A 576,716-nucleotide genomic window follows, 5' to 3' on the forward strand; every position below is an offset into this window, starting at 1 on the left:
TACAACTTTATGACACTCCCACCAGGAGCCACTCTCATAAACTTAGAAGTAATATCATCATTAGGATTCTAATGTACAATGCATAAAATGTACTGCTTTCTGAATACTTGAAGATATGGTATATATACAAACCTGTTAGTTTCACCTTTTCACAATCTTATCACAATGTTGCCGTAAAAAAGGAAAAAAAGACTGGCAATGAATGGTGGGATGGTAGCAGGACATAGAGTGTATGAATGAGTTGATTCTGCATTTTGGCATTTGATGAAGTTGACTATAGGCACTAACTGGATGATTAAGCATAAGTTAATTTCCACTGTGATTTATAAAAAGAAAGACTTAAAACAATAAACAAAATTGAAAATAATAGAAATGTTGTTGGAATAAAATTTTTACTCAGATTTTATTTCACAGTATTATATATAGGTATATTTAGATTATAAACATGTTTCTAAGCCCTCCCTACTTTTATATGTGTACATGAGTGTGAAAACAATGTATTAAATGTGAGAATATATTTAATAAAAATTAAATGCAGGGATTTATCCTTTCAAGTACATCAACATGGATCTTTAAATTCTGTCATAGTATTAAGAATGTTAAGTACAATTCTTAATTACCAGTGTTTCTTTTTATTTTATTTTTGTTGTTGCTCTCCTCTACCCAACCCCTACCCTAGACACTAAGCAAGCCTATTAGCCAGTTTTAGTAAGCAGGGTGATTTTACATTTTCTAATGAAGTAAATTTTCACAAAGGCATTTATTCACTTACTTTTAAGAAAGAGTCTCTATAATGGCAAGTGCTTCCATAGCTGGTTTCATCAAATAAAGATAGTTTTTTTTTTCCTTCTAAGTCATTAACTTTGTAAAATCTCACCAATAGCAAAAGGCAGTGATTTTGATAACCCAGATTGGAAAGAGCTCATGTTTGAGTTGGAAGCAACACTATTATTGAACTTAAAAGAAAATAGACAATTCCCTCAAATCTCAGCCTCTCAATAAATCCCAAATTACTACTGAAATTGAATGACTCCATTTAAATAAAAGGTTTAAGAATACAACAACCATGAGACTTATGTTTGGTCTTCCCAAGAACTTCTTATCCAGCCCTATCCCCACAAAGAACCAAAGTATTGTTGACAAACAACCTCGAGTAATAATTTAGCAATTTGCTTATATATATAGAGAGAGTATTTCCACAACTTTGTAAATGTCACATTTGGCAATGTTTATTATTGTCAATAATAATATGAAGGAGAAAACTTTCAAGTCTTGTAAGTTGAAGCATGGAATTACAGGAATTCTATTGCTGAAACATCCTCAAAATATGTTTTAGAGAATTTCTTATTCAGCTTTCAAGAAGACCACTTTAGCCAGCTATTAAAGAAGTGTGTTATGTATAAATATGCTGCTCATATTTTTGGCAAACTTTGTCAGATACATTTTAGTAAAGTTGCCAAATTTCACACAGTTAAAACATCCACATGATAGTTTTATCACACCCTTTCTTTGGGGGTGATTCACACTGTTGTCTGAAAATTTTCTGCAAATCTTAATAGTCTTATAAACAAAAGTGCTCAGCATATAATCCCTGTTTGGAATGATGAATCACAACCACAGGCAAATTACACTATGATTTTAAATAAAAACATGTTAATCAATATAAGTCCAATACCAACATTTATCTCATGGAATTAGAGCACTTCTGATACTATTTAAACTTCACCCAATGAATAGAGGGAGAAAAATGTGCTCCTGTGGGCACTGGGAGGGGAGGGTGGCCTTTCCTTTTGTCTCAAAAGCTTCTTTTAAAATTAGAAAGGCAGAGAAGAGCTAGAAAGTTCTGGAAACTTTAGAAGCTCTTCCTAGAATATTTTTAAGCAAATTATTGAGGAAACAAAATTAAAGAGTCACAGAACTAATTCACTGCATGATGTTCTTCCATGTCATTTTTTCTGGTTATTCTAAAATCAAAGCATTTTTTAAATTAAATTTTAATGTACATGTAGAGTTAGGTATAAATGACATTTTCTTAACCATGAATTTAAGTGATAATGAGACCTACTCCTCCTGCTATTTTATAGAAAATTAAGGAAAGGAAGTCATTTGTTATGATCCCCCAGCAGATTTCATGTATGCAAGGGAATGAAAGTGACAGTTTGTGCTGTTTTTGAAACCAGTTCTGAGTTTTATGAGGGGATCAGCTCAGATTCTATATTGTTGATTGAGAGTGCCCAATCTTCCCATTCTGTTTGCTCTCATTTTTTGCTCTCATTTTCTGGCTTCTGGGAGTTCTGTTTTCTTTCTTAGCTTATCACTTGCACAAGTAAAAATTTCCTAACTCACTGGCATTCCCGAGTGTAGGGTGCAGATTGTGTGTGTGCATCTAAAAATGATTCCTTTAAGAGAATGTGGTAGGAGTAAAAGGTAAAACACTCAAAAAATACAGACTGACTTGAGCAAATGTCCATTTATTTAAAAAATGGGTTTTTTCCGTATTTAAACTTCACCCAATGAATAGAGGGAGGAAAAAGTGCTCCTGTGGGCACTGGGAGGAGGGTGGCCTTTCCCCCAGACTCCATGGGCCCCTTTAATTGTGACACTGTGCCAGTTCTCTGGGGGCATAGCTCCATGATCTCTAAACAGTCAAGCCACATGCGCAGAGCGTTTTGCTGTCCACTTAATCAGTTAAGATTGTGATATTGAAAGACCCGTTCAGCATGCTTCTGCAAGTCCCCTGCCCGCTGCCTCTTTGTCTTCCCCGCCTGTGCCGGTGCTGGGTGTTCTCTCTGGAGCAGGCGGGATGGGCTGGGGAGGATGGGGATCGGGTGGGGGCGGGAGGAGAGTTGGCCTAGGAGGAAACGGGGCGCTCCCGTCGCCCTGCTTCCCCTCATCCTGCTGTCCCTGCTGCAGCTGTGATTGCAGATGTTGGGGGGCACCCCTTGAAAGACCCCGCCCCTTAGCTTTTTCTCTCTTGGTGACACTCCCGTACGCGCACGCACCCACACGCTCGGCCACCGGCTCCCTCCCAAGCCTTCACCCTGGCCCGCCCGCCTGGCACCGCGCCCCGGGGATGGGGCCGAGCGAGGAGCCCGCCAGGCGGCGGGAGGGAGAGCACCAGGCAGGCCGACCCAGGGGTCCCCGCTCCTGCGCTCCCGCCCGATGGGGAACGCTCCATCCCAAGGTCAGCCATCTGGACGCGGAGGAAGGAACTGCCGAGTCTGTTGTACCCAAGATGAGATAGAGCCAAGGCCGCTTCGCCTAATTATCAGACCTTGAGAAAATGCTCTGTACCTCATTAAATTGTCCAATAGAATCCCTGTAACTATGCTTTTCGCTTCTGCACCGTGCTTTTTGCTATATAAGGACCCCTCTCCCTTGGCTCGGGGCGCTTGGCCCCACCGGAGCTAAGTCGCCCCGGGTACCCGTGTTTCCAATAAAACCTCTTGCGGTTTGCATCCAAGTCCGTGGTCTCGCTGATTCCTGGGTGCGGGTCTCCTTCTGCGAAAGTACCCCTTCTGGGGTCTTTCAATATCAGTTCCTTGTTCAAGTCAAGAACTTTCTCCAGTGAGGATATCCTTAAATGTTTATTATGTTTTTCTAAGAGTCCTGTGCTATGAAATGTATTCTGTTCTGATTCTGTAAGCCTCACTTAGCTTCACTCCTATCTCCAGTGTTAACAGAAGGTGCTGGAAATGCAGCCACCTATCAGGGGAGCCTAAGAGAAGCCTAGATAAAAGGAAGGTATTCAAAACTTACCCAAACCTTGTATTTCATGAGGATGAACTTTTGTGTACAGATGAATAGAAAGGTATTGATAGGAAAGTCAAGAAGAGCCTGGGAGGGAAGCAGTTTCAAATCAACTTTCAGTACACCTCACTTGTTATTTTTGGTTTTTTGTTTGTTTGTTTGTTTTTGCACTATAGTGAAGCTGGGAAATAGGGCACAGCAAGTTGACCTTTAAACGTGAACATGGGATCCAGAGAGGCTAAAGGGATTCAGCAGATAAGGGCATCTATCTATAGGAGTATGGGCCCTTTACATAATGGGTTTTCTGGAGATGAAGCTCTCAACCTCAGTGGAAGGAGTTAACACATTCCAACAGGGTCAGGTAGAGGCCACTCATGTTTGTGAATGCTGTAATGGACTAAAGATTGTATTCCCGCTGTCAATGACTTAAGATTGAGGGAAAAACCAATTTAATAAATTTTAAATTTAATTTTAAAATAAGAAAATTAAATATTTTGTTGCATGAAAGCTTATTTTATGTCAAGTGTATTCTATTACTCTGACAGGTTTCAGATTCAAGCCCAGTGTGTACTATTCTCATGTCACTGGTTACAAATGATGTAGAGAAAGAACAGGTGAGGGAAAACGTCCAATTTCAAATAGCACTTTTAAAGCATTGTAAAACGTCATCCAATTTACATTGCTTTATTTCTATAAAGAAGATGCCCAGTTTTTTCTGACATCATTATTCTGTGAGTTTTACACTTCAAAGTTTCACTGTATTTAGTCATTCCCAAATAGGAAGTACAAAGAGAGACTAGGTAATATTAAAACAATTGAAAACTAAGTAGCTAGTTCTTGACTGATACTTGTTCTATACTGCCTATGACATCTGACCATCACTTTTTTTTCTTTTAAAAAGTTGCATGATTTTTTGTGTATGGACATGTACTTGCACACAGGAGTGTTCCATCATATACATGTGGAAGTCAGAGGACAACTTGCCAAAGTCAGTCTTTGCCTTCTACCTTCTGGGTCCCAGGGATTGAACTCAGGTTGTTAGGTTTGATAGCAAGCACCTTTTCTCTTTGAACCATCTTGTTAACACCATCACTTGCACATCTTTTGAATTTTTATTTCTATCTGATCAATTTTTAACTTTTTTGAGATTATTATGTAATTTTTACATTTCTCTCTCCTACATACCCTACCCATACTCATTCAAATTCATGGTCTCTTATTTCACTGTTATTGCATGCATATATGAACGTGTGTGTGTGTGTGTGTGTGTGTGTGTGTGTGTGTGTGTGTGTGTATGTGTTATGTATGTATGTATGTTGTGTATGTTCCTAAATACAACCTGTTCAGTCTGTATAATGACAATTGTATGCATGTTTCCAGAAGTGACCATTTGACACTGGACAACGACTTGGCATGCTTTTCCCTGGGGAAGACTATCTCTACTACTCCCAACTTTTCTCATTTACACTGAGTTCTTTGTGTAGGACCGATGCCTCTTGGGCTTTTCCCCATCCACTGTGGCATGTCTATTGGTGTAACCCTTGTTTAATCATGTTGGTGAGATTCTATGGCTGATACTACCAGGAGACACAATCTCATAACAAACTCTCTGATCCCCTGAGTCTTACATTCTTTCTACCTCCTCTTCTGCAATGTTCCCTGAGCCTTAGGTGCAGGTGTGGTTTCCAGATGTATCCATTGGGACTGGGATCCACAACTTCATTTTTACTGGTTGTTATTTTCTGTAGCAGTCTCCCATCTGTTACAAAGGAAAGATGCAGCCAACAGTCCTACCAAGTTATGATGTCTATGAACCACATTATCAACCAACACGACACAGTAACTGTCAGGGTGCTGAAGTGGCCTGTATGCCTTATCAGTAACCCAAAGCTCTCTAATTGTACTTGAGACCTGCTCAACAAAAGGGAAAGCAGGCCTGCTCTGAAGCTTAGCTGACTACTCAGTGCTAATGAAGTCATGGTTATTGGAGGAGAATCTGCAACCACTAATTGACTAGGCCACCATAATCCTCTAACAATAACCTGTAAGTGCTTGTCCTTAAACCCACAGGTATGTGTAGTCTTTACCCTGTCTGTCACTTTTGTTCCTGCTCTAGAATCTCTGTGCAGCTAGTCTAATTGCTCCTATTAGTTCACAGTAGAAGTACATCTGGCTGTGATCAGCATGGGATATTTCTTGTTGATCAAGTTCTGGTATCTCTTAGAAGAGCTTAGATTTTCTTATTGGTTAGATGTACATTTGTATTGGTATCAGAACCACAAAAACACATTTTAAGATCTATAGCAATAATAACCTTTGTATATTTCAACTCAAGTTTGAACATCAACCTTTATATTCAAACCATGTAAGACAGCATTTAGTCCTCATTAAGCAGACCTTTCTATTTATCAGACATACTAAGGTCATCTAACATGCTGGCTTTTGCTATCCACTTCTCTTGACAACAACTTGTATCTTCTTTTTATTCTAGTCTGTCTGATCTTTTACATCATTAGATGTCTTTAAGATTGTGTTCTCGAGTGTTTTAATACTGAACCACGGTGTTTTATTGTTTTCTATTTTTTCTTATTGATATATAGGTTTTTATGAAACATTCTCCATTTGCATTGCAGTTTTTGACATATTCATTAGATCTATTTCTTCTAAGATAGCTAAGTTCCTCCTTACTGGATTTCAAATCCCTTTCATCCAAGCCTTTGACCTTGCTTCCATTCATTTTCTGCCACCTGTCTTTTTAATATATTTTTAAATTTTACATTACAAGTACTAGTTAGGAAAAAGGGTTTCCACAGAGGTGAAAGGGGAAATCAGAGAAAGTAACTGGGAGGAAGAAATAGTATTACAATAAGAGTGTGTGCAAATATAACACACACACACACACAAAAAAAAAATAGTAATCCCTATTCATTTTGTTACCATTTTAAACATACTAACATGGCTTAAGCTTTTAATTTGGATGTCATCTGAAACATTTATTTTAGATCACAGATAATCTAATCTTATTTCTTAATTTATAACACTACCAAATAATATTCCTTTGTCAGTATTGTTATCCATTTGGTCTCACTGCTATAAGTACAGCCTTTATTAAAACACAAGCTAACATTGTTTCTGTGTTTCTAAAGTGCCAGGCACTGTATGTGATACTAGGAGTGTGAGGATGAGGAACCATAGTCCCTGGCTTCAAGAGGACAATCCCAGCAAATAGGCAGTTTCAATAAGCATTGGGATAGCTGTTGTAATATAAGTATAGACAGTGAACTATTGAAAAAGAAAGTGAAGGGAGTTTCCACATGGGAATTGTTTCAGGTGAATCATGGGGAAGTGATGGAAACTCACAAAGTTGAGAATGGGTGGAAGCAGTCTTTGAACAGCATGCCCTACAGTCAAAGGCACTGAGTTATGGAAGAGTGTTAGACATTGTAACCTGCAGGTTGTTTGGTCTGACTGGGAAAGGCATGGTGATTAGGAAGTGATCACTCTACTAAAACAAAAGCCTGCTTTCTCATGCACTTCAACAATGCCTTTTGGCTATGGTTTTTCACTGTGCAGCTCAGTCTCCCTTGCACTAGCTATTCAGTAACTTTCCCCAGGCAGCCCATTTATGGTGCCTGTATCCCATGTCTGGTCATATGTAATGTAATGTTTAAAAACTGGTACCAAGTTTCTTGAATTACACGTCACCTTAGATCACATAAATACCTTTTATTCAATTTACCCTGATACTATCAATAATCATGTTTACTTGTATTGGGTTTAGGAAAACTGCAAAAAGGTATTATGTACAGCTTCTCAGCTAGTATGAAAAACAATGAGAGGCTTTTGCTTTTCCACTCAAAAATATAAAAGAGTAAGTTTTGTCGATGAAAGCATTTAGCAAAAGCAATTTGTTTACGGTCTCATGGAGCCCTGGCTGGCCTCAAACTGGCTAAGTAGCTGGAAAGAACCTTGAATCCACAGCCGCCTGCCTTCACTTCCTGAGTCCTGGGATTACAGGTATGTACCAATGCTACAGGTTTTATGTGGTGCTAGAGACCAAAAGGGGTCTCTTACTTGCTTGGCAAATACTCTACCCACCGAGTTACAGCCAGACCCAAAACATGATTTATTAAGAATTATTTTCATGTAACATGTTCATAACAAAATACCTGGGAATATTGACTACCAGCAGTTTCAAAAATCAAGACCAAAAAATGCTACCAAGATGGTTTAGTTGGTAAAGGGACTTGTGCAAGCCTCTGGATACCTTTAGTCCAATCTCTGGAAGCACATGCAGGGGAAAATAGAGAATTGGCTCTACTATGGCCCTCTAACTTCCATACACATGCCTATAGCACATGCAGTTCCACAAACAGCTGTTTTTTGTTTGTTTGTTTTTGACTCTTCAAGACAGTGTTTCTCTTTGTAGCTCTAGCTGCCCTCAAACTTTCTCTGTAGACCAGAATGGCCTGGAGCTCTCAGAAATACAACTGTCTCTGCCTCCTGTGTGCAAGGGTTAAAGGCTTATGCTGAGTCACCACAATAAGAAAAAATAACAGTCAAAATGAAAGATTGCAGCTTCCTAAATAAGAAGTAAATGGCAACAAATGAACTGCAACATAATATCTTAAGGCTCAAAACAGTTATCATACTAATGACTTTCTATACAGGACATACAAAAATTAATAGGACTGGACATATAATAATATTTAAAAAACTAATCTCACACATTATCTAACATGCATTTGTTTTTTCCTACATTTTTTTTGGGTCGTCATCAGTCATTACTCTGTTTTTGTACATCTCTTTCAGAAAAGTACGTATCCAAATATCAAACCTAAATCCTAAATCACAGGTGCCTTCCGAAGATTCCCAAGAGTGGAGGAGGAGGAAGAATGAAACCAGCTCAGCATTGCTGGATATGCTAGGTGCAGTGTGCCATTGACTCTGTCACATTGGGAAGAGGAAATGAAAGAGGCTATTTCACTAGAAGTGGACAGAAAGATAACAAACAAAAACCCCACGTATAGATCTTGATATTTATAAATTATACCATAATGATACCCAAACTGCATTAACATTAGGGTTCCCACAGGATTTAGACCTCAAATACAGTTCATGGCCTAGGAAGTTAGGGTAATGAAGCAACCCCATGTGAAAACATTAGCCTTATGCCTATGCAATGAAAAATGGCTTAGAGGATCATTATGAAGACAATGTTTACTACATCCTTTATTCTTCCTCTGAGAGTTTTGGTCACCCGTGTTTATCTAAGAGTACAATCAATGTTTCCTTCCCTTGTCAAATCTCTTTTACTCTTCCTAAATGAATCCAAGGTAATACAAATAACTATTGCTTAAACATGAAACACTATCAGGCCTGCATTATAGATCATAAGATGAGTGGTTCAACACTAGGTGAGTAATTCCATTATGTTGACAGCTGTTTGGACAAGATTTATTGAATGTTAAAACTTAATATATTATTATGATTGAATTTGGATTAGGGCCTTTAAAGATCTAAAAAGTGTATGCACCTTCTGCTCAAATTAGTGTCTTGTTTCCTGGTGGTTGTCAAAGCTTTTGACCTTTGCACCGTTCCTCCTGGGACATCATATTCATGACTAATCTAGTATGTCTTATAGACCAGAGTCGTCTTTTCTGAAAAGTTCTCTGCTAGATCCCCATCCCTATCTCAGCCTCCTATTATTACAGCACCTATTGTCTTTTCTTGTTGATGCCTAGTCCCATAACCTTAGTTTAATTCCGTCTGAAAAGTCTGAGTTTCTTGAATTTTCTTAGTGTTTATTCCTTAAATAAGTCTATTGTCTATACCCACAAACCTCGCCTTTACTGTCCTTCTATATTCATGTGTCGTAGGACAGACCCTCGGTCAACCTAGCCACCTCTAAGAGCCAGCCAGTACCTGAATTCATAAACAATATTGGCAAAAATTAAAAGCCCTTTGATAGGTTCTACTAAAAAGCAAGTTTGGGATCCGAGAGTAGCTTTGAGGTAAAACACCTGACTGGTGTGACCCAGGCTCTGAGTGTGTTCCTCAGGGACAATAAAAACCAAACAGAACAGAAAATAAGGGCCTTGTCTTTGTTAGATGATACAAGTACAACATTTTATCAATTCCATTGCAGCTCAATTTCTTATTTTCCTCAACTACTTCAAATCTTCACCATTTTCCTTCAGCTTTTATTTTTATCAACTCCATTGGTACTACTTTCCTGAAAATGGTAATGCCAATATGCTCTATTCATTCTGCTGCTTCTCCTAATACATTTGTATCTACACACATTTTTTTTTACTAGACTACCAGCTAAAACTTTATCTAACAACAACAAAATAACAACATGTACATTAGTTTCTAGTACCCAAATTTCTCTCTATTGAGATTCCTCTTTGGAATTCTTTACTTCTTTGAAATCTTTGGGTTATCCAAGAGGAAAGATCCAGAAGGGATTTTGGGATACCTATCAGGACCTCAGGTAATGAAATTAATAATTGGAATTCAGTTACAGATAAAGAATTTAAACCATGTTAGGAAAAAAATGGCTGGCACTAAACACTTCACAATACCAGTTAATATTCCATAATGCTGGTGAACACTTTTCATCTTGGTTGCCCTAACCCATCCATCTCAGTTGCAATCTTTTAATGCTCTCTCTCTCTCTCTCTCTCTCTCTCTCTCTCTCTCTCTCTCCTCTCTCTCTCTCGCGTGTGTGTGTGTGTGTGTGTGTGTGTGTGTGTGTGTGTGTGTGTGTGTGTGTGTCCACACATGTGGATGTTAGAGGATAGCTGTCAGTCCCTGCCTACCTCTTTATTTTGGACTTTCCCACTCAGTTTCCACTTCTGCTTGACTAGCCACTCCTGTGTAGTGAAGGAAAAACCCTCTAATTGTTTACTTTTAACTTATGCACTCCCTCCTTTCTTGAAGGACAAATTGACTGTCTCACCTACAATCTGTTTTCTTTGCACTTAGAAATATATTCGTCTAAACACAGTTATCATTTTATCTCTTCTTATTCGGTTTTTATGCAGCTCCTACTTTACAGTGGGGTACAAGCTAAGCTAATGTGTAGGCTTATTCTATGGTGCTTCCCTACACCCTGAATCCCCTTTCCACTTACGACAACTTCCCATAAATCAAATACTTGCAATTTCTTATACACAGCGTGCTCTTTAGTGACAAGAAAAAGCTTTAGTTTCCCTTTTCTGGAAATTTCACTGCATTGGATCTTTCTTTCACTCCTCTCATGTTGCTCCTTCACTCTTTCCTAAGCTGGAGCTTTCTTCCTTGGACTCACAGCTTTAAACGTCATCTTTCAGAGAAAGACTTCTCAGTCTGTTATGTCCCCTACTGTGCCGATGGCAATTCATTGAGGGTTCATTGTATATTCACTTCTCGGCTAATGAACTGTGTTATTGACTTTTTCATCTGCATTCCTAGCACATAGCATAGATTTGAGACATAATAAAAGTGCACATAAAATCATTAGCTGAATAAAAAAAGATATGCATGCCATTTCTTTTATTGTGTTACTGATTCCATGTCAGCACATGTCTAGATATGCAATGATAACTTAGCATATAAATAAGTCTAAATTTGTGTGTAATGAAAAATATATATTTGTGTTACACTTTGAACACCTCAACTCAAAGAAGACCCCTTAGGTAGCTTTCTCTCCCTCTCACTGTTGGTGTGCTTGCCTTTCTCATGAGCTTTGACTCAATGCCTCCTGGAATGAGTTTGTCTGGTTAATTGATGTGTGTTTGGTGTCTGGCACAGGACAGGCTTTCAACAGAAGTTTGAAGATTTACTACCCAATTAAACGATTTCTGCTCTAGGAGGTCTTGGAAAAGAGAGGGAGTGGCTCTGCTCCTTTCCGGTGTTCCTAGCAATCTTGATCCTTTAAGGATAACTTTGTTTCTGAGGCTCTTCAGTCTGCAGTTGTCTTTATTCCTGGCTTCCCAAAAATATATGGATGTTACATATTAAATCCTAGGTACACTGGTTTTCTATACTTATTTTCATGCACATTCTAAGTACTGTACACACAGTGATATATACACCCGAATATTCATGTGTACACATGGATGTGAACTGTAGGTCAGTGAAGGTGCTATTTATAAAACAAAAATATATACAAATACATATTCTTTTTGGTTTTTCAAAACAGGGTTTCTCTGTGTAGCTTTGGAGCCTGTCCTGGAACTCTCTCTGTAGACCAGACTGGCCTCAAACTCAAAGAGATCTGTTTGCCTCTGCCTCTCAAGTACTGGTATTAAAGAAGTATGCCACCACCCAGGCACACATAACTTATTGTTAGCCCAATTTGAAACTCAAAATAATCACAGCATATATGCGTGTAAAAAGGAATATTCTTTAATCAATGTTTCCACGTCTGAAGGCTTGTTATGTTTATTGAGTTAATACTGACATGTTGCACAGGAGTTTCTAGGTAGTGTAGGATTCACCAGGAACTTATAAATAGGCAGTTTTTCCTCATACCTTCAAGGACTTTGATTTTTATGTCTCTAGAACTTGGACACTGAGCACTTTAGCTCATGTACTTGTTTCTTTCATTTTATAGGATAAACTATACAACTTAGGAGAACTGCAAAATAATAGCAAGAAAGTTTCTTTGTTCAGTAATCCTCTTCCCCAGAATTGTGGTAAATTTAAATAGATATGATATATTGAGTCTTTTGGCAACAAAATATGTAGATAGTCATAAAATGAAAATCATATAATGAAATCATTCAAAGGCTACGTGTTAAATATAAGCCAGGTCTTGTGCAGACATGACTTCTACTTCTTCATTTATTTTCAGGTGCTAAGCATGGGTAATTAACTTGGCATCAAATTGAAAAACTTACCTGAAAGATTCTTTATGAATGAAACACTTATCTTGGTTTGTTCCCCACTATTTCATCATCTATTACATCATTAGGATTTTGTGATGCTTGTTCCTGAACAGTTTCTTTAAAGGTGTCAGTGATCTGATCTAAAAGACATGAGGAAAGGATTAGTCTACACTTGGTAAAGCATCTCTAGGTAAACAAATTATAGATCTAAATTGTCAGTTTAACTTTATAATCACACCAATATTAGAACAGAAATTTTGGTTTTATGTTCTGAGTTATAAATATAATAAAGTCTACCTACATTCACAGACTAATATTTCATTTCTTTCAATCTTCTTGCTTAACCCTTGAATGGGTATATGGCCACTTACATATTTTTCATTTAAAAAAATATATTGAACCCCCACTCTGTGCTGGCACAGGACTAGGCATTTGGGGTTCTAAACTGAATGAAACATTGTTTGAATTAAAAAAAATCCACTGTCCAATGATATATTTGGCAAATGATTCTTCATTACAGACAGTAATCATGGGTAGATTTCCAATGCCTTAACATTCTAAAGGGTAGTTTTGGTCAACTCAAATATAAAAGCCATAGTGACAATGAAAACACTAAAGTTGTTATAAATCAAGTAGTAGCCAATCACCTGCAAACTCTTAACAGAATATTAATAAAATATGAAATATCAGATTATATTTTTTCAAAAAGCTACTAGGAATTAAGAATAGAAGAACTCCAGAAGTTTTAGGAGTTACAAAAAATGTAAAAGGATCATTTTCTGTGATTAAATTCCTTGAGTTCATTTAATTACTTGTGGATTAATTAAAAATCTGAACTTTGTTGATTGCAACACCATTCTATCACCAGGCTATGTCAACCATGGTTCAATAAGTATTGTGTGTTGAAAACGAAACTTCTATTTAGTCTGGTAGTGAAGGCTTAATAAAATCACACTTTAGTTTTATAAATCCACACCTCTGAAAAATGTGTATTGAGTTGCCATTGTATCATCTATCAGGTATAGATCTTTAATAAATCCCCTTTGGGAAACTATTCAAGTCTATCGATTCCCTTGAGAAAACCCAAATACCTGCTTTTTGTGCACCACCCCAGTATCTCTAGAGAACCCACCATTTTGGCAGGCCTTTTATTACACTTAAGAATATCTACCTCAAATGGACTCACAGTACAATTTACCCCCTAGCCTTCTTAGTAGGGTTGCATTGTTTTCATTATTCTTCCAACACTCCCTCATTTCCTTTTGATTCAGATGATTACTATAGAGTTCCTTTTTTAGGTAGACAGAAATAAGGGGACTGGGAAGATAGCTCAATTGGCAATGTGCTTTGCACACAAACATGAGGATGTAAGTTCAGCACATATCTGCAATCCAATCAGTGCTGGGGATGGGTCAGATAAAAGTGATCCCAGAGCTCACTGTCCAGTTCGTCTACCTGAATTTGTGAGCTCTGCTTCTCAAAAAATTAAGGTGGAGAAAACCTGAAGAGTATAGTAGACACTGATTTCTGGCCTCTATCAGATGCATAATGTATACATATGTGCCTATGAACACACACACACACACACACACACACACACACACACACACACACACTGGTGTTGATCTTTCTCAGATTCTCACTATTGAACCTGCAAGTCTCTCCAGGCTTTGCTAACTCCTTTCTATGTGCATGATGCCTCCACACTCACCAAGTCCATTTCTGTATACTTGTGTCTAAGCCAGTTTTATTTTTTCTGTTGAGTTTTACTACTGCAACTACTTATCGTTTTCCACATGTAATTAATTTATCATTATATAGGATAATTTCCAGTAGAAAAAAAAAACATACTTGATAGCTTTTATACTAAGAAAATTTTAATGTCATGTTTCTTTCTGACACTTTTTTTTTCTTTTATGGCAAGACATCTCAGCAACCTACCCATATTCTTCACATAGCTTGTATGTAGAGCTTCTATACTTATCATTCTTTTGAAATTATTTTTTCAAAATCCCAGTAACCATCATGTTGTCCTGTTCAAGGACAGCCAACCTTGTCTTTTGATCATATTTGATACACTTTCTTCTTTCTTAAAACATTTCCTTTTCTTAATTTCTGTTTTAGTCTCCTTTTTATAAAATGTTTAGTGATGTCCATGTTTAATTACCTAATATATATTTTAACATGGTTAAATAAATTATCCTAACACTTATGCTATTTTAATAAGTTGCCAACATAAAATGTTTCTAAAATAAAAATATTACTTTTGAAGGTGCACTTTTCTATTCTTTTTCCCATCTCAGTGACCACCTCATAATTTTGACTTTTTTCTGTGTATTTACGTCCTGACCTGTGTATGCTGATATGCCCTAGGACTCAGTCCTCAGCCATCTTCTACATTTTTTCCCTCTTCCTCTTTTTTCCCAGTTTGGCATGTGCTTCATTCACCTATGTGCATTGGCTTCCCAAAGTTATACCTCCATTCTCTTTCTGTTCTTTGATGCTCAACTTAGCTTACTACTTGGCACCTTCATTTTTAGCCTAGTCAACATTTTAAGTTCAAAACCAACAAAGAGAATTTGTAAATTACCCAACAACTTTTAGGTGTTACAAATGGAATTGATACAAACCCAGTTACTGAAACACCTTGGTTGATGTATTTTTCTTGTTCTCCATATCCAATCAATCCATTATTGTTGATTCTACTACTGGACATTTTACTAAACTCTTTTGTCTCTCTCTAGTCTTCATCATCATCATCTCTTTCCTGGCCAAGTAGACAAAGCTAAAAGACATTCTACCTTCCATACTTGACTTTATAATAATGAGATTGGACTTGTCAACTGTAACTTATGATTCCCTTTCCTGGCATCACTGTCTGGCTTCCCACATATCTGTCTCTTGCTCTCTGTTAACATGCTTGGCTTGCTATCCCATCATCTTTCTCTTGGTTCAGTGTCAGTCCAACTAGATTTCTTTTTAATTAACTGAGTTTGTTCTTTGACAACCACATAAAATCTAACGACTTTGTTCTACTTACTTTATATTCCCATTCTCCCTTAACTCTCTCCCACCCCATTAGTCCCTCTCTTTCTTACCAGTCCTTCACAAAGATTCATGACCTTTTGACTTATTTAGTGATCTATTTAGTTTACCCAGGACCACCTGTGTGGCCATTGGATTGGGGTTATCCATTGGAGTTTGGTGGAGTCAAGAATGGGTCCAAAATCAAAGTCAGTGTTCCCCACCACAATCTACAATCTACTACTACTACCAAATTGCAGTGTGAAAGACTTCTTATGCTCTCCCTGCCTATGTCTAACTATTCAGGGCCTCAATCTTGTTTCATTCCTATCTTTAATCACTCCAGTGAACTTCAGTGGCAACACATGGATCTGAAAGGGTTAAGTGTTCACTTTCAAACAAAACATTTATATTTCTTCTTTCAAGGCACAGAGAGCTTGTAGAAGACATAATAGAATGCAAGGCATGGGGATAGGTAAAATGTCTGTAAAATGCCGTCTTACAAGTAATAGGCACCTGATCTTCTGAACCTGTAGTGTGTAGGGAGACACCCTAGCCCCGCCCAATAGTCCTAGGACAGGTACCAGGTGGACCCGGGACTCGCCCATAAGGGCGTGGTGAAGGAAAACCGGGGTGATGTAAGGGAGTTTCTTAAGAGGCTGCACGTGGGGATCCTGGCCCCTTTTGTTCTGGCCACGCTTGCTGGGTTCTATAACCTAGCTCTGGCCTGTGTTTTGCCCTGGTGTTTTCTTGAATAAAGAGACTTTAATCCTAACAGTAGTGGACATTTATTTTCCTTTTGTCTTTCTTTTTTGTTTGTTTGTTTGTTTGTTGCTTGTTTGACTAATTCAATGGGTTCATCTCCATAGTAACGACCTTTGTTTGCACTTCACTCCACTTGGAATGATTCTTTCAGATATTCTTGTGAATGTCCTTCAATCTTCTGTAATATGTGATCTCTGCCCAGTGTGGTCTTTCATGATCACTTGATTTAACTAGCCTTACCAAGAGTTTATCCAATTGCTCTTTCTTAATTTCTTCTTAGCACTTACAATGGGTAACCGTCAAATATTCTTATTCTGCATTTCTTTTTCATTTGTTTCATAGCCCTTCATCCTGCAGACAATGCAATCATCTTGAGAGTAGAACACTGGAATGTATCATTTATGCATTTATTAATTTGTCTCCAACAAATACATACAAGGCATCTGTGGGTGAGAAAATATGCCTGAAAATATGTAATGAATTAAGCAGTCCTCTCTGATCAATAGCACTAAAGCAAATTGTCAGTATAGCCAAGATCATCATACCAGAAATATCATCATTTAAAGTGGGGATTATATACACGGTAAAGCTTCTTTTCTCTTGCTTGGAAGGGTTGAGTTGGTGATTGGATGTATGAAATTTCAGTGGTCTATCTGGTCATAGATTACCTTTAGGTAATCTATGCGTGGGAAAGCTGTAAGGAAAAATCATTCAGGTCCTAGAGCGCAAAGTGTAGTCACTGGGGGTTTAAAAAAGACCAAACACACTCATAAAAAACCACCTTGAAAACAGACTCTGAAAAGCACATTACAGGAGAATATTTAGTAACTTAACTGCGAGGCAGCATATTATGAAGATGAGTATCTACATAAGAGAGCAGACTCATTATTTTTATTTTATCGTTAATTTCCCTCCTTTGATCTTCTTCGGTTGAAAGTCTGTCAGTTCAGGTGAAGTCTCTCCTAATCATACTAATCAAAGAGAGTGACTCACTGGAGGTTTCAAGTGAAATATCCACGCATGTTGCATGGGATTTGCTCTAAAAGGGAATTCCACTGTAAAACTCTATGCAGCAAATTATTTCATTATTATTATTTTGTGAAAATAAATGTAATTAAACTTTATGCTTTAATAATTTAAATCAATTAGATGAAAAATTAAACTTCTGCATTTTAGAACGTATAGAGCTGCTCATTATGATCTGAGCAGGTCCAACTGTAAATAGTGTCATAATTACCTACATCAGTGAAGTGTCTCATAGGTTAAGTTGTGACTATGCTATAGACAGCTTTATTGAAATCATATATATATATATGTATATATATATGTATATGAACACATACACACATAAAATACAAATATATTGGTAGTATATATTCACTATAATTCTGAAGGCTATACCATTGGTCAGCTCTGTCTCAATAATTCTAAAGTAACAATGACTTCTTTATAATGCATATTTGAGTTATTTTGTATCATTTAAAGACTGTTACAGGTAAAAACACACTGGTGAAACACTGAAGAGTCAGATATTGTTAACGATGTTGTTATTGGGTTTTCCATGCCTGTATTATGGTGAACAAACCTTTGGTGACATCTAGTGGTTATGTGCAGATTTAGCTAGTTACACACATTCTCCAAAGGTTTTGTGGAGAGCTAATTTCCTATGGGGAAATTCAGGAAAACTACTTTCTTCATCAAAAAAATACCTTCAAATGGCTGAGAAGAAATTGAAAATTAAAAAGTAGCAGAAGTAATATTTATAAAGTGTGTAGACGATTTATTATGAGAAACTATTGAGAACACATTTTTATTAACTTGTTTCTATCCCAACGCTTAGCCAGTATAACTATGCTTCAAATCTAGGCATAAAGCCATACTCAGCCATCTGCTGAGATCTTTCTAGTGAGTTTGATTTAATTGATATACTCTGAATAAATATTTCCAAATTCACAATGCATCCATGTCCTCATTTTCTTACTTGAAGTTTCAAGTCACCATTTCTGCAATTGGACTTTTTTCATGCCACCCGCCAACTCCCAAATATCCACAGGGAAACTTCTTATTCATTATGAAAGCTTACCTGATAGCTTAGACCTGTTAATAACTAGCTCTTACAACTTAAATTAATCCATATATTTTCATCTATGTTATTTTACATGTCTCGGTCACCTTCACTTAGAAAGCCCATGCTGCTTGCTCTCCTTCTGGCAGGTGACTTCTCCCCTCTTCTTCCCAACATCCTCTGCACCTGGAAATCCTGCCTAGCTATTGGCCATTCAGCTCTTCATTAAACCAAAACAAGTGACACACCTTCACAGTGTCACACAGTGACACTTCACAGTGTACACAAAGATTATTCCACAACACATTTTCATACAATTAATGGTAGGAAATTATCTAGGTCCAATTCCCTATTTAATGTATGTTTTATAATAAAAACACTTGACCAGAATATAAGATGAGATAAAATTTTTGCATATTATCATACTGCAAAGAACAAACTTATCTGTCAATTAGTCCTGTGGACACATTTCAGTGCAGAGAGAATATTTTAGAGACCCCTCAGAGCCGGTTTTCTAAAGTGTATATGCTCACAAAAATAAGGAAGGATGGGTGAACATTGTTGAATTACAGCATTATTTTCAGAAATAAATACTGACTGCATGAATGCCAATCTATTTTATTTTTCTGTGACCCTCCTATTTACTATTTAGAATAAAATTCAACCCATAAACTGGGGTGGGAGAGGTCACAGCTGTGTCTAAAAGCTAAGTAAACATTATAAGTAGAACTGAATTTTTAATAATTATCCAATTAATTCAGTTACTTTATGTGATTAAATACAAACTCATTTTTCATAGTGTCATTTGCCTACAGTAAGGTGTCTGTGTTGATTAAATTAAATGTTTAGCTTTTTTTTTGCTATGCTGAGTTCATCCTGCAAACTGACAGACAGTACAAGCTTATGTGATAATGTAAATTATGGTATTCTTTTGGAATAAAAATGTGGGTTTTTTGTGCTAGATAAGCCCCACTACATTAATCATGCTGTATAAGCAGTGAAATATTTGAAATGCAAGATCAAAATGTTACGTGAATTATAAATATAATTTAAATTATCTATGATGTGCATAATTTAATGTACAATTAAATTATGTTATTTTAATGTACAATTAAATTATGTTATTTTATATATTAAATCACATGTAAATTAAAAAAATAAATGTAACTCCACAGTCTTTACTAGGTTCCTATGTATACCAGGTTTAGTTTGACTTAACTTTTGTCATGTATTTTCTTTATATTGCTTGATATGGTGAAAATGCCTTCAGTAGCACCTTGGTCCTTAATGTCTCTGCAGTTCTTGCATATTGCATTAGGTCAGGGCTAAAGACTTGAGATTTAACTGATAATGGATAACAATATTTTTACAGCTTACTCTTCAAAATTATTGCCAAGTGACTTAAGAATACTTTATAAAACTTAACAAAGAAACAAAGGAACTAATAGAAGTTATGGCCCAATTGGGCTTAACAGACATCTATAGAACATTCCATCCAAATACAAAAGAATATACCTGCTTCTCAGCACCACATGGAACTTTCTCTAAAATCGAACACATACTTGGCAACATAGCAAACCTCAACAGGTACAAAAAAGTTAAAGTAACCCCTGGTATCTTATCAGACCACCATTCTTTAAAGTTAGAATTCAACAACAACACAAATTGCAGAAACCGTGCAAACTCAGGGAAATTAAATAACACCCAATTGCACAATTCCTGGGTCGAGGAAGAAATAAAACATGAAATTAAAGATTTACTAGAATTCAATGAGAATGTGGAGACAACATATCCAAAAGTGGGACACTTTGAAAGCAGTGGTAAGAGGAAATTCCATAGCAGTAAGTGCCCACATAAAGAAACAGGAGAATAATCACACTACAGAATTAACAGCACAACTGAAAGCTTTAGAACACAAAGAAGCCAATACACCCTAGAGGAGTAGACTCCAGGAAATAATCAAATCGAGGGCTGAAATCACTAAAGTGGAAATAGGGAAAACAATACAAATAATCAATATAACAAAAGTTGGTTCTTTGAGAAAATCAAAAAGATACACAAACCTTTATCCAAACTTACCAAACAGCAGAGAGTGAATATACAAATTAATAAAATCAGGAATGAAAAGGGAGACATAACAACAAGCAATGAAGAAATCCAGAGACTCATCAGGTCATAGAAAACCTATATTCCTCAAAATTAGAAAATCTAAAGGAAATGGACAAATTTCTGGATAGATTACACTTACCAAAATTAAATCAAGAACAGATAGCAGCTTAAATAGACCTACAACACCTAATGAAATAGAACCGTTATCAAAAGTCTCCCAACCAAAAAAAAAAAAAAAAAAAAAAAAAAAAAAAAAAAAAAGCCCAGGGCCAGATGGCTTCACTGCAGAATTCTACAAGAAATTCAAGGAACACCTAATACCAATTCTCCTCAAAGTATTCCACACAGTAGAAGCAGATGGGTCATTGCCAAACTCTTTTTAAAAGGCTTCAATAAGCTTGATACCCAAGCCACACAAAGACACAACTAAGAAACAGAGCTTCAGACCAATATCCCTCATGAGTGTTGATGCAAAAATACTCAATAAAATACAGGCAAATCGAATCCAAGAACACATCAAAGAAATAATCCTCTATGATCAAGTAGGCTTCATCCAAAGGATGCAAGGATGGTTCAACATAAAAAAATCCATCAATGTTATCCACCATATAAACACACTGAGAAAACAAAACAAAACAAAACAAAACAAAAAAAAAACAAGATCATCTCACTAGATGCCAAAAAAGCCTTTGACAAAATACAACAACCCTTCATGATAAAGATAAAAGATAAAAATCTCTTGGAGAGATTAGGAATAACAGGAACATACCTTACCATAATAAAAGCAATATACAGCACGCCAACTGCCAATGTCAAATTAAATGGAGAGAAACTCAAAGCAATTCTTCTAAAATTGGGAACAAGACAAAGCTGTCCACTCTCTGTACCTCTCCAATATTGTCCTTGAATTTCTAACTAGAGCAATAAGACAACAAAAAGAGATCAAGAGAAGAAGTGAAACTTTCATTATTTGTAGATGATATGATAGTCTACATAATTGACTTGAAAAACTCTACCAGGGAACACCTACTGCTGATTAACACCTTCAGTGTATCAGTGGCAGGATACAAGATTTACTCAAAAAAATCAGTAGCCCTACTATATACAGATGATACATTTGTGGAGAAAGAAATCAGAGAAACATCACACTTTACAATTGCCACAAAGAACATAAAATATTTTGGGGTAATGCTAACCAAAATAGTGAAAGACCTATACCATAAGAATTTTGAGTCTCTAAAGAATGAAATCCTCTGCCGCCTTAACCACTACTAAGGTGAGTGTACCCTCTACCCCTGTCCTATTCCTACTAGCCAACTTCCCATTTACCCTGGACCTCTCTGTGCCTGCACCAGCTTAGAGTGGACCCACCCAGGCACAGAGAAGCTCCCTGAGTCTTGAAACTCCTCACTCTTCCTACCCCTACTCCGTCGGCCTGACCCCTATCAAGGCCCAACTCTAACCAAGTGAGGAGACTACCAGGGGAGGCAAGATCATCCAGAGCTGCAGACACACAACTGAATGACAAGAGGAGGTATAGAGACCCCACCTGCACCCACTGTAAGAAGACATGGGAAGAAGACTGAATAAGAACACACTCAACAACAGAAAGACCAATATGACACCACCAGAATCTAGGGAATCCACACCTGCAAGATCTGAAAAGCCCAACACAGAGGATGAAGAAGAGATGGACCTCAAAATTTATCTTAGGAAGATTATAGAGACCTTCAAAGAGGAAACAAGAAAATCCCTTAAAGAACTAGAAGAAAAACCAGCAAAAAATTACATGAAATTGAGGAAAAGACAAACTAAAAAATTCAAGTAGTAAACAAATCTCTTAAAGAATCTAAAGAAAGCCAAGAAAAAACAACCAAACAAGTGAAGGAAGCACTTGAAACAGTTCAAGGCATGAAAGCTGAAATAAAAATAATAGACAGAATGTGGTGATGCTGGAAATAGAAAGGCTGGATAAATGATCAGGAACTAAAGATTTGAGTATAACCAATACAATTCAAGAGATGGAAGAGAGAATATCAGTTGTTGAAGACTCTCTAGAGGATATACAGTTATTGACCAAGGAAAATCTCAAGTCCAACAAATCCCTAACACAAAATATTCAGGAAATATGGGACACTATGAAAAGGCTGAACCTAAGAATAGTAGGTATAGAAGAAGGTGAAGAAATACAGCTCAATGGTACAGAAAACATCTTCAATAATCAGAGAAAAAAGAAAAAAAAACCTTATCCAACCTACAGAAGGATATGCCTATGAAAGTACAAGAAGCTTATGGAACACCAAACAGACTGGACCACAAAAAGAACTTCCCTTGACACATAATAATCAAAACACCAAACCTACAGAATAAAGAGAAAATAATAAGGGCAGCAAAGGAAAAAGGCCAAGTAACATATAAAGGCAGACATATAAGAATCACACTCGACTTCTCAATGGAAACATTGAAATCCAAAAGGTCCTGGATAGATATCCTACAAACACTAAGGGAACATGGATGCCAACCCAGACTACTGTCCCCAGGAAAACCTCACTATAGATGGAGAAAACAAGATATTCCATGACAAAACCAGACTTAAACAATACATATCCACAAATCCAGCACTACAGAAAGTTCTGGAAGGAAAATGCCAACCCAATGAAGATAACTACACTCACATAAACATAGGAACTAGACAATCCTATTTTACCAAACATGAAAAGAAACAGGAGAGCGAAATACACACACAATGACACCACAAACATTAGATCCAAAACAAATAAGAATCAACAATCAATGGACATAAATATCCCTCAATGTCAATGGTCTTAACCTGCCTATAAAAAGATGTAGGCTAACCGAATAATTACAAAGACAGAATCTGTCCTTCTGCTGTATACAAGCAACACACCTCAACTTCAAAGACAGGCTTTACCTCAGAGTAAAGGGTTGGGAAAATATTTTCCAATCAAATGGGCCCAAGAAACAAGCTGGTGTAGCAATCTTAATATCTAACAAATTAGTCTTCAAACCAAAATCAATCAAAAAAGATGAAGAGCATTTCATACACATCAAAGGAAAAGTCCATCAAGATGAAGTCTCAATCCTGAACATCTATGCCCCAAATGCGAAGGCACCCACATTTGTAAAAGAAACATTACTAGAGCTCAAACCACACATAAAACCACACACACTTAAATTAGGAGACTTCAACACCCCTCTTTCACCACTAGACAGGACCACCAGACAGAAATTTAACAAAGAAACAAAGGATCTAACAGATGACACAACTGGGTTTAACAGATATCTATAAAACATTCCATCCAAACACAAATGAATATACCTTCTTCTCAGCGCCACATGTCACCTTCTCTAAAATTGAACACATAGTTGGCAACAAAGCAAACATCCACATATACAAAGGAATTGAAATAGCCCCGTGTATTCTATCAGATCACCATGCTTTAAAGTTAGAATTCAACAAAAATACAAATGGCAGAAAAATCTACAAATGCATGGAAATTGCACCATTCCTGGGTTGAGGAAGAAATTTAAAAAAAAAGAAATTAAAGACTTCCTAGAATTTAATGAGAATGTAGACACAACATACCCAAACTTATGGGACACACTGAAAGCAGTGCTAAGAGCAAAGTTCATAGCACTAAGTGCCCACATGAAGAAACTGGAGAATATTCACACTAGAGAATTGGCAAAACAACTGAAAACTTTAGAGAAAAAGAAGCAAACTCACCACGGAGGAGTAGACACCAGGAAATAATCAAACTGAGGGTAGAAATCAATAAAGGAGAAACTAGAAAAACATTACAAAAAATCAATGAAACAATGAGTTAGTTCTTTGAGAAGATCAACAAGATAGACAAATCTCTATCCAAACTAACCAAAAGGAAGAGAGGGGACACACTAATTAACAAATACAGATTGAAAAGCCCCCTATATATAACAACAGACACTGAGGAAATCCAGAGAATAATCAGGTCATACTTTGAAAACCTGCACTCCACAAAATTCGAAAACACAAAGGAAATGGGCAATTTTATGGAGAGATATCACTTACCAAAATTAAACCAAGAAGAGATAAGCAGTTAAATCAACCTATAACCCCTAAGGAAATAGAAGCAGTCATCAAAATTTTCCCAACCAAAAAAAGCCCAGGGCCAGATGGCTTCACTACAGAATTTTCCCAGAAATTCAAACAAGAGCTAATACCAGTACTCCTCAAATTGTTCCATACAATAGAAGCAGAAGGGACATTGTCAAACTCCTTTTACCAGGCTACAATCACTTTGATACCCAAGCCATACAAAGATACAACTAAAAAAGGAACTACAGACCAATATCCCTCATGAATACTGATGCAAAAAATGCTCAACAAAATATTGGTCAATCGAATCCAAAAAAAATCATCCAAAATATTGGTCAATCAAGTCCAGAAAAATCATCCACTATGACCAAGGAGGCTTCATCCCAGAGATGCAAGGATATTTCAACATATGAAAATCCATCAATGTAATCCACCATATAAACAAACTGAAAAAGAAAAACCACATGATCATCTGATAGATGCTGAAAAAGCCTTTGACAATATCCAACATCCCTTCATGATAAAGATCTTGGAGAGAACAGGAATAACAGGAACATATCTAAACATAAAAAAAGCAATATACACCAAACCAACAGCCAACATCAAACTAAATGGAGACAAACTCAAAGCAATTCCTCTAAAATCAGGAACAAGACAAGGCTATCCACTCTCTCCATATCTCTTCAATATTGTACTTAAAGTGCTAGCTAGAGCAATAAGACAAGGAAAGGAAATCAAAGGAATACAAATTGGAAAGGAAGAAGTCAAACTTTCACTATTTGCAGATGATATAATCGTCTATATAAGTGACCTGAGAAACTCAACCAGGGAACTTCTACAGCTGATAAGCAACTTCAGCAAATGAGCACGATACAAAATTAACTCAAAAATATCAGTAGCCCTACTATATATAGATGATGAAAGCAATGAAAAAGAAATCAGAGAAACATCACACTTCACAATATCCACAAGCAACATAAAATATCTTGGGGTAACTCTAACCAAAAAAAAAAGTGAAAGACCTGTACAGTAAGAACTTTTAGTCTTTAAAGTAAGAAGTTAAAGAAGATACCAGAAAATGGAAAGATCTCCCATGCTCTTGGATAGGTAGAATCAACATAATAAAATGGCAATCTTGCCAAAAGTAATCTACAGGTTCAAGGCAATCCCCATAAATCCCAACACAGTTATTCACAGACCTTGAAAGAACAATACTCAACTTTATATGGAAAAACAAAAAAACCCAGGATAGCCAAAAGAACTCTGTACAATAAAGGGTCTTCTGGAGGCATCACCAGCCCTGACTTCAAGCTCTATTATAGACCCATAGTTCTGATAACAGCATGGTATTGGTACAAAAATAGACAGACAGTTCAATGGAATCATATTGAAAACCCTGATATTAACCCGTACACTTATGAACAACTTATTTTTGACAAAGATGCTAAATCTATACAAAAGATAGCATCTCCAAAAATGGTGCTAGTACAACTGGATTTGTACACGCAGAAGATTGCAGATACATCCATATGTGTCACCATGCACAAACTTAAGTGCAAATGGGTCAAAGATCTCAACATAAATCCAGCCACTCTGAGTCTTCTAGAAGAGAAAGTGGGAGATTGAATTGGTACAGGAGACCGATTCCTGAACATTACACTAGTAGCACAGACATTGAGATCTGCAATTAATAAATGGGACCTCCTGAAACTGAGAAGCTTCTGTAAGGCAAAGGACACAGTCAGTAAGACCAAATGACAGCCCACAGAATGGGAAAAGAACTTCACAAACCACACATCTGACAGAGGGCTGATTTCCAAAATATACAATGAACTCAAGAAGCTAGCCACCAAAACAACAAACAGTGAAATTTAAAAGTGGAGTGCAGAACTAAATAGAGAATTCTCAACAGAGGAATCTGAAATTGCTTAAAGACACTTAAGAAAGTGCTCAAAATCCTTGGCCATCAGAGAAATGTAACTCAAAACAACTCTGAGATACCATCTTACACCAGCCAGAATGGCTAAAATAAAAAACACCAGTGACAATCTCTGCTGGAGAGGATGTGGAGAAAAAGGAATACTCCTCCATTGCTTCTGGGAGTGCAAACTTGAAAGCCCACTTTGGAAATCAGTATGGTGGTTGCTCAGAAAAATGGTAGTAAGTCTACCTCAAGAAGAGAGCTGCCAGAATGAGAGGAGGAAAAAGGGTGGAGAGGAGGAGGAAATGGAGGAGCATACATGTTGGGCTGAGGGAAGAATAGAAGAAAGCAGGATGAGAGATAACATATCAAAGGTAGCCATTATATGTCCAAGGAGAGATCTGGCACTAAGGAGATTTCCAGAGACCTTCAAGGATGACAGGAACTGACAATCTAGGCAATGGTGGGGTGGATAATCTAAATGCCCTTTTTCTATAATGAGACTGATGACGACTTTTATGCCATCCTAGAGCCCTCATCAAGTGGCTGATGGAAACAGAGGCAGACACCCACAGATATTCACTGAACTGACCATTGGAACCTAGTTGCAGAGAGGGAGGAATGAAGATGAAAGTGCTTGGGAGCAGGCTGGTGAAACCCACAGAAACATCTGGCCTGAACAAGGGGGAGCACATCGACCCCAGACTGCCATCTGGGAGGCCAGTATGGGACTGATCCAGACCTCTGAACATGGATGTCAATGAGGAGGCCTCTGCACTCTTGGGGGGCCCTGGTAGTGGATTTGTATTTTTCCCTGGTGTAAGAGGGGACTTTGAGAGCCCATCCCATGTCTTGGCCTAAACACGTGTGGGAGCACCTAGTCCTGGCCCAGGATGATGTGGTAGACTTTGGGGAGCCCCTGTTGAGGGCCCTACCCAGCCTGGGGGAGTGGAAGGTAGAAGGGTGGAGGTCAGGTGGGAGGTCAGAGGAGTGTTCAGTGGTAGGGGAGAGAGCGAGAGGAGGGATCGACATGTGAAACAAGCTTGTTCCCAATTTGAATAAAAAAATATTACAGAAAAGAAAGAAAGCAATTAAAGAAGATAACAGAAAATGGAAAGATCTCCCATGTTCTTGGATAGGTAGGATCAACATAGTAAAAATGGCAATCTTGCCAAAAGAAATCTACAGATTCAATACAATCCCCATCAAAATCCCAGCACAGGGCTGGAGAGGTGGCTCAGAGGTTAAGAGCACTGATTGCTCTTCCAGAGGACCTGAGTTCAATTCCCAGCAACCACATGGTGGCTCACAACCATCTGTAATGAGATCTGGTGCCCTCTTCTGGTGTGCAGGCATGCATGCAGATAACTGTATACATAATAAATAAATAAAAAAAAAATCCCAGCACAATTCTTCACAGACCTTGAAAGAACAATTCTCAACTTCATATGGAAAAAGAAAAGATGCAGGATAGCCAAAACAACTATGTACAATAAAGGAACTTCTGGAGGCAGCACAATCCCTGACTTTAAGCTCTATTACAGAGCTATAGTCTTGAAAACAGCTTGGTATTGGCACAAAAATTGACAGGTAGACGAATGAAATAGAGTTGAAAACCCTGATATTAACCCACACACCTTGGAACACCTGATTTTTGACAAAGAAGCTAAATTTATACCATGAAATAAAGAAAGCATCTTAAACAAATGGTGCTGGCATAACTGGATGCTGGAATGTAGAAGACTGCAGAGAGTTCCATGTCTATTGCCATGCACAAAATTTAAGTCCAAATGGATCAAGACCTCAACGTAAATCCAACCTCACTGAAACTATTAGAAGAGAAAGTGGGAAATACCCTTGAATTAATTGGTACAGGAGACCAACTCATGAACATTACACCAGTAGCACAGACATTAAGATCAACAATTGAAAAATGGGACCTCCTGAACCTGAGAAGCTTCTGTAAGGCAAAGGACATAGTCAGTAAGACAAAGCAGCAGCCCACAGACTGGGAAAAGATATTCACCAACTACACATCTGACAGAGGGTTGATTTCCAAAATATACAAAGAACTCATGAAGCTAGTCTCCAAAACACCAAACAATCCAATTAAAAAATGGGGTATAGAACTAAATAGACAATTCTCAATAGAGGAATCTAAAATGGCTGAAAGACACATAAGAAAGTGTTCAACATCCTTAGCCATCAGGGAAATGCAAATCAAAACAATACTGACATACCTACCATCTTACACCTGTCAGAATGGCTAAAATCAAAAACACCAATCAATGGCAGTTTATTCTGTACAGGATGTGGAGAAAGGGGAACACTTTTCCACTGCTGATGGGAGTGCCAACTTGTACAGCCAGTTTGGAAATCAGTATGTCAGTTCCTCAGGAAAATGGGAATCAGTCTCCCACAAGATCCAGCAATTCCACTCTTAGGCATATACCCCAAAGAAGCACATTCCTACAACAAAGACATCTGCTCAACAATATTCATAGCAGAATTATTTGCAATATCCAGCACCTGGAAGCAACCTAGATGCCCCTCAAGTGAAGAATGGATAGAGAAAATGAGGTACATTTACACAATCAAGTACTACTCAGCAAAAAAAAAAACAAAAACACAATGGAATCTTGAAATTCTCAAGCAAATGGATGAAACTAGAAGAAACCATTCTGAATGAGGTAACCCAGTCATAAAAAGACAAACATGGTATGTACTCACTCATATGTGAATTTTAGACACAGAGTAAAGGATTACCAGACTACAAACCACACTGCCAATAAACAGAGAAGCTAATAAACAAGGAGGACACTATGAGAGACATGCATGGTCCCCTGGAGAAGGAGAAAGGGACAAGATCTCCTGAGCAAATTGGGAGCTGGGGGGGAGGGATAGCAGAATGAAAAGGGGAGACGAGGAGAGATGAGGAGAACATGAGGGAGCAGGAAGTTTGTGTTGGGGGAAAAATAGAGGAGAGCAAGATAAGAGATATCATAATCCAGGGACCCATTATAGATTTAAAGAGAAGTCAGATGCTAGAGAAATGTCTGGAGATCTACAAAGATGACACCAAGTAACAATGTAAGCTACTGAGGAGAGGCTACCTTAAATGCCCTCCCCTGATAATGAGATTGATGACTGTCTTATATGCCATCCTATAGCCTTTATCCAGCAGCTGGTGGAAGTGGAAGCAGACACCCACAGCTAATCACTGAACTGAACTGGAATCCAGTTGCAGAGAAGGAGGACTGATGAGCAAAGGGGTCCAGACCAGGTTGGCGAAACCCACAGAAACAGCTGACTGAACAAGAGGGAAGTCTTGGTTCCCAGACTGATAGCTGGGAAAGCAGCATGGGACTGATCCAGATGCCAGGAATGTGGGTGTCAGTAAAGAGATCTCGGAAATCTATGGGGCCTTTTATAGTAGATCAGTACTTATACCTATGGGTGCCCATTCCATATAGAGGGATACTCCCTGAGTCTAGACACAAGGGGTTGGGCCTAAGGCCTATTCCAAATGACATGACAGACTCTGAAGACTCCCTATGGAAGGCCTCACCCTCCCTGGAGAGCTTAAAGGGTATGGGATAGGTTAGGTGTTAGTTGGAGAGAGGGTAGGGGAGGAGGGGAAGCAGAGGGAACTGGAATTGAAATGCAAAATAATTGTGTTTCTAATTTAAATAAAAATGGAGAGAAAGAAAAAAAGAATACTTCATAAAAAAACAAAAACAAAAACTTCAGCCTCTGCCTTGGGCCCAACTTCTGCCTGACCACTCTGGGAACTCCAACCCAAGTGTCCTTGAGGACCAGGCAACCCAGAGTCTGCTGACATCTCTGCACCAGTGCTGCTCTCACCCACCTGGAGAGCGAGTGCCTCAGACCTGCCTGCACCCAAATTGAGACCCATCAGAGTATCAAAGTCAATTGCACACACCTGAAGAGAACACCGGAACCATATACACCAGGAAAGGAAATGACACCAACTGTACCCACTAGAAGAAGAGATGGGAAGATGACAATATAAGAAGACATCCAACGACAGGAAAACCAATATGACACCACCAGATCTAAGGACTCTACACCAGCAAGACATGAACATCCCAAAACAGAAGAAGCAGAAGAGAACAACCTTAAAAACAACTTCATGCAGATGACAGAGAACCTAAGAGAGGAAATCAGAAAATCCTTCAGAGAAATGGAAGAAAAGACGAACCAAAAGATGCAAGAAATCAAGGAAAGCCAAAAAAAGCCAAGAAAATACAATTAAACAGCTGAAGGAAACAGTTCAGGACCTGAAAACTGAATTAGAGACAATAAGGAAAACACAAAGAACTCAAGAAGCTAGTCTCCAAAACACCAAACAATCCAATTAAAAAATGGGGTATAGAACTAAATAGACAATTCTCAATAGAGTAATCTAAAATGGCCGAAAGACACATAAGAAAGTGTTCAACATCCTTAGCCATCAGGGAAATGCAAATCAAAACAACACTGACATACCTACCATCTTACACCTGTCAGAATAGCTAAAATCAAAAACACCAATGACGGTTCATGTTGGAGAGAATGTGGAGAAAGGGGAACACTTCTCCACTGCTGGTGGGAGTGCCAACTTGTACAGCCACTTTGGAAATCAATATGGTGACTCCTCAAAAAAAAATGGGAATCAGTCTCCCACAAGATCCAGCAATTCCACTCTTAGGCATATACCCAAAAGAAGCACATTTATACAACAAGGACATCTGTTCAACGATGTTCATAGCAGCACTATTTGTAATAGCCAGAAAGTGGAAGCAACCTAGATGCCCCTCAAGTGAAGAATGGATAGAGAAAATGTGGTACATTTGCACAAAGGAGTACTACTCTGTGGCTGCTCTTGGCCACCACTAAGTCCGAGTATTGGGCAAAAGCCTGGAGATTTGGATGAAGACTGCTGGTCCTTTTCTGAGATAATGTCACTCACCTTTATTGTGGAGTAGCCTTATATACAAATTTACAAAAACTCCAGGTCAAAGGGTTCACAACAGGAATTTGATCCCAGTGGGGTGAGGTCAGGAAAACAGGAGGTACCTGTGGTTATGCTGGAAAACAACTCTTAGAGACCCCATGGGGGCTGGGTTCCAATATCTCCCCCTTCTTTTTATATAGCAAAACAGTTATCAAATAAGAACTATAAGATTCAAAGACCATAGAAGGATAATATATAAACTCTAGAACTGACAGAGACATCTTGCTTCTTAGACAGTCACTCAAAGTTTCTTGGTAACGTTGGGGCATCCATCTTTAGCCTACAGGCCACAATGTGTCTGGCAGACTTCTCAGCAAAGCAGGAAATTCTAAACTGTCCACCTGCATTGGAAGTTTGTCTGACATCTTTTTTCTGTGTCCTTTGGAAAGTCTGGCAGACTCTTTCATGAAGCAGGGAATTCTAAATTGTCCTGCATTGGCAGTTTGTACTCCTCCATGAAACAGGAACCCTTTAGGCATTTTCCTGTGGGTTCTGCATGTACAGTTTATAAAGCAACAGTTAAACAGTTTAGGCAAGAATGGCTTCTTGCCCAAATGGCTGGTCTTACCATGTCAAAGTCAAACTCTATAACTAGTTTCTTGGATGCCCATCTTCCTCTCAGATGTAATTGGTGTGCCAGGAGCAGTTGTGTCTCACTGTCAAGAAAAACCCTAAACCATTTAAATGCCATATTTTCTGAAGGTCTTTGAAAGATTTGAAGAATATCTATATATCTAGAAAACCTAACTAGTATCAACAAATGAAGATCCATTCCAATACAAAGTATCAACAAATGAGGATCCATTCCAATACAAAGTATTATTTCTATATCATATTCATCCTTTTACCATTTCTAACCAACCAAATTTAAATGAAAACAAATATTTGGATCACCTGGGCCACTGCTTCAGGGGGTCCTGTCCCATGAAACCATACCACTCTGGAAGACTGGTACCATACCTGCCCTTCACCCTCCATGGAAATAAAAGCAGAAATTTCCCTCCCAAGTAACCTGTTAACGATTTAAAGACAACACAATAGCATTCTTTTGTTAACAGTCACACATATACAATCACACTTCGTACACACATGTGTGGCCACACCATACATACAGAACATACATACGTCTTTTGAACAAAAGTCATAAAGGAGAGGAGCTTGGCATCTTTGGAGGGTCTTGAGGACTGCCGCATCTTTGTCCATTCCTGTATGGTCTTTTGTAGGGCCTGGGTCTTTTCTTTATCCACTGGACATATTCTCCTTTCTCATCCTATGTGACAGATTATGTGGATGGCTTGCAATGAGGGCTCTGGGAGACCTGCTGAAAGTCCATGGCTAGGTCATTCACATTGCCAGTATTCTTTTATGGAGCTGGGCTGTTAGTGCCACTTGATACAGGGGATGAAGACATTGGTTCTGCCTAGGGACAAATTTCTCCTCACTGTCTCTGGAGTCTGTATTGGAGATGGAATGGCAGTACTGGGGAGGAGCTGGAGTTAAAGGTGTGGTTGACTGTGGACAAAGACTTGGCAACAGATGTCTTGAAAGGGAGCTCATTGATGACAGTGTTGTACAGTGTCTATTGCCCTGGGCAAGTTTTTGTGCAGCTGTATTACTCTCCTGTCCAGTACTCTGAGAGAAGCTGGCATTCCTTGCATTTTACTCCTGAGGTGCACTGGTGGACAAGGCAGGCTGGATGTGGCTTGGCACAGGCTAGAGTGTGAAAGGGCTGAGGACTTTCTTGCTCAAAGCAGCTGATGACTGGAGCTGCTGAATTCAGCTGGAGAAGAGCGGAGAATATGACTGACTGAAGAAAGGTTTCTCAGGGCATCAGTGCTCTCTTTAGTCTGACTGAAGCCACAGATCTGGTAGATGCTCTGGACCCACCTATTCATGTCAGCCTCTGTCTCAGCCACCAGGTAGAAGGTGAGCTCTACTTGGTATTGATATTCCACAGGGGTTTCTTGGAGTGTTCATTCTTGTAGTATTCCAGAACATCTGGGTCACCCTCATTTGACCTCTCCACAGGATAAACCAGCATTAGTGCCTCAACTTTTTAGCATTATTACTTAATCCAAAGTTAAAATGAAATCTTACCAGTACCTTGTCTCTTTAAACTTTCTCTGTGTGATTGACTGTGATCTCTATTCCAATCCAACTCTCTTAGGAGTTGAAGCACACCCTTCTCCAGTGCCTTTCCAATCCAACTCTCTCAGGAGTTGAAGTACCTATTTTCTAGTACCTTTTGCAATACACCCTCACAACTCCTTACTTGCTTTCCAGCCTTCTGAGAGTGATCTCCCAAGGTCCCCTTTCTTTTCTGATCTAGGACCTCCACTTGTGGCTGATCTTGGCCACCACTAAGTCTGAGTATTGGGCAAAAGCCTGGAGATTTGGATGAAGACTTCAGAGAGAATGTCACTCACCTTTATTGTGGAGCAGCCTTATATACAAACTTTCAAAAGCCCCAGGTCAAAGGGTTCACAGCAGGATATTGATCCCAGTGGGATGAGGTCAAGAAAACAGGAGGTACCTGTAGTTATGCTGGGAAACAACTCTTAGAGACCCCATGGGGGCTGAGTTCCAACACTACTCAGCAGAAAAAAACAATGGAATCTTAAATTTGCAGGAAAATGGATGGATCTAGAAGAAACCATTCTGAGCAAGGTAACCCAATCACAAAAAGACAAACATGGTATGTACTCACTCATATGCGGATTTTAGACATAGAGTAAGGATTACCAGCCTACAATCCACACTGCCAAAGAAGCTAATAAACAAGGAGGACCCTAAGAGAAACATACATGGTCCCCTGGAGAAGGGGAGGAGGTCAAGAACTTCTGAGCAAATTGGGAGCATGGGAAGGGGGGAGGGAGCTAGGAGAATGAGAAGGGGAGAAGAAGAGGGATGCAGAGGACATGAGGGAGCAGAAAGTTTGAGTCAGGAGAAGAATAGACGATAACAAGAATGGAGATATCATAATAGAGGGAGACATTTTTGTTTTACAGAGAAATCAGGCACTAGGGAAATGTCTGGAGATCTACAAATATGACACCAGCTAACAATCTAAGATAAGCAACAGAGGAGAGGCTACCTTAATTGCCCTCCCCTGATTATGAGATTGATGACTGAGTTATATGCCATCCTATAGCCTTCATCCAGCAGCTGGTGGAAGTAGAAGCAGACATCCACAACTAATCACGGAACTGAACTGGAACCCAGATGCAGAGAAGGATGAGTGAAGAGCACAGGGGTCCAGAACAGGCTGGTGAAACCCACAGAAACAGCTGACCTGAACATCTGGGAACTCTTGCTCCCCAGACTGGTAGCTGGAACACCAGCATGGGACTGATCCAGACCCCAGGAACATGGGTTTCTGTGAAGAAACCTTAGAAATCTACGGGACCTCCTATAGAAGTTCAGTACTTATCCCTAGCATAGGTGTAGACTTTGGGAGCCCATTCCACATAGAGGAATACTCCCTGAGCCAAGACACAAGGGGATGGGCTTAGGCCCTATCCCAAAGGATAAAATAGACTCTAATGACACCCTATGGAAGGCCTATCCAGGGGGAGCAGAAAGGATATGTGATAGATAGGGTTTTAGTTGCGGGGGGGGGGGGGGGGCAGTAGGGGAGGACTGGTGGGAGAAGGGAACTGGTATTGTCATGTAAAACAATCCTGTTTCAAATTCAAATAAAAAGGTTGGGAAAAAAAAAAAAACTCCCCCAATAGTGCTAGTACATATTTGCCTATCTTACTAGGAATTAAAGTTTTTGGGTAACTTTTGCTAAAAGAAATTTGTATCCTATTGTATTTGAATTTTATGCCTTTCCATCACCAGCTTTCTCTTTATTTTCAGACTTACAGGGTCACCTCTGCCCACCTGAGACAGTTTTTATGCAGCTATAATTCATATTTGTGCTGTCCCACTTTTCAACACTTTGTTTTCATGCAAAAAAGTTCATTTTCATGTACAACATGAAACATCTCCTTAAACCCATTTGCATTTATATTTTAAATAATGATTTCAGAACCCTTTACTATACAATGGCAACTTTCACTTTGGTGTAGTTACTTTCTTCATCTACAAAGCTTCGTGTTTAAGACCAGCATGTCTGTCTCCTTCTGTTCATTTCTTCCTGCTGAGGTCATCACAGGCTTTGAACACCTCTGACATTTATTTATGGAGTGAGTACTTATAACTGTGTACATTTTCTTTGTCCAGCACTCTGGTCGACACTTAGATATTCTAATCTCAAGTCTAAGTGTCTGTCTTCCACATCTTATTCTTTTTAAATTTTTATTATAATTACCTACTAAGTATGCTGATCTTAGACAGATTCTGTGGAAATTTCTAGAAAACTTGCCTCACTCTTTCAAGATAGCTCTTATTCTGAGAAAAGTTAAGTGCCTTTTTTATTTGTTGTTTTTGTAGTTGATTTGGTTTTGGTTTTGTTTTGGTTTCAAGTCTTCAGTATTTTATCAATGAGCAGAAAGATTTGGAACGAGAACAAGAGTCATTTATCAACTGAGCAGGGGCAAATCTGGGAGACTTTTTTTTTTCTTTTTCTACCTGGTCCACCCACCTTTTTTACTGTAATAGAGCCAAGACAGTTTCAAAGGTGCTCTTTCAATGTATAATCCAGTACTGTTTATGGACACACACACACACACACACACACACACACACACACACACACACACACACACACACACTAACCATCCTGAGAAGCAACTGCTAATGTCATGAAATAGCAGAACAATTCAAGGACAAGAAAACTTGGTACCCAGTGTTTTATGTTGAATGTATATTTTGCATTAACAATCTTAATATGAGGTACACGTTTGAAAAGTAAAACAGAAAAGACATGAATATAAACTCAGTTATAAATACGACCCGTGTCATTAAACACAGTCTGTTTGAAAACATTCACAGGGTATAGGCAGTGATTTATTTGTTTGTGTAGATAGGCATGGAAATTCCTCCTCACTAAGTAATCTCATTCAAATTCTTTGTGTTCAGTAACTTCTAAGCACTGGGGAATACATTTTCCTTCCTCTAACTCAATGTGGTTTGCATTAGTTCTTAATAAATATATTATGATATGCTATATACCTCCGTTTGCAGCTTTAGAAATCATTGTGTAGCTTCCTGCTAACCACGTTCAAAGTCAACAAACAGGTTGTTGCACACAAGGTGAGTAACTGTGTGTCTTTTAAAATTAAATTATTAGCCTTTTAAAAATTAACCACCCTCACTTGTGCACTCCCCCAGGCATGGTACTGACCCCCCCCAAGGCAGTTTGGAAGGTTATTCAAAGATATCAGGTCATTTTCAAATGACTTCAAATACATTTAAACTTTTGGGACCTGCAGGATTATGAGTTGCTAAAAGAAAAGCATCACAAAGATATTCCAGCCAGAAAAAAGACAATGATATCACTACTTGGTTATATCTGACAAAGCTTTACATTTGGAGTTGCACAGTAAAATGCCAAGTCTTCCTGCAAGGTAGGGATGCCAGCAAAGTTTTCCTTGAACAACACTAATATCCAAAGGAGTTGCCAATTAAACCTCATTTATTCCTGTTGAAGAATTAGGAACACACACAGTATTTTCAAGAAATCTTCCACACTGAAGACCTATTCTATTTTTAAGCCACTGAAATTCCTATTTCTTTAGTTTTTCTTCCAAGCAGCATTCCAGTTTCCCACAGAGCTTCTGGAGTGTATGGGAAGTTTCCGTTGTCTTCTCTCTGTTGGAAAGATGAAAATTCATATTTCTTTATTCATCAGATAACAGCTATTGTCGAAAATACCATTTACATATACATGATAATATTTGTGACATCAAAATGAATTGGAAAGATGGTATTGAAGACAGACAGTTATTGTAGATTTTCCCACACTGTTTGATAAGGTCAGGTTGAGTTGATTTTCTTATGTTGCATATCATGTCTGTTTTAGTATTTTAAAACAGATGTCAATAAGCACTGGTGTGGTGAATGAAGACACATATAAATGAATGATTTTTTTTAAAGCCATGAATGTCCAGGACAATCAGAACAGAAGGCAATAATTCATCAATACAATGAGGAGTCTGTCCAGCAAGGCTGAGTAGAGTCTTGTTCAAATGGTGTTTTGACTAGAGTTCAGGATTCATATTGAGAATGATTTTCAAAAAGGGAGATTCTGTGATATATCTGTGTTTGTGTGTGTGTGTGTGTGTGTGTGTGTGTGTGTGTGTGTGTGTGTATGTTGCACTCAAGGATGGAGGGATATGTGATATATGTGAAACAAATTCACATGGAGGCCAGTTGTGTATCTGGGTCTATCAGAACTCTCCTTATTCCCTTGAGACTAGATTTCTCACTGAACCTTTATCTAGGATGATAGCCAGTCACCTACAAAATTGCCTTATCTCCAAGTTATAGACATTTTCACAGCTACTCTCAACTTTTTATGTGGGTGCTGGAAATTTGAACTGAACTCATTCCCAGCAAGCACTCTAGCACTCTTTCCCACTAAGCCCCATTTCTCTTTGTCTGTTTGATCAAAGATTTTTAACTGAAGAGCACATACCTAACTCAAGTGCTGGACACTTGAAGACTGCACCTACTAATGCTACATTGTTTTCTACCCAAAGCCAATAAAAACAAAACAAAATAAAAAACAGAAATACAAGGGCAAACAAAAAAAGAGAGAGAGAGAGAGAGAGAGAGAGAGAGAGAGAGAGAGAGAGAGAGGTTGATAAACATAAAACTGAGGACAAAATTGATGTATAAGACCCTAATACCCCTAGCTAAACTTTAACTTTTCGTTTTCTTGTAAAGAAAAATGTACAAAAATTCTTTCTTGTTTGTTCTGTGTTTTTTTTCTTTTCAAACAATGTTTTGGGTTTTGTTAAATTCAAGATTACTTTTTCTTTTTAATAAAGGATCACGAGTTATAGTGAGTTTCTTTAAACAATAATGTGCAAACTTTAAGAAAAATTCATAGTACTTTGTGAAAGATTTAATGAAAACTAAGGATTTAAGAAAGTGCAAATAAGATAAACTTGTATGTATACAATGGAGTATTGTTAGCAGATCAATTGCTTTTCTTTGTTGACTTATTCATGGATTCATTGATCAATCCATAGTTTTTGAATTATGACTGTGCACTAGATAGCACTAAATAGAACATGAATTTGGAAAACAAAAATTTGGACCCTGAGTTACTAAAGACAAGAACAGATGGAAGAAGTTGAACAGTTTCAACAATAATTTTAAGTTATCTATTTCTCTTCACTACCTTAGGACTTAGTACACTGATCTGAGCTGAACAAGATCTGTGGGGGTAGCACATCTGAAGCCCTAAGAGGAAAGGGTGCTTCCTGCTGGTATTTGAGAGGAAACCTGATTCGAAAGTTCTGTAGAAGCTTGAAGATCTGTCTCCTTTCATCTCTATAGAGGGTCAAAACATACATTGAATGTGATGCATTTTTGATTAAAGTATGTGGATCACATATTTTAGAAACATACGAATCATAGAAACAAATTAAACTTCATTATAACAGTGTGACTAAGCTTGATAGTTTAGGACTACACCAAGAATTTATGGTTCATAGTATTAACACAAGTATATCATAAATAAATGAAATATTTAGAAAATTGATAAATTTAGTTTATTATATGATCTTCACAAGACTATGCACTCAAAATTTTCTAACTATACTAGAATGCTAATTAAAAACTACAAATTGGAAGCAGCCCCTTCATGTCTAATTATTGGAAAATAAGTGTGTTTGCAATTTTTCTACAAATATTCTGCAAATTTAATAGCTATACTTGAGAAGCAAGGTAGACAAGAAGGCATGCCATTCAACTTACTTTGTAGCTCACATTCTATCATCATTTAATTTATTACCAATATCCAGATTTCTGGTGATTCTTTTGATCTGCTCCTAGAAGCTGAGTTGAAATAAACAGGCTGAGCTAAATAGCATGCCATTTACTAGAAGGCAATGTGCTGCAATGTTTCTTTCATGACCATTTAAAGACATTTCATAACTGATTTGCTACTAACAGTTTTTGGTATCTGGTTAACTCTGAATGTTGCCCACCCTATGCATTGATTCGTCTTGTGTGTACCCCACACACTCACCATGACACATGTCTCAGAAGACAAGTACCTTGCTGGAAGGAGTTCCTTCCCTCCCACCATGTGAGTTCCATTCTGGTTAGCAGACTCCTCTGTATGCGTTTTTACCTGCTGAACTGAACTATCTCACCATTCCTTTCTTTGTTTGGTTTGGTTTGGTGTTTTTGTTTTTGTTTTGGGGTTTTTTTGGGGGGCGGGACAGGGTTTGTTTGGTTTGGTAATTGTATCAAACAAAGTCATCCATTAATATTTCATATTTCAGTATGTTGTTTTCTCACTTGGTATGTTGATTTGTTATGTCACACAAATAAATATTTTATAGGACAGCAGCCTGAATTACCCATTGTTGTTCCAGAAGTGGCCGTGGTTTTATTTAGTGCCACTTTATTGCTAGTCAGTCCACGATAATCAAAACTGATTCTTTGATTCATTGATATCTTCTCAGCCTTTAAACCTGTGGATGGAGATTATTAAGGATTAAATCACACTCGCTCTGATTGATTGGTTGGCAATATCCAAAGAATTACAGTGTAATATGAGTAAGGAAATAAAAGCCAATAGGGATGGGCTGTTAATGCATGAGCTAATGCCTTCCAAAGGAAGGAAGGCAAGAATGCATTCTGGTCACTCTCTTTCCTTATTTCAACTCATTCCATAAATATTTTATATCTCAAAATGAATATTCATTCCTCTACTAGTAACAATTGAAAGGTAACATCTTTTTATATAAAAATGAATTAAGTTTATCTCCAGGATTTAATAAAGGGCTTAATATAAGATAGTTCCAAGTATCTAATTTCTAGCAGAAAGAAGAGTTGTAAGTAAAATATTCTAAAATAAAAGTTATTATATCCATTAAAACTTTTATCTCATTTATGACAATTGGCATGTAGGAGGTAGAATGTATGGGTTGCTCTTGTGCCACACAGAGCTCAATTTGCTATGATTAAGTTGCAGGCATATTTGACAGCCTAGGACTGTGGGACTTGCTTGCCCTGTTATGACTATACAAAAGCACACTGGGAGCTGATATCTGATGATGTCAGTCTTATCTATGATGAGACTTGATTCATTGGAGAGCAAAAGTGATCAACTCTCTGGTTATGTTCATACCCTTTTCAGAATTCATACAAAAGATGAGAGTGTTTTCTGCATGCAACTGACTGCTAAAGGCAACTACTCAGGGTCCTTATTAAGAGTATGGATTTTGAATTTAATATCTTCATATTATCTAAGAGGTTGACCAGGATGTACTATATATATATATATAGTGTGTGTGTGTTTGTATGTATATGTGTGCTTAATTTTAGTAGGCATATTGTAGTGCACATGGCATACTTTCTAGAAAGAAACATCCATCATCTACTTAACTGTTAAGATGTCCAGTAATTCTCAATCTGCTAAAGAAATCTTTGTACCATAATGTCTGTAATGAACCTTCCTAAGCTCTATCCAAGATTTACTGAAACTAAAGTATTAAATCTGGCACTAAAACTCAGCATTCTATTAAAATTAAGCAATTATCAAGACAAAATATTAAATGCCTATTTTTAAGTAAGTCAATATGAAAATGCTGCCTACTGCAGAGTCCAAATTATTTCATATTCTGAAAAAGACAAAACCTTGGAGACAGTAAATTAATCAGTGCTTGGCAGTTGGTTAAAAGATGACCAAGTGCCAAGTTCATGGTGTTTCAGGTAAATAATACAACTTCAATTTGCCAGACATTTCTGAAACCTCCTGAATGTAGTATAACTTAAATGAATCCAAAGGAACACATAAACTTTACCTGACAGCAGATCAGTGTGAGTTTACTGTAACAGACAACTGTGGCTCGGGACTTGAAGGAACATGTCCTTACAGAAAGGTGTATTCAAATTAGAGACATATTTTGAACAATAAGCTTTGGGTGTTGCTGACACAAAGGATATTTTTCTCTTTCTCTGTGTCCTAGAGAATTGAAAGAAATTATTCAATGAATGTAGTTTTGGAACAGTTTTGCTGTACAACTTAGAAAATATTCAAACTGTTATGACTTCTGTAGCTGGTTTCATTTGCTTCTTGATAAGGCCACTTGATAAAGCTACAACCAAATTTGTTTAATACTTTCAAGTGTTTATCAGTTTATTATTTTGATTTATCTGTTGAATCAAGTTGAGTCCATTTTAGTTGGCAGTGGCTAAATTTTCTTTATTGATCTAAGTTATTTTAATCTTCATAATATACTTTTTGTTTCTTTGTGTTATTTTAAACACTCATGTTGACTAGTGACCTATTATATTTAAAAACTAAATAAGTACACTGTTTAATTTTCCTGAAATCCAGTAACAATTTTAAACTAGCAAATAATTTTATCATATAATTAAGTGATATAATACAGATGAAATAATTAGCAGAATGCCTGGTACATAATCAACACCCAGTAACTGTTATTTAGCAATGACTATATTATTATTAGGATAATATATGCCAATATAAGAGTTAATTTAAATGATGGATTCTATTTTGAAAACTGACAGCTTTATCTTTTATTTTATTACTTCATTTTTATTTGCTGAGCTATTTTGAAATAAATTAGCAACACCATTACATCTCATTTCAAAGTATTTGCGCTGTGCATCTTTACACAAATTAGAACACATACAAAAATAATATTGCTACATCTGAAAATTGTAATTCCTTTTATCAATGAATATTCACACTACTCTCAAACTTTGACAATTATTTCCAAAATATCTTATATAATCTGCTTATAAAAAAGAAACAGCAACAAAAACTTTAAATTTTAATTGCTTTTTACATAATATAAATATCATTGAGCAATTTCTAGGCAATAATTTTTATGCAAATTGGCTAGTGGAAGAGAACAAATGTTAGGCAAATGGAAAGGGCAAGAAAAAGCCTGGCCAGGCAGGCTGTTGCATATGAGCAGACAGCAGAGCATGCTGTTTACTGCAATTGCTATTTTTGCAGTTGGACTACACTGCCATGAGATAGGGAGCCAAACTTTTAGAATTCCAAAGTATAAGGCAATGAATATTATTATAAACCTAGAGATTGAAAGTACAGAACAAAGAATCCATGTCTCCGGAGAAAGGAAGTGGTCTGATAAATTATACATGTGACTGTGCAACTAGATGATTTTCCTCTCATTCAATGAAGTCCCAGTGCATGGACAAATTTATTTTGTCCATGCAAATAGCATACATTCAAATAGCCAATGTATTTCTTGTGGGGAGGAAAACAAAGGACCATGGAAAACAAAAGTGTTTGAGTTAGTTTACTCTGAGTTAGTTTACTAATATTTTGTGAGAAATAGTCTGTTTATAATCTAAATAAAAGGGTTAAGCACCAGGAATACTGGTAAGATGGATGGAGGAGCTGGCAGAATGGCTCAGTGATTAAGAGCACTTGCTACTCGATTTTGTTCCCAGCATCACATCATGGCTCACAAACCTGTGTAAATCCAGTCCCATGAGATCTGGCACCCTCTTTTGGCCATGTGACATAAACAGTCATACAAGCAAAACATACATTTACATAAAATAAATCTGTCCAACTATGTTCATAACAGCATTATTTGTAATCGCCGAAAGCTAGAAGCAACCTAGATGCCCCTCAACTGAAGAATGGATAAAGAAAATGTGGTAAACCTACACAATGGAGTACTACTCCATTGGAAAAAACAAAGGAATCTTGAAATTTGCAGGCAAATGGATGGAACTAGAAAAAACCATCCTGAGATAATCCAGACACTGAAAGACAAACAAGGTAATTGCTCACTCATATATGGATTTTAGACCTAGAGCAAAGGATTACCAGCCTACCATCCACACCTCCAGAGAAGGTAGGAAACAAGGAGAACTTTAAGAGCGACACACATGGTTCCTTGGAGATGGGGAAAGAGACAAGATCTCCTGAGCAAATTGGGAGCACAGGGTCAGAGGGGGAGGAAGGTAGGAGAAAGAGGAGGGGAGAAGAGTTGGGGAAAAGAGAACACGAGGGATCAGGAAGATTGAGTCAGGGTAAGAATAAAGGAGAGGAAGAAAAGAGATACCTTGGGAGAGGGAGCCATTATAGGTTTAAAGAGAAATCTGGCACTAGCAAAATGTCCAGGGATACACAAGGCTGACCCCAACTAAGAATCTAAGCAATAGTGGAGAGGTTTCTTTAAATGTTCTTCCCCTATAATGAGATTGATAACTACGTTAAATGTCATCCTAGAGCCTTCAACCAGTAGCTGATGGAAACAGAAACAAACATCCATAGCTAAGCACTGAGCTGAACTCCTGGAATCCAGTTGTAGAGAGGGAGGAGTATTGATCAAAGGGGTCAAGACCATGCTGGGGAAAGCCACAGAAACAGCTGACCTGAACAAGAGAAGCTTATGGACTCCAGATTGATAGCTGGGAAATGAGCATAGAACCTAACTAGGTTCCCTGAATGTGGGTGTTACTTAGGAGGCCTGGGCAGTCTATGGGACTTCTGGCAGTGTAACCAGTATTTATTCCTAGTGCACAAATGGACTTTGGGAGCCCATTCCCCATGGACGGATACTCTCTCAGCCTAGATACATGGAGGAGGGCCTAGGCCCTGTCCCAAATGATATGGCAGACTTTGATGATTCCCCCATGGAAGGCCTCGCCCTGCCTAGGATGATGTGGTGGACTTTGGGTAGATGGGGGATGGGATGGAGGGATTGTTGGGGGCAGCGGAGGGTAGAAGGGAAAGTGAACTGGGATTGATATGTAAAACATGATTGTCTCTAAAAATTATAAAAAAATAAAGAATAATGAAAATAAATACGTATTTTGAAGGGATTTTAGAAAGTCAATGTGGTTCAAATTTTTTGAGTAAAATAAATGGGATATTCTTTCCAAACCCAGGGTTGAGTGTTTGAATTTTTTGCTACTATGTATCTTCTACTACAACTGAGCATTTGTTTTTTGTTTACTTCTTTTATTTGAGGCTAAGTTTTACAAATTCCATAGAACTATTCTATCAGTTGGAGTGCTTTTTGTGAGGGGGGAGGGTTTATTTCTGCTTACAACTTTCAAGTCACACTCCATCACTGAGGAAAGTCATGGCAGTAATTCAAGGCAAGAACTAAAGAATTATGAAGGAGAGATGCTTACTGTCTTGATTTTCATGGCTTGCTTAGACTTTCTTCTTCTTCTTCTTCTTCTTCTTCTTCTTCTTCTTCTTCTTCTTCTTCTTCTTCTTCTTCTTCTTCTTCTTCTTTGTTTTCTTCTCCTACTTGTCCTCCCCCTCCTCCTTCCCATCATTCTCTTCCTTCTCCTAGCCCTTTTTCTTCCTTCTTCTTCCTTTCTCCTCCTCCTCTTCTTCTTTTAAAAATTTTATTTTTATGGACATTGGCTTTTATGAGCATGTATGCAAGGATGCCAATTCACAGACAGTTGTAAGCTGCTATGTGGTTGTTGGAAATTGAACCCAGGTCCTCTGAAAGAGCAGCCAGAGCTCTTAATTAATGAACAATATCACCAGCAATTAGTCTATTTTCTTATACTACTCAGGACCACCTGTCCAGCAGCAGCACTGCCCACAATGGGCTAGATACTCCCACATCAGTCATTATTCAAGAAAATGCCCCTAGAAACTTTATCTTTTAACGACTAAAATAGTGCTAGTCAGCTCATTCATGCTTCTTATTTTGATTTTTTTTATGAGTTTAAATTAGGAACAAGCTGGGTTCATATATGAAACCCTTCTCCATCTCCCTCTCCTCACCCCCACCCCAGCTCCCCCACCCCTGACTTACCCACCACCCCATCCACCCTCCACTCCCAAGGCAGGGTAGGGCCCTCAACGGGGGCTCCCCAAAGTCCACCACATCATCCTAGGCAGGGGCTAGGCCCTTCTCCATGTGTCCAGGCCAAGAGGGCATCCCTTCACGTAGGATGGTCTCTCAAAGTTCCTTCTTACACCAGGGAAAATACTAATCCACTACCAGGGGCCCCTAGAGTGCAGCTGCCTCCTCATTGACATCAATGCTCAGGAGTCTGGATCAGTCCCATACTGGCCTCCCACACAGCAGTCTGGGGTCCATGTGCTCCCCCTTGTTCAGGACAGATGTTTCTGTGGGTTTCACCAGCCTGGTACCAACCCCTTCGATCTTCATTCCTTCCTCTCTACAACTAAGTTCCAGAGTTCAGTTCAGTGTATATATGTGGATGTCTCCCTCTGTTTCTCATCAGCCAATAGATGCGAGCTCTAGGATGGCATAAAAAGTAGTCATCAATCTCATTTTAGGGGAAGGGTGTTTAGGTAATTCTCTCCATCATTGCCTAGATTGTCAGTTTAAGTCATCCTTGTAGGTCTCTGGAAATCTCCCTACTGCCAGATCTCTCCTCAGATCTATAATGGCTCCCTCTAATATAGTATCTCTCATCCTGCTCTCCTCTACTCTTCCCCCAACTCAATATTTCTGCTACTCTATTTCCTCCTCTCCTCTCCTCTCCTCCTCCTCTCATTCTGGCAGCTCCCTCTCTCCTACCCTCATTCCCAATTAGCGCAGGAGTTTCTGCCCTTTCCTATTCCTGGGGTTCATGCATTTTTCTTTTACAGTCCTTCATGCTTCCTAGTTTCTTTGGTGAAGAGGATTGTAGGCTGGTAATCCTTTGCTCTATGTCTAAAATTCATATATGAGTGAGTACATATCATGTTTGTCTTTTTGTGACTGGGTTATCTCACTCAGGATGGTTTCTTCTAGTTCCATCCATTTTCCTGCTCAGTTAAGAGGCATCTAGGTTGCTTCCAGATTCTGGCTATTACAAACAACACTGCTATGAACATGGTTGAACATATGTCCTTGTTGTATGAACTTGCATTATTTGGGTATATGCCCAAGAGAGGAATTGCTGGATCTTGAGGTAGACTGATTCCCATTTTTCTGAGCAACCGCCATACTGCATTTCAGATTCCTCTGTTGAGAATTATCTGATTAGTTAAGCACCCTACTTTTTAATTTCATTGTTTGGTGTTTTAGTGGCTAGCTTCTTGAGTTCAAGGCATATTTTGGAAATCAGCCCTCTGTCAGATGTGGGGTTGGTGAAGAACTTTTCCCATTCTGTGGACTATTGTTTTGTCTTACTGTGTCCTTTGCCTTAGAGAAGCTACTCAGTTTCAGGCGGTCCCATTTATTAATTGAAGATCTCAATGTCTGTGTAATGTTCAAAAACAGTCTCCTGTGCCAATTTGTTCAAGGGTATCTCCCACTTTCTCTTTTAGAAGATTCAGAGTGGCTAGATTTATGGTGAGATCTATGATCCATTTGCACTTAAGTTTTGTGTATGGTGACAGATATGGATCTATCTGCAGTCTTCTGCAAATCTGAATCCAGTTGTGCCAGCACCATTTGTTGAAATGCTATCTTTCTTCCATTGTATAGATTTAGCATCTATGTCAAAAATAAGGTGTTCGTAGGTGTATGGGTTAATATCAGGGTTTTCAATTTGATTCCATTGTTCTATCTGTCTATTTTTGTGTCAATACCAACCTGTTTTCAGAACTCTATAATAGAGCTTGAAGTCAGGGATGGTGATACCTTCAGACAATCCTTTATTGTACAGCATTGTTTTGGCCATCCTGGGTTTTTTTTCCCACATAAAGTTGAATATTGTTCTTTCAAAGTCTGTGAAGAACTGTGTTAGGATTTTGATGGGGATTGCGTTGACTCTGTAGATTACTTTTGGCAAGATTGCCATCTTTGCTATGTTGATTCTACCTATCCAAGAGCATGGGAGATCTTTTCACTTTCTGGTGTCTTACTTAATTTCTTTCTTTAAAGACTCAAAGTTCTTATTGTACAGGCCTTTCTCTTTTTTTAGTTAGAGTTACCCCAAGATATTTTATGTTGCTTGCAGATATTGTGAAGGGTGATATTTCTCTGATTTCTTTCTCATTGGATCTATCATCTGTATTTAGTAGTGCTACTGATTTTTTTTGAGTTAATTTTGTATCCTGCTACTTTGCTGAAAGTTTATCAGCTGTAGGAGTTCCCTGATAGAGATTTTTTTGGTCACTTATGTAGACAATCATCTGCAAATAGTGAAAGTTTGACTTCTTCCTTTCCAATTTGTATCCCTTTGTTCTCCTTTTCTTGTCTTATTGCTCTAGCTAGAACTTCAAATACAATAGTGTAGAGATATGGAAAGAATGGACAGCCTTGACTTGTTCCTGATTTTAGAGGAATCACTTTGAGTTTCTCTCCATTTAGTTTGATGTTGGCTGTTAGTTTGGTGTATATTGCTTTTATCATGTTTAGATATTTTCCTGTTATTCCTGTTACCTCCAAGATCTTTATCATGAAGGGATGTTGGATATTGTCAAAGGCTTTTTCAGCATCTAGTGAGATGATCATGTGGTTTTTCTTTTTCAGTTTGTTTATATGGTGGATTACATTGATGGATTTTCATATGTTGAACCATCCTTGCATCCCTGGGATGAAGCCTACTGATGTGTTCCTGGATTTGATTTGCCAATATGTTGTTGAGTAATTTTGCATCGATGTTCATGAGGGATATTGGTCTGTAGTTCTCTTTTTTAGTTGTGACTTTGTGTGGCTTGGGTATCAAAGTGATTGTAGCCTGGTAAAAAAGTTTGGCAATGTCCCTTCTTCTGTTTCTATTGTGTGGAACAATTTGAGTAGTACTGGTATTTGATCTTGTTTGAATTTCTGGTAGCATTCTGCAGTGATGCCATCTTGACTTGGGCTTTTTTTGGTTGGAAGGCTTTTGATGACTGTTTCCATTTCATTAGGGGTTATAGGTCAATTTACGCTGCTTATCTATTCTAGGTTTAATTTTGGTAAGTGATATCCTACCAGCAAACTGTCCATTTCTTTAGATTTTCGAGTTTTGTGGAGTACAGGTTTTCCAAGTATGACTTGATGATTCTCTGGATTTCCTGAGTGTCTGTTCTTAGTGTGCTCTCTCTCTCTCTCTCTCTCTCTCTCTCTCTCTCTCTCTCTCTCTCTCTCTCTCTCTCTCTCTGCCTTTTGGATAGAAGTTTGTCTATCTTATTGATCTTCTCAAAGAACCAACGCTTTGTTTCATTGATTTTTTGTAATGTTTTTCTAGTTTCTCCTTTATTGATTTCAACCCTCAGTTTGATTATTTCCTGGTGTCTACTCCTCCATGGTGAGTTTCATTCTTTTTGTTCTAAATCTGTCAGTTGCTCTGTCAATTCTCTAGAAACTTTTCTCCAGGTTCTCCATGTGGGCACTTAGTGCTATTATTTCCTCTTAGCACTGCTTTCAATGTGTCCTGTATGTTTGAGTATGTCGTGTCTACATTCTTATTAAATTCTAGGAAATCTTTAATATCTTTTTCTTTATTTCTTCCTCAACCCAGGAATGGTGCAATTGGGTGTTATTCAATTTTCACACACTTGTAAATTTTCTGTAATTTGTATTGCTGTCGAATTCCAGCTTTAAAGCATGGTGATCTGATAAGACATGGGAGGTCATTTCAATTCTTTCCTATATGTGGAGGTTTGCTTTGTTGCCAACTATGTGGTCAATTTTAGAGAAAGTGCCATGTGGTACTGAGAAGAAGGTATATTCTTTTGTGTTTGGATGGAATGGTTTATAGATATCTGTTAAGTCCAGTTGGGTCATAACTTCTGTTAGACCCTTTGTTCCTTTGTTAAGTTTCTGTCTGGTGGTGAAAGCAGGGTGTTGAAGTCTCCTACTATAAGTTTGTGGTTTTATGTGTGGTTTGAGCTCTAGTAATGTTTCTTTAACAAATGTCAGTGCCTTTGTTTTGGGGGCAGAGATTTTCAGGATTGAGACTTCATTTTGGTGGACTTTTCCTTTGATGAGCATGAAATGCCCTTCTTCATCTTTTTCTGACTGATTTCAGTTTGAAGTCTAATTTGTTAGATATTAGGGTTACTACACCAGCTTGTTTCTTGCGCCCATTTGACTGGAAAATATTTTCCCAGCACTTTACTCTGTGGTAACACCTGTCTTTGAAGTTGAGGTGTGTTGCTTGTATACAGCAGAAGGATGGATTCTGTCTTCGTATCCATTCTGTTAGCCTATATACTTTTATGGGCAGGTTAATACCATTGACATTGAGGGATATTAATGTACATTGATTATTGGCTTTGTTTTTTGTTTTGGATTTATTGTTGGTGATGTCATTGTGTGTGTATTTCACCCTCCTATTTCTTTTCATGTTTGGTAAAATTGGATTATCCATTGCCTATATTTTTGTGAGTGTAGTTTTATTGGTTGGGTTGGAGTTTTCCTTCTAGAACTTTCTGTAGTGCTGGATTTGTGGACATGTATTGTTTAAATCTGGTTTTTCATGGAATATCTTGTTTTCTCCATCTATTGATTGAAAGTTTTTGATTGAAAGTGATTGAAAGTTTTTGATTGAAAGTGATTGAAAGTTTTTCTAGGTACAGTAGTCTGGGTTGGCATCCATGCTCCCTTAGTGTTTGTATGATATCTATCCAGGACCTTCTGGCTTTAAAGTTTCCATTGAGAATTCAAATGTGATTCTGATAGGTCTGCCTTTATATGTTACTTGGCCTTTTTCCTTTGCTGCTCTTAATATTTTCTCTTTATTCTGTAGGTTTGGTGTTTTGATTATTGTGTGTCAAGGGGACTTCTTTTTGTGTTCCAGTCTGTTTGGTGTTCTGTAAGTTTCTTGTACTTTCATAGGCATATCCTTCTGTAGGTTGGGTAAGTTTTCTTTTATGAGTTTATTGAGCATGTTTTCTGTACCTTTGAGTTGTGTTTCTTCACCTTCTTCTATTCCTATTATTCTTATGTTTGGCCTTTTCACTGTGTCCTGTATTTCCTGAATATTTTGTGTTAAGGATTTGTTGGACTTGAAATTTTCTTTGGTCGATGACTTTATATCCTCTAGAGAGTCTTCAACAACTGAGATTCTCTCTTCCATCTCTTGAATTCAATTGGTTATACTCACATCTTTAGTTCCTGATTGTTTATCCACCCTTTCTGTTTCCAGCATTGCCTCATTCTGTGTTTTCTGAATTGTTTCTATTTCAGTTTTCATGCCTTGAATTGTTTCAAGTGCTTCCTTCACACGTTTGGTTGTTTTTTCTTGGCTTTCTTTAGATTCTTTAAGAGATTTGTTTACTTCTTGAATTTTTGGTTTGGCTTTTCCTCCATCTCATGTAACTTTTTGCTTGTTTTTTCTTCTATTTCTTTAAGGGATTTTCTTGTTTCTTATTTAAAGGACTCTATCATCTTCCTAAGATAAATTTTGAGGTCCATCTCTTCTTCATCCTCTGTGTTGGGCTGCTCAGGTCTTGCTGGTGTGGAGTCCCTAGATTCTGGTGGTGTCATATTGGTTTTTCTGTTGTTGAGTGTGTTCTTACTCTGTCTTCTTCCCATCCCTTCTTCCAGTGAGTGCAGGTGGGGTCTCTCTCTCTTTCTCAGGTGGCTGGTGGAGGGCTCAGCTGGTGGCATAGGGATGGCAGAAGGTAGTGGGTGGACAAAGGTGGGGTGTGTCCGGACTCAGGGTGGGCCTTCACATCTTGGCAGGTCCACTGTTGTCCGGTGGGGGGGTTCAGGCAGAAGTGAGCAGGGGTTGATGTGGGAGTTTGGGGGGCAGAGCAACACCCATACTCACCTGAAGCTCGGGCACCGCCACAGGACAGAGGCCTCATTCACTCTTCTAATATCCCATCAAATACATACACTCTGACACAGCCCCTATGTAACAGTTTTAGAAATAATTTTACAACTTTAAGAATTATCACCATGGGCTTTCACATGTGGTAGCTTTGTGATCAGTGTATACCAATTCTTTTACGGGTGGGATCATTTATTGTGTTTTAATCATGTTACATTATCTTATTCAAGAAAAGCTATTAAATCAATAAATACAGTTTAATCCTTCATCATGCACAACGGTTTGCTTAGGCATTAAGAAAATAATAGATCTCATCCCTCATCAAGGAATTCTTTGATGCATTTGAAGACCTTTACAGAAAACTGCAACTAGACAAAATGCAGAAAACAACTGATGGTGGATTGCTCAGCCCCAACTGATACATTAACCACACAACTCCTGTTCCCAAGACTTGGAGACTTTGCAGACTAGGGACATGGAGAGATTGCAAAAGCCAGAGATCCAAGAAGTCTGATGTGAAATTGTGCCTTGTAACTTTAACTCATGCAATCTCAACAGTTTGGAGGTCTAAACAAGACCTGAATGATTCCAACAATTGACATTCTTATGTAGATGAGTAAAATTACATGGGGCCATAAAAAGTTACTGCAAACATGAGTAAAGTGTAATTTTATAATCTTGAGTAACACAAATATGAAATTTATCTCATTGCATTAAAATCAATGTAATGGTATGCCTGGACTTCTAGAAGCTCTAGAGTAAAATCTGCTCTTTTGCTGTGTGTGTATGTGTGGTGTGTGTGTGTGTGTGTGTGTGTGTGTGTGTGTGTGTGTGAGTATGTACATGTTTATTTGTTTACAGATACGTTCATTTGGGCATGTCTGTACATATGAGTACAGAAATTAATGTCAGGTATCTTCCCCAATCCCTTGCCACCTTATGTTTTGAGACAGGATTTCTTAATAAAACTGGATGTCATTGATTTGGCTTGGCTGCCTCTCCAGTAAGCCCTAGAGCTCTGCCTGTCTGCACTCCTCAGTGCTGGGATTAGTGGGCTTTTTTGCTAGAGATCAAACTCAAGTCCTTGTGCTTAGGCAGCAAGCACTTCATTGACTGAACCAGATCCCCCAATCTTTCTTTTCTCATTTTCTATCTTCTAATGGAAGCCCCTATTTCCTTGGATGAAGAGTTATTGTCATTTTCAAAACAAGAAATAATCATCTGCATTTTGATCAAGACATTGTCTCTCTGTTCTGACTCTTCTGCTCCCTTATTCCTAAGCTAGGCATTGTTGCATCAACCCAGATACTTTAGGACATTGCATTTATTTTATATTTATTTCACTTTACCTAATTTTGATGTTTTGGACTGGAGCTCAAAGCCAAGCCCTAATTTGTGCATGACAGATGTATTTTATACACGAAATACAACTCCATCCCAATCTCCTTGTTTTAAAGATTGACTGATCAGTAATTTAATTACATTTATACCTTCAGTTCCTGTTTTCATGTAACATATCAAGAATCAAAAAGCAGACATCTTTGAGGCCCATTAATCTATACATATTGAATCATTGAAAGTAGTAGAGAAAATAGAAAGAAATTGAAAAATATAAATAATATCACAGGTCATCAGAGAATGTGAAGCTTGAAGTTGCTATTTTCATCAAAATGTCTAGAGGTTTATCATGGAATGAGGCACCTTCAATAGAATTAATAATCTGAACTACTGGGTAGCCAGATGGATGAAATGGTCTTTCAAAGGGCTTATTTCACTACCCTTTATACATGGCAAAAATCAAACTAGGAGAATGGTGTAGAGATCCATGAGGTAAAACATTCATATAGAATAGTATATTAGTCAAGGATTTCTAGAGGAACAGAATTTATATAATGACTATCTATCATCTATCTATCTATCCATCTAGCTGTCTGAGAATGAATTTAATAGAAAGGTGTAAGGCTGTTGTCCAGCTAGTCCAAAAGTGACTGTCTACCAACAGAAGGTCCAATTATCCAGTGTTTAATCCAGGAGACTGGATGTCTCAGCTGGTTTTCAGTATATTCCAGAATCTGAAAGAAGCAGGCTCTAATGCCAGTGTAGGAATGGACTTGCCAGAGAGAGTAAGAGCAAACAGGGAGAGAGCAAGCTTCTGTCTTCCATCCTTTATATAATAAGGCTGCTGGCTGAAGGTGTGGACTAGATTAAAGGTGGACCTTTCCACCTCAAAAGATCCAGATTCAAAGTGGGTCTTCCTACTTCAAATGATTCAACTAAGAAACAAAAATCCTCACAGGTGTACCCAGCCACTTGGGTTTTAGTTAATTGTAGATGTAGTCAAGCAGACAACCAAGAAAAGCCAACACAAGCAGTGTGATCTATTAGAGTAGACCCTCTTCCTGTTTAGTAAATGTTAATCTTTGTCATGCCCTTTGCTTTGGCTGATACAATGTGTAGATAGGATGAAAGCATGCTCATTGTATTTGATGCTGTTTGAAGTTGCTATTTGTTATCAAAATATCTAGAGCTTTATCATGGAATGAGGCATCTTCAATAGAATTAATAGTCTGTACTACCGGGTAGTCAGACTGATGAAATGATCTTTCAAAGGGCTTATTTCACTGTCCTTTATACATGGCAAAATCAAACTAGGAGAGTGGTTTAGAAATCCATGAGGCAAAATATTCATACAGAATAGTGTATTAGTCAGGGCTTTCTAGAGGAACAGAACTTATGGAATGAATCTCTCTATCCATGGAGGCTTTAAAGGTTGCTACAGATTTTGTTAGGATCATGGGGGCCTGCTTGACATCTTTCATAAGAACTTTATATAATTATTGTAGCTGCTCATTCATCTGGGTCCACAAAAGTAGAGAAACTGACCTGAAAGTAACCTGCAGCCCAAACCTATGCATGGGTCTACCCAGCTGCACCTCATTAAGCTAATGGCAACCTACAGACTGAAAGATGAATGGTCTTTTTAAACAACAAGGCTGAGGGTTGATTATTACACAACATTTTAGAGCAAAAGATAATGAATGCATTGACAGAAGGCAAGAATAAGCAGGACACATGGTGAACATTCTAAAGATAAGGATTTAAGACTTATTTTTCAGGAATTAGGAAGGCAAAATAATCTGGAGTCTATAATAAGAAACAAGTAGGTCTTGGATAATATGAACAATGAGGAGGAACTCAGGTTCTGCAAGAGGTTTCAAGAGAAGCAAGGTTCACAGCAGACATCTGCATTATTGGCAAAGGATGAAGCAGAAGGGGAAGCTTGGAGGGAGTTGAGGCTGTATAGGAAACTCTAGAAATGACCCCGTGTAAAGACATCCACTTTACTTGTTCTAATTTTCAGATCAAATTTTCTGTCGTTTGGTATATATCACAACAAAATGAATCAAGCCATTTCAACCAAAATATCCAAGAGTGAGCTCACTATTACCACAAACATGCTTCTTTAACATCATCTGGGCCAAGACAGACAGACATCTTTACTTATTTCCTTTAACATACATGCCATGTATCCCCAGGTCCTATTTATTATACCTTCAGTGTATTTCCCAAATGTATTACATTTTTGATCTTTCTAATAATTATGACTTGGTACATACCTTTCTTTTTGCAGAAAATGTTGAAATAATTTTTAAATGCCTTCATATCTCTAGTATTACCTCCAATTAATCTACTTTTCTAATAAAAAGAACATGGGTTCTGGAATCAGATATGTCTCAGTTTGCATATTAGCTTTGAGACTTACTATAGTCCAAGAGAAAAGATAATTAAAGCTTTATGAGCTTAAACTTTCTTCACCTGTCAAAATGGAGCACAATAAAAGTACTTAATTTATAAGGCTGCTGTTACAGTTAAATGAAACAGCACCTGGCTAATTTATGGCACTAAATGCTGCCCAATTAATGCTAGTTTTCAATTTCCTATTATAGCTCTACAGTATCCTTCTATAGTAAAATGTGATTGTGTGAAAAGAAACCTCAGCATCTCTTTCACTACAGAAAGAAAACTTTCTACCATGGCATAGAGCATCATTAGAAGGACTAAATTCAATCAGTGCTAAAGCTGCAGGCTTGAGTTCTAGGTGGTACAGCATCCTGGGTGCTCACTCTAAATCCTTTTTTTTTCTTATTTTGTGTGTATGAGAGAGAGAGACAGAGAGACAGAGACAAAGACAGACTGAAACAGAAAAGAGAGGCAGAGAGGAAGTCACCATCTAGAATTAGTATTTATGTTACCTTACTCTCTACACCCTTTAGGCTATATGTTCCAATTCTTACATTAAGTTCAGGCCATGTTTCTGAGTCGTGGGCAGTATAGTGTGCCTGGCATTTAATATCTGACTTACTTCCTTGTGTTCATGTTCTCTTCCCTTATCTGCAGACCAAATGTGGATGATACAGTACAGTAGAGGATTCTGAAACTCTAAGGATAGCAGAATCACAGGATGATAAGCATTAGGATACTGATTATGTGATTACATGGAGCAGCTCACCCAACTGTGATGCCTCAGGCTGTGATGTAAACTAGAAGGACATTTCTTAAGTGGGATAATCCATTAAGTTTAATTGTTGATTACAATAACTGTTAGCTTGCATATTTAGCATAGAAACCAAAAGTAATTGGTGCTATAATAAAACCGAAAGAGTGTGCCATTGGGTGGATAGTTGGGCAGTGGGCTGTAAAGAGCAGCTGTAAGAGGACAACAGTAGAGATCCATATTTTACTTATGTAAAATCTATGGGAGCCAACAGTTATGACTCTGTTCCATCTTGACTGAAGGTCAGAGATTTCAAACTTATTATTGTTCTTGAAGGTCAAATAACAGGACGTTTGACCAAAGGCATGGTTACCAAATGTTTTGATAATTAAAGGGATAATTATACTTGATTTTTCTTTGTATCTTGGTAAGGAAGTCTTTTTGCTCTCCTTTTTGCTTTGGGTATAACACGGCTATAAGAAATAAATTTGGGGCTGGGACAGCATTTGGACACCAACTGAGAACCCTCCCAACTCTATATTCTGTCTTTTGTCTCTTTCTTTATCAATCCTCACTCCTGCTTTTAGGAATGTTTGGACAGATTGGGTGTCCCAACAAAAACATGGTAACATGTAACTTAAAATGGTTAGTAAGGACAGTCACTAATAACCAAAAAGCATGCTTAGATAAGAGAAGGTTATTTTTCACTATTGGTTACTATTAAATGAATTTGATAAAAATATTGTGGATAAGAGAATTTAGGAAATAGTTGGCCCATTATATTTGGGGCAAAAAAAAAAAACCAAAAAACAAGAAATGGGAGTAATCTTGAGGTCATTTCAAGGTAGAAAAGTCAGTTGATTCTATACTTCAAATGAGTCTCTTAAGGCAAAGATGGGAGTGAGATAAGGCTTTGGGCAGAGAGGACCCAGTTAGAGTTTTCACTTAAGTAAGTTTCTCAGCAATATTAGGAAAATCAAATTGCTTCCACTCTGATTGCATACCTGGCATTAAGGTGAGAGAACAAGTCTAAGGTAAGGGAGCACAGAAAGAACGATAGTACTAGCCAAGTACTGGGTGTGGTATGGCTTAGGAAGATGACTGGAAGCAAATAAGTTAGAAGTGAGCTAAATGGAAGGACATGTTTTGCCAACAAAATAATGTCATATATATACATATATATGTATATATATGATCATATATATGAGTAAAGCAGTTGGAGCTCACCAAGTGACATTACTTCCCGAAGTGGAGAATGATGGAAAAAGCTGACCCAAAAGACTAAGTAGGAGACCATAGAAAAGAGTGGAAAATGAAGAATCCCTCCCAGAAAACAGAAGCAGGTTTTCATTTGAATCATCTAGTAAATGCAAAAGAAACTTCATTCACCATGTTGAGTCAGCAAGATTTTGACTAATTCAAAGGGAAACTAGAAATTCCAACTATTTTAACTTGGCAGGGGATCTCAATGGTCTACTATAAATGTTTCATGACTAAACATGAATTTTCAAGGAGGCTCTGCTGCCTTGAGAAGATCATCAAAGGATCAGCCTTCTTCTACTGCTTCAACAGTCCTTAGGTATTCTGTCTGGTCCTTTACAGTGACCAGATGATAAAGGAATAGAGAACCTGGGACAAGCCCAAGGTCTGAAAGTGGTGCATAAAACTCCTTCACATGACTCCACCAATGGAAAGATGGAATACTGGAGTGTTTGTAATATAAAATAGATACTTGGTAACAAATAGACCATCTGCTCCCCTCCACCCTGCTGTGTTGAGTATCCCTTTTATTCTCCAATCTTAGAGATGCAATGACCTTTTCCTTGGCTTCTTCCCCAAAGGAAACTGTCCAGTCCCGACACAGCAGGAAGTCTACATTCTCCAGGAGATTCTTGTGAATCACAGTAACACCTGCACAAAGCAAAGAAGTTGACTTGGAAATCCTCATGAAACTTCTGTGTTATATTTGCAGAGAGCAGGAGTTTACGTCCTGCTTCTTTATGCCTACAATGTACTACAGACTACGTGTTACAGTTTCTATGCAGAATGAACAGTGTGACAGATATGTTACAGTGGTTGGTGTCCAAAATGTTTTATGAGTTTACTTAATAATGATTAAAACAGACAATAGAGTTTAAAAGTAAATTTCGTCAAAAGAGATGAAGCTTTGAAACAAAAAGATCACTGGCTTGTCAGTTGTAGAAAAAAATCCTGAGCCTGTAATGGCCATGGCAGAAGGTGACAGGGAATGTCATAATGGAGGTTGTTCTTCCTCCTCACCTCAGGTTAAGTAGGGGTTTTAATTACTCCTTCAAAACCTATTAATTATTTATAAGCCCGATGGGCTGAGTGTTCCTTTCTACTTGGCCAGAGTAAGGTTTCAGACCTCTCCTGGCTTTTATTGGGGGTAGAGAATATGCTGTTCATTAAGTCTGTTACAAAGGTTTCTCAACACACCTTTCAAGGACTTCCCTGAGTAAATGGGAGTCTGCTTCATCAAATGAAGTCCAAGTGTGAGATAAAATTATTTGGAAAACACACGCGAAGAAGCTCAGCTTCATCTGGTTGGTTTATACGTGGTTCACTTACACAAGTGATTTCTGAGAGTCTTGTGTTTTAAAACCTCCTGTAAACACTAAAACTAAATATCAAGAATATGAATTAGATGTACTTACATTGTGTGGATGGAGCAAAGCAGCAACGGTTACGACAAATAGCTCATTTTCTCTAGAGAGACAAAAGCAATATAAGATATCACTAATATGAGTATACATCAGAATTTTTACCCCTTCCCTATAGGCAGTCCAGGTGCAGCACAATGTCAAAACTTAGGAGCTGTGGCCTCCGTATTTCACTTTTCTTATTTCTCTGTATATGTTGTTGAAATACATGGAACTAAACATTCTGATTCAGATGACTTTGAACAGAAATCCTAAATATTTCATGCCTTTTTGACTATCAGCAATGTAATAGATCTAACAAGGTTTATGTAAGTTTTCTTTGTAGGAAAGCTGTAAATTTCATCAGGTAGGGCCCAATATTTGTAGCTGTGATTAACTTTTCATAACATACAAGTATTCAATTTCAGATGGTATTTTGAAGTTCCACCATTTAAAGAAAAAAATATACTTAAATCTGAGAGATTAGCTGAGCTGAGCTGTAATCTCATAATAAGTCATAAAACATGCAGGCGGTTTTGTACTTTCTGAGAAGACACAGTTGCCTGTGTGGGCAGAAGACAGAAACTTCAGCAGCGTGAAGTCAAGAGTGTGATGTGTGATGAGAGAAATCATTTGGTACTGATGAATGAGAAGCTTTGCTGCCGCTTCTGCTTCCTCTTTTCAAGATCACAAAACAATTAGAACAAATAGATCCCTCTCTCTTGTTTGCCTGATGTTCCTTCTGCACTGTGCCTTCCTGATCCGGGCAAGCTACACTATGGTGTGCAGTGTGGGAGGAAAGGAATAGATATTATTATTGCTGTTCAGACCTTAAAGTGACTTTGAACCATGAAGAGCACAGAAGTAACAAATGTACTTAGCAATCACCACAAAGCGCAGGATTGCCATATGAAAGGGCTCAATGAATCAGCTGTCTTGGATTCTGAATAATATCCAATATGATGCATATTGTAAATCACAAAATAGGTATTCCATTTTTTTTGCATTTTTCAGAGAAACAGTAGTTACCTAGCCTCTAAAACATTAGAGGAGATCAAATAGAGGAAAGTTGGCATTACATTTTCTAGCCTGACATTTACGTTCCTATTACAATGTAATTATTTCTACCCAAACTTTCATAATATTTATCTCATGATCCTCTGTGTGGGCATTCATGTTTGTGTGTGTGGAATTGTGTGTGAATCATGTGTGCTTGTTAGTGGAGACCAGGAGATAGCCTCAGATATGGCTATGCCGATCTTCTTCCTTTTTAAATCTCAGGACATCTGTTTTTTTTCTTTCTTGGGTCTTCTCTAACTACATGTGAAAAGCAGGAATCAGAAAATTAACTATTCTCAATTCTGTATACCTACACGTACCCCAAAAGTGCTTAGTTTCATCCACATTCTCTTGGTTAATGACATTAGTTTGTTTTCAACCAAAACTACACTTCAGTCATCCTTTTCTTCTTGCTCACTATCCTTTTGTTTTTGTCTAGTCTTTCCTACAGTCTTCAACAATCTTTCTGGAACATTCCTTCCTGCTCCTTCCCATTCTCACCTTTGTGACTTTGTCCATATCTTATCTCTTTTAGAACCAGCCTTTAAATCAGGCTTTCTATGTCTAGTTCCTCCAACTCCTCCCCTTTTGCCTACTGAATATATTCATGAAACAATTTTGATCTTGTTATAATTAATATATATTATTTATAGAGAATACAGTAATAAATATCCATGTTTATATATCCTGAAGTAATTACAGAAACCTGGAATATTATGAGGGAAATAGGATAATTATTTTTAATTTATTATCATTTTTTAGAGGGAGGGATTGCCATAGTATATATACTGAAAGTCAGAGGATAATACGAGGGAGCCAATTCTATTCTTCCACAATGTGGGTCACAGGGATTGAACATAGGTCTTCAAGATCAGTGGCAAACAATTTTACTCACTGAGCCATCTTGCTGGTCGAGTTGTGTTAAAATTTTTACTGAAAAGCTCCATTATTTGTTGCTTACATCAAGTAAGGCCACATATGACATCTTTAAGAAAGTCTGGTATTGCCTCTCTGGTATTGCTCTGTCTCAGTCTGCTCATGCTGCTGTAATGCCCTGCTTGACTTAGACAAATGGAGGTTTATTTCTCACCGTCATTAAAACTTTGAGATTCAGGATGAAGACCTTGGTAGAAAAGTTTCTGGAGAGGGCCCACTTCCTAACTTGTAGGAGACTATCTTTCCCTGGGAGCTCTATGGTGGAGTATCAGGGAGTTTCTGGGTATGTTTCATGTAGGCTTAATAGAACTCATAAGGCTTCTACCCCATGGCCAAATCTCCTTCCCTAAAACTCACTTGTACCTGAGGCAACAGAAGCCTTTTGTCTGTATTGTCTAGTACACAGTTTTACTTCTTTCTTCCACTGAATCTCCAATGTTGGCAGAAATGACCTAGCTTAATCCCACGCTTGATAACATTGTTGTAATGAGAGACTGGAGAGGGAGAACAGTGCTGTTTTTGAGTGGGTTCAAATAGCAGAATCCTGGTCAAGTTACTTAGAATGGCTAAGACCTGAACCCTATTCTCATTTATAAGACAGGGACAATGTTACACTCTTTGGGGTTCATAGAAAGATTTACATAAGCAGATTAACCCAACAATACTGTAGTAGCAATCACCCAATAAATAGTACTTATTATTTCTGTTGCTATAATAGATATTCCTATTGCTGCTTTTCATACTACCACTACTGTCATTTAGTTTTTAGTTGCTACAATTTTGAAATTCTTAGTGATCAACAGGTATTTGGTTTTGTGAAAGTATGCCATTAATCAGAAACAACTGAAAAGCACTTAGTTGAATCCTTTTAAATTTTTTGATCAATTATAATACTTCTTTCCTAAAAAAGATCTGATTATATAATGATGCTCCAATATTCTAGGTTGGATAACTAACTTGAAAATAATAACAAGAGCTGGGCTGTGGTGACACATGCCTTTAATCCCAGTACTTGGGAGGCAGAAGCAGGCAGATCTCTGTAAGTTTGAGACCAGCCTGGTCTATAAGAGCTAGTTCCAGGACAGCCTCCAAAGCCACAGAGAAACCCTGCCTTGAACGCCCCCCCCCAATAATAATTTCAAGAGAAGGGAATAAAAGTATTTAGAGAAATAACAACATACCAAAAATAGTTATGTAATTAGGGTGGCTATTATTTATCCACATTATTTTCATAACAAAATGGAATTATTAAGATTATTGGAATAAATTATGGTAACAATGCTTCCTAACTTAAAATAGATTTTAAGTTGGTGCATAGGCTTAGATTGCAGAAGAATAATTATAGGGCATAGTATTAAAATAAATACTAAAATTCATCATTGCCTTCCTGAAAAGCTAAAATGACCTAGGTTCTGTGGTATGTATTTCACACATAAACATTAAGACCATAATTATCATATAATTAAATGTGTAATTATATGTTGAAGACAAGTTTGAATAGCTTATAAAAGGTATTAGGACAAGGTAGCTCATATGTAAGTCACAATACAACTGATAAATCTCCTAGGTTTTTGAGACAATAGGGAATTTTCAAGACTGTCATTAATATCTGTGTGGAGACAAAAGACACCAAATTGCAGGCATTATCAGAGTTCTTTGAATGTAATAAAATGAGGAGTATGAACACAGTAAGTGGGCAGTGTTGAAAGGCTGTCATGTCTGCTGAGATAACCCAAAGAACAATCTTTTTCCGTGCCATCCACTTCCTTGAAGTGTTCAGAGTTTCTTCTGAGAAAGATAATACAAAACCTGTTTCCTGTGTTTGCTGGGTCGCATTCAGCAATCCTCGCTCAGTGAGAAAGGAGGGGAATGAAAGAAGAGATTTTATTATCTGATGGTCATCATATACATACCACATGTAGAACATTTCACCACATATTCAAAGTAGGGACATTGGCAAAGGGCATTTCAGTATTGGAAGGGTGGGAAGTAAGGTGATTTTGCTGGCTGGGAGGCCAGCCTCCAGCAGCTAAGGGCTCAAAGGGAATCTATGAAGTCTTGCATACTCTGACTTTTTTATCTGAGGGGGGTTAAGTAAAAAAGACACACACACTCTTGATGATTTCCTTCAGACTTTTTCTTTATTCTTCTTTTGCATTCTCTATTCTTTATTTTCCCGGTGATTTCCTTCTCTCATTTTTGATGTTTCTTTCTAACTCATTTTAACTCCATCTTTATTCTTTCCTTTGCAGCTTAGCTACTCCAGCAAAATCTTTCAGGCAATATGAAAATTACAATGTAGTTACATTCTGTTTTTCAAATGAATGATTACAATGAATACAAATATGAAAACAGCATGTTTTCCATATTCCTTACATGATTAAACATTTTACATATTACATGTAAAAAACAAGTTGTCCCAAGAACCCACCCACATTCATACCCAAGCAACTTGTTACAGATTAATATGTTAGAAAGTAAGGTATTCTTTTACTGGCAGGCTGTGCTTTGTGGTTACAAAGAAAGGAACAATGGCTTTGTTACTTATCTTGAAAGGTAATCTTATAAGAAATCTTAACGGAATCACAAATCTAAACTTTTGTAGATGAAAAACAGTCAGCTCTACTTAAAATATTTAGGATGTATACCCACTCATCAAATCTATATATCAGGAGACAGAAGGCAAAAACAGGTATAAGGAATTAATCATCGGCTTTGGTCATCAACCAATCCTAGCAAGAAAGGCACATCAGCTGATGATAATTGGGTTGCTTTGTTCTTGTTCCGTGATATAAAAGAGTTCATTCAACTATGTGCCTTTCTTAAACTTTAGATTGTCCTCTTGCGTTTTTCACCTCAAAGCTATTTAACAAAAAATCTTACACTAACTTTAAATTATTTTCAAAGCTTTGTTTGTGCAGGAAACCTGTGAACAAATCTCCCAACATTAAGATTAAAAGAATTTAAACTACTGGGCTACTGGAACTAGAATGCTTTTCTTTTTTCTTTTTTAATTTTTATTTTAGAAACAATTGAAACAATCTTCTTTTACCTATCAATCCCCCAACCCCTCACCCTTCCATACTACCATGTGACCCATCTACACAGCCACCCCTACCCTACCCACTCCCCAAAGATAGTGAGGCCTTCCATGGGGATCATCAAAGTTTGTCACATCATTTGGAGGAGGGCCTAGGCCCTCTTCCATGTATCTGAACTACAATAGTATCACTCCATAGGAAATGGGCTCTCAAAGTCCGTTTGTGTACTAAGGATTAACACTGGTTCCATTGTTAGAGGTCCCATAGACTGCCCAGGCCTCCTAGTTGGCACCCACATTCACAGTCCTTAGTTCAGTGCAATGCTGCTTCCCCAGCCCTATGACTGAGGTCCCTGTGCTCTCACTAGGTCAGGTCAACTGTTTCTGTGTGTTTCTCCAGCATGGTCTTGGCTCCTTTGCTCCTCCCTCCACCCTCTCTACAACTGGATTCTATGAGTATGGCTCAGTGCTTAGCTGTGAGTGCCTGTTTCTGCTTAGAACATCTACTGGATGAAGGCTCTAGGATGGCAATTAATGTAGTCATCAATCTCATTATAGGAGAAGGGCATCAAAGGCAGCCTCTCCACTACTGCTTAGATTCTTAGTTGGGTCAACCTTGTGGATCTCTGAACATTTCCCTAGTGTCTGATTTCTCTTTAAACCTATATTGGCTCCCTCTATTAAGGTATCTCTTTACTTGCTCTCCTATATTCCTCCCCTGTCTCAATCTTCCTGATCCCTCATATTCTCCCCCATCATTTTCCTACTTTCCTCTCACTTTCTCTTTTTCCTACTTCCCTCCCCTCCTCCCTCCCCCATGCTCCTAAGGCTACAATTACCTCTGTACCCAAGCCACACTAAGACACAACTAAGAAAGAGGGCTACAGACCAATATCCCTCATGAACATTGATGCAAAAATACTCAATAAAATACTGGCAAATCAAATCCAAGAACACATCAGAAAAATCATCCAACATGATGAAGTAGGCTTCAACCCAAGGATGCAGGGATGGTTCAACATATGAAAATCCATCCATGTAACCCACCACATAAACAAACTGAAAAGGAAAAAACACATGGTCATCTCACCAGATGTTGAAAAAGCCTTTGACAAAACCAACACTCCTTCATGATAAAGGTCTTAGAGAGATCAGGAACATACCTAACATAATAAAAGCAATATACAGCAAACCAACAGCCAACATCAAAATAAATGGACAGAAACTCAAAGTGATTTCTCTAAAATCAGGAACAAGACAAGGCTGCCCACTCTCTCTATATCTCTTCAATATTGTACTTGAAGTTCTAGCTAGAGCAATAAGACAATGAAAGGAGATCAAGGGGATACAAATTGGAAAGGAAGACGTAAAACTTTCACTATTTTCAGATGATATGATAGTTTACATAAGTGACCTGAAAATCACTACCAGGGAACTCCTTCAGCTAATAAACACCTTCTGGTAAGTGGCAGGATACAAGATTAACTAAAAAAAAAAAAATCAGTAGCCCTACTATATACTACTATATAGAGATGATAAATGGGCTGAGAAAGAAATCAGAGAAACATCACCCTTTACAATAGCCACAAACAACATAAAATATCTTGGGGTAATGCTAACCAAACAAGTGAAAGCCCTGTATAACAAGAACTTTGAGTCTGGAATGTTTTTCTTAATCATTAACCTAAGCCACAGTCTTTATAGCTCCTCAATAGAAACTGATGTGAGCTCCTCAATAGAAACTGATGTGCTCTAGCTGTGTGACACTTCCTTGTTTTATTTTTTTATCATGAAAAACTCTGTTTAAGCTAACATTATTATTATCAATTAGATAGTACATATTAGGACAAAATTATCCTCATAATAGTCCACAGGTAAAAATATCCAGTAAAATGGCTTGTTTCCATGAGATAAACCCACTATGTTACAGACACTGGAGATCTCCCCACAACCATTCACACCAAGTCAGATACCAGAGTGAGATGGCAGTGGCAATCATGTAAAGACACAGAAAAAGCAGAAGACACTGTGGAGTCTGTGATTTCTGAGTCTTGACTAAGGAGGGATTTGCCTCCTGGTGAGCTGACACCCTGAATTCAACTGCCATCTGCTTCTCCTCTGACATGGCCACAGGCAAGATGATGCTATGAGTGTCCAGATCTGGCATCATTTTCCAGACATTGAAAACACTGAGACTTCTTGAATGAAAAGCCCAGCCTGTAAAGCCAGAGGTAGTAGTCTTTTCCGCAGAGAGTTTCTTTATTCTCTTTTTTCTTATTATCTTTCCCAGCTTTTTAAAACTATAATCCCTTAATCTTATGCATATATTTTTGCTTAGTTATCACACTGTTTAGAAATTTTGATAGTTTTTTTTAAATTAAAAACATTTTTAAAATAATTTTAACAGTCTGAATCATGGATAAACTTTGTTTAAGGCAATTTGTCATGGATTTTTTTTTCCAAGACAGGTTCCTGTTGTGTATCCCTAGCTTGCCTTGATGGAACTCATGATTTGCAATAGACTGGATTTGAACGCACAGACATCTACCTCCCTCAGCCTCTGAAGGGCTAGAGTGCTAGAATTACAGGTGTGTATTACCTGAAGCTGCATATGGCGGGACTAGTACTCCAGATGTCATGGTCCCTCTTACTTCTTGTTTGTATTCTTAGCTCCTTGTTGTCGTCATTTTTACTACCTTTTTGAATATTTTAGGAACCTGAATTTCAACTCATAGAGTGTGAATACAGAGAGAAGCAAAGGCCAAAACAGATAATCAATGGAAGTGTAAAGATTTAGACACAGGTGCTGGTAGATGTCTTAGCACATGTAAATTCATCTTTTGGTGTGTACTAATCATGTTGAATCTCATCATTTTTCTTTATTCTGTCCAAGGGTAATACAGGGACCAAAACTAGGGCTTCTGCTTTAAAAACAATGGAAACTCAGGAGTTTCCTCGGACACAAAAGGAGATAGAAATTTTTTGAACTACTGTATTTCAGAGAAAAGAAATGACACTGAGTAAGTGAAAGAAGTGTGCAGGGAGTGGGTAAACATGCATGTGTAAATGGTTTCAGTTGAATGAAGTCTCTAGTTTTATGACACATACTGTTTTTGCAATTCTCTGTTACAATCCCTCCACCCCCCGTTTCACTCCAGATGTTTCAGAGAGAAAGGGGAAAAGGATATGATGTTTTTTACTGTGGATATATAGGGCAAGAACTTTATGAGAGAGGAAACCCTGCCCAGGAGAAGCAAGCAGGGAGAGTCTGGCTGAGGAAGTAGGGATAGGATGCTCTCGCCATGCTTTCTGGCCATCAGTTCACATCACTGTGAATGATCATCGGAAAAGGCAGTGTTTGCTGCCCATCTCTGAGGGCTTATTGCTTGCTGTCCTGTGGAGGTAGAGGGGTCCAGTAAACACTGTGAATATCCAAAAGGAGTCTGATTTGTGGGCCTTGTGGTGGTGTTTGCCAACATTTCAGTTGCATCATCCACATTTGGCAGAAAATGTGATTGTCCCATTGGCCTAAACAGGAGAATTTTCTGACATCTCTAACATGTAACATTCACAGAAAAGTTTCAGTAGCAAGAGTTCATACAGAGTCCAGAAATATAAAGTAAATTTTCCTCTATTTAATGTAAATATAGTATTAAAAAGAACAAAACTCAGGGTCAAGTGATAATTTGTCAAACTGTAAACTCTCCATGTATAACTTTCAGAACTCTTTCAGCATTTGGGACCTCGCAGAGGAGTATCCAACTTGATGCTCCTAAGTCACACTGTCATTCAAAGTGGCAGCATACAGAATGGGAAAATATTTCTATCAATTGCACATACAGTAGAAGGTTAGAATCCAAAAATATATAAAGGGCTCAAGAAACTAGATATCAGTAAACAAATAACCCAATTAAAATGAGTGTCTTGGTTAGGGTTACTATCGCTTTGATAAGACACTGTGTCCAAAGCAACTTGGGGAGGAAAGAATTTATTTGACTTAAGCTTTCATGTTACTGTTCATTGTTGGAGGAAGTTAGGGTAGGAGCCTGGAGGTCAAATGTTGTCTTTCAGGATGTAGTTCCCTTTCATTCATTGTGGATTCCAAGGATCAAACCTATGTCATCATGTTTACACAGAAAGAACTTGCTGGCTCTTCATCTAGCTTTTTAAACTATTGCTTTAAATATTAGCATATTACAAGTGTATATCGATATAAACACAGATAGCATCACTTCCCACTGCTGTTGGCATTAATGCTTTGAAATTGCAGATTATACTTCCTTTGGTTTGTTTGTCGTTCATTGGTGAAGAGTTAGAAACCCATGCTCACGCTGAGTTTTCTCTTGCTGACTCATGCCTTTTCTGATACATATTAGGAGAAAAACTGTATTTTATGTGAATCTGGATTCTGAAGTTTGGATTTAGCTGTTTGCATTTAATGATCTTAAGTTCAAGATAGTGCTCCGGCATATTTAAATCAAATTTCTGGTTATGAAAGCGTCTTAGCCCACTAGACAAAGAACCTTTCTGCATGGAATATGCAAACTGTCTAAACGAAGAAATCTAAAGCACATCCCAAACCTTGAGGCAGAGGGAAAGAGGTTCTGTGTAAAAGTTAATTTTAGACAATACACTGAATGAGTTTTCTGCAGGTGACAGCAGGACCAATGCACAGGGTACAGTGGCAGCCATGTGGCAGGTTGGGACTTCAGTGTAGCTGGCAGAGTCCCAGGGTGTGACTGGCAGGGGTTGTTTTGCAGCAGCTGGGAGCTCCAGGAGGCAGCTGTGGTGAGGTTGTGGCTGGCAGAGAGATGGTCACGCTGCTGGCAGGGGGTACTGGGAAGCAGTAACCTGGAAGGAGTTGCTGTCAGAAATACTAACTAGACATCGACCCTATTTGAAGTTCTCTGACAAATCACGGTTGATACCACCATTCTAAAAATAGTTGTCTAGGCCATCCACATTGGCAAACAGGCATGCCATGTCTGTGTGGGATGACATTCTCTAAGAACCCTGAGACAGGCTTTTCTTGTTGGAACTCTTTTTTCTTCCATGGAAACTACAACCAGAAACTGCACAAGCACAGTTTATATCACTATAGGATGCCTGAAACTATCCCTGCAAATGGCTAATTAAATGTTAAGTCTTGACCAGCAAGAAGCTGGGGCTCTGGTAATGAATGTTTAGGACAGCAATGCTCAAAGGTAATGCTAGTACTTTTGTTTATATAGAAACAAAATTATTTGATTTAGAATTATATAAAGGTCATCATCACTGACAATCCATATGTGTGTTTCACCTTTTTTAAATTTAAAATATAGCAAATGAAAAATACAGCCAAATTGGGCATTAGGTTGTTGAATAAAATCAATCCCACCACCATCAATATATACAAACTCTCTTCACAAATGTAGGCAATTATTTACAAAATGTTGGGGAGGGGGAGGCAAAGATTATAACCAGCTATAGTGGATGAAAACTGAGGAGAGAACTGAGCAAAAGGGAAGGTTGATGCCTTTCTGTTTAGTGCAGGGTGGTGGAAAAGGAATGCAGAATTCAATGCAATAACTAAGAACAGACTCCATGATGGAAAACCGGAGAATCAATCGTCTCTTGTATTGAAACTACAAGGCACTCTTTGTCAATACTTACTTGAACTAATGTGGTAAGGATTATAGCCCTGATGTTAAAGAAACCTTAGGCTAGACCAAGGGCTTTAAGAAAACAAACTGGCTGGGAAGGATGACAGCAGCAATACCTTTAAAAGAATGATCTCACTTCACAGTTCCATTCTTCAGCTATTTTCCCTATGTTTTCTACATATTTAATGCCACCTCAACACCATCACTAAAAGTTTTAGCTATCTCTATAAGTTAATTTTCTTGTTTCTGTAGCCAAATATTGGAACATAAGCAACGAGAGAGAGAGAGAGAGAGAGAGAGAGAGAGAGAGAGAGAGAGTCAGAATCAGAGTCAGCATCAGAGAGACTGAGAGTTTATTTTGGTTCATGGTTGAGAGAAATGCAGATGATCATGGTAGGAAAGGCATGGATGTGGGCAGCTTGGTTATTGGAATCGACCAAAAAAGGGAAAAAGGGGAATGCTAATATTCAACTCATTTGCAGCTTCTTATTTTGCACAGGACTCCAGCTATAAGATGTAGTTAGCACATTAGGGGTGGGTCTTCCCCTAACCATTATTTGTCTCTAGAAATACCCTTATACACATGCCCAGAGATGTCTCTCCTAATTGATTCCAACGTCTATCAGAATGTCGATAATTATTAACCATTATATGACCTCTGTTCTATAATACCTTATTTCAACAAGGAATAATTCATAGTGTATTGACAAGCATAATGATTTTGGTGTGTTGATATGATGAATAGTGGATTAGGAGGACCTACTTGGAAAATCTTGTGCAAGTGGGAGCTCCTTTTTCACACCTGGCAATGCTGACAAATGGAGAAAGTTAGAATTTCACCTGCTTTTATTTCAATTTATTCTCCAAGATAATGGGGGTAACCTAGTATAATATCCCTCTACTATGTTCTCAAAGCTGTTAAGCTTTAAAGTTATATTTTGAAAATTATTGTGAGCTCCTTAAAACTAGAGACTTTATAAAATTAAATAGCCCATGTTTCCTAATGCTTTTAACACCACCTCACAAATAAAATATAGCTATAAGCTTTTCCTGCTTTAAACTTAATCTAGCATTTTTATTAGTGTGTCAGTTATAGCACTGAACATATAAATTTACTTAGTTTATATATACCAATTCTTTGGTTGTATACATGCTGGAAGGATATTGCAAACAATATAGAATCATTTCTTGAGTATTTACTGTGAATAGTCATTTCTACAGATGCTGTTTCATTTGATTCAATGTCCTAGACAGTCCTTATAAATGCTGATTTCTGAATAATGCCTTATTTTTCAGGACATTTGTTCCTTCCTACCTACTAGGATGGCAGCCTCCCAATATCAATTTTTTGAAGAAGAAAACTGCTCCTTGAAACTGTGTTGTAATCATGGAAAAGGGCATTTCTGAGCAAATTCAAGCATAAATAAATTTAAAGATATATGACAAATAGTTTGGATTTGATTTATTTTGTGGGTTTATTTATTGTACCTCACGTGGATAAATGGTTCCTACACTGAGGATGAGGACATCCAAGAGCCTATGACTTGAGTCAGAGAGGACTGGGCTGGAAACCCAGATCACATGCTCACAGATCCATGCCCCATTTCAGTGTTCTGTATCTCCTCTAATGAGCTTTTTCATTCAGTAAATAGTGGAAATAAATGAAGACCTAATCAGGGGAATTGTGAGGGCTCAATGATGTAATCATGAAAATACATTCCCAGAAGCCCACACACAAGGCAGACTGAGTAGCACTGTGGGAGCTGTGTCCTTGTCTTCTAGCCTGTTCCCCATTCCTTCACCACAGGAAGTGACTTTTCTCTCCAAGAAATCCAGTTTCTTTTTATGTGTTGATGGGAACCATGCTTTGGTATTCTTGGAAATAATAGTTTTTATGGACAATTCCCCAGAAAGTCAGAGAAAAAAGGTATCAAATAAATCAACAAAAATGCTGTAGGCATAACAAATTTATTTTTTAAAAAAATTAAGCCATAACAGAAGGTCTGTATTGCATTCTGGGAAAATTGAATCAGACTCTTCCTTTCCTAAATAAATTTCCCCAAACAAATCTCCCTTCTTAATTCCAATAAAAGCCTAAGAACTTACCGACTCTGTGCTAGAAAATATAGACTTTCATGAGTGAAATTACAAATTGCTCACTGGTTTCATTGTCATCAACAAGAAATCTACTGAGAACTTGCTGACCATTTCTGTACCTTGGTGCTGGTTGGTGATATTGGGAACAATTTTATTTCTGTGCTTCATACAGATTAGTAATGACCTGCATTTGATGGCTAGTGATGTGAGTGTTGCTTTCCATGATTTTTTTCAAATCTCTGAACTATAATTTCTAGTATGTTTTAAAGATATAGGAATTACCATGCATAGAGAAGTGAAGTCATATTTTAGTGTCATATGGGTGGAAAGGGAATGGGGGAGTATCTAGGTCTGGAACCTTTAGTAATAGCAAGATTTTACCTAGGGGAAATAACATCTCTTAATGAGACCAAATGTCTCCATGAGATAGAAGTCAGCATTCACATTTATTTATCACTTAAAGTCTGTCTACTCATCTTTAATCAAATCAAAAGGAGAGAAACTAAAAAAAGCTACAGGCACTCAAATGGGAAGTGCTTGGACTGTGACTTAGAATTGGAAAAAGAAAGTGTGAACCTTAGAGAGGCAAGGTCTTGGTCTTCACTGATTAAGCCAAGTGCTGAAAGCAGTGCCTGTGCTGGCAATTATTTGCTGAATTACCACAAGGAAAATTGTGAACAATTAGCCAAACCAATCACACTTAGCACCAAGTGGAAGACAAGTGGTACTTACTGGTATTGGAAGTCATGAATGTTTCTCAAAATCTATGGAATCTTGTGGAATATTTTCATCTTGCTTTAATTACTAAAGTAACATATAAACATTTTCTAATGTAATGATTACGGCTTTTGATTGGACAGTCTCTTCCTAAAAAGAAATGAGAAGACCAGGACCTTGAAGGATATATACTGAAAAAGACTGATTTTATAAGAGAAGCATGCAGATGGGCTGGAAAGTTTTGTTTGCATAGAAGGAATGAAGAGTTTGTTTAGAGTTTGTTTAATTGTTTTCTTCCTAGTGAGATACTTTACTGTGATCTAAAGATCTCTTCCTCAACATGAAAAAAAAATTGGAAGGCATGAGAGGTTGCCAGGAGTTTGAAATACTCAGAATATTGTTCATTGTGTATAAAATTAATTGGAAACATAATAAACCCATACACACATACATTATATTTTAGAAAATACTATCTATGATCCTCAGAATGATCCCAGGAGATTGTCCATATTTATTTGGTTGCAGATTCAATCTATCTCCTTATTTGTGACATCTGCTGTGAGAGATTCAAGGATTTAGGATCTTGAAATAAATCAATGTGCATTATGGACAAGAGTCTCTGACCTTATTGGATGTGAATGGGGAAGATAAGACACAATAAAATTGAAAATAAGAAATTATATATAATTAAAACTGTGTTTAATGGAAATGGCAGAAGAATGAATTAATTGTCTGTGATGGAGCTAAAAGCTGAAGAGCCAGGCAAGAAGCAATGAGAGTCAAGGTGTGAGGGAGAACCTTGTGACTTTATGAGGACTTGGGTTCCTATTGGGTACGAAATGGGAAGACACATGCAGAAAGGAATGCCATGAGATGACCTCCATTTTTAAAGTCATTTGGTAGGGGAACAAGGTTCGGAATTGGAGTTTGCTGTGAAGAGATAGTGGCTTGGGTGCCGTGGTGGTAGGTGATGTGGTAAGAAGGTTCTGAGTCCTGGCATGTTTTTATTTCCTGATAACCTGGTAGTGAGAACTAATGGACAGATTACTTCCTGAGAACTGGCCTTCCACTTCTGGCACTAATCTAGATTTTGTAAGCCTGTAATGTCAAGTCACCATGACTGCCTTTGCTCCATAAAAGAATTTACAAAATGGATAATTCCAAATGACTTAAGTACTCCATGTTCTTGATTCACCAAAGAGTTTTAAAGAGATTTTGTTTATAAAATGTTAGTTAGACAAAACTAGAGTATAAAGCGTAGGGACATCTTACCGTGACATTTGGAGGACCTTAAGAAACAGATACCAGGTATAATTCTAGGACAGCTGACAGACATGTGGGGGAGGGGCTGTTACTAAACATTTTAGTTTGTAAGTTCTATAACAAGTACTGAGACCACACACTTTTACGAAGGTGTGTTGACTCCTTATTTGGGTCCATGGGGTCACTAAAGCTGGAACAAAAGTATGGCATCTTGTACCTCAATTATGTGTCTCCTCTATTTTGCTTACATGTTTACTTCTGTATGTAAACATAGCAATCATTCAAGAATTGTCTACCTAAAAGCCAGCCTTGCCTAACCAATCTCACTTCCCTTAAGGCAGAAAGATAAAAGTAATGGAGGAATCCCACGGTCAACATATTTCATACACTACTAAAGTCCAATTCATTGTCTTAAACCTATAGGCACTTTGGATTCCAGGAACTGCATCCCCCTACTATCACCATATGGCAGCAACTGTGAATGATGTCAAGATTGCACCCTAGAACATGATTTGTCTTGTTCTAAGAACCAACGTGTCTCCTCAAGCAAGAAGGGTTTGAAGAACTAGAACTGAGACAATTATCAAAAAGACCACTAAATTATGTGTGTCTTTTGACTCTCTGCTTCAATTGTTCCTCTGTTTAAACCTGAAGTTTTCATCAGCATCCTGAAGATAAATTTTTGGCTATTTGACCCCTATTTCTTTTCCTCTTCCTGATGCACATTGATTAAATTGCCTTTCTCTGCTTTTCACCATGTCTTGTCTCTTTAATTGGTACAATGAGACATTGGCTGAGCTTAGCCAGTTGGGGCTGCCAGCTGAGCTTTTGTCCTACAATTCCAGCTGCAATTCCCCAGGTGAATTTAATGTTGAGCAAGGGTATCAATTTTTAACTTAGCTAATTTTGGAAAGCAAAAAAGGATAGTGACCCCCCCCACCATAGCTTAACCTTGATTTACCAATAACAAGATTTAATTTTTATAATAATTCAAAATCAAAAATTCACCCCCCCCCCAGATATTTTGTTTTCTTTCTAGATCACATGCCTTGTAAGGAGAAAGGACAACTTAAGTTAGTTGTTAGGTGTCATTATAATTTATTTCCTATTAAAAGTATTATTAATTTGATATTTCATTATGTAACTGCCAAAAAGCTAATAAAAGAAAAGAACACTTTATTTAATTTCTTAAAAGTTTTGTCACAGAGAATATTGCTAACTTCACAGGTTAATATTGGAGTAAATAAAGCACAGTTAAAGAAAAATCAAATGCACATATAAAGAAGGCTCAATAGGTTTGAAACATAGCCCCTTCCATTGCAAATTTAGGAAATACTTATCAAAAGCATCCTGAAAATCTCTCTCTTCAACAAATAGTGGGGACATCACTATGTTAAAGAACTGAATATAATTTGAAATACCAGAAATGTTCATAGGATGGTGTTCATAGATAAAAATGAAGAGTATTTTTCAAGTTTCCCTTTATTGCATATAGGACATTTAGCTTTGATGACATATCTTATAGGCTATACAGAAATCTCAGGGTCCTCTTGAAATTCAAAATGTTTTGTAATGTTAATTAAAATTCAAAGGAATCTAGTGAATTATACCATTAACCTTTCACTGTTAGAATTCAAGGGATCATTTTTTAGGTCAATGTGAATAATGAGTTTTCTGGTCTCCTCCACATGTCCATTTGTACAGCTCCAGAAGCCAGGGAAGAGATTATTAAATCATCATCCACTTGGAAGTGTTTGCCAAAACAGAATGCCAAGGGGCCTTTAGGTGAGGACTGTCTTCAATTGACAAGGCTGCACAGCAAATTTATCGAAGCTTGTTCTTAATTTAACTTATTCCTATCAGCAACTGAAGCATTAAAAAAATCTAGAAAGAGATATAGAAAACAAAAACAGTTCTATCTATAATATCTACTACATCCATGTATGCAATCTGCTTATGATTGGAAATCGATATTAGTGGTAATGACCTGGCAAACTCTTAGGACATTTTGGATTTTAAAGGAAACAAAACAGAGAAAGGGAAAGAAGACACATTTGATGGAGAATCTTTATCAGTATTGATATATCTCTGGTTATCATTAATAAATAACCTAGAAAAAAACAAGGGAACAAAGAAAAATTATGCACAAACTGAGGTTGTGAGAAGTCAATAAAACTATCAAAAGCCTGAAATCAATGAATGGAGAGGGAAAGCTTGGGACCAACAACACTGCCTGACAAGTCTGTTCTTTTTCACACTGGTTCATGATGTTTAAGGAGAGATATGGCTACTGTGTCTCTGAGCAGGAAATAAAATTATTTTTGGCCAAAATCTGTCAGTGATTCTGAGATAAAAGCTGAAGCAGCTGATGTGTGTGGATGAAAACACACAGTGAAAGATGTGTGGACAGGCCATGGTAGGTGAACTCTGTTGTCTTCCAATATTAACTACTGCTTATGCAGCAGAGTGACTGTTGAATGGCTGTTTTCTTGTTGGTTTTCAATGGGACAAATGCCACTGCTGGAATGCATTGAGAAGCCATCTCCAAGAAGCTGTGAGAGTCCAGGTAGAAAACTGAGAGATCTGGAGTATAGAAGATTCAACTTCTCTTAAAGAACATTGGGAGTAAGCAAAAACTGCTATGTGGACCAGGCTTATTTTAACACGATAGATTTTACTATGAGAATGTACTTTGGATTTAGACTGAATTCTTTGGAAAGGGTAGAGAAGACATCTGTTTTGACACTGGCCAGTCTGAGCAGTAAGGATTTACTTTCAAAGCAGAAAGGAAAGAGCTCCAGAAAATATTACTTAATTTAATTAAAAACAAGGCTATTATGCCTGGGAAGATGGGCCAGTCAGTAACGTTCTTGCTGCTTGATTATGAAGAGTTCTTGGATCTTCATTGTCCTCATAAAATCTTGAAGAGTATATGCAACTCAGGCACCTTGGGGAATTGAACACAGGAGGATGCCTGGGGCTCACCCAACAGCCAGTATAGCTAAATAGGCAAGCTCTAGGTCAACACACCTCTGGCCTCCACACACAAGAGCACAATGAGAACACCTGGACAACATGTGCATATGCCCCCCCAACAAATATATTCACCACAACCACCAGCACCCCAAAGATAACATGTACACAATCATAGTAAGCAAGCAAACAAGCAAAGAAATAAAACTCCAAGGCTTTCATAGGCAGAGTCCATGAAAAGTAAAAAGGAAAGGTCCACATTGCTGGAATACAATCAGCGGTCTGATGGAATACTCATGGTCAATGAGCTAGAAGGGAGCAGGCTGTGGAGAGAGACACAGACAATTGTGACTGTGTGTGAAGCTGAGATTGGAGAAGATGGATCTCCACCCATCATTGTTGAGAAACTGCAGGGCATCACTGGGCTGTGACCCAATGCATGGGACGGTATCAGCAGCCTGATGCTATCACAGAGATAGACTCAGGAAAGCATTTTCCATATCCCTCAGGCTCAAAGATTCGGCACAGAGATTCCTAAAACACCAGAGAAATGTTTGTTGCTTGCAGGCAGCAAGCAGCAGACCAGGGAATTCAGGCAGAATATGGGATTTGGTCACAGAAATTGCCATAGAGTATTATTGAGACTAGAGTCTTCCTCTGTGGAGATTAACAGAAAAAGAATCCAAGTGAAGACTCTAAGATGCATTATTCTATTGACCATGGAAGACTTGAATGAGGGAACAGTTCTAATACGTGTTATTATTTACTTTTAATTTCATTATAATGTAAAAATTTGTACTTTAAGTTGTACTTTAACATATTGGTAATGGCTTTTATGACTTTCTTTTCCCTGTACCTAGTTTTCTGTGTATCTACAAGAGTTATTCTTACCTCTAAGGATTTTAATCTTTCTCACAGTACCCCTGCTTTTCCCTTTGTCCCATCCCTAACTCATCTCACTAAGTAAATATTGAAATCCTCAGTTGAAAAGTACTTATAAACTACATTTTCCCTATGCAGCAGCATCTTAGTGCCACTGTCACTGTACCTTATCAGGAACACAACTGAAGTGTACAGTGTCTTCTATTGCAAACCAACACAAAGGATGCTGGTAAATCTTCATAGTCATTACTACAGTTACCTTCTCCCCAAACGCAGGAGGAAACGTAAATCCAATTGAGCATTACTTGTTTACAGAGTCATAAAATAAAACAAACAAAACAAATGGGAAAAGGGAAAAATAAGTACAGGGACATATCCAGTCAAACATATGTGAATGACACTTCAAATAAGCCAACACTACAGCCCACTGTGACACCTCCACAAACTCAGACTTCCTCAATACTAGAAACCAAAGATATGAGAAAGCTGAAATGCCACAAAAAGATGATATCATCCTAATATATACAGTAATGATACTTCTCTGTAATGTTCCATTTTCAGGCACTGGTATTAGGATGTCAAATGAGTTTTTTTTTCCTTCAGATATACAATTCAGCTGTGATCTTGAATAATTGTTTAATTTCTTAGAGTGTGGGATGAGTGATAATGAAAAACATCAGTCACTTGATTGTAACCATAAAATAATGGGGATGCTATTAAAAATGCTAGATGAATATCACTGTAGGCAGAGAAGGGAACACAAAACATGAAGAACTGTTGCATGGGCATTGGGAGGTTTACAAAACAAGAGGTTATATATGAGAGTAAAGATATGTGTGCAGTTTTCTGCTCTGGGTCATTATAAAGAAATGTGATTCAGCAGGGGTTGACTATAACAAAATTTTCGCTATCAAAGACCAATAAAGAACTACAGTGTCATATATATATATTTTTTTTTTTTTCTAGAAAGAACATGTTCACACTTCAAGCTTAAAGGGTAGAGCATCAGCTAGCATCTAAGTTCTTTTGTGTGAATGTGTGAACATGGAACTAGAGGAAATGACAAAGAACTGCTATTTAAAGTTAGCAAATGTCTTTAAATCACACAAGTAAATGTATACCTCTGAATAAAATGTGACCTGAGAAAAATGTCAAGTTACTATCAAGCTCTTTCTGGTTTATCAAGAACAAGAAGAGAGAAGTATGCATGAGCCTGCTTCCTGGCATAGAATGTCTAATGTTAACAGACAGCTGCAAGAATAGGATTTGTTTATTCCTATTGTGTTCTGTTGTTTTGTTATGTAAATAATCCCAGAGAAGGTAAAGTACTCACTTCCAAGTTAGAATTAACCTACAGGGAAGGTGAGTTGCTATTCTAAATAACTCAAACAAATTAATGATTTCCTATGTCAAGGGAGCCTGAGGAATAAATATTTGCATGTCTGCCTTAATACACATTGTGGACTTATGAGCAACATGAGGCATGCGATAGTATCAGGAGCAGAAAGCAGCATCCTATTTCCTAATCAAGCACACAGAAGAATGGTGCACTACTAACCAATGCACTTGAAAGTATCCGAGAAAACCATAGAAGAAACAGGAGTTTTACAAGCTTTGGTTGGCCATGCCCCATGATTCTTCTAAATTTCTGAGCAAAATTTATGAGAATTGTAGTGTCAGGGGAGACACGCGGTGGTGAAAATAAAATAGAAGGAGTAAGGCTAAGTGCATGAATGGAGATTCAGATCAGAAAGTAAATGCTCTGTTGCTTAAAGCAAAACATTATTTAGGAAGAAAGATCTTATAACATTTTTTTAATGTAGAAGATGTCCTGTAGAGTAAGTCAATAAACCCATTAATCCAGGAATGCAGGAGAGTGGTCATATCATCAGCCCCAAGAACAGAAGGAAGATAGAGAGATGATGGTAGAATTTCTCCACCCATTTTTCTGTTCTTATTCTTTTCTTTCCCCTTCTTTGTGTTTATTTTCTTCTCTTGTTTCTTCCTTCCATCCCTAGTACCTTCCCTTTCTCTACTTTCTTCCTTTTGCCATTACTGAAGAATTTTATAATTCTGTAGATTTGATTTCCTGGAGTATATTGACAACAAGGTTTGATAACCTCCTTGTGGAAAAGAGATTGAACATAGGTTCGTAAATGACAAAACAATTCAGTAAACTACATGGGTGTTATTAACTGACTGTGAAAGTCGACAATTTAATACATTCATATATCTTAAGTGAACTTTGGGATCTGCTTTCTTCATAGAAATACTCACATTTTAAATTAGTAACTTTCACTGAATAAAGCATATTGATCAGATTTTTATTTTACACGAAGCTGTGGGGAAACAAATATTTTTGTAATTCTTTTTACAAAGTTTCTCAGAAAGCTGAAATGGGGTTATAGACTGGTCAGAAGCATGAGGGGAACATGGAATAAGTCTTCCATAGAGAATGAAAAAGATGCTTTGGCCATGCTTCAGGAGAATTTTTCAAGTTCATAAGTTAGGAGAAGGCCCTGATGGATAAATGAAGGTCATTCTCATAGCCACACTATTAAAATCAACCACAGAGATTGCCCATGCCAAAAGAGCTATCAGGTACCTGCACCAGCTGGAGGAGCAGATGAGAGTGAGGGCACACCGCACTGCCTGCAATTATGTCAATGTGTACAGCCATGAGTGATGCTTCCACTGTGTCCTTGTTCCTCCCACCTCCTGGCACAAATGAGCTAGGGAAATGGGACAGGTGGGAAAGGTTTTTGGCAATGGAGAATGGTTGGAAAGGGTCACAGAAGCATTAACTTAAGTATCTATGCATTCTGAATGAACTATTCCACCTAAAGTATGACATTTTGTTTATATGCTAGGCTGGTCTCAAACTTGTGATACTCTTTATTTTGCTTCACAAGTGCCTACCACCATGCCTGGTTTCAAGTTTGGTTGTTATCCACAAATATTTATAAGTGAAAATATTAAGTAACCACTGCCCAATAGGACCAGGGCTACACAAGGAACTTTGGTTTTCTTAAATAAAATTTCCCCTCTTCCTCTTACTTGATATTGTCACATTCCATGCAACTTTATTTAATGAGTAAAATATTAAAGCATGGCCTCAGGTTTTGTGATTGCTTAATACATGACAATTTTTTAATAAATAGAACTGTGGTTTCATAATATGACACCTAACCTACATGTGGTGCATTTTATTCAGTTTAATGAAAATTAATAAACTAAATTACTTGGAAGAAATGGAAAAGATAGTGAGTACATTCTTGCCTCAAGAATAAGAACACTTTTCCCAAATGACTCAATAACTGTGGAAGTATAAAGTAGATATGGAAAGTCAGTTATGTGGCCCCTGAGGGACTGAGGAACTCTGTAGTTTAGAGTGATTAAAGACTGAAACTATCTAGGTTTAATCTAGACAGTTGAATTTACTAGTGAAAAACCAAAGGAACAGGTTGTTAAGAAAGGCAAGTATGATGGAATGTGGACCAAATATATAAGAGATATAATGATAGAAGAGCCAAACCTATTTAGCATTAGGGGCCAACTGGGATGATGAATATTGGAGTAACATACAATGAGATGTGGTACCCTGATGGTGTGAACTGAAAAAAGTAAGTTTTTCTTGCATATACTATACTGTATCCTGGCTGTATATCATTTTGGAAGTGATATTTGCTGATGAATACAGATGGATAAAGTTTGTTCACAAGTAATTTTCAACTTAGCACATGCAAAGAGAGACATTCTGTATGGCTCTGTCATGAAAGACATATATGCCTGTGTATAAGGCAGATATAAAAAGAACCAAGAAACAGAGCCAAGCAAAGCAGATCATCAGTTTGAAGATGAGTGTATTTCTTCCAAATTGATTGGGAAAGGGCTTCTTAGGTAGGAGCATCTTATCTTTTAGCACAAAAAGATAAATAATAATGAAATAATTTGACAAATTTTAAAATTCCAGAAATTCAGTAGCATTTAGCAATTAGAGAAAATACCATGGTAGATGGAAGTTAAAAAGATATATGGGTTCTGAGTCAAAGAGAATATTAAAGGGCACTAGTATTTCTACCACCTAAAGTGAATGGAATTTAAAAAATCAAATCAGAAAGTTGAACAAAATTGGTAAAGACTTGAAGATTGAGTAAACAAAAGGCAAAGTCTGATACAAAGAAACATTTTGCATCTAGTTCTGTGATCCCAGGAATAGACAATGAGTTCTCAAAAGAAAACTGCAATAGAGGTAATAGTGTGGGAGAATTAAAATTAATAATTTCCAACCACTCCTTGTTTTGGAATTAGACAAGGAAATATGAATCTGGCTGCATCTTGGGTTTCTCCTGAAAGTATTTACTGAGCAAAATAACACAGGGTATGAGACTCGTTTCACAAAAGAATGTGAGCTCAGTTTCACACATGTGAACCTATGCTATCTGAGGCCATCTATGTCAATGTCCTGTAGCCAACTGGTTATGCAGTTCCAAAACTCACCCAACAGTGACTGATTTACATTTCAAGCATGGAGGTAAGCAGAGATCCAGTGGAGATGTTAGCTGAAATGTACAATGAGTTGTAGTATTTTGGTCTAGTAAGAAAATGAAATATATAACATTTAAAGTCATATCAATGTTAGTAGGGCTCTAGGGGACACAGAGATAGCAAAATGCCTTGGAGGAACTTTGGATAATAAGAAAAAAAGTGCATGTTATGCAAATAATTAATATATGTAAGGGTTTCCAGAAGGAGGGAGAATACACACAGAAATTAAAACAAGTTGAGGATTTAAAAACTGTAAAATTACCTTGGTTGACGGAGTGAACTGTGTGAATGGAATCACAATGCAATGAGTAGATCAAAGTACAAGCCGAGAAATTATACCCAAAGAACATATGTTTACTATGTTCAGGATTGTTTCTATTTTCAAGTGATAAATCCTTTCCTGGATAGCAAGATTCAGCCAGATAAGTGTAATGCAGGTGTAGGGACAGGAGACATAATTTTCTCACAACAGTTGACGTAAAGTATGAAGAATTATAACCACACTCCCATGGCAGTAAGCTGGTATATCCTGACATCTCTGCCTGAACAAATTGAAGACAGTGCACATCCAAATTGTAAGAAGTCAGTACATCACTTCTTCACCAAGTGTTTTTTTTTCCTGCCAGTCTTGATCATTTTTACCTCTATATCTATAGACTTTCTGTATGTCTCCTTTGGATCCCATAGACAACTAAATCCTAGAATTCTTCCTTGTCAAAGTTCGCTCAAAGTTCAAAGATTCTTGTCTTATTTATTTGGACATCTTAGCCAGTGTACTCTTAGTGTGGTTAATAAGCCAAGTTGGTAATTAGTAAATAGCAACAATTTTTTAAAGTGAATGTAGGGATAGAGGAACTATTGCATAACTGTTCCCTTTCCTTTTATTCTTCTTATTCATCATGCTTTTTTTCCATTATTATGCTTGGTCGAATTCCAGTTGTCATACTACTTGGAATTTTATTAGACATAAAGACTCTCAGGCCCTATAGATATACTAGATCAGAGTCTATATTTCAGTAAGAACCTAATGCAATTGTGAAGTTAAAAATTCTCTTCTAACCAGCATCTAAGACAGGGTTTCAAAAACACAAATAGAAGCATCTCATCTACCTTCAACTTAAACATATTTTGGTGGCTTCCATTACTCATAGAGGATAAAAAATCTTTATCTCAATCTAGTATTATTACTTCTTGTCTCTCTGACCTTTCTTACCTTATTCCCTTTCAGGTCATAAAAGGCAGCCATTCCAGGCTTTTTCAGACACCCAGAAAAGCCTTGCTACCCCTACTACAGAGCTTCTGCTCTGCTATTTCTTCTTACTCACCTTTGTTCTGTTCAGTGACTGTCACCTGTATAATTCTCACTCATCTTTCAAATCTCTGACCAGCAGATTCATCAAATGTTTGGCTAATATTGGTCTTAGAACATCATATGTCTATTCTATTTGATAGTGATCATAACCCAATTTATTATTATCTGCGGTGCTACTTAGTGGCAATTTCTGTAGACAATTTACAAGGACTGTGAAGGATGAATGGTTATCTGCATTCCTCACCTTAGATCCACAGCCTAGCAGAAAGAATGTTTATGATGATAGTGGTTATGTAAGAAAAATGAAGGCATCAAAGAAAGAATGAATCTATTTTTCATATTGACATTTTGAAGAGGATGTCAAGACTTGAGAAGAAAATTATAAGATGAGAGAGACTTGTTCTAGAACACTCAGTTGGTAGGTGGTAGTGGTCAGGAATGCATTGTATTTATAAACGTTAAGACAACCTCATACTGACCTAGATACTTCTTCCCTAATGGTTAGTTTTCATAGGGCTAGAAATTGCCATATGCCCTGCTGGGGAAGAAAAGTTCAGGTATTAACCAGTCATGAAACCTGTAAGATAATACCCACTGGTGAATGCTATGTGGAGTAACAAATGGGGTTCTGATGGGATTTAAGGACCACTCCACAGGACAGAATCCAGACCTACACTGTCAACACATTCAAGAACCCATGTGTAGACAGGTCATAGGCCTAGGAGAACCGAATAGTATTGTTTTGCTAGTATCAAATTATCATCTAAGCACATCTTCCTCTCCCGTAGAATAGTGCATCTTCCAATCATCATCAGAATAGATTCTTGGTTGAATGGTAGCTGATAACAGAGACTTAACATACAGAGCAACTGTGGAGAGCTCAGCACTCAATGGGACAACTTTGTTGCATTCATCTACACAGGCTCAGGGAACATTAGGAAAGAGGGTGAAAAAGATTGCCAAAGCAGGAGGTTCTGGAGGACTTCTGCATGTCTTTGAACTAACTTGTAACATCGGTGTTTACCCGCACAACTTGGGCTAGATCAAGTCACTCAAAATTGCAGGATGGATGAGAGTGGGTTATGAAGCCCATATCTATATGGGAGTTATTGGTAGTTGAAGACTGCAGGAATAGGGATATTCAGGTTTTTTTTTCAGGAATATGAATACTCGGTAGATTGTTTATCTTCCAGTGGATTGTTCTACATATGTGCTCACACAGAAATCACAAATTAGATGTGGTGGCTTGCACACACACACACACACACACACACACACAGAGAGAGAGAGAGAGAGAGAGAGAGAGAGAGAGAAGAGAGAGAGAGAGAGAGAGAGAGAGATGACATGAAGCTGGGAGGGATAGAGGAAGTTAGGAAGAGTGGGCTGGGTATGATCAAAATATATTATATTCATGCATGCAATTTTCAAAGAATAAATACAAATATTTTTAAATTTTAAGCCATAAAGTGAAAGAAAATGACATGTTGAAAACTGAAACTGGGTAATTTGAAACAAAACCCTTCCAGTAAGTAAGTAAATGATTCCAGTGTCATCAAACCTAGCAACCCTGAATTGTTTATCAGACCAGCAGAAACAAGATACAGTAGAAACTTGGAATTTCTCGATCATTCTGTGAGGCAGACATTATCATTCATTTCTTTATAAGTACAAATGGAATATGAATTTAAAAGAACAAAATATCCTTGTTACACAGCTGATGGAGACTCAAGTTTACATAAATTCAAGGCAAAGTTAGTTTCACTACTTTATTTTTGTCTCCTATGAGCTTTTCTAAATAATACAATTTGCTTATAGTGAATTGCTTCACTACTCAATACATTATTAACTGATTTAGGAAAGAAAAAATATTTTTATTAAGAAAAAGTCTATAAAATTCTTTTATTACAATTTTAATTACTGTATATTCTTTTTATTTAAATTAGGAACAAGCCTCTTATACATGCCAATCTGAGTTCTCTCTCCCTCCCATGCTCCCCTGCTCCCCACCGACCCCTGTCCCAAGCCCTTTCTGCTCCCCAGGGAGGATGAGGCCTTCCATGGGGGAATCTTCAAAGTCTGTCATTATTTGGAGCAGGCCGTAGGCCCTCACCAGTGTGTCTAGGCTTAGAGAGTATCCTTCTATGTGGAGAGAGCTCCCAAAGTTAATTTATGTACTAGGGATAAATACTGATCCACTGCCAGTAGCCCCATAGATTGTTCATAGATTGCCCCTCCAAACTGACTTCCTCCTTCAGGGGGTCTGGGACAGTCCTATGCTGGTGTTCCAGCTGTCAGTCTGGAATCCATGAGCAACCCCTTGTTCAGGTCAGCTGTTTCTGTGGGTTTCTCCAACCTGGTCTTGACCCTTTTGCTCATCACTTCTCCCTCTCTCCAACTGGATTCCAGAGTTCAGCTCAGTGTTTAGCTCTGGGTGTCAGCTTCTGCTTCCATCAGCTACTGGATGAAGGATCTAGGATGCCATATAAGGTAGTCATCAATATCATTATGGGAGAAGGGTATTTAAGGTAGCTTCTCTACTATTGCTTAGATTGTTAGTTGGGGTCAAACTTGCAGATTTTTGGACATTTCCCTAGTGCCGGAATTCTCTTTAAACCTATAATGGTTCCTTCTATGATGGTATCTCTTTTCTTGCTCTCCTCTGTTCTTCCTCTGACTAGATCTTCCTGTTCCTTCATGTCCCCCTCTCCCCTCCTCTTCTCCCCTTCTCTTTCTTCTAACTCCCTCCCCCCTCCAACTCACATCTAATGGAGGGCTGATTTCCAAAATATACAGAGAACTTAAGAAGCTAGTCTCCAAAACACCAACTAATCCAATTAAAAAGTGGGGTACAGAATTAAATAGATAATTCTCAATAGAGGAATCTAAAATGGCTGAAAGACACATAAGAAAGTGCTCAACATCCTTAGCCATCAGGGAAATGCAAATCAAAACAACTCTGAGATATCATTTACTCCTGTCAGAATGGCTAAAAATCAAAAACACCAATGATAGCTTGTGCTGGAGAGGATGTGAAGAAAGGGGATCACTCTTCCACTGCTGGTGGGAGTGCCTACCCAAAAAATGCACATTCATACAACAAGGACATCTGTCCAATGATGTTCATAGCAGCATTATTTGTAATAGCCAGAAACTGGAAGCAACCTAGATGCCCCTCAATTGATTAATGGATGGAGAAAATGTGTTACATTTAAACACTGGAGTACTATTCAGCAGAAAAAAACAAAAAACAAAAAACAAAAAACAATGAAATCTTGAAATTCACAGGCAAATGGATGGATCTAGAAGAAAACATCCCGAGTAAGGTATTCCAGTCGCAAAAAGACAAAAATGGTATGTACTCACTCATATATAGATTTTAGATCTAGAGCAAAGTAGTAGTTGCCGACATACGCCAGAGAAGCTAGGAAACAAGGAGGACCCTAAGAGAGACAGACATGGTCCTCCAGAAAAGGGGAAAGGGACAAGATCTCCTAAGCATTGTATATTCTTTTAGAAAAAAAGAATTAAATTAAAGTTGTTGAATCAGGTTAAATAAAAATATCTACTGTTGGGAAAGACTACAGTGTGAGATACTAACCTAGTTGTAAAAGATGTAGGCAAAATTTGAAAGATTATCATGAGGTCTTATGTATTTGGGCTTGATTTATTTTTATTAGGAAAATGAATGTAGTTGTATTTTTAAAAAGTGAAAACCCACACATTTATAAAGTTCAGTTTTCATGTAAACTGAGGAAATCAATCAGGAATGATCATGCGATGCCAACCCAAAGATCTTCATATGAACATGAACTCAAATTCATAACTGCTGACAATGAGTCTAATCTCTAGTGTGATTCAATCTACAAGCAATGTTGACATGAACTTAAATTGCTTATGTCAGGAAGAACAGAATAATAGAATAGACTCCCAGGACAGTGCTGAGGTCAGTAAGAAAATAAATACTCATAAACACAGAACACAAAATAAGGCTTACAAGAACTATCATACTTATGGAATCTATTGTTTTTTCATTAAAAACAAATTTCCAGGGTTTTTATGCTTGCTTGTTTTTTTTTTTTATGAAAACTCTCATTGTAAATGCAATTTTTATGTCCTTACCAAGTAAGGCCTTGATGTTGCTATGTTGTAAACTGGACTGAAAGGTTGTGTGAGGCTTGACAGACAGTAGCTATTGCTGCCACTGCTGCTCTCCTTAGTAGTTCTGTTGTGGTTAGGCTCAGTATTCCTTTCCCCTTTCAGTGCTGACGAAGTAAATGAGGGAAGGGCTAGCGATGGATGTGACAGGAGTAATTCAGAGAACTTGTAATTTCTTTTCTTTATTTTTTTTCAAGGAATCATAATATATGCTGCTGCTCAGGGCCATTTTTGCTCACCTTGTCTTCAATTACATCCATCTGTGATTTACCGGCATCTCACTTTTACCCAGGGAACCATCTGGATCTGAACAGTAATATAGCTTTGTTGACAGATGCCACAAAGCCGGCTTTATTCTTGGGGACTGCCTAGATTTTCTACTTAGTTTGTGGCAGGTGGATCAACAGCCTCAGAATGATCCATAACTTAATTCTGCTTGTCCTGGTCACTCTAGGTTCCAGAACAATATCTGTTTTGTGACACAGCAGGACATGCCACTTTCACTGCAGCTCCATGTCAAGATATCTGGAATCAAGAATTATTAGGACACATACGCCTGACTTACAGACTTGAAAAGTGTTTAGGACATAGTATCTGTGTCTGGTGTGTGTGTGTGTGTGTGTGTGTGTGTGTGTGTGTGTGTGTGTGCGCGCGCGCGCGTGCGTTTGTGTCTGTTTATGTGTTTGTATGTGTGATTTCTCTGCTTATATTTGTGTGTGTTTGTGTCTGCTTGCCTGTGTGTGTGTGTGTGTGTGTGGTCTCTCTGCATATGTGGTGTTTCTCTGTGTGCCTGCGTTTATGTGTTTGTGTGTTTATTGTCTCTCTATGAGTTCTCTGAGTATTTGTTCATATTTGTGTGTGTTTGTGTGTAGTGTTTATGTGTGGGGGGTCTCTCTCTTTTGTGCTCTGTGTATGTGTGTGTTTGTGTTTGTGTGTGTGTGTGTGTGTGTGTGTGTCTCCCCTGCATCTGCTTGTGCGTGTATTTGTATTGTGTATGTGTTCATGTGCATAAAATGGAAAATTGCTTGAGTTGTAGGTGTCTTGAAGAGCCAGAAAAACATTCACTCAAGTTTAGAGTAAAAGAGGAAGAAAATTGGAGGAGGTATTTCTCCCAAGTGACATTATTTGTTCCCAATTAATAGACACTGGAATATGAAATTGGTCATGTGACTTCAGAAGACCACAGTATGGAGATTTGCTGAAATAATTGCACAGCTTGAAAGCTTCATCAGCCCTTCAGATCTTTCCCCCTCTAGGAGCACTTTTACAGAACACTTTGAGAGACCACTGTGTAACCTTCACTGGCTAAACATCTACCCAGCAGCTCATGATTAAACTCTCAAACATATATAAAAAGACCCCTGCTGGCTAGTCTTTCTACTGGCTGGTATTTCAGGCTTCACAATATAATTTTTTAAATCACAGCTTGTATTATGAGGTAGAGACTGTATAAGGGCAGCACTAACTAGCAGTGTTTGAACAAAGTGAGTACTGCAAATGCCATTTCCTCCTGCATTAAAGGCATCTTAGCAAAATTCAGTAATGTCTATTACAGATTCACCCATATTCCAAATTACACACCTTGATCAAAACTATATGTTGAATGCAATGTACAAACATTACAAACTTGATTGCTATTTTGTACGATATAAGATGAAAGAGACTGCTAAATAACAGTCCTATCATTATTTTTAAGGAACAATAGTGTGTGTGGTAATGACATATGGGCTGTAGCTGGGTGGTGGATTGCATGGGCATGGGAGTCAGGCTTTCTGGGTACAAATCCCATACTTCTCATTTATCTTAGTTGCTGACCTTGAAAACGCCATTTCACCTCACTGCAACTGTAGATCTTTATTATAAAAAACACAACAGTAATATGTTTTCTAATTTAGTATAGGATACTATGATGGGGTAAGATTTTGACAACAACACCCGAAAGTTATTGCTTAAGGATTACTGCCGGGCGTTGGTGGCGCACACCTTTAATCCCAGCACTCAGGAATCAGAGGCAGGTGGATCTCTGTGAGTTCAAGGCCAGCCTATCCCGCCTTTTCTTCTTCAACTCCTCTGTATTCCTACTGCAATCCTTTTGACATTATATATGCACATATAAATTCATATACAAATACAAAATACAACCTTCTGAGTCTGATGCTCATCTTAATAAACATTATTTTCTCTAGAATATTAATGTTTAATTTTTATTTTAAAATGTTTTATTTGAAATAGAAATATACCAGTTCTCCCTCTCTTTTCTCCCTCTAATCATTCACGGCGACTCTACTTCACCTTCCCCCATATCTAATGCATACTCAAAACTTATGGCCTCTTTTAGAAATATTTATAATTGCATTAGAAATCCAAGTAAGTAAGTTATTATATTGTCATTATTGGCCATATAGTTTTCTAAATATTAACAAAGGGCAGGTAAAACTACTTGAAAAATCTGGCAGAACAAGCCCAAGCTGGCAGCAGAACTCTGTTGTGTCATCCATGTGGCTATCAAGGTACAAAGGAAGCAAGAGGGAAGTAATCATGGGTTCTTTCCTTATGGGTTTAGAGAGCTGAGGGTGAGGCAGCTTGCAGCATAGGAGTCCCTATGTGAAGGTCCCCAGAGGGCAAAAGTTTGAATGTGAGAAGCTGTTATGTAAGGCTCTGAAAATGAAGCCTAGGTCACAATGGAGACCCCCAAGGTCTTGGGAACGCTAAAGCCATGTGTTATCTGCTTAGGAGAGCTACACACAGGAAGTAGAACAAGCCTCAGAGAAAGAGACATAAATGTTATAGGCAGCCAATCTGGAGTTAGGGGAGCCATCTAAGTCCTTTGACACTAGACACAGAGCTACAGAATTTTGAGTCTGCCCTTCTGAGTTCTAGTCTTGTTTTGGTTCCATAGTTTCACACTGTGTCCCTAATGGGAGAAGTGCTTCTGTATATGTGTTTTTCTTATTGAATGACAAATAAAGTACTGTTTGGTCAATGAGGCAGCAAGTTAGGTGGGACTAGGAGTCAAGGAGGATTCTGGGAAATGTAGTAAAGAAGTGTTGTGATCCAGGCAGGAAGTGACATAGCACGGAGACTCAAATATAAGCAAGGGCAAGAAGGAAGTCGCCTCTTTTCTCTTGCTCTTCCTCCTGGTCTCTGCTCTGGAGTTGCCATGTGATCCACCAGCAAGAGAGGGTGCCAGCGGTAGGTGTCCTCTATAAGTCTTATAAAATATATAGATTTATGATAATTAAGATTGAGCTAGCAGGTGAGAAATCCTAGTCATTGGCCAAGCAGCATTTGTACCTAATACAAGTCTCTGTGTGTTACTTGGGACCTTAACTTGGTTTCAGGCAGAACTCGGGTGTCCTATTGGGAAGCGCCCATGTGGCGGCAGGGCTCAGGTGGTTTCAGCAGGAACATGTTATGGTAACATGTTCCTACGCCTCTCTTTTGGAATGTTAATATATGGTCTGTGCCATTACATGTTGGGGAAATGTATTTTGCTTTCCTATTTTGATTTTACAGGGGGTTACAATTAAGAGATTGTCTCGAGTCTCAGAACAGACTTTTAAAGGGTGTGGAGTTGGTGGTGCTGTTTTGGGAGGCTTTAGGAGGTGGTGCTTTGTCAGAGGAAGTATGTCACCATAGAGATGCCTTGAGAGCTTTCCAAGTTTGTTTCCTTTACTTTGTGTTGCAGTTCAAGATGTGAGCTCTCATTCTCCCAATCCTGCTGACATGCCTGTTGCTTGATGCCATGCTATCCCTTGCCATTATATATTCTAATCCTTTGGAGCCATAAGTCCAAATAAACTCTCCCATAAGTTGACTTGATCATGATATTTTATCACAGCAACAGAAAAGTTACCTACACAAAAGTTTATCCCTAAATTTTGCTCTAGTCTTTAGAAATGATTGGTTTTGGTGATTCATAGAATACTGAGGATGAAACTCATACATCCACAAAGGGCTTAGTAATTTATACATAGGCATGCGTGGCAAATATCTGTATGAATGCTGCAGAGTTTAGATATAATTAAATAGGTTTGAATTTGCATAAGCAGACCAAGAATAGCAGAGTTTACTCAGCCAATGTTTAAAATCGTGGGAAGCAGTTTGGTTTTCTTCTTGAACAAAAGAAATGAGTAGCAGAGAAACCTATGGCTTCTAGGAATAAATAAAATGACAGAATCAATTGAATGACTTCAGCCTAGTTTTTAGCTGGCGCTATCTAACTTAAAGTTGTGATTAAAGACAATGAACTCATCATCTTTCACTAAATTTCAATGTTGCCGGTTTCCTTTTGTTTCAGTGTCCTCAACTCTTGATTAGTTTTCAGAACAAAGAGACTTAAAAATATCTGGAAAATTAGCAGCAAAAGCACAAAGAACAGTGTGACAGAGCCTTAGGGTCTGGTCGCAGGATGAATACTTTTTATTTTTGTGACTTCTAAAAGGAATTTCTTGCCAAAATATAGACAATAGATAGTTTTCATTAAGGTGTATTGTGTTCTTCCAGTTATCAAAAGGACATCTCTATTTTTCCTTAGCAATCAGTGAAACTACAGAAGTATGTGAAATTCAACAAAAATTTGTGCAATATAATATGTTGGATTTCACACTTAAAGCAGCTGTGATTTGAAATGAATATAGTTGAGATGGCATTAAGCTTTTAAAATAAATTGACACCAAATTTTAAGAGAAGTCTTTATTTTAGTGACTATTATGACAGAGTCAGCAATTTTCAGCTTTTTCTGAAAAAGGGCAGTTTTACTGCTTAGGCTGCTAAGTAGAAAATCAAGACTTCTTCTCTGATTCCTCATCCCTTCCCTCATACCCCTTTCTCCTGTCTCTCATCTACCCTTCAACCCTATATTTGCCTATATTTTCATATGAATGCGATTTGGGTAAAGCCACTTTAGTGACATTTTTCTTCTTTGATTTTTCTATATTGAACATTGTTCTCAGTGACTTTTAATATTATCTTACTGCCAATGGTATCACTGCAGATTATTGCACAAGGAAGCATGCTGGCTGTAATTAGTTAGAAGGGCTGATGGGATTACAATCTGGAAGGACTATTTAAGAAAGCCAAATATCCGAGGTTATTAGTAGAAATCAAAGAAAGGAGTGGTTTTCAAAAAGGAGATTTGATAGTTTGTATTTTGGGGTTCTTTTTATAATTTATTCTTTTAAATTTCACTTTATATTCCGACCACAATTCTTCCTCCCACCCCTCCTCCTGCTCCCCTTGGCTCTCCCTGATAGCCAACCCCCAGTCTACTCCTCCTCATGGATAAAGGCTCCCATGAGGAGTTAATAAAGTCTCATACAATAGATTGGAGCAGGGTCAAGTCCTTCTCTCATCCATTAAGGCTGAGCATAAAATCCCACCATATGGAGTGGGCTCCAATAAGCAATCTCATGTACCAGGTTTGTATTGTGGTCCTTCTTTCAGGGTACTGGGAGGTGGTAAGGGAGAGGGGAGGGAGATGAGAACATGAGGTTATGGGATGGTTGATGAGAGGAGGGATGCAGTGAAAGAGTAAGGAAAGTGGTATCTTAATAGAGAGAGTTATGATGGGGTAAGGGAGAAACTTGGTGCTAGGGTAATTCCCAAGAACCCACAAGGATGACCCTCAGCTAAGACTCCTGGCAATAGTGGAGATGATCCCTGAACCAGCCTTCCCCTAGAGTCAGATAATTTGTGGTTTTGAAGATTTAGAGCTGCTAGAGGACAGGATTCAGAATTCCCCCATCATAAACAATGGGTGGTGGGAACACAGACCATAGGGGAAAAAATGGTGAAATCATTAAAGAGATGAAGTTGTGGTAGCTGATCTCAGAGGAAAAGAAAAGAAAAAATACAGTTTCAAAAGTAACATGTTACAGAAATAGTAGATTATACTCTGGGTGTGCTGAGTTGGCTTTTCCCTAAGCTATTTGTGTAACCAGAGCTTTGTTAAACTTGTGATGTGCACTGTCCTAGGCTTGTTGATTTGTTTCAGCCAAATTTCATAAAAGATAAAAGATTGTAAATGTGAAAGTAAAAAGCAGGAATAAGTAGGCCAGACCCTGATTTCCTAGACAATCCTGAGCATTTTTGTTTCAAGATAAAATACATTATTTTCATTTTTTTGAGTGGTTGTGTGTATGTTTTCTGTGTGTGTGTGGGGGGGGGGAGTCTGAGTCTTCATTGTACTTTGATTACAGATATTAAAACAACTAAACCACTGACTGTTTCCTGACTTGACAGTAGAAAATTATTAATAAGCATGGTATTGCTCTGAGTAAACTTTAAAAATGGTAGCATAGTTATCCACACTTATACAGACTCAGAAAAAATAAAGCATTTGCTCAACATTCCAGTATCAATAAATGGCAGAGCCTGGTTTCAAATATCACTCAGGGTGGATCCAAATTTTTAGTTCCCAACAAATACATTTTATCTCAGGAAAAGATACATTGTATCATTTAAAATGTCAAAACATGAATTTGGTTCTGACTTTTATTCCTTGGTGTTGTGCAGAGTGCAGATTTTACTTAAATGAACAGTACCAAAACATTACAATGTCTCTAGTCAATGTACATACACAGTGGGTCTCTGAAGGCCAATGTGAGAAATATATCTTCTAGTTGTAAAATTATTATGATTGAAGCAGCATAACTCCTGTGTGTTTGCTCAGCCATCTCCTTGAAATCAGTTGTCATTCATAGGGTGTAGTGCTCATCATTGAGTAACTTAACATAGAAAACTAAGCATTGTCCACATAATTTCCCTCTATATTGTTCATAGACACAGACTGCATTTTACTTCTCTATATGGCAAATTCTAGTCAATAGACAAGAATTAGGTCAACTGGACTCTATAATAATTCCAGAGGTTCAATTTGAATTGTTATGCAATTCTCTAGTGGTCTGCATACAGTAGGTCACTTTCAAGTGTTCATATGTTGAGGGGATCATACTGTCTCATTTTCCTAATTACTTGGTGCTTGGTTAGGATGAGTTAAAGACAGTTGACTTGATGACTAAATGACAAGTAGATACATTTTAGAAAACCTGTGTGAGCATTTGGAACTGGAGTTTGATAGCCTTTGTTCCAAGGAGCACAAATGACCTCAGGAAGTCCTAAGGTACTGCCGAGATTTAGAAAACAAAAGATTCATTTATGGACCAAATAAATCTGTGAAAGTCATTTTACTTGAAAATTGTAATGTGCATTGTTTGACTACATTTTTAAAGGAATGACTGTTGATGGAGCTTTCTGCAATATTTTTCTTTCCTCAACTCTATTCTTGATTGCCCTCAGTACCATTCAGAGTTGAGTGTCCAATTATATTTAATTGTGTCACTTTTCACAGTTAAAATTTCTACCATGACCAATTTTCTGTGTTCCTTGATAGATTTATGAGTAATCTACTACTTTTTTAAAATTTCCAATTTGAGATAATGGCATGCTCAATTGGCTTCTTGTGCTTATCTAAATATATGACTGTGACTATCAATTGCATTTATGCAGTTTAGCAAAATTGTTCAATTCACTTCAATTATAAATTTGCTCCTTTTTGCTTAGATCAATCATGCTATGAGATACAATAGTTTTCTCTGCAAAAACTATTATATTTCTTATATGGCAAGTGATTTTTCCAGAACTATCAAACAAGCTGAGATAGTTCAGAGAGATAATGGGTGCAAATCAAAGGTTTATTTGGTACAGAAAAGTGAGGTAATTGTCCTTTCTGTGTCTTGAAGGGCTCATGTCTTATATACTCCAAATGGAAAAGATGAAAAGAAATGTTTTCTTTAACTTCATATTTGAAACAATGGATCTCTTGTTACTACGGCACGGTCAGCTTCTCTCTGTGAAGGTAAGCTTTCCTCAACACAGAAAGAAAACTCAGTTCAGTGTGTTCTAACTGTGGACACAGGTGCACTTGCTTAGCAATGAAACCCACTTAGAATTCACATATAAAATAGCACAAAAATTCTACCAGAATAAACCCAGTGTCTACAATCTAAGGAGGAAAATCTACCCTAAGCTTGCAGAAGTACAGAAGTGCAGTTTAAACATCTTCTGGGTACTTTGGCTGTGCTTTTGTTTTCATTTTTTCTGAATTATACAGTCTCATGGTAAGTTATAATGTTTTGTCATCAATTGACTTGAGCATTTTCTAACTAACGAGAAACGTCCAGCACTATAGCTGCCCATAAGACTGGCAAGAAAAAAGTGTTGACAAATAAGGCCCTTAGTTTTGTTCTGCTGAATAGTACTCAATTGTTTAAATTACAATATTTTCTCTGTCCACTCATCAGTTGAGGGGCATCTAGGATGCTTCCAGATTCTGAATATTACAAATAATGCTGCTATGAACATAGTGGAACAGATGTCCTTATTGTATGAATGTGCATCTTTTGGGTATGTGCCTAAGAGTGGAATTGCTCGATCTTGTGGTAGACTGATTCCTATTTTCCTGAGGATCTCCATACTGATTTCCAAAATGGCTGTACAAGTTGGCACTCCCACCAGCAGTGGAGGAGTGTTCCCCTTTCTCCTCATCCTCTCCAGCATAAACTGTCATAGGTGTTTTTGATTTTAGCCATTCTGACAGGAATGCAATGGTATCTCAGAGTTGTTTTGCTTTGAATTTCCCTGGATGGCTAAGGATGTTGAGCACTTTCTTAAGTGTCTTTCAGCCATTGTAGACACAATGGAGTACTACTCTGCAGGAACAAAACAAAGCAATGGAATCTTGAAATTTGCAGGCAAATGATGGCACTAGAAGAAACCATACTGAGTGAGGTTAGCCAGTCACAAAAAGCAAACATGGTATGTACTCAGTCATATATGGATTTTAAACATGGAACAGGGGATTGCCAGCCTACAATCACAACGCCAAAGAGTCTGGGAAACAGATCATAAGAGAGACTGGCATGCTACCCTGGAGAAGAGGAATGCTACAGGATCTCCTGAGCAAATTGGGAGCATGGTGGGAGGCGAGAAGGAGCTGGGAGAAAAAAGGGGGAGATGAGGAGGAGAGAGGAGGACATGGGGGAGCAGAAAGATTGAGTCAGAGGAAGAATAGAGGAGAGCAAGATAAGAAATACCCTAATAGAGGGAACCATTATAAGTTTTAAAAAATTCTGCCACTGGGAAGATTTCCAGAGATCTACAAGGATGACACCAACTGGCAATCTAAGCAATAGTGAAGAGGATACCTTAAATGCCCTTCCTCGATAATGAGATTGATGACTACCTTATATGCCATCCTAGTGCCTTCATCCAGTGGCCGATGGAAGCATACCCACAGCTAAACACTGAACTGAACTCCTGGATCCCAGCTGCAGAGAGGGAGGATTGATGAGCATAGGGGTCAAGACGAGGGTGGTGAAACCCACAGAAACAGCTGGCCTGAACAAAGAAAAGCTCATGGACCCCAGACTGATGGCTGAGAGGCTAGCATGGGACTGATCCAGACCCCTGAATGTGGGTGTTAGTGAGGAGACCTCATCAATCTATGGGGCCTCCAATAGTAGAACAGTATTTATCTCTGGCACAGGAATGTACTTTGTGAGCGCATTCCACGTGGAAGGATGCTGTCTCAGTCTGGATACATGGGGGAGGGCCTAGACCCTGCCTGGGATGATATGACAGACTTTATTGATCCCCATGGAGGGCCTCACCCTCCCTGGGGAGTGGAGGGGGGATGGGGTGGGGGTTTGGGAGGCTTGGTAGGGATGGTGTAGGAGGAGAGCAAAAGGGAGCTGGGATTGACATGTGAAGCAGTCTTGCTACTAATTTAAATAAAAAAAAATAAAAAGGTAAGGTCCCTGGGCAAACTTTTATCTAGGAGTATCAAGATCATCAAGTAAATTAATGCAGGTGGATGTTGGCTTTCAAGGAGATGTAGTGAGAGAAACTGAAGGCCACTTAGAATGGCCAATGATGGGTTACCATTAGAAGCAGCAGATCTAGGCTTTAACTGTCTTGCCAAGATATAGCAAAGTGAGGATAAGCTTGTAAAATTCTAACCTTCCATCTACAGTAAGCAAAAGACACAAAGGTTTCAATACACCTTTAGCATGTACAGAAGGCTAAAACGTAATTACCTGGTTGCAATATTTGAATTAAAGGGTATGATCTGAGCCTCATTTTTTTCTCATCTGCAAACTCAGGAAACATAGTGAATTAATACATTCAAAACAGAACATTGCATTCAATAAATGATGCCTATTGATTTTAATAAGACCCTGCTTCTAGTCTTCTTCCAATTATTGCAAGACTGAGTGAAAAATGAACTTTAATATATATATATAATATATATATATATATATATATATATATATATTGTTCTAGTCTTTTTATTCTTGAATTCAGTTCAGAACAATCTCTATGTGTAAAATCTATGTTTGGTCTTATTTATAGCGCAAATGAATGAAAAATTGGGGAAGAGCTTGGAGGATAGTAAGGATGATGGCCTTGCTGTATTCTTTGCCTCCTCCTCCCTCTCTCCTCCCTTCATTCCCCCACATCCATCCATCCCTCTTTCAGAACTCTCTCCCTTACTCCTTTCCTTCCTCCACTTGCAGGTATAAGCTATTCACATTATTATCCTCATTTATTCATTCTTGAGAGAAGGAGGAGATATAGGAGATATAGCAATGAAATAGAAAAGGAATAGGGTGTTTTAAGTTCCAAAAGAAAAAAGAAATAAAAAAAAAAAACAGGTTCTTTGCCCTTATTTATTCTGGAAGGTGAGAAAATTTAACTCTAAGCATTCCATGTAACAATGTTTCTGGTCACCAGAACACCTGGAGACCATGATCTAGAACAACATAATAGAACAAAGCAAACCAGAAGCTGGAGACTATGAAGCAAACGCCAGCAGATGCCCATTAGTCTTGTGCTAAAACAGAAACCTCCTGCCCAGATGAACAAGATGGTCAGTCTGGAGAAGCGGAGCTCTTATCTCAAATCTATCGGGATAAATTAATTTTTGCAAAACTAAATTGTTCTTTTTCTCAGTCCTCCTAGAGTGATTTTCATAGTGAAGTAATAAGTTAATTTTGAAAAAAAAAACAGGCTTAACATGTAGATAGATCCCTTTTAAAATATTTTCTATGCTTCCAAAAGAGACCATGGCTTGTCTATGTCTGACCTAACATCCTTGTGACTATCTTTGTATTACTTTTTAAAATTTTTGAGATTATAATTACATCATTTTTGTGCTTCTGTTTCCTTGGTCCAACCCTGCTTATGTATCCTGTCTTCCTCTCCTTCTCTCTGAAAAAAAAAAAAAAACAGTTGACCATGAATTTTTAAGTTGTAAAGTATGTTAATGTTTAAATTATTCTCTGGTTTTCACATTTTTCTTCTCTTTAATTGAACCTTCAGATAAATACAGTAGTTCATGGGCCTTAAAATATTTTTATCTGTAATTTTTCTTCAATTTTCTGGGCCCAATTGGAAGGGATTTAGAGTTGTCACCAGAGAAGAGGTATTAGTAAATGACATTTTCTATTTCCACACTTCTCTTTGAGTTAGAGACATTGAATTTATCAGGTTCAATTTTAATATGTTTTACAATAAGATGTCACTTCATAACATGTGAAAAACATGTTTCTTCAGTTGGGACTCAAAACACAAAAGTATGAATGTCTTTGAACCTTTCAATCTACCTTCTAGGATAGAAACACACACCTTGTCTTGACTTGTCATAGCTATCACACTTTGCTTTTTCCATCAATATGTATCTGACATTAATTACTATGATGTTTGTAAATCAAATGCTTTGCCTAGCATTTAACATGCCCGTTGCTTGAATACTGAATTCTATGAAAACAAGCCTTTACTATTTGCATTAAAAACAGTATTTGCACAGGGTAAATGAGATGTTTTCATTTTAAAATAAAACACAGCTTTCTGTATGAAAAAGATTCATTTTAATAGCCTTGTGAGTGTATATAGTTCCAGTGCTTTTTTTAAGATTGGATGCCTAATGTAAATAGAGAAGAATGTGAATAGCACCATCTCACAGTGGAAGTAGTCAATGTCTGCCAACTATGCACTATAGATTGATATGCAAAGCTTTTGTAGACTCTTGCCAACTATAAACTTGATAAAGCAAAGCCAGGAATCATATTCTACCCAGCTACTATCTTGCTTTAACGTTGTCTGCAGTTTTCTTAAAATCTAAGTGTCTTTTCCCATGCAGGATTAGTCCTTATGGTGTGAAATTTAAGAGTCTGAAACTGTCTCTGTCATTATTGTTAGTTACTGAAGTTGTTTCCTCAAGGAATTGTAGTCTGCTTGCTTTTAAAGATTACGTGATGTTTGAGAGTGACAGAAAATTAAAAATGAAATGATGATAAAATGTAAAATAAAATGTAATATATGAATTGTACTATCATATTTAGCCAGTTAGCCTGAAACCAGATTTAGAAGATATGCCAAATCTGTGTATGCACTAAAAATGAAAGGTAGGAAGATGATGTGTATGTGAATATACTTCAAAAATTGTGCTTGGATTGGGGGAGTGGATTTTATTAAAAAAATTTATATGCATGTATGAAATTACTAAACAGCAATGCTTTTAAAAATCACATGCTTTAGAAAAATAAACAGAAGATACTTGGAGACCAACCTTCCTCAATGACCTCATTTACAGCTAATGAATATTGTACAATAGCCACTGTGTCTTTACAGCTATTCTGACTTAAATACCCTGATGAAGAATGGCCACAGATCAAATCTGGGCTGTCAGGTCCAAGGAAAAACATGACTTTACTATGTTGATGCCTTTTGCATGAATATTGGTAGTCTGCCAAAAATCAGTACATTTAAATATTATCTTCAAAATTATTAAGATCACTTAGGAACTGGATATAATATATAAAACACACAATTGTTTCACGTTCTAATGCTTAAGTGGAATATTTTTCTGTCTTGTATATAGTACCTTTGCGTGTCTACAGTGCAAACTTGTGTGTATTTTCAGTGTGCACATTTACACATAGCTATGAGTAAAGCAATCCATTTTAAACAGTTACTTTATCCACTATTCATGAAATGTACTCTTTCAGACTTTAGTGCATCAATGAAACTTTATGTCTGTCAAACTCTTTGAAGTCAAAGTCATTGTTTAGAAGAACATATTTTTCTTCCTTGTTTGCTGCTGTCATTTTTCCCCTGAAAGTTTTGATTCAATAATCTCTGAATGTCTGCATAAACCTAAGGCAATTTTGAATATATGACTACAAATTCCATTTGTATCCTCTATAAACACTAAGAACAAATTTTCGGGCAAGTAGCTTTCACCTCTGAATTGCCTGCTTCAGAGTACAGATGGAAGAGTCCTGTGATATGCTCGCTGTTAAAGGACCATTCCACTCACAATCTCTGCAGGTAGTATTCTGTCCTCACCATTACAAATCTGGATGTGGAGCCTGCAAAGAAGAGACCTAGTCCAGTCAGATAAAGAAAATATGGAGCAAGCACCTGATAACCAGTATCTATGCATTTCTGATGCCTTCTTTGGTAAATCCATCAAGTTTATCGTTATTAAAGGAGTAAAGGGAATATGTATGTATATGCACAGCCATTTCATTGGGTGTGGGTGGGGTGTGCATGTGCAGTGAAGTCTGAGGACAACTTCAGCTGTGAAACTTTAAACACTTTACCTTTATGCTGAGGCAGTGTATATCACTGAGATCTGGGGCTCACAGGTTAACCTAGGCAGGCTGGCCAGTGAGATGCAGAGATTCACCTATTTACACATCCTCAACTCCAGAATTATGCTTTTTAAAAAAAGACATGGGTTGTAGGGATTGAATTTATGTTCTCATGGAACAAGGAAAGCATTTTTTTCTGACTGAGCTATACCCCTTGCTCCGGGGATTTTTTTTAAAGAATGCAATTTCACAGGGGAATACTAAGATAATATTCCTATCCAACACAAATTTAATTTCAGCAAATATAACATTTTGAGGCATTTTTCCTCTCTATTCCTCTCCCTCTCCCTCTCCCCCCTCTCTCTGTCTCTCATGTGATCCCCAGGCTTGAAGGAGTTGATTCTCTCCTTCCACCATGTGCAGCTCAAAAATCAAAGTCAAGTCCTTCAGCCTTGGTAACTGACCTGATGCTGTCTAGCTACATCAGAACACATGTTCTATCAGATACCAGTTTCAAACTATGTGCTCTTATGGAACGCCATCATAAAAGAATTGGTGCATTTATGTTGGACATGGTTAAACAACATTAGTCAAGTGATTATAAGAATGAAAAACTAGTAGATTATTTCCATGAATTCTGTATTTATGTAGAAAAAATTTCTTAACTCATTGGTTCCAATTTAATAAATGATGAACATGTGTCCACATAGAACCTTAAAAAAGGACTTACGGGTCTGAATGCACATTTCAGTATAGCCATCCAGGTAGAATTTCATAGAGTCAGTGCCAAGGCCTGCATCCAGATTGCATTAAAGTGATTGAAAGTAAAACATAACTGTACAATAGGTGTATATAAATATATATTACATATATATTGCATGTATAAACAGTATGTATGTTTGTATAAAATATTTCAAGTTTGGGTTACTATTGACAATTCTATCCTATCTTAGTATATTTTAAGCAAGTTTTTTTAATTTTGAGGATCATGAAGAATTTGGACTGTGATAAGAGTTGGTTACCAAGATTTTGCTCCTTTTCAGAGGTGGCATGTAAATGGAAATTCCACAACTTTTATATGACATCAGTTGTGTATGGAATGAAGAAATTCTTTGTGTAGGGGGAAAAGTGAACAAACCATCTGGTAACTAACAGGATTGAATGGGGTAGAGACTAACTAGCTGGTCTCTGAACAATTTCTTTTCCTTCCTGGGCCAGATAAAATGAGTGGCCTGAGTCTCCACCCACAGACAATGATATAAGAGATTTCAATTCAAGTATGAGCCATAATGCCATTCCCCTTGGCTATTTAGTTGGTTAATGGAGACACTTTATAAAGGTAGAGGAAAGCAATTACATAGAAATAAGAAATCTAATGTACATGGGATGCCGCATATTGTTTCATGAGACTCCCTCTAGGAAATGCTACCACCTAAAACACTTACCACAGGGTGTTGTACAAACAGCTGAATACTTACTCTCTTTTTCTCCTCCTCATTCTCCTCTTCTTCCTCCTTCTCTTTTTATTGTCACAAACTGCTAGAATTTGGAGGACTCTTGTTTTAATGATTGGTCTCCATTCTCCATACAGGGATGAAAGTATCAGAAAATGAATTCAGTAATCACTTCTCAGTCAGACAAGAATCCAAGCTCTAGACATGAGGCTTAAAGTAATAGCAGTCTACTGCCCTCATACCAAACATGCTTCCTGTGACTGGGCGTCTCTTGCCAGCCTCAGCTCCATGTGGCTTCCTTCTCAAATTCTAGTTGCTTGAAGATGATCAGCCTTCCATTCTAGATGAATTTCTTAGCTTTGGTCAGGAGAAAAGAGTGATCCTGGGAAAGTGGATAATGTCTCCCTTAGAATAGTTCACATGGTAGTAGTCAGGGCTCCCCCTTTCCACTCCACCCACTTTTTTCTTGTTGTAGATCAATTAGTGTTGTTATAATTAACAGTGCTTTTATATACTCTCTCTCTCAGCCTATATAAAATTAGTATAGCAAAAGAATATATATTATATATTCCTATATATAATATATATATGACAAATAGATGAAGGTTGCTATTTATTTACTCTTTTTAAATTAGCAGTGGCATTTATTTCTTCACATGCCTTTGACATCATTCATATTCTTCAGACTCTTCAAAGGATTCTCAGCATAGTTCGCTGATCTCATTTACACTTATTTCTTATATTGTGAGATATAATTATCCTCTCACCATGGGAATGTAATTCATTTACAAAAGTCTGGGCATTCTTTTATAATCTCCTTTCATATTTTTATTTCCTTCTTATTATGGGGAGTCATCTTTCTCCTTGAAAAGGAAGATGAAAACATGATGAGCAACAAAATGTGTATCATATCCATCCACAAGAAAAGATAGGCTTCTGGAAACATGCCTCAGTAGTTTAGTCTTTCTTTAAGTTTAACAAGATGGCATGGGGGAGGGCATTGTTGTTCAGAGCAATTTCTTAAAGCACCACCAATTAGAAGCTTTGATACATGATGATAAATTTATTCTTATGTGACACTTTCTGATTGATCTTAAAGCATTTTCCTTGTAGTTGTATTTGCATTTTAAGTTGTAAGTTCATCAGAGCACACTATGTCATTCTTCAGGCATTCTTTGGACATTTTTCTGTCTTTCTCAATGGGATCATTTATAATTGAAAAGATAAAGATTATATTTCTGAGACTCCCTAAGCTACCTTCTATGGCAGAATTTCATATCATGAAATCAATAACATATCTTTTCTAAATGTTTGGGTTCTTGCCTTCAAGGATACATGTCTTCATTTTTCAGTTATTATAAAGCCTAAAATGAAATGTTTTCTTTCTCCTTGGATCATTTTAGCAATAAGAAGGAATAGTGCTCTGTGAGGAGGGCCAGCTCACATCAAAAGGAGTGATGGATGGTCACATTGTGGCTTTTGTCCTCAGATTTTCTTCCTTGGCAACATAATTTTAGTATATGCAGACTCACTGGTCTAGTTGCAGAGATAGCCAGAAGCATTAGAAAGAAAAAAAACTGAGAATAACAACTTATAAATTTATGGCTCATAGAAAAATAATAATCCAGCAGCCCAATGCTAATGAACAGTCAAATTGCAATGTGAAACCATTAAAATAGGTGAGTGAAAATCACTTAGATATTAGTTATTAGGATCATCACTCTGTGACAAGCTCATGCATGGTCTCTCCAATAAACAAATACAGCAGGTAGGTTGACTCAGCCCCTGAGGACCAAGAAACTCTGAGTCAGCTAAGATTGCTGGGCTATTCCTGTCCCAACTCAGGGCAGAGGTGAGCTGCTTCAGGCCCTGCTTTGAGCCAAACTTCCGCCTGACAACTGTGGGAACTCCTGTCCTGGGGTCTACAGCCTGGTCAACTCTGGCCCTGAAGTCCAAGAAACCCTGAGTCTGCTGACATCTCTGTGCTAGTCCTACTCCCACCCATGTACAGCAAGTGCCTCAGACCCACCTACATCCACCTTGAGACCAATCAGAGTATCAGACCCTCTTGAATCCACCAGAAGAGAACCTTGGACCCATACACACCATGAAAGGAAGAGACACCACCTGCACCCACTGGAAGAAGAGATGGGAAGATGACAATATAAGAACACATCCAACAACAGAAAAACCAATATGATGCAACCAGTGTCTGGGGACTCTACAACAGCAAGACCTGAACATCCCAACACAGATGAAGCAGAAGAGAACAATGTTAAAAAGAACTTCATGCTGATAATAGAGACCCTAAGGGAGAAAATGAGAAAATCCATCAGAAAAATGGAAGAAAAGACAAACCCAAAGTTGCAAGCAATCAAGGAAACCCAAGGAAATACAATTAAACAGCTGAAGGAAACAGTTAAAGACCTGAAAACTAAATAGAGACAATAAAGAAAACACAACCTGAGGGAATTCTGGAAATAGAAAAGAGGGTAAACAATCAGGAACCACAGATGCAAGTATAACCAACAGAATATAAGAGATGGAAGACAAAATCTCAGAAGCTGAAGATAAACTAGAGGGAATAGATTCATCAACCAAAGAAAATCTTATGTACAACAAATCTCTAGCACAAAATATCCAGAAAATATGGGACACCGTGAAAAGACCAAACCTAAGGATAATAGGTATAGAAGAAGGTAAAGAAACCCAACTTAAAGGTGCAGAAAACATATTCAACAAAATCGTAGAAGAAAACTTTCCCAAACTAAAGAAAGACAACCCAATGAAAGTACAAGAAGCCTACCGAACACCAAATAGATTGTACCACAAAAAAGTCCCCTTGTCACATAATAAATAAAACACCAAACATAAAAAATAAAGAAAGAATACTAATAGCAGCAAAGAAAAAAGGCCAAGTAACATATAAAGGCAAACCTATCAGAATTACATAGGACTTCTCCATGGAAACTCTGAAAGCCAGAAGGACCTGGAGAGATATTCTACCAACTCTAAGAGAACATGGATACCAAACCTGACTACTATACCCAGCAAATCTTTCTATCATTATAGATGGAAAAAACAAGATATTTCATGACAAAACCAGATTCAAACAATATGTAACCACCAATCCAGCCCTACTGAAAGTACCGGAAGGAAAACTCCAACCTAAGGAAGTTAACAGCATTCACAAAAACATGGGCAATAGTTAATCCCACTTTACCAAAAGCCAAAAGAAAAAGCAGAGTAAATCTACACACAATACCACTACCAACAACAAATAAAAAACAAAGAAGAGAAAGTACTCAATGGTTCTTAATTTTCCTCAATATCAATGGTCTTAATTCGCCTATAAAAAGACACAGGCTAACAGAATGGATACAAAGACACAATCCATCCTTCTGCTGCATACAAGAAACACACCTCAACTTCAAAGACAGACATTACCTCAGAATAAAGGGTTGGGATGATATATTCCAATCAAATGGACCCAAGAAACGAGTTGGGATAGCTATCCTAGTATCTGACAAATTAGACATCAAACTAAAATCAATCAAAAGAGATGAAGGAGGCCATTTCACATTAATCACAGGAAAAATCCATCAGGAAGAAGTCTCCATACTAAACAACTATGCCCCAAATAGAAAGACAACAATGTTCATAAATGAAAATAATAATAATGTAAAGAAACATTATTAAGTCTCAAATCACAAATAAGACCCAATACAGTTATAGGGGAGACTTCAACACCCCACTCTCACCACTGAACAGGACTACCAGACAGAAACTTAACAAAGAGAAAAAGGAACTAACAGAAGTTATAACTCATTTGAGTTTAACAGATGACTATCAAACATTCCATGCAAACAAAAAGGAATATACATTCTTCTCAGAACCACATGGAACCTTCTCTAAAATCAACCACATACTCAGCAATATATCAAAACTCAATAGGTACAAAAGAATTGGAATAACCCCCTGTATCATATCAGACCACCATGTTTTAAAGTTAGAATTCAACAACAAAACAAATTCCAGAAACACTACAAACTCACGGAAATGGGATAATGCCCAATTGCACCATTCCTGGGTCAAGGAAGAAATAAAGAAATTAATGACTTCCTAGAATTCAATGAAAATAAAGACACAACATACTGAAACTTATGGGACACTTTGAAAGAAGTACTAAGAGGAAAGTTCATAGCTCTAAGTGCACACATGAAGAAACTAGAGAATAGTCACACCAGAGAGTTGACATCATGACTGAACGCTCTAGAACAAATGGAAGCAAATTCGCACAGGAGGAGTAGACACCAGGAAATAATCAAACTGAGGGATGAAATCAATAAAGTAGAAACAAAGAAAACAATTCAAGATTCATTATAACAAAGAATTGGTTCTTCAAGAAAATCAACAGGAGAGAGAAACCTTTATCCAAACTAACCAAAAGGCAGAGAGAGAACATGCAAATTAACAAAATCAGAAATGAAAAGGGGGACATAACAACGGACACTGAGGAAATCCAGAGAATCTTCAGGCCATACTTTGAAAACCTGTACTCCACAAAATTGGAAAATTTAAATGAAATGGACAATTTTCTGGACAGATATCACTTACAGATATCACTTAAATCAAGAACAGATAATAATCTCAAACCAGCCTCTATCCCCTAAGGAAATAAAAGCAGTCATCAAAATTCTCCCAACCAAAAAAAAAGCCCAGGGGCAGATGACTTCAGTCCAGAAATCTACCAGACATTCAAAGAAGAGATAATACCAATACTCCTCAAATAGTTCCACACAATAGAAGGAGAAGGATAATTGCCAAAATCCTTTTATGAGGCTACAATTACCTTGGTACCCAAGCCACACAAAGACACAAGTAAGAAAGAGAACTACAGACCAATATCACTCAAGAACATTGATGCAAAAAAATTCTCAATAAAATACTAGCAAACTGAATCCATGACCATATCAGAAAAAATTATCCAGAATGATCAAGTAGGTTTCATCCCTGGATTCAGGGTTAGTTCAACATACAAAAATTGTTCAATGTAATTTACCATATAAACAAACTGAAAAAGAAAATCCACATGATCATCTCACTAGATGCTGAAAAAGCCTTTGACAAAATCCAACACCCCTTCATGATAAAGGTCTTGGAGAGAATAGGGATAACAGGAGCATACCTTAACATAATAAAAGCAATATACAGCAAGCCGACAGCCAACATCAAATTAAATGGAGAGAAGCTCAATGCAATTACTCTAAAATCGGGGACAAGACAAGGATGTCCACTTTCTCCATACTTCTTCAATATTGTCCTTGAAGTTCTAGCTAGAGCAATAAGAATACAAAAGGGGATTAAGAGGATACAAATCAGAAAGGAAGAAGTCAAACTTTCACTATTTGTAGATGATATAATAGTCTATATAATGATCCAAAAAAACTATACCAGGGAACTCCTGCAGCTGATAAACACCTTCAGCAAAGTGGCAGATTACACGATTAACTCAAAAAAAAAAAATCTGTAGCCCTACTATATACAGATGATACTTTCATGGAGAAAGAAATCAGAGAAACATCACCCTTTACAATTGCCACAAGCAACAAAAAATACCTTGGGGTAACACTAACCAAAAAAATGAAATACCTGTACCATAATAATTTTGAGTCTCTAAAGAAAGAAATTAAAGAAGATACTAGAAAATGGAAGGTTCTCTCATGTTCTTGGATAGGTAGGATCAACATAGTAAAAATGGCAATCTTACCAAAAGCAATCTATAGATTCAATGCAATCCCCATCAAAATTCCAACCCTGTCCAATAAAGGAACTTCTGGAGGTATCACCATCCCTGACAAGCTCTATTATAGAGCCATAGTCCTGAAAACAGCTTGGTACTGGAACAAAAATAGACAGGTAGACCAAAGGAATCGAGTTGAAAACCCTGATATTAACCTGCACACATATGAATGCCTGATTTTTGACAAAGAAGCCAAAGGTATACAATGGAATAAAGAAAGCATCTTCAACAAATGGTGCTGGCATACCTGAATGCTGGCATGTAGAAGACTGCAGATAGATCCATGTCTACCGGCATGCACAAAACTTAAGTCCAAATGGATCAAAGACCTCAGCATAAATCCAGCCACACTGAACCTCTTAGAAGAGAAAGTGGGAAGCACCCTTGAGCAAATTGGTATAAAAGACAGCTTCCTGAACATTACACCTGTAGCACAGACACTGAGATCAACAATTAATAAATGGGACATCCTGAAACTGAGAAGCTTCTGTCAGGCAAAGGACACAGCCAACAAGACAAAACGACAGCCGACAGATTGGGAAAAGACACTAGCCTACTCCAGACCCGACAGAGGGCTGATCTCTAAAATTTACAAAGAACTCAAGAAGCTAGTTTCCAAAACACCTAATAATCCAATTAAAAGTGGGGTACAGAAATAAAGAGAGAATGCTCAACAGAGGAATAGAAAATGACTGAAAGACACATAAGAAAGTGCTCAACATCCTTAGCCATCAGGAAAATGCAAATCAAAACAACCCTGAGATATCAACTTACTCCTGTCAGAATGGCTAAAATCAAAAACACCAATGAAAACTTATGTGGGAGAGGATGTGGAGAAAGGGGAGCACTCCTCCACTGCTGATGGGAATGCAAACTTGTACTGCCACTTTGGAGATCATTATGGCGATTCCTCAAGAAAATGGGAATCAGCTGACCACAAGATCCAGAAATTTCACTCCTAGGCATATATCCAAAAGATGCACAACAAGGACATCTGTTCAACTATGTTCATAGCAGCACTATTTGTAATAGCCAGAACCTGGAAGCAACAGAGATGCCCCTCAACTGAAGAATGGATACAGAAAATGTGGTATATTTACACAATGGAATACTACTCAGCAGAAAAAAATTAAACAATGGAATCTTGAAATTCACAGGCAAATGGATTGAACTAGAAGAAACCATTCTGAGCGAGGTAACCCACTGACAAAAAGACAAACATGGTATGCACTTACTCATATATGGATTTTACACATAGAGCAAAGGATTACCAGTTTATAATCTATACCACCAGAGAATCTAGGCAACAAGGAGGACTCTAAAAGAGACATCCATGGCCCCCTGGAGATGGAAAAAGGGACAAGATCTCCTGAGCAAATTGGGAGCATGGGGGGATGAGAGAGGGAGCTAGGAAAATGAGAAAGGGAGAAGAAGAGGAGGGGTGAGGAGGACATAAGGGAGCAGGAAGGTTGTGTAGGGGAAGAATAGATGAGAGCAAAATAAGAGATTCTATCAGAGAGGGAGCCAGTATAGGTTTAAAGAGAAATCAGGCACTAGGGAAATGTCCAGAGATCTACAAGAATGACACCAACTAATCATCTAAGTAACAGTGGAGAGGCTACCTTAAGTTCCCTCCCCTGATAATGAGATTGATGACTGACTTCTATACCATTGTAGAGCCTTCATCCAGCAGGTGATAGAAGTAGAAGCAGATACCTACTGCTAAAAACTGAACTGAACTGGAATCCAGTTGCAGAGAAGGAAGAGTGAAGAGCAAAGGGTTCCAGTCCAGGCTGGTGAAACCCATAGAAACAGCAGACCTGAACTCAGAGTTCAGGCTCCCAGACTGATCACTGGGAAACCAGCATGGAACTGATCCAGACCTCATAAATGTGGGTGTCAGTGAGGAGGCTTCGGAAATACATGGGGCTTTGTAATTTTCTTGTAGTAGATCACTACTTATCCCTAGTGTAGGAGTGGACTTTGGGATCCCATTTCACATAGAGGGATGCTCCCAAATTCTAGACACATGGGGGATGGGGGGGCCTAGGCCCTATCCCAAAGGATATGACAGACTCTGATGGCCCCTATGGAAGACCTCACTCTCCCTGGGGAGCAGAAATGGTATTGTTTAGGTAGGGTGTTAGTAGGTGGCAGGGGAGGAGGGGAGGGAGAGGGAACTGGAGTTGATATGTAAAACAATCTTGTTTCTTATTTAAATTTAAAAAAAGTAGCCAGGCGTTGGTGGCACACGCCTTTAGTCCCAGCACTTGGGAGACAGAGGCAGGCAGATCTCTGTGAGTTTGAGGCCAGCCTGGTCTCCAGAGCGAGTGCCAGGATAGGCTCCAAAGCTACACAGAGAAACCCTGTGTCGAAAAACCAAAAAAAAAAAAAAAAAAAACCAGAAAGAAAGAAATAAGGGGCATCCAGCAGCCCCTGTCTTGTGGTTATGCTTGTGGGATTAGTACTACTATGATTATAGTTTACTATTGTATTTTCATATGTTAAATATAGAAATAAGTTCTAAAACCTGATTCTATTTATGGCAAAACAGTTATAATTGAAAGAATTCTTAATTATCATTTAAATGTATTTTTGCTGAAGCAGATACCAGTTTTGAAGATACTTGTAGACAAATTTTCAAGGGTCTTTGAGAATATTTTCTGCCAAAATAATCCCTCTGGTCTACCTAATCTTTAGAATTCACTTCAGGGTTGATATGCTTTTCATTTAATAGCATATCCCCATTTCCATTGTTAATTTTATAGAGTGAATATTTTATTAGATATGCCATCTCATTCAATCAGACCAGAATGTGTCTGGAAGTTTTTACTTTTCTATTGAACTAAGTTTCTCTCAAGTTCACTAATCAAATGGCATTGAGTTAAGTACAAATTCTAGTTTTTAACCCAAATTTTCTTTCAGTAAGATTTGTTCATAAATCCCTCACTGCATAGCAGTAGACAAATATGTCTGTATAATTTCACAATTCCTAAGTTACACTGACCTGCCTTTGTGTTAACATGTATATGTTAGTGTACTCTTAAAAACAATGTGATTTTTCTGTGTTCAGGATTTTTCAAGTCAGGTTTTTCTCTGTGTAGCTTTGTAGACCACTCTGACCTCAAACTCACAGAGATCTGCCTGCCTCTGCCTCCTGAGTGCTGTAATTAAAATGTGCCACCACCACCCAACCCATGTTCATATTTTTATAATTTTACCTACTCTGTAAATTTCTCTTCAGCCTGAATTAATACCAACTGGGTTCTAAAAACAGCATTCTGTTTTTTAAGATATCTTTTTAGTAATTTTTTTTGAAAATTAAGGACTTCTTTTATCACCTAAGTAAACTTGCAGACACTCTTAATAACTTACTAATTTTGAGCAGATAAGATGGCTAAAGGTTATTTTATCTATCTCTGTTTTCATTTGTCCTCATCTGTATGTTCCTAAGTCAACTTGCAAGTACAAATTCTTTTTCATGGAGGTGAGTATCTTCTCCAGATATTGTTTTCAATCTGTAACTGATCTTCTCTTAAATATGGAAAAATATTTCCCTAGTTCTCTTTTGTAATCCATCCCAAATCTAAGTAAAATTCAAGAAATCCCATATACTGTCCTAAATCTATATTTAACACTGCCTAGTCTTTTGCCTGCCTAACAAAGCTGCCAGGCTTTTCTGACGGGATCCCTTTTGTGGTCTCATGACACTACGTAGAAATATATACAGTTTGCCTCCTTCACATCATAGGAAATCAAATACTTACTGGGTGAATAATATTTACACAGGGAAGAACAAAAACCACCTGTAAGTATAAAAATCCCTCTTCTTTTCTCTATGCCCCCTCTTTAATCAGTCTTTAGTAATTCATGTGATTGTCAAAAGCTAGATGCTACTGCAGTTATAAATTAACAATCAGAAAGAAACAAATGTATTATGTGACACAATGTAACAAATATTGGGTTGGGGTACTAACAGAGTAGAGCTCTAAGCACACAAGTTGACACAGGAGTCTGTTCCAGTCTTCAAAAAAATGGCAAGTCTTGAAGAATGAGCAAGGATGTTTAGTGTGGACAGTAGCATGGAAATTTTTAACTAGATTCCCTATCATAGATATGGGAGGATTTAAAGGGGCCTAAAATTCTCTCTCTCTCTCTCTCTCTCTCTCTCTCTCTCTCTCTCTCTCTCTCTCTCTCTCTCTCTCTTTCCTGTTAAGAATAGAGGTTTAGCTGGTGGTGGTGGCACATGCCTTTAATCCCAGCGCTTGGGAGGCAGAGGCTAGCAGATCTCTGAGTTTAAGGCCCACCTGTTCTACAGAGTGAGTTCCAGGACAGCCAAGGCTATACCAAGAAACCTTGTCTTGAGAAAAGAAAAACAAACAAACAAACAAACAAGTGTATTTATTTTATAAATTTAGTTATTATCTGATGTGTATGAATGCATGCCAAGTATGGGAAAGTGTGGAAAAGAAACAAGAGAGTGGGCAAGTACTCCTCTTCAATCCATGCTTATTCCGTGGGGAAAAGGATTGGTATCACAGGGTTTAGAAGAGTAGTTTGTTAAATTGGGATATGTCCAGCTATATCTTAAAGTTACCTGCCTCAGAAGCTAGTCATTGCATTTCACCCTGGTACCATTTAGCACTTACTAGTCCTTTAGTTGTCAAGTCTTTTTCTTTATTTGCTTAAGAAGAATGATTGGCAGATTCATTGCCTAGCATACATGGGGCCCTGGATTCAATCTCATCATTGCTAGATGAGATCCAAGAATATAGTCAATTTATCTCTGATTTTATTGTGTTTTCCTGAATCAACTTCTTTTAGATGCACTAACCAGGAAATCTCATGTCCTTTCAGTATTAACTTCCTATGGAATATTTTCCTATATCAGCTCACTCAGACATCTCTTTCCTATTTGCTCTATTATTCCTAGTCTGTTAATAATAGTTTGTGTAAGAGTTAGCTGCTCCTTTGTTATTCTACCTTTCACACTAGTGAATCATACTAGACTAACAGTAAAGGTTCAACAATAGTTTTGATTGACTGAATAAAAATTAACATTTTGTAATAAGACACATATAAATCATTTCAAGTAGCTCATCTTAACTTTCTTTTGTAAGAGTCCAATGTCAATTTTGTTTTTTTTTTTTTTTGTTGTTTTTGTTTTTGCTGCAATCGCACGAGGTTTATTGACAGGAGCCAGCGCGATGGGGCCGAGACTCATATCCCACGCAGGGGTAGAGGGGTTTCGACCCCGAATGGCTGGGAATAGGGGTTTTAAAAGAAAGAAACCACAACCCAAAATACCACGAATACCAGTGAGGAAAGAAATCCCAACCCAAAATACCAAGAATACCAGTGAAGGGTCCTGAGGGAAAACACAAGGGGAAACTCCCTATTCCTTAAGATTGTTTGTAAGATTCTAATCTAACTTTTTATGGCTAGCCTTTTCCTGGAACAGAGTTGCTGAACCAGCTAGCCACCCTATATCCTAGGCCTTATTTTGTCTGCTGAGGGTGTCTTCTTTATGCTGGCCTTTCATCTCCCCACTTCTTCTAGTAACTAGTTCTAATCATAGAACTAGATATCAATGTCTTCATGATATTGATTCTCTTGACCTTGTAAAGAGCTATATTGCTGACACAACATCAAAATCTGAACAGCATTTATTCTTTCTCTAATGAAGGTAACTAACCAATTTAACACACATGGACCTAAAATCAGAAGCAGAAGCAAAATCAAGAAAGGTCCCATAAGGGAAGATATCAGAGTAGTCATCCAAGGAGATCTACTAAACCAGCTTTCATACCATCCTTATGTGTTTCTCTGTCTCTCTGTGTTTTGTCTAACCTCTCTTTCAGTTTGCTCATGGAGTCCTTAATTACTCCTGAATGGTCTACAAAAAAGCATCATTCTTCTCTGAGAGCAGCACATAATCCTCTGTCTTTTAAAAATAACAAATCTAATCCCCTTCTATTCTGCAAAACTACTTCTGATAGGGATGTCAGTGATTCTTCCAGCTGGGAAATAGATTGTTCTAGTGCCCTTAAGTCTTCATCCATGACTACTCTTAATTCATTAAAGTAGTGAGGAGCCTGTATTAGAGCAGTGGTACCTGTTCCAATGCCGGCAGCTACCCCGAGGCCCAAGATTATTGCTAACGTCAAAGAGATGGGTTGGGTGCTTGTCAAATTCATCCTCAAGCGTGTTGGCTGGATGATAAAAGACTCTAGGCATTAATTGTACAAGCACGCAGTAATCTTTGGTGTCATTGAAGACCGTTGTCGACACGCAAGGTGTTAGGCCTGTACTACAAGCCCACAATTTATCTATTCCAGGAACCAAGTATCTGGTGTCAGGAGTCTTAGGGCTCTTATGAGTCTTATTACATAAACGTTTGTAAGCAGCTGGTGGGTTTCCCAAGCAGGTCCCTATGCCTGTAACCTCAGTAAGTGTTAACCTATGACTAGTCCCCCATACACAAGCATCTGGACTAGTGGTGCTGTTAAAGGTCCCAGACACTGCAATTCCTTCATAATAAGGAGGTCCTGGAGCAAGGCAGAGCCAACAAGACTCTGTCATGTTAGGGTTAGAACTGTTTAGCACAGAGAAAGCCCCCTCTATCAAATTTAACAATCTCTGTCCAGTGGAAGGCATCGCCAGAAAAGAGTTACCTAAGGTAGTCATAGGTGCAGGGCTAAGGGTGAGATTCCTAGGAGGAACATGAGGTCCTCTGGGGAGTACTGGGGCCGGAGGACCGACCTTGATCAGGCACAACTTTGCTAGGCCCAACTGGTAAGGGAGAGGGGTTTTCTATCTTAAGTCTTAGTGTCATAACCAATCCCGGATCTTCTCCTGACACATGGAATCTTAATCCCCAGCTCAGGCCCCTAACCCATTTCTGCCATCTCTTTCCAGAGTCTGTAAAGGTTATATTTAGAGGATTACAGTAAGGGGTTCTGCTGTAGGGTCCATTTGTTATCTGTTTGACCCTAGAGCTTATGGAAGAACAGATAGGCCTCTCAGTATGGTTTTTCTTAACCGTAATTAAGTCCCAAGACGAAGGTTTCTACCAGGCGTCTCCAGTAGTCTCACATCCCCATGCCTTACAGTAGAAGGACTCAGGACCCCCACACTTCATTACTTGTGGTTGAGACCTACCTTCCCTAGGGCACACATACAAATCTGCTTCCCGTATTGCACAGCGGGTGAGCAGATTACTGCATCCTGGGCCTGTGCCAGTTCTTCTGACAGTGGGTAAATTAGTTGGGAGATAATCAGGTATATCCCAATTGTCCAGTCCAGCTACTAATTGGCATACATCAGGGGTTAGAGTGGGCCACCATGTCCGGGGTGGGGCAGTCTTGGAAATTGACCAGACTACATTCCCAGTTTGTGATATCACCTGCCAAGTTAATTTTGGGGGAGCATGGGGGTTGTTATTCTTCACCTGAGCTATGCTCACGACGAAGGCACAGCTTAAGAGGATCCGTAGTCTTTTCCAGTTTCCATTCATTTTTTTGGAGTTCAGGGGCTTGCTTTACGTGTGAGGCGTGGATCCAAGCAGAGATGCCTTCAACCTTCACTGCTGTAGGGGTCCTTAGGAGCACTAAATGTGGTCCTTTCCAACGAGGCTCTAGATTCCCAGTTCGGTGCGGCCGGACAAAGACGGTGTCCCCTACTTGGAACTGGTGTGGCACTTGTGAATTTTCAGCCTTATACACCTCTTTTAGTTGTCCCCAGGTCTGGTGTCTCACCACCTCAAGGGCCTTTAAGCGGGCAAACAAAGGTTTAGAAAGAACAGCATCAGGATTATTTATTCCATCCGACTCAGTGAGTGGTGGCGGTCCATCACACAAGATCTCATAAGGGGTGAGTTTAAATTTCCCTGGGGTGTTCCTAACTCAGAACAGGGCAAAGGGAAGGAGAGCTGTCCAGTCGGGTGGCCAGTCCCTGGCTTACCTGGGCAACAAAGGCAGGTCCATTATCAGACCCGATTACCTTGGGTATCCCAAACCTCGGGAAGATTTCTTCTAGAATCTTCTTAGCTACCACGTTGGCCATCTCAGCTTTGGTGGGGAAAGCTTCCACTCAGCCTGAAAAGGTATCTTCAACCATGAAGCTGCTGCTATCTGTGTACCAGTTCGGATTCCCAGGCCAAGGCTGGTCCCTTAGGTCATTTCAGATACCGGTTTCTTCCAACAGAATATCAGCACAGTGATGAATAGGTGAGGAATTATCAGTCTCAGGCAGTAGGGTAGCAGGATTGAGGACAGTAGGGGGTGCAAAGGTCACTTGTTCAGTCAACAAGAGGCTCTGATAATGTGTCACACAAGCATTGGTCATCCATCGATCCAGAGGCTGTCAAATGATGCTTTCTAGAGGGTGGGGTGCCACCACAGTTGTTTGTTGCCCCAAAGTGAGCTTATCAGCGTCCTTAACAAGCAGAGCCAAGGCAGCAACAGCTTTTAGACAAGACGGCCACCCACTGGCAACAGGGTCTAATTTTTTTGATAGGTAAGCGACTGGCCTCTTCCAAGGTCCCAAAGTCTGAGTAAGGACTCCTCTGGCAAACCCTGCTCTCTCATCCACATAGAGAGTAAAAGGTTTGGTTAGGTCAGGCAAAGCTAGAGCTGGGGCCGTTAGTAGGCTTTCTGATGATCTGGGGTCCACATAAAGACTCCCCCTTCCTTGGTTAGAGGGTACAACGGGGCAGCCAAGGTTGCAAACCTTGGTATCCACAGCCTGCAGAAGCCAGCAGTCCCCCAAAATTCTCTTACTTGTCTAGGCATAGTCGGGGTAAAGATCTGGGTTACAGTCTTTTTTTCTGGTTTCCGTTAACCATCGCTTTCCATCTCAGAGTACGTATCCCAGATAAGTAACCTCCATTTGACACAGCTGAGCCTTTTTAGCCGATACTCGGTACCCCAACTCACCTAACTCCATTAGCAGTTTCTCAGTCCCTTGACTGCATTCAGACTTAGTAGGTGCTGCCAAAAGCAAATCATCAACATATTGGAGCAAGGTTACCTGGGGATTTTCAGCTCTGAAGGTGGCCAGGTCCCGGTGGAGGGCCTCATCAAAGAGAGTAGGAGAATTCTTGAAGCCTTGGGGTAATCTAGTCCAGGTCAACTGACCCACTATTCCGACGTCTGGATCTCTCCATTCAAAAGCAAAAATAGGTTGGCTGGAATGATGTAATTTTAGGCAGAAGAAAGCATCTTTCAGATCTAGAACAGTATACCATGTCCTGTCTGGTGGGAGCGAGCTGAGGAGATTGTAAGGGTTGGGGACAGTCGGATGTATGTCCTGGACCCCTTGTTGATTTCCCTTAGGTCTTGTACTGGTCTGTAGTCGTTAGTGCCTGGTTTTTTGACCGGTAACAGGGGAGTATTCCAGGGAGACTGGCAAGATACCAAAATACCTTGTTGTAGTAGCCTTTGGATGTGAGGCCTGATTCCTTCCCTAGCCTCTCGGCTCATTGGGTACTTAAGTACACCTATAGGGGTGGCACCAGTTTTTAGTCCTACTACTATTGGGGGAACTCTTATTGCCATGCCCATTCCTCCAGTCTCCGCCCAGGCCTTAGGGAATGTTGTCAACCAGCCTTTTATGTCAGAGGTTTTTTCCTGACTCGGGAGTTCATGTAGTCTATACTCTTCTTCAAGCCTCAGGGCCAATGCCATGGAAGTGGGAGTTTCCCATGTCACCTCCCGTCCAATTCGAGTGAACCTGATCTGGGCTTTTAACTTTGTTAACAAATCTCTTCCCAGTAAAGGCATAAGACACTCAGGAATTACTAAGAAGGAATGAGTCACTTCTCCTCTTCCCAGGTCTACAGTCCATGCACGAGGTGGTCCATGGGTATTGTTTCTGTCCAGTTGCCCCAATAACTATCGTCTTTGTGCTTTTTAGCTTTCCCAATGGTTGTTTCAGCACAGAGTGCTCAGCCCCTGTGTCCACTAAAAAGTCCATGGGGGTCCCCTCCAAAGTTAGGGTTACCCTAGGCTCAGGGAGGGGGTCTGAACCCCGACCCCTCTATTCAGTTTCTTCTAGGGCCAGTACCTTAGGGGCCCTTTCTTTTTTCTTTGGGCACTCTCTTGCCCAGTGCCCTCTCTCTTTACAGTAAGCACATTGATCTTTATAAAGAAGGCGCCTTTGTCCATCATTGCTCACCCTTGGTCTCCTGTTGCCCAGGTCCCCTATCTGTCTAGGTCCTGTCTTTTCCTTTTCTCTTACCACTGCAGCCAAAATTCTAGTCAAATTTCTTTCTTGCCTACGACCTCTCCGGTTCTCTCTTTCCTCTGCCCCTCGCTTCTCTCTTTCTCGTTTCTCTTCCTTCACCAAATCCTGCAAGGTATAATCTTGCAGCCCTTCTAGCCGTTGTAACTTTTTCCTCATGTCTGATGCTGACTGCCCTATAAAAGCCATAGCTATCGCTGCTCGCTGACCTTCAGAGGTTGGGTCAAAGGGAGTATAACGCCTGTAAGCCTCCATTAAATGTTCAAGAAACACAGATGGCGGTTCGACGGGCCCTTAGAGAACCTCTCTTACCTTAGCCAAATTAGTGGGTCGTCTAGCGACCCCTCTGAGACCTGCCATGAGAGCCCGGCAGTAGACAGTCAGCCACTCCCTACCTGCCTCTGTGTTGAAGTCCCAATCAGGCCGGTTAAGGGGAAACCCAGCATCTATTTCATTCCGAAGATTGGTCGGTGCCCCATTTGCTCCAGGAACATTTTTCCGGGCCTCCAACAGGATCCTTTCTTTCTCTTCGGTAGTGAAGAGGACCTGTAAAAGCTGCTGGCAGTCGTCCCAAGTGGATTGATGGGAGAACATTAAGGACTCCATCAATCCCGTCAGGCTGGCGGGATTCTCTGAAAAGGAGAGGTGGTTAGTTTTCCAATTGTAGAGATCAGCAGAGGAAAAAGGCCAATACTGGAGGGGTTGAAGGTTGGGTGGGTCCGCTGGAGGTCCAAAGGCGCGCAGTGGCCAATGTCAAAATTTATGTTAACAAAATAAACAACAGTATGAGCTAAAACTGTTGATACAGAAAAGATGCCAACCTTTATGTTCAAATGAATCATGAGAATAAATCAGCCTAAATAACAAATTGTAAGTTTGCAGTGTGCTGGTACCATCTGACAATGAATTCTAGCTACATAAATTGATACCGTGGGCAGATTTCTCATTAACTGTGATTTTCCAGGGCACTGGGTTAAATGTTTCAAAAACAAGATGGCAAAAGTCGTGCTGGCAATTTAATTCCTGTTTTCCAGGCTCCCAAAGACAGAGTATCCCTTTCTTTCCTGGGAAACGTCCATCAAAACATCGTTATTCTGCACTTATAATGGTGCAGTTTCTCTCATTTCTGTACTGGTGAAGTTGCAGCTGGTAGTTGGTGGTGAGGTGCCGCTAACTGCTCCTCACACGCTCACCATTTTTCCTTCCTGAAAACAAAGATCCCGTTTTTAATCATCCTTCTGTCCACTTCCTTTGCCTCCTCTATTATGCAAGGAGGTCAGCTATGAGCACTCAATGACTAATTAAAGAGAGAACTCCAAGGTAAAGAGCACACAGGCACTTTGGTAATTGCAGTGATAGCCATAAGCAATAATGGCAATTAATGAGACCTGTAATAGCATTGTAAATAACCATTTGCCCACTCATAGGAAGTGAACAACAATTCATGCTGAGTAAGGAAATCAAAGTACCTTATTCATCTGAGCATAACCAATTTTGACTGTTTTCATTGTGCAGGCATCCTTGACTGGGAACCATGCTCCAGATGACAGTATAATTCTCCAATATGTAGGAGGAACAGCATCTTCTTTGCATGAGGTGTTTGGTTGTAAAGGTTTACTTAGGCTAACTTGAAGTGTCTTGCCTGATTAGAAGAAAGGGAAGCCAGACAAATGAAAACATGGAGAGACATTGGAAATTTACAGCTAGTCAGAGTGTTAGAGAGGAATTAATGCAAAATTAAAACCTATTAAGAATAAAAATACATAGAAGTTCTCATGATTCATGTCAGAGTTGGGAAAGGACAAAAATCTGTCTTGGTGCTACAGATACCAGAGCATTGAGTTCTGAGGGCTTTAAACATTGCAACTTGGACTCAGTTGCAAATGCTTCTTGGCAACTTCATAGCCCTGTTTAATGGCTAAACTGATTGTAAAAGGCAAATTGCTAAGACAGAACATGAAAGCATACAGGTCGTGCAAATAGTCAGAAGTACATTAAGATGGATAGCAAAGGGGAGAAGTGAGGCAGTGGACCCATTCACACAGCCACCATCCTAATCTTGCACTGACTTAAAAGAATACAGGCAAATTTACAGGCATCCCTGTATCTGACTTCACTATCTAGAAAACTAAGCTTTTCATTCTTGATGCACGACACATCTTCAGGGCCACTGCTGTTTAAAGAACAGAAACACACTTCCTTAACAATGGCTTCCTGCCTCCTTACTATGTTTAAAGTTGGCAGTTGTGCCAAGTAGAGAGTTTATGGATTCTTATTTTTTATTTTATTCAAATTCTTTAATTACTACTCATATTTACATATCCACCCTCCCATTCCCTTGCCCTCCCATGTTCCTCAAAACTCCCCCAACCCATCCCCCAACTCCTCCCCAGGGATAGTGAGGCCCTCCACCAGGGACTTTCAAAGCCTGTCACTTCATTTGGGGGAGGACCTAGGCCCTCCTTGCTGTATCTGGGCTGCAATAGTATCCCTCCATAGGGAATGGGTTCCCAAAGTCCATTTGTGCTCTAGGGTTAAAGACTGGCTCCACTGTTGGAGATCCCATAGACTGTTTTGGCCTCCAATCTGGCACCCATATTCAGAGGGCTTGGTTTGGTCCAATGCTGTTTCCCCAGCTTTATGACTAAGGGTCTCCATGCTCTCAGTAAATCAGTTCAACTGTTTCTGCAGCACCATCTTGGCTCCTTTGCTCATCCCTCCTCCATCTCCACAACTGGATTCCAAGGGTATGGTTCAGTGCTTAGCTGTGGGTGCTTGTTTCTGCTTCGAACTAGATGAACTAGATGAAGGCTCTAGGAATGGTAACCAAGGTAGACATCAATCTCATTATAGAGGAAGGGCATCAGTGGCATCTTCTCCACTACTGCTTGGATTCTTAGTTGGGGTCATCCCTGTGGAACCCCTAAAATTTCCCATGTGCCAGAGCTCTCTCCATACCTGTACTGTCTCCCTCTATCAAGGCATCTCCTTTCTTGCCCTCTTCTATTCCTCCCCTGTCTCAGTCCTCTTGCTCTCCTCCCCCTCCCCTTTTTCCCTTCCCACCTCCTTCCTCTCCACTCCCCACCCCTGTGCTCCAACTTTGTTCAGAGGTTCTTGTCCCCCTCTCCTTCTTCGAGGGACTATGCAATCTTCTTTTGGGATCCTCCTTGTTTCCTAGCTCCTCTGGCAGTGTGGACTGTTGACTGGTAATCCTTATTTGTTTTTTGTTTGTATATTTTTATCTGGGAAAGTTAATATAATTTCTTTTTTTACTGACGATAGGTTATTAATCCTCTAGATTTTAGAAAAGCATTGTTTCTATAGGAATATCTTTCCTGATTTTCACAAAAATTCCACATGTATATTACTATCTGTCACAAATTATGACTCTTCAATAGCCATATTTAATTGGTGTGATGTGTTGCTAGTTGCTTTATGTGATAAAGATGAAGATTTATCACGGTTTTGAGTTCCATGAGATCAGCATTTTTTATATTAAATTTTTCCTTTGCATATAGCAGGCATTCTATATGAATGAATAAATGACTGTATGAAAGGAAGTAAATCAAGGAATCATTTTAGAGAATATTGAAATACAGCCCATTGGAAGGGATGCTGGTTATGTACACAGCCCTTAGTACCTCCCTCCCTGCTGCATCTTTCACACCTGTCTGTTTCCTTGTAAGATATGTTTAGTGGTTGAATGAATATAGATTTCTTAGTTTGGGGGACAAATGTGTCTGTTTACTACATTTTAAACTATAAAATTGTTAAGCTTACTAGCCAGTGAAGAACTGCTCTGTGGGTGGTTTATATACAAACGACCCAATTTGCCTACAACTCTTCATGTTGGTGGAAGTGAATGAGCACCAATTTGCTTTAGAATTGCATAGGAGTGAAGTTCCAGCTGCCTGCAACACACTCGTTAACAAATGAAGGGGAGATGGCAATTGAGGATTTCTGAACCCATTCTGATTTCTCTTACACATTCTTGCTGGGATCTCAAGAAGTCTTTAGCAACTGATACTGAGATAGCTTGATGTCTATATGCAAATAATGTGTTTCAACCACTTATATTATGGTATGTACAAAACAAATTCAAAACAGATGGATGAGGAACCTGTTGTAAGAATCCAGTGATGATACTTTCAGTTCATAGAAGAATAAATATTAGTGACCTTGGGTGAGTCAGTAATTTCCATGAGAGAATAACACAAGCCTTAAGTGATAAAATAATAAAAAATTGGATTGCATTCAAATTAAAAATAAATTCTTGCCAAGGTCAGCATCAAGACAGTGAGAAGACAAGCCACATAATGTGAGAAAATATTTACAAACAATGCATCTGACAGAAGAATCAAATCCAGGACGTGCTAATCCCTTTTACAATCCAACAATAGAAATCCACATTATCCAATTAAAATGACTGAAAAGAGGGATTAGGGAGATGGCTCAGCTAGTAAAGTGTTTGAATATAAATCTCAGTTAGAATTCTTAGCCCTGGGCATATAAACCTGGTATAGCACTGTGTATCTATAACTGTGGCACTTGGAGATTTGGAGAGAAATGGAGTCCTGAAGTTTATTGACAGGCTAGTTTTGTGCAATCAGTGAGAGACAGGCTCAGTAAAAGACCTTATTTCAAAAAATAGGGTAGAGAGTGCTGGAAAGACGGCTCCATGTATAAAATGCATGTCTTAGAAGTATGAAGTCTGGGTTCAGATACTTAAAAGCCACAAAATGTCAGTGGCTTCATCAGCCCACTCATTATTCCGGGGTTTGGAAGGCAGACATAGGATGTCATGTCCCAGTCCCCCAAGATGGCATCTGGGCTCAGCTCACGGTGGAATCTGACCTGGTAAACACTCAGCGTCCCTCAGAAACCTTGTAAAGTGGGTTTATTTTGCTGAGAAAAAGCCATTACTTACATATCCTCTCCTACAGTCCCACACTTCAAGACAGTTCACCTAATTCTCTGTGAGCTCTTACAAGTCTCCAACAGACTGGTGTGCTATGATAGTTCCAAGGCTCTTCCAGCTACTCTGCTGTCCTCAAAATCATCTCTGCTTCCATAGCCTTGGAAATTGCCATTCTGCTCCTCTCCCTACCCTTTCTCTCTGCTCCTTTCTCTGTCTCTCAGAGGGAGCCATGGTAGACTCCCACAGGTGCCTTTGGCTATTCTCTGCCTCATCTCCCTAACCATGGAGCAGTCATTTCAGTGGTTTATGAATTAAATCCCTCAAATGTATAAAGGATCCTTAAAAGGGTAGCTGGCTAGTCTATCCATATAGGTGAACAATGAGTTCAATTGAGAGACTCTTTCTAAATGAATAAGGTGAAAAACGATTTTGAAAGTCTATAGACATCACCTTTTGGCTTCCATATACATGCACACACATGAATGTATACCCCACAAATATGTGCAGTCACATATGTGAGCATGCATATTATGTGCATAGTGAACATACATGCACACTAAAATAATGACTGAGGGAAACAGACATGTATGCAAATGCATACACAGGAACATGCACAAGGATACATATACCACACACACACACACTCACACACAAATGAGAAAAGGATTTGAAGAGATTCTACAAAGGTCAAGTGAGTAAATGACAACAATGAATGTCATTAGTCACTAGAAAAATCAAGACGTAAAGAGCAAAATGGATAGTAAGTCATATTAATTATAATCAAAATAAACTTAACAGTCAAGAGGCTGGAGAGATGGCTCAGTGGGTTAAGAGCACTCCCTGTTATTGCAGAGGACCCAGATTTTATTCCTAGTACCTACATGGTGGCTCAGAGTCATCTTTAATCCTGTTCCAGGGGAAACTACACCCTTCTCTCACATCTACAGGCACCAGACAGTGTGTGCATATGCAGAGATGTATGTAAAACTCATATACATCAAAAAGTAAACTTAAAAGAATATTTTATAAATAGCAACAAAATGTCAGTGTTGCTGAGAATGTGGAGCCGTCAGACTCCGCACACATTGTTTGGGAGATTGTAAACTTGGGCAGCTACCTCATGTAAACGGTTTGGCAGCCTTTAAGGATGAAACTAGTTACACTTTTACATGGTGCTTCTGCTCCAAGGTGTGATAAGGAAGAACTGAAATCAACAAAAAGGATTTATATAACCCAAAAGCAGATCTATAGAATCCAAATGCCCTAACAGTGGATATGTTCGTAAATGATGTGCTCTATATTCACGTTATTAATTATGGTCTAGATAAATGAGGGAGTGATGTAGTGACTTGCTGTAAAGTGGTGAGCCTTGAAAGCGTGCTAGGTAAAAAAAGGCAGAACACATATTCACAATCTATCATCTGTCTGTCTCTGTGTGTATGTGTCTACCCACCTGCCTGCTTGTCTATCCATACATCCACCCACCTATCCATCATCCACTCACCTATCGATCCATTCTCCTTCCCATCTACCCATCCATCCATCCATCCATCCATCCATCCATCCATCCATCCATCCATCTTCCAGAATTTGGGATCAAAACACTAAGTAACTAATTTTCTATGATGGATGTTGAAAATATAAATTAACAATAGGTGAATGTGTGTTAGTTATCTGTTAGACACTGCAGGGCGGGATATGGAAAACAAATGTTGTTTTGTAGTGTTTCTGATGGAATAGTCTAAATTTAAGTGTGGCGATTGGTGGATATCTCTCAGAATACACTTAAAAACATGAGATTGTGTACTTTCAAAAGAAATTTTTATGAAATCTGGTTTTACATCTAGAATTTAGTCATTTAAAAATCAACCACAAAAAAGGAAAACTGCAACAACTGAGTTCAAGATGCATCATTTATGACATCCTAAGCCCATATGGAACTGTTTTATGTGGATTACTTGTGACATCCTAAGACCATATAGAACTAACAAATAAGATTCTGTACTTTTATAAAGATCACTGTTTAGATCCTAAAATTTTCACACATAGACTAATTCTTTGATTACTTTTGTTCAATATTTATAGTTATTACAGATAAAATGAGCCATGTACAGCAGTTATTACCTAATATGACTAAGTTATAATCACAGGATATTAATAAATATTTTAACCATGAAATGCTTCAAATACACAACCAAAGAAATGTATAAATAACATAGGTATGCAATTACCTACCAAGGCTTATAACTCTATTGTTAACTAAGTAAGTTTTGCTATAAATGGATGGAGACTTTCAAGTGCTTTTCTTCTTCCTTTATTAATGTAATCATGTTTATTTCCCTCAGTCTATTAATATAAATTGCATTAATCGATCTCTAATGGCAGAGCATCTCTCATTAAAATTAAAGGTCAAACAGAAAGCCATTCGGCATATTTCTTGATTTCTTTCCTATCCTGCTAAGTGTCTGAGAGTATATGAGATATAGCATCTGTGTAGTCAGGGGTCATGTGCTCTATTCACAGGCACCAAACAAAGTCTGTCCTCAGAAGTACACTTATTAAGTGTATTTTTGTGAGTGTATATGTGTGTGTTTCATGTTCTCACTATGTAGAATTGAGTGGCTTTAAAATCTATCATCCTGCAGAATTTGAGGCTTCCCAAGCACTAGGATTACAAGTGCATAGCACTATACCTGTCTTCAGAGACACTTTATTTAAATTTCTTATAAGTATATAAGGTCATTATAATTAAAATAAAATGAGATTTGGTTTTTTATTGTATTTGGGCCATTGACAAGTAATAATTATATTGTCAAAGTGCTATGGGCTTGCAGTTTGAAATTATGAGGTAAAAGTTAATAATTTTTTAAAGTTTTATTTTTTGCTTTAAAAGTGTGTGTGTGTGTGTGTGTGTGTGTGTGTGTGTGTGTGTGTGTGTGTAGTTTTGAGAATATGCATGAGATTGTGGGCTCCTGCAGAGGCCATAAGAGAGCATTGGACACTGTGGTAGTTTGAAAGAAAGTAGCTCCCAAAGGGGTCGACACTATCTGGAGGTATGGTTTTATTGGAGAAGGTATGGCCTTGTTGGAGGAAGTGTGTCACTGTGGAGGCAGGGTTTGAAGTTTCATATATTCTCAAACCATGCCCAGGGTCTCAGTTCATTTCCTGTTGCTGCTAATCAAGATGTAGGACTCTCAGCTCCAGAAACATGTCTGCCTGCATGCCATCAGGTCCCACCATGATGATAATGGAATAAACCTCAGAAACTGTAAACCACCCAATTAAAAGGTATCCTTTAGATATGGTAGACTCTGAAGACCCCCTATAGAAGGCCTCACCCTCCCTGTTGAGCAGAAAGGATATGGGATAGGTAGGGTGTTAGTTGGGGGGGCAGGGAAGGAGAGGAGAGAGAGGGAACTGGGATTGACATGTAAAACTATCTTGTTTCTAATTTAAATTAAAAATGGAGAAAAAAAAAAGCTTTCCTTTATAAGAGATGCCATGGTCATGGTGTCTCTTCACGGCAATGGAAACCCTAAGACAGATACTCTGGAGTTGGAGTTAAAGGCAGCTGTGAACTGTTTCACATGAACAAATCTTAACTCCTCTGCAAGAGCAGTATATGTTCTTAGGCACTGAACCATCTCTCTAGCCAAATGATGATACTTTATTTTCTAATGGCTAATGTTAATTTATTGTGCCAGTAGGCAAGTCATGGAGCCATACTCCTAACCAAGGTGAATACCTTTACAGTTTCTCCCACTTGGAGAGAGTATTATTCAGGTTTACTGACAAAGATTATTGCTGTGATGCTGCTCTGATTTATTTTATTTCGTAGATTCATATCCTGCAGTTTCTAAAAGATTTCTATTACTAAGTCATCTAAATAGAATACTGATTCTGTATTATTTAGGGTTTTAGAATAATTTTCTTTCTTTTAAATATGCACAGCCATTTACCAGTGTTTTGTTGATCTATTCTTTTCTTTTAAATGATTTATTGTTATTATTATTGCCGTAGAATATAACAATGGGAGGCTCTTTTTTTCCATTTTTTAAATTTTTTTATTTCACTTTACATTCCAACCACAGTTCTCCCTTTTACCCCTCCTCCTACCCTGCTTTGCCTCCCTGGACCCCTGTCTCCTCTTCCTCCAGACCACTCCCAGTCCAATCCTCCTCACTGTGAGTAAGGGCTCCCATGAGGAGTAAAAATAGTCTGGCACAATAGGTTGGGGCAGGGCCAGGCCACTCTTCTATGCATCAGGACAGAGTATGGCATCCCACCATAGAGAATGGGCTGCAACAAGCCAGCTCATGTATTGGTATTGTATCGTGGTCCTACTGCCACTGAGCATGGCATCCCACCCTAAAGAAGGGACTCCAAGAAGCTACCTCATGTACCAGGTTTGTATCATGGTTCTATTGCCAGAGCCCCCTCTGATAGTACAAGCTTCACAACTGTCTCGCACATACATAGGGTCTAGTTGGGTCCCGTGGAGCCTCCACAGCTGTAGGTCTGTGTGTGTGTGTGTGTGTGTGTGTGTGTGTGTGCTTGTGAGTTCTAGTACTCAAGGAGGCCACTGGTATGGGTCTTTCAACGTTATAAACATTATACTGTTTTTTTTTTTTTTTTTTTTTTTTTTTTTTTTTTTTTTTTTTTTTTTTTTTTTTTTTTTTTTTTTAGTTCAAATTAGGAACAAGCTTGTTTCACATGTCAATCCCTTATCCCTATCCCTCCCTACACCCACACCCCTCCTACCCCCACCCCAACCTACCCCGACCCCATCCACCCTCCACTCCCCAGACAGGGTAGGGCCGTCCACAGGGGCTCCACAAAGTCCACCACATCTTCCTGGGCTGAGCCTGGGCCCTTCCCCATGTGTCCAGGGCAAGAGTGCATCCCTTCACGTGGGATGGGCTCTCAAAGTTCCTTCTTACACCAGGGAAAAATACTAATCCACTACCAGGGCCCCCCTAGAGCACAGAGGTCTCCTCATTGACATCCATGTTCAGGGGTCCTGGCCTCCCAGACAGCATCTGTGGTCAATGAGCTCCCCCTTGTTCAGGCCAGCTGTTTCTGTGGGTTTCAGCATCCTGATACCAACCCCTTCACTCTTCATTCCTCCCTCTCTGCAACTAAGTTCCAGAGTTCAGCTCAGTGTATATCTGTGGATATCTGCCTCTGCTTCCATCAGCCACTGGATGAGGGCTCTAGGATGGCATAAAAAAGTAGTCATCAGTCTCATTATAGGGGAAGGGTGTTTAAGTTATCCTCTCCACCATTGCCTGGATTGTCCATTCGTGTCATCCTTGTAGGTCTCTGGAAATCTCCCTAGTGCCAGATCTTTCCTTGGACCTAAAATGGTTCCCTCTAATATGGTATCTCTCATCTTGCTCTCCTCTATTCCTGCCCCAACTCAATAATTCTGCTTCTCCATTTCCTCCTCTCCTCTCCTCTTCTACTGTTCTCATTCTGGCAGCTCCCTCTCCCCTACGATCATGCTCCCCATTAGCTCAGAAGTTCCTGCCCCTTCCCATTCCTGGGGTCCATGCATTTATCCCCTAGAGTCCTTCATGTTTCCTAATTTCTTTGATGAAGAGGTTTGTAGGCTGGTAATCCTTTGTGATGTTAATGTGTGTTTCATCCCAGAGACAAGAAATGAAAAGGTGATGGCTTAAAATGATATGACTGTGTGCCAAGTTTACAAGGGGTCAATTGTTTGACTGCTTTTGGAAAACATGACACAACTAGAGACACTTGAGACTGGGGATCTCAAATGAGGAATTGCCTCTATGAGATGGGCTTGTGGACATACCTGTATATGGGTGCCTTTTCTTAATTGAGTTTGCTTCTTAAGTGACTCTATTTTGTGTCATATTAACAAAAATAAGTGGCACAGATTTCCACTAAACCTTACCCTGATTCAGAGAAGCATTCCTACAAAACCTTTAAGATGTTGTATAAACACTGAGACATAGGAGAGGATGCTGTGGGTCTGGATCTACCTATCTTTCCCCTCATGCTTTATCTCCCAGCTGGCTTTTGCAAAATGAGAAAGGTGCAATTCCCCATTCATTGTGGATTAAACTCCATTAGTCTAGATTCTAGACTCCTACATAGGCACTGTCTGCCAATGTGAACTAATCCTTTGGTATCTGCTATTTTTTTTTTTCTGGAGGCAAGACCTCCAAAACTCTATTCTCTCCAAGCCCGGTTCAATTGCAAACCTAAATTTCTATGAATTTATATGGTTTTAGAATCTGTCTTTGAAGGCTTAAGGATTATAAGGCATAAATAAAGAATCAATGCGAGACATATCCCTTTCCTTTTAATATTTATTTCCTTATTATCTATTTATTATTGGTGGACCTGATGTGAAATGCCCCTGGAGGTCAGAGGAAGACATTGAGGAGCTGGTTCCAACCTTTCACTTTGTGGAGGCAGGGTCAGTCTTAAGTCTGTTGTGTTTGTACACTCCAGATAAAGGGGCCCTCACTTTCTTGCTGTATTCCACGTTTCTGTCTCCCACCATGCTGTAATAGTGTGGAGATTGCAGATGCATGCCACCATGCTTGGCATTTTAATTTGGCATAAAATTTGTCTAAAACTTCAAGTTTCTCATATCATCATCAATAGCATGTGTTATTAATTCTCTGTACCAGGATTACTAGGCTGTCCCTTTGCCAGCAAGGGATGTTGAGAAAAATCCACTTCTTTGCACCCAAGCATCAAATTACATTTTCAAAACATAGAAATTCTCAACAAATGCAAAAGTATTATATTCACCATTTTCTCATGATTCCTTAAATCTTGCTCATATTATTAATTTATATTGGTAGCTATTACAACGAAAACATCTAAAGAAATTATAACTGTACAAATGAAAATATTGCTAGCACATATTTGACAAGAATATTTTTATTTTACAAATGAAATTCTATTTATTATTTCAAAAACTGAAACATTGTGTAGTTGTTTAGATGACTGAAGTTTCACAGAATTTAACAGCAAATATATTTTAGATAGTTTACTTCTGTAAATTTATTATACCTATCACTATTTCATAATCTATGAGGATCATGCCATAGTTCAGCCCCCAAAATTCTATCAAACTTTCTGATACATTTTCATATTCATCTCATGTGATAGTATTTATTTGTTTTTAATGCTTAAGAAAAAATATATATATATATATATATATATATATATATATATATAGTATGTACTCACTCATATATGGATTCTAGATCTACAGCAAAGAAGTAGCAGCCTACAATCCACACGGCCAGAAGCTAGGAAACAAGTAGGACCCTAAGAGAGACATACATGGTCTCCCAGCGAAGAGGAAAGAGACAAGATCTCCTAAGCTAATTGGGAGCATGGGGGGAGGGGGAGGGAGTTAGAGGGAAGAGAAGGGGAGAAGAGTAGTGGAGAGGAGGACATGTGGGAGCAGGAAGATCTAGTCAGGGAAGAATAGAGGAGAGCAAGAAAAGAGATACCATCATAGAGGGAGCCATTGTAGGTTTAAAGAGAATTCCGGCACTAGGGAAATGTCCAGAGATCTATAAGGTTGACCCCAACTAACAATCTAAGCAAAAGTGAAGAGGCTACCTTAAATGCCCTTCTCCGATAAGATTGATGACTACCTTATATGCCATCCTAGAGCCTTCATCCAGTAGCTGATGGAAGCAGAAGCAGACACCCACAGCTACACACTGAGCTGAACTCTGGAATCCAGTTGCAGAGAGGGAGGAGTGATGAGCAAAGGAGTCAAGACCATGCTGGAGAAAGCCACAGAAACAGATGACTTGAACAAGGGGGTGCTCGTGGACCCCAGACTGATAGCTGGAACACCAGCATAGGACTGTTCCAGACCCCTGAGGTAAGTTTGGAGGTCTGGACAATCTATGGGGCCACTAGTAGTGGATTAGCATTTATCCCTAGTACACAAATGGACTTTGGGAGCCCTCTCCACACTGACAGAAACTCTCTCAGCCTAGACACACTGGGAAGGGTCTAGGCTTTGCTCCAAATGATGACAGATTTTGAATGTCCCCCATGGATGGCCTCACCCTCCCTGGGGAGCAGAAAGGTGTTGGGATAGGGTGTCAGTGGGAGGCATGGGAGGAGGGGAGGGAGGGAGAGGAAACTGGGATTGACATGTAAAAAAAGCTTGTTTCTAATTTAAATTAAAAAAAAACAACAAAAAACAAGAAGAAACACACACACACTCACAAAGAAAATGTTATAAATACTACTTCCAGATTTTGAAGTATTTCTTTTGTCTAGTCAGACTATATGAAAAATTGGTTTATATTTTCTTATTTTATTTTACAGACACAAAATCAAACAAAGCTCCCCCCAACCCCACAAACACAAGAAAGGAATTCTTATGATATAAGTTTAAATCATCCATATATAAATTGCATATGAGACACTAAAACACAAATGACATCATAATACCTGCCTGCTCTTTCTACTGCAAAATTTTAAAGAAGGCCCTTGATTCATGGGGGAGGGGAGAGGTCTTAATGTAGCCTCAATGGAAAGTGCCAGGCTTTGTTAATTCCACATGGGAAGCCTTACCCTTTATGAGGAGTGGATATAGGTGGGTTGGGGAGGAGGAGGCAGGAGGAACTGTGGCTGGTATGTAAATTGAATAAAAAATAAAAGTACATATAAAAAAGCCCAACAAATGCTTCATTTATCCTTTAAAATGGGGCGCTAGAAGGGTTGCAACTAGCTTCCTCAAACCATGTCCAGTAACTAGACCAATGCAGCCAGAATCACTTATTTCTGCAGCAGTGTGGACCAGTTCCTTGATGAACGCCATTCTTTGTGACAGAAGCGGGGACAGTGCTAAGGTCAACCTCATATGATCGCAGTTAACCGTTCTCACTGAAGACTAGATTTTAAAGCGCAATCACTGAGATCCTACAGCCACATCTAGCTTTTTCACAAGAATTCTGGGGTTCTAACTCAGATTGTTCTGGTTACACATCCTCCTGGCTCCTAAATGAGCTGGAGATGCTAGATAGATAGAATTTTTATTTTTCATGACATATTTTTATAATTTCCCTGAAAAGATGAAAACACAACAAAAATTGAATAAAAAATGAATCACATGAATCACAACTAGAAATGAAAGTAACACTTGACCCATGAACTTGAGTCAGTCCTGGCTCTGCTTCACCAGGCAAAAATCTGTATTTTTCATAACAAGCCACATATCTATGCCAGTTTTATAAATATCTAACTACCTTTGGGAATATTAATTTAAAATTTATTGAGGTTTTTTTTGCAGGGGCGGGTCTGTAATTTGCTTATCAATAATCATTCCTCATTCCTCTACCAGGAATTTCATGATTTAAATAATCAGTAATCTGCTTCCAGAAATATTCTTTTTGACTAGACCACCAAGGACCAGTGTGGACTTTTAGAACAGCTAGGAATAGCCTTAATCATTCCAAACCTTCATTGTTTCAAACCTTTATGTACTATTTTTAGATTCTTGTCTCCTGTTAAATCTTGGAAAGCAAAGACACTCACAGAAACACAAGTACTAATAACATCACGGTGTCAGAGAGAAAATCTACAGCTATTGGAAAGAAAAGACATATTTTTCAAAGATCTGTGTAATATATTGACTTCCCTCAGCCTTCCAGGAATTATGAAAGGAGTTTCAATCCTCCAACTCTAATATATTTCTAACCTTCATAAAGTTAATTAAAATAGTATGACATGTTGCAGTGATTTATTTGTTTGAACAAAATAAAATATTATAAACACATGTAAAGCTCTGGATGGCTGTTCAGTGTGTATATCTCTCCTATGCATGTTTAGATTTTACTGGGAGTGGATGTCTCTGCAGCAGGCCAAGTATTATGCACCTATTACCTATATATCCTATTACCGATGTTTTCCACATAACTCCTCTGGATTCTCCATAGCTAGTTACTTAAAAAAAAAATGGGTGAGAGGAGGGACTATCTGTGTTTTTTAGGGTCCCTATGTTCTGTTACCTTGCCTATCATTCAGAATTTCATTCATCATACACATGGAGAAACTGAGGTTATAAGAGTTAGTTATTTAACTGCACCCAGACAATGCAGTAATAAAATGTAGGTGTTTGTCATTCATTTGTTTCACTTTCCTGTTGAGCAAAAAGGTAATCTATCTAGAGTACTTTCTTACTTAAATAATGTAGCTGTTAATGTTAATATTAATACTGTTAAATAGGAGGTATAACTTTGTATTGAAGTAGGAGTATCACTTTAGAAAGTATATCATCATCTTAAAATGTGATTTGTAATTGAATTTCCACTTCTAAAGAATATTCAACTCAGGGAGATATCTCCAAAGTGAATTTGATAATGATCAAATCTTGGACAATTTACACACAGATTTAGATCTTTTACATAAACATAATAAAAATCATTATGAGTCAATAACTGCAAGTTGTGGTTATACAAAGGGAATGTTTGCAATTCTTATTTTAGTAGATTACAAATAAAAATGTTTGCATGAATTAATTTTAAAATATAACATTTTGGATGTTTGCATGCATTTATTTTAAAGGAGAGCACTTTGAATTACTATTATCTTGAAGTCTCCTAAGGTTCAAAGTCTACATTGAAAATTAGTTTATTGCCTTGTGTTTACTATTGCTTCAGGAATGCAGTTGTAACATTTTTTTCTGTTGATATTACCTTTAATGAGACTAGATAATAACAAACTGTGCTCCAGTGTTTTGATGATATTAACTACCATGATCTAATAACTGATTCTCAAAAGGTATTATAATCTTGCACCTCAAAACTTAATGATGAGCAGTGTTGCTGGCATTTTCTATGGTTCATCAGGCAGCTGGAACCTTTTAGCAGCTGTGTGACTAATAGAACATGACATCTGTTTTCTAATATAGAAACATGGCAGTAATGTTGCTAAGCATTATTATAAACTGGGTCAGCTCCTGGTAATATGGTCTCTGGGAAAAAAACTAAGGAGTGCTGCAATTAATGAATAACCTGAAACAGTGGAATAAGTTCTTTTCTTTTTCCCTAACCCATTTTTTTCCATGAAACTAAATGCAAACTTTTGAAGAAAGAAACAAAAAAAAATCATGGCACTGTTATAAGCCACTATTAAAAAATGAGTAATGAATAGTGTTGAGAAGGATTAGTTGGGACGTATATATGGATTGCCTATTATTATTTTTTGACAAATGCTGTCTCTTTTAAATAGGCAATTGTATCTAGCCATTACAGAAAAACCTCATGAGTTGATGTGTTTATCCCTATTTAATTGAAGAAAAAATGGAGATATACAGATATAGATATATATTGCTTAACTGTGGCAAACTTCTTTCCAATAATTTGTAGAGCCTGAAAATGAGCAAGAATGTCTTAGAACACATTTTTGTCCTTGGGTTCTACAACAACCTTGGAAATGAAAAGGTGGGACAAAGGGTGGAGAAGTTCATTTGTGTCACAGTTTTGGACTAGACTGCCAGGATCCTTGGGAAAACTCATGGAATTATCTCAGTTCTGCTGAGAAGTCAAGCTTTATGTTCCACAATCATTCACTGAATATGGAAGGACAATATAAAGGCCCAGTGGTTCTCAGTGGCAGAACCTGAAGGACTGAGTCAGGAGTTAGGTCCTGTACTGAAGGCAGGACTTGAAGGCTCATGATAACATTCACTTCAAAGTTTCAGATAGGCAAGTGATGGGGAATGTACTTCTGTGTAGGTTCATCTTATTGTTTGCTGAAGAAAGTACTGTGTGGCCAATGAGGCAGCAAGTTAGATGGGACTAGGAGTCAAAGAGGATTCTGGGAAATGTAGTAAAGAAGTGGTGATCCAGGCAGAAAGTGACATAGCAAGGAGACTCATATATAGACAAGGACAGGAAGGAAGTGGGCCCCTTCTCTCTTCCTCCAGAGTCACCATGTGAGCCTGGGAAGACAGGAAGCTTGCCACTGGCACCCAATAAGATAAGTCTTATAAAACATACAGATTTATGATAATTAAGACTGAGCTAGCAGATGAGAAATCCTAGTCATTGGCCAAGCAACAATTGCACCTAATATAAGTCTCTGTATTATTTTGGCCATCCACCTGTGGGCAGAACTCGAGCCGTTGGCAGAAAGATTTATTGTAACAGGCAAGTGCTTCAAACCAAATTATCTAGCCTAAGTAAAATTATTAGAAAATTACATATATAGACATACTAATCTAAGAATTATTCTAATATATTGACATAGAATATAAATGGAGTAATGAAGGGGGCAGTAAGAAAAATAATGTTCATAGAGGGTCTATTTATTATCTCATGTTTTTTAATAACTATTTGGTTCCTTACTCTTTATTAGAATTCCTAGTTCTTCTTTTTTGAGGAGGGATTGGTTTTTGTTTTTGGAGACAGGTTTTTATGTGTAGCCCTGACTGTCCTAGAACTCACTCTGTAGACCAGGCTGACCTCAAACTTGGGAGGGCCTTCTGTGCTGGAATTAAAGGCATTCACCACTACCTCTGGGCAAATTCTTCTTATTATCCTACCAGAGTAAGAAGTAACAAAAGTTCTCTACTGTTCAGCCACAAATAAATTGTTCAGCTTAAGACAGTGTTGGTATGTGGGTTTCTTTAGAAAAACTGAAAATTTAAAGAAAGATGACAGATGGCATTTTTGTCTGAAGTGAGCACATGCTTGTTTTTTGGCCTGCTATTGATGACTAATGTCTGGATATGCATTATGGATTCCATGCTGTTTTCTGGTAAGGTGGTGACGACTGGCTTTAAGTTTGTGTCTTTTCTATTTCTATACACCTTTGTTACTCTTATTTCTATTTATTTTAGATCCCTTTCATTCTGAATGATGAATGACATGAAGATGAAAGCAAGTAGCCAAGGTTGAAAATAGTATCTAACGAAATACTGCCTGGACAAAAACAAGTGACAGTTTGAAGGGACACTGAAAAACAGGATAAAGTTCTCTTGTCTCTGCTTATTTGCTATAGCAGAGTCAGCCCTGCTGCCAGTAGATACTCGGAATAGCCACCATGTTGGAACTTTTCCAAATCCCCAGTAAATGCCAAGAAAACACAAAGTTGAGAACAAAAGAATGCAGTGTTAGTCTCATAGATGTGCACTGGGAATATTTTATGAAATGATGTTAAATTGCCAGAATTAAGAGGAGATGTTTGGGGTGTTGCCTCCAACATTCTCCGTATGATTTTCTAGTTGAGAGATTATCCAGCACTAGTGATAATTCCCAAGGAGCATCACCACATAGCTAGCTAGCAGCAATCCTCTCTCTTAAGCTACTATTTTTTGAAATTCATGTGGTGACATAATTACTGATGAAATACACTCACCAAAGATCTACACATTGATTTCCATCGTAAAGTTTGGAAAAGCTTAGACACCATATTTTGAGAAGGAACCTGAACAAAATCTTCTAGTTTTGTTAAAATGTCAACAAACTGAAGAAAAATGGCCCAGTGAGAAGCAGGATGCTTCCATTACAGAGACAAAAGCTGCTATTTTATAGTTTCTCTTGATCCTCATTGCAGTGTTCCTCTTGATCTTGGGACTTAGAAAGCTTAGTGTCTCAGAGACAAAGTCACAGCAGCACACAGGATGAGATTAAGATACTGAGCAAAAGGCAGGAAAACACCCTTTGCTTCTGGGAAGAAATGATAGCTTAGAGGGGAAGCAAAAATTGGTTTTTAAAGTTTGGACTGGAAGAAAACAACAACTGATAAATCTGGTGCAGCTGGTCAAAGGATCCCTTCTGAAGTTGATGAAGGGAGGAGAGATAATAGGGTCAATTTTCTTCAAAATAGTAGTTACAATGAACATCTTAGGGTGTGTGTGATACTATCCTCCTTCTGCACAAATAGCTTTGCGGCTAGAGTGCATAGAAAATGCCTTCATTGCCTGTGCTCTTCTGTGTTCTAATGCTTGCCCACATTTTTCCCAATCAACAACTCTTCATGGATTTTTTTTTTTTTTTGGTGGGTCAGTGGCTGTGTTCTGTGATGGGAAATCTGTTTTGTCTGTTTTGCAAAAAGTTCCCTTGCTCTCTTCGTAAAAATGCTGGGGCTAGAGTAAGGGCAGTCACTACTCTCCTGGTGGTGGGGAGTGTGAGCTATGAAGTAATAAGAAGAACTTTTAACCTCTGAAATTACAGCTCTGTTAGAAACAAATCCAAAGGACAAACAGTTCTCATCTTTCTAAAGATCACAGTCACTTTAGTTATAGCTCTCCTATTTTCTAATTTGTTTGCTTGTATTTTGAAACTATTTCTCTGTGTAACAGCTCTAGCTGTCCTGGGACTCTCTTCATAGACGAGGATGGTCTTGAAAGCACAGAGATCCACCCTTGGGATTAAAGGCATGCACCACCATTCCCTTTCCCCCTGGTTACTTGTTTGCAGTGGACCACACTTCCTAGGGTGAGCCTTTTGTCCCTGACTTCCAGCTTTAACTCACCTACATGACTTGGATAACTCACTCTTCCACTCTGAACATTGGTTTACCACCCACTGAGAGGAGATCATTGTTTTGACAATGGACTTGAGTGCTGACTCAGACAATACTTGAGCTTGTGACTTTTGACGCGTTTATTAGTTACTCACATTTCCCTTTTCAGTGTTATACCAGTTGTTGTACTTTGCCTCATTTTGGTTGGATAATTAAAAACCATTTTTGAGGTTTCAAACTATCATTTTGGAAAATGGTTTATGAGCATTTTTCCTTTCCCAGGTAATTGGTACTAGTTCTTGAGTAGCAAAGAAGAAATGAGAATAGCTCACCCACATTAATAAATTATGCTCCATCCTGACTTCTTTGGGAGTACAGCATGCCATATGAATTAGCCACCTGTAAATATACACATCCACATACATATAATTACAGTTATTTTAAGTCAAATGGAAATTAAAGATTTGTAGGTTCCATAGAGTAATATGATAGAAGATTCTGCCACCAGCCAAAAGGAGAGAAAATTCACAAAGGGAAGACTGACTCAAGAAAGCATCAGACTTCAGGCTGAAATTATATGTGATCTTATCACATTATATACAGCATTACTTTGATAGTTATTCCTCTAAATGTGAAATGTAATGAATGATTTTGAAGTGTTGTTAGTTTCCTAAAAATAGGACATTAATGCAATATAAAATGAATCTGTATTATACAATTCTGTTTTCAATTGACTTTTCAAAGGAAGCAATTACAGAATATGTTTGATTTAATTTAATGACTTTCTCACATAGCTTGTTATAACAGACTGCCATTATAGGACAGTTCAATCTATCATTAATTGTGTTTGCTGTTTATATTTTGTAATTCTACTTCTTTTGAATACTGAAGTGAAAGAGGGTGTTTTCCTCCCTTGGTCATTACATAAATTTTAAGGTATTTATAAAGGTAGCTACTAAAGTACAATTTCACATTCACTACTCTGTACATCCACCAAACTGGATTTTGTTAATTTTCTTTCAGCTATTTAAAAATAAATCTACTGAAAATACCATGTCATAGCTAGGAAAATCATGTAGTTTGAGAGAGTAAAGAAAGTTTGGAAATCTTTGGACCATTTTCACATATCATAGTCATATGTAGTGTTGAATGCTGTCTAGCTTTTCCCACTGTATTTCATCTTTTCAGTTAGTTCCATAAAGGACCCCCACACTACACAAAATTTTCTCTAATATTAAAAGAAAGGCATTCACAAACATTTTCCAGAAATCTTCTCTATAATGGTCTCAAATTAAAATGTCTCCAAGAAATTGTGGTTTTGATGCAGAGTTTTTATAGGTAGATTCAGAGTTCACCTTCTAGCCCTGATAAATAATGTGTGCAGACTTTAAAAATGTCTCTGTATGAATATTAACTCAAGAGATGTCTGGCCAAACTTAATTTATTTTAAATGGAGGCAATAATCCTCAGAGCTCAGCCCACACTCCCTAGGAAATCTGGTTAGAGGATAGATATTGGAACTTTACAACAAACAAACAAACAAATAAAACACTAAACTCAGAATTTGTCTCCAAATGGGTGAAACATCTTTGACAAGCCACATTGGGAACTCAATTTAAAAAAAAAAATAAGCTGATGTTCTAAAACAGGTGCTTCAATGCTAAAGTCTTTCTAAATTCAGCAACCTGCAGGAACAACCCTAGATCAGAGGTATCTTTCTTTTACATCTTCTGTGTGGTGTATATGCATCTTCTAAGTTACAACATTTTCCTCCTGGGTGCTGGTTATAGCCACTCTGGCTTCTGTCTAATTGGTCTTCAGATTGTCCATTTCCATATCTGTGTCTTGAGGTCAATTGTCTTACTTGTGTGACTATAGCCCCAGGCGCTATCACTTCTATAGTAGTTACCATTCTTCCATGGTCCTATATTACTTTATTATCATTCCTTAATCTTTATTGATTTATTGCTTTATTGTTTATTACTTTATTCTTATTTTATTATTTATTGCTTTATTATCATCACTTATTATTTATTAGTTCTTATTTTTGCCTTGACCTGACAAGAAGAAATTAAGTGTGTGTGTGTGTGGGGGGGGGTGTTGTGGCGCATGGTTTCAGGGCATTAAGTTTATCATGACAAGGAAACCATGGCAGCAGGGGCTTGAGTCAGCTGTTCACATTTGTTAGCACTCTTGTAACCAGATAAATGTTGTTCTCAAGCTTCTTTTTACAATTTTTACTCAATTTTGCTGTCAGAATGGGCTATCACCACAAATAATTGCATTTATAAAATTCCTTTTATATCAAGGGCTTATTTTCTTGATGATTACAGATTTTTACTAAGCTGACAACCAATATTAACTATGAAGCCTAAAAAGGCATCCCTTCTGGTGAAGCAGGCCATGTGCTGGCATGGTCCACCTGGATCTACAGACTTGACATTCGTGACTTCCATGACCTCCGAAGCTTGCTCTTGGTTGGAGAAACCCTGCTATCTGTGAGTTTCCATCTTCGATAACTCCTGCCTCAGGGAAAGATCCAAGCTGATGGACTGCTCTTAATGAACCCGTTCATCAATGATGAAGGTGAGAAACCTTCTCTCCTTCAGAGCACATGGTAGTGAGGTCAAGTTCAGAAATTCAAAAGCAAAAGATGTGGGAGTGTGGAGAATATTAATGTTTAGACTGTTACAAACAATAAGAAAGATTTAACTACATCTCTAGCACATTTTTCAATGTTCACTAGCATTAAATTCTAAAATTGAGTATTTAAACTGTAGTTTAATTTTAAAACCTTATTAGTTTTTTTTTTTTCATCATGTACACCAAATAGGGACCACAATTCCGTCACTACTTTATCAAAGTCATTTTCTAGAGTCATAGACTGAATTCTTTTTATATGAGCATTTATACATTAGTGGTTTGAGGCATATAAATGGTGCATTTGATTTATGAATATTTGATAATATGTAATAAACTTTTACATTTTAGCATTTTTCATTAAGTGGCTGAAGTTTTGATCATTTTATATCCTTTAAAGTACACACCTGGAAATCAGTAACATCAACACAGTTTAATCTCTTATAGACATGTTTCATTCTTTAGATGCTTCAAAGAATCATTAAAATATGGCACCATCCTTGAGTGGCTAAGCATCTGGAAGATAACTGAGTTGGTAAAAATTGCAGTATGCTTGTGTTGTCTAGACATATTATGAATTTATCAATTAAAATGCACTTACTGTTGCTTAACTGGATCAATTGAGAGATAAAAATTTTAAAAGTGCCCTCAGCTTGGGAAAATGCCACACTCAGTGAGCTGTTGAGTGACCACTGAAGCAGACATTGTTTGAAACACTGCTTATCATATCGTGCTCACAGTCTTTGATGCCACTTCAAGTATATTTATTAGTCTTAAATTGTTTTTAAAAAACTGATTTGTTATGATAGTCATGCAGAGAAAGAATTCAGGGAAACAACATCCTTCATAGTAGCCACAAATAATATAAAACAACTTGGTGTAACTTTGACCAAGTAAGTGAAAGACCTATATGGCAAGAACTTCGAATTTTGAAGAAAGAAATTGGAGAAGACATCAGAAAATGGAAAGATCTCCAGTGCTCATGGATTAGTAGGATTAACAGTAAAAATTGCTGTCTTACCAAAAGAAATCTACAGATTCAGTGAAATCCCCACCAAAATCCCAGCACAAATCTTCATAGAACTTGAAAGAACAACACTTAGCCTCATATGTCAAAACAAAAACCCCAGGAAAATGGAAACAGTCCTGTACAATATAAGACTGTTCAGAGGTTCCACCATTCCTGATTCCACACCACTACAGAGTTACAGAAATGAAAACAGACAGGTGGATCGATGGAATCAAAACTGAAGACCCAGAAATAATTCCACATACCTATAGACACCTGATTTTTCACAAAGAATCCAACATTATACAATGGAATAAAGAAAGCATCTTCAACAAATAGTGCTGAAATAACTGGATGTCTACAAGTAGAAGAAAGCAAATAGATCCATATATGACACCTTGCACAAAACTCAAGTCCAAGTAGGTCAAAGACCTCCACATAAATCCAGATACACTGAATCTGATAGAGAAAGTGGCCTTGTACACATTGGCACAGGAGACAACTTCCTGAACAGAACACTAATAGCACAGGCACTGTTCTCATATAATCAACAATTAATAAATGTGATCTCATGAAACTGAAAACCTTCTGTAAGGCAAAGGACATCATTGATAGGACAAAGCAGATGGGAGATTTCCACCAACTCTGCATTTGACAGAGGGATGATTTCTAAAAGATATTAAGAACCCAAGAAACTCGACATCAACAAACCAAATAATCCAAATTTAAAAATGGATACAGATTTAAACAGAGAATTTTCAACAAAAGAATCTCAAATGGCCAAGAAATATTTAAATGTTCAACATCTTTAGTCATCAGGGAATTGCAAATCCAAAATGCCTCAGAGATTCCATCTTACACCTGTCAGAATGACTAAGACAAATACAAGTGAGAGCTCATGCTAGAGAGAATATGGAGTAAGGGGAACACTCCTCCACTGCGGGTGGGAGTGCAAACTTGTAGAGCCACTGTGGAAATCAGATTAGTGGTTTCTCAGAAAATTGGGATTGATCTACCTCGAGATCCAGCAATTCCACTCTTGGGCATATACCCAAAGGATACTTAGTCATACCCCAAGTACACTTGCTCAACTATGTTCATAGCAGCTTTATTTGTAATCACCAAAATCTATGTCCCTCAACTGAAGAATGGATAAACAAAATGTGGTACATTGATACAATGGGTATTACTCAGCTGTTAAAAAAAAAATGAGATCTTGAAATTTTCAGGCAAATGGATAAAACCAGAAATCATTTTGAGTGAGGTAACCCAGACGCAGAAAGGCAAACACGGCATGTACTCACTTTTAAGTGGGTATTATCTGTAAAGAAAAAAGATAGCTATGCTGCAATCTACATACCCCGAGCTAAGTAACAAGGAGGGCTCAAGGCAGTGAGGATGCTTGGATCTCCCTGGGAAGGAGAAACAGAATAGATTTTGTGGGTGGATTGGAGGAAACAGATGGAGGGAACAGATGGAGCCATAATAGGTTTAAAGAGAAATGTGGCACTAAGGAACTGTCCAGAGATCCACAAGGATAAACCCAACTAAGAATCCAAGCAATAGTGGGGAGGCTACCTTAAATGCCCTTCCCCTATAATGCGATTGATGACTACCTTAAATCTATCATAGAGCCTTCATCCAGTAGCTGATGGAATCAGAAGCAGACACATACAGCTAAGCACTGAGTCAAACTCCTGGAATCCAGTTTTAGAGAGGGAGGAGGGATGAGCAATGGGTTAAGACCATGCTGGAGAAACCCACAGAAACAGCTGGCCTGAACAAATGGGAGTACACAGACCCCAGTTGTAAAGTTAGGAAACCAGCATAAGACTAGGCCCCTTGAACATGGGAGTCAGTTTGGAGGCCAGGGCAGTCTATGGAACCTCTTGACAGTGGAACCAGTATTTATTCCTAGGACACAAAAAGACTTTGGGAGCCCATTCCCCGTGGAGGGATACTCTCTCACCCCAGATGCACAGGGGAAGGCCTAGGCCCTGTCCCAAATGATGTGACAGACTTTGATGATCCCCCCGCCTCACCTTCCCCTGGGAATAGATGAGGGGTCGGATGGAGGGTCTGTGGTCGGGGCATGGGAGGATGTGAGGGAGAGGGAACTCGGATTGATATGTAAAATAAGACTGTTTCTAAATTAAATTTAAAAAAACAAAAAAAGATGTTTTTAAGGGAAAGAATGAAATGAGTTAAAAGTTTGAAAAGTGGGTAGTTGATTTCTGCTATAGAGGTTTTTTTTTTTTTTTTTTTTTTTTTTTTTTTTTTAAGACAGGGTTTTTCTGTAGTTTTGAAAGCTGTCCTGGATCTCATTCTGTAGGACAGACTGGTCTTGAACTCACAGAGATCCATCTGCCTCTACCTCCTGAGTGTTGGGATTAAAGCCATATGCAACCAATGCCAGGCTTGCTGTAGATTTTTTTTTTAAGAGTCTGGTATATATGAAATATTTCAGTTAAGTAGGGGAATATCTTAGTATATTAGGCATCACATGGCATATTTCAATTTATTACTAGCAAACAATTGGAAGAATATAGATAGGCCAATCTATGAGCATGTTAACTCTACCAAAAAAATGTTCATTTCTATGGTTATGGCTCAAGTCAAAGTCCTTTAAAAGAATCAAGGTATATTTGTACCACTTGTATGTATTTTGTTTGGATGAACAGTTATTTTTAGAAATGCATTTTAAGAGCAGGTGGGTTAATAGTATTTTATTCACTTGAATATTCTGGATGGCAAAATAATTTTTCTATATAAATTATGTTATTGCAATGATCTTGAAACCATTATTGTTAAGTAGTAGCAACCATATACCTTGGCACTTTGTTATCTCATTACTCAACACTGTTTATGAAATGAAATAGTACTTTAGCACTCCTCCTAATATATAAAATCATTTCATTCAATGTTTAATCAAATGAATTGGCACAGTGTCTTACTTTCTTTTCCCATTGTTGTGATAAAATACCAGGACAAAGGAAAATTAGGTCCAAAGAGTTTATTTTACTTTTCAGTACATGGAAGTCAAAGCAGCAGTGGGGGGGTGGTGTTGCATAAAGCAGTTGATCAGGCTGTGTTCAAATCAAGAAACAGAACTGGGCTTTCTCTTTCTCCTTGTAAAGAGTCCAGGATTCTACCCAGGAAATGGCAGCACTCACTATGCTCACTATGGGTGGTTCTTCTCACATAGACTAACCCAGTCAAGATAACCTCAGCCTGGAAACCTACTAGCCTATTTCCTAGGTCATTCTAAATGTTCTCAAACTGACAATCAGCACCAACTATTACATTGTCACACCTTGTCAAAGGCATCACTTTTATGCCATAATCTTCTACCCCTGTCACCATTGGCTTATGGTTGTTTTATAACCTGAAAATCCATACACTTTAAAAGTACAAAGTCTCTTATTGTGAGATCCTAGAAAATTAATAAAAAAATAAATAAACAAGTGAATAACACAAAGTAAGCCCCAAATTCAGCAAGGCAAAACCAAGTCCTGTAGCTCCAAATCTTCTAAGTGTGATCAGTAAACTCTGAAAGCCTTGGGTAGACCAACCCCTCCAGCTTGGCTTCCCTCAGAACACAGGAATTCTCTCCAGGTTGTCTCAGTCCACACTGGTAGCCCTCTTGGCCCACATATCGAAGTTTTGGCATCTCTAATATATTGTGATCTTTACTCTTCAATCTAGTACTCCACCATATAGTTTAGTCTTGAGCCTTCCACTCAGGACCTCCAGGCCTCAACCTTGATGCTACTACACATTGCCTGGCCTCATCTGTCTTGACACAGTGGGGAAAACCTTTTAATTCTTCACTATCTTTTCCCACAAAACCTTCACCACAGAATGCTGCTGTCAAGTTTCACTGCCCACCTGGGTTGTCCGTCCTCCTTGGACCACAGCTGTATCAGTTTTTGTGTTCTAAACTGTGGAAAACCACTTTCTTAAGGTAGCTACTTTTGAAGAACATGGACCCGAATCCTCTTAGCTTTCATCCTTTAAATGAGTTTAGATCTTCACAAGATAGAATGTCTTATTGGTGGAGTTTGCACGAAGGTCCCATTTCCTTGGTTCTTTTCCAGGTGCTGCTTTCCTGAACAATCACAGCTGCTTTCTCAGCAACAACTGGAATGTTCTCCCATCCTAAAATTTCCTCTGCCAATTAATTAGTCCATCACTTTAAAATTCAGCTTTTATTATGTTCTCAGGACACAAATAGAATGAAACCAGATTCCTGGCCAGGACATTGGAAGGAGAAGTTTCTTGGCAAGTTTACCACAGCACTGGCCCTACTTCTTGGTTCCCATTTCTGTCCTGGTTTCTTTTATGGTTTCTTCGACAAAGTACACTGACAAAAGTTACATAAGGAAGAGTTTATTTTGGCTCACAATTCAAGGTTGTAGCCTACTATGGGACAAAAGTCAGGGCAGCAGGCTCTTGAAGCAACTGGTCCTACTGCATCCATAATCAGATAACAGAGAAATGAGTGTATACTGTTGCTCAGGATCCCATTGAGAGGATGGCACCAACCACAATAGGTAGGTTTTTGGCAAATCTAGTAATGTAGCCAAGACAACTGCTCATAGACATAGCCAAAGGTTTTACTCTCAGGTTTTTCTACATCAGTGTTTCTCAACCTGTGACTCTCAACCATAAAATTATTTTTGTTGCTGCTTTATGACTGTAATTCTGTTACTATTATGAACTGTAATGCAAATATCTATTTTCAAATGGTCTTAAGAGACCTGTGAGAGCTGGGCGTTGGTGGCACATGCCTTTAATCCCAGCACTCGGGAGGCAGAGGCAGGTGGATCTCTGTGAGTTCGAGGCCAGCCTGGTCTCCAGAACGAGTGCCAGGATAGGTTCCAAAACTACATAGAGAAACCCTGTCTCAAAGAGAGAGAGAGAGAGAGAGAGAGAGAGAGAGAGAGAGAGAGAGAGACCTGTGAGAAGTGCATTCAACCCCAAAGGGGTCATGATTGTGAGCCTATCAAATTGACAACACCTAAACATCCACATCGTGGTTTCTCTTTTAGAGTAAAAGATACTACAGGAAGTAAGTTTGAATATAGGACTGGTATATAACTCCAAAATTAAGTCAATCATTTCATTTCAAATAATATTTGAATTCATTTCAAACAAATTTTATAAAGAACTCGATATTGTTTGGGGGACAACATATAATAACTCATTTTCAGCTTTTTGCATATGTACATTTAAAAACTATTCTTATCACTTCAAGATTTGTTTGCAATTCTGTATAAAATTTTATTTCTATAATTATATTAAATGCATTTACAGGTACATAATTTTAGCATTTATAGTTAAATAGTATCAAATATCTCTAGACTTTGTAATGATTCTCTGGTGCCCTCTGAAATTGTCACAGGAGATTTTGTAGTGAAATGATCTAAACTAACCCATGTTCCTCTTGTAATAGTTTTATTGAACTCATTAACATTTTATAAGCTTTATAGATAGATTTCTTCTTGATACATGGTTTTTAAAGCTTATTTTTCTGCCCAATAATTAAATTTTGATAACATTTTTGCCAATAATAATAATAATAAAATAACTAATATGCCTGGATTAAATTCCAGTTAAAATTTTATATGACTAAATGAGAATAACTCTAGAAGTTCATTACAGAACAACTTATTCCTGAATGAATACCAATAAATAAATTCATAGAAAAATTAAATAATATAAATTTGATATTTTTAGCTTGATATATTATAATGAACCTTTAAAAATATTGATATATGTGGCTGGAGACTTGATTCAGCACTTAAAGAGTATTGGCTGCTCTTCCAGAGAACCCAGATTAGATTCTCAGCATGGACATAGCTTCTCAAAATTATCACAACTCCAGTTCCTGGGGACCAAACACCCTCCTTTGGTGTGTGCTGGCAACAGGCAAACATTTGATAAACAAACATTTTAAAGGCAAAATGGCCATATACATAACATCAAAATTAAAATTAAAATTGAAACTATTGATATGAGAGAAGGGAATTATGGTTATATGAGGAGAAAAGAGAATCATGAATTTTTATTTCAAGTTTTTTTTCATTAAAAAACCTAAGGGAGTCCAGGAATTAAAAATAATTATCTCGAAGAAGCTCAGAAATGACAAGAAAATATATAGAATAGTTTGCTTAAGTCAGGCAAAAAATAGTCAAAATTAGAAAGTTGATAATGATATTTATTTAGGTTCACAAACTTAGAACTAAAAAATATATTGTATGAGATAAAAATGCGAGGAAGAACAATAAAGAAAATTTGTCAAACAGATGAAAAACTGTGAGATGAAAAGGAAAGAATATTATGGTGTTCATGGAACCCAGCTGAAGCTTCCTCCCTGCTGGTAAGAAGGTGTGATGCTGATTGCTTGGCCAGAGGGTCGAATCAGTGTTCCTATGCAGGTGTAACCTCTACAAACTACAGTTACTGCTCACAAGCCAAATGTTCCCACTGGAGCAATGGAGTGGCTATTATGGGCTGTTATGGGAGCGACCAATTAATTTCTGGTTGAATTTGCAGCCTTTTCTATCTTAGAACATTCATGTCAGACAATATAAACATGCTTAAGACACACGAAGAAAACTTGGGTGGGGAGGTCACAGTGCTACGGAAGAAATTACTGCTGTTGCCTCTCTGATCTGATATTGCCTTCTAAACACTTATATTTATAACCCATGGACTATTGCTACTCCATAGTAGCATATAGGCTTAACCACAAAACAAAGCAAACACTTCTCTTTATAATGAATGGTGGTGAATGCAGAGGAGAATCCTACTGTTCCATTGCTAGAGAATAAAAAAGCTGACTGAGTGTTTAGCCCCAAATAAGACATTTATACCAACACTCCTCTATGGCCCAGGAAACATCACAGAAAACCAAACAGACCTAGAATATTGAGAGAGAGATGTTTTCAGAGAATGACTTGGCCATTGTAAGCACATGCTCACAGCAGCTATTGCTTGTATCACATCTGCAGAAGACTGACCTGCCAGCAGCCCATTAAGGGTGGACAAGGAAGTCAGGGGGTCTTACCAGTCCAGGGGATGTGGAATCATTATCTTTGCATGTGTTCCCAGTGACAACCCCACAGGCTCCACTGGATAGTCTCCTGTCTCTGATTACTTGGAAATGTGTGGTTAAACTCCATAGTTTACAAAACAAAACAAAAAAGCTTGAACATGGGAAAACAGTCTGTTGGGAGGTGTGGTGGATGACAGGGATGACAAGAAGATAAGAAACAGCAAGGAGCAAGAGTAGTGAGAATGTATTACATACATGTAAGAAACATTCAAAAATTTTTATTGAAAAAATTTAAATTTTCCTTAAACCTCTACCAGCCTGACCCATAGTTAGGTGAGTGTACCCTCTGCTCCTGCAATCCTCCTGCATTTAGACTTCAAACTAAAATCAGTCAAAGGAGAGGAAGAAGGGCATTTCATACTCATCACAGGAAAAGACCCACATTTGTAAAAGAAGCATTACTAAAGCTCAAACCACACATAAAACCCCACACACTTGTAGTAGGACACTTCAACACCCCACTTTCACCACTAGACAGGACCACCAGACAGAAAATTAATTAAGAAACAAAAGATCTAACAGAATTTATGACACAACAGGCTTTAACAGATATCTATAGAACATTCCATGCAAACACCAAAAAATATACCTTCTTCTCAGTGCCACATGGAAACTTCTCTAAAAGTGAACACATAGTTGGCAACAAAGCAAACCTACACAGATACAAAAAAATTGAAATAATTCCCTGTATCTTATCAGGTCACTGTGCTTTAAAGTAAGAATTCAAGGGCAATACAAATTTCAGAAAACCTACAAACTCGTGGAATTTGAATAACACCCAATTGCACCATTCCTGGGTTGAAGAAGAAATAAAAAAAAAATTAAAGACTTCCTAGAATTTAATGTGAATGTAGACACAACATACCTAAACTTATGGGACACTCTGAAAGCAGTGCAAAGAGGAAAGTTCATAGCACAAAGTGCCCACATGAAGAAACTAGAGAATATTCACACTAGAGAATAGAAAGCACAACTGAAAGCTTTAGAGCAAAAAGAAGCAAACACACCACGGAGGAGTAGACGACAGGAAATAATCAAACTGAGGGCTGAAATCAATAAAGAAGAAACTAGGAAAACATTACAAAGTATCAATGAAATAAAGAGTTGTTTCTTTGAGAAGATCAACAAGATAGACAAATCTCAATCCAAACTAACCAAAAGGCAGAGAGAAAGCACACTAATTAACAAAATCAGAAGTGAAAAGGGGGATATAACAACAGGCACTGAGGATATCTAGAGAATCATCAGGTCATACTTTGAAACCCTGTACTCCACAAATTGGAAAACCTAAAGGAAATGGACAATTTTCTGGATAGATATCACTTACCAAGATGAATCCAAGAACAGATAAGCAGTTTAAATCAACCTATAACCCCTCATGAAATAGAAGCAATCATCAAAAGCCTCCCAACCAAAAAAAAAAAAAAAAGCCCAGGTCCAGATGGCTTCACTGCAGAATTCTACCAGAAATTCAAACAAGACTTAATACCAGTACTCCTCAAATTGTTCCACACAATAGAAGCAGAAGGGACATTGCCAAACTCTTTTTATGAGGCTACAATAACTTTGATACCCAAGCCACACAAAGATACAATTAAAAAAGAGAACTACAGACCAATATCCCTCATGAACATAGATGCAAAAATACTCAACAAAATGTTGGCCAATCAAATCCAAGAACACATTAGAAAAATCATCCCCTATGATCAAGTAGGCTTCATCCCAGTGATGCAAGGATGGTTCAACATATGAAAATCTATCAATGTAATCCACCATATGAACAAACTAAAAGAAAAAAACCACATGATCGTCTCACTAGATGCTGAAAAAGCCTTTGACAAAATCCAACACCCCTTCATGATAAAGATCTTGGAGAGAACAGGAATAACAGGAACATATCTAAACATGATAAAAGCAATATACAGCAAACATCAAACTAAATGAAGAGAACTCAAAGCGATTCCTCTAAAATCAGGAACAAGACAAGGCTCTCTACTCTCTCCATATCTCTTCAATATTGTACTTGAAGTTCTAGCTAGAGCAATAAGACTAGAAAAGGAGAGCAAGAGGATACAGATTGGAAAGGGAGAAGTAAAATTTTCACTATTTGCAGATGATAGTCTATACAAGTGACCCGAAAAACTCTACCAGGGAACTCCTACAGCTGATAACCACCTTCAGCAAAGTAGCAGGATAGAAAATTAACTAAAAAAAAAAATCAGTAGACCTATTTTAGGATTACCGCGTGTGCTCAGAGATGAACTATAGTCTGTGTTGGTAAGACTCTTTATTCAGGTAAACACCAGAGCAAAACGCAAGCCAGAGTGAGCTCACAGGAAACAAGCTAGCGTGGCCAGAGAGAAGGCGCCAGGTCTCCACGTGCAGCCCTTAAGAACCTTCCCTTTTGTCACCCCGACTTCCCTTCACCCCGTCCTCATGGGTGAGTCCCGGGTCCACCTGGCACCTGTTCCAGTTGCCTGGGGCGGGGCTAGGGTGTCTCCCTACAGACCTATTATATAGAGATGATAAATGCAATGAGAAAGAAATCAAAGAAACATCACCCTTTACAATATCCAAAAGCAACATAAAATATCTTGTGGTAACTCTAAACCAAAAAGTGAAAGACCTGTACAGTAAGAACTTGGAGTTTTTAAAGAAATAAGTTAAAGAAGATACCAGAAAATGGAAGCATCTCCCATGCTCTTGGATAGGTAGAATCAACATAGAAAAAATGTCAATATTGCCAAAATTAATCTACAGATTCAATGCAATCCACATCAAAATCCCAACACAGTTCTTCACAGACCTTGAAAGAACAATACTCAACTTTATATGGAAAAACAAAAAACCCAGGATAGCCAAAACAACTCAGTACAATAAAGGGTCTTCTGGAGGCATCACCATCCTTGACTTCAAGCTCTATTTTAGAGCCATAGTTCTGAAAACAGATTGCTATTGGCACAAAAATAGAGAGATAGACCAATGGAATCTAATTGAAAGCCCTGATATTAACCCACACACCTACAAACACCTTATTTTTGACAAAGATTCTAAATCTATACAATGGAAAAAAGATAGCATCTTCAACAAATTGTGCTGGCACAACTTGATTCTGACATGCAGGAAACTGCAGATAGATCTCTCACCATGCACAAAACTTAAGTGCAAATGGATCAAAGATCTCAACATATATCTAGCCACACTGAATCTTCTAGAAGAGAAAGTGGGAGATACCCTTGAATGAATTGGTACGGGAGACTGCTTCCTGAACATTACACCAGTAGTACAGACATTGAGATCTACAATTAATAAATGGGACCTCCTGAAACTGAGAAGCTTCTGTAAGGTAAAGGACACAGTCAGTAAGACAAAACGAAAGCTCACAGACTGGGAAAAGATCTTCACCAACCCCACATCTGACAGAGGGCTGATTTCCAAAAAATACAATGGACTCAAGAAGCTAGCTACCAAAACACCCATCAATGAAATTAAAAAGTGGGGTGCAGAGCTAAATAGATAATTCTCAACAGAGGAATCTGAAATGGCTGAAAGACGCTTAAGAAAGTGCTCAAAATCCTTGGCCATCAGAGAAATACAACTCAAAACAATGCTGAGATACCCTCTTACACAGGCCAGAATGGCTAAATCAAAAACACAAATGACAATCTATGCTGGAGAGGATGTGGAGAAAAAGGAACACTCCTCCATTGCTGGTGGGAGTGCAAACTTGTAAGACCACTTTGGAAGACCAGTATGGCAGTTTCTCAGAAAAACGGGAATCAGTCTACCTTAAGATCCAGCAATTCCTCTCTTGTATATACCCAAATAATTCAGGTTCATACATCAAGGTCATGTATGTTCAACCATATTCATAGTAGTGTTGTTTGTAATAGCCAGAACCTGGAGGCAACCTAGATGCCCCTCAACTGAAAAATAGATAGAGAAAATGTGGTACATTTATACAATGGAGTACTACTCAGCAGAAAAAAGCAATGGAATCTTGAAATTCACAGGCAAATGGATGGAACTAGAAGAAACCATCCTGAGTGAGGTAACCCAGTCACAAAAAGACAAACATGCTATGTACTCACTCATATATGAATTTTAGACATAGAGCAAAGTTTTACCAGCCTTCAATCCTCTTCACCAAAGAAACTAGGAAACAAAAAGGACTCTAATAGAAAAATGCATGGACCCCAGGAATGGGAAGGGCCAGGATCTCCTGAGCTAACCCGGAGCATGAGGGTAGGGAGGAGGGATCTGGCAGAATGAGAGGAGAAGAGGAGGGGAGAGGAGGAACAAATGGAGGAGCAGAAATGTTGAGTTAGGGGAAGAATAGAGGAGAGCAGGATGAGAGATTCTGTAACAGAGGGAGCCATTATAGGCCTGAGGAATGATCTGGCACTATGGAGATTTCCAGAGTTCTACAAGGATGACACAAACTGACAATCTAGGCAATGGTGGAGGGATACCCTAAATGCCCTGCCCATATAATGAGACTGATGAATACTTTATATGCCATCCTAGAGCTTTCTTCCAGTGGCTGATGGAAGCAGAGGCAGACACCCACAGATATACACTGAACTGAACTCTGGAACCCAGTTGCAGAGAGGGAGGAATGAAAACCAAAGTGGTCGGTATCAGTCTGGTGCAACCCACAGAAACAGCTGGCCTGAACAAGGGGGAGCACATGGACCCTAGACTGCTATCTGGGAGGCCAGCACAGGATTGATCCTGTTAGACCCCTGGAAAATTTCAGGTGTCCGGGGTCCCAGGCCACGACCTCGGTCACCCCAATTACCAGGCAGATTCGAGAGCTTGCTGCAAACTGCATGAGGCTTTATTGTTTTTTAACGAGCTAACCCCATGTTAGCTTGGGTCTTTTACTTACCTGCCATTGCGGATGGCTAGCAAAGACCCCTCGAACCAGCTGCCGAGAGATCTTGTAGGCCAGCATAAGGGGAGTGTCTAGGGAAACGCACAGGCTCACGATTGGTGTGCCTCCAGGCTTGGAGGGCTTGCCCTGTGTTGATTGGCCAATTGGTTGCTATGGCCCATAGGCCCTCCCAGGGTGGTTGCTATGCTCTGTGCGTCATTGCTGTGTACTTGTCTGTAAAGTACACCCAGGGTAGTAAAGCGTAGCGCCACCAGCTAACTTCTGATTGGTTCCTTGTCACAAGGCAGGCACCTAACCTCTAGTGACTAAGACAAGGTCATAGTGAGCACGTGTTACTGTCATGGCTGCCGAAATGGGGGGCTGGTCCCTTCAATGTCAAGATATACAGAAATCTTAAACTAAAAATATTTCCAAAATATCCAGATAAGCCAGTCTTTATATACAGAATATCACAGAAAAACTAAATCTTCTCACAGGGGACTTGAGTGGTTTTAGGGCTGTATATTTTGGAAATCTATTCCAAACCACCAAGAGAGTTCTGGAGAGCCCAGAATTTCTATTGTCTTTTAGATGTCAGCTAATAACTGCTAGATGCCTGGCCTGGGTGGAGAATGGCTCCTATTCTAAATAACAATAGCCTTGGGCCAGGGTGAGTCTATACCCACTCTGAAGTGGGTGTGCCTGAGGGCTTGAGTACAAGCAGTAAATGAGTGTCTCTAGGATTTGCTATCAGCCCTTTATACATGATAATAGATGTCTTCTGCCTTCAGTATTAACTGATTGCCCTCCTGATATGACCAGAGGTCTCAGCCTCATCTTAGCTTCCTTGGATAGTTAACCTTTCCTGGTCCACAGTCCCCAATTATGAATGGACCTGGGGCCATTAGGATGGTTCCCATGGCAGCCCCAAAGACATCAGTCTCTGATAAATGCTCTCTGCAATGTGGGGCTAATACAGACCAGACCCAACTAGTGCTGTAGATAGATAGTGCTTTATTATATATTTTAATTTCTTTGGTAACCAGGAAAAGTGAGAGACTATAATATTGTCAGCATAATGTGTTAAAGTTTCCTTATAATTTACTGTCATCAAACATCTTACTCATTTGTCGAACTATAGTGTTAATTTCAATTATAAAAAACCATACAGAGTGCCCAATTAATTTCTCATTTTTAAAAATGAGTTATGTAAATACATTTATTTTAGAAGTGGAGTAGTTTAGTAACTTCCCACTTGTATTTTAACTTATTTCATTTACATTTAAAATCCCTTAAACAAAATCCTCAGGTGCAAAGTTATTACTTGATAAATTATGTATGGGAAATAGCTAGCTCTTATACCAATAAAATATGTCATTGATTAGTCATGTAAATGCTGTTATTAATTTTTTATCCCATTTTCTATTTTTCCTTTCCTTCCTTATCTAAATATAAAGCAAGAACTGTTTAGAAGAACTATATCCTTTGGGGAAACTGATGATAGCCAGGTGTCTGAGATAGAACACCAGACCACCAATCCTTTTTGCATTTGTCCAAAAAATGAATAAAATAAACTCAATAACTTCATCTAGAATATAAGTGTGAAAATAAAGTATCTTTACTTATTATCCTCCTTGGTTTCTTCCCTTGGACTCTTTAATGTTTTAGAAACATTTCCTGCTTTCCTAATGCTTCTTGGGTCCCTTAAAACCCTGGGTATAGATGTTCAGGACTTTGGGAATGCTCTACTTTCATAAAGGCCCAGGCTGATGGCTACTAACTCTTTTTTCCCCTTGGTTTAATTATGGTACAGACTGTCTAAATAGTACTAACACCATCTTTAGCGGTGCTGTGAATGACCAGTTTTTCTGTGGTGCTCATGGTATTGAATCCACTATTCTTTGCTTGTTTTCTATATTAGCCCACAACTTTCTGTGATTCAGGTGAAATAGATATTAACAGCTCCTGCCTCTAAAAATGTTGTAAAGAAAGCCAGGAAACAATGCAATCAGTACTCTTGTTGGAGCAATGAAGAGGTCTGCAATAAATCCGTAGGACTCATTGCTGCAGCTTCAAAGCTCTGAAGCAGGTCAGTTTATTCTCTCTTCTGTAGGGTATAATTCATTAGACTCCTGCTATAAAACTTTTATTGGAGAAGTTGGATCATAAAATCTACCAGAAAGAGAGGATTCGGTAATAAGTGGTGTAAGTGCTGTAATAGGAAGAATAAAATGCTGCAGACAAAATAAAGGTATTTATTCACTGCTGCTGGAAGTGAAATGGATTGTAAAAGATAACAAGATGAATTTCCAGGAACAACAGATTCTGTTTTCCACTCTGCCATGGTTTAGGAAAGCATCTTACATGTTGCATTGGTAACATTTTTCTCTATATATCTTATGAGACACATACACCTCTACATTCAGATTCACATGTGCAAGCACACGAATTTAATACAAACTCTTGGGCTTAAAGATGATTCTTTCACTCATTCATTTCTCTACTTTGCTATGCTGGGACCTGAAGCTGGTATAGACCATGCAAGTGCCATATTGCTGAACTTTAATATCCTTAGAGCTCCCCTTAACTTCCTATGTAAATCTGGGGGAGATAGAAGCCTTCCATTCAAAGATGTCATCCCTTATGATTTGACCAAAACTTGTATAGCTGAATTATTGAAAAAACGAATGAAATATAAAACTACCTATGCCAGTCATCCAAGCAAATGTAATCCCTCCCCGGGGTTTCTATTCTCTTTCTCCATTTCTCTTGGTTCTTGGTACATTCATATCTCTCTCTCTCTCTCTCTCTCTCTCTCTCTCTCTCTCTCTCTCTCTCTCTCTCTTTCTCTCTCTCCTATCTATCTATCATCTATCTTTACCTTTCTTTCCTTTTACTGTTGGATATATCCTTCAGAAATGGATATGAACTAAAAATGTGAGATATCATATGTTAAGAATTTCTTACACGCTTCTAATTCATACTATTCTAGAGTACTTGAAAGATGTACAAATAAATCCTCCCCCAAGTATCTCATTATATTTAGCCAATTTATTAGAAAGTTTTCATGCTATGAGGAGAAAAAAGATTCCATTCTATTTTTTGTTAGGTTCTTGAGACAGATACATTATTAAAATATTACTCCTGCCAGATCCTCATCTCCTGTTTATACTTACACTCAAATGTTTCTAGTTGTTTTTCACAAATCATAGCTTTTCTGTTTAACGCATCATTTTAATAGAACTTATTGAAAACCTAATAAAATTTGGCAGAGATCTCCAGGTATAGCAAAACAACTACAAAAAAAGTCATTCTTTGTTGGAATTTAGTATCTCATTAGTGGAAGCAGAAAAACAAAGGATAATTCATTGGCAGCTAGTGGGAATTCATATAGGATAACTAACATTTTACAGTGCAAAGGTCTGGAAAGACTAGAAAGAGAGAAAGAAAGAAAGAGAAAAAGAAAGAAAGGAAGGAAGGAAGAAACAAAGAAAAGAAGGAAGGAAGGAAGGAAGGAAGGAAGGAAGGAAGGAAGAAAGGATACAACATTCTGGGAAATTATATTTTGTAGAGAAGACATTAAGGGCTCTGAGATAGGAAGCTACTTGGTAAGTTCAGATAAGTATAAGGTGGTTCATTTGGATATAAGATTGTAAGGGAAAGGCACAGGATTATAGGGCAGTTAGATATGTTGGATGTGGTTTAGGTGTATGTAAACCTCCCAAATTACTTTTCATGGGAGGGATGTGAGAAAACATTTACTTTCGCTACATAGACAAGATACCAACAGACAGAAAAAGAAAATTCAATCTAAATACAGCCTGGTGAATCAATACCTTAGTTGGGATTACTTTGAGGAACATGGGAGAATCAGAGGCACTTAAGGCTCTGAAAGTCTCCAAGGGAAACTTCCAAGCAATAATTAGACCAGTGCAGAATCCCTCAAGTGTCAGTTGTTTTCTTCTCATGCCACCTTAGGGAGGGAAAGACTCTTGGAAAGTTTGGTAAATCCTGTGAGCTTCAGGACCCTGGTAAGGGCATCTCCCCACCTCCACCAGTAGGAAATAGTAACAGATCTGATTCATGAGTGATGACTGAAGCTGTTCTGATTCAATATAGCAATACATAATGGGAGGAGACCACTCCATTACAGTTCCCCTGGGACTCTAATGTTAGAAGCTCAGTATGGTAGAGGTGCAAGATGCTATGGAATTTCAAGAGATAGGGAAGCTAGTTAGCTCACTGGGCCATAGTCCCTGGAAGGGACTCAGGTAGTTTTCTGAGATGCTGAATTGATTATTGTTACAAAGTCATCTTATGCATTTCCACCATATTGCCAATCTGTGATGAGGTCCTCACCAGGTTTGAGATAATGCTGCAGCTGTCTTGAAGCACATGAATAGAGTGATAATTCAGCCCCTTGCTTTTATAAGGCACCGACTCAGGCAATCTGTTAAAGTAACATAACATTGACTAAAACCACTGCTCTGGCTGAAACAAAAGCTAGTTTATAGAAGCCCAAGTAAGGAATTAGAAATAACTATTAATTTCTTTTCAAAATGAGATGCAGGCTTAAGTTAGGATATTCTGGTTGGAGTTGATGGGGTATTAACTAGGTAACTCTGAAAAGTGAAAGTTTGAGAGGGAAAACCAGAGTGGCTAATTACTTGAGAAAATTCAGCCTACCTTTTCGGGAAACAAATGGCCCACTTTTCTTAGTTGAGGGAAATGCTTCCCTCTTCCAAAGGCACACACAGACTAGTGGCTTTATTCTGCTATTCTGTTTGTGTCCGTGACTATGGTGTTCTAAAGTGAAGCTTTCTCTCTCTTTGGAGATTTTCCTTCTCAATCTGCTTTCATATTAGACAGATTTCACAACCCTCTCTGGCTTCTCCTCTCCTCTCTTTAAGCCTGTTTCTCTTTTCTTACAATCCTCTCTCTATTTTCATGTGTTTTGTGAGCATACACATGCCCATGTACCCACAAATATACACACATGCATATATAAATTTAAGTCTCCATTTTGCACTTATAATAATACAAGTGATGTTTGTCTTTTGAATCTAGGTTGTGAACTTAGAGCTCTGGTTCATTATTTACCTTCAGTTGTTCTATGTAACACTATTCCTGGAGAGAAATGAACAAGTGTCTAATTACCTCAGATAGGGAACTAGCAATGAATCAATGTAAGGATAGCACCAAAGTCCAACTTGGTGTATCCATGAGTTTGTTGAAGTTCTTTATAGGAATGTGTGTGAATGTTTGCTTACAGCAGCAGAAATGATTCAAAGACAGCTGCACCACAAAGCCCATCTCAGCATATCTTACAGCTAAACAATGATGGAAACCTTGAGTGCACTGCATGATTTGTCTGTGGCAGTTCAGGGGGTCTGAGGTTCTTCCAAGAAACTCAGTTGGTCTCCTTTAGGAAGCTCAGTGACTCTTTATGGCTTGAGTTGTTTGAGAGATGATGGGAGAAGTCCTTCTGTGTATATATTTATCTTATTGGTTGCTGAATAAAGCACTGCTCTGCCAATGAGGCAGAAAGTTAGGCGGGACTAGGAGTCAAGGAGGAATCTGGGAAATGTGGTAAAAGATAAGTCTTATGATCCAGGCAGGAAGTGACATAGCAGGCAGACTCAGAATATAAGCAGGGACAAACAGGAAGTCGCTCTCTTCCTCTTCCTCCTCCTCTCTGTGGAGCCGCCAGGAAGACAGGATAAATTCTGCCAGCATCCTTAATAAGATAAGTCTTATAAAATATATAGATTATGGTTATGGTTGATAATTAAGACAGAGGTAGCAAGTAAGAAATCCAAGTCATTGGCCAGCAGCATTGTACCTAATGTTAAGTCTCTGTGTGTTATTTTGGAAGTCCTAATGTTGTGGCAGAACTCAGGGGTGTGGAGTAAAGACTTATCATTACAGAGAGTGACTTGAGAGGTTCTTACAGCTTACACATGCTTGGGGAGAGAAGAGCTCACTGTGTCTGGTCAGTTTCAGGGACTTCCTGAGTCATTTGAATTGTTTATTTCCTGTGGTTAGTGAGTTTTCCTGCAAGATGCAGTATTTTGCCTTCTGCTCACAATATCCTGAAGTTTCACCTCCCTGTAAATATTTTGTGTCGGTTGGAGTTTCCAAGGTTTTTATCTCAGAAGAAACTGCTGCACAACAAATTGTCTCAGTATCATTCTTTTACTGCTGAATGTAATTTCATGGTTGAACTCACTAGGCCAGATGTAATTTTCTCAGCCTTACCCAGGACCAATGGGGAAATGTGGCCTTTTCTCCTTTATTGCGCCTTCTGGATGACTGGGTCCTAGAGTCCCTGGCTGTAGCTTTAGCTGTTGCCACATTATTTACCACACCTAGCAGGCCAAATCATCTCCACCCATAGCACACCTTTTTTTCAACTTAGGGAATAATTATCATTCCCTGAGCAGACTCTGTCATCTTCAACTGTATATTTTCTATCATGAATATAGTCGGTCACTTAGCCCTTTGGCTTTGAAGCCCTCCAGAAGCTCCTTAACATAGATTTCAGCTTTCTATCAGTGTTTTCCTTAGTAACTCCAGCTCCACACAAACTTCATCTCTCTTATTTAAACTCTTCCCCATGCCAGAAATTCAAGTGCTATTTTTTGTCACCCTTGTTTCTCATAGGGGACCATTGTTAAGGTCCATCTGCATGTTAGATCACAGATTTTCCCTCCTTTTCTACTAAAGTTCAGACCTAAAAGATATCATCTATTGCTTTTCCCACCTGATAAGATGATCTGATATTTATACTCTTGACTGCCTTTCCATATATACTTTTCTTACTGATAAATTGCAAATCTTGGCATATAACCCTAATTTCTTTAGAATCTAGCCAATTGGCAACAGGACAACATTAAGCAGGTAGAGTATCTTAGGATACTCTAACAAACACATCCCACCTAAAGACAATAAAATCAGTTAGAAAGAAAAAAACAACAAAAATAAAAGAAAGCAAATCTATTGTCTTGTTGACGCCAAAGAATGCAGTACTTGCTAATTTACTGAATTTTACTACTTTGTGATTTGTATTTATCTTGCTTATTCATTTAGATATCAAGAGACATATCCTTTATGGCTGCTAAAATCTAGACAGATACTTTATTGGTTTACACATATTTGATGCCATCAAAGTCTCAATATCTAAGCACATTTAAATGTCGAAAGTGTACTGGTGACTGCTGCATTGGAACTGAATGAGGCATTGAGATGTCCATTGCTTCTCCATTTATTGACTGTGCTTTCTGTGAAGACAGGGCATTGCATCCATATTTTTGACCAGCCTTACAAGCAATTCTTAGAATTTAGCTCTGCTGTTTTGCAGTATTTCTTTGATTTGGGTTTCTCACATGCATGTAAAGCCAAGTAATATTGATTCAAAAATGACTGCTTCTTCAGCTGAAAAGTTGGAAAACTTCTTTTTTTCTTGGTAGACGATTATATAATGAATATTAGCTTTCCTTAGGCCATAGAGAATTTTCAACTTACATTTTGAGTTGAAACTCATAATTCTGCTTCATTATCCCAACTGCTGGAACAAGAGGTGTGTGCTACCTGAAATGGTGTTTATTCTTATTAAAATATTTTAGTACCTTTGAAGATACAAAATCTTTATTAGCTCTGGGACAATGTTTCTAAAAAAATGAACTTGAAACCTTAGCGCACAATGACCTTGCTTAACACATGTGCCTTACCTCTGGTACCCTACAAATTTTTACTCTAAAAGGGGTTATGGAACACAAAAAAGACAAAACAAATTTGTGTTTAAATAATTTAGGAGAGAATTACCCACTCCAACAGCATTATGAAAATCCACAAAGTATGTAAACAGAGTAAATTTAATACTTAGTGATTAAAAGATGCCTGGTCAAATAGTTCTATTCGGAGGAGATTCTTCCAGATTATGGAACCTTTCTCTAGATTTCTAGTAATATATTAAAAAATGGTTTTCTGTGGGTTATTTTGTACTATTCCAGAACCTGAGATTCTTGGCCATGGGTGAATATTGTGAAATTCAAGAGTTTATCGTTTCTCTAAGGTACTTTTCTTCACCCAATTTAATAACCTAATTGGTGTTTTCCAATCTCAGGTTTCTTCTGGAACTTTGTCTTTACCTTTCCTCTTCAGGAATAGTTCCTGACAGTTTTATGTTCACTTCAAGAGGCATGATGATGGACTTAGGCCATTTTCTTGGTGTTCTGAATAAATGCTTTCTTTGGGGGGATGTGATCTAATGAGAGCAGTTGAGTTTCCTATTATAACCTTTTATTCATTTATCTTATATCTTGTTTTCACTTGCCTGTGCTCTATATTTAGCTTTTTATTTCCAGTTCTTTCTTCAGGAGAAACGAGGCTCATAGCCTGGCCAACTTCATACATGTTTTTGACAGAACTAGAATTTGAAAGTACATACAAAGGCTGTCACTTAGTTTTCCTTCAAAATCACTTGTGACTACAGAGCTTTGCTTTCTTTGAGTATGCTTAAGTTATCACTTTGGGGCTATATTTTTAAAGTACATATTGTGTGTCTATAAGAGGCAATGTAAAATAAAATTGCTGTCATGGTGTTGCTACATACCAGCTGCTGTTCTGGGCACTTTTCAAACTGTAAGTTGTATAACCCTCTCAATAACTCCCAGGCTGGCTGCTACTACCACTTGTAGTATAAATATTAGGAAATCACAGGACAGTGAAGATTAAGAAAAAAAAAAAAAAGAGGGTTTGGGGACAAAGCAGAATCAGGAAGTGGCCATACTGCCATGCAAGCTGTCCTTCCTGCTCCCATGCTATTCTGCCTCATTCCTCAGATTGAAAGTATTTTAAATCGCAGGGAAAAGTGAGCAGTGCTGAATGAAGGTGGATCTTCTCCAACAACAGCACAATAGCTGCTAAGTGATTGTATTATGTGCTTTGATTAAGGGGGCTGAGGTTGGGCTTGCATCTATTATATGTGTGCCAAGTGTGACAAGAACATAACTACTTGTCTGTGTCTGCTGTCATGTTTCTTCTGAGTTTTGCCATGCTGCCCTGCCCTTAACTGTCACCTGCAGTTGAGATAATTTATATATATATATATATATATATATATATATATATATATATATATATATAATAAATTTTCATAGGCTTAATTTTCTTTAATATGAAGACTTCTGGGTAAGAACACTGATTTTTAGGAAATGTTCTGGAAACATTCAAGAGAGAAAAAAATGGACCTCCACACTGAGAATTTAGTGTCTAGACTCCTACCTGAATCTACAAGGAGAAAATTTATGTCTGTGCCTTCAGCGTGGAGAGCATAGGCTGCAGAAATTATTTCAGGTAACTTCGACAAATCAGTCTTGGTTTGAACCTCAAAAGCAAGCAGATGAGTGTACCCATCACAGCAACTCTCCCCACTGCAGTGTATTGACTTTGTGGTCTAGCTTCATCAGCAAGCAGAGAAAAAAAATAAAAGAAAACATATCAGTGTAACATTCTCTCTTCTGACACAAGGTCATTTGTACATTGGTGTGAATAGGTCCTTGTACTAGGATTCTGCTTTTGCTTCCCTGTCAGAAGTACTTGAGGTTGCTTCCTGATATTGTGTTATGTAAGATTTTTCTCTTTTATCCCACGCCTAATAACTGGAAATGGCCTATGGCAGCCACAATATTGCCATTATTCTCTTTTATCTCTCTTAGCCAACAGCTTTCTGTTTCTTTTTCAGCTGTGTGTTTTTACTGCCATGCTAGTGTCATATTTCTTGTAGGTCATTTATATTTCTGAAAACATTTGTGAAACTTAAGGAACTGATGATAGACTATGGCTTAATTAATTAATAATATTAAAAAAATACTTGTGTTTACAATGGGTGTACCTGATCATATAGAGATATTTTTAATTCTAGTTTAATTCAAGTCAGGAAGTGCCCAAAGTTTTGGCAGGATATTCGGTTTACACAGATGTATAGAACATCTCATTAACAATTAACATTATTGTTTCCTGTTAGTGGAAAAGAAAGCTAAAACTCATTGGCCTGCCTGGTCAAATACCAAGTCACCAATATCTATCCTCTTCAATAGACTGAAATTTTAAATTCAAAGCCATGCCCCTTTCCCATTCAGTGTGTTGCAGAAAGACAGCTTTAGCTTCATTCCAGTTATAAATGAGCAGATTTGTGGGAAGCAATACTGTCAGATCTTTAAATCGATAAGAAGGTACAACAGTCAGAATAGTTCAATTCCTCTGTCTAGGAATGTTCAAATTCACCTCTGGGACTGAGAAGAAATTTGGCCTTAGAAAATCTGGCTAGGAGATGGGGATTTGCAAATAAAATTGCATTTAGAGAGCAGGCCAAACTCTTCAACCAAATGTCTATCAAAATATGTGTCCTGGGCACGTGAACTAGAGAATAACTTTTTTTCTCTACTAATATATGTCCAAAGTTGTATTTAAGTTTTTACCAGGTAAAATATAGATGATAATCCATGCTTTCATCTAATATTTCATATTCTGTGACATTTTACATTATACACATTTGATATACTAATAAAAAGACATTGTCAATTATTTTTATAGGGGTATCATGTAGCCTTATGTAGAAAACTGTAGAACCAAGTGCATGTGAATAGTATAATCTAAACATAACAAAGTATTCATATTGATACCTTAGTATTAATAACCTCATATATAAAGAACTGAGAGAGTAGTGAAAGAGCTTCAAGCCATAGATCCAAGTCAAGTTTCACAGAATTGAGAGACAATATTGGTTTATTGTAGATAGGAAGAAATTAGGGAGGGAAGGGAAATGGAACTCCAGAGCTATGTTGATTGCTTAATGCTCAAAGATTAAAATGTTAGGGAATCAACGATGCCAACAGATCTAAGAAATTTATTAAGGAAGAGACAAAAATAAATGCTTTAATAGCTCCTATACACATGACTAGAGTCTAAAATTGTAGAGTAATTGAAAATGCAAATGGATTGTTACTTGAATTTTTAATGTAGTTTTTAATGTGAAGAAAGAAAGATATGGAAGTCAAAATCACAAATTAGATTTTTTAAAAAAAATTCTTCACAGACCTTGCTATGGACTTTTACTAAACTTTCATTTATAGGGATAATTGAAAGTTTAAAGATAGTGAATTATCTGGTTCTATTTACAAATTATAAAGCATATTTTTTCCGGTTGTATGGATCCAATTTACAGAGAAGTGGATGATCCCATTCATAGATTATGCTAATAAGAAGGTAGGTACTAGTCTGTCATATCACAGTGTTCAAAGTTTAGGGGTGAAATAGGAAATTAAGGCTCCCTGTTATGGCATTAGAGACATCTGGTAAAATCAGGAGAACATCAGCGGCCCTAATCTCCAGTTCCATCTCATTCTACTCCTGCACAGTGTTTTTCTCCATCAAACCCATCTAGATTGGATGGATCATGCAGTGTCTACTTTTCCCTAGTAGTGGGATGGGTTTACTTCCCTCTCACCACAGCACCTTATTCAGACAAGTCACCTATGTCCTCCATCTGTGGGAAACACCTTATTGAAACACAGCATTTGCTTCCTACAGCCCCCATTTACTCTGTTACAAAATATAGCCTCCTCATGAACTTATGTGGTATGCAAGGAACTGTCCCTGAGCTGTCACTATACATGATTAGTAAATGACTGTTGATTGTGTCTGACCTGTGTTAAGTGCTACAAGTTTAGTAGTTTCTTAATACTCTACATAAAAATGCCTTTTTCACCCAGAGAATGAATCAAAGACTACCAAACAAGCAGGAAGTAAGAGGAGAATTTAGATCCATGCTGGCAGATCTTGTAGCTTTTGTCCACATGAGACATCTGAAATGTGTTAAATCAAAGCCTTAGTGCTATAGGGATCAAATGCCAACTAGATTATGAAGACTCCATATAAACACAGGAATATAAATATCTCAATATTTTTAATTGCTCATCTGCTAATAGATCTTGAATGTATCATATAGTTGTCATGGGAAAATACAGAAAATATTGGTTGATATTTATAAATATAAAATATAAATATAATTAACTGTTTTCATCTACAGAAAAAAGCTTTCATTAGATGGTTGAAGCAGAGATTTGTAGAGAATTCATAGACCTTTCCTTGTACTTTTTATTATATATGCCTCCCTATAACATTTGCGCATATGCCACTATTAAACTTTTTTGAAGAAATTAGAGGTGAGGATCTGATATTTGTGGCAATGTGTCTAATGGGTTAGAAAAGAATTAAGGAGAGGGATAGAAAGAAGAGATAAAAGGGAGGTCATCCGTGAAGAAATCAAAAGGCGTCCGAAAGAGAGGAGGAAGGCAGTCAGAATAGAGACGCTGTGAGGCATACAGCAGCACACAGTCTACTCCCGGGTGATGATAAGGAAGCTAGCTTTTCGTTTGACCAGATACAATTATATAGTTTATCATATATGTTTTATTATTAACTGGAGTAGAAAACAGACATTTCTGTTTGACGGAAGAAAAGAGAGCTATGATTAATTATACATTATTTTTATGACTAACATATTTCAGCACAATGATTTCAGGCATTGTGCTGTTACCCAAACATACTCTTACTGAGAGCTATAATAAACTCTTGAGTAATTATTTTTATTGTCTCTAATTTACAGGGGAAAAATGTGGCTCAAGGAAGTTCCACAAATTATCTAAGGCCACACAGCTACTGAGAGATAGGACTGGGACGAGGATGTCTATTTTGAAAAAGCCATTCCCGATTCTGGGGGATAAGCATGGCATGTCTGGCATCCAGGAAGTGTGTATGCAGTGATGAACACTAGGGAAGTAGGAACCAACTGGTACTTACAGCCTGACTTCAGGAGAAACAGCATCACTCCAGTGGCTGTACTAGCATCAGGGTGTATTGTGATGAGGACACACACATGATCCTTTACTCTAAGGTGACAACAGATGTTTTAACAATTTCATTTCAGTCAATGTAGAGGTTTCTCTCTGCTTAGCACATGTGTTCACTGGCAAAAAACCAAAACTATTTGTGAGACCAAAAACTCTAGGTTTCTGAGACACAACACATTTACAGATATTTGCACATTTTGAAGTGTGTATATAGTTTTCTGGCAGGGTTGTGCTCCTAAAATTGATTTAGAAAAAACATATGATATGCACAGACTACTAGACTAAATAGTCTCCTCTATGAAGTTCTGGCCAGTGTTATTTTTGAGTTCCTCTCCCTTCCTCAAGCAAGCAGCATTTTCTGCCAGCACCAGGAATAGAAGGCTTTAATATTATTTCTATATAAATACCTTGTGTTTCCTGTACTTTAAAATAAATCAATCAGTAAGTCTAGAATATAGGTTACTTTGCATTATTTAAAACAATAAGATTTTAAAAGCAGCACATGACTAAATGTAAGTTGGGTTTGCTATAATTTAGGCAAAAAAAAAAAAAACCAAAAAACTGTAAGGTGCATGTCTCTCTCTCTCTCTCTCTCTCTCTCTCTCTCTCTCTCTCTCTCTCTCTCTGTGTGTGTGTGTGTGTGTGTGTGTGTGTGTGTGTGTGTGTGTGTGTCTGTGTGTGTGTGTGTTAAACCACAAGTGCTGTTCTTCATGTTTTGGTCATTGCTAAATAGAAACTAAATTTTATTTTAGATGAAGTTTTTTAATATAACCTGTAGGCATTAGTATCTGAAACAATTAAATACTGTTTTTTGCCTTTAACAAAATGAAGTAGTTGACATCTAGGCTTGTAAGTCAGGCCAGCCCCCTAAAGTCTGGAAAGGAATGAAGACACCAAGCCTGAATGGATATGAACAAATATTCTAATATCTAAATAAATGTATGTTGCATAAAACTGAAGACGTAATATGAATTAGAAAGAATTACACTAATAAATTCCAGGACAACTGTCCTGAAGTGGGAAGAAGTCTTAAAATGGATAATATTATTAAAGCTGAGATTTCCCAATTACTACAGTTCAGTTTCATTTACTAGATTTCTTCAAGCCATTAGATGGAGGTTTGTTAAATAATTAAATGCAATTGCTCACTTCATCATCAAACATAGCAAGAAAAATATACATAATGATTAGAATAACCAGGAAAGAAAGAGAATGGTTATGTTTGGGTGATATTTTGCTTTCAGATAATGGTGGGTGGCTCACTGATACGTATACATTATTTAAAGGTGAGAAAATGCAGAAAATTCATTTCATTGAAATATCTGGTGGTGAGTTGGAGGTTCATGAGTTATACCAATATTATTTGGCATGAAAGTACCCCCCTTTTTACATTCATTTTAGTCCCCTGTGAAGGAAAGAAGATTTTCCTCTAGCTTAAGAAAATAATAATTAGAGGCGAGCATAGTTCTACACACTTGAAATCCCAGTGTGCCAGAGGGAAGGCAGGGGGATTGCACATTTGAAGACAGGCTGGGCTTCACACAGAGCAAAAGAAAGTGGCAGAAACGCTATAGTGTAAGTGGGAGGGAGATGGTGAATAAATTGTAATGGTCTAAATAATTGTTAAAAATATTTCACTATTTTAAAGGGACTTCATCATGCTCTTATGTAAGTAACAAGGGTGAGAACATAGTCCCCACAGCTAAAAATAAAACAAGGAAATTATTGTGACTTATATCAACAAAGAAGATAAAAGCTCACATTTTCTGATGAAGATCAAGGGCCTTTAGATAGGAGTGCAAAGAAAAAAACAGAAAATCAAGAAAAAAATGTTGTGAAATATAGATGACATGTTAGATTTTTAATATGTAAAATGATACTAATCCTCTTTTAGAATAGCCAACTTTGATTTGTTTACCTATCCCATCTCCCCACCAAAAATCAAATCAAAGCCTATCTGTGTGTCATCAAATTAACTTAAGAATAAATTATCAAACAATGGGGATGATGGTATTATTTACATCCTTTAGCAAAAATTGTTCTGGAGGAGGAAGATTTATTTGTGGGTAATGTTCCCAAAATTGCTTGCCTGTTCTGCTGAAATTTTACCTTCATGTATCACTAAAAAAAAAAAAAAATTCATAGATCATCATGGACAAATAGGATGAAATTCCAGTTAAAATGAATTTATATAGTTTTCAAATACTGCAGGAACGTATAATTCAAAACAAAAAATAATACTTCTTATCTTAAAATTAACTTGTGAGTTTGTCTATGAAATTGGGTTCAAGTTAGGGAATTAATGATGTTCAAATAGGTAACTTTGGGATATAACTTAGGTTTTAGATATATCTTAAAATAGACAGTAAAACTTTATTATAGTAGATGTAGTGGCATATATGAAACATCATGCTTTAAAGAGATGGACATATTTCTTACATAGAAGGAACAGTGCCTATTTAGACCTGCATTACAACTTGGTGTACATTTCTAGTTAGTGAAGCTCACTATTTGAAATAGTGAACAAATATATATATATAAATGCTACATCACTGCCAAGGTGGGGACCTTGGTAATGTAGAAAGATCATGGGCCCATTAAAGATGGCCCTCATCTATTGGGGTACTGGAGTTCAGAATCACACGCTTCTGTCTTACTCTCTAGAGACCATGTTGGCGTTTTCTGAGAATGGCATGCCCTTGTGATGACTTGAAATTTGTGATAACCATGATCTCTCCCTGCCCTACAAGGGGAAGATGGACCAACAGAACCAGATAAATGATACTTGTAAACATTAGCCCTTAATTCAGACAGTGTGTTAGATCTGACTTCATTTATAGACACTGTAGCACTTAACTTTTCCTCAAATTTTTAATTGGTAATTTGCATATAGTCAGAACATTAGTCACTTGACGTCCTGGAAGCTGGTTAACAGAGAAAGTGAGCTGCATGATGACCCCCAGACAAGAAACTGGATAGTGCCACAAACCCCATATTTTGTTTCCAAAAGCCTTATGTAAGGATTAATGCTAATAACTGCCAATGCGTGCATATGTTTTCATTTTATGGAAAACACTGAAGGGGATTTATTCACAGTCCTCTCTGGACAATCACAAGTGTACAAAAAGGATAAAGCTGCGCCATTCGCCTTTTCTACTTGATGGCGACTCAGTGCCATGTTCTCTTTGTGGATGCTATCTCACTTTCTGCAGCTCCTGTCTCAGCCAGGAGGGCAGAGGCTGACCCAGCCTGTGCAGCAGCTTCGAGAGCTCCACGTTGTGGTCCCGGTAGTAATTGGAGAGGAAGGTTCTGGACTGGAAACAAAAGGAAGATTTGAAGGACACTCTTAGCTCATCAAGTATCTACACATGTGTCTACCAACTGTTCGTTTACTATTTTTTCCTAAGTCGCTCATTTTACATTTTTAGAAATTCTGACTAAATCATGGATGTAAAGCAAAGAAGTGCACATGTGTCCTGGGAGAGTCAACTACCATTATAGCACTTACACATTTGGACACGTACAGAGAGGAAACTGAAGTGTAATACCAGAGAATGGGGAGATGTTAATGCACAACCAAATGCATAAGAATGAGGAAGATGCAAATATGTAAATTTCCTTTGAAAATTATTCCTATACTAAGCATTTAAAAACGTATCTGTCTATAATGAGTAAAATTACTGATTATAAAAATAACTGGCTATGTTATATATTTGAAAATTTTATTCAGGATTTCTCTCTTTATAAAATATCATATATAATAAGCCCTGAAAAGCTAGGCTTCTTTGTAACTCTCTTAAATGCCTCATCAACCTGAAGAGATTGGTCTTTTTAAGAGATAAACATTTTTTTTAAGTTCTAACATGTTTTTCAAGATTACTTCTATTTATATGCATAAGTGTGTAAGTGTGTGTTTCTGTATATATTCTCATGTCTGGGGAGGCAAGGTGAGGACACTGGATAGGTTGGGGCTATGCTAGATTTGCTGCTATGCTCTTATCTGATGAGCTATCATTGCAGATCCCAGATAAATGAGTGAATACACACACACACACACACACACACACACACACACACACACACACTTCCAGAAAACAGAAAATTGTTAACTTGCTTTTTTTCCCACCAAATTCTTCATACAACAACTAAGTAAACTTATTTTGTTCTATTTAATTTTCTGTTTCCCATGAAATTGATCAATACTTTAATTTGCAAATATTCATAGTGATCAAACAAAATTTTTACTGCATAAAAATGCTACCATCTCTCCTAAGCTCTTCTCAACATTTAAACACAAATGAATGTCTTTCTTCATAAAATTCCCCTAGCAACTTTTGTGTATACTGTGGAAATGGATTTAGGACAATTACATTTCATCTTGGACCGTTTGCCAAGCATTTCATTATGTTTCTTCCCTTAAAGCAGATGGTAAGCCCTTCAAATGGGGAATAAGATGTTTACAGTAGTGGGAATGCTACATTGATGTTTTGGGCAGATTAAAGTGATTTCTGAAACCCTTTAGAAATTACTGAGTTCAAAAGTATATTAAGGACTTTCTGGCACTTATATCACCATAGCAACACATGAAGAATGCATCCTGCCCTTGCCCACCTTGCCTTAGGAGAAATGCTCACAATCTCTGGCTGGCTTCCAGCCACCATCTCTAATACGATGCATCTTTCCACATATTACGATTTCTATTATATTTTTTTTGTCTTTTTTAGTTTAATTTATTACTTTGTGCCTCCTGTTATAATCCTATGGCCCTAACTAAATTATTCACCCTATAATGAATTTCAGTAGCCATTTTATCCTTATATCTTCTGCATAGCTTAGTTGAATGTCAGGCATGTTTTTGGCATCAGATATAGGTATGCTGGTTAGTTTTTATCAACTTGCCCAAACCAGAGATATCTCAAAAAGCAAGAACTTCAAATGAGACATTGGCTGCATCCAGTTGGCCTGTGGGCATATCTGTAGGGCATTCCTTGGCTTTTAATTGATGCAGGAAGGCCCAGACCACTGTGCGAAGTGCCAAGCCTGGGCAGGATGGCCAGGACTGTAGAAGAATGGTAGCTGATCAAGCCAAGGGAAGCAAGCCAATAAACAACATTCCTCCATGGTCTCTGCTTCAACTTTTGCCTCCAGGTTCCTACCTTGGCTTTCTTTAGTGTTGGAGTTTGACCTGGAAGTTATAAACTGAAAGAAACCTTCTCTTCCTCAAAGTTGATTTTTAGTTGTGATGCTTATCACAGAAATATAAAGCAAACTAGAACAGTATATTTTCAGTATATATACTGAGTATATTTTCAGTACTTGTAGTTTTTTATACCATTGTTTACCAAACAATTATTTTTAAGTGACTTACAATGTGGAAAGGAGTTACTTTTTAGTATATAATTATGTGTGAGTTGAATTACAACAGGAAGAAAGTTCTAATGACATATATCAGGTATATCAGTTCTTTTGCTCTCTAACATCTTTCAAGTATATAAAACTATTTATTGCAAGGAAATATCAGCAAAAAGAATCAGATTTCTCTTCCTAGTTTTCAAACAGCAATGTCTTTTTTCCAGAGTAATTCAAATTAAGCAAACATTACCTCTGGATCCATGGTTGGGTATTTTCGGCCTTTGCTCTTCCCAAGGCATTTGGTCTTTCCTCCTTCAAGTAGCTGACACCAAAAGCCCTTTTGGGGATCAAACCTAAAAAATACAGTATATAATAATTATAAATCATAAGAGCCTTCCTGGTAAGATAAAAGAGGTACACTTTTGTACACCTGCTGCTTTAATTTAATTAATTTCTACAGGTGTTCAGCTGATTTAGGAAATGAAAATAGATATTAAAATTTCTATATTTTACTATATATTTTCAAGTAGTTCTACTGTGTGGGAAAAGGTACACAGACCTGTTTAAGGAAAACTCTTTCTGCCAGTGCCTGAGCCCCACTGCCACGCTAGGGCCCCCAGACCACACACAGAGTCTTATGTTAGTTACAATGATGCTGGCCAATGATTAGGATATCTAATTTGCTAGCTTTGTCCTAAGTATCAACCATAACCATTAATCTATGTATTTTATAAAGACTTATCTTCTCCAGGATGCCAGCAGTATGAGTCCTCTCTTCACGGGATCACATGTCGACTCCTATACTACATTTCCCAGAATCCTCCTCAACTCCTAGCCCCACCTATCTTGCTTTCCTATTGGCCAACAGTGCTTTATTTATCAACCAATAAGACCAAACATATACACAGAAGGACTTCCCCATCAGACCTGCAGTACAATTTTCTATTGAAATTGTTGTGGTCTATATTTTAGTTATGAATCTGAAATAAAGCAAAGGATTAAACATTAAAACTACAGCCTACATATAAAAGGCCTTTGGATATTTTGTTTCAGATGACTGTGATTTTCATGTCAAAATATATTAAAAGATTTCTCTGAAATCATTTAATGGGTTTCATTAATGGGACTGAATTCCATATAAGTATACAACTCTGAGTATAGGTATAATTAAGCCTTTCAATTTGAAAACACACTGTATTATTTTCTATAGTTACTTTTTAAAAATATTCAAAAACTAAATAAAATGTCATAGAATAGTATTAATCTACTTCTTATGCTCCTTTTCATTTAATCCTTCAAATGAACTTGGAGTTTGTTTTTCATAATTTAAAAAAAAAGTTAAAATATTCAACAATTTCATAAATAATGAATAAACTTGTCCTACATGAAATAGCTTTCTTTAAATGGATTCTTGTGTCTTTTATTGTTTTTTAAATGTGTAAAGACATAACTCATTACAATATCTTAAGATCTGAGACATAGGTACTGCAGCTGGTGAGTCAAACATAGCCATCCTCTTGCCTGTTGCTGAAGGCAGATGATTCTTTGAGTGAATCTCATAGCTGTCATTCTGTACTTAGAGGATTCTCCATGTCACATGCTATGCAGCACATGAATATCTAACCATCAGATTGGCAGATACCACTTTTAAGTCTGTATAGATCTGACAACTTGGTCTCAAACCCAACTTCTGCTTGCCCACTCTGGGATCTCCTCGCCTGGGGACTGCAGGCAGCTTGACTCATCCCCAGCAGACCAAGCAACCACAAGTCTGCTGACATCGCTGTACTAGTGCAGCTCCCACCTACCAGGAGAGGGAATGCCTCGGACCTGCCCTGCACCCAACGTGAGACTCAGCAGGGTATTGAACCTGATTGCACCCACCGGAAGAGAACCTTGGACTCTTACCCACCAGGAGAGGAAGAGACCCCACCTACACCCACTGGAAAAAGGGATGGGAAGACAACAATATAAGAACACATTCAACAACAGAAAAAACAATATGACACCACTAGAGTCTAGGGACTCTAAACCAGCAAGACCTGAACATACCAACACAGAAGAAGCAGAAGAGAATGACCTTAAAAACAACTTCATGAAAATGATAGAGACCCTAAAAGAGGAAATGAGAAAATCCTTTAAACAAATGGAAGAAAAGACAAACCAAAAATAGCAAGAAACAATTCAAACAGAGAAAGGATTGAAAGCTGAAATAGAGACAATTAAAAAAACACAGTCTGAGGCAGTGCTGGAATTAGAAAAGATGGGTAAAAGATCAGGAACTACAGATGCAAGCATAACCAACAGAATACAAGAGATGGAAGAGAGAATCTCAGGTATTGAAGATACACTAGGAGAAACAGATTCATTGACAAAAGAATATCTTAAGCCCAACAAAGCCCTAATACAAAATATTCAGGAAATATGGGATACTGTGAAAAGGCCAACACTAAGAATAATAGGAAAAGAAGAAGAAGAAGAAGAAGAAGAAGAAGAAGAAGAAGAAGAAGAAGAAGAAGAAGAAGAAGAAGAAGGAGAAGAAGAAGAAGAAGATCAACTCAAAGGTACAGAAAATATATGCAATAAAATCATAGAAAGAAATTTCCAACCTAAAGAAAGACATACCAATGAAACTAGTAGCCTACAAAATACCAAATAGAGTGGACCACAAAAAAGACCCCCTCGTCACATAATAATCAAAACACAAAACATACAGACTAAAGAAAGAAGGTCAGGCATTGGTGGCCCATGCCTTTAATCCCAGCACTACTGAGGCAGAGGCAGGTGGAACTCTGTGAGTTCAAGACCAGCCTGGTCTACAAGAGCTAGTACCAGGACAGCCTCCAAAGCCACAGAGAAACCCTGTCTCGAAAACAACAACAACAACAACAACAACAAAATAAAAACAGAATAAAGAAATAATATTAAGAGCAGCAGAGGAAAAAGGCCAAGTAACATATAAAGGCAAATCTATTAGAATTACACCTGACTTCTTCATAGAAACTCTGAAAGCTAGAAGATCCTGGATAGATATTCTACAAAAAGTAAGATACTAGCCCATGGATGCTAGCCCAGACTACTATACCCAGCAGTGCTTTCAATCACTATAGATGGAGAAAACAAAATATTCATGACAAAACTAGATTTAAACATTACATATCCACTAATAGAGCCCTAAAGAAAGTACTAGAAGGGAAATTCCAACCTAAGGAAGTTAACTACACTCACAAAAACATAGGCAATGTGTAATCCCACTTTACCAAAAGCCAAAAGAAAAAGTGGGGTAAATCCACACACGATATCACCACCACCACCAAATCCATAACAAACAAGAATTAACACTCAATGGTCCTTAATTACCCTCAGTATTTAATGGTCTTAACTTGCCTATACAAAGACACAGGCTATCAGAATGGATACAAAGACAGAATCCATCCTTCTGCTGCATACAAGAAAAACACCTCAACTTCAAAGGCAAATATTACCTGGGAGTAAATGGTCAGGATAAGGTTTTCCAATCATATGGACCCAAGAAACAAGCTTGTGTAGCTATCCTAATATCTAACAAAATAGGCTTCAAACTAAAATCAATCAAAAGAGATGAAGAAGATCATTTCATATTCATCACAGGAAAAATCCATCAGGAATAGTCTCACTTCCGAAAATATATGCCCCAAATACAAAAGCACCCAAATTCCTAAAGGAAGCATTACTAAGACTCAAATCACACACAAGACCTCATACAGTAACAGTGGAAGATTTCAACACCCCACTCTCACCACTAGACAGGAACACCAGACAGTAACTAAATTAAGAAATAAAGGAACAAACAGAAGTTATGACCCAATTGGGTTTAACACATGTATAGAACATTCCATCCAAACACAAAAGTATATACCTTCTTCTCATGGAACCTACTCTAAAGTCTACCACATACATGGCAACATAGCAAACCTCAAGAGGTACAAAAAAAATCGGAATAACCCCCCTGTATCTTATCAGACCATCATGTTTTAAAGTTAGAATCAAACAACAACACAAACTGCAGAAACCCTACAAACTCATGGAAATTGAACAACACACAATTGCACCATTCCTGGCTTAAATAAATAAATAAATAAATAAAGAAAGAAAGAAAGAAAGAAATTTAAAACTTCCTAGAATTCAATGAAAATGAAGACACAACATACCCAAACTTATGGGATACTTTGAAAGCAGTACTATGAGGAAAGTGACCACATGAAGAAACTGGAGAATAGTCACACTAGAGAATTAACAGCACAACTGAAAGCTCTAGAACAAAGAGAAGCAAACTGACTGCAGATGAGTAGATGCAAGGAAATAAACTGATGGCTGAAATCAATAAATTAGAAACAAAGAAAACAATACAAAGAATCAATGGAACAAAGAGTCGGTTCTTTGAGAAAATCAGCAAGATAGACAAAACTTTATCCAATCTAAACACACGGCAAAGAGAGAAAATGCAAATTAACAAAATCAGACTTGAAAAGGGGGACATAACAATGGACAATGAGGAAAGACATATAATCTTCAGATCATAATTTGAAATCCTGTACTCTACACAATTTGAAAATGTAAAATAAATGGACAATTTTCTGGATAGATATCACTTAGCAAAATCAAATCAAGAACTGATAAGCAATTTAAACACTATAATCCCTAATGAAACAGAGCAGTCATCAAAGTCTCCCAACCAAAAAAAAAAAAAAAAAAAAAAAAGCCCAGCGCCAGATGGCTTCAGTGAAGAATTACCCCAGAAGTTCAAAGAAGAGCTAATGCCAATTCTCCTCAAATTGTTCCACATAATAGAAGGAGAAAGTTCATTGCAAAACTTTTTAAGAGGCTGCAATTACCTTGGGACCCAAGCCACACAAAGACACAACTAAGAAAGAGAACTACAGACTAATATCCCTCATGAATATTGATGCAAAAATACGCAATAAAATACTGGCAAATCGAATCCAAGAACACATCAGAGAAATCACTGTTCATGATCAAGTAGGCTTCAACCCTGGAATGCAGGGATGGTTCAACATATGAAAATTTATCAATGTAATCTACCTTATATGCCATCCTAGAGCCTTCATCCAGAAGCTGATGGAAATAGAAGCAGATACCCAGAGCTAAACACTGAACTGAACTAAACTGGAATCCAGTTGCAGAGTAGGAGGAATGATGAGCAAAGTGGACAAGACCAGGCTGGTGAAACCCACAGAAACAGCTGACCTGGACAAGTGGGAGCTCTTGGCCCGGAGACTGATCACTGGGAAACCAGCATGGAACTGATCCAGATCCCATGAATGTGGGTGTCAGCTATGGGGTCTCTTGTAGTAGATCAGTACTTATCCCTAGCATAGGAATGGATTTTGCAAGCCCATTTCACATATAGGGATACTCCCTCAGCCTAGACACACAGGGGAGGGCCTATGCCCTATCCCAAAGGATATGATAGACTCTGAAAGACCCCCGTGGAAGACCTCACTCTCCTTGGGGATCAGAAATGGTATTGGATAGGTAGGGTGTTAGTGGGGGGCAAGGGAGGAAGGGGGAAGGGAACTGGGATTGACATGTAAAACATACTTGTTTCTAACTTAAATAAAAAATGGAAGAAAAATTGCAAAAGAAAAAACACATGATCATATCAGTAGACACTGAAAAAGCCTTTGACAAAATCAAACACCCCTTCTTGATAATGGTCCTGGAGAGATCAGGGATAACAGGAACATACCTGAAAATAATAAAAGTAATATGCAGTAAACCAACAGCCAACATCAAACTAAATGGAGAGAAACCAAACTTGATTCCTCTAAAATCAGGAAAATGAAAAGGCTGTCCACTCTCTCCATATCTTTTCAATATTGTACTTGAAGTTCTATCTAGAGCAATAAGACAAGAAAAGATCAAGGGGATGCAAATTGGAAAGAAAGAGTAAAACTTGCACTATTTGCAGATGATATGATAGTTTTTTACATAAGTGAGCTGAAAAACTCTACAAGTGGACTCCTACAGCTGATAAACATCTTCAGCAAACTGTCAGGATACAAGATTCACATAAAAAAAATCAGTAGGCCCACTCTATATAGACAATAAATGGGCTGAGAATGAAATCAGAGAAATATCACCCATTACAAAATAGCCACAAACAACATAACCAAATAAGTGAAAGACTTTATAACAAGAACTCTGAGTCTTTAAAGAAAGAAATTTCCAGAAAATGGAAAGATGTCCCATGATCTTTGATAGGTAGGATCAACATAGTAAAAATGGCAATCTTGCCAAAAGCAACCTACACATTCAATTCAATTCCCATCAAAATACTGGAACAATTCTTCACAAACTTTGAAAGAACAATAATAAACTTTTTTATGGAAAAACAAAACACCTATGATAGCCTAAACAACCCTGTACAATATAGGGATTTCTTGTGGCATCACCATCCCTGACTTCAAGCTCTATAATATAGCTATAGTTCTGAAAACAGCTTTGTATTGGCAAAAAATAGACAGGAAGATTAATGGAATCTAATTGAAAACCCTGATATTAACCCACATACTTCCAAACGTCTGATTTTTGACAAAGAAGCTAAAATTTTACAAAGGAAAAAAGAAAGCATCTTCAACAAATGCTGCTGGCATAACTGGGTGCTGGCATGTAGAAGACTGCAAATAGATCCATATCTATTGCCAGGCACAAAATTTTAGTCCAAATGGATCAAAACCTCAAGACAAATACAGCCACACTGAACCTATTAGAAGAGAAAGTGGGAAGTACCCTTTAACAAATTGGTACAGGAGACTGCTTCCAGAACCTAATACCAGTAGCACAGACAGTGAGATGACTATTAATAAATGGGACCTCCTTAAACAGAGAAGCTTGTGTGAGGCAAAGGACACAGTCAACAAGACAAAATGGCAGCCCACAGAATGGAAAAATATATTCACCAACCCCACATTTGACAGATTGCTGATCTCCAAAATTTACAAAGAACTCAAGAAGCTAGTCTCCAAACACCAAATAATCCAATTAAAAAGTGGATTACATAACTAGAGAATTCTCAATAGAGGAGTCTAAAATGGCTGATAGACACTAAGAAAGTGCTCAACATCCTTAGCCATCAGGGAAATATAAATCAAAACACCAATGATACTTTATGCTGGAGGGGAATACTCCTCCACTGCTGGTGGGAGTGCAAACTGGTAGAGCCACTTTGGAAATCAGTGTGGCGTTTCCTTGGGAAAATGGGAATCAGTCTACCACAAGATCCAGCAATTCCACTCATAGGCATATACCCAAAAGATATACATCCATACAACAAGGTCATCTGTTCAACCATGTTCATAGCAGTATTATTTGTAATAGCCAGAACCTGAAAGCAACCTAGATGCCCCTCAACTGAAGAATGGATAGAGAAAATGTGGTACATTTACACAATGGAGTATTAGTTAGTGGAAGAAACCAATGGAATCTTGAAATTTGGGGGCAAATGGATGGAACTAAAAGCAATCATTCTGAGAGAGGTAACCCAGTCACAAAAAGACAAACCTGGTATATACTCACTCATATATGGATTTCAGACATAGAGTAAATGATTAGAAGCCTACAATCCACACTGCCAGTGAAGCTAGGAAACAAGGAGGACCCTAAGAGAGGCATACATGGTCCCTCAGAGGAGGGGAAGGGGACAAGATCTCCTGAACAAATTGGGAGCATGGGGGGAGGGGAGAGGGAGCTAGGAGAAAGGGAAGGGGAGAAGAGGAGGGGAGAGGAGGACATGAGGGAGCAGGAAGGGTGAGTCCAGGGAAGAATAGAGGAAAACAAGATAAGAGATACCATAATAGAGGAAGCCATTATAGGTTTAAAAAAATCTGGCACTAGGGAAATGTCCTGAGGTCTCCAAGGATGATATCAACTAACAATGTAAGCAATAGTGGAGAGGCTACCTTAAATGCCCTTCCCCTACAATGAGATTGATGACTACCTTATATGCCATCCTAGCGCCTTCATCTAGCATCTGATGGAAGTAGAAGCAGACACCCACAGCTAAACACTGAACTGAACTCCTGAATCCAGTTGCAGAGAGGGAGGAGCGATGAACAAAGGGGTCAATAACAGGGAGTTGAAACACACAGAAATAGCTGACCTGAACAATGGGAAGCTAATTGCCCCCAGACTGACTGATCCAGATCCCCTCAATATGGGTATCAGTGAGGGGGCAACCACAATCCATGGGGCCTCTGATAGTAGATCAGTATTTATCCCTAGCATACAAATGGACTTTGTGAGCCCATTCCACATAAAGGGATACCCTCTCAGCATAGACACACATGGGAGGGCCTAGGCCCAGCTCCATATGATATGACAGACTCAATATCCCCCATGGAAGGCCTCACCCTCCCTGGGGAGCAGAAAGGGAATGGGAAAGGGGGTTAGTGGGGGTCAGGGGAGGAGGGGAGGAAGAGAACTGGGATTGACATGTGAAACAAGTTTGTTTCTAATTTAAATAAAAAATTTTAAAAAAGGATTTGATAACTTACCATTGTGAGACTGAGAAATTTCATGAAACACTTTTTTTTATTTGTTCTGTTTTGTATTTTGTTTTTTTAAGACAGGTTTTCTTTCTGTAAAAGTCCTGGCTGTCCTGAAACTGGCTTTGTAGGCCAGGGTTGATGGAGAATGTACTTCTATGTAAGATCATCTTATTGATTATTGAATAAAGTACTTGTTTGGCCAATGAGACAGCAAGTTAGATGGGACTAGGAGTCAAAGAGGATTCTGGGAAATGTAGTAGAGAAGTAGTGTTCCAGGCAGGAAGTGACATAGCAAGTAGACTCATATTTAAGAAAGGAGAAAAAGGAAGTGTCCCTTTTCCCCTCTGCTATTCCTCCAGCTTTGCAATGTGATCTACCAGCAAGGAGGGATGCCAATAAAGCATCTGATAAGTCTTAAAAAATATATAGATTTATGACAATTGAGACTGAGCTAACAGATGAGAATCCTAGTCATTGGCCAAGCAGTTTTGTATCTAATATGTCTCTGTATTATTTTGTCCATCCATGCAGCGGGCAGAACTCGGCGGCTGGCAGACACTGCACACGTGGTGGTAGGGCTCAGGCAGCTTTTGGCAGAAAGATTTATCATAACACTGGGTGGCCCAGAACTCACTGATGTCAACCTGTCTCTGCCTCCCTAGTTGTCGGATTCAATGTGTGTGCCATCACTGCCCAGAGAAATAGTTGTTTCTAAGAATATCAAGTATATATATTTTTGGGGTGGAGCACTGCACTAATAGTAACATTTAAAAAAAATAGTCGTTGGAAATACTCATTAAAAGAGAATGTAATGTGTATGGAGGAGTGCTCCTTGAGTCTTTGAAATCCATGCTATGCCAAGGCAGAGTAACTGAGTCAGACATTGGCATGTTTCTGATACTTTTTCTTTGTGATAAACTTCAGTGTGCTACACAAAATCACAGCCTGTAATAGATTGAGATCCACCATGTAATTGACAGTGTAGTGGCACACAGTTTTTCTGAAGGTAAAAGCTGAGGGATCATAGTTGCTGGTGCTGAGACTGAGTGTGATTAATGACAGATCCCATCAAGGCTCAGAGGATGCCATGGGTTTCAAATGTTTTACTGATGAAAAGTAAGCATTTCAAAAAACAGAAGGATAGAGCACACAGTTCCACTGTTGCTAGTGTAACTTTTCAGGCACTGTTTTCTTTGTTAAATAGGGAAATTAACTTAATTAAAACCGGGGAAAGTGAACAAGATCTTAATCAGAAATGTTTCCCTGACTCTCTCAGCAAAGCAACAGCCTGCTCGCTGTTGATGAGAGGCTCTTTCTGGTTCTTTGTGGGTCAGTCAAACATCCAGTGCTTTGGCAAATCCAAAGAAAAAACCATGTCACCAATATGTCTGAAACCTCTCTAGTGTGCTGCCCAGTTTCTCAAGAAGTGGGAAACACTGGTGGCCACAATCATCACAACCAGCCAGCCAAACTGCAGAAGCTGATTATTTTTGCCCCTAATTCAAAGCACAAGAAACAGAAAATTGAAAAACTACAAGCAGGAGCATAAACACACACACACACACACACACACACACACACACACACACACACACACAGAGTTTATGCTAAGTCAAAGAAGAACAAGATGTCCACTGCAGTGACCAGACAAAGTCTGATCAGCCACACACCAATGCTCCAAGCAGTGATTCCATTTTCCAAAACAAAAGAGGGGATAGATTTCACAGGCATTGCCTGACTCATGCCAACCTCCCTACAAAGCATCTTGATACCTGTGGTTACAGCCAGCTGCAGATCAAAGGAACTTTGCTAGAGCCCTGCTGGCAGACACTGTCCTTCACTCTGGGGCCTGGAAGGAAAGCAGTACTGTAGCTTTGACCGGGTCAGATCCCTAGACCTCTCAGAATTTCTAATGCTGCTTACTTCTTTGGTTGCAACTTAGTTGCAAAAGGAAGGATGTGTGACCTAACTGTTTTGTGTAAAGTCAAATGTATGAGAAATTCTGATGAGCACTAACAAGATAGGAAAAATGAAAGAATGAACCAGATAAGAAGGGGAGATTTAAATTTATTGCTATGGGACTTGCTGCATGCATAAAACATGGGAAAGGTTTGCATTTTTGTTGCTCAGCAGATGTTTTAGAAAGATGAAGCGTAATTGACTGGGATGTAAAGTTAATTAGTTGCAGAATAGTTTGTTGCCCTGGGCCCATTCCTATAACACCACTGCACCTGAAATTTGGCTCTGCACATATGTGTTCTCTTTTACGGTGGGAGGGAATTTTTCTTTAGTTTCCTTCCTGTTAGAGAAACCTGATCCATGCTGTCCACATTGTACTTGTACATGTCCCCAATTAAAGTCAGATCCATCAGTAGTCAAACAGATAAAAGAAAACAGAGTCATTTCCAACCTGAACTTTCCAAGCTGCTCCCTGTGCATCACAGGCCTTCTTCTAGTTTTCACTAATTTCCCAAGAGGAAAAACAATTCGGCCTTCTGTGCAAAATGAGATGGGTACATCGGCAGCATGATGGCCCTAAACAGCATTTTCTGCCTCAGAATGAGAATATTTAACCACGTTAAGGTGAATTACAACATTGGTAACAAAGTTGAGGTTTCTGGACCCATGCTGTCCTCTCTCTGGTTGTGTGAGGGCTCACGGTAAGTTGTGAGTTTTTCTTGCTCTGCACCGCAGGCGTTGTAAGTCGAACTTTGTTCAGACTGGGGAATTAGCCATGCTGAATACCAAAGATCATTTTTAAACATGCAGTTGTTGTGCCCCTCACTGTTTGGGGTCCAGTTCTATTTATTGCATAGCTAACTTCATACATGGTAAGTCTAACAGACTGAATTTCTCTAGGTTAGAGCAATTCATTGTTTTATGATTTTACCTTAACAGGCATGTTATTGTGAACATAGATCAAAGCCTTTTCAAATAATTGTTAAACCATTCTTAGGGCATGAGTTGGCTGACATGTGACTTCATTTATTATGCTAAATATCACAATAGTAGTTAAATTTTGTGATGTGAGATATATTAAAATCTATATATTTTGCACTTGTTTATAAACTCTTCTTCATTACCATGACTTTGCAGGTTTTTTGAGCCATAAGCAACTATTTGCAGTAAAAAAGGACAGAACCATTACCTAGGCTACTGCTGAGAAGGGCAAGATATGCCAACATCAATAACTATTAATGCAAAACACATTATGGTGAGCTTGGTCTACTCAATCAACAGGGGCATGCCTGGTGCGGCTGCTATTTCCATGTGTAGGTAAGAACTTCATTAGGATTGTTTTAGCAGATAAGGAAAAACCCAATCTCATTACTGCTTTTCCTGTCCCTCCATTACCCTCTCTAATTGTCTAATTGCTGAGTCTAATCTTCTATGAACTGGGAAATTATATAATCAGACTTGTTAGAATTTTGTCTAAAATTTAATAGGCTTTATATCAGAGCTTTGGGGAGTCTTGTAGGAGTAGATCATATGCCCTTTTAAAGTGTGTTTCAGCCTCTTGGAGCACTTCTCTTCATTAACTTGCTTACCCCACTTTAAAATTACTTGAATAGATAGTTCTGTCTCCCTGATGTGAGGACAATATATACATTATTCCACATGCCCTTTTGTAACGTATACATATCTCCTTGCCAACATATGGAGTTGCATCTCCATCCCTTGAATTTGGACTTGATTTACTTACTGGTATGCCCAACAGAATGAAGTATGAAGCAAGCTCTGTGGCTGTCAAGTCTAGGTCACAGAAGCGATGGTGATCTTAGATCACAACGTCCTTCTTTATATTCCTTTTTAGAATGCAACCAGTTCATTGTGAGAAAGCCAAGGACAGAGATTTGCAACATGGAGAATCTTCATGCTACTGAATTCAGTCTTTGACTCAGTAACCAAAGATGTGAGTGAAGGAACATCCAGACAATTGCAGTCCTTGGGCCATAAGCAGATACTCAAGTCTTCCCAGGGGTGATCTTATGTATCAGTGGGTAAAAATCAAGCAGTTCTCAGTGCATTTCTTTTTGATCTCTGACCTACAAAACCCATGATCATGGCAAAATGGTTGCCATCATATGTACTAGGTTTAGTGATGGTTTGTAATGCAACAATAGATTACTACACTGCATGATTCCATTTAGCTATAAATATTCTAATACATGCAGAATAAAACACGATTTCAAAATGGTTTTCACTGAGGCTGAAACTTTCCATCTTGAAGACAAACTTCTTAAGACAGGGGATAGGAAAAGTAAGATAAAAAAAAAAAAAAACAGGATACTTTAAGACAGGGTGTTTACAGGGAGGATAAAACAAGGGAAGTGAAACTTCCCATGCTTCAAAGAAGTTCCTTAACACATAAACAACTCAGACTAGCTACAGGAAGTCCCTAAAACTGAGCAGATTCATTAGGCTCACCTCCCCCCAAAAGTATATAAGTATATCTGAATGTGGCTGTCAGAGAGGCTTCAGTGTTTAAAGACACAGACCAATCAGTCTAGCAGAAGCAGAGACCAGAGAAGCAGCCAGGGACAAAAGGTACCAGTCCACATGCCTAAAAGAAACAAAGACCAACTGAGCTACCTAGAAGAGGCTCAGGCCAACTGAAGCACCAGGAATAGACACTTCCAACTTGTAGAGCTGCCTGCCGGCTGTGGAGTATACTCCAGGTTTCAAGCTTTTGTCACCTATGCTGGGACAGATGTTTAGTGATAACAGTTGTCTTTGAGTTATTTCTGCTCCCCTATTAACCACCATAAAACTCATTGGTTCACCAAAGTGAACTTTAGTGATACCTATAATTTTGTCTGTTGTTAGTTCCCTATCTGGGGTAAGTAAATGTTTACTCATGTCTTGCCAAGAATAGCATCGCACAAACAAACACAAATGCATGTCTCCAAATCTGTACTAAATGTTGTTTACTGTCTCACAGGGAATGATGACTATCTATGCTTCATTTCTATTCTGTTCTGTCCCATTTTTGCAAGACAGAGTTTTCTCTGTTTAGCTCAGGTTTTCCTGGAACTTGATCTATGGACCAGGCTGGCCCTGAACTCAGAGATCCGCTTGCCAATGCTGCCATTGCAGACCCATGTTCCACTTGTAATTTGCTCTAGAGGACGAGTCATTTTCACCCTGTAACTTCAGTGTTTAGGACACTGTAAACTATATATATATATATATATATATATATATATATATATATATATATACTGGAGGACAGTACAAATTTATATTGGAGGAAAGCTCAAAAATGAGGTTTATCATAATATAAGAAACCAATTATACTTTATAATGTAAACTAGTCCTGTTATTCAAAAGGAGACACCTTATGAGTAATGAGGATATTTCTTTGTGTCTGAGTAGCAGAATGATGTATAAATTCACAGCTAGTATTAATGATGCTATATAAATACAGACCAGTGATAATTTATGATGGCAAATAATGGAAGTGAAATCAAGCATGAGAATAGACTCACGTTAGTGCTTCAGAGTAATTATAATGAGGTGTAACTCCTAGAAACTTCTGGACTTCATCCATCACAGTAGCTGGGTCAGATCTCAGCTGTTGTCCATCAATAATTAGCAACTGCAAAGCCAAAAATAGTCATTTATGAAGAACAAACCTGAATTAAATCGACCAAGTTGCCCCTCTTGACCTCGTATGGCATTAATAAGTCAGGCCACTTTGAATAAGAAGAAAACATGCACTATGTAGAATACATTTAAATGTTGCTCTTTTTGCTTCTTTCCTAACAGATAATAATTAAAATTTTCCATAGAAATGGTTTTTGTGTTGGTGAATTATGAACTCGATTGATAAGCAGAAGTAAATGCAAATGTCTGTAGCTTTGAAATTGTAGTATAGGCAGGGGTTTCTCATCTCTACTGTATATAACCAGCTAACCATCCAGCCTACTAAATATCACCCCTAACCTTGAGGACAGTGGCTCAAGAGTGACCACTCAGGTGAAAGTATCCCTTCTATTGTTACAGACCATAACTGATAGGAAAACCAGGAATGAGAGGAAAATGTTTCTGACTTTCATGAAACTTGCCCAAGGGGATGTTTAAAGAGAGTGTAAATACCAAAGTCCCTCTGGAGCTTAAATTGCACCATGGGCTGAAAGGAAGAACACGGATATTTTTCTCAGATCTCACTGTGGTTCTATCCCATGTCTAAGGTCCTTCTCTTTATGGTCATCTAGTTTAAGAACCTCTTGTTTCCCAGTAAGGTTCTCACATGGTGGAGAAGCAGAATGAATCCATGTGGGTGCTTCTACAAAGTCTCTGGCTAGTTGACTTCCCTACTAGTTGTTGAGTTTCCAGTGTTGAATTATATGACATTTCTCTTGGGAAAATGTATTCCTTGAAACCAACTACTCATCAAAGAAATCTCCTAGCTGTGTGCTTCAGAGCCATCTAGCTACATCAAGTGTTATTAGTAAAGTAAAAATATGTAAAAGCCCCACAGTTTTTATGGCCTCTATTGCTACCTGTTTTCTGAGAATCTCATCTGTGTGTGTCAGTGCAATACAATTGTGATATGATAAGTGGAACCTAATTTCGTACCATTACCTGGGAAGTAGCAAAGTAGGTCAGCCATCTTTCTATGTGTACTGCATACCACCCAGGTACCAGACATCTCCTCTGCAAGGTTTTTAAATCAGGTGGGGCCCAATGTCCTGTTGTGATGACTTCGTAGAAATTGAACCTCAGGGCAGCTGGATCTTCATGGGATCGTTGGTGCTTTAAGGGAAAAGTAAAGTGTAGAGTTAGATTTTCTTTTATAATTTTTGCATAATTTTGTGTGCTTATGAACCTATGCATTTGGCACATTGCTTATGTTAAATAACAGGATTTCAGTAAATAACAAGTGATATGCAGATATATATTTAGGGTTGTTTTGCTTTTAAAATATGTAGGCAAAAGGCAGACACAGTGAAAGGATTTTCTACAAGGGTCTGATTAGAAATGAAAATATGCTAGAGATAAAAGTTAAATTTGATAAGCATAAATTCAGATGGACAGGGGAGGTCTCATATATTGCCTGGCCTACTGTGCCTTCCCAGTTCCTTCTGATGGTTTCTCTGTGTGGCAGATTCTGATGCCTAGCCATTGCTTAGATGTCCTACTCAAGTTAAGTTTGAAGTACTTTTGCACTCTATAGGTCTCCACCAAATATTATTTCACTCCTGCTTTTTAGTATCCAAGCCTAGTAGTCTTTCACACAAAACTACTATTTGACAAAAAAAAAGAGCCCAACTAAATGAGAGACAAATTTAATAATGCAGCTGTTTGAAAATGTGTTCATCTCATCTGAGGAACAACAACAACATTTATGCATATAAATGAACTAGTGTTGCATAATATCTAAAAGTAAATGTGGAGAAAAATCCAACCTAGAAAAAGCATGGTAATATATAGGTATTATGCCTGGCAATAGATGGGTATTTTATTTTATAAGTAAAATTTACATGTAAATTATTCTAGAGGAGTCAAGATAGCTTAGTGAGCGGTCAAAGATCAAGAGTGGAAAGTAACTGCCTGATGAGTGAAACTAATGTCTTGTTTGAATACATGCAGATGACATAACCAGTCCAAACGACAAAACGTGTAGCGATTCCATAATTGGAAAAATAATTGGGAATATGCGGTATATGCATATTAATAGAGTACAGCTGGGCTAAAATTTCTGTTATAAGCAGTAACCAGAGTGTGCTCAATCTGCTATTATTGACTTATGTAAGTTTAGCGTCAGATTTTCTTTATATGCCTGCAACTAAGATTAGCATAAAAATATGACCAGAAGGTCACAAAGGAACATATTTTATGGAAAAATAGCACTTTAGTTCCTCTGTGAGGTCCATTATAAAAATGTGTGGTAGAAATTACAGTGGCAGGTGACGTTCATGCTGGTTTCTGACTTACACCTGCTGAGCTGCAGATTTATGGCCCTTACTGGAAGGACGGGTCTAGCTAAGTAATAGGGTACATTATTTTGAAATGTGGAGCACTTTGGGGACCTTGCTTCAGCAATACAGTCAATAAAAAGTATTATCAGAAAAAATAATTCCCCTTAAACCTGTGTATCCAAAAAATTTATTTGGAAAGTAGTCACAGATAAGCACTATATTGTGTACATTCTATTTCATTCAAGTGATTTAATCTATATAAAACATTCATTTCAGTCTACCTTAAATAGATTAAACATTCAGCATTCTTTCTCACAATATCTGAATTTAAAACTTTTAATTAAAGTTTTCACCTCAGTGTTTTGATATTTTTTAATTAACTCTATTATAAAAGCCTTGCAAGTAAGAAATTCACACACCCAAATTACCCAGACCTAAAGTCTATACATCTTAATGAACTTCTATACAGTTAAATAGAAATTCTGAAGCTATGGGACTTCATATTTGATTTTATACTTTCAATATAGAACATATTTTATGCACTTATCCACACCAAAGCTGAAAAATCCATGCTAGAGTTAGAAATGGAAAAACAATTATCTTTTTATTCTCTTTCATAACTTACATTCATTGCCTACATTTGGCATTCCTATATCCTCTAATTTTTAGCCTTTCTTGTTCACTTTTCTGCATGTTATACATTATTTGCTGGCTAGTTTTATGTCAACTGGATACGGGCTAGAGTATTCTGAAAGGAGGGAACCTCGATTTCAGCATAGATTGGGGAGGAGCTCCCAAAGATCCACCCCTGGTCAAGAAGCTATTGGCAATTGATGGCTGCTAGGAAAGGGAGAGTCGCTTGTTTTTAGGAATGTGACTACTGGTAACCTGGTCATGCTCCTGTGGATGACTCTAGCACTCTTGTGCATATGGGCAGCACTACCTGGACTCAATGGACTAAAAGAAATAAAAATCAAAAAGACATAAAATTGGAAGGTTAGATGTCAAGGAATGTAAGTTGTGAAGTAAGGAGCGGAAAGGAACAAGATACTTTGTATATATGTGTAATATTTTGAGATAATAAAATATTTTAACCAAAATATACAAGCATTAATACACTTTGATGTTTGTAAAACAACAATAAAAAAGTGAACCAGCCTAGGAACAAACAAGAATGAGTAGAAATCAGCAGAGATATATTTCACAAAGGATTTTCTTTTTAAAATTCTACAGTGATCTCATAGTGAAAAATAGTTTTATTGACTCTCCGTTACATTATTTATATTTCACTCTAAGAACAAATAAAAATACCTTTATGGTAAAAAATAAATGAGAAGTTATAGGGCAAATCGACATAAATCCATTTGTTTTAAATACTACCTAATTCATATACAAATTGCATATACAAAGATTTATATGCAATTGTATCTTAGTGAAGGTTGCCATTGCTATGATGAAACACCATGACCAAAAGCAACTTCGAGATGAAAGGGTTTATTTGGCTTATGCTTCCATAGCAGTGCGCCACCACTGCACAACTATTACTTTATTCTGTTATTTTCTGTTTAAAATAAGTGTAGTGATTCTATGTGACTTAAATATTTAGTTCTTTATAGTTGAATGAAATGATGCATTCATAGATGAATGGATAGACAGACACAGTCTTTTTTGGCTTAAGAATTTTTATATTTATTTAATGATAAATTCAAGCTATACTTAAATGTACTTAGCACTACTCTTCTTCATTCATACCTGGTACCAAGAATATGCCCTGTCCGAGGGGTCAATGAGGATAGTAATGATCTTGGCTTTGGGAACAAGAGATGCAGCTCTCTTGGGAGCCTCTTCTGAGTGGAAGTAGTTAGCACTCTTTTCAAATAGGAAATCACTGGTAATGTTGGAAGGAGTAGGAAAAAAGTCCATATACCTGCAGGTAAGAAGAGAAAAATCAATTAGTCTGAGCAGTATTCTTTTTATTCTGCAATCCCAAATAGGAAGAATTTGAACAGGTCTTATGTTTGTTTGCATAAAGTTTAAATTATTGTGTCATAACATCATCCAAATACTCAGCATGCTGTGTACTTCTAATGTGAAAGCAACCCAGAATGTAATGAATGTAATGAAAGCAACTTCAGACTTATTTAAGGCAAAGGAAAGAGTGAAATAGATAAGTGAGGTGGTAATGAATGATGGGATAATACATTGGATTTGAGCTGATATTCCATGCAGTCAAAAACCAAGTCTAAAATTATAGATTATGCCTGTAAAGTACAATATTGTACCATCTTCCTTGACAGACACTTTAAATGGTAAATGTGTGTTTGCAGATTTGAATACTAAGTTTCTTAAGGTTAGACTGAAGATCATAAGACAGAAAGACATGAAAGTCAAAATAGCTATAAAGCATTAGACAGATTAAGGCATAGCTGCTGTTCTCCTTTTTAACTTCTATAAAATTTGGTAATATATGCAGTAATATCACATTATAATTTATCTGGAGTAATTAAGGGGCTATTTCCTGTCAGTTGATCCTGCAATGCCTCCATAGGTTCACTCCTCCATATGCTGTCGGAACATTCCTCTGTGTGTATATTATGGAATCAATATGTTCTGAAGCTAATTCAGTACAAGGCTTTAATTATGTGTGTAACCCTCTTTACAGCTCATCACTTCTCTCACCCTCAAATGTTCTAGAAAAAAATAATGAGAGCAATTAAGAATCCATAGAAGGCACTTATTTTCCTCTTTGACATTTGTTATTATGTTTCCCAAATGAAGAGTACTGAAGAATCTCATCTGTATTCTTGCTTAAAATTTTTTGTTCCATTTGAGCTCAGAGATAAGAGAAAACTGCTTTTCTTTCTTTAATAATTTACATGTAATTCCAAAATGTAAAAGTGAGATAGGGTAGTAATGTCTCAGAGGCAAAGTGAACACAGTTTCACTTGGAATGAGAAGTAAGATCTGCACACTGGCATTGCCCTTGTGAGGCCTTAATACTAGAAGGTTCATGTATTATGGTAAAGCAAAAAATTAAATGCTTCAAATTGTGTATTTAAAGCAATCTTTCCCATATGAGATTTGCCTTATATGCCTAGGGAATATAAATCTAAGGAGATCAAATCCAGGATCATAATTTCTTGGAAAATTAGGATACAGATAGAAAAAAAAATCATCAGACTGAATACCATCTCCAATATTAAGTTTATTCTACTTTATCTTGTGGAAAGTATTGTTATTTTAAGTGTTTGCTACCATTTATCAAGTGCTAATTAATGTTTCTTTTGTGTGTGTGAGTGGAATTGATATGGTTTAGGAAAAGCTCTATTATAATTTGCATGACAAATATTGCCTACATTGCAATACAACATACACAGCTCATGTGGTTAATGAAGATACATGTCCCAGAGAACAAAAATAAAGCAACCTCAGGCATCACTGTGAAGACAAATTATGTGTTTAATAAAATAAATGGAGAAACTGTAAAATAAGAGCATGCTTAAAGAGAATTTTAAATATCCTTATGAATAATTTTGATAAAAAATACCCCACAATGTTCGTTATTCAATCATATTAACTTACCAGAAAAATATTATCATTATTGCACTGTCCAAATCAAATTATAAGCAACACTGATTAAACATATCATCATTATAAATTAATTTCTAATTCACTGTGGTAGAATTGAGCATAACAAATTTATTCTGTAATTATGCAGATGCCATGCACACATCTGTAATTGCTCTGCAATGATGGAGCATGTGTTAATGTTGGAGTTCATTTTTTGTTGTTGTTATTCTTACCACTCAATTCCCTTGTGATAGTTGTTGCCATTAAAAAATTGAACTTCTTCAAAGGTTTTTGGGCTAGGGAGATTGCTGATGATGGAAGGGTGCATAAGAAGAAATAAATAAAGTGCAGTTGTTCCTGTTGCACAGAAAAGAAGACTCATGTTACATGTCAGGAAAAGAAAAGATTGGTTTAACAGTGTCATATTTTAACCAAAAATGAAATCCAGTAGACCAATTCTTTCCAATGTTTTCTTAGCACTAAATAGATGCACTTCATTTTAATAATAATCAAACTGGGGCCAGGTATTGATGCCGCATGCCTCCAATCTCAGCACTCAGGAGGCAGAGGCAGCCGAATCTCTATGAGTTCGAGGGCAGTCTGATCTACAGAGTGAGTTCCAGGAAGGCTCCAAAGCAATACAGAGAAATTCTGTCTCAAAAGACCAAACTACCACCACCACCACCACCACCACCACCAGCACCACCACCACTACCACCAGCACCACCACCAAAACCACCACTACTACTACTACTACTAATGGGTTTCCAGTAGTTTTGTGATTCTATTTATCTAAGTATCTGACTTAATATTGGTACATAGGCAAAGTAAAGTAGATGAGAAATCCATTCAAAGTAGAATTTCAGAAATCTGTGTTTCAATTTCCCTCTGGAGTCAAGTGTCATCGTTATAGGTAGCCTCTCTATTTTTTGGCTATTGTATTTGGTGAATCACTGCTTGACGTTTAATTTCAGTCAGGTAGATTGAAATACTTGACAGAAGTTGATATGATATTCATTATATGTCACAGGAGTGATGATGGGTGATAATTCTTGATCAGAAAAGCACATGTGTTGACTTCAATAAACTTGAAGTTCACATGTGTTCTTGAGTCTAGTACATGGATAATGGAAGGAGTGAACAGAGGCTTGAGTAGCTAAGGACACTCACAACAGACCTAAGGGAGCAATCACTTTGCATGCAAGGAATATTAAACATGTAGCATTTTAAACTTATTAAACATGTGGCCCTAAATTGATAGGTTAAATCTAATTAGTAACAAAACACTCCTTAAAATGGCAAGTGGATGGTATTTAAGTAACAATAAACACTGTTGCAGGTTTTAATTTCATGAGTCTTTTTTATGAATACTCTTTAATTAATTAATTATTCCTCTGAATAAACAAAATTATAGGTAACAGACATTCTGCCCCTTGAATGAGAACACCAAGCCCCACCCACTATGTATGGATGTCTTACACTGGGAGCTGTCAGCCAAGACATATCTTCTTTGGAAAGTGTTCTAAGACAACCTGCACACTGTATGGGTTATTTTTTATTTGTTTTAATAAATCTTGAAAAAACAAATAAAACAGAAACTCAGTACAAGTTAGAGACATCTGGAAAGAGGACACCTCAACTGGGAAAATACTTCTGTCAGGGTGGGCCTCTAGGCTAGATTAAGGGGAATTTTCTTGAATAATGTTTGATGAGGGAGGGGGGTTCTGGTTACTTCTGCATAGGTGTTCTTGGGGAGTAAGGCATAACACACAGATACATATGTGCTTGGAAGCAAGCCAGTAAGAAGCATCTCTTGGTTTCTTCTTCTGGTCTTGACCCCAGGTTTCTGCCTTGAGGTCTTCCCTTGGCTCTCTCAGTGATAGACTATGATCTGGGCATGTTAGTAATAAAACACTGTCCTCTAAGTTGCTTTGGGTTGTGGTGCTTATCACAAACAAACTAGGACACACAGGCTTTGAAAAACTAGTCCCTGGGCATGCTGAACCTGGGTGTAGTTTGTTTTCTTCCTTTCTTTCCTTCTTTCCTTCTGCCCTTCCTGACCTCCCTTCTTCCCTCCCTCTCTCCCTCCCTCTCTCCCTCCCTCCTTCCCTCCCTCTCTCCCTTCCTACTTTCTTTCTTTCTCTCTTTGCCTTTCTCTCTCTTTTCTTTCTTCCTTTTCCTCCCTTCTTTCTTCCCTTCTCCCTTCTTCTCTTTTACCCTCTCTCTCTTTATTTTTCTTTTTGAGACAAGATCTTAAGTGTGTGCACTCAGGAGTCTGTGAACTTGAGATGCATTTTTTTTCTGAAGCTTTTCTCATTCAGGAAGCATTTCCCAAGTGATTTGGCAAAGAGCCCCCAGGTGGTATAAATGCAGGGCTTGTGATTGACTCCTATGTAAGGCTTGTGGTTGGTGGCACTGGAAGTCATGTGCATAAATATATTAGTAAAATTAAAATCTGATCACAAGTGTGACTTTTCTTTTTAAACAATAGAATCAGGCTACAGATTAGTCTTGGGTTAGGTGGGGAAGCTGTTTCTTCTATGTATCACTTTTCATGTTGCAACACAATGCCCCCCTAAAATATTTTTTTTATCTTGCAATGAATTTATTTTTATCACAAATTTTTATTAGTTCTTTGAAAATTTTATACATTACATTCTTATATTATTCATCCTCTCTTTCCTCCTTCATGCCTTCCAGATCTATCTTCCCTAATCACTCACCCTTGTATATTTTAAAAAAATTTTTAGGCCATCAAATCCAATTTTTGCTACCTATGTGCTCTTAGATATATGATGTTCCATACCCTCTTATCTCTGAGCATTGGGAAAAGAGGGTTTGTTATGCATGTCTCATTTAGGCCTTCACAGTCAACAGTCCTCATAGTCTACAGCTTGACAAATTGTAGGTCTGTCTGTTAATTTTCATCTATTGCAAAAGAAAATTTCTTAATCCATGGGTATAATAATAAGTCACTAGTAGGTAGTTTAGTACTACTCTCATTTGATAAAGAAATAGTAGTAATTTCTCTTGTGAGTCCCACAGATTCATGGTACAGATAATGTTGCTAGGTATGGGTTTCATCTTGAGGAGAAGCCCTTAATTCCAATCAGAAAGAACTTGTTTACTCCCAGGATGTTATTGCACCAGTGTGTATGGTATGTTTTGCCATTTAAGTGTATTAGTTCTATGAATGCAGAGCTGGAAAAATGGATGATTTCCTTTCTCCTTCAGTAGCAGTATTCAGAATCATGGAAGTAAATCAGAATGGATGAAGCTTATGGGTCAGTACTAGCTTGATTTCTTCATGGTTTAAGACTCAAGCATGTGGTATCTTTAGCAATAGAGTTTTACCATCAGGTTCTATAGGGTAACCAATAAAATTGGCAATGGCTTGTAAAGTTGTGTTGATGTGACCTTCCAAAAATGGTATTTCCTTATAATTTTTGTATGGGTATTTTCAGTCTTTCTATTTTTCTCCTTTAATCCCTTATACAATTGCACTGTATCTCCCATCCCTTAAAAGCTTGACCTCCCAGACTTTGGTGAATTTCATGACCTCTATATATATTCCAGATGAAACACATGTAACTGAATATTCAAAGATCTTGTTTCCTTATTTCTTCCTCAATATTTTTGTTATTTCTATTACATATAGAAAGAATACTGAATGTTGTATAATAATTTTGTATTCTTCTACTTTACTGAATGCATTTATCAACTCCTTCGTTTACTATTTATATTCCCTTTATGTCTTCATTTATCTTATCAAATGTTCAAATGTTGTATTGAACAGGCATGGGGGAGAGTGGACATCTCGCTTTTTCCAGATTTTAATGCAAACACTTTGAGACTTTCCTCATTTAAAAAGATGTTTGCTGTGGTCTTGTTTTACTCAAATGAGTTTACTATTTCTGTATGTTGAGCAATCCCTGCATCTCTGGGATAAAGTCAGCTTGATCTTTATAGATAACCTTATTGCTGTGTTCTTCAATTCTGTTTCAAGTATATTATTGAGAGTCTGTGCATTCTATGTTCAGCAGCAAGACTGACCTATATTCTTCTATTTTAAATAGATCTTTGTCAAATTTTTGTATCATGGTGATACTGGCTTTGTAAAAATAATGCAGACATGTTCTTTCATTTTTTATTTATGAAATAGTTTGAGAAGTATTAGTGTAAGTTCTTTCCTTAGATTTGGTAGAATTCTATATGGAATCCATCTGACCCCTGGATTTTTTTAGTTAAAACATTTTAAATTACCACTTCTATCATATCAAATACTATGGGTATATTTAAATATTTTAACTTTATTTAGCTTTCAAAAGACATTGTATACACACACATAATGTTTTTTAGGATACATATTATATACATGGTTACCGTGTGTGTGTGTGTGTGTGTGTGTGTGTGTGTGTGTGTGTGTGTGTGTGTTCTTTTAGATTTCTCAATTTATTGAATAATATACATTTGTAAGGTATGTCCTCATGATTATGTTAAGTTCCTCAGGCTTTGTGGAAGTCTATTCCTTTGCATATTCAGTTTTGTTCCTTTAGATCCTCTCCCTGATTATTTTTGTGAATTTGACTAGATTTTTGTCAATCTTGTAACTTTTTGAAGAATGAACTCTTCACTTCATTGATTCTTTGTAATTTTTTATTTCTGTTTTTATTGATTTTAGCTCTGATTGTGATTATACCTTCTGACTTACTTTACAGGGCCATTGCTTTGGTATTGTAAGACATTAAGATGCATTATTAAGTTTTTGACTTGAGAGTTTTCATATTTTCTGATACAGGGCCATGGTACTATAATGCTTTGCTGTCTTCCATATGTTTGGGTATGTTATATTTTTATTTTCATTAAATTATAGGGATTTTTAAACTTCCTTTTTGATTTCTTCCTTGACACAAATATAGTTAACATTCAGGAGTGTGTTGATTTGGTTTCTGTGAGTTCATTTATTTTTTCCTGTCATTTCTATTGCTGTTAATACCTTGTTTTATTCCAGTGTGAACAGATGGAAGGCATGTTTTTATTTAAATTTCCCTATGTGTGTTGGGACTTGTTTTATATCCTAAAATGTGTTCAATTTTAGAGAAAGTTCGATTGGTTGCTGAAAAGAATGTGTATTCTTTAATGTCAAGTGAAATGTTCTATAGATATCTTTGAGGGCCACTTGACTTATGATGTCATTCAATTCCAGAATTTTTCGCTGCTAGGAAAAATTTGCACCAAGCTCCTATGCCAAGCTGCTGAAGACAAAAAGGCTATATTTTATAATCAGAAGACATAACATAGAGGCTGTAACTTCAAATCTCTGCAAAACAAAAATCAATAGCTAACCATGCTATGGAATAGTGTCTTTCTAAACATAGTATCTTCCTGAATATTTGATAATTTGATGTAAACCTTTAAATTCAAAAAGCCCAGAAAGACATAGTCCAAGTCCTAAAAATCAAAACAATCAATCCAGACTATTACACCCAGCAAAACTATCCATTAAAATTGAAAGAGAAATAAGTGAAAAACAGATAAAGGAATTTGTGATTACTATGGAACTAGAAAGACTATGTCAATCTGATTAGGAAAAACACACCCAAGAAATCACAGGCAACAAAAGCAGTGTGGACTGGTTGTTAGTCTCAAATACAGGACAAATGGATGGTCTCAGTCAAGTTTTTCCAGGGCTCTTGGTATATAGGTTATAATGGTGAGTTCCTGGTATGGAGCAAGCTTGAATCTGGGTCTCCGTACTAAGTAAGCAGGCTCCCCATTCCTTAAAATGGCAAGTAGATGGTATTTAAGTAAGTGGATGATATTTCATTGCCCAGTTGTTTTCATGCTGACTAGTGATGACTGACAATAACACTAAAAGCAGATGGAATTCTGGGCTTCCAGGTCTAGACACTAGCGTCTAGAAGGAGTCCAGATAGTAACTCCAGAAGATATTAATGAGGTTTCTATCACTCAAAGTTTAGATACCAAAGCACTAGCTGCACATTTCAGAGCTTCTGACTTTGAAAGACCAGAGGTTATTTAGCTACCAGGATGTGGCTAAAATGTTCCCAAAAATGTCTGATAGCATACACTTTGGAAATTACAAAAATGGTGAAAATATTAGAAAACAACTGAAGAGAAGTTTAAGACCTGAGAAGAAAAAGCTGCAGAGAGCCAAATCACTGAAACAGTGTGCCTTGTCACCTTGGAATTTCCAAATTTCATCCTATGTGTAGAGTCCTATCATTGGAGCTGTGGTCTACACCTGCAGAGGGCACAACTCCTGACTTTAAAGGTTCACTGCTTCCTCAGATCTGACCAACTACAGCAGTCAGTTTCCAGCTGTGAAAGCATGGAGCTTGCTGAGTGTCTAGAACTATAAATCACAGAAGTTTGCAGGTGTGGTACACAGTATCTCACATCTGCTGACCCTGGGAAGACAACCCCTTATTTCCATCCTAGAAGAGTGAAAGAGTCCAAGCCAACTCACTTGGAAAGAATTTAAAAGAGAAAAAATTCTTAGGCAAATCTAGCACCCATTTGAAGGTTTATTATTTAAGAGATACTCAATACATAAATCAGTGAAGGAAAAAAGATAATGAGAAATAGATGGTTAAGAAGTGAATACCATCTGATAAGAAGCTGAACCTCAGCCAGAAGAAACATCTCAAGCACAGGGAAAAATACAATTATTAAAGTTATGAGAGGAGTCTCAAGAACTAATCTGATTTGCTCCTGAAAACAATAGCTCACAAAGGAGAAAATGTGAGAGGAAGAACCACACATTCTAGAGACAAATGAGTTAAAGGGCAGACTGGAAAATGGAGTGGAACACGAAATCCAGGAGGTTCCTTTATTGTGTTTCAGACTTACAAAAATTACATTTAATGAGGAAAAAGAGAGATGAGAGTTGCAAGAGGCTTGCTATTTCTGAAGACCTACAAAAGAACTTTGAAAATTGATAGCTTAATATCTGTTAGGGGTTGAACATGGCTGGGTCAGGGCATAGATTATCGAATGCTTTAAAGTTATTGTTGAATATCCAATAATAGGTATTTTATGACCTCACCCAGAAAAAAAGAATTTTTTAATCACCCAATGACTGAAATTATACCCAACTCTGCCCTTGTGATTTGAGCCCTACACCTTCATGCCTTCAGAATCTAGAAGATGTGATGTGTCCCCTTTTCCCTCTGGTAGCAGAGAAGGAATGCACTTTGCCAGGGATCAGAGACCTATGGCTTGATGTTCCTAAAGTCAGCCATGAATTCTACATCTGTTGAGACAAAATGTTTGCATTTTTATCTTCTGTTTTTATCATTCTTGTCAGTCATTTGTCATACAACCCCTTTGTCCGAATTTGTGGAAATGGAAGAAAGGGTTTTGTCTTAGTAACACTCAAGAAAATCTGTTTTTACAGGAACAACCCTTTACTTTTAATTTGCCAGGCTGAGCCAGACAAATTATGAGAAATTAGTACTGAACAAATGGCACTTCAAATCCTTTGCTAAGTGTGATGATACTAGAAACCCCCTTTCATACTGGAAACACTGCTTCTGAGTGAGAGGGTGCAGAACAGTCTGGAGGAAGCTGGAGACATGGTGTGAAATGCCTTGCATCCCAGACTCCTCTGTCTTCTGTCCATTGTCATCCCCTGGCTGATCTCAGCAGAGGATCACATCTAGGATTCAGTAATGGGAAAATGGGATGTTACGTCCTTCTGTACTCCCAACTGTAAAAGGATTGTAAGGCCCAATTTTGTACTTCATGTTTATTGAAAGGGGTGACTGTATCATGCTTGGGTTGCTGAATTTTTAAAGTGTGCTCCCTTCAGAAGACTGATGATCTCTTGAAAGCAATGGATGTTTTGCTAATATCAAGGAAAGACATCTATGATTGGATGTTTCAAGTTATTAGAGCCATTTTCATATTAAATAATGTACCTATGTCATATGGATGTGGATATGCAGTTCCTCTGCTTTCTTTAACTTATTGTTTTATTTGAGAAAGTAAGAAAAAAAGCAGCAGGAACAACAACAAAAACAGCTGAAAGCTTTATCATTGCCACATGTATAGGCCACATAATAAAATCCAAAGGTATAACATATTGGTTTTATAAATACAAACAATAAGTAGAAAAAAGATTTATAGTTAATAACGTGTGGTTTTCTAGCATAACTAAGCAGCAATAATATTCAATGACAAATGATAGAGGGTCTGTCTTTAAATTAAATTTTAACAAAATTTTACAACACAGGGATGCTTTATTTCTTTACTATTTATTCTCAAGTTAGCGGTGCTGTAGGGAGTTGGCAGGAAATTAATGCACATTTTAAACAACAAAAACATGATATATCTGAAAATATATGTTGCTTTCCCCCCTCCCTGTACATGTGTTAATTCACTGTTGTAATACAATTTGTATTCCTAGAGGAAGAAAAGATTTCAACAGCCAATACCTAATAGTCTGGAAATTTTACCCACAACCTTTAAAATGATCTACTTGCTTGTATTACAAATGTCTTCACTGCAGCTTATTTATTGTGACTGTGTATTTTGTGTTATGGTTTGGGTTCTCCCTGATGAAGGTGCTTCAAGTCCAAGTAGTGAATTCAAGATACAGCAACTCCATAAAAACTTTAATTAATCAGGATATAAGCAAAGTATATAAAACTGTCACACACTGAAGAAAGTATAAAATATTCTAATTGAAAGTGTCATCTCATTGGTGAAATACTTTCATTCTCTTTTACTACATCCTTACAGTTGTCCTTCAGTGCACAAGAAAATACCAAGAGAGAATGGCCTAGGGAGATTGGTGCATAGCAGAAAACAAGCTTACAGCACATTAATACTTAATGATTGTTCTTAACAATACACATATAAAATAATTTGTTAGTAATAACAACCATAGTTCTGAACAGAAATCAATGCAATGCTGATGTACAGTATAAAACAGTCTGAGTCTGAATCATGTCATCCTTTCATAAGTCAGGGATTAATTAGGGAAAGCCACAAAAAGTAAAAAACCAGGGAGATTGTGGCACTTAAACTCAAAAATATCAAAACTTTGATACTTAGGTTAAACAATTTTAAACTCTATAGCTAAAACATTTAGAGTTCAAGTCTAACTAATGGCAACCATAGGGTCTTTTGAGGCTTGTAGGATAACAGAGGAATCATGAGAAGGTGCAGCATTTGTTCAAAGAATTTGCATAGGACACAGAACAAGATCCTATAATGTAATTCCACCAAGTACTTAATAATGACAACAAGGCAAAAAGCATTACTGCCCAGCCTTACCTGTTTTCTGAGGCCCAATTACAAGGAATTTTGGTAAATGATCACACGTTTTCTCCCTGGACCAGATGTCTTTGTGTCGTTTATCATCACATGGATTCTGCAACAAAGAATAACACATCTTGCTGAATACTGCTTCCTGGCTGCTGTGTCTTAACAACCTTTCAAGTAAGACAGGATGAGATTCTTGCCTGATCTCCTAGAGCTGGGCATTACATCCAGTTCTGGTTCTTTGATTCTCAAATCCTTTCCGTGTGCAATGATTAGCTGGTTCCCCCACCCAAAGATTCGTAGAGCAAAGCCTCAAATCAGTTCCCTGTGATGTTCATGTGATCCATGACAGATAGTAGCAGAGACTCTGCTCTGTCTTGGTTTGTATTTTATGTCTTGTACATCAAAAAGGCTAGAACTGACTGAGCCTCATTCGAGACTATAGTTTCACAGCTTCTTTTCTTTTTCTTTTTTTAACATTGAAACATCTATGTATTAGATTCTGGGTCCTTTTTTTCAATGCAAGATGACTTTCTTTGGGAAATGTTTCTGAAGTAATACCTATTAGATAAGTTGTTTTGAATTATAATTTTTCCTGCTACCTTGACAAATAGGTAAAAAAAAATCAGTTTCCTATAAGACATCTTTCTAGGAGAGAGTAGACATTCATCCAATTAACTATGCTAGATCTGTCAAGAAATGTTTATACAAATGAGCCTCCATTTTTCAATTAGAGAACACAAAACTGAAACCTTTTATGTCATTTCAACACTTATTACATAATTTGTTTATTCTCACTGATTTAAATTTTTATTTTAAAAAATAAGATGGTAAAAGTGTTAAAATGGAGAATATGTTATGTCAAGGATATGTTCTTTTTCCTTAAAAGATCACTTATTTATTTGTTTGGGATATGGCTGGTCCCAAACTCTTGTGCTCAAATGATCTTCCTGATTTGAATTTGCAGGTACTTGGGATTACAAATACATGTCACTGTGATTTTAAATATATTTTTACATTTATAATTCATTTGGCAAAAATTATTTTCTCCAAATAACAAACAGTTTGGCATATTTTTCAACATGTTTCAAACTAATTCCTCATGTAATTCAGAGGTCTCACAAAACTTCTCATTGACTCACACTCATGGTGTTCATTGTACCAGTTAAAAAGCAAGAAGACACTCTGGCTGCCTGGCTAAGAAAAATGCACCTGAGAGGATGAAAACTCAGATAGCCACATACATCTGGGATCCCAGGTACTTCAGTGGCAGAAGTGGAGATGGAAAGATTATGAGATCAAGATTAGCTGAGAATTTTCTCCCTCAAAACCAGTCCAAACCAAAGTAAAGACATGAAGAAGTCCAAGCATGCAAAATTTGAAGTTTGTTACCCTTAGAAGTTTTAGAGATGGAGACATCTGATGAATGCTAGGATATCCTGTCCCTTGCAAAGGTAAATTTTACCTATTCAACCCTAACTGATAAAATGGAAGCAGAGTGCTTTAACAGTTTCTTTGGGATTTGGAGGCAGCAAGTTTTTGCAGAAATCTTTGGATGTATTTCTAGAGCAAAGTAGGGGTTTCAGCCATGTATCCTAGAATGCTTATTCTGTGTCATCAATTGTTACATGATTTCTGGCAAGCCACTGAAAGGAAACCCAATGCATGTCACACCCCTAAGGGCTATGGCACAGTCTGTCATTTGAAGCAGATAATTCAGTTTCTGGTATGTGACCAAGCTCTGAAAGCAGGGGATTTTTCCAGTCAATAATGTAATGTTATGAATATTTTCTTCATCAGAAACTGGTATTCCTATCCCATAAATCATAATTCTAGGTGTACCTTGATAGGGGAAGTCCTTCTGTGTATATATTTGCCTTAGTGGTGATAAATAAAGAACTGTTGGCCAATAGGGAAGCAAGATGTGTGGGGCTAGGAGTCAAGTAGGATTCTGGGAAGTGTAGTAAAGAGGAGAGTCACCATGTGATCCCAGGAAGAGAGGACACATGCTGCTGGTGTCCTTGATAAGATAAGTCTTTATAAAATATATAGATTAATGGTTACAGTTGACACTTAAGACAGAGCTAGCAAATAAGCAATCCTAGTCGTTGGCCAGCAGCCCTGTAAATAATATAAGACTCTGTATGTTATTTGGGGGCCCTAACGTGGCAGTGGAACTCAGGTGGGTGGCAGAAAGAGCTATCATTACAGTACCCAGCAACACTTCTTTCTAAGATGGAAGTGACAAATCTGGAATTGGTCTCCAGTAGATCCAGGGAACTCTGACAAGCAAGATTGTCATCCCCTGTCACCTGAATTTTCCTGTGGATGCCTCTTAAGTCGTTTATTTCTGTACTTTCATGATAGGTTTTCTATAATTTACTGAAAAGAGAAAACCAAGTGTTGTTTGTGGATGGGTTGGCACATATGTTGACCGAAGCCTAAAATGGGCTCTTGCTACAATGTAGTTCTATGAAAAATGGTTGTTAAAATTGCGATGTAGGGATACCTTTCAAGTGGCAGACTTCAGGGTAATATAACAAATTTTCAGAAATCCTGGAGGTCTTCAGACTTGTAGGTGTGCTTGAGCTTATCCGAGAAAGGAAGTAAGATAGCCACTGTATAATGAGAATGGGACACTCAGTCTACTACGCTACTGGGCGCTCCATAGTCAGCTCAACTGTAAATTGCAAAGGACAACAATCATGATTTGAAAAGTGTTGCATTACAACCAGAACAAAGTCTACTAGTGTTTTTGCCTTGCAGATTAAACTACCTTTGCTCTAGCACTGTCCTTTTTTTTATGTTTTGACAAAAAGCCTGGAGAAATTCATAATTAAGAGCCAGAGGAGTAGAACATAGCTGTTTTTATAGCATCTGGTCCTCAGACAGTGCTGGAGCCACCAGGTTAGACTTCTGGTAATAAAAGAGTGACTCAAAGTGAGGATATCCAAAACAGAAGACAAGGAGGGAGGAGAATGTACTGACTACAGCTTTAGCACCAAATGTAGCAACCGGGTTACAGATCCTCAGAATATACATCTTTTATGTTTCCCTAGGAAGTATGTTTTTGAAATTGTGTGAAAACTGCCCACTTGAAGTGAACTATTTCAGGAAATGAGGGAAAGTTAATGGACATGTGGCATTTCCTGTGGAGGATACTTTTCTGTCCACTGGAAATGCCAACTGTGCTGCTTCATACTACTTCTGTAAGCAACAGGCCCTCCCAGACCTTCAGCTGTAAATAATGCTGAGGGGTGGCAGATTGAAAATTGCTCTTGGCTGGTTGATGAGTGCAATGTGAGTGCCAGGGAACACTATGCATGTCCCTCCTGCTCTCCACAGTGGCTCATATCTAATGCTTGATATGAGGGTACATGAGGACTCACTCCTCTCAGGAGGCACAGTTGTCTCTGTGAGCAGTCTCCCATGAAGGGCAAGGCAGGGCTCGATTTTGTTGAGATCACATTCTCAGTCAGACCTTTCCCTTTGGTTGGTCCATAATTTCCTTTATGGATTTTTCTTCAAAATATTTCCTCTGTGAATCCTCCTAAAGGATACCATTTATGGCAGGTGCCATTCACATCTCATACAGTTCAAGGATGCAAACAATCTAAATATACTTTATTTACTTCCTCACATCCAATCATAATGCCATGAAACATAAATATGTAAAGACTAGCATTTTTTCTTTTTATTGTTTGAGAATTTCATATATTCATAATATGTGCTTTGATCAAATTAACTCCCGTGTTCCACCCTATAATTCCTCATCACCACTTTTCTTTCCCAGTTTCATGTGCTCTGTTTTTAAAATCCACTGAGTTCCTTTAGTGCTACCTGTATGTACCTGTGTTCAGGACCATCTACTGGGGCATATGTAGCATCTCATAGCCTGGATCCCTGACAAAGACTCTTTCTGCTAGGAGTCATCAATTGTAAAAACTCCTCAGCCATGGTGAAAATTCATTAATATCTCCCGCTTCCTTGCTAGGATTCTCAGGCATGATCTTGAACAGGTCTTGTACATGAATGCTCTGGTAAGTGATAAGTACATAAGCACTGTCCCAAACACAATGAACTCACACCTGCAGCTGCCTGTTGTATTCAAAGAACAGTTTTGTGGTAGTCTCCTACTACCTCTGGCTCTTACAAACTTTCTCTCCTCTCTTGCTGCATTACTTCTGAGCCATGGGGTTGGGGGGATGATATACAGTTGATGCATCTTTGACTAAAGACCAATAATTTGTGAAGACAATTGTAGTATGTGATAATTTACCTTAGAAAAGATTAAGCTATATTTCTTGGATTTTCCAATAAATTTATCTGTATAACACTCCAAAATGGAGTGAAATGTAAGTGGTTAAAGTCAAAATTTCTTCTTTGAAAATGTAAAAAGAACAGAAATTTCAATTTACATTGACTATCATCTATGTCCTAAAATATTTCTTTTCATTATTCAATCTTTTACTCTAGGCTTAGCTTAATGCTCTAGCCATGTTTTTTGCAGTTACAAAGATGGGTGGACTTTTATCTTTTTTATTTTTTACTTTATTTAATAATGGAAAAATGCTTATTTTGCTTAGTGCATAGGTCTCCAAACCAGAGATTATATTTCACAGCCTCTTTTGAATCTGCCTTCTGATGAAAAAGACTTAAACAATTAAAAGTGAGACAGATGATATGAAGTGTCTTTTAAGGTTAAAGCCACCATATCTGTTTTCCCCTTTTCAGTTATTGTTGGCTATGAAAATGGCTATAACTGAAGAATGAGCCTGGCTTGCACCCAGAGGTAGAAACTATAGGTAGGAGAACTTACTGCCTAAGGCACAAGATTACTCTATGGAACAGATGTATCTATATTTCCTACAATGTTCCCTTTTGGATAGTTAGAGAAGTGACAATCACATTTCTATCTTGTTTCAGACAAGGTTATTTTAATGTCACTGTACAACATCACCTATAATCTAATGTAATGTGTTTCAAAGGTCCTTTCTTAAAAAATAAGGAGCTTGTGATAGAGTGTGAATCAATACACTCTTTGCTTCAACTGGAATGTTTTGCTGTGAGCTATATTGAAAAACAGCTGAAACAACCAGTGTTCTTTAGGGAATACAGTCAGTTTACCCTTAGCATATGCTTCTTCTCTCATCGGTGTATCAGGAAGAAATGGTTTAAGCCTGCTCATGGACCACGCTGAGCAGCACTGTTGGAAGTATGATTGCTCGGACCACCTAGGGCCTCCATCACACTGCATTCTCTATCATAGAAATAGGAGAGTCCTCTTCGGAGTCTTTGAATAAATTATTTTCTTGTTCAATGCCCACATTTTCAACCAATGCTTAGTCAAACTTTTGCCATTTTTTTTTCTGGCTTATGTTAATAACCACTGCAAACTTCCCTCATCCCAGTCAGCAGGAACATGAGCCCAGGGGGCTTACGATGCTTTAATTAATGTTCTTAAATCCCTGGACCTCAGTTTCTTTATTTGTAAAACAATGATTACTAGTTTCGACCACATATGGTTTTTTGTGCCCATTAAATTCATTACTAGCTTTAAAATAATAAAATCATGCTGTATGTCAAAAAGCGCTTATTTTATTTCATACCAGCCTTTTCTTTCCCTTTGTCCTATTAGTTATTCACCTTGAACAAAGGAAGTTTAATTTAACCAATAGATTATGGTATGTGCAACTATCAATAGGTCTATTGCCTTCCCTTTTGAACACAGTTAAGTCTCCCTCCTGCTTTATCTATGTTATTTTGTGTCATACTTTCTTCTTATTTCAACAACTAAATTATTTTTATACTTGCAATAATTTTATACAGTTAAATTATAGCTTCAGTTTATTGGAAGTCTGTCTATAAGACTGTAAATTCTCTGAGAGGTAGGCCTCCATCTGTGCTCTTCATTGCTACAGTCTAACACATGAGAAGCTTGATAAACCAATGGTGGTGGACCGAAAGACTGTTATCCAGACAACCAGGAGGCACTGAAAAAAATTGTGAAGCAGGTTCAGACTGATTATATGTTTAAGAATGCTACTTTGTGCTCACTTGTCACAGTGCATGTCTTTCTTGCCCTGATTTCTACTTTAAAAACTGATGAAAGGTTTCTGGGCCAACAAGATGGCTCACTGGGTAAAGGGGATTGTCACCAAGCCTAACAACCTGTCAGATATTTCAAATTTTATATTGTTGCAGGAGAGATCCGATTCTCCACAGGTCATCTTCTTCCCTCAATGTATAATGTCCATGTTAAAAAAAATAAAAGAGCACTTGCTTACACACACACACACACACACACACACACACACACACATATATATATTATATATATATATATATATATATAATATTATATAGAGAGAGAGAGAGAGAGAGAGAGAGAGAGAGAACCCATAGTTGTTAATAATGATACTAGTTAAATTGTTGTACTTCTCAATTATTATACTGACAGATACAAGCTATAGATGCAATTATCTGGTGCTAAGATGGTGGAGTGCCCACTGCTCCAAATAATTCATTAATATTAACAGTTGGCATCACTTCACATATTCCCACTGGTTTGCTACAGTCGTGACAAAGTGCTCACATCTCAGCAGACTGCCTTTTTTTTTAAATGACTGTGCTCTATCTCCTTGGGACTTTCCAGCTGCCTATATTTCTGCTGTCACCCTTTCCCTGGCCTCTTTGCCCCCTTGCCTGTTAATTACAACTGTATTGACAAATTATTTGCATTTTTCTATTTTATATTCTGGTAGTGGTTGTTTATACTTCCTCTATGCTGAGTTTCAAGATATTGTCTGATTATTTCAATGCCAATGAATATAATATCCAGCTTTTATTGATCATGTTCAAAATCCCAGGCATTTGCTTGACATAGATTATTTCTAATCCTCAAAGTAACTTGGCAAGACATATTTCATTATCTCTTCTTTATAGCTGAGGAAGGTTAGATGCAAAGGGTTTTATTTAGTCTTACTGAAGGTCACACACAAGTTAGTTCAAATTTGGAATCTGAAATTGGTGTTGTCTCTACAGTTAAATTGTGTGTACGTGACAGGGAGAGTGTATGTGCCATGGGAAAGGAAAGGACAAAGACAGAGACAGAGACTTACAAAGAGAATGCAATTCACAGAGTGTTTCCAGGGACAGAGGGCAGCAAAGGAGTTCCCTGTACTTTTTTGCTCTGTTCTCTTGCTATTGTTTTAATTTCAAAATTCAGGACATGACAGGTCACTTAGAGCCCTTCTCATTCTGCAATATTCTTGTTGCCTACATAACTGAAATAAACAGATAATAATAAATCACAATAAAATTAAGTTACTGCCTTGTGTATCTAAATATATTTAAAGGTTGAAAAAGAAATTAAGTTAAAATTGCTTAGCAGGCAGCTTGCGGTTACAACACCAGTCTGAAAATCTGCTACTCTGCCCTCAGGAGGACAAGGTGATTCAGGGGGTTGCTATGTGGAATATGTGAAACAAATTTACTCTTAAGTAAAGTAGGTAGGTAAAAGATTCTCTGAAGAAAAAGGCAAGACTTAAAAACTGAAGCCAATGATGATGTGTCAGACTTTGATGCCCCTCACGGGAGGCCTCACCCTCCCTAGGAAGTGGATGGCTTGTGGGCTGAGGGGTTGGCTGGTGGGTGCCTCGGAGGATGGACTGGAGTGAGAACTGGGATTAGTATGTAAAATAAGATTGCTTTTCATTTAAATAAAAATTAATTTAAAAAAAACTGATGTCAATGCTAATGAAATTCCCTCTCCCAAAAAACTAAAATATACATTTTGAACACGTCATACCACCTACATCATTTTGAAGGGTATGTTTCATAGGCAGGGACACAATTTCTGTTCCCATGAGACCTTATCAGCCCAAGCCTGCATTTTCTTTGTGCCTCTGAACATCTGCTTTGTTCTTCACCTCTCTGCCCTGCCTTTCCAGAACCCTGGGAAATTATCAGTTGAGGATTGGTTCACCTCATATGGGTCACATGCCTATTCCAGGTAGCTAGGCTCTATCTAGACCCTAATGGTGGAAGAATTGTTTCATTAACTGTAAATTCTATCAAGTTTGTCCTCTCATTTCCCTTCAGGTGGCTTCCGCTGTTCCAGCCTCACTAGTGAAGGATGTTTTTAAGGATTACGCTTCCCCTGCCCTACACGACTGTGTAGTTTGGGAACGTCTGCTTATTACATTTCTCCCTTGTGCAGGCCTGTGAAGATCTGTTACCCAGGGTTCATCACACAGTGGAACGACTTCCAACTTTCCATCTTTCAGTGTCACTTATGGCTAATACAATCCGCATGCAATGATGAGATACTTTAATAAGATAGGATGTTTATTCTCAATGCTTCAATCAACAAATCCTCGTGGAACGTCAGTGAAACAGACACCATCTCAGATTCTGAATCTGTTTGTACTTCAAGAACCCTCTCTTGAGTTCCATAAAGGCTTGGGAAAGCCCAGCCCTCCGGAGAATGCTGCTCCATAAGAACTCCCTTCACAGATCACTTTTAGGGCATGGTGGTCTCATGATTTTGCAGAGTTCATTCTTAGATCATCGAATAACGGAGTATAAGTGCCTGCCTGTGGGTTAGGGGTGATGGGAAAGGTTCTGTGTGTGACTTGGTTCTGTGTGTGACTGGGGTAGATGAACATTGTAACAATGCTACTGTAAGTACAAGGTATCACTAATTTATCCAAACTACTGTTGTCTTGCTTACTCTATTAGACCCATATTTATTCAAGTGAGTGATTCACAGAAAAATCAGAAGGGGTTCATTTGTTCTATGGCTCCCTTTGTTAACAAATGACTGTAGTCCCCTTCATACAAAACTCTATGCTATTATTTGCATTTTTATGAGTATCCTTCAGGGAATAAACAAAGAACTCAAAAATCTGAGTCTTTGAGCTCTCATGAATCAGATGGATTAATATAGAGCTTTTCATTCAGTGTAATATTCAAGTTATTACAGCTTCCATAAAGCATATACAAAACAAGTTTCTTTTCTGTTGTTAAATGGGGTGCTGAATAGTAGTTTATGACTACTTTAGTTTATAAATACTGTAACTTTCTTTTTTTTTTTTTTTTGGTTTTTCGAGGCAGGGTTTCTTTGTGTAGCTTTGGAGCCTATCCTGGCACTCGCTCTGGAGACCAGGCTGGTCTCAAAGTCACCGAGATCCGCCTGCCTCTGCCTCCCGAGTGCTGGGATTAAAGGCATGTGCCACCAACGCCTGGCTGTAATTTTCATTTTTTAAGGAGATATCTGTAAGCTATTTCACTGACTGAATCTCAGGAAGTATTCCTGTGGTCATTTTGGTGCTCAACAAGAATGTATCTGCAAATGATTGATTTATGTCATCATTTTCAGTTCTCACAGTCTCTGACAGCTTGTAGCATCAAAATGATGGTGGGCTTCACTAAATATTACACAATTAAGAACAAGGAGAATTATTTCCATATTTGAGACATTCGTGAGTGTATAAGAAATGGTGTTGTGGAGTAAGGAAAGGAGAGTGGAGTTAATACATAGACAATTTTTCATTGGAAAAATAATTAAGATATGTTAATTATTAAGGTATTTCAGTTAATAAAATATTATTAAAATATTTAAATATTTATTTAGAAAAATAAATCATTGACCACTTCACTAGAAAGGCTGGAAGATAGACAGACAAAAGCTTAAAAATGTTGTTTTCTTTTTGACACTAATAACCTTTTCTTTAGACTCACCCATAAACAGCTTCAGTCACTTGCCTTTGGAGGCACCACTGTCTGCTGACAGAACACCATTGGGAGCTTCCCTCCCTCTGAGATAAATTATTTTCCTAACTTTATGTCTGTCTGTTCTTTGTTGTCCTGTGAAGGGGTTTCTGGAATTATCTCTGTAAGCCATCTTTCTTTACTTCTTTCTTCCCTTTTCAATTTGCTGAGACAGCAACTCCAGTGGATTGAGAAGCATCTGGAAGGTTGAGATACTCCTCTAAGGTATATCTGTAAAGACATTTGCTGAACCATTTGAATGAGGAGGGAAGACCTACCCTCATTGTTATCATGCCTTGGCCTGGTAAGTCAAGATGAATATAAGGTGAAAGAAGAAGGAGGCTAGTTCCCCTTCCTCTGTCTCCCCACCCACTGTGATGTGCACTGCTAGGTTCCATCATGCTCACTGCCTTGACAGGCTGAATCCTCTCAACTATGAACAGTGCAATATATTTATTTATTTTATTTATTGGATAACAATAAGTGATGCTATTGGACATTTTGTCAATGCGATGAGAAAAGTAACGAACAGGGGCTCACACTCCCATGTAGCTCAGGCTGGTCTTGAATTTGTGATAGTTCTACCTCAGCTCTCCACAGTACTGAATTCATAAACATGGAACACCACAGCTGCTTCCAAGGTTTTCTTCTGTCATTTCCTACCTACCTTCAGAACTCACTGCTCTATAGTACAGACCCAATCCAAATTCACAGGAAGTTCACAAGTTTACCTGAGGACTTCTTCCTGTTTCTAGGTTTCCTTCCCGTCACATCTGCATCTTTATACAAGGAGCAAATCTGCTGCTTCTGTTATTCTCTGTACCCCTCTACCTCTGTGTATCTGTTTGAGATTTAAATGAGAGTGGCTTTTGTACCATGAAGTTCCAGCGTGTGTGTGTATATATATATATATATATATATATATATATATATATATAGTATATGTAGTATATATAGTATATGTAATATATATGTATATATATTATATACTACAAAATGGGCACATGTCTGCAATTATGGGTGGTAATGTTGTAACTGATTTATAAATAAGCTAGTAAATGTTAAAGAGATTAAAAAATATGAAAACAAATTTACAAAGCTTTTTTTTATATAACACAGAAAGAAGCTATTGCAGTTTGTGAATCTCATGGTGGTAAAACTTTCCTTTGTTATATTACTATTTCTGAAGTTTAGGTTTAGCTAATTCCCACTGAACCCATCACCAGATTCCTCTAAGCTTCAAAGAAAGAGCCCATGATAGAAGGAGACTTCTCTTTCTGAGCGTAAAACCACCAAACTGTATCTGAGAAGGAATAAGAAAGCCTGGATTTCATCGAAGCTCATTTCTAATAAGTCAAGGGATTTATTTTGTTCCCAAGATTGGGTTTAATGTCCCTAATTTGTTCTGTTCTTACTATCTATAACTCTATGTCAGCATTCATTTGTTACTTCAACAGACAAATATTAATAGTAGGCACAGTGATGATGTTACCTGTTTTCTGAATTGTTTATAAGATGGATATTCAAATCTCATCATTTCTAACTAGAAACCAATGCTTCGATATTGCTTTAGAATTATCCAAAGAACTTGTCACCTGCCATTAAAAACTGTGATTTACTTCCCCACATCTGTCTCTCTCTCTAACTCTGGAGACACTGGTAGAGGCCTAGAAGACAACTCTTTAGCATTTCCCTGCACTCACAGCAAGCAAGACTCCACTTTATGCTTGGATGTTTGTTGATAGTGAGACTCCTGAGTGGCTGAAGGAAGATTGAGGCTGAGCTAACCTGACAGCTTGAGAGCTTAAGAGCATCGATTAGAGCATGTGCGAATTTGACCTTCCCACTGCCTCCATGTTTGTGGCTTTAGTTCCTATAATAGGAAATTTTTTTGTTTGTTTGTTCGTGTCTTTGTGTGTGTGTGTGTGCACGTGCATGTGTGCATGTTTGTTTAAGAAGAAAATTATTATTCCATGCTCTGCAGTGATTGTTCTATCAAAACAGTAAGGGATATTATTTTATCCCTTAAAAGGACCCATGAGTATAATTTTAAAATTCTTAAATAGTTAGAGACAAAGCTGATGTGGAGCCAATTTGGGAATTACATTTTTGTGTGTGTATGTGTGCATGGATATATATATCTGTGTCAAGCAGCTTTGGGAGAACCAATTTCCCATGAGATATTTTGTAACTGCTGACCATGCTGCCTATTGGCAGATATTCACATTGCACTTTTTAATTAGGTGACAAAGCAATCCCACATATAGAGTAGTTGGTGCTAATGAAATTTACATAAGGAACCAAAGGAATTAAACAGATGTGAAGATTACCATTTTGCACTTTTTCCTTCTATTTGTAGTAATAAAAAAAAGTGTGAATTGAAATGTAAAGGAAAATAGAGGTTGATTTCTATCTACAAGTGAAGAGTACTAAATAAGAAGTTATACTCATGAATACAAAACAGTTCGTGAATGTTTCACTTTTACAATTCGTAACAGCAACAACAATATACTATTTGTCTATTCTAATTCTAGGTCGTGATGAGAAGGGAGTAAAATGTTTACCAACTAATTCTGGTTTTGCGTACATGTAGGAAATGAGGGTAATTTCCATTTCAGTTTGGATGCCATCGTGGATGGGAATGTGTAAGTAGAAGCAACCAGGGCAAGGGGAACTCTGAGTCTCACATACTTTATTATCTCTTTGCCAACATCATTTCTGACATCATGTTTGATTGGTAAAGTTTATCCAGTTTCCTGCAGTAAGTCAAGTGCTCTCAGCATCGCATATATTTACTACTCTTCACTCTACAATATAGCCCTCACTCACCCAGTGGGGAGTGCACACTCAAACCCACATCCACACATACACTTAAGCACCACAAAACAAATAATCAATAATTTTAAACTGTAAATAGCAATACTAATGATACCCAAATATTATTAAAAAATTTTTGTTGATATTGCTGGAAGTTCAAACAATATGAAACCAATACATCTCGATGTTTAAGGAAACTTTATTTTCCCCTAAAAGACAAACTACAGCTTAGAACCACTGAGCTAACCAATCGTTTATATGTCAACAGCCTATCTAAGATACTTATTAAATTTTATTGATGTATTATATTATGGCTATTAGCTTGGCATTTTTTAGTGGGACTCCTAACAGTAGGACTCCAACTCTTTTGCCTGCTCTTGGGACTCTTTTCTTCCTGTTGGGTTGCCTTCTCCAGCCTTGCTATGAGGACTTTTGCCTTGTCCTATTGTATCTTGTTTTGTTCCGTTCAGCTGCCATCTACTGGAGCCATCCGTACTCTTTTTCTGAAGAGGAAATGGTGGGGAAGTGGACCTCTGGTAGGGGGGAGGTGGTAGTGGGGAGCTGGAGGGATAGAGATGGGCAAAACTGTGATCAGGATGTATTGTATGAGTAATGAGTCTATTTTCAATTAAAATTCATACATATATATATATAAATATATATATGCAAATTTGTGTGTAAAAATAATTGATTTCCCTTATAATAGGCAGTCTACTGTAAGCCCATGTGGTGAGTGGCTGTTGATAATTCATCTAACAAGGACATGATTTGAGGCAAGAGTTTATTTTAAAACATAGTAAAAATCCTCCACTGGAGTAGAGAGAAAATGTAGTATTTTATTCTTCATTGCATGCCCTAGAGTTAGCTTTGCTGCATGCATGGCAGATCCTCAATGAACATAGTTGGAGAGAATCCCTGGGCATATAGACACAGCGCTGTATGATGTGATTCGTGGAGTAAAGGGAAGCAAAATAATCTTGAGGACAGGAAATGGGGATGATTTTGAAGGTCTGTTTTGCAGTAATTTCTCATTAATGATGATGCTACTTTTCCACCGACTGCTTAGCAGGGGAACATCTGATCTGCTCTCTGCAGCCAGCTCATTGATTGTGTGGGTCGATGCAATCAGATGCGTAAAGAACCGAGTAAGTGGGAGGCAGTGCTTCCTAGATAACTGCTAAGAAGAGATAGTTTACATTTGATGCCTTCAAGCTGTGTGGCCTCAAATAGAGTCAAATCAGAAGTAAAAGCCATCCTAAAACTGTCGAGTCTCTCTTTTATCGATAGGCCTAGCATTAGTGAAATTAGACTTAAAGAAAAGTCAAATACAGCAAACAGACACTAAATCCTTATGAACACAACATAGGAAAGAGGCTGCTTTTCTGTTTTTCATGTACGGTGTCATGAACATATACATACTCGGGTTTGGGGACAGGACCTTGAGTTACAAAGGCTCTTTTCCTGTTTCTGTTTTTAGTCTCCTGAGCTATCTAGAGCTAACCATTTTGCAGCTAGTCAGTACTCATATTGCATGTAAGTCTAAAGCATTTGCTTGGTCAAAACTCCAACAATAAAACACCATCCTTACTGTCAAGCTTCCAAATGATTTGAACAAGCAAGCAAAAACTACAAATATAAACACTTAAATTGTAAGAGATACAGAAATATTACTGAAGAGAATATGACAATTGGATAGGGGAATGATTATTTAATTTAGTATTTGTTTAATAAGTTCCTACCACAAATTAAACAGCAACACATTGCTAATGTTTTTCCTCCCCATGGAGTGAAGGCTTAAATGTTACCTGCCAGAGCGGGTCTTTCTGCTCCGGGAAGAGTTCGAAGTACTTGTGGGCCAGTTGAACTGGAGGCAGAGTCTGCAGTTTCAAGTTGGTCCAGCTGTGCACAAAGTTGGCCAAGTTCACAAAGGTGTATAAGCCTAGACGGTCATTCCCATAGTTAGATAGATGTGTCATGAAAATGCTGATCTGAAAGAGAAATTAAAACGACCACTCAATACCATAATCTTACTCTTCAAAGTTGTAGTGTATGATTCAGGAAACACCTCACTTTGCTTCAGGGTATCAAGGGAAGTGCAATTACTTATTTGGGTGGGAATCTACCTAACTTTTTTCTGAAATGCCACTATAAGTTACTGTTTAAATTAAGACTGAATTAGAGGTTGGCATCAGTTCATTTCTAACCAGAAGCATAGTTCCAGTTTCAATATCAGTTTTGCCCTACTGTGAAGCCAGTGTCATGAAACCCCAAATCAAATACTTTCTGAAATACTGAGGAGCTAAAACTAAACAGCTTATAAAGTAAAACAACTGTTCTACTTCTTTTCTGATGTAGATGCATTCTGATAGAATCAGGCTGGAGTAAACTTGTTTCTTTGTGTTTTAATAAGGCTTTTATTTGTTTCCTTACCGAAATAAAGGTTAAAGAAATGATAAATCTTTGGGGAGTAGGCAACTGATTGAAACATTGTACAATGTATGTATGTATAGAAACATTACAAGGTTGCACACTAATATATACAGTTTTTATGTTTTGATGGATGCTTTAAAAATAAATTTAGTTTAAAAACCAATTTTGCAAAGTTTTTTTTTTTTTTGCATTAGCCAAGAGCTACCATATTCATTAATCTTTTACAACTTTTCAGGCCTTATGTAAGCTCTAAAAATACTCTGCCATTTCAGTGTTGTTCTTTGTATACCACGGACTAGGAAAAAATGACACAGGTATTGAAAGACCATGCTAGAATTTTCATGTTATTAAAGAAATAACCTAATATGCCATCCACTAGGCATTGCAGCAGAAATTCAAGCATTAAATAAAAGAGAAACTGCACAATCCTGATGTAAGTTGCAGAAATTGTTAATGTATGTCTGAAAAAAATCAATCATTTTCTAACAACAATAATTTATACTTGTTTTTAATTCTCATATCATTTTCAAACACAAGCATTTTAAATTCTAGATGGATTTTACTGGTGCATGGATCTCTAATATTTCAGAGCAACCCAAATATTCTAATTAAGGACTTTATTAACTTCATTTTAAAGTAATAGTTCCATAGTGCCACGAAGAATAATATTAGGACATGTGTCTGGAATTGAGTGGTAAGCAAATATGAAGTAAAAGCCAAGAATCTGTGGCTAGTGTTTTATGGAGATGTTCAGTTTCTCTCCATTCAGAGATGTTGGTATGGTTATTCATAGTATTTGGGAATAGAAAAATAAAATTAGAAACACAGCAACTATTCCAAACCATTTTCATTGTAGCATCATTAGAATTGTAGCCATGTAGCAAAGATCATAATACAGACCATCTGTTCTCAAGATCGAATATTTTCACAGAATAAGTATAAATGTCCAGAGAGGAAGTCTTTTATCTTAAAAACATAAGAGCATTGTCTTCCACTGGAATATAATAAATGATATTCTGTCAGGAAATTATAATTTCAAGAATGAGTTTCATAATTTGAAGGACTTTTCACTTTGTAAAAGATGTTATCTTTCTGTCTGTCACACTAGGACACTGAAAAGGTCCCTGAGGACAGCTAATTAAAATTATCTGCCAGACCTCACTAGCTTTGAAAGTAAAAAGGAGAATATGAGAATTTGGCCTATTGGTCTTAGTATCTCCAAATTATAAAAGTAGTATCATAAATAATATGGAACTAACCTGTGGTAAGCATGGATTTAAAACTTTCACATGTATGATATCATTAAATCCTTGTTATACTCTTACAAGGCAGGTAGTTTTATAGACCCCCTTCACAGATGAAGGAATGAAATCAAAGAGTAGTTAAGTAATTTGTCTAAGTCCCCATTGAGGAAAATGAAGAATAGGAATTGAATTCACAAATCTAACAAAAAGCCACATCCCTGCACCTTCACTTGAGTTTAACATTATCATTTTTTAAAAAAGGAAAGTAGAAAAGAAAAGAAAATATTCTGTAGAAGATGCTGGGAAAGCCCATGTATTATTTTGAGAACGCATATTTTTTTGAAGTAGAATGACAGAAGTAAACTCACCGAAAGCTTATTTCTGGTACTTGAGATTGAACCTAGGGCCTTGGCTCTGCCACTGATCTAAATCTCTAGTCTTAATAAGTTTCCTAGACGTGCCTGGAATTCACTTTTCCAGTCAGGTTTTATTTTTTTTAATTTATTTACTTTGTTTATGTGAATGAGTCTTTTGCCAGAATGTATGTCTGTGCATGGCATGCATGTCTGGGGCCCATGAAGGACAGAAAAGGACATAGGAATCCATGGAACTGGAGTTACAGATGGTTGTGATACATCATGGATGCTGGAGTCCTCTGCAAGAGCAATAAATTCTCTGAAGTGTGGAGCCATCTCTCCTAAGCTAGCTCTGAATCTGCAAGTCTCCTGTCTCAGCCTACTGAGGACCTGTGATCACAATCCTATTTATTTCTGGAATCTCAAATGCAAGCAGTTAAGATAATGAATTGAAGTGTTACATCTGACGATAATACCATTCCTTTCCATTCTCCTCCATTTCTCCTTCTCTGAGGGTATAATCAAAGATTTATATGCTAAAGAGCAAACAAAAGAAGGGGTATTTATAAGAATGTAATTTGCATAGTAAGATTATGTAACGTATGTGGAAATTTAAAGTAAGTCACTAAAATGTTAGCTGGCACATTTATTTATTTTTTTACCTGAAATACATTTGATATCATTTTAATAAGCTCAGATGCCCATGTCACTGGTTTGTCCATTCTCCAGTACTCTTTTATCCCAAGTAGAAAGTGAATTTACTGCAGGATCCAGCTATGGACTTTCCAGAACATGTCCTGGTGTTTATAATCAGACCTCCCATAGGTAAGATTATTGTCAATCACGCCTGCCATTGAGAAATAAAAAGATGCAGGTAGTGTCCCTCAGGGTAATTATCTTTTCCCATGACTGCAATTAGTATAAAAATGAGGCACAGGTTAAACACCCCAAATAATAACATAAAACCCTAGAAATCCAACACCTGCCTCATCACTGTACTTCAAGATGGAATTTTCAGTAGTCTGAAGCCTGAGAAAAATACAAATAAAAATTGACTTTGGAAATATGTTAAAGATTATTTTTACATCACAGTTAATGAGTGTTATCATTGCATTTGGATATTATGATGGTGATGTCAGAATGCTTACAGCACACTAGTTCTAAGCAGTTTTTCCAGGATTTATGTGGGAGAAGCTTTGATTCAGAGAGGAAGTACAAGACATAGTCCTGGAGAATGGGAAACAGACTTTGGTGTTAAGCAGAGGTATCAGGTATGCTGTCCTAAGCCAAGGCTAGTGGCTGCACTAAACCTTGTCTTAGCAGCATGTATAAGCAAGCAGTCAGCCTCCATGGCTGCACAGAGTGGCAGATGGGCACTGTGTGCACATGCTTTACTGGTTAGGAACGAATTAGTGCTGCTGTATGGCCAATTGACTGCACTTTAAGAAAAACAGTTTTGCAAGCACAGCTTAGCTGTGCATATCTGGCCTGCTAAAAGGGCCTTTTGTGCAGACAGAGCACTTTAGCCGTAGCATTTCTGGACAAATAGCTTATTTAAGAGGAAAAAAATGTTCAGAAAGTGTAGAGAGAAAACAAATTAAGACTGTGGCTAGAGGCTTAGAGAAGGTAAATCAAGGGTTATGCAGGATGAGGTAATAGCAAATAATGAATTTTCTGACTTACAATATGTTGCTACTATTATGCGAAGGTGACTGCTTCTCTGCTCATCAGTCCCTTTAAATTACTCATTTTGATCATTATTTTCTTAGCATATACTAAGAATACCTTGACTTAGTATGACTTACAGGATTACCTCGAATATGTATGACTTTGTCACATGGGTGCACACTGTTGAGAGATGTGACTATGTATCTCAAAATACTGTAGCATAGAGCTATGAACTGGCTCAGAAAAATCTTCATGTGACAGATGACAGGCAAGCACATCTTAGTCGATGGATTATTTTGAGAGCACGGTTGGAGTGCTGACATCCTTAGGCCTCTTAGAGCCAGCCTTCTAGGGGTCAGGAGGTTGAGACAGCTGTGTTTCTATGATTGAGCATGCCTCTGGACCACCTCTGTCTTGCCTTTGACACTGAAGTCTCTCAACTCAATTATAACAAAACAAAACAAAAACAAGCTTAAATTCTTCCTTCTCTTGGTTGTAGTAATATAAAAGCAAGTTCATACTCTCCTTTATAGACTAATAACTAATTAGGAACCAAAAGCTTTCTTCTAGGCTGAGGGCAAGATACACAGTTATGTATCAGAAACTATTATCCATGGAAGAGATTTATTAGCAATGCCTCTTGTAGTTCAAGGACTGTGCATGCTTATAATCCTACTACTAAAAACTGAGGCAGAATGCAAGCTCCAAAACATCCTGGTCTACATAATGAGTCTCTGCCTGAAAACAAACACAAAAGGTCTTAAAGATTTTAATGAGCAGTATGTACATCTTTATAATAGGATATTGAGTGACTATAATTGAACTCTGTTTATAATCTTTAACTGAATATAAAAGTGATGTTGTGTCAAGAAATGGGATACTTTTTGACCTCATACCACACCCCAGATACAGGATCTCACTGTGCACCCTTAAGGATGGACTTGAGCTCACCATCTTCTTGCCTCAGTCTACATCTTCTGAGTCTTGAGGTTATAGACATGCTCCATGGCACCTTATTTAATTGGTTGCTTTTTATAGTATCATCCTCTGTGCTATAAAATTGCTAGTGTCCAAAATGTACAAAGAAGAGAAGAGGAAATAATAAAACAAAAATTAAATACCTCATTTTATCTATAGCTCAAAGTAGCAACATTTTCTGGTTTGGTTTAGAATATTTTCCAAGTCAATACCATAAAAGTTCCCAAGCTTTTTCAGCATGTATGGCAAATATAGCATGACTGAAAGCTACATGTTCATGCATATCAGGAGCAAGAAAATATTACAGTCTCATAATTTGGAACTTAGAGTGGTCTTTTATGGAACACATTTTTAATTCAAATATAATTTAAATATTTGAGTTTTTGGTTATGAGTTCTACACTGACTTTAAGCATAAACCATCTGTAAAGTACATCTTTTATAGGAAAAAAGAATAGCTGTCCAGGTCAGAGAGACATGAAGCTTGCTTGAGGCAGCCTGTGCTGTGTTCATGCAGGGTTGCTCAAGATAAGCATTAATATTAGCAGTCGGTTTCTACTTTTGTCCCTGTGGCTCTGACAGCATGCCTTTTTTTTTCGGAATGAGTCCATTGTGTTTAAAAATATGTCCATTAGCTAGTTAAATTATTGATTAGGCTTTTAGTTCCCCTAAGATGTGAAGATGGATGGAACGCAGGGGAAGAATCCCAATGGCTCAACTTATGGGCTTTGGCACTGAACTCATAATTGTCATAAAAAGGGTAATTTAGATTTTTCTTTTATTCTAAATGTAGGCAGTGACCACACAAAGACAGTTACCATAAAGCTATGCTTATCACTGCCAACTTGGATGGCTGCGAGGCTAAATCATTTAAGCCAGTGACACTACTGTTAGCTATGATTGCTGCACTCCTACCTCTTCAGTTTGGGGCAATTAGGGTCTTGGTAAAAGTACTCATCTATAAAATTACCCAAAGTTAGGAGAGTTGGCCAAACCCTAGATAATTATATTGGTCTATTATTCAACATAAAGATTGCCATGACCTTGAGGTCTGCTACTTAGAATTAATAGTGTACTTGTCAAAAATGAAAAAATATCATCCTAATGGGTGGTTACTCTTTTGTGTTTTCTTAATGCATTATACTGGAGGAAGTGCTGTTAATTTACTAAGAAAACTCTGCAAAGTAGTTTTAGGTTCATTTCTCTTTTGCTTGTCCAATTGTTTGAATAAGAAACTACCCTCACTTAGAGAGAGGGAAACAACAACAACGAGACTTGGGGGCCTACCTGAAGTCACAGGGAAAATGCCAGCAAATCCAGCAACCAGGTCCAATGCATAGTTATAAACTTGTGAGTCGGGTAAATATCATGTCAAATATTCAAAGCACAGCAAAACAAACTTAAACTAAAGTCAAAAAAAGCCTGGGAGTCCAGAATTGGTTCATTTTCATATGCTGTCTATTTACCAGAAATTTGCCAAGTTTGTTGAGATTCCGTGGATTTTTATGACTTCTGTTTGTGTCATTATAATTGTTTCAGTGATTTTTCTGTAGCAACTAACAATATATCAATTGTGAAGTTTCCTTAAAATTCAGTCATATAAACTGTAACTTACATAGCTTTAGGAATAAGGGTAATTAAAGATTTAATGTCTGCATCTAAATGTACACAAACCTTTCAGCTTAGTACTGACTCTAAACACTTCAAGTTAATAAATATTGGAGCTGAAAATACCTATCCCATGTAATAAGATTTTACATCAGGTGTACCTCAAACACAGACCAAGCTTATAGAAAGGGAAAGCAACTCCTGTCTTCTCTATTCAAACATTTCAATGATTTAGACAAACTTTTCAAGATATGTTAACCAAAAGTGACTCTTTGAAGGAGAAAGGCGGCAAGGATAAGGGGGATAGAGTGAGAAGGGAGAGTGATGAGGGAGCAAGAGGGAAAGAATAAAGCAAAGGAAAAATTTAGAATCAAATGTGTTGATCAGGAGGGAAAAAATGGGCTTCTGAATGTGGCTTTATGCATGCCTTTAAATCTCCACTCAGAATTAACCTCAGTTATTGATCTTACTCAGGCTGCTTCCCTTGCCAGAGGGGCTTTTGTGTTCCATGTGACTTTCACTGTGGTTTCATATAAGATGTGCAATGCCACAACCATTCATATTTAATCACTGCTCCTAGCTGGTGCTTGAACATTCCATACCCTTGACTCTTGAAAGGAAATCTTTTCTTGTGTAGGTGAAAAACTAAACTTTTTTTTAAAAAATGGAGCAAATTTAATGAAGTAAATAACAAATCCATATATATATATATATATATATATATATATATATTATATTCACTGTAGAAGTCTGTATCCAACAAATAACCTTGAGCCAATGTAGTAATTCATTCACATTGTTTGGCTTTGCAACAATGGGAGGTTAAAGACTTGAGTCTGGAATAAAAATGCCTGGCTGTGAGCACTGGTGCCCCGAACCACAGGTTTCTATATCAGCTAAATGAAAGCAATAACTTAGTTTTCAGGTATGTTCTGATACTTAAATGAGTTGTGGGATATCAAAATAATTTATAAATATAAAACATGGCATGGAAGACATCACACATGTTCAAATAAAGTAAGTTTAGAATATAATAACACACTATGTATGTAGATTCCTTTCAGATGTTTTAATTACCTGCAGTCAACCAGATGGTAAGAAAATATTAAATGGAGAATTCCCAGAAATAAATCATCCATGACATTTAAATAATATTTATTAAACGTGTATTATCTATTGCTCTATTTTATTATTATCTCTTAATATGTCTAATTTACAAAATAAATTTTATCATAGATAAGTGTGTGTGGAAAGCAATATGATGTACATGATTATCCAGGGATGAGTGAATGACCCTCCATCGATTAAAGGCTTCTATTGTAGCTATTGTATCAAACATATCTGAATTATTTGAATTATATTTCATAGATAGTTGCTTTTGTAAGCAAATTCAATATTTCTTTGTCAATCTGTAATTATCTGCATATATTATGACTTTGGCAATTTCTAGTTAAGACAAAAAACATTAAATGTCTGGGTTCCCAGTGTTGAAAATGGCTAAGTTAGATCCCTAGCACATGAAGCTATTGTTCAGTTTTGGAGGTATTTGTGAATAAATTCATGTTTTATCCACTAGACTCACCATGGATGGGTGTAGTTAAAAAATCAATATAGGAGGATACTGTTAAACATAACCTCTGTTTCATTTTTAAAGCACCATGAGTGCATTTGGGAACAGATAGGACTCAGGAGTAGTATAATGTGCTGGACTCTTGCTTTCTTTTGGGGGGCACTGATCTCTGCCATATCACGTATTTGTTTGGTTCTTCATAGTCTGTTCCTGTGCTGTCACACTAGAAGCAACGTTCTTTGCATAAGAGGACTCTGTTACTGTCAACCACTGCTGTAGGCTCACTTCTAAAACACAGGCACACGATGGGTGTGTAACAATGCATCGAGTGGGTAAATGTCTCCTTGGTAACATATGCTTACTTTTTTCTTTTCTTCTTTTTTTTTTGCCAGCAGAAAATGTGGAATAACTTAATTGCTTTCCAATTATTCTCCCAACTCTAAGGACATGAGGGAGAAAACAAAACATTCTATCCCACAACCCTGAAAACAGCTGGCATTTAATAGGACAGAATGAATTGCTAAATTACATTTTTATTTGTGTTTTCCATTTCTGTGATCAGTCTAAATGCAGCAGAAGTTCCATTCTGTATTTGATTATTTACCAGCGTTCCCATTTTTTCAGTCATAATATTTGGTTAGTGAATTATTAACAAATCAGAACTGTTTTGATTCGGAACTGACTAGCATGTAAACACTGATCTTCCTGAATAGAGAAGCTGGGCAGCAGCTTCATCAAAGCAGCAGTAAATAGGGCAGCTGTTATAACAGAGAACAGAAGGCCCCTGATGGATCTCAACAAGCAGGACTTCTACTTCCCATTTTTCTTCTAAGTTAATAGAGGCTTAAGTCATTAAAAGGCAACATACTTGCAACAGAATCACTATGGCGTGCATTTGTGTTTTGTTTTTCTTTATTAGGCAAATTGGAACTGAGATTTTGGTGTTATGATTTTGAACAAAGATCGCTGAGTTTTCTACGATGGAGGACTGCCACTCTTGCTTTCCATTTGAGCTATGGGCATTACTTTTTATGTGTTTGTATATTTGTTTTTGCAAGAGATCAAATTTTCTTTCTAACAGTGTTCCAATGATGCCACCTAAAAATCACAAAGAGCCAAATGCACTCCCCTAGGAATAATCCTAGGTAGTGTTGCCACTGGATGAACAAAATATGCTCATTGAAATAACCATAAATTTCTCAAAGGACACAGAATAGGGTTGAGCTGGATTTGGTTAAATAAAAACTCATCTTAAAATATGTTGAATAATTAATGAATTCACAGATATCCATTAAATGATTTTTATGCATCTAACAGTCTATTAGAATTAGAGATAGAATACTGAGTACGTTATGTGTTATTTGTTTAGAGGAACTTAAAGTATGATGGAGATACAAAGGAAAATAGTGAACACCCTGTGGTATGTAGGTCCTGGGGCAAAGCAGCTGGGAAAATGGCTTCTTGAGCAGAGAAGTATGTAAATTAGGACAGAGGCTATGTGGGAAACATAAGGCAAGAGCTCATGTCAGAGAAAGAATGGGTGGTAGGGTGCTGTGGTCAGGTGACAGAGTAAAGGCAGATTTCAGAGGCAGTTAACAAACAGGATCGTCTAGAAATTAAAGTTGGCAAAACATGGCCCATGCAAAGGAAAGGATCACAGGAAACAGCGAGAGATCATTCATGTTGGTATCTAAAATTCTTAAGTAGTTTGCTATTTAGTCCTAGGCACAACAAAGAACCTTTAAATGATTTAAGTAGGGGAATGATAGAAATATATTTTATAAGTGAAAATCTCCTAACTGCTTTATAAAACTGAGGGGAGACTATAAGTTTAGGAAGCTGTTGTTGGCACATATTTAAAAATAATAATGATATCTGTACAGTGATAATGGAAAGAGAGAATCATGAAACAGATTCAAAAGACAGTAGGATCCTGAATATCTAGTGGTCTTGGTTTGAATAAAATCTCTAATGATTTGCACTTGATTAGCTATCTGGAATGAAAAGAAAAGTCAGGGTTAATGTGCAACTCTTTGCCTCAGGTACCTGGATGGAGCCTGAAAAACTTTGTAACCATTGGAGCAGAAGAGATATTCTAAAGAGTCGTAAATATATTGAAATGAATTTTAAGTAAATAGAGGAATAATTAAGCCAAGGATCAAGAGATATACATAATTAAGAAACCCTGGTAAAGGGGGTGTGGTTGATCACTGCCTCAGTTCAGGGTCTACAATGTAATATAAAGAAGTTCTTAGTGCCATCAATGGCATGAAAGACTCAACATGGTTTCTTCAAAACTTCTGTTCTAGGGTTCAGCTTTACCCTTGTGGATAACTACAATCTGTAAGTTTAGGGGTGGAGGTGGACTACCCTAGAAGATTTTGTTCTTGCTAGGATCTAAGTTGTATGGAAGTTTAGAACAATAACTTATTTCTGAGCCTTCACTCTTGAAAGAAGATGAGTTAGAGAGACATGCCTGATATGATGTGCACACTGATCTGCAGAGGGAAGCAGGCTACCCAAAGTGAAGGAGACAGCACAAAATGAAGGCAGTGATGCCAAGCTTTCATCGCTTTTAGTTACCACATAGATGCAAGTGATGAGTCAATGCTTTTTACCAAAAGCAGCCTCTAAGTGCTTGCTTCACTAAACATTATTGCAGAAGACTGACAATCACTTGGACATATTTTAATTCTGTAGGACTCCCATACCTCTCAACCTCTCAAATGTCAGAAGAGCCTCCTGAGGAATGTCAGTGCTGAGGAGAGTGGTGTGCAGTGCACTCTTCTCAGAAAAGAAGAAGACATGATGAAAACCTTCTGATGCTGCTGCAACACTTCCCTTTGCTGATTGGTGTGTTGTGGTGGAGAAAAGGGAAAATGGATTATTAAATTAGGATTCAAATTTAAATTAGATAGGATATGTCTTAAAATATTTTTCTTATTGTTCAAGCTCTTGGGAAAGCATGAGTTTCTTGGGGGGTCAAGAAATATCTTGAGTTGTTTTGCATGTAAGTATGAGCAGGAGGAGATCCCCCAAGGCAAGGGATAGTGAATGAATGATTCATGAATGGAATCACTATGACCAAAGAAAGAAAATGTGAGCCTAAAGAGAAGTAAAGTAATTTTCTCAAAATTAAAGTGCAAAGAGAAACACACTTGCATATGCACACACAAAAACACACATACCTACATCATGAAAAAGGTAAAAAAAAAGAAAAGAAAGAACAAACTAACACTGTGCAAATGCATCAAAATTTAGCATATTTATAATGAGAGGATAAAGAGAAAGAAAGTCAAGGATAGAAAATTCTTTGAAATGTTAGATACTGAATTTTCTTTGTAAGTAACAACATAAACAATAGTCACTCCAGCAAAGTCAGGGGAAAGCATTTTACCTAAAGGTACAAAGACGCAAATTACATTGTATGTTTTCATAAGAAACAGTGTTAACATAAGAGAGAAGAGTAGCACATTTAACATATAAAAACAAGAACCACCAATCTAGAATCCTATGTCTGACAAAATTATCTTTCAAAAGTAGAGTTCATTCTTTCAAGTTCAGTGATCTTCTGCTTATATGCACTGCTTTTTCGCATATACTCATTTGTCAATCAGCATTTAGGCTGCTCCTCTTTTCCAGCTGTTTTTAAAGAGACAACAGTAAATATTGATGTGCACATATCTCTATGGGAGGACACAGAAATCCTTGGTATAATTATATATCTGTGGTGGTTTGAATAGGCATGGCCCCCATAGACTCATGTGTTTCAGTGTTTGGTACCTAGGGAGTGGCACTATTAAGAGGTGTGGCCTTGTTGGAGTAGGTATGGCTTTGCTGGAGGAGGTGTGTCACTGTAGCTGTGACTTTGAAGTCTCACATGCTCAAGCTATGTACAGTGTGGCACATGACTACTACTGCTGCTTGTGATCAAGGTGTCTAACTCTCAGCTCCTTCTCTAGCATCTTGGCTGTCTCCATGTCACCTTGCTCCCACCATGAAGATAATGGATTAAACCTCTGAATTGTAAGGCACCCCAAATAAATGTTTTCCTTTGTAATTATTGTTGTGATCTTGGTGTCTCTTTACAGCAGCAGAAACTCTAACTGAACCCAACAGTAACATTTCTGGATCATAAGACAGTTTTATTTTCAGATCTCTGAGGAACCTCCACACTGATTTCCATAGAGGCTGCATGGGTTTATACATCTAGCAGTCAATATGTCTTCCTCTTTCCTACATTCCCATAAGCATTTGCTATCATTTATTTTCTTGATGATAAATATTCTAATTAAAGTGAGAAGAGTCTCAATATGGTTATAATTTACATTTCCCTGACAGCTAAGAATATCAAGCCTTTTATTACTATTTATTAGATATTGTGCCCCTTCTTTCTGGACTCTTTGTTCACTTCATTAGCCAACTTTCTTATTCAAAATTTTGTTTTCTTTTGTTTTTGGTATTTCACTTTTACAGTTCTGTATATACTTTGGATACTAGCTTTCTACCTGAGGTATTTGTATTGATTCTTCCCATTCTGTAGGCTAAGTGATCACTTTGATAGTTTGGTTTGCTGAGCAGAAGATTTTTACATATATGTCATCCCATTTATCAATTCTTTGCACTAGACTTCTTTTCAGAAAATCTCACCTGTGCTTCCATCTCCAAGTGTTTTCCATGAAGTTCCCTCTAGAAATTTCAGCGGTTTATGCTTTATATTCCAGGTCTTTTATGCAGGGTTAAAGACATAGGTATGATTTCATTTTTTGCATATAGCTACATAGTTTCCTCTGAACCATCAGTGGAAGAAAATGTTTTGCTTCAATGTGTGTTTTTGACACATTTATCAAATGAGGTAGCTGTAGCTGTGTAGGTTTGTTTCTGGATCTCCATTTTATTCCATTGTCTTACACATCTTCTTTTGAGTTAGCACCATGTTGTCTTTGTCATTATGGCTCTGTAGTACAATTCATCATTAACTATTGTGAATCCTCTAACACTGTTCATTTTGCTTAAGATTTATTTTGTTATTTGGAGTCTTTGTGTTTCACATGAAGTTTAGGATTTGTTTTCCAGTTATATAAAGAATGTCATTGGGAATTTGATTTAACTAATTGAGTGGAACTGGAAATTATTATATTAAGTGAAGTGAACTAGACTCACCAAAACAAATATCACATGTTTTCCACAACAGAATACACGTGACACGAATGTTAAATGGGGGTGCATGAGAGGAGAAAGGAGGGCAGGAGCAATGGAGAGATGAAGAAGGGGACCAGGAGCATTGGGGGAAGGGGAGGATGGAGGGAAAGTGAGGGAGGACCAACAAAATAGAAGTTTGTATGAAATTATGAAAGTGCCTTAGTGAAACCCATTACTTTGTGTGCTAAAAAGAAACCCACAGAAACAGCTGACCTGAGCAAGTGGGAGCTCATGGACTTCAGACTGACAGCTGGGGAACCAGCATAGGACTGAACCAGGCCCGCTGAACGTGGTTGTCAGTTTTAGGCTTGGGCAGTATATGGGGCCACTGGCATTGGAACTAGTGCATGAACTGGCTTTTGGAGCCAGTTCCCTATGGAGGTATACTTTCTCAGCCTAGATGCCTAGGGAAGAGCCTCAGTCCTGCCCCATATGATGTGACAGACTTTGATAATCCACCATGGGAGGCTTCACTCTCTCTGAGGAGTGGGTGGGAGGTGGGATGGGGAGATGGTGGAGGGAAGATAGGAGGAATGGGGGGTTATATGTAAAATAAGATTGTTTTTAATTTAAATAAAAAGTGAAAAACAGAAATAATAATAAGACAGAAAAAAGTGAAGGAGAGCATTGTGGTATATTTCTGTTCTAGAGTACTGCCTAGCATATAGGAGTCCTTGGGTTCAATTTCCAGCAACCCCCAGTCTCCCTCTCTAAAAAAAAGAGAAGAGAAAAGCATAAGAGAAGTAAACATTTTCAGAGACAAAAATAAGGGAAAACCTTTCCGAGGCTACTTATGAGAAACAAGAAGTTTTAAAAAAAACAAAAACAAAAACATGTTTTGTTGTTCTTATTCCTATTTGGCTCAAATACAATTATATGTAGCAATAATATCAACAATATTTTAATTAGCTGTATAATATGAGTAAGTGAGTTAAAATTAGTAATAGAAATATCACAAGAGATTGACTGGAATAATGGTCATGTTGTGTCACATTTATTTACACTACTTATGAAGCATGATAGTGTGATTTGAAATTAGTCCTAGGTAAAAATGTGTATTAGAAACTCTTCAGCAACAATTAAAAATAACAAAAGAAAATTAAAAGCATATACCTATCTATTAAAGTAAGAAAGAACCTTGAATTATATAAAATGTTCAGTCAAAACTGGAGATTACAAGAAGTTATATCATAGATCAAATGAGATTAAAAATTAAGTTACAGCTTCTGCATTCCATCCACTTTCTTGACAAAGAGAAGTCTCTCACATTCTTGTCTAGGGTCTAGCCTTATCTACCACATCCAGTGTGCTGGGTTTTCCTGACCCACCCCTGCCTGTTCTACAGTCAACATCTACACCTACCTTTCACCACCCTCACGTCCCTTCTGTGTCACACCCAACCTCTCCACCCATCCAGGCAGATAGCCCATACCTTTCTTCAGAGTCTAGGCAGGTGAATGTCCCTTATTCTACTCATACATGCCTTCTCTTCAACCTACAAACTGTTACCTGAATCCCATATCCTGGCCTGGTCTACTCAGTCCAATCTGCTTCACAACCAATATCTAGACTTCTACCAGGACACATTTTATTCCTAATCCATAGCCCCCTTCTCTGCCACATCCAACCCTTCTAATCAGCAGATCTACCACTATACTCCAGGTTTGGTTCAGGAGGAACATCTGGCCCACTCTGTCCACCAAACTTCATTCCATCCAAGCCATTTCCAACTCTATGCAAGCCCACTCTCATATCCTAACTTTTGCCTCAACCTATAGTGATATATTATTCATGATTCATTAAAGCTTGACTGAGGATTCAGAAAATCAAAGTCAGCCTCAAACTATAGAGATCAAGCAGTGGCGATACACACCTTTAATCCCAGCAGCCAGAAGCTAGTAGGTCATGGTACATACCTTTAATTCTAGGATTTAGGATTAAGAGGTAGATAGACCTCTGTGAGTCCAAGATCACCCAGATCTACACAAGATTGAATCAGTTTAAAAAAGAATTATAGTTCACACCTTTAATCTCAGCAGTAGATGGGTATAAAAGACAGGAACAAAAAGTCAGTAAGAGATATTCATTCTCCAGCCACACTGAGGAGAGATTACAGTCTGAGGTTTGGTGAGAGCTCGTGGAAACAGGATCAGCCCATTCACCCTGAGGTAGAGGTAAGAAACTAGTGTCCAGCTGCTTTGCTTTTCTGATATTCAGCCTGAAGTTTGAACCACAATGTTAGCCTCTGTGTCTTTATTTATTTGTGTTACACCAACCCATTCTGTCCATATCAGACCTATAACTAACAAAAGAAGCCCACATACCTAGATCTGATTGCAAATATACAAACAATATGAAACATCAAACAAGAATCTTCTCTTCAAAACCTATGAGTATTATAGACATATTTTTAAATAAGAATCACATAGATGAACACCAGCACACAAAACTTAAAAGAAAAATCATAAACTTCAACAAAGAACTCAGGGGTTTTGAAGAAGACACAAATAAAGTGCTCAATAAAATTAAGAAGAAAGAGTTTAAAGAGAATAAGCTCCTGAATAATACCCAAGAAAACACAAACATACACCTCATGAATGGACAAAGATAATCCAGGATTTAAGGACCGAATTCAATCAGGAGATAAGAACATAAAAGAGGTCTCAAACTAAACTGAAAATAGAATTGAAAAACAAAACAACTAGAAAACTCAAAGGAAAGTTTTCTAAGTAGTATGAATGAAGCAGAAGATAGAATATCAAGACTTGAAGATAAAGTAGAAGATCTGGACAAAATAAAAAAAGAATGTGAAAAAAGACAAGGAACATACAGGAAATGCTCAATAACCTTAAAAAAGGAAATCTTTAAAGTATAGTCAAAGATGAGGGAGAAGAATCCCAGATTAATGGCATAGGTTAGGTTGTCACCAAGATTGTATAAGATGGCTGTGACACCTTCAGAAATGTATTCAGCATCCTTAGACACTTGGGAAATGCAAGTTAAAACTACTATGAATTTTATCTTACCCAAGTCTGAATTATGGAGATTAAAAAATAAATAAATAAAAAGTAAACAAACAATAACAAAACCAAAAACAAATGAATATCAATTTAGGGAAAGGGGAATACTTATTCACTGCTTGTAGGAGTGCAACATACCCAGCCACTATGGAAATGACTATGGAAGTATCTCAAAAGCAAAGCTAAAATGATGTATCACAGCTGGGCATTGGTGGTGCATGCCTTTAATCCCAGCACTTGAGAGGCAGAGTCAGGTGGATCTCTGTGAGTTCGAGGCCAGCCTGGTCTCCAGAGCAAGGGCCAGGATAGGCTCCAAAGCTTCACAGAGAAACCCTGTCTTGAAAAACAAACAAACCAAAAAAAAATGTATCACATGATCAAGCTCTATCACATGTGGGCATGTACCTAAGGGACTCTGTATCCTACTGTACAGACACCAGCTCATCTATTTTCATTAATTCAGTAAGAATTGAAAACAGTGTAAATGTCCATCACTAATAAATAGAAATGTAGTTTATTGACATAATTGACTATTATTCATCCATTAAGAAAAATTAAATTATGAAATTGAGAGATAAATAGAATTGAAAAAATTATTCTGGGTAAGGTAATTCAGACTAAGAAAGGCAATCATCACATATTTTCTATCAGGTATGGAAATTATCTACATATATTCAGATATTGTGTTTTTATTTAAAATATGTGTAGAGGTAAGTCACTTACTAAAAGACTATGGGGAGTGTCTTCTGAAAGAGGGGAGATATAGTGCTCTGATATAAAGGGTTATGAGGAAAGTTGAAGTATGGAAGAAGAGGGAAGGGTAGAAGAACTATAAGGAGGTGTGGCCTTATTGGAGTAGGTGTGGCCTTGTTGGAGGAAGTGTGTTACTCTTGGTGAGGGCTTTGAGTGCTCATAGACGCTCAAGCTCTGCTAGGTACACAGCTGCTTCTGCGACCTGAGGATCAAGATGTAGAACTCTCAGTTCCTCCTCCACCACATCACTATGAAGATAACGAACTAAACCTCTGAAACTGTTAATCAGGCCTAATTAAATGTTTTACTTTCTAAGAGTTGCCATGGTCATGGTGTCTCTTGACAGCAATAGAAACCTAAGATAAGCAGATGGGAGGGGAGAGGGAATGGTTCTGGCAAGAGCTGGAAGAGAGGAAGGGAATATAATCAAAACATATTGTATGAAACTATTGAAAAAGTATATATATATATATATATATATATATATATATATATATAAACTGAGAAATAATTGATGAAGGATAATGAAGGCAAAGAAATCCACAAGTACCAGAGTTGTTATCTAATTTTTAAGTTCATGAAATTGTAAAAAATAAAATATCATGAACTCACAAAAACTTTGTAAAGGTTTTTAGTACCTACATACTAGATGATGGACTGAAACACTAGATTATGGAGGATTCAGTTTTATTTTAAATTTTTTTCATTCTGCATACTAACCACCGTTCCCCCTCTTTCATCTCCTTCAACTCCCCCATACCTCCTCCCAATCTAGCCCTCATTCACTCCTCAGATTGGGTCAGGTCTTCCATGAGAAGTCAACAAAGCCTAGCACATCAAATTGAGGCAAGACCAAGAACCTGCCCCCACAGCAGGGGTCAGCCAGGCATCCCACAATAGAAAATGGGCTCCAAAAAGCCAGCTCATGCACCAGGGACAGATTCTGGTCCCATGGCCAGGAGTCCCATAAACAGATCAGGCTACACAACTGTTGCCCACATGCAGAAGGCCTAGTTCGGTTCCATGAAGGCTCCTCATCTGTTGGTCTAAAGTCTGTGAGCTGCCATGAGCTTGGGTCAGCAGTCTCTGTGGGTTTCCCAAACATGATCTTGAACCTCCCTTGCACATATAATTCTTTCTTCCAGGTTGTATGTGTATATCTGTGTTTCTTGTGTTTTCTCTTTTATGCTTGCTTGTTTATTCTCATTTGTTTGCCTGTTTTTTTCTAAATAAAGAGAAAGAAGGCATGGAATTTGGTGGGTAGGGAAGCCATAACAAGAATATATTGTATGGAATAAAATTATTTTAAAAAGTCATTCAAACTAAAAACAAAAAGAATATCTAAGTGTCAGTCAGATCCTTTGAATACCCATAGTAAGTTCTTTTCTGTGGGTTTACTGTGAAAATTAGCATATTTCAAATATGAAGCATGAAAATCTGGGGGATGAGAAATTATAGGTATAAGTGTATCAGTGTCCATGTATTGTATGTAGGCCAGAGGATAACCTCAGTTACCAGTCCTGTGCAGCCATTCACCTTGATTTTCTGTTTGCTTGTTTGGGGGTGTTTTCTTTTTTCTTTTTTTTTTCTTTCTTGTTTTTCAAACAGGGTTTTACTAACATGGAACTGAGCCTAGTGATTTCTCTTTCAAGCATTGTAACTGCAAATTGTACCATCACATCTGCCCTTTTTCATGGTTTGTGGAGATTCTTAGGTTTTCTTGTGTATACAGCAAGCACTTTACTCACTGAGCTTCCCATCTCTAAACATGATGCTTTTATTGTAAAGAATGAAGTCAGGAGTATAGAAACCAACAAACTTGGAACAAATACAGCCTGTAGGACTGTATTGCAAATCATTCAGGAGAAGATAATGAACAGTATCAGAACTGTTTAAGAAAATACATATCTTCACATATTTCCATAGGGTTCACTACAGAACTGTAGACTGGTAGCAAAAATTAGCATTTAACTGATGCTATCCAGAACAGACTGTATGATCATTTGGCACCAAAACAAGTAGACATCCATGCATGGTTACATTCAATAATTACTCTATGCAATGAAAACAAAAACTATCTAGGTTATTAAATTGGTATCTTAAAATTCTTTAGAAATGTATCTCATTTCCTGTATCCTATTCTGCTCATTTGTTAAGATAGCAAATTTATGCCCCTCTCCTGCAAATTAGCATTTCCACCTTGGGACAGGTAGTGAGCAAGAGAAATGGCATTCTCTCTGCCTATGAATTTTCCACTTGGTTTTCACTGGGTACTCTTGAGCTGTTCATTACTGCTTTTATGGTGGCAAAAGAGATTGAATTTTTTATCCAGTTTGTCTGATTGTTACCTGATTTCTTATCTGAAGCTATCAACTCTTCTACTATCCACTTTAGAAGGTTAGTAAACTTTACTTATACCAGAATTTAATTAAACTTTACTAATGGTGAAAAGTCCCACACAGAAATAACATCCAGAGAGGCTTCATTTCAGCGTGCTTAGTGATTATGACAGCTTCAGCAGAGTTTACCCAAGCCACCAAAAAGAGGGCAGGCGCAGGTTAATATTTTTCCAAGGCTAAATCTTACAAAATTGCTTCAACATGTTGGTAATTGATTAAATGACGAACAGATGAAGATTCTAAAACTAACTGAAAGTCTTAGTTTTCAAAAAGCTTTAAACAATTAGGTTTATTGAAGTCCAGTTTCTGTCCATAGTTAGTTAGATACAGTATTATTACCTTTTAATTTCTTCTAGTTAAGACACAAATATTTCAAAAACCCACTTTCACTTTTTTATTTTGTTGGTTTCATTACCATTTGCTCATCAATGAGCAACCTTTTACTTTGGCCTTGTAATTATAGTAATCCAATTTCTTCTGTAGAGAACATGAACCTTGCTGGTAGGTACTGCATCTGACATTCAATACTCATTTTGATTTTTTTCTTTGACAGCTTAGGAGAAAAAGACTCACTAACACATTTCTAGGTAAGCTTCATTTTTCACATTTTCTTTGTTCTTGATTTCTTTTGTCTTTAGAGCTATTGCTACCTCCTAGCTCTTTCCTATACATTTAAGCTTAGTGATGAGCTCATCACACCTCCATTCAGACATACTAAGTAATAGTATTCCTTCTAAATAACTCCCATGGTGGTATAAATATGCCCATCTGCATTGTCAACACGAATTTAGAGAATGTGTATCTTCAAAAAGCATATGTGTTTGATCAAAAGTAAAGCTATCCACTTTGCTACACTTTATATTCGAAATCCTTTGTTTGGAAAATGTGGATATTCTTTCAACTGCCTTTTCAAGGTACTTCTGAATAGCTTATTTCAATACATCCTTTTGGTCTTGCTTACTCCAGACAGGTGATGAATATACAAATTACATAATTGGATATTGCTTATCAAATATTAAGGGCAAGACAAACAAAGAAATGGGAAGCAGAGCAAGACTGACCTTGAAGTGTGTATTTAGTCAAGGACAAAAGCCCACAATTGTAAAGTCAGTGCTGAACTGGGGCACTCTGGCAGAGATAATAAAACTCGCATTCACATTAACTAATAAAATGCTTGAGGTTGAGCTGTATTTGGAGCAAAGGACAGAACCCAAGAGAGGTACAGAAAAACTGATTATCCTTGCAGAGGTTTATGAAGACATTGAGGAAATACTAAGGCTTGAACTTGTTTCAGAAATAGTATGTACTGCTTCCAAAACACAACAGGGCCATCATCATCACAGGTTGTCTTGGATGGGAGAGAAAAACAGTCCTAGATTGTAGATGTAACTCTGCCTTACTTCTGACTCCATCATTTCCTAGCTGTTTTTTTTTTTCTCAGAAAATTTATCTTTTGAGAGTCTCACTGACTTGATCTGTAAAGTGCAGAAAATAATACTAACACCGCCGTAAGTTTTGTTTGTTTGGTTTTTGTATGAAGGAAAACACTTGGTGTCAGTAGTGAATAACTGTGAATGTACAATATGTTCACAAGATGGGAAGGATTTGGGCTTAAGAAAAATAAACTCTTTTTTTGGGGGGGGGGAGATTTTAGTGCTTTATGTCGCCTGTGAGTTTTAGTTGTTTTTTTGTTTTTTTTTTTTAATGTATTTGTATTCATTTTGAACACTTAACAAAAGAAAGCTTTGTTAAAAACCTTTTGACTTATACATTTGTTCATTCAACATCCAGCATTTTCTAGGTGAAAAATTTTATAAATTCAATGCAACTCTAATTTATTAAGATGAGTATAAGAATATAAACAATGTAATTAAACAATGGCTTAGAAATTGGCATGTCTTCCTTTATAGGATGTTCTCTATGACAAGCTGTCCAGTTCAACAAACACCTTGTCTTACGAGTCACCACCACCCATACCATCATACACAGTCTTTGAATAAAATGCAGGGAATTTCATTCAACAGCACTAAGAGTTGCTATTCTAATCCCAGGGTGTGATTCCCAGGAAGAACCAGTTCAAGAGTTCTTAAATTGTAACTGCTTTCCCAGTGTCTTCATAATTCTTTTTGTTTCTTCAGGAATGAAAAGACAGGCAATGAGTCAGCCCTGTGTTCATGATGCTCTCCTCTGTCCTTAGGGTTCTTTTCTTGTTAATTACCCATCTTAGGATACACACTTGCAGATTTATTCAACCTACTGCTCACTAACACTTTGGCTAAAACCATCTGATCCTTTTATTCTAAAATAGGCTAGAATTCACTTATGCCCTGGAGCTGTTATGCAAACTTTCTACTACTGCCTCCTTTGCACAGAATCCTTTAAATTGCTGCTTCCCTTCCCCTCAGGCTTTGACTCATTACTATTACTATCTTTGTGTTTAGCTTGGGGTTTGACCTCTTTCCTGGAGCTCTCTTCTCTCTCACTAGTCACTAATGACTGTGCTGAGTCTCCCCATTTGCATTTTCATATTCTAATTTAGTCTTTGTCTCTTCAGCTCTGCTTGAAGGACAACAGACCAGGCAGACTCAACTTCCATCACTGAATCCAGAATTTACACAGCATCAGTGATCACATTTCCACCATAGGATATCTCTGCCCACCCCACAGCAACTGTCATTTTTTTCTCCATCTACTGATGACATTTCAACTGTTTTCCTAGCTGATTTCTGCCTTGAGTCCTGGGCCATGGCTCTGATACAGCCATATGTACAGCCAGTTGATTTCCTTCAAATCAACTATTTTTCTCATGTCTTGCAAATATGCTTGTCCAGATATACATTGTAAGAAACATTAGGTCTTAGTTATTTTTTATCAAACCCTGGAAAACTTGGGCTTAGAACAAAGAATTAAAATCTTTTTATTTCGCCTACCTTGTAAGATTTTATGCAAATGCTTTAATCCCCCTCCTCAGTAAAACTATTTTTTACAGGAAGGCCCTGCTTTATTCTAGGAATTTAAGGGACTCAAGTCTCCATCTCCCCCTTTTTAATTTCTTTTGTTCTGATTCTTTTAAAACTAACTAATTACAAAATGTTGTGAGCCTAGGCTCCAGCCAGTGGGGAGAAGTGTCAGTCACCACCTACCTTAGAGTGAAAACCAAGCAGTGACTTCTTCCATTGCCTGTACTGTGGCTTTTGTGAACAGTAAGCACTTAGCTCTAGAGTAAAGTTTTGCCTTGTTGAAACACTTCAATTGGAGCAATGCTCTCTTTCTTTGGGACCCTGGGAGTTTTATTTTTCCTAGTAACATCTACCTAGTTTTACCTCTGGAAATTCTATGCCTCCTTCAAGCCTATGAGTAATTGAAGCATGACAGTTTCCTTCAAAAGCATTGTATGGTTTCCTTGGACTTCTTCATACATATTTGTGGGGATTGTTCTTATATTAAACACAACATCTAAAATTGTCAATTTGCAGGAGAAATGTGTGAACACAGACAAGGTTACCTGATGTACCCCAATATTTTCCTTACTAGACCTGGTGCTCCTTGGAGTAGCCCCTTCACAGTCCAGAAAGCCCCATTCCTGTCTTGTTCTCTCTCCAATCCCTGACTACTCAAGAGTATCTCTAAGCAAAGAAAAAGGTTCGAAAAAAGCCCAGTTCTTCTTTCTCGGTTGCTTCTTTCCCTGATACCGCCAGCTGCCCATGTCATGCCGTTGTTCACCCACCTCCCCTTACCCCCCGACCAAGTGCTCATCTGTGGATTGTACTTGGGGACAAGCTTAGTTTATGGCCAACAGGCTTTTTGACTACAATCTAGAAAATCTCACTGCCTTGATTCAGGCACTTGACTTCTCTGGCCTCATTCTCTGACACCACTGAATCTGCCCAGGCGTTCTTTGCTTAATACACCTGCTGTTACACTTTTTCAATTTGGTTTGATGTGGCTCACTGAGTCAGAGAAACATTACGGAGAATGGGGGTAGAAAACCTATTAGTTTTGTTTATTTTAAAGTGATCAGGACATTTAAATTTATCACTTTAAATTTTATAATGAATACTAGGTATAGCATTTACACAGGGATACATTGTTAATAATGCATTATTATGTTTTTTTCACCCTCATTGTTGATAATAATCTTTACTTTGAAATATAAAACACAAAGTGAATACAACTTGCTTGTGTTGTACTTTGTTACCTAGTTGTCTCAAGTCATTTTAAATTTAATTTTATATTTTTGATATATTTTCACTCTGTCATTCTGGCTGGCCTCAAACTCACAGAGACCTTCCTTCCTCTCTGCCTCTGCCTCCAGAATACAGGGATTAAAGGTGTGCACTAAAGGTGCATTAAAGGTGTACCCCTGGCACTTCGGTATTTCCTTCTTTTGTGTAAGAATGATGTGTCAACAGTCAGTAATTTTTAACATAAAGCATTTCATGTTGTTGTACATTCCCTCTTTTACTTATCTCAGTCTTCACTGTGACAGAATATATGATAGAAGTAACTGATAGAACTTGTTTTGGCTTGAAATTTTAAAGGGTGCAGACTACCATGCTGGCAAAGGCATGGAAGCTGAGATTGGTCCATGGTAGTAGCTAATGGTGTGTTAGACTGTTGGATAGATATTAGCAGGATTAGGGACTATAATCAGAGATGGAACCCTGCTTCATAATCAACAGCTTGTAAATGCAAAAATTGAAATTGCAGGACACTGTTTCTTGACCATAGGTATGGGATTGTAGGTCTGTGAGGAGAGGTGATAGCCTGAACTGCCCACAAGTTCATGGTAACTAAGCCTGGCTTCAGAAACCCTAAGCCTTGCAATATTATTATACAGCGAGAGACTTTCTGATAAACAACAGAAGCATAACATGGCCCCTTTCTGTAAAGGTCACATGGAATAGGCTTGTCAAACACTTGTTCAGGAAAATACCCCTCAGGAAAATTGCCTGTTCTGGACATCTAGAAATAGTTTGCCTGTTTAAAAGGGAAATTGATCAGTGGTCTCTTGCCATTTTCCCCTTTGGTTCTCATTGTTCTTTCTCACTCTTTGAGACTTTGCCTTTCTCTACATTGTGAGAAGCTCTGCTTATCTTTTGCTCTGTACTCTGTGTCCTGTGAATTCATTCTGAGAGAGAACAAAGGACTCAGGAACAAAGCTGCGTCCACAGAGGGGTCCCAGTGACATCTGTTGGTGTTTGTGCCTGTGAGTGATTGGATTTTTCCTTCATCTTCCTCACAATAAGGCATGAACTCCTCTTCCTTTGCTGGACACATGGGATTATCTGCTTCATCTGCTTACAATTCTTCCCTTGATACTAATAGTAATAACTACCCTCATTTGCTATTTCCCAAGTAACCTTGTTGACATGTTATAAGAGCTATGTGTTTCTTATATCAGATTAACAAAGTAGTACCAAGCTTCAAATGGCAGGCTGTTCTTGTTTTTGATGTACTTATTTTGCATAACATCCTATGTCTTGAAGGAGACTCCCCTTGTGACTATTAGCTTCTGAAACACGGTCAACACATGCAAGTACTTCTCTATGTATTTCCTCCGGAATTCCCCAGATACATGTAATAAAGAAATTCCTGTTATAAATGAGAGAGACAATAGTATCTTTACCATGTATAAAAAGACAAAAAAACCTAAAGGAAAATATTTTATGTTTCATCAAGATAATTGATTATAGTTTATGCTGTGTTTGTCAAGCTCTTCACTGCTTAGAAAAAAATCCTTAACTGAGTGATTTATTTAAAAAAATATATTTTGTTGATTTTTATCAAAGTGTTATCCAACAGCCAAATTTAAACCGGTATTCATTCTTCAAGACTAGTGTAATTGACCCTCCAGGTGTTCAATAGAAAGAACTAGAGGTCAAGCCCAATGAGAATAAAGAAGCTAGAAGAACAGCCTATATTTTGTTCTTGCCTCAGGTAAGCCAGGTTGCAGGGGCAGTAGGTTACATCTAAAATGTTATAGAATCCTGATGAGTTGCACATCTCCTTTTGATCATAGGGACCACAGATTCCACAAAGGCAAAGAGAAGTGTAATTGTATAAGGAAATGTCCTCAATATTCCTAAAGGTAATCCCACATGTTCAAGACCCTGACCCATCATAGTAGATGATGGGACAAGAAATACATAGTCTGCAAAGTAACCCCTGAAGATTCTTGTTGGCCTGAAAATATCAACAATGAAAAATAAAGCTGAAATTTTAGATACTTACATGTTCTTACAATATAAACAATGAACAAAGATTGTAGTAATTGGTAATAATGCAGAACAAAAACAGGGCTAGTAGGTAAACCCACTAGATCCAAGTCAGTGGACCTGAGTTGAAGCCTTAGAACCCACATGGAAGGGGACAAATGACTCCTATAGGTTGTCCCTAAACCACCACATCTATGATGTGGTAGCCCCATAAATAAATAAATAAATAAATAAATAAACAAATAAATAAATAAATAAATAAATGTAAAACAAAAACAAAATCAGACAGACTTCCAAAAGGGACACTGATTCCATCCTTACTGTCTTTCCATTAAATCATCATGTATAGTCTACTGATGGACCAAGTAGAGAAACCATGGCCACTTCAATTGAAGTCATCTTAAAGGATTCTCAATTGAGTTCCTGAACCAAAATTATTTTTTCCATTCTGAAGCCAATGTGTGGCCAAGACTACACTGGAACTTCCCCCAGAACCTTATGCTATTTAAACTATAGAACTTCTGTTATGGAAGATGTAATCAGTCTATGAAAAACATTTTTATGGAACACGTGTACTTTACAAATAGCTTCCATATAGCCTCATCTCAAGCTTTGTTGTACACATAGGATTGAGTTAATTATCAGTAGGAAATTTTTCATAATTGTGCTGCTCTTAAATACACCTAAAATAAACTACTCAGGGTCAGACTCTTGAACTTTGAACCAACACTGGCTAATGAGACGTGATGAACTAAAATATTTTCTTGCCTCCCACAGACCATTACTCTGCTGGCAGTGGTGGTCTCAGAGACCACCTGCAAACAAGGGATAGAAGCAGGACCAGGCTATAGCCCTCAACACCTAATCCTCCATAAACCCACCTCCCCATCAGGCTCCACTTCCTAAAGGTTATGTGTTTGTGCCCAAGGTGATCTGTCTTGATGAGTTTCCATCTATGCTTGAGTTTCCATCTATGCTGCTACTGTTAGAAAAATTACTACAGATGTTCATCTTATGTCCAGCTGAGTCATATCATTGCTGAGTTTTACTACACCTTACTGATTTTCTGCCTAATAGAATTTATTTATAATAGATAATGAAATTCAAACTAACTACTGATTAGTTCATTCCCCCACAGCAGGTCTAACATTTTATGCCTTTAATAATTTGATGCTGCTTTGATAGGCATATACATGTTTAAAAAAAAAAAAACTCTAGGTTGGGGCTTGGAGAGATTGCTCGGCAGTTAAGAGCAGTCACTGCTCTTACAGAGGAGAAAGTTCCATTTCTAGCACTCACATAGCTGCCTCCAACTGTCTTTAACTTTATTCCCAGAGGATTCAGCATCTTCTGGCCTCTGATGGAAAATCTGAAGTGCACTTACCTCTTTTCTTATTACAAATTTTGTTTTTATGCAATATATTTTGACCGTGTGTTTCCCATCCTGAAAGTCCTCCCTCCCATACCTTTCCCAGCTCCCTACCCACCCAATTTAATTGTTGCCCCTCTGAGTTTCATAAAAAGAATTCATGAAAATACAGAAAGCATTCTTCATCTCTCTTACAGCATTTTCTTTGTCTAGAATTCTACCTGCTTCTTTCTTAGAATTGCTACCTTGCACATTATTCCACCTGCTTACATTGTCTGTATGTCCCTTCATGTTGTTTTCTTAATCTGGTAGAACCTTACCATAGCATTCATAGTTCTTCAAATGCCCCTTCTGCTGTTTCCAACATGGCTTGCAGATATGAATCTGGTTATAATATTTACTCCGTCTCTTTTAAATATGTTCTGTGTTTAAGTGCTTTAAATTTTCATGTGATAGCTAGACAAAAATACCAGGAAAAAAGAAATACTCTAATGGATTTTAATGTAGTGACAGTAAAGTGAGAGGTCAAAGGAAGCAATATATCACCAGTTCTCATTCTTCTAGTTATCCTTTGCCTCTATGAACTCAGCCTTCAGTGACCTTATAGGTGGCAAAAGATGGCTCAAGTGGGTTGGTCTTGCCATTTTCATATTCAACACTGTCTTGGTTGGTGTTTCTATTGCAGTGAAGAGACACCATGACCACAGTAACTCTTATAAAGGAAAAACACTTAATTGGGATCACTTACATTTTTAGAGGCTTAGTCTATTATTGTAATGGTACAACATGGAGGCATGGAGACAAGCATGGTGCTTGAGCTGAGAGTTTTACATCTTGATAGGCAGGGAACAGGAAGTGATCTGAGATACTGGGCAGTATCTTGAGCACATATGAGACCTCAAAGCCTAACTCTACCATGACAGACTTCCTCCAGGAAAACCACACCTACTCCAACAAGGCCACACCTCCTCATAATGACACTCCTGTTGGAGGGCCATTTCCTTTCAAACCAACACAAAGGCTAATGGGACCTAAAGTGATTATTTCCTTCCTTCCTTCTTTCTTTCCCTCCTTCCTTTGTTTCTTATTGTCTATCTATCTATCTATCTATCTATCTATCTATCTATCTATCTATCTATTATCTATCTACCAATTGATCTTTCTTTATCTTTCTCTTTTTGCAACAGTCTGGAATAATCCAGTCAGTCCCTCTACATTCATTAGGATCTGATAAAAACTTCCCAGAGTGAAGCACTGTCTGCTTAAATATATCCTCTGAGGGCACATTGCTACGAAGCCCATGGCACAGTTTGAAATGTTGGATTTCCCTTTGCACTTTGTGTAGCACAAAGGAAATTTTCTTCAATATTAACTTGGAAAGCAGCTGGAGGTAAAACTCAGAATGTAGGAGTCCCATGATTAGGCCCCAGGAATGATTACCCCTCATACTTATCATCTCTGAACCATTATCAGTTTGTGAATTACAGTATGCCTTACCCTTATCCATATTTTCCAAGGTTTCATTTACTTGCAATGAACTAAGGTATGAATTGTTAAATGGAAAATTCCAAAAATAACCAACTCATAAAATTTAAATATTAAGCCATTTTGATTCCTGTAACAAAATCCTACAGTGTCCTGCTGCCCTGCTTATGACAGGAACCATTATATTTCAAAGTCCTGGCCACACCTCTTGGGGTCTTTTGACATTTTGTACATTTTCAAGATCCCTTTTACTGGAGGGGATTTTGTGTGAATTCTGATATAAATATTTCAAATGGGTCTACAGAGGAATTTATTTTAAAACAATTGTTTTGTGTGTATACAATTTTAGCACTTGTTAAATTTGAAAGCAAATTTGTAAACTAATGGGGTGGATATGCTTATATATATTTTTACATAAAAGATTAAATATTTGCTGAATACTGGGCCCATGGTATGTCATTGGTGTTTTTCCAAATAGATTGCTATTTTGCTTTTATAATCATCAATGCTGAGAACATAGCTTCATATAATTCACAGCATAAAATGGCATAATTACGTTTAGGGCCATTTCAAAAATTGTTGGTAGGTCTGCTTTAATCCTAAACCAAAATTCTTTTAACAATTATTTAATGAGACTCAATTCAGCAACTCAAAATGCTTTAAAATTAAACATTCCGAAGTAATTCAGTCTGAAACCTACTAATTTGATATTTCTTTGCTGCAGAATAATGTAAGAAAATATGACAAATCTTCATTTTCCATAATTAGAATATGTGTTTCTAAAAGAGCAGTAAACTTTGTGTGCATAGTGGGAACCCTGAAACTCACAAAGAAGAGCCATCTCAAACATGAGCCCAGATGTCTCAGGTAGAACCCAGATGTCTCAGATGTCATAGGTGTTGCATGACATGAAGTCATATACACAGCATAAAGTATGCATATTACATCTAGAACCAAGTTGCAATGAAGTTCCTGCTACAAACAACTTATAATAAAAAACCTCTACTATGGATGAACTTTTGCAACCCCCACATTCAGTTACTACATGAGATTCTTGAATTGTACTATATTAGATACTTAGTGGTTATCTCATTTATAATATTGATTATCTCAGTATGACACTGACTATGGACAAGTAATCCTTAATTCATACCTGTTGCTTCCTGCTTACTTCATCACAACATTGGTTCTGAAGCCCAGCATGCCATTCATCTCATTTGATCTTGCCATGCAGACTTTGTATCATTTCAACAGAGGAAAGACTTTGTGACAGAGTGCAGGAAGATATTTTGATAACCACTCTTCTAAATTTTATTAGGGTGTATTGCTGTAATGGTTCTTTTTATTAATTGCTTTGGGTATGTTACTTGGATTAATTTACAAATATGACTTCTGTAGGAACATATGTTCAGAAAGTATAACTTACTCAGATTGTTGGTGGGTGCTGGAGCCTTCTGAGGTCTTGCAGCACACCCCCAAGAGAAAAAGGAGTCCTTGTGTGTTCAGTTCAGGTTCCTAACCTAGCACAGATTACTGGAGCAGTTATTTTCTTGGAAAATTTCTTCATCCCCAGTTTGCAGTTTTCTGTACCTGCTTATCTGTATTTTAAATATGGAGACAGACATTTGCCTTATATCCTTATTTTATGGAGAGATCTAGGATCTCAATTTTTCTCAGTTTGTTCAGCTTTATGCCAGCTATAATGTAGTTGTGACCTCCAAGGTCACTAAATGCAATACTGTAAACTCCATCCATCCACCCATCCATCTGTCCACCCATCCATCTGTCCATCCATCCATCCATCCATCCATCCATCTATTGGGGTGCATGTGCCATGGAATGCATATGGAGGTCAGGGCCACAACTTGCAGGATAATCCCCTTTCTCATTTTGTGGGTTTCTGGGATTAAACTCAGGTCCTCGGACTTTGAGATAAGTATCATCTTCCCAGCCCCATTTTTGTTTATTTCCTGCAATATGCTTTCATGGGATCTCATGTGGTGCACACTGACCTCAAGCTTATGAGTAGATGAAGACTGCCCTCAACTTCTGATCTCTTGCCTCTACTCCAAGCGGTAATATTACAAGTGTGTACCACTGTGTCCAGTTTACATGTTTTAGGGATTTTACTCAGGGCTTCATGCCAGAAAGCCCTCTACCAAATGGTGTACATCCTCAAGCCTTCACATCTATTTACAATAAAGAGCAACAAACAGAGATTAACAAGCACCGCCTATTTATATGTGCTTACTATGTTTACCCGTTTGTATACTACAATGTCTACAATCTCCAGAATAATGATACACACACAAATTTTCACTGCACTTACAATTATCAAGGAAAAGGTTAAAAGAACACTGTGGGTGACTTCAAATACTAGTTTAAAAATTCTTTTGAGGTTGACATCATGTATTACAATTATGTGCATGCTTTTAGAAAATATTAGTTCTGATTTCAACGCTTTTCAGAAAAGTAGTGACTAAAATATGAGAAGGATTTTTCATTAAACATTTATCACAAAAAATGTTAGGTAAAGAATAAGAGATATTTTCAGTTCATTAAATGCTATCCTTTCCTTATGAATTATATGTGAGTGGAAGTGTTTATCACCACAAAATAATCCCCTTTCTCATGCAGACAAGATAAATTAGTAGTTAGATTTGTTACATAGTTCTCATTTGTTTTGCTTCTCAAAAATAAATTAGTAATAATTAAAAATATTAAGAACTTGATAATTATATTAGCTCACATTCAGTTGTATGATAAAACAACATGGAAAAGGCAGTTTGTAGAAGAAAGAGTTTATTTGTGTTTACAGTTTCAGAGGAATAAAAGCCTATCATGGTGAGAAAGTAAGCAAGTGTCAGGCATGGCAGCAGGAGCAGGAAGCTTAGGGTTCACATTTTGAACCACAAGCAGTATGCACTAAGAAAAGTGCCAGACTTTGATACCACAAAGCCCATCCACAGTGATATACCTCCTCCAGAAAGGTTGCAATTACTAAACCTACCCAAATAGTATCACCAAGTATTCAAGATTCCTAGCCTTTGGGGGATATCTCATTCAAACTACCACAGTAAGCAAAATATGGGAACAAAAAAAAGCTGCATAAAAGTTTATTCATTTAAATTTTATATGGTTGTGATTAATATATATCACTATTTTACTCACTGATATTCTGGTATACTATCAACACTGTAGAATCACTTTGTAAGTTATGACAATGGAAAGATAAAAACACACAAACAAGAGGAAAGTAGAAATTGTCTGGCACATTTAAAGGTTAAATTGACAGTATCTGTCCAATTACTTTTTGTACACAAGTTAGGGATGACCAAATCTTAAATTTTTTATTATGCTTTGCTATTGCTTTTGAGATGCTTGATCAAAGGAGGCTATGTACCAGTTTGGTGATTTGTGTAAGTTTTTAAAACAAAGAATACATTTTAGCAGCATTGTTGTTGAATATGCAAAATCCCAAGTAGCTGTTAGTTGTTATACCTTAATACTCTTTACAACCTGCTGTCTTTGTACTACATGTACTATGGAAAATTTCAGGTAATCAAACAAGTTTTGAACTTTGACTGTTTACCAGTTAACTAAAGACTTGAACAAACCCCAAGTGGAATTAAGATTTTCCCTCTTTTGTCAGTTATTAACTCCTTTAAATTATCTTAAAATACTTTGTTCACACTATCAAACAAGATGGTAAAGGGAAAACAAAGAAATAAACAGGTTGGAATTGTTTATTTGAATTTTATTTCTTTGCCTGATTGTCTTATTAAAATACGATGAGTAAAACTTTTTCTTTTCCGGCCCACAATGCACTGGATAGCCTCAACCTAATTAGTATACCACCCTATAGAATTATTGCACTGTTCCTTGCACTCCTCTGCACTCCTCTGCACTCCTCATTGGTGGGAGTAAAGCTTGAAAAACAGGCCCCTCCTCCTGGATACAATTATACAAATAATATTCAGCCTCTTAAAGCTATCATGTTGCACATACAAACCAAATGTCTATGTAATGTAATAACAGAAATTCTCATCAATTTATCAGAGAGACATACTCTGATTTCTTAAATCAGAGTATTCTTGTAAGAGAGGAAGAATAAGGGATTTGTATTCAATATTACATTAGAGCAAAGATGCTGATTGTTTTTGAAAATGTCAGTTAGAAAAACTGCAAGGATCAGTGAAATTGAGACCTCAAAAGCTAGGTGATCTACTTTCATTCCTTTGTCTTTAGTAGAAGGATTTCAGGCAGCTTTTAACAAATGATGCCTCCTTTATGATTGAAAGCCCTTGCAAGTGATAATTAAAAACAATCTGAAGCCCTACTATGCATAAGCAAACCTTGGAATTAGCTTTATTCATTATTCAGTAAATTCATTAGAGGTTATTATAGTTTCAAATCATCCATTTTCCAATTAATTTTGAATAGTGAACCACATAGTTGCAATTCTTTTCTTTTCCATCTACTTTCATTAAAGATTCATTTTGGGTAATCAGAGAATTTTGTATCAGCTGCTTTTTACCTTAAAGGTTTTCTTCTGACACTTTAATAAATTATCTTCTCGTCTGTGCTGGAAGGTAACCGAATTTCTTTCCTCAACAGCCCTCTCTTTGACACATGTTCATTTATTACTGTTTCTTCCATCAGCTGACTCCCTTGAGGCTAATTCTGATGAAGTGCTTTCAAACAAGGACTACTATTGGTTTACATTAACGAGGAAATGGTGGAAAGGCTGCCTGCGAACAGGAAAAATTAGAGAAAGAAAAATTATGAACCTTGGGATCAATTTTTCTATGAGTCATAGCATAATTAACTGTAAAATATGAAGCAGAGAAGTATTATTCTCAGCAGACTCTGATATTTTGCTTCATTTAGGAACTTTGTATTAAGAAAGAGACGTATCAAAAAGAAAGATCGACTTAGAATCATATTTAGGAAGAAAAATTGTACTGAAAAGCTTGAGTTAGGAAGAAATGATTTAATCAGGTATCTGGAGTCGGATGATAAAAGTCCCTTTGACTTTTATGTTTGTACTGTAATTTTTCTATCATGTTATCACGTATAGCAGTATTACTTGTTGTGAAAAAGGATATTTCGTGGAGATTATTCTATAGATAAGTGTTCTTGAGCAACATATCTTTCATCATAAATGTAATTTCTGAACTTCTACACTGTAAATAAATGTTTTTGGCTAATCTAGTCTGTCTGTCTCACACAGTTAATTTCTCATACTACAGCACGCAAAGATATGGGAAGTAGGTATTAAAGTTTGGATATATTAGGTGAAGGATCATTTGTCTTTAAACATTTGGTGTTAAGTGTGGATGTACTCTAATACTTACCTCCACTGCCAGGAAGCATAAAGGCCACTTGTACTGGAAAGTACCTAGAACTCTAGATTTGCTAAAGGCCACAGCCCATGTGTTTTTCACAATTAACTTGATTCCCAAGATGACATTTTTTGCATATTAAAAATACTTGCTCTCAATATATAAGAGCAATAATTCTTTATTTCAGTTAGTGATTCATGATTCTATTTTCTCTGAGACTGCCTCTTCATTTTACAGAAGTGCTAAATCAGCTTATCTAATGGTGGAAGTGCACTACAATAATGGGGGAACTAACTACTCCTTTGTGTGAACCTAACTAGCCTAGACACCTTTGTAACTCATAGTTTGTCCCTCATAGTTTTTGAGGGTCTGAGCAAACATGGAGAGAGTGAACAAATGTCTATGTCGTGCTCTTCCAATGTCATAGCTAATGACTGTCATTTGATTTCTCACAGAGAGAAAGAAACATCAGGCTGGAATATGGCATACTGAGCTCTACTGAACTTGTCTTCATAACCCAGCTGAAACATGTTCTGTATGTTTCATCCTACACATATTATTTAGCCTCCCTATACCTCAGGTCTTGGCCTATCAACAAATGATATATGACAGAATATATCCAATAACATTACTAAGAAGCTTAAACAAATTAATATATATGAAGAAGCAAGACCAAATTCTGTTATTCAGGGATAGTTTCAATAAACATTGTAACTTCTGTGTGACAGGAACATTTAAATACTAGTCCACATCGATGTGTCCGAAATAAACTCCAAGTACAACCTCAGTCTCAAGATGCTCACCATCTGAAGAGTGGCATCATAAGTTAATAGATGTATTAGTATGATGAACTCACATCTAAACAATTATATAGTATAATATGGAAGTTCTGACAGAGTCAAGTAACTTGCTTATCTGGGAAGTGGGGTAGTTTGGAAGTTTTTTGTGAAGAATATTGAACTAAAAATAGATATGAAGGAGGAAATAGATGGACAAATAAGGTGAATAAGAGACAGAGACAGACAGACACACAGAGAGAGACAGAGACAGAGAGAGAGAGAGGGAGAGAGAGAGAGAGAGAGAGAGAGAGAGAGAGAGAAGTAGAAATTCTAATATATGAGGAAAGCATGGTTCCTTGGAACAGTTAACATCAGTAATTTTGCATGGTATAGTCACCATAATGTTGTGAGATTCCAGCTGCCAGGAGGTGTCCAAGCTACCCTCAGAATCTTGCCCTTTCTCCTGAAGTAAATAATTAAATAATTTTGAGAGGAGAAAGATCAAAAGATTTTTGTTGAAGGTGAAGGAAGGAAGTAATATTGGTGACAAATATAAAACAACGGGCATGTAAAAAATGAGTAAAGTAATAGGAAAGTCTTACTTTAGCAAATAGAAACCATGTGGAATTAAAAATCATTTAAATAAATTTGATGTTGGAAGAAAAATTATTATTTTATTATACTAACTAAAGGCAGTATGTAAGACATGAATTTTGTGGTGATATTTAGTTTTGACTCAACTTTTTAATATTATGAACTGTCCTGTGTGCTAAAATAGATATGAATTTCATTATATTTGATTATCCTATGTACCACCAAATATTAAATTTTCTTAATTACAAGAAAATGTATGTAAATTGAACCCCTGAAATAATAGCGGTTGAATTACATTTAAGTGAATACTGCTCCCTTTCCAAGAGTGTCTGAACATTACTCACCTGCTTTTTTTATTTAGGTGGAATTTGTTAGATATAAAATAACTGCTCCTTTTTGTGGATATGATATGCAAAGTATATTCCTGGAACATGGGAGAGTTTGAGATCACAATGAAAAGACCAACTTTGGAATTATTGGTCTAAACAAATAAAAGAATACCATTGCAAAGACATAAGGACTATTTTTTTAATAAAACCAGAGAAGAAAATTTTCAATCATGAAAAAGGAGGTACAGTTACATGAGGCCTAATATTTTTTTTTAAAAAAGACTCTCGTGATATATTTGTGAATATTTTAATAAGATGTCACCAATCTTATGGGAATTTAAATACTTGGACCCTATTTGTTGGTTCTTGCTTGTAGGTTTAGGAGGTATAGCCTTATGGTAAGAAGTATGTCACTGGAGATGGGTTCATTTTGAGTTTCTTTTCTCTGTTTTGTGCTTGCAGTTCAGTATGTGAGCTCTCAGCTGCATTTCTAACTGCCATGTCTTTGGTCTGCCATCATGGACTCTAACTCTTTGGAACCATAAGCCCAGATAAACTCTCTTCTATAAGTTGATATGATTGAAGTGTATTATCACAGCAATAGAAAAACAACCAATATAAGTTGGTATGAAGATAATGGAGTATATGGGATATTGTTGTAACAGATCTGACTATGCTGGGTTTTTTGTTTGTTTGTTTGTTTTGTTTTTTGTTTGTGTTTTTTGGAGGCATGTGGAAGACTTTGGAAATCTGGGCAAGAAAAGTAGTTGGATTCTGTATTCAGAGCTTGGGGAACAGAAGTTTCATTTGGACCATGAATGCCCAGATCAAAAGGTTTCATTAAGTGAGCAAATCTGCAACTGTGCTAGAGCCCATTCTAGTGATATTTTGGCAATAATACAGTTGCTTTCTGCCCTCCTTCTAAGAACTTACTTGAGGGTAAGTTTAAAATTAATGGATTAGTTATTTTGGTGGAAGAGATTTTAATACAGGATAATATTGCTTCTGTCATTTATTTGTAATCATTCCTATGAAGGTCTAAAATGAAAAACAGCAAATGGGTGGTAAGAAGTACAGCATGTACAGTCTGGAAAGAATGAAATACACTAGAAAGCTTAATGGGCAGTCAAGAACTATGCAGGAAGAAAGGCTGCAAATATTAAGGAGATTAGTGCCATCAAGGCAAAACCTGATCTGGACTAGAATAAAGGGGAAAGGTACCTTCTAGGGGAGACCTCACCAGCCAAGCCTCTAACTTGTGAAAATAAAAGGCCCAATGCCTTCCTGTTCCTAAAAATAAAAAATACACAAAACAACAACAAGGCAAATGAACCTGCTGCAAACTTGATTCAGGGTATGTGGTCAGTGTCTATGTAAACCAGCATCCTGATTGGGCAAAGCCATCTGAATGGCAGGTACTCAAGAGTAAAGACATCATGGAATCTTCCTCTGTGGTTTCAGAGTTTCACTGAGGCCTCACAATGTGTGAAAGACAAATCCCTGTGTGACGTATTTTAAACAAATCGAACCAAAAGCCAACATAAACTTCAAATTAAAAGTAGTCAGAAGAGGTAAAAAGTGACACCTTCATTCAAGAAAGCAACAACAACTACTACTACGACTTATTTTGCTAAATAGGCATAGTCTTAAACCAACTCCCAATGATTCTCCCAGAGCCCTCATTAGAGAAACTTCTATTTTCAATAGTCAGTAATTAACACAGAGATCCACAATCAGCCAATGAGTGGAGAATAAGAGACTGAAGAAGTTCAGCCACAACTGGGACTTTTTTTTTTTTTAAATCATATATCCCAACATAAACCTGCAGGGTCATTGGAAAAGAAGGGGTGGAAATGTAAAAGCCAGAGTTAGTGAATGAATTGATGGAAATGGTACTCTCGACATATCATAAAAGCATACACAAACCCTGCACAAACTCAATACAGACACATCTTAGAATGGAGAGGGGGGCGGAGGCATGATGTACTTTCTTTCCCAGTTAAAGAGTGATTGGCAATTGATAGCTACTGGATTGGGGTCTTTTCAAGGGTAACTTTCTCCCCAGGCTGTATTAGAAGATCACGTCAAGGAATATGTGGACAGCACAAATTGAACTTTATGGGTTAAAAAAAATTGAAAATTACCACAAAGTAGAGTAGGTGGAAAAGGGAAGTGGCTCTGGGAGAATGAAGTGCGCGATTATGATTAAAGCACAGGGTAGAATATTCTCAAAGAACTATTAATAAAACTTTAAAACACAAAAATAGAGGAAACTTGTGGCCAGTGGGGTCTCTCTAAAAGGAAGGGTATCTCCTATCAACTTGAGTTCTATGCCCACACAGTGGAAGGATAGAAAGGAGAAAGTGTTCTTTGACCTCCACATTTGTGCTATGGACATGACCACATGTGTGAGTATACACATATACAGTCATCCACACATTGACTAATGAATATATACTTTAAAACTGTTACAAAAATGTATTACAAGTACAATGCATGGGACAGAGCAATCATTTCTTTTACCCCAACTCGATAACTTCCATCCTGTTCTCCTCACAGTGCTGTGATTTCACCCAGATTCTAAAATAGAAATATATCCATGCATTTAGTATTTTTATTTGTGAAAAATCATTCCTTCTTGTAGAAGACATAATGACCACAAAAACATAATTTAACTGTTTTCCTTCCTTGTTAAGATGCTGGTGAATAAAGCATACTGAGCTGAGAAGACTGGCAAAAGATGATGAATCCCACTGTGCTGACTGGTTATCAAGGATAAAAGCTGTAAGAATTACTGAAAAGCAAAATTATTAATTTAGATTAGTCAAAAGACCACTTGATGACTTATAAACCGAGATATGACTAATTTACTGATTAGCAAATTTTCATTACTAAAGACAATTTTAAGGAATAGTATGAAATTAAAATTGTGTTGCTGTGGGTAGAAAGATATCATTCAAATGCTAAAAAAGTTGAAAGTAGATTTTTATTTTCTTGATTTTGACATGTAGAGAGCTCTTCATGTTAGGGTAAGGACTTATCAGAACCGATAATTCTTTGGTTATTGTACGCAGATGGTATTTAGGGGGCATTTGTTTGCTTATCTTATCTGTTCAGCATTTATGAGCTGGCTCTTTATCATCTAAAAAAGCAAAGGGATCAGGGCAGATGAGCAGTGAGAGACAGATATTATGAGACCTTGTGGATACCGAAGAGATATTATCTGTGGTACAGACTCTGTCTCCGGATGCCTTCAATCTGCCAGAGCACATTTGCTTCAGACCCACTCAAAACCTTGGTAAATGAATAGAGGGGAAATTAAAGGTGAGGCATACATGCAGTCTGTGAACAAAAATGAAAAGCTCATCTCATTCATCCATGTCCTTATTTCTGCAAACTGCTGTTTTGGGAGTAGAACTGCTGTTTTGGGAAGCAGACATCTTTGTTACAATAGAAAGGAGATAGTAAAATATCATCATATTTGAATATTATGACAATCTCTCAAGGGGGTGGATTACACACATGCGTGTGTTTGTGCATGTATCAAAGCTTGCTTTTGTCCTGGAGAAAAAGAGAAAATTTTCCTTGAAATTACTAGCAAAAAATAGTCCTGTCTGAATAATGATTCTAACTATGCAGAAGATATTTGATACTGGAATGTATCCATGTGCTCTTCAGGTGCATCACTCAGTCCAAGTACTTTATGTGCTTTCCCAATGCTGGCTTTCTGATTGCTATTCATCTCCTGCACTATAAGCTTACCTCTCCAAAGGACTCCTGTATTAGATGTCTATAATTTATTGTAAAATCAACATATCAATAAATGTGCTATTTCTGGTCATTTCTCCCAAAGGATCTTCTCACTGGGTTTCCAATTTTAGTAAATTATCTTCATTCATTCAGTCTTTGCTAAATTATGAGTCCCATCATTACCTTCTCTTTCCTCTCTACTCCACTACTTATTTATAAGCAACCACATCTTATTAGATACACGATTATCACCTAGTCTGAGTGCAAGTTCTGATTCCCAGTAGCTTTCTAGTTGGCAATTTGCTTCCTTCTTTTTAATTTCAACCTTTTACCCACTCCACCGGTAGAGAATTTAAGAATATAAGACTTATCAGAAATCTCTTCTAATGTTTCCAATGCAAGGCTTCTAAAATCGACCGTTTCTTCCATGCACATCTGCACCAGCACATACACACACATAGGAATGCATGTAAGTCACACAGAGGGGGTGGTGTTAGAAGGTCTCCAGAAAAATTAACAACAACAACAAAGTAGATTATAAGGAGGAAGACATGCATATGCACTAGCAGTAGCAAGTATTAGCTTACTGTTAATAATATATTAATGCAAATAATTTGCCATTGTTGGGACCTAAATTTGAATAAAAATAGCTATTTTAAAAGAAAAGTATTCAGCCCAACTTCAACTTGCTCTCTTGGATCTCCTGGCCTAGGAACTGCAGACAGGTTGACTTGTCCCCTGGGGACCAAGCAATCCAGAGTCTGCTGACATCAGGGTCTTAATCCTGCCTCCACTCAGGAGAGAGGTGAGCATGGGCCACTGTCTCAAACCCTACTTCCACTTGCCCTCTTTGGGATCGCATAGCTTGGGAAATGCAGGCAGGCCTACTCACCCCAGGCAGATTAAGCCATACAGACTCTGCTGATATCTTGGTCTTTGTCCCACCTCCACTCACAAGGAGAGGGAGTGTTTCAGACTTGCCTGCACCCAACTTGAGACCCATTGAGATATTGGACCTGCTTGTACCCACCAAAAGGGAACCTTGGACCAGTACCCACCTGGAGAGGAAAGGAACCCACCTGCACCCACTGGAAGAACTCATGGGAAGATGACAATATAGGAATACATTCAACAGCAGAAAAAAACAATATGACACCACCAGAGTGTAGGGAATCTACATCAGCAAGACCTGAACATCCAAACACAGATGAAGCAGAAGAAGAGACCTAAAAACAACTTAATGAAGATGGTAGAGACCCAAAATTAAGAGGAAATGAGAAAATCTTTTAAAGAAATGGAATAAAAACATAAAATTCAAGAAATGGAAGAAAAGACAAAGCAAATATTGCAAGAAACTATTCAAACAGTGCAAGGTTTGAAAGCTGAAATACAGACATTAAATAAAAAAACACAGTCTTTTCTGAGGGAATGCTTGAATTAGAAAAGCTGGGTAAATGATCAGTAAGTTCACATGCAAATATAACCAACAGAATAAAAGAGACAGAAGAGAGAATATCAGGTATTGAAGATACACTAGGAGAAATAAATTCATTGACCAAAGAAAATCTTAAGTCCAACAAATCCCTAACACAAAATATCCAGGAAATGTGGGACCCTGTGAAAAGGTCAAACCTCAGGAAAATAGGTATAGAAGAAGGTGAAGAAACTCAACTCAAAGGTGCAGAAAACATATTCAACAAAATCATAGACGAAAACTTTCACACCTAAAGAAAGCCATGGCAATGAAACTACAAGAAGCTTACAGAACACCAAGTAGATTGGACCACAAAATGTAATCTCCTCACCACATAATAATCAAAACACCAAACATACAGAATAAAGAAAGAATATTAAGAGCAGCAAAGGGAAAAGGCCAAGTAACATATAAAGACAAACCATTCAGAATTACACCTGACTTTTCCATGGAAAATATGAAAGCCAGAAGATCCTGGATAGATATTCTACAAACACTAAGAAACAATTGATGCCAGGCCATTCTACTATACCCAGCAAAGCTTTCAAATACTACATATGGAGAAAACAAGAAATTCCATGACAAAACCAGATTTAAACAATACATATCCACTAATCCATCCCTATAGAAAATACTGGAAGGTAAACTCCAACCTAAGGAAGTTAGATATACTCACAAAAGCATAGGCAATACATATCCCACTTTACCAAAAGCCAAAACAAGCAGGGTAAATCCACACACAATACCAACAACAACAACCCCCCCCAAAAAAAAACAAGAATTAACACTCAATGGATATTAATTTCCCTCAATATTAATGGTGTTAACTCACCTATAAAAAGACACAGGCTAACACAATGGATATGAAGACAGAATCCATCCATCTGCTGCATACAAGAAACAAACCTCAACTTCAAAGACAGATGGTACCTCAGAGTAAAGTGTTGGAATAAGATTTTCCAATCACATGGACTCAAGAAGCAAGCTTGTGTAGCTATCTAACATATTAGACTTCAAACTAAAATCAATCAAAAGAGATGAGAGGGTCATTTCATATTCATCACAGGAAAAATCCATCAGGATGAAGTCTCAATTCTGAACATCTATGCCCCTAATACAAAGGGACCCACATTTGTAAAAGAAACATTACTAAAACTCACACCACACATAAAACCTCACCTAATTATAGTGTGAGACCTCAACACCCCACTCTCACCACTGAACAGGACAACCAGACAGAAATTTAACAAAGAAACAAAAGAAATAACAGAATTTATGACCCAGTTGGGATTAACACACATGTATAGAATATTCCATCCAAACACAAAAGAGTATACCTTCTCAGTGCCACATGGAACCTTTTCTAATATTGACTGCATATTCAGCAATATAGCAAACCTCAGCAGATACAAAAAAAAATTGGAAAAACCCCCTGTCTCTTATCAGACCACTATGCTTCAATGTTAGAATTCAACAACACAAATTGCAGAAAGCCTACAAATTTATGGAAATGGAACAATGAGGATTTGCACCATTCCTAGGTCAACTAAGAAATAAAGAAAAATATAAAGACTACCTAGAATTCAATGAGAATAAAGACACAACATACCCAAACTTATGGGAGACTTGAACGCATTACTAAAAGGAAAGTTCATAGCACTAAGTGTCCACATGAAGAAACTGGAGAATATTTACACTAGAGAATTAACAGCACAACTGAAAGCTGTAGAACGTAAAGAAGCAAACTCACCCCAGAGGAGTAGATGCCAGGAAATAATCAAACTGAGGGCTAAAATCAATAAAGTAGAAACAAAGAAAACAATACAAAGAATCAATGCAACAAAGTCGGGTCTTTGAGAAAATCAACAAGATAGATAAACCTTTATCCAAACTAACCAAAAGACAGAGAGAGAATATGTGAATTAACAAAATCAGAAATGAAAAGGGCGCATAACAATGGACACTGAGGAAATCCAGAGAATCTTCAGGTCATACTGTGAAAATCTGGACTCCACAAAATTCGAAAATGTAATAGTTTTCTGGACAGATATTACTTACTACAATTAAATCAAGAGCAGATAAGCAATTTAAAGAGCGCTGTCACCCCTAATGAAATAGAAGCAGTCATCAAAATCTCCCAACCAAGAAAAGCTCAGGGCCAGAGGGTTCCTTGAAGAATTCTACCAGAAATTCAAAGAAAAGCTAATGCTGAATACACTTCAAATTGTTCCACACAACAGAAGCAGAAGGTTCATTGTCAAACTCTTTTTACAAGACTACAATTACGTTGGTACCCAAACCACACAAAGACACAACTAAGAAAGAGAACTACACATCAATAGCCCTCATGAACATTAACGCAAAAATACTCAACAAAATACTAGCAAATCTGCTGGGCGGTGGTGGCTCACACCTTTATTCCCAGCACTTGGGAGGCAGAGGCAGGTTGATCTCTGTGAGTTCGAGACCACCCTGGTCTACAAGAGATAGTTCCAGGACAGCCTCCAAAGCCACAGAGAAATTCTGTCTCGAAAAAACAAAACAAAACAAAAATACAGTCAAATCAAATGCAAGAACACATCAGAGAAACCATCCACCATGAGCAAGTAGGCTTCATCCCAGGGATGCAAAGATGGTTAACATACAAAATCTATCAATGTAATCCACCATATAAACTAATTACAAAAGAAAAACTACATGATCATCTAACTAGAAGCTGAAAAAACCTTTGACAAAATCCAACACCCCTTCATGATAAAGGTCTTGGAGATATCAGGGATAACAGGAACATACCTAAACATAATAAAAGCAATAGACAGCAAACCAACAGCCAACATCAAACTAAAAGGAGAGAAACTCAACACAATTCCTCTTAATTCAGTAAAAAGACAAGGCTGTCCACTCTCTCCATATCTCTTCAATATTATACTTGAAGTACTAGCCAGAACAATATGACAACAAAAGGAGATCAAGGGGATACAAATTGGAAAGGAAGAAGTGAAACTTTCACTGTTTGCAGATGATATGATAGTTTATATGTGACCTGAAAAACTCTAACAGAGAAATCCAACAACTGATAAGCACCTTAAGCAAAGTGGCAGGATACAAGAAAAACTCAAAAAAATCAGTAGTCCTAATATACACAGATGATAAATGGGCTGAAAAAGAAATCAGAGAAACATTGCCATTTACAATAGGCAAAAACAGCATAAAAATATCTCGGGGGTAACCCTAACCAAACAAATGAAAGACCTGGATAGCAAGAACTTTGAGTATTTAAAGAAAGAAATTAAAGAAGATACCAGAAAATGAAAGATTTCCCATGTTTGTGGGTAGGTAGGATCAACAGAGTAAAAATGTCAATCTTGTGAAAAGCAATCTACAGATTATATGCAGTCCCCATCAAAATCCCAGCACAATTCTTCACAGACATTGAAATGAACAATACTCAACTTCATAGGGAAAAACAAAAGATCCAGCCAGGATAACCAAAACAACCTGTACCGAAATGAGAACTAATCTCGAAAGAATTGGTACAGGAGACTGCTTCCTGAACATAACATGAATAGCACAGACACTGAGATCAACAATTAATAAATGGGACCTCCTGAAACTGCGAAGGTTTTGTAAGGTAAAGGACACAGTCAACAAGATAAACCAGCAACCCACAAAATGGGAAAAGATATCCACCCAACCCACATCTGACAGAGAGCTGATTTCCAAAATATACTAAGAAATCAAGAAGCTAGTCACCAAAACATCAAGCAATCCAATTAAGATGTGGAATACAGAACTAAATAGAGAATTCTCAATAGAAGATTCTAAAATAGCTAGAAGACACTCAAGAAAGTACTCAACATCCTTAGCCATCAGGGAAATGCAAATCAAAACAACTCTGAGATATCATCTTACTCCTGTCAGAATGGCTAAAATCAAAACCACCAATGACAACTTATGATGCAGAGGATGTGGAGATAGGGGAACACTCCTTCACTGCTGGTGGGAGTGCAAACTCATACAGCCACTTTGGAAATCAGTATGTTGGTTCCTCAGGAAAATGGGAATCAGTCTACTACAGGATGCAGCAATTCCACTCTTAGGCATATACCCAAAAGATGCAGATTCATACAACAAGGACATCTGTTCAACTATGTTCATAGCAGCCTTATTTGTAATAGCCAGAACATGGAAGCAACCTAGCTGCCCCTCAACTGAAGAATGGATAAAGAAAATGGGTGCATTTATACAATGCATTTACTCAGTGGAAAAAAACAAACAAATAAAATAACAGAATTTTGAAATTCACAGGCAAATGGATGGAACTGGAAGAAACCATCCTGAGTGAGGTAACCCTGTCACACAAAGACAAACATGGTATGTAGTCACTCATATATGGATTTTAGACATAGAGCAAAGGATTATCAGTCTACATTCCACACTGCCAGAGAAACTAGGAAAGAAGGATGACCCTCAGTGAGACTTACATAGTCACCTGGAGAAGGGGAACGGAACAAGATCTGAGCAATTTGGGAGCATGTGGGAAGGGTAGAGAGATTTAGGAAAAAGAGAAGAGGAGAAGAAGAGGGAAGAAGACTACATGAGGGAGCAGAACATTGAGTCTGGGGAAGAACAGAGGAGAGCAAGTTAAGAGATACCATAATGGAGGGAGCCATTATATGTTTAAAGAGAAATCTGGTACTAGGGAAATGTCCAGATATCTATAATGATGATCCCAACTAACAATATAAGCAGTAGTGGAGAGGCTACCTTAAATGCCCTTCTCTAATAAGGAGATTGATGACTACCTTATAAGCCATCCTAGAGCCTTCATCCAGTAGATGATGGAAGCAGAAGTAGCTTAACACTGAGCTGACCTCCTGGAATCCAGTTGCAGAGAGGGAGGAGTGATGAGTAAGGGGGTCAAGACCGTGTTGGAGAAACCCACAGAAACAGCTGACCTGAACAAGAGGGAGTTCATGGGCCCCAGACTGATACCTGGGAAACTAGCATAGGACCGACTCAGACCTCCTGAACATGCACGTCAGTTAGGAGGCCTGGGAAATCAATGGGGTGTCTAGTAGTGGATCAGTATTTATCCCTAGTATAAGAATGGACTTTCAGGGCACATTCAACATAGAGGGATACTCTCTCATCTAGAGTATGGGGGAGGGCCTAGGCCCTGCTACAAATGATATGACAGACATTGACGATCCCCCATTGAAGGCCTCACCCTCCCTGGGAAGCAGAAAGGTGATGGGATAGGGGGATGGTGGGGGGCAGAAGATTTGGGGAGGGAGAGTGTACTAGGATTGACATGTAACACATGCTTGTTTCTAATTTAAATTAAACAAAGAAAATGAAAGAAAATTATTCCACTTATTTCTATTTATTTGTTTGTGTAATTATTGTATGTATGTGATTGTGTGTGTGCTTATGCATGTAGCAGCATGATATATATATATATATATATATATATATATATATATATATCATGTCAGAGGACAACATGCCATGTACACACACAATTAAGTCTGAATATATCAATGATTTTACAGTAGCCTTAAGAACCATACATCATTGGAGATTTAAATGATCTGGAAATACAACTTTTTAACCTACTTAAACACTCAAATCTATGTTACTGTATCTGGAGAAATGGAGGCATTTTAAGTCCTTTGACCTAGATGTATGAATCCTCCATTCACTATGTTTCTGATCTACTTACACTGACAGAGAGAATGAGTTGGAAGCAGGACATTCACCATTATCTAGCTCATCATATCTCAAAGAGGAATGTTGCATGTTCTTCCAGAAGAAATTATAACTTGTATATTAAAGTATTCTATTTATCAATTTAACTAATGACAAACTACTGTACCTGATTTCTCTATGTATGTCTGCTACACTGGCAACGTCACTGCATTCAAAGCAATACAATAGCTCACTGTCAGACAAAAAAAAGTTTCTATTTCATTTTTGAACATTTAATGGATTTTATGTTTGTTTACCTGATAATAATTCTGTCCCCACAGAAACAAAGAAGGGAGATGGTTCTTACATGCTGAGGAGAGGGGAGTTTAAGAAAGTACAGATACATATTCCTGTTAGAGCTCTTACTACAGTGTTTATTAGATCAAAGGGTAAGCTTTCATCATTTATTGCACTGTGTGATAAACTCAATAATAATGTATAGCTTATTCCAAAATTACCAAAATAGATTAATGCTCTCATCACAAAAATTACATGCTAACTAATTTACCTGAGTCTTTCTGTGAATTAAAACATTACATTAAAAACCATGGTTTGTTTATATTTACATTTGATGCAAACAAGCCGGGAATTATTGGAAAAAAAAGGTTATTCATCCAGCCCATTCAAAGTGATATTTTGTGAATGAAGGTCTGAGAGAAGGACAGATGTATTATTTCCAGACATGATTCAAAGGGAAACTTTCATTATTTTCCTAAAAGAGCAAGATAACTGGTTCTGACTGCCTTAATACTGTTATAGAAGGTGATTTTTAATAAGTATTAATAAATAAATGAGCTCATACAAATTAACATTTATTCAATTACTGAGCATGGAGTCACAAGTCAAGAAAATTTATTATAATTAAAATTCTTTAAAAATAATAATGCTAGTTATATACCATATATATTGGCATTATATATGTATATATTTATATATACATATATAATTCTCTTCCCTGCCTTCTATGCTATGCCATCCTTTTGTAAAATTGAGGATTATACCTAACACTTTATATATAAAAGAAAAGCACTCTATCACTGAGACATACCTTCCATCCTCTTTTATTGTTTTGCTTTTTTCAAGAGTTGGTATCTAATATGAGTGGGTTAATTTGGAGAATTTTCAAACACTAACAGCTTTGGCTCTGTTTACATTTGACATATAATTTTTTGAAATTTTCAATAAAAAGTACTTGTCCCCTCAAACTTGATCATGTATAATAAATGCCTTGAAGTGTTGATTTATTCTACCCATTGACACCAAGACCTGCACATTTTCATCCAGACTGCTCCCACTGAGATTATCAGTTATACACGAAGAAGCAATAAACTAAGGGGAAAATGAGAGTTGTGCTACATAGGAAGAGAGCACTTCCATGATCCCTTTCTTTTTGTTATTCAAATAAATTTAAGTAACAAATGTGTGGTTGCTTGTGTGCCATTTAAAAATATTTTTTCCAAGGTATTTATTAGCTTTACAACCTGCTATCATGCAATCTTCCGTAATAATTCCATTTCTTAATACAGAACTTCACAATTGCATTTATATTTATTTTGTATTCCAGTAAAACCCATGTCACAGTGTTGCAGCTATGTAGAAGGAATAGATTTAATATTAGTATTTATGAGTGGTTTGAAGATACTTGTTAAAATATTTTTATTGATATTTTCCAAAGTGTTGTGTGTCATGAAATTAGAAGAGATTTCTTGTGTTTTCACTGCACAGAGGAAGATAAACAGCAAGCATACATTACTTTTAGGCACATTAAATGCAAGGGGTAGACTGTGTATGAAGTATGGGACAAATGTTAGTGTTTAATGAGGTAACTGCCACACACACAGCATCTTTTGTCCAGATTTCCTTGGAACTTCAACAGTTATAGTTTCAGTGCATATTCCTGATTTGTTACTTGCTTATGCTAAATCAAAGTCTGAGGAAATTGAGATGTGGACCATTTCAACTTCTTTTCCTTATTTTTCACCACTGTGTGAGGAAAGAAGAGCAGCTTGTTTTTTTGTAACGTTCCCTTTAGGAGAGCTCTCTTCCTCTTTAGCTCCCTCCTGCCTTGTCTTCCTATTGGTTTTATTTGTTTGTTTGGACACTCCTCCACTGCTGGTGGGGTGTCAACTCGTACAGCCACTTTGGAAATCTGTATGTCAATTCCTCAGGAAAATGGGAATCAGTCTACCACAAGATGCAGCAATTCCACTCTTAGGCATATACCCAAAAGAAGCACATTCCTACAACAAGGACATCTGTTCAACTATGTTCATAGCAGCATTATTTGTAATAGCCAGAACCTGGAAACAACCTAGATGCCCCTCAACTGAAGAATGGATAGAGAAAATGTACATTTACACAATGGAGTACTACTCAGCATTAAAAAAAAAATGGCAATGGAATCTTGAAAATCGCAGGCAAATGGATGGAACTAGAAGAAACCATTCTGATGGAGGTAACCCAGTCACAAAAAGACAGGCATTGTATGTACTCACTCATAAGTGGATTTTAGACATAAAGTAAAGTATTTCCAGCCTGCAGCCCAGGCTGCTAGAGAAGCTGATAAACAAGGAGGACCCTAAGAGAGACATACATGGTCCCCTGGAGAAGGGGAAAGGGACAAGATCTCCTGAGCAAATTGGGAGCATGGAGGGAGGAGGGAGGGAACTGGGAGAATGAGAAGGGGAGAAAAGGAGGGGTGAGGAAGACATAATGGGGCAGGGAAGTTGAGTTGGGGGAAGAACAGAAGAGCGCAAGATAAGAGATAATATAATAGAGGGAGACAGTTCAAAGCGAAATCAGGCACCAGGGAAATGTCTGGAGAGCTACAAAGATGACACCAACTTTTTGGTGTAGTTTCTTAAGCCTCATGTAACCCATCTAGGACCCAGAATCTTTGTGTATCCAGGGATGTATTTGAATTTCCAGTCCTCCATGTGCTGCCTTAGAATTGTAGATTAGAGTCAGGTACAGCATATGACTCTTAAATTCTTGTCACTTATGATATTGTCAGCATAGAAGAGATGACTTACATTCTAGACTCCAAGGTGTAAGTGTAATATTTTTCATATATCTCCAACATTTCTCCTCTGTTACTCAAAACATGATCTTTGTTTTACCTTAAAATATGAAACTTGCACTATCTGAAAAAAATAAAAATGATAAAAAAAACTGAACAGAGCATATTGCTCAGTAAAATGTGGAAGGTGGTAAAAACACAAGGTCCTTCCACAAGTAGGTGAAAAGATCCCTGGAGGCAAATGTTCTTACACACATTTCACAGTGCTCATCAACCACAGAAAGACAGTTTGGTCCATGATCTCCCAGCTCAGTGTGCTAAGAACAAACAAGAAAGCAGTCAAATTCCCAGGGGAGGCATGGAGAGATTGGATTTTCCTATGATGGGAACAGTGAATCAACTATATTTAAATTTGGCTATTTTCTTTCTTTTTTCCCCTAAATTTTATTTTTCTTCCTTAGTGTCTCAGGTAGTTAATTAAATAACTTAATTTAATTAAAAGTTGAAGTGACCATACCAGATGGCAAATGCTTCCTTCTTTTGTGCTCACCTACTTGTTAACTATTAGAATTTTTGGATGGTCACCATTTTTCCTCTTCATGGAATTGTAACAGATTCTAGTTTCTACAATGTGTTAAACACTTTCTTAAGGGCATTACAATAGGGCAAGGGAGGAGGCTCAGAGCTAATGGCTTTGCCATGATAGCAAGGAGGACCTGAACAGAGATTTCTAGCACCCTTGTAAATGGCAGGAGTTGTGACTGTCTGCAGTCATGTATAGGTGGTATATTTCTGTAATCTCAGATGGAGGCAGAGACAAGAAGACAAGGGTTCATTGGCCAGCTAAACTAGTCAGGATGGCATTTCCTAGTTTAGTGAGAGTTTTTGACTTAAACAAATGAGGTGGAGAAAGTGTTTAGAAAGACATGCAAACATCAAATTCTGCCCTCCACACTTACAAGCACAGACTAGTGTACCTCCTTCATAGCACGTTTGTACACACACACACACACACACACACACACACACACACACACACACTCACACACACACACACTCACACACATACACACACACTCACACACACACACTCTCACACACACACACACACACACACACACACACACACACACACACACACCCTAAATGGAATAGTATACATTCTGTGTGTTCTATAATCTTTACATCCATATCAAAATCTACTTAATTAACTTTTAATTAAAACCAACATTTTTATCATTTTATATAACTTTAAAAGTCAGTGAACAGTATAATATTTTATATGTATTTTGCAATTAAATGTAACAACATACTGACTCTGGAAGTAATGAGCAATTAAAGTTGCTTATATAAAGGAAAATAATAGCAAAAAGTAGAGGGCAATAGGGAGGGGAGGGAAGAAAGAGGTGGTGAAAAAAGAATTATAGGGGAAAGAATGTATGGGTTCAAAATTATGGTACTCCATTTCATTACATAGCCTCAAAATCAAACTTTAAAAGGTGCAATAAGCTACACAAAGAAACCATGTCTTGAAAAATACAAAAAAAGAGGTCAGTTTTATAAATTCTCACATCTTTTATTTCTGCAAAGGCAGCCTTAAAAGGAGGCGGAGGAGGAAGAGGAGGAGGAGACAGGAAGAAACAAAGAAAAAAGTGAAAGAAAGAAGGAGCAGCACCAACCGTTGATCTGTTATACTCTCATCTCTCCCATGAGTACTTCACCTCTAAAGTTTATTTTGATTCTCATTGGTATTTTCTAAAAGTCCTACCAAGGAACTGAAAATCTCTCTGAGCTTCATGAAAGAAAATAATCCTTATTTAAGAAAGCCTGACATTTTGATAGTTTATCTTGACTAAAGGGCTAACAATCTACATCAGAACCTGCCAATCTTTACTTACTCAACACTGTACACACTGATGTGTAAAAGTCTTCAACTTAACCCAGGACCTTTTCTAGCCTCCTTTCCTCTCATTGATACCTCCCTTTTTATATGATTTGTTCCTTCTATATACCTTCCCACTTAGGCTTTCAGGTCATGGTTAGCTCATTAGCCTGTGTGTGAAACACCCATCCTTCCCAAGACACAGACTTTGTCCAGCTCAAATGAAACATGTCTTGATACACCTTTGAAATTATTTAAGATAGTGACCATCTTTCATTTATCTAATCACATGATTATTATTATTTTTTTGCCAGCTTACAGCAAGGTTTGTTTTCATATTGTCTATTGTGAGATAACTTGTCCTTTAGTTTGTACAAATTTTACTTTTAAAGTAAAAATAATAAGTTCTTTCTCCACTAACAATGCATAATGTATACTTACGTGAAAGTATCTTTATGTGTACTCTTCCTTTATGGTCCCTGAGATTAGGAATAGGTATTATGCTGTAGAATTATCCATTTGGGCTGAGTACCACATTGTCAGTGGTTAACTGCATTTTTACTAGTTGTGGCTTTCTGTTGGTCACCATCTATTGCAAAAGGAAGCTTCTTGGATGAGAGTTGAGAATTACACTTACCTGTGGTCATAAGGATATATATTTATTATGCAGTTATTAATTATTCTGCTTTGAAAGTGGCTGTAGTAGAGTCTCCTCTAAGATCTATGACTTCCCTAGTCATATGTAGTTGGCTAGATTTCCAGGAACAGGGAAGCTTTCCCTCCTGTAGAGAAGGCACTGCATCCAATTATACAGCTTGTGGCTACTGTCAAAATGTAAATGTCAATATTGTACCTTTAGGAGGATCTGGCCATGCCTGTCATTGTTGTTCATAGGCATCACAGTTGGGTAATACTGTTGATGGCTTTTCTACTATAGCAGCTGTCACAAGCTAGTACTTTGTTAGGAGGATTAATGGTCAGATCAAACTCTATTCCTCTGAGTACCATGTTCAAGTGAGTCCTGTCTTCAGAAACAAGGAGTTATCTTCAGTTTTTTGGGAGACATCTAAGGGTGACACCAATAGCCCATATCGTTTGGGGGAATTTATTGTGCTCCTCTGACCAACAACTTGAAAGGAAATCTAGAAATGATCAATAATTTCAGCACAGTATTAGGGAACTATGTCAACTCACAAAAATCAGGTTTTTTTTTAATAGAAGAACAGTAAAGATACAGGCAAATATATGGATGTAGTCCCATTTATAATTTCCTAAAAAATTCAAGAATAAACCTAAATTAAGAGAATGAAAAATTTCAATAATGAAAATTGTAAATCCCTGGAGAAAGAGATTGAGGTAAAGCCTCCTATCTTCAGGGATGGACTACAATTAATATTGTGAAAATTACTATTCTACCAAACACTTTACAGACTCAATACAATCCCAATCAGAACTCCTACCTCATTGTTCACAGAAATAAAAAAAAAAAAAACTTAAATTGCACATGGAACCATACAAGATCCTAGATAGGTAAAACAATAATTCTGAGGAAAAAGAACAATGTTAGAGGTATTATATTCCCAGATTTCAAGATATATTATAGAGCTATATAATAAAAACTATAAAAAACTATAAAATAAAAACTTTTGGAACATGGTCTAGGAATTGGAACTGTGTGGGAAGAATTCTTAGAGTTTGTGAGAACACTTGAGGAAAACAGGACAAGAGCATTGTGATTTCAGTTCCTTCAACACATGGGTGTGTTTGGAAATGTGTTTAAATGTTCCTCTCAGATGTAGCCGATGGGGTGGGTTTGCTTCAGATTAGCCATTGCTGCTTGCTTTTGCTATTCAGAATGTTTACAGCCTGAACTCATGTTGTCACTCTTATGTTATTTCTTAACATACATTGTCTAATTCTCTAAATAAAATTGGCTATTGCATGAGACTTAGTCTGCCTCATTTATAGGTTCCATTCTCCCAGGTCAACACTGCCTCTAGAGTAGTGACAAAAAGTGGTATGCACAGGCACAAAAACTATCATGTAGACCCATAAACAAAACAGAAGATGCAAACATGAGTATATATATATATATATATATATTTCTACCACTGTGATAGAACACCAGGACCAAGACAGCCTATGGAAGGATTTATTTGGACTACAGCTCCAGAGGATTAAGAGTCCATCACTATCATTGAAAGGAAGTTTGGTAATAGACAGACATGGTTACTTGAACAACAAGTTGAGAAGTCACATCTAAGTCACAGAAGAAAGCAGAGAATTTGAACTGATAATAGCACACTTTGAAACCTTAAAGCCTGCCCCAGAGACATACTTTCTTCAACAAGACCACACCTCCTAAGCCTTTCTAATAACTGAATTATGATATTTTTGAAACAAGGGTCCAAATACATAAGACTATAGTGGACATTTCATTTAAACTACCACAACTCATAATTATACCTACCTGATATTTGACAAAGATGCCAAAAACGTATACTGGAGAAAAGAGCACAATCAACAAACATTGCTGGGAAAAAATGGATATCCATTTTAGTTAGGTTTTCATTGCTTTGAAGAGACTCCATGACCATGACAACTCTTATTGGAAAGCATTTAACTGAGGAGGCTGGCTTCCAGTTTCAGAGGCTCAGTCTATTATCATCTGGAGGGAGGCATAATAGAATGCAGGCAGATGTGGTGCTGGTGGAATAACTGAGAGTCCTATATCTTGTAAGGAACAAGAAGTCCATTGACTGTCACAATGAGGGAAGCTTGAGCAAAAGAGACCGTGAAGCCTGCATCTATAGTGACAACAAGACAAGACAACACCTACAAAAGCCATACCTTCCAGCAGTACCACTCTCTTTGGGGGCCATTTTCTTTCAAACCATAACAATATCAATTGGTACAATAAAGATATCAGACATATATTTATCATCCTACACAAAAATTCACACAAAATGGATGAAAGACCTCAAAGTAAAACCTGAAATACAGAAACATACAAAGCACCCTACAAGAAAGATATAAGTGTAGGAAAATGCTTTCTGAATAGGGCTCCATTTGTTTAAGAACTAAGGCTAACAGTTAACAAAAAAACTAAAAAGCACATAAAGAAGCAATCAATTGAATGAAAAGGAAGCCCACAAGTTGGAGAGAATCTTTACTATCTATATATCTGATAGAGGATTAGTGCACAGAATATACAAAGAATTCAAAGAATAAAGAGTAAAAATAATTAGACTATTTTTTTGTTAAAATGAGAGTTAATAATATCAAGAGAGAGGTCTCATAAGAAGAAATTTATATGACTAAGAAGAATCTCAAACAGTGTTTCCCAGCCTTAGCAATGAGAGGAATTAAAATTAAACAAATGTTGAAATTCCATCATAACCCAGACAGAATCACCAAGATCAAGGAAACAGCTGACAACAACTCCTTGAGGGGGTAAAGGGAAAGGATATTCTTATTCATCGTTGGTAGGATTGTAAACTGGTCTAGTCACTCCAGGAATCAGTGTGGAAAATCCTCCAAAAGCTGAAACAAATATGCCATATTGTGGTGGTTTGAATGAGCTGCTAAAGGCTCTTTTTTTTAATGCTTGTTTTCTAGCTGGTGGAACTGTTGTGGAAAGCTTAAGAGGTGTGGCCTTCTTATAGTAGGTGTGGACTTGTGGAGGAGTTATATCACTGGGGGTGGGCTTTGAGGTTTCAAATGCCTAGCTCAAATCATTGTTTCTGTGTGTCTCTGTGCCTGCCACCTGTGAATTAGAATATAAAGCTCTCAGTTTCTGTACAGTGGTGTTTCTGTCTGCTTCCCTCCATGGTAATCATATAAAGTTCTCAGTTATTGCTACCATGGTGTGTCTGTCTGCTTCCCTCCATTATAATCATGGACTAACTCTGAAATGCAAGCAAGCCTGAAATTAAATGCTTTATTTCATAAGAGATTCCTTGTTCTTCATGTCTCTTCACAGGAAGAGAGCAGCATGACACATATGACCTAGCTATACCACTTCTTGGCATATGAGCAAAGGACTCAACATCCTACTGTATAGATATGTCCTCAACCATGTTCATTATTGTTCTAGTCATAATAGCTAGGGAATGGAAACAACTTAAATGTCCTTCAACAGATGTGTACATAATTAAAATGTGATACATACACTAGGGAATACTGTTCAGCAGTAAAGGAAAATGAAATAATGAAAATCTCAGGCAAATGGATAGACCTAGAAAACAATATATTGAGTGAGGTTGTCCAGATTAAGAAAGACAAACACCCACGTGTTCTCTCATATGTGGTGAGTATATAACCTGAAGTAACCACAGAAACTGGGATATTAAAAGGGGATAATGGGGGACCGCTGCTCTAGAGAGGGGCATAGCAAGACACAGGTTATGTGAACGTGGGGATATGACAATGGGGTGATTTACTTGGGAGGGGGAAGAAGGAAAATACAGAGGAGAAGAATAACATCAAGGATATTTGAAAATTTATGAACTTATATCACTTGGTATGATCATTCTACTCCCAAGAACTGTAGACTGTTTGACAAACTTCCCAGTTCCATGCTAGAGGTTACTTCTGAAGCACACAAAGCTATCGTGGAAGAATAAAGTATGACTTTCATTACAGTGGTTTAACTGTTTCCATGTCATTTGTGTTCTCCTCAGATTTCTTACCTCAACAAGAATATTGCTGGGCATATGGAACCAATGTGGAGTAGATGGAAACGGTATATAGGTAGAATATTGAAGTAAAGGGAGAGTTGGAAGAGGAAGGGTACACACATGCTTCATAGAGTGTTAAATGGTATGGAATTAAAGAGGATACATGCCAGTGAGTGACTGAGAAAATGTCAGGCAACTCATCAGTATGAGTTGACTTTGAGAGATGGGAAAAAAAATCAGTTTTACAAACTCTTCAGAAGAAAACATGCCCAACAATGTGGAAATATCCCCAAACCCCAGAGGGCAGACTACCATGTTTGAAGGACTACAGGAAGGATAGGTGATGTGATCCAAGTGTAAAAAATGAATATAAAAGTAAAGCTTGGTATCTGTAGAGGACGAAGTCAGGAACCTAAGATTTGGATTTTAAATTTAATTCTAAGATTAAATTAAATTCTAAGCCTTAAAAATGGTTCTGATAATACTTCTATATTTAGCAACATCTTTATTCTTGTTCTAGAAACAGTGAGCTCCATGTGACCAGAGATAGTCACAGTTCTCTGTGTAGGCATTGCCTGGTAGAGTTGATGTGAGGAGGGACAGGAAAGCTACAGTTTAGTCGTATTTTATAAAATAGATCGCACACTTAGTTTTGGATTTACTACTCAGTAGATGTATATGAGGACATAATGTTAGTATTCAGGCATCTGTACTGGCCTGCTTTTGGAGATTAAACAGTATATGCCCTCAGAGGCAGCCACTAAGAGCACCATCTGTGCCTATTTACTATGTTCCCTTTTAAAAGAAGCATGCTCACCTCCCATCTCTCTGTCCGTCTGTCTGTTTGTCTGTCTGTCTGTCTGTCTGTCTGTCTATCCCCGCCTCCTTTCCTCACCTCTCTCCACTCCACTCCTGTCCTTGAAGTCAGATCCTTTCCCTAATAAAAAAAACCCTCCATTTGAACTCTGTTGCATGGCACCTTTTTCTCTCACATTGCTTTTTTCTTTCTTCTTCTTTTTTTTTAATGACAATACATAGTATGGGCATAGTTCTTTTGATGTTGCTTTGTTTTGGAGACAGGGTTTTACACAGTTATCTCTGTGCAGTCCTGGCTGTCCTGGAACTCCCTCTTGTAGACTAGGCTGAGCTCCAACTCATAGATATGCCTGCCTCTGCCTCCCAAGTGCTGGCATCAATGGCATGTGCTACCAGGCCCAGCAGTCATAGCTTTTAAAACTGTGACTAAATAATCAAGACTCATTTTACATGGTACTCAATATAATTTTTGAGAAGTATTCAGTAAAAGATAGTCTAGAAACTGCCTCAAATTGGCAGCAATGTGATATATTTAAATTTCCTTTTTATTTTTCTAAATTCCATAATTCCTCAACTGTGCCTATGAGCCCAATATCTCACCCATGGAGAAAGCTCTGTCATAGAGATGTGATTGCTGCAGCAAACTGTTTAAGTGAACTACAGAATGGACTTCTGAAAAGAAACTGAAGGAGGATGGCAATTTCAACAGCACATCTTTTATTCATATTTGATTAGAGTGTGTACTTGTGTGTGAAAGAGAATTTAAGTGGCTATAATAATAACAGCTGCATGAAGGAGCAATATTCCTTTACTTAGATTTTATATTTTGAATAGCATTATTGAGTACTTTACATTGTGTTAAAAATGACAACTATAAGTCAAAGAAATGCCCCTTGCTTGAAATCTTATCTTTACATGGTTTAAGTGAGTGATTTCCATAGTGTTAGAGGAGGCTGGAGTCATCATGAATTTCCAATCTACAAGAACGTGACCTTTTTCTTACTTCTAAACCTCTTGGCTGCCTCACTGGCTTTAGCTAATGCTCTCACAGGGGGGTAATTGAACACTGAATGTTCCCTTAGGTGTGAAGTTCAATGAAGACAGATCTATAGAACCAATGACAATGATGAGCATCCTTTCTCTCTGTGGACAGTGAAGAACATCCTACCTCCTTGCAAAGGTAAAGAAATCTGACAGAGATTTCTGATTGGTTTAAGGGCTTGAGTTTTCACATTTCTTTTAAACTTACCTTCATTTTTCAAATCGTCTGTAAATATCTAATAATGCATAAGGTCTTCAATGTTTGTTTGGTAATTTTTACATACTAAATGTATGGTTTATTTTAATTCTATGGGCTGTTCAATGGTCAAATCTCTCACAGCCATCAATATTAAATATAAAATTTTAACAGTATATCAACAAGAAACCTTATTAATATAAAATGTAAGAATCCTTAAAACTAGGAATACTAATAAGCAGAACAGAAAAAACTTTTCAGAAACATCTGAGATGCTTTGGTCGACAACAAAAATCAAACAAAGAGAGCCACAGTCTTGACTGACCGAGCAAGCACTGCATTTGATGACTCAATTTGTTCACTGGAATGAGAAGTAATGATAGAAATTTTATAATTTAAAAATAGCTCAGAAAAGCACAGTCAACTGACATACCACCCAGAACATTTTCAGAAGCAAAACATGTAATGAGCTCACACCGTTTATAATAGAGGAAGTCTTTATAGCCTGATTTATGTGTTGGAGCATGGAGAAAGAATTAGATGCATTCAAAACCCAGAGTCACAGGCCTTCAGACACCCGAGATAGCACTTTTTATTAAAAGTGATTTATATTTCTACTGCTTCAAATGGGGATTTATATCCAGATTATCACCATCGTGTACTCTAAAACATTTGCCTTTTCTGTGGAAAACAATAAAAACATATTTTATTCATCTTACATACAGTAATATTTAAACATATGGATTTTACATGACCTTTTTTTAGTACTTAGAAAAGCACAGTAAATTGATAAATAAGATTAAGAAAAAGATTTTTTGAGGTTGTGTTCGGGACTGTGTAGAAGCATCCCATTATTTCACATACTAAAAGCAACAACTTCCCATTCCTGCTTCTCTCGTTTGCCTTCCTTGTTCTCTCTTCTCTTTCCTTCCTTTCATTTTGTCTCTTTTTCTCTGTTTCCATCCCTTGTTTTTTCTTTCCTTTCCCATCGTGTAAAAGAATAAACAACTCATGAGAGCTAGGACATGCTAGAGAGATGCGATTACAATGGCATCGTTTTCATTTGCTGATGATGAATCAATATATTCAGTTTCTGTGTCAGCATTACATTAATGTGGGGGAGCTGGGGTTAAGACACCTTGCATAAATAGCCCACTGTGACTTCTGTTAGGCATACACCTAGTGAAGGGTCCCTAGGGACCAAGAAGGAAGGCTCAGTGTGAAATCTGAAAGATAAATAATGACATTGAGGTGAGAACAAACAGTAGGGAGGGAAAGAGACATGTCCCATGCTTCAGGAGAAGAGCCCAGACCCTCACCCAGACCCCTGCCTTTGCGGCCATGACAAGCTGCAGGAAAGACTCAGCAAGACTAAGGCCCCTGACTCAGCAACATGTGCTGAGCTCCCAACCTTTCCTGACCTTGCCCTAATTACTAGGAAGCCAGATACCCTCCATGTGGTGAGGAACCAATCAGAAGTTAGCTGGCAGGCTCTGCTGTGCTTTACTGATAGTAGCGCAATGCAGAGTGTAACATCCTTTGTGGGAGGACCTCTAAGCATAGCGACCTTTCTGTTGCTGCAGCGGACCCATCAACACAGGCCAGGTTGCGGAAACCTGGAGGTGTACCAGTCTGCTAAGCAACTAGCCGACCCCCCTAGACAACCCCATTCCTCTACCCCAGTATGTTCCCTGCCCTACTTCTGCTCTGGGTCCTGCTTGCTCCACCCCCTGTGTCTGATGGGCAGAGGAGGACCCGAGTTAATCCCAGTTAACTCATTTTTAAATAAAGACTCTTTGCTTTTGTATTAGATCTGGTCTCTGGTGGTTTTGGGGGGTGCAGAGTCTGGCCACAACAGGCACAGCACAGAAACCACACATACTAAAACCTGATAAAAAGATGCCCAAATATTAAACACAAGTGAAAATTTTATTTATTGTTTGATTCTACTGCCCCTTTATTTCAATGTATTCCTTCACATCGTCAGAATAATACACCGCACATTGTAAGTACATTATGATGAAATTTCATGGCCTTATTACAGGCTCCTGCAACTTTGGGTTGTATTCAATTATGGTGTGCATCTCCAAGCTTCCTGTTGTATTTTACTATATATTACAGACTATATCTCTTCCCTTTGACTGGAGACCCTCCTGCTATCATATCTCCGTGGCTTACTGTAAGCATACTACCCCCCCCTGTATCTGATGAAACTCTATTTTTGCTCAGTTCTACTCTAATACCAGTTCTTCTCTAATGTTATCTTGTATTCTTTGAATTAAAAATATATGTGAACATACACACAACACAACCCTCACAGAAGTTCACCAAGAAAAGTTCCTTAACACAATGGTTGGGACATAATAGTGAAGATTGGCAATCTAGAAAACCTAGGTCTCTAACCATTCCTTATGAATTACACAGCAAGATTCTTATTATTTTAACCAATAATTTAAAATGCAGTATTAGTTCAACCTCAAAGAAGAAAATAAAAGTGAACTGAAACTCACTTTAGTGACACACACAGATGGATAGTAGATGATAAGATGATTATTAGATACTTACAACAATTTTCTAGTGGATTCCAGTAAGTTCAGAATTTGCAAAAATATCTCATTTTTCCATTTCAACATCAGTTTATAAATGATTATCGAAACAGCAGAAAATTTTTTATACTTTCCTAAAATACTGAAGCAGGAGTTATCAATTTATTTTAGATGGAGAGGATGTCTCTTCACTATCCCTATAGTTGACACTGAGGAAAAGGTGGAGGGAAGAAATAAAGAAATACAAGGCAGAGTGACACAAACCCATGTTCATGCTGACCTTATTTTGTTTTAAAAAATAAACTCTTTTATAAACTGGTTTTCTAGTTATTTCTCTCTCTCTTTCTCTCTCTCTCTCTCTCTCTCTCTCTCTCTCTCTCTCTCTCTCTCTGTGTGTGTGTGTGTGTGTGTGTGTGAGAGAGAGATAGAGAGAGAGAGTTGGTGTGTATGTGAGTTGGTGTGGGTGTGGCTTGCACTCATGCAGGTGCTTGTGTCTCTGTGTATTCAAAAGCCAGAGGAGGAGGATATCAGTGTCTTCCTCCACCCCTCTCCTTCTACTGCTTTGAGGCAGATTCTCTCCCTAGACCTTAATTTGGGATTATCTTATAGCCTGGTAGCCAGTTAACCCCAATGATCCTCCTATCTCCACATCACACAGTGTTCGGTTTTCTGCTGTGCACAAGTCCACCCATGGCTTGGTAATTGGGTGCTGGCATCAGAACTCAGCTCATCATGGTTATGTAAGTTATGTAAGTGTGCTTAACACATAAGCTGCCTCCCAAGTAATTAAAAAATAAATCTTAGTGAAATGAAACAAGACACTAAAAATATGCACATCATGTATAATATACAGAAAAGATAGTAAAATACAGAATGTTGAACTCTGTGGACATTTCTGGTTTTGATTTAATGAATGTTTAACATCTTTTTCATTGCACTAACTGACTGTTCATATAGGGAGGGATTTTACTGCTTCCATATCATCAATAAGTATCAATATTAAGCATGCTCTATTTACATGTTAAAAAGTCCCAAAATTAAAGCAGAAGAAACAAAGGGTTTTTGTTTGTTTGAGTGTTGTTTTTATCTTTTAACTAATGGCCACATAAGTAGGAGAATGTACATTTTGCTGTTGAAAATGTATTTATGCTAAAAAGCTTTTCTGCTACTTTCATTATGTGCTTTGGGAAAGCTAAATTACCCAGTTACAATCGATGAAATAGACTTTACCAATAAAATATCGTTGTTTTCTCTTATTATTCTATGAAAACAATATTGAAAGAAAAACACAAATGTGAGCTTATGAACTTGTTCATAGTCTAGACATACAGAAGAATGCAAATTGAATTTTCTCAGGACTGTGGCAACAGCAGCAATTGGAAAGACACATGCATGTCTGTACAAGAATAGCGGCTTTCTTTTGAATTGAGAAGACAGGAATCAGGACAAGAAGCCAAAAATATTTTGTGCTTTTGGGATAGCCTACTTTAGATTCAGCGTTACTAATTTATAAGTAAATTTCATTTTAGAAAATTAAAACAGGCACTAATAAAAATTCAGAAAAAAGAGCAAAGTTTGTCTACATTTTCTACTTCATTATACTATGTCTGATCTCAATTTTCAGAGTGAACAGAAAGAATAATATCATTCACTGTAAGGTCAGGCATCTTATCTGACTTCAGATTTAAGACATCCCCGCTGTGAGTGTGAATGACTGTGGAAATGGTGATTCCTGTCCTTTTGTAAAGGTTAGTCCTGAAAACTTGAAGAGGGCGGAATCAGATGAGGGGTAGGGGTAGGAGGAAGTAGGTGATTGTAGGTCTCTCTGTGAGTGGAAATAGAATTTCCCACAATCTATACACTCTGTGGGAGTCCATTCTTTTCACAGCTGGTGGCTGTTCTCCTGGGCTGGAAGGCAAAGGACCTGAGCTCCCAAGAACTCTTAATTGCTTCAAAGTCCCTGTCTGGAAAGAGGCAGATTCACTGCAGTAGACAAGTTAGCAGTTAATTTCTACAAAAGTAAATATGGTGAGAACACCTGGAACACCCACAGCTCCTAGTAAGAAATATTAGTGTTATTACATAAAGAAGGGTGCTGGGAATGTAGGCAATGGTTTTGTTCTGCAATGAATACATAGCTTCGATGCTTTCATGACAGGGTCAGGTGTGCTCAGGGTGGTATGGCTGAAGACTGAATATTATACTTTTCCAAAAAGGGCCATGTTGCAGAATGAAATTTAAAATTAGCAAAAATATACCGAAGTGTCTTGATATCACATTGAAAATGTCTTTTCATTGTATTTTGTTGCACAGACCAAGAAATGGATTTCAGTAAATGAACTTGCTTATCCGGTTCTCTGTTACTCATCACTAAAAAAATTAAAAATCCTGAAACTTTGACCCAGGTTATTTCTTGTTGATGTTTCTCTGCCCATCGCTGCTGCTTTTCGTGTTTCTAAAGAGCCAGCACTAATCCATAGCATAGGATGCCTGCAACAAATTCCCCGAGCTCAGAGACTGATAATAGGAAGGAAGGAAAAGCTTCTCAGCCAGCTGTATGAAGGTCTAGCAACAGTGCATGGAGAAGTTGAATACTGTTCTAATTTAAATTGAAATACTTCAGCTGTTGTTATCTAGCTCCTTTCACACATACTGATTTTAAATAGCTTTAATATTACCTAGAATATTTCAGTTTTATCAATGTTACACTTGGTACAGAGAACAAAATATAATTAATTTTATCTGGATTATAATATGGATGATAGATAATGTAATCCAGAAATGTCTTCCTTAGTGGCTTTGCTAATCGTTTTTCTATCCTGAAGATCTGCCTTCCTGAAATCTCAGCTTCCTGGGACTCTAGGATAAACTCTTATCTGTGCTGGGACATGAGCTGCCATGAGCCATAAGCAGATGCTTCAAAAAAGGAGCAATGTCTGGGCTGGAATTCCAACATGTTGCACTTGCTATGTTACAGCCTTGACAATGGACATGTCCAAGTATGAGTGCTACAATGTTACAGGTCCAATGCCAATGCTGTGCTGGGCTAATCTACTACCTTACTCTCTCAACAACTACTTAATGGATTCATTCTGAGTATGCACACAGTCACCCTATTAGGACCTACCTTTATGTTTTGCCTTCTCCACAACCTCCTCTGAAGTAAAAGGAGGTTATACACTTCTGAGCATTTCTTCACCTGTCAATTCTATCTTTAACTCTTCTAGTACTTTCTACCTACTTATCTCCAACTCAAAGGACTTTCAAAGCTCTTCAGAGACTTCCTAATTTAAGCTTGTGATTACATTTTTAATAACTCTTTTGACTCTTGTATCCATAGGTAGCTTCCTCTTTAATTCCCATACCAAACCAGGCTATCCAGAACACTGCCAGGCATACTACTTGGGCTCAATAACATCTTCCCAGTGCTCAAATGCTGCCTCAGCCCCAAAGACCAACACCTGATACTTGCCCCAGGAAATAAAGCCCCAGCCTAGTCTATGATGTCAAATTTGAGCTGAGAATATGTTAGCTGAGTTGTCATTGTTGACAGTTGGGTCTCCTATTCTACTCCATTTCCTGTAAAATTATTGCTCTATTTCTTTATACATATGTAAACAAAAGGCTGGGATAAAAAATGCAATCCCGCTGCTCACATCTCAATACCTTCAGGCCTTTCCCCTGTCCCTAAGAGGCATCCTTTTGAGATATATTTAAGTTTGTGGCTAACAGAGTTTGGTTACGTTCTCTCACCTGGACAAATGAGCTTATATAAAAAGGGATATTAGTGGCCACACATCCTCTTCATGCTACAGCCTTATGCTGTAAAATCTCCCTCATCCATATATAAGTATAAGAAGACATTCCTTATTTCTACCACCTCGGCTCTTATTCCTCTCTTCAAGGATCCTGCCATGGTGTTTTCCATGATGGTCAAGCCTGAACTCTCCTCAGATTCTCCATTGTGCTCTTGTCTATCTGTATGGCCATGGAGTTAATAGATGTTCTAATAAACTCTGTACCGCAACATTCCCCCCTCAGTGTCCCTCTTGAAACCCTACGTGAGATCCTACAGAAGTATTATTGCAGTTGCATTGTATTCTGCTGTTGGTTTCAAGTATAGCACTCATCTGGTAGACTGGGCAATGGATGGTGAATGTCGGCATTGTTTTGAACTTTGGAAGACATAGTAAATATCCTGTCTCCAGAATATGCACTTTAAGAATCCAGGATTTTTAAACCTATCTTGCAAAAACAAGCAAACAAAAAACCCCAGAAAGTCTTATTTTCATACAGAACTTTGTGTAGTACAAAATTAAAATGAGTAAGAGAGAAATTAGATCTAGGAGAGCATATTCATTTCAGGCTTTTTAGTTACTGATGACACCATCTTATGAGATTCCAGACCCTTTTCTTTTCTCTTTTTAAAGCTATTGTCAGTTACTGCATATTTTATAGGGTAGTGTCTCTACTTGAGTGATGGTGAGCTACCTGATATAAGCTGTTTCACCTCAGACATGATTAAATTATATTTCTTCCTGTCTGAACAAAGATTATATTGAAAATACAAGAAGGATTCGGCACCAGGGAAATACATGTTAGTATTTGACAAGTGTGGAACAGTGCAGGAAAATATCAATATGTGATGAGGTCATGATGGGAATCTAAGAAAAATAACAGGGAACTATCTGAATGTTAAGTGGATGGGAGCCTCGCTATCCTTTGAGCTGTCATTCAAAAGGCTCTCAGATAATACAGTTTTCAATCTTGTTACTCATTTGGTCAAAGCAAATTGGTATTCAAGGAAATCAGAACACCCAAAATTCCTTGTGGTTTACTAAAACTGAAGACCTACTATATGATGATACTATATGATGATAATTAGATTTTGGCAAGTAAAATTATTCAAATTACACTCTGTTTTATGGTGGATTAGAAATTGAGGTCATATTTTTAAATGTTTAAAATTACAGAAACAGTGAGGTAGAGATGCTCAGTGGTTAAGATTATATACTGCTCTTGAAAAGGACCTGACTTTGGCTCAGGTCCTCTTAGCCACTGATTCACAACTGTCTGTATCTCCAGGTTAAGGAGTCTGGGGCCCTCTCCTGAGCTCTGTAGGTACCACTTGCACATGGACAAACCCACACGGAGACATACATACATACATACATTAAATTAAAAATAATAAAAAATAGCTTAAAATTATCATAACAATACGATGCATTTCTAAATGTCAGCTAGTCAGTAATTACAATAAAAGACAGTTTTTGTAAACACAGAAAAAAGAATGATATCATGGACTTGTGAGCACAGAAAGAATAGTGCTCTACTTCAGTGTAGAAACACAAACGACATGAATATGTTGGATACAGGACGCAAAATGTGCCCCCCTTTTTTTTTAGTAGAGCCCATGGCTTTTAAATTTCTCAGTAGTTATAGAAGTTAGATGATAGAAAATACAGAATTTTTCAAGTAATTTCGTCTAGATGCCTTCCTTTAGGAACTTGAATTCCCAAGGTGATGAAAAAACTATGTATTTTCTGATTCTATTTTAAGCACACTAGAGAAGGATACTGGGATAGTGGTTTGCAGACCTCTGTAACTTTTATTATCCTTACAGGTTCTTACATATATATGATTTCAGACACTACTGATCAATATTCAATATGGTTCTGTTATATCTGCAAATAACATTGTGTACAGGATGCTAGTGGTGGAAGATAGTTTTCTACTTCTCTAGTAAATACCACCAAGCTTTATCTTTCCATTCTTATATATGTTGAAGATAAATTCTATTTTTCTTCTGAATTTAAAAATTACACAAAGAAATCAGGCAGTGGGGGCACACGCCAGCCGTCTGGTAGGAGTAGCAGATGAATCTCTGAGTTTGAATACAGCTTGGTCTACAGAGTGAGTTCCAGGACAGCCAGGGCTACTTGGAGAAACTCTGTCTTGAAAAGTAAAAAAAAACCAAAAAACAAAAAACAAAAAAAAACCCACAAAGATCTTTATTTACAAGACTGGTCTGTAGTGTTTCAATGAAAGTCATATTATACTCTCTATGTTTTAAAATTATGTTTTTCTAAAAATCTATTTGTTTGAAAACACAGAAATCAAAGTTATGCTCATAGTCTCACCAACATGACTGCCTGAACACAAGCTGAACAAAGACAACAAGAGATATGGTAAAGTGACCCAGGCCAATACAGGGGGTGGGGTGGGGAAGAAGAGACCCACAAGGCCTCAACTCTATACACACACACACACACACACACACACACACACACACACTGCAACCATAACTTTTATTGTCTCTACCTGCCTATTCATTTGTTATTTGTTTTTCTTTCCAAGGACTTTGGGCATAACATTAAATTGTTAATACGAGCTCTTTATAGTTTTTTCATGTAGGCACATATTGCTGTAAACCAGAGGAGAGAATATTTCATTGTAGCACATAGACTTTAGTGTGCTGTGCTTTTATTCAATGCTAGAAAGTTTCTAATTTCCTTCTTGATTTCTTCTTGGAGCAAATTTTATTCAACAGTGTATTGTTTTGTTTTCTACAAGTTTGTGAACTTCCTGTTATTTCCATTTTTTGTTGATATGTAGCCTTATTCCTTTGTGGTCAGATGATATGCAGGATGTTACTTCAAATTTCATAAAATTTGTTTAGAGTTATTTTGTGCCCTAATGTTTCAGCAATTTTCGAGAAAGTTGCATAGGTTGTAGAGAAGAAAGCACTTTCTTTACCATTCAGATGAAATGGTCTATAGCTGACTGTAGATACATTTGATTTATGATGTCATTTACTTTCAGAGTTTCTCTATTTAGTTTTTCGACTGGATGACCTCTCTACTGGCCAGAGTGAAGTATTGAAGTCACCCACTATTGCTGTGTTGGGTCATGTTGTCTGTAACATGTTTCTCCACCAAATTGAATGGCATCACAAATTGAATGGCATCTTTTTAGATTGCTACCTCTGTACACTGTGCATATTGTGAGCAACACTGCTCTTTAAGCCATCCTTGTGGTCCACTATTTGGCCAATCTAGACTTCATAGAACAGTAATTGGATATGGTGTTCTATCTGTAATAATACTTCTCCTTTTGCTTTACACGTGCTGATCTGATCCCTTTATCTAGTATTCTATTTTGAGTTCACCATCAATTCCAATGCTAAAAGCAAGTACAGTTTGTCATCAGATAAAAGGAAAATCCCTTTATCCTGTTCTTTTCACATTGAAGTCAAAATACATTTGTATGTTAATGATGAGTCTTTTAAGTTAGTTTTTTTTTCTTTTGGTTCACCACTACAATAGATAGAATATTAGACACCACATTATCTTCTATTTTAAAAGAAGTTATTTATGTCTCAGAATGATGCTTTATGAATTGCATTAGATTCAATATTAAAACTAGATATTATTAGGTATAAACCTGGTAATTAGGCATTCAAGCAATAAATTCTAGTGGCAATCAAACATGGGGAGGGTGTACAGAAGAGGCAACAATAGTCAATGTGTTGATGACAAAATGTCTTTTAAGAGAGTTATAGCAGATATGGATCAACAATGGAACCAAAAGATGAAAGTGAAGAAAAATGGACCTGGCCATCTACTGAGAATACACTTTCAAGAAGTACTGGTAAAAGGCAAAAGTTTTTATTTTGATTTTCTGACACTCCGTGAATGGAATATTCCTTTACACTGTGTGAATATATGTGGCTGTGGTTGGTTTAATATGGAAGCTGACTGGCCAATAGCTGGAAAGGTCATTAGGTAAGGCTGGCATACAAAAAAGAGAGCATGAAGAAGAAGAAGAGGAGTCTTGGGGAGTCATGAGGAGATGGAGAAAAAGCAGGTGTTGAACTTGCAGTACCAAGAAAAGGTGCTTAGTCTCATGGCAGAACATAAATAAGAAATACGAATTAATTTTAAAATGTAAGAGTTAGCTAGTAACCAGCCTGAGTTATTGGATGAGCATTTGCAATTAGTGTAAGTCTGTGTCGTTATTTGGTAACTGGTTGGTGGGAAATAGAAGTCCACCTATGTTACAATAAATCTTTCTGCCAAATTGCCCTATCTCTGCTGCCATGTGGGCACTTTCTGCAATTCTGGCTGCCGAATTCCACCAGGTGCATTAGGGCCCCAATTAACACAGAGAGATTTATATTAGTCTCAAATGCTGCTGGCCAATTGACAAGATTTCTTATATGCTAGCTCAGTTTTAGTTATCATAAATCCATATATTTCATAAGGCTTATCTCATCGAGGATGCCTTCTGCTGGTGTACTTTTCCCAGGATCACATGGTGGCTCCAGAGCAGAGAGCAGGAGGAAGAGCAAGAGAAAGTGCAAAGAGAACAATTTCCTGCTTGTCCTTGCTTAAATTCTGAATCTGCCTGCTGTGTCACTTCCTGCCTGGATCACCAGACTACTCTTTCCTACATTTCCCAGAATTCTCCTCAACTCCTAGTCTCATATATCTTGCTCCCCTATTAGCCAACAATGCTTTATTCAACAACCAATAAGATAAACATATACACAGAAGGACATTTCCAATCACATCTTATTTGGGTTGATTTAAGTAAACATGTACCTTCAGGGGAAGACATTTAATATCCAGTTAACTCATTTCTATACTAATTTCACAATTATTATTTAACTTACAAGTTATTTTATAATTTTCATATAACACATGTTTGTTTACATTTGATTTCTTTGTGACTTTAAAATATATAAAATTAATCTAACAAAACCTGTTACAAACATAAGTGATACTTCATTCTAGTTTTATTTAAAGCATATACCTCTTGCTCTGTGCTTGAGATTTTCTCACATTAAGCAAGGTGGTTATAGCATAAATCCCATTATCTCCTATGTTCCATTTGCAATGAGATGTAAATGAGGGCATGCTTCCCTGAGACCTCAGAAATGAAATCATTATGGGAGAAAAATCAGAGAGCTGGAAAAATCCAAACATCTCATGGTGATATAGTCCCATAACCCATACTGCTATGACTCTGCACATGTATTTATTATAAACTTTGATAGCTAAAAGCACACTAGTAAAATAAAAATGGGCTAACTTCTGTATTTGATGTAAATAAAGTTAATAAAGAATTAAGCTTTGGGCTACCTATGTGTATGATTATAGCCCATCACTACACATTTTCAATTCAGCCTCTTGCATTTGGACCCTTTTAGAGATTATAAGTGTGTCTACTTACATATTATCCTGGAAAGATATTATTGCAGGTAAACATACTACTAATTAAATTACAAATGTTACATCTTGGCTACAGATGTATAGTAGTATGTATATTTACTACATTTTTAAGAGCATGAAAAATATTTAGATGCAACTGACAATTATATTGTGTATACATGTATATATTATATATGGACATGCATAAGAAAGTTGTATTTTCTTGATAAGCATCATAAGAAATCATACTACTTGGGAGATGAATATACTCTTTCTCTAGTATGTCTAGAATTTACCAACTAGTCTTGAGAGGAATTGTAAAAAAATTCTGAAAGGGAAGAAGCTGATAACACTGAATGTTAAATAAAGAATGAAAGAAAATTCTCAAACACCTGGCTTCACACCTCAAAGAATTAAGAAAGAAAATAATACTAAGCTCAAAGTTAGCATAAAGAAAGACAAAGAAATGATTAGATCAGAAAAAAAGTGAAATAGAGACTATAAAAACAATAGAAATTCAGTCAGTTACCTAAGAGTTGGGCTATTTACAAATTTATAAAATTTGACAGGATAGAGAAAAGATGAAACTCATTAAATAATGAAATCAGAGATGAAAGAAGAAAAACTATAAATGATATTACTGAAATACACATGATTGTGAGGGCATAATAGGTATCAAATACAAACTGATCATTGTACAAAACAGAATTTTCTAGAAATGTAAGTCTACTGAGAATCACAAAGAGAAAAATCAAATCACTAAAAAAAGTATCTTTTTTTCATTTGGCTTTTCGAGACAGGGTTTCTCTGTGGCTTTGGAGGCTTTCCTGGAACTAGCTCCTGTGGACCAGGCTGGTCTTGAACTCACAGAGATCTGCTTGCCTCTGCCTGCCGAGTGCTGGGATTAAAGGCACAGGCCACCACTCCCTGGCTTAAATAAAGTATCTTAACAGGAGCTGGGGAGGTGGCTCAGTGGTTAAGAGTTCTAGTTGTTCTTTCAGGGAATCCTTGTTCAGTTCCCAGCACCCACAAATTAGCTTATAACTCTAGTTCCATGGAATCCCATGCCCTCTTCAGATCTTTGTGGGCACAAGGAATGTACTTGGTACACATATATAGACTCAGGCAAAATATTCATACACATAAAATAACGAAATAGCGGAAACCTAGCCAAATACTCAGTGCTAGTGAAGTCATACATATCAGACTATTGTACTAAACCACCACAATACCAAATAACAATCTCAACATTATTCCTTATATCCAAAGATAACTGTAGTCTTCACCCCTCATCAGGAAACACAGACCACCACAGAAACCACAATCAATCAAAATGCAGAGTCCAAGTCCAATGGACAAAACACTCCTACACCTAAGGCTCAGAAGAACATTTCTGAAGAAGGAGCAGAATGGATTGTGAAAGCCAGAGAATCCAAGAATTTGCTATGATATGCATCTCAGAAGTTACTGCCCAAACATGGGCTGAACAAGGACAATAGCAATAGACACATCAAAATGGATGAGAGAATGACCATAAAGTCTCAACCCTACACAAAGAACTACAGGCAAGTGTGCTATGAGTGGGAGAATTAGTTCAGGGAAGAAATACCAGCTGGTTGTCCAATAGCAAGTTGTGAGTTCTGAAAACATACACACAAGAAACATTATACAGAACAAGCAGGTCATATTTAGTAATATACATTTATATACAGATATGAATGCAGTAAAAATTAATGAAAAAAGAGGCCATGAGTTTGAAAGAGAGCAAGAAGAGTATATGGGAGGATATGACAAAGGAATGAGGAATTATGTAATTATATTATAATCTCAAAAAAAATAAAAAAGATTCTCAACCCACAGGAATTCAAGACTCCCTGGTTTCACTGATGATCAAACAAATATTATGTGTTAATATTACTTTGTCTCAAACTCCTCCAAAAAGTTGAAGAGGAAGTAAGAAGCAAACTTCCAAACAACCGTTATGAAGCCAGCATTACCCTGATAGTAACTACAGAGAACAACAACAAAGAAATTACTTTTTAATATCCTTTATAAATATGGGCATAAAAACACTCAAGGTATTAGACCTTAAATTATCCAAAAAGCAATACTTGCCCAAGGACCAGGTAACATTCTGGGATTCTGGAGTTTCAAGTTCTTGAAAAATAACAGCAAAGTCTGATGAGATAGTGTGGTGACTTTTGGGTTTTGTCCATACAAACCATGATATCATGTGTCTCTGGGCCACTCACCTAGGAAGTCTCCAGGTGATGGTTCTGATCAAATTCCATCTGGGTAAGAATTTAGTATTTTAATCAAATCTTGCTTTAATTTGGCCAAGATTGTGGAACCTGTTTTTCTCTGGCAAATCTCAGAATTAACAAAGGGTGGAAGACACTAGCCAAACAAACCCAACAGCACATAAAAAATTTCTTCCTTGTGCTCACACAAAATTTATTCCAAGGATGCAATGATTGTGAAAAATATGAAAGTCATTGAATGCCTATATATTTATAATGTAAAAAAATGGATGAAGAATATAAATAATCTAATTGTCTAATTGTGTGGAAAAGGGACTTTGAGGAAAAGTCAACATCTTTGTAGGATAAAAACATTCACATATTAGAGACAAATGAAAACTATGCCAGCACAATAAAACATTGTATATTAAACTCACAACAAGCATCATATTCACTGGTTAAAAGTTCCCAAAAAATCAAACTGTATCCAGGAAAGGATTTGAAATGTAGATTTGAATTCAGTTTCAGTAAACATATATTGCTCATATAGAATATAGCCATAAGCTGGGTGTGGTATCCCATACACTTTTAATCCCAGCAATATGGAGGCAGAAGTAGGGGAATCTCTGTGGGTTCAATCCCAGCTTGGTTTATGTAACAAGTTCTAGTCTAGCCAGATTACCTAGTGAAAGCCTGTATAAAAAAATCCTCATTATTTAGTTTTTAAAGTGCAACTTATTTGACAACACTAATGCTACTGTGAAATGTACAAGTAGAACACATACTGGGTTTAGAAGGATTGTGAGGAAAAGTTCACCTCCTTTGATACTTTTGTCCAATTCTTGGGGTCCTCCTGGATACTCCTTGTAGAAAATAGTATGTGTGAACAGCCCACAGGTCTGGCGAGGGAGGACCTGATGACAAAGAGGTAAAAGCAACAACACACTGGTGAGATTTAGCTAAAAATCTGTTACCATTCCCATAATTTCACAATCATCAAAGAGTTCCTTGTTCTTACTGTAATCAGGAGCTCATGTTGGTTTAAATTTGAAAATGTCAATGTAGTAACTGAATCAAAGAAATACAATCTGTAGTTTAGAATACACCCCCAGTCAACTGAGTTCTATAAATCTAACTTACTGCCTGACCCGGGTTGAGGGATACAACATTATCTTGGTGTTCTTTTGATTCAGATAGCAAACATGGTTATACTGCTCATCTAACTAAGCTTCTGTTCTCCTTCTGATACTCAGTCCTGTAGAATATGCAGGCTCTGGGATTCAAAGTCAACTTTTCTCACCATCCCTACTTTGCTTTGTCTGTACTATACCTGGCTTTAAATTTCATTTCAGTAGTAGATAAACCATTTAATTACTGCTTCTGGAGTATTTTTGTGTTGAATTTGCTGTAATTCTGGATGTTCAACAGACAAAACAAATAAGAACATTGACTCTAAAATACAATTTTGATTAATAAAGCATTTATAGTGTAATAGAAAATGCACCCAATTACAAAAGAAAGCTATGATGGTATTTATTCTTCATTTAATTTTTTAATTAAATTCACAGTAAAAAAGGATGATTTCCTTTCATGACATGTTGCGTGATCACACAATGAAAGAATCTCAGTGCTCTCTCTGTTTTTAAATTTATTTGAATAATTCTTTTCACACTTCCAGATTCCTCTAGACTTCACTCGCACTCTTTGTAGAATCAATGATTTCAGGTAACAGTCTGTGTTCTTTGTCCACTGGTGCAATATTATAATGATGAGATGATGAAAGCCCCATGATAAAATTACTGAGCTCCAATATGAGTAGCTATTTATTCCTGTCTCTTGGTTTTAGATGGAGATTAGATGTAAAGATAGATAGGTAGTTCTAGTAGCAATATGAGTAAAAGTGTGAGTTAGTATAAACATTGAACAGAAAGAAGATGGTAAACTGTTTCTCTGATCTTGACAACTAATGGTGGGAACATCTTCAAAGACACCCACAACTGGATAAAACTGGTCATTTTCGATCCAAGGGAATGGTACCACTTTTTCCTCCAATGAGTGATGCTTAATTTTTGGCTCAAATTCATGTGGCTTTATTCTGATTTATCATAAAGGATAGATTATTCTTAAATTTGATCATTATTTTTTTAGCGAATACAAATGGAAAGGAAGCACATGCCACCCTTCCCTGCAATTTCCAGGAAAAAGAGAATGAAAATGAACAGCGCTTTAAGATGCTCTGAATGCCTGAAAGCCAAAATACAGGAATAGATGGATTTAGCTTTCAGGTACTATCATTCCCTTTTATCAGTCGGTAGTGAAGTGACTGGAGAGGTGTTTTCTTGATCTGTAGAGCAGTATCCCACCTTTAGCTCATGTTAAATACACTCAAATCAGCAGCACTGAGGAATTCCTCAGGAAAAGCATAGGAGCCCCAGACCAATTTTCCATCTGAAAATATCAATGGATAATCTACGCAAAACTTATTCCCATTATTTCTACATTGTTATACACTCAGTAAAATCACTCCTCTGCTGAGCAAACAAGCCTGTAGTCAAATAATATGTCATTGTGTGACCAGTCACCTTCATGGCATGTTGGAAACTTCTGAAAGTCATGTGAAAGTAGTTCTGTGTTACATCCCTAGACAGAATGTTAATCCTTTCACTTATGGGTATCATGGGCCCTCAGGCACAGAAGTATGCGCTCACCATGATGCTATTGTGAATGAAGCCCTTTCTGTATCTTGCAGGTTTCAGATGTGGATATTCTTCAGTGCTGGTGACCTGAATACCCCAGACCTTCTTCCAAGCTGCATACAGCTGAATATGGACCGGGTAGACCCCTGAGTGATGTGGGGCCACTGCATAGCCCAGGTTGGTCGGGATTCCATGTTCCTAAAAGAAGTCAGAAGAACATCATGGAGTGGGGGCAACTGGGTCAATTAAAAATCCTTATATTTATTTAGCACATATGTTGGTATACCCACTAAGTAAGAGGGAATTTAAATACAGGAAGATGGAGCTTTTACTGTTCTTCAGTTCATCAGCTTCATAGAGACCTGATGCTACTATACTGAAAGTAGTACATACTTTTTTGGGCTTGTCCTGTGTGTGTAAAATTAAGTCTGAAATTAAATGCGTTAAGTTTTAGGAGATGACAGTGTTGCGAGTGATTGTCCTCTGAGCCAAGCAACACCTGAGGCAATCAGGTGTTCCCATTGCAAAAGATCATCCCAGTTAGACCTGCTGAAGTTTTACATCCCTGAATACCAGCTTGGAAAAGGGCATTCAATTTTCACTTAAGTGTCCAGTTTCTCCCCACGACCTGTTGTATGCAATTCAGCATTAATTGCATATGACCTCCTCTGGATGGGATAGGTTGTATACAGACCACAGAATACTGGAACATCATGTATGAACTATGTGGCTATGGGAAGGTTCTTACCCGGTTGGATAAGCCGTTTCACACACTGCCTGTTGGGAAAGGAAAACCCACATTCCTGAAAGGAACCTCTCACCTGTTCTGTTAGGTAGCCAAATATACACATTGGTTCCCAATATTTAACTTTGGCAGAATCATACCTTTGTTTGTCATTGGTACCTCCAGACAAGAGGTAGACATTGTTTATTTCTCACCTGGGAGGCAATTTTAGCTACAAATAGGAATTGAATTTTGTCTGTTATCAAGCTGATGAAGCAAAGATAAAAATTTGTGACTTGAGAAACTGCCTAGAAAACAAAGAGGAAAATGAAAGGATATAGTAAGTGAGTGTGTGAGTGTGTGTGTGTGTGTGTGTGTGTGTGTGTGTGTGTGTGTGTATGTGTATGTATGTTTGTGCACGTGTGTGACCATGTGTGCTTGGTACTGATGCACACCAGGAATGCAAATGTTAACCATAAGGCAATGAGAGCTTTTATTTGTTTGTTTGTTTAAATTTAATGGTATTGAATCTGATGAGTTTGTAGGACTACAATGTATTATTCACTTCAAGAAAGAACTAGTGGAAAGCCAAGGTCAAATTTATATGTCAAGGAGTTATTTCTATGGTAAAAGTTAGATGAAAATGAGTAACAAAACAGAGAGTATGTAAGAGTTAAGGTCCAGGATAGTTATGTATGTAGAGGGTAAGGGGAAGGTAAAGATCTCACATTTTGTCATAAACTTTAGAAACTTCATTTATTGTACAGGGCATACACTTTACTGTGAAGTATTTTTGTAAATAGTCAACACAAAATGACTATAGGTATACCTTTAAAGCAAGAATACAAAACAGTCTCAATCATTTTATTATATTTCTAGGTATATGAAATAGATATGTAGTTTTCTAATTTCTACCTCTTTTATAACTTTCCCTTTTAAATGCTTATTTGGTTCATAAAGTTTCCTTGTAGGGCTGAATCTCATCAATTGAGCTTATAAATGAGGACATACAGTCAGATATGAAAGTTGATTGAATCAATAAACTGAGCAAAAGATTGTTGACAATTGCCGTTTATATTGTCTGTTGTAGGCACAAAACACAGGGAAAGAATTCGGTCTTGGATGAGATGCAAGCAGTAAGTGATCATGTATTTTCAAAGCATAACCTGTATACTACGCTAGTCCCAAAGGCGGGCACTGAATAGTTCATGTCACTATCGATATGAACATTATTGTGTAGGCAAATTCAGTTCTTTTTCATCAAGACTGTTTTCTAACATCTATTATAATAAATGACTCGTATAGAAATACCGAATTATTAAATCAATGCTGTAAAATGAGCTACTGCCTTTTTCCTAGGCATGAGGGAAAACTGGTTTCTTAGTGTTAGTAAAGAAATATATTTCTTACAAGAGCCTCTCTCTCTTCTCCCCTCCCTTTGCCCTCTCCTCCTGTGCTCCTTAATCTTTATGGTACTAGAAACTGAATCCCATTCCTCATTAAAGCTAAGTGAACAATATGTTACTGAACTAAATTCTGACCCTGAAATTTTTATTTCCTGGCCGGGTGGTGGTGGTGCATGCCTTTAATCCCAGCATTTAGGAGGCAGAGGCAGGCAGACCTGTGTGACTTGGAGATAAACCTGGTTTACAAGAGGTAGTTTTCTAGGACAGCCTTCAAAGCCACAGAGAAACCCTGTGTCGAAAAACCAAAAAAAATTTATATTTTCTGTACAGGACCCTAACTATCTGGGAACTGACCAAGGAGGTATCAGCTATGTAGCTTGGCCACACCACAGGGTCCTTTACTGAACCACTATCAGCCTTGGTTCTTTTTGGTCTGGTTGCTATCTGGTAAATGATTAAGCTGTGATGAAGATGAGTGATCGCCCAGAAAAACAAGGTGTCCAGCCCAGCCCACCATTGCATTGCCCATGAAACAGAGGTCAACTTCCTGGATAAAAATCTAGGCATGAGGGTGTAAAAACCCCTCTGTTGTTGAATAGAATTGGTATGGCTCTTTTGTCTGGGAAGGCACTTCTGACTCTCAAGGAAGGGAAAATTTTCTCCTACTATGTTGTTTTTCTTGCAACTGCTTTATGTAAGGGATTTCCAAGTCTTTTACAATTTAGTAAGTGACATAACAACAGTGTGGGAATCCTAATATTCATTAACAATAAATTTGTTGGCTTCACTCTCTACTATGGTATGATGCTTTATTGCAAATTATGAGGCCTTAGATGTTAGATAAATGTGGTAGTGTCATAGAAACAAAGAGATAAAAAACAAAGTCTGTAAAGAGATTTGAAATAACAAACAACTATATTCATCCTATGAAAAAGCATTTCACTTTTGGTATAGAGTAAAAGGAATTGTAGAACTTTCCATGAAAAATCAGGAGGGAAAAGCAATTGACTCAGTGAGTTTGGAGGAAGGGTCAGTAAAAAAGATTTTATTATACTTATTGATTTCTGGGGTCTCAATGTAATACTATCTGTAAGGTCATTCTATTGCGGGGGCAGCTAGAGCTCAATCAAAATAGTAAATCACTCTAGGTAATTGTGAGTTTATACTTTTTCAATCAAAATGATAACAGAAAGTGAAAAGTCATTCCCTAGTAACTCTTTTCCTGTTATCAAGGGGCTTACTGAACTAGAAAGTTTCATTCTTAACTGTCCACTGCTTCAAATCCAATTCACAGAGAGTTGGTCAACTAAAACATAAAATAAATGTCATATTTATACAAGATCATAAAAATTACACTCGGGAAAGCTTTTCAATGTATATACAGAAAACACTCAATCCCTATAAGACAGACATAAATGATAGTTGAGGAAACAAAACTCAAGAATGGCTTCTATTATATATTAACAAATCACACACGAAGAAGAAAGTTTAACATACCAGGCACCACAAAAGTATAATATGCTAATAAGCAAATGCCAGGACAGGTTTTACAAAGTGACATCATTTCAATGGCATTTCAGAATGACACATTTCAACCAACATTCACAGGACTTTGCCATGATCACATTTTCCCAGCTAAATTTCCATTTCTTCCAGGGGTGGTGGTGACCCAATAACAATGGTTAAATTATTGATATATGTGATAAGATCATATTTTTAAGTAAACAAAATATTATAAAATGCATTTAACACCACAGCTGACAAAGCAAATGAAATGAAGGTACTTTTAAAACAATCCCTATTGGCCATGTAACCCTGCAAATGGAGAGGTGCCTGGTATCATCTATTAGGTGTTTTTCAATTTATTCCTGATGTGACCCTGATGATAATCCTGTTACAAGGACTGGAGACTATCCAGGCTAAGAGAAAGCATCAGGCTTTTACATGTTAGCAAGTGAGAGAGCTGGAATCACACCCTGGCTCTCTACATTCAGTATATACTTCAGCTTTTGCAATGTGGGCTTCCAGTGTGACCTAATGGAATTGATGTGAATGTATATTCTGGAAGCATAACACCTCTCTTTTCTTTTCTTTTTTTTTCTTGGAAAAGTTATATGAATTAAAACTCAAAACTCACTATTTAAAAAAAAACTCCTTTGCTGCTAGCACTTTTTAATGCAAATGTGTTTCAGTCAATTAGGAGTGCACAGGACAGCTTCTGGAGGGCAGCAGGAAGCAAAGGCTAAATTCTGGTTGGAAACTAAGACCCACAAGACTATCTGCTAGAAGTTTTGGGAAACAGGAAGCCTACTGATTGTGACTTAGCTCTAGTGGTCATTCTCAGAAAAAGGAGCCCCTGGGGAACCAGTTCTCTAGGACTAGTCCTGAGAAGTTCAGCTGACAATCTGCCCTCTGCCCTTAAAGAGTTTTTGAAAACCCTTAAGGTATTGAGTAGAAGCTGTCCTTTTTGAAAATAGTGTGATGTTTTTTAACTTGGAAACCTGATGGGAAGAGGTGGGTTTGCATTTTTCAAATACATATAACAGGTTTAACAGAATGAGGAAAGATATCTTATGGTTTGAATTTTAGGAAAACTTGAGAAAAAATACAATATTTACTTTTATCAATTCACATTTGTATTTTACTTATATCGTTGATATTGGTAAACATCTGTTTACCTACCTGAGTAAACATTATATATGTATGTATATATAACACATATATTCATATACATATATATACAAATATTTTATATGTGTATAAGTATGTGTGGGAGGAGATATTGTATACATACATGATGTACATGCATATAACTGGATCTTATATTGGGCAGCTAGTAAGCTGCCCCTCATTAAATCCTTGGCAGTTATGATTGCTGCTTCAGTTTTATAGAATGTAGTACGGCGTAAGTAGCTATTGTAAATGCTCTCTTAGATTCTGGATGCACAGGCTGGTGGTATGATGAAGCTCTGTGATGTAACATGATTCAGGAACACAGACTGAAAGGCTCCTAATTACAGCGAAATGTATTGGTTCTGATGATTTTGCACCTTGGTTCTTGGATAATTTGAAGCCATCCTAATAAATGGGCAAAGAGATCTCTAGATAGCACAAAGAAGCAGACAGGCAACACTCTTGTGCTTCACTTTGTAAGAATCTGTTAGTAACTTTTTTTTCTGAGAGCTTGACACACCATAACGGACCATAGGGGGAAAAACAAGAGAAAAATGAGAGAAAGAAGATTCATCTCATGGTCATACATTATTCCTGGATCTCACAGAAGCTGAGAAAAAATTTGAACAATGAATTCAAGTTTCCAAATAATGAGAAAAGGGATGCACACATGGCTTCTCTCCATAATTCTAGAATTCTGTCAATATGGGAAATGATGGGAATTATTTCATATCCAAAATGATGGGAATGGTATTCTATGCACTGCAGTGAGTGGCAAATATTTAAAAAGAAAACAACTGTTTAAAAATAAGTCACAGTTTTTTAAAAAACAAAATGTCAAAAATGTAATTAATGGGGTGGTAACTGCATAAATGAATACACTCTTGGTAAGGAGATTGTGTAGTCAACAGTATCTTGTTGACTTAAAGAATTGATTTGTTCTCTTATATATACAACTTCAGGGGAGTGACACTGGTGCTAAGGAAAATAGATCCCATTATCTATTTCTCCTTTTAATAAGGGCTTGAAACCATATTGTCATCTTTGAAAATGAGCCTAGAATCATTGATTTTCCACTGTGTTTTTCAGGGCTGAAATTGTCTTCTGTTTTCATAAGTGATAAAAGTGAAGGCTGTGTGACCCTGGAAATTGGCTGGGTCAATCTTGACACTGTTTGGATTGAAGCCTGGTAAATGGTGACAAATCTCTGGAGGGCTCCCTGCTACAAATGGATTTTTCTTGGGAAAAAGAAACAGCACAGCAATAGCATTGCTTCTAGAGTGTTGAACTTTTTGATCCTAAGTAGAGCTATTTTGGGCAATTGAGACTCATCCTCTGATATTCTTGCTCTCACTGATAGACTACTTTGATGCTTAAAAGAAACTAACAGAAAAACCAGACTGGCTTTCACTCTGCCTGTAGGTTGCATCTCTCCAGCAAGTTTAGTATTTGCATTCCTAAGTTTTCATGTTAAGTACTCTCACTTTATTTGCTAATCAAAATATTTTATATAACTTTGTTCAATATAATATTACTCAATGTATACTCACTGTATGCATAGGTTGTACAAAGAGCCATTGTAGGCATTGGGGATATAACAGAGAAGAAATTAGAAAAAAAATCCCTTCTATTAATCATTTTGTGTTTGTACGATGAGACTGACAATATAAAAAGTAAAGAGAGGGTAAGTATGCACCATCACTGGAGGGAGGGCTGCAGATCTTTAGGGCTCATAAATGTTATTAATGTGTTTGTATTTCCCTCAAGCAAGAGAAGTTGCAACCAGAAAGCTCTAAGCAAAGAAAAGGCATTGCCCCCCCCTACCATTATAAAAGTCTTATGGTTGCTATGATAAGAAATGGCTGAAAGAAGGTAAGGAGGGTTCAAAGCAGTACATAACCTCCAAACTAGCTCTGATTGGGAATGATGACAGCCTGGACTATAGGAGCATGTTGGAGCTCATGAGAAATAATATCATAAAAATAATATGGATATATTTTTCTTTATTTCTCTTTTGAGTGTGTATGAGAGAGAGAGAGAGAGAGAGAGAGAGAGAGAGAGAGAGAGAGAGAAGTGTCTTTGATTGCTCTTCCCTTTTATTGTGTGTCTCTCAGACAACCCAGGGCCCAGAGATCATGGTCGTGACTCCAGTAACGTCCCCGTATCGGCCTTCTGAGACTGGAATCAAGTATAAGCCACCATGCCAATGTAATATTTTTGTGGGTTCTGGATCTAAAACCAAGTCCTCTTGTTTTGGAGGACAAGTTCTTTAAACCTTTGAGCAATATCCCCAGCCTTATTTTGAATATTTTGTAAGAGCTTGAATACAGTGCAGGAGCAGAAGGATATCTGGAAGGAATGTGTGCTATCAAGTCATAGGAGGAGGTTTAATGCTTGGTAGTTTGGGATAGAAGGATAAAGAGGAATACTGTGTGTGAGAACAGACATCTAGTAGCACATGACAGGTAATAATATCAATAAACAACTTATTATCCTCAAGAGTGAGCTAAGCTGGAGTTTGGTAAGGTTGTAAGATTTTTTAAAAATTATTATTATTATTGATATTATTATTATTTTATGCATGTAGGTATATTACCATTAGGTATGTCTGTGTGCCATAATCATGTCTACTACCTGAAAAGTCCTGGAGAAGATTTAGCAACCATATGGGTACTAAAAATTGAACCTGGGTCCTTAGAAGAGCAGTCAGGATTCTAAATTTGGAGCTATCTTTCTATCCCCAAGATAAAGATTTTATTTAAAGCCATATGATTCACTTATCTAAAACAAACAAGCAAACAAAATATGTATAAGCAGGGAAAAGAAGGTGTACTAAGATAGATGCCCAGGAGGTTTTAAAATTAAGAGGTAATGAGATGAAGTCAAACACATATACTGAAAAACACACATAAGGTATGAGCAACATGAGGGATCCATAATGGAATGGGAACTGACCAAAGACTGAAAGTTCTTTGGGGAGTGTTTGTTTTTTGGGTGTATTCATTATTATCTTTGTTCAAGTTTTGTTTTGTGGTTATATTTGGTAAAAGACAAATTCTAATTTTTCATTTACTGAATTATTTTGAAAGGAGTTTTTGAAAATAAAAATGGAAATGATCTTTCTATCCAGGGACCATCTATGAAAATTCACCATAAACACCTTTCAGGTCAAAGACTTTTCTTTGTGAACAGAAAATTAACTGATAAGTTAGAAGAAAAATACAAATGATGGCAAATATAGTCACAATATTAATGATACAAAATAAGGACTAAGAATTACTTGTGTTTAACAATGAATGTCAATCAACAACCTGAACAAGAAAAGTTGCTTATCAGAATAACTTAAGATTTTTGGCAAAACTAAAATTTAGTTATTGATTTCAAAAAATACTTTAAACAAAACAAAACAAAACAAAACAAAACAAAAGAATAATTTAAGATATAACAAGAAGAGAGGTAGAGATCTTGAGTATAACAATAAATTAAATTTCCTGTATTGTCTACAAATTATTCTATAGCTTGAGTGAGAGGTATAGGAACATAGAATTATTTTTAAAAAAACACAATAAATAGCCTATTTTTAGATAGAGCAATAATTTGGAAGGTAGGAAAATCTCTAGACCTATGGTTGTGAACAGTCAAGGGGAAAAGGGATTAGAGCAGTCTTAGAGTCTATGTGGTGGTTTGATAAAAATTCACCATATACTCACATGGAGTGGCATTATTTGAAAGGATTAGGAAATGTAGCCTTGTTGGAGTAGGTGTGGTCTTGTTGGAGCAAGTGTATCACTGGGGTTGGTCTTTAGGGTTTCAAATGACCAAGTCAACCCCAGTAGCGCTCTCTCTCTCTCTCTCTCTCTCTCTCTCTCTCTCTCTCTCTCTCTCTCTCTCTCTCTTCATGTTTCCTGTGATCTTGATGTAGAACTCTAAGCTACCTCTCCAGCACCATGACTCCCTGCATGCTGTCATACTTCCCACCATAATGACTAAACCTCTGAACTTTAAGCTAAGCCAGCTCTATTTAAAAGTGTTCCTTTAGTCATGGTGTCTCTTCACACCAATAAGACATAGACTAAGACAGTCTGACATCCCCATTACTACTATTTCTTTAACACATTAATTCATAGCTGAACATATTCCTGAGTGTTCTCATGACATGCCAGCCTTTAATTTATGTCTATAATATTTTCAAACAATTTAAAATAATCAACCATATCTATACAAACTATTTTACTAGATAATTGTAATTACTTGAATGCTAGTCATATAGATTATTAGAATTATATTCTTCTCAAGAGAGGAATTCAAATGCTTCAAATTAAATTAATAAAGGCTAGAAAGATGGCTTAGCAAGTAAGATCACTTTCTGCTCTACCAGGGTACTTGAGCTGAGTTCCCATACCTATCTCCACAGGGAATATGATACCTTCTTCTAGCCTCTGTACACACACACACACACACACACACACACACACACACACACACACATAAAATTTATAAAGTCTAAAATTATGTCTACTAATTTGCTCCTATTTGCCTATAATCATAGTGAAATTGCTTTTATATGATAGGTACATAGTTTGCTTATGGTTGGTTTTGTTTCAGGGAAATAAGAAGCAAGAACTCCACTTGAAAAAGCAAAGCAATGGTATAATTACTAATTGGAGAAGTGGGAATTGAGAAACAGTGCTTGAGATGAGAAAGTCATTGTCCTAGTCAGGGTTACCATTTCTGTGGTAAAATACTACTGCATAAAGCAACTTGCTAATCACAGAAGGAAGTCAGGACACAAACTCAAATAGGTTAGGAACCTGGCAGTAGAAGCTGATGCAGAGGCCATCGAGGGGTGCTGCTTACTGGCTTGCTCCTCATGGCTTGATCACTCTGTTTTCTTATAGATCTCATGACTACTAGCCCAGGGATGCCAACTTACAATGTGTGAGGTCCTTTCCACCAATTGCTGATTACGAAAATGCCTTAAACTCTTTCTTAAATCCAGGTCTCATGGAGACATTTTCTCAACTGAGGCTCACTCCTCTCTGATGACTCTAGCTTATGTCAAGTTGACAGAAAACTAGCTAGCACAACTACCTATGAAACAAAGATTTGTAGTATGATGTCATGGCTCTATAGTAGGTCCACTCAAAACCTATGGTTAGTTATACAGTGAGAACAATTAAAGCATGAGTCCCAAGCACAGTCAGGTTCAGAGACCGAGGCATGGATTAAGCTTAGATGTGTATGATACCTAGATTGAGTCATTACAGAGAAATATAGGCTAAGTAGGGTTGCAAGGGGCTTCAAAGAATGTATCATGAAGGATATTTGGCAACATGAGCTTGAAAAAAGTTGAAATAACAGGAGATTAAGAGCCCAAGAGAAGTGGTGATGTGTGAAGGCTGATATCCCACAAGAGCTGAGCTGCTATACAGAACCATTCCTTCCCCTTCACAGGAAAGTATACTTGTAGATCTGATTCAATAACAAGAGAGATGTTATGGATAAAGTAATTTATGTTTGTGAATAGTATCCTTGACCTAAAGGAAATAACAACAAGCAATCACTCAGGTGTGTTAAAAGTAAGATGGAGCCAGTTGTAGTGGCACACGCCTGTAGGATTTGCTAAAGTAGGCAGAGGCAGGAGGATCACGAGTTCGAGGCCAGCCTGGGCTACACATTTCTGGGATTGTCATGTAATTCAATCTTGTTTCTAATTCAAATAAAATATGACAAAAAAAGAAACTATAAAAAAGTAAGATGGAACTGGGTGGTAGTGGCTCACACCTTTAATCCCAGCACTAATGAGGCAGGGACAGGTAGCTCTCCGTAAGTTTGAGGACAACCTGGTTTACAGAGTGAGTTCCAGGACAGCCAAAGCTGTAGAGAGAAATCCTTTCTGGAAAAAAAACTGAACGATGGAAACAAGAATGTAACCATATACGCAGTCATTTCATTTAAAATAATTTATTAATTCTTACAAAATATTTCAATCATATTTACCCCCAACTTCTCCCTTTAACTGCTCTCAAATGTACCCTACTTCTTTATACCCACAACTTTCTGTCCCTGTTGTTAAAATTGAAGACCACCTCATCAAGGGCAATTTTTACATAGTAACATTTTGTAAAGAGAAAGTGAGTACAATGGTTACTAGGATTTGCCACTTTAATACAAGCTTGGGTCACATAGGAAGAGGAAACCTATGTGAGGACCCAATCTACTGTGGGTGGTGTCACCTCTGGGAAAGTGGTCCCTGAATATAAGCTAGGGAGCTGACGCTTATGAGCTTGGGGAGCAAGTGATAACCAGTGTTCCCCCATGGTTTCTGCTTCATTTCTTGCCTCCAAGTTCCTGCCTTTGAGTTCCTGTCCTATGTGACACACTGTAAGTTGGAAGCTGAAACAAACCCTTATCCTACAATTGCTTTTGGTCTTGGCTTTTATCTCAGTCATAGAAAGCTAATTAAAACAGAAATTGATACCAGGATTGTAGGTTGTCTTGTGATATCCTAAAGCGAGTTGATTTGGGGAGGATTGTGTAAGTGTTTGGAAATTTGGGCTGTACAAGCCAATGTCCAGAGTTAATGCATTTGTGGGTACTTGGGAGACAAGAATGGTTAGAGTGATGTGGCTGATGGAAGCCTGCCTTGAGAAGCTTTGGAAGAAAGTTTGAGAGTCACTTCAAGTCTCTAGCAAGGTGATTCATGTTCTTTATTCGAGTTAAGAAACCACAGTAGGTGTCTGGAATCAGCTGTGATTAACAAGAGACCAGCACTACTGAAGTGAAATGTTAGTTTTTTGGGGACATTTGGTGTGCTGGTTAGCTGGGCTGTGATTAATAACAGCCCAGGACAATTGATTAAAATCTTTTGGGAAGTGTATCTCCACTGTCAACACACAGAGAGCGTGGTCAAAAGGAGAACAAAGCTGCATCCCAGGCTAGTATTGAAATTTGGTAATGTGTGAGAATTTCACTGCGGGTCTTGGAGTTATTGGCAAGATATCTGCAGGATTGAAGGGGTTATGACAAAAAGCTGGGGCTTGTCATTGTAAGGAGCTGGGGCAGGCCACTGGTGAATGTGCAGCCTCAGTTGCAATGGAAGGCTCAGGACTGAAGAGGTGATGGAGAAAAGGTGAGGCTTGACACCATGTGGCAGGGGCCATGAGGAGGGGCTAGGAAAGATCATTGCAAAGGCATAACCCAGTTCAGTGGTGATTCCAGTACACAACAGATGCCAGGACTTTGGAACTACTGAGGATGGCAGGAGTTGAGAAGTGGAGCCAGCCTGAGTCTTTGACACAAGCTGTATGTGCTGTGAATGGCAGAGACAGTTAAGTGGATCTGCTCAAGTCCTTTGGACTTCACAAGGTCATGGATGAATCCCAGACATTGGATACTACTTATTTACAGTGTTGGAATGTGGCTTAGATTTGATCTGCCCGTGACAGTGCCCTACTTCTTCTCTCATTCAGTAAGAAGTGTGTAGCTTGTTTTGATTTCACAGGAGTATATGAATGAGAGACTGAGCTTTTAAAGAGCTGTCATGTTTCTAAAGAGAACATTGGCTTTTAAAGTGTTGGAAAATTTAAAGACTGTGGGGCTTTAAGGTTATGTTTTTATTTGCATATTAGCATGAGATCTTGGGGACCACAAAAAAGGAAAGATTAGAGTTTCATTGTGATGTATTTTTGTGTTAAGCTGATACAGGGTCGATTGTGCTGGCTAGTCATTTTGTTGACTTGACACCAGTATGGGTCACATGGGAGGGAAGAACCTCAATCAAGACAATCAGATTGGCCTGTATATGTGACTGTGGGGCACTTTCTTCATTACTGATTGATATGGGAGGGCCCCTGTCATGGTAGGTAGTGTGACTTCTGTGTGGGTGATCCTGGGTTGTTTAAGAAAGTAGTCTGTCAGGGTCATGGGAAGCAAGCTAGCAAGTGGCATTCCTTTGGGATCTCTGCTTAAGTTCCAGATTCCAGGTTTCTTCTCTGCTCGGTGAGTTTTAATGATGAACTGTCATCAGGATGTATTAGAGATATAAACTCCCTCCCCCCGCCAGTTGTCTGTGGTTGTGTTCTTTATTACAGCAATAGGAAGCAAACTAGATCAATAGTTTTACATAACATGTATTACATAATTTTCATAGTTTGTTCATTTGTAAGTTTCTCTCAATAAATTGATATATGTAAATTTATTTTCTTACAAACTTTCTACAGCAGCCTATAAAAAAGACATGAATATCTATCTACCTTTTAGCTTACTGTTTTAGACAAAGCACTGGTCTAGATTAGTGAGTTAAGCTGTATGTGTGTGTTAAATGAAGGATTTGAAGCTGTCGAAAGTGTACTTCCTCTTCTGACTCTGAGAACCCTTTCAAAGTTTTTGGCTACTTCTGCTATGATAAAGCTTATTAGAGTTAATGTCATTGATTTAAATATCTCTCTGCAGTGGGACACGTCTGTACTGCTGCTGTCAAGTCAAGCTGAGCTTTCCATTAAGAAGCATTCCCCCTTTTAATGTCAGCTTAACACATTTATGGAGAACTGTTTCAAAGTTCAGGATCTGCATGAGCCGTCTTTCTACCACTCACTTCCTTTTGCCAACCCCCAAATACAATGCTTTGGCATTTTGTGCTATTACACTCTGTGCCGTCTCTAAATTAAAGAATTCACATCTGTGATTGTTTAGAATTTTGTGGAACATTTGCTACCAAGCAAAACAGGTAAAATTTCATCATGAAAAGGGGTTTATTTAAATAATTTGTACCTATACATCAACAGAATTCAATGACTAGTCATATTCACTTGAGTAACTGCTGTACAGATTATTAAATGATTTTCCTCTAGACATGCTCCCATGTTTCGAAACAGAATCACAGCTGACTACTTCGTTTCTGTTTTGTTGTCAACATGCTAAAGCAGTGTCATATTTGGAAACAATGCGTCGTTACAGATCTCAACCACAGACAAATTCACAGCAAGCACCACAGTTGGAAGAATGCACATGCTTTCATGCTTTCTGCTGTCTGCATGGTCAGAACTAACTGCTCTTCTATATGAAGAAATGACTGCGGAGAACTCAGATGTGCCCTCTACAAAGATATAATGGTTTGGGAAATGTTCAGTAACTATCAAGGAATTCTAACCACACTCCCAAGCTGAAAGACTTTTTCAGACTCCAGAGAAAGTTAAGGTGAGAGGGAGAGCAAGACAAGCAGGACAAGAGCCCGGAGACAGACAGGTGGATGCATTTGAGGAATATGATATTTAAGTGGTATATGTTAGTACAGTATAATAATGATGAAAAATCAAACCTTGGTTTTTAATTATTCTTGCAGCTTAATAATTAAGAGCAAGTTTAATCATTGAAATAATGACATTAAAATTTATCAGTGAGAGTTAATTATACTACTATTGATATTCTTAGAATTGACTCATGGAACTTCTATCTAATATTTGATTTAGAAACATGCCTAAAATCTCATTATCAAGTTTTCTTAAAAAGTATTGGTGCATTTTTTCTGGGTTTTCTTAAACATGAATAGTCTGTCAGAACATCTATTTTGACACAATCAGGGGAATGAAAGTTTAGTCCTGGCTCAAAACACTAAGAGAAAGAATGACATGGTCAAGCATTAAAGTGTTCTAATACACAGGCAGAAGGTCCAGCTTCTGTACCAGAAAAATTGAAGCAAAGTAGGAGAAGAAAGATAGAAGCTCCCTCTTCCCAACACACACACAGCAAATAGGAAGGACAAGTGTAAGCTGTGTCTACTACCTTAATGGAGCTCCTACTACCTGAGGGAAAGGCTGATAAACTGTGTTCCAGATGGCCACAGGTCTCTACAAGCAAATGTTGTCTTTACTCTTCCAGGGAAAATATAAAAGCAAACAGTGCTCATTTGTTTTGAAATGATGTTCAAGTACCTAGGACAACTGGACCATGAAACAAGAAAATAGAAATGAGGGTTCCCCCATTTTGTTACTAAGCACCCCATTTTCTAATCTTTTATGTGAGTGGCAACAAAAATAATGATCTAGATGTTTCTAGGTAAACAGTTAGGATCCATTAGATAGGAATACACTGTTGTCTGATGTGAAAATAAAGAGGATTTGTATTTAGGGTGGCAGGGATCTAAGTGAAAGTGATTAGTACAATTGAATTTTTCGGTCCTGGTGCACAACATTGGGGGAAATGCTCCTCAATGTCCTGCCCCGCACAAGATGCTTTTTTTACATCTCCTATTTTCAGCTCCAGCCTTCTTTGAAATAAAATACATTTCTTATTCCTTTCATCAACAATTGATGTTCCATTTGGAGGTTTATCGGGGAAGGACTATGGGAATGCATTTCTGTTCTGCACATTCCATTTTTCTAAGGGCACAGTCACCACTCATAGACAGCTGGGCAGTAGGGCTCAGCAGGCTTTCTTTGGAAGCATGACTCCAAGTCTGTCTATCTCTGGATCATGTGCATGCCTTAAGGATAACAAATTTTTGCCAGTAATATCCTACCTCTGTCACAAATCTATCTTATTTGTTTAATTTTGTCAGTCCATCCAAAATATAAAATCCAGACTTAGCACACTGATGTTACAATACAAATAGTGGGCAAATTCCTCCAGGCAGTAGTTTCTTAACCTACAGATAACTAGTTGATAAATGGATATAGACTTCATTAAAGACCCGAGCATCGTTTTTGTCTCTCTCTCTCTCTCTCTCTCTCTCTCTCTCTCTCTCTCTGTGTGTGTGTGTGTGTGTGTGTGGTCTCTCTACTTGGCCCTGGTAGTCCTGGAACTCACTATGTAGACCAGGCTGGCCTTGAACCCACAGAGATACACCCGCCTCTGCCTCCTCAGTGCTGGAATTAAAAACATATACCACCATACTTGGTTAAGGCTGAAGCATCTTACTTGGTGCCCAGTACATATTCCTTCTTTCTTTGAAAACTCCTTTCCTGCTTTTTGCCTTATGAAACCAACCCATTTTCACACATCATTTTAATATTTTCTTTATAATAATCATTATCATTTTATAATTACTTAGAGATTCATCCATAGCCCTACTGTGTTCTGCAAATCCTTAGAAAAAATCTACCTTATTAGACATAGGAGCTACTACTTAAATACAAATTCTTGAATGATCTCCATTTTGCTCCTCTGGTACCAATTAAACTGTCAAACAGAAACTAAATAAACACTAATTATTTATGAAGAAAGGAGATGAAGGAAAGGACAAGAGAAAGAGAGAGAGAAAGACAGGGAGTGAGATAATGTAGAAGAAGCAAAGGACACGGTGAAAGGATAGAGTTACCTTTCATATTGGAAATAATTGAAAATATTTGGATATAATTGGAAAGGTATAATGTCATTATTTCAGTTTGTTATCTGTATGTGGGTCAAATATTTTTAGTTTATCACTTGTTTATTTACTTAGATGAATTTTAATTTTGACAATGTATACCAGGTTCACCTGGAACTCTCAATCATCCTGCCCCAGCTTCCAGTCACACACATGCTGGAGATTACAGCCATGCACAGCCACATTCAGCTCAACAATTTGTTAACAAGTATAGTTTCGTAATCTATATTTGTTTTTGATGGAATATTTAGGAAGACATTCATCCCCTGAAAAATCTGTGATCCCCTTCCGTATTGGACTGTGGATAGCTGGAGGGTTGCTTAGCAAACTTTAATACTGATCCTATTCCCAACCTGAATGTTGTGTAAGCTTAAGTGGCAGTTAGTGTTAGTTATATACTTGACAGAATCTAGAATCACATGGGAAGTGGGTCTCAGGGCACACTTGTGTGAGATTATTTTGATTGCCTTAAGTAGGATGACCCACCCAGTGTGGTCGCCAAAAATTCCACGGCTGCCTTCCTGGACTGCATAAAACTGCAAAAGGGAGCTGAGCATATATCTAGTAAGCATATTATCTTTCCCTTGAAGAGCTGCTTCAAGTTCCTACTGCCTCTACTTTTCTACAATCACAGACTGTACCTTGAACTCAGAGGTAGAAGAAACCATTTTGAGATCCTGTAGAAAATGTCTTTTATCATACCAACAGGAAAAGAAACTAAGATGCCTTGAAAAGTCAGTTAGCTGTGTTACACAGGAACATCTTACTTAAAAAAAGTTATGTGCTTCTTAAAGAGATATAGTACCTATGATGATGGTGTTAAATAGTCTTTGAAACCCTTACTCATTAGAGATTCTTTTAAGCATTATAAACACATACACAAAAGGTATTTTACACCCTTGTTACATACCTAACACTAAATATTGTTTACAGAACTAGCCAGCACCACTGACATAGTAATCAGTACAGGTGGAACTTGAAATAAGATCTGAATTTAGGGTATGTGCTGATATGTGCAGCTGAAAGTCAAGCCATACAAGGAAGAGTTGAGGTTTTGTATTCTTAAGAACAGTGTAGCTTTCTATTTTATATGCTGTGCATTGTTTATTGTTCTGTACAACACAAAAGAGAACTTACTAGTTATAGAAAATACCAACTCACTTTAAAACAAGTAAATTAAATGATGCAATGCCTGTCATCCTGTCCCCAAGGTAAAACTACTACAACTAACCCTGACAAGAGCAGAGGTTCTGAATACCTGAGACATTATTTAGAGGCACATATTTCAGGGAGATTACTGCAGCATAGTGTAAAACAGTGAGACTGGTTCTCAGATTATTTGCTTACCAAAATAATGATTAAAAGGCATTCTAATAAGATAAATGCAAGCCTTAATATATTAATGCCAACCCCTTTCAAGTAATAAAAACAGTTCATTTCCTACTTTGTGACCACCCAATATGCAAATGCATTTTGTAGGTGGCATTTCTTTCTTTGAGTTTAAACATACATGCTCAGAAATGGAATTGGTGCATGATAGAAAGACGATGATTCAGTTAAAATAGAAATTTCCCGTGCTAGGGAAATCAAATAGATAAATATCTCTTTTAGAGAGATTCTGTCTGGGGAAAATTCTTAAGCCCACCTGCCAATACCGCATCAACAAGTCAAGGACTTTTCATGATATAATGCATGACAAGAAATGTCGTTTCCTCTAAATCCTTTGCCAAGCAGTATGAATATTAATAGGTAATGAAATACCAATTCTAATTTGCAGCCAGAGAGTTTGTGCTATTCTTCTTATGGGCTTAGTGAAAATAGGAATTTATGAGAACCTTGGAGTTTTCTTGAGTAAGCTAGCCAAGAAATTTATTAAATAATATTATCCTACTTGTCAAAGGATAAAACTCCATACTTGGTGTGAATGAGTTTTTAAGAGAAGAAATATACACATTTTATTTTGTTGGATATTGCAATTAGCACACCATACATATATGGGGGATCATGTCAGGACCTTGTCCATGGCAAGCATTTTATCTCTGAAATACATCCCCACCCCTTGTCTGTAACTTCTTCTATGAGTTTAAGTCTTTGAAATATTATGGAACACATTTTTTTCAGTTATTAATTTAGAATCAGCAAGATATGTACATATTCAAATACTTAAAATAATACATTACTTAAATTATGGTTTGCAGTTACATATACATAGCCACAATATTTTAGCATGATATTTGATGTTAATATTACATAAATAAAAAGCCTAATCATCCTTATTCTCTTGACTGAGGTACAAAACACTAACATGAATATAATAAAATCCTGAAAGTGCAAAGGCAGTGAGTGACAAAGACAAATTTGAAATATGATCACAGATGAATTATGCCTGTGAACACTTTTGAATGGTACAAAGCTTAAAAAGACATGAATATTAAACTTAAAAAGCAAGAAACATTATGATGTAGTTATATCTGCACTAATTGCATAGATTTTTAAAGCACTATAAACTGCTTAAAATGGCACCTGCAAATAAATGCTGTATACACAGTAATAAAAAGCATTATTTATATAAGTAAGCTTCAAGTTTACTGGATGATGTCCTATAGTCTTCCCATTGTGACTTTAATATGTTCTTCCTTCAAATGGCCTTTTCCTCATCATAGATTTACAATGAACAGAACTGAGTGAATTCAACCTCAAGATCATGAACATACTCTGTTTGAAATATTTAGCAAATTAACTGCTCTGTCTTTCAGGGAAAATGGTATTAGATTTCATTATTTAATACTTATTAAACAAAAATCACTTTTTGCCCACTCTAGGACTTGAAAATATTGGTATAAAAATGAACATGAGATTTAACACATAAAATATTTCCAAATCCCTGGAGAGTTCTAATTTGAATATAAAGTGTAGGAATTACAGCACACCAGAGCAAAGTATCAGAAATTCTTGATCCATTTCTATCACAGGACTTAAATATAAATGGATGATGGTAAATTAGGGACAGAAAATGAAAAAGAACTGAGATTAAAAGATATTAAAACTGAGCTAAATTAAAATTCATTCATCCTCAGAGAGCAAGAAAAAGAGAAAACAGATGTTGAGGTAAGAATACAAATAGAACATTTTGGTATAGAAGATAATGAAATAAAACTATACTTTCCTTAACTTCTTTTAGAAGATGGTATCACTACAAAGTGTTCTTTGACTTAGTCTTTTATTATTTTGCCCCCCAAAGTGAACACACAGTATAGACAATGGAATGGAAAGATATTATGTTATCAAATTCAAGAACTATAGAATTTCAGAGGAGGTAGGTCAATATTCATTTTACAAAGAGCAAGAGAATGTTGGGTCAAGGCCAAACTCAATAAAAACCAGCAACAGTGGACCAGAGGAAAGGGCATGTGGAGATTATTTCACAAATGCATTGTGATAGCAGTTATCAAAGACTAGCAACTACAGGAAAGGAGACAATCTAAATAATTCTGTGAATCTATTAAAAAACAGATAATGCATGTACACAGCCTAGGAAACTTAAGGGGTTACCTTATGATGGGGAGGTTGTCTTAATGGTAACTCACAAGGTCCAGATTGCATGCTGATATCTTCACTATAAACTGGTGAGGATGAACTCAGAAAGGACAGGACTACAATTACTAGTGAGGAATGCACTGCCATAAGTCAGTCAAGATAAAGATGGTGGAGCTCTGATTTCTAGAAGTGTGGTATGAGGAACTCCCTGTACTTACTTTCAGGGAAACCCTGGCAACCTGAATAAAAAGTATGTCTTTGTAACTATGTTTAAAAGTCTCTTGGAAATGAAGAAGAGCAAGAGAGAAAATGAAAAGAAATAAAAATTATAGAAAGATTCATAAAATTAGTTATTGATCTTGACCTTTGTGCCCCTGACCCATTTTTGAATTGTAGAATTTTAAGTCAAGATGCTGGGACTCATTGCTTTAGGAAGCCCTCAGCAATCCTCTTTATATTTGTGTAGAGTTCAAAACTAGCTAAAAGTTGCTGAGAAATATGGAATTCTGTTTAATCTAATGTTGCTGATAAAGGGGAGAATATACTCCAGGAGGAACAGAACAAGAAACTGTTTCTCATAGAGTGGTGTTTCAATGCCAGGGAGAGTGAGCTGGGGAGATCACAGACTTTTATATTGATTTGGGGCCCATCCTCTAAATCCAGATAGAATGTTGAGAAAAGCAACCCTAATACCCACCTCTAATACCTCTCTGCAAGAGATGTTTTACCAAGGACAGCAAGTAATAAGAGGGGAAAACACAAAGTTCTCCCTGTGGAAACCTAGACTTGGGAAGAAAAAGAATGCATAATTCAAGGCCAGGGTCATTTTCCAATGTGGTGAATATTTTCTGGTAATTAAAAAGGAAATTGTTGTCATCTTTAGACTAGTAATAAGCTGATCACAGATTAAAGAGCTGTTTACCAGAGACAACTAGGGAAGGGCACTGAAAGGAGCACTCATGAGCCTCAAAGGTTCATAGATTGAACTTGGTCTTCAACCCAAGGCAATATCAGAAACAGCAGACACATTAGCTGGTCATTATAGGAGTCTCAGAGTGGAATAACCATCACACCAATGGTAGGTAGTTCAAGAGAAAGACACACAGGTAACCAGGGTCTAAACCACTGTCTCCCCAAAGTGGTACTTTCCACAGAGCGACATTAAAACTGAGTACTTCAAGGGAGTTATCTTAAGGTATTTAGTAATATTACAAAGCACATAATCAAATAAGGCAAAATACTGTCTGGAGACAGAGGGAGAGTCAGGATAAAAATTCAATAATTAATATTTAAAATATTTAGTTTGTAACAAAAATAATATATTTAATGAAATAGAACAGTTTGACCCACAGTAAATGAAATGATGACTAGAAATTGCCTTAAAAGATACATATGCTATGGTAACAAAGAGTTGAAATTGTATTTAAAGAACTAAAGCACAACATACTCAATGACACAGAATATATAATGCTGGTTTCTCCTGAAATAGGGAGTATTAATATGTTAGCTATTATAGTAAAGAACCAAACAGAAATTTTGGAGTTAAAAGTTCCATTATTAAAATGAAAAAAGTGTTTGTTAGAAGATTCAACAGGAAGTTTACTGTGACAGGAACCCTATTAAATTGATTAAGAGAGGTTATAGATAGGTATAATAATGGGGATTATAAATTCTGATGGACAGAGAGTAAAAATGAAGAAAAACAGCCAGTGTCTCATAGAACATAGGATTCTGTATTAAGGGAACCAACATGCATGAGATGAAAGTACCAGAAAGATTGGAAGGAAAAAAGGAAAATGATGGTATTTAAAGCAACAATATGTGCCTAGTTTCAAGTTTGATGAAAATCACTAATTTTTATCCAAGAAGCTCAATGAAGTCTAAAATAAACTCACAGAGATAGACAAACACAGATACCAATTAAAGGAAAAAGAGTCCATGGTTTTGAGAAAGAACAGAAAGTGTTGATGGGAGGAAAAGGAAGGGGGAATTGATGATATAATATCAAAAGACAAAACATTATTTAAATAAAATGAATGAGAATTTTTAGTCACTAGAATGGTTGTGATTCAAAAGACAGGAACAGGGTAAGAACGTATGTTGTAAAATGGGATTCTCTCTTTTGCTGGTGAGAGCATAAATGGTACCAGGACTGTGGGAGCAGTGGGACAGTTACTAGAATACTAAACATGGAGTTAGTATATGACTTAGAGCTAACACAATTTGCTTCTTGGGAAATACTACGGAGAATTTGTAGTGTATTTTGTACTATTAGTTTTGCACAAATGTTTTTGGTCGTATTGTAATGATAAAATATGTAGAAATTAATTAGCATCTGGTGGGGTAAATAACATACAACACAGCTGAATAATAAAATATTATTTGACAATGAAATGGAAGTCTCCAATATATGTGTAACAAAAAATGAAAGATCATAAGTTATATGAGCTCATTTATTATGAATGTTCAGAATAAAGAACTTATAGCAACAGAAGTATTTCAATTATTAAGGTTAGGCAAGATGGAAGAGAAAGGTTGGTATTAGAAAGATTGAATTTTTTATACTGATGATGAAATTAAGGTGACACTTGAGCAAAGGAAGTAAAACTTACTGCAGATGACACTTTACTTGTGGGAGCTGTATCATATGGTAATATTGCTATTAAGTATCATTTCTAAAAGTGATTTAATGGGAGCTTCAATGAAGGAGGCAGTGCTATCAATGACAAGATCCACAATTTTTTAATTGGATTGTTTGGTGTTTTGGTGAAGAATTGTGCTGGGATTTTGATAGGGATTGCACTGAATCTGTAGATTGCTTTTGGCAAGATAGCCATTTTTACTATGTTGATCTTATCTACTCAAGAGCACTGGAAATCTTACCATTTTCTAGTATCTTCTCTAATTTCTTTCTTTAAAAACACAAAATTCTTGTTATATATGTCTTTCACTTGTTTGGTTAGCATTACTCCAAGTTTTTTTTTTTTTATGTTGTTTGTGGCTATTGAAAAGGGTGATGATTCTCTGATTTCTTTCTCAGTCCATTTATCATCTGTATGTATTATGGCTACTATTGATTGATTTTTTTTAGTTAATCTTGTATCCTGCCACTTTGCTGCAGGAGGTTATTAGCTGTAGGGTTTCCCTGGTAGAGTTTTTTCAGGTCACTTAGTAAACTATAATATCATCTGCAAATAGTGAAAAGTTTGACTTCTGCTTTTCCAATTTGTAACTCCTGATTTCCTTTTGTTGTCTTATTGCTCTCGCTAGAAACAAGTACAATATTGAAGAGATCTGGAAAGAATGGACAGCCTTGCCTTGTCCCTGATTTTAGAGGAATAGCATTGAATTTCTCACCATTTAATTTGATGTTGGCAGTTGGTTTGCTGTATATTGTTTTTATTATGTTTAGTTATGTTCCTGTTATCCCTGGTCTCTCCAAGACCTTTATCATGAAGGGGTGTTGGATTTTGTCAAAGGCTTTTTCAGCATCTAGTAGATGATCATGCAGTTTTTCTTTTTCAGTTTGTTTGTATGGTGGATTACATTGATGAGTTTTCATATGTTGAAGCAACCCTGTATCTCTAGGATGAAACCTACTGGATCATGTTGGATTATTTTTCTGATATGTTCTTGGATTGGATTTTTCAGTACTTTATTGAGTATTTATGCATCAATGTTCATGAGGGATATTGGTCTGTAGTTCTCTTTCTTAGTCATGCCTTTAGAGCTTGGCAATGACCCTTCTGTTTCTATTGTGTGGAACAATCTGAGGAGAATTGGTATTAGCTCTTTGAATTTCTAATTTCTGGTAGAATTCTGCACTGAAACCATCTGGCCCTGTTTTTTTTTTTTTGGGGGGGACTTTTGATGACTGCTTCAATTTCATTAGATGTTATAGGTCTATTTAAATTGCTTATCTGTTCTTTATTTAATTTTGGTGGGTGATATCTATCCTGTTAATTTCCTTTAAATTTTAAAATTTTGTGGAGTACATGTTTTCAAAATATGACCTGATGATCCACTGGATTTCCTCAGTGTCAGTTGTTATGTCCCCCTTTTCATTTCTGATTTTTTAAAAATAAACCCATGTTTTTAATGCTAAACTTATTACCACCCCTTACAGAAATTGTTCTTTGTACTTATCCTGTTCTTTCACTTGGAATTCTGACTTTTCCTAACTTTAGTGACTTCTAGCCCTCTATATGCCCAAGTCCCCATCCTCACTTTCTCCTTTTAGAACCACTAATGACCCTGACAGCACTGCTTTGAAATTCAGCTCAAGACTTAACACTTGTGCATTCAGATCTATCAAAGGACTTAGTAGAAAGGAAATTAATTGATAGCACCCACCCTCTTTATACAGCAGCTAGTTTAGATAGCATTTTCCTGACATCAATCCTGTGATCAATTTATCTGTCTCTTTGAGCTAGGTCAGTCTTAGAAATCTTAAATTCACAATGCTATAATTCATTCCACACAGCCAATATGGTTAGCAAATTATCTCATTTGTATCATTTCTTTTTTTCTCCACTTTGTATTTAATTTGGAAACAAGATTGTTATAAATGTCAATCTCAGCCCCTTCTCCCTCCTCTCCGCTCCTGCCCCCGACTAACACCCTACCTATCCCATACCATTTTCTTCCCCAGGGAGAGTGATGCCTTCCATGGGGGCGGTTCTTCAGAGTCTGTTATATCCTTTGGGATAGAACCTAGGCCCTCCACCATGTGTCTAGGCTGTGGGAGTATCCCTCTATGTGGAATGGGCTCCCAAAGTCCATTCCTATGATAGGGATAATTACTGATCTACTACAAAAGGACCCATATAGTATTTGACTGCATTTATGATTTTGTTAATTTACATGTACTTTCTCTTCCTTTTGGTTAGTTTGGATAAAGATTTGTCTACCTTGTTGATTTTCCTGAAGAACCAACTCTTTGTTACACTGATTCTTTGTATTATTTTCCTAGTTTCTACTTTATTTCAGCCCTCAATTTGATTTTTTCCTGTTGTCTACTCCTCTGGGGTGAATATTATTCTTTTTGTCCTAGAGCTTTCAGTTGCGCTGTTAATTCTCTAGTGTGACTATTCTCCAGTTTCCTCATGTAGGCGCTTAGTGCTATGAACTTTCCTCTTTTCCTCTTACCACTGCTTTCAAAGTCTCTCATAAGTTTGGGTGTGTTGTGTCTTCATTCTTATTGAATTCTAGGAAGTGTTTAATTTCCTTCTTTATTTCCTCCTTGACCCAGGAATGGTGCAATTGCACATTTTTAAACCTTCCTAATTTGTAGTGTTTTTGCAACTTGTTTTGTTGTTGAATTGTAACTTTAAAGCATGGTGGTCTGATAAGATATAGGGGGTTATTCCTATTGTTTTGTACCTATTGAGGTTTGATATATTGCTGAGTATGTGGTCTATTTTAGAGAAGGTTCCCTGTGGTGCTGAGAAGAAGGTATATTCTTTTGTGTTTGGATGGAATGTTTTATGGACATCTGTTAAACTCAAATGGGTCATAACTTCTATTAGTTCCTGTGTTTCTTTGTTAAGTTCTGTCTGGTGGTCCTGTCTAGTGTTGAGAATGGGGTGTTGAAGTCTCCCATCATAAGTGTGTGAGGTTTTATGTGTGATTTGAGTTTTAAAAATGGTTCTTTTACAAATGTGGATGCCTTTGTATTTGGGGCGTAGATGTTCAGAATTGAGATTTCATCCTGATGGATTTCTCCTGTGATGAATATGAAATTACCTTCTGCATCTCTTTTGACTGATTTTAGTTTAAAGTCTAATTAGATATTAGATATTAGAATTGCTGCATCCACTTGTTTCTTGGGTCCATTTGGTTGGAAAATTATTTGCTAATCCTTAACTCTGAGGAACATCTTTCATTAAAGTTGAGGTGCGTTTCTTTTATGCAGCAGAATGATAGATTTAGTCTTAATATCCATTCTGTTAGCCTGTGTCTTTTTATAGGTGAGTTAAGACCATTAATATTAAAGGATATTAATGACCATTGATTGTTAATTCTTGTTTGTTTTGGATTTGTTGTTGTTGGTGGTATTGTGTGTGGATTCCCTCCCCCACCCCAGCTTTTCTTCTTTAAGCTGTTGATAAAATGGGATTATCTATTTTCTATGTTTTTTTTTTCTGGGTTTAGTTAAATTCCTTGGGTTGGAGTTTTCTTTCCAGAACTTTGTGTAGGGCTGGATTAGTGGATATGAATTGTTTCAATCTGGTTTTGTCATGGCATATCTTGTGTTCTCCATCTATAGTGATTGAAAGCTTTTCTCGGTATAGTAGTCTGGGCTGGCGTCCCTGGTCTCATAGTGTAGGTAGAATATCTATCCAGGACCTTCTGGCTTTCGGAGTTTCCATGGAAAAGTCAGGTGTAATTCTAATAGGTTTGCCTTTATATGTTACTTGACCATTTTTGCTGCTCTTAATATTTTTCTTTATTCTGTATGTTTGTCGTTTTGGTTATTATGTGATGAGGAGACCATTTTTGGAGTCCACTTTATTTGGTGTTCTGTAGCCTTCTTGTACTTTGGCATGTCTTTCTTTAGGTTGGGTAAGCTTTCTTCTATGATGTTGTTGAATATGTTTTCTGCACCTTTGAGTTGGTTTTCTTCACCTTCTTCTATATCTATTATTCTTAGGTTTGGTCATTTCATGGTGTCCCATATTTCCTGGATGCTTTGTGTTAGGCATATGTTGGACTTAAGATTTTCTTTGGTCAATGAATCTATTTCTCCAAGTGTTTCTTAAACACCTGAGATTTTCTCTTCCATCTCTTATATTCTGTTGGTTACGCTTGCATCTGTATTTCCTGTTTGCTTACTCAACTTTTCTATTTCCAGCATTCCCCCAGTTTGTGTTTATATTATTGTCTCCATTTAAGTTTTCAGGTCTTGAACTGTCTGGATTGTTTTCTTCTGTTGTTTGATTGTATTTTCTTGACTATCCTTAAGATATTTGTTGATTTCTAGTACTGTTTTTTCTTCCATTTGTTTAAGGGATTTTCTCGTATCCTCTTTGAGGCCCTCTATCATTTTCATGAAGATGTTTTTAAGGTCAGTCTCTTCTGCATCATCTGAGATGTGATGTTCAGGTCTTGCTGGTGTAGGGTCTCTAGACTCTGTTGGTGTCATATTGGTTTTATTGTTGTTGAATATGTTTTCATATTGTCTTCTTCCCATCCTTTCTTTCAGTGAGTGTAGAAGGATTCTCTTCCTCTCCTGCTGGATATGGGACCAAGGTTCCTATGTGGTAGGTGCAAACAGATCCAATAATCTGATATCTCTCATCTTCCCATGGATGGAGGCAGGACTGGTACCAGGGACCTAGAAGTCTCTGGATGTACTAGATCCTGTGGAACTGGGATCTTCCATGAGCAGCCCCCCAGCCTCAGGTGACCCGAGCAGTGCAGAAGAAGAAGGAATGGAAATAGCCCTGAGCCTATTCAATCCAGTGGATGGAGGTGGAACTGGTACTGGTGACCCAGAGTCTCCCGATGTACTGGATCTGGCAGAACTGAGAGCAGCCCCCGGCCTCAGTGACCCTGAGCAGGGTAGAGGAAGAAGGGTCAGAAATAGCCCTGAGCCTACATAGTCTGGTAGATGGAGGTTGGGCTGGTACCAGATAACTGGAAGTCTCTGGATGTGCTGGATCCGGTGGAACTGGGGTCTGCTGAGAGCAGCCCCAGAGACTCAGGTAATCTTGAGCAGGTCCGAAGAAGAAGGACCAGAAACAGCCCAGAGCCTACTCAGTCAGGTGGATCTTTTTCTTCCATTTCTTTAAGGGATTTTCTCATTACCTCTTTGAGGGTCTCTATCATCTTTGTAAAGTTGTTTCTAGGGTTGTTCTCTTCTGATTTCTGTGTTGGGATGTTCATGTCTTGCTGGTGTGGAGTCCCTAGACTCTGGAGTAGTCATATTGATCTTTCTGTTGTTGAATGTGTTCTTATTCTGTTGTCTTCCCATCCCTCCTTCCTGTGGTACTGTTGTGGTCTCTCCCTCTCTTGGTGGTCACAGCACCAAGGTTTTCTTCTGGTGGGTGCAAGCAGGTCCAATACTCGGATGGCTCTCCTCTTACCATAGGTGGAGTTGGAACTGGTACAGCGATATAGGCAGACTCTGGATGGAATGTTCCTCAATGACTGGTTCCCAGTTGTACAGGCCCCAAGCCTCAGCTTGCTCCAAGCAGGGCACAGGTAGGTGGGGCAGAAACAGGCCCATGCTTGCCTCCTCACATGGGTGGAAGCAGGACTAGCACTGAGACACTGGCAGACTCTACATGGGCTGGTTTGCCAGGATGGGTTCCCCTGTGTGCAGTCGCAGGCCTCTGGAGGCTCTGGAAGATGAATGGGAAACCTGTCTACATTCATTTTTGAGACAAGGTCTCTAATTGAACTTATAATTCACTGATTGGCTAGGCTGGCATGCCACTGAGCCCTAGTGCACATGGATTATAGATGTACATTTATGTCCTACTTTATACATAAATGTATATGTATAAATGTATATGTAAATGTATATGTAAATGCTTGAGATCCAAACCTAAGCCTTCATCCTTATACAAAAAACATGTAACCTGCTGAACCATCTCATGAGTACCAGATTTTGTGTTTTAATGGAAATAACTTACATGTCAGCATTTCATGAATATTTGATCTAATTATGATAGGTATATTTGTATTTCCTAAATCTGTTTAACTTTTAAACAGTAGAACTTAAAACCATTAAGTTTAAAAAAACTGCATTTAATTCGTTAAAACAAGATACTTTCTATTTACTAAAATGTGAGGAAACTGCATCTTTATTGAAAATGTTAGCAGTGAAGACAAAATGCTGTTTTTTCCCCTTTAGGATATGTTCTCATCTGAAATAATCAGTGGACAGAAAATCCCCACTGGCTTAGAAACTTTAATGAGTGTGCATGTTAAACTTAAAACAACAAAACACATTTTTCCCCAGGAGTCTATTGTGCGATAAAAATAAATAATTCAGTTTAATGCTACAGGCATTCTTTTTCCTCTGTGATTGAAATGGAGATGTAGGTTAAATCAGAGATGATTTTTGGTCACTTTTTCATTAGTTGCTTTCATGCTACCCACTCTCTCTGGTTTTCCTCAGCCTTTGTTGTCATCTTTGAAAGTCTGTGTCTGTTTACTGACATGTGCAAGCAACTGAGTGGCAGCAAAGATCTCTGATTTATTACAGACAGAATCATAAAAAATATTTTCTCCATTCTTCTGTCATACCAAGTAAAGTACATTGTCACTATCATATCTTGATTATTCTGATCAATATAATAACACCTTCTGTGAAAACATACAAATACACATGACATGTGTCCATGTATTAAGCACTTACTTGCATACTTTAATCTTGTTAATTTTATTCATGGATTGAATGTTTACTCCCTTTGCCCCTTCTCCACACAAACAGATTATGTAAGGGCATGTGCATAGCTTAAGCAATGGCAAAACTGTATATCAAAAAAGCTTCTTGCAGAATACTGAAAGGAAAAAACACCCACTCATTTAATGTATTATTTTCATGATCTTCAAATGTGTTCCAAGAGGAAATGAACTATATCCAGAGAGGTTTCAGAGAGTCCTATGGATATGAACATTCTGATTGGGTTTCAAAAACTATTTTCAAAAATATCAGTATCAAGGTCCTAACTACTCCATTTGAATATTATTTGGAGATTTGGTGAAAACAACTGTGCTTTTGAAACTGACAATTCCTCTATCATACATAGTCCTACCATGGAGTAATTAGGAATGCCCGGATACAGGTTTTTAAGGAAGAGTTTAGTATATTTGGTTTTTATTCATATAAGTGCTCATTTAGTTTGAAAAACTCTTTACAAAATTACTACTGTTGCATCCAGCTGAGTATTTCAAGATGTTCAATCCAAATTTTGGGACTGATGTCAGTTATCACAAATTTAGTGCTGGAATTGATCAGTGACATTATCTGGTCCAGTGCTTTCCTTTGGCAGATGAGTTGATGTAAATTAATTATCTAAAGAAAGTTTGTGGCGTAGAGAATGAAAAACAGCCATTAGCATTCAAGGGAAGAAAGTGAAGCATGAAGACATTAAATAAGTTGCCAACTTTATTAGAACTAGTTATAAGCAGTTGGCATTTATTTTTAGCCTGCCAATATCTTATTGGTGCTTGCAACTGCCCTATGCTGTCTTTATATTGTTGATAGCTTCAAAATGTTACCTAGACTTGGAAAATAATTTTATAAGAAAGAAATGCCTTGTTGACAGGGAATGCAGGGCTCTCAATGACATTGTTTAACAGTCTTGTGTTTTGTGGAACTGAACTCAGAAAAGAAAATGACAATGCCATTGCAATGTGTGTGTTTAATGAGCTTCATTTGGGTCGTAATATTTTGTCTTTGAAACACATAAGATATTTTTAAAAAACAAGATATATTTATAGGTTTAAGTGTAGTTTCTAGCGTCACTGACTAAAGTAATGTAATTTCTCTGAATAGCCTCTAAAAAGCTCCCAACGATTCATTAAGAAGCAATTACATTGTAATCTTTTCCAGAGCTCTCAGCATGGCTTTTAAAAAAAGAAATTACTCAAACAGGTGAAATCAGCTATTATGAAATATCACCTACAAATCGGGAGAGCCAGGCTGCTGAGTGGCAGTAGAGTTGGACAGATTTAAGACAAGTGATAAACATGTTTGGTTTTCAAAGTAACCAAACAAGGACTGTTTATTAGCATGTTTATTTTTGAGTAAGGCAAATTTACTTATAATGCTTAGAATCCTATTTAGCATTACAGAATTTTTTGGATAGTACCTACAGGTTAAATCTTTTATTAATCCATTTTGAAAAATAAATGTATTTAACTATTTAAAGCAACATATGACTACATATTTTTGTCTATTTCAAAAGGAGATAATTGGATAAACAATACATATGGAAGGCTTATTGAACGTTAGACTCTGGTGGAAAATTATATGTGCATTCACACAACAGTCCTACATGGCGATTCTTTCTACTCTCTGCATTTTTTTGTATGTGAGACACCAGGACACAGAAGGTTTAAGTGATTTGTACTACACCAAGCAGCCATTCATGGAAGGAAAGAGGTCAATCAAGTCATTTTGGTCCTCTAATCTTTGATCTTACTCACTTTTGCTTTCCACGTTTCTGAGTCAAGACTCTCTACCTGTAGGTATGAATCTGCCCTGGATACTTACTTAGGAAATTAAGGTGTCTTTTTATTATTTTTATTTTTTTTTATTTAGAAACACTCTTATTTACATATCAATCCCCCCATCTCCTTGCCCTCCCATCCTCCCATGCTTGACCTCCCCAACCCACACCCCACCCCACTCCCTAAGGATAGTGAGGCTCTCCCTGGGGACCATCAAAGTCCATCACATCATTTGGAGGAGCACCTAGGTCCTCTTTCTTGCAATAGTATCCCTCTGTAGGGAATGGGCTCCCTAAGTTCATTTGTGCTCTAGGGATAAACTCTGGTTCCACTGTTAGCGATCCCATAGACTGCCCTGGCCTTCTAGCTGGCACTCACATTCAGAGGGCTTGGTTTGGTCCAATGCTGCTTCCCTGACTTTACGACTAGGGTCCCTGTGCTCTCACTAGGTCAGGCCAACTGTTTCTGTGGGTTTCTCCAGCATAGTCTTGTCTCCTTTGCTCACCCTCCACCTTCTCTACAATTGGACTCCAGGAGTATGGCTCAGTGTTTAGCTGTGGGTGCCTGTTTCTGCTTCAATCAGCTACTGGAAGAAAGCTCTGGGAATGACAACCAAGGTATTCATCAATCTCATTATAGGGGAAGGGCATCAAAGGCACGACTGCTTCAATTCTTAGTTGGGTGGGTCCCCTAACATTTCCCCTGTGCCAGACCTCTCTCCAAACCTGTACTTTCTCCCTCTATCAAGGCATCTCCTTTCTTGCCCTCCTCTATTCCTCCCGTGTCAGTCCTCCTGCTCACCGTCCTCCTGCTCTCTTTCCCCTGCTTTTCTCACCTCTCACCTTCCCACCTCCCTCCCCCCCCCCGTGCTCCTAATTTGTTCAGGGATTCTTGTCCCCCTCCCCTTCTGGGGACCATGTGTTCTTCTCTTGGGGTCCTCCGGGTTTCCTAGTTTCTCTGGGGGTGTAGATTGTAGGCTGGCAATCCTTTGTTTTACGTCTATGAGTGACTATACCCTGCTTGTCTTTCTGTGGTTGGGTGACCTCACTTAGGATGTTTTCTTCCAGTTCCATCCATTTGCCTGTGAAATTCAAGATTTCACTGCGGTCGTCCCTAGCCCCCCCCTGCTGAGTAGTACTCTATTGTGTAAATGTACCACATTTTCTCCACCCACTCTTCGGTTAAGGGGCATCTAGGTTGCTTCCAGGTTCTGGCTATTACAAAAAATACTGCAGGTATAACTTAGTAGGACTCTATTGTATTCATTTGAGTGCTATGCTTCCAAATATTACTATTCAAAACTGCATGTTTCTGCAATGGCACAGTTCAGAGGAATTGTAGGTAGTCATGATGGGTTCCAGAACTGAGCCAGGCATTTGACAGGTTTCCCACAATTTTTGTGAAAACATGACCCACTATGCAAACATGACAATGCTCATCTGACTGTCTTTCTGATAGTCAGATTTCTCTGTTTTATTACATATTTGAAAGGACAGAGGACTCAAGTAATACCTAAAACAAGAACAGGTAAACTTTTCACTAAAGGCAAGATAGACACATCTTAGGACACGAGGCAGTAGGATCTGACTTCACAATTTCAGTGCAAAATGGTAGCAGGAAAGCAGCTGAGAATACTGCAGGAATGGGGCAAAAACCCAGTAATATCTTACCCAGAGACTCAGAAATTCATACTTAGCAATATTACTGTTTTATAGTTGCAAAATTTTACAGTTACTTCAGTATTATTTCAATTATTTAAAACTGTGTAGAAAAAAAGCTTTCTTAGTTTGATCACAAGAACAAGCAGCAGTCTGCCTGCTTTGACTATGTGGATGGCTCTTCCCAGGATAAAGGCGTCTATTGGAAAAGTTTTGGAAATGCAAGTCTTGGGCTTCTGTAAATCTATTGAACTAGACATTGGGAGCAAGGACCTACTGACAGTGTTTTGAATATTATCTTAAAAAAAAGAAACACTAAAATTTGAGGCACTGCTTGATAACTGTAATTTATCTATACGTAAGAGAGGTAAATTTTGAGAAATAACTGATATTTTACCACTATAGGGTGGAGTGAGTACAATGTTTCCTTTTTTAGATGCTAAAACAATTGTTCAATAAGAGCTCAGCCTCCTAAAAGTTACCTGAAAATATACCAATTTTTATTACTATGTGTAGAACTCATACATATTTTATAGACGTATATATGTATAATATGTATTTACATGGTTGTAAATCATGCATGGACATATATACCTAGCATGGACATATATACCTAGCACAGAATATTACAAAGCAACAGGAATTTTCAATGTCTGTAATGTTCTTTGATATTTTTTTCCTATTCAATTTCCATGGGACTCAACTCATTCCATTGTTTCCAGACACTGTTATTAGATCACAATCCATAGAGGAGAAATGCCACAATCAAATTTACTCACCAGGGCAAATTCTTTGTTGAGAATCATCTGCTCCACTAAAGAGGACTCATTGTGGAAGAGGTGGGGCTGCATGTGGCTCCACATGTGCGGAAACCACCAGAACTCATCCACAGACCTCAGCAGAAGGTCATCTCCTTCATCTTCCTCTTCAGTCCCTGTAAAATGTTAAGTGACAATGGATTCAGTGATGGCCTTGTTTTTGTAAGCTTTGTTTAGTTCTTCATGCTACCTTCTAAAGTGAGAAAGAACGAGTTTAGTCTAAGTTATGTCAGAGATGAGGGTCATGAGTACAGTGTGATAGACACTGCTGATCATAGAGGTAGTTCAAGAAAACTCACCATTGACGGTGTTTGAAATTGTAAGCACATGCTAGTAATAAATAATAAGAATATATATATATGTATTAATAATTTCTTGCTGTATATATAGGGAATTTGATTAGAGGGGATCACTTCTTTTTTCAAACTTTTTCTATGTGTGTATGAAATAGAATTGATAAATTGCTGAATTTTGGGAATTTTTTCTGATTATGAAAATATCTTAAATTTTTGAAGGAATGTGGAAAATATAAGTAATCTACAAAGGAAAAAAGAAAATAAAATATAAACTGAGCAAATACATAGTCATCCTTCAGAACAAACCAGTTGGAACTACTTTTGTATTCTTTAAAAATTTTGAGTGCTTGTTTTAAAGACTGAACAGTTTTCCTGTAAGTACTTTTGTTTCTTTATATTTAAAGTTAGTGCTACACACAGAAAATTCCAACTTAATACAACATTTTTATTTATGTTTTATAATGAAGTTTATATGAACACTATTTCATAAAATTTTGATAATGAATCTTATACTTATTTCTAAAAGAAGCCAGATTTGAGAATAGTTGAAAATTAGGATATCTTTCTCATTATAAAAACAGTTTTCAGCCCCATGCACAGGAAGAGCACTGTGATACCATAACTGAAAGCAAAACAGAAAAAAATATTTATAAGAGTATTCATAATATATTTTTTGCTCTATTGAATGTATATATATATATTTAATAACATTTACACACATTTTTAAAATGTTCTGAATTTAGTCATACAATAATTGTTACATACTCTCAAAATACTAAATTATATAAGTAATCTAAAAATGTGATTTCTAGTGTGGCTTTGTCTAGTTTATTCTTTTCTAAGACAATATATTTAATAGTTGGTTGTTCAGTTTTCTGTTCTTTATTAAATTAGGGACTATGCATTAATGCTATTTTAAATGTCTCTTAAAATATTCTTTTGCATGTTGTATGAAAGGTGTTTCCTCAGTCATGGAAAAAATGTATGAAGTGAGTCATGCATTTTAGACTGAGTTCCTGGAGCAGAGTCCCTTCTTGTATAATTAACTCTTTGATCTTGAAGAAGTGTAATTCCTAGTCCCAGTTTCCTGGTTTAAAACAACGACATAAATCCTTTTGCCATGAGGTCTTAGTAAAGGGTCAATGAGATCAATTGATGAAAGCACTTCATGTTGTGACTTCCAGAGAGAAGTGCATAGACTACCTACAGCTCCCGAAAAATCAAGCCAGCTGATATTTAATTGCTTTGCTTTTAATTGACGTATTTTATATATTCTTAAAGATCTGGCTTGCATAGATCATACCTTTTTAAAGTCAAACACTGGCCCTATTAAGCTTTACTGTAGTATGCCACTTTCCTAGAACACTACAATAACTGAATTCTGCCTTCCTGAAAATAGTCAATGACTTTAGCAGTCTGACATCATACAGAGTTAAAGAAGACTACAAATTCAGGAAATCTTGTGAATGAGTAAATAGACAACCTTCATAATTTCCATAAGTTGTCTAAAACTGTTAGAATCAGACTCCCAATTCATTGACTTATGTTATTTATTAAGACCTTCAAACATTGAAATCCAAGCTAAGAATCACTTATCATTTCCATTGGTGAACTACTTGTGCTAGGGGTGTTTCTTTGCTCTGTAATTAGATTGAGCTATGCATTTGAAAGAGTCACTCATGTCACACTTGAGGAAAGAATTGCTAATTACCCTCCCCCTAATAAAACCAGGGTGTTTTTCTCAGAGTATAGAGTGTTTTTACAAAATGTTTTCCTATCCTTTCAGCTCTAGTAATCATTATTTTGTGTGACAGGAAGCACATAATGATTCCTTGACCAGGAGCAAGGTCAATTGCTCAATTTGTAGAATATTGATATAAACGGTTGAATGGCTGATCATAAAATATCAGCAATTTTATATCAGAGATTTCACTAATTGACAAAACTCTCTAGGCAAGGTTGAATGTGACATTTTTAAGCATCTTATTTTTTAAATATCATAGAGTATTTTCTGCCAACCTTTCTGTTCTTTTATGCTGGTCATATAATTCAAAGCCACAAGAGGTTGACCCTTGACACTATATAGCTTAATGAAAAATAGGATAGCAAGTCATGCTGGTAGAACACAGTAGAATTTTAAGTGATTTCCATTGTAAGTGAAAATGCTATATTTTGGTCATCAAAGTACCTAATTTTTCAATACTTATGTACATTTAAGTTACAGACTAAAATGTTATAATGACCATATAGAAACCAGTTAAAGATATTAAATTAGCTATGTTCCAATTAACATTTTACTTCTAAACTAAGCCAAAATTATGTCTAAGTGATCATAAATATAAAATAAAGTAGATTTTGTTCTGTTTAAAATATGATAACTTTCTGTTTCCTAGAGCACATGTTTTATGTCAGAGTGAAGTACAGAAAAGGTTAATCTTCTTGTCACCTATTTTACTGGATCGTTGCTTTGAGATAATGACATGCTTCTGAAAGCTCTTTAAATCTGTCAACATAAGGTTTTTGATTCTGCCTTTTTCATTGCTAAGGACTGAACTCTAAACACAAGGCAAGTGTTCTACTACGAATCTATAGCCATGGCCCCAAATAACCAATGCTTTTCTGAAAGATTTGGGCAATAAATTAATAGAAGTACATGTAAAGCTGAAAGAGTAAAATAAGATTCAAAACATTCCATTGGCTTTTTAATCTCTTTTCCATAAAATATGCTCATTATGCATGAAATATTGTAATTTCTAAATGTGAAGAAGTATTTTTAATATTTTGTTTTTATTCAATATCTGGCATGATCTCCCATAGGTGAATATATAGCTGAATGGACACAAAAAGTAAGGGAAAGGAAACATGACTGCTCTTAGTTATAGTGGAAATGAAACCTTATTATAGATATGTGGGAATGCATAACCAGAGGCAGACACATTTGGGAGACTCCAGTACACAAGACCAGACTGGGCTATGTAAGGAGAGGGCAGTTAGGAAGGGAGGGAGAGCAGGGAGTGCAGCCAGGAGGCCCAAAGGTACAAAGAGGGCAAGTAATCAATATAGTTGGATAATATAGGGAAGTGCAGCCCAAACCCTTGGCCTGGAGAAGTTTAGGGTAGGGGGTGAGTTATGCTAACAAGGAAGACCCTGTAGGTCCTGTAGGGACTGAGGGATGCAGGTAGAACATGGATGGCCAGTTCCACTTTGGTATGTTAAATAAGGCCCTCAGTGATTAGTTCCAGGTTTGAAACATAGCAATAACTATCTATACTAACCACCTATATGAATCTTGTTAATGAATAAATGTATATTAAGAGATCCCCACTATCTCCAAATTAGAAAGCAGGTCTAAATTAGTATTCCATAGACCTTTATTCTCATACAAAATCCTTCCAAAAATACTAATAATGAGCATTCTACAACTTCATGTATGGGAGGTAATATTTTCACCATTTGTAGATGTGGAAACTGAGGTACGGAAAGGTTACATAGTTTGTTTGTTGTTGGGAGCCAAATCTCAGGGCTTGGCATGAGATCCTAGGCCATGCTTTGCAGGTCACATAGTTAACCTTTACATAGCAGCTCCTTAGAACCTCAGCTCAAGAAAAGAAACAACCTGACCCAGTCCTCCACCCACAGGCTCAGTCACCTAAGCAACCCTTCCTGAACCTCTTACTCATAAACTCTTTACCCTGCCAAACATCCTCTTTGTGGCTTCCTAATATCCTGCCTATACTAACACCTGGTGCACAAACAACCCATTCTGCCCCTCCCCATATCTCGACTATATAAGCTAGCCTGAGAAAAGTAAAGTTTGCCACTTGATCAGAATCCTGTCTTGTGATCGTTCTTTCTGCCTGTCTTGTCCCTATTCCCTATCCCTGACTCTCTCTCCCTAGGTTGATGTCCTGCAGGTCGGGACAGTTTGTGTTTATATAGTTGGCAAAATGTCAAAGCCTGGTTTCAACACAACTTATCTGTCTCTAACATGTGTTTTTTTAATCCACACTGTATATAGAAAAGTAAAGAAAAATCACAAAACTATGATAGCAATTACCCTTCTTTCATCTTTGAAGTTAACACATTTTTTTTTAATTAAATCAATTTTTAGGGAGTAAAACTGACAACCGGGAAAGCAATCTTATGCCAATTTCCAAGCATTATTCATGACAATTATTGAATGGATTAGTTCTAATTGATTATCAAAATATAACATCATTAGTTCTCACCATCAGTCATGTCCACTGAGAAACAAAATGCCCAGCACTCCTAGGAGGTGACCTCAGCTGTAGGGTTTCCATTCTGTGGAGCTCTCATGATGCATTTTCAATCAAGATGCAAACATTTTCAAACTAAAACAATTCATTATAAATTCCCCACTTTTGTTTTCTTTTTCTTTTTATCATCCCTATGTATCCCTCTTTCAATCTGCCACTTGTGTATGAATGACTTCTAGGAAGGTTTAGTAATATGTCATTTTGGGGTGAGATTGGCTTTAACATGAAGGTCAGAGAGGTGGACAGGAAAGAGCACATGATTAATACAAACAGTGGCAGAGTCTAACCCATACAGCTGTAGTCACTACTACACTAGAAACATGAGAATAAATGTCTTCAGGACAGGAAAGCTTATGAATTAGCATCCTCACGCACTGGGAAATCAGACCATCCTGGGAGAAAACAGGTACACATCACAGCTACAAGCTCACAGAATGAATGAACCCCCCTGGCTTTCTTTTCTAAAATGTTAGAACTCCTGATAGAACTGTGACTAGACAGAGATGAGGTATGCCTCAAGATAGAGGCTATCTTAGCATTCAGCACTTGAGGAAATGTCTAAAGCTTAAATGCATTGATATGAACTAGACTTAATACAATTGTACTCTTAAAAATGATTTTCTATACTCCTTTAGGCAACACATCAGAGCAATTAAATAAAAGTTATATATTTATGTGGAGAAAATTAAATTCTTAGGATTTATGTATTTATACAAACATATGTCTTATTTGCTAAGTGAGCTATTACCACACTATCACATTATGGAATGTTTCTTACTTTATTTATTTATTTATTTATGTGTTTATTTTTCCTAGGTTGGTCCCAATTCAGAGCCAGTGAAGTCTCTTTAAAAGACACAATTCAATTGTATCTTTGGTGGAGTATTTTAAGAACAACAATCATTGAAATGTTAATAAAAACTGTGCTGTTTATTCCCTAATGGATGTGTGTTGTGCACATGCCCAGCAAGGTTAAAAAAGAAATGGGAAGCACCATAAGGTCTATCAACACTTACTTGTCTGGCAGGTTTAATATGTCTAAGTATGAGAAGGAAATAAAACCTGGGACAGCCTTCCAGACACATTTCATCTGAGAGAATGGATTTGCTTACACTATGAAGCTATTTAAGACAGAATTGTACTGTTTGTGTATGAACTCCAAGTAATCTCATAGCTTTTCCCCTGCATGAGCAGACACAACCGTTACAGTTATCTGCTTTATAACTTCATAGCCAGAGCTTCTTAGGGCTGAACTCATTTCTTAAGGAGACTTTTGAAGAAGATTTACAAAATCATGGCTATTTTCAAAATCGTAAACTAGAATTACCTAGCCTGTCTAGAGATGATGACCCAATCTTTCTTCAAATGCCCTTTAAAATATGCAATTATTTGATTTATCAACAAGCCAAGTACTAACTTCCCTTCTATTACCTTAAATAAATTTAAATATTTCAAGTTAAACAAAAATTAACCAATGTATATCAGGGAAACTCCAATAAGACATTTCTACTTCATTCTCCTAATTTTCCATGCTGAACCCTGCATTAGATAGTCTCCTTGAATAAACAAGCTGCGCCTAGGAAAGTTACAGACTACCTTTGCATGGGATATTGTGAACGAGTCAATAAGCTGCTTAAGTGCATGGAGATGATTATGATATGTTCCCTCTAAGATGCTGCAAACCTACAATTTAACATCTGAAAAAAGCATTTAGCTTACAGCCGGAATGCACACACAGTTGCAGATCTTGGCTGTCCTCTTTGCAGAGGCTCCAACACATACTGTCACTGTAAGACACAGTTCATTGCATGAACATAGTTCTCTGTACCCTAACATAATATAACACAATACTAATATTTTGAAGGTAAAAGTCAAAAACTGAATATCAGGGTCCAAAGAAGACAGACACAGGAAAGCATAAACTACAAAAACACCAAGCCTGTTTGGAGTCTGTTCAGGGCCTCAGAATAAGCAGAAAAATACTTGGACAGAGGTGGGAAAATGCATGACTGATTATGAGCATTTCAATGGACATCAGGTCTGTTCAGTGAAAAAATTTTGGAAAAACTTTTACAGAAATGTAAATTAATAAGATGACCTTTAGAGTCTACTACATTTCTTTGAGTCTATAAAATCCATTACCCACCAAAATAATATATACCAAAAAATCAATCAACTCAACATTTGGTGGCTTAAAACTGCTGCCCAATCTGTTCATCTTAGTGTAGATGCTGTCATCATTGTTTCCCTACTATGCTTTCACTTACATGACACAGACAAAAGGATGCACAGTCACATTAGGTATAATGATGATGGTTCCTCTTAAAGTGTTCTGAAGTCAATGCTCTTTCTCCCCTTTTCCCATTTTTTAAATTTCATTTTACATTCCAACCACAGTTCTCCTTCCCACCCCACCTGCCAATCCCCCTCGCCTTCTCCAACCCCCATCACCTCCCTCCTAGCCCACCCACAGTCCATTCCTCCTCACGGGTAAGGGCTTCCATGAGGAGTCAACATAGTCTGGCACAGTATGTTGGGACACGGACAGGACCCTCTGCCGTGCTTTAAGACTGAACATGGCACCCCACCATAGGGAAATGGGCTCCATTAAGCTAGCTCATGCACCAGGTTTGTATCGTAATCCTACTGCCAGGGCCCCCCTCTGACAGTTCAAGATTCACAACTGTCTCCCACAGATGGAGGGCTTAGTTCTGTCCCCTGGCATCTTGGCAGTTGTAAGTCTAGTGTTCATGAGTTTTCACGAATGCTTTCTCTTTTGCCTTTGATTTTAGAAGTTTTTATCAAGTAAACAAACTGATGTTTGTATCTAGCTACTCATACAGTACACCCAAGCTTCCCCCCGCCCCCCAATTAACACAGACAACCTATGTCTACTACTTATGGAACATTTAAAATCCTATTTATATGTAGCTGCCTGAGAACACAAATCTACTTCTTACCTGTGTGGTAAAACTTCCCTGAAAATCCAAGGTTGAAGGTAAAATTTGCAACCTGAGTGCGCAGTAAATTTTGAGTCTCTAGTAATGCCTGAAATAAATAAGAAATTAACATGGTTTTAGAAAAATAAATATGAAGCATTGGGATGCCTCTTTCACCAGTGTGTGTGCATGAGAGAAACAACAGGAGCTTTGCTGAGCTTTGGTGCCTGATGGGCATCAATTGTGTATTCATATTACAGCTATCGTAATTATTACGGATGTTATTTTATTGAAGGTCACAGAACTGTGAAACAGTTAAATCCTGAGCACATTATGCATCACTGAGAGCCAATTCTCCAACTGCACAGCCTTGAAATCATTTTTCATTTTGTTCAAGACATTTCTTGAATTTCAGATTATTACATTTCCTTTCCATGGGGAAACTTTCAGAACTGTTGCTATAGACAAGTCCTATGTATGTTACTAAGGAACAGGGCAGAACTTTTATTTGCACTACATTTCATTATGTGACCATGTTACTGCTCCCATGATTTTTATGGTAAAATTATTGAAGTGAAAGCTTAAGTTTTTACTTCATAAACTAATGAGCAATATACATTTTACAAAGCATTGCTTGCAATTCTGAAAAGTAAAATATAAAATATTATATATAATATATATATATATATATATATATGAATAAGTAAGCTATATGTTGCCAAAGAAATATTCTTTATTCTACCAACATAGCAAACATTTCCTTAACTCCTAGATTTTGAATTACACTATTGTAACTTCCCATTTGCAGGTAAGATAAGAACACATTGGTAATAATTGGTCAGGATTACTTATTCTATCAATCTTCCAGTTCTATCAGCCAATATTCAGAAAACTATCATATCCTTTTTTTCTTATTGGTATGATTACTGATTTATTGATTGAGAACTCTTATCCTGTTTTCCAATAGAGTTTACAAGAGGACTTTGTTCTTGTAGAAAGCTGGTGCTTTTAATTTCAATACTTTTTGCTTCCTGGATCAATCTGTTAGGGTGAAAAAAGGAGGCGAAGTTCAGTTGTTTATTTGGCATTACTCATGATGAGTAAGTTTTGGCTTCAAACATTTTTATGGTCCTTACTATTGTTTGTAAATTGTTTGAATTTAAGGTAAGAGAGGGGTAGAAACATTGATGTAAAGAAGGAATGTGGGAAGGAGAGAAGGAGAAAGGCAGGGGGAAGACTTACCAAATAGATATTAATAAAATACTACAGTCAGTGGTTATCCCAGACCATAAATATGATGGAAACAATCATGACGCATCTTATTTTATCATTATCAAAACAAACAAAACCAAAACTGAACCCAAACCAAAACATCTGAACAAATAAAACACACTTCTTGCAAGCTAAACTCATTAGTTTTAGTCAATTCTAGCTAATATTAAACATTATTTTTATTTTTCATTTTCAATACATCCCAAATGCAGTTTCCCCTCCCTCAACTCCTACCAGCTCTCCCAAACCTAGATCCACACCTCCTATATTTCCCTTCAGAAAAGAGTAGACCTCCCAGAGTATCAACCAAACATATCATAATAAGATGCGAAAGACCTGAGTAAATATTAAAAATAAGATGTTGTCCAATAACTTGAATCCCACTCCACAAGAGGGAACCCATACCTGTCACTGCCTAGGTGGCCAGAAAGTGGAGACTGGATAGCCCAGAGACATAGGGTAGAACTAAACATGAATTGTCTTTTTAAAAAAAAAAATCAAAGAAATGATTCCTAGGGGTACTGTGCTATTCTCATAGATCTTTCCCTAGTCTAGTCATCATTAGAGAGGCTGCCTCATGAAGCAGATGGGAGCAGACACAGACTGCCATGGTGCAGAGAAAGTGAGAGACAGACAGACAGACAGACAGACAGACAGACAGACAGACAGAGAGACAGACAGACAGACAGACAGACAGACACACACACACACACACACAGAGAGAGAGAGAGAGAGAGAGAGAGAGAGAGGGAGAGGGAGAGAGAGAAAGTATAAATTATAAATTGGAGTTATCCATTGGGTCTCCTGCGTTTCACCTACCCACAGAAATTGGGTAACTCCCGAGAAATAAGAAAGAGGAAAGTCTGTGGGAGTCATAGGTTGGAGACATCAGGAGAAAATGGGCTCACAGAGAAGCAGCATGCACAGGCCTGCATGGGTCTGCACTCAGTCCTCTGCATATGTTATGTTGTTAGCTTTGAGTTTTGTGGGACTCCTAAAAGTTGGAACAGGTATATCTCAGACTCTTTTTCCTGCTCTTGAGACACTTTCTCTCCTGTTGGGCTCCCTTGTCCAGCCTTGATATGAGGGCTTTTGCCTTGTCTTACTGTATCTTGTTTTGTACTGCTGGGCTGCCATATTTTTGGAGGCCTGCTATTTTCTGAAAAGGAAATTGAGGGGGAGTGAATCTGGAGGAGAAGAGAGTTGAGGTAGGGTGTTGGGAAGAGTGGAGTGAGGGAAACTGTGGATGGGATGTGTTGTATGATAGAACACTCTTCAATAAAAAGGGGAAAAAGGTTTCAAAATGTTTGAAACTTGTAGAGGTTATTGCTGAATGCTATGGAATAAAGCTTTCAAAACAAAATTATGCTTTTTACCTCTTAGTAAGTCATTCCCTGTGAATCCATATTTTGAAACACAAATTATTTGTTTTATTATTTCCTCCTTTTCTGTCTTCCTCTCCAGCCATATCCATTCATGTATTTTTTTCTTCTGAGTTCCTAAAGTCATTCAAAATTCTACATCCTTCCAACATTGATTCAATACCAGCTTAGTATTGTAATGGAGAAATAAGCATGAACCATGTAGCTTCATGCCTTACTGCTGACAGAGGTGGAGGTGGAGAAGGAAGAAGGAAGGGGGGGTAAAGGAGGGAGAGTGGGAGAGAGGAAGAAGAAGGAGGAGGCAGATGATGACGAGGAGAGAATATGTATATACACAGTCACAAGTGTGTAATTATACCTTTTCATGAGAGTCTAGATTGTGCTTTGAAGGAAAATTTGTAGAATATTTCTGACACATCCACTCACTGGGTGATTTGGGGGGGCAACAATCTAATGAAGAACTAACCTTACCATGCAAGCTCCCACTGACTTTTGGCTTTTAAAAAGACTTTAAAGAACAACACTGTTTCCACTGATCGTTTTCAACTTCTATTCCCTATTCTCTGTAATCATGCCAGCCTTCTGACACAGGAAGTGCATTGGAAACTTGGCTCAGGGAAGCTATTCTACCAATGACTGAAGGTTTATCAGCCATTTTTGCTTTTTTTAAAAAAAAATTTTCCTGTATCTATAAAATGGAATAAAGAACAATTACATAATAACAAGATCTCCAGAGACCTACAAGGATGACATGATCTGACAATCCAGGCAATGGTGGAGAGGATAACCTGAAAGCCCTTCCCCTAAAATGAGATTGATGACTTCTCTTTATGCCATCCTAGAGCCCTCATCCAGTGGCTGATGGAAGCAGAGACAGACATCCCCAGATATACACTGAACTGAAATCGGGAATTTAGTTGAAGAGAGGGAGGAATGAAGAGCAAAGGGGTCTGTACCAGGTTGGAGAAACCCACAGGAACAATTGGCCTGAACAAGGGAGAGCACATCGACCCCAGATGCTGTCAGGGAGGCCAGTACAAGACTGATCCAGATCCCTGAACATGGATGTCAATAAGGAGGCCTCTGCACTCCAGGGAGCCTCTGATGGTGGATTAGTAGTTTTCCCTGGTGCAAGAAGGGACTTTGAGAGCCCATCCCATGTGGTTACACTCTGGCCCTGGATACATGGGGAAGGGCCCAGGACCAGCACAGGAAGATTTGGGGGACTTTGCAGAGCCCCCATTGAGGGCCCTACCCTGCCTGGGGAGTGGTGGGTGGATGGGGTGGGGGTAGGCTGGGGGGGGAGGGGGATGGAGGTGAGGGGAGGGAGAGGGAGAAGGGACTTACATGTGAAACAAGCTTGTTCCCTAACTAGAACTAATAAATAATTTTTTAAAAAAGATTACATCTTCAGGGACCTGCAGAAAATTGTTTGGTACACAGTATGATGTCAATAAATAGTGTTCAATAAACAAATTCAATAAATTCTGGAGCTGGCAGTCTTTTCTATCAGTCATAAATCCTTGGAATCTTTAAATATGTAATTAGGCTACATGCATCTCTCCATTCCCTATTTCACCAAGTGATCCTTAATCTGAACCATCACTGAACCAGCTTCTCTGTGTTTCTACATCTTTCTCACCCTTCATTTTGCTTAGAAAGCCACCCTTATTCCCAATCCCCATTCAAAACCCCAGCCATCCATTAAGTAGCTTCCAAATGCCATATTTCTTCAAGAAGCAGCCTGTAATGCCTCAAAAATTTCCCCATCTCCAAGAGAGTGTTTCTAAATTATTTATTTAAACATCTTTTAATTTATTATTTTTTATTTTATATGCATTAGTGCTTTGCCATGAGTGTCAGGTCCCCTGGAACTGAAATTACAGACAGTTGTGAGCTTCTATGTGGGTGCTGGGAATTGACCCCAGGTCCTCTGAAAGAGCAGTCAGTGCTCTTAACCACTGAGCCATTTCTCCAGCCTCTAAATTATTTTTTAATATGCAGAATTTTCTGCTGCTTTATTATATGCACTTTATATCTTATTTCCTTTCCTAGTCAATAAGAGTGTTTAGGTTGATCAAATCTTAGTCAATTTTTTCTGTATCCTTGGTTGAAAAATGTAATTTTGCTCATGTGAATTATATTCATAGTTAGAGAAAAACACACGTAACTGAATGACTGTAAATAGTATTCATTCTACTCATTTTGTTTGTAACACATTTTTCAATGCTAAACTGATAAATATAGATCAGTCAAATGTTGTATCAGAACAATATAGACAAAGACTTGCACTTCACCAGCCTATAGTATAATATGAGAGTTGTATAGCAATGTATTTCAATGTAAGTAAGAGAGGAAGAGAGGCCAGGGGACATAAACTCTCTTATCTTGGCCCTACTTAAATCTGTAGAATCACACATACATTTCCATTGATGAAAGCAGTAGAATTGTCCAGGTATAACTTCCTAATTCAGATCATGACTAGCATTGGAGTAAAAAGACAAATACTATAAGAATAAAGCAAATGGGCTCAAAAGGAAGTATCAAAGTTGCTCAAGGTATCTTAGGTTATGCTAAGTAAAAACTCTTTGGTTTTCACAACCCTGAGGAAGTAAGTTTCTCTGTTTTCCAGTGACAAAAATACAACAATAGATATGTAAAAATCAGTTAAACATGAATATCTAAAATAATTTTGAAAAATTAAATGCTAAGCCATGAAAAAATACACAGGAGTTGAAAAATAAAATGAAAATTGAAAATAGGAAAAATATAAAATGTTAGACACAAGCTCAGAGTAAAATCAAAATGTGAAGTTAAGAGTAGATGAAACATGAAAAAACTTGTAAAATCAGCCCTAGGTTTTGGAAGAAAAATATTGTTAATTAATAATCTAAAAATGATGTATCTTAATTTGAGAATAAAGTAAAAAATGAAACACAGTATAGGTAAAAGTGAAATACCAGGTGGGGATATGTATGCTTTCAAATCTTAATATGTTTAGGGAACTCAACTTAAAATAAGATGTTAAATAAAACAGCCTAGATAATAGTTTCTAAATAATATAAAACAATGCATCTGGCTTTAAATTTTATCCTTATTCTGTTTATGAGGGACTCACTAAAGAACTCAATAAGACACTAAAAGTAATAAATATGTAATTTCCTTAAAAGCACAGTAGTCCATTATTGAAATTGACATTTTTACTTTCTTTTAATCTATGATCTCAAAATAAATTCTTCATATTAATAAAGCAAGTTGATCTTCGTTTTTAAAAGACATATTAGTAAAGAGACAGATGAAATTCAAACTTAATTCTTCAGAGCATTTCTCAATTAGAATGTTAAGACCATTACTTCTGGAGACCAGGATGAACTCTGATTTAGGTGCCTATCATTGGATACAGGTGTGCATATCCCGCAAAGTAGAGAAAGTCTCAAGTTGGTTGTGTGAAGAACTCACCTGGATGCCAGTTCAGTTCTTGCTCCTGAGCACTCCTTCTGATGACTTCACAGCTAGTTTCAGAAAAGAGCATATGAATTCTGGACCAAACAAATTTAATAGTTTCTAGGAGATTACAATGAACTCCTGGAAACAATGAGTATAAGTATAAGTGCATTATATTTGTTCACTGTGTGTCAGTTAGTTGTAATATTTATGCTTTTATATGAATTTGCTCCTTTTCCTAAGTGTATTTTATTGATAAGGCATAGATGTGTATATATGTACTTTGATCTGTTCTTATGTATTGAAACTTGCTTCATTCATTCCTTGTTTTGCCAGAACACTCTTGCTAGCTTCCTTTCCTTTCCTTTCCTTTCCTTTCCTTTCCTTTCCTTTCCTTTCCTTTCCTTTCCTTTCCTTTCCTTTCCTCTCCTCTCCTCTCCTCTCCTCTCCTCTCCTCTCCTCTCCTCTCCTCTCCTCTCCTCTCCTCTCCCTCCCTCCCTCCCCTCCCCTCCCCTCCCCCCCCTCCCCTCCCCTCCCCTCCCCTCCCCTCCCCTCCCCCTCCTCTCCTCTCCTCCCCTCCTCTCCTCTCCTTTCCCTCCCTCCCTCCCTCCCTCCCTCCCTCCCTCCCTCCCTCCCTCCCTTCCTTCCTTCCTTCCTTCCTTCCTCTCTGTCTTTCTTTCCTTTTGCTATTGTATTATAATTACAACTTTCTCCCTTCTCTTTTCTCCCTTTCTTCCTTTAAACCCTTCCATATCTCCTTTTATTATCTTTCTTCTATTGAAAATAGATGTCATTTCATACAATGTATTCTCATCATGGTTTTCCCTCAACCAAATCCTATGAGATTTTCTTCTGATTCTCCATCAGAAAGAACTGATTTTTTTTTTTCATTTGCCAGTGGTTATCACTTAGACATAGCCTCTGGGTAAGGGATAGGGGCTAGTGTCCAATTTTCCTCTGGGCACAGTCTCTGTGAGATCATAAGGACATACAGTCCTGTTGTGTCTAGAAGACCTTGCTTCCTTAGTGTCCTCCACCCCTGATGGCTCTTATATAATCTTTCTACTCTCTTTTCTACAAGGTTCCTTGACCCTTGAGGGGAGGGATTTGATAAGGATTCCCCACTTAGGACTTAGAGTTCCAAGGTCTCTCACTCTCTTTACATTTTCCAGCTATGGGATATCTGTATTTGTTCCCATCTACTTCAGGAAGAAGTTTCTCTGATGATGGCTGAGAAAAATCTGATTTATGGGCATAGTGAAATGTCATAAGGATTCATCTTATGGCCACATTCCTTTAGGAGAACAATAGTATTTGATTTTCCTTTAGGTCCTTGGTCAATCTGGTCACTAGTTCTATCCCACATGAGCAGTTTCAGGGGTGGGTTCCATCTCATAAAGTTGGCCTTGAATCAAGTCAGGTATTTTTTTTTAATCCCCATGAGGTTTGTGTCACTATGGCACAAGTCTATCTTTCTGGCAAGTCATCTTTGTAGATCAAAGACTTTGTAGTTGAGTTGATGTTTACTTCTCTCCTTTGGTAGGGTACAGAGTACCTTCCAGTAACATAAACACTAATCCATCAAGATAAAGATTCCAGTTAGGTACAGTTCAACTGCTCCATGCTCAATTAGTTCTGTTGGTGTTATCTCCAGGAATAGAGCCTTACTCTCAGTTTATGGAGAGCCTAGGTTGTTTGGGATTTTCATGGAGTGCCTTTATCCAATAACTCAATTAGATGTAACACATTTCTGGCACTAGAAATTCATTTGGTGCTAAGATATGTCAGCAGAGGCTGTGTTTCCCCTGTTGATTGGGAATTTCATTCTGATAACCTTCATAAATGTACATATTTTACAGTGCCTCTACTGTTTTGATATAACTCCACAAACTGCCTTTATTTTTAGCAGTCCTCCCGATATTTCCTCCCTTGTTCCCCTCTTTTCTCTTCCTCTACATTCCATCCTGCTATTCATGTCCCCCTCTGTCCATTCATAACTATCTATTCTCTTTCCCCTTCCTAGGGAGATCCATCACTCCCCACCTCCATTTCCTATTCAATATGTAACTTCTGTGGTTATACAGATTGTAGCTTGCTTATCAAAGAATTAATGATAAAATTCATGTATGAGCAAATACATGTTTTTCTTTCTGAGACTGGGTCATAGCACTCAAGATGATTTCTGTTTTCTAGCTCCATCCAATTTCTTGGAAATTTCATTTTTAAACAGCTGAGTAATCTTAAGTTGTGTAAATGTATTATGTAATCTCTATCAATTCATCCATTGACAAATATTATGTTTCCAGTTTCTGACTGTTATAAATAAAGCAGCAATGAACATAGTTGAGCAATGTCTGTGTTGTAAGATGAAGTGTCCTTTCGAAATATGGTAAAGAGTGCTATAGCTGGATCTTGGAGTAGATCTATTCTCATCTTCATGAGGCATCTCCACACTGATTTCAATAGTGACTGTACAAGCTAATATTTCCACTAGCAATAGATAAGTGTTCCCATACTCTTTCTGGGTCTTTGATTCAATTGTATTGTTCAGTTTGCCAGTTTCATACAAATACCATGGTGTTTTTATTATTATAGCTCCATAGTAAAATTTGAGACCAGAGATGGCTATACCTCTAGTAATTCTTTTATTATTTAAGATTGTTTTAACTATCATACTTTTTGTTTGTTTCTTCATGAACCTGAGAATTGTCCTTTTAAAAATCTGTGAAGAATTGTTTTGGAATTTTTGTGGGGATTACATTGAATCTATTCATTGCTTTAGGTACAACGGCCATTTTCAATATTAATCTTACAGAAAATGAGCATGGAAAATATTGCCATCTTTTGATATCTTCTTCAGTTTCTTTCTTTAGTGTCTTACATTTTTTACAATTCAAATCTTTCATTTGTTCGGTGTAGTTAGCCCAAGATATTTTATATTATTTGAAACTATTGAGGAAGGTGTTATTTCCCCGATTTCATTTTCATTATGTTTGCCATGTGTATATAGGAATGATGCTGATTTTGTGTGTTAATTTTGTATGTTCTGCTTTGCTAAAAGTGTTTATAAGCTGTATAATTTTCCTGATGAAATTTTTAGAGTTGCTTATGTATACAATCATATCATCTGTGAATAAGGTTACATGTATGTATGTTTTCAGACTGACCACTTGGTATTGGATAACCAAATGATGTTTCCGTTCCCTGTGGTGTTTTTCTATCTCTCCCATTCCCAGCATTCTTTAGTTTCCTGTAGTTTTTTATGTAGGATTGAAACCTCATGGGCATTTTCCTGTTCACTTCATCATATCAATTCAACTTGTCAACTTCCTGCCCTATTCTCCCAAGTTCTGGGAATGTAGGCAAAATCTACCCTAACCAACTTAACTGCTCATCATTCACAATAAAATTATTTACCTTTGTATTTCATATTATTTTCTAATCAAATCTAAATAAAAATGATATCTCTTACAAAAATTAGGTCATGCTTTTGGAATCCTCCATCCAAATTATTTATACTATCAACTTCCAGGTTGAGAAATTGTTTTATGAAAGATGGTTCATTTAGAACAAGAGGGCTAAAATTGATCACACTTGACTTAGCACTCAGTATAACCTTCAGAACCTGAAATCACATTAAGGTGATTGTGTGGCCACAAGGTTTGTAAGTTGTCTATTTCATACACATCTGGTCCCAAGACTAGATACACAAATGATGAATAATAAGACAGCTTTATATAGAGAATATGAAGATTTTGAAGTTTGGTTTTGGATGTCTCTGACTCTATGCCCCCTTCTTCCTTAAAAATAGTCTCCATTTTCTTCTTATGGTTGATTATCTTTTTAAATCAACTCTTACTGCTATCAAAGAAGAAACCTATCTGATGAGTTTATAACTCTACCACAGTTAACCATAGTAAATAATCACATCATATATTTTAAATAATGTGCTGCTGAACAATTTACCTCTGAGTAATGAATGAATTAATTAATGTGAAATAAATAAATATCTCTGATGATAACACTGACCAAAATGTGGGAGACTCTTATAGGAGTAACATTCAGATGCCTGGCTCCTTGGGCTACTATTAAGCTTAAACTGAACAAAATTCTCTGAGTCAAAAATCTACTTACACTTTGTTTTTTTTCACTTGTCTTTTAAGTATTTTGGTCCTATATTTTTACTCTGAGCTAAGTCACCAGAAATAAGGAATCTGGAGCTCAGCATCTCACAATTCCTCTCTGCATATCCCCCATTTTTTCCTTGCGTACAGACTATGCTTTTGCTGTTCTTTGTGTACTCTTTTGTGTGTGTGTGTGTGTGTGTGTGTGATGTTGTAGAGACCCAAACCATAACATCTGGCACTACTCAACTTTCCCTACATTTGCTAATGTAAATCACACTGCTTGAATTAATCAATTATATCCCCCCAATGACCTTATTGCTAACGCCTTTTAATAAATTGGTAAAATAAGACTCACTAAAAATTCTGGACACATAAACCTGATTTTATAATATATATTATTTATATGTAATACAAATTTGTATTTATACATGTCACAAATCAATAAAATAATTGTTTAATTTGAAAGAGTTTTAGTGTATGCAATTGTTGTAAGAAACATAAAATGCTTACAACTCATAGAATAGGCAATAGATCAATGAAGGTGTTTTTGAAAGAGTGATCATTTAGTTGAGGTCATAATAGTAGTAGAAACATGTCCAAAATGAGGGACATGGGAATTTGCTTCAGATGTGAGAACTGGATTCCATGTCTTTAAAGATCATGTAACACATAACAAATGTTCTTCACTTCACATAAAATGTGATTAATAATTTAATGCAAGTCCTCTTACTATTTGCTGAGGAGAAACACATTTCCGTCTTTGACACTCTTTCTATCTTTCCTGTTAATGTTACTCAGCCATAACTGTGACAAAACTTATGTAATAATCAGCTTCTATGAAACAGTTTTTTTTTTTTTTTTTTTTTTTTTTTTTTTTTGTGGTCATGGTTTTAGAGGCTAAAGTCCATGGCTAATTGGTCTAACTGACATAGGCTCCCAGTAGGTAGTAAAACAGGAAGAAGACAAAACGATTTAAAGGCTTTGTTAGTAGTACCAACAAGATAATAAAAAGGCTTCTGTTTGAGGCACTGCAGATGGAAAACATCAAAAAGTGTGGCTGTGCTGGACAGGTGTGGAAAGTGGAATGGGCATAGTTCCATGAATGATTCAGGTTTCTGACTCTCAGTAAAGTAAGGGAAAGTTGGGAAACGTTTTAAGAAAAAAAAATCAATACTTCCACTACCATTCCCTAAAATTTTTCCCCAAAGAGCACAAGTGCACCATAGAAACCTCCACACATCGCCCTAATAGGAAAAAGTTTCAAGTCATTACTTTTACTTTTTTTGTTGTTTTTGGCCAGAGCCTGGATACTGTATTTCAGAGATTCAGCTATACACTTAATGTATTTGAGAAATGGCCTCATAGCAGAATATATTGTTTTGAATAATCAAAGATAAAATATCTTACTAGGTAAAGATACTGGCAAAAAGAAGATAATATTTGAAAACTGATTTGACCTTGTAAAATAGCATTAACTCATATCACGTGTGAGTAGAGTTTCCATTTTCTACCTGATTATAGAAGAACACAGGGAGGTTATATAAATCATTAAATTGGAAGCACATTTACAGTGTTGTAAATCTTGTCTGATTGCATCAGTGAAATACTCTGTGTGTCTTTGAAGCCCTTTGTGTTAGGTGCAAGGAGGCTTGTCATACACCTAAACTTGGTTACTAGAGTGTCTCAAATTCAAGTTGTGCTCACAGAGTTCTTGGCCACTGATGCCTATAATTTTCAAAAGTGGGATGGTACTCAGTTATTACAAGACTCAGGCTCTCTCTCAGATGTATACTTACCTTTAGTTTACCTAGGTCATTTCAAACTATCACAGAACCTGACTTTCCTAATGTGTTTCCTTCCTTCTTGTTAATATTACTCAGCCAAAACTGTGACAAAGCATCTAAAGTAATCAGCTTCCATGAAGAATGTTTTGGGGTCATGGTTTCAGAAGTTAAAGTCGATGGGTAATTGGCCTAGTTAACATAGGTCTTTAGGGATATAATGCACAGTAAGTGTCCTTCTTATGAGATAAAACTCAAAGAAAGATATGGAAAGGGACTAAGTTCCAACTCCTCTTTTCTGAACAACTCATCTCTTAAAACTGCTACTAGCTCATAGGAACATGAACTGGGGACCAAATTATTAAAACACAGGCCTTTGAGAAAATTTTAAATCCCAGTTACCTATATAACTGATTATAAATTTGAGTCAAATAAGTAAACTTAAACAAAATACCAATCCACTATGACCTTTGAAATAGTACTATTTAAGTCCTTGGCATTCTCCTTTATACCTTGATTCCATCGAGACTTATCCTTAATTCTAGTATTTAATTATCTTAAGGTTTTGATTCTGAGTCTACACGATGATGTACAGTACATTGAATAGTAAAAATTTAAACATACATTAAACTTCAGGGTTATCATTTGCAATTTGACTAATTTCTTAAGACATTTTAAAATAATGTATCAACAAATAGGTCATCTTATTTTTCCAATTGCTGTAGTAGTTAAGTAAATAATCAATTTATATACAATTGAAGTAGTTTATCTTTAAGACTTTTCTTAGGGTAGTCCAACCATGAAGCTAGTCAGTGAGAACTTAATGAATTAAAAGACAACTCTAGGAATAATAAATCAAGCAGGAAAAGAAACAAAGCATGCACACACAACTGAAAGAACAAAGCCTATTATTATATGGCAGTGGGCATTGGGTATCTCCAAAAGTGTCAGATATTATAATGAGGATATGGTGTGTCTTGAATTCAGGTCCTTTGTTTGTTAAACAAGAATTTTAATGTGTAATTTTCATATCTGCAAATTTTGGCTCCCATGCAGGAGGGCGATATATGCCTATGTTTATGGAAGCTCCAGGGCAGACACACTCCCAGTCACCAACTTTGGAGTTGGTTGGAGATGTGGAGCTTAAATTGTCCCTTTTGTACATACAAGGGGAAATTTTACATAAAAGGTTAGTCATCAAAACACAATTCTTTATCAAGAAATCAGGGTTTCCAAACTATTGTTCATAAGTTAGAGGGTCTGTGAAAGCTAATAATACTGTGAAAACAAAATTTATGATCAGAATGCTTAGTAAACTATAGATTATATGTAATTTTGAAGTTTGTTAATGACATTAATATAATGGAGATGATGCATAAAAATATCTTAAAGTTGATGTAGTTTGACTTTTTAAAAAATTATCAGAGAGTAGCACCCATCCCACTTGCAAAAATTTGTGATATAGTCTTTAGGAAACAAACAAAGTTGAATCATTAAGTGACTGTCTACTGCTTGGGGCAGAGGTGTTTTCTGAAGCTGTAACAATTTCTCTGGAATCTGGCTTACTATTTATTTCTCAGTGCAAGTAGCAAAACAAAAGAAATACGACTATAGATTCAGTCACACAATCACTTAGCTGTCTGCAAATGATCTGAACAAAGAGTATATTTTCTCATACTAAGATGTGCTGTCTCAAAAGAGTCTCAGCTCAAGATGAAGTTCTTAATATAGAATCCTTTAAATATTTTACAAAAAATACACTCTTGAATATGATACTATACTATCTTGGGAAATCTTTTTCTTGCTTAAAATTAAATTCTGAATTGGTTTAATGTGTAAGAGCACTTGCAGTGTTTTCAGAGGACTTAGGTTCCATTTCAGAACACTTGTGGTGGCACAGAACCACCTGTAATTCCAATTCAAGGACATCTGACCCCCCTTCTGATCTTACACGCACCAGGTACACATAGACTACAGATATACACATCCAGAAAATAAGCTCAAAATAAGTAAATGTAGAGAGAATGTTTAAAAGTATACATATATATTTTCCTTTTATTGAAAATAGGTATTTTTCTCACATAACATATCCTGGCAAGTCCCCCTCCTTGTACTCCTCCCAGTTTCTTCCCACCTCCCCTGCCATCAAGTTCCACCTGTTTTCTGTTTCTCATTAGAAAAACCAACTGATGTCTAAAGGATTAGAATAAAAGAAGATAAAACAAAATCTAACACATTTGAATAGGACAAAAGAAACATAAGAAAATGCACATGAAACAGATACAGATGCAGAGACCCATTCTTTCTCACACTCTGGAATTGCATGAAAATACTAAACTGAAAACCATAACTTATATCCCAAAGGAACTGTGGGTGAAAAAGAGAGAAAAATATACAATAAAGAAAAAATAACATAAAAATTTTTAAAAAGTGTCCTGATATGCGATTATGAAACAAGGAACTTCCAAAGATGCCATTAAGTTGATTTTCTGATGGCCATGTAAAATGTGTTGACATCTTGCAAATGACTGATATGTTACCCGTGGGTTTAATAAAAATAACCTTTAGCACCAATATGTTCCTATATATTATATTACCATACTTAGGATAGGTGTTGTGATAATAAATACATGTTTTTATTTGGTTCATTCATTTGTTTTCTTTTAAGACTGAGTCTCATTTTGTGTATTAGGGTGGACTCAAACACCATAGTTAGCTCAGGCTGATCTTGAAGTCATAGCAATCTTGCCTCAGAGTGCTGGTAGTGCAGGCATGTGTCAGTGTACATAATATAAACATGGGCAACATATAATATGGTGGCTAAATATGTATTGCCTTTGAATAAGAATGATATCGGTTTTTAAATATATCTCTAGACTGACAGACAAGTAAATCTATTAAAATGTTATTATCATGAGTGCCTAATCTATTTTATATTGTAATACAGTTAATGTTTTAAACTATTTTATTGATATCAACCTAACTTGGAAGAAAAGATTAGAAATATCAGATTAAGCATTTCAAATAATGACCAATAGGGAGTTAGAAAAAAACTTTATCACTTATTATCAAATTGCCAACATAACTATCATTAGAGAAGTTCTAATTTCTTCATCACTGTGGCATAAATTAAATATTTAAAAGCTACAAGCTTACCCAGAAGCTTAACAAACACTGATTTATATATAAGCAAGTTTAGTTACAGGGTCAAAATCAAACATAGCTAAGCATTACAGGCATTACTTCCCTCAGGCATAGCAATTCTCCAAGCATTTAATAGGGTCCCTTCTTCTAGGCAGCCTTCACAATCCAGCTAGAGTACTCTGCCCTTGAAAACATACACATGCACTTGTTTATGGAGGCTTGTATGTTCTTCATGTGAAACAATCTCCACTTTTTATTTTCATGAAGATATTTTATGTTAATTTCATTGCAAGCTAATATATTTGCATATTATTTAATATAATATATTTTCGAAAAATTATGACACAAAATTAAATATTCGGCAATAATATATTCATATGCATGCATCTTTAAATTTGTTTCTAAGAATCGTTCCCAAAGGCTACCAAGTTGTGAGTCACTTTGTGTATATTTGAGGCACTGGGCTTTATTTATTGTTAAACCTCAAATAGAGTAGAATTTTCTTATTACTCTGCCAGCAGGAAAAAGATAACAAACACTTCTAATTTTTTCTGTGAATATGAAAAGAGTTCTTTATGTACACACAGTCATGAATATTATAGAAACTAAGGCACAAATCCACACTGTAGTGTATTTTTAAGATTTCTTTTCATGCATATGGTAGACCCTCTGCAGGATCTTTCTGCCTCTCTACCTTACAAAAATAAAGGTGATCCTGTGAGATCATCTTGTCACTCCTAACACTGTATAACATCAAATAACATACAATGTTATTTGCAACCTAATTACCATTCATATTTATAACAAAACAGACTGTTGCCTGATCACCATTGACAGACTTCCTGTAGGTGAAGTGAATTTGGCCAGATGCTCATAGAGAACAACAAAAGGAAAAGGTATTAAAGGTAATGGCATCCAGTCCTGATTTCATTTTCTCCAAAGAAAAGCAACACTGAAACTATTTCTATGTGGTTGCTATCCTTCTCTCTGACTTATACTATCTATTTCTAGGTGTATTTTTCTTACATGCTATTATTTCAGCTTAAGAATTTTGAATAGTTAAACATATCATCACTGTATTTACATATTCAAGTGATCTTAAATTGCTAATATTATCTAGCCAACTATGCACTGTAGATATGGCTGCTTTGGACAATAACAAAATAAAGGTCTTCAATTAGGACTTTACCTTCCAGAGAGTAATAGAAATGGTAAACAAATGGTCCAATAATGCGCCCAAATGGGGAACGTAATGTTTATGACATAGAAGAGTGAGCAGAAAAATGATGTTCAGAATTCAAATCTTAATGTTTAGTAAGGTTTTGGAGAATTGACTAGAAGAATAAAAGGAGGGGAACAAAACAATTCAAAGAGAAAGACAATGTGTCCAGTCGAGAAATAGGAGTTGTAGAGTTTATATGTATCAGTAGAAAAGTGATTAAGCTGGAATACAATTTAAAGGTTATGGTTTTAGGACTCCTACTCTCAAAGGATGTCTTAAGAGCAGGTCAGGCTGTGAGAGAGTTGAATGTAGTGTGTGATAACCTCTGGATTAGTTTACAGAATTAGGAACTCAGAATAGCTTTATTGTTTCAGAATAGTTTCTCTTTAAGATCTCCATGACATCATTTGATGAGTTAGCTTTAGCAACGTAAAGCAGGTGTTCCTAATCTATTAATTTGATTTTGGTTATCTTTTCTGAATTTGTTTTATGAGAACTGAAATTCTTTGTTTTATATGATTAGTATTCATTGATAAAAGTAAATGCAATAATATAAAAGGGAAATTCTAAAAATAAGTATATGAAGTGAAATATGGACCAGATAATGTTTCTTATTTAAGAAATATGTAATATAATCTAATTATAGATGAAATACACTAAATAAAATGTCTAAATTTATTAAGAGAATTTGAAACAATGGGGAATGAAAACCTCATTATAGCTGTCTGGGTGGTGGTGGTACATGATTTTAATCCTAGCATTTGGGAGGCAGAGGCAGGTGGATCTTGGTGAGTTTTAAGCCAACCTGATCTACAAAGTGAGTCCCAGGACAGCCAGGAATGTTATAGAGAGAAACCATGTCTTGAAAAATCAAATAAAAATATATAGAAAAAGAAAAAGAAGAAAAAACCCTCATTCTTAGCAATAATTTTATTTAAAAATCGTGATGTAGAATCAAGCTTTAATGCAGTCACCAGGCCTCAGGAGCAGGACGATTGAGTCAGGGGAAGAATAGAGGATAGCAAGATAAGAGTTACTATAATAGAGAGAGCCATTACAGTTTTAAAGAGAAATCTGGCACTAGGGAAATATCCTGAGATCTACAAGGATGACACCAACTAACAATCTAAGCAATAGTGGAGAGGTTGCCTTAAATGCCCTTCCCTGATAAGGAGATTGATGACTACCTTATATGTCATCCTGGAGCCTTCATCCAGTAGCTGATGGAAGCAGAAACAAACACCCACAGCTAAACACTGAGTTGAATTCTGGAATCCACTTGCAGAGAGGGAGGAGTGATGAGCAAATGGGTCAAGACCAGGCTGGAGGAACCTACAGAAACAGCTGACCTGAACAAAGGGGAGCTGATGTATCCCAGACTGATAGCTAGGAAACCAGAATAGGACTTTTCCAGACCCCCTGAGTGAGTATGTCAGTTTGGATGTCTGGGCAATCTATGAGGCCTCTGGCAGTGGATCATTATTTATCTTTAATTCATGAATGGTCTTTGGGAGCCCACTCCACATAGAGGGATACTCTCTCAGCCTAGACACATGGGGGAGGGCCTGGGCCCTCCTCCAAATGATATGACAGACTTTGAAGATCTCCCATGGCAGACCTCAGCCTCCATGGGGAGCAGAAAAGGGATAGGATAGGGAGTCAGTGGGGGGTTGGGGAGGAGGGGAGGGAGATTGACATTTAAAACAAGCTTGTTCCTAATTTAATTTTTTTAAAAAGAAAAAAATCAAGCTTTAAAAGAATGTCACACATTAACTGAACTACTGAGTAAATACCCTAATTATTATCTTACTAACTGTAACACTTAGTATGTTGTAAAGAAGCCATCACTAAAGTTTGTAGGACACGGTTCTTCATTCTGTATAAAGAAGTCCTTTAAAATATACTCTTAGGGTACTTCTTTACCTGAATGATAGTTCATCTGCTTGGGTGATATCACACTCTGTAGTACTTCTGTGGTTCACATATCTCTCACTGTGACAGTGAGCACAAAAAACACCTAATATCCTCCACTCCATAGCCTTTCACACTAATGTCTACAATTACCCTTAGAGGTTTGTCATCATCTTTATTCTTTACTTATTGTACTTATTAATCAAGGCATATATTTTTCTTTAATATTGTGTTAATTACCGACATAACTCACATTTACATAATATATTTTGGGGGACAATTTCCCTAGCAACATTTCATGGCTAATAGGAAGCAATTTGCTGTCTTTATTAACTGCATTAAAACTTCATGCCCTAGACATCATCGACGGTAAACATTTGATTCTGCTCAAATTTAATGCGCTGAGGCATTTTGCTGTGCTGTATTAGGTTTATTTATGTGCTGTGTTCTGCATTGTTAGCTGCTAATGAGACTTCAACTCTTATTGCTCTAAGGCCCGAACACTAACCTCATTTTAATGAGTTCATTATTTGCTGTCTTCTGAAAGGAAGACAACAAATTTTCCTTTTAATTAAAGGTCAAAACACCTCTGGCAAAGGAAAGGGAAGAGGTTATCCAACCTTCGAGAAGCAGAGCGATAGCTCTTTCAGTTTTCCGAGCTAAGCAAAGTCAGTGTGGACTTGGGTAGACTTCGATATTTTTCAAGAATATAGACAGTCCATCAGTCTCTAGGGACCCAAGTGCAGGTAAATTGAGGACAAATGAAAACACTACAACATGATACCCAGTGTGCTAAGTCTTTGTAACAAATGAAAGTCAGCCAAAGTAATTAAAGAGGCTTTACTCTTTACCAAAAAAGACCTATGTAGATCGATACCACTGCAGGAGAAAGAGTCCTATTTGCATGACAAATGAGTTACGGAATACAGAGAACATATGAAATATTAATTCAGACAAGAGAAACGATTTTGATTATTTTATCATAGAAAGCAAAGCAAAGGCAAACCATTTTAAAGGAAACTGCTTTTAAATAACGTAAAAATATATGAATCCAGTAAGAATATATATATATATAATATATTATATATATATATATAGAGAGAGAGAGAGAGAGAGAGAGAGAGAGATGAAATAAGCTTTTAAGTGGAAGCTCTCCCAGGGATTTCACAGGTAGCATGCATTCTAACCTATGTAAGATGTTGAATGTCAGCAACATAGACTCTATCACAGGAGGGTGGATGAGACAGTTAATTATGGAAAGTTTAATAGAAATAGAAGCAAGAAACATGAGCATAATAGTCAGGTGGAATGTTTCCACTTTAGATATTTTATGTGTTTCCATTAAAAATCAAACTGCTTTTAATTTTTTATTTTTTGTGATGACATAGTCATTCTTTTTAAACAGATTTTATTTATTTATTATGCATATAGTTATCTGCATAATGTTTGCACATCAGAAGAGGGCACCAGATCTCATTATAGATTTTTTTGAGCCACCATCTGTTTGCTGGGAATTGAACTCAAGTCCTCTGGAAGAGCATCCAGTGCTCTTAACCTATGAACCATCTCTCCAGCTCCGACATAGTCATTCTTTACTTGAGTAATGTGGTATTTTTATGTTGCTTTCTAGTCAAGATTTATTTTCTGTGGTAATGGGATTTGAATCCTGGTCTTCACACATGCTAGGCAAACATTCTGCCCCCAAACTGCACCAGAAGTCCACAACTCAAATTGTTAGCAATGTTGCTTGAATGGTTTTATGAAAATTTCAAAACTGAAACGCAGTGTTGCCATGTACCCAATACTTACTGTATTATACATAGGTTAGTGGGGAACTGTGTCATAAATGCTAAGAAATATTGATGCATGCTTAGAGTCCTTACTTTAGTCATTTCTTTTTCTAATATTATTTTTCTGACACAGGTCTCAGATCAGTCAATTGTTAAGCCTTTTCTGGCAACTCTTGGCTGTGAGATTCACAGCAAAAAAGAAAAATTATAGTGATTTTGAATTATACCAAAAATTATCAGAAATGACAAAGTTGTCATGAATACTGCAATTTCTAATACCTTCTAACCTTTTCTATTCCCTTTTTTCAATATATTGGTTATAAATGACACAGACATAAGATCATCATCATTAACCAATGTCCACAGTTTAATTAGAAACATATTATGCTGTATATTTTATAGATTTGGGTTAATATTTAAGGACACATAACACTCACCATTCTTTCTTCACTCAAATCATAAACATAATAGATATTAGAATATATCTATAATGTACATTACTTTCAGTCATGTACAGTCCACTGAACTCCACTGAGCCTTTCTCCTCTCTTGGCAGCAACCGTCTTTTTGTTTTGTTCATGGTTGGCCTTTTAAAGGTGTCATTTAGTAAAATTATTCAATATGTACCCTTTAAGATTTACTTCTTACTCTTGACAATATTCATTATAGGTCTCTTTGCTCTTTGTGTGGCTAGATGGCTCATTTCTCTTTTATCAGAAAGGAACACTATTATCTGGATGAACCTCAGTTTTCTTTGTACCCATTGACCTCTTGAAGGACATCTGCGTTACTTACCAGTTCTAGTAATTCTGAATAAAGCTGCTATAAACATTCATATGCAAGCATTTGTACGTACATAAATTTCCAACTCACGTGGGAAAATAACAAGGAATGCATATCTAGATTGTATGATGAGACTATGTTTAGCTTTGTAAGAGTCATATAACCTGTTTTCCAAAATAAATAAAGTTGGTTGTTCTATACACAAATGGAATAATTCACTATAGAACAACAACAAAACAAAATAAAACTGGCTAAAAGACAGCATACGAGGATAAAATGAAATAGAGTGGATGAAGGTGCTTGTATTTCGCAAATTAAGGGACAGAGTAAGGAAAAGTATAGTGTAATATACAGAGATTCCTATCTATCACTCTCCCTCTCCTCTCTCTCTCTCTGTGTGTTCCTGTCTGTATTTGTGTTTGTGTATGTGTGTGTATGCGTATGTGCACATACATTGGCCATGGTATGCAAGTAGAGGTCAAAAGACAATTGGGGGAGTCTGTTCTCTCTTTTGAACATATTAATTTCAGGGATTGAAGTCATCAAATAGATAAGAACACTTTCTGACTGAGCTATCTTTCCAGCCCACATACTAGGATACTTTAAGAACAGAAAACAAATTGAGTTTTAGATATAGACACTTAATTCCAAATATCTCTAACACAAAAGTAAAATTATGCTAATTTTATAGTGAATGTGTACTTATTTGTAATATAAATAATTCTGATGATATAGTTATGTAACCTTACAGCATCCAAACATAAATTTTGTGAATTATTTCTAAGACATGAGTATTTATTTTATACATCATGTACTTGTATTCCTGTAAGTATTTGTGTCATTAACACATTAAACAAAATGGAAGTGAACAAATGAAAAATACTAAATCTTTTATTAACAGCATAACAGCTGCTTAGTGCTAATGTGCTTTATACCTTAGGAGCATGCATGGATGGGGCAGCTTTCATTTTTTTTTTTTGTTTTGTTTTTTGTCTTTGAAATCTGAAATGCAGCTTGACTGACAAAGTCTGCAACATAGACCTGGAAAAATCCAGTTGTACTGTTTTCTGGCCTTCCTTTCTACAGGTGTGTGTTCCTTTGTGCCTCAGTTATCAATACTGTGCTTAATCATTAGTGTATTCAGAGGAAGAGTTTTTAAACTACTTTCGTCTTTTGTGAAGGCTAATTTAATCAAACTAGTTCTTAAAGTCTGTAAATGCATTTAGCCTGCTTAATAAACTACAATATGTAGCAATTACCTAGAAGGGAAGCTGTGAAGGAGGATGTTACTGTCAAACCTAGTTACTCTGACACTCCCACATTCTCCTCCTCATGTTGTTGTTCATACAGTCTCTCATGAGAGATTATCTGACATTAAAATCCAGTGGGCCATCATTATTCATCCGTGTTAAATATTATTTTAGGCAGCAGTATTTTTCTTAGCTTTAGATGAACATTAATCAACATCCCAACACTTTGTTACTGTATTCTAATAATTTGTCTTTTATTCAAAGTATATTGAGGTAGTACATGCATCTTAGTAATTTTTCTGGTGCTGTGATAAACGGCTCTGACAAAAGCAACATAATTGAGTAAGCATTTACATTGGCTTGGAATTCCAAAGTGCATAGCACATCATGGCAGTGAAGACATAGCAATATGCAGGGAAGTCATGACTGCAGGAGCCAAGTGTATACATTGCCTTCACATGCAGAAAGCAGAATGCAAACAGGAAGTACAGGTGTGCTTTAAAGTCCAGGGCTTTCCCCTTAGTGATGCACTTCCTCCAGCGACATTCTAACTGATAAAGATTCCATAACCTTGTGAAACAATGCCAACAGCTGGGGACCATGAGTTCTATCATTTGAGCCTACAGGATACATTCATTATCAAACCATGCCAGAACTCTTTCTAAAGGTCCACGGAAGTTAGGAGCTCAGACTAGCCAAAGCACGTTGATGATCCCTACCTACCATTTAGCATTTTGGTTCCCTTGATTCCTTTATTTCTTCATGTGAGAAAGGTAGAATTGATAACATTCATGAAATTATTGACATAAAAAGCTGAATATATTCTACTCCCAAAGGAGCATATTATGAATGAGTTGTACAGTGAATCTTAATAGACATATCCTGTTACTATTAGGTGAGGAAATCACCTGAACTCATGTGTGGTCTAGATTTATGAAATGATACTAATTCTGAGAAAAATATTGCACATATATGAGTCACCTATTTGCCTTTACATTAGATATTCTTGTAAGTCATTACCATCAAACTTTGATGGGGAGTGTTCACTATGAGAGCTGGTGATTAATTTTTTGGTATATATTAAAACTCCTCTTTATTCTTTAAGATAATGAGATAGGATATCTTATAAAATACATTTCACGTAAGTTAACATGATTATTGTTCTTTTAATAAAGTGGCCAAATTCCCTTCTCCTGGAAGTGAATTCTTAGGTTATCTAGTATATTCTACATTTTAAATACATGAGCATTATGCTCTTCCATATCATGCATTGTCTAATTTCAAAAGTTTTACATTGGCTATAAATATGCTTCCTTTTTTACATGGAATACTAATATTTGCTGTTTTTAAATTTTTGCTGAGGAATATCTATGAATCTAGTTCCATATTTTCATCAAATCCATTTATTGTAGAGATCAAACCTGAACACATTATTTAGTAGCCTCCTATGGTCTTTTTAAATACTCTCTACCGTTCTATGCATTTTATCTTCCATGGGACTTAAATATTTTACACATATGATTTAATTTTTAAATATTATCTGTATTCAAGATACCCAACCTCTTTCCCTTCCACCCCTTCCTTCACCATTCCCTTCCCTGCATCGCTTTCTTCTTCTTCTCCGCACTGCATATACACCAGTGCTGAAGCGGTAACTCTAACACAGCTCTACAAATCCAGAGGAATGAGAGGTGGTCATATTTGACCTTGATAGAAATCAAAGAGTAGGGGCTAGGTGCTCAACTTTCACTTTCCTGGAGGACGATATTTCCTAGTAAGCTGTAATTATCCCTGTCTGACAAGATGAATAGAAAATCAAATTCAGCTATGCATGGTGTTTCCCTTGTTGTTGAGCTATTGTATCTAAGTACTTGAGCCTATTAAGTTGCATCATCATGATAAAAGAAGAATAATTTGAAGAGAAATTCAGTTTGAGGAACATTTTGAGCTCCTGAACAACAAAACAAAGCAAAACAAAAAACAAAACAATAATACACCAGTGCTGTTTTTTTTCATGTTTCTTTTCTTTCCCCTCATTTTTAAATCAGTTTCTAATTTTAAAAACAATATTTTATTCTTTTTTTGTTTTTCGAGACTAGGTTTCTCTGTGGCTTTGGCGGCTGTCGTAGAACTAGCTCTTGTAGGCCAGGCTGGTCTCAAACTCACAGAGATCTGCCTGTCTCTGCCTCCTGAGTGCGGGAATTAAAGGCGTTAGCCACCACCACCCGGCTTTTAAAGACAATATTTTCATGGCGCTTCCTCTGGAAAATGGGAATCAGTCTACCACAAGATCCAGCAATTCCACTATTAGGCATATACCTAAAAGATGCACATTCATATAATAAGGACATCTGTTCAACCATGTTCATAGCAGCATTATTTGTAATAGCCAGAACCTGGAACCAACCTAGATGCCCCTCAACTGAAGAATAGATGGAGAAAATGTGGTACATTTACACAATGGAGTACTACTCAGCAGAAAGAAAACAACAACAACAACAAAAAAAAACAATGGAATCTTGAAATTCACAGGCAAATGGATGGAACTAGAAGAAAACATTCTGATTGAGGTAACCCAGTCACAAAAAGACAAAAATGGTATGTACTCACTCATATATGAATTTTAGAAATAGAGCAAAAGAGTACCATCATACAATCCACACCTCCAGAGAAGCTAGGAAACAAGGAGCACCCTAAGAGATACATATATGTTCCTCTGGAGAAGGGGATAGGGACAAGACTTCCTGAGCTAATTGGGAGTGTGGGGGGAGTGGAGAGGGAATTTGAAGAAAGAGAAGGGGAGAAGAGGAGGGGAGAGGAGGATATAAGAGAGCAGGAAGATCTAGTCAGTGGAAGAATAGAGTGAGAAAAGAGACAACCATAATAGAGGCATCCATTATATGTTTAAAGAGAATTCTGGCACCAGGGAAATGTTCAGAGATCTACAAGATTGACTCCAACTAACAATCTATGCAATACTCCAGAGGCTTCCTTAAATGACCTTCTCCAATAATGAGATTGATGACAACCTTGTATGCCATCCTAGTGCCTTCATCCAGTAGCTGATGGAAGCAGAGACAGATACCCTCAGCTAAACACTGAGCTGACCTCTGAAATCCAGTTGCAGAGAGGGAGGAGTGATGGGCAAAGGGGCCAGAACCAGACTTGAGAAACCTACAGGGACAGCTGACCTGAATAAAGTGTTGCTCATGGACCCCAGACTGATAGCTGGGAAACCAGCATAGGACTGTTCCAGACCCCCTGAGCCAGGATGTCAGTTTGGAGGTCTGGGCAATCTATGGGGCCTCTGCTAATGGATCAGTATTTATCCCTAGTACAGGAATGGACTTTGGGTGTCTTCTCGACATGGAGGGATACTCTCTCAGCCTAGATACACAGGGTAAGGTTTAGGCCCTGCTCCAAATGATATGACAGACTTGAAGATCCCCATGGAAGGCTCCACCCTCCCTGGGGAGCAGAAAGAGGATGGGATAGGGGGTAGGTAGGTGGCAGGGGAGAGGGGGAAGGAGAGGGAACTGAGATTGATATGTAAATGAAGCTTGTTCCTAATTTAAAATTGGTCTAATGACAATTATAAAAATAACAAACAAAACCAAAAAAAAACCAATATTTTCTGATTTTACACATCAATCCCAGTTCACACTCTACCCCTCCTCCTGCTACCACCTTCTTTCCCTCAACACCTCTCCCCATCTACTTCTCAGAGGGAATGAGGCTCCCATGGGGATTCAACTAACTCTGGCACCTTAGTTTGAGGCAGTACCTGGTTTTTAAAGCTTTCTTTTCACTGGTTAGCTAACTAATCAACAAACAAAGCCAAACTAAATCTATATGATGAATTAACTGACAAATGACAGATAGATAGAGAAAGTTATCAAAGTTCCATATAATTCTTAAATAACAGAAAAAATATGTAGGGTGTATCGTTTACTTTTCATCATAAGAGATCTCTGAGATTCTGTCTGATTGGTAACTACTGTAGTTTTCTGAAGTTGAAGTGGATATTTAGAGGTTGAAATATTTTAGACTGACTGTTTTAATTCACACAATTTCTCAAAATATAAAAGAAACATTTTTTCACTTTTTGTGATTTTTTTTTACCTAATCTGGACATTAATTAATGTAATTGTTAATTTTCTTTTAATTGCATCCTGGATCGAAGCCAGAACTGTTTTCTCACTCTCATGAGGATTATAAACACTAAATTAGTACATCAAATATTTATAAAGATATGATGATACATATTTTAGTTTTTGTTAAATGATTAGATCAATACCAGTCTGTATCACTCACCTATTTTAAGTAAGTGCTATCGCTGCCATTTTAACTTAGAAATAATCAAAACTGAAAATATTCTGACATCTTTTTTATGTGAAAAGACTTATCCTTACAAGACAAACATTTGGCAGCGACTATCATGTTGATTTATTATACACTGACATTATATACATGTATATGCATTTCTACTTTTTTCAGTGTTCTTCAACCAGACAACCCCAGTGAGAAAGTAGATCATGTTAAAATATCCTGGTACACTTCTATGAATTTTATTTTAAATTTTGTAAAACAAATTTCTCAACTTTAATTGTAATTCTTTTGTTTTTATTTCCTATGTTGCAAGTTTAAATTTTACAGATGTTGTTACAAATGTCTCTATAATGAATTTTACGAGGTAAAACCATCCTGTTTTTGGATATATTAAAATTACTTTACAATAAAGGTTTATGTAGGAACTTAAAGTGGCTATAACTATGTATTTTGAATCTTGGCGTTCCAACTTTAAAAAAATCAGGAGAAAGACCTGTTCCAAAGAATCAATAAGACATGTGAATGAAAGCCCCACCCCTAAAAATACCATAGGAAATAAGAAATTGGAATGATTATAAGATTTCTCAAAAAGCAAGCCCAAATTAAATAAGATAACACTGTTTGGCAGTTAGTTAAATTTTAACAAGCTTGAAGGGTGGACCCTTCTTCACAATCAATAGTTTGTAAAACCAAGTATTTAAGCTATAAGAATCTAGACATAGATCATAGGTATTAGACTAGAGTCAAACTCAGGCTCTGGGAGTATTTATGACATCTTAAAAACTGCCTGCAAGGCTAACTGCTGTCTATCTAACCTTGGTTCATGAGCCCTATTACATGATTACTATCCAGCAAAACTATTTACATATCACTGTTCCCTCTTTTAAGTATCAGGCTAAATGGGCCTGTCAATCATCTGGACAAGAAAATGACTCTTGGGAAAGCAGTCTGATATGAAGTTCTTAGAAATACAAAACCTGTCTCAGATGTAAATCAGTGCAGAGGTCTCCCCATTCACTGTCCACTCTCATCCTCCAAGAATGCTCTGTCTGTAACAGTCCATTTGATCACTGTCTATTTTCAGCTCCTAAGAGTGTTTGGCTCTGCAATGGCCCTTTGTTCACTGTCCATTCTTGACTACTGAGAGTGTTCTGCTTTGCCATGGACTCTTGGTTATTGTTCAGTTCATCCCTTGAGGAAAGTTAGTGTCTTTGTGTGTTATCCAACTTTGCAGTGGCATTCACAAGGCCCAGGCCACTAAAGAGATGCAGACAAAAAATCTTAATGCCATCAGAATTCTGTTTTCCTATTTTCTCATCCTTTTTATTGTAGTGTTTTTTTATTCTACTTCTAACTGTAGTTTTTATGTGTAAAAATTTATTTTCATGGTAAGAACAGTTTTATTTTATTTATATTTTTACTTTGAGATTATCATGGCTACATTTCTCCCTCCCATTTCCTCTCTCCAAATTCTTTCATGTATCCTTCCTTGCTCTCTTTTGAATTTGTAGCTTTTTTATTACTGCATGCATATAAGTTTATACTTTAAAATAGCAGGGACAGGCAAAAGGTCTATTAAGACCTAAATTATCAACGTTTTGCTGTTTCTTCCCTGCCATGTCAGGTACTTGCTTCTGCATCAGGCCCTGTTCCCCTGCCTATACCACTCAGACAAGGTGATCATCTGGGAATCAAATAAGCATCCCTCATTTTTATTATGACAAACTCCTTAGGCTATTTAAACAAGGCCAATATTAAAAATCCAATTTTCATTCAGTAAGCATTCCTCCACTAGTTTAAATTGAGAACTCAAATTACTTGCCAGTGATCTTCTCTTTATTCAAGCTAAATTAGAAAATGACTCCAGAGAATTCGTCTCCCGTGTGCTTATAGGTGGCTCACAGACCAAAATACAAAAGAAAGTCACATTTTGAAGAAAGAACTACTTGGTTTTACTCCAGTGAGTTCTAAAAAAATCAATGATCCTTCAAGGTGTTGCATTGAACAGACACTTGAAGCACCTAAGGAGCTGCTGCCTGGCCCAGCCCCCATGTCCTTAGCTGAGTAAATGTTTGTAGTATAGACAGAATCATGGGCATCTTTTTCTTGTTATCATATCTTCATCCTTATCCAAGGCAGGACTGTGATTCTCTGACTAGTAAATAAGATTTCATTGCTGCTTTGGGCTTTTGTGTGCTTAGGATAATTTTCATTTTCAACACAGTTTTACCTTCTACAGAGAATGTCCTTCCTCCTAACCAACCTATAAGTACACAGATATTTGGTGCTTTTCTTGACTGTGCTTTCAAAGACTCAAGTACTTTTGTTTTCTGTATTACGTTCTCTTTGATTCCCCTAAAATATTAAGTCATCTGTAGAAGCCAATGAGATGAAACAAAGGCAGAAGGAAAATATTCTTCTTATGTTCCTAAAGGAGGAGCTGATCGGTCAAATAGGTATTAATGTTATCAACAACTGATAACACCCATCTTGGCATGGTATGAAGCATGTCAGTTTTCAGGCAGATTGTTTTCATTATAGTTGAAAAATCATCTGCCATATTGTTGTCCAGCTGATCTGATCTATAAGATACCTTGTCTCACTGTGATATCCAGGTTTGCTGGGTTCAATCAATTCCCTTATCTCAGTCTTCTGAGCTGCTGAGACAACAGACATGAACCACCACACTGGATTTTGTTAACTACTCTGCATGCCAGCATAAATATCACATCTAATCAAAGATATGCTGGTGAGTTTGGATATATAGCAATTTTGGTGGGATTTTTTCTTGAGTTCTGGCAAGACAGCAAAGCTTTGTATATAAGGCATGTACGTCTTTAGGCTTCATATTTCCCACATCCTCAAACACATAAGATAGATTACCATAGGGAAGCAGGTCTTCAGTTGAAGTAAATAATCAACTCACTTACAACATTCATAGAGAGAATTAAATTTATAATAAAGTAATTCTGCAACTGGTGCTCTTTGTTTACTCTGTTACAAACTTCATAAAACCCAATTCTGAGCCAAAGAGATTGCTCAGCAGGTAAAGACACTTGCTGTTAAGTCAGAGACCTGAACTTGATCCCTTGGACCCCCATGGAGAAGGAGAGACAACTAACTTCTCAATGGGCACTGGTGCAAGTGTGCCCCACATCTCAATACATACATACAAACACTAACTTAAAACAAACATTCTAATAGGTAACTGGTTTCCAGGTTCTAAGGTTTAAATGTGCTCATTTGGAATGTGAATAACATGTTTATTAGAAGTAATAGACAACATTAGAAATATGCCATCTATGATACATAGGATAACACGCTACATTTCAATTGTCATCTATGGTTATCCTCCAGTGGTAATAACTTTAAGTAGTGTGGTCAATGGAATTGATCAGCTTTGAACTGGAATCATATACTTAAGGGACCTGGAGATTAATCATTTCCTCCACCAGTTCTTGCCTCCCCTCTACTTTCTATGTGTCTGCTAGTCTAAGAATTTTTTGCAGCCGTCCTTCAAACTTCATGTTTGTATTGCTAAATAAAATAACAATGATACCCACTGCAAATTTCTATGTGTAGCTTGGCTTTCATGCTGTGGATTCGATGGAGGATTTAAGATCTGTCTTAATGGAAAGAATCACCTTTAGCTAGGAGTACATGTTAAAAATGGATTCCCCAAAGTGCAGGATGTGGAGCTCATGGCTCATACTGTGTGACCCCATTAACTTTTCTCTGGGTCACAGGACTCTAGAGGAGCACTTTTCCCCCACCCTGTTGAAGGCCACAGGGAAAACATTGTAAAGAAAAAGCACTGGGGAAAATTCAAAACAGTCTTCTGAAGTAAGTGCTATAATTCAGCTTTTAGCCTCCTTGCTCCTAAACAGATCATCAAAATGACATCACCAGTTGAGGTGGGGTTGCAGTCTGACTGTCATTTTACAGCCAGAGAGCTTTCCTTTTTAGCTCACCTACAATCTTTGAAAATGTTTCACAGTATTGTCTTAAGAAGACCTACAAAACTGGGTCATGGAATACTACCTTTTACTCTTTGGTTGAATTCTGTGGAATATTACTTTAAACTATGCAAAAGTGTGTTTCATTCATTTATGTTGCATTTGTTTACCTAGGCAAAGATGTATTACATTGGTTTATGATGCATTTGTTTAATTAGGTCAAGATGTGTTGCTGTTTTACCTTGTCTGCCTAAAGCATCTAATTGGTCTAATGAAAAGCTGAATGGTCAATATCTAGACAGTAGAGGGATAGGCAGGACTGGTGGGCAGAAAGAATAAGCAGGAGGAAGATAGAGAAAGAGAGAATAGAACAAGAGAGAGAGAGAGGGAGATGCTCCAGGTCAGCCAGCCAGCCAGCCAGCCAGGCTGCTGCCAGCCGGCCAGACACATAGTAGCACATACAGGATGAAAGAGAGGTAAGAAGTCCCTAGGCAAACTATAGATAAAAAAAACAGGTTAAATTAAGATATAAGAGCTTGTGGGGAGAAAATAAAATATGGCAGATCATTCATAACTATTAATAAGTTGTTATGTCATGATTTGGGAGCCAGTTGGTGGCCCCAAATAAAGCCTGCTACAGTTGAGTAGCTCTTATTGGACAATACATCCCTCCAGGGTCTTGCATTTAAATATGGCCTAGCCTTCTCTGATAAGGTTTATCTATTTTACTAAGCTCCACAGCACGGTATTGTTTGCTTGCTGCTCCAAAGTAAACCTTTGAGATAAATTGATATATAACTTGTTTATTTGTTATTTTAACATAAAACTCTCAGGAAAGTAAACTGCAAGAGAATATTGTCAATATCTGTCTTGTTGATTGTTAGGTCACCAGTACTGAGACTAGTTTCTGGCTCATACCAAGTGTATAATGTATTTTTATTATTTAACAGGTAGATTAATATACTATTTTGAGTCATATGCCTTGTCAATATATTTAAATACTTGCTCACTTTCTTATGACTTGCAATAGATGCAGTCACACTCTGTATACTTGGCTCAATAACAGATAACATATATAAAGGAGAGGAAAACTACCATTTAGTGAAGCAGAAAGTATATGCAAGAGTATAAAAAATATTAAATTTTATAAATTTTCTAAAGTCCTCTATCACCATCCACAGCATTTGATGTTGAAAGAGATTTGATCAACAAGTTATCAAACTCATAATTATAAAACTAAAATAAATTGAGCTGAAGTTTTAGCCGTATACCACCATAGCACAATATACTGCTCATCTCGAGTGATGTTGTAAACAATACAGTACTGCAAGGTAAATAAATATGGAACACATACAATTATATACACATTCCAGATATTTGGTTATAGTCCAAAATGACAATGTTATTTTTTATGTTTATATCAGTTTACTAAGTAACTTGCTATATACTTACTATATAATTCCTCATTATTTTAGAGTATACAGTCTTTCATGGAAATAGTTTATTATAGTAAAGAATATTTTGCTTCTTTGGGAATGACCTCATGCATGTCATGTTACTATATCTACTCAATACATCAAAGGGCCATTTGGAGTTATTGACCTATGCTTTGTGGGCCTGTATGAGAACACCCATTGGTATTTGTGCAATGACAGAATGATGTAGTTCTCTGAACATACCCCATTACTAAATAGCACATGAATATACTCTAAATAAATTAATAAGTAATTCAAAGATAGAGCATTTATTGTTTTAAGTATCATTTACACATTGATGAATAAAAATCTACATTAGTTCAGTGTAAGTTGATCTTGCATCATTTTAATGAAGAAATTGAAGCTTGGAGACATTAAGAATATTATCCAATATAACATACCTTTTTATGAGATAAAGAGTGAATTTGATTACCTCTGCTATTTTTTCAGAGGTTTTTATTTTTGCTTTTATCTCTGGATTTGAGCCTGTTATGCACTAGTTGTATGATAATATGATGTTCCTTCAGCTTTCAGTTCTATTATGTGTAAAACAGAACTGAATCCACCCTATATTTTCCGGGGAATATTATTCATAAGTTGTAGAGAAGGTTTTAGAGCTGATTCTTGTCACATAGAAAGTACTCAATAAACTTGAGAATTTATTATTAACATGATAAATGTAAGAGCTAATCATGATTGCCTTCTGGATATTTATTCATTCCACAAAAAGCAGACACTCGACTTATCAAATGGAAAGACTTGATACATAATAAATGTAAACAAATGCCAACTATCAAAAGTTTTAGCATGTTAATATTCACCATTCTCTATTTTTAATATTTCAGAGTATTTTTTCTCAATAGTAAGGAAAGAATTATGGCAAAAGCCACTGAGGATATACGAAAATTCATAAATGTAATGAAACATTTCATAAAATTGCAACAGATATATTTGGAAGAACATTGATGGCGGCAATTGATTAAAAAATACCAACAGTTTTCATTAACTCCCCTTGTGGCAATCTCAGTTTAAATGTCAATGGTAATGTATTACAAATGTATCTTCAAACTCTGTGCTGAAATCATTTGCTTGTGATTCTTCTGTCAACTGTAATGACGGCCATCTGTCATTCTATATTGTAATCTAACCATGCAGAATACAAAAGCATATACTTAAAATATTAAATATTATTAATTCTTAAAAACTCTTATCAGTCTGATTCACTTCTAAAATATCACAGGAGCTAACTTATCTAATAATAAGGAGGACTGGTCATACTGTGCCAATTCAGGTGGAGAACAAAATGAAGATAAAACTAATGAACATAAATTACAGACATGTAAGAAAAAAATCAAGTATCTACATTTCACCATTTTTCCCAGATTGTCCAGTAATTTAATTTCTAATTTTCTTCCTATATTGCTTCATGAGAATATCTACTTTATAGATATCTTCTAAGAAATGAAATATTTCTAGTAATAAACTAATGGTGATGAACCCATAATGTTAATTTTTCTTAAAGATAATCATTGGTTTATTTTAATGCATGAAGTGAACATTATGTTTATACATAGTCCAATGGGGGTTGCCAATAATTTCAAAAAGAAAGTCAAACAGCACACACTTGTAGGGAAAAAAATTACCTATGGTAAAAAACAATCTGTTCATATTAGTTGTAAGATACAGCTCTTGATATAATGCTAATATTTTTCAAATCGTATTATCTTCATCAAAGCTTTTGTATCCTTGGCTATTGAATTCCACTAGTCATTTAAGATGCATGTTGTCCCTGAAGTCATTATTGAAATCCATTGCCCATTATACTTTGTAATGACTTAGTCTGTTTGGAATGTGGTAAACACAAATAATGTTTAAACTGAAATAACTTATGTCTTATCATTTTGTGGAGTGAGAAATCCAAGATTAAAGCAATGACAAATTGATGTCTGATGCCTGGGATTACAGAAATACTTTTGAACAGTGCTTTCACGTGTGGGGTAGGGTGAATGAACAATGTGGGCCTCTTCATTAAGAACATTAATCACACTTAGGACCTAATTATCTCCTCAAAGACTTGCTTCCCAATTTCCCATCTTCCCATTATCACCTTGAGAGTTAGAATTTCAGGATTTTGGTGTGTGTGTGTGTTAAAGGAAATAGCATTCACATCATCGCCTTGACTATCTTTAACTTGATTATTCCTATCAAATTTACAATCTACTAATAATCATAGCATTTTCACTTTACTACACTCTGAATGTGTCAATGGAAACCTTACTGCTTATCTGCAGAGCCCAGGGGATACGTGTGCACTCAAACTGTGTTAACTACATTCTTATTTAGAAATCTTATCTGAAGATGATGCTGATGAAGGTTTGACCTGATGGCCCAGGCAACAAATGCAACAGAGCCCATTGTGTTAGTCTTCCCCCAACTGAACTATTTCTTGTCCTCTTGTTGTAAGGTGTGTTTTATTTCATTTCTGTATTTTACATAAATATATGAGATGTCACATATCCTCTAGTAAATTTATTTTCTTAAGAGAAGCAGAGTCAGATATATTTTGATTCAAAGGATCACTAATTCTACAATGTATATAACATAATATATGTATACATATATATAATTATATATATTGTTTAAAGGAACACTTACTATATATAATGTCAATAATCACACACAAGCAAAATTATTATATGCTAGGTGTATGTGTAGTTTCTTCATTCTGGAACCCAATACCATATTTTATATTTGCAGCAGAATAGCAGTGAGTAGTATTTTTTGGCTGATTGATAAAAATTATGAAAACTAATTCTTCATTTCAAATGATAATGTACAGTTTTCAACATATTTTATATTATGGAATTAATCTGATTTTGCTTCTATAACGAGAGCGAAGTCGATCCGTAGTCCTTAAGGTTAAGATATCTTTATTCAGATAAACACCAGCCAAAGGCAAGCCAGAGCGTGCCCAGAGGCAGCAAGCTAGGGAGGCCAGAGAGAAGGGGTTCCCCACTTGTCTGCCCCCTTTAAGAATCCCCCCATGTCATCCTAAACCTCCCTTGACCACGCCCTCATAGGCTTAGCCAGGCACACCTGTAGGGCACCTAGGAGGCGGGGCTACAGTGTTTCTCTACATGCTTCTACTGTGTGTTCCTTCCAAGGAAAGTATTATTATTAGTCTGCAGGAAACATGGAAAATTACCAGAGATAGGGTAGTGATGCTTGGACCCTATTCTGCCTCTTAGGAGGTCTATCAGCTGGGTTTATATATTCAACAGTGATATACTCTATATTTTCCTCTGCCCAAGAATAAAAAGAAAATATCTTCCTTAAAGTTATAAAGCTACTATATATATGAATATACATATATTTAATTATATATATACATATATATATAGAGATAATATAAAGTCAATTATAGGATTTAATATGTGTAAATTATATCCAGTCTTCATTTTATGAATAAAGTAATTGTGGCACAAAATTTAAATGAATGTTGCACATTCATATGGTGAGACTTTGCTGTGCATATCAGACAACACTGAGCATTCTGTCACACAAAACTGTCCTTTCCTTACCTACAGATGTGGCTACCTGCCCTTCTCGAAATTAAGCAACAATGTTAATCACAGCATTGTGTGTAATAAGCCAGAAACTGGAAGCAACCTAGATGCCCCTCAACTGAAGAACGAATAGAAAAAATATGGTACATTTACACAATGGGGAGGGGGGATGGGACACAATGGAATCTTGAAATTTGCAGGCAAATGGATGGAACTAGAAGAAACCATTCTGAGCAAGGTAACCCAGTCACAAAAAGACAAACATGGTATTAACTCACTCATATGTGGATTTTAGACATAGAGTAAAGGATTAACAGCCTACAATCCATACCACTAGAGAAGCTAGGCAGCAAGGAGGACCCTAAGATAGACATACATGGTCCCCTGGAGAAGGGGAAAGGGACAAAAATCACCTGAGCAAATTGGCAGCATGCTGGAGGGGAGAGGGAACTAGGAGAATGAGAAGGGGAGAAGAAGAGGGGTGAGGAGGACATTATGGGTTAAGGATGTTGAGTTGGGGGAAGAACAGAAGGGAGCAAGATAAGAAATACTATAATAGACAGAGACATATAGGTTTCAAGAGAAATCAGGTACTAGGGAAATGCCTGGAGAGCTGCAAAGATGACACCAAGTAACAATCTAAGCAATAGAGGAGAAGCTACCTTAAATGCCCTACCCTGATAATGAGATTGATGATTAACTTATATGCCATCTTATAGCCTTCATCCAGCAGGTGCTGGAAGTAGAAGCAGACACCCACAGCTAAACACTGGACTGAAATGGAACCTAGTTGCAGAGAAGGAGGAGTGATGAGCAAAGGGGTCCAGACCAGGCTGGTGAAACCCACAGAAACAGCTGACCTCAATTAGAGAGAGCTCTTGGTCCCCAGACTGATACCTGGGAAACCAGCATGGGACTAATCCAGATCCCCTGAATGTGGGTGTCAGTGAGGAGACCTTGGATATCTATAGGGTCCCTTTAGTGGATTAGTACTTATCCCTAGCATAGGAATGGACTTTGGGAGCCCATCCCAAATGAAGGGATACTCCCTAAGCCTAGACACTAGGAGGTGGGCCTAGGCCCTATCCCAAAGGAAAGGACTGTTTCTGAAGACCCCCTACAGAAGGCCTCATCCTACCTGGGGAGCAGAAAGGGTATTGGGATAGGTAGGGTATTAGTTGGGGGGCAGGGGAGGAGGGGAGGGAGAGGCAACTGGGATTGACATGTAAAATAATCTTTGTAATTCAAATAAAAAATTAATAAAAAAAGAAATTAAGCAAAAGGTCTGCCCTTTCCCTATCTCATTAGAGTGCATCTCCTGAGCAACTATTTATTTCCACTCAGTAGTTAAAACTATAAAAAGATTGAAAATAATTTGTACCAAATAGTTCCTCATGCCATAAAATCAATATTCCATATTCCCCCCAAAACAAAATGAAAAGCTCAATTATATCATCATTTCTTTGTAATATTAGTGCTCATTTAGGATTTAAAATATGGATTACTTACTAATCATCAAAACAATAAACATGCAAAATCTTCATTGGCGTGCTGAAGTGTCTATAGTCTTCCAAGTGGCACAACACAACTTTGATTCTCATGGGAATGGATGGGATTTTGCACTGTTTTCACAGCTGGCATTTGCTAACAGATTATTCCCCAGCTCCTCAACTTTGGAATCACTGTGTGTGGTGAATACAATCGCAGGCTTTCCAAGCTGTAGCTGACACAAAGCATATCTATTTGTCATTCTGCAAGTAGAGCTGGCCCTGAGCATGAGCTTGGTATAAATACATCTTCATCTTGCCGATTGCACACTAACATCATCCCTTCTCAATCAATCCCAAGGCACAGTACAATTTGAACACATAATAGAAAGTTATTCCACTATAACAGCCTTAGCAGTTCAGTGAGTTGGACATAACATGTGTGGTATTTCTTTAGAACTTAATATTTCATTCTTTCAGGGCTAATTGGGCAAAAGTTCCTGGAGTTGACTCTGCATTGCTGATAGAAGAAAAAGTGAAAATTATTTAGCCTCTTTCCAGGAAATTTAAGTTGGGTATAGTTTAATTTTCCAGTGATCAATTTGAAATAAATTTGAATTAACAGGATAGAATATTTTTCAACCTTACTGTTGTGTGAAACACTCCCCCTTAATTTTAAAAAGGGCTAGATTTTTAATTTTTAACTGCTTAGATTTATTAAAATCTTTGAAATTATAATAGTTAATGTTTTTAATTTATCATTAACTTTACAAATATTTGTTGAATGGCAGTTATGAATTTGTTTTATAGTGCCTAAAAACAATTTATTTATCACCCCTATTCATTATTTAGCAATCGTTCGTTGAACATGTATTTCCCTCTCTAGGCACCAATGAGGAAGAATATTGACATTCCATCCTCCTTTTTATGATTACTTTATGTTAGATGAAACAGTCTATGAACTTAATGAACATGTTGACATTATAGAAATTGACAAGGCAAATGGGGCTGCTGCTTGAAGATCATTACCCCTTTGAATAAGGTGGTTACTGCAGGCAATACAGCCCATATGCTGCTTTTCAGGGCTATATGTCTTTAATGGGGAGATAAAGAAGACCATGAGATAACACTTGTTGAAAGAAAACTCAAGGCAATTCAGCTACAGTCACATGGTGACTGACAGTTCCTACCCAAGGAAAATGAATCAGAGAGGGAGTAAGTATCTCTACCAAGGTATTATAACCTTCAGTTAATAGGCACTGGGTAGAAACATGTGAAAAAAATGTTGCACAAACTACTCCTAAGTTTTATCTGTGAATAAGCTGAGAGGGAACAAGTGACAGCCACATAAAGAGGAAGCAAATTCAATATGATAACATGATCCTCAATACATTTTTTTTGAGACAGGGTTTCTCTGTGTAGCTTTGGATCCTGTCCTGACACTCACTCTGTAGACCAGGGTGGCCTCAAACTCACAGAGATCTGCCTGCCTCTGCCTCCCGAGTGCTGGGATTAAAGGCATGCATCACCAATGCCTTACTCCTCAAAACATCTTTTTGGGTAAGACAATGATGGTGTAATTTTGAGACATGCTGAATTTGACATAGTTGAGGGATCTTCAAGTTGAGATATCAAAAATTATTCATTCACATACATATATCCTGGGAATACTTTGTGGCATGGGTAGGGGAAGACAGGCCTCAAGAGGAGTGTGCAGAAGCAGCCAGAGAAATGGAGGTAGCAGTAACCAAAGTAACATGGCAATCGACTATAATATGTGTGATCAAGACATAATTTTTCAAGTAGTGAAGTAGTTAGATTCATTGAGTATTTACCACACCAACTTCATATTTTACATCACAGCTATGTTCCTATGTGCAATGAACATTTGTAATTTCCCATTTTACAAGAAGAGGTGGTACTTGCAGTTAGATTTGTTGACTTAGACACTGTTTTTAGCACTGTTAGGAATAATTTAACTCTATCAAATTGTGAGAGTGTCATTAGTATGCCCCTTTTTATTTCCAAAATAGTAGAGTCATATAGTGTGCAGAATCAGTAATTCAGAAGGCAGTATGGCCTCATATCCTCAATACTAAGGTCATGTATGGCTGCTGTTTTATAGGAAATGATTAGAAAAAATATATTTTACCTTTCCAGATTGGCATATGGATGTGGCATAAAAGACTCATCTGTGGAACGATGTAGCCATGGTATGGCTGTGGAGTTGAAAAGTTAACTGAGAGGCAGACATGAAGAACACCTTCTAGAACAAACGGGTAAAACTGGTGAGTTAGGGGCCACCCCTCTATGTGGGTGGAAAGAATGGGTTATATGTTATTGGATTTTGATTGTTTTTCAATTTTGTTTAGGAAGAAAGGTAGTTGGATTGAAAATTCCAAAAGAAAGAGAAAATGTGATGAAGATAAGCAAGCAAGTTTCCAGGGAAAGTTGGGAGAAATGGTATTTACAGTGCAGGTCATCATACCAAACAAATGTGTGAGCAAACAAACAACACCAAAAGCAAACAAACAACACCAAACAAAAGTTCTTCCTTATTGACATCTGCTCAGAAATGAAAGAAAATGTAAGAACCGCTGGGGAATGTCAAGATTCTGTGAGCATTTTTTCTGGACATATGTAACTGAAGTGAGTACACAGACATGGTGGCATGTTACTTGCTGGGCTCTGCAGTGTGATTCCTCCTAAGGATCTGTTACTGAGTTATAGATGCAGGATTGGCAGTTGGATTCAGATGGTTAGGGTGATGCTAAAATAGAATATTTGTTTAAACCCACTGCAAGATGAGACAGTGTTTTGTAATTTTCACCCAAATGAAAATACATAGCATGGTCTACATTCACTGAATTTCTCTCAATGTCTTACCCAGCTGAGTTCTTAGTTGACCTGAAGAAGATACTTAGGGCATAGCATGTCACATTTTTTTTCTTGCATGTCACATTTTTATGCATTATCAGGATTGAGGCAATTTAAATCTTGCTCTAGCTTTCCTAAATACATAATTGTTTTCAGACACACATGAAATATAAGGAAGTTAAATGTATAAATACTAGTTCATAAATATATTTTCATCTTCCCTTTATTGCTAAAGTTATCAACAATTTCTTTCACAGCCTTCAAGGCATCATGATCCAATGACTAAATCCCACCTGTCCAAATCTATGTAAATAACAATGTCTTTGAAGATATTCTTTCATCTAAATTTTAATTAATTCCAAGATTCCTACAGAATCATTTAAAATTTTAAGTGGTAATCTTGCCCGGAATTGGTAGAATTTGTCTTTACTTTATTTAACTACAGTGGCAAGTGGCATTATTATTGTTTTTTAAAGACTAAGGGCATACCTCTGTTCAGTTACAAAGAGCAAATATTATAGGACTGGACTAACAAAAATATCACATGTACTTTAAATACAAGAGCTTTCTACTAATTGTGCCCCAATCAATCATATATGCATGCACTTCAAAAATGATGTCAAATGGAGTGTTGTTCTCTGTGGCTCATTAGAGATTTTCAGCCCACTTACAAATGTGAGAACTTCAAGGTTTTTGAGCTGAGGTCACTGTAATTTCCTTGGTACTCCCATTCTTTAGTAAATAATTTAGTATGATAAACTTAAAATAAGAATTCCTAATAGGAAAAAAGTCTCCTCACAAAATTAATTGCTTACTTGCTACTGAATATACTTATTCTGGTTATATGAACCATTCCTATATAAAGCAATTTCTTATTTATAATTAAGATTATCTAATATAAACTTGTGAGAAATATTTTATTGATGAAAGATAGCTAAATAAGAAAGCTATGTTAATTGGGAAAGATTTACAAATGACTGGACTGTGTTTCCAAATCACCCATTAACTTAATTGCATTGACATCAAACTACTACAAACTCCTTAACATTGATTTTTCTCAGTTTTTCCTATTTTCTTAATTTCATTGCATAAGGCAGCAAATTATTTTTTAGCAACATCTAGAAGCAAGATGTTCTAAAACCCAAAGCAATGTAATTTTTAAAATTTAATAAATAGGATTCTTGAGGGCATACATATAATAATATATAATCTCTTAGATTCTTAACAATTACACTACATACTAACTAAGCAATAAATACACTCCAAAGAAACATACTGATTTTGTCAGATTGCTCATTGTGACCTTTATGTCTTATGTGAATGACTGAATATAAATGGGATACCATGATCTCCACATATACATTGGTTCTTCCCAATACAATCTTAGTTTCCTCTAAGCCACTTGCAGTGAAGCTGCTGAGCACTTTGTTTACATCCTAATGCAAACAAAATCAATGATTAAGAAAATGCCAGCCATATGTGCCAGTTGTGAGACAATGTTCATATTAATCATTAAATCAGTATTAACCATCACAAAAATGTCAGTCAAATCCTGTGCTACAGATGCTTCTTTTAAGTAATGATTATCACTGAGTTTTCTTCTGTAATGAAATTCTGCTTGCTTTCTTTTCTCAGTTACCACAATGCCCACTAACTACAAGAACAAGATAGAATACAGTCACACTATTTGTATTCAGTTTGCCTCCAGTTGAAACTCAGACACAGTGTGCTTAATCTGATGTCAGACATATCTCACACTACTGTATAGCTCACTTGTCTCTTGAATGGTTTGTATTCACTGCCTTGCTACATGTCTGTCCCAAACAATACCTTAAACATACTTCATAGCTGCCATCTCCACTCTGCTTCTTATCTGTTGTTCTATAGTCTAAGGAAGGTTACCACTTATCTCCTCAAAAGCTCCATTCAGGTCCATTTCCTCACCTTCCACTATACTTCATGAGCCATGATGTTTTCTATTTTTACAACAGCTTCAGATTAGCATCAAGGCATTACTTTTTCTCCAGCAGTCTCTCAAATATGCTTTTAAAAAAGATTGACACCTTTTCAACTGACATTTCTTATTATCTCTACTGCTGTCAACTTAAATACCCGCCTTTTCAGTGAATCATTTAATGTGCAAAAGAAATAGCAGTGTTTTGTAATAATAAACATCAAAAATATATTTCTATAATGATCAGCACCATAAAAGTATATAGTATTTCTCTATCTACTTAACTTGTTTAAATATGTTGTCTCTGAAGAACTGCAAAACTTACTTCATAGTCTAATACAGTTCTCTAAGACAAAATATTTTCACGAATAACCCAACCAATAAAATCGGAAATGAGAAAGTATTTAAAGTCTAAGTGTGAAGTCATTCATGTGAATAGTGTTATAATTTATGTATGAATTTTCTGAATAGAAAAATAATATTTACATAAGAAATCATAAATACAATATGTGAAAATAAATGGAAAAATATCATATTGTACAGTAGATAAAAGATATAGGGGAGAGAAACAAAAAGGGGCAGAGAGAGAGATGTACAAGAAAATGAATTGTTAAGGGAGTAATGGGCCATCTAGAGCGAATACAGTGTATAGAATTGATCTGTATTTTCAGAAAATAAAATAAAATAAGAAAGTTCAAACAAGTAAGTAAGCAACAGTTGACTCTAAGCATCAAGGATGCCATCATTATACAGAAAATTAATCATTTTGTTTGAGTTATTTTCTTTATTAAAACTGTGTATTTTGAGAGTACTTTTTCATCCAGGAAAACTTACTTCTACATCTATCAATGATAGATGGGAGATTTCACTTATAGATGGCTGAGTTATCTGATGGGAAACTGAAATAGCATCCTAAATTTTCACTATTTTACACTGCTGCAGATCAATGCCACTCTAAATCAACCTTGTTATGACTTGATGTCTAAAACATAAAACCACCACCCTGAAAACATGTCTTAAGTGACCCCATTCACTTTCTACTCTTATTGTACTGTTTTCACCCAATTTAGATACATAAATTAAAGTCAAATAAACACAATATTGGAGTGATTGTTTATACTGTGGACTGTCAGCATATGAGTGCAGACATATTATTGAATCCACAGTAATTATGCAAAACTGTATTACTTTTGCTGAATTATTGAACAGTTTGTCAAGTGACTGTGGCTCTAATGAGCCACTATATTTCCTATGTGAAACTTGTTCTTTGCTTAGTCTGTATATGTTTTGAAGTTTAAATTCATAAGGACTACAGATATTACTTTTATAACCCTGGTGGAGATGGAATGGTAGGGAAGGCTGAATGCTCCCTTGGAGTATTGTGTGTGTGGAGCATTCACAAGTCCTTGTATAAGCTGAGATATTTCAACACCATACAGCAATTCCTCATTTCATTCATTAATATGCTATTTATAGAATTTTGTATAAATCCTGGGTTTAAAAACTAGTAGCACAATACCAATTTTCATCACTCTTCTCTGCTTTGGATCACATTTTAAAAATTCTCTCTTCAACTTTCTATGGTTTAATAAAGTCTGTTTCAATTGTTATTTTTGGTTTGCTTATTCCAGTGGCTGTCCTGCTTACCCTTAATGAATCCCTCAGGTAAGATGGATTTTTCTTGAAAAAAAAATTGTTGTGGTGGTTTTCTCAAGATGGGATCTTATTGTGTAGCTCTGGCTGTCCTGGAACTCACTATAGAAAATAGACTGGCCTCAAACTCATAGAGATCCACCTGCCTTTGCCTCCCAAGAACTGGGATTAAAAGTGTGTGCCACTGTCCCTGGCTTAAGTCCAATGCTTTGAAGATTTAAGTCTTTTCCATATCCAAATCAGCACATCACCCAATTTTCCCTCTCTCTCCCACACCACCATCACTTCTAAAGTCCTAAGGAGGGCTTCATGGTTACACTTATACTCAGCTGCCTGTCAACACCACTAGGAATCCTTTCCATGTTCCGCATCATTGTCACTATTTCAGAGTCTTTTCAACACATTTTTGCATCACTGTTCATGAAAATATAAACAGTTTTAGTGGCTATGCATTACCATACCTTCTGTGATCAGTTCTCTGTTGTTTTCCAGACCTACACGAGTGCCCCATAAATCAACCAGGTTCACATCATATCAGGTGGATTTGAAATTTAAGAAAAAAATTACTGTTTATTGCATCTTCCAAGGGTAAGCAAATCTTGCTATTACTTCATTTCTATCTATTCAATTCAATACCTAAAACATTATGCTTTTTTGAAAACATGGGTATTGCTTTCATACCTTTTGACCGATCAGCTTGAACTTGTTCATTAGGAGGTTTTGGCTAAAGAGCAGTCTTCTTTAAGTATACTATAAATGTCACATAATCAGCTGTGCTTGGTACTTTTTCAGTCTTAAGACGAGCCCACTACTTTTACTTGTCAGCAGCCTATGACTTGTCAGGCTTTAGTGTTTAGTATGTGAATCATTCTTCAAATCATAAGTCACTATGTTTATATTTTATTTTTGAGATTATAATACAATTGCAACGTTTCTTCCTTTTCCTTTTTGTCCCTCCAAATGCTCTCATATTTGCCCCTCCCTGATCTTCTTTTACAATCCTTTTTTCACTAATTCTTACTGCATTTATATATAGATAGACATATGCATATCTATCTATCTATCTATCTATCTATCTATCTATCTATCTATTTATCTATCTATCTATCTATCTATAAAATCTTATTTGGTCCCTATAATATTTTTACTGAATATATACATATATATATGTACATTGTTCAGTCCATATAATATTATTACCCAGCATATATATGTATATATATATACATATATATCTTATTCAGTCCATATGATATTCTTACCATATACATACCATGTATATGTATGTATGTGAGTATATATATAGCTTTTTTCAGTCTATATAATAATTTTACCCAGCATATATATATATATATATATATATTATTCAGTCCTTATAATATTCTTACCATATATATGTCCCATGCATATATATATATATATACATATATATATATAATCTTGTTCAGTCTATATAGTATTACTTTTATATGGGTTTTTAGAGCTGACATTTAGTATTGGACATCCAATTAGTGTGCTCTTCTTTTGGGACCAGCTTCTTTCCTACTCCTGGCTTTCTGCAATTGCCTATTGTATTTTGTGTAGGGTGATTGTTAATTCTATGTACCAACTTGTGGAACCATGGGGCACCTTGATATTTTGCCAAATATTATTAGATATCTGGAAATTTTTCTAGAAGGGATTTTACAGGTAGTCAGCTTGCTAAGTAAAGTGGTGCACTGCCTATTGTGAGCAGGCCCGTTGAATCAATTCTTCAACTGTCCTGAAAATAATAGTATCTTAGTGACAGGGAACCCCTGCCCAGATGCTGGAGCAGCTCATCTGCCTTAAATCTCCATCTGAAAAATCAACACTTTCTTGCTTCTGAGCTGGACAGCTTTTAAACTGAATCATGGAATATGAGCTGTACATGATTTCCAGCTTACCAATACAAGTCTTGGAACTGACTTTTCAGCTTTTGTGGTCACCTTTGAATTCACTGCAATGAATCTATGCTTTCATCACAGCCCATGATTCCTAACTAATGCAGATCTTGATACTGAAGATTGTTCCAGATGAAGACATTAGAAGAATGTGATTTCTAATCTGATACCATTGTTCCTGGCATTGATTCTTTAATTTGATTGATTTTAAAGCATGAAGGACTATATTTCCAGTTGTAAACATAGTACTTGTATCTCATACCTCATTGTAGATTCTAGAAATAGAAACACAAAATTATCCCCATGGTATGCTTGTCATTGATAACTTACAGAAGCCCAGGATGCCGAATAGCTGTGAGGATGATATCTTTGTACTGGGGGAAACAAAACAAGTATACACACATCCATGGGATTCTTCTCCTTCTTATGTCCCTATTATCATGATGGGCAAAATCGTGGACACAGCTGACCTGAGCTGGTGGGAGCTTATGGACTGTGGACTGATAGCTGAGGAACCTGCATGGGACTTAATTAAGCCCTCTGAATTTCAGTGACAGTTATGTGGCTTGATCTGTTGCAGGGGCCCATGGCTGTGGCACCATGACTTTTACTTGGTACATGAATTGGCTTCTTGGAGCCCATTCCCTATGGTGTGATACCTTGCTCAACCTTGATACAGGGGGCTGGGGCTGGGGAGGTGGGGGAGGCTTGGTCCTGCCTCAAATTGGCATGCCAGGGAGGTGCTAGCCCCTCTGAGAAGTTGATGGGTGTTGGGAAGGGGAGTAAGTGGATGGTGGGAGAAGAGGAGGGAAACTGGGGTTGGTATGTAACATGGAAAAATTTGTTTTCATAAAAATTTCATGCATTACTGATGACATCCCTGGATAATCTGGGAAAGAATAAAGTGAACTCTACTATTCAAATTTGTGTCATAGGTACTGAAGCCACTTACATATGCCAAGTACTACAATATATGTTCTTGAAGGAAACCATTGTATCATGTAGTTGTTGGAGTGCTAAGGATCAAAGTAGCAATTCTAAATTGCAAAAATTTGAATTACACTATTAGTCTAATTGCCTAGCTCATAAGGTGTCTACTGCTAAAGTGAGAGTATTGATTGGGAAGGCATGGAATCTTCAAATCTGGGATGGTGACATATGGGAGGATTCTGAAGATAGGGAGGATATTTAGCCCACAAATCATGTAGTTTTTGTTTGAGTGCAAGATAGTTCCTTCATGCAAGTAGGAACAACTTTTCTACCAACAAAGAAACTGGCATCTTTGTTTATCTCAGACAATTCCTATAAATGACTATGAGCTAATATGAAGCTAATCATGTGATAGGTGGCCATTTTCCCTCTTCATTGATAATATCCCAAGATAAGAAAGTAACCAGCTGACCTAATCTACTCTTTCCACCTGGATGGCCTGTTATATGAATGGATTGAATTTTTGCAGAAGGGAAAAAAGGCCTACTTTCTGCTCTGCTCTTATAATGATGAACTGTCTGAAGATTGTGTGTTACAATTAGAACTCAGCATGTCATACTCCTGGAGAAATTCACATAAATTATAAAAGCTTTAGGACATAAAAATAAATAGGTTTCCCAGTCTAGTTTGACATCAAATTTTCAGGGATCCTAAAATATTTTCTTAGATGTAGTAACAATTCATCAGAGTGGTAAATGCTAGCATGATGCCAGCCTTAATAGGACAAAATATTCTTATAATAAGTGAGCTTTCTGCTTGCCCATAACCTTAATAGGACTTAGTAACTGCAATGTGAAGATAGCAGTGAGTAAAATTCTGCCTTCTAATTTTGCTGAAGTTTCTTGACTTTGATGAGGGGCATGTTAATTTCTCTCTCTCTCTCTCTCTCTCCTTCTCTCTCTACATATATATATATATATATATATATATATATATATATTTGTGTGTGTGTATTTCTTTTTTTATATAAGAAAATTGCACTAAACTTTAAGCAAGAATTTATCCTAAAGGCAGAATCTAAGCTATTTGTTACATTTTATCTGTGTGTTGCTCTTCATAATGATCATCATCAAAGGAACATTAAACATAAAGCTCTGATTAGGTTTCTGCTACATAAATAGTGTACAGTGCATTTTTAGAGTTCACTATCCAAAGGTAAATATTTGTTAATTAAGCTGAAATGTAGTTCAGCATGGAAATATAGACACACAATTTAAAATGGTGGCTGTGTTTTAGTTTATTAAGTTTAAGCCTACTAGCTCTTGCTAAAAATAAGATACATATTTATCTAAGCTCTGTATTTATACTATATGACTTTATTGAGAAGAATTGAATAAATTCTTGCAACATCTGCAATACTTATTTCTTTGTACTATAGTATTACTTAGGTTAGTAGACTAATACTTAAACTGCCATTGAAATTGCATGTGGATTTAGAAACAACATGATTTTGTATTTGTGTTACTGAATGTTAGTGTTATTTTTTAATACTCTTCATTTTTGGAAGAATAAATCTCCTTTCTTGTTTGGTCCGTTGGTTGCCATCTTTCCAATTAATTCCCTGGAAATCTATGTTGAGTTGGTTTACATAGAAAATTTATATGATGATCTCAACAAATGCATGGGTCTTTGGTAAATACCAATATTCCTTCATAGTGAAACCTATGAAAATATGAATAGAAACAACATGTCTCAACAGGATAAAGGTTGTGTAGGACAAAATTGTAGTGTACATTATACTGAATGAGGGAAACTGAAAGCATGATCTCTGAAATAAGAAAGGGGGTGAAAACACTCTCTGCTCTTCCTGAGTTTAGCACTTGGAATTTTAACTAGAGAAATATGATAACATAAAGTAATAAAATGGATATATTTAAGAGATAGTCAAATTTCCTACCTCTGTTTGCAAATAGATCATTGTTTTTAAAGCATAAGACTTCATTAGAAAACTCTTACATCTTATAAACACATTTTGCAAAGAAGCTCTATGCAACATGAATTTGTGAAAGTTTGTTCTTTGCCTGTTCTCAAACTATACTGTAGTGCCATAGTAATAAAAACAACATGGTACTGCACACCCACACACAAAGAATAATTGGAAAGACTCCTAGTACACACTAGAGGACTCAGAAGTAAACTCACACATCTATAGCAAACTAATCTATGACAAAATGTCAATAACTCACTTTAAAAATGTCTGTTGAACAAATTGTGCTGGGAAAAATGTATCTACATGTAGAAGAAAAAAGTAAATATTTGTCTGTCACCCTACACAAAGATCAAACCAAAATGGATCAAAGGTCATTATGTGAGTCCATTGGAAATTGCTATAGGAAAACATACATAAAATATTTAAAAATATGTTCACAGGCTCTTCCTTCCCCCTCCTCAGCTAGCCGGATGTCTACCTAGGATCTCTCTGGGCCTGTGCATGTTTAGAGTGGACCCACATGGGCAGGAGGAGCTCCCTGAGTCTGGAAACACCTCACTCTTCCTTCCCCTTTCAGCTGCTGGCCCGACCATTACAGACACTACCAGGAGACGCAAGATGATCCAGAGCTGCAGACATTGAAGTCTTGGCCCACACATACCACCTGGTGACAAGAGGAGATAGAGAGACCCCACCTGCACCCACTGGAAGAAAACATGGGAAGAAAACTGAATAAGAACACAGTCAACATCAGAAAGACAAATATGACACCACCACAATCTAGGGACTCCACACCAGGAAGATCTGAAAAGCCCAACACAGAGGATGAAGAAGAGATGGACCTCAAAAATTAACTTAGGAAGATGATAGAGACCTTTAAAGAGGAAACAAGAAAAATCTCTTAAAGAAATACAAGAAAAAACAAGCAAAATTTACATAAAGTGGAGGAAAGACAAACCAAAAAATTCAAGAAATAAACAAATCTCTTAAAGAATCTAAACAAAGCCGAGAAAAAAACAACCAAACAAGTGAAAGAAGCACTTGAAACAGTTCAAGGCATGAAAGCTGAACTAGAAACAATAAAGAAAAGACATAATGAGGCAATGCTGGAAATAGAAAGGCTGGATAAACAATCAGGAACTAAAGATGTGAGTATTATTAGTAGAATTCAAGAGATGGAAGAGAGAATCTCAGTTGTTGAAGACTTTCTAGAGGATATACAGTCATCAACCAAAGAAAATTTCAAGTCCAACAAATCCCTAACACAAAATATCCAGGAAATATGGGACACTATTAAAAGGCCGAACCTAAGAATAATAGGTATAGAAGAAGGTGAAGAAATACAGCTGAAAGGTACAGAAAACATATTCAACAGAATCATAGAAGAAAACTTCCCCAACATACAGGATATGCCTATGAAAGTACAAGAAGCTTACAGAACACCAAACAGATTGGACCACAAAAAGAAGTCCCCTCGACACATAATAGTCAAAACACAAAACATACAGAATAAAGAGAAAATATTAAGAGCAGCAAAGGAAAAAGACAAAGTAACACATAAAGGCAGACCTATCAGAATCACACCCGATTTCTCAATGGAAACTTTGAAAGCCAGAAGGTCCTGCATAGATATCCTACAAACACTAAGGGAACATGGATGCCAACCCAGAATATTGTACCCAGAAAAGCTTTCAATCACTATAGGTGGAGAAAACAAGATATTCCATGACAAAACATACATATGTAAAAAATACATTTCCACAAATCCAGCACTACAGAAAGTTCTGGAAGGAAAACTCCAACCCAAAGAAGATAACTACACTCACAAAAACATAGGCAATAGATAAGTCAATTTTACCAAACACGAAAAGAAAGAGGAGGGTGAAATTCACACACAATGACACCATCAAAAATAAATCCCAAACAAACAAGAACCAACAATCAATGGACATTAAAATCCCTCAGTATCAATGGTCTTAACCTGGCTATAAAGAGATAGAGGCTAACAGAATGGATAGAAAGACAGAATCCACCCTTCTGCTGCATAAAAGAAACACACCTCAACTTCAAAGACAGGCGTTTCCTCAGAGTAAAGGGTTGGGAAAAGATTTTCCAATCAAATGGGCCCTGGAAACAAGCTGGTGTAGCAATCCTAATATCTAACAAATTAGACTTTAAACTCAAATCAATCAAAAGAGATGAAGAAGGGCATTTCATACTCATCACAGGAAAAGTCCATCAAGATGAAGTCTCAATCCTGAACATCTAAGCCCCAAATACGAAGGCACCCACATTTGTAAAAGATACATTACTAAAGCTCAAACACACATAAAACCACACACACTGATAGTAGGAGACTTCAATAGCCCACTTTCACCACTAGACAGAACCATCAGGCAAAAACTTAATAAAGAAGTTATGACCCAACTGGGTTTAACAGATATTTATAGAACATTCCATCCAAACACAATAGAATATACCTTCTTCTCAGCGCCACATAGAACCTTCTCTAAAATCGACCACATAGTTGGCAACAAAGCAAACCTCCACAGATACAAAAGACTTGAAATTACCCCTTTATCTTATCAGATCACCATGCTTTAAAGTTAGAATTCAACAGCAATACAAATTGCAGAAAACCTACAAACTCGTGGAAATTGAGTAACACACAATTGCACCATTCTTGCATTGAGGAAGAAATAAAAAAAATAAAGACTTCCTAGAATTTAATGAGAATGTAGACACAACATACCCAATCTTGTGGGACACTCTGAAAGTAGTGCTAATAGGAAGGTTCATAGCACTAATTGCCCACATGAAGACACTAGAGAATAGTCACACTAGAGAATTGACAGAACAACTGAAAGCCTTAGAGCAAAAAGAAGCAAACTCACCACGGAGGAGTAGATGCCAGGAAATAATCAAACTGGGTGCTGAAATCAATAAAGTAGAAACTAGGAAAATATTATAAAGTATCTATGAAACAAAGAGTTGGTTCTTTGAGAAGATCAACAAGACACACAAACCTCTATCCAAACTAACCAAAATGCAGAGAGAGAGCATACTAACTACCAAAATCAGAAACAAATAGGGGATATAACAACAGACACTTAGGAAATCCAGAGAATCATCAGGTCATACTTCGAAAACCTGTACTCCACAAAGTTTGAAAATCTAAAGGAAATGGATAATTTTCTGGATAGATATCACTTACCAAAATTAGACCAAGAACAGATAAGCAGTTTAAATCAACCTATACCCCCCAATGAAATAGACGCAGTCATCAAAAGCCTCGCAACCAAAAAAAGCCCAGGGCCAGATGGCTTCACTGCTGAATTCTACTAGAAATTCAAACAAGAGCTAATACCAGTACTCCTCAAATTGTTCCACAAAAATAGAAGCAGAAGGGAGGGACAATGCCAAACTCTTTTTCTGAGGCTCCAATCACATTGATACCCAAGCCACACAAAGATACAAAAAAAAAAGAACTACAGACCAATATCCCCCATGAACATTGATGCAAAATACTCAACAAAATATTGGAGAATCAAATACAAGAACACATCAGAAAAATCATCCACTATGATCAAGTAGGCTTCATCCCAGGGATGCAAGGATGGCTCAACATACGAAAATCCATCAATGTAATATATATAATATATATATATATATATATATATAAACTGAAAAAGTAAAAAACAAACAAAAAAAAACAAAAAAACAAAAAACAAAAAAAACTACATGATCATCTCACTACATGCTGAAAAATCCTTTGACAAAATCCAACACCCCTTCATGATAAAGATCTTGGAGAGAACAGGAATAACAGGAACATATCTAAACATGATAAAAGCAATACACATCAAACCATCAGCCAACATCAAACTCAATAGAGATAAACTCAAGTGATTCCTCTAAAATCAGGAACAAGGCAAGTCTGTCCACTCTCTCCATGTGTTTCAATATTGTACTTGAAGTTCTAGCTAGAGAAATAAGACAACAAAATGAGATCAAGGGAATACAAATTGGAAAGGAAGAAGTCAAACTTTCACTATTTGCAGATGATATGATCATCTACATAAGTGACCGAAACACTCTACCAGGGAACTCCTACAGCTGATAAACACCTTCAGCAAAGTAGCAGGATACAAAGTTAATTTAAAAAAATCAGTAGCCCTACTATATACAGATAATAAATGCAATGAGAAAGAAATCAGACAAACATCACCCTTCACAATATCCACAAGCAACATAGAATATCTTGGAGTAACTCTAACCAAAAACATGAAAAACCTGTACGGTAAGAACTTTGAGTATTTAAAGAAAGAAGTTAAAAGAAGATACTAGAAAATGGAAAGATCTCCCATGCTCTTGGATAAGTAGAATCAACATAGTAAAAATGGCAGTCTTGCCAAAAGTTATCTACAGATTCAATGCAATCACCCTCAAAATCCCAGCACAATTCTTCACAGCACTTGAAAGAACAATACTCAACTTTACATGGAAAAACAAAAAAAAATAGTATAGCCAAAACAGCTCTGTATAATAAAGGGTCTTCTGTAAGCATCACCATCCCTGACTTCAAGCTCTACTATAGAGCTATAGTAATGAAAACAGCTTGGTATTGGTACAAAAATAGACAGATAGACCAATGGAATCTAATTTAAAACCCTGATATTAACACACACACCTATGAACACCTTAGTTTTTGACAAAGATGCTAAATCTATGCAATGGAAAAAAGGTAGCATCTTGAATAAATAGTGCTGGCACAACTGGATTCAGACATGCAGAAGATTGCAGAGAGATCCATATCTGTCACCATTGACAAAACTTAAGTGCAAATAGATCTAACATCTCAACATAAATCCAGCCACACTGAATCTTCCAGAATAGAAAGTGGGAGATCCCCTGAAAGAATTGCCACAGAAGACTGCTTCCTGAACATTACACCAGTAGCACTGATATTGAGATCTGTAATTAATAAATGGGATGTCTTGAAATTGAGAAGCTTCTGTAAGGCAAAGGACACAGTCAGTAAGACAAAACAACCCAGAGAATGGGAAAAGATCTTCACCAACCCCACATCTGACAGAGGGCTGATTTCCAAAATATACAATGTACTCAAGTAGCTAGCCACTAAAACACCAAACAATGAAATTAAAAAGTGGGGTGCAGAACTAAATAGAGAATTCTCAACAGAGGAATCTGAAATAGGTGAAAGACACTTAAGAAAATGCTCAAAGTCCTTGGCCATCAGAGAAATGCAACTCAAAACAACTCTGAGATACCATCTTACACCTGCCAGAGTAGCAAAATCAAAAACACCAATGACAAGCTATGCTAGAGAGGATGTAGGGAAAATGGAACACTCCTCCATTGTTGGTGGGAGTGCAAATATGTAAGACCACTTTGGAAATCAGTATGGCGGTTGTTCAGAAAAATGGGAATCAGTCTACCTCAAGATGCAGCAATTCCTCTCGAGCATATACTCGAATAATGCACGTTCATACAACAAGGATATATGTTCAACCATGTTCATAGCAGCATTGCTTGTAATAGCCAGAACTGGAAACAACCTAGATGCCCCTCAACTGAAAAATGGATAGAGAAAATGTGGTACATTTATACAATGGAGTACTACTCAGCAGAAAAAAGCAATGGAATCTTGAAATTCGCAGGCAAATGGATAGAACTAGAAGAAACCATCCTGAGTGAGGCAACCCAGTCACAAAAAGACATACATGGTATGTACTCACTCACATATTAATTTTACACATGGAGCAAAGGATTACCAGCCTACAGTCCTCTTCACCAAAGAAACTGGGAAACAATTTTGACTTTATGGGAAAAATGCATGGACACCTGAGAATGGGAAGGGGCAGCATCTCCTGAGCTCATTGGAAGCTTGAGGGTAGGGGAGAGTGAGCTGCCAGAATGAGAGGAGGAGAAGAGGATGGAAGAGGAGGAAGTGGAGTAGCAGAAATGTTGAATTGGGGGAAGAATAGAGGAGAGCAGGATGAGAGATACCATATCAAAGGGAGCCATTATAGGTCCAAAGAAAAATGGCACTAGGGAGATTTCCAGAGTCTACAAGGATGACATGTACTGACAATCTAGGCAATGGTGGAGAGATTGCCTAAATGCCCTTCCCCTATGATGAGACTGATGACTATTTTTTACAGCATCCTAGAGCCCTCCTCCAGTGGCCGATGGAAGCAGAGGCAGACACCCACAGATATACATGGAACTGAACTCTGGAACCTAGTTTCAGAGAGGGAGGAATGAAGACCAAGGGGACAGTTCCAGGCTGGTGAAACCCACAGAAACACCTGGCCTGAACAAAGGGGAGCACATTGACCCCAGACTACTATCTGGGAGGCCAGCAGGAGACTGATCCAGATCCCTGAACATGGTTATCAATGAGGAGGCCTCTGCACTCTAGGGGACCCCTGGTAGTGGATTAGTTTTTTTCTTTGGTGGAAGAAGGGACTTTGAGAGCCCATCCCATGTCTCAGCCTGGACACGTGGGGGAGGGCCTAAGCCAAGGCCAGGATGATATGGTGGACTTTGGGAGAGCCCTGTTAAGGGCCCTACCAGCCTGGGGAGTGGAGGGTGGATGGGGTGGGGGCAGGTGGGAGGTTTGGGGGGAGAGTTAGAGTGGAGAGGAGGGAGAGGGAGGAGGGGTTGACATGAGAAACAAGCTCCTAATTTGAACTAATAAAAAATAAATTATGTTCACAGACAAAGATGTACTACAAAGGGATTCAAAAGCAAGGGAAATAATCACAAAAAGCAGCAAATCATATGAAATTAAAAAATAAAACTTCTACATAGCAAATTAAGCTAAATAAAACTTCATTTATTCAATGTTTTTACTATCTCTTTAAAATGTGTATTATATGGACAGTAAGGCCTCCATTACAAGAAACTTCCAGAAGGTCTTACAATTAGTCTGTTCAGTATGGGGGAGTAGGCACTGCTACTTGTTTACAGCCTCAACCACTCTTTATTCTTCCCATAAGACAATGAGAAATATAATGAGAAAGAAATCAGGTAAACAGTCTCATTTGGAACTGTCTAAAACTGTACCTTGAAATAAACAGAATCAAGTACCTCTAAAGTAAAAACTTTATCACACTAAAGAAGGAAATTAAAACAGACACCTGAAGATGGAAAGGCCATCCATACCCATAGGTTGGAAGAATTATGGAAATGTAGTCATTTTGGAAATGGCTACATCATCAAAAAACATTCTATGGTTTTGGTAAATTCCTCATCCAAATTCCAGTATCATTCTGTTAGGAATAACAGTCCTAATTTTTATAAATAATTTAAAAAGACCCTGAATAACCAAAGCAATCCAGAGTGCAATGAATAATAATTACATAACTCTATTCACTTAAAACATAAACTATAAACATAGATTAATAAAGCTGGCATTGTACTGGAACAAAATAAACATAGAGATCGGCAGCACATTGCAGAGCAGTCAGATATATAACCACAGTCACCAAAACTGTGACAAAGATACCAAAAAATATATATTGGAGAAAAGACAGCCTTTTTAGTTCTGAGGAAATGGAATACCCAAACTCAGAAGAGAGAAAGTGGATCCTTATATTTCACTTACAAAAAATAAGCTGTAAGCAGATATGAGACAATAAGACCCAAAACTCAAAAACTTCTAGGGAAAGGTAAGAAAACCACTGCCACAATAGACACATGCAAGAACATTCTGAGTAAGACTCCAGTAAGTCAAAAAACAAGGCCACAAGTGGACAAATGTAACTTGTGCACAGCAAAGAAAATGGAGTGAAGAGGCAGAATGGAAGAAACACAGGTGGGAAACACAGCTCAGTCCTCACAGTTCAGAGTGTATAGCGCTCTGACAGAAGACTCATATTTGATTTCTAGGCCCCAGCTGTGTAGCTCACAGCTACCTGGACCTCCAAAGCAGTGAAATCTGATACTCTGTCTGGACTCTGGATGCCTTGCACCCATGTGTACAGATATGTGTACAGACTGACAGACACACATATACATAATTAGAAAATAAAATAAATATTATTTTGAAAAGGATCAGGGAAAATTCTGATTTATAAGCCAGAAAGAGGATTAATATCTAAAACTTAGAAAGAACTCAGGAAACTAAACACAGTAAATAATAATAATAATAAAAGCACTAAATCAGCAATGGGGTTAAAAGAATGAACATAGTTGTTAGAAGATGAATCACAAACCACCAATAAACACATGAAAAAGTATTCTACTTCCTTTGCCATAAAAGAAATGCAAAATAAAATTACATGGAGATTCCAAAGCACTTCAAGGCAGCATATCATAGAGATACTTTTCCTCAATGTCATCTGCAGCATGATTCACAAATGGAGCTAAACAAAACTGGAGGACTGGACAAAGAGAATTTGGTGCACATGCAAAATGGATTTACTCTTTTTTTTCTGTGAAGAATGAAATTATGCCTTTGCAGGAAAATGAATGCAACTGGAGATAATCCTATTAAGCAAATTAAGCTAGTCTCAAGAAGACAAATAGTACATATTTTCTCTCATATGTAGTTTCCAGATTTTATGTAGGCTCATAAAATAATTTAGAAGTTTATGACATGAAAAGTAGAAGTGAAATTCTAGAGAAACAAAGGGGACTAACAGAAAGGGAGAGAAAGGAGAGAGGCATGGGGAGTGCAGTGGCTGGAGAAATTGCTTAATTTACAATGCTTAGTTGAATGAAAATATCCACATGCAATGAAAAGAACTAAAAGTATTCAGACAAAGATATTAATTACATTGATTCCAGTTGGTTCTTCATTTCAGAGATAGAAATCTACCTGTGAGGTGGCTTTTTTTTTTTTTTAAATCTGCTGAATCCTTTACTTCCCTGAGCATTAGCTGTTGTGCAACTTTGGTTGAGGGAAGGATCCCAGGAAGAAAAGCTGGACTGACAGTTGACTAAAGCCAATTGCATCTCTGTTGATGTTTTCATTTTAAAAATTCTGTTAGTGCATTCCTTGATAATTCCATATTCAGCACTATCTCTTGTTCTCTAACCCCCACCAACCTAAACTCACTGATTAACAAGGGCCACTTTTCTGGGTGTGGAGCTGTCCCCTGGAGCATAGATAGCTAACCAGTGGCTGTACAATTGAAGTCAATGACATCCTCTCTGTCAGCAGGTACCAACTGCAAATAGCTTTCCTCAGAGGATCCAGGCACCTGGAGCCCTTCCTCCATCAGCAACTGATTGGCTCAGTTTTATGAAGTTTCTGGGCAGTCAACTAAAGCTTACATGACATCATGAGTCCAGCACAATGGTATGCCCAGATGATAGTGTTTCTGGTCCTTCCCTCAACCATTTCCATCTTTCATTTTTTCTATTACCTCTTCCACAATATTCCTTGAGACACTGAAGGGATGAATTGGATGCTTCATTTAGAGCTGAGCATTTAAGAATCAATTATTTTAAGCAGTTTGAACAACTGTAAGTCTTGGGCCTTAGTCCTTGATGCTGCAGAAAGGAATCTCTCCAATCAAGGCTGAGGGCAGCACTGGTCTATGATATAAACAGAAATACTTAGGAAGAAGTTTGATTACATATTTGTTTAGCAGACCAAAAACAGTCTTTTCTCCACTAATGGGTTTGCCTTCAGCCTTGGGTTTGAGGCCAGGTCCATATTACCACATGTGAATTCTGTCCTACAGAATAGGGCTGGGATTTAATCAGAATGAAGATGGCAAAACTAGTAGACAGGATAGTTATGAGTTCTTGGACAGTTTCCATTGATGTTGATCCTATGAGAATCTCGAACTTTTGCTTGCTTAGTTCTCCTGCTTGGTTATACTTTCTCAGTGATCTTTAGAGGTGGACAACTCCATTCATCTGATGGAGTTCTCATATGCTCTCACTAGCAACTCTTAACAGGACTCACGATGGCTCCTTTAAAAATATCCATGTTTCCTTTGCCATCTAGAGGAAATGAATTCTTCCCATCATTTAGCATCTCCACTGAAATAAGTTGTCAACCCATCCTTTGGTTTCTGGATTTATGGGGAAGAGGGTTATGTTTCACAGTTTAAGAACTATGCATCAAGCGCACCAAGTCATGTTCTTGAAGTATGATTATCGTATGTTTACAGTGAAAACCAGTCTCCAGCTTCTCAGTTTTCCTAAGGAATACACTAGAGACGTGGAGGATTTCCTTTTAAAGAAATTTCCTTAGAATTTCCCTCTTGATCAGAAGTGAGGAAAATCAGAAAATATTTCTATGATTCTCAACATGAATGTTGCATTAGAACTCTGTCTATCAAGAAACAATTATCACATAATGGTTGAAAATCCTTGATAGGGCATAGAGTTTGTAGGTATACTCTGAACTGCTTGAATACCATCAAGAGGAAGTGTCTAACACAATGGAATGAAGCATCCATTTATCTTAAAATTGTGTATAGGGAAAAGTGTGAACAATATAGGTTGGGAATAGCTTGAGCTACATATGTTTTTTGAAACCCTATTTTATTAGGGAAAATTATAAAAAACATGTAATAAAAATAATGACATAGATGGCTGTCTCTAGCCAGAACCTGGAAGAAATCTACATGCCCCTCAACTGAGGAATATATGGAGAAAATGTGGTACATTTACACAATGGAGTACTACTCAGGGGAAAACAACAATGGAATCTTTAAATTGGAAGGCAAATGGATAGAACTAGAAGAAACCATTCTGAGTGAGGTAGAGTCACAAAAAGACAAAAATGGTATGTACTCATTCATATATGGCTTTTAGATGTAGAGCAAAAGAGTACCAGCCTACCTCCAGAGAAGGCTAGGTATCCTTCCTATCCATACATCCAGAGAAGCTAGGAAACAAGGAGGATCCTAAAAGAGACGTGCATGGTCCTCTGGAGAAGGGGAGAGGGACAAGATCTCCTGAGATAATGGAAGCATGGGTGCAGGGAGGTGGATCTAGAAGACAGGGAGTAGGATAACAAGAGGGGAGAGGAGGACATGAGAGAGCAGGTAGATTTAGTCAGGGGAAGAACTGATGAGAGCAGGAAAAGAGATACCACAATAGAGGGAGCCATTATAGGTTTAAAGAAAATTCTAGCACTAGGGGAAAGTTCAGAGATCTATGAGTTTGAACCCAAATAGCAATCTAAGCAGTGGTTGAGAGGCTGCCTTAAATTCCCTTCTCCCATAATGAGATTGATGACTACCTTATATACCAACCTAGGGCCTTTATCCAGTAGCTTATGGAAGCAGAGGTAGACACCCACAGCTAAACACTAACTGAACACTGGAATCCAGTTGCAGAGAGGGAGGGGTGATGAGCAAAGGGGTCAGAACGAGACTGGAGAAACCCACAGGGACAGCTGACCTGAACAAAGCATTGCTCATGGACCCCAGACTGATAGCTGGGAAACCAGCATAGGACTGTTCCAGACCCCCTGAGCAAGGATGTAAGTTTGGAGGTCTGGGCAATCTATGGGGCCTCTGCTAGTGGATCAGTATTTATCCCTTGTATTCAAAAGGACTTTGGGAGCCCTTTCCACATGGAGGGATACTCTATCAGCCTAGACACACAGGGGAGGGTGTAGACCCTGCTCCAAATGATATGACAGACTTTGAAGATCCCCATGGAAGACCCTACCCTCCCTGGGGATTGGAAAGGGGTTGGGTTGGGGGTTGGGTAGGCAGGGGAGGAGGGGATGGTGAGGGAACTGGGATTAACATGTAAAAGAAGCTTGTTTATAATAAAATAAAAAGCATTGAACAAACGAAAGACAAAATAAAGTATTTCTGTGGAACTAAAATAATAACAGCGTAGAACCATAATAAGTTACATTTCAAAGGTGATATTAGAATACTGATGGGGGAAGTGCTTCTGTGTATGTGTTTGTCTTACTGGATGAAAAATACTGTTTGGCCAATGAGGCAGCAAGTTAGGCAGGACTAGGAATCAAGGAGGATTATGGGAAATGTAGTAGAGAAGTGGTGATCCAGGCAGGAAGTGACATAGCAAGGAGACTCATATTTAAGCAAGGAGAAACAGGAAGTGCTCCTTTTCCCCTTCGTTCTTCCTCCAGTGGCGCCATGTGAGCCACTGGCAAGAGAGGGTGCCAGAGGAAGGCATCCTCTATAAGATAAGTCTTATAAAATATATAGATTTATGGTAATTAAGACTGAGCTAACAGATGAGAATCCTAGTCATTGGCCAAGCAGCATTTGTACCTAATAGAAGTATGTGTATTATTTTGTCCATCCACGCAGTGGGGCAGAACTCAGGTGGCTTGTGGAGACCGCCCCCGTGGCAAAAGGGCTTGGGTGGCTTTGGAGGAAAGATTTATTGTAACAAAATACAACTACTATAAAAGTCAAAGAAGGGAAAAGAGAAGATGTCTAAAATAAAATGATGTGAACCTGAATTTGTGAAAATACCAAGTTTGAAGGGTGTCATGAGAGCAAGTGATGTTAATGTCAGTAACAGATTTGAAAGAAACTAATTAGGGACAGGAATTAGTAAGCACTTGGGAAGAAGAACTGTAGTTCAGAAATTGGGTAGAAACTGGCCTTGGGTGAACACTGAACATTTTATTACTTAATAGAAGAGTGCAAGATAAGAGATACTATAACAGAAGGAGACATAGGTTTAAAGAGAAATCAGGCACTATGGAAATGCCTGGTGATCTACAAAGATAACACCAACTAGCAATCTAAGCAACAGAGGAGAAGCTACCTTAAATGCCCTCCCCTGATAATGAGATTGATGACTAACTTATATGACATCCTATAGCCTTCATCCAGCAGCTGTGGGAGCAGAAGCAGACCCCCACAGCTAATCACTGAAATGAACTCCTGGAATCCAGTTGTAGAGAAGGAAAAGGATGAGCAAAGGGGTCAAGTCCAGGCTGGTGAAACCCACAGAAACAGCTGACCTGAACAAGGGGGAGTTCTTGGTCCCCAGACTGACAGCTCAGAAACCAGCATGTGACTGATACAGATCCCATGAACATGGGTATCAGTGGGGAGACCTTGGAAATCTTTGGGGCCCCTTGTAGTAGATCAGTACTTGTCCATATTATAGGAATGGACTTTGGGAGCCCATTCCACATAAAGGGATACTCCCTGAGCCTAGACACATGGGGGTGGGCCTAGGCCCTATCTCAAGGTATATGAAAGACTCTGAAGACCCCGTATGGAAGGTCTCACCCTCCCTGGGGAGCAGAAAAGGTTTAGAATAGGTAGGGATTTAGATGGGGGGCAGCAGGGGAGGAGGGGAGGGAGAGGGAACTGAGATTGACATGTAAAATAATCTTGTTTCTAATTCAAATAAAAAATGAAAATAATCCTCATGGGATAAAGGATGTTAACACAAAAATTAGTATAACCAAGGTAAAATGCAGTAAATGGATGAGTTACAAAAGTGAGAGCAGTAAATAGCAAAATCACAAAGGATGGGATAATGGCCGAAGCCCTAGAACCATGTGTTTTGTAATTCACAGGACTGAGGTCATAAGGAGAGCTTGATGCCTAAGTGGGAAAGAAATGACTTCTGCCTTGGGGGAATAGTCAGCTTGAGAGATGGCACATGGCACTTTCCTCTGGTCAAGCTTAAAAATACACTTTCACCGGCAAAACCCATGCAGAAACTAGAATGTGAGGCTGTTCATTGTAATTTCTGTGGAAATGAACAGGCCATGTAGACAGCTCATTTCAAATGTGATGGAAGGAAAGGTTAAACTCAACACTAGGTTGCTGATTACAGACATGTCAAGTTTGGGTAAGGAAAGGCTGTAAGGTCAGATAATGGCTTTGAGTTGGACAAGTACTGTGCATGTTAGAGGGCAGATGAATTCCCTTGAGAAAGGAAGGTTGAAAATGCAATACATGAAGCTGCCTAATACGATAGGAATCTGGATGGAGACAGAACAGACTAGACACTCTAGAATCGGAAATGAAACTACTGTTCTTTCAGCAACAACAAAAGTAAGATCCCTGTGGTTTGAAATATGGCTTATGTTTGGGGAATTCTTTGTTAGGAGACTTTCTGGTTGTACCTTCATTTCTCCTTTATTGGATGGGCAATATAAATGTACTTATTTACTCACTTTAAGGAAAACCAGGGAGTCACAGACAGACTTATTGCAAAGGCATAAAGAGGGCAGGTGCTATTCATCTGCACAGTGTAGTCTTAGATCATGTTAATGATGAAGCAGTGCAATAGAGTATTGCCCAAACTATATGCCTATGGAAGAAAAAGAATTAAAACCCAGTTTTGTTCTGAGTCAACAAAATATTTTTATTGGGTTTTTATGAGGCAAGAATCGCCTTTTTTCATGGTTCTGGTGGATGGAAAGTTCATGCTCAAGCTTCAGGCACCTGGTATGGTCTTTCTTTCTTCCTTTCTATAGTGACATTAATCTTAAACATGTTCATTAGTCTTACCCATAAGTATTATTTTGGGGATATTTCTAACTTTTTCTATCTACTTTCTTGCCTTCCACCTTAATTTTACAGAAATCACATCAAAGTCAAAATCTGAAAGGTTTGCCCACAATCTCCATCTTCTTTGCCCTTCAACAAATCACTTCTTCTAACACTAACTTGCTTTTGTTTCTCAAAGTACCAGAAGGAACAGCAACCTTGATGTGATCTGAATATTATTGATTTTAATATGTTCAAAAATCTACTATGCACAGTTGCAGGGAATAGTAAAATTACAAGTCATTACTCATTTCTGTTTATGACACCCTTCATTTTCATTCCAAAATATTGTAATATCTGTCCGGTCCAAAGGAAACTCCTCTTCTCCAGACTCCAGAAGGCAATACAAATAGCCAGAAATGACCTCAACCTGGACTATGAGAGAATTTCTGGCAGTTAGATAAAAGCCAACATGCTTCAAAAAACTCATAAAACAGGATCCAATCTGCCAAAAGGAGCCATTTTCCTTTTCTCTGGCAGAAAGGAAATAGGGCCCTCCGTTGACATATACCTGTGGCTGAAAAATCAAAGAACAAGATCCAAGCTCTTTCAGTATCACAAGTACTTATTCTATATTGCAAAGCCCCATACTCTTCCCTTCTGAAGCAGCTAGTCTATTCTCACTATCACTCTCTATTCTCTATCTCTGGTTTCTCCCTTCTCTATTAGATAGCCCTGGTCATGCCATATCCTGTCTGCTGGCCATGTGAAATCTAGTGTTTCTTTCTGTTCTAAACTACTCCTCATGTCTCTGGCTGTTCTCTCTCTCTAATCTACAATAAAAATCTTCCCTCTAACCATATCATGGAGCAGTCATGTTGGGAGTTTCTTACTGTGCCGCCTTGCACACATTAATTTATTAAATAACAGCACCAGCTTATTGAACAAGCTAGTAATTCATGGTAGTGAAGAGATTACATAAAACTTAATGAAAACACATAGATTTACCTGGTAGTAGCTCATGCATGTGTTGTGAATGAGCATATCAGCAGTGGTGCGAGTTGTAAAACATAGAGCATGAAGTAATGCATAAAGTCTACATTGTGGTCAATGACTTGAACTGATCATCGAGGTTATATAACATTGTGAGACAATGTTAATTGCATTGGAAAATAGAGCGGAAATGACAGAAGGGGCATGTGGAGAAGGAAGATGTGATTTATTTAAGAACTATTTATGGACATATACAGTCACCATTAAATATGAATTAATGAGTAACTACTTATGAACATATAATTTGCAGTCACTATTACATTTGAAAATGGAAAATCATGGTATGTAACTTTACATATACTGGCATGCTTTAGTTTTAAGCAAACAGAGTGAAATGTTTAACAGTTCTCTTTCCCTGTGTATGAAACTCCCAAGACCACTGATTGAGAAGTACGAACACCCACAGATTTTTGTATGCAATATGATTGTTTAAATTTAATTACTGTATCACTCATACACCACAACAGAAGTACCTTGTGGATTTCTTTCTCCCTGCTCAGCAACTCTTTTGTCAGCCACATAACAAGAATGTTAGCAAAGAACAGATTCTAATTCATTCTATGAGAGGTAATTATAGAATTCTGCTTGCAATGGAAAATGTCATTACTAGTCAGGATACACAAAGATAACAAGAGCATAACTTGGATTTATCTTTAACCAGTACATGAAAGGCAGGATATAATTGGGACCCTAATCTTTGTAGTAGCTGTCTTGGGGAAAAATAGAAAGATTCAAATAAAGAATTATTTAGACTTCCTTCTTGCTTTATTAAGACATAGTAGCTTTAATATGGAGTAAAGAATCATTTAAAAATACTGTTAATTGCATTGTTTGTAATAGCCAGAACCTGGAAACAACCTAGATGCCCCTCTATTGAAGAATGGATTGAGAAAATGTGGTACATTTATACAATGGAGTACTACTCAGCAGAAAAAAGCAATGGAATCTTGAAATTCGCAGGCAAATGGATGGAACTAGAGGAAACCATCCTGAGTGAGGTAACCCAGTCACAAAAAGACAAGCAAGGTATGTACTCACTGATATATGAATTTTAGACATAGAACAAAAGACTACCAGTATATAATGCTCTTCACCAAAGAAACTAGGAAACATGAAGGACTCTAAGGGTTAAATGGTCCCCAGGAATGGAAATGGCATGAACTCCCGAACTAATTGGGGGCATGAGGGTGGGGGGGGGAAGGAGCTGCTACAATAAGAGCAAGAGAAGAGGAGAAGAGGAGAGGAAATGGAGGGGCAGAAACATTGAGTTGGGGGAAGAATAGAGGAAAGAGAGCAAGATGAGAGAAACGATATCAGAGGGAGCCACTGTAGGCCCGAGAAGGGATCAGGAACCAGGGAGATCTCCAGAGACCTACAAGGATGACACGATCTGACAATCCAGGCAATGGTGGAGAGGATAACCTAAAAACCCTCCCCCTAAAATGAGATTGATGACTTCTCTTTATGCCATCCTAGAGCCCTCACCCAGTGGCTGATGGAAACAGAGACAGACATCCACAGATATACAATGAGCCGAAATCGGGAATTTAGTTGAAGAGAGGGAGGAATGAAGAACGAAGGGGTCTGTACTAGGATGGAGAAACCCACAGGAACTCTTGGCCTGAACAAGGGAGAGCACAGATGCTGTCCAGGAGGCCTGTACAAGACTGATCCAGACCCCAGAACATAGATGTCAATAAGGAGGCCTCTGCACTCCAGGGAGCCTCTGGTAGTGGATTAGTATTTTTCCCTGGTGCAAAAAGGGACTTTGAGAGCCCATCCCATATGAAGGGTTACACTCTGGCCCTGGACACATGGGGAAGGGCCCAGGATCAGCATAGGAAGACTTGGTGGACTTTGCTGAGCTCCCGTTGAGGGCCCTACCCTGCCTGGGGAGTAGTGGGTGGATGGGGTTGGGGGGATGGGCTGGGGGTGGGGGAGAAAGTTTGGGGGTGAGGGGAGGGAGAGGGAGAAGGGACTTGAAATAAGCTTGTTCCCTATCTAGAACTAATAAAATAAAATAAAATTAAAAAAAAAAAAGAAATCTTCCAGATATCATTCTGAAAATATAATTTAATTTTGGGGGTGGCTAGACAACTTTTTGAATCAAACTATGCAGAAGAAATTTATTTGTGTATTAGATATGATAGATTTATATTGATTTTTTTTAGTTCATTAGATTTACAAAAATTTGCTTACATACCTAGATGTGATTTGTTAGGCTTTTTGGGTGGGGAGGACATTTTCAAATAAAATTTACTTTTGTGAAAAAAAAAATACTGTTAATTGTGTTTTTATGGTGAAATTTTCATTTCTCAGAAGAGAAATTCATTTTTATTTCATCAATTTATGCTTTGTAAATTAATTTCTATAAACATAGCTGGAATTATTCTTGATTGTTTTGTGAGACAGCTTCTTACACAGTCCATGCAGGTGTTGAACTTCCTATGTACCAAAGGATGACTGAACTTCTGATTGTCCTGCCTCTATCTTGGTTTACTAGTACTGTGATTGCCATTGTATACTACCTTGCCCTGATTCAAAATTGGAATTTATTTTTAAATTTTTAATATATTAAAAGATTTAAGCATGAGAAAGGGAGGAGAGAGTGATGGGGAAAGATAGAGGGGGGGAGAGAATATGAATGATTATTCCTTAATGATCTTACCATTGCACATATTATAATATCAGTTTAAAAGAGATTGTTTTTCAATTTTCACTTTTATTTTTACTATAAAACACCACTTTCTGGGCATTGATGGTGTACTCCTTTAATCCCAGCACTTGGGAGGCAGAGGCAGGCATATGTCTATGAGTTTGAGGCCAGCCTGGTCTACAGAGCAAGTTCCAGGGCAGGGTCCAAAGCAATACAGGTAAACTCTGTCTCAAAAAAAATCCAAAAAAAATCTCTAATTCTAGTAATTTTTAGTTTAAAATCATTAATTTTAAAGTAGTTATTATCTTAATATTGACTTGAACTTTATTTCACAGCCATATGTATATATGTATGTATTTTAGTCATTACAGAGTCTAAGTACTCCACATCTAAGTACGATCTCAAAAATTATACTAAAATGAAATTAGTACCTAGTATTAGGAACAGAATCTTATGATCTTTATTGGCTATTAAATTGGGAATATAATTACATATTGTCCCTTGTACATTTTTCTCCTTTTAATGTTTTTTATAAAATAAAACATGAAATAAAAACAACAGTTAATTAAAATATATGTCCTTTATGTTGTAGAAAACATATTTTTGGTAATTTCTTTCTAAGGTAATTTGTGTGTGTGTGTGTGTGTGTGTGTGTGTGTGTGTGTGTGTTTTAAAAGAAAAGAGTAACACAGAGGAAGGAAGGGGAAAATTACAAAAGCATCTATAAAAAGGCAAATAGAACTGTGTACATAAGATCAATGAAGGGGGAACCTGTATCATAGCAAACATTATTGCAAACTAGTGACTTAGGAAAGTGGGGTCAAATTAATCAAAGACAAAGACAAGGGGAAAAATGTACCTCTTGAGATGAGACGTTATGAAGCTAATTTTAACTGGACATGTGATTATTTGAATTGGCACATGTGATATTAAAGTTTGAATCAGACATGACTCTTAATGTTTGATCAAAATTTTTATTCAAATATCCAACTACACAAAAATATACATAATCTTTTCTTTTGAACTTTCTGTATACAAGTCATATAAATTCATTATTTAAAAGTCATATAAATTCTTAATAATAGAATGTTTTGTTATTCTTATATTGTCATATGTATGTTTTCCTATTTCAAGGATATAAATTTAGTATTTAGAATATATTTTCAACAAATGTTTTATAATTCATGAATAAATATTCAACTTGAGTAACTCTCAATAAGTAGATAACACTGAGGGTCAAAGTTAAGATCCTAGTAATTATGATCAGTCTCAACTCTGATCAATATTATGCCCATTTGAGTAGCGTATATAAAATAGAAAAAATTAATTTCTGATGAAATGTGTGAAGAAAGCAGGTAGAGAACTGGAGAATGACCTAGATGAAAAAACACGTTGTCAAGTGAAATAACTAGAGGTATTTTTCACAGATGAGTTATTCCATGTTAACATGTTTTGTCTTCGATTGATTGCATCAAAAGCAAATAAGTACTGTTGAGGCAGAATTAGAAACTTCATCTGTTTCGGGTTAGCAGGTCATTGTGTGCTTGGAATCAAGTGCCATAGTTGGCAGAAAATACCTATTAATATTATTGCTGAGGTAATGAAGGAATTCAAATGTAGGACTTAGTTATCATTTCATAAAGGTAAGAAAATATAGACAGGTAGTATAGTAAGAAATTACCAGTACGGAGTCAGGTAGAAATATAAGGGTATTTAATAGGGAAAAGCCTTACTTACAGAGCGAACCAGCCAGCCGGTGGTAGTCTGTACAGCAAGAAGCAAAGAGAAACCGAAACCGAAAACGCAGTCCCCCTACTCACTCTGACCACGCCCTCACAAGCCCTCAGGTACTCTTGTAGCCAGCCCCTAAGAAGGCGTGGCTACAGCTTCCCCTACAAGGTAGACCAATGGAATAGAGTTGAAAACCCAGATATTAACCCACGCATTGTTTTGACAAAAAAATCCAAATTTATATGCTGGAACAAAGAGAACATCTTCAACAAATGGTGCTGGCATAACTGGGTGTGTACATGTAGAAGACTACAGATAGACCCAAGCCTTTCACCCTGCACAAAACTTAAGTCAAAATGGATCAAAGACCTCAACATAAACCCAGCCACACTGAACTTATTAGAAGATAAAGTGGGAAATAACCTTGAATTAATTGGTACAGGAGAATGCTTCCTGAACATAACACCAGTAGCACAAACACTGAGATCAACAATTGATAATGGGAGCTCCTGAAACTGAGAAGCTTCTGTAAGGTAAAGGGCACAGTCAGCAAGACAAAACGGAAGCCTACAGACTAGGAAAAGATATTCACCAACCCCACATCTGACAGAGGGCTGATCTCCAAAATATACAAAGAACTCAAGAAGCTAGTCTCCAAAACACCAAGCAATGCAATTAAAAAGTAAGGTACAGAACTAAATAGACAATTCTCAATAGAGGAATTTAAAATGACTGAAAGACACATAAGAAAGTGCTCAACATCCTTAGGCATCAGGGAAATGCAAATCAAAACAACTCTGAGATATCATCTTACTCTTGTTAGAATGGCTAAAATCAAAAACACCAATGACAGTTTATGCTGGAGAGGATGTGGAGAAAAGGGAACACTTATCTACTGATGGTGGGAGTGCCAATTTGTACAGCCACTTTGGAAATCAGTATGGAGACTCCTCAAGAAAATGGAAATCAGTCTACCACAAGATCCAGCAATTCCACTCCTAGGCATATACCCTAAAGAAGCACATTCATACAAGAAGGACATCTGTTCTACGATGTTCATAGCAGCACTATTTGTAATAGCCAGAAACTGGAAGCAGCCTAGATGCCCCTCTACTGAAGAATGGATAGAGAAAATGTGGTACATTTACACAATGTACTCAGCGGGAAAAAAAAAAAAGAAAAAATGGAATCTTGAAATTTGCAGGAAAATGGATGGAACTAGAAGAAACCATTCTGAGTGAGGTAACCCAATCACAAAAAGACAAACATAATATGTACTCACTCATATGTGGATTTTAGTCATAGAATAAAGGATTACCAGCCTAAAATCCACACTGCCAGAAAACTAGTAAACAAGGAGGACCCTAAAAGAGACAAACATTGTACCCTGGAGAAGGGGAAAGGGTCATGATCACCTGAGCAATTGAGAGCATGGGAAGAGGGGAGAGGGAGCTACGAGAATTTGAAGGGAAGAAGACGAAGGATGCAGAGGTCATGACGGAGCAGAAAGGTTGAGTCAGGTGAAGAATAGAAGAAAGGATATGTGATAGATAGGATTTTAGTTGGGGGTGGTGGTAGGGGAGGAAAGGGGAGAGAAGGGAACTGGGATTGTCATGTAAGTCAATCTTGTTTCTAATTCAAATAAAAATGATAAAAAAGAAAATACATATGACCTCAACAACAAAAAATTTTAACAACTTTTCCAACTCTCTTATCTCAATGTCCAACATTTATGTATTTTTATGAAGTTGTTACCTTAAAAACTATTAAATGTACCAGGCATTGGTGGCAAACACCTTTAATCCTAGCACTAAGGAGCAGAGGCAGGCAGATTGCTCTGAGTTAGAGGCCAGCCTGGTCTCCAGAGTGAGTGCCAGGATAGGCTCCAAAGCTACACAGAGAAACCCTTTCTCTCAAAAACCAAAAAAAAATATTTAAAACTTGGTTTGTTGTTAATTTCAGATGCAACAGGAGGGAGAAAGCTTAGCAATGGGAAAAGGAACTCTCAGTAAGATCTATGACAATGAATACTGTCCAAAACAGTAAGAGGATGACCCTACCCCCAGTCTTCTGCAGTAAGACAGCTAGGATACAACATAGGTCTGAGAAAGTTCATGGAAAACTGACACTATTTATTAAATTGTACTTTAATTCAATGAATTAATACATCTTTAAAGATTGCAAGGTACTATATCTCTATTACTAATATCTTTTGTTTTTTTAAAATGAGTCACAACTAGTAGTTTTCAAACAACTAAAGAAACTCCTATGAAAAATGTTATTTTTAAAAAGTTTAAGTGACTAGACTTCTCTCATCAGCAAACAAAACTTTCAGTGCCAGGAATGAATTACATATAATCAAGTTGTTTGTCAAAGGCAACCATGGGCATCCCCAAACAACACAGGCTATTGTCAAGGCTATGTTTGCTCTCCACAGACTGATGTCAAGACCCTATTGATGAAGAAAACATCTGTGTAGCTCAGTGAACACAGAGATGTCAAGCTGGTTCATACTAAGAACCTTATTTCATGCTTATTAGTGTTCATGGTACTCTGCATGCTACCAGAGGAGAAAGGTAAACATCATCTCAGCAACAAACATTGTGATCTACAATCATGACCACTCTGTAATGTATAGTAATGCAATAGTAGCACAAAAGTTGTAGGAGTAACCAACTACTATCTAATTGGAATTAAGGTCCAATTTATGAGATGGAACCTATGTACCATAATTTCTTTATCCATTATTCAGTTGATGAATATCAAATTTTTTTCTAATTTCTGGCAATTATGAATAAAGCTGCTATGAGCATGGTTGAGCAAGTGTCCTTGTAATATGTCGGAGAGTTCTTTGGGTACATGCCCAGGAGTGGTATAGCTGGGTCTTGAGATATGTCAATTGCCAAATTTCTGAGAAACTGCCATATTGATTTCTAAGGTGCCTGTATAATTTTGCACTCCCATCAGCAATGGAAGAGTGTTCCCCTTGCTCCACATCCTCTTGTTCTATAAGTTTTTTTTTTTATCTAAGCCCTTTTGACAGGTGCAAGATGGAATATGTGTATCATTTTTTCCATATTTTAATTTGAATTAGAAACAAGATTTTTTTACATGTCAATCACAGTTCCCTCTCCATCTCCTCCTTCCCTACCAGCTCCCCAACTAAAACCCTACCTATCACATACCCTTTCTGATTCCCAGGGAGGATTTGTTTTTCCCTGGTGGGTGAGGATGCTGAACATTTCTTTCAGTGCTCCTCTATCCTCTACCATTTGAGACTCTTCTGTTGAAAATTCTATATTTAGATCTGTACCATTTTTAAATTGGAGTATTTGGCTTTCTGGTTTTTAAGTTCTTACATATTTTGTGAAGTAGCTCTCTTTCACATATGGGGTTGAAGATCTTTTCCCATTCGGTAGCTTGTAATTGAATTTTTGACACTGATTTTTGACTTTATAGAAGCTTTGCAGTTTCATGAGTTCCCATTTATTAATTGTTGATCTTAGTGCCTTTATGCTTTATTATTATTATTATTTTATTATTATTATTATGTATTTTAGATATATGTTTTCTAATGAGAGAGAAAGGTTGTGGATTTGGGTGGGCATGCAAGTGGGGAGGATTTGGGAAGAGTTAGGGGAGGGAATATGGTAATCGAAATGTATTACATGAAAAACCAGTTTTCAGTAAAAAATTTATTTGTCCATGTATGTTTTGTAACAAAAAGATCATGTAGTTCAGGAAGACCTTTTAGTCTATGCTCTAATATTTATGTTGAGTCTAGTTTCTGAAAAATCAAACATCATATGAGAATTTGCAAGATCTAGATAATAAAAAATGGAAAATAAATCTTAATGTAGCAATTAAGATTGTGTGCTTGTAGTGATATATTATTTTTGATTTATAAGAGCGTGACTGAAGATTCAGAAAAGCAAAGTCAGCCTCAAGCTATAGAGATCAGGCAGTGATCATACACACGTCTAATCACAGAATTCAGGAGACAAAGGCAGATGAAGCTCTGCAAATTCAAGGTTATCCAGGATTACATGAGATTGAATCAGTCGAAAAGAGTAACAGAGCTCATGCTTTTAATCTCAGGACTCATGAGAGTTTTTAAGACAGGAACGGAGTCAGTATCAGGCATTCATTCTTCTGTCGCATAGAGAGAGGTGTCATTCACCAACCATGCTGAGGAGAAGCAACTTGGTGAGAGCTCATGGAGACAGGATCAGCCCATTCAGCCTGAGGTAGAGGTAAGAAGCTATTGGCCAGCTGATTTGATTTTCTGATAATCAGCTTGAAGTTTGAATCCCAATATCAGTCTCTGGGTCTTTTATTTTTGTGTTATATAGGCACTATTTTTAGTGAAGACAGTGATTTTTAGAAACATTGCACATTTTTTAAACAAAATATGCCCACTATTTTGGCAAGTGCATCCCTTAAAGTTCATCTGTTTTGCGACTGAAAAAGCCTTAAACATATTTTAACATTTATTTATCTCTGCATTTTTTCTTGGGGTGGGTCACACACATTCCATGGCACATTCATGGAAGTAAGATAGCCTGAAGGAGCCAGTTAGGATCATCTATTCTCTGAATTCTGGGATATAAGCTAGGTGATCTTGCTTGGCAGCAGATATTTGTACCCCACGAGCATTTACCATCCCCCAAATACGTAAGTTTTCAATGTGACCTTCATCCTTCTTTTTGACAAGACTTAAATTTTATTTTATGTGTATGAGTGTTTTGCCTACATCTATGAATGTATACAATTGGTGTCCTGAGAAAACAGAAGAAGGCATCAGATCCCTTGCAGCTGGAGTGATTGACAGTTGTGTGTTGTCCTGTGGACTTTAGCAACTGAACTGTGTCCTCTGTAGGAACAGAAGGTACTGTTAGTTACTACAGCCCGTTTCTCCCCTTTAAAATCCAAGATATGAAAACATGCTCAAGCCCAGAGGCAGAAGCATACATTTTTGAATTTTCCATACAAAAATAGCAAAATGCTTCACAGAAACTAAACATTTGGGGGGTCACATTTACAAATCAAGTAGGAAGGGGGTGTTACAATGAAATCCACAACATAGGCAGACAGGTCTAAAGTGCCTACAGGTAAAGACTAAGTGATTTCAGCATTCAAAGAACAGGAAGCAAAGTCAGTTATCTATCTATCTATCTATCTATCTATCTATCTATCTATCTATCTATCTATCTATCTATCTATTTGTTTTTTGCTTTAATTTTTGATGCTGCGCTAAAATTTTCTGACAAAAAGCTACATTTGGGAGAAAGGGACTTATTTTAGCATACAATTCCAGGTTACAGCCTGTCACAATAGTGAAGTCACAATGGCTAGGGCTTGAAGCTGCTTGTCAGATCAAGTCCACCATCAAGAGCAGGGAGAAAGGAACAGACTTAGACTTCTTTGCTGGTTTGTTAGTTGCATTTAGCTTGATTTCTCCATTCTCTCACAGTTTGGGACTCCTCTGTCTAAGGATTGGTGGGCAAGGTACTACCATAACAATCAATTTAATTAAGATCTCCCTGAAACAGACATACTCACAAGGCCAACCAGATGTAGGCCATCTCTCACTGAGAATGTCTTCCCAGGTGATTCCAGGTTGTGTCAAGTTGACAGTTAAAGCTAACTATTATAAAAGCAGAACAACAGTGTTTTTGAGGTTATCAGAGGGTGGGATACCAAAAACTGCCTTGGTACCATGGAAAGCACAATATGGCAGCTAGAAAAGTGCTACGAGAACTGGGAGTGATTTCACATGTCCCCTTTCACAGGTAGGTCAAAGAGCTCTTTGCCAAGTTTATAGTGGCCAAAGAAAACAGAGTATATGAACCTGAGTCATGACTGACAGAACTATTAGGTACAGACAAATTGTATAAGAAAAAATAGAAGAGTAATTAATTCTTCAAAATTCATAGTCAAAATAAAATTTAAAAATGAACATAAATGCACAACCATTTAGACATACATTTAATCGCACCATCAAATATTAACCTTGATTAATGTATTTTATTAAAAATATTATGCATTTGTGTATAATATGAAGAATAATTAGGGCTACAAGGAAATTCAAATAGTAACAGGAAATCCCATTGGCATTATTGTTCCAACACTATGATGATGTATAGAGATGTGTCTCTAATTGTCCTCTCTGTCACTGAGCTCCTCCTAGATGGGTGATGGACCTTGCAAGCTTGACACAGAACTGAATCTGCTTTTTCTTGGATCTGGAGTACTCAGCAGGGCACTAAAAGTGACCACAGATTTTATATTGAAACAATGAGCATTCCTATAGCATGATTTGTGGCTAAGAAATGCCATGTCCTTTACTGGGAGCCAAGTCTCTTTGGCAAAGCAGCTGAATCCCCTTTTGGGCCAGAAATGGAACAAGATGCAACTGGAGGTTTAGTTATGTTAATAGTAAAATGAGCAAGTTCACTCTGGTCAAAATTGAAATAAACTGAAGCACAATGTGCTAAAAAATATATAAATTCTTCAGTAAATTTAAATATTTGAAAATATGTTTTAAAATTAATTGTATCATAAAACATTTTTAAAATCAAAGATCCACAATGGCAGAATGTCAGTTAACCATACTCTGCTTTGAGAAATAGGTAAAATGGACTGTGCATTTATTTTAACTTTCCTTTATCAATTATATCACTGAGTAACTAAATAGATGAGAAGTTTTTATGGCTGTATTACAGCTAATGAATGAAAAGAGAATTACAATATCATTTCACAGCTCCTAATGAATTAATGGACCTAGACGTGGATCATTAATTACTGCTAGAATTGCACAGGAAGACAGACCTTGACTTTATGAAATGACAAGCCATTTTATGAAGCATCTTCATGAAATACTGAACATGAATCTGACCTAATTTCTAAATCCAAATCTCAAATTAAAAAAAATGTAGACCATGCTAAAAGCAAGATTATTGGAGAAATTATTTAACAAATGACATTTGATTTCTTTTGTCATTGTAATTATTATTAAAATTGAAACAGCATTTTCAAGATATAGAATTATTTTATTAAATACCTCAGGCTTCCAGAAGAACTTCTTCAGTTCCTCAAAGTAAAATTCAAACAGGTTTTAAGAATCCTTAATATTAAATATGAGCATGATGCAAAGCAGTTCAAGGTGATTCCTGGTGAGCTGTGTGCTGACAGGCTAGCTAATGACATTCTCTCAGAAGGATTACCACTGAGCAAAACTGTATTGCTGAAATATGAATGTAAAGCAAAAAGATTAAATGTCTTGTTTTGAAGTTAATTTAATCACAGGGCTTTGATATCTTTCTCCATTTCATTGCAGGAATGTTACTGATAACTGTAACTAAAATGTACTGTGTTCCATTTATTTCTTCCCAACACACAGTGTTATATCTTTGTGAGTCTGAGTACCTGAATACAGGTTTGAATTTTCCCAACCTAAAACACTCAGATTATATCCTCCAGAAATTTACAATGTAACTAGAGAAATAAAAACTCAGTAGTATTGTTTTAATGGAGAAGCAATGGTATTGGTGACTGGAGTTAGGCATTTTTTTTTTAATAATGTCATCAGTCATTTGAGTTTCCCTTACATACCAACTCCTAAGGTAGGTTCTGGGTATAAAATGAGGTTAAATTTATCTAAACACTGGAAAGATGTCTCTGTGCTTTAAAGTACTGGCTGCTCTTCTAGGTGACCAGGGTTTGATTCCTTGCCTCAACATGGCATTTCATAGACATGTGTAACTCCAGAGCCAGTGGATCCAACATCCTCTTCTGGTCTCCCAAACACTCACCAGACATGCAAGTGGTACACAGGTACACACAGGAAAAATACCCACAAACATTAAAATTTAATTAATTAATTAATTAATTTACTTAATCTCTTCATCATACTCAGGCTTTTTTTTTAACTTCACCATCTAAGCTCAAACACAAGTCCAAGGAATAAAAGTGCCCCCCCCCCCGGCCCAGGTATCTTCCATGCATGCATTTTCTACTATTTCAACTATTTACCTCATGGTTTTAGAAGATCAAAAGAAATATAATAATGTTCTGGTTAGTTTTTATCAATTTGAACCAAAGTGGAGTAGATGGTTAGATGGAACCTTATATAAGAATTGCTCCAATTAGATTGGCCTGTGTGTGTGTGTGTGTGTGTGTGTGTGTGTGTGTGTGTGTGTGTGTGATTTTCTTGATTAATGATTGATGGCCTAACCTCCTGTAAACCTTGCCACCCCAGGACATGCGGTCCTGGGTTGGGTAGGAATCCAGCTGTGGGTGCCATGGGGAACAATCCAGTAAGAGGCATTCCTCCGTGTTTCCTGTCTCTGCACCTTCTTGAGTCCCTGTCTTGACTTCCCTCAGGGTTGGACTATGACCCTGCAAATATAAACCAGTGAAATCCTTTCCTCCTCAAGTTGCTTTTACTCAGTGTTTGCTCACAGCAACCAACAAGCAAACTAGGACAAATAATTTCAGTATTATATATTTACGCATCCAAATTAAAAAATAATCATATAGGTGGTGCTTAACAACAATACATGTTTTTTTCTCTAAAATTTCTTTCAGATACTTAAAATTGTTTAATACATACACATTAAGTATGTGTAATACATACTTAGATGGTGAAGTAAAGAAACCCTGAGTATGATGAAGAGATTAAGTAAAGAATCCAAAGTCCCTCGTGTGCTGTGACTCATAGCAAGAAAAATCAAGTAGCATTAGCTCTATGTATCCTGCGGGCACACAGAAAGCAATCGTAGGTTGTTTGAATGCTGACAATAAAGATAAGGGGCCTATCAGACTTCACAGTTATTGTAATGAAACATGGCCATGTATAGTTTAGTTCTCAATCATGGACATAATTAATACATAAATTATGATTTGGTTAAGAATTAGCACAAAATAACTACTTTAAGCTTATATAACTTAAGCTTATATAAACTACTTGGAGCTTCAACTTTTCACACTAAAGAATTTTTCAGTTATCACCATTTTTTTCATTTTCACATAATTTATCAAATGTAGAATGTGATACAGCAGTTCATTATTAACTGTGCATTGCTATTTTTATGACAGATGCACTCATGGGTGTAGGTGACACATGTTAGCAAAAGGTGAAACATTTATACTATCTGAGGAAAATTTAGGGTAATAGGTGACAGTTATTCAGCCTCAGCCATTTCTTTTGCAGAATACATGAAGTTGAGAACCGCAGTGTAAAGTTACATAAAAATAGCAGGATAGAGTGAAGAGCATAAGAGTATTCGTTTTCAGACATATGAGAGAGTTAGAATGAAATTTAATAGGTCAATAAATTAATCAATAGATAATCAGCTACTAGAGTCTTCTGATAATTGAGTGCCATAGTCTGTAAAATGGGAAATGTGATATTAAACTTTGAATTTTGCTTTTATGATCTGCATACAGTAACCAAGGTGCTACTGTTTGTCATGAAAATGAGGTAAATACTGTATAATAAAATAACAAATGAGTGTATATAAGAATTTGACTGCCTGAGGATTTTTCTACATGATCTCAAAATTCTACAGCATTTCAGAATAAGATGAAATTACTGCTTGGAATTTATAGGGTTGGCTTTTTAGAATAACTTAGGGTTTTGACTTTCAAAAATACTAACAATAGTTATAAAAAGTGTATCTTATACACTTTATAGATAAAATTTTGTGTTATTTTATAATTTTAAAAATTCAAAATAATTTATTATATTTTTGACTGTTGTGCAATTTTATTGTTTTTCATGACATATAATATGAACAAACTTTAAAGCAGAAAGAAGTTTGTTATTTTTTATAGAATAAAATAAGAGCATAAAGACTAATCCCCCCCCCCAACATGGTGAATGACACATGCTGTAGGAGCTGCCACTAAAACTGCAAACAGTCATGATATAAATAATAGCCACATGATCTAGTACTAACACTAAAAGCATACAGAAGCTTCAGAAATAGGAAACACAGGCACACAATGTAACTATAACTTGCCACTTGAGCAAGAAGCAGCATAGGGAGGAAGGGAAGGGAATATACATTGTTTGTCAATAGGGAAGATGTCCACATTTATGCTCTAAATCAGCAGTTTTCATCCTGTGTGTTGAAACTCCTTTGGCAAACCTGTATCTCAAAAATATTTACATTACAATTCATATCAGTAGCAAGATCACAGTTATGAATTAGCAACACAATGATTTTGTGGTTGGGGTCACCACAACATGAGGAAATGTATCAAAGGGTCTCAGCATTAGGAAGGTTGAGAACCACTATTCGAAAGGAAGTTAAATTTCAAGCCTCAGGTCAGGACAAAGTAGGCCAGGGAAAACACTCAAACATTCCAAGTTGGGGCTAAAGGTGTATTTATGTGGCAGAATCTCCAATTCCCAGCACTAGGAAATATCAAGAAGGATATTCACGATGGTGATAACTTTAAAAGTCTTGGCCTGGCCCATTTTTGTAAGGTACAAATCAAATATACCATGGGTATACAGAAGGTAGGTACCATAAGCAAATTACAAAGGAAGAGATAATAAAGGCAGAAAAATTCACTCAACTGATACAAAATGGATTACAGTGGATATGATTTTTCTTATTTTTTTCATTTTTAATTAAAATAATTACATTATTTCCATTTTTCTTTCCTCTCTTTTGGCCCCTCCTTTGCCTTTTCCCTTCATCACCTTCTATAACCACTTCTTAGTCTCTCTTAAATGCATAGCCTTTTATTCTTTTCCTGTATTCATAACCCCTCCACACACACCACTGAGTCCATTTAATACCCAATAGAGGAGAATAATTAGGGTCTGCTAATGTTGATTATTTCCAAGAACGTGAAGCAATGGGAATGTTTGTGTTCTCTTGGTGGGAAGGTACATTATTAGAATTGCTTTGTGAAACAATTGCATATTAATTATGAAGACGAACATGTTCATACTCAACAATTAGGAAACTGTACCTCTAGAACAACTTGACACTTGTGTTCACATGTGAGACCTTGAGGCCAGGAAGAAGCCTTGACAGAAAAGCACTTTCTGTAGGTGACTGATAATCTGAGTTCCATCTCCGGAAGTTAAGTTTATATACATCCAAATGTGGGGTGGCATGTGTTTGTAATTCCAGCACTCCAAAGGAGAGATAAGAGGGCGAGACAAGACAATTCTAGAAGCTCATGGGACAAGTAAGAAGCACAGAAGTAGACACTGGGAGTCTCTGCTTTAACAAAGTGAACACAGAATGCACTCCTAGCGGTTGTCCAGTGACCTCCATTGAGTGCCTGAGCACAAGTGCTCGTGTGTGTGTGTGTGTGTGTGTGTGTGTGTGTGTGTGTGTGTGTACGATAGATTAATAGATTTTCACAAGTTTTAAGAAAGAGAAGACAAGTTTTTCATTTTCAATTTAAGAGGAAAGGTATTTAATAGCATTCCAGGAAATAAAAATAAATATATAAGTAAGTAAGTAAACCTTCTATACAGAAAGGGAACACAGCAATTTACCTAGATGATGAAAGAATTAAAATATAAACCAATATTTAGTCAGATCTTAAGTTACAAACTTCCATAATTATCTTGAGTTATCAACTTGATACAACTGGGAGGAAGAAGCAATTGAAATTTCCTCTGTCAGTCAATACGTTTGCTGTTATTATTTCCACAGCAGAATATCGCAGACTGTTGAAGGCCAGCTCCCAGATCCGCACTAGGGTAATAAAAAGAAAGCCACAGAGTAGCGGGACTTAGGAAAAATTCTTATCTGACGGCTGCTAGACATTTCTATCTGTGGGGAAAAATATTGAAATACACATTTTCTGCTAGTAAACTAAGAAAAAAGAACAAGCACAACTTTCCCGATGATAACCTTCTCTTTTACTTCAACTTAAATAATAATTTCTTTCTTGACAGTCTCTACATACATGCATCTCTCTCCTGCCCAGCTATTTCTAGGTTCATGTTTACATACTGATACATATTTCTCTTTACCTACACTCCTGCTCTCCCACTCTTACACTCACACTCGCTCACTCGCACACAGACTTCACGCTCATGATTCACTCACTCTTTCACTCACTCCCTCACACCTCTCTCATGTTTCTTCTTCTCTGACTCAGCCCCCACACACCCCTCATATTCTTCAGCAGCTCCCCCATAGTTCTCCATAGCTCTCTATCTCCACACCTCTGCTGCTGCCTCTATTTTCTTGGCTCTAGGCCTGCCGACACTGCTGCCCTCTTCTCTCCACCTCTGCTCTCCTGCACCCTTCTTTCTCTGGTTTCCCACTATCACAAATTATGCAGTGGAGTTTCCTGCATTTGGAGAAATCGCAGGGGTCAGCTCATACGGAGTGCAATGGATAAGCCATACCCTGGGAAAACTGCATTCATGATCATGGTACCTGCCCACTTGGGAATCATGTGTCTGATGGGTCCACCTCCTGAACAATAATCATCACCTGCTGTATACTCCCAAGGCAGCTCTCAGCAGTCTTTGACAGTCTATGGAGAGTTTCTTGTTTGGTAGTTTATGTAGGAGGGGCCAGACCACTCAGGGTGATCCTAGGTTGCTCATGTGGACAATGCATGAGCCAGTGAAAGCAAGCCAGGAGGAAGCATTCCTTCAGGATCTCTTTCAGGATTCCTGTTTCCAGTGTCCTGCCTTGAGTTCCTACCCTGGCTGCACTTGATGATAAACTGTAAAGTATAAGATGAAATGTAGCCCCCACTCCTTTTACACATTGTTTATTCCTGTGGTTTTGTCATGCAACAATACACAAACTAGAATAAAACTGATTCTAATTATGTGGTGGGAAACAAAATCACCCCAATCAAAGCAACCAAAAGTGAAACTTTCACTGCAGTGCTTCCCAACCTTCCTAATTCTGCAGCCTTTTAATGCAGTTCCTCGTGTTGTGGTGACCCCCCCAAGCATAAACTTATTTTCATTGCTACTTCATAACTGCAATTTTGCTACTGTTATGAATTGTAAAGTAAATATCTGTTCTCTCTACGGGCCTTAGGCAACACCTCTGAAAGGGGCTGTGACCCGCTTATTAAGAACCACTGTTTCACTGGATAATTAAAAATAAATCACCAATCTGTATTCCTTCCCTCTCTGCCCTCCAGTCTTTCTGAGCATGAAAGATGCTGCATGCTCTATGATAAAGGTGATTTGATTTTGATGAATGACTGAATCCCTGCTGTAAAGACTGTCACTGAACAACTGACCCTCTACCATCCGTGGGTCCCCCTTTACTCTGGAGGAGCAATGCATATATTGCTATGCATTACTCTCAGGGTGTCTAGACACTGAAATGCCAAACATCAGTCAGATTCACAGTGTCCAAGGATCTGGAAGTTCAGATACTTTTGTTGTTATATTTGATGGAGGATCTTACTGTGTAGCCAACCCTGACCTCAGACTTAACTATGCAGTTCAATCTGGCCTCAAATCTCAAACTCATAATCCTCCTGCCTCAGCACCTTTGGTGCTGTGGAATCACTGTCAGTGTAACCATATTTCACTTGCTCAGATCACTTTATCCGAGGGTACAGAATGCAGAACTGTGGAACAACTGCATTCCAATAGCTGCCAGTTGTCCCTTTCTATAGAGAACTGCAAACAGTATAGGCCAAACAGGGGGAACATCTGTCACCCATTCAGTTGTGGTAGGCCACACTGTGCCCTCTTCCCTGTTCAGGGTCAATGTCTTTGAAGCAATTTGCCATAGAGATTGTCACTGGAATTGAATAAAGCTATTTTTGTGTCAGAATCCCTTTCCTCCTTAGCTTTTAACTATATTCCACTTTCTTACATCCTACCCTAATCTCAAGCACTTCCTCAGGAAAAATTTCTGTCTCATGTCAGAAGAACCACCTGGAATGGGACAGAAGAAAACAAAAAGGGATTAAGAATATTAAGGGAAGATCCTATTGCTAAATCTTTTGGTTTTATTTTGTCTATTTAAAACTTTTATAAAGGTAGAAATATTATCTCAAAATGTATAAAATTTTCATATATGTATTTATATACATTTAAATTTTATTTTGTGATATTAATGATCATATAGAATACTAATTCTAGAAAAAGACTAATCTTGCTTGATTTTGGGGTTGAATCTGAATCAAGTAACTAGGAATTAAGTTTGTGTACTTAACAAAATATGAACTTTTAACCTCTCTGAGATCTGCCATATATGATATTTATGATATTTAAATTGGCTGCAGTGAATCATGACCAATCCTAACAGGGATCTTTGATGTCTCCAAATGGTTGATGGGACCCCACTCAAAGATTCCAACTGGACTGTGGTAATTCCACTAAGCTGACAAAAACCACCCAAGGATCATCTCTGGATTGCAAACCACTCGGGACAATTTCAAGCTGAGATGTTCCAGCCTCATGCACCATTCTAGCCAGTACTTTAGATAAGCCCTACACTTTCCCATTCATTACACAGATACTGGCAACAAATGATAGAGCTAGCTGTCCCAGGACATGATGATTATCTCAGTTTTCTCAGTGTCTCCTAGAGATACCTGCATCCCCGACCCACCCCAGACAACAGGAAAGAATCTAGAGAACATGACTCCCACTTCCCAATAGGTAGGGTGGGTGGCTTTGGTCATTCAGTGTGTTCTGAATATTTGTCATCATTTATGTGTGTTAGTTACAAGTTGTTATTGGTAATGATCAGGAAAAAAAGCTGAAGGAAAGAGATTAGATTTAGGGATCTTGTTCTTTAAAGTGGGGTATATAGAAATGATAGGATAAAAGGGTAAATTATCAAATCCACTTTTAAACTAACAAAGCAACTGCTACTCTTAAATATTTTACATTGGTGTAGATTTTTGTATCTTGATACAAATTTAAGATGAATTTTGCATATATATATGTATATATAATATATATATGTATATATATATATATTTCTACTCTTGTTTAAGTTTTTCTTGGTATGTTGATATAAATTTAAGCTCTTTTTTGTTAGAACATACTGTACATATGTTTCTACTCTTGTTTAAGGTATTATACTTATGCAACTAATTTAGCAAAGTAATGTAAATTTCTAGTTCTTGAAATTTATTATTGCAAAGTATTTAAGATAATACAGAAATGCAGGTTAGTAGTTAGTAACCTATTACAATCAAATTTGTAATCATTTTCAGTATGTTTTCAAGGTCAAACTGAGATATATTTTAGATAGACAGGTAGAGCTCAAACACTTTAGAGACCTACAGAATATGACATTTAAGATGTTTTTAATAACACAAGGCTTTTTATCACAATGAGACGTGTCTACTTCTGGCAGCATCAATCTATTTCAGAAAAGATGGTGGTCATTAAAGAATCTCCATATGGTTTTGGTTTTCCATGTGACAAAGTTAGCCACTGGGCAACAAACTGCCGTTGCCTTGACTGGCAACAGTATGCTGTACAAACTGGACAAGCAGGACAGAAGAGACAGTGACTGACAAAATTTGCCAAGATAAGGCAGGGTAGTCCTTCAAAATTTCTGATTCACATAAAATTCTGTCAGAAATTCTAAGTCTATAAGTCAAACAAGGATGCCCCAACATTACAGAAGAAACTTGGAAGACTGTTCAGGCAGCCTACTATTTCGGCCATTTCTATAGTTTTTGAAGTTGTTTTCTGTGTACTTCCTGTTTACTTAGATATTATATCTTTCTTTGGGTCTCTGATGGAGATGAAGATTAGATAGTTATAATTTTCCTGATTCCCAAATTTAGAAAATAAACTCACGAAAGAGGTGTTAGATTGGAAAACTTAAATAGTTTTGGGTTGGTAATACAAGTTAGGATAGAAAGTATATTTTGTACAAAACTTTAGATTCACCAAGATGGGATAGATAATGGAGTATTTTCTCTGAATTTGCCAAATGCAAATAGATTGAACATTTTGCATGTAATTCTTACTTGATAATTGTTCTTATTATATATAGTTTTACTATCTTGGAGTTAAAAGTTTTCCTTCTTATTTAGACATAAGGGAGAAATATTTTGTGACATGATGATCACAACCTGACAGTAAAGTTTGCTTTGAATCAGAGGGCAAAAATAGCTTAACCTTAGAAGTTTTGGTGGATACAGAGAAATGGTAGAGTGGGGCTTAGAGAGAGTCTGGACCATTTGGAGGGAGGAACAAAAGAGAGAGGTGGTCACCTCTCCACTGCTTCTCTTATCATTAAGGTTTTTACCCTCATGATTGACTCCTGAGTTTTTATTGATAAAGAATTATTAGATAAACACTTCACTCTTTTCCTCTGTGTGTGGGAGTTGGGGTGAGGGAAGAATTTCTGTTAAACTGTGTTTATGCTTATGTTGTAATGCTGTTTATTCAGAAATTTGGAACATTGGGTTGTAGGATGAGTGACAATTCAAATATCTTTTTCATCTCTGACTTCTTGATATTTGTTAAAGAATTTATCACTTGAAAGAAGGCCCACTAAAAACAAACTGAACAGAAAACTGTCACAAAACACTAATCCTTGAAAATTACTCACTGTTAACATATTCAAATATATTTCAGATAGTGATAATGTTTGTCAAAATATATGACTTTAGCTGGGGTAAATAGCACCTTCTAACTGGTTCAGAACTTGGTGACATTCATTCATTTACATTGAACTGATATATTTCCCAAGACGTAAGATTGGGAGAGACAGTATACAAATGCACAGAATTTTAATACCATTTTGTTGTAGGCACAGAAATAAGATAGATAAAAACTGTTTTTGATTATACCAAGAAATTACCCAAATAGACTTGATGGTCACAAGTTCTCATTGTAACAAATATTTAATGTCTTTAAAAGTATTGAGAAAATTAAATAATATAATATATGTCAGACTTACATTTTAACAGTTTAGAAATGTTTATATTTTACTGTAACATAAATTAGTGAAGTTATGCATTTATGACATTTACATTATTGTACACAATTCACCAAGCCCCCAAACTAGGGAGGCACATATTTACTAGAAAAAAATCATAGTTTAGCACATATGTTGTCTTGATCCATGAGTAATATTGTAGATTTTTTTAATATATAAGAAATTAAATAGCATGCATATTTATCTCATAATACACAGTAAAAGCAAATAATTGAGCTTAATCTATTGATTTTGATTTCAATTACTTTATTTGCAAGGAATTTTATAAAATGTGTTTTTACTTTAGAATGGTTTTAATAATGTGAATCATATATTTTAAAATTGGTAATAAGAATACAATTTTGCTAAAAGCAAAATTAGATGAATTTGGCTACTACATTTGACATAAAAAGTATGTTTCTACTAATTAGGGCATGCCTCTCTCTGTGTGTCTTTCTGTGGTGTTTCCCTGGTTTTATATTGGCATTGTGGATCTGATCTCAGGTCCTCCTGTTTGCACAGCAAACGTATTATCTAGTGAGCTCTATCTTAAGCCTTGGGAAGTTGAATTTAATAACAGATGCATTGAGGAAATTAACTCCACTACACACTAACATTTTTACCTCACCCTCATTCACTTGGTAGTAATAAAATAAACAATATTTTGATTGTACCAATTTTTCCTGGTGTGGCACCTAATGAGATACCACTGCATGATAAATGCAAGAATGATTGTTTTTAAACTGAGTAAAATATCTTGTGGTAGAACAGGAAGATTGTAACTTTTGACCTGAAAACCTTAAGAAGTATTTACCGATATTTTAGCTAATACTTAAAATAAAGTTTTAAAATTGTAATTTTGTTATGTGAGACATTTGATATTAGAATAGTTGAATGATACTATCAAAAGACAATATTCATTCCTTAATTATATGAACTTGCCCTAAGGAAAATCAGATTCTTAAACCGGAAACAAAAAAAAAAAAAACCATGACTTGTCATTAGAACAAAACACAGTACAGAAAATAAATCTGAAATGGAAACAGTTCTCTCACATCCAGCAAGTGGCAGACTGAGATTAAACAGACAACTTATATACAAATTGTGGCCTAACTTCTGAATCAACTGGCAAAGTAAGCATTTGTGAGCATTTTGAAGTCTAGTGGAGAAGTAGAAAAGGCATTTGAAGAACAAATGAACAAATGAGATAGGTTCATTTCTCTAGAATTATGACACAACTCTTTGAGGACACCTGATAACATGGGTTCTCTGAACCGCGAAAGTTCTGGGTTTCACCATCTCTATATATAATCATGTAGTCCAGATTAATATCCTTTTATTTGCTACATTCCTTTCTGGGAAATTCTTAATAAATTTTAGAATTTCAGGCTTTGGCACTTGGGGAACACTTTATGGCTAGGTAGCTGTCAACCTTAAATGATGAATACAGTCCTACATAAAATGAAGCATAAAGATATAATAATTTCTCAAACATGTAACTCAGCTATACTACTTACTAAACTGCTAAAACTGCTAACCTGGCATACACTTATGCTGTATAGGAAAGAGGAGTCCAAGTAAGGAGATTGAAGATTATGGGCCTTCATGACCTTGGTCCCTCTGATGCTGCCTCCTGAGCTTCTTCCTCCTAGGTCCTTTAAATACACAGCTTGGTCGATGACATGGCTACTTCTTTTACTGCTCCTAATTTCCTTAAATAATAAAGTTTATGTTTCATCATTCCATGCTATTGAACATAAAAGGGTATGTAGCACATGTTAAGTTTGTTTCCACGTAAGAGAAAAGGAAGAACTGGGAAAATAAATGCTTGTATGTATGAGAGGCATCAAATCCTTGGGATCAGGGACAACCCAGATCGTTCCAAGGGGTTGTACCAAGGAAGGAAGGGAGTTTTGATAGGAAATAGCTGAGTACTTTCACTGCTATTTTGTACAGTTAATAAGGCAACATTGTTTCCACCTATTTCCTTGGTATATTCTAGAGGGTATAGGATTTCTGTTACAACCACCTGCATGTATTAGTAAAGATTGGAGATTGGAATGTTTTCTCTTGACACCTTAGGGGGATGCACCAGAGCTCTTTTAAAAACTAAACCAGTGCACCTTGCTGTGAGTCATACATGTAGACTTCACCATTACATAATAAGGCTTCTCTGTCTGTGAAAATTAGCCTAAAAATATAGGGACTTGATTCTTAATGTGTTCTCTTCCCCTGGCTGATCAGTTAGCAAAATGGAGACGATGTGAACTCCACATCTTCATTTGAAAGGAAACTTATGCTGGTTCACACTTATGAAAAGGCAAGAAGTTACTTCTTCATTCCTGTGTCATTGACTGGTATACACCCTTTTATTATTTATCAATTTGAAATAAAAGAAAACTTATCCTCCATTCTAGTTGACACTCATGGTGAATCCTGGATTTTGCAGTGTTATTTAATGTGGTGTGGTTCAGTGCAGGGAAAAGGAATGCCTAATGTGAGCCAGCAGTTTTGATTAGTGAGTTATTGAGAAACAAAAGAGATGTATAAGTGATAAGTGACAAGATGGCACGCATCAGTTGAAGTCTTGCAGGGTATGCAAGTGTGAGAGAGATGATGGCAAAAGAAAGCAATGGAAAATTAAACTTAGCAGAACAATACTACTGTGCTCACACCACACCTGCTGCTCTCAAAGCAGATGTATACTTAGGAAACAACACTGGCCACAGGGCAGGGATAGTCTAATTTTGGTACTGATAATTAGGTATCTTTATTTTCACCTAAATTACAAATTGCTTCCTTGTTTTAATTCTATAAAATTGTAAACATTACATGAGATATAATACTTTCAAATGCCTTTTCCAATGGTTCAAGGTGATTTAAATTGTTCCTATAGTTAGTTCACCATTGTCTTTCTTATAAAGTATTCAAATTTGAAAAAAATTGCACTGCTATGATCACGTATGCACTTAGTAACATATAAGTGGTAGTGTTCGTTTACACTTTCACAAAAACTGAGGACACTCCTGTAGTCTGCTAAGTTATATGTAATCAGGACAGGGTTTGGGTGGGGTTTACAGAGCTAACTTAGTTTCAAAAGGCTACTGATTTGCCTTGGAGGTTCTTTCCAATTTAATTTAAGTTCCTTATCCAGGGAGCAGCTTAGATGATTTGTGGTTTCATAAAGCATTCTGAAAGGCCATTTCATTGGCCATAGGAAATAAACTTGAAATCAGATTTCCTCTACCAAGTCTATGATAGAATGCCAGTTTCACAATGTGCAGTACAACTTTTATTGGAAATTGTTGTATTGCCATAAAGCCAAACCCTTAACTATATTTCTGGTCATGCTCAGTGAATAAATATTTATGCCACGATTTAAGCATAGTTGTTCACATCCACAATTATTATTGCACACATTATTTTCCTTATTCTCAGAGACTGATAATCTTTTTTTAAAAAAGGTTAAATTATAGAAAAAATAAATGTTCATGTGTCTGATTGCTTCTGGTCAAAAATTTCAGTTGTGAAAGCTTGGCATAGTAGGTTTTAATAACCATAGCAACAGAAAGTCTGGTGAGAAAAAGGTGCATCATTTTAAATGATTCTTCCCCCTTTTTACTTCTTTCCCCTCTTACATGCAGTGCACACCAGCACATTGCTTGGCTATCCCGTCCTTATATGGGGAATTGTCCTTAAAATTTCAATTTAAATGGACTTAGTATTTCCCATACATCATACAATTTATGCAGCTTTTATATCCATCAGCTTTTCAACATTAATAAAAATAGACTTGTGTTAAATTTGCATGTTAATGTAAGTTTAGTTACAAACACCTTGAGTAGCTTTACCATAATGCCCCTGGCTTACTGTTTCATTTCATTTTCCTCCATCATACATGTATTTTTAAAGTAAAATACTATTTGAAGAATAATGAAACATGTCATCAAATATTAGTTCATACATAACATCCAGACTCAAATGTAAGAGCCTGCCATTCTTGAAATTGCATTTATTAATATGGATCCAGGCAAATAACATTCCTATGTGAAAGGATTGATGAACAAGAAGTCACATACTGTCACTGGTCCTGTGATTTTAAGAATAAGTTGAAGTAAAGAAAAATCACACAGATAGACAATGCATTTCTGTAGAAGATAAGTCATTCATAAAAAAGCATCCATATATTCATTTTATTTATATACATATATTGCATATGTGTATCATATTATTGTGTATTATATATGTGTGTCATATAGATTGCACATTTATTCTATGTATGCATATAAAATCATTGTATATATTATCAAAGAGAAGGTAACTCAACAATAAACAGTCAGAGAGGTTGATAGTTTATATTTAGCCACTGTAAGAACAGAAACAGGTTATCTCTACTTCCCCATTCTCAGTCCAGCCATTCTATTCTGAAGCAAACCCCTGTTGTCAAGCGCCTCTTTCTTCCCTACTACACACTTCTGATAAGCTTTCATTTCCTCATGCTGCAGCTCTCCTTAAAATGGGTCTGGGTGACCATACTCCCACCCTCTTCTTAGATCTGTTAGACTGAATTATAGTGTGCCCATTGACACTGATAGGACTGATTGGAACTCTGACTTTGAGTCCCTTTTCATAAAGGACTTCAAAGTCTCACTCTCACCCCTTGCCCACTGGAGTTCATGTGCATCTCCACCTCCTATTTCCCCAGTCTTTTTTCATTTTTTGATCCCATTGTTGCCATGATCCAGACCTGACCTTTCCTACTTATTGTTTAGCATTCTATAACTACTGAACAGCCACACATTCCATACTGTGTGCTTGGATAGCTGCTTACTACTCTAACTCTCACCCTGAATGTGAACCAAAGTGATGTATGATGGGATTTCTCCCTCTCTCACTCCCTCCATCTCTCCTTGTCATCTGTATTCTCTGAGAGTTGGTAGAATATATATCCATGTCCTCTGGCTTTCAGAGTTTCCATGGAGAAGTACAGTGTAATTCTGATAGGTTTGCCTTTATATGTTACTTGGCCTTTTTCCTTTGTTACTCTTAATATTCTTTCTTAATTCTGTACATTTGGTGTTTTAATGGGAGTTTTAATGGGGAGTTTCTTTTGTGGTCCACTCTATTTGGCGTTCTGTAGGATTCTAGTACTTTCATTGGCATAACACCAGTAGCACAGACACTGATATCCACAATTAATAAATGGGACCTCGTGAAACTGAGAAGCTTCTGTAAGGCAAAAGACACAGTCAACAAGACAAAATGATAGCCCACAGATTGGGAAAATACATTCACCAAACCCACATCAGACAGAGGGCTGATCTCCAATTTTAAAAAGAAATCAAGAAGCTAGTCTCCAAAACACCAAATAATCCACTTAAAAAGTGGGGTACAGAACTAAATAGACAATTCACAATAGAGGAATCTAAAATGGCTGAAAGACACATAAGAAAGTGTTCAACATCCTTAGCCATCAAGGAAATGCAAATCAAAACAACTCTGAGATACCATCTTAAACCTATCAGAATGGCTAAAATAAAACACTCGAATGACAGTTTATTCTGGAGAGAATATGGAGAAAGGGGAACACTCCTCCACTGCTGGTTGGAGTGCCAACGTGTACAGCCACTTTGGAAATCTGTATGGAGATTCCTCAGGAAAATGGGAATCAGTCTACCGCAAGAGCCAGCCATTCCACTCTTAGGCATATACCCAAAAGAAGCACATTCCTACAACAAGGACATCTGTTCAACTATGTACATAGCAGCATTATTTGTAATAGCCAGAACCTGGAAACAACCTAGATGCCCCTCAACTGAAGAATGGATAGAAAAAAAAAGTGGTACATTTACACAATAAAGTACTACTCAGCAGGGAAAAAAAGGCAATGGAATCTTGAAATTCGCAGGCAAATGGATGGAACTAGAAGAAACCATTCTGAATGAGGTAACCCAGTCACAAAAAGACAGACATTGAATGTACTCACTCATATGTGGATTTTAGACATAGAGTAAAGGATTGCCAGCCTGCAGTTCAGGCTGACAGAGAGGCTGGTAAACAAGGAGGACCCTAAGTGAGACATACATGGTCCCCTGGAGAAGGGGAAGGGGGCAAGATCTCCTCAGCAAATTGGGAGCATAGGGGAGAGGAGAGGGAACTAGGAGAATGAGAAGGGGAGAAGAAGGATGCAGAGGACATGAGGGAGCAGAAAATTTGAGGCGGGGGAAGAATAGAGGATAACAAGAATGGAGACACCCTAACAGAGGGAGACATTTTAGGTTTACAGAGAAATCAGGCACTAGGGAAAAGTCTGGAGATGTGCAAATATGACACCAGCTAACAATCTAAGCAACAGAGGAGAGGCTACCTTAAATGCTCTTCCCTGATAATGAGATTGATGACTGACTTATATGACACCCAATAGCCCTCATCCAGCAGCTGGTGGAAGTAGAAGCAGACACCCACAGCTAAACCTTGAACTGAGCTGAAATCCAGATGCAGAGAAGGAGGACTGATGAGCAAAGGAGTCATACCAGGCTGGTGAAACCCACAGAGATAGCTGACTTGAACAATGGAAAACTCTTGGTCCCCAGACTGATAGCTGGTAAGCCAGCATGGAACTGATTCAGACCTCCTGAATGTAGGTGTCAGTGAGGAGACCTTGGAAATCTATGGGGTCTCTTGTAGTGGATCAGTGCTTATTACTAGCATAGGAATGGACTTTAGGAGCCCATCCCACCTGGAGGGATAATCCCTGAGCCTAGACACAAGGCAGTTGGCCTAGGCCTTATCCCAAAGAATAAGACAGACTTTGAAGACCCCCTATGGAAGGCCTCACCTTACCTGGGGAACAGAAAGGGTATGGGATGGGTAGGGCATTAGTTGGGGGGTTAGGGGAGGAGAGGAGAGAGAGGGACCTGGGATTGACATGTAAAATAACTTTCTAATAAAAAAGGGAAAAATTCAAGATGAAGTTGTATCCTGAGTGTAATTTTATAATACTTAAGTGACTGAAAAATTGAAGCAGTTCTTACAGTTTGACCCTCGCAATGCTAATGAGAATGTGCTTCCAACTCATATACTCACTTTTGATGTGCATTCTCTGCTTAAAATCAAGCAAATTTATCTGCATATTGCTTGATCACTAGAGTAAAATAACAGCAAAGAGCAAATAAGTAATCATTGAACAGCAGTGTCAGCGAGATGGCTTAGTAGAAATGTAATGAAAGGTAATGAAATTGCTCCATAATTTTAAAAACTGATCAGATTCAACCACACTAACACAAACATGTTAGAACTGTTCAGAGCTCAGATTCAGCAGTCCATAAATGCCTTGATGCTGAGTAGAAATAGTGGCGTTCCCCCATATATAAGATGGAGAAGAACTGAAGAATTTACACAACATCAAGCTCTGACTACATATGCATACACACATTCAAACACAAGCAACACACACACACACACACACACACACACACACACACACACACACACACACACACCTACTTCTGCTGTATTTCAAAATCATTGTTGCTCCTTACAGCCCATAGCTTTGCCATTACTATTTTCATTAATGTCACTCACTTGCATCACTATTTCACTCCTTATTCAGTAATAGAACCACAATAAAGGCAAAAGTTATGTTCCAATCATGAACATATATAGCTGAGTTTTCATAATAAAAATTGTTTAATATATTACTACAGATTTGCAGTTAATATTTGACACACACAATTGAGTATTTTTATTTCATTCCTCCAAGAATGAAATATCTGGCATATGTTATTGAGTGATTTGCTCATAGTGATTAGTTTGTTATATGTGACTAAAAATTTCTACATATCAAGTCTCCCAAACCAGAGGAAGGGTTATGTTCAGACAGGAGAGTACTATTTGTCTACCAGCCTGATGGTTTTCAGAGTCAAGCATGTGGGTTGATTACATCAATTTCAAGGCTCACAAAAGTGTTGACTGCTGTTAAATAATGAAGTTAATAAGCAGATGCACATGTGTATGTTTGCTTAAATCCATGAGAGTTTGCCAGTAAGTTAACATGGCAAATACAAAATAAGTATTTTCTGTTTGTTAATGTGAGATCACAAATGCAAGCAGATCGCGAAAATGCTTATATTTCGAAATCAATGTGTGTAGAACATCTAAAGGCAATTACTTGTCCTTAAGACACCTAGGGGAAAAGAATTAACTTCATAGCTTTTCTCCCACTGCACTGGAGATATTGAGTATGTAATAAATATAGCAATTATGTTGAGTGTGCATATATGAATGTGTTGTGTATGTTCACATGAAGAAGCAGGTGCATAGACATGGTGTGAGTGTGTGTGTGAGTGCGTGTGTGTGTGTGTGTGTGTGTGTGTGTGTGTGTGTGTGTGTGTGTGTGTGTGTGTACCCGCGCACGCGAACATGCAGACACTTCCACATATGTGGAAGCCAGAACCTGATAGTGGATGTCTTCCTCAGCCGCTCTCACCTCACAAATTAAACAGTCTCTGGCTTGAACACAAAGTTCACTGATTCAGCTTAGCTAGGTACCCAGGATGTCAAGTCCACCCATTTGTATATGATGTTAGGTATCTGAAATCTAGTCCTCACACTTCCTGGCAAATAATTTCCATACTGCTACTTCTTTCCAGTCCTAAAGCCAGTTGAATCATATCAGTTACAGTAAGTGATGGTGCTATACTGATTATCCCTATCTTTGTATTTGAATGGCACCATCATATTGAGGATATCTGTAGTGTGTAGTGATTATATATGGTTTATGATTTAATAAAGCTTGCAGTAGTGCTATACACATTTAATCCCAGGACTCAGGAGAAAGGCAGATGGATCTCTGTGAGTCCAAGACCACCCTGGGCTACATGACAGTGAATCAGTCTAAAAGAGAAACAGAGCTCATACCTTTAAATCCCAGCACTAGAAAGGTATATAAGGAAGAAGCAATGGGTCTCATGTGAGAATCAGTTTTCCTTCACAGGGAAGACATGATCTCCATTTCATCCTCAGTAGAGGTAAGAGCTACTTTCTGGCTGTTTTGCTTTTCTGATCATCAGCTTGAACCCCAGTATCTGTCTCTAGTTTATTATTATTATTATTATTATTATTATTATTATTATTATTATTATTATTATTATATTCATGCTACAGACATCATTACATATGAAAATGTATATATGTCAAATTCTCATTCTGAAGCAAGGGCGATTTAATTACTAGATGGGTATATTCTAAGCTTGGGTGTGACAGTGTCTTAGGAACATGCTTACTGTGTCTTCTTCCTATATTCTGTGTTGCGATGTAGAAAGTGATTTCTTTTATTTCCATTACATTTGGTTAATTTGAAATGTATGTTATTGTTTTTCTTTTTTTCCAAAAAAAACTACTTTAACACTGTTCACCTTATTTATTATTCTTTATGTTATAGGACACATTAAATAAAGACATGACTTTCTCTGATTTGAAGCAAATTCAGCAATGTTTGAATTTAGCATTTTCAGAACCAGTTTCAATGTCAAGGTCTCTTTCAATTTCCCCTCTTTTCAGTGGCAATGGAACAAAGTTAAAATTGTACTCCACTGGAACTCCCAACTTTTATTATTTTTTTAAGGTAGAGCAGTATGAAGGACTTAGAATTATATACCCTTTGCAGGTAGTAAAAGTTAATTGTGCTTTTTATTAAAAAATTAAATGGTTTCATAAAAGTGAGGACAGATGAGTAGCTGAAGGTGTGAAAAGCATCCTAAAGTTACAAACACACACAGACACTCTCTCTCTCTCTCTCTCTCTCTCTCTCTCTCTCTCTCTCTCTCTCTCTCTCTCTCTCTCTCTCACACACACACACACACACACACACACACACCATCATCATCATCATCATCACACATCCTAACACACACATAGCAAATTAGATTTACTAAAGCTAGGAACCAAGATTTCATGATTTTTACATTATTACAAAGCACTAAGTGGAATTGTGGTTGTATACTTCATAACATGATGATGAGCAGCTAATAGGTATATTATCACCACTTGCTAAATAAACAAAGTAGACAACTGATTTCTGATTCTATACAATGCAGTAAAATGAGACCTGGTCAAACCAAGGCAAAGAGATGAGAAATTTATTGGTGGGGGCACTAAGTCAGGGTATGAGCATCATAATTTTATTGAATGAAAAAATTACAAAATCACCAGAAGACATCAAAAATGAACCATTAGGAGTTTAAAGTTTTCTTTAAAAATTGGCTGGAGCACCTTTTCATGTTTATCATTTCCCTTTTCATTCACTTCTCCTATCCCAATTGCACATAGTGTTTAATCATATGGTCTTTAAATGAGAGAGTATTTTCAGGGTTCCTCCATTTGGCTCTAGCACCAGCCTCAGTTACAGCCACTTCAGATTTTCGGAAACCCCTGAGACCAATGGAAGCAAATAAATTCCAAAAGGCAGACAAAGAGGAACACCCAAACTCCTGAGGCTTTTGCAAGTGTTCATGGCCCCCATGCAATCTATTAGGCAACCTTACTAAAGTTTCAGCATAGAAAGTAATTGGCACACCTGCTTGGGGCCTTATTCCTACTGCACCCCAAACCTTTTATTGTAAGAACTGTTTTTCTAGTTTTTCCTCATGCCATTGCCTTTGTAACTTCCACACAATTCCCATAGAAAACTTTATGGTTTGTCCTGCTGCAATGCACTACAATAGCAAAGGTCATTTAGTTATATAAATCATTCCAGAGGAAGTCATTTATACCTCTGGGAAAATTCTGTGTCTTGGTAATCAGTGCTTTTCTATTTCATTCTGTAAAATGACACAGGCTTTTCCCCATTTGTACTGATGGTAAAAAATAAAAAATAAAAAAATGAACAAAAATAAAAGGCCCGAAAAGGGTTGCAGAACTGCCTCACCACAGATGGCCATACATCTCAGTTTGGAAAACTTTGTGAAAGAATGAGTTAAAACACCCTGTATAAAGCATTGTAAGTTTTAACTGCACATACAGGATGCATTCTTTCTTCACAGACCAAAGAAGTTTTCTACCATCAAGTGTCCTGCAAACTGCTATCAAATGAGTTAATAGTAATGACCTAAAGAAACTTAGGAACCAGCTTTAAACCTGAAATGTTTATGCTTACATGAAGTTAACTTGGTGAAAACTTTAAAGGGCTGGGTGAAGGCTAATTGGGAGAAGAACTTGCTGCATGAGTCTGAAAATGCACATCTGGATCTTCAGCACCCACATAAAGAATGTGTGTGTTGGCTTGTGTCTGTAACCTGAGCGCTTGGAAGAAGGCATACACATGGATTCTGGTGTCTTTCTAGCATGAAGAAGCTATAGCCACAGCTGTGAGCTCTAGCTTCATTGGAGAGCAATGGAAGACATCAGTTGTCAACCTTTGACTACCAGTCAGAGGTTTGGAGGATGTGAAGATGCATATGTATACCTAACACCTCTCTCTCTCTCTCTCTCTCTCTCTCTCTCTCTCTCTCTCTCTCTTCTCTGTCTCCTTCTCCTCCTCCTCCTCCTCCTCCTCCTCCTCCCTCCTCCTCTCCTCTTCTTCTTCTTCTTCTTCTTCTTCTTCTTCTTCTTCTTCTTCTTCTTCTTCTTCTTCTTCTTCTTCTTCTTCTTCTCTCTCCCTCTCTCACACACCCAAGATAAATTAGAAACTTTAAATGTGTGTCATGAATTTTGAGCATAGCATAGTAAGAAACAAATGATAAGGGTACATCTTAGGTATGACAGATATTGCTTGGGGGCATTATGAAAATCCAGGAATTTAGGAAGTAATAGGATTTGCATTTCCAAATAGGATTTGTACTACCCAGCAGCAAGCAGTATTTTATAAGGACACCTCTATACATACTAGCACTCTCCCTTATTCTCACAAAGTTGCAATTAGTCTCCTGTCATTCACAAGGGATATTGCAGGACCTTAGTGCTTGCCTGGAGACACAGATGACATTGAACTATTTCACGAAGCACTTGTCATGTGCTGTGCCTACACCCTGTGCATCTTGAAGTATGTTTGGTTAGCTAGCAGAGATCTGTCCAAAGCAACACAGAGAAGAATGGTGCAAGAGTTCATCACGCTTCCTATAACTGCATGCAAATTAAAATATGTCCAATTTAAAGCTATTCTCAGTCTGTGGTTCTATCAATACAGAAATGGTAGGAAGCAAATTCATGGACAAATAGAAACTGATGCTGTCTTGACTACTTGTAGATATAATTAGGCACTTAGAGGAGGAAACAATGTTTAAACTAAATAAATTAGATGAATTTCAATGCATCAATAAATGACCTGCTTTTACATCGATAACTTAGGATTTAAAATGATTTCCAATAACCTATATAGAGATAAAGTTTTAGCATATAACTCCATTGTAGAGTATAACTAAAATAGCCCCAAAGCTATCTAGTCTATTTAATTATAGTTAGATTTATGATACTCCCATGGTAGTTTAATGTTACAGATAGCAAAGCAAAGTATGGATTGTTTAAAAAGCTCTAGGAGCCCTAGATAGTTTATATATAAAACAATAATTTTGCACAGTAAATTATTTTACAATTATAAATTGAGTAGCAAAACATGATAAATTGAAAATAAAAATGTTGAAAACCAGTTCTTCTGCTCTCTCTAAAATTAATGCTTACAAGTCTCTTTATAAAATGAATTGTATCATTCAGCACTGCTCACTAATAATATAGGGGCAGGCACACAGCTGTAATCATTAAAATAAATTTGGGTACCTCGAGGAATAAAACAAAATATTCCCCAAGTAGGTTTTCTGTATATACAGAATTTGTTAACAAAGCTAGAATTTTGATTATTTTTAGTTCATACATATTTTTAGATTTTCTCATAGCAACCTTTATCAGAAAAGAAAGATAAACTCATCAAGCATCTTATATTAATTTGATAATGTATATTGAATATTAAATATCTTTGAGAAAATATCACTTTTAAAAGTGTTTGTAAGCAGGTAAATGATTTCTCTTGCAATGAATTTAGGTTTCAGATCAAATCATCTCAGCAAATTTTGCCCTGTAATTTAAAATATATTTTAAATATTCAAGTTAAACTTAAATATGTATCTCTAAAAATTATTATGTGTGAATGCAGTGTTTTGGCATATGTTTCCATGAATACTATTTATTTTTGTTACATTTTATTTTATAATTATTACCGGTATACTTGGTTATACTAATATACATTTTTTAACATCAAGAAATTATTGTGAATTGTTTCAAATGGGTTTGGTTCATTGGCTTGTCATTCTAGTTCCAGGGATAGTGAGGCAGGAGAATAATGACTGAGATAAGTTTAGGCTTCATGTTGAACTTTAGCCACTCTGGTATATATAATAAGAACCTTTTTAAAAACAATTAAGAGAAAAAGAAAGAAAGAAAAAACAGAAGAAAAAGAAGCAAACAACGAATTATCACTGATATCTTGAGAGTAGCAGATAGTAAATAAGTACAAGAGTTTTCATTTTGTATTAACTACTTTGAACAAAACATTTGAGCAAGAAGGAAGGATTTAAATCACTCACCAAGATATTTCAAGATCTTATGCACTCTAAACCCAGAAAAATCATTTGTCATGACACGAATGGATTGTAAAAGTTAAATTAAATATGCCTCTCTCATATTTAATTAAACAATTGAAAGAGGTACTTACATATTAAATAGTAGTATCTTTCAGGTGGGTAAAAGCCTTCATGTATTTGTTATTTATTAGAAAGCGATGAAACATCTACTGATAATGAACTCCAGATTTCATTATATATATATATATATATATATATTATATATTATATATATATATATGTATATATACATATATATATATAGTAGATAATTTGACAAATTAGATTCAGTGATCTTCATATGAACAATTCAGTTAGAATTACATAACCTCATAAAATATATGAGGTTATCAATTTAAAACATATTCCAACTTCAGAAATACTGCCGTGAGAAATTATAAATGATTTATTAAAATCTAAGAAAAATATCAAAACATATTTTAATAATAGAAATGTTCTTTGTAAAATTGTATTATTCAGTAGAATAACTTTTACAATTGGGTACAGGTCTTAGTACTGCCCATGGATAGATTTATTTAATTTTCACACAAAAAGAGCCTGTTGGTTGAGATTATTAGGATTAATGAGGTATGTGAAGGCCACAAGTTTTCTATACCTAGCACACAATTGTAGTTAATGAATAACAGTGAAGAGTCTTTTTTGCTCAACACATAGCATTTGGAACACTATTTTAATCTACCAAAGGTAAGTTTCCTCAATTATGTCTTCTTCAGTAAAACTTATGTCTCAATTGTATAGAACATTATTCATGCCAGAATTTTTTTAAAGAAAAAAAATTAAAAACTGAAAAAAAATATCTTCTCATCATTTACTTTCCATATTAAAAATAGCCAATAGAAACAAACAGAATTCTACTTCTTTGTTGAACTAACAAAGGACTAAACAACCACTGAAAAGATAACTCGGTGTTTTGCTTCCATTGTTGTTTTTAAGAAGGCAGCTGCCATTGAAATTTTCTACCTGAAGAATGCAATCAGAAGGATGCAATCAGGCTTGTGTTATCCTGAGTCATTAACAACATACCTGGGTAGGGATTTATTTTGGTTTATTCTGTTTCAGCCTTTATGAACAGGGTTTATGAATTGGAGAATCATTGTCATTCATTGATTTTTGAAAAAGTCACAGCTATTATCTCTTTGAATATTGCTTTTTTCTGTTATTTTCAGAAGGTAAGATTAGAGTCACCACTGAAAAGAATTAGTTTTCAGACTACATTATAATAGCAAAATCAATTTTATTCTGTTTCTAAGAGACACAACTAATTGAACAGAGAAAGTGGAAGTAAAAAGCACACGTACACACACACACACACACACACACACACACACACACACACACACACTTAGTTAATGACCAAAAATGTTAAATTAGAAAACTACTGGATGGAAAAAATATTCAAAAATAGGATTCAAATATGATGCTAGGTTTCCTTTTATAATGTAACAACTGAGGTACAATTTACCAGGAAGATGTTGTACTTCTAAATTCCATAAAGTTCAAAGAAAACCCCAATGGTTTATTGGTTTATAATATTAAGTCTTACAGATTGAGACTATTATTAAAATCATTGGTGTATTTATCAGTTAATAAAGATATTAAAACATTAAAAATAGATTATCAAACAAAAAATTTAAAAAAATGAAAACAACTTAACAACACAATGCTTTTGCATACAATGATTAGACATCTGCCCACTCAGACTGAAGGTGTGTCCTTCTCAAACCAGGATAAGAATGACATCATCATTTACTGATGATGAATTTCAAGAAAACTGGAAAAGATTGCCAGAATAAAAACTATAGAAGGAAAGAATGAATTAAAACTGTCTTAAACACTGAAGCATAAAACAGACCATGGAGAGGATGAAGAAAAATGAACAGAATTAACAAATCTATAGTGGACAGTTCAACTAAGACATTGGATTGGATAAAACAAAATGCACTGATTTTAAATTGAAATGTCACAAAATCAAATAGTAGCTAGTTTCAAAGCAGTATAAGGAGTCATTATTAACAACATAAAACAGGAATATTCAAGAAATAAAATAGAATTATTTCAGGAAAATAAAAACATTGTGATCTCAAAGGGTAATTTATTTTTAAAAAATGTTTCTTTAATTTTATGTGTATGGGTGTTTTGTGTGCATCTATGTGCACATAGTGCCCATAGATGGCAGAAAGGAATGCTGGAGCCTTTGAAAAGGAAGTTTTAGAAGGGTGTGAGCTGCCAGCTTGGTACTGAAATTTGAACCAAGAAGCCTCTGAAAGAGTAGCCAATGATCAGCCATATCTCCAGTCTTCACAAAGATATTTTAAAACTAAAACACTCCAATCAAAACAAAAATAACTTAGAAATTTTGAAATATCTCAAAATAAAAAATCTAAGCTTCAAGAATTTAGAAACTGTTTAAATAACAATAACACTTCAAAAACATGTACAATAGACAACACATGAATAAAAAAGTGATTTCAATCCTAGCACATGGTAGGATCATGAGTTTAATGCTATTCAAAGATCAAGCTCCAGGACAGCTTGGTTATATAGCTAGACTCTGTATCAAAATTCAAAATCAATAGTCAACTCCCAAAGAATCACACATAATGTATTAAATAATGATGTATTTTACTATGGTAAATTTTAAATATTTCTATAGACCAAATATTAAGATACATGAAGGAAAAGAATGCCTCATTTGCAGAGAAAAAATTCTTGTAAATGTGTCTTCTGAAATCATCAAACTGCATCTTACATCTAAAAGCCACATAAAGACAAAAAAATGTAAAATTGAAAAAAGAAAAGCAGAGGCTGTGCTAAATATGTGAATAAAGAATAGTAATTAGCCAGGCATTGGTGGCGCACGCCTTTAATCCCAGCACTCGGGATGCAGAGGCAGGAGGATCTCTGTGAGTTCGAGGCCAGCCTGGTCCCCAGAGATAGTGCCAGGATAGACTCCAAAGCTACACAGAGAAACCCCTGTCCTGGAAAAAAAAAAGAATAGTAATTATTTGTATGAAAAAAGCATTCAACTTTATGATCAAGAATATGCAAATCTACAGAATGTGAAATGTCAAAAGTCTGACAATATTAACATTGGAAAGATGATCCATGAAAACAAGTTTAGTGAAGTAGGTCTAGAAGCATTAATTATAAGAGGATTAGTCTCCAAAATAACTGCAAGTGGAAATTATTTGTAGATTACAAACACACACACACACACACACACACACACACACACACACACACACACACACACACGGTGAAGATCTATGTTGCCAAAAGGAGAATATCTAACATTGTAAACACATTATTGTTAAATGACACTTTCACATGTAATGACTACATAAAGGAAATGATACACACAAAATTCAGGATGCTGACGTATCATTGGGAACATCATAGTAATAGCATCATGATGTCAATGGTGTGTACAAAGTTCATGCTACCACCTAGTAAGTTAGACACTGGTTAGTATTCTTTCTAGAATATATTAAATACTAAACTTTTGATAATAAAGAAACACTTCTGAAGACTATTTGATGGAGTGGGGAGAAGTGTTTGTTAAGGTGAATTCCTGGAAAGAAGCAGTGTCTGCAGAGACTCTATTGGTTGACTAGCACTGCAATGATGGCAGAGGTTGAACTGTTTCAGACTTAGAGGCTAATTTCTTTTTCTCCTCTAGAATTACACCCCCTGAACATCCATGCCTTGCCCATCGCTGTGGTGAACTACGGCCTGTGACTAGTAGATTAAAAACTTGTCACAATCTATTAAATATCTCACTAGCAGCTTCTACCCACCCACAAGCTAAGGATATCATCAGATAGCATGCAAGCACTGTGGAAAACCTTCCCCGATCTTGCCCTAACTTCCTTTTGATGTACAATCTAATGTATTTGAAACTTAACTTGATTTAGGGATTTATTTGTTCTGCAAACAATAGAAATTCATGAAATTGTTCCTACGTTGGAATCTGGAATTTGAGGTGATCTAAATCTGTGTTCCTGGGCCAAGGTCACACAACCTTGGCTCTATAATAAATTATCCCTTATTTCTTTTAAGGTGTGAACTCTGGGGTTTGTTTTGTTTTTTTCTTTGATTTTGTATTGACATGTTCACTGGAAATGATCAACTATAGGAATGGACTAAAGGGATGATTCTGTTCTACACAACTAACAAATAGGAGAGTGAAAAAAATCAAGGCAAAGCCCAAGCTGCTCTAATGCATTAGCTTGTTTTCTGATTTATAGTAGCAGTGACACATTCCGGCTCCCTCAGGATTGTAGAACCGAGGTGCTATTTTCCATTGTAATTCAATGTATTCAGAATAACTGTGTATTTCCACCAGGAGTACAAAAGAAGCATTTTGTGTTTTGCCTTGTTTTTCTCTTTAGTCATAATTTAGATATGAAACCACTTTAGTGATAAGGTGATAATTATTATAATAAAATATCATAGTTTAAGGCAAAAAGACAAATTATATTCTAAGCTAATTTATATTATGATTCCTGGGATGATAATACAGAGAAAACGCCATCTTCACTCTCCCCAGAGCATCTAAGTCTTTGCCTTATAGAGATTACTTTCTATAAGGGTTGACATTTCCACCTTGCTTATGTTTTGATAGCTTGATCACTCTCAGAAAAATACCTTGTAATACCTTCCCATTCCCCCCACACAACTACTATAATTTGAATAGGAAAGATATCTCATTTTTCTAATTGGGTCCTTCCCCTCATTTAAGAAGTCAGTCTCTCAGCAATTACCATATACTATAAATTAATCTAAGTACATTTAAATATTTGTGTGAGGCCCATTACCATCTGGCCTTTTTGGGCTCCAAATAAATTCAGGGAGTACTTGATCTTTAAAATATAATTGAGTTTTCATATAAAAACAGAATAGTCCCAGCATAAAACTCATTTGTCACAGGCCTTGATTTAAAATGTGCTTTTAGGGTCTTACTGGTGGTACATGCACTTTAGATGGGCAAGGAACTGCTAAAAAATGAGGAGAGAAGAACAAAAACAAATACATACGTAAAACAGTTTTCAGGGCCTGAGGAGATCACTGAGCCAGTAAAGTGTTCTGCATACAAGTGTGAGGACTGAGTTCAGATCTTCCACACCCATGAAAACACTGGCTCACCTGAAATGGCATTGCATCCTGGGGCAACAGTACTTTTTTATGGGATGGGGGTGTTCACATATGGGCAGAGCAGGGTGACAGAAACTGGTGGATCCCTAGAGCACATTATCCAGTCAGTTCTAGTCAGTTAGTGAGTTTTAGTTTGAGTGATTGATCCTGCCTCAAAAAATCAAGTGTAGCTGAAGGCATTGAGGAAGATATCCAACATCAAACCATGGCCTCTGTATGTGTATACATATGTGCATGAACTCACGAACACACAGCACAAATCCACACATAAATTAATAGGACAAAATGAAAAATATCCTACCATAGTAGAATGAGCTGATATCCAGGACCCAGATTAACATGAAAGCATATGTATAAAACATATGTATTTCTATCTAAAATTAAGCACATTTACAATGACTAGTGCCATCCAGACAGTAAACATGAAAATAAAAAGAACTCTCTCAGTAGACTTTAAACTCTGAATAGAATATTTATGCGAGGATTTATCTTTCTTGTTCTTTTGCTTCTCAAACACAATACTAAATTTCAGGGTTATTTATGGGAGAATTATTTGGAACATTGAACAGTGATGTCAAAATCATACTGAAATTCTTATTTAAACGATCATAAATAACTAAGAGAATGAAAATGTTCTGATGAATGAGCCTCCTCTATTTCATGAACACAGCATCATTCTTAGTCAATCATCCTATCATGTTGTCTCGCCTCTGAGAAATTTGAGTTTACTCTCCTTTTCCTGTTCTCTTTCTCACCAGTGCTCAGCTTATGAGAGGCTTCCAGTATGGCTGCTGTCTCGACACATGGATGAATTTTTCTATGATAAACTGATTTGTCATGGTATCCTAAATGGTACATTCAACCTTTCTTATTTCTTACTTGATTCATTTCCCTTAGTTATTGTGGCTATGCTTGTAACTATTAAGCTCAAGGATTTTTAAGTGTACACTGCCACATTATTGGGAAAAAAAGGAAAAAGAAACAACCAACTTTTCACTTTCAAAAGCTTAGACATGAATGTCCCACATTTAGCAGAGCTAAAATTATTATGTTACCAGTCCTTTAATCATACTCCCAATCTTTCCAGTATTTTTTCATAGTACAATTCCATAGACATTGACTGATTCATAGAAACCACTGAAGCCACTGAATTTTCCACTTATTTGTTCTTCATTGAACACACAAGGGACTCCAGTCAATTTCATGTCATGGGCTATCCTGATCTGCTTGCTTCATCCTGAGATAACTTTATATAAATGGCCAGTTAGGCTGTCTTGTTCTTTCCTACTTCTTATCATGTTTGGTTCTCACCACTTTTGGGCAGATTTACATTGGCATTGTAGATCCATGTAATCTGAAGTGGAAAGATAATGAACATATTCAATATTAACTATTTAATACTGGCACCAGTAAGCAAACTCAACCCTAAACCAATATCATATAAAATAAAGCAGAATTATTCAGATGATTATATTGTTTCTTATTCTATTACTTATTATTTGATTCTACACATGTATGCTTATAATGCTATGCTTCACTTTATTTATTCTTAAAATATAAAACGTTGGTGTTGTATCTGTTCTGATCATGTATAAAATAAGCATAGTGCTTAGCACATATTAATATGTTACATAATAATTAATATTCTAAAATGATAATAGATATGCTTGCAGATGACTTAACTGTATCTTCAAAAAATATCTAGTGACACAAACATGATTTTCTTCAATCTTACTTAAAATTATGTCACCTTCTAGCTGAAAAATCTATACAACTCAAGTGGTACTCTATAGTCAACAGATCAAGGCACCAATGGAGTTCTATATCCTAGTTTCAAACAGTTTCCTCAAGATTTGGTCATACAACTTCTTAGGTGCTCTATCACATCTTTCAATCATCATCAGTAATTTACCATCCTTAATACGATCCTGGTTCTTTCAGCCATGGCTTGATTTGTGCTGAGTTAAGCAGTCTTTACCTGGGCATGCTAGTGCACCACAAGGTCATCACTAAGGCCTGGGAACCACATCTTCCATTACGGTGTCCCTATCACTTAGAAGTAAAAAAATACTGTCATCTTTGTTTTAGTTCATGTCTTCATTTGTAACTTGGCCATGTGATGCATGATTCTTTCTTTAGCTACAGAACATTGTATGTATACTTTCCCTATGTTAGCAAAATTAGCAACTCTACTTTGCACGCTTTGAGGGGCTCTCTGCAGGTGTCAGGCAGAGAAGGGAAGCTCAGGAATAGGTCTCACCTCTTCATCAACCTTGATCAAGACTTCGAGGAATTTGATATCAAGTAGTTTATGCTCAACATATATAAGTGCAATATAATTTTAAAAGTAAGTTTCCTAGTAAAATACAATCCCATGTACATAAGAAATTTAATTAGATGGATACTTGACACAGGGTACAAGTCATTTCTTCCAAAAAGATGGGTACTAGGGCCTAAGAAAGTCTGTGCCTGGTTTGGATCATACAGATAACATACAGGCCATTTGATCTATTATCTGTCTCTGGTCCTAGCTGTGGGAGCTTGGGGGATCCCCTTGCTATATAGATAATGTAAGGGTCACTTAGATGGTTATGTATTTATGTCCTGGTTGTGGAAGCTTCATATGGCCTAGCCCAACTGTTAATTACTTCCAGTTTCAGCCTTCTGTAGGAACAGATTATACATTCCTACTTTTTTCCCTTTCTTTCTTTTAATTTAAATGTGTTTTATTTAAATTAGAAACAATCTTATTTTACATATCATAGTTCCCTCTCCCTCCCATCACGCCATACCCTCCCAACAACCCCCCCATCCCATCCCCTATCCACTCCCTAGGGAGGGTGAGGCCTTCCATGAGTGATCATTACAATCTGTCAAGTCATTTGGGGCAGAGTCTAGGCCCTCCTCTGTGTATCTAGGCTAAGAAAGTATCCCTCCATGGGAAATGGGCTCCTGAAGTCTGTTCTTGTGCTAGGGTTACCTCCTGGGTCCAATGCCAGAGGCCCAATAGACTGGCCAGTGTTCCCAACTAACACCTGCATTCAAGGGGCCTGTTTTGGTCCTATGTTGGTTTCCCAGCTGTCAGACTGGGGTCCATGAGTAACCCCTCAACCGAAGAATGAATACAAAAAATGTGGTGCATTTACACAATGGACTACTATCAGTGGAAAATAAAACAATGATATCTTGAAATCTGCAGGCAAATCGATGGAACTAGAAGAAACCATCCTAAGTGAGGTCACTCAGTCACAGAAAGACAAACATGGTATGTACTCACTCATATGTGGATTCTAGACATAGTGAAAAGTATTGCCAGCCTAAAATCCATACCACCAGAGAAGCTAGGAAGCAAGGAGGACCATACAAGATACATACACAGTCCCCCCGTGAAGCAGAAGCGAACAAGAGACCCTGAACAAATGGGGAGTATGGGGGGGAGGAGTGAAGGAGAAAGAGGAGGAACAGGGAGAAAAACATGAGGCATCAGGAAGATTGAGTGGGGAGAGGAATAGAGGAGAGCAAGAAAAGAAACATCAACAGAGGAGACTCTATAGGTTTAAAGAGAAATCTGGCACTAGGGAATTATACAGAGTTCCAAAAGGAAGACCTCAACTACGACACTAAGCAATATTGAAGAGACTACCTTAATGCCCATCCCCTATAATGAGAATTATGACTACCTTAAGTGCCATCCTAGAGCCTTCATCCTGCCGATGGAAGCAGAAGTAGAGTACCACAGCCAAGCACTGAGCCAAACTCCTGGAAACCAGTTTCAGAGAGGGAGAAGTGACAAACAAGGGGTCAAGACCATGCTGGAAAAACCCACAGAAACCCCTGACGTTCTTCTCTTTGACAGATTAATCTTCGGTGCTCAACATTCCTGTTTCATTGGAGATCTGTGAGCACAAGGACCTTCATGATGTGCTCCCAATAATTTTATTCTTTTAGATTTTATTTAAGAAAAAAACCAAAGTGCACATATGAGCAATAAACAACATGTATTAAACTAAATGATTCACTTAGCATGTATATTTTCTGCTGAATATCCAGTTTGATGAATGTATTCTTGGTAGAGAGTTCCTTACATTTTTAATTCTTAGCAAAATGTTTACCTGTGTCTGATTTTGAAAATTTATCTATAAACGGAAGAAGACTTCATTGTTTCCATAAAGATGTCTTTTTATGGAGCAAATTAAGCTTTTTTTTGGTTCACTAAGCTAAATATAAAATGCTACTTCACTGAAATCAAAAGGTCAAAGCCCATCTTGAGTACTTAGATTAAGAATGGGAACAAAAGAAAGTTATGATGAAATGTATCCTCTCTGGTGACTGATTTCTTTCAAGTAAACTAATCATTGCTGCTGTATGCAGCATTAAACAGGAAAACAAGGACCTGTCTCAAACAGTGTGGAAGTCAAGGAGATTGACACCTAGGAGTGCCCTCTGACCTTCACAAAGAGGCTGTGGCATGTGTATGCTACACTCATACACGTGAACACTACTAAATCTCTACTAAATTTGCCAAAATTCTCTATGTAGAGCCTTATCATTAGCTAATCAAACTTTATTTACTAAAAGATGCAAATTCATAGAATGATCCAGTGTGCATGTAAAAAGAAACCATTATCCATGTCATCTGATGATGCTGTAATAGCACTGCTCACTCCCACTGTTGCACACCTACTCATTTTTTGAGCTCCTACATGCTGTTATTCTTTGGGGAACCCTAGATGAGGATATTAAGGCTGATTTCTAGGGTTTTTTAGTTGTCCCTCTCCTCCCCAGCATATGAGAACTTATATTCTGCCTGCCCGGTACACTACCGTGTGTATTATAAGAACACCATACTGGCCGGGCGGTGGTGGCACACGCCTTTAATCCCAGCACTTGGGAGGCAGAGGCAGTCAGATCTCTGTGAGTTCGAGGCCAGCCTGGTCTACAAGAGCTAGTCCCAGGACAGCCTCCAAAGCCACAGGGAAACCCTGTCTCGAAAAAAATCCCAAAAAAAAAAAAACCAAAAAAAAAAAAAAAACCACCATATTGTCACATACTGGTACATATTCCTGTACATATGTGATACTTACTTCTTTCTTCTTTGTTCTTTCTCTGGATGTACACATCTGGCCCCAACAAACTCTGGACAATATCCTTAACCATTCTCTGGGAATAAATCAACTATTTTATGATTTATTAGCTATTTGCTCACTAACAGTTAAATGCTGTATACTAATTCTCAACTAAATACTGTAAAAGCCACATTTAAGGTTACTTCTTACATATTTTAGGACACAGTTAAATGTATGAGAAAAATTGTAGCACTCCCTAGTTTTGAAGTTGACTCATGTTCTCAAAGACGTTAAGAAAGTGATTATTAACAGCTCAGGTTAAAGAAAAGTTACCATCTGCTGAGGTCATTAGAAAATGTGTCACATTTGCAAAAGAAATAGGACTTGAGATATCTTTTAATTTTTTTCTTTTTAATTAACACATGATAATTTTATGTATTCATGTGTGATGTTTCAAAGTATACATACACTGTGCAATAATTAAGTCAGGGAAATTAACATTTTCCAATCATTTATGTTTGGGAACTTTGAGCTCCTGTTTGCTCATTCAAAACCAATCTTAAAATAGAGTCAAATGAACTATAGGCATCCTGCTACAGTGCTGCTGAATATTAGGACTTTTTCTTTCTAACTGTATGTTAACACCTATTGTGCAATCATCCTCTGTATCCCATTCCTAGCCAATAGTAATCATTATTCTACCTTATCATGCTTTGGTATGTATTTTGAAATGGGAACATTAACAATTTTAGTCAAGATGTTGAAACTGAAAAATTAGATTGAAGTAGAAATACAGAAAATCTATTTGAGTGGGAAAGTGGAATAACCAAACACAAGCAACATATATTGCAAAGGATATGTGTAGAATATGTAAATTTTTGTTGGATCACAAAGAGCCTTAAAGTACATCTAATTTTATTAAACAGACATGTCACTTTGTTTTACATGCAGTAGACAGTCAAAGGATAAGTGGATAAAATAAAATTCAATGAAGATATGTAAGGATTTTGCCTTGGTGCTGGAGAGATGGTTCAATAGTCAAGAGCACTGGCTGTTCTCCTAGAGGACCCTGGTTCAATCCACAGTACCCATACACCATCCCATAACTGTCTGCAATTCCATTTCTAGGGGATCCGGATTAGGTACACTCCTCTGGCCTTCATGGGCACCAGGAACACAAATGGTATATAGACATATATGCAGACCAAACGCCCATACTCATAAACTTAAAAAATAAACAACATATATTTCTGATGCAATACATACCCATCATCCTAAGTTTAATTCATGGGGAAAGTGTGACTGAAAATGACCTGATGAGAGCTGTACCAAGTAGTGTTCGGGAAAGTTTGCTACTACATGGGAACAGTCTTCCTGAGAAAGAGGCCTATGCAATTAAAGAGATGACTATATTGGAAGGACAGATTTAGGATGACCTTTTTTTTTTTTTTAATAGTTCAAGAACACATTTTTTTTTCTTCACTTTTTTTTTAGAAAGAAAATTATTTTACATGTCAATCCCAGCTTCTTCTCCCTCCCCTCCTCCCCTGGCCCCCACTCACACCCTACCTATCCCGTACCCTTTCTGCTTCCCAGGGAGAGTGAGGCCTTCCATGGGGGCATTCAGAGTCTTTCATATCCTTAGGGATAGGGCCTAGGCCCTCCCCTGTGTATCTTTATTTCTGGGTAAGTTATCAAGGTTGTCATTAACTCTTGCTTCAGTCTCTCAAGTAGCTAAGACTAGAAAGACATCACAATGGCCAGCTTTGAAGTTGGCCCTTTCTGTATTTAGTAGCAATCACAGGGTCAGTTTGCTATGCCTTCAACCGAGCATAGCCCTGAAATATTGCCAATTACCCAAAACAATACCATAAATTAGTAGAGATAAAAATGAGAGCTTCTTAAGGACAAGCCTCTTTAAAACCAATTTTTGTTAATACCTGTATTTACAATAGTTTACATGTTTCACACAATGAAAATGATGCTTGCATGAGGCAGGCAAGTAAAAATAACACTTGCATAAGGTTACAGAAAGGAGTTGAGCTACTTTTCATCTTGTTTTTCAACCAGCCTTATCAAATTCTATGTATATAAGACTCTCTATAAAGAGTCCTATAACAATGTTAATTTTGGAGTTGCAAACTGTCACACATTCAAATTTGAAGGTACTTACAAGGTCTTTGGTTGGGATAGACAAGGCACAACAAGAAGTCATGGGATGAAGCTTAATTGTACTTTGGGACATTTCAGTGTTTCTATTGCACTGTGTTGTGTATTTATTTTTCTGTCTCACCCTCTCTATATACATATTACATATTACAAATATATAAGATATGTGACATATATGTTATATATGTATATAATGTGCACTTGTGTATGTCTGTGCTCATGAGTGTGTTTACAATAGTTAAGGATTAGCTTAAGTCGTTTATTATGTTATAAAGTATTTTAAAGGTCATATTTAATCAAAACCACAAAGCTAACAAATCGCAAATAATGTTGTCCTTTATCTGTGCTCTTACCTTCACATCTTTGACGTTCATTCTTGTTCCCTCCTTCCCCACAAATATGTCATCAATGTCCACAAGGATGTACCTGTCCAAGGACAATGTCAGCCTCTTCCCCGACAAAAAAGAGATGGCATCTATGAAGATGAGCTTGTGAAGCCAAAAGTTCAAGTTGTTCCCAAAAAGAACGCGCTGGATCCCATCATGAAGCCCCAGGTCCTGAATTATTGTGGCATAGAGTGTTTTGCTGGACAAGAAAGGCAGGGGCTTCTCTGTCTGTAACTCTGTTAAAAGCACTGGCTGGTAGGTAGAATGGTTATATTGGAAAATCGTCCAGTCTTCCCCAGGAAGAGGCCCCTTTTCAACCTTAGGGCCTTTGGTAATGTGCAGCAGAGGAGACTGAGGGTTCACAGAGCAGTCCTTCAGAGCTAGATTATTGAATAAGTTCAAAGGAAAACCTTTCAACTGTGTAGTTGGTAAGCTGTTCTCGTTGGCTTTATGAAAACCAATTATGCTAACACTGTATTCTATACAGTATTTTTCTAAAAGCTCCCGGTTCCATGAGTCCATGCTGACATATTTCAGAATATTTTCATAAATAATCAATGTGTATTTCCCTTTGCCACTATCGGTAAGAGGTGGTATGTCTCCCTTGCCTGGAGCAATGACCATCTGGTACTGAAAGCGGCTGGACTCCAAGATTGCTACAATATCTTGACCTAGTTGAGAATACTGGCTCTCTACAAACAGGAGGACAGTGGGGTCAGTTTTGGATGTGTCAATCGGCTTGACGGTTTTCAGCTCTATGGACCGATAAGGGAGGATTTTGATGTCAGCACACTCTGCTTCGGCTGTAGTTTCAATAAGTGTCATTTCTTGTTTGTAGCCAGAGTACAGGAAGTAGGCAGAAATGAGGATGCTCACCAAGCAAAAAGTAGCTAAGAGAACAATAAGTGTTCGAAAGCTTCTCCGAAACCTCACAATAAGATTCATTTTAAAAATCAGTGCTTTGTAAGCCTTTTCCGGTTTCTTTCCCTAATGTGCCATGGAGAACATATAGAAAGATGTTGCAAATTTTCCTTCCCAAACATTCATGTAACCATTGCAAATCATGGGAGATTCTCGAAGTGGTCACAAATGAGTCAAATCTGGTAGACAGTGGACCGGGAAGTCAACAGCTGAGATGCTCTGTCCAATACCAAGAATTGCTGCAAAGTCCTTAAGCATTATCTGAAAGAGAGGAGAAATGTGACAGCTAAGACCAAAAACCAGTCTTCCTGTGTATATGCTCGCTGATATCGATGGCACCCATGAAAGAGTGCTCTAGCTTTGTGAAAAGGACAGTATGGCTAATGCTGTCTGCTTATGACCAGGGTCTTAATATTTGACACATACAGTCTGCTTGGATTTCCATGGCTTCTAGAAAACTCTCTGAAAGTCTTTTTTTTTTTTTTTTTGACTTTGCTCAAATATCCACACAAACCTGAGAACACATACGGAGATCAATTTCCACTAGTTCTCTTAAAAAGAAGAGAAGTAAGGGAAGAAAGAGAAAGTTAGATGCATGATGTTAATACTTTGGTAAATTATCTATTCTGACATAAGCTAGTGAACTTTTTCTGAATGCAAAAAGGATGAGATATCAATTTTAAGTATTAGAACATTTCCTCCTAATATGCAATAGTGAAAATGGAAAAAAAAAAACATATGGGACTAGAATCTGTCAACCCAAAGAATAAGCGAAATTTAAATGTGACATTTATTTAACACCAGTTTGTTCTGAGTGAGGATGATAGATACATATACCACGATTGTACATGTCTGTGTTCTCAGCCAGCTTGTGTTTTAACTGCAGGACTATCCTTTATATTCAGTTTTCTTATTTCTCTACCTTTAAAGATAATGGTTAGTTAAGGTGAAAAAGTTTGCCCTTGAAAGTGTTATACCACTATGTCCTGTAATGACACTAAGAGACCTTGAGATGTTATTACGTGGAATGTCAAGGAAATGTAGGCTAGTCTGTTTGCTTCTCTTATCCAGTGCCCTGTCTCTTAAACTAGAAAAAGGACAAGAGCAAGGCAGAGCTTGTAGGTAGGGAGATGAGCCAATGTTATAATATTACTATATATTTATAAAATTAATAAGATACACATAATAAGATTTAAAAAAACATTTGTAAATGAGTCATGCAAAATTAAAGAAATGTATTTCAGGATAATAGGAAAGCTATTTGAAAAGCTGTTTCACAAATACAAAAATGTGTATTATATTTTCTTAAGGACTATAAATTGATAAGCTAAAATTTTAGTTTAACCTTCAGCCGATCTTCCTTGTAAGCTGAAACTGATGACCTGCTAGCAGTAAACAGAATCATGAGGAACTCTCTCTCTCTCTCTCTCTCTCTCTCTCTCTCTCTCTCTCTCTCTCTCTCTCTCTCTCTCTCTCTCTTCTCCTGGCACCAGGCACATTCTGTGAATTCCTCGTATGTCTGAAAAGCCAGTGTTTCCCAAATCAACACACCAAGAAAAATCAAATAAGGCTTCAGCTCAAATATACTAAATCTGACTTTCATCTGTTTTAAGAAACTTATCAACATTAACAGTATGACTCACTCTGTTTGTGGCAGCAACCAAAACCTTCTCCAAATGTCAGATGCCTGATTGCAGTCTTACTCTGGTAAGTGAGAAGAGAATTTTTATGAATTGTCTTCCTTGCCCCATTCTGGGATTTAGACAACATTTATGCTTCTGGGGCTAGAGAGATAGATGTCTCAGTGGTTAAATGCACTGGCTGTTATCCTAGAGGACCTGGGTTCAATTCCAAGCACCAACATGGCAGCTCATAACTACTGTCTGTAATTCTAGTTCCATGGTACCCAACACCTTCATACATTCAGGTAAAAAAAATGCAGATTAAAAAAAATAAAGTTAAAAAAGATGGAAGGTGAGAAACACCTCCACAAAGGTGTCCCCTGTGACAATGTGTGTCTGCACACACAATAATATTAAATAAACAATATATATTCCTATGTGTTATCCTTCCAAGTTATAAGTAATGGTGGAATGAGCACCTCTTTCATGAACACCTAAGGTATGTATGTTTGAACACAGGTTTCAGAGACAAATCTTTACAAGTGTCTAGTCCTGAAGGTTGTTTCATTTCATTTGTTTGTTTTGTAATGAGAAACTCAACGAGAACTATATTTAGGGGCTGGGAATAACATTTAAATACATCTGGAGTTCATTACTTGAAAGTCTTGTGGTGAGATGCATAGCTCAGGAAAGTTTATTAGAAAGTAACAGGGCTTGATACCATTAATTGTTAGGAATGTCAACTACTTAGTAGTCATTACATGGCATAACTTGCTTCTGTAGTTCTGTTACATTCTCATTATTATCCTGGTTTTTAAATGAGAAATTTTATATGTAGAAGGGATTTTAAAACACTATGATTACACTGTGAAGAGTTTATGACTGGAGAGATCCATATTCCACAAGTTGCCCTGTTGAGGACTAAGGTGAAGAAACTAAAAGCTTAGTAGTCTGCATAAATAAATTTAGACCCAATGGGAATAACTTTTATTTCAAAGTTAAAAGTTAAAATACTTGTGCTAGAATGTGAGGAAAGAAAATGCAGACAAATAATAGAGGTGATTTGATTAACTCATACAAGTTGTAAGCAGAATAAGTCAAACACTGCAATTTTTTGGTAGGTTGGTAAAACCTAGGGAAAAACACATACTTAATCAAGTACTGTGTTGTTACATCTCATGAAATTACATCTGTGGTCAGGAATCTTACTGACAATTTGCTCACATTTTATATTAATGGTGTTATTACTTAATTAAAAATGTATTGTATAAATATTTAACCATTTGTTCTAATGCACCAATATCCCTTGTGGTGAGTTTTCAAAATTTTAACTGTTTTAAAGAGATGTTTTCTTTTCCATACATGGAAATTAAATGAGATCATCAAAGAAATATTGACATACTTTGTGTACCATAAAGATAAGCATTGCTTAAGAACAGTATTAGTTGTGTATTTGTGTGAGAGTTTGAGTGTGCATGCATGTGTGTGTTTGTGTTTGAGTGTATGTATAGCAGGGTAGGGATCCAGCTATGAGACTAGATTTTGTGTCATGGACATAATTGTTTGAGACACACAAATTATTTAACCTGGTTTTTAGAGAATTAGAAATATAATTAGTGTTATAACAGAAGATCAGGTGGTCTATCATGACTCTATGTATGAAAATGTCTCCTGTTAACTCAATAGAACTGTAGACTAAACATCTGTAGACATCATTATTAGTTACCTGGAATTCCTATCAGCTTCTAGGCTACAATATTTCCTTAAGTTACTTTCGGGAGCAACCATTTGGCATAAATCACAACTATTTTTCCAAAATGAAAGTTCAGACCAATGAATAGCTGTTGCATTTAATCAAAATGAGAATGCTTTGCTGTTTTGTGATTTTCTGAAAAAATAATCTTTTCTTTTCTATTCTGGTAAATAACCTGTTGATTACTTCCTAACTTTTATACACTTCATATTTTTCCCATTTTTATTGACATAATATAAATTTATTTTAGTGCCCAGAGTGTATATTTTTACTAGTAGAAACTCCTAAAAGTGCCATTTTCAAACATAATGATAACATTACTACTCCAATATTATACAGTACCATCATATTATACTAGGTACATAGCTATGAGCTATCAGCTATATTCCCACTTCAAAAGATTATGAAGGGAAGTCAGTAAATAGAAGAGTAAATGTCAGGCAATTTCTTTTATCACTAGTGTTTGCAGATACATAAAGTATGTATGTATTATTTTCTTGGGTCTTATTTTTGAAGTGGAAAAACATGATTTTTAAAATACAATGTATTTTTATGAAAACCATGTTCCACATATGTAATCATCTCATTTATTTTAAAATACAAGGACATCAAAAATATTACTCTGCTTACCTGCCCATTTGTTCTGTTTGCTACATGAAATTTATAATACAGTATTCGAAACACTGTCTATAGCTAAGGTGAGCTCTCATTTGAGTCAATACTTAAAACTTAATTTTAGACTTAAGATTGCATTACAGAGTTATATTCTTAACTACGAAAGTAACAATCAAGTCTACAGAACACAAGGGCCAGAATTAACCAGGACTAATGATTTTGGAGTGCCTGTGTCTAATTTAAGGGTGTCTGTAATTCCTGACAGCTCTTGTGGGACCTTCATGAGTGTGGGCAGATCTATGATATCTGCCTGGCTTCCTGTAGATATAGAAGTGATGTTGACTGAGGGCATTCAGAATCAAGCACAGATCAGCAAAAAATATGATGTAGGCTTGGATTTCCTTCTCAATTTTCCCCTTAGTGTAAGAAGTAAAGGCATTTTTACCACACCTCAACAAATGGACATTTATTAACAAAACAATGTATGTTTTCCATATCAATGTAAAATTCAACTGCACCTCATATCATGATCCAAACAACCTAAGCTCTATTGTTTTAATCTGCTTTTAACTTTCTCTCTTCATTATTTTTTTCACTGCCCCAAAATCTGTTTGTTTGGTTTTATCTTTTCTTGTTTTTTGATAGTGGATGATGCCTTATGCTTTATTTATTAATCACACAATATGCATGACACTGTTTATATTCTCTAATTACCCTTTCTTTTATCTCCTTATTATCAATTTATACAGAAACCACAGATGACTGGAGAAGTAAAGTACTGAGGCACACTTCCTTGTTTAGATATAAACTTAGCACTGAAGGTAGAATTGTTTTCTTTCCTGTAAAGTGTATCATACATAAAGATTATATGTAAAACATGCTTAAAAACTCATATGGTTGCTTTTTTTCTTAACAAAATTTGGATTTTTCGTTCTCTGAAAGCGTTTTTGAAAACTCAGAATGTTAAAATAAAATGAAGATTGTTTAAAAAAAACCCTGCTGTGCTTTACATGGTATGTAATTTGTTTTTATGGATTGATTACACAACAAACATTATTTTCATCTTGCTGTTTTATTTGATATTGTGACACAACCAGTTACAATAAAACAAAAAGAATTTAAATTTTTTGTATCATCAGTTTTTTGTTTGTCTGTTTTTGTGTCTACTCTTTCAACTTGCAACACTCTAAGCCTGCTCAGATCACTAAAGTGTCCAACTGTATGATTTACAAAGGATTAAACAGAAAATGGTAGTTGAGCTTGTTCAAAATCACATAAGAATGTGTGGGGGCTGGGTTACCTCACTCAGTATGGTTTCGTCTAGTGGTTCAGAGGCTACTTTAAATGCCCTTCTCTAATAATGAGATTGATGACTACCATATATGCTATCCTAGAACCTTCATCCAGTAGCTGATGGAAGCAGAGGCAGACACCCACAGCTAAACACTTAGCTAAACTTTGGAATCCAAGGGGTCAGGACCAGACTGGAGAACCCCATAGGGACAGTTGACCTGAACAAGGGGAAGCTCATGGACCCCAGACAGATAGCTGGGAAACCAGCATATAACTGTTCCAGACCCCCTGAGTGAGGATGTCAGTTTGGATGTCTAGGCAATCTATGGGGCTTCTGATAGTGGATCAGTATTTACCCCTAGTATATGAATGGACTTTGGGAGCCCACTCTACATAGAGGGTTACTCTCTCAGCCTAGACAAATGGGGGAGGGTCTTAGGCCCTGCTCCAAATGATGTGACAGAATTTGAAGATCCTCTATGGAAGGCCTCACCCTCCCCGGAGAGCAGAAAGGTGTTGGGATAGGGGGGTTGGGGAGTAGGGAAGGAGGGGAGGTGAGGGAGAGGGAACTGGAATTGACATGCAAAAGAAGCTTGTTTCTAATAATAATAAAAATCTATTAAAAAAAAGAAAGTGTGGGGGCTCCTTCCATGATTGATTCTAAACCTGGGTGGTTCAACAAACTTTCCACTTGCCTCCCTTTGCCTGACAACTATATAGAACTTCTTTGCCTTTAGATCCAAACTTTCTAGTCTTTCTCTTCTGCACCCTTCAAAGCTAGCAGTAATGTTTGCTATTGACTGCAAGTAGCACACACTTCTGTGTTCTTTTATTGATTTCTTCTTGGTCTAGATCTTCACACACAATCTTTGTTCTTTTGGATAGTGTCCCTGGCTTGGATTTATTTCAATTTGCAGCTTTATGTGGACTAATCCAGTCATCGCTAGCTCAATCATCTTTAACGCCCTATACTTTCTATTGCATTCATCTACATTGAACAGGAGCCTTAACATTTTTCTTCACATTTGTCCCTATATTCTATTTTGGAAGAAATGTGGACCTTCCTAATGAAATTGTGTTCATATTTCTATAGCCTATGCTATAGATTGTTTTTTTTTCTCTTGTAGTCAGATGTTGTCCCTTCCTTCAAGCAGGTTACAATACTGAATTATAAAAATGATGACTCTGAAATGATATTAAATAAAAATAGTGCTTCATTTTATAATATATTAAAAGTTTCACTACAGCAATGATTAAGTCTATGTTTTATAAAATTGGAAAACAAACCACACCAAATTGTCTTTAAGTTATTGTAAGTAGACTATTTTGATTCATGCATTATGTTTGAATAGTCTAAATTCATCAGATGTTATGTATGTATAGATATATTTGTAAATAACCTTAAGTTGTATTTTTCACCAGACTGTTCCTTCTCTAACTAGGTTTTACTTTATAAATAGCAAAACCACATACAGCCATTTGTCTGTGCTGATTTCCCAATTTTTCTCAAGATCATTACTGTAACAGGACATTGGGAATGCAATGGCTTTGTAGGACATCACAGTGAGGTCAAGTCAATGAGATTAGAGGTATGTTGAAAAGCCAGGACAACCCAGTTTACAACCCACACAATATTTTGAAGGGGCTGACAGGATTAATTTGTGACTAAGGGAAGGAAGATCCAGGAACATACAGGCTGTCATTAACCAGCCCCTATTTGTACTTCCCTGTGTCACCAGGGATCCACAGAGATTAGAATTGTATTTATATGGATGTATTTTCTTTCAGAATGTATTTTTTATTTGAAAACTCAAAATGAGATCTAAACTCTCACCTAATTTTAAGTGTAGTTATCTTAGGAATTGTTTTGAGTCTCACAAAGTCTACCATAAATGTAATGAGATGTGCTTTGTCCTCTCTATTTCAATCATAAATTCTCTACTCATGCTATTTTCTAGGGATCTTTTTCCACTGTATTTCTCACTTTGTCTTTGTTTTGTATATTTGCAGGATTTCAGGAAAGTAAATCAACCTCTCATTAGGCAGAACCAGGCTTCATGACACCTATAAACCTACCCACATCAGCATAATGGCATCTGCTCCACAGTGTGCTCTTTAAGTGATATAATTAAAACTATTTTGGTAATAAAAACAATGTATTTATAAACAAGTAGGAGGTAACATAGTATATTATCTTTACTGAATTATATATTACAGGACAATGATTGAAATAAATGATACCATTAAACAATAAGCAAAATATTAAAATGAAGTAATTGTTTTTCAGTCCAATCGATATGTCATATAATTGTTCTATAAAAGAAGGCTAGTAAATTTGTTTGGCATTTGTTTTAGCAGTATTTGAAAACAATGGCTTCATGATTGTTTTGTATTTCTGGGAAGCCTGCCCTTTCTGAACAGAAACAGGGGAGGAGTAGATTGAGGCAAGGCAGGGCTGTGGGTGGGGAGGGAATGGGAGGAGAGGAGGGAGGGGGAAATGTGGTCATATGTAAAATAAATAAATTAAATAAAGACATTTACTTTTTAAATAAGTACTTATTTCTAAACAATCTTGGGGTCTCCTAAATCTCTCAACACAAGAGGGCAACATTCTCTTGCTTTTGTTAAAAGAACAGACCAATCACACCTGGATTAAAGACATATAAGGATTAAACACAGAGTGAAGGCAACTCCTATTTTGAAGACTTCGCTGTCAGAATGAGGAGAGATCAGGGAATCTTAACATTAAAACCCCAAGTAAGCCTTAACTTCATATCTAATACATTTTAGTCAATTCTGTTCCACACATTTGTAGTGATCAGCTAATTTTAAATCAATTGTGTGATTTTCTGCATCTGCATTTATTTTTACACAGATTTCATGTTTTTTGTTTGTTTTTGTTTGTTTGTTTGTTTTATGCAGAACTTGCCTAGACACTTGTGTGAACTTTCTGAACCTGGATGATTTTCCCAAGGGAACAAAGCTAAAATCAAATCTGGATAAAATTAATTTATTCACATGTTGATTCCAAATTAAAGTTTATCTATAATTCTTATTTTATTATCCTAAATTTATAACATAAAGTTGTTTTTCTTGTATTAAATATGCAGTAAATTCACAGCAACAAAAAAGTTATTTAAAGTTCTAGTTCTGTTAACTAATCAATATATAAAATGTTTAAAACAGTTTTTATTAATTATTTATTTGTGCATGGATGAGTGTGTGTGTTTGTGTGTGTGTGTGTGTGTGTATGTGTACTTGCACAACACATATGCATGCACCATACACTATTGTCTGTAAGTAAAGATCAAATGACAGGTTTGAAAGTCAGTTTTCTTCCAGCCTGTAGGTGGATGGAAGGTTCAAGCACAGTTTGGTGGCAGATGCCTTTAAATACTTTTTCATCTAGCTGACCTCCATTTTTAACATTTTTCTAAACAAAGCACTATACCTTAAATCTCTGTAATAAGGATAAAATTAATATAAAATGCATACACAAAAATATGTATTCTGTGATGTAGGTTATCATACAACTCACTTCTCTCAGATATGAGGCAAGAACCATACAAGAAGTAATTTGAAATTGTGGTTACTGGTTACATTTCTGTTCAAGGTGGTATTATAATTTATTAGTAAATAGGCTTTTAGGATGCTAAGCTCTGCTTCTCTGGGTAGATCTTAGGGTTTCAATATGATGTGCTTCCATTATAACTTATTGATTATCTTAGACTCAGGAGAAGTACTGTCTCATCTGTAGCTCTCTTACATGCCCTACATATGATTTGAGAGATAATGGACCATTAATGGCTATGTAATGAATAATCTTTAGTAAAATGTGCATAAATATGATAAGCTAATTTTACTTCATGCATTAAGTTTTTCCTTAGATATAGTTTTCTATAATAGTCCATAAAATTGTGAACAAAAATGTAACAGTAAGTAAGAAAAAGGTAAACTAGAATAAAACCATCCTAAGAAACTGTATTGTTTTAGGATGAAGTTCAAATTATTAATTGATCACAGTTATTGGTGAGTATTCACACTATGAGAATTAGTGAGAGAGAGAGAGAGACAGAGACAGAGAGACAGAGAGAGAAAGAGAGAGAAAGAATGAGAGAAAGAGAGAAAGATTTTTAGACTTCATTATCAAAACTAGTAGGGGCAGGCTGGAGATCTGGTTTAGTGGTGGAGTGGTTCCCTGGCATGCATGAGGCCATGCCTGGGCTCAATCTTGAACTACAAACATAAGAAACAACAAACAAAATACTAGTACAATATAAAAAATGAATATAAGAACAATTCAAAGCATCATGATAACTCACACCTATAATCACAGCACTCAGGAACTGCTGTCAAAGGAAAAATTTCAGTTCATCCAGGTTTACTTAATAAAGGTTCAAGCTAGCATGGACTGCATGGTGAGACCTTGCCTCAAAAGTTAAAAAAGTAAAAAAAAAATCAGCAAAACAACAACAGCACACATTTACTCTTTCTTTCAACACGTGTGCATGTGCGCGCGTGCGCGCGCGCATACACACACACACACACACACACACACACACACACACACACGAAAAACAAACCTAGGCAAAGTAAGATTATAGAAAGCATCAAATAGAGAGTTCTGTTGCTATTATTAAACATACTAAATGTAAATGAGCTAAATTGTTTTTATAAAAAAATATAAGTACCTACTGACTGCAAGTGACATAAAGGGATGTGTGGTGGCTAGGGAATTGGCTCACATGGTAAAGTCCTTGCCCTTCAAAACTAAACAATTGAACTTCGGTGCCTCAAAGCCTAAATTTGTCAACAGGCAAAGCCTTTTCTACAATCCTTCCGACTTAACCTTTTGGAATATCTTTTGAAAATGTGATCTTTTTAGAATGTACCAATTCTCTTATAGTAACTGTGATACTAAAGTAACTCTATGGATGATCCACCAAACACTGTACTTCTGCTTGTGGGGGGTTTTCTATCATTGCATGTTTTTATGTTTTCCATACCAGGGCCACTGAGTTCTATGATCATATGTCCGATCTCTGTATTAAAATGAAAGAATGTTTATCTACAGCTAGTTTATTGGGTTAATGCCACACATTGTACTACCAAGTCACAATCCCCTATGTAGTAGGTTACTTCACCTATCAACCCAACCTTGAAGTACTAAAAACTCAGAGAACCTGTGAATCATTTTCAGTTTTGGGTTTTTTTGCTGTTGTTGCTTTTGTTTTGTTTGTATGTTTGTTTGAGACAGAGTTTCTCTCTGTAGCTTTGGAGGCTGTCCTGGAACTCTCTCTCTCTTTCTCTCTGTCTCTGTCTCTGTCTCTGTCTCTGTCTCTCTCTCTCTCTCTCTCTCTCTCTCTCTCTCTCTCTCTTGTTTAGCTTTTCAAGACAGGGTTTCTCTGTGTAGCTATGGAGCCTTTCCTGGCACTCTCTCTGGAGACCAGGCTGGCCTGGAACTCACGGAGATCTGCCTGCCTCTGCCTCCTGAGTGCTGGGATTAAAAGCATGCGCCCCCACCTCCTGGTTCTCTTTCATTTTTCATCTTGACACTTGGAATCACACTCACTCTCTGTACCTACTATGTTCAATTATTATTTTGTTATTGTTTTGTTTTGATTTTAGATTTCACAAACAATTAGAACCTTTCCCCTTTTAGTCACTCTTCTTCTAAACAAGAACTCCGTCCTGATTCTACATTTCAGTATAACGGTGGTTGTGATTTTGAGGTCAGAAGAAACACCTCAGACTGCTTACATTCATGATCCATGGCCTTAGTTGGCCCCTTAATTCTAGCACTCATGTACATATACTTTGGTTAATTTAGTCAGCTTCCCCTCATAGATTATTGTTTCATTTATTTTCCTCCATCTTCAAAATTCTAATATTTCTTCCATTTTTTCCATTCTCCTCTGCTGATCATGTGACAGAATGTATCCAAACCATGCAAATCCCCATTATTTGTATTCACTCATATTCCTATTGAATAGAGAGTCCTTCTTGCTCAATTTACTTGGTCAAGGTGCATCTATTTAAGATGCTGCTAAGAGATACTGCCCCACCCCATTGAGCTGCAATAATATTTTCTTCTTTCACTAAACTATTCACACCATCATTTATTGTTTTTACCATGTATCACTCATCCTGTATTTCATCACTCTTTTCCTTTCCATAGTAGAGCAAAATCTTTTGCAGTGTTATGTTCACATTTTTAAGAGCCTTCTGCAAGTAGGTTTAACCTCACTATTTTATTAAAGTTTTTCCATAGAAATTCCAGGTTGAAAACTCAGTTCTCAACCCTGCTCATTTCTGTAGATCTGCAGCACTGTCCACAAATCATGAACAATGGCCATTCAGGACTGAGAAGAACAATGGAAACAAACAAATTTCAAAGCTCACTAGACAGGTACAGTAATTGTGATAGTGTCTACTGAAAGGACATACAAAAAGATCAATAGAAGACAATAGTGAGTTCCGAAACAAACTCCCTGTGGAAAACTATTCTTTGACAAGGGAACAAAAGCAAATCTATGGGGCAAGGATCGTCTCCTCCTCAAGAAATGGTACCAGAACAAATGAGCAGGAACATGTGAATTGTTGTGTACAAAGACCAAAGGCATTTCCCCCAAATTAACTTAAATGGATCATAGATCACTTTAGAACATGTTGTTCACTTGCTTGAAGGTAAGTGTAAAAAGCAAAAGTATAACACTCCTAGAATACAAGATGAGTGAAAATACATGCCCTTGATTCTGACAGTGAATTTGAAGCTCAGCATCAGTCTATGAAATAAGGACTTTTTGTAAACTATTTCAATAAAAAAAAACTTTTGCTCCATGAAAGTCACTGTCAAGGATGAACTTAAAGGGTACATATTATAAGAATGTATTTTAGTGGGCTGGGGAGGAGGGGAGAGAGAGGGAGCTGGGATTGACATGTGAAGCAGGCTTGTTACTAATTTAAATAAAAAAGAATGTATTTTATAGCAGGCATAACTGATATTTAATAAAATCTCATACAAATGATTCTTAAAACTTCACAAAGGACATAACTTAAAGGGTAAAAACGGCACTAAGCAGATTCTTCATGAATGAACAAGTAAAGATGACCAAGACTGAGAGGTGCTCCACATCCTGAGGATAAAACTCACAGAAGCAATGGGATACCACAACTTACCACTTACTGCACAGCCCTAAGTCCAAATCTCTGACCACACCAGATACTGGAAAGATAAGAAACAATGGTTCCTCTCTTGCATTGCTTTTGAATGAATCATGATATGGTTACTTTGGAAGACAGTTTTAAAGTGTCTGACAAAACAAGCGGTAGTCTCAATTTTTCTACCAAAAGTGATATGTCTTGCTTCAAATCAAATTAATTAAACTTTACAGTAACAAAGTCCTTTCTATTGATGTTTAATAGAAGCCTTGTTTATAGCTGACAAAATGTGGAAACTGCCAAGATGAATTCCCATAGGTTAGAGGGTCAACTTCAACAAATCTGCACAATGGGCTGGCAGTCAGCAGCAAAAGGATTTGTGAAGCTATAAAACATATGCAAAGATCATTAAAATATATGTTACTAAGCAAAAGAAATGATATGAAAATGCTACATGCTTTGGATTACTATATATGAGAGCATTTGAGACAGACAAAAGTATGGCAAGAATGGCAAGTTTAGTAGTTGTAGAGATGGGAAAGCATGAGGAGTGTACTGGGGAGGTGTCGGGTGTATAGAGTAGTAATACTAGTCTATTTTATACCACCATTATAGCATCTGTAAAACCATACAACTTCCAAAACCAAGAAGCACTTTGAGTCATGGTGATGTGTCACTCTTGGTTTATTATCAAGGTTGATACCATTGAGAAGACTGTACTTGAGGAAAACTGTACCTTCAGAACAATTTTCTTAAGAATTTAAAACTGCCCTGAAAATTAATGTCTGTTAGTGAAAAGAAGAAATTCTTTCATGACATTTATATGCAAGGTTTTAGTTAGAACTTCCTAAACTCTGAATACTTGTAATTCACAAAACAGAATGACACTTCTCAATTTATTTTGTTATTTCTTTATTTTGTGCACATGTTTGCATGCATGTGTGTAAACACAAGCACTGAGATCACAAGACAATATCTGGGTGTCAGGCTATGCAGCAAGCATATTTACCCACAAATTCATCTCAGCAGTTCTGAAATAGCCTATTTGGTTTCAGTCCCTCTCTACCCCATTCTACTCTAAAGACATCCCCATGACAACACATTCTTCATTTCTGTTTCCTGTTTTTTCCCCCTCTCACTTTTTTTTGCTTCCTTTTTCTGAGAGTATTGTACTGATTTTCTGGTCTCCCTTAGGAGCACAAGAAGACTTTTATTTTAGAAAGAAACAAAGTCAGTAATTGCTTTACTTTGTTTGAAGGGAGGATAAGGTTGTGAAAATGATCCCATAAATTATTTTGTTGGCCATATAGATACAGTTTCAGAGCCAATAAGAGAGCTCAGTGGGGCAAACGCACTTACTGCCATCCTGAAAACTAGAGTTTGATGCCTAGAATTCACACAGTGGAAGGAGAGAACCTACTACCACAATTTGTTTCGTAACATCCACAAGCATGAGTCTGCATTCACCATGCATATTGGTGGTTGAACACACACACACACACACACACACACACACACACACACACACACACATGAGTGAACTCATATAATCTGTAACCACAACACTGAAATAAAACAGAAGTGTCATTAGTTCTTGATTGATTGTACAAAAGGAAAATATGAATCATGAATCACCCCAAGATTGAGCCTTTCTGAGTAATTTATGGATTTTCCCTTGGATAATCCTTGTCTCCATTGTTCAATGCAATGGAAATTCACTCTGAGACGTTCAATTACTAAAAGCAACTAGAGCACCACATGATGAGGGAAATCACAAGGAAGACAGTTATACCCAAGTGGAGAAAATGTGCTGAGAATGAAGTATTTTCTGTAAGACTAAGCAGACATGAACAAAGAAATGCAACCATGTTGCTGATTATGTGGGAAGAAAGCTCAAGGTCATGGTAAAACTGTAAGATCCTTGGTTAGGAAAAATTTACAAAACTGAGTAACATCAAGAAGAAGATAGTGGCTAACAAGATGACAGACACACACCATGGCTCTGGAGCATAGCACTACATAGGTTATTCTTCATTTAGAAATAAAAAAGATGAAGCAAGGGAGAGCTGCAGACATTTCTACCCAACTATCTGATGATATGTTTGAACCCAAAGATACAAAGAATCATCTACTTTGCATTACCAAGAGAGTGCTGGTAGACTAGAAAACAAACATAGTGATATCAAGGTAAAATTAAGTTGAGGCAGTGCTGTTGAGCCAGCTGAGAACAGCTGGGAGTGTACATGGAGATATAGAAAGGGAAAGGTTAATAAAATTGTTGATTTTGCTCCCCTAAGCAACAAATACTTACCAGTCAATGAGATCCCTCAGAAATATGCCATGAGACTTCAGAGAGTAAGGAAGTTCCTATGTTCAGAAGCCATCAGAGCAAGATTTTAAGAATTTTAGAAATTGTCTAATCACTTTGCTCAAAAACACCATAATTAAATTTAACACTGTTCGTTAAATTTTTAAATGAGATAGTATGAACAAAAAAGAATGAATAAGCAAAGAATATTTAAGTCTATGAGCACTGCCAAGTGACTGTGATAGAGATGCATGATGTGAAATTATCAAATAATAAATACAATATTATGATTAAATTAACAAATAGAATAAGAGGCTTTGCTTTGAAAAGGGAGACTTGAAACAGAAAGGAAATGCTCCATTCAGGAGTAGAAATGGAATGTCATGAACAATTAATTTCCTAGTTAAATCCGGCAGTGTCTGATTTTTGTCTCCTTTCTCTAGACACTTAAGTTCATACAACTTATAGCCAATGGCAATGAGATGATTGACATCAGTTGAAGATTGCTTTCCTCCAGCTCAATACTCATCTGTAGAAACCATAGTTCTAAGGTGTATTGATTTGCATCCTTGTTAATCGTCTCAGTAGACTGTTATGGAAGTCATCAGCCATGAAAATATAAAGCACTCCCTTTGCTCTTGTATTTGTTTAGCCAAGTCTCTAAAAAGGTAGAGACCAAAGAAGCCAGAATATAGAAACTGCATGACCTCTAAATGAAGAAAGAAGTGTAAAAGTTGATGAATGGTAGTGAATATAGAAGTTTTATCCAAACAAATCACATAGATCTTTCTTAGAATTCAAATTATAAAAGTAAATTTATTTTAACTGTTTTTTGTGACATTATTCCCATGTGTTTCTAATGTTGTTACAATTGTATTTACAGTTACTGTAATACCATTTGAAGTCTCCTACAAACTTTATTTTAATAATTTTCTTTCTGAAGTTATGGATTACTTTATCATTATAAATGAAGCTTGTCAGTATCAGAATTAACTAAAGATTGTTCCCTCTTAAAGTTAATTTCGACTTCTCCACAACAGAATTGCTATGTAAAGTCATCTAAAGTAATCAATATAAAATTCCCAGAGAAAATGTAGATCAATCTGGGCGATATCACTGAAGCCTGATCTGCACCGCAGAGGAAGACCTCATGAGTTTTCATTTTTTTCATGATGATGGCATTATCAAGAAGGTGTTTGTGTACTGTTCAATACTTCTGAATGAGGAAATAATAATTGAAAATAAATGCTAAATTAACACTCTTTGTTTTGTGTATACAGAGTACAAATTTTAGTTAACAAACTAATTATGTAAAAAACTAAGGAATGATTCTGGTGAGAGTACAATGCCTAGAAAAGTAATGTAATGAAGACAACAGAATCATAATGCAAAAGTGTTCTTTTCCCATTGCTCTTATTTGGATCACTTCTCTAAATATCAATAAATATATTTTCACTGTCTGCCTTATTAAGAAATTTAATAAAATAGAAAATATTTTGTGCTGATTATTTAACATAGTAGTATCCACTGTGTTTTCCTTTCCACTGTGTAATTAATTTGCTATGAACCATCTGGGTAATACTGTATCCAGAGAAGACATGTTCCATCCAATTACATCAATGTTTTTACTAATTTCCATACATTTGCTCTGTATTTTGTTTTAATTTAACTTTTACATGGTATACAATGTAATGGCAGTTTGATCATCAATGGGAAATAACATGGGAAGTAATATTTAAAACTATCCTCCCACCTAAAACTAATGCAAGCTCTAACATTCTCAATTTGAATAGAAAAATAAAGCTTATATATACTGTTGAGAGGGCATTTAGAGTGATTTCAATAACTTTGTTGTTTAGTCAACAGATGGAAAAATATCTTCACCAGACCCACATCTGACAGAGGGCTGATCTCCAAAATATATAAATGACTCAAGGAAATTAGACATAAAAAACAAATAATCCAATTTTAAAAATGGGATACAGATCTGAACAGAGAATTCTCAATAGAAGAATGTCATGTTAAAGAAATGCTCAACATCCTTAACCATTAGGGAAATGCAAATCAAAACAACTAGCTTGGGCTCATAAGAGCTCACAGAGTTTAAACTAACAACCAGGGAACCAGCATGGGATTGACCTAGGGCCTCTACAGACATAATGACTGTTGTGTAGCTTGTGGGACACCCAACAATGGGAGAAGGTGCTATTCCTAATGCTTTGGCTGGCCCTTGGGAGCCTATCCTCATATTGGATTGCATTGCTCAGCCTTAATACAAGGGAGGTGCTTAGTCTTATTTCAACTTGATGTGCCATGATTTCTTGATGATACCCATCAGAGGCCTGCCCCTTTCTGAACAGAAACAGAGGAGGAATGGATGGCAGGAGGTAGGGAGCAGAAGGGAGGTGGGGTTATGGGATAGGAGAAAAGGAGGGTGGGAAAACTGCAGTCAGGATGTAAAATAAAATAGTTAATTAAATGTTTCAAAGGAAAAAAGTAATTCTACTAATTGTCTATATTAGTACTTGAAAACTGAAGTCTGGCAATTTTAGTGAAGTTACTGGTGTATGCATTAAGTGTAACAAGCACTGCACCAATACCATCTTTTAGCAAGTCTACTTAGTAAAGAAAATGGACAATTATGAAATGTAAAATATGATGTTTGTGTTCAGAATATATTTGGTTATTAGGAGTTAAAGAACTCTTGTTTAACCTTTGGGAGAATGAGATCAGTTTAAGATATACAAATAGATATGTGGTAAGCTTAAAATATAGTTTTATAATTCTACTCCCAGTCCAGGTCAATATTAGAAATAAGTATAAACCTGTCAACTACGTTTGTATGAGTAGTAAAAAAAAAATGGTGTTAAGGAGATGTCTTATATTTTCATTGAGAGACTACACCAACACAAATAGAAAATTAGAAAGAATGCACTTTCCACTTTATGCATTAATCTACTGAAGAGATAGAAGACCAAGCCACCTAAGAAACATTTTCTTTTGTGTCATTCTATCTAATTTTATATTCAGAAGGCTTGTTTTATGCTTTCCTTCAATTTCCATGGACATCCTCTACTCCTCAATGCCAGGAACCAAGGTAGGTTATTGGAAACTTTTCCTTAATAGCTTTAACTCTTATCTATGATCTGCTTTGTTTATTTTGTATGTTTCATTGTTAATTTCTGAGGCCAAGATTAAATTATGTTACAATATTCATCAATGAAATATGAACCTTTTAAATGTTTCATTTAAATTAAAAACATTCTTACTTTTCATACCAATCTCAGTTCCCTTTTCTTCCTGTCCTTCCACTCCCCCCACCAACTCCCCATGTCTCTCCCCATCCACTCCTCAGGGAGGGTGAGGCATCCCATGGGGGATCATCAAAGTCTGTCACATCATTTGGGGCAGAACCCCTTTCCCCTGTATTTATGCTGACAGAGTATCTCTCCATAGTGAATGGGTTCCAAAAATCCAGTTCATGCACTAGAGATGAATACTGTTTTCACTGACAGTGGCTCCATAGACTGCCCAAGCCTGACACCCCCCCCCCAACTGCCATTCACATTCATGAGAAACCTGGCTCTAGGGAAATCTCCAGGAATCCACAAGGATGGCCCCAAATAAGAATCTAAACAATAGTGGAAAATGAGACCTTAAATGCACTTCCCTTATAATGAGATTGATGACTACCATAAATGCCATCCTAGAGCCTTCATCCAGTAGCTGATGGAAGCAGAATTAGAGATTCACAGCTAAGCACTGAGCTGAACTCCTGGAATCCAACTGTAGAGAGGGAGGAGTGATGAGCAAAGGGGTCAATACCATGTTGGGGGAACCCACAGAAATTTGACCCTTTAAATATATTATCAATATTTATACTGATACAAGTATAGTAGAGCTTACAATAAGTTGGCTTAGACCTTTATTTCCAAGTGAAGATTGTTGGGAAGAGGTTGGAAATAGCCATGCCCCATTATTCAAGTGTTACCTTTAAGAGGAACAAAAGTTATATTATAGGTCAAAGCAAGATTATTGATGCCATAATTAAAACTTCTTAATTCCATTAATTTGAAATGTCTGAAGTCTTCAAATTTGCTAGCATTTTTTAAAATTTATTTTTAAATTTTACCTTCCAGCAATTCTACAAAGTACTCATTATAACCCCATTCATAGTACCCGAGCTCTTGGCACAGAAATATTTTTTAATTTTATGAAGATTTATTCATAATAAGAGATAGCTGGACTTTGTACCAAAATTGAGTGATCCAGAATGTATTGTTTTGATGCCTTACATTAGGTCTTACCATTTATTTTTAAAATAAAATTGTGTGGCTTGCATGACTCTGTGTCTTTTTGTTTTGTTTTGTTTTTCGAGAAAGGGTTTCTCTGTGGCTTTGGAAGCTGTCCTGGAACTAGCTCTTATAGACCAGGCTGGTCTCAAACTCACAAAGTTCCACCTGCCTCTGCCTCCCGAGTGCTGGGATTAAAGGTGTGCACCACAACCGCCCTACAGACTGTGTCTTAATTAATAGAGTTTACATTCCAAAATCATTCAAGTAAGTTCTATGAACAAATACATTTTCATAGAAAGAACAGATATTATTTTTATCAATGTCCTTATTTGCATATGTTAGTTACTGAACTGTCTCAAGAGACCAACAAACACCATGTTTAAATTAAAAATATTAAATTTTCATATATACATTATTTTTATCATCTCATATTTCCAAAGACATTAGATACTATATAAATAACACTTCTATGAAATTCTTCTAGGTTCAGAGTGTTTACTCAGAAAGTTTGTTATGTTAAAATCAAAACATGAAAAGCAATAAGAAAAAAATAATAAGCCATCATGTATCTGTTACATAAGGCAGAAATTGCTTTGTTCTAAGTCTTTCAAATGGGCAGATCAATTTGTGCTGGTTGATTTGACTGAGCAGAATCTCAACACTTTTCTTGATACTATATAGAAACACGTTCTCCCTTTCTTTCATATTTTGGATTGACAGTATCCCAGAACACAACACTTATACTTTCAACAAGAAATGCATCTATGCTTGTCTTCAAGGATCACCATAAGACCCACTACTTTGTATATGGCATGGCTCCCATGTATTCCTCGTGCTTTTTATTGATCAAAACCATGCTCTCTATTTACTCTCTAAGCATTCTCACCACTAAAAATCTCTAGCTAAATTGGAATGGAGGACTAATGCAAGAATAGCAATTGCATCATGAGGTAACAGGCTCTGGGATAGAACTCCATGGGACAGAAAAGTAGTACCTAGATCAGTATAGAAGAGAGGAATGCCAGAAAAGACTGCGCATAATATAATACATTAAGAACCAGAGACTGACAGACTAAGTGATCTCAGATCTGTGCTAAGCATGGTTATTGATAATCATTTCCTTGGTACTGACAGTTTTGCCTCTTATTGAGTTTGAAATACTTAGTAATTGGTGAAAGTAATATACATTTTTCCATATGTAGTAATTATGCTTTCCCTCCTGGATTATTCTTCAGCACTACTACTCAGGTAACTGAATGATATTTTTGGAAATTTGGTTTGTGTTTTGCCTCTTACTGAGCATGAAGTACTTTGTAACAGGTGAAAGTAATATATTTTTCCATTTTAAGTAATTATACTCATCTTTCTGGATCATTCTTTAGCTCCATCACTCAGGTAACTGAATGATATTTTTGGAATTTTGTTTCATTTTCCTACCAATTTGTGGAAATAATATGGGAAGTCAAAGTCAGCTCTTCTACCACTTAGGTTTCAACAGTATCATTAGCTTTTAAAATATACAGAAGAAAAATGGAATAAGATAATTTAATGTTGATATTAGTTTTTAAGTACTTAGAATTGAAAAAGAATAGAGGCAAAATTGAAAACAATTTTGTAAAATGGAATGGGTTTCCTATTGTCCAAGAAGTAAAACAAAGTGTGCCTTAGCCTAAAGTCCTCCATGAAGCTCCTCAGAACTTGGAAGGATAACCAATATTCAGAGACAAATCTCGTCTTTTATCTTGGGTACTGTAGGAAATTGCTAGCCCTAATCATATTTTTCCTAGGAGGAAAAATAATCATCCAGTTGAGTTAAGTACTCAACTTTGAAATGGATATGCTGTGGATCAGTTTCTCAGAATTGTGTTCACTAACCAGTTCTGTCTATAATTTTCATGTTTACTCTTGGTTCCCCTCCTTCAATTCTGTACCTTTTGAGGACTCATGGACACTTCTCTTACTTTCAATAGAATACAGTCCTCATTAGAATGAGCTTTATTTGTCTGAGTACTTTAAATGGCATCTATCACCTATTAAACAGAGTAATACTTATTATCATGATCAGTATGAACATGAGTGAACAAAAATTAAAGCCCTTGTTATTCCGTAGAAATGAGAAATATAAAAAGATAGAAAAATAGAGTAATTTAAGCACTAAATTGAGTTCCTCTTCAATTAATATTTTTTGCATCTTTTTGTGGTTATTAACAAAATGCCTTATTTGAATAAAGCTTCTTTACAAATGGAGCTACGAAGAACCACATACTTTAAATGAATTAATAAGTAAAATTTTCACATGGATGTTTGTTTTTACCATACCTATCAGGATATGTGAACTGTCACTTAGAGTGACATAAAATTTAGGGAAAGATGGTTTAAGGAGCAGACCAAATTTAAATTTTGATTCTAATTATTCACTTACACTTTAAAGTAATGAACAGAAATAGGACTTTTATATGCATTTGTTAGGAGCATATGCATCCCTGCATCTGTTTCCTCTCCTTGTATTAGTCTTTAGTGTTGCTATATTTATTTCTGAGGTTTAAATGATTTTTTAATGTAGGCGTGAAACACTATTCAGTGCATCAAGACTTCTTTAGAAAAGTCTGATGAAATATGACAAATTTTGTGTTTCAGCAGTCCACAATTGAATTTCTGATTCAGGAATGGAGTCAAGCCAAACTATCTAAATGTGTACAATCTTTCCCTCCCATTAGCATGGCAGTTGGCCTTTGGGCTGCATGTGAATGTAATTATGTTTGTTACTAAATATAAAAATGATTAATAATGGATGTTTAAACAACAATTATAATGATTATTTACTTTTATTATTTTGTTTTTCACTCTATAGTGCATTTGGTGTGGGAAACTATGCTGCAGGAGCGTATGCAAGGGAATAAAGAACTGTATACAAAGTATTTAGAAAAGTAAATTGCCTATCAACATAGCCAGAGAGTAGCTGTTAGTTATCTTGAGAGCTACTTTTCCAGTGCTAATTTCCCATTTTATCTTACTTTCCTCCTCATTGCCTTAACTAGCTTTCCCCATGTGTTTCACCACTTAATCTGTGTTCATACCAGGTCTGTATTATATATGCTGCCATGTTAAACATGAGTGAATTGCTTACTATCTATGTAAGAGAGCACTAAACCTGTCATGGCAAATGTGAGGTTTGGGGCGTGGAATGCAGAAGAAACAAAGAAGGACAAATGTGAAACAGAGAAGAAAGAAACACGGGGAGGGGGCAGAGGCAGTCAATGCAAATGAAGAATAAAGGGGAGAAAGACTAAGGATAGTAAAGATGAGAAAACAGTGCGAGCAAAGAAAGTATCCAATCCTGTGTATGTACCTACATTTCCTTCTGGCATTGACTTTCAACTTCTATGTGGTTATACTCAAAGAATACTAACTAATTTTAATAAGGACTACAGGTAACTCAGTAGTAGACCACTTGCTTAGAATACACATGTAAAAACAGCCCTGTGTTGGAGCTCCAGCACTGCAAGAAAGAAATAAGAGGATGAAAAAGAAAAGCAAAAGCTGTAAAATATTGGTGGTGCAAAGTTTTGGTTTGGGGAATTCTAACTTTGGAACATGGGGTGTTCATGCTATGTGATCATGTCTGCTACTTTGCTAAATTCTGCTTTCTTTACTGAACTTTTCAAATGTTTCAAACAACTATTCTTATGAATAGTGAGGTAAGATTTTGGAACAGAAACTTCAATTCCACAGCCTAATATTGTTATTATCTATCTTGGTTTCAAAAATACCCTGAACACATCAAAGAATTTCTCAAGCATTTGGCCAGAAGTCATTTTAACTCTTTGTGTTTTCACAGGCACTTGCTTAGGTTTAAGTAATTAATAATGATTATTCATTTATAGTTCAAAAATGTCTTATGTAGGTCTTTTGAAAAACACTTATAAAATTCTATATATTTATATTAACTCAGACACAAGAAAGTCATTATTGATTTTCTCATCATGTAAGTTGTTTTGTTATAATCTGTGTCATGACTTAATTGTTTTTATACTAAGATATATGACATTATAATGAGACAAGGAAATACATATATCATTTAATATCTGTAGAACCTTTTGCAGGTAGACATGTAGAGGAAGTTATTCTTTTCATTTCAAAATTATTCTCATCTCAAAGCTATTTATTTTGAAATATCCAATACTTCAGTGAGTTTAATATTAATTATCAGATGTTCTAGGGTTTGGAGAAAAATCTATCAATTCAATATTATTGCTTAAAGAACAATTTTGTCTAGCCTAAACTGTGATATCATCCTTCAGGAATTAGATAAAGAAAGCTTCACAGAAGTTCTACGTTATCGTTAACTGCTCTAAGTCCTGAAACTTAAAGAAGACAAGTCAAGAGGAGAGTGCACTTAACACTTGATCTAACAGGATAGCTGAAAGTTTGCTAAGTGTTAAGGAAAGGTTGGCTGCCTGTTACATCGTGATGGCTGAAGGCAATAGCATGGTGTCTGGCACCTGACCCGCTTCTCGCACTTTGTGAACCTAAAATAAATAACAGACAACATCTCCTTTTGCTAGTTATTTGGGGTACATAATAAATGAGCGTTTACCTTTTCTAGTCTAGTCACAACACCATGAAAGTGTTTGGTATCTCTACTTTTATTGGACATTTTGTACGCTGGTTGCTTGAATAAAAACCTGAAATTCTTTGTTTTGGCACACATCCATAAACAGCATTTCTGATCTCTCTGCCATTCTAAGCCAGTTCTTGGACAAGGCATTTAATCACTCCTTTACTTCTCAGTATGTATTGTGTTTTATGGGGTTCATGCTAAGATTTTATACTAGCCACCTTTGATAGAGAAGAAACCTTGGTTACTTTGCAGTTTTGCTTTAGTTTGACAATATATTTGCTCCTGAAATATTTCAGTTTCTACAGGTTAGACTTAAAACATAATGCATTATCAATAAATTTCAGCTCAGAAAAAAAAATTAGTCTTCTGGGTGCATAGCTTCTCTGGCCTGGCTGACAGCCAAGGCTGATAGTCTAGCTTTACTTTATAAGTTTCCCCAGCTGCTTTCCAAATCTGGAGAGGCAGTGCCAGCCAGAACCTTCTAGTTTGAACACAGTATGCTAAACACTTCTCTCTTCTCCCTGAGCAGTTGCTACTAAATGAAACAGAGTAGGATGCGATTTTATTCTCACAGGCTACTTTCCTACTCATAAAGAAGGTGAGAGAAGATCACAGACATGAAATTTCTTGGCAACAACTCTTGTATGAATTAGAAACATTTATTTAGCATTTAAAAACACTGGTTCTAGTGTTTAAGCTAATTAAGAATTTGAGGTACTCTTTAATATGACCATGGAATGCCCCCTTGGAGGAAGAAAGAGTAGGTATCAGGTGTAATAAATTGCATGCCAGAAAAAATCTAAGACTTGTTTTCTCAGGTGGATGCATATATGTCTATTACATATGAACATGTGTTCTATTTTGAATTTCAAATATTAAAAGTCAAAACTGTGCTCTCTATATTTATATTCAGATGGACTTCTCATTGATTTGTTAAAAATATAATATAATATAATTAATCATTTTATTTATAACATTTCTTTTACTTAAGACTTATGCCTGAATTTTACCTGTATTTTCCCATCAAGGGTGACTTTTAAATTATAGTTGGAAAGCTGTACTCATTGTATTTTTCTCACAAGGTTTCTCAAAAATCTTCCCCTGAAAATGTGCGTGTTATAGAAGCCTTAGCATCCTAAGGTTGCCAGAAGACTTGCTACTGAAAAATGGCATCAATCATTGTGAGTTCAAATGTCTGTTTCTGTAGTGAAGCAAACATAAATGGCAAGGTTATTTTTGTTATTCAACACTTAGGTTTTAGGAGTATTTGTTAGAGACTTAGATCCTACTGGTCAGTGATTTGTTATTCTTGATTAATACTTGCTTCTTAGAAACAAATAATGCAAAGTATTATTACCACCTATGTTTCTGGATATATTTAATTGGCACAATTCTGGTAAGAAAAATTAAAATAGTTATTTTGATCTGAAATAAAATCCATTATGACCATTTAGAGGAATATCGTTGCTTTCTAGTTTAGGAGAAATTCAAGTAATTTTTAATAATTTCTGTCTTCACCAGTTTCCTCTTATAACAAGAAACACAGGACTTTACCTATGAAGTTGACAAGAAAGTGGATAACTTAAGCCTGATTTACAGAAATACATCAATATCTTGGTAGATAATTTACAGTAAAACAACTATAATGTCAAGTTAATGAATAGATTCTGATAAAATACACTATAAAGGCACACAGGGGAGAGTTTGAAAGACAGATGATGAACCAATGAAACTTTCTCAGAGATAATTAAGGTTCAGAACAGAGTTGCCATAATAACAACACATCATTTCTAAATACTGTTATAGAAACTGAAAACTATCATTTTATAATTAGGACAAGTTAAAAGGAAGTAAGAGTCTAATATTTTAAACTTCAGTTTCTTCTGACATACATACTGGAAGTGCTAACTAAAATCAACTTTAAGCATCTCCTGTTTTCCAACTTGTTTTGTACAAGGGACTTTGGAGGCGTGTGTGGATATGGCACTAAGCTGTTTTGTTACTGTCCTCCACACAATCTAGTATATGAATATGGCATATTTTACCCTAAGATTTTTCATTTCTAATAGGAGCTAGGGGACAGCATCTATTTCACTATGAACAGTGTATGACTGTGTCATACAGTATCAAATGTGTGTGCCAGCTGTTTCAAGAATGCCATCAAGACAGAGAACATATATAAAACTCAGGTCTCAATAAGAGTTTTCATCTTTGGCAATTAGGATGCGGTGCTCTTAGTAATACTTAAAACAGCAGCCACAGTGTTACCATGATGGTTGTGTTTGCAAAATTGGTGATCTCAGTAAGAACAGGACTAACCTGTTATCAAACGAGATGATTTGGGTGTAAATGTCAGGTAAGTGTTTAGAATAAATTTGCTGTTGCAGTTCCTCTTTTAAACAGGACAGTATGTCCTATTTACAGGGCAAATATAACTTCTACAAAGCATACTGACAGGTATGTACACACATTCCAGAAAGGGAGATTGAATTTGGCTCTAAAAGTATCAGCTTCTATATAAATTTTTCACAAATAAAACTTTAGTGCGTTTAACTTGTTTATGAACCTAAGACACGAATACCCAGTCATTGTCAATTCCAACAAATTAGGGCAGTAACTTACCTAGAGAAGCATCTCAATATTTTTTTTTTTCTTTTGCTAACTTGAATTTATCCGGAGTTAGAAAATGAGATATCCAGAATGCAGGTTTACTTGGCTCCAGGTTAATTAGCGGGGCTTTCAGTTCGTGCCATCTGCCTCAACAGGATTCCCGGAGCACTCTTCAGCTACAGTGCTGGTGTCTGAACTCTTCCAGCAGTCTTTTTATTTATACACACATTGTCCTTTTCAAAACAAGCAGCCAGCTGGAATGATTCAGACCTCTGTTCAGCACACCGTTAAAATGCAGCTTCCTTCTCGGACACGAGCATTACACCAGGGAGCAGACTGGGTACAGCAAAAAGGCTATGAGAACTATTTAATCACCGGAATACCAGCTGCTCCTGTCTGCTTCTGCGACTGCTGCTGCGCCTCTTGCTTAGCTGGAGTCGCTCTTTCCCTCCCTCCCTCTTTCTCTCATATCCCCGAACTATGAAGGCAGCTCTGCCGGGTTATGATTGGTAGAAATAGCCAATTCCTTCAGCTAATCATCCTCAAGACTTTCAAGGACCTGAAGCTGTTGTGATGTCATCCAGTCAGTGGCATGTCACACACGAACACATTCCAGCAGAAGCTAATTCAGCAACTGGCTGCCTTTCTCTCACACAACATTGATTGATTGGATGCTCCTTGAGGATTTGTATAATCTTTCATTGTACAGCTGGAATATTTCTTGCAAAATCTGAGCATAGCATTCCACTTTGCAGCTATGACACTATCAACTGTTGTAATGGGTTAATAAAAGTTCATGATGGGGCTTTCTGATGTGAATATGTACCAGTCTTAGATTCAATCCCAAATGAAGTAAAATCCAGCAATGAGCAGTAGAAAACTTGAAGAAATATCTGTGAGTTATCAAATCCTGAAAGTTATGATATTATAGCCATGTGTTATAAGTAAGAAAAGATATATGTGAATAATTATGTAATTAAGTGAGGTAAAATCTGAATTACTATGGGAAACTACATTTCTACTGCCCAAACTTTAAAATTATTTCCATAAATAAGATAATGGTATCCTTTGCTCAGTACTAACTCTTGAAAACACATAAACAGATGTTAAAGTATGTTTATGTACTTTGTGTAATGTCCTTTTACTTTTTACAAGTGAATGCATATACAGAGGTAAAGTCTTCGCATGATGGTCCTTTCTAAACTACATGGTTCTTGTTTATTCATTATCTTCTTTCGTCCCCCTATTTAATTGCACAGAATAACACACACACACACACACACACACACACACACACACACACACACACACACACACACTCACACTCACATAAATGAAGATTTGTTTCCAGGCAGAATAGAGCTACAGCCTCTTCTCCATGTCATAGTTCTCTGGTGTGTGTGTGTGTGTGTGTGTGTGTGTGTATGTGTTAAGTTTCAAGAAGTGCTTAAAGTGCTGGGGAAATTACAATAAAAACCTGTGACTACAGGTTGGAAGGTGGGTGGTAGTGGAGAAGCCATTAAAGCTAGCATTTATGGTAATATCTGCATCCTATATAATTTATATTAATGAGTGCAAGCATGTGTCTGCTAGTTGAAGACACTCACATACACAGAAATTTGAGGGAAAACACACCTACCAACATTGTAAAACAATGTTGTTTCTAATTTAAATAAAAAAGAAAAAAACAAAGGGAAAGAAATCACTTCCTTTCCTTGCATCAGGGTAGTCTAAAAAATAAAATGAAATAAAATAAAAGTTATTCAAAAACAGCAAATATTACCTATGAAATTATGAATCATGAGCCCATTATTTTTCAGGTAAATAGAAAAATAAATATTAAAGGGTTATAAAACTATTGAGAGGGTTTCAAGAATGCCACCTTTCATGTTACCAACATTTGGGTGGCAAAGATGCATTTGAAGGTTGAGACAGAATTTTCATAGTGATAACCATTAAAATTGAGATGGATAGGCATATTGCAGATAAATCTTTACAAATGTTATAATCATGCCATGACTCAGTGTAGATAAAGATAAATTCTAAAAGCTGATTGAAGTTTTCCATCTTATATACTTTTGTCTCTTCCTTTATAGTGCTAGGTATAGAACCCAGAGCCTTCCAATTGCTAGTAAAGCAGTCTGTAAATGTATATCCTCCCAGCGATAGTCTTTCTTTTCTCTTCTTTAATTTAATCACATTTATTTAGTATTTTAAGTTCTTGGGAAATTGCTTAAGTGAAAAGGAACATTAATAAAAAATATGGGTGGTCATTTCACCATTGCTATATTTATATTTCAGAAGCCAATAAAGAAGTTGTGTCATACAAATGGTCGCACTTATTGGAATTAAATAACAGCTCAGTTATTCTCACTACAAAACAATGCAATAAAAACAAGGAACAGGATTCACAGCCTTGGCATGGTGATGAAGGTGGATGGTGAAGAATAACTACAAAGAAAAGAAGCTGATCAGGTAAGTTTTTACTCTAGCATGAGTCTATGCAATGCTTTATCTGAAGATACATAACAATTCCTCAAGTGAAATTATAAATACCATTTGAGTACTTTGACAGTAGAAGTATTATAATGCTAAAGTGAGTTCTGAGACATAAAATAGTATTTATCAATATAAATTATTAGAAAAATATCCAAAGATAGGAAATTAAAATTCTACTGTAAGAAAAGATAAACACCACTTAATTGACATTTTCTCTTTATTAAAAAATAAATATTCAGGACAGAGTATAACACAGTGTGCATAAATGAATTTAAAATTACCCAAAATATATTTCTTCTCCTGGAGAAAACTATAGAGATTCAAACATCCAGACTAAATAATGAATATAAATGACATTTATTTGTAATTTGTAAATGACATTTTTCACATAAAATGTCTTTGTTTTTTTAAAGAAAATTTTGTTTTAGAAGCACTCTTATTTACATATCCATCTACCCATTTCCTCAACCTCCCATCCTGCTCCCCACCAACCCCCCAGCCCATCGTGCAACCCCTCTCCAGGGAGTCACATCATTTGGGGGAGGGCCCAAGCCCTCCTTCCTGTATCTGGGCTGCAATAGTATCCATCCATAGGGAATGGACTCCCTAGGGATAAACACTGGCCCCACTCTTAGAGGTCCCATTGACTGTCTTGGCCTCTTAGCTGGCACCCACTTTCCGAGGACCAATGCTGGTTCCCCGACTTTATGACTAGGATTTTCGTGCTCTCACTAGGTCAGGTCAAATGTTTCTGCGGGTTTCTCCAGCACCTTCTTGGCTCCTTTGGTCATCCCTCCTCCCCCTCCGCAACAGGACTCCAGGAGTATGGCTCAGTGTTTAGCTGTGGTTGCCTGTCTCTGCTTGGATCAGCTTCTGGATGAAGGCTCTAGGAATGGTAACAAAGGTAGTCATCAATCTCATATAGGGGAAGGGCATCAAAGGCAGGCTCTCCACAACAGTCTAGATTATTAGTTGGGGTCATCCCTGTGGATCCCCTCTTTGCATATTGTATTCGCCTATGATTATATGAAAATGTTGCCTATTGTATTTTCTAACTTGTCTTATTTAAGAAATAAAGACAATGACGGTGAGTTTTGTGATGGGAACATGTATTACCAGACAGAATACAGAGAGGAATTATTGCTAAAGTTTTTGTTTGTTTACATGTTTGTTCATTTGTTTGTTTAGATCACTTAACCTGAGTTATATGATTCTTCAGTCTTGTACTTGAGTCAGATATAACATTTATTCCATTAATTTATAATAAGACACAATATGTAAAGCACTTAGCTTAGTGCTATAGTTGAATAACAGAAAATAGATACTCTTAATTTTGTTTTGATGACATGTTAAAGACAATCTAATTTCCTTTTATGTACTAAGTATAGATTTAAACTGAGCTATCAGTGCATCTTCATCAACTTGAATTCAACATATTGTACCAGTCAGGGTTGTAACTCTGCACAATATGCTTTTCTATTTGCCTCAGGAAGATGTAAATTTTTCGACGAGATCAAAATCTTTGTTCAACTCAACTTACCGTATGCATAACATTTCAATATCTGGTTGATATTTCAACAAAACAGTAAAAAAGTATATACAACTCAACCATCATTTAGTAATTAAAAACTTGAAAAGGGGTATATTGTTTGGTATACACTTAAAATGAAGAAATACAAGTAATAAAAGTAAAATATACAGTTTCCAAATAATACATACTTCCTAATATGTTTATATTTGTGCCTTTAATGTTTTGGTATTTTGCTGTTGTTGCTGTTTGTCTGGTAACAGGGTCTCAATGTATAACCCTAGGTGTTCTAGATATTGCTAGGTAGACCAGGCTGGCCTAGTACTGCCTTTTGAGTGCTGGAATTAAAGGTTTATGCTACCACTGGCTCAAAGCTTTTATTTCAAATTAAGGTTATTATTTTTGTTTATTTGTTTGTTGAAAAATTAATTTGACAAATTAATTAATCCCAATGAAGGTGGAATTGAGAGGTATATCACACCTTTTAGAAAACTTCATTTAAATGTAGAAAATTAAATAATTTCAAGATTTTACAACACACTTTGTTTATTATTATTAAAAATGTTTAAATGTAGTCCTTTAAAATGAATCAAATTTGCTTGTACAAGTTATAAATGGGTGCTCATATCTTTACATACTTTTGTATTATTTCCTGTTCTCATTTCTTTTCTTTAATGTTCATCAAAATTAGCAATTTTAAATGAGCAGAAATAATTTTATTTATGGTTCTCACAATTGTAACTGAACATAATTAATTTACATGAAAACTTAACCCAATAATGTTTATGAATGGTGGAACATAGAAATTACCTTTGTCACTGTCCTTTTTTTTTCAATGCCTTTTCAAAAATGTTGTGTTATTTTTTTTATTTTGAATAACGGTTATATTGTTCCAAGTAATACAAAATTCTTTGACCATTTTTATAAAATAAAATCGATACATGAAATAGATCTGAGAACATAATCATGTCATGTTCACAGTTAATAATTTCAGGCGAGAATGCTTCTAATTGGGATGAGTGATTATTATAAAAACCCTTTTAAGGGAAGAATAAAATTATTCAGAACAGAACTCAAGAGAGGACTATGGAGAACACAGTTATCTTTGCTCCTTTGGTGTCAATACATTTTGGAAAATAAAATTAGTACCAAATTTCATTACCTTCATTTGCAAGTGCCCTCTACAGACTTCAGTGTTATTTCGTATCTCGACCCATTGTTGAAAAGTGACTGACAGAGGGAAAGAAATGGGAATCTCAAGTTGTGGGAGATATCTTGCCAGCATCCCTGTGCATTGTTGTTTAGCAGTGAAATCAGCATGTTAATGCCTCAAATGAATCATTTGAGATGTAGAACTCTAAAGGCCACAAGGAAAGCCACAGGATCAGAGGCCTGATTCTGGTTTGGCCAACAACTGCCTAAAGCAAGAAGATTTTTAATAAATAGCAACTCTTGGCCCAAGCATCACTGAATCTCAACAATATTTGTTGTGGAATAAAATGATCTAAGTGTTTCCTGGGGGAAGGTAGGGGAGCCCAGGAGAAATTATATTTACAATTATTCTGAGGTCTAAGTATTCCCAGTGTTACTTCACAAAGGTGGTGAAATTTCATAAGGTATATTAATCAGGACAAGGTTTCCTTGGAAATCTCGGACCACAGGAGCAGCTTTAAATATAGAAAGTATGGTGTAGCTACAGGGGGAGGATGTACTTTGCTTTCTTTCTAATTTGTATTTTCCAAAATTTTATGGCTTCATGTCTGTTTTCTTTGGTTATAGACTTTACAAGTCAAGCCATTTTATATTTTGTAATTTGACGTTCTAAATGTTCCAAGTGAGAAAACTATATGGAAGCCAGTAGCTCAACATTATAGCAATAAATTTGATAATACCTTGTGTGTCAGGCAGCATATTCTGTTTCATCTGTTAGTAAATTCCCTTTTAGGTAGGACATCAACATCATTTGTTTTCTGTCTATTCCAGTGCTTTGGGAGAAGGCTTCTCATTTGTGAGTTACTCCAGCTAATACTCTGATCAGCACTGGAGATCTTCACTTTACTGAGTCTTAGTAACTCATATCTGTCCAGTTAGTGTGAGTGTTTCACTCTAAATTACCATCCCTCAGGAGAAATTCAGTAGCAGCTCAGTCTCTCTTTTATTTGACCTCATCATAGTGGGATATGTGTATGTATATATGCATGTGTAAATGTGTAGGTGGGTAATATAAGTATGTTTATTTGTATGTTTATAGTATGTACATATGTGCAGATATTTTTGTATGTGTATATCTGTGTGCATGTTTATATGTGTGGTATGCATGTTTTTATGTGTATGCTGTCTGTATACATATTTTTATGTTGTCTGTATATATACTTGTGTGTGTTGTATGTATATATATATATATACTGTTTGCATATATGTATGCATGAATGCAACATGTGTGCATACATATGTGTATGTTTGTGAGTATATATGTGTTGTATGTATGTGTGCATATGTTGTATGTATAACATACATGCACACACATATAAACATACATGCATAAACAAAAATACATGAATACACATACAAAGTATGGTCACATATCCTGCACACATCCATATATACACGTTACACAAAAACATACAAGCAATACAAAATAATGTCTGTATGCATGTGCATATCTGTAAGTACCTGTATGTATGCGTGCACATGATGGTGTTTGTATGCTTGTGTGGATAGATGTGTATGGCCTGTATAAAGATATGCATGTATGTGTGGTATATGTACATACCTGCTATGTGTGTATGGTGACTGGGTGGGTATGTATTGCTTGCATGTTAGGTTTATATGTCAAAATGTAGTGAGTGTTATTAGCAAGCAATAGTTTATAGTTTCCTTATACTTGAGAGGTACTGCGAGTAAAGAGGTCTAGTGGGCAAATCACTCCCACTGCTATACTCTATCAGCAGCCTACAATAACAAGCTCAGCATTATATTGCTACCTCTAGAGGGGTGTGTGTATGTGTGTGTGTGTGTGTGTGTGTGTGTGTGTGTGTGTGTGTGTGTGTGTGTGTGTTCACAAGGCATGTTTTCTGTGCTCTAAGTATATAACTCATGCCTAGCTCTTCCTCTTCTCAATGTATGAGCCCCTCAATTAGATGGGGTACCTGCTCACACTTTTAAAACTAAGTTTATGAATGATAGAGTGGATGGAATGTAGTAAATGAAAACTGGAAAACGTAGACAATGGTGTGCTAAGATTTTGCACATGAAAGTGTTTATAAATTTGAAATTTGCCTGTTTCTGTATTTTGAAAATAGAAGTAACTCATTTCATATGACAATGGGAAGAAACAACGAAAGTGGATTTCTGTAGAACAGAGCACAGATTAATTTTCCAATTTAGAACTCATGTCATGTTGTTCTACCTAATATTCATTAGTAAAACAATTTGGCAAGGAAAAGAATCTACATTTACTTTCATAATTTTAACATGTTTTATAAACAACTTTAACCAGAAAAAGATACTGAGATATGTGGGTGACATTTTGTGTATAGCATTCATCTTCTACATCATAGTAAGGACCTCTTTGTTTTAAGAACCCAACTGTGGGTTCCTTTTCTAAATGAAATATTTCTGCAAAATAATTATAAATTTGCTTGAAATCATCATATTTCCTTGAGAGATATTTTAACCAAATTAGATAAAACAAATAGTTGGATGCTACAGAAAATAAATTTCTATTCTGATATTATAGTAACATTATGATGTAATAACGTGATGCTCTGGGTGGTTGGCAGCTCAGCTATTTTTATCAGGTAAAGACAGGGGGACAGCTGCAATCAAATAAAAAAAATAAGAAAGGGCATTTGGTGATCACAGAAGTAAAACAAACAATAAACATCATTCTACTCCTTCAGTAGTTTAGTTCCCATAGAGGGCAATATTGTATAAAAGATGTTACACTGAGAATCTGCCAATTCATCTCTGTTGATCTGACTTAAAGAAAACTGCTGTTGCTATAAATTTGATGCTGCACTCCCTCAGACTCTGACTAATGTGCAAATGGCACAACAGAAACAGAGAGCAGACTCATCAAATGAAAAGAAAATTAATTTTCCATCCTACTTACTGGTAGATTATTGGAGGGAATAGCCTCCAGTTTTACCTATAATTGGACTCAATCACTGATTCTGACAGCAGACTGCACTCCATTCTATAGCTAGCTTACATTTTGACTTAAATATGTTCGCAAATAATTTACTCTAGCAAAATATTAATAGGCAATGCATTCTTTAATATTTGGAAAATAAAAGTGAAACTCAGATAACAAATTAAATAGACTATTGATTAAATAGAGTTTGCTCTTAACTCATCTGGCACTACAAATATAACCCTAACATGGGGGTGAACACTGGAGAAGACATATAAATTGTTATATACTCACTTACCTATATAACTCTCTTATAACTTAAAAAAACATTTTCTTCATAGAATTATTTTCTGTTCAGTGAATTTGAAGTAATTTCTATTGTTTAGAATATATGGAAGATAATAGATAGATGTACAGAGTTCATTGTAAGGTATCATTAAGATATGATAATTTGGCTATTTGACCATTTATAGAATTCAGTGCACACGATGATATAGACACATGGATATGTAAGATGTGTTGTAATGGTCTGTCTGTCTACTAAGCACCAGATCCAGTTTCCTTCCAGAGAAAAAATTTGCCAAGCACAGATTATAATAGGATATCTTTTCCTACTTTAATATGATAATGTTGCATAGGGAGTATTTTCAATATTTATGTAAACAAATACAGCTTTAAATCAGATTTTTTAGGCATTTAGCCAAAACAAATAGAAAAATAAACCTTTTATTTAGGTTATTGATTTGTTTATAAAGGATAACTCAAACTATAATAAATGGTTTCATTCAGTTTAAATCATGATATTTTTTTAAAAATAAGCTAAATTATTTATCAAGTACAGCTTCTCACAGTCTTAATAATTAATATTATCTTAATCTGTCAAAGTAACTATGGTAATCAAATATTTCTCTCTTGTGTTTGCAATGTAACATTTGGAACAACATGGCTTATGTTCCTAGTTTAAGCTGGCACATGCCTTGGAGACACTCACTGCTCAAGCATGAACCACTGTTGAGTCTATACCTTCTATGCCCATGATTAGAACAGTACAAAGAAAAGGCTGCTGGATAAACCTCTTTTCATTAGAGGCAGGTATCAGCTCTCTGGTGTGTCTCAAAATACCAGCTTTAATAATATCTTAAATGTGCAGCATGATGAACACATTTATAATCCCAGCATTCAACTGGATGAGACAGAACTATTCAGAGGCTAGTTCTTGTCTGAAGTACACACACACACACACACACACACACACACACACACACACACACACACACACACACACACCAGACTATTATCTTTAAATCATTTTTAAAAGATGTTCTCATGGAATATTTTGCTCATAACCTCTGTTAGAGCATTTATGTCTGCATCTCATGAATTCCCTAGTATTGTTATATTTTCATCATTACAAGATCTAAGTAGTATATCTGGAAAGAACAGTAACAATATCCAAAGCCTGACTTTTGAAATTTCTACCATGTCAAAGTGCTTCTGTGAATGAATCTCTTCAGAGATTATTCTTTCTTTCATATTCATCTATTAGCTTAATAACTACTTAAAACAATATGTTCCATAATACACCTAGTAAAATATATGTGAGATAGGATTTAACCATCAAATCATTCCACCTGACAAAATACCAAGGATTTGGAATCATTCTATTCCAACAGCTATCCCATAAATCTATTGTACACAAAAGATTGTATACATCATGTATTGACTGGCAGGAAATATTAAGCTATGTGTTAAAGACTCTCAGAAGCACAAAGAATTAAAACTTGAGTAACTGACATAACCTAAGAAGATGAAGGAACCCAGAGATTATTAATTTCTTTATATAGACTATGTAATTAATTATAAGTTAGACAATTTTCTTTTCTGCCATAAAGATCAAGGATATCTAAAAAGACTCAGCATCCAGATCACTGTTTTTTTTATCTTTTGTTGATTCAAATACACACACACTCATGCACACCTGACCTAAGAGTTTCATATAATAATTCTTATTGTAGCTGAATACTGTGCATTTGATTTTTTAAATTCATCTGTGTAATGCCATGCAATTTCTTGCTGTTTTGAAATGTTCACCTAAATCTAATAATGAAGTGCACATAATGAGTCATAAACCCCACAAGTGTAGGTTGCTCATGACTCTATACAACACTGAATGTAAAGCACATCAAATCATTCTCTCTGTATATCCTATGCAACATGACTCTATTTTTTTTTCTTTTAGTGGCACATGTATATATCGTCTCACAACACCCTCACTATTTTTAAAAGTGGCTATCAATAGCCAATGTTATTCTTTGGATTATATAGAAGTAAAGAACCAGGTAAAAATACCATACAAACATAAATAATTGAATAAACAGATAAGATTTAATATAATAATGTAGGCCTATTCATGACAATACAAGAGTACCTTACACTTATAGTTTGATTTTTGTTGTTGTGATAAATACCATGACTCAAAGAAGCTGCTTACTGGCTTGCTTTCCCTAGCTTGCTCACCCTAGGTTTTTATACCCTGCAAGACCACCTGCCCAGCGGGGGAGCAGCTGATGGTGAGATGGGACTTCCCACATCAATCACCATATCAATCATTAATCAAGAATATACAAACTGTGTAAATTGTGCTCATTTAGTCCAAACATTTTATCATTTACAGAAGACATGTTAAATGTCTTTCTTCCCACCAATATTGAAGTTTTTGTCATGTGTCTTTGTTGAGGTTTATATCGCTGTCCTTTCTCTTACCTCTGGATCTTGCTTATCTCATATTTAACTGGTAAACTTTTCATTCACTATCCTTATTTCCTTGGACCGGATGTGTTAGCCCTCAACCTTGCTTTGCAACACATAATAAGTAAATTATGAAAATTTAACTAAATTATCCAAAAACTTTGAAGGAAAACTTGTTTGTCAGTCATAAATATTTTATTTTAAACTATTTTTCAAACTTTTAAAGAACAACAGGTGGGAAAGAAACAAATTAACACTCAACATCTGTCATAATTCTACGTCTGAACTGCCTTTTCTATAGGGTGTGGTATATTTTAACTTCATCTCCTTACATTCATGTTATTCTTAGAGGCAGCAATGTCAACTCACTACTTTGAAAAAGGTTCTGTTAACATTGTGAAACTGCTTAACACATTTTCTGTTTAGTATTCTATGGTTGCCCACATTAATGGCACAATCAACATATTAAGTTACTGAGAGTTACATCAGTACTTAATAAATCAACTCCTAAGTCTATGTTAAATTGAAATTCAAAACTAGAGCAATCATTTTCCTCAATAGTATACTCATCTACTTTTTCAAAATTATTTCCCTCCCAAAATTTGTATACAATACTGTAATTTCATTTCTTTATTTAATGAAACTCAGGTTATACTATCTTCCCTTTAAATATATTTTATATACTCTGATAAGTTTTTTATAAGTATCTACCTTATTTTGACAAAGTTTATAAAACACTGTCTCTAAAAATAATTTCCACATTAGACAATAGAAGAAGAAACATGTCAGACAAAGTGTACTTTTCACATGAGAAACTCTGTTATTAAAATTCAAGTAATATAAGCCTCGAAAATACTTAGAATTTACTTGTTAGAAATATTTGAACACAGGCAAATAAGCACAATGTTATCTGCTGTTTCCTTTGCAAAGAAAACATGTACCATGAAACTAGACTGAGGATAGCCAAAGCAATGGAAAGGACAATGTTGTATCATAGTCTCTATGTAGTCCTGTTTTGTTTTCTTTTCCTTTTTATTTAGAAACAATGATTTTACATACCAATCTGCCCATTCCCTCTCCATCCCATCCTCCCGTGCCCCCTACCAACCCTTACAACCCACCCCCAACTGCTCTCCATGGATGGTGGGGTCTTCTATGGGGGATCATTAAAGTCTGTTACATCATTTGAGGGAGGGCCTAGGCCCTCATCTGTGTATCTTGGCTGAAATACTATCCCTCCATAGGGAATTGGCTCCCAAAATCCACTTGTGTACTAGGGATAAATACTAGTTCCACTATCAAAGGTCCCATAGCCTTCCCTGGCCTCCTAACTGGCACCCACATTCAGAGGTTTTGGTTCAGTCCAACGCTGGTTCCCCAGCTTTACAAATGGGGTCCATGTATTCTCACTAGGTCAGGTCAGCTGGTTCTCTAGGTTTCTCCAGCATGGTCTTGACTGCTTTGTTCATCCATCCTCTCTCTCTACTAATGAATTCCAGGAGTATGGCTCAGTGCTTAGCTGTGGGTACCTGCTTCTACTTCCTTCACCTACTAGATGAAGGCTGTTAAGGGAGGCTAGTTTGGTCCTATGTTGGTTCCCGAGCTGTCAAACTGGGATTCATGAGTCCTCACTTTCTCAGGTCAGCTGTTTCTGCAGGTTTTCCCAGCATGTTCTTAACCCTTTGTTGGTCACTCCACCCTCTCTGAAACTGGATTCCAGGAGTTGGGTTCAATGCTTAGCAGTGGATCTCTGTTTCTGCTTCCATCAGCTACTGGATGAAGGCTCTAGGATGGCATTTAGGGTAGTCATCATTATTGGGGATGGCAATTAAGGTAGCCTCTCCATTATAGCTTAGGTTTTTAGTTGGGGTCATCCTTGTGGATCTATGTACAATTCCCTAGTGCCAGATTTCTCTTTAAACTTATGGTGGCCCCCTCTATTGATGTGCCTCTTTTCTGGTTCTCCTCTATTCCTCTCCCCACTCAATCTTCCTGATCTCTCATGTTTTCCTCCCCAATCCTCTTCTCCCTTCCTCATTCTCCTACTTCTCCCCTCCTTCCATGCCCCCAGTTTGTTAAGGGGCTCTTATCTTTTCCACTTCACTGGGGGACCATGTATGTCTCTCATATTGTCTTCCTTGTTTCCTAGCTTCTCTGAAGGTGTGGATTGTATGCTGGTAATTCTTTCCTCTATGTCTAATATCCATTTATGAGTGGGTACGTACCATGTTTCTGTGACTGGGTTACCTCACTTAGGATGGTTTCTTCTAGTTCCATCCATTTGCCTGCAAATTTCAAGATTCCATTGCTTTTTTCCACTGAGTAGTTCTCCATTGTGTAAATGTACATTGTGTAAATGTATTTTTTGTATACATTCTTCAGTTGAGGAGCAACTAGGTTGCTTCCAGGTTCTGGCTATTGCAAATAATGCTGCTGTGAACATGTTCACAACTATAGTCCTATGTTTTAAGAGTATGATTTGGGAATTAGAACTCACCACAACAATCACATAATTATTTTAAATTACAAAAGAAGTTGAAAATATGACTATATTCAATTTGATGTTATGCAAAGAAAAGTCTAGATTCCATCAAATAAATTATCTGTTTCAGAAATCAGATGCTTGACAAAACACACAAAATATTTTGTTTCATCTAATTCTTAAAACACTACTGATTTCATAATTACAGAAATTTAAAACCAAGTCACTGCAAGAGACTGTCAAATTTCCCTATTTACCTAACTTATCAACATTATAAATTCTCACTGAATATGACAATTTTTTGGAGAGGACAAAAGTTAGTATCCCATGTTAAAGCATTCCCAAATACCCTTATATAATGGGGTGTGGAGTGAGGTACACAATAATAAAATTAGAGACTGAGCTGGGAAGATATTTTAAAAGTAATTCCTTTTATTTTTTGAAATTATAATTTATTTTCATCTTTTTCAGCCTTCCTCCCTCTAAGCCCTCCACTATACCACTCCTTGCTGATTTTCAAATTCATGGCTAGTTTTTCTCATTAATTGTTGTTATATACAATTATGTTTACAGATTTAAACTAAGTACAACCTTCTAAGTCTGCATTGTGTTTCTCATCTGTATATTTTCAGTCTGTCTGTTTGCTATTGGATGAACATTTGGTGTGCTGTGTGCTGATCTCCAAAATATACAAAGAACTCAAGAAGCTAGTCCCCCAAACACCAAACAATCCAATTAAAAAGTGGGGTCCAGAACTAAATAGACAATTCTCAATAGAGAAATCTAAAATGGCTGAAAGACACAGAAGTAAGTGTTCAACATCCTTAGCCATCAGGGAAATGCAAATCAAAACAACTCTGAGATAGCATCTTACTCCTGTCAGAATGGCCAAAATCAAAAACACCAATGACAGTTTATGCTGGAGAGGATGTGGAGAAAGGGGAACACTTCTCCACTGCTGGTGGGAGTGCCAACTTGTATAGCCACTTTGGAAATCAGTATGGCGACTCCTCAAGAAAATGGGAATAAGTCTACCACAAGATCCAGCAATTCCACTCCTAGGCAAAACAGAAGCACATTCATACAACAAGGACATCTGTTCAATGATGTTCATAGCAGCACTATTTGTAATAGCCAGAAACTGGAAGCAGCCTAGATGCCCCTCAACCGAAGAAGAATGGATAGAGAAAATGTGGTACATTTACACAATGGAGTACTATTCAGCGAAAAAAAATGGAATCTTTAAATTTGCAGGAAAATGGATGGAACTAGAAGAAACCATTCTGAGAAAGGTAACCCAATCACAAAAAGACAAACCTGGTAGGTACTCACTCATATGTGGATTTTACACATAGAGTAAAGGATTACCAGCCTACAATCCACACCACCAGAGAAGCTAGTAAACAAGGAGGACCCTAAGAGAGACATACATGGTCCCGTGGAGAAGGGGAAAGGGCCAAGATCTCCTGAGCAAATTGGGAGCATGGGAGGAGCAGGGAGGGAGCTAGGAGAAAGAGAAGGGGAGAAGAGGGGTAGTGAGGAGGACATGAGGGAGAAAAAGGTTGAGTTGGGGGAATAATAGAAGAAAACAAGAAAAACTGCCTTTTGTGAGGATTATGGCACATGGTAAGTGAGTTTGATATCTTAGAAGTAACTTTCCTTTATTGACTCACCCCTCAGAAACAACTACCTCCTGGGACACAAATAGAGATATTGAAACACAGAAGGTTTAAGGACAGCATTATTTCAGTGAGATGGGGCTGGAATAGCAACATGGTTTGCTAAACCATGGAATTCATGTGATTTCATGTCAATAAAAGAAACATCATGAAAATTTGCTAACTGCCAAGATCCTAAGCATTTTCATTCCATATTTTATTTAAATTATTATTAGATCACCTACTCTTTCTATTTCCATATGTCTTAATTTTAAAAACAAATTAGAAAGAGTGTAGTAGAAAATAATGCATTAAATATTTATTAAAATACCTTTAGAGACAATCAATTAAAAAAGGGAAAAACCTCTCAAATGATAATTAACGAGCTGAGCAAGTCAATAGCAAATTAAATAGAATACCACAATCAAGTTTAAGAATTTATCTAGTAGCCTGAAGGGACTGAAAGTCCATGCAACTTGATTTGATACAGAGGGGTGATGGTTAAATGGTTATGTACAGATTTGGCACTATGACTTAGCATTTCATAGGTTTTCTCTATTACTTCCTTGAGACATGGTCTCTCTCTGAATCTGAAGGTATAGTAGCTGTCAACAAACCTCCAGTATCCTCTTGTGTCTGTCCACAATGATGAAATAAAGGTGCAGTAGGGATACATTTGAATTTTTTTTAACCTAGGTCCCGGAAATTTGAACTCTGGTTTGAAAGTTTAAGCACCAAGCTGAATTAACCACTGAAACATCTATAGAGTTCTGAAAACACATTAGCAAGTTTTCAAAGAGTATGTTGCTGCAATAAGTAAATTAAAAATTCCATGTTCAATGAAGAGTGCAATATTTATGCTTTGGAGGAAATGTTGATCAGAATCATAGAGGTATTTGATACCATTTCTTTTTAAGATAATTTCTGAAAATCTGAGAAATAATTCTAGGATCTACTGACATTGTTACAGTAAGCTTCATTACAACATGACCACAAGGAAGATTAATTGCACAGATCACCAGAAGGAGGTTTATATAAAGCACAAAGTGAAAGCTTTCCTTGTCATCATGTTTTCTTCTAAATTACCTTTCATCATTTTGCATTCTATGTCTTCTTTTGATTCATGAACAAGGAAATGAGATGTTACTACTGGCCTTCTGAAGAAAATATCATAAAATCAGGAATATCATTTGAAGTAAATACATTCAGCAATTTAGTACAAAATAATAAAGGTTAAATTCATTAATAATTTTAAGTTTGTCACTTCTAATTCTTAGGATCAAAGCAAAGTCACTGCAAGTTAATCTGACACTTGACATTATTGTGACCTATTTTCAGACAAAATGTAGTTCAAATTGCTGATAAAATTATTTCATTTTGCAATTAAAAGCAAAAATATTGATAGAACAGGGCATCATGGAAAAGCAACAGGTTAACTAAGTTAAAAGATTGGATTGAAATAAGCCTGAAATCATGTTTTGAATATTAATAATTCATGACTGATTCTAAACCATCGCAAATGTATTCCCAATGCAAGAGGCACAAATGTTAGTGTGATTTTCATAATTTATAAATACTTGTAGCTGTAAACAGCTAGACTAATTGAACTACTGTGTTTTTAGATGGAATCTAATAGCCAATATTGAACATATGTATATAAATATATATTCATAAATTTTGATATTAAAGTATCTTCTTTTTGCTAACTTTATTAAATCAAGTTTAAGAATTTGAGTGTGCACTAATATGTGGATTTTACACATAGAGTAAAGGATTGCCAGTCACACTGCCAGAGAAGCTAGTAAACAAGGAGGACACTAAGAGAGACATAAATGGTCCCCTGGAGAAGGGGAAAGGGCCAAGATCTTCTGAGCAATTTGGGAGCATGGGAGGAGCGGGGAGGGAGCTAGGAGAATGAGAAGGGGACAAGAGAAGTAGTGAGGAGGACATGAGGGAGCAAAAAGATTGAGTCAGGGGAATAATAGAAGAAAACAAGAAAGGAGATACCATAATAGAGGGAGATATTTTAGGTTTACAGAGAAATCAGGCACTAGGGAAATGTCTGGAAATCTACAAAGATGACACCAACTAATAATCTAAGCAACAGAGGAGAGGTTACTTAAATGCCCTCGCCTGATAATGAGATTGAAGGCTGTCTTATATGCCATCCTTTAGCCTTCATCCAGCAGCTTGTGGAAGTAGAAGCAGACACCCACAACAAAACACTGAGTTGAACTCTGGAATCCACTTGCAGAGAGGAAGGAGAGATGAGCAAAGGGGTCCAGACCAGGCTGGTGAAACCCACAGAAACAGCTGACCTGAACAACGGGGAGCTCTTGGTCCCCAGACTGACTGGGATACCAGCATGGGACTCACCCAGACCTCAGGAATGTGGGTTTCAATGAGGACACCTTGGAAATCTTTGGGACCTCCTGTAGTAGTTCAGTACTGATCCCTAGAATAGGTGTGGATTTTGGGAGCCCTATCCACATAGAGGGATACTCCCTGAGCCAAGACACACTGGGGTGGGCCTAGGCCCTATCCCAAAGGATATGATAGACTCTGATGGCCCCCTATGGAAGGCCTCAGTCTCCCTTGGGAGCAGAAAGGATATGTGATAGGTAGGGTTTTAGTTAGGGAGGCAGGGTGGTAGGGGAGGTGGGAAGAGAGTAGGAACTGGGAGTGACATGTAAAACAATCTTGTTTCTAATTCAAATTAAAAAAAAGATGGAAAAAAAGAATTTGAGTATGTAAAGAACTAGACTTTTGCAAGGCAATCTAAATTTCCGTAATTACATTTAAATTTTAAAGGTATTAATCCTCTATATTCTGTTTAAATCCCTTCCAATTGCATCTAAACCACCTAGAAGAGAGTGTATCTATACCATCCAAAAGACAGTGTCTTAAGAATGCAATTCAAAAAAATACCCATGTTCAAGCCTTAGTCATCATTAAAATTAAACTTCAAAAAAAGCAAAAGTGATGCTGAAGAGAAGCAATGATATATTCTTCAAGGATGTTAGGACATCACAATTTAAATTATTTCATTGTCCTTTGGAATGCTTTGAATTTCTTGAGAGATTTATTGTTGTATAATCACCGGAATCCTCCATTTTCTGCAATCAAATGGGATAAAATGATATCTTGTCATTTTCAAACATATAACACTTCAAATAATTAAGTAATTCCCCTTGAAATCCCTTATTTTTGTAAAATATATATATATATATAATATTCTGAAAAAGGTCAACATCTGTGACATTATATTTTGAACCCTTTATTGTAAATTAACAGAATAGAAAGCTTCATACACACAGACATTAGTCCCCACATAAGCCATTTCCTTATGAAAACTTATATGAAGAGGAGTTTGGTAAAGGAACAAATACAATGTATTAGTTTTAAAATACAATTCTGGAAAGGATTGCAGGCAATTTAAATTAAAGAAATAAAGTTTATTATTCATCAACCTGCTTCATATATAGAGGCTATTCAAAGAGACAGGTTGAAATTTGTGAATAAAACAGACTTGTCCGTCATCCTAGCTCCCTGGGTATTTGAAGGCCACAGATTTGATGGACTTCTTAGGCTACAGAATAAATTCAAGCCTAGCCTACGAAACTAAGTGACATAGTATTTTGATATTGGAAAACAAGTGATTAGGATTATTGTTCAGAAGTAGAAAATATGAGAAACATCAGGGAAAACCAGTGATCCATCCCAGAATCCTAAATACTTTGTGAATATGTTTTGGCATTTATGACCTTGATTTATTCCTTATCAATCTGAAGAGGATTTTCTTAAGCTTAATGAATGGAATTCATATAACAGATATGTGAATTTTAATTTTACTAGGAAGCTTAATATTGAAAATAATTCCCAAATAGAACTTCTTTTTGGTTCTATTGATTTATAAAAGTAGTTTCCTGACACACACACACACACACACACACACACACACACACACACAAATATATATATATATATATATATATATTTGTGTGTGTGTGTGTGTGTGTGTAATATATATGCAGTTTTCAAGATTTTGGTGTGTGCACATACTTGTTAATATTGAGTACTGTATACAGGGATTAATACTTTTAATCAAGGCATAATATGAGTGTAGGATTAGTTTTAGTGCAAGCTCAGCTAGTCACTGATGTTAGAACATACTTAATGTTTTTCTACTAGCAATCCTCTTCTTCAGTAAATATTCACTCAGTTCATCCTTATGGATACTAATAACAGAATTTTTTCCCTTGCAGATATCCTAAATTCACATTCATAACACAATTGCTATTATCCAATTGTTGTCAGTTCTAGACATCATTCAATGTATTCTGAGTATGAAAATAGGAGAATCAACATATTATGGGGTATATAACCCTAATCAGTTTAGAAGATGTTGAATCCTATGTCTGATTTTGGAACCAACTATTTCTTGCATCTTAATATCTTTGCCAATATTTCATAAAGACATATAACATTCTCCATATGTTGTTTACTATCAACTAAGACGTAATTGCATTTAATATTCTAGGAAATTTCTATTGGGTGATATTAAAGTGGCAAATGACTTTATTACCTGTTTAGGCATTTCCCCATAAAAGTCATTTAAATGAATTCAAAAAGAGAGACTAGTCAATAGTCAATATTAATTGACTTTTACTTCCTCAGATTCTTTGAAATCCTTTTAAAAATGTTTGCCCCAATTTTTTTCTTGGTATTTATTTATTTATTTATTTATTTATTCATTTTATATATTTGAATTACAAACAATGACGATCCCAGTTCCATTCCCTTCTTCCTCCCTTCCTCCTCTACCACCCACCCAACTAAAATCCTACCTGTCATATCTCCTTTCTTCTAATCTACACCTGACTCAAAATTTATGCTTCCTCATGATCTCTGCATCCTTCCTTTTCTTCCTTTCTCACTCTCATAGCTTCCTCCCCCCTCTTCCCATGTTCTCAATTTGCTCAGGGGATGGTGACCCTTTCCCCTTCTCCAGGGGACAAAGTTTGTCTCTTTTAGGGTCTTTCTTGTTTACTAGTATCTCTGGCAGTGTGGATTGTAGGATGGTAATTCCTTACTCTATGTCTAAAATTCACATATGATTGAGTACATATCATGTTTGTCTTTTTGTGAGTGGGTTACCTTGCTCAGAATGGTTTCTTCGAGTTCCATCCATTTTCCTGCAAATTTCAAGATTCCACTGTTTTTTTCTGCTGAGTAGTATTCCATTGTGTAAATGTACCACATTTTCTCTATCCATTCTTCGGTTGAGGGGCATCTAGGCTGCTTCCAGTTTCTGGCTATTACAAATAGTGCTGCTATGAACATGGTTGAACAGATGTCCTTGTATGAATGTGCTTCTTTGGGATATATGCCTAGGAGTGGAATTGCTGGATCTTGTGGTAGACTGATTCCCATTTTCTTGAGGAGTCACCATACTGATTTCCAAAGTGGCTGTACAAGTTAGCACTCCCTCCAGCAGTGGAGGAGTGTTCCTCTTTCTCTGCATCCTCTCCAGCATAAACTGTCATTGTTGTTTTTGATTTTAGCCATTCGGACAGGAGTAAGATGGTATCTCAGAGTTGTTTTGATTTGCATCTCCTGATGGCTAAGGATGTTGAACACTTTTTTATGTGTCTTTCAGTCATTTTAGATTCCTCTGTTGAGAACTGTCTATTTAGTTCTGTACCCCATTGTTTAATTGGGTTGTTTGGTGTTTGGGGGACTAGCTTCTTGAGTTCTTTGTATATTTTGGAGATCAACCCTCTGTCAGATGTGGGGTTGGTGAATATCTTTTCCCAGTCTGTGGGCTGTCGTTTTGTCTTGGTATTACTTGTAAAAGATTGTACATGATACTTAGTGCCAATCCTATCTTACCCAGTTTGTGACTTGAAAGGCTTCAAATACCACAGAAATATCCAAACTTTGCCATCTCCTGTGAAAGTAGGACTCTCATGCTATATAAACAATATGTTCATGTTTGCTGTGGAATACTTAGGGCTTGACATCACCACTGGTAAGGTGTACTGCTTCTAAGTATGATGCTGCAGAGCTCTGATCATAAACATTTATGCTTACTTTCTGACTAAATAATTTTGGAACATTGTTTACTGCCTCATTCACATTTTGGGAACACATAAACTATCATTTTTATTTTTTATTTTTTGGTTTTTTGAGACAGGGTTTCTCTGTGTAGCTTTGGAGCCTGTCCTGGCACTCTGGAGACCAGGCTGGCCTCAAGCTCACAGAGATCCGCCTGCCTCTGCCTCCGAGTGCTGGGATTATAGGCGAGCACCACCAAAGCCTGGCTCACAAACACTCTTTATCATAGGCTTGAATACTTACAACAGATGCTATATATTATGGATTTTAAATATGGTCTATCATCTTCCCATGTAGCATCCATATTAGTGATTTTTATTTTAAACAGTTTTCTTTTTTATATAAATTTTATTTAAATTAGAAACAATCTTATTTACATATCAATCCCAGTTCCCTCTCCCTCCCATGCTCCCATGCTCCCCACTAACAGCCCATTCCATCCCCCATCCACTCCCCAGGGATGGTAGGTGTCAGATAAAGCACTGGGCCTCTGGCAGTGGAACCAGGATGTATCCCTAGGGCATGAACTGACTTCTGGAGCTGATTTCCCATGGAGGGATATTCTCTTAAACTAGATACACAGGGGAGGGCCTAGGCCCTACCCCAAATGACTTGGTAGATTTTGATGATCTATATTAGTGATTTTAAGAGTTTGCTCATTTGTGAATTAGATTCTGCATAAACAAACAAGAGATATGTCAACAATCAAGTGCCTTTAACTGATCGAGGTTGTGTAAATTGTTTAGAATCTGTTTTGATTCTGTTGTGAGTCCCCAAAGCTCTAATTTTCAAATTATTTCTCCAGTGTAAGAAAAACTTATCAAGGATGGCCTCTAGACTTTCAACTGGCATCACTGTGAAACTGAAGTTACCTGGACAAAAATGCGAAAGTCCTTTGGATTTGGGGAGACAATGAGGATGACCATCATAGATAACTCCAATTTTACATGCCAACAAGATTCACAACCAGGATTTTTAAGTGTCTCTTGAAAGTAGTCATATAGACACATGACAAAATTACTATGGGGCTGAATCTATAGTCTCTTTATACGTCGAGTATTAATCAAGAAAGTGAATGAGTCTTGGCAAGAACACTGCAGAAAAAAAGAGATTGAAGGGCTAAAGTTTAAATTGTTCCACTGGTTCAATGCTAGAAAGACTTAAAAACAGCCAGTATATCATGATGAAGCCAGGACTGTGGATTAAGGTACTTCAAGAAAGATTATGATTAAGAATGTAGAAAGTACTGATGGATCAATCAAAATGAAGACTGACCAAAGACCATAGTTCATATGAAACATTAAAAATAACATTATTCTTTCTAATACAAAAAGTATTCCATTTTAAACGATATGGATATAATTGAGATACTGAGAAGTGATAATACTGTGTGTGTATGTGTGTGTGTGATTTATGTATGTATTCATGTGGATGTAAACACATGTACCTGCATCTCTGTATGCATGTACATGCATGTCTGGGTCTGAGGTTGAAGTCAGTTTGCTTTAGGAATTGCTTTCCATCTTATTTTTTGACATAAGGTCTCTTAATGAATTCAGTGATTTGGATAAGGTGACTGGATAGTTCACTCCAGAGATGTTTGTTTCTATTCCCATTTGGGGAATTACAGGTAGCAAAGACCCTGGATTTTCTGTACATGCTGGTGATATGAACACTGAGCCCATTCCCCAGACACAGACAACATTTTCATAATATCCTCTTACTAAGGAAATAGATGTGGAGCCCTAATGGAAGTATGGGCAGCCAAAGTTTTATTATTTTGAAATTCAACTAATATCAACATTTTTGTAAAGTGGTGGGAAAGACCCTGTAGAGAAAGAAATTTTGGTAAAATCGGGAAAGAAAATAAAAATTATTAATGTAATGTTTTGGAGCAAGAATAAGAAGGAGGATATGATCTTTGGATTAAAGGAGGACTCTACATTTAGTGACAACACTGGGAGTTTCTGGATGGTACCAAAGGAAAAACAATGTGAATATTTGAGATAGCTGCTAGAATTTAAGATGGTGGATTTGAGCAAGGTTCCATTTTTAAATTAAGAAATAATATTCAGAGAGAACCTGAAAGCAACTTATTAAACATTCAAAAGACCTGGAAAACTAAAAACAAATTTTCTAGGATAAAAGTATGCTGAACAAGAAAGAAAGGGTCAGTACACAGTAGGAAGTATTAACTGATAGTTTTGACTGCACTTAAGCTGATAAGAATAAGAAAGACAGATTTAGAATTTTGATAAAGGTTTACAAATCAGTGGGGAATAGAAAAGGTGTTTGGAGTATTTATTAGGAATGGTGTGGGTATTTCATTTTAGATTTATGATATGATGGCATAAGAAAACCTGCTGATAAAGTGAGCAGCAGCATAGGAAACTCATGGTAGCCATGCTGTGTCTAAAGGACGAAGTTTTGGGTGTAAACATGGAGCAGAGAGGCTTAGAGTGCAATGAAGACAAAGAAATTAAGGAAAGGAGTTAAGATGCTGGGAGAACAGGGCCAGAGGGTATCCCCATTCACACTAAACCAGTAGTTTCCCGGTGCCTGAGAGCTTCCGTTCATCCTGACACAGTCATTGATATCCTGATTTTATTTCTCATCAGAGGAAATTTAAAGCACACCATCAACACAATGGAAATGTAGTTGAAGGAGACTTTCCTAGCACACACCATGACTGTTTCTTGTTTCTTTCCATTTTCCTCTAACATATTTTAAGTACTGAATAGTTTAGTTTTATCAATGGTTTTCTACTAAAACCATAATCTTGGTTGATTTTATCTCCAGAATTTGTTAATATAATAGAAACCCGAGTAACATATTCTAGTCACCTCAAATAGTCAACCTTCCCAATGTCTAATAAGCACATAAAATTCTTCTCCTGTGCAGAAAATTCTTAAATTTTGCAACTTTAAAATTTTTTAATCTAACCAGATACTGATGGTGGTGTACATCTTTAATCCTAACACTTGGGAGGCAGAAGCAGAAAAATCTCTGTGGGTTCGAGAGCCGTCTGGTTTGCAGAGCAAGTTCCAGGACAGCTAGGGCTGGTACAGAGAGAAAGCCTGTCTTGAAAAACCCCCACATTTTTTTAACCTATTTACAAGTATTTGTATAAGCTCATCTATACATCATGGTCTTTTTTTTTTTACATGTAGAATGTCTGTACTGTAAAATGTCTAAGTAGAATGCACTGTATGATGTCTAAATGGAATCAATCAAAATTTACAAGGCTTTACAACCCCTTTTGTAGTAGTAAGTCTAGAAATTTTCTTTTTCTTTTATAGAAAATAGGGGTTTTTTCCTCATAAAATGCATCTTGGTTACTGCTTTCTCTTCTCCTCCCAGTTTCTCCTCACCTCCTTCTTCATCCAGAATTAGTAACATACAATGAAATATAAGATAAAACTAAAACTAACATATAGTACAAAATGAACAGAAGGAAAAGATCACAAGAAAAGGCAAAAGAAATAGATACAGACACAGAGAGCCACTCTTTACACACTCAGGAATCTCAGAAAAATATTAAACTGGAAGCCACACAATATACCCAGGAGACCAGTGAGGCACTGTGCATGTTGCCTCAGTCCCTTTGAGTTAATATGTGCAAAAGTCCTGTTGATTTAGAGGCCTTGTCTCCCCGGTGTCCTTCTTCCCCTCTGCTCCCTCCATTGTTTCTACCTCTTCTTTTGCAGGATTTTCTGAACCCTGAGTGAGGGGAGGACTTGATATATAAGTTGAATGTTAAGGTCTCCTACCCTCTGTGCATTGTCTAGGCTGTGGTTCTCTGTATTTGCTCCCAATTGTAGCAAGAGGAAGATGTTTAGCAATTTTGAAGAATACAGTGTAGTATTCGCAGTGGTTGCCATGCTGTGTCTTGCTTTAATCTAAGGATTTGTGTCCTGTGTCTTTCCACTGTCATTTTCCAAAGTCCCCATGTCTGAGTCCAAATGCTCACTGCTGTAAGAAATCTGCCTTTCCACACTCCAGAATCTTGCCTGCTGTATTTCACTGTATTTAGCATCTCCTTCAAATTATTTTACATGTATATTAACGTATGTGTGTTCAGAATTCAGAAGACAAGCTTGAGAACTCCCCTCAGGAATGCTGTCCACCTCCACTGAAACATAGCCTCCCTCTGTTCTGCGTTCACCCACTGCCTGGATGGTTAGTATATAGAGTCCAGGATTCCTCTTTTTTCTGCCCCTTTAGCACTAAGATTGCTATGTTGTCACCACATTTGTGACCTAGGAATGAAATTTAGGTTCCCATGCCTACGCAGCAAGCACTTTACAGATGTACTTGTCTTGCCAGCCCTCAGTCAGATCCTCTAAACTTAGGATTTTGAGAAATATAAAAAGTGTTCTAAAATAGCTTTGAAGTTTGGACTTACATACTCTGGATTTGATTTAAATGTTGTATTAGCTGTGTCTTTACCTTCCATGTATATTAGAGTAACTGTGGCTTTATAGACTAAGTTTCAGAAGAAGCCATTGGTTTCTTTTTCTTCTATTATTTTTTTCTCTTAAGAGAGTTCAAGAAGGATTGGTAATAGTTATTCTTTAAAAGTATGATAGAATTTGACTGAATCCATCTGGGACTGGACCTTTTTACTTTTAAGTTTTATTACTGTTTCAACATCTTCCCTTGTCATGGTTCTATTTGGCTTGTTGGTATTCTCTTGATTTAACTTTGGTATTTAGATTAATCAAAAACCAGATCCATTTCTTTTAGAGTTCCCAACATAATGGAGTACAGATGTTTAAATCATTCCCTTAAAATATTCTGCTTCCCTGAGCTAGGCGTTGGTGGCACACACCTTTAATCACAGCACTCAGGAGGCAGAGGCAGGCTGATCTCTGTGAATTCAAAGCCAGCCTGGTCTACAGAGCAAGTGGACAGGATCCAAAGCTACAGAGAAACCTGGTCTCAAAAAAAAAAAAAAATTCTGCTTTCCTTTGTGTCTGTTGTCATGTTTCTCTGTTTTTCTGCTTCTGTAAATTCCGGTCATTTCATTCTTTTTTTCTATCTAGTTGGGCTGAAGATCTGTCAGTATTCTCTCAAAGAATCAGCTCTTGAAGTCATTGATTATTTGTCTCTTTTTCCTTGTTTCTATTTCATTAATTTCTGCTTTGATTTTTTATTATTTCTTGCCATATAATGAGTTTGAATTTGGCTTGTCTTTTTTTGTTTGTTTTTGCAAATTTTTGACTTACATTATTGAGTCATTTATTTGTTTTCTTTCTGATTTTTTTAAATATAATAACTTAGGGAGATAATATTTCCTCTTGGAACTACTTTTAATGTATCCCACAGATGATGTTGTTATTTTATTTATATTAGTTCCTGGAAATTTTTGTTTTTTTATCCATTCATCCATCGTTCAATAATGAATTATTTAATCCCCAAGAACTAATAAATTTAGTAGAGGTATGTCTGATGGTGACTTTAAGTTTCATTGAATAACGGTAAGGTAGATATTTAGGATTATTTCATGTTTTGTATTGGTTAAATTTTTCTTTGTGTCTATGTGGTATGTTTTTGTTCAAGTTCATTGAGAAAAGAAGCTCTGCTTTACAGCTGATGATTCAACTGTGTGGTGATGGAGAAATCAAGTTCCATTATTTAAAAAGTGATTTCCTTTCCTTGGTGTAAATGGATACCCATATTTTGAATAAAGCCTTTGAAATTAGACAACCTGATGAAGAATTCTGTTTTTTCAAACTCTTGAAATGTCTTTTAACTTTCACTTTCAGATTTTGTAACTCCAAAAGATCATTCTTTGAATTCTTCAATTTAAATTTTTTTTGGGGGGAGGCAGTTTCAAGACAAGGTTTCTCTGTGGCTTTGGAGACTATCCTGGGGCTAACTCCTGTAGACCAGGATGGTCTCAAACTCACAGAGATCTACCTGCCTCTGCCTCCCAAGTGCTGGGATTGAAGGCGTGTGCCACCACCGCCAGGCTTTGAACTTAGAAGGTAGCAAGTTTCTTTATGACATTTTTATAACACTTGGCTGTGTTTAGTACCTAGCTGCCTTGCTCCCTTATCTCTGACTCAGTTCCCACTTATACTCTTCAACCCTTACTGTACCCTCTCCCTCTTCTTTTAACCCATTGCCTGCATTATTGTCCCCTAAGTCCCCTTTATTTTATCCTTCGTGGTTCTTTTTCTAATCTTCTAACCTCTATATACACTCAACACTACATAAACACAAATACCTAAAAACTACATCTAATATCTGCACTTGAGAGAGCACATACAGACAGCATCTGTCTTTATAAGCTTGAGTTGCCTCACTAACACAACATTTCCAGTTCCATTCATTTTGTTACTTTTATTTATATTCAGTGCTGAGTAGAACTCCATTGTGTACATGCACTCATCTTCATTTTCTTTTGTCCTGCTGTTTAGCATCATAATGCTTTCATTTTCTTGACATTGTGAGTAGAGCACCATTGGGCATGAATGTGCAAGGGATAGTACAATATAGAGGTATATGCACAAGTGTCTATTTTCTATATTGATTTTTAAAGAGACAACATAACTGAAATTTTGTGAAGACACACATGATGCTAAGGAGCAGCAGAATCAAAGCTGTTCCACTGCCCTCTGTTAAATCTTCTCTACTAAAACCTGTTTCTAAAGGTTTTTGTTTTTCTGTCTTCATTGTATGTATGCATTTGTATGTCTCTCTGTGGGTGTGTGCAGATGAGTGCAGATACTCAAGGAGACCAGAGGCATCACATCACTTGGAGTGGGAGTTACAAGTGGCTGGAAGCCTCCTGCTATTGTGGGCTCTAGGAACCAAGCTTGAGTCCTCGGAAAGAGCAACAAGCACACTGGACCTGAGTTATCTCTCCAGCCCCTGTATTTAATAATCTTAATGGATTCCTATTTTATAAAAGCTCAGGCAAAATGAAATCCAAAGTAACAAAGTACTTCTAAGTTGCCAACCTGTTCAGATGACATCTACATTTAATTATATCACAGGGATAGCAGGGACACGTGTTAGCAGGGACAATTATGAATGTTCAAAATTCAACCCTGCCACCTTTTCAAATGAGAACTAATTGCAAGTACAAATTACTGAAGTTTCATCAGTATAGTTTTCCCCCAGAATGTTATTTTCTTGGGGTGTGATACCAGAGAGAAAGAGACCTCTAGTAAACTGTATGCTCATAAATATTTAGAAAATCAATGATCACATTCATATTATGATGCAAATCTGTTATTTGAATGAACAGAGAAGTGAATCAATCAACAAAACTTCATATTGGACATTTCCATAATGAAGTACAAAGTACCCCAGGCAATGAGAAAACAGTGTTGTTAAGTGGGAGGAGCTGAGGAGCTGGAGTCTGCTAAAAAGCTTATGACATATTGGTTCTAAAAAATCATTTTGCTTTTTTGTAAGGATCATGTTGGAATTCTTCTGTAAAAAATAAATGATGGAGATTACCAGAAAAAAAATTACTTGAAATTGTAACAAGCCTTTCTTTTACAGAGAAGATAGTTGATAGTCATATTCATGTATGATAATAAGAGATCAAACAATCACTTTGATGAAGTACATCATTCAAACAACCACAATGGGTATGCACCTATAATATTTGAATTTGTAGGAATATATATCTAAATTATCTCAAAGAGCTTATGCACATCTGGGATCTTACTAAAATCCTCAAAAATATTTTTATATAGATTTTTTATTGTGACATTGTTGTCAATAACTATTTCCTGTTCAAGTCTCATTTCAATACTTTTTCACATAATATGTAGCATTTGAAATTTAAGTGAAGAGAAGGGTAATTGGCAAGAAAAAGTTTCATAAAGACATTTCCGTGATGAAATGAACATAACAGACATAATGGATAACTTTATATAACTGATGGCTGATGAAAGAAATGAACAGTGACTCTGCTCTACTGTCTAACCTATCTTTAGGAACATTCGTTATTATATGCATGTGTATGAATATATGTGTGCAATTATGGAGCATGTATTCATTGATATGCACATGGCATCAAAGGACAGCATTTGTGAATTGACTCCCTCTACTGAGTGGGGGTCATCAGGCTCTGCTCACTGAGCCATCTTGCTGGCTCCTAGTTAATCTTTTTGTAAGGGCTAAGCGATCTGCTCCAGTCCCTACCCAGGCTTCCAAAGGAGAAATGCTTCTCAGGAGTGAAGGAGGGGGTAAAAGATTTCTATAGTAACTTCATACACAATGTGAGAGTCATGCTCTTTATTTCATGTGCTCTTCATTGATCTGTTTCTATTCTAGTAATAAATTCTGTTTTTGTTTGTTTGTTTGTTTGTTTTGCTCCAGCTTGTGCTCTTTTTTTATTTATTTATTAGTTCTAGTTAGGGAACAAGCTTGTTTCACATGTAATTCCCTTCTCCCTCTCCCTCCCCTCACCTTCATCCCCCCTCCCCCCCCCAGCCTACCCCCACCCCATCCACCCACCACTCCCCAGGCAGGGTAGGGCTCTGCAAAGTCCACCAAATCTTCCTCTTCTGGTCCTGGTCCCTTCCCCATGTGTCCAGGGCCAGAGTGTAACCCTTCACTTCACGTGGGATGGGCTCTCAAAGTCCCTTCTTGCACCGGGGGAAAATACTAATCCACCACCAGAGGCTCCTTGAAGTGCAGAAGCCTCCTTATTGACATCCATGTTCAGGGGTCTGGATCAGTCTTGTACTGGCCTCCCTAACAGCATCTGGGGTCAATGTGTTCTCCCTTGTTCAGGTCAACTGTTCCTGTGGGTTTCTCCAACCTGGTACAAACCCCTTTGCTCTTCATTCCTCCCTCTCTTCAACTAAATTCCCGATTTCAGCTCAGTGTGTATCTGTGGATGTCTGTCTCTGCTTCCATCAGCCACTGGGTGAAGGCTCTAGGATGGCATAAAGAGAAGTCATCAATCTCATTTTAGGGGAAGGGCTTTTAGGTTATCCTCTCCACCATTTCCTGGATTGTCAGATTGTGTCATCCTTGTAGGTCTCTGGAGATCTCCCTGGTTCCAGATCTCTTCTCGGACCTATAGTGGCTCCCTCTGATATGGTATCTCTCATCCTGCTCTCTTTCCTCTATTCTTCCCCCAACTCAATATTTCTTCTGCCCCTCCATTTCCTCTCCTCTACTCCTCTTCTCTTGCTCTTATTGTAGCAGCTCCTTCCCCCCTACCCTCATGCTCCCAATTAGTTCAGGAGTTCATGCCACTTCCATTCCTGGGGATCATTTATCCCTTAGAGTCCTTCTTGTTTCCTAGTTTCTTTGGTGAAGAGGATTATAGGCTGGTAATCCTTTGCTCTATGTCTAAAATTCATATATGAGTGAGTACATACCATGTTTGTCTTTTTGTGACTGGGTTACCTCACTCAGGATGGTTTCTTCTAGTTCCATCCATTTGCCTGCGAATTTCAAGATTCCATTGCTTTTTTTTGCTGAGTAGTACTCCATTGTATAAATGTACCACATTTTCTCAATCCATTCTTCAGTTGAGGGGCATCTAGGTTGCTTCCAGGTTCTGGCTATTACAAACAATGCTGGTGGGAGTGCGGACTTGTAAGACCACTCTGGAAATCAGTATGACGGTTGCTCAGAAAAATGGGAATCAGTCTACCTCAAGATCCAGCCATTCCTCTCTTGGGTATATACCCAAATAGTGCATATTCATTCAACAAGGACATATGTTCAACCATGTTCATAGCACCATTGTTTCTATTAATAAATTCTAACTTCTCTGTGTTTCTTCTAGCTTCTTCTATTCTGAAAACTCTTCCTCTTCAGGAGCCTTGAAGTGATAAAGAAGTTTCTCTCATTGGTCAAAAGCACATTGCTAGAAGAAGGGACAAGGAACTGAGCCATTTACCATGTTAACACAAGGGTCCAAGGGCATAGGAGAAAGAAATCATAACCAGACTTGGAGGGCACAGTGCCCAATGAAAACTTTGAGACCCAGATCTAATGTTAGTAGACTGGCAAGTGAAGAATTAGCATGATTTTCTTAGTAAACTTGGTAGACATCCATGACTCTGGCCTTGTGCAAGCTGTAAGTTTTCTTTTTGCAAAAAGCTTTTAATCTAATTTGAACTTGGTCTGAGGTGAAAGTGAGCTAATTGTGTGTAGTAGTCTGAGCAGGGGAACAAGACAGGCTATTAAGAGTTAACATTAGCTAACACCGGCTCTATTTCTCATTGTCCCTGACAACTTTTAATGCTCCAAGAAGAGCACATCCTAGATGTCTACAGAGTTAATCTATTATTGTAAACAAAATATCCATGTATTTTTCCTATTTTCTCAATTTAATAGTAAAATACAATATTTGTGTACTTAAAAGGGAAAATGTAATAGAGTTTGTCCTACTTCTCAATCAGTATGCAAATTGTCTAGTCTTATTTTATGTTTACAGTAGTTTTACAGTTTTGCTCTTTCATTTAACAATTGAACACATGCTACACAACATGATAGTAATTATGCATAAAAGATGAGGAAAACATACTTGTTCAGAAGTTCAGAATAAAGATGGAACCATCACTGATATATTAATATCTCAATAAATGATATTAGGAGTAACGTAGAGAAGCACCCCTTGTTCTCTAACACTAGGAATGAACACCCAGTACAACATCTGTGTGATACTGAATGACTCCCATGCACCTTTCTGCATTTTCACATTTACTCTCTTACTGTAAAATATAGTCAGCAGATCAGAGAAGACATATAAAATGAGTGAGCATCTTGAGAATCTTTCTTATAATGCCAGGAAACGGTGTTATCCCATTCTTTAGAAATGTAATTGTACAGAGAAAAGACTATTATCCATTTTGTTCAGACAAAAGCCAACAGGAAGAGGGCAGAACTAGGGAAAATGCATGCAAATTCTCAAACTTCAAGAAAATGCATTGTTCTGACTGTAATTTTTATGCTATTTATGGACTTTGAATTGTATGACCTAGTGAATTTCCTTTTTTGTGTAAGTGATACTGAATAAAATTGCCTGAAACTTGTTGCTTGAACTAACAGGGAAAATTAGTTCAAATTCTATGATCTTTTCATAAATTGTTGAAACTGTCCTTGGCTTTACACATTGGCCCTCCCCTGATAACTTGAAACCCACCCAAAGAGCTTGAATTGAATTCTACTATCATGAATTAAGTCTTTGTGATCACTCAGTCAGAAGTAATTAATCCACTGTAGTACGGACATAGATCTAACCATGTCTTGCATGTTACTTAGCTGTTTTCCTCAAGAATTTCCTCATTGATTTTGTGAATATAAAAATGCATTTCAAATGTCATCTCTTCCAGGAGCAAGTTATAAGTTCACTAAACTTCTTTGACTTATAGGACAGAAGATGAACACAATATGATGTTTTATCATCAAATAATGATAATATGGAATTAAATAGAATTGAATAGTAGAATATATGTGTTAAGGATTGAATGTGTTTCCCACAAAAAAAAAATATGTTGATGCTTGGACATCTATTACCTCATAACAAGACTTTATTGAGAAATGTAATTACTGTAGATGTCATAGGTGAAGATGAGGTCACACTGAAGAAGAGTGAGCCCATAATCTACTGTGACTAGTGTCATTACAGAGAGAAAATAGTGTGCCAATAGACACTCAGGGAGAGCAAGCACTCTGTGACAATAAAGGCAGATGTGGAGGCTATGAAGCTGCAAACCCAATAATAGCCAAGAATACTGGGATGTGCTACAAGTTAAGCAGAAGAGAGGACTGTGCACAGTGTTCCTTGCCAGTGAATTGATTTATAATTTTATTCTTTACAATGTGAGACTGTTTCCACTCTTTTTCCTAAATATATATTTACAATTAGTATTAATTAAAATTATATTTGTGTCTGAATGCATTTCACACATAAGTATATAAAGCACATATATATTCAGAAGAATGTATTAGATCCTTTAGAGCTGGAGTTATAGTTGGTTGTAAGCCATCCAATGTGTTGAGAACTGAAATTCCATCCCTTAGATCAGCAAGCATCCTCAATCACTAGCTATAACACCAACTCCCTAAATATATCTAAATATATATTAATTACCATAAAATAGTTATAGTACTTATGGAATGCAGCATGTAATTTCAATTATTGAGCTTTGAATGTGCCTCCTGAATGCATGGACAACTGAAATTCTAACTTGCCCTGTTTTAATTTTTAACATGAATACATAATGATTCATTAGAGATCTTAATAACTGCGTTAAAGATTACTTACCTTTCCCCCAGAGGCATTGTTTTAAGCTCTTACTTAGATACACACATATACACAAGTCAGAGACAGACCATTATTTCCTTACTGACATTTAAAACTCTGGTCTTTTTTATGACTGATTAGCTTATCTCAATAGATTCAGATGTTAATGTAATCAAGTTCATGTTCACTATGAAGATAATTTCTAATCTTTTGTCCCTCTTTCTTTGCTACATTTCCCTCACCATTGTATCTACTTACATATGCTTTTTCATTAGTATATTCCCAGGTATTAAAGAAGAATCTGGCAAAAACGTGACTGCATATTCATGAATTAATAAGAATACTGTAATAGGATGCAATGAAATCTTGCATTCAATACAGTTCAGATAAGTCATGCAGAAAAATGGGTCAAAAGTCATAAGGATTAATAGTCTTCAAACCTTACAACAATTGCAGTTATAAAGAAACCACTATATTGAAGGCCAGAATGCCACTTCATCTATTGCAAATGTTGAAACATTATAGCAGCAGGCAGAGAAAGAGATTGGACCTGGCCTAGACTTGTGAAACATCAATGTCTACCCGTAAAGGCACACCTTCCCTAATAAGGCCATACCTATTTCAATAAAACCTCACCTATGAATCCTTTTCCAATACTTTCACTACCTGCAAAGTAAGCATTCAAACATATGAACCTATAGAGGACCTTCTTAATCAAATCAAACAACCACATTACACTCTCTTACTCACACAGACTTGTAGCCATATCATAATGTAAAATGTATTTAATCCAATTCTAAAAGCCCCCATAGTCTATGACAGTCTTAACACATTTTAAGAGCCCAAAGTCCCTTCTGAGACTCAAGCAATCTCTTAGCAGAAACCCCATGTAAAACCAAAATTAAAAGTCAAATCTCATACTTCTAACATACAATATCACAGAATATACATTACCATTCCAAAAACAAGGAAAGGGACACAGTGATGAAACACTTGACCAAAGCAAGACAAAAACCAGGAAGAGCAAACCCCAAATTCAAAATCTGCCTTCCATAGTCCTTCCATTCTAGCTTTTCTGAGTGCAACACACTTCCCTCTTGTGTCCTGACCTGCAGGACATCAACCTGGGGCAAGAGAGTCAGGGATAGGGAATGGGGACAAGAGACGCAGAAAGAACGACCACAAGACAGGGTTCTGATCAAGTGGCAAACTTTACTTTTCTCAGGCTAGGTTAGATAGTCAGGACATGGGGAGGGGCAGAATGGGTTGTTTGCACACCAGGTGTTGGTATAGGCAGGATATTAGGAAGCCACAAAGAGGATGTTTGGCAGGGTAAAGAGTTCATGAGTAAGAGGTCCAGGAAGGGGTTGCCTAGGTGACTGAGCCTGTGGGTGGATGACTGGGTCAGGTTGTTTCTTTGCTTGAGCTGAGGTTCTAAGGAGCTGCTATGTAAAGGTTAACTATGTGGCCTGCCAAGCATGGCCTAGGATCTCATGCCAAGCCCTGAGATTTGGCTCCCAACATATTCCCTCTTCCTTGTATAAAAAGAAGTGGCCAAATTTTTCAGCCGAGGGGAATAGAGCCCTGGCCCCCAATTGGAGAATCTATGTAGATTTCATAAAGGACATATTTCTCTGACCTCGGGGACGGCTTCTCGGAGGCATATGAAAGTCAAGACTGTCCGGATGCCTTTTGTTGGGGTGGGGAAGCTTTAGGACATCGAGCTCCTTGTACACAGGCACATTCCTCAGAAGACGAGGTCTCCTTGCAGTACCATCCAGGTCTGTACCTCTGAAGCTGGCCGTGGGGAAGAGGGGTAGTATTGGACCAGGATGGGCTTAGTGGCAGAGTCTACTTGTTGCTTGACAAAGGCCACAAGTCAATTAAAGGCAAAAGGGCCGAAGGAAAATAATAAGAGGAGCCCTATACTCTTATTATTTGAAGGGGTCCAAGGAGGGAAGGGAGAAGGGTGGTTAACCATGGGGAAGTAGTAGGAATGGATAGAAGGAAGCAAAAAGGAGTAACAGGAGGTTATTTTCCCATACGATGGAAGCCAGCCAAGCCAATTGTTGAGTTGGTGTCATCGAGGTCATTTTCAGGGGGGCATGTAGAATGGGTTGATCGGGATATTGGACAGCACTGTCAGACACAGGACTGTCAGCATGTGTTCAGACATACAGCCATCTTCTCCTGACATTGAAGTTATATCACAACATAACGATATTGAAAACAGTGTACTTGCTGTAGAACCAGAAACCAAAACTGCAGCAGCAGAAATAATTACTGAAGTGGAAATTCCAGCACTTAATAAATGTCCCAGAAAGTACCCCAAAACAAAGAAGCACTTGGTCAATGAATGGTTAAGTGAGAAGAATAAGAAGACAGGAAAGCTTTCAGACAGCTTTCAGAAAGACCTCTGAGCATAACTACAGATCCAGAGGTGTTAGCTACACAGCTCAATTCTTTGCCAGGTCTCACTTACAGCACCCATGTATACTCTATTCCTACGCATTATATTAGATTTACATCACCATTCCTTTTGGAAAAAGAGAAGAAAAGAAACTACTGAAAACATTTCTGGCTCATGCAAAAAGCAAAAGTGGAAACACCAAGAGCGGCGATTTGGACAGGGATTTTTTCAGGATGAAAAGTCTCATAATAGGAATCCCTCCTGACATCCACATCTCCTTACGCTCCTGCATTGCAGAGCCAGCTTAGCATCACTGTCAACCTTAACCTCCCTAACTCCATGACCTCACTTGCAACTTCCCAGCATTCCCCAGGAATTGACAAGAAGAATGTTGAACTCTCCCCCACCATTGGCCACTGGAATAGTGGACGAACTCACAAGCCAGGTGCAGAAACAAAGAAGCACTGGCAGTTTCAAACATAATAGCATTAAAAAGATTTTGTGAGGCTTTCTTTTACTTTTTAAACCAACCTGCCATGGGCTTCTCACTAGTGACCCTTCCCTAACCTGGCCTCATCCCACACTGTACTGCTGCATTTCATGTCTTATGAAACCCAACTGGTCTGCATTGTTGTCAGACATCAACTCTTGGAGGCAGTTGCCCACTGTGTAGCCCATTTCTTTTCATTAATGGTTCCTTCCTAGGGGAACCATGGACAAAGACCCCCAATAAAGAGGAAGAACTTTTTGGTTTGATTCTTTCTAACCTGAGTTTCTTGAGGGATTCTTTGATCCCAGAAAGATGTATATCTTCCTTGCTAATTTTGTCAATTCTTTTTCTTAACCTAAGTTTCCTGCATCTTGAGGGATTCTGTGATCCCAGAAAGAAATGTCTTCCTTGCTAAATGCTTGTCTGATTACTTACCTTTTCCACGTAGGTGGTGCTCATAAACCAAAAGTCCCAAGTGCTGTGCAGGCTGCTGGGTCTTCCTCCAACCGAGGCTCACAATCGACCTTGTCATGGACACCTCAATGCATGGACGGGCCAGTCCCTCTAATGAGCATTGAAGTTCCCAGATCCCCAACTCAATCCAGCCTCACAATTGGGCGCCAGTTTTTCTGACCTGCAGGACATCAACCTGGGGCAAGAGAGTCAGGGATAGGGAATGGGGACAAGAGACGCAGAAAGAACAACCACAAGACAGAGTTCTGATCAAGTGGCAAACTTTACTTTTCTCAGGCTAGCTTATATAGTCAGGACATGGGGAGGGACAGAATGGGTTGTTTGCACACCAGGTGTTGGTATAGGGAGGATATTAGGAAGCCACAAAGAGGATGTTTGGCAAGGTAAAGAGTTCATGAGTAAGAGGTCCAGGAAGGGTTGCCTAGGTGACTGAGCCTGTGGGTGGAGGACTGGGTCAGGTTGTTTCTTTGCTTGAGCTGAGGTTCTAAGGAGCTGCTATGTAAAGGTTAACTATGTGGCCTGCCAAGCATGGCCTAGGATCTCATGCCAAGCCCTGAGATTTGGCTCCCAACACTCTTGAGCTGTTTCCAAACTCCATTGGCTGCTCTCTGTGGCAGATATCCCACAGCTCTGTCACCTTCAATGTCTTTGGGGTCACCTAACAATCCCGGGTCCACCTTTGAAGTTTCATGTCAGGTCCTCTCCAGGCCTATACACAGGAATGCCCTTAACATACGCTTGGAAAGCCCTTCCTCAGAGGATTTCCTTAATGTGGGGGAGATTCCACACCACCTTCCCAGTATCTTTCTTAGCACTAAATCCAGAACTATGTGGCTAAAGCTGTTGATTTCTCCTGCTTGCTAGAGTAGGTACTTGGTCCCATGCAGGATCTATATTATTATAAACTGTATAAACTTTGACTTACTGATGGTTTTGGTAGAGGAAATTCTTCAGTCCACTTCTTTATCAGTATCAGATTGTAAGATTAACTTGGTGTGATGTTTCATTATCATTCTAAAAATCATTTCAATTCATTTAGCATCAGACTTTTCTTTAAGCTACTTATCTACTTATCAGCACAAGGCCTGGCTCCAACATTACATTTCCTGGTGCTACATTCTCATCAAACTGCACACTTTCTATTTCTTTTTGCCTTGTGTGTGCCTTTCAATTATAGATCTACATGCATGTGATCATGAATGACCACCTGACATTGTCAATCTTAGACTGTCTTGAAATGTCTTCTGCCAAGAACATTAATCCTAAACTATTTGATTTAGCCTCAGGACAACTGCAGAAAGCAGCCACATTCTTTGCCAAAATCACAAGAATGATATCTATGCAAGCTGCTAATATGCCTCACCACTGAAATTTCTTGAGCTTGGCTGCCATGATCTTTATTGTTCTCAGTACTGCTATAGTCCATGCTTGTGCTAGGGTGGTGCATTAAGCTTTCCTTTAAGTGTTTAGCTGCTTTTCTAGTCCAAAGTCCCAGTCATCCACATTTTTCCAAACAACAGCATTATCAGGCCCTTGAACTCCTGGTACTAACTTCTGTCTTAGTTTCTTAGTAATATTGCTATGAACAGACACCATGACCAAGGCAATATATAAAAAGAAGCATTTAGTTAGATATTTGCCAACAGATTTACAGGGTTAGACCATAATCATCATAGCAGGAAGCAGAGAGATACAGCATGGGAGGAGTATCTAAGAGCTTTCCATCCTGATCCTCAGGCAACAGAGAGAAAGATAGAGAGATAGAGATAGAGCGCACACACATATGCACGAGAGAGAGAGAGAGAGAGAGAGAGAGAGAGAGAGAGAGAGAGGGAGAGAGGGAGAGAGAGAGAGAGAGACTATGCCCGCTGTGGCCTTTCGAAACCTGAAAGCCCACATCCAGTAACACAACCACTCCAACAAGACAACACTTGCTCCAATAAGATCATAGCCTTTAGTCCTTCCCAAATAGTTCTACCTACTGGGGACCAAGCATTCAACCACATGAACCTATAAGGGACATTCTTATCAAACCACCAAAAGGAAAGCATCTAATAATCAAACCCTCTTCCATGGGACTTTAAGGTAACATCAACTTAGACAGATCTAACCTTTTAAAGATCTTGATCAAAGACAAATATTTTTTCAAGTGAGGTTGTATGCAAGTAATGAGTTCCTATAGGGTTTCTTTTTATTAGTTAATCTATTAAGCCTTCTTCTTACTAATTAGTAATGTTTTGTTTATCTGGCTGACTTCAAGATAAAGGAACCAAAAATAGTGATGCATATTATGATAAAATATAAAATCAGACACACATTATGACTGAAAATGAGGCTATCAATAGTATAGTAAAAATTCAAGTTTTAGTGCCACCTCATCTGTACCCTTATATTGAATAATAAAGGTGATGTTATATATGTAGGTGACCTTTATTTTCTGGTCATTTACATATTCACTTGTCAACTACACAGTAGAATTTTCTAACGGATAGTATTTTCTAGTTTTTAAAATGAAAAATGAAGAATTACTCACTTTCTAAGTTTAGTATTATTTTACAGAAACTGTCGTGAACTGAAGAGATCTATGTGTGAAGTTTTGCAAACACTTCTTGTCTTACAAGAACTGACAGTGAATCTGAAGATGCTCTTTTTCCAGTTTCACAGTTAAGTGTAGTCCTTAGGGAAATACCATGTCTTTGATAAACAAGTGTGATAACTTGAGTTTCAACCATGTATCATCCTCCTGCCAATAATTTGTCTGTTATATAGTAATGTTACTTTCCATGCAAAATCTATTTAATTGGATATGTCAAATCTTTGGACAATTTATTTATTTAAAGTCTATGAAAATTTGCTATTATCCATTGGAACTCACTTTAAAGTGAACATATTTTATTTCTATAAACTATGATTAATTTTCATAAGCCAAATTTATATTTTCATGAATGCAATTGACTTTCTGGATAGTTGTATCACCACAATGAGTAGCCAAGTCATGCACTTGTTCTTGGAATTACCCCTAAAAATGAGCTGAAAAAGAGTCAGTACATGAATACATCTCACAAGTCAGTATGAACTAAGGAACTACTATTCTTGCACAATTTATAACTTCCCTCTCAAATTATTATCATTTTACATTATCCTAAAATGGATGATCTTCAGACATTGTACCTTAGGATTTCGAATTGGTATTGGAGACAAATGACTTAAAATCATTGAAAGCATAGCATCTGCAAGTCCTAAAGCACATGCATGGAGAAGTGATTATGCATGATGATCACATAGGAGTGGGGCCGAAATGAGACAATAGAACACCACCTCACTGAAACAGAGAGGAAAGAAATGCCAGCACTCCACAGAGGTAAATTACCTCAACTTCCTCAGCAGGCCGTGTGCACTACTATAAAAAGAAAGGTATTGGAAGGAATTTTGTGATCATCTAAGTCAGGCAAAGGAACATTGGAGCAGTCAGTTGTGAGGTAAAGAAGTGTTGATAGGAAGACTGGCCAATGGAACGTCTAGGCTAATAAACTTTCATTTACTTCATAAAAGGAATATACATTACATGTGTTTTTGTACAGATTAGCTTAATAAATACATTTAATAGACTTTATTCAAGTAACTCAGCAGAAATTGACTAAGCCAACAATGATCAGCATTTCCTATTAGGAGTGATACAAACATGGGTTACAGTTCACTTCTAATACAAATTTGGGGTTTGTAGTGAATATTTTATAGAAATTATGTCATAGTTCAAAATTTGGTTGTAGAAATAGCCTAAGGGTTCATTGAATTTAGGATGCAGTTTTAATAGTATTAGTCTACGCTATAATTATTTTAACTGACCATACCTTTGTTATAGGACTACACAGGCAGAAATAGTAGGAATATTACTAACTACTAGGGAAGCAAAAAGAACTAAAGATGAGGGAATCAGGATAATTTGGAAAATAATTTGAAGTTGATTTTAGTAGAAAAGGAATAAATCTGCAAGAAAGCAGTTGATGTATGCGGTATTGCTGGGCTTGATAGCTCACTCATGTGATTTCTGCATTCAGATGGTGAGGCAAGAGTATTGCCAGCATTCAACACCAGCCTGGTACAGTACATCCCTGGCCAGCATGTGCTATGGTGATATATATGACAAATCTTACCTTATAAACACACGTATTTTACACACACACATGCATGCATGCATGCACACATATACATATAAGATTGAGACGTATTTATGCATAGATACATAGATACTCACATTTCAAAGTGTGTGTGTGTGTGTGTGTGTGTGTGTGTGTGAGTGTGTGTATTCCAGTGCTGCTGCACTTGTGACACATTGCACATATGTAATTTAATTAACAATGTTAGGCATCTATTCTCATCCTCTTTGTTGTTTAAGATAAGGTCTCTTTATTGTTCACACTGGCTTGCCAGGGAGTGTCCTGAGATTTTTCTGTATCTACTTCCCTTCTTGCCAAAGGAGCACAGGAATTACAGATGCACACACTATGGCTCCCACGTCATAAGAACTTTGTGAATTCAAATTCAGGTTCAGAAAAATGTATTAGTCAATTTGAGTGATGAACTAATTTAATTTCAAAAATAAATGTTCAAATGTTTGCACAAATAAAAACATCATGAAGGACAAAAAGGTCTAAAACATATGGCAATGTGATTAAAAGAGGAAAATTTCTCCTGACACCCATTGCTGGTGGCAAAACACTGTAAGTTGATTCTAGGAACAACAATGAAAGAATGAAAGTAACACTTACATTTTCTTCATTTTTTTTCTAGAGATTGTAAGTTAATTTTAAATGTTCTAAACCTTGTCAAAATTTACACAAAACTGGACAATAACAATCCTTAAAGGTGCATTTAAGTCCACAAAATATAAATGTTAAAAGGTATAGCTCCAGTCGTAGCAACTCAATCTAAAGTGTAATAACAATTATAAAAGTATAAAAGAATATGCTGCCTGGCCAAACAGCTATTATCCAAATAACTGATTTCTAAGATTTGCAAACCTACCAAACAACACAAATTGCCAAAACAAAAGACTGATAATATTGGATTATGGAACAAATACATTACAATTCAATTACTATTTAATGAACATGTGTCTATATAAGATAATGTAACATTTACATTTATATTCCATTCAAAATCATGCAGTGAATACAGGCAGTCCCACCAGCACCATGTTACATATTCCTGCCATTTACTAAATATGTAAATAGAGAAGAGTGTTCTCAGTGTAAGGATGGGAAATGGATGTGTTCTGCAGAAAAGAAGTCAATGAATTTTCTCTCAGAGATTCTACTTTTAAAATTATTTTTAAGTTAGCACACATTCAGTGCAAAAAATGGAGTTTCATTTCTAAATTTCTGTGCAGGCTTATAAAGTACAGTGATAATTCACACCGTATGCTCCCTGCCTCTTCTTTCTCCTGTTTCTCTTACCAGGTAACACCTTTTCTAATTTCACAGTCTTAAAAATCTAAGTCATACATATGAGAGTGAACATGGGATGTTTCTTTCTCTACATACGGCTTACTTCAGGAGCTCTAGCTCCAAAGGAGGTGATTACATTGTTATTTATGGCTGAATAACACTCCATTGCATAGATAGATCTACACTTCCTCTATCATTTAATCTACTGATAAAAACCTTGGCTGATTCAATAGGGTAAGCCACTGTGAATGATATTTTAATAAGCATGATGGTGTGGATTTTGATCCCCCTGGGTATATTCACAGAAATAGTGTATCTGGATCCCCAAGCAATTCTACTGCAGTTTACACTGTTTTTCTGTTACACTGGAGAACTTTGTTTTCACATCAGCACACAACATGCTCACCTTCATATTCTTTAGAGCGCCCTTCATTGACCTTAGCTAAAACAACACCTGTCTTCCTAATGCATCTCTTCGTTATTCTCTGTGAGTGCAGTGCTGAAAGCACTGATGCAAAGACTCTATCTCATCTGTTTCCGAGCCTAACTATCATAACGTGCTAAGTGAATGATAATGAATATCCCCTTAATAAATTAATTAACAAGAATATTAAACAAGAACACTTGAAGAAAGAACTCCGACAGAATTTCTAAGAACAGTAGGTTCTAGTGCTGTCTGTATTCCACAGAATCCCAGAGAAGCTCCAATCTTTTCTGGGACCAGTGGCACATTTTGTCACTGGTATGAGGATGGAAGGATAAAGTTGGGGCACAGCTGAAGAAGCATGGGCATGAGAAGCTTGTGAAACGGTTATTCCGTGTCTGAAAGGAAGGTTTTGAAGGACTTAAAAATTAACAAAAATTAAATAAGGAGGCTTAGAAAAACCTCCCACACTAAAAGCAGGGTGGCCTGACTTAAGAATCTAACCAAGGCCACAATGACTCGAGTCCCTGGAATTTCCTAGCCGGCCACAATAACTCCCTTACAAGGCCGCAAGATAGCCTAACTAAATACCAAGAATTTCCAAAGGGCCACCCTCCCATGGGGTTATGAAGATAAGAACAGTCTATCCCAGTGGTTAATGTAGCCACAATTGACAAAAGAGAGCCCCTGAGAAACCAAAGAGATAGCTGCAATTACCGGTTGCTCAACAAAGAATGATCAGCACATTCTGTGGGCTGTTAACCCAACTGGTGAGTCAAGAGACCATCTGGCCCCAAAGATAAGAGACCTCCAAAGGACATATGACTCTGGCCACCTACCTGAACCCCCTCCCCTCCCTAAAATCTTGTGGTTTCTTCCTATAAAAGAGGCCTGCTTTTGAGGAAGCCCGTTTGTCCGTTGGACTGGGAGGCCCATTTGTGCAAATGTCCCACAATAAATTTACCTCTTGTTTTTACATCAGCTGGACTGGACATTGAGTTTTTGGGGGGAAACTGTCCGATTTGTGGAGGCTCCTCAATCTGAGGGTCTTTCAGTTTTCCAGTTTTCCAGTGTTGGACATGATACTTGGGGCTGAATACAGTAATGTCTAAATGGACTTCTCTAGGGTGCTATTGTTCTTTCATTTTGTTTTGTTTTGTGAGACAGAGTCTCTTTTGTAATCCTGGCTGGCCTGGAACTCATTTTGTAGACCACGCAGGCTTCTAACTCACAGATAATTACCTGTCTCTTCCTCTCATTTTCTGGGATTAAAGACCTGAACTATCACTTCTGGACAGAATTATCACTCTTCCTACCTCCTCTTTTCTGAAATTTGTATTGTCCATGCTGACGAGATTTTGTCTTAACAGTACTGAAGATACAGAATTGAGAAAATGTCAGTGATAGTTTTAGCTTATCTTAAATAGTCAAACTTCCAAGAAAGTATGGGGTGGTTTTCAGACACATGGATTAAAGTCAAGGTTAGAAAAGTCCTCTGGCTTTAACACTCACTGACTCTGTTGTTATCACCCCTGTTAATCTGTAATGCAAAATTCTCCACGTTTAGCATTCTGGGTTTGTTGTTAGAAAGAGCTCTACTTTAATCCCATTCTCCAAAGACAGCCCACACCCTAAAGGGACACAGAGAACATGTGTGCTGCAGTGATCACAAATATAGGGTAAGTTTAAACAGATTACGCGACACTCTTTAATCAAAGAGCATACAAATGGGATTCTATTTTTCCCCAAGAGATTATTTTTTATTCGTTCAAATTAGAAACAAGGCTGCTTCACATGTCGATCCCCTCACCCTCACCCTCCCCTCCCCTCCACCCATTCTCCCACTAGTCTCCCACCTCACCTCTCCTCTGCTCTCCAGGGAGGGTAAGGCCTTCCATGGGGTACCCCAAATTCTATCATATCATCCTGGGCAGGGCCTAGGCCCTCCGCCATGTGTTCAGGCTGAGAGAGCATCCCTCCATATGGGATGGGCTCCCAAAGTTCCTTCTTACACCAGGGATAAATACTGATCCACTACCAGGGGCCCCATAGAGTGCTAAGGCCTCCTCATTGACATCCATGTTCAGGGGTCTGGATCAGTCCCATGCTGGCCTCCCAGACATCAGCCTGGGGTCCATGTGCTCCCCCTTGTTCAGGTCAGCTGTTTCTGTGGTTTCCACCAGCCTGGTTCCAACCTCTTTGCTCTTCACCCCTCCCTCTGTGCAACTGTTTCCAGAATTCAGTTCAGTGTATAGCTGTGGGTGTTTGCTTTTGCTTCCATCAGCCACTGGATGAGGGCTCTAGGATAGTGTATAAGGCAGTCATAAGTCTCATTATAGGGGAAGGGTATTTAAGGTAGCCTCTCCACCATTTCCTAGATTGTCAGTTGGTGTCATCCTTGTAGATCTCTGGAAATCTCCCTAGTGCCAGATCTTTCCTCGAACCTCTAATGGCTCCCTCTGTTATGGCATCTCTCATCCTGCACTCCTTTATTCTTCCCCCAACTCAACCTTCCTGCTCCTCCATTTCCTCCTCTCCCCTCCTCTTCTCCACCTCTCATTCTCTGAGCTCCCTAAATACCTGTGTGTGTATACATTAGGTGTGTTTGTTCATGTGTGCTGTGTGTGACTGCATGTATCCTGTGTGTGTAGGTCTGTGTGTCTATGTGCACATGTCCATGGGTACCTGTGTCTCAGTGTGCATATGTGTGTTTGTCTGTGTGAATTTGTGTATGTGTTCATGTATACATGTCTCTGTGTGTGCATGTCTGTGTGCCTGTGTCTCTGTATGTGTGTACCTGCATGTCTGTGCATACATGTGTTCATTTATGTGTTAACAAATATATGAGAATGTCTGTCTCTGTGTGAGTATATGTGTCTACGTGTGTGTGTGTGTGTGTGTGTGTGTGTGTGTGTGTGTGTGTGCGTGTGTGTAGGTGAGTGTCCATGTTTATGTGTTTTAGTATGTGTTCATGCATGCATGAATGCATCTATCTCTGTGTACAAAGAGCTGTGTGTATGTGTTTGTGCATATATAAGCATCTCTGTTTGTCTGTGTGTCCATGTGTTTGTCCTGTATTTTAGCATTGTCTTGAGAATGGCGGATATTTTTGTCCTTTCTCTTAAGTGGGGATTTATGTCAGTGTTTTTCAATACTTTTTACTTGAATTTTTGAGTGTTTATCATACACTCATAGTTGTTTACCCATTTCATCTTTCTGTCTTTTTCATGTATTTTATTTTTGAGAATTTATAATTAGAAGATTGAAAAGTGCCTGGTACTATTTTTCCTGGTATTTGCTATTGTCCTTGATTGCTGCCCAGAAATTTAAGGCAAGTTCCTATTACTGAAGACACAGAACTTAGGACTTAGGATTCAGAGGACCTGCACTGGCTGGATCTGACCTAAGGGCTTTTCCCCAGGAGAACTAGCCTTTCTTATACTGCAATGTGCTCTGCAAGCTGTCAGTGGAAAGTGCTTTCAATAGTCTCACCCAGCTACAATTCCTATGAACCACAGCAATGACCAGCCTAGCAAAACAGCCTTAATGGTGCACTTTTGTCTTAGCAATAAACTACTGCCTAATTTACTTCAGGCCTACTCAACAACAGGAAAATCATTATTGTAGTGGAAATGTACATAACTACCTAGGTCTGGTATGGTGATGGAGCTGAGAAGAGAATCTACTACTGCCATTTTCTGAAACCAATATAATTCCTAACTGTATTCTAAATACTTATTCTTACATCTACAGATTAATGTAGCTCTTGCCCACTCATTTGGAGCAAACAGAGCCGATACAAAAGCCGCAATTGGCTAAAATGCAGAGAACACCTGACTAGAACATATAAGGCCTAGTTGAGAAATCCATAGCATAAAACCTATACCACAGGTTCAGGGAATGTCTCAGGAGAGGAGGTAAAAATATAAGATCTAGAGAACTGTGAAATCTCCTGCACAATTGTGTCTCCTAGGAATGACAAGGAAATATGTCTATGATACCTTAACAATATGTGGTGTTAAACAAGACCTGAATAATTATGACACCAATAGACACCTTAACAGGGAATGGAGAAATCTCATGCAGCACTGCCTCTGAAAAAGAGAACTAGAGACCACTAAGGAATGCAAAAAGTGGGAGAAATAATCTTTTTCAGGGATGAGTCCCCTAATACAAAGCATCCAGCCCTGAAACATATACAAAAAAAAAAATCCCAAACATATTCAGCAGGTTACATTTATATATTTATGCATTTAAACAGCTGTGTAACAATAACAATTATATAAAAGGGGACCATGAATTCAATAGGGAATGATTGGGGGGACACAGGTAAGGTTGGAGGAAGGAGACAAAGAACTGAAATGATACAATGATACAATTATAATTTAATTAAAATAAGAAAAGAAGAAAAAAGTAAAAGTATACTTAGGTTCTGTATAACATCTGAAAGAAAGAGACTGAAAAATGAAAATCGGACTTCATGGCTTATTCAGTTTAGTTACTATGTCGTGGTTGGTTGGAAATTTGGGGATGGAAACACACAATATTTCAATAAAGAACTACATTTTGCCTATCTCTTTAACAAGGCTTAAGCTGAGCCTAAGTGTTTTCTCTTGGTAGAGTGGTTGACTCAGCCTGACTGCAATGCTAGGACTCCGCCTACATAAAGACTCTATTCTCTTGGCTAGACCTTTATTCTCACTGGATGCTTGTCACTACTCTCTGTCTCTATCTATTCTCTGTACCACGATTTCCTGTCTCTGTCTACTCTCTGTACCACTACTCCTGTCTGTCTGCTCTCTTTACTGCTATTCCTTGTCTCTGAAGAAGTAGTCCTAAAATCATTTAGGAATCAGGCTACAGAATGGAAACCTCATTCCCTTCTGGAATTTTTGGCCTCTGGCAAAGACAAGGCTGTCAAGAAGTTTAAGGATATGTCTGTCATTTAGCAAAAAAAAAAAAAAGCTGTTTATTTTTCTTTGGGGTCTTTTTACCCTACATTACCTAGTTAATTTATATCTTCTATAAACTTTATTCTTAATAAAGGGAGATTAATACCTTATAAAGTTATCATGTAATATTTTCTGATATTGAATGAATTATTTAAATATTTGAACACCAATATTGTCAAAATATAACAGAAAAGATGAAGTAGTTGGAGAAGTTAAGAGAAAAGAAATGATTCCTAATGATATTCTGCCATTCTCATAGATTAGAGCTTTGTCCAGTCTTGGACAGCAAGTGGGAGAGGACGCAGAGCCCCATAGCCAGACATTATACAGAGAAGAGCGTCTAAATTGGAGATCTCCATCAGATCCCTCATCTCCTTGGAGATGAAGAACCCCCACAGAAGAGAGTAGGAAAGATTGTAGGAGTCAGAGGATATGGAGGACACCAGGAGAGCAGGACTCACAGAACCAGCTAATCAGGGCTCACATGGGCTCACAGAGATTAAAATGGAGCATTCATAGGTCTTCACCAGGTTCTTTACATACATGTTCTGGCTTTTAGCTTTTTGTTTTTGTGTGAATCCTAACATTGGGAACAGGTGTATCTCTTGACTCTTTTGAGAAGTTTTCTTCCTATTGGGTTGCCATGTCCAGCCTTGATATGAGGGCTTTTGTCTTGTCTTATCCTATCTTGTACTGTTTTGTTTGGCTATCATCTCCTGAGGGGTTTCTCTTTTCTGAAGAGGAAGCATGTGGAGTGAATCTGGGGAATAGAGGAAGAGGCAACTAGGAAGAGTGGAAGGAGGGGAAATTATGGTCAGGATGTAGTATATGACCGAAGAATCTATTTTCAATAAAAAAATTAAAAACAGAAAAAAATAAAATCATTTGCTGGGTGCTTTTGATTTATAAAATTATTTATTTTGTTTGATAAGTTTTATATTTTAAAAGACAATGGGGGAAAAGTAGGTATTGTGTGACACTGTTCCTTGGGAGACAGGAACACATGTAATACTAGTCCTAGATAGGGAACCAAAGACAGACCAAAGTAAGGAAATCACCAAAATGAAACTTGGTAAAATCATGTAAAATACTTACAGATATGGGTGAATGTCTTAGAGGAAAAGAAGTGACTTAAGAAAATAACTGTACCACCCAAACCCTGCCTGAGCATGGGGTAGTGTTCATGAAAACTTTTGGAAAATTTGAACTTACTGCTCAACTTGAAAGGAACTCAATAGGCTAAAGAGTGTCTTTTGAAAGAAGATAGGGTGGTATGTGTTATTCAGGTAGCTCAGCTGCTCACTGCCTCTTCCATGCTGCTCAGCTCATCTATTTCCTCCATGTTCCTCAGCTGGTCTGAGCCTCTTCTAGGCACTTCTGCTTGTCTGAGATGCTTCTAGACATCTCCCCTGGCTCTGTCATTTTCAAGTGTCTTGGGTACCTTCCTGCAGATATGTGTTTGAGGAGTGAGGTGCCTAGTATATCTGGTCAGTTTCAGGGACTTCCTGAAGACTTTGAGTTGTTTACTTCTCTGCAGGAAGGGGTGTTTCACCACCTCTTAGAACAACCTCTTCATTCACCTTTATTTTTAAACATCATGTGTTTTAATGAATTCCCTCCCTAACACCAAAATGGGAGTTTATTTCAGAGGAAATTTTTATATAACAAGGAGATTTAACTTTTTGTATATATACCATTTTGCCTAATCTTGGAACAAAAAGTAAAATATAATATTTTACTTTTGCTTTGATAAAAAATTCTCTGAGCCCATCTGGTGTCTTTTATTATATAGCATCAAGACAAAACATTCCATCCTCTTTCCTTAACACATATAGATATATGCATATATATTTCATAGCCTAGAAGTGAGTTATTTCTGTTTCCTCTGAGGTTAATTCCAAAGATTGATGGGAGAAATGCTTGGATAACTTGATCTTCTGTGTATTTGTTTGATCAATATTACTAGATAAAAACTTTGAGAAGGTAAATGGGTGTTAAAATTGTTCAACTCTTTTGATTAGAGTTAAATAGCTTCATTTTCTTGTAATCTAAATATTCTTTCAGTAAAATGAACACAGTTAATGTGAGAGGAAAATTTTGTTGCAATCAAAAAAAGGTGGCAGAGAAAATTTGCACATACTTCTCATTTGCTCCTTACTCATGGTAAAGACAAAACCAGACTGCTCTCAGATACTTTTGGTATTCTGAGTGTTGTACTAGGAAGTTGTTTTCTAAGAATTTACATACTCCCAACACTTGCTACACATTGTCGAGGTAAGATTGCTCTGTCTTCATAGCAATTTAGGACCACCATGGTATGGCATTAACATAATATTAAACCTTGCAGAAGTCTAATTTCTTTACCTGTATAGTACTTTGTGGTATTGTCATCATAATGATATGAGAAACTGTCATGACCCGGCATATTTCAGCCTTAACCCATGAGGTTTGGCCTGAGTGGGGGTGTGTGGACCTGGAAACTCCTAGCAACCCAGCAGCAATAAAGACCAAACACAGGCATCTTGTCATCTTTAGAGAGCTCTCAGTTCCATGTTGTAAGACTAGAGTCTTTTCTTTACTTACCATCTTTTCGGCTGTTTCTTAACTGTGCTCCCATGATGATGAGGAAACCATTTCTGTCTTTCTCCTCTCTGCTAGATCGCCCCTTCACTCTCTGTCCTCACTTGTTACCCCACACTCCTAGCACCTCTGCCCCAGTGCAGGCCAATTCAGATGCTTAGGCCCATAGAGATGCAAATTAGGAGGCATTCTATACTGAGGCTGAGGCCATGCTAAATGATAACAGACTTGCTCGAATTAGCAATACAATAGTGGGCCGGAGCTCCAGGTGCTCCTGTTTAGTGAAACCGGAGGCTGGACCTTAAAACATCCCATAACAGAATTATTTTGGTCCCCCACAAGAAACCAGGTCCACAGGTACAAGTTTTTCATTATAAAATAAAATTTCATTTTCTTAAGAGACATCCTACAAAATGTAAAAAGAATTATACAATGTGTCATTCAGCAATTTTCACTGCATTGATATGCCTATCAGTCCATTGGTACATGATTTATGTGAGGGGCATACCTGTATAAATAGATGGGTGATTTCCACAAGAAATGTGGATGATGGGAACCATTTCAGCTATTGTCTCAAAATGTGCCGTTTTCTTTGAGCTCCATTTTCATCAAGTTTCATACAGTTTGATGTGATAAGTGCACTGGGGATCTACTCCTTTATTGAGATAGTGACAGGTTTTTAAGCTCAAAGAATGATGTGTAGTTTTGCGCATAGACAAATTTTAGCGTTAAAGGGCTATTGGCCATTGGCCATGTAGCTCAGCAAAGTTTGATTCAGTACATGGGAAGATAGTTTTATATTAATAGCTGATGCTATAGTAACATGTTGCTTCCAAAGGACCAGGGTAACCACCATCCGTTACAGAATTCTCCCACCTGAGGCCAAACCCACTGTCCTCATTCAAATCCTGGACCAAATACTGTTATTTCTTACTTCAACTATAATCATATATTGCATTTTTCTGTATTTTTATTCCTAGTAAACAATGAGTGATAAACCAAAATGCATAGTATATTTTTAAAAGAGCTAAAACAGCACCAGGGTTTAAGAATCTTACAAAACAAAAAGGTCACAAAAGAAGAAAAAGAAAAGGGGAGGGAAGAAGAAACATTTTCTAAGCCAAAGATATATAAAAATGTATGGTGCTTGTGGTCACAAAGAGGTGATAGTACATTTTTTTACCTAACTAATGTCTGTACCATCAATCAGTCAGGAACTTGACTGATGGAACTAGAATTGTGAACTCTAGAACCAAGCAGTGACCTTGAGAGCCTGCCTACATACTGAGAAGTGCAGATGGTTGCTTATATTGCCTCCTTTCTGATGGGAACTATAGCTGTGACTTAGGAGAAAAATTATACACAGTTCCTGTGAAGAATTTCCAAGATTGTAAATGATAGAGAGTCACAGAAAACTAATAAACATTACGCACCAACTTATTTTCCTAAATGTTTCCTCTGGGCTCAAAATGTTCATACAAACTTCAGATCCCAATGAGCTCAGAAACTGCCATACAGAATAAGTTATTATTTTATTAATTTTAGGGTTTTTTGCTTTATAATATATATATAAGTGTTTTACATGTGTGTGTATCTGTGCCCCGGCCCGAGGGGCTCCGATAATTCGTGAGTCCAAGGTGGATCAAGCCTGAAAATAATGGGCCGAAAAGAAGAGCGAGACCAAGCGATTTTTCTCTTGTCAAGGTCTGACTTTATTAAAACCAAGGGGCTTTTAAAGAAAAAGGGGAAAGCAGAGAAAGAGGAGGTAGGGGGAAGAATGTATGTTAATTGCTCTCAGGCCAGGGCAGGTATCCAGAATCTCCTGTGTTTAGTTCAAGCACTAACCTAAGCAAGTGGGGGAAGGAATAGGTGTTAATTGCTTCTCAGGCCAGGTCCCAGAACCTAAGGGGTCGCCAGGCTTGTGTAAATAAGGACTTTGGATCTAACCAAGGCTGGTTCCTGACATATCTGTGTACTACATGTCTGTCCAGTCAGGTGTTTAGAACCCCTGTGACTGGAGTTTGGATGATTGTGAGGTGGGCTCACACAGCTAAGCTGAACCTTCAGGGTAAAAATTTGTCATGTCAGTATTGGGTCTCAAACCTAGGTCCTCTGCAAGTACAACAAGTACCCTTAATCACTGAGCCATCTCTCATAATCATGTTTTTGATGCATAAGAGCATGGAATTTGGTTTTAAATAAACCAAAATATATGAATTTGTGCTAGCAGGAGGAATTCATTAGTAGTTTAAGATTATAGGAATGGATATGAAAATAATTGATGCAATTCTGAAAGCAACAGTCATCATGATCACAAGAAACCAACAATCAGAGTGAAAGACCCCTGGAGGCTCAGGGCCCCAGGATCTTGGTCCAGGACCTCGGCCACCCCAATCATCATGAGGAGTTGAAAGTTTGATGCAAACAGCACGAGGCTTTATTGTAGTTGTTTAATGAGCTAACCCCATTAGCTCGGGCCTTTCACCCATCCACCATGGTGGATGGCTAGGAAAGACATGGCGAAGCTATGGCATAGAGATCTTATAGGGCAGCTAAGGGGAGTGTCTAGGGGTACGCACAGGCTCAGGATTGGTGTGCCTCCAGTCTTGGAGGGTTTGCCCTGTGTTGATTGGTCAACTGGTTGTTATGGCCCATAGGCCCTCCAGGACGGTTGCTATGCTCTGCACATCATTGCTGTGCACTTGTCCGCAAAGCACACCCAGAGTCGTAAAGCATAGTACTACCAGATAACTTCTGATTGGTTCTTTGCCACGAGGCAGCCATCTGACCTCCTAGTGACCAAGGCAAGGTCAGGCAAGAACGCGCTAGGCTATTATGGCTGCTGAAATGGGGAGCTGGTCCCTTCAAGAGTTCTGATACATTTGATGATGGAATGATGCTTAGATGTTCTTTGATTTGTCTTTTCCATAAATTATAATAGGGGAAGCTAACACTTTTCATTTTTCATTATTACAGTGTTTAAAAACTAAACTAATGCCAGCCACTATAAATAAAACTGTTCAGTGTGGTCAAGTGTTTCATACACAGATGATTAATGCTTACACAAAGGTGAGAAAACTGAACAATTCCATATTTGATTGATAACAACTGTTGAGTGGCACTAGTGTAGTCACTGTTTTCCTCTCTCTTTTTTAGCTCTATTGTCATATACTATGCCTAAGAGTCTCTTCTATGCATTTACTACCCACACAACACTTTCATTAAGCTAAATTCATTGGACATATTGTAACTGAATGTACTGATGAACTACAAAGGCAGAGGAAATGTGAAGGGAACAAGACAGACTGATAGAGTGACATGTATTCCCAGGAAAATGCAACAATGTCTGGTCTGGACCTTCAGTGTAAATAGAGAGTAGATGATGCATCATCTTCTGTTTGGACAGCGTGTTATCTGAAGACATGAGTGCTGATTGAAGTGTCCCATGACAAAGAACACGTGGGAATACTACCCCTGTTTGTGTACTGAAGTAAACATTGCTCACTTACTTCCAGATAAGCAGAAGACAATGCCTTGTCAATACAATGACACCTAAGAAGCAATTTCAAGGTTTTTCTACTAAAGGAAATGGAGGGCAAGGGCAGGATAGAAACCTTCTGGGGACAATAACCAATTGATTTTTCTGTTATCTGACATAAGGCATCTTTTTCAATCTTTCAAGGAAGAGATAAAGAGATATCATTATATTGCTATCAGAAACAGCCTCAGTAAAATGTGCATTGAAATCAGATTGATGCAACATGTTTTGTTTTGGCTGGATTGTATAACAATGGGACATAGGAATTTCATCCATTTAGATAGTAAGTCACTCCCAAGTCTTTGAGATTTCAGGCATGTTATCTAAAACAAGTTAAAGAATGTTGTGAGTTTTAACTAGTAAATAAAATGCCTTAAAATAACTGATAATGCTTTTATCATTGGGAAATTTAATATTAAAAAATTCCTCCATTTGGTAGATCTAACTAGGAAATGATTATATTTTCCTAATACTTCCTACTCTTGGTTGCCCATATTTTGAGTATAGTAATATATAATGTTAGTGTCCCTGGGGATGTTTCACACAGGTAGAATATTCAATAAACATGAACAAACAATTCACCACTCATGTTGGTTTTTGAGAGAGCAGCTCACAATGTGTTTCTAGCTATCCTGGAACTCACATCAGGCTGCTACAAACTCACAGTGGTCCACCTGTCTCTGCTTCTCAAGTGTTGGGATTAAATGTGTTTGTTACCATGCCTGTCTCACTACTCATTTGCAGAAAAAGTCAAAATAACAAATGTAGATCCCTGTTCTGTGTGTATACATGCTGTTCATGGAAAACTCTGTAGAAATTATGTCTGTGTCCAAGTTTTAAATGGAATACCATTTTATTACTTTTTTTTTTGTATTCACTATTTTTTATTTAAATCAATAACAATCTTGCTTCACATGATAATCCCAGCTCCCTCTCCCTCCCCTCCTTCCTTGATACACACCAACCCTCCCAAGCCCCAAACATATCTGCTTTACCACTCCCTAGGGAGGGTGAGGCCCTCCAGGGGGGAATCTCAAAATCTGTCAATTCATCCCAGGCAGGGCCTAGGCCCTTGCCCATGTGTCCAGGCTGAGAGAGTATCTCTCCATGTGGAATGAGTTCCCAGGGTCTATTCATGTGCCAGGGATAAATACTGGTTCCACAGCCAGAGGCCCCATAGATTGTCATGGCCTTCTTACTGGCACCCACGATCAGGAGGTATGAATCAGTCCCATGCTGGCCTCTCAGCCATCAGTGTGGGGTCCATGGGCTCCCCCTTGTTCAGGTCAGCTGTTTCTGTGGTTTTCACCAGCCTGGTCTTGCTCATCACGCCTCTCTCTCTGCAACTGGGTTCCATGCGTTAAGTTCAGTGTTTAGCTGTGGTGTCTGCCTCTGCTTCCATCAGCCACTGGATGAAGGCTCTAGGATGGCATATAATGTAGTTATCAATCTCATCATTGGGGAAGGGCATTTAAGGTAGCCTCTCCACCATTGCCTAGATTATCAGTTGGTGTCATCCTTTTAGATTTCTGGAAATCTCCCTAGTGACAGATTTCTCTTTAAATCTATAATGGCTCCCTCTATTATGATATCTCTTATCTTGCTGTGTTCTATTCTTCCCCTGACTCAACCTTTCTGCTCCCCCATGTCTTCCTCTCCCCTCCTAACCTCCCCCTCTCTTTCTCCCAGCTCCCTCTCCCCTCCCCCATGCTCCCAATTTGTTCAGGAGATCCTGTAACATTCCCCTTCTTCCAGGTACCATGCATGTCTCTCTTAGGGCACTCCCTGTTTCTGGCTATTACAAATAATGCTGCTGTGAACATAGTTGATCAGATGTCCTTAATGTATAAATGTGCATCTTTTGGGTATATGCCTCAGAGTGGAATTGCTGGATCTTGTGGTAGACTATTTCCCTTTTTGCCTGAGCAAACTCCATACTGATTTCCAAAGTGTCTGTACAAGTTGACACTCCCACCAGCAGTGGAAGAGTGTTCCCCTTTTTCCACATCCTTTCCAGCATAAACTCTCATTGATGTTTTTGATTTTAGCCATTCTGGCATGAGTGAGATGGTATCTCAGAGATGTTCTGATTTGCATTTCCCTAATGGGTAAGGATATCCAGCACTTTCTTAAGTGTCTTTCAGCCATTATAGATTCCTCTAGTGAGAATTTTCTGTTTAGTTCTGTACCCCACTTTTTAATTGGCTTAGTTGGTATTTTTGTGACTAGCAAAAAACTTTGTAGTGGATATAGCTAAGAATCGACAGATACTCATTGAAACAGGTCATCCTTGAAGAGATGACAATGCCTTGTGTGACTAGCAAAAAACTTTGTAGTGGATACAGCTAAGAATCTACAGATACTCATTGAAACAGGTCATCCTTGAAGAGAAAAAAAGTGGTTATGACTGGGGATTTTGGAAAGGTTTGGTTTTGGGCATTGTAATTTTGAAGGCTTTCAATCATGACTAATTAACAGACAAAAATATATTCATTAAGTACACCAAGATACTTTGAAATGTACATATACATATACATATACATATACATATACATATACAAAAATAACTGACCTGAGCAAGTGGGAGCTCACAGACCCCAGACTGACAGCTGGGGAACCTGAATAAGACAAAACCAGGCCCTCTGAATGTGGGTGTCAGTTGGCGGCCTTGGGCAATGTATGGGGCCTCTGGCTGTAGAACCAGTATAATATATATTATATATATATATATATATATATTAAGAAACATTCCCAGATAACTAAAACTAGCTATTTAAATATATATTATTACCTCAAATGGCTTTTATTTTTGTGGCCAGAATACAATATTCAGTCTAATAATTTTCAAGTATTTAGTATAATAGTGTAGATTGATTAAACCAGTGGTTTGGAGAAAATAGGTTGAAAAGATTTCAAATTTGACTTTACTGATTTGAAACTGTGAGGCATGGCTTAAGATGTTTGTTTGCAAAATATTTTGAAATATATTTTCACAGTATCCTTTTAAATATAATTTAGTTATAGCAGGATGAAAAATACACAGCATGCTTTTCCCCACATTTTTAAATTGATTTTTATTTAAATTAAAAACAACCATATTTCACATGCCAATCCCAGTTCCCTCTCCCTCCTGTCCTCTCATTCTCCCCACTGTCTCCCCATCCCAAGTCCAATCCAGTCCTCAGGAAGGGTGACGCCCCATATGGATGAAAATCAAAGTCTGTCACATCATTTGGAGCAGGACCTAGGCCCTTCCCCATGTGTCTAGCCTGAGAGAGTATCCCCTCATGTAGTAGGGATAAATACTGGTTCTACAGCCAGAGGCCCCATACATTGCCCAAGGCCACCAACTGACATCCACATTCAGAGGGCCTGGTTTGGTCTTATGCAGGTTCCCCAGCTGTCAGTCTGGGGTCTGTGAGCTCCCACTTGCTCAGGTCAGTTATTTTTGTGGGTTTCCCCGTCATGATCTTGACGTCTTTGCTCTATCAATCCTCCCTCTCTAAAACTGGGTTCCAGGAGTTCATCTGTGGGCTTAGCTCTGAATCTCTGTTTCTGCTTCCATCAGCTGCTGAGTAAAGGCTCTATGATTTTTAAAGTCAGTTATCTAGAATCATATAGAACATTCCCCCAAAGCCCTTAGTGTTAAAAGCAATGCACGGAGTTTGACTAATAAACAACACACATATGTATATTACTTATACATATAGTATATGTTATATGTGAAAATAAATATTATAAGTAGTATGTTCCGATTCTTTGTTAAACTTGAGATATGTGATGCAACATTATTCAGTGACAAATTCATCACTTAATTGTAAACATCTATAATAATTTTTTGTATTTTTTCTGAGTATTAATTACTATGTCAATGATACCTTCCTATTTTTACTTTGCTTCATGATTCCTATGCAAATATTCCAAATGTGTTAACAGACAAATTATTTAAGTTATAAAATACATCCAACAACATCAATCTATTATCAAAACATTTTAAAAGATTTTATTGTTAAAATGTACAGTAAACATCAGTGATAAAGGTCTTATTCTGGAAGCTTTATCTCATCTAGTATAATACTGTTTCAATACATTTATCTGTGGTTTCTTAAGATGTCAAAATAAAATGAGTCTATGTCTATTGTTGGCTTACAGAGGAAGTTTCTCCTGTATTCTATAAACCATAAAGTTGTTAATCATCTCAAGCTTTAGATGCAATGTATGTGTGGTTTAGTGATGCAGTTATGACCCTAGATATCTGAGTTCTATTTTCATGAGTCCATGTGCTTTGTTCTTGATGACTTAGGAAATCATTTAGCTTCATGGAGGCAGACAGATTTTCATGTATTCCTACCTCTAATTAGAGTATGTCAGTGATCAGAGCTAGTGTTATTTCAACCAGTAGCTATTGAAATGAATATCCACCAAGCACCCTAGTGCTGGTGAGCAACAGTGATTGATTTTTAGGTGAGTTACCTACTGGCAACACAGAGACTAGTCAATTCCAGTAGACGGACCAAACAATGATTTCCACTGCTTTGTTACCTCTGTGATTTCAACTTTTTCTAGATTAATTGATTTACCGCATATGTAATTCCAAAGAACTTTTGGATTGTTTGATGATTTATAGCACATTATAAAATGTTGAATATACATGTATTTATATATGTACAAGAGCTTCATAACTAGGATATTCAGAAGAAAAAATAGCCAATGTACAAGTAAAATTAAAATGGTTAAAGATTTTCTGTAAGTATGACCAATATCAATAAATAAATTACAGCTACTGCAAGTGAGGGTGTGGAGTAAGGGAAACAAGCAAACATTGCTGGCAGAAGTGCAAACTTACACAGCCACTATAGAAATCAGTGTGATGGTTCTTCAGGAATCTAGAAATCCATTTACCTAAAGATACAGCTATACTACTCTTAGGCATTCACCCAATAGATGTTTCATCCTATTGCAGAGGCACTTGCTCAACTATGTTCAGTGTTGCTCTACTCATAATATCCAGAAATTGAAAATAACATAGTCGTCTGTCAGTGGATGAATGGATAAAGGAAATGTGGTATATTTACAGAATGTACTATTACTCATCTGTTTAAAAAATGAAATCAGCTGGGCAATGGTGGTGCATGCCTTTAATCCCAACACTGGAGAGGCAGAGGCATGGGGATCTCTGTGATTTCAAGACCAGCCTGGTCTACAGAGTGAGTACCAGGACATCTAGAGCTATTACACAGAAAAATCCTGTCTCAAAAAACAAAACATTACAAAAACAAAATCATTAAATTCTCAGGCAGAAACATAGAACAAAAAATATATCAGGAAATAATCAAACTGAGGGCTGAAATAATTAAAGTGGAAACTAGAAAAATATAAAGAATCAATATAACAAAGAGTTGGTTCTTCGAGAAAATAAACAAGATAGACAAACCTTTATCCAAACTTACCAAACAGCAGAGAGTGAACATGCAAATTAATAAAAATAGGAATGAAAGGGGGACATAACAACAGACACAGAGGAAATCCAGAGAATCATCAGGTCATACTTCGAAAACCTGTATTCCTCAAAATTCGAAAATCTAAAGGAAATGGACAATTTTTTGGATAGATTTCACTTACCAAAATTAAGCCAAGAACAGATAAGCAACTTAAATAGACCTATAACCCCGAATGAAATAGAAGCAGTCATCAAAATTCTCCCAACCAAAAAAAGCCCAGGGCCAGATGGTTTCAGTGCAGAATTCTACCAGAAATTAAAGGAGAAGCTAATACCAATTCTCCTCAAAGTATTCCACACAATAGAAGCAGAAGGTTCATTGCCAAACTCTTTTTATGAGGCTTCAATAACCTTGATACCCAAGCCACACAAAGACACAACTAAGAAAGAGAACTATAGACCAATATCCCCCATGAACATTGATGCAACATACTCCATAAAATACTGGCAAATCGAATCCAAGAACACATCAGAGAAATCATCCACCATGATAAAGTAGGCTTCATCCCAGGGAAGCAAGGATGGTTCAACATATGAAAATCCATCAATGTAATCCACCATATAAACGGAGTGACGGGGAAAAAACACATGATAATCTCACTAGATGCTGAAAAAGCTTTTGACAAACTCTTGTGCTTTTAATTTATTTGTTTAAGTTGGAATTTTCTTGTTGTTTTGACCTATTACGATTTTTTGCTTTATTTTATTATTACTCCTCAGATGCCTATTTGTTTCCTAATAAGAGACAGAAAATGTGTGGGTCCAGATGGGAGGGGACCTGGAAAGAGTAGGGGAGGGTAAACCATAATAAGAACATATTATATGAAAAAAAACTATTTTCAATCAATGAGAACATGTTTCTGCCAAAATACATAAATCAAGGAGTTACAATTTAACAGTGTCATGAATCAGTAGCTCCCAAATTCTTTTGATTCTGGTTGCCATCTTTGTAGAGTATATGTGTACCCTACTAAGCCAAGTGTCCTCTAATAAATGCCAGGAGAATGTTTTGGGAGCTCTGTGCCTTTTATGGCATTCTAAGAGCCATGCTATGAAATGGTGGGTACAGGTAGTAAATTTACTGTTGTTTCAATACTCATTTCTCCTTATAATGAAAAGTAATACCTCCCCATCAGCTGTCTCAATGACATTAGGCTTTAATGCAAGTCTTAACTTGATCAATGACGCATGAACACACATGTCAGAGTTTTCTTTGGAGACCCTTCAAGAATGATACAATGGTTCTTCTTTCATCTACTCTAAGAATAGCCTATCCCAGTTAATGGCCTCTTCAGCCTGGATACTGAAGAAAGAATTCCACTGAATGATAATGTCATCTATTCACAACCACTGCTATGGACTGGGGACAGCAAAGAGGCTGTTGTATAAGCTACTGAAATTCAGGCATCTTACCATAACCAGGAAAAATATACATACAATACTCATTGAAAGGGAGGCACGATAAATTTCACTTATTATAAAAGTCTGATTTAAGAATTACTCCCTATCTTATTTTAATCTTCCTGTGAAAAGCCAAATTCTTTACTGTAATCTCGAAGTTTGGAAAGCAACAAAGAGAGTTTTAATTTTTCTGTAATAAAAGTGCTAAGTATTTGAGAATTTCTCATGCAACAGAGAACATCTTTTTCTTTTTCTCTCCTGAAAGAGAATTTCATTGACTATGATTTGAATTTGACCCTGCTTTAATTTTGTTTATTGATACTTGTGTCAATTCAGTTTTGCCTTTGTGATATCAAATTGACTTCATGATCAATATGACATTTTGCTCTTGCATCTTTCAAGATTTTCTTTTTCTTAATTTTTAGTTTTTTAATACAGCCATATAGCAAGTGTAGTTGATGCTTGCTTTTGTCATGTCTTTTGGTCAACTGATGTTTTCGGTCACTCTTTATTCAAATGCTCTTTCAGACCCATTTTCATCTTCCTTTTCAGGAGTTATGATTAAAGTAAGTTGCATCTTTTTTCTTGTCTCATATATCCCTAAATATGGTTATTTGATGTATTTTTGTTCTGTTTGGATTAGGAAAATTCTGATTTGCTCTTGACTTCTACAGTCACTTGCTGCTCTATTACTGTACCCATCCAGGATATTTTGAGTTGGAGAAGGTGTAGTATGTATTGTTACAATTCTCTAATTTAATTCATATTACTTCAATATTTATTTTCAATTTTAGTGTTTCCATTTCTTTTCCGGTAATTTGTAATAGCCTCTTTGAGCCTTGTTGCACCAAATCCGATAACACAGGATTAGTTTCAGTATTGCCATCAACTCTTTTCTCATGCCAGTTACAATTTTCCTGTTTCTTGTTACAATAAGGGAGTTTTCTTATCTTGAACTATGTATTTGGTGAGAGTTATGAGTCCCATTTGACTCTTTTACTAGAAAGCAATCATTCACTTGGTTCTAATCATTAGGTCCTAAACTACACTTTTAGTTAGGTATCCCAAGGACAACCCAATACTCAGTGCCTTTGTGGCACTAATTTGGTTGTATTTGCTTTTGGGTCACCTATTAGATCCAGTTGCTGAGGTCTGTAATGACAAAGCAATTTCTTTAGGCTGGATCACCTGCTGTTTTTAAAAAATCCCTGTCCTTAAGGAGAGTTTCCCGAACCAAGCAATTCCCAATGGAGATATTTCCTTCTATTACTTCCAGCTACATTTAGCCTTTTGAAGAGGAAAGGTATTTTATTCTCTTGTAGGATAAATGCACTTCAGGACCCAAAAGGATTGGGCTGAATTTCCTTTGTTAGTATCACATTCCAGGCAACTTTCAGAGACTTCTCTTCATTGTTCCCTTGGTCAGAGTTAGTTCTTGATGTCAGCAGGGCCTCCATTCAATCAACAGAAAAGATGAATCCTCCTGAATAGCCTTTTCCTTCTGGTCTGAAGGCAAAAAGCTCAATGGCTGGAGTGTTTACCTGGTCTAGTGCTGGGTAGGATGTCTCCTTGTTATGTTGTTACTCCAGCCTGGAACCACCAGGCAGTTTACTTTCCTCTTGTTATCTGTCAGGTTTTCACATTGTTTGCATCTTGCATTATCTTTCAGGTTTGTAGCTGACTTAACAGTGGAAGCCAGGGAGAAATTAATTTGTACCATCATAAGCAAGCAAGGGGACTTTTAAATACAATTTTTAAAGAAATTTTTTCCTAGTTGAACAAAAATAACCTTAATCAATCTGACTCTCGCATTAGTCAGGTTTCTTTACCGTCATCATCATAAAAGGCTTCACTTAGGCTCTTCTAACAACTCTAATCAACATCCTACAGGACATATCTTCTTATTCTCTTTTAACAGCACTCCTGAACTGACTCAAGTGTATCCTACTAAAATGATTGATTACACTTCCTTAAAAAATTTATATAGCCTAAGAGAGCTACATTGAAGTCAAAGCTCCCAATACATGGACTTCCGGGGATTAATCACACTCAAAGTAGAATGACTCTAAATTATATTGTGTAGCAGGTTGGTCAAAACAAGAAATGAATTGGGAGAAAAGGAAGTTGGAAGTTGTCCTCATCAACTTAAGATTTTTCTTAAAGCTATAAACTACATTATCAAAATCTTCTGTTTTAGATGTATACACTAACCTGTTTGCCTGGTCAGTTGGTTACAAACACTGGGATAATAAAAAAAAATTCCCTACCTGCATCTATTTTCCAGTGCTACCAAGAAAAAGAGAGAAAACAAAAAGGTTGATTTTCTTTCTCAGGAAACTTGAGCAGAACTGAAGCCTGTGGTTTGTTTCTGATTACTGTTCCATCCATCGCAAGCCTACTCTGTGGCTTATAATTGGTATTCTCTTTTCTACTTTACCTCTTGATTTGAACATCTGTGTCTTTATGTTCATGTTATGTAAGGACATAATTCATGTTCAATCAAGGGCCATCTGAATGACATATTATCTAGGGACAATTGCATGTCCACATTGGGTCAGATTCTGAGGGATGGAAGTTTAGAGTTTTGGTACATGAACGTGAAAGAACACAATTGGATCCATAGCATTGGCTGAGCAGATGCTCATTTTATTCTCTGAAAGCATTCAAAGGTATGGTAACCCTTCATTTCTCCTTCCATTTCTCACTGTGTTTTATCACAACAGTTTTACATTTGGAACAAATATATGCCTATTCATGCATTTTCTATTACCCTAATTACCAGCGCTCTGCTTGTAGTCAGCATCACATCTTCCCTGGATTATTTTAGTAACCCTTTAATCTGTTTTCGTTCATCTGCCTTTAGCTGTTGCAGACTGTTTTCAACACTGCAAATAGAGTGGTACTTTGACAGTGTGTGAAAAATCATACTATAAAGCTGCCTATTGGCTTGTGTTATGCTCTCTTACTAACTTTCGGAGTCCCTTTCTTAGACTCATGAAAGCTAGTAATTGAAGCATCTCTGTTGCCTGTTTCTTATTGCCTCTGTCTATTCATCCCATCCCTTAGTATTCTCTGTACTTTGAAACATGGCATTAGTCTATACTATTGACTCCATAGCACTTGCATTTGTTCTATTATCTCTAGCCAAATTTATTGAGATGTCTAAAAGCCTACCTGCCTCAATCTTGCCACCATTCCTTTACTTGTCACTGTCTCCAGAAGCTCTTTCTGTGCACAGTATCCTAAATTATACCCTATGACATTATATGATTTAATTTTCTTCTTCCCTCCTTTATTTATATAAGTAGTGAAGGTCATCTAACATAACTATTGTACTACATAATTCATCATATCTGTTACACTTCTGTCTGAATTAAGACTGCACAGGGCCTTTAATTTTCTGTTGCTTTTATACTGATAACTCTCTAACCTATTAAAATATTTTCAAATAAAATCTGGTTGAATATTTGCTGAATGAATCATTTTAGGTGAAAACTATCATCTGATTGCATTTGTTTTGTCTTAAAATTGTATGCAGAGAATAGCTGAAGTTATGTTTTACTTACACAGACTGTAACAGGCATGAATCTGTCTTTTATAATTAAGTAATTAACCAGTATGAATGAAATATTACTTAATATTAGAATACTAAATTATCCTGAGACTTCAGCTTTATTTTACTACATCTACCTTTGTAATAATTACTCTCTTTTCACTCATTCTATGCTTGTATACTCCCAAAGAATGGAAATGGGTGTTTCTAACGGCAGAAATTCTCAACCTGGGGGTCACAACACCTTGAGATGTCACATATCAGCTATCCTGCATATCAGATACTTACATTATAATTCATAATAGTAGCAAAATTACAGTTATGAAGTGGCAACAAAATAATTTTATGGTTGGGGTCACCACAACATGAGGAACAGTATCAAAGTGTTGCAGCATTAGGAAGGTTGAGAACCACTATTCCAAACGTGTCCTGGTAACCTCTAAATGAGAATATTCATGGTGGTCAGATTTCACAGATGGACTGGAGGCAAAGAAGTATTTTGTTTCAATTGTTGCTACAGAGTTACTTTTTAAAAGGAAAGACATCCTAAAAGTATTGTATTCCTAGTTGTGAGTTGACATTGATCTTACAAATTCAACATCTCATATTGCTTGCCATGATTTTAAAATAGTGTGTGGTTTCATTGATTACCAAGGCTTTCTCTGCATTTACATTTGGCATACCAGATGTCAGCATGAGTAAGCAGCAAAGACAACCTAGGGCATAGGAGGTGATATAATAGGCAGGAACCTTGAATGCACTGGGATATCAGTGTGATTTATTGAGATTTGCTTTATAAACCTCTACCAAATATCAGTCTTGTTTTCTTGTCTCTAATATCCACTATTAACATTATCTTGCTTTATTTTCTCCCATAGCAAAGAATAAAAACTCTGTGTTCTTTCTTTAGCTAGAGCCTAATCATCCTGGATTATTTTCTGTGTTGGTCATTGTTATATTCCCATTGTCTGACAAAGTGATTGACATGAAACAGTGCCCTGATAAATGCATTGAACAAATGAATGGACTTGCTGTTCTATATAAAATCCATAGATTAGGTGAAGTAATCAAAAATGAATGGTGAAAGATGAAAGAGTTGAGTGAAAACATAATGAACTTGTGTTTCATGGTAAAGAAAAGAATCACCTAATCTGAGATTTATGACTAATAATGCTAAATGTTCACATTCTTGGAAAAAGAAGAAAAGCCCAATTTTCTTGTCAACATGCAGTGTTCTCTCGACTATTTTCAGGAAAATAATTCATTTGAGAGGTTGAGTTATGCCAAATAGTTTCTGCAGGAATGAATGGAAGTTGGGCTACAAAGAGAATGCACACCTAATTTTTTCTTGTTATTATAAGAGGCTGAGTATGAAGAAGAACATGACTCCATCATAATAGATATATGACCTCTATATTTTGTTAATAATTTCTTATAAAAATTCTGTGATTTGATCATGTATCCTTATTTGGGTGTCCTTATCCAATACAGGCTCTAAGATAAGAATAGGCAAAAATTATGACCCAAGAATGCATAGGTATAAAATCCAAAGCAAACGAAAGGCTATGTATAAGAAAGGATCTGTGTCTTTCTCTACTGAGAGTAGAATTATCATGTAGCTTGTCAGCTTAGGTGGAATAATGAGAGACCATATCAAGGAATGTAGTGCATTATTAAATGTTGGACAGTTAACTTGAAGACCATCTATGGAGAAGAAAACATGGATTTTGGATATGGGAAAAGATTATCAGGGGACAGAGAGAGTATTTAAAGAAGACATGTGCTGGTATTTTGAATACTACAGGGAAGGATGTGCAGCTACAGTTTGGAGCAAAGGCAACTGTCAAAGAAATTTGATATTCTAGGATTCAGTGGTTTGTGTCTCATTTGAAAAGGTTGGATAATATTTTAATAACAAAAGGAGAAAGTAATCTCTTCCTCTCCAATTCCTTCATTCAAACTCTTAAAATTGGTTAAATTCTTACTAACTACCAGGTATTGCTAAGCATTATACATACATGACCTAGTTTTAACTTTATACAAACAAATGAAAAATGTGACATTTTGAATATTTTTTTTAATTTGTGTCTCACAGTACCAGAATCATGAGAGAAAAAAGATACCAACCTAGATTAGATTTACCACTGTCATAGAAATATTAATGGTAGTTGCATGCTAATGAATCTAAGCTTAAATGATCAATATTTCTAGAACCATCATTACATAGTAGTCTTTGATCAGGTTTTCACTGGTGAGTGTTAGTAAAAACAATTTGTCTTCTTGTACTCAAACCATGGAAAAGAAAATACACAAACTGGACCCAAGGCATGACATTTCTACACAGTAAAATCAAGTATGGAAAAGGCAGCAAAATCTTTTCTGAATTCGAACCTAATCATGATGCTGATAATGAAATGAAGGATAATGGGGTTTAAAGAGAAGTGTCCTAAATTAAACCTGTCCAGCAGAATTTTCTGTTATCCACTCTAGCTACTGAAATAGAGAAATAACATTGCATCTCTGCTTCTATACATCTTGTACCATTTGGAAAGATAGAAGGAAGCATTCTAGGAATAATCTTTAAGAGACTATTTTGACAGTTATGCAATTTTAATGAATTTTTAAGAAGAGAAAAATAACCCATTTTTTCTAAAAAAAATGGCTGAATGCTTTGAGAAAACATGGTTTTAAAGAAGACAGTGATAGGCAATAGGCATATAAAAAAAGTGCTCAGTTCATTAATCACAATAGAATTGTAAATTAAAGCAACACTCATTATTAAATCACCCTATGTAGAATTGCTATTATCTGCCCTAGGGAGATGGCTTGGTAGTTAAAGCTCTTACAGTACAAACAAGACAACCAAATTCCTGACCCTGAGAACTCATGAAAGTGCTAGGAGTATGTGGCACTCTACCTGGAAAAACTGAAACAGGGGTTCGCTTGAAAAAGCTACTAATCATATCTGTGAACGTTGTTTGACTGAGAGAACCTACCTCAAAGAATAAGGTGGAAGAGTTACTGAGGATGATAACCAGCATCAATTTTGGGCATTCACACACATGTGCACACACACACACACACACACACACACACACACACACACACACACCTATGTTATGAGACATTCATGTATTCATACATGCACACAACACACAGACATGAAGAAAATCCAAGAATTGTTGTTATGAAAGATAAGAGAAAACAAGTGTTTGAGAGAATATCAAGGAAAAAACCCTAATACACGGCACAAAACTAAATTATTACATGATGAATAGCATAGAAGTGACCTTAAAGACACGGAGATGCCATTTGATCCAGCAATCTCACTGTTGAACATGTAGCCCGTCAGTGTGTCAAAGAAGCATGGGCATCCCTATGATTATACAGCACTACACATAATGGTTAAGAAACATCATCTGCAGAATAAATATGCAGTGATGGATGAATAAAACAATGTGATACATAAGCACAACAAAACATTATTCACTGATCAAAAACACCTATCATTTTAACAACACTTATAGAAATGTAGATCATTGTATTAAGTAAAATAAGTCAGGCACAGAAAGACATGTATTTAATGATCACACTCAAATGATATATCTAAACTAGATCGAAAATAGTAGAGAATATGCTGATAATTACTAGACTCTAGAAACAATTAGCCCTAGGATGATATGATGATATAGGTCAAAGGATGTATAATCACAGAGAGGAGAGAGGAGAAACTTCTACAGTTCTATTTTACAATATGAGGCCTAAAGTTATGTAGTAACTACATTTTTGAATTCTCTAAAGAGGATAAATGTTATATGCTATCAGTTCTAAAATGTTAACAAACAGTCACATATTGCTAGCTGGATTATCAATTCCACAATGCATACATGCTTCATGATACTGTGTTTTACTAGACAAAAACATGTATTATCTTCCATTTAAAAATAAATAAGAGTAAGATAATTGGAGGAAGGAGTTTATGTCTGAACATGGACACAGTACATGTAAGGACCAAGCATGTTCATGTGTTTGCCAGAAGGCTTTGTTCTTTATCCTTTTATCTAACTACCATTCAAAATCATCTTTTATGGTAGAGATTTTCTATTGAAGCAATGGAATTTTGATAACCACCTGTGTTTTCAGCGAGGCAAAGTTCTGATCTTTCTGTTTCTCTCTACCCTTATCTCTTCTGTCTTTTTTCATATGATTTATATGTATTCTATTAATGCTAATAATTTTATAATGGCCTCAGACACTGGTTTGTGAATATAGCACAGAATTATAGTAGAAAGCCTCTCTGATCTGTTATTGAAATTATTCTCCTATTTTTAAGTTGAAGTCTTTGAACACCCATTACATTTTACTGACTAGTATACTAAAGTCTTTATTTCTCATTGGGGACTATGTTGTAATTTTTAATGAGATCTATATATTTCTACTAATTAGTGACTCAACAAGGTTAGCATATCGTAATTTAATACAAACTATGGTTTTATGACTCAGTTTCTTTCACTCATGAATTCCATGTTATATTTTCCATGAACTTGAAATTTTTTTCTGCTGCATAAAACAAATACAAGTAAGGTAGACAGCCATGTATAGATGGATTTCTGATTATTTATAACATGTGACTACTCTCAAGCATGGTATGTACGCACTCATCTATGGATACTAGACATAAAGCATAGGATAACCAGTCTACAATCCACACCATCAAAGAAATTAGGAAACAAGGAGGACCCTAAGAGAGACATACATGGTGCCCCGAAGAAGGGAAAAGGGACAAGAACTCCTGATCAAATTGGGAGCATGTCAGGGAGAGAGGAGGGAGGGAGGAAAAAGAGAAGGGGAGAATAGAAGGGGAGGAGAACAAGAAGGATCAGGAAGACTCAGTCAGGGGAGGAATAGAGGAGAGCAAGAAAAAAGATACCTTAATAGAGAGAGCCAGTATAAGTTTAAAGAGAAATCTGGCACTAGGTCATCCACAAAGATGACCCCAACTAAGAATCTAGGCAATAGTGGAGATGTCGCCTTTGATGCCTTTCCCTTGTAATGAGATTAATGCCTACCTTAATTGCCATCCTAGAGCCTTCATCCAGTTGCTGATAGAAGCAGAAGCTGATACCCACAGCTAAGCAGTGAGTCATACTCCTGGAATTCAGCTGTAGAGAGAGAGTAGGGATGAGCAAAACAGTCAACACCTTTCTGAAAAAACCTGCAAAACCTGGCCTGACCTAGTGAGAGCACAAGGACCTCACTCATAAAGCTGGGGGAACCAGCATTGGACTGAACCAGGCCCTTTGAATGTGGATGCCAGCTAGGAGGCCTGGGCAGTGTATAGGACCTCTAACAATTACCCCTAGTACACAAATGGATTTGGGGCACTCATTCCCTATGGGGGGATACCATTGCAGCCCAGTTACATGGAGGAGGGCCTAGGTCCTCCCCCAAATGATGTGAGAGAATTTGATGATCCCCATGGAAGGCCTCACCCTCCCTAGGGAGTGGATTGAGGGTGGGATGGGGTGGGTGGGGAGCATTGGAGGATGAGAGGGAGAGGGAACAGGGGGATTAATATGTAAAATAAGATTGTTTCTAAACAAAATAATAAAAAAGAATTTTCTAAAAATTAGAAGTCAAATGTAGTATCCAATAAATCCTTGAATATGTACCTAATTTTCCGTAGAAGTATTTGGCCTGTCCAACAGCTACTAATAGGTAGGTTGATATCTTAAGGGGAATTCATATGGCAAAGTGTTAGAGCAGCATTATCACTCTCGAAGATATATACCTGATGGATTCACCTATAATACATGAGTTAGTATTAATGGAACAGATCAATATAGCTTTCCAATAAGCAATTATATATTTCCATTGGTCTGATGAATCATAAAGAAATTTATTAATTACTTAAATATGAATGAAACAAGTGATGAAACTGTTATTCATTTTAGTCAATAAAATCATCTATTTGAGTGGTTCTCAGTATTATTTTATGTACTCGTTAGTTTTTGTCAACTTGATGCAAACCTAGAGAGAATCTCAAATGAGGAATTATGTTCATGGCGGAAGGCTAGGTCTTTGATGTAATTTCTCCATTGCTAATTAATGTTGGATGATCTAGCCCTCTATGGATGGTGACTCCTGGGGAAGTTTGGCCTGAGCTGTATATATAAGGTTGCTGAGCAGAGAAAGGGGCAACAGGCAGTGAGCCTCAATTCTCTATGTTTCTGTTTCAGTGTCTGCCTCCACATTCTAGCCTCCTGGTTCCTGCCTCCAGGTTCCCGCTTTGAGTTCCTGACTGGCCTTCCCAAGGATGGGCTATAACTTGTAAGATGAAATAAACTCTGTTATTCTCAAGTTGCTTTTGGTCAATACTTTATCACTATAAAAGGAAGCCAAACTAAGATAGAAATCAATACCAGAAATTGAATGCAATTGAAGCTATGGGCCTACCTACACTGATTTGTGGAGAATAGTGGAAATGTTTAGAACTGTGGGCTGTAAGCACTCACTGCTTAAATGAGCTGCTGTTACAGGAGCATGGAAGATAATGCTATCAGCATTGTATTCAATAGTTTCTGGTAATAGGGGTTGAAAATTAGGCTATGATAACAAAAAAGACAGCACCACTTCAGTGAAGTCCTTGCTTTACTGGGACAGTTGCCTCTGGGTTGCAGGGGCTGAGGACTAAAATGTGATTATGAAGAGACCAGCATCAGTTAAGCAAATCTTCACATAAGTATTTTCATGGGATAAGGTGCTATGGTTCAATGTGGGCAAGCCTGTACATTAAGCTGGCAGCAGAACTTAGAAAATGGTGTGTAAGAGTCTCCCACATTACTGGTTTTGATAGCAAAAAGGGGTCATGAATAGAAGCTGGGGCTTGGCACCCTGTGACAGGGCTGGAATTTCCCTGACAAGAAAGTCAGGAGAGGCCTTTGGTGAAGGTGCAGCTTCAGTGGAAACCCTAGGACTGAAAGGGATCATTCAGGTAGGCTGAGGCTTTTTCTCTATGTGGTTGTGGAGGAAACCAAGGGAAGCCTTTCTTAGTTTGCTTTCTGATGTTGTGGCAAAACCCATGAAGAAGAAACTTGGGGAGTGGAGGCTTTATGTCATCTTTCCATCCCAGTGACAGTCAACCAGCACTCATCTAAGGCAGGAATGTGGAGGCAAGAACTGAAACAGAGAGAATGGAGGAAAGACGCTCACTGGCTAATTCCCTCCAGCTTATTCAACAAAATTTCTTTTAAGTCTGAGGGCGACCTGCCTAGGGATGGCATGACTCATAGTGGGCTGAGTACTCCTACATCAGTTCATGGTCAGGACCTTTCTTCTGACTCATGGGATTCTCGTTTTTTTTTATCAAGTTGATAAAAACTAACCAGCACGGGACCACTGATGCAAGGTGGTAGTGGAGACTCCAGATAGCTGTAAATCTGGGACCCTGGAATGACCAAGGAGGGTTTAAGTATGCAATAGAGCTGACCTGAGACTAGGATGGACCACTGATACTAGGTGGTAGTGGAGACTCCAGAAGGCTGGAAATTTGGGACCCTGGAATGACCAAGGAGGGTTTAAGTATGCAATAGAGCTGACCTGAGACTAGGATGGACCACTGATACTAGGTGGTAGTGGAGACTCCAGAAGGCTGGAAATTTGGGACCCTGGAATGACCAAGGAGGGTTTAAGTGTGCAGTAGAGCTGACCTGAGACTAGGAGACACACGAACTGTGTGTTTTGCAGGTGGCAGAGCTGGAGAAGTGGGACTGTGGAAACCCTTTGAAGCCCAGAAGATTGTGAGTGTTCATAGAGGTCAGGCAGTAAGGTGCATCATTTTAGGTCCACTGCTAGACTTGACTTTTTCTTTGACACAATTGTAACTGTACTCAGATTCTTCTCTCTTAGAATGAGAAAGGATATCAACTATTTTTGATTTTACTGAAGGTCACAGTTAAGAGATTTCAGACTTTGAAATTTTAAATAATTGAGATTTGTTTTAAAAGCCTATGTGACTTTTAAAGTTGTACTGTATTTTATCTTATGATATTAACTAAGATCTTGAGGACAAAGAAAAGTTGTGCTGTAAAGTGATGTGCTTATGTGTCAATGTTGACAAAGAGTGGAATGCACAGTGTTTAACCACTTGACCCAAGTCTAAGCATACCTGAAAAGAAGGAATCTAAACAGGATTTCCTTGGATCAGATCGATCTGTGGGCATCTCTGTTGTTCAATTTTCTTAGTTGCTTATTGATATCAAGGTGTCCATCCTACTGTGAGTGGTACAGTCATACAATCAGTAGTCCTAGCATAAAATCAAGTTGAGTAAGCCAGAGGAGGCAAGCTGGTATGCAGGCTTCTTCCATGGTCTCTTTCTCAATCTCTACCTTGTCTTTCTTTAGTAATGGATGATAATCTGTAAACTAAGTAAAGCCTTATTCCTATGCTGGCTAGATTTATGCCAACTTGACACAGACTAGTCATCTCAGAGGAGGAAACCTCTATTTAGAAAATGTGTCCAGAGATCAGGCTGTAGGCAAGCCGAAGCACTTTCTTAATTATTGAAGCCTTTTTGGGTGGTGTCATCCTTGGCTGGTGGTCTGGACTTCTGTAAGAGTGTTGGTTGATCAAGTCATGGACAACAAGCAAGTAAGCAACATATCTCCATGGCCTCTGCATCAGCTCCTGTCTCCAGGTTCTGTCTTGAAATTTTTCAGTGAGAAACAAATGATATGGAAATGTAAACCAAATAAACCCTTTCTTCCTCAACTTGCTTTGTGGTCATCTTGTTTTACTACAGCAATAGAAATCCAAATTAAGATACTCTCAAAGTTGTTTGTGGCCATATTGTCTAACAGAACAACTGAAAAACAGGAAACCAAACTAAGATGCTTCTGAAATACAATTATTTGGAGCCCAGGCAGTCAGAGAAAAGGCAAGATATTGTTTAAATTTGAATTTCAAGTAAGTATTGAAACTCCATTGGTTTAAATGTCTAGACTTTTGTGTAGCTTCTTTTTATACTAAATATTTCTCCATTTTAATCTGTCAAAAATACAAATTTGGACATGCTGTTTCATTTTATAGATTGTTAACTATAAAAATTTCTAGTTCCCGAATACCATAACATGTTTTTTTTCCTTAGTCCCAATACATATCTTTTTCCCTAATCACAATCCATATCTTCTTCCCTAATTTCAATACCTATCTAGTTCCTTAGTCTCAATATCAATCTGGTCCCCTAATCTCAATGCACATCTACTTCCCTAACCCACAGATGTCTAGTCTTTGGTGCTGTGTGGTGGTCTACCAGGTGATGTTAGAAGGGCAGTCATTTTGAAGAGTTGTGCTGCCAACGCATACAGTAAAGGATTTACCGAAAAGATTGTGGTAAATATTTCAAAGATAATTATATTGTTTAGAGCATGGTTAAATTGTGTAACTTACTAATACCTTTTCATCAATAATAAGTTGAAAGTGGAGACTCTTGTGATTCTCACAGAGACCTTCCTCTGTTGTTTGTTTCTGCCAATAAAGTCCTGTGTCATCTTGAGTTACTGGTTCTCTTGTTTCTTTCATTCTTAATGACCTTTCCTTTGGTGGTCCCATGCAAGGAGTTTTGGTGTGGGCTATCCAGAGGGTGTCTTCATGGTAACTCAGTCCTCTCACTGAACTCTTTTATTGAATGGAGCATTAGGAAAGTGATGCCCTTCCTTCCGGCTCCTTGGCTGTTTGGAATAACATCTTCATTACTGCCATGGACCAGCAATCCTCTGGCTTTTTTGTTAAGTCTTCTCAAATTTATGCTTACTGCAACAAGGCCTGGCTGCAGTACCCCTCCACAATGGCTAGCTCTGGTCAGATAGAGGCACCTATGAATTCAATCAGAGGGACCTTAAATTTTGTTGCTAAGCATCAACACGTGCTCTTAAGGTTTTATCTTTCTCGGCTTCTACTCTGCTCTCTGTGTATACTGCTATGCCTTTTAGATTCTCCTGTTATGGGGTCCAATTGGAACCAACACAACTCACACACTAAGTCAATGCAGATGACAAAAATTTATTGTAATCAAGATACTGCCAATGGATCAGGGCCACAGAACAGACTCGGGAGCTGAACTTCTACCCAGAGAGAGAATTACAGAAATTTTAAGCATGAAAAGTGTGAACATCTATGACAAGTTACAGCTATATTTTCCCACCAATCAGGATTCAAAGATTAGGGACTTTCCCTATGTATTTCATCATTGTCAAGAGACACAAAATGTAAGCTTTGCAGTCCAAACAATCCAATTCATATGTTATTTTTGTTGTTAGAAACAGCCATGCTTTCAGAGAACTAAAAATGTCTACCAGACTATTTCTCTTGTCTAAGGAGCAGGTGGGTCAGGCATAGTAAGGTGTCCAACTGCCCTAGGACTTGGGAATTTTGTTTCACCCTACAGGTAAAATGGAGTCTGAAGTAAAAATGGCAGTACTTAAGACAAGGTGCTTTGCCTGTTCCCAAAACTGCAGCTGCATAGAAATCCTTCCTGAAAGCCTTCTAGATTTGCCCTATACTTATTCTTTCTCTAACCACAAAATGGTCTTCTTTGCCTAAGACCAACTTCTCCAGAAAAAAAAAAAAAATCTCTCAACGGGCTGAACAGTAAGTGCTGGTTTACTCCACTGACCTGATGAAACTGCTGTAATCAGAGAAGCGCCTCTGGCTAGCTCTCTCTCTCCGAGCTTTGACTCCTCCTACTGAGACATATATTGCTGTTTAAAATGTGCCCCATCTCCACTCCCCAACCCCTCCCCCCAGAACTTTCTCTTAATCCTTCAAATTTCTATCCTACTTCCCAATCTTTTTTTCCCAGTCTGGCCTAACAATTGAGAAGACATTCTTCTCTACTTAGAGGCCTGGCCAGGACTTGCCTCCAGGTATAACCCACTGAGAAGCCTATCATGGCTTCCATTTGCAGTTCCTCCTTGTAAGACAGGTACTGAATTAAAAGAATAAAATGAATGAATAATCAAGATTCATTTCACAGTGTATGATTTCAACCCAAGTTTCATCTGAATATTATACAGTAGACTGGTGTAACTGACCTTCTGGGTGCTAAATAACCCAGATATATAACAATGTGTATATAAGTAATGGCAATTTACTCCATTATGCCATGTGTTCATGGAGACTGTATTCGCTTTCTTTAAATACCATAATATATTTATTTTTGTAAAATATTACCATGAATCATGGTAAAGTAAAAGGGAAATATTATGTAGGACAAAATGTTAAAAATACAAGAATGAAGCCATTTTTAATAAATAATTTCTGTGTAATAAGACTTTGCATCAACATGGCTAGGTATTTTACCTGAATTTGAAAGAAAATTGGAAAGTTTAAGCAAGTCATGAAAGTGATGAATAAGTTATATGAGAAAAGAAAGAGATAAGAACTGGTTATGATATATATTAATATATTATATTAAATATCTACTGTGAGGGTTGGAGAGATGGCTCAGAGGTTAAGAGCACTGGCTGCTATTCCAGAGGTCCTGAGTTCAATTCCCAGCAACCACATGGTGGCTCACAACCATCTATTATTCGATCTGGTGCCCTCTTCTGGTATACAGATATACATGGAAGCAGAATGTTGTATACATAATAGATAAATAAAATCTTTAAAAAAATCTACTGCAAAAGTTCATTTAAATTAATAGAGTTATCATAAGTTGTTGATCTGCTCTTAGAATTAAATGTGCTGAATTAAATGTATATATATATATATATATATATATATATATAATGTTAATTCAGAAGTTATCAAACTTTATAAACTTTATGTAAATATTACACAGTAGTTAAAAGTATGATACTGAGGAAACTGACCTTATGTTCAGTAACTAAACTTAATGGCCTATGCTGATATGGAGAGAGGAATTCAAGAGGGCAAAATTTCTTATTGTCACCCAAGGTCAATTAGCTTCAATGTGACTATAGAATACAGCTCTGTTAAGTCACCTGTCCTTTTCTGGGATACTGTGGAAACCTCATCAGTTGGATTGGACACTAATCAATGCCCATTCTATAAAATGGAAGGTCAATAAAGAGAAAAAAAAATCTCCTTCACGATTCCATGTGAGCCATGTTCAATAAAGGCCTTTGACTTACCTTCACATAGATACAACAATGGGTAAAAGGAGGCCTGGGAAGACAAAGGTTTCTCTCAAGCCCAAGTGAACATAGGCCCAGACCCATAACTGGCCTTGATAATAAAAGAAAGTGGCTAACTTTGCATGGTAACAAACAACCAGCATAAAAATGTAACAAAAATTGAAATATTTGTTGACATTATGAAACAAACAATGAATGGGTCAGTCTTTACAGGGTTCGGTGTAGGCTACTGAAGTATCAAGTGGAGTAATCACTGGCACCTAGGCTATAGTAAAATTAAAGGACATTCATACTTTTCTTAACCATAAACATGATGCTATTTTGTATATTTTTGTTAATTCTACTCATATCTTTGTTATGTTACAAGGTCTAAAATTTACACTAAGACCACATCCAACACCACTATCTCATTGGGGAACAAATGGGTTCACTCTATTGAGATCTCAGTAGTGATGCTATCCCTCTCTGTATCCCATGTACTCAATTGTTGTCTTAACTTTATCCACTGTCACTTGTAGGTGATCTATACTCAGCTGGTCCTGTGACAATCTGATGCCATCTGTCTTGAGTCCCCTCGATCACCTTTCAATGCCTGAAATTCAGTAAGAGTGGAGACCTTAAATCTCTCTATCCTGGCCTCCAAGGTCAGCTGTAAGTAGTTCAACTGACTCTCTGTCCATCTTCTAAATGATTTGAGGATCTCAACTCCTGAGGGATAAGGGTAGGTTGCTAGCCAGATATCAGAAGTTTTTGAGTCTACTGTGGCAGGGTGGGCTTTGAGAGTGTGTGCCCTTGCCTCACATCCAGTTTCCCCTTCTTCTTCCTTGCACAGCTGACATGTGATCTTTCAACATCCTGATTGTCCTTCTGGGACCACAGCCAAAATAAACTATGACCCTTAAGAAAAAAAAAAGACACAAATAAGGAAAGCCATTGTTCAAGACAAGGAGTTCAGAATCTGGGATCAGTGAGATGGTTCAGCCCAGGAGGGTGCTTGTCTTCAAGCCTGACAACCTGAGCTCAATCCTGGGACCCACATGATGAGAGGAGCAACCCTTTTCCTTGTTTTTTCTTTCCTGTTTTTCCTCCATCTTGTTCCACATTTTTCTTCTATTCTGGTGTTGGTTAATACTTAATATTGATTATTATCTTGATTTCATTTAGAATCACAAAGGAAATAAACCTCTGGGAGTGTTTGTGAGAGCTTTTCTAGACGAGGTTAGTAGAGATTGAAATACCCACTGTGCAATTCCAGGTTGCACCGTCACATAGACTAGGATTCTAGGCTTAAAAAGGAGAACCGGGGGGCAGCATTCCTCATTCTGATTCCTGACTGAGGAATATTGTTATCTAAGCTCCTTTGCCTACGCTTTCCTCACCATGATAGACTATACTCCCAAACCCTGAGCCAAATCAAACTCTCCTTTTCCTAAGCTGATTTGTCACATACTTTGTTAGAAAAGTAACAAACATATCTGTCATATCAGTTTTATTTGGAATTTTGGGGGAAGATGCTAGTTAATGGCACAATCTTTCTCCTCAGGCACCAAGTCTTTGTTATAAGTAATTGCAATTAAGAAAATTGAGAAATTGCTAATCAAAGACAATCAACCATATTTGATCAGTTCTAATTTGACCTAAGAATGGAAAGAAGTAAATATTAATTTTATTCTCTAAGTTAGATTAACAATGAGGCCAAAAATGTCAAAGAAAATAATAGCCATTTTTAGGTTAAGAAACCTAAAAATATCAGTAAAAATATCTCTTCACTCTGACTGATTTTATTCCAACAATGAGAAGCGGTTGTGACCTATTTTTGTCAAAGTCTACAGGTAAGTGAATGGATGTACTGACGAAGAGACCTCACTCACAGTCCTTCTGCCTTTGAATTCAATTTGTATAAATATTTGGATCTTCACAGGTATCAGATGATATCTAGGACTTTTCACTTAACCGTTCTATATCTTTTAAAATTATGAGTTAGATTTTAAATTTTTCCCTAAATTTAATTTCAAATTAATTTTCATTTTCTTCTTTTTCCTTTTTCTTGAATACGATTGTATTTTGCCATTCTATAACCGAAGTATGAAAAGTTACTTACATTCATATTTGTAAGTGCATCTGTTATGGAATAATAAAGAAGAATTGGAAAAAATCATAGGAGTAAAACTGTTGTACTATAGAGGAGATTCTCTGTGCAGAAAACATAAAATTAGAGTCGGAGGGATGCCTAACATTTCACAAGTGAGTAAGTAGAATGTGAGAAGCCAGTGACACTGGACAAAGGCATAGCAGTCCCGGAGGCCACTCAACTCCCAATCTGTCCAGAGTGCTTTTGGAAAATAATTATGCCATGATGTGCTTCTTTCACTTTTCCCATGTCACAATTGTCTTGCAGTCAAACTGTTAATTAAAACAGTTCTCAAGAGCAGGGAGCTGTCTGACTTAGGGTAAGCAATTAATTTGAAAATGCTTCTTCAGTAACATGTCAAAGCCAAATTCAGAGTGATTCTCCCATACTTGTTCTATTTCAGAATTGTGCATAGAAGAGAGAATGTTACAGTCTCCAAAGCATTGAAGACATTAAGCTGAGCTTAAAAAATTAAGGTATATGGAAAGGACTTTCCATAGAACCTCCATTTCCTAGATATAGTCTGTATTTTGGAACATTATGAATACAACCGATTTAAAAAATATAAATGCATGTACTCTGTTTTACATTAAGATTATCCAGGATCAAAGAAGCTGTGTTACTAACCAAAGTCAAATAGTGTTGGAATGATTACACAGATACACACACACACACACACACACACACTGATATTGATCTTCTGGGCAGGAGAGTTTGAGGCTGAAGAGAAAAGGGTTCAGAAGCATGCTTGTTGTTACCTCCAAACAGTGGTAGGTTGGGCTAGACCCAAATGTCAGTGATTGTGTAATGAAGCCAGGTCTACAGGGGTGATGTTGTTGAGAGATTGACCTTGTCTTCCTTGATAAGCTGCTCTGCTCTTTGACATTTACTCTGAGTGGAATGGAGATCCCCCAGAGGATTTTATGATTTATGATCTGGGTTTTAAAGGGATTACTGTACTGCTGTGTGGGAGAGCAAGCTGAACTGTGGCCAGGACAGAGCCAGGAGACAAGCTCACAAGATTTACAGTTATCTAGAAGAGAGAAAGGGTGCTATGGTCAGAGGGTTAGAGGTGGGAAAAATCAGGAGGATCTTGGCATGATTTGTAAAAAGCCTCTAGGAGATTTTCCAGATGTTAGAAATGAGATTGAAAGGAAGAAAGAAATAAAAGAGAAACCAAGTGTCTAGTTCAAGGATGTGAAAAGATGAGAGCTTGTTTTTAAGGTAGCAGCAAGATCATGGGATGGGGTGTTTCAAGGTTAGTGTATGGGATATGATTAGTGATTGAAAGTCCACATTTAAGAATTTTAAATTTAAAATTGATATAAGCTGTCAAAGCAAAATTATAAAAAGATTTTATAGGTTAATATGGATCCAGAGTTCAGGAAATAATTCTGTAGTATAGACAGATATGTAGGCATCATCAAGCAGAGATGTCAGAACAAACACACACATGCGTACATACTCACAAAGTAAATCATGAAAAGAAAAGGTCAAAGGAATAATTGGTTAATTGACAGGTTAACAGGACAGCCTAATATTGTAGATAAAGCTTAAGTATTGAACAAAATGAGCTGAGAATGAGGCTAAGAGAACAAGACAAACAGAAGTAAGACAAATAGATAAACAGATTCTAAACAAAGCAGATATGTTTCAAAATAAAGGTTGTCAAACAATGCTAAGGGTTAGTGAGGGTAGAACTGAGAAATGGGAGGTGTATCTGACACAGTCATTGTCATACTGCATTATTCACAACCACAGGAACATTTGCACAGAATTATCTACACTTTGTCCAGGTATGTATACAGTAAGCAGCAGCTCTGATTTGTAGAAACACATGGTCATAATAGCCATGTGCTTTACTTCAGAAAGCCACGCATTGACTGTAGTTAACTTTTTAGAGAGGTATTGGGCAAAACATATCAGAATAATCCCAAGAAAATATACTGCAAACTAGAAGCTGAGCAGGTGGACAAGTTCATAGTAAAGGTCAGTTTTATGTGATGTTAGACAGAGGGAAAAGTGAAATTGAAGTAAAAATGAGCCAAATAACTGCTGATCTCAACATTTTGTTCTTGTGTATAAGAGTTCCTGAGTCTTGGCAAGAACACTGTTGGTCAGAATTAAATTACTGTCTGCAAGCTATTATTTGTTTGAGCTGTATTCTTTTAATGACAAGGAACCCAATTTTCACAATCAAAGCATTTTAAATATATATCTCTTTGCAATAGTTTTCATGGAACCATTGTTTCAAAATACACAAGCCACTTAGATATAACTAGTTATATAATGGATATACAGATATCTATGACTGATTAATTTTTTCTCAGGTATTTTGCAGAAAAAAACACTATAAAAGCATGTATATATGATTGATATTTCTTTACATCCATATACATGCTTTCTGTTTAATTGCAAAGGATTTTTGAATTACAAGCATACTGTCTTCTAGGTTTTCTGATTGTTATGAATATGAGAAATAATAATGACATGAATACTGGAAAGCGTGCACTGCATCTCATTAGCTCTGCTCGATGATTGTGGCTCATCACATTTCAGAGATGACTATTATCATGCATTCATAGGCCTTTGTTCAGGCATGTCTGACAGAAAAATAACTGCATCCATTTTCACTCCACATGCAACCATTGGCTATCAGAATTGTATTACTGAAAACCAAATACAATATAAAGAAACCAGTGCATCTTCATTAGTTCATAAGTTATCATTTGAAATTGAAGTGTTGGCAAGCACTTCTTTGCCAAATTGAAAGAAGGAAATATTTCAAAACAAGGTAGACTTTAATGGCAGAGAAAGTCTGTTTCAGTTCTATTATTTTATTTCCTGAAATTTAAAGAATGTCTGAATTATTATTATTAAAGTTGCTTACATATCACTTCATATACATTGTGTGTTAACTGTGAAAACATCTCCTGCAGCTTTATTTGACAACATAAATAGCCTAACTATACCTTTCAGAAGCATTAACATGGTGTGTTTAATTCATTGCCTGTGCTTAATTGAAGTCAAGTAGATTATTGTAGTTTCCCCAAAATATCAAAAGTCATGTTGTTACATATTTAATTTTGAATGAATTGTAGCATTTTTGGTAAGTGTGTATATGTTCATATGTGTGCATATGCATGTTTGCATATGTGTAGTATGTTTATGTGTATATGTGTGTAGTGTCTATGTGTGTTTGTATGCTGTGTTTGCACGTATGTGTGCACATATGTATGTATAATTGTGTATTGTAGTGTGTGTGGTATATTGGTAGGTATGTGTATAGGTATGTGTTCATGTAGGTGTGTATTGTATTGTAGTGTGTGTGTGTGTGTGTGTGTGTGCTTGTTATGAAACAAGTGGCACAGTACCCATGTAAAGAGATCAGAGAATTACTGTGGAAGTCAGTTCTCTCTTTCACCTGGGATCTAAATCAAGTTGAGTTATCGAGGCTTGGTGGAAAGTACCTTTACCTTGCTGAGCCTGCCCCAAACTCTTGATTTCAACCCATCTATCTGCCTTAGGGTTTCTACTGCTAAAATAAAACACACTGACCAATAATAATTTGGGGATCAAAGTTTATTTTATCCCAAATTTCCATCATTGAGGGAAATCAGAGGAAGAACATAAGGTAGGAACCTGGAGACAGGAAGTAATACAGAGGTCAGGCAGGAGTCCCGCTTATTGGCTTACTCTCCATGGCTTCATCAATCTACTTTCTTGTAGAAGACAGACCACCAGACCAGGGGTTGCACCCCCAACAATGGACTGGGCTTTCCAAAACCAATCATAGGAAAATGTACTCTAGATTTATGTATAGGGAAATTTCTATCTCTCATCTACAGGGCAAGTGAGTTTTGCTCAATATACATGATGCTTCACCATTGTCTGCGACACTGTCTTGAATGAAACACATCCCATGGCTTGTACTGATGTTTGCTTGGGCCTAAATTTGTTTCCTTATGAAAATTCGTTTCCAAATGCACCTGGAACAAACACATCCAGGCTAGTTCTATACATAACAGTACCTTACACATGCTAGCCAGATGACCTACCATTGGGCTAAACACAAGTGATACACAGATCTAATAAAAAGTGATGGTGTCTTTACCCAAGATTCTCAAACAGTCTAGATGTGTTTTGGATGTTGTGGCAGTTTGTTAGATTTCTAGAATATGAATTTTCAATCCTGGATATTTCTAGAAAGTTAGATAGTAGTTGGAGGTGAAGGTAGGGCATAAAGAAAAAATACCCTTGCATATAGTTAGTTCTGTCGACTAAAGTATCTTAAAATTACTTAGGGACTTTGGGCAAGAGCCCATGCATTCCAGCTAATTTTAATACATTGTGAAAATGCTGGGTATCTTTGAAAGGGTATGTTTTTAATCTTCTCTATATATGCCACTAATAAATTGTGATATTCTTTGGCTACATCTTGCTAATGTGATAGTTGGAAAGACCAGGATGTATGATCTTAGCTTTGATTGAAACTATTTGAATTTTTCCCATCAAGAAAACAAAAAGTATTTCTAATTTCCTATAATATCATGCTTCTAAGAAGAATCACTTGCATTGAATGTATTTACATCAAAGAGTCTAGTTAAATGATTTTACTGCCTTAAATAGTATCTTATCTTCTAGTAAGCCTGAATAAAATACTTCATTACAATAGTATATCTTAAGATGCTTTAGGAAGTTGCTACTTAAATTTCAGTTGTACATTTTTCAAAACAATGAAATAATTCAACAAAATGTATTATAAAACACTTAACACTATTTATAATTCAGGCTTTGTAGCTACTAAAGTTTATTTGAATTATAGCTTCAAAATTTAACCAGGGTACCCCACCCTAACCATTCACAGCTGAAATCATCCTTAATAATTTTCTCTGACTTGATACATAAACAGCAATATATTGACTTTATACTCCATCTGGACACAGCTAATAAATTTGGATTACTCAGCTTTAAAATTGTTTTGCAGAGAGAAAACTCATTTAACTCATCAATTATGTGGCCATAGTCACTGTCTTTGGTTTTTTGGAATATAAATAACTAACTACATCAAGGCAACTCAGCTGTTATTCCATAAATGCTATCAGTTGAAGAAGTATTTTATAGACAAGATTATAAAATTGGACAACTAGTACACACATATTTCATAATATGTCTACTATAATTTGAATAGTTTTATTAAAACATTTTCATAAAATCTATGAATATTCCTGGCAGTTTGAGTTAGTTTGAATATTATATCTCAAGACGTCTACACTCAAGAATGGGAACATTTAAAATAGGCAACATTCCTTAAAGAAAATATCATCTGAACTTTTTAATCTTAAAATTTTCAGATGTGAACATGGTGCCCATAGAAAATATGGAACCAAGAATGTAAGAAAAAAGAGGGGAAGGTGGAGGAAGAAAGCAATAGAGAGAGGAATAAGAGTGATATGAGGGAGGAAGTGGGGCAAACAGGGAGGGAAAGAGAGGTCAATACAGAAAAAAGGTAGGGAGGAAGAGCAAATGACACTACACATTTTGATTACACCTCAAGAAATCAGATTCATTTGTATTTACCTAAAGTTATACAATATGTACTAAATACAAATATGTGTTTTAGCTATCAAAAATTTAAATTCACAGACTCAGAAGGAATTTTGAAATCACATTATAGGGCAAAATTCAGAGAAACTTTATTTTATTTTATTATTTTAATTAGAGACAAGATTGTTTTACATGTCAATTCCAGTTTGCTCTTCCTCCTCTCCTCTCCTTCCCCCCAACTAACACCATACCTATCCCATACCCTTTCTGCTCCCCAGGGAGGGTGAGGCCTTCCATAGGGGTCTTCCGGGTCTGTCATAGCCTTTGGGATAAGGCCTAGGCCCATGCCGTGTGTCTAGGCAGAGTTATTTTAAAGTAAGTTCTGTTATGTTACACAAATTTCATTCTTTTACATCTGAGGCAGACATTTTTGTTTGTTTTTTATGTTTTAGTCATGTGTAGCAGACAAAATATTACTCAAATCCATAGAGATATGTACTAAGCAGCCCACATAATGAGCTAAATTTACAAATGTCTAAAATTTAATATAGAATTGTAAAATCAAATTAATAACAAAAGTAAACTTTTGCTTGAACTATCTGTGAACTTAAATAATTATTTTTATGTTATTTGTAACAATTGTCACTATTATAAGTTACAAATTTCAGCTTTGAGAATGTATAACTAAAGTCAACTTTTTGATATGCATTATTGGTATATTTTTATCATTTTGATTTTAGTGAAAGTGAGATTAAACACCTTTTTTGAAATGTTGAGTTAAGAATGGTGTTGAGAGATGCTGCTACAGTTAAGAGCACTTCTTCCAGAAGACCCAGGTTTGATTGCCAGTACCCATTTCAGAGTCTGGTGGAATCCTGGCAAAGGAGAATCTCCTAGGAGTCTATGGGGAGGACCCTAGTTTGGACTTCTATTAATATTAGATTAATAGCCTGAACTGGTCATCTCTGAACCCAACTCTCATAAGATAGGCATTATCCAGCAACTGATAGAGGCAGATGCAGACACTGTCAAACATTAGGCAGAGTTCAGGGAAACCTGAGGAGGAGGAGAAAGGAGTATAGGGTACAGAGGGTCAAAGACACCATGGGAAGGCTCACAGAATAGACTAATCTGTACTCATAGGGCCTCATAGAGACTGAATGGATAACCAGGGAGCTTGTAAGGAACTGACCTAGGCTTTGTACATGTTACAGTTGTGTAGCTTGGCTTCTTGTGGGACATTTAACAGGAACAGGGACTATCTCTGACTCTTGTGGTGTCTTTTGGGACCCTATCCCTCATACTGGGTCTCCTTTCCTAGCCTTAATACATGGGGAGGTGGTTAGTCTTACTGAGACTTTACATGCCTTGCTTTGATGAAACTCATGGGTGGAGATCTGCTCTTTCCTGAGTGGAGATGGAGGAATAGGGTTCGGGGTAGAGAGTGGGCATTGGGGAGGAGCAGATAGGATCAGGATGTCTGCAGCCAGGGTGTAAAATAAACATGAATAAATTTATTTTAGAAAAGATGATTGAAGAAAAACCAAAAGCCATTTACCCTATTGGTATAGAATTAGTGAAGTTTTGTACTAGGAACACGGCATGCTCCACCAATGCAGATCTGGTTACATGAGGAAGTGTGCATGGATCTATAATGTGAGTCACCTCAGAATTCAGGTGCAATGCACATAACAGAAGACCTTCCCTGTATCCAGTTGCAGTACGCCAGTAACAAACATAAAAACCAGAATTCATTTGCCCATGAAAAGGCAAATATTTTCCAGACTCAACTAATAGCAACGGAATTAAAGTTGTTCGGTGTTAATTACATCTATTCACACAGCCCTATTTCGAAAGTCAGTATTTCTTATTTTAGGTATTCCCAAGTGTGCAGGGAAAAGGAGCTATGTTGATGAAACTAATTACCTGGTAAAATTATTTTAAAAATTATGCAGAAAATGAAGCTTCATTAATATGAATCAATAATGCAATTTAGGTGCTAAAATGGCTAATGCAATCTCAGCTTCATTAATTGAACCAGAGCATTGAATCACAGGAAATAATAGTTTGACTGTACTTGAGTTTATTAAAAAATTATTGTAAAATACATGAATCTCTAGGATTTGCTCTTTAGCAAAACACCCACACATACTAGAATACAATAAAGAAAAAAGATGACTAATAATCACATGAGAAGCAAATGTCTTTTTCCCTCCAGAGATTATCTGTCTGAACAAACTGTGTCTGGCTTTGTGAGCACTGTTCTATCAGGTCTTGTGTATGGAAGTTTCTGTCCAGCCTGGTCCTGGAGCCCTTCAGTCCCAAATAAGCACACAGAGGCTTATATTACTTACAAACTCAGTCCTCTTGTTGGCTAACTCTCTCTTAATTATTAACCCATTTCTATTAATCTGTGTATCTCCACATGTTCTTGGTTCACCAGAGATGTTTATATTTCTGTAGACTATTTCATGGAAAGTAATTAGAGGTGGTATATCTGTCTATTAAATGTAAACAATGTAAGGTGATTATATTTTACGAAATATTTTCATTTGGAATTAAACATGTATTTGTTTTGTTGTTTCAGTCTTTTGAGGCAGGAACATCTGATGTCACTGAACCTAGTCTGGAGCTTACACTGTAGCCCAGGCTGGTCTGGAACTCACAACCATCTGCCTCAGACTCTCATGAGCTGGTCTTATACATCTGTACCACCATGCATAGCCAAATTATAATTAGAAAGAACTTCATCTTCTAACAGAGACTTATCTACTGTTATTTTAAGGCACACAAAAGAGAATTTGATCTGTCTTTACATTGGTACAACATTTGTCATTTGTTGGGTTTGGTTTAAAGTAGGGTCTTGCCCCAAAGATAAAGTAATCATATTCCTCTAGGAAAACTGAACTGTTTTCCTCCAATCATGACAGCAATGCTTGCCATTGATTTTCAATGGCCTATACTTGGTTGAATGCATTCTTTGTTTGTTTGTTTGTTTGTTTTTGGTGAAAGACTAAAACCTGAGCCAGTTCACTATTTCTAAGCCAATACCATGTATTACACTATGTTGAACATGTCAGCTATAAAAGTAATAAAGTATTCTGCTATTGGTAGAGGGTATTTTGCCAGTAAACCAACTGCAATTCACTGTTGCTCATGATCTACCAGCATTTGGGGAATTTGTGAATAATTATGAGGTAACTTGCTCATGGCTTCTCAGACATAATTAGGACATCCTGCTTTCCATGCTCCCAAAATTTAGTTCATTTAAAATTAGTCTCTCATCTCACTGTTCTGTTAAAAATCCTCATTCTATTACACATTGGCTCATTGTCATTTTGGATTTGTGCTTCTACCAGAATTTTATTAATGCATGGAGAATGTAGCCACAATGAAAAATAAAACTGTAAGAAAATTTTATATGAAGTTTCTAATACCTTTTTGAGAACCAATATTTCATTGGGCTGCAAAGAGTGAGGTTGGGTCCCCAACTCATCCTCTTAAAATGCCAGGTAAGATGTTTCTGAGATCCTTCTTATTAGTATGGAGGATTCAATACTCATATCATTTCTGCAAGAATTTGCTTAAGAAACACTTGCACTTGAGGTGCTCTGCTATAAAGTATTTGGTTTATAGCCAAAATTGTTCTTTTCAGACATACAGAAGATAAGAAACATGGGTAGACAGACAGACAGACAGACAGACAGACAGACAGACAGATAGATAGATAGATAGATAGATGCTAGATCATTAAGTAAATATATATACTCAGACTCTTGTATTTGATATAAGTTTATTTAGACAATAATGCCTAGTATATTTTAACTTTATCTACATTTTTAATTATATTTTTATTTGTATGAGTGTGTACCTGCTTGCTTTTATGTGCAAGATGCCTGATGAGACAAAGAGAGACATTGGTTCCTCTAGAACTGAAGTTATAGATTGCTTTGAACCATGACGTGGGTGTTGGCAACTGAACTTCAGTCCTCTGCAAGAGCAAAAAGTACTTTTAATTGCTGAACTGTCTCTCCAGCACACAATGGCTAGTGTCTTCTTTCCACATGAAATTAATCAGGTTTAGGGAAATTGTTTCAAGTACTGAAAAATATGATGTGTATTTGTCATAGATGCTAGTAAAATAGCACAGAAAATTTATCTGCAGGCATTATTATTTTCAACCATAATAACATAGTTTATCAGCAAATCTCCAGAGACACACACATACAAAAATCAACTGTTACTCTTCTGTCTTCTGTCTTTTGAACTGCTAACCTCAGCCAGCTTGTCATCTTATCTTTCCATTCTTTGCATTGGCACTTGGCCTATTTGACATTACTCTACTTTCTAGTGTTTTTTTTTTTTCTTTATGTCTGCTACTCTTTAAGAATTGAAATGGCCTGGCGGTGGTGGCACACACCTTTAATCCCGGCACTCAGGAGGTAGAGGCAGGCAGGTCTCTGTGAGTTCAAGAACAGCCTGGTCTACAAGAGCTAGTTCCAGGACAACCTCCAAAGCCACAGAGAAAAACCTGTCTCAAAAATCCCCTCCCCCAATAAAAAAAAAAGAATTGGCAGTATTGCGATTACAAAAAAATCACTTTTTATTAGAAGTTACATATTACAGGTTGTCAATAAATAAGTATTCATAATACTTGCTCTCTTAAAACTATTTTAAGAATGTAGTTAGGGACCAGATTGGTTTAATAAAGTTGCCATTATAGATTTTCCTTCACTATCTATCTGTTACTTCATTAGCCTAGGCAGTTTGCTAAGTTTCCATTACCAGGCATTATTTCACTCTTGTTTAGTGGGTCTTAACCTTAAGTCCAACTAGAGAACTGTTGGCTACATCCAAAGTATGTATATACTCTTAGTGTTATCATGTCATACTGCTCAGTGTTGTGGTTCATGGGTATCACAGCTGGGTAGAACTACTGGATACTTCTCATCCTTGTCTACATGGTGCTTTCTGGTATTCTCAAAAGTAGTTTTCAATAGGATGCTTTCAGGTAAGGACCAACTCAAGTCCTCTGGGCCCTGTATCTGAAGTATACAGTGTCTGCAGTAATAGGTACTTACCTTCCACCTCTGGTAGGGAACTACACACATCAGCAGTAGCCTATAGTATTTTGGGAATCCTTAGACAACCCTGAAAAACAATTCTAAAGAGGCCTTCATGTGTCTGATGTTGGAGTTTTCCTTAGATGGCCTATGGCTCTTGGATTGATATGATCTGATCCCGTGGGGAATTTATACATGTATGTCTATACATCGATGCACATATATAATAGATATTTTAGATAAATATTTCATAGTATAATTTCCTGATGATATTTTCAGATGCCCTACTCCCCTTACTCTTATTTTATCTTCCTCCATCCTTTGTAGGTATTTATAAATAACTCATTCATAATTGGAATCTCCACAAGGCCTCAACACTTAAAAAAAGAATTGTAGGCTAGTAAAAAATGCAAAAAGCAAGAGAAATAGTGCACCCAGAAGAAGTGTACCATTTGTTTTTTTTTAATTTATATTTTAATTAGAAAGAAGATTATTTTACATGTCAATTCCAGGTCCCTCTATCTCCCCTCCTCTCCTGCCCACCAACTAGCACCCTAGCAACCACATACCCTTTCTGCTCCCCAGCGAGGGCGAGGCCTTCCATAGGGGGTCTTCAGAGTCTGCCATATCCTTTGGGATAGGGCCTAGGCCAATCCCTTTGTGTCTAGCCTCAGGGAGTATCCCTCCATGTGGAACGGGCTCACAAAGTCCATTCCTATGCTAGGAATAAGTACTGATCCAATACAAGGGGTGCCATAGATTTCCAAGGTCTCCTCACTGACACCCACATTCAGGGGGTCTGGATCGTCCCATGCTGGTTTCCTAGCTATCACTCTGGGAACCATTTGTTTTGCTAATACCAAATGGTCAGCTAGGAAAACACATACATACAAGTAATATATGTAATGAGTGGGTTGTATTTATATATAAATAACAAAGAAAGAGAGGCTATAATTTGAAGGGACCAAGGGGTAGGGTACATGAGATAATTTGGAGGGAGGCACCCAAATGTGACTTCTGTGTTCTGTCAGAAATTCCTTCTTGATATGTGATAAGGGCAATTTTTGATAAATAAATTTTTGAAAGTAAAATCACATTGTATCAAATTTTTAAATGATTTTACTTTCATTTAAGTTTTATGTATGCATTTATTTTAATAGAGATGTTTCAATTTATACATGATTTAAAATAATTAATGTACCCAGTGCTAGTTTTCATAATACTAGGCTCTGCTGTTTAGTATAACAGCCAACTTAAAGCAATTTAGGAACCCCTGGAGGAAAAGCCTTAATCATTTGTTACTAGGTGTTTCAAAAGCATATTACAGGCAGAGTGCAGAGGTGACCTGCTTTGGCCCCTACACTGGGCCCTACTTCTGTCTGCCCACTCTAGGAACTCTTGCCCTGGGGTCTGCAGGCAGATTGAATCTGCCCCTGGGGACCAATTGACCCTGACTCTGCAGAGATTGCTAGGTTACTCCCACCCCAGGCAGTGCAGAGAGATGAGCTGCTGTGGCCCCTGCCTTGGGCCCAACTTCCTCCTGCCCACCCTGGGAACTCATACCCTGGGGTATGCAGGCTGGTCGAATCAGCCCCTGAGGACCAAGCAATCCAGAGTCTGTTGACATCTCTGTACCAGTCCTGTCTATCTGAAGAGCAAATGCTTCAGACCTGCCTGCACCCACCTTGAGGCCATTCAGAGTATCTGAGCCAATTGCACCAACCTGAAGAGAACCTTGGACCCATATCCACCAGGAAAGAAAGAGATACTACCTGCACCCACTAGAAGAAGAGATGGGAAGGCAAAAATATAAGAACATATCCAACAAGAGGAAAACCAATATGACACCACCAGAGTCTAGGGACTCTATACCAGCAAGACATGAACATCCCAACACAGATGAAGCAGAAGAGAGCAACCTTAAAAACAACTTCATGCAGATGAAAGAGACCCTAAGAGGAAATGAGCAAATCCTTCAGAAAAATGGAAGAAAAGACAAACCAAAAGATGCATGAAATTGCCAGGTGGTGGTGGCACATGCCTTTAATCCCAGCACTCGGGAGGCAGAGGCAAAGGCAGGTGGATCTCTGTGAGTTTGAGACCAGCCTGGTCTACAAGAGCTAGTGCCAGGACAGCCTCCAAAACCACAGAGAAACCCTGTCTCAAAAAAAAAAAAAAAAAAAAAAAGCAAGAAATCAAGGAAAGCTAGGGAAATACAATTCAATTAAACAGCTGAAGGAAACAGTTCAGGACATGAAAACTGAAATAGAGAAAATAAAGAAAACACAAACTGAGGGAATGCTGGAAGTAAAAAAGATGAGTAAACAATCAGTAACCACAGGTTCAACCATAACCAACAGAATACAAGAGATGGAAGACAGAATCTCAGATGCTGGAGATAAATTAGAGGAAATAAATTCATCAAGCAAAGAAAATCTTAAGTCCAAGAAATCCTTAACACAAAATATCCAGGAAATATGGGACACCATGAAAAGACCAAAACCTAAGAAAAATAGGTATAGAAGAAGGTGAAGAAATGCAACTCGAAGGTGCAGAAAACATATTCAACAAAATCATAGAAGAAAACGTTTCCAACCTGCAGAAAGACATGCCAATGAAAGCACAAGAAGCCTACAGAACACCAAATTGGTTGTACCACAAAAAAGTCCCCTCATCACATAATAAACAAAACACCAAACATATGAGATAAAGAAAGAATGTTAAGAGAAGCAAAGGAAAAATCCAAGTAACAGATAAAGGCAAACTTATCAGAATGATACCAGACTTCTCCATGGAAAATCTGAAAGCCAGAAAGACCTGGATAGATACTCTACCAACTCTAAGAGAACACAGATGCTAGTCCAAACTACTATACCCAGCACAGCTTTCAATCACTATGAATGGAGAAAGCAAGATATTCGACGACAAAACCAAATTTAAACAGTTTGTAACCACTAGTCCAGCCCTACAGAAAGTAATGGAAGGAAAACCCCAACCTAGGGAAATTAACTACACTCACAAAAACATATTAAAACTCAAATCACAAATAAGAACTTACACAGTTATAGTGGGAGACTTCAACACCCCGTTCTCACCACTGGACAGGACCACCAGACAGAAATTTAACAAAGAGGCAAAGGAACTAACAGAAGTTATGACCAATTGGGATTAGCACACATCTATAGAACTTTCCTTCCAAACACAAAAGAATATACCTCCCTTTCAATATCACATGGAATCTTGTCTAAAATCTACCACATACTCGGCAACTCAGCAAACCTCAATAGATACACAAAAATTGAATAATCCCCAGTGTCTTATCAGACCACCAAGCTTTAAAGTTAGAATTCAAAAACAACACAAAGTGCAGAAAACCTACCAACTCATGGAAATTGAACAACAGTCAATTGCACCATTCCTGGGTCAAGGAAGAAATAAAGAAAGAAATTAAAGACTTCATAGAATTCAATGAAAATGAAGACAGAACATACCCAAACTTATGGGACACAATGAAAGCAGTACTAAAAGGAAAGCTCATAGCTCTAAGTGCTCACATGAAGAAACTAGAGAATAGTCACAACAGAGAGTTGACTTCACATCTGAAAGCTCTAGTACAAATAGAAGCAAATTCACACTGGAGGAGTAGATGCCAGGAAATAATCAAACTGAGGGTAGAAATCAATGAAGTAGAAACAAAAAAACAATTCAAAGAATCAATGTAACAAAGAATTGGTTCTTCAAGAAAATGAACAAGATAGACAAACCTTTATCCAAACTAACCAAAAGGCAGAAAAATAATATGTAAATTAACAAAATCAGAAATGGAAAGGGGACATAATAATGGTCAATGAGGAATCTTAAGGTCATACTTTGAAAACATGTACTTCACAAAATTGGAAAATTTAAAGGAAATGGACAATTTTCTGGACAGATATCACTTACCAAAATTGAATCAATAACAGATAAGCAACTTACCTATAACACCTAAAGAAATAGAAGCAGTCATCAAAAGACTCCTAAACAAAAAAAAAAAACCTGGGGCCAGATTGTTTCAGTTCAGATTTCTACCAGACATTCAAAGAGGAGCTAATAACAATACTCCTCAAATCTTTCCACACAATAGATGCAGATGGCTCATTGCCAAACTCTTTTAATGAGGCTACAATTACCTTGGTACCCAAGACACAGCTAAGAAAGAGGATTACAGAAAAATATCTCTCAGGAACATGCATGCAAAAATATTCAATAAAATAATGGCAAACCTAATCAGAAAAATCATCCACCATGATCAAATAGGCTTCATCCCCAGGATTCAGGGTTGGTTCAACATTTGAAAATCTATCAATGTAATCAACCATATAAACCAACTGAAGAAAGAAAAACCACATGATCTTCTCACTAGATGCTGAAAAATCTGTTGACAAAATCCAACACCCCTTCATTATAAAAGTCCTGGAGAGATCAGGAATAATAGGAACATACCTGAAAATAATAAAAAAAAATATACAGTAAGCCAACAGCCAACATCAAACTAAATGGACAGAAACTTAAAGTGATTCTTCTAAAATCACAAACAAGACACAACTAAGAAACAGAACTAAGACCAATATCCCTCATAAACATAGATGCAAAAATACTCAACAAAATATTGGCTAATTGAATCCAAGAACACATCAGAAAAATCACCCACTATGATCAAGTAGGCTTCATCCCAGGGATGCAAGGATAGTTCAACATACGAAAATCCATCAATGTAATCCACCATATAAACAAACTGAAAAAGAAAAACTATATGAACATCTCACTAGATGATGAAAAAGCCTTTGACAAAATCCAACACACCTTCATGTTAAAGATCTTGGAGAGAACAGGAATAACAGGAACATATCTAAATATGATAAAAGCAATATACACCAAACCAACAGCCAACATCAAAATAAATGGAGAGAAACTCAAAGCGATTCCTCTAAAATCAGGAACAAGACAAGGCTGTCCACTCTCTCCATATCTCTTCAATATTGTACTTGAAGTTCTAGCTAGAGCAATAAGACAACAAAAGGAGATCAAAGGGATACAAATGTGAAAGGAAGAAGTCAAACATTCACTGTTTGCAGATGATATGATCATCTAAAAAAGTGACCTGAAAAACTCTACCAGAGAACTCCTACAGCTGATAAACACCTTCAGCAAAGTAGCAGGATACAAAATTAACTCAAAAAAAAATCAGTAGCCCTACTTTATACAGATGATAATTGCAATGAGAAAGAAATCAGAGAAACATCACCCTTCACAATATCCACAAGCAACATAAAATATCTTGGGGTAATGCTAAACAAAAAAGTGAAAGACCTGTACAGTAAGAACATTGAGTCTTTAAGAAAAATTAAAGAAGATACCAGAAAATGGGAAGATCCTTCCATGTTCTTGGATAGGTAGAATCAACATAGTAAAAATGGCAGTCTTGCCAAAAGTAATCTACAGAGTCAATGCAATCCCCTTCAAAATGCCAACACAGATAGTCACAGACCTTGAAAGAAAAATAATCAACATTATATGGAAAAACAAAAAACCCAGGATAGCCAAAACAACTCTGTACAAAAAAGGATCTTCTGGTGGCATCACCATCCCTGACATCAAGCTCAATTATATAGCCATAGTTCTGAAAACAGCTTGGTATTGGCACAAAAATAGACAGACCAATGGAATCGATTTGAAAACCCTGATATTAACCGACACACCTGTGAACACCTTATTATTGACCAAGATGAAATCTATACAATGGAAGAAAGATAGCATCTTCAACAAATGATGCTGGCACAACTGGACTTGGACATGCAGAAGATTGCAGATAGATCCATATCTGTCACCATGCACAAAACTTAAGTGCAAATGGATAAAAGATCTCACCATAAATCCAGCCACACTAAATTTTCTAGAAGAGAAAATGGGAGATACCCTTGAACAAATTGGTACAGGAGTCTGCTTCCTTAACATTACAACAGTAGCAAAGACATTGAGATCTTCAATTAATAAATGGAGCCTCCTGAAACTGAGAAGCTTCTGTAAGGCAAAGGACACAGTAAGTAAGACAAAACGACCACCCACAGAATGTGAAAAGATCTTCACCAACCCCACATCTGACAGAGGGCTGATTTCCAAAATATACAATGAACTCAAGAAGCTAGCCACCAAAACACCAAACAATGAAATTAAAAAGTGGGGTGCAGAACTAAATAGAGAATTCTCAACAGAGGATTCTGAAATGGCTGAAAGACACTTAAGAAAGTGCTCAAAATCCTTGGCCATCAGAGTAATGCAACTCAAAACAACTCTGAGATATCACCTCACACCTGTAAGAATGGCTAAAATCAAAAATACCAATGACAATCTATGCTGGAGAGGATGTGGAGAAAACGGAACACCCCTCCATTGCTGGTGGGAGTGCAAACTTGCAAAACCACTCTGGAAATCTGTGTGGCAGTAGCTCAGAAAAATGGGAATCAGTCTAGCTCAAGATTCAGCAATTCCTCTCTTGTGTATATACCCAAATAATGCAAGTTCATACAACAAGGACATATGTTCAACTATGTTCATAGCAGCATTGTTTGTAATAGCCAGAACCTGGAAGCAAGCTAGAGGGCCCTCAACTGAAGAATGGATAGAGAAAATGTGGTACATTTATACAGTGAAGTACTACTCAGCAGAAAATAAGCAATGGAATCTTGAAATTTGCAGGCAAATGGATGGAACTAGAAGAAATCTTCCTGAGTGACATAGCCCTGCCACAAAAAGACAAACATGGTATGTACTCACTCATATATGAATTTTAGACATAGAGCAAAGGATTACCATCCAACAATCCTCTTCACCAAGGAAATTAGGAAACATGAAGTACTCTAGGGGATAAATGCATGGACCACAGGAATGGTAAGAGGCAGGAACTCCTGAACTATTTGGGAGCATGAGGGTAGGGGAGAGGGAGCTGCCAGAATGAGAGGAGGAGGAGAGGAGAGGAGGAAATATAGGAGCAGAAATATTGAGTTGAGGGAAGAATAGAAGAGAGAAGGATGAGAGATACCATAACAGAGGGAGCCATTATAGGTCCTAGGAGAGATCTAGCATTAGGGCAACTTCCAGAGATCTACAAGGATGACACGAACTGACAATCCAGGCAATGGTGGAGAGGATAACCTAAACACCCTTCTCCTAAAATGAGTTTGATATCTACTTTTTATGCCATCCCAGAGCCCTCATCCAGTGGCTGTTGGAAGCAGAGGCAGACACCCACAGATATACATGGAACTGAACTCTGGAACTTAGTTGAAGAGAGGGAGGAATGAAGATCCCAGGGGTCTGTACAAGGTTGGAGAAACCCACAGAAACAGTTGGCCTGAACAAGGGGGAACACATGGACCCCAGATGCTGTCTGGGAGGCCAGTACAGGACTGATCCAGACGCCTAAACATGGATGTCAATGAGGAGGCCTCTGCACTCTAGGAGGCCCATGGTAATGGATTAGTATTTTCCCTGGTGTAAGAAGAGGTTAGGTCCCTCCCAGGATGATATGGTGGACTTTGCAGAGCACCCATTGTGGCCCTACCCTGCCTGGGGAGTGGAGAGTAGATGGGGCAGGGGAGTGGTAGTTCTGTGTGAGGTAGGAGGGGTGAGGGTGAGGGGAGGGAGAGGGAGAAGGGATTGACATGTGAAACAAGCTTGTTCCTAATTTGAACTAATAAAAAAAGGCTGTCTACTCTCTCCATGTCTCTTCAATATTGTCCTTGAAGTTCTAGCTAGAGCAATAAGACAACACAAGGAGATCAAGGGGATACAAATTGGAAAGGAAGAAGTCATGCTTTCACTGTTTGCAGATGATAAGATAATCTACATAAGTGACCTGAAAAACTCTACAAGGGAAATCCTACAGCTGATAAACACCTTCTGCAAAGTGGGAGGATACAATATTAACTCAAAAAAATCTGTAGCCCTACTGTATATGGATGATAAATGTGATGAGAGAGAAATCAGAGAAACATTACACTTTACAATTGCCACAAACTACATAAAATACCTTGGGGTAACATTAACCAAAAAAGTGAAAAACCTGTATCATAAGAATTTTGAGTCTTTAAAAACACAAATTAAAGAAGATACCAGAATATGGAAGGATCTCCCATATTGTTGGATAGGTAGGATCAACATAGTAAAATGGCAGTCTTGCCAAAAGCAGTCTACAAATTCAATGAAATTCCCATGAAAATCCCAGCACAATTCTTCACAGACATTGAAAAAACAATTCTCAAATTTATATGGAAATAAAAAAGACCCAGGATAGCCAAAAAACCTTGACAATAAAAGAACTTCCAGAGGCATCACCATTCCTGATTTCAAGCTCTATTGTAGAGCTATAGTCCTGAGAATAGCTTGGTATTGACACAGAAATAAACAAGTAGACCAATGGAATGGAGTTGAAAACCCTGGTATTAACCCTCACACATATGAAAACCTGATTTTTGATCAAGAAGCTGAAGCTATAGAGTGGAATAAAGAAAACATCCTCAACAAATGGTGCTGGCATAACTGGATGCTGGCATGTAGAAGACAGCAGATAGAACCATGTCTATCACCATGAATAAAACTTAAATCTAATGGATCAAAGACCTCAACATAAACCCAGCCACAATGAATTTATTAGATGAGAAAGTAGGAAATGCCCTTGAATCAATAGGTACAGGAGTCTGATTCCTGAACATAATACCAGTAGCATAACATTGAGATCAACAATTAATAAATGGGACTGAGAAGCTTCTGTAAGCCAAAGGACAAAGTCAACAAGACAAAATGACAGCCGATGGATTGGGAAAAGATATTCCCCAACCCCACTTCCAACAGAGGACTGATCTCCAAAATTTACAAGGATCTCAAGAAGCTTGTTTCCAACCCACCAAATAATCCAATAAAAACCTGGAGTACAGAAGTAAATAGACAATTCTCAATAGAGGAATCTAAAGTGGCTGAAAGACACATAAGAATGTATTCAACATCCTTAGCCATCAGGATAATGCAAATCAAAACAACACTGAGATATCATTTTACATGTGTCAGAATGGCTAAAATAAAAAACACCAAAGACAGTTTATGCTGGAGAGGATGTGGAGAAAGGGGAACACTCCTCCACTGATGGTGGGAGTGCCAACTCATATAACCACTTTGGAAATCAGTATGGAGATTCCTCACGAAAACGGAAATTAGTCTACCACAAGATGCAGCAATTCCACTCTTAGGCATATAACAAAAAGATGCACATTCATACAACAAGGACATCTGTTCAAGCATGTGCATAGCAGCATTATTTGTAATAGCCAGAACCTGGAAGCAACTTAGATACCAGTCAACTGAAAGATAGATAGAGAAAATGTGGTACATTTATACAATGTAAATGGGGGGGGGGGAAGGAATGGAATCTTGAAATTCGCAGGTAAATGGAAGGAACTAGAAGAAACCATTCTGAGTTAGCTAACCCAGTCAAAAAAGGAGAAGCATGGTATGTACTCACTCATATGTGGATTTTAGACATAGAGTAAAAGATTACCAGCCTACAATCCACACTGCCAGAGAAGTTAGTAAAAAAAGGGGACCCTAAGAGAGACATACATGGTCCCCTGGAGAAGAGGAAAGGTACAAGATCTCCAGAGCAAATTGGGAGCATAGGGGAGGGGAGAGGGAACTAGGAGAATGATAATGGGAGAAGAGGAGGGCTTAGAAAGACATGTTGTTGCATGGAGGTTGATCCAGAGGAAGAACAGAAGAGAGCAAGATAAAAGATAATAGAGGGAGACATTATAGGTTTAAATAGAAATCAGGCACTAAGGAAATGTCTGGAGAGCTACAAAAATGACACCAACCAACAATCTAAGCAACAGAGGACAGGCCACCTTAAATGACCTCTACTGATAATGAAATTGATGACTAATTCATATGATATCATATAGCCTTCATCCAACAGCAGGTGGAATAGAAGCAGACACCCACATCTAAATTTTGAACTGAACTGAAATCCAGTTGCAGAGAAGGAGGACTGATGAGCAAAGGGGTCCAAACCAGGTTGATGAAACCCACAGAAACAGCTGACCTGAACAAAGGAGAGCTCTTGGTCACTAGACTGATATCTGGGAAATCAGCATGGGACTGATCCAGACTCCCTGAATGTGCATGTCAGTGAGGAGACCTTGAAGAGCCTTGGGGCCCCTTTTAGTGGATTAGTACTTATCCCTCGCATAGGAATGGACTTTGGGATCCCATCCCACATGGATGGATACTGCCTGAGCCTGGATTCAAGTGGGTAGGCCTAGGCCAAATCCCAAAGAATATGACAAACTTTGAAGCACCCTATGGATGGCCTCCCCTTCGCTGGGGAGCAGAAAGGGTATAGGATCCATTTGGCTGTTAGTTGGGGGGCTGAGGGGAGGGGAGGGAGAGGGACCTGTGATTGACATGTAAAATACTTTTCTTTTTAATTAAAATAAAAATGCATATTACATATATCTTTAACATTACTTTTTATTTCATTTAAATTATTTTACACATCACCTTTGGACTGTTTCATTTGAAGATTTCTTCCATCCCTGCTTTCAATTGCTATTTTGGACTAATTTCATATGTTAATTAACTTTATCATTTTTTGTGACCAAATCCCTGTAGAGGGACAGGAAAAATCCTTTGAGGCTATGGTTTCACAAATGTCAGTGACTTGCACTGAAAACATCACTGTAAAACTGAGAAGCTCAAGAAACAGGAGGGCAAAAAACACACACAATGACACTACCAACAATAAATTCAAAACAAGCACAAACCAACAATCAATGGACGTAAATATCCCTCAATGTCAAAGGCCTTACTCTACCCATAAAAGATACAGGCTAACAGAATGGATACAAAGAAAGAATCTGCCTTCTGCTGCATAAAAGAAACATGCCTCAACTTCAAAGACAGGCAGTACCTCAGAGTAAAGGGTTGGGAAAAGATCCAATCAAATGGGGCCAAGAAACAAGCTGGTGTAGCAATCCTAATATCTAACAAATTAGACTTCAAACTAAAATCATTCAAAAGAGATGAAGAAGGGCATTTCATACTCATCACAGGAAAAGTCCATCAAGATGAAGTCTCAATCCTGAACATCTATGCCCCAAATACGAAGGCACCCTCATTTGTAAAAGAAACATTACTAAAGCTCAAACCACACATAAAACCACACACAGTTATATTAGGAGAATTCAACACCCTACTTTTACCACTAGACAGGACCACCAGACAGAACATTATTAAAGAAACAAAGGATCTAACAGAAGTTATGACCCAACAGGGTTTAACAGATATCTATAGAACATTCCATCCAAAGACAAAAGAATATACCTTCTTCTCAGCGCCACATGGCACCTTCTCTAAAATGGATCACATAGTTGGCAGCAAAGCAAGCCTCCACATTTACAAAAGAATTGAAATAACCCCCTGTATCTTATCAGATCACCATGTTGTCCTCACCTTATTTTTGACAAAGATGCTGAATCTATACAATGGAAGAAAGATAGCATCTTCAACAAATGGTGTTGGCACAACTGGATTCTGACATGCAGAAGATTGCAGATAGTTTCATATCTGTCATCACACACAAAACATAAGTGCAAATGGATCTAAGATCTCAAAATAAATCCATCCACACTGCATCTTCTGGAAGAGAAAGTGGGAGATACCCTGAAAGAATTGGCACAGGAGACTGCTTCCTGAACATTACACCAGTAGCACACACATTGAGATCTGCAATTAATAAATGGGACCTCCTGCAACTGAGAAGCTTTTGTAAGGCAAAGGACACAGTCAGTAAGACAAAACAACAACCCACAGAATGGGAAAAGATCTTTACCAAACCCACATCTGGCAGAATGCTGATTTCTAAAGTATATAATAAACACAAGAAGCTGGCCACCAAAACCCCAAACAATGAAATTAAAAAGTGGGGTGCAGAACTAAATAAAGAATTCTCAACAGAGGAATCTGAAATAATTGCTCAAAATCCTTAGCCATCAGAGAAATGCAACTCAGAACAACTCTGAGATACCATCTTACACTGGCCAGAATGGCTAAAATAAAAAACACCAATGACAATCTATGCTGGAGAGGATGTGGAGACAAAGGAACACTCCTCCATTGCTGGTGGGAGTGCAAAGTTGTAAGACCACTCAGGAAAAATTGGAATCAATCTACCTCAAGATCCAGCAATTCCTCTCTTGGGTATATAACCAAATAATGCACGTTCATACAACTAGGTCATATGTTCAACCATGTTCATAGCAGCATTGTTTGTAATAGCCAGAATCTGGAAGGAACCTAGATACCCCTCAACTCAAGAATTGATAGAGAAAATGTGGTACATTTATACATTGGAGTACTACTCAGCAGAAAAACAAAACAAAACAAAACAAAACAAAACAATGGAATGATGGGGAAAGTACTTCTGTGTATATTTATCTTATTGATTGTTAAATAACATACTTTTTGGCCAAGAAGACAGCAAGTTAGACAGGACTAGGAGTCAAAGAGGATTCTGGGAAATGTAGTAGAGAAATGGTGATCCAGGCAGGAAGTGACATAGCAAGGAGAAATATCTTAAATCATATTTAAGCGAAGGAGAAACAGGAAGGGTCTCTTTTTCCCCTTGCTGTTCCAGCAGCTCAATGTGATCCACAGGCAAGGAGGGACTCCAAAAAGGCATCCGATAAGATAAGTCTTATAAAATATATATATTGATGATAATTAAGACTGAGCTAACAGATGAGAATCCTAGTCATTGGCCAAGCAGCTTTGAACCTAATACAAATTTCTGTGTGTTCATTTTGGCCTAACTCGGGCAGGCGGCTGGCATAAAGCGCACATGTTGCAGTGGGGCTCGGTGGCTTTTGGCTGAAAGATTTGTCGTAACAGAATGTTATCAGTGAGCGGGATGACCCCAGGCCCTAAGGTTCCCAGAGAAAGAGGGAAACCTGCCTCCAGACTGCCCTGCCGGGCTGTTGAGAGGCAACAGAGCAGCTTCCATATACTCTAGCCATCCCAGAGCTCTTGGGGTTTGGACTCCAGCACTCCTGAGACTGCCTGTAGCCCTTGAGGGTCCTAGGGTTAGGATTCTGAGCTCACACCACCACAAGCCACCTTCCTGCCTTCTGGAGACTAGTCAAACAGCCGCAGAACCCGGGTAGCTGGCGGTGGTGTTTCGAAATTCCATGTAAACTTTACAAAAGCTTGAAAAGGGATTTTAGCAGCAAAAGATCAAGAAACAAGCACAACTTCTTGTTAGCAGCGTTTTCTTGGGTGATCTCTGTTTTGCTAGAGACAAGCAATGACTTGAGTGGTTGCTTTAAGAGAGATTTCCTGACTCAGCAAAAGCAGAAAAATCCAAAGACAGCTGCTAAGAAAGCCACCATTTTAATTTTGGTGGTGTTGTTTAACAGATAAAAGACTGGTGGGCAGAAAAAGGTAAAGATTTACAAAAAAGACAGATCCAGATAAAGAAAAGCCTCTAAATGTTTACACTACATTTAAATATACATATAGGCTTGTGAGAGAAAAATTAACTGGAGGATATAAAGTAGCCAGCTGTGTTGGCGCCTGTAGGATTTGCTGAAGGAAGCAGATGCAGGCAGATTTCCACAGAGAAACCCTGTTTTGGAAAAAAAAAGAAAGTAAAAATAAAGTAATAAAAAAGCCACATAAAGATGGAAAATACACAGAGAATCTGGATACTATATGCCATATTGTTGTCTTTAAATTGTTTGATTGCCGAGGAAAGAATTACTGCTGCTAAAATCCATTTGATTATAAATGCTGCTAAATTAATCTAAATTACAAATTTTAAAAATGCTTTGACTTAAAAATTTAAGCCTAAGGACAGGCTACTTGGAAAAATAATTTCTGTTTGTGTTTCCACAGAAAATAAAAAGCTATGGATTCCTTCCAGACTAATATGGTTTGATCAAGCAAGACCCCCTGAAGCTGAGATGATACAGCCTTACAGACTACAAAAACAAGGACTTGGTCAGATTTCTATGTTTTATCATGATCCTAATGGTATGAACATCGCCCCCAATCAGCAGGAAGCAGTTTAGAAAGAACGACGCTCATATTCCCAAATATTGTTTATAAATGTTTGTGTTCATTTAAATGGGGTTGGCTATAAATAATAATGACCCATAGTCAATTTTTTTTTAAAGAAAAAAAGGGGAATAGGATATAGGAATGAATACTTTGCATTGGTATAGATTTTCATTTATTGATGCAACTTTAAGGTCTATTTTGTGATATGTGTATGTCTCCTCTGGTTTAGGTATTATGTTTAAATAAGGTTATATAATCGCCTATGACAGTCAGATAATTAGGTTAGTTAGGATTTCTAGATTTACAGAGATGTATTTGAGATGGCTAGGTATTCTTCAAACCTTTCAAAGACCTACAGATAAATGGCATTTAAATGGTTTAGGATTTTTCTTGGCAGTGAGACACAACTGCTCCTGGCACACCAATTACATCAGGAAGGAGGATGGGCATCAAAGAAACTCGATATGGAGTTTTCTTTCAACATGGCAAGATTAGCCATTTGGGCAAGAAATTGCTCTTGCCTGGATTGTTTGTTGCATTATAAACTGGACATGCAGGACCCACAAGAAAGTGACTGCTGAACTTACAAAACAAGACAGTACTGAAGGGTTCCTGTTGAAGTGGAGAAGTGTGCTAGACACACTGTGGCCTATGGCCTAAAGATGGATGCCCCAAGGTTACAGAGGAACTTTGGGTGACTGTCTAGGTAGTGAGATATTCTAGAGTATATATATTATCCTTCTGTGGTCTTTGATAGAGTTGAAGACAGATAGTTATGGTTATAGTTTTCTTCAGTTATTATAAAAGATAAGTTACCCTTCTTTGTATTTAGACAGAAAAGAGGAGATGATGGGGAAAGTACTTCTGTGTATGTTTATCTTATTGGTTGTTAAACAAAATACGTTTGGCCAATGAGACAACAAGTTAGACAGGACTAGGAGTCAAAGAGGATTCTGGGAAATGTAGTAGAGAAGTGGTGATCCAGGCAGGAAGTGACATGGCAAGGGATTCATATTTAAGTGAAGGAGAAACAGGAAGCATCTCTCTTTTTCCCCTTGCTGCTCCAGCAGCACAATGTGATCCACGGGCAAGGAGGGACGCCAAAAAGTCATCTGATAAGATAAGTCTTATAAAATATATAGATTTATGATAATTAAGACTGAGCTAACAGATGAGAATCCTAGTCACTGGCCAAGCAGCTTTGAACCTAATACAAGTTTCTGTGTATTCATTTTAGCCTAACTCGGGCAGGCAGCTGACATAAAGTGCACATGTGGCAGTGGGGCTCAGTGGCTTTTGGCAGAAAGACTTATTATAACAATGGAATCTTGAAATTCCCATGCAAATGGATGGAACTAGAAGAAACCTTCCTGAGTGATGTAACCCTGTCACAATAAGACAAACATGCTATGTACTAAATCATATATGAATTTTAGTCATACAGCAAAGGATTACCAGCCTACAATCCTCTTCACCAATGAAACTAAGAAACAAGAACAACTATATGGGAAAAATGCATGGACCCCAGGAATGGGAAGGGGCAGGAACTCCTGAGCTAATTGGGAGCATGAGGGTAGGAGAGAGGGAGCTGCTAGAATGAGAGGAGGAGAAGAGGAGAGGAGAGGAGGAAATATAGGAGCAGAAATATTGAGTTGGAGGAACAATAGAGGAGAGCCAGATGAGAGATACCATATCAGAGGGAGCCATTATAGGTCCAAGGAGAGATCTGGCATAGGGAGATTTCCAGAGATCTACAAGGATGACATGAACTGACAATCTAGGCAATGGTGGAGAGGATAACCTAAAAGCCCTTCCCCTATAATGAGACTGATGACTACTTTTTATGCCATCCTAGAGCTCTCATCCAGTGGCCGATGGAAGCTAGGCAGACACCCACAGATATACACTGATCTGAACTCTAGAACTTAGTTGCAGAGAGGAAGGAATGAAGATCAAAGGGATTGGTGCTAGGCTGGCGAAACCCACAGAAACAGTTGGCCTGTACAAGGGGGAGCACATGGACCCCAGATGCTGTCTGGGAGGCCAGTACAAGACTGATCCAGACCCCTGAACATGGATGTCAATGAGGAGGCCTCAGCACTTTAGGAGGCCCCTGGTAGTGAATTAGTATTTTTCCCTGGTGTAAGAAGGGACTTTGAGAGCCCATCCCATGTGAAGGGATGCACTCTCGGCCTGGACACATGGAGGAGGGCCTAGGCTCTAGCCAGGATGATGTGGTGGACTTTGTGGCGGCTCCCTCATGGGCCCTACCCTGCCTGGGGAGTAGAGGGTGGATGGTGTGAAGGATAGGTTGGGAGTTGCGGTTGGGATGAGGGGAGGGAAAGGGAGAGTAAGAGGGAGAAGCGATTGACATGTGACGCAAGCTTGTTCCTAATTTGACCTAATAACAAAAATGTCTGAGCAGCTCACATCATGGAAACCAGGTTCAGAGCAATAGAATGTAAAAATGGGGCAGGGCAAGACATATCAACAAACGACATTCCAAAAGAATGTAATGCTGCCAATATGCCATTTGTCCTATTCGTGGGGTCATGAACCCATGTAATGATTAATTTATTGAGGAAGTCAGTGGTCTTAGGATCTAACTACTCATGAAAAGCTTGTGAGCTAGGAAAGAACTTTCTAATATATAAGCCTGTGGGGACATATGATATTCCAACCATTACACTTGTATCCCTCTCACATTCACATGCACACGTGCACATGTACACACACAAACACCCACACACACCCACACACCCACCCACCCACCCACCCACCAACCCCCCACACACACACCACATACATAGAGGTGACAGAGGCAGAGACTCAGAGAAAGTAATACACACAGAGGCATACAGAACTACACACCTAAACAATATCCAGCATACCAAAGGAACTGTAGCTTGTTCAATGAGTCCGTACAAATAATCTAAACTACAATTTGATTAGGGACCTACATCCTGACAGTGAAAAATGCTCTTAACTCCTTACAATCAAAGACCCAAATAAAGCTCACACCATTTTTGACATTTTTTGACATTGATAAATCTCACTCATAATTTTAAAGTCATCAATATTCATGGAGGCTGCTTCCCTCTCTTCATTAAAAAAATGACAATCAAAATTATGTTTGATTTAATGGCATTGAGAGTAACATGTAGTTAGATATGGCAACAAGGAACATCAAGTTAGATAAGACAGCATCATCAGGTTCCCTGGATTTGTATGGAATAAAGTACCAAGGAAAGAAAATCAGTGAATGAGAGAGGTTAGGGCATGCCTGAGTGTGCTTGGGTACGAAAGGTGCTGTTTGCAAAATTAAAATCACATTGCATTTCTGTATTCTTGATAGTGCAATCAGACTTACAGACTTCTCTGTCTTAGGAATGGGACATAAATTAGGATAGTGAGGTTTAGGTCCAAGGAGACAGTGATGAAATTTACAGGCATCCATAGAATGTGCTCCTGGAACTCCGTGATTTATATAAATTGTTTGTATACATTGTAATTGATGAGATTCCTGTACTCAAATTTGCAATCGGGATTTGTTTAGGTTTTGCAGCAGTTCAACATTGGGGAGCTGACTCCCTGAATCTTGCTTTTTTCTTTGTTATGTTTGACTTTAGAGAATATGTTCATAATACAAAGGATTACATATTACGGATATCTGTGTCAATGTTTCCATACATTTGTCATTTCATTGGTGAATGAAATATAGATCATGAGTATACAGATCATGATCAACATA

The 576,716-nt window shown here is 37.1% G+C and overlaps 1 protein-coding gene and 1 pseudogene across 1 annotated transcript; both read right to left on the reverse strand.

The window, feature by feature from the left end:
- Positions 1-169,493: 169,493 nt before the first annotated feature.
- LOC100762108 (bifunctional heparan sulfate N-deacetylase/N-sulfotransferase 4) lies at positions 169,494-443,498 on the reverse strand. The gene is made up of 13 exons (XM_027395414.2): positions 442,521-443,498; positions 331,127-331,214; positions 323,555-323,709; positions 290,238-290,423; positions 288,315-288,443; positions 215,383-215,565; positions 200,999-201,095; positions 191,929-192,052; positions 189,878-190,052; positions 186,789-186,959; positions 185,690-185,799; positions 171,902-172,004; positions 169,494-169,613 (listed from the first exon to the last, which is right to left on the reverse strand). The coding sequence occupies exons 1-13, from the start codon at positions 443,496-443,498 to the stop codon at positions 169,494-169,496; spliced, it is 2,619 nt and encodes an 872-aa protein (XP_027251215.1).
- LOC113831222 lies at positions 411,527-411,672 on the reverse strand (annotated as a pseudogene).
- Positions 443,499-576,716: the final 133,218 nt, after the last annotated feature.

The sequence above is a fragment of the Cricetulus griseus genome, assembly GCF_003668045.3.
Source record: "Cricetulus griseus strain 17A/GY chromosome 1 unlocalized genomic scaffold, alternate assembly CriGri-PICRH-1.0 chr1_0, whole genome shotgun sequence".
NCBI lineage: Eukaryota > Metazoa > Chordata > Mammalia > Rodentia > Cricetidae > Cricetulus > Cricetulus griseus.

Coding starts and splice junctions, on each gene's coding strand:
- LOC100762108 (XM_027395414.2), bottom strand. CDS start 443,498: ATGAATCTTATTGTGAGGTTTCGGAGAAGCTTTCGAACACTTATTGTT. Junction 290,424..323,554: donor TCAACAAAGAATTTGCCCTG/GTGAGTAAATTT, acceptor GACTTCTTTTAG/GAACATGGAATCCCGACCAA. Junction 215,566..288,314: donor TCACAATCCTTCTAAACCCA/GTATGTGTTCTA, acceptor TTTCTCTTTCAG/ATCAGCATTTTCATGACACA.